At 38.7% G+C, this 410,306-nt stretch overlaps 10 protein-coding genes across 16 annotated transcripts; 3 read left to right on the forward strand and 7 right to left on the reverse strand.

Annotated features, from left to right (window-relative positions):
• Window positions 1-59,227: 59,227 nt before the first annotated feature.
• On the forward strand, window positions 59,228-124,579 carry st6gal2a (ST6 beta-galactosamide alpha-2,6-sialyltranferase 2a). 3 transcript variants are annotated; one of them, XM_042494616.2, is made up of 7 exons: window positions 59,228-59,478; window positions 83,627-83,683; window positions 83,771-84,814; window positions 97,515-97,612; window positions 102,642-102,743; window positions 107,957-108,131; window positions 119,254-124,579. In XM_042494616.2, exons 3-7 carry the CDS (start codon window positions 83,854-83,856, stop codon window positions 119,499-119,501), a joined length of 1,584 nt encoding a protein of 527 aa, XP_042350550.1. In that variant the 5' UTR covers window positions 59,228-59,478; window positions 83,627-83,683; window positions 83,771-83,853; the 3' UTR covers window positions 119,502-124,579. The 3 variants fall into 3 exon arrangements, with proteins under 3 accessions (XP_042350550.1, XP_087939492.1, XP_087939493.1); XM_088083366.1 differs by lacking the exon at window positions 119,254-124,579 and adding an exon at window positions 110,803-111,629; XM_088083367.1 differs by lacking the exon at window positions 119,254-124,579 and adding an exon at window positions 109,671-110,795.
• tmtops2b (teleost multiple tissue opsin 2b) lies at window positions 112,714-153,394 on the reverse strand. Its single transcript, XM_042494617.2, has 4 exons — window positions 152,534-153,394; window positions 131,402-131,727; window positions 124,601-124,834; window positions 112,714-115,031 (listed from the first exon to the last, which is right to left on the reverse strand). Exons 1-4 carry the CDS (start codon window positions 152,898-152,900, stop codon window positions 114,822-114,824), a joined length of 1,137 nt encoding a protein of 378 aa, XP_042350551.1. The 5' UTR covers window positions 152,901-153,394; the 3' UTR covers window positions 112,714-114,821.
• Window positions 153,395-164,610: 11,216 nt separating this feature from the next.
• Window positions 164,611-216,001, forward strand: uxs1 (UDP-glucuronate decarboxylase 1). The gene is made up of 15 exons (XM_042494323.2): window positions 164,611-165,405; window positions 169,778-169,805; window positions 171,843-171,891; window positions 173,203-173,246; window positions 174,868-174,928; window positions 176,980-177,160; window positions 189,530-189,634; window positions 192,332-192,391; window positions 192,984-193,105; window positions 201,032-201,151; window positions 202,271-202,314; window positions 211,377-211,437; window positions 211,583-211,640; window positions 212,880-212,983; window positions 214,005-216,001. The coding sequence occupies exons 1-15, from the start codon at window positions 165,315-165,317 to the stop codon at window positions 214,134-214,136; spliced, it is 1,260 nt and encodes a 419-aa protein (XP_042350257.1). The 5' UTR covers window positions 164,611-165,314; the 3' UTR covers window positions 214,137-216,001.
• Window positions 214,806-222,559, reverse strand: ecrg4a (ECRG4 augurin precursor a). The gene is made up of 4 exons (XM_042494324.2): window positions 222,403-222,559; window positions 217,406-217,453; window positions 217,149-217,318; window positions 214,806-215,402 (listed from the first exon to the last, which is right to left on the reverse strand). The coding sequence occupies exons 1-4, from the start codon at window positions 222,470-222,472 to the stop codon at window positions 215,253-215,255; spliced, it is 438 nt and encodes a 145-aa protein (XP_042350258.1). The 5' UTR covers window positions 222,473-222,559; the 3' UTR covers window positions 214,806-215,252.
• A 5,735-nt stretch (window positions 222,560-228,294) lies between these two features.
• Window positions 228,295-264,787, reverse strand: LOC121949154 (otospiralin). Its single transcript, XM_088083877.1, has 5 exons — window positions 263,426-264,787; window positions 231,140-231,269; window positions 230,097-230,174; window positions 229,751-229,881; window positions 228,295-228,680 (listed from the first exon to the last, which is right to left on the reverse strand). Exons 4-5 carry the CDS (start codon window positions 229,812-229,814, stop codon window positions 228,457-228,459), a joined length of 288 nt encoding a protein of 95 aa, XP_087940003.1. The 5' UTR covers window positions 229,815-229,881; window positions 230,097-230,174; window positions 231,140-231,269; window positions 263,426-264,787; the 3' UTR covers window positions 228,295-228,456.
• Window positions 264,788-265,663: 876 nt separating this feature from the next.
• On the reverse strand, window positions 265,664-315,206 carry nck2a (NCK adaptor protein 2a). Its single transcript, XM_042494816.2, has 4 exons — window positions 314,960-315,206; window positions 279,893-280,134; window positions 270,105-270,871; window positions 265,664-268,817 (listed from the first exon to the last, which is right to left on the reverse strand). Exons 2-4 carry the CDS (start codon window positions 280,116-280,118, stop codon window positions 268,623-268,625), a joined length of 1,188 nt encoding a protein of 395 aa, XP_042350750.1. The 5' UTR covers window positions 280,119-280,134; window positions 314,960-315,206; the 3' UTR covers window positions 265,664-268,622.
• Window positions 315,207-329,269: 14,063 nt separating this feature from the next.
• On the forward strand, window positions 329,270-336,367 carry fhl2a (four and a half LIM domains 2a). Of its 2 annotated transcripts, none has more exons than XM_042494484.2 (6): window positions 329,270-329,395; window positions 333,653-333,828; window positions 333,919-334,093; window positions 335,223-335,392; window positions 335,520-335,706; window positions 335,797-336,367. In XM_042494484.2, the coding sequence occupies exons 2-6, from the start codon at window positions 333,673-333,675 to the stop codon at window positions 335,946-335,948; spliced, it is 840 nt and encodes a 279-aa protein (XP_042350418.1). In that variant the 5' UTR covers window positions 329,270-329,395; window positions 333,653-333,672; the 3' UTR covers window positions 335,949-336,367. The 2 variants fall into 2 exon arrangements, with proteins under 2 accessions (XP_042350418.1, XP_087939495.1); XM_088083369.1 differs by lacking the exon at window positions 329,270-329,395 and adding an exon at window positions 333,255-333,275.
• A 1,025-nt stretch (window positions 336,368-337,392) lies between these two features.
• Window positions 337,393-342,814, reverse strand: tslig2 (tRNA splicing ligase complex subunit 2). Its single transcript, XM_042495150.2, has 4 exons — window positions 342,655-342,814; window positions 342,324-342,487; window positions 340,828-341,074; window positions 337,393-340,131 (listed from the first exon to the last, which is right to left on the reverse strand). Exons 1-4 carry the CDS (start codon window positions 342,763-342,765, stop codon window positions 340,075-340,077), a joined length of 579 nt encoding a protein of 192 aa, XP_042351084.2. The 5' UTR covers window positions 342,766-342,814; the 3' UTR covers window positions 337,393-340,074.
• Window positions 342,815-347,111: 4,297 nt separating this feature from the next.
• Window positions 347,112-354,121, reverse strand: gpr45 (G protein-coupled receptor 45). Of its 2 annotated transcripts, XR_015777659.1 has the most exons (4): window positions 353,990-354,121; window positions 351,457-351,656; window positions 348,760-350,457; window positions 347,112-348,714 (listed from the first exon to the last, which is right to left on the reverse strand). XR_015777659.1 is itself a non-coding variant. In XM_088083370.1 (3 exons), exon 3 carries the CDS (start codon window positions 350,354-350,356, stop codon window positions 349,196-349,198), a length of 1,161 nt encoding a protein of 386 aa, XP_087939496.1. In that variant the 5' UTR covers window positions 350,357-350,457; window positions 351,457-351,656; window positions 353,990-354,121; the 3' UTR covers window positions 347,112-349,195. The 2 variants fall into 2 exon arrangements, 1 of the variants encoding a protein (XP_087939496.1); XM_088083370.1 differs by having other exon boundaries at window positions 347,112-350,457.
• Window positions 354,122-362,780: 8,659 nt separating this feature from the next.
• pou3f3a (POU class 3 homeobox 3a) lies at window positions 362,781-410,032 on the reverse strand. Of its 3 annotated transcripts, none has more exons than XM_088083372.1 (6): window positions 409,707-410,032; window positions 393,397-393,470; window positions 386,825-386,909; window positions 379,404-379,469; window positions 369,497-369,595; window positions 362,781-365,368 (listed from the first exon to the last, which is right to left on the reverse strand). In XM_088083372.1, exon 6 carries the CDS (start codon window positions 364,783-364,785, stop codon window positions 363,532-363,534), a length of 1,254 nt encoding a protein of 417 aa, XP_087939498.1. In that variant the 5' UTR covers window positions 364,786-365,368; window positions 369,497-369,595; window positions 379,404-379,469; window positions 386,825-386,909; window positions 393,397-393,470; window positions 409,707-410,032; the 3' UTR covers window positions 362,781-363,531. The 3 variants fall into 3 exon arrangements, with proteins under 3 accessions (XP_087939498.1, XP_087939497.1, XP_042350999.1); XM_088083371.1 differs by having other exon boundaries at window positions 369,497-369,599; XM_042495065.2 differs by lacking the exon at window positions 369,497-369,595.
• Window positions 410,033-410,306: the final 274 nt, after the last annotated feature.

Genomic DNA, 410,306 nt, shown 5'->3' on the forward strand with positions numbered 1-410,306 from the left:
GGCGTGGGTCTGTCGCTCAGACTGTAGTGGTGCCTCGCAGTCAGTCTAACGGCCCTGCCCTTAAATATGCGCAGTGCTGTCAGTGTTTTAATTTGATAAAGAGACCAAAACCATTTTTGTACCAGGCTGTAAACATGTTTATTTCTGCTGTTAAGTTGAGCATTTTAACATTTACTCCGTTTTGGAGCTAGTCTCAAGTGGCTATTTTATGAATTGCAGTTGCACTTTGGCATTGGCTTCATTTCCCAGCTTTGGAGGTTACCGCTTGCTGAATAATGACAAAACGGATGAGATTCCCCTCAGCCACAGCTGATTTAAAATGAAAATGTCAGATCAAGAAGTACCCATTACTGATCGCATCAGATGGTGATGAAGTGGTACCTCGGTGTCCTCTTGTGCGCTCAGAGCACATCAGAGGCACGGAGTAATGGTAATTAAGTCGCAATTCATTGTCCGCAGCCAGACTGAGCATGTTAGCATGCCAATGTTAGCATTTAATGCTAGCTCAAAAACCTACTGCATTGTATGGCTGCATGTTTGTAGACTCATATTCATGTTTATTTCTTTTTCATTACATCGCTGATCAACTCCTTTTTATCTAGTCTGGTAGAAGAGTGATTTGTAAGTTTAAACACTAAACAAGAAAACAAGAATTTCGGTTTCTTTCACACACAGTCTGCTCCCCCTGACAGGACATCAGTTTAGTTGTCTGTGATCTTTGTTTCACTTTCAACCACTAGATGACACCACAGCACTACCTCTGTGTGCTCATACCAGCTCAGACCACAGGCCTGGAGCTGCACGATGCCAGCCGTTATCCATTATTTGTCTCTGAACAGTGGCACTATTGTTCTCCTCCCTTTGTGCTCAGTCTCCTTATTGTGCCGCCCATAAATTAAAAGATTTGAAAGCACTGATTTCCTGCAGCTTCACCTCCATGTGGTTTTGAAGAAGATGTCAGTGCACGTACTCAGGATTTAACTGACGACAGCACATTTTGGATATTGTTACATCTGGCTTGTGCATGATGTGCAAATGCTACAGTGCAGACATTGTCAGGAACCAGTAACAGAGATCTATTCTTGTACATGGTCATAACCCTATCTAATGATTGCATTAAGTGGCTCATATTGATCTGCTGATGCGGCTGTTTGGCAGCTCAGACCTTTCTGATCAACCACTCTGGCTGCAGAGACAAGACATCAGTTGAGCTCTAAAATATGCAAATGTAGATCCACTGTCACTTGTGTGTGAAAAGTGTAACGTCAATGGGAACTACTTTGATTTTTAGCATGCTGACAATTTAATTTGAATTTGTAGAAGTTTTTTATTTTTAGGTGTTTATGAGCCTGATATGTCTGAGCATGTCTCATTCATTACTTACAACTCTGTTTTAGGGATTTCTGTGTAAACTGACACTGCCCAGTGCTTTGAAAAAGGCCACTATAGATTAGTTGTTTTAGCAAAGTTGTAATGCGGATATATGTATAATTATTTTTCAGTCTCTTTATTAAGACAAACAAAGAATACAGAGAACATGTACAATGCATCAAAACAAAAAAGCTTCTTCAGACTGAAGTCAACATTTAGTGTGAAACATTGATAAGTACGACCATCAAAAAAGGTAACTCAAACAATCAATATTGAGCTTTGGACATGTCTCGAATGCAACCTGGTGTAAATGCACCAGAAGATTATTGGAAATCGCATATTTTCTGCCCAAGAGAGTTCAAGACATGCTAAGTGGAACAGGAGGCCACACTAAATACTTGCAATTTTATCCTTTTGAAGTTATTTTATTCTGAAATATGTGTGTTTTTAATACTGTATACATATTTCCTGTATGTTCTGGTTGTATTTTAGTAAAGGGACCACTGAGAAATAGATATGTTTGATTATTGTAACCTTGCTAAAATAACAAAGTTAAACTTTGGACAAAGACTTTTGCACAGCACTGTAGATTTACAGAACAACTGAACAAAACAAACTAATGTATGAGACACTCATCTGGTCATTGACGTCATCTGGTATGCATAGTAGACAACCCCACCAGTTTTGTAGAAAATAATACTTTTCACTAGGCATTTGTACAACACAGCATAATGGCAAACACACCTGTGATCAGGCTTGGACTGGCCATTAGGCAAATTGGGCAAATGCCAGATGGGACTGCCCGGTTTGCAGAGTTAGGGCCACCAGTAGCAATGTTAAAAAACTCTAGGAAAAATAAACAGTGACCTTGATCTCTGACCACCAAAATCTCATCACTTCATTGTTGAGTGCAAGTGAAGATATGTGCCAAATTTAAAAAAAAAAATTCCCTCGAGTTGGTCTCGAGGTGTTGCATTCACAAGAATAGGAAGGACAGACAACATGGAAAACATTACGCCCCAGGCCGCAGCTATTGGCGGCGGTGAGGCATAAAAGTTTCTAGGCTGATGCTCCAGTGCCAACAGTGTGGGACACACAGCAAAAACTAGGGCGCCAGATGCTCACCAACAGCCATCAGCTCGGTGTGTCAGGGCCCTACTAAGTTACTAGTGCAGTAGGTAGCATAAAAATAGAAATACTCCTGTAAAGTACCTCAAATTTGTTGGTAAATGTCCCCTTTTACTCTCCAGTGAAAGCCTGTTTCCCTCCTGTCTAATTCTTTCTGGATGCTGACCCTGCAGCACATTACTACACTGACAGTGCAGCAAACAGTGAGCAATTCTGGACACAGCGTGGGAGTTTCCCTCGACCCGTATGAATGCATCAGTAGGAACAAAACGTCACACATGCAAATCAGCCAACTGGAGTTCCTGGTTGTACTTTGCAACAGTTAGATGAACATTCAGACATAAACAGAGCTCCACGGATTAGATGATGTTTGACTTTAAGCTCCAAAATGCCACTGAAACACATCCTGCAGCATCCACATCTGGCGGCTGTTTAATGGCACAGCGTGACCGCCAGCTATCGTCATGTTTTGTGGTTTCCTTTGAACCTTTTAACGGGCCTTTTTTTTTAAATGGATGCTCGCCCTGGATTACAGCTCAAGGGGGCTGTTACATCACGTTTTGTAAATGTGTGTGTATCTGTCAGATTTCGACAGAGGAGAGCGAGTGTGAAAATAAGTGAGAGAGTGCAGCTGAGTGTGAGTGGGTGGTGGCTGTCATATGAAATCTATGTCAGTACCACTGTTTTCTTAGATGTTAAATTAAGCCTCAAGCCAGGTTTCGTCCAAGACGTCTCCTTCCCTCTGCTGTCTGCTATCAAATTGGCTGCACCGGAGCCTTACCCACAATGCTCTCTGTGTGCTGAGCTCCCCTGAAAACCTCCAGGAGCACTCCTCATCTATGAACAGGTGGCACAACGCTTGCAGCACATGGCGCAGCACCCTTAGGGATTAAGTTGCTTTTTCATATTTTACAACTCGAAAAAAATCTGTTTCCCGCAGGTTTTATTTGTGAGTTTCCTTTTTTTCTGATCATACATCGCTCTTAGTTTGTGGCACATTTTCAGCTCCTACAGCCCACCACATTAGCAACTCGTGGGTTATGCAAAGCTTACATCACGCAGACACTGATGTGTTTATGCCTCGGGGGAATTGTTGTGGCAAAGGGAGCAGGAAGAAGACCACTGACACAGGGATCCAGGGATTACCACAGGAAACTCTTTTCCCACTGTAGCAGTAAGAAATAGCATCATTTAAACATTTAAACCCCACCAGACGACATCCCCTACAGTTTCATTAAATCTTTATACTGAGGTTCTCTTACAATGCTGTTCTGTGTGTGTGTGTGTGTGTGTGTGTGTGTGTGTGTGTGTGTGTGTGTGTGTGTGTGTGTGTGTGTGTGTGTGAAGCACAGAGGGAGCAGAGAGAAAGTTTGCCTTTTCTGCTCTCTGTCTTCTGTCTGTAGTCTGAATTGTGTTGTTATTAGGCATCATTCACTGACAAGACTGTTATGTGTAATTACAGCAGAGTTAGAGAATGGAAATGGTTTTGCCACTACACACACACACACACACACACACACACACACACACACACACACACACACACACACACAGTGCATCCTGTCCTCCTGCACAAGCAATCAGTCAGGACTTTAACTCCCACAGTCGCACTGTGCTTCTTATTTGAGCTCAAATAGGAACAGTGTAGGCAGAGTGTTATACAGATGAAATGTTTTCTGTTTATGTGTGTGTGTGTGTGTGTGTTTGTGTGTGCGAGAGAGACACTGTAATTTGAAAGCATTACACGATATCTGTGCCCTGAATGCCAAGTAGGTCTGTTAATAGTGGATGTAATAAAAACAAAAAAAAAAGATTATCAAATTGGTTAACAAATCCAATCAACAGATCTGATTTTTATCAGAGACCCAGTTTGAAAGATGGGCGACACAACAGTTTCCCAAAAGTGAAGCCAAAACATTTCAGATTTGCTCAGGTGCCCCCGCCACCTCCACTTTAGCAGATGGGACATGGGCCAAACTAAAAACTCAAAGTACACGTCAAATAAAACGTTTTAAGGTAGTTCTCATCATGCTGCTGTATATTTAAATGTTCATTTTCTCATAAATTTGTTTGAGATTAGTTTTTTTAAGCTTGAAAAAGGGGTTTGACTACATGATTGACAGCTGTGTGTGCCAGTCTGTGTGCTTGCATTCAGCGGTGCTGCTCGTGTTCGATCAGACTGGTGTTTGTTCGGGAACTCAATACCGTGGACATAGCTACTGTACAGAGTCCAAATAACGTCATCAGCCCAAGATGGCCGACAGCGGTATCTAGGATATTTTGGCTGCATTTTTGAACAGTGGAAGTTAGTGGCGAACTGTCAGCCATCTTTGAACACAGTCTATGGTGTTTACTTGACTGATCAAGAACTTGAGGACAACATCGACTAAGGCTGCAACTAACCATTATTGTCATCTTCAAATACAGGGCAGATTTTTAAAGTTAATTGTTTGCTCTATAAATGTCAGAAAAATAGTGAAAAACAGTTATTTATCATAGCTCAAACTGACAATGATTTGTTAATCACTGGACAAACCCAAAACCCCAAATAATGTATAATTAATGACCTAAAACGATTAAAATGTCAGGGTAAGCCAATCAGAGTTAGAGTAAGGCAAAGTAAGATGGGCCATGCTAGGAAATGCAAATTCACATATCGCTGAGGCATCTCCTAAAACATCCAAGTTGGCTGCAGCTAAAGTGAAACTTTCCTTTGAAGTATTATTTCCAAATTCTGAAAGCAAAACTAGCAAAACTAGTTTCGGGACATCTTGATGTTACCCGTTCACAGCTGCATCTCTGCTCACCTTAGTCTGTTTACAGTTGTCTGTTGCTCAGGACAGCATCACATTTTGTTGCTCTGATTGGTTGTAGGCTGATCCAGCTGTGTTTAGAGTTGATGATGCCCTTTAGTGATTGAAAAAACTAAAAAAGATGTTCTTGACTAGCTCATATTTGTAATTTGGCCTGGAGATGTCAGGCTACAAACATTTTCTTTTTTTTCTTTAAAAAATATCAAGAATATTTTTGATTTGAGGAGACACAGAAAAAACAACAGTCCTTTCATCATTTTTGTTTAAAGCTGCAAGAAAAAAATTGTATCCACTAGGGGGCAGAAAGAATCTGACATACATTTACCAGTCGAGTCTGCACACTAGCCTTCTCCCGCTCCTCAGACTTCCTTCCTAAATCTGCAATTTGTTTAGTGACTCAACTATAATGAACGAATGAAGTCAGACTGCTGCTGTACATGATTTACATCCTGTGTGACCTTTATGCTGTGAGGCAGAAAAATAAGTCTAATATTCCTTCAGCTCTTTTGGTCTTTGCCAGAAATTTGAGAAAGAGAAAATTGTCTCTTTGTATGCTCAGTGCTTTACTTTCAACACACGCATTTTTACCTTTTAACATTTATGATAGTGAAAGAGCTTCATTTGATATATCTATGAGCCAGTTTACAGTTTTATATTTTTGTTTTGAGAATCATCACACTTATTCATACATTTTATATGCAGCTAGAAAATCAAAAAGTGAAGGATTAAACTGCTGAATGCTTTGCAGAGCTGGTTTAAGCTCAATGAGTTCCCTTTTTTAGTACAGTTAATATGAGAAATGCCTTAATGGAGGTTTACATTTAAAAGCAAAAACCTCTATTGTCTGCAGATGCAGAGAGGAGACTGCTATTGATTACAATATGTTTTGATTATCCTGATACCAAAAATCATAAGCAAGCCTTGTGTAGGTTTGTTGAAATTGCAGCCCGGTAACAAGATAATGTTGGCATTATAGGTTTCTGCAAATCACAGATACTTGACATTTGTATGTATCATGTCAACATCAATAATTTGACACGCAGTGAGTGAGTGTTTTTTTAGCAAGACATTTGCCTTTTTTTCTGGTGGCGATTGTGCCACCAACAGCATGTGATTTTTAGCACGACATCAGCAGAATTTTCTGCAGCAAGTTAAAGTTGTTGTTTTCTAGCAAGATATCATGAGCATTTCTAGCAGCGATTGTGCCACCAAAACCATGTTTTTTGGGGAGATATCAGTGGCATTTTCAGCCGGGATGGTGTGACGAAAAGTATGTGATTTTAGTGTGTTTTTGAGCAAGACACTGGCAGCATTTTAGAAGCAATTGTGCAACCTGAAGTGGGTATTTTAAGCCAAAACAGGATCTTTCTTTAACCATAACCAAATGTTTTTGTGCTTAGCTGTAACCACATTAACCGCAACATTATTGAAATGTAAAGAAACAGAAATGCATAATACCAATATTTATCCTTGCGATTGGGTTAAAAATGGAGCATGTACACAGCATAAAGTATGCAGACTTGTCAGATGTCTTCTCTGCTTCTCACTGCCCATCAGTACCTCAGATCCTGTGCTGCAGCATGCTATTTGATAAGACTGTTTAGCATTCAAGAGGAATCCTCAGCACTCAAGTACTCCCAGTATTATGCTTTTAACTCATTCCCCCCAGAGGAGCAGAGGGATAGAGAAGAGAGGAGAGAGCGGAAAGGGAGGCAGAAACAGAAGGCTCCTTATGGGAAGAGTGAAATTTCACAGGACAAAAGCCTGTTATTGAATTCCTGTCATGATTCTTTGGATAATAACCTCCACTATCCAGCCCCCAAGACACATTTAAAGGCTCGCGCGATCCTACTCCCATCTGATTTCACTGGCTGGAAGTGTGTTACTGCATACAAGTCGCTCCACTGTACCACCACTTGCTGGATGCTACTGAACGCCTCTGTGTTGGATTAGACTTTCCGTCCCTTAAGCAGAGCTTAGAAAACATTACAGTGCATCCCATCGGTAAGTGAAACTCCAAACAGGGATGACTTTACCCGGATAATGGCTGGATAAAGTCGCGCCCTGCTAAAATAAAAAAAGGTGGTGTACCTTAGAGTTAAGCCTGCACTGATCGCTGGCCACAGGAGCCACGATGAGGCCTGATTGCTGTGCAATTTGAGCATCCTCTGACCCACAGCTCATCAATATCCCTCACAGCTCAGCTCCGTAACACACTGCACTGCAGCAGGACGCCTGCATCAGCAAGATGAATATTTATCAAAGGCATAAAAAAGGGAAAGGAAACAATTTATTCGTCACAGAAAACAGGCAGAGACCGCAAACTCTCCTGGACACATTTTTGAAAACAATAATTCAAACACACGACCTGCCAGGGGATTGTAATGATTCGAGGTTGTTTGTGCACTCTCTGGTAGGACACACTCTCACCATATGTTGCGGCTGATTGGTGAATGAAAAGAGCATCAGGTTCAGTTGAGTGTCCCCTGGAATAATTGTGTCTGCTAATCTGCAGGGATTCATTAAAATAGACAGATTTGACAGCCACTAGGATTATAAAGTGGAGGGTGAGAGTAGCCAGCAGAATGTCCCCAAAATGCAAGCAAACATGAGGACAGATGTCTGGTTTCATCAGTGGTGAAGGAACTATTCATTTCCTTTAATTAAGTACTAATGGCGCGCTGTGAAAATACTTAGTTAAAAGTAAAAGTCCTGCAGTGTATAATCAGGAAAAAGTACTTAAAGTATGAAAAGTAACAGAATCCAATTCAGAAAAATATTTTTTTAACGAATGAATAAATAAATAAATAAATAAATAAATAAATAAATAACATCACCAATCAATAAACATCACCAAAACTCTAAACTATTAAAAAAGAAAATGACTGAAGTGTTTATTTAAATAGTTGGCAAAGTACTCTGTTTAAAAAAAGGGGGAGGAAGAACAAGAAATACTTGTTATTATTTTCTGTCTAACTGATTAATCGACTAAAAGTAAAAATACCGATACCACAGTGTGAAAATACTCTGTTAAAATTAGCAGTCCTGCATGAAAAATGTTACCTAAGTAAAAGTTAGTATGTACATCAGGAAAATGTACATACTATGTACATGAAAAGCAAAAGTACCCAATTTAGGAAAACAAACAAACAAACAAATAATATAAAAATAATACAAAAATGGCTTAAGTATTTACTAAAATAGTTGCCAGTACAAAATGCAGAAAAATTTGAAAAACACCCCAAAACTCAAAACTATTCCAAAAAAGAGAATAAAAAAACAAAACAAAAAAAAACAAGAAATGAGCTAAATGTTTATCAAAAATAATTGCCAAATTAATTTTCTTTTGATTAGCTAATTTATTTATCATGACAAATCATTTCAGCTGTAGCTTTACTGGGTAGTTAACACAAAAATGTATATTTTATACTCTCTCCCTATGTTTTTAATTAAAAAATATTAATTTGTAAAGTAACTAAAGCGTTCACATAAATATATTGATGTAAAAAGAACAATATTTCCCTCTGAGATGTAGTGGAGTAAAAGTATAAATATGGATGACAAGAAATGACTCGAGTAAAGTACAAGTATCTGAAATTTGTACTTAGGTACAGTGCTTGAGTAATGTACTTAGTTTACAGTCCATCACAGGTTTTATCCTCCCGTAGTCCATCCTCAGCCTGCCTTCAGACTCTTCCCTCTTTTCTTCCTCAGCCCTCCTCAGCTCAGTGAGCTGGCTGAAGACGGGATGGAGGGAAAACAAACCCCACAGCTTATTAAACCCCCGCGTCTACGGGAAGAATCTTTCATGCGGAAAAGATTTACGTAAGGAGGAATTTACTCAATTCTGTCCTCATTTCCGTATGCTGTACACACCAAATCCCCTTCTCCATGAGAGCATATTTGAGTCTGGCTTTTCCACAGTATTGTTCTGGCATCCACCAACTTTTCTCTGTATTTCTTCGCTCTGATTAACTGAGAGGGTGTTTTTTCGCAACAGGCCATGTTTGATGTCCTCGCCCTGATGAGAACATGTTAAAAATACCACCGCCCTGCACCCCTCCATTTCTGCAATCCAGCCTTCTGTCTACTCTTTCTGTCCACCTCTCCAACTTCGTTCTCTCTTTTTTTAAAAAAAAAATATTCTCATCCGCATCACTCTCCTTTGTCCATTTTCTTACTGTCTGATTAAAGGTTTTACTTAAGATTTATTTTTCTGAAATTTCATCGCTTCCTCACTGTGATTATGTTTTCCTCCTTTCCTTTTCTTTTGTCACGCTTTGTCTGTTTTCTGCCAGAGCTCTATGTTTGATTATAGCTTCGCTTTCTCTGATTACGACCTCTTGTCTCGGTGAGTGGTGTTGTCTTCCTCTCCCTCTGCATCAGCCAGAGTGACCTTGGCAGAATAATAGAGCCAGAGATAGTGACAAATTCAACAAAGTCTTATCTTGGCATAAATGAAAACTGAAGGAGTTTCAGAGCTACTGAGAAAAACAATGTATTTATTATGATTTCTTTGGTGGTAAGGCCTTCATAAAAAGAGAGCAACGTATGTGCGCATGTCCTCATGCAGCTCTGTCTCTCCTAGAAATTACTTTATATACAACTAGTTTGAAAGAGCAAATATGTTTTTAAGAAATTAATTGTCTTTCTATCTACATTCTGCGGAAATGCTGCTAATTGACCTATTGGGCATTGCGCCATTTGATATTTTGGAAAAATGTTGATACGTGAACATATCATCAAAATGTTCACTGACAACGTATTTCCGTAGTTTTCCACCAAAGAAGGCAATGTTGTGATACAGAATCCAGTCATAGTGACTACAGCATTATCTTTTTTAAATAATGTTTTTCAGTAACATTTAACTGAAATCATGATTTTTCACAAACTTAACCTTTTGTTGTCTTAACTCATGAGAGGACTCTGGATGTGAACCAGAAGTTCTGGTGTCAAAGTCCTGCAACTTGTATGCCAGCCATCCTCCCCAATAACCTCTTTCCAAACTCTACATGGTTCACATGACTTAATCAATCAATCAGTATCAATCAATTTATTTGTCACATTGAATTCAACAACACAATCTCATCCCAAGTCATCACATATCGCCGCTTTGCAGTGGACTTCTGCATCTACATATTTTGTTCAAGCTATATTTCTGAGTTTGCCATTTACATCCTGGTACGCTGCTACTGTGATGTCAACAAATGCACATGGTGAAATTACATTGCACATGCTTATTTTTAGGCAACAAAAGCACATGGCAACCCATGCCAGAACTTCAACAAACACACATGGTGGCATGGTTAGGATTAGGCCACAAGGGCACATGATCAGAAAAAAACATCACATTCATGTGGGTGGCGCCACCTGAGAATGTGGCCAGACTGAACCAGCAGCATGATACGCAGACGGGCTGGACAGAACCGGTTGCATTCGTGACAAAAGGAGCCAATGCAACCGAAGGTCCCTGTAGGTCAGACTTGAGGAGGTGGATGGATCCAACAAAGCCAAGACTTTAATGCTGGTACCCGGTATTCTACACCTAACCATCTGTGCCTTTGGTGCCTAATCACACCATGAGCTCCTGTTGACATCCTGGTGTTGGTAGCACCATCCCAGAACATCAACGGCAGACACAGAAGGATAACAAGAGCGTAAGATGTAGGTGTAGAAGTAGCAAAGCAGCAATGTGTGACGATTTGGGATGAGAATGTGCTGAAGCAGACGCCTCCTCTCCTTCTCTCATCACAGTCTGGATTGTACTGGTTTATAGAGAGAGAGAGTCACCTGGTTGAATGGTGTCATCCAGGATTTAGGTAAGCTGCGGTTAATCAAAGAATATTACAGTTCTGATATCCCGCTGGAAACAGAAGGTCGTCTGGTTTATTTACCAACACCTGTACAATGTCTAGCTGGGGCCCATGTTCTCCTCTATATTTACTGGTGCTAACATTTGAAAACCTTGACCTGGCTCACTAGAAGCCAGCTGAAAGGGAGTCTGTGAGTTGAATTCCTCATCCTGATGATGACATGTAGCCACACGCCACCACTATCCAAAACCAACCATAAAACCACTGCCAGGACTTGCAAAATAGACATAAGAGTCTAAAATCTGCACAAATTTAGTGGAACTGACAGAGAGGCGACTGGAAACGCTTACATCATCATAAAAATGTCTGTAGTTTTTTGTTACCTGAAAGAAATGTCTCTAAACATAATCCATGCAGCAATTATGTTGCCACAACAACATAATTAAGAAAGCAGTTTAGTAACATACAAACCTAATTTTGAGGAGACAGTTGTGCCTCATGATGATTTATTAATGCAGAATGTGTCAAGAATTCTTGTAACTTCCCATTAGGAAATGATAAAGCACTGTGAGTTTATGTGATTAGTTAACACTTATTGGATAATCAGATAATGAGTGTTTACCCACAGCTCCTTCAAAGATTACACCTGCAATAACTGATTTTAATTAAGATTTGTGCATGTGTATTGTGCCCCTTTAATAAACAGAATCTATAAGCAAAGAATTTCACGTCAAAGTACTAAACTACTTTGATCCCACATGAACAATTTGGGACCTAAATTCTATATTCTGGCAGCAGTCTTTTTGTTTAAGTGGGGCTTGTGCTTCCTGGGACTTTATTTAATATTATTTCCAGCTTGTCGTGCATGCTCACAGACCTTAACTCCTCTCATAATATACGAGCATATGGGTAGAGAATAGATAGCTAGCCCTTGAGCAGAGCATTTGGCACTGTCTTCAAGAATATCAGGGAGATTTGGTGCCTCTCTTCCCCTGTCTCTCCTGCCTCTTCAGCTGATTGCATTTCCAGACTTATGATTCCTCCGCAGCGCAGGCAGGGATCCATCGAACCAAGGACAATATCAGAACTGTGTGTTATGTCTACAAACAGTGTAACAGGCGGGAAGGAGAGCAAGAAAATTAATGTTTGCCCAGAGGAATTACATTCTTCCCCTTGTACTGTACCTGCAATTCAACCAGAGAAGAGAAAAAAGTAACAAATATGACACTGAATCACTGCATGTATGATGTTATCAGCTGCACGTGCAGCAAGCCACTGATGAACTGCGACAGTGTGCATTTCATAAAAAAACCCCCACAAGAACCACAGACAATGTGTGAGTGAATATATTTTAACAAGATGCAATGCTGAGACAAAAAGGCAGTGCGGGCAGAGGACACTGTTCAGGTAATACAGCTTCTGTTGTGTTTCAGTACTCTGCAGGTTCAAGCAAAGCAGGCCGATAAAGGTGGAGATGAAGAGAGTTTAGAGTAGGTTGCTGAAGAGCTGTGTTGTTGATTGAGTGGAAAGGAAAGCATTGATCATTGAATGGTTGTTTATCCCTCAAGCCCTCTGAGGGTAGTCTGCCCAATTTTAAACAAATGTGTTAGTTCTCATTGGTAGACCCTACAGATTGTGTATATAGAGATGGATGACGTGACTCCATTTATCGGAGCTGGAGAGCAGGAGCGATAGCGGCCGTGGGGGAGCTCCAGCCAAAACACGTCTGACCCATTGCAAGCTGGTCCATTAAATGCGAGAATTGAATAACTCATTAAAACTGGACTTATAATAGAAACGATCACTTGAACAAACATCAGGTTGATGAGAACTACCTTCAGCAACAGAAACCATCTTAGGGAAAAAAATATTTGGCATGTACGTTTTGGTTTTTAGTTTGGCCTATGTCCTACTCACTAACGTGGATGGGCGGTCATTATGACCTATACTGCAGACAGACACCAGGGGGCGATCAGAATTGAAAAGCTGCACTTTGGGGGAGCTGTCATGTTGTCCATCTTTAAATACAGTCTGTGGTAGACCCTTGCAATGAATTTGCACCTAAAGTTTCAGATCAAGATTTATTGTTGTTGGACGATCAGACTCTAAAGGTTTGGACGCTACATTTATGTTGTTTTTATATACACTGATAGAAACCTTGGGTCCTGGCATTCATGTGGATGCCACTTAACATGTGCAAATTCCCCAAACAAACACGGTTTAAGATTAAAAACACCTCCTCATATATGTTTGTGGATGAAGTATGCAAAAGCCATATTTGAGTAAAAGTATATTTCGTCTTAACATACACCCCCTTAAAAATGGGCCCTACATTACACTTGAAGAAAAACAAGATTTTTTTTTTCAACTTAAAGGATTTTAAGATAAAAATACAGTTTATTTATCCTCCCATTTCTCCATTCATACATCTTACCTTCCCTTCCTTATTTTGCAGTAAGTAAATAAGATGTTTCGGAGAAGTGTAGTAAAAGTAAACATTTTATTTAGGAAACAGAGTGGGGTAAAAGTATACATTTTATTTAGGAAGACTAGTGGAGTAAATGAAAGCTGACAGAAATTAAGAAACTCAAGTACTGTAACAAAGTATTATTACATAATTATATTACACCACTGTTCATGGCAACAGCACTCCTCGATGGCAGCCTTAGCAGGACATACGCAGTGCCACACCACAAAAAATGCTCAGAAATTGCCAGAGAAACATGACGAATAGCTCAAGACCAGATTCTCCAGATCCTTATTCGACTGGGCATCTGTGGGATGTGCCGTTACCTAAGAGCCATTGCCAATCCATGCTGAGGTGGGCTGATTGGACTTGGCTCGGACTTGTTGAGACATGGACACAGGACCACTGGGCATGTCCTGGGGTGTCTGGCACTGGGGCATTGATGGCCGACACGTTCTCATCCCAACTTGTCAAATACTGTTGCTTTGTCATCTGACCTACATGCCTAAATGTGACACGCTAGGTACCCTCCTGCATCTGTTTTGGACGTGAAGGAACAGTGTATCAATTTATGTTTGTAACATGCATTGTGTTTCTTCAAAATACCCCTCTGTTTTCACGGGAATTGTACTGTTTCTGCTTGAGTCTTTTTTAACAATGTGAGTAAAACTCTTTGTTTTTAGGTTTATTTCCTTAGGTTTTAGGGTAACAAAAGCATACGTTTAGAAAAAAAAAGCCCAAAACATTGTATGGCTTCAAATTGACACAGGAAACAAACAGCAGGCTCCTGGGTGAAAATCAAGGGTTTGTTTGATCCATCCGCCTCTGCTCTCGCCCTCTCTATACAGACTTTCTCGTGTTGCAGGCATCAAATTCAAAATGAGTGAATATTTGCAAAAAACAATAAAGTTTATCAGTTTGAACATTATATATTTGGTCTTTGTAGTGTATTAAATTGAATATAGGTTGAAAAGGAGAGCAAATTGTTGTTGTCCGTTTTACACAACGTCTCAACTTCATTCATCATACTGCCTCTGTCACTCCACAGCTGATGTCCACTGATAAACTGGCAATATTTGACTAGTTGGGTTGTTAAACTGATGCACCCGGTACGTCTCATACCAACATGAAAGTCGGTGTCTGATGTTGACATCGATAACGGATCTAGAAGGAGCTGTGGTGGCAGTTCCCATGGATGCTCAATCCCCTCGAACTCTTTGTCACGTCCCTCAGGTCATTCTTGAGCAGTTATTTCTGTCCTGCTGGGGGGACCACTGCCGTTGCGGGAAAGCTGTTCCCATGAAGGGGTGTACTTGTCCTAAGGTTTCCCAGCAGGACGTTGCATTGTAACAAGATGATCAATGTTATTCACTTCATCTGTCAGTGGTTTAAATGTTGTGGCTGATCAGTTTGTACTGTATACATTCTGCTGTGCAATAAACTGCATGAATTACTTATAAGACAGGAAATCAAAACACATACAGTATTATCAGGTATCCTGCCAAAGTCCTGCACAAGCGTACAGAGGAAAAGGTTAAAGATTAAAGTTTTGGGAAATGTGTTTGTTTGCTGTTTAGCTGAGAGTTAGGTGAGAGGACTGATATCACTGTTTGTCTGTAAAATATGAAGCTGGAGCCAGCAGCTGGTTAGCTTAGCACAGAGACGGCGCACAGGGGGGAATAATTCGTCTGACTCTGTTCACAGCTAATAAAATCTGCCTCTCAGCACCTTGAAAGCTCACTAATTAACATGTGATATCTCATTTGTTTAATCCACACAATAACCCAGGAGTAAGAACAGGGTGTTTAGGGGTAGCCTGACATCAGCAGATCAGATCTCAAATGTAAATTAGTCTGGAGTCTCAGTTCATTTTTTATTTTTAAGGGAGCAGAAATGAGCTTGTATTAAACTTAAATCAGATTCTGGAGTTTGGTAAAAAATAAAAAAAAAAACATTTCTTCTCAAGAAAAAAGTGCAGTTTAAGTGTAGTTGATTACTCTACTTTTAGCAAAAATAGGTCATCCAGTTTGTTCAATGTTGACACAATAGCGGCTTTAACAGAAATTTCAACATCACCTGCAAGTCATCTTGGTTGTTTTAAACCTGTTTACTCTCTCTATGGTCTCCATCTTATGCATGTAAAGATGTGTTATAAGCTCTAGATGCGGGACCCCAAGATGGCGCTTATTCATATGACTGGAGTTGCTCGCCTTGCACATATGGCAAATAAGTTTCTTGCTTCTAGCGATACTTTTGTTGTATGAAGCCCACTGAATCTGCGCAGTTGTGTTTATTCCACTGTCCCGACTGCAAGTTCCCAAGCAGCTCATGGACTCCATGGATCAATCATTTATAATTGTTGCTAACTTACTTACCTACTTTGCCTTCTTCTTCCCAAGTTGGAAATAAGGCTTTGACAATCCGACGCCATTCATCTCGATCTTTTGCTGTCTTCTGAGCCTTGCCCCACGTAAATTTCATTTTTCTCAGCTCATCTTCAACTGTTCTGTGCCAATCCTATCCTGGTCCATTCTGAATGTGTGGCCTCGTCATCTTAGCCATCCATTCATTTTCTACCGATTATCGGGGTCGGGTCACGGCGGCAGCAGCCTAAGCAGGGAGGCCCAGACTTTCCTCTCCCCGGCCACTTGTTTGCATTTCAAGGTCTCCTGTCAACGCTTTTACAGATGTCTCTTTTATAACAGTGGTCTGTCAGGAAAATGCTTTTTTTTCTTTGCTGCAATACTGTAAGTGGCCACTGGGAAATATTAGACCGCATGTGAGATGCAGATTCGTCTGGTTGGAGAGTTCAGCAAAGTTATGTGCTAAACTGTTTCTAATTATCAGCGTTAAAGTAATGAAGAATATTCCTGAAATGTCAAACTTTTCCTTTAAAATGGTTAATTTACATCAACAAACTCTGTTACCTTGTAGCCCTCAAGAAAAGATTTTTCTCACAGTTGCATAACAAGCAATCACAATGTAGGCTAACTCGAAAATAACAAGATAATAAAAACTCACTGTCATGCTTTACATGTCTCAAGGTTGATTTTAGTCTGTGCAAAGATGCTTTTCATAGCATAATCAAATTAATGAATACCAGAAGATACAAGGTCTATTTAGGAAAATGCTTGGCAATCATGCAAAGTGTCTGATATTTTGTACTTAGTGGGTTAAATAATGTTAACCCACTGGTATTGTCCTTGAACATGTTGTAAAAAAGATGGACTGATAGAGGGACGGGCAGAGATCATGGGAGGAGAGATGGCCGCAGAGGTTCAGACCCACAGGGAGGCCATTCAAAAGGAAGTCTTGCTCACACTGTAAATGGAAGCCATTTATCTTCCTTTCATTGCGGATTGGTCGAAGTTATCAAACATTCTCCTTTTTCTCTTCTCTCCATTTGTCATATCCGTCTCGCTACATCTATCACTCAGTGTGACTGCCAGCTTCTGACTCCACATCTATCTGTTGTCCCACTTTTCCCTCCACATTTTAGTGCGAGCTCTTTCTAAAGTCTGTATTGTTATTAGTACTCATCTGTGTAATCAGTGTTGTTTACCTGTGCGTTGGGAATACTTTAACGCAAAGACATTCATGGATAAATGTGTCTTGTTCCAACGTTCACACACCGACTGTTGTGATTCAGGCAGAGTTGCAAGGGTTATTATTTTATTATTGATCAATCTGGCCCCTTTTTTAAAATAATTTTTTAGTCTGTAAAGTGACATGAAAGAGTAAACAAAGAGTTAGAGTTATACTAGCAGCTCTATGAGGCTGTACTTATGGACTTTTTTTTTCCTCAGTAGGTTGCATCCTGGCCAAGTTAACCCACTCCTTGTAATAGTACTTACAGTTCAGCAGCTGTTAGAGTGGTTGTTTTTTCATTGCCATGTTACATATCTTACATATCTTGTTTTTTTAGAGACAGAAGTGACCAAATTTAGATGAGAGGTTGGAGCATTTGGGGAGCATGAGTGGATCTGACTCACATACTGTGGTGATGGCTTGCAGGCAGCTTGTAAGTCATCATGATCATGATCCTGATTATGTGGAAATTTAAGCCTTGATAAAATGTAGACGGATGTGTTATATAGAAATTAACTCCTGTAAAGTTGTAAGGAATGTTAAAATTAGCTATAAAGAACAAAACTTTTTTGAACCAGGCTGTAAACACGTTTATTTCTGTTGTAAAGTTGGACATTTTATTAGAGGGGTCTGTAGAGATTGATCGGCTTAGGAGCCAGCTGTAATTGGCTATTAATGAAACTATAGTTTTTGGCACTTGATTTTTTAGCCCTGGAAGTTGCTGCTTGGTTTTGATGTGGACCAACTGACCCTGTCATTCGTGGAGCGCCTATAGCTCGCTAAAAATGCCCAAGAGTCCAAGATCAGGTCTCTAAATTGCTTGTTTTGTAAGACCGACAGTCAATACTCAAAGTTATTTGGCTGAAAATGATATAGAGCAGAGAAAAGCAGCAAATCATCAGATTTGTGAAGCAGTAAAAAACAAAAATCTGACAGTTTTGAGTGACTCAAAAATAAATAAATACATAAAGATTGTCGATCACTTTTAGTCAATTAATTTCAACACTAGACTCAAGATTTGGATACAGTTTGTCATTAACACTAGGCCAATTACAACCCCCCCCCTCACTTTACACACGCACACTTAGGCAATAGACTGCTTTTTATTTTCTTTTTCTGGTGTGTCACATTGAACATCACAGATGCACAGGAAAACAGTAGTAAATAAGCAGTAAATAAAATTAAAAAGTAAATACATTTTGAAATACATTTGAGTGCTGCTTGGAGGAAGGTGGCTTGTATATTGTTGCGGCAAAGGGATAAAATTAACGTGTTGAGCCGGGTATCTTATTTCATCACTGCTGATCGAAGTGGCGCTGGAGCCGATAAATACCTGCGACAACTGCAGAATTATTTGTCCTGGGAGTGAATGCTGATTGTAACCTTTACCATTTAACACAAAAGTCAGATGTTAGACGATGTTAGCGGGCTTTTTGTCTAGTGTGAAAGGGGCAATAGACACACATCCTCTCCTCACTTTCTCACCCCAACGTTCACCCTTTTGTTGTGTCTTTATTTAGGACTGTGAAACCCCCCTTTCTGCCCCGCTGCATCTCCTTTTCAGTCTGCTTCACCCCCGCTCCTCTCGCCCATCACTCTACAACACATTCAGATCTTTGTCTGGCGACCTCTAGCACTCAGTTGTTTTACTCACCCATACATCACAACTCGCCCACTCCTGGCCATTTACCACTTTCCGCTTCTCCATCTGCTCAACCCCCACTCCCTCTGCCCTCAGGCTCGAAGTCGGGGCAGATTGTAACCTTTGTCATGGTCTCCCCAGCCAGGCAGGAAGTCACGCAAGAAGTGCGTTTACAGATGCTGCAAACAGGAAACTGCAAAGAGGAAAGTGATGTTTGTGTTTGAACAGACACCACATATGAGCTGACATCTGCGTACATGACGTCAATGATATGGATCACAGATTATAGATAATAGTAATAACTGGAAAATGGCAACATGAAATTTCATTTTTAAGCAGATTTAAGTCATAACAGGGCCAATAGTATTACTGCCACTGCATCAACAGGCAGCCTAAATAATTAATAGAATTGTTTTTAATTGTATTTATTTTATGTTAGTCTCTGCTGATTTATCCGCAGAGATTTCTTTTCTCTCCAAAACAAATAGACCCCGTGATTCAAATAGTTAAAACACTGAACAAAGCAAATTAACATAAAATAGAGAAAAAAAAATCAGTGTTTTTATGACATTTCTCGTCATGGAGGGGCTGTTAACTGACAAAACAACCCCTATTTGGTGGGCAAATGGGCAAATGTGAACAGCCCTGTCGAGAGCCAGTGTTTGGTTTGTCTATTCTGGGCTCTTGCAGAAATATGGCGGTGCAACATCTGTGGATGAGAACTCTGTTCCCAGGTAGATATAAACGGCTCATTCTAAGGTAACAAAAACACAGTGACTCTGATTTTCAGAGGATTATGCACTAAAGAAATTATACAAATTATATTATACTCAATTTCTGCCAGTATATCTTCCAAAATCATACACACTGGTCCTGTAAAACCAAGATTCTCTTTGTAATGAGAAATTGAGCAAAGTTTTAGTTGTCACAATGGCACTTTTATATTGCCTTGAGTATGGCTGTCAGGTTTTTTTTTTAAAAGCTGAGGCCCGTATTTCCTCACAGCACACACACACATACCCAGGCACACACTCTGCAGCGGTTTTTGGTGAGCTATGCAAAGTTTCTGCTGATCTGTATCCTATGTGAACGGGAAGTTTCATATCTTTTGTTATGACAAACATTCTTTCAATCTCACATTGAGATTGTTATACTGCAGGGAAATGTTTTGAAAAATACTTGAGGTGGATTATCTTGTAAATGAACTGTAAAAAGTACATGTATACATACAAAAGAGGAAAAAAAGTGCTGTAGAGGGAGGAAGGATGACTGAAGGGAAATATTTTAGAGTTAAAGCACACACAGGCAGTAGTGCACTGACTTGTGGCTGGGCGGGGTCACTGCTGCAGATGAGCTGGACCTTAAGGTCATGTTTTTCACCAAGCTATAATGCTTATTCAGCCTTCTCCCTGTGGTGCGTCTGTAGGAGTATCAGAAGCGGCAGCCAGGCCTTGAGGGAATGTTCATTTCATCCAGCTGCTCTTTCATGTGACTGAACTCATCTCAGCAGCTACAGTCTCTGAATCCCCACAGAGTTCTGCTGTTTTTATCAAGGTTAAAGAACACAGACATAAAACGCAGCTGAGTATCCAGTCTTGAGTGTTTCAGTTGCACATATTAGCACAAAGAACGCCATAGGGAGCATTTACGGTGTGCAAGACAGGTGATGCTATTTTTTGATCCACGCCATTGTGCATGAGCAGATTAACTAAATTCACTATTGTTTTATCTCAACCAGAAACCAAATAAGTGAGTATCTTCAAGGTCCAATACCATACACCTTACCCCTTTTGCCTAGCCCTTACTCGTCGGTTTTGCACGTTTACGTCGAGGGGTAGGGTGTTCCAGTTCTTGTTGTGAAGTATTAGGGTTACGTGGTCCTCCAAACAGAGATTTTTAAAAGCACTTTTCTAACAGATTGTTATGAGATATTATTGTCAAGAGGCGTACAGCAACAATAGAAACCCACTAAAGTCTTATCTCTGGCAATAGAGTGGAAAATTACAGTAATGATTATATTTTCTTAGTCTAATGTTGTTTTGATGTATTATCATTTTTTTTTTATTACAAGCATAACAAAGGAAATTACTTTGTATGCAGATGTGTCATTAGGTAAGTAGCTACCTAGCTAGCTCACATTACATTGTAATTGCTGATTTGTGCATGACAACCCCACATTTTGACCGTAGACTGTATAAATATATAATGTAGCGACTGAGACGTTATCCAGTGGTGTGTAGATAGCCGTTTCAACCATGGATGTATTAAGAAACCTGGATAGAGCATTGGAGTCGAGGCCCCATTTATTCCAATCAAAGCTGCTCAGCAGCACATGGAGCAAAAGAAATACTCTGTTTCTGGGGTATGAAAGTAGCAGCTAACTTCTGCGGGCCGAACGGCTAACTTTTGATTTAACACTCTGCTAACTTACATGGGGATAAAATCATTTAATTGCAGCTTTTGCTTGACTTTTTAAATGTTATCGGACTGGTTATTTTCCAGGGTTTTGACGATCAAAAATAAATAATTAATCCACTGATTTACAGACAACTCTTTCCCAATGTTAGGCATGAGGTTAAAATCTTTCTGGGCCACATGGCATCACATGATGGATCCAGAAGGTGTCTTTTCACTTTTGGCCACCATATAAAATTGGCTTCAAAGCCTGGTGTTGTTCCTTGGGGCTTGGTTTTGAAGCCTCGAATTCAGCACTGTGGCCGTCATCACCTTGTTATTTTGGAGCCAGAGGTGACAATATTTGGACGAGAGGATGGAGCTGTGGAGAAGTGAAGGGTGGATCTGACTCATAGACTTCGGTGATGCCTCACAGACAGCATGTGACCCCACCCTTAAATATGTGTTACTTTGGACCTAAAAAAAAAAAAGTAAATGTGTGAGTTACAAAAAAACAAAACAAAAACAAAAACAAAAACAAAAAATCACCCTACATACAATTACCATTGATGTTGAAATTACTTTCAGATACCTCAAATATGGCCTCAAGTTACCATTGGAGGAACTGTGGTTTTTGGCACTTCCACATTGGCTTCAGATTTCAGCCTTGAAAGTTTTGATTTCGACATATTTTAAAAGAATATGATGCCTGAAATTTGACTAAAGTCCAGTAGCATAGTTGCTGCACTTTTAAATACTCTTCTAATGATGTGTAGGAGTAAAATTAAGAAACAGTTAAAAGAAGGTGTGGTTTTTCAATTTAAAACCTCGCTGTCACTTTTACAATCTCAGTGCACAAACCACACGTCTATTTTTGTAGAAATAGTGAAAGAGATGTTGCAAAGCTTTAATCAGTAAAAATATTTTCAGAGGTCAGTGTGCAGTAAAAACATTTCAATTTTCTTTTGTTTTACAATGACTTTTGTGTCTGGGTAGTGTAAAGTTTAAGTGGGTTAAACAAGGACTCGTCTGAGTGATCCCAGCAACCGGCTGGTCACAGATGGCTCTACACAGTTTTGCTTTTTACTTAAATGTTACAATGTCATTTAAATTCAACTCTTTGTAATGTTACTTTCATGTAGCCACTTGAGTGCTACCCAGTCTCTCCTATTTGTGTTAACTTTAAATGACTGCATGTGTAAGAAGCTTTCTGCTGCTGTCTTTAAGAGAGACACACATAAAACCCAACACTGACCATGCAACTGAACCCCTATTTATTTCTCTAAAGACTTTATAAATGGAGGCATAAATTATTTATAATACAGTGAACACCTTTTTTTTCTTTCTTAACCATGTAACACACAATAAACCCCTTTTGCTTTCCTAGAAGTAGCTTAAAAGGGACAGTTTACCCCCAAATGCGAAATACATTTTTTGCCTTTTACCTGTAGTGTTATTTATCAAGTATTATTTTGGTGAGACTTCCTACGAAACTACACCCGCCAATTGTATCACCACACAGTAGGACTCTTGCTTGTACTCACGCTTGTGACAGCAGGAGATGAACATATTAATAGCATCCTCCTTCGCTGAGCTGTAACATTAGTGTAATGGTGATAGGTGAGCTAACAGTACTACAGAGTGATTGCATTTACCAATGAGCTTCGTCATCGCCGAAGTGATTCAACATGCAGGCAAAGATAGATGAGTGTTGATGATGGGGAACACATGACAAAAACTAGGGTGACAGATGCTCAAAGACAGCCAACATTGCCCAATAGCTGACCATCTGCTTGGTGTGCCAGGGCCTTTCGACCGTGGTCATTACACCTGTGATTCCAGTTTTTCCTTAAGCCAGAAACCTCATTTAGACAGTTAGGTTCACAGTAATTGGAGGCCAATATCAAATCTTTCATTTCAAAGCAATCCATTAATGTTTAAACAGCTTTCTGAGTAAAAAACAATATTCTGGAGAAGTTCCAGGCAGGCATTTAGACATACTACACCACAGGAACTGCACATAGCAAAACAATCATATCGATACTGTCAGTTCTGGTTGTCATAGATCTATTACGAATTTATGAAAAGTTATGGCTAAGCGTCTCAGAAATACAACACCGCTTTTGGTTCAGCCCAGCTAAGCAGCCTTGGTCTCATGCACTTTGGTTCCTACAGAGATAAAAGATACATAATTATACATCTCTGTGCGATCAATCAATGCGCAAGAAATAACTCTTCTAAAGTTGAGACAGAAATACTTTTAGATGCATTATCGACCAATCATGGTTCTCCTTTCATTTTTCAAACTAAAAATATACATATAGCCTTTCATATAATACCAAAAAGACCAGCTTTTATTATTATTATGTATTTTCCTCCCTTCTTTCTAAAAACTAACTTATTTCGACAATCTAATCAATCATATGCTGCTAGAATCCTGACCAAGATCTAATGCCACAACGAGAGTGCATATTAGCTCTTATAGAACCGATTTAAAAGGTCTAAATGGCTGTGGGCCAGTTTTCATCGCGGACGCCCTGTTGTTTAATGAGCCTGTGTGATCACTCAGATCATCCACTGTGGGTTTGTTGGATGTTCACAAATTAGAGCTGCAGCTATTTTCAGCACTACTCCCAAATACAAGAATATTAGGCAGGCATCCTCAGTGAGCAGCTGATTATATTTCAATTAGCTTTCAAATAGTCTTTTGGCTTCCTGTGTCTGTATTTTACTTTTTTGTTTTAAGTGTTACTGATGTTGTACTCATATTCATTCAGCTATTCATCATACTGGGATGACATACAGATAGGAAGGTAACGCTGGGTGCAGGTTTATACTATATAGAAAATTAAAATAGGGAGATTAACTGTAGATGTGTTTGGAGAAAATGTTAATGATTATTGTAGGAAAAAAAGTCATTAATAATATTTGTGTTAGTGGTAATAATGCAAACTAGAAAATTTCCCCCAAAATTTGGACCAGGTGCCTGTTACCACTGAGTATTAAGTTGTGCACATTTACTGCATGTACTGTACTGCATGTTTGTGTATAATATTGTACGTATCTACAATATGTGTTTAACATTCACAATCCCGAAAGTAGCAATAGTAGTATAAGTAGAAGTACTAGTGGTAGTAGTAGTAGTGGTAATAGTGAAGATGAGGATATATGATGTTTATTTGCTCTTTAAATTAGCTCCTCTGATCTCCGTGAACAGTATTAACAGTGGTAGTTGGTGTATGTTTTTGGGGATGTGTGTTTTGCAGGAATGTGGTTTGCACTGCAGGCATCCTAAATTAACAAATTGACAGTCAGTAAAGAGAACAAAAATAAATAAAAAACTAAGGTTTTTGGAAAAGGAAATAAAAAACAGTCATAATAGGTGGATGAAACAGGCGTGTGTGTGTCTGTAAGAATGTGTTTCCATTTGTACATTTGCCTCTAAAGTGTATATGTTTACATTACATGCGTGTGGTCCTATTCATGTTTGTGCATATATGTAAATGTGCATGAATGTTGTTTGGGTTTGTTGTGGCATTAGCTCACTGGCAATTCATGAGACTCAAGAAGTTTTGAATATTTTTCAATGAAATATTTAAATTGATTTTTTTCAAGGTGAGTGTAGTTTCAGCGTTACCTGTTCAGTTAAAACATTTAATCCTTTGAAACCTTGAGCAACATCATTTTGCTTGTGCCTTTCACATGTATTTAATTTAAATTTTCTTTCAAAAACATGGGAGAAGGAAATGAGAAACTTGGTAGGAAATGTTCCACAAATTGCAAGAAATTCATAGATTTAGATTTTTTTTTTTTATAAAAGCTAGTGGAAAATGTTGAGAAAAAAGAAATAGCCTGGGAAACATATCTAGGGTGAAAAGAGTAATACTGAGGAAAACTATGTAATGATCAAATTTACATATTTGAAATTATGTTACAAAATCATCATAACATTTTAAGCTCTTTTTCAGGGGTCATTTCTTGTTGTTTTATTTAACTTTCTTTTTTAATTTTCAAACTAATTTTCAGGAAATTTTGTTCTACTTTTTACTTTTTTGCTAATTTTTAGGTAATTTCTTCATTCATTGGTCATTACCTTTATTCTTTTTCATTTTTAAAGAAATCAAGCAGATCTGGTCAGGTTTCAAAGGGTTTCTGGTGTTGAGTAGATTTTTGTTTTTCTAATTAAGTAGAATAGTTTTCGTGGTTATAGTTAGGGCCGCAGTAACGGTGTTGGTTTTTTTTTTTTTTTTTTTGGTGATGTGCAATTATGCTGACATTTTCTAGTAAACACAGTGATAGGGATAGGGGATGCTGCAACCGAAGAGCACTAACAGTTTGTAGTTATTTCTGTGTGTTGTACTGGTTGGCAGAGTCAGAGTGCATGGAAATGGTGGTCAGTTGTGTTGAGTGTGCAGTGAGTGCATATGTCTGACTCAGCAAATCTCACGAGGTGCATCCTGTGTTGTGTAACATGTATTCTGTTTATAACTTTGTACTGAATTAGTCTAGTGTTAGAGTTTATGGATATGCTACATGTAGAACTTTTTACTTAAAGCTCCATTCATTCATTTCTTTGCTCACTTGGGGGTCAGCCGACGAGCTATAGACACAACATTGACGTGGTGCTGTATCTATCATCTTACATTGCTGTCTCATGGAAAATTACATTTTTATACAATTCATAGACAACAGCAGATAACTTTTTTTAATTATATGTAATGACACCCCGATTCTATTGACATACTGAGGAAATGTTACTTATCATATCAGCGAAGCTGAAAAAAAGTCGACATTGATCATTTAAGTAGAATTTTACTTACAGCAACTTAATTTGTTTTCCACCAAAATATCTAGTCTAATAATAAAATATCTGCTTGTAGTGGCCACAATATTATTTACCTTTTTTTGTTTGTTATGATTAGGCACTGGCAGCTCTTAGTGAAAGGAATACTTCACCTCCCAAATGATTATTTGTATATTATTACTCATCGCTCAACTCTTAATCAAACAGTAAAGCTGTGGGTCATAAAACCAAAACAACGAGCTGAAAGACATTAAAACACCCTATAGGCAGGGTCGAACAAGAAATTCACCTGTATCTGATCATCAATACAGGTTTTACAACACATGGCACTAGTACACTCTATTAATGCCAACATAGTATGTTAACCAATGACATATATTCACCTGCATCATCTGTCTGCGTTACTCTCTCCTCCTCTTCATGTCGTGCGGACTGTTAATGTAGTTCTAACTGCTGCTGTTGTTAAAAACACATTGCAGTTTCAGCCTCAAGTACTTATTTCTTTTTGTAGCTGACCTTTTCTGCCCTACCCTTTTCATTTTTTAGCTCCTTTATTCGTCTGATTTATATTTACATTCCATTTGCTCCGCTCTTTCTGTCTTGATATCATTTATTTCCTGCTTGGTCTGACACCACATAATGGACCGATCCACTTGAAGGGGTGGGGGAGGTGACGATGGCTAGCACCATTACATCCACCTTACATTAGAATCAGAATCAGAATCAGAATCAGAAAAAGATTTATTGCCAGGTATAGTTAACACAATACGAGGAATTTGTTTTGGTGGGTTGGTGCAACATAAATATATATATATAAAAAAACAAAACAACAAACAGATAAAATAGAAGATACAAATATAAAATATAAAAAGTACGAGTCTAGCAGTGCAAAACAAAACAAGTAACACAAGTAACAGTGTAACAGTTTGGGAGGCTATTGACAATTTTGGGACCTTGTAACTCCTAATCAGATGGGTTACCTCAACATCAAGTGGGTTTTCCCAACATTTTTTTCCAGCATTGTTGATGGCGGCCTGTTGGCCCACAAGGTGGACTGGCCCATCTGGCATTTACCAGAATGGCCCTATGGCCAGTCCGAGCCTGTCTACAGGCGTTGTTAGGCATCATTTCTCTGTGGGTTTGTCCCCTTTTACATTACACTTGATCTGTAGTTAATATAAAACTATTGTTTAGAGCAGCTTTAAGTGTTCATATTAATCTTCTTTGTTCTCCATAAATAACTACATTTTTTTTCATGGTGCTACATGAAAAAAAGAAAACAATAATCTTTATTATTATACACTATACTACACCACATTTGTTTCTTTTTATAATCCTTCCCCCTTTGTTTGTATTCTCTGTGGACCTTTCTTGACTCACAGGGTGAAAATATTGTATTAAAAGGTGAATCTGTAATTAGCATAATCTAAGCCAAACACCACATTTATCTCCTGAGTAATCCTCACAAACACCTCTCAAATGAACTGCACATAGTCTCCAACACAAGCACGTTATGAGAGGAATAAACATCATCCCTTAGAGAAAATGATTCAAACACTGACAGTGTATCCTTCTGTCTTTACACTCCTGTACTTCACACTTTCTCTCACCCTGGAGACTCTCCGTACCAGCTCCTGCTTTGTTGCAGTCTTCTTCTCACATCCAAAGTAGTCCAGCCAAGCATGAGATGGTTGTATAAATGTTATCTCATGGACTGGTGACCTTTTAGGGGCATCATGCCAGGCAAACACTGCAGCTGAAAGCCCTGAATGGATCTGTGATGACCCATGTGTCCCCCCACCCCAACTGGTCGTCACACTTGGATGAGTACGCAGAAAGACCTTCTCATTCCAGGCCCATAATGGCCGCCTCTGGGCAGCCTGAGCAGGAGGTCGCAGAGATGCTGTAGAGGGAAAAAAATGTCAAAGCAAGCTGTAGCTTCACCGTAGCTGTGATTTTTAGGAATATATTTCCACGAGTCAGTTCTCCACACCGCACAGTGTGCGTCACTGCAAGGCCTGAAATCAATCTTAAAAGAGAGAAAATGAGAAATCCAGGGGAAGGCAGAAAAACTCTTACATGTTTGAAAAATGTATTATTATAGTGTACATAGCTGACATGAATGTCAGAATGATTGAACTGCAGTATAAGACAGAAACAGTGAGTTAAATTGCCAGAAGTAGCATTTTGAGTATTACTGGTAAATGGTAGGGTTTTTTTGTATTTCTATTCCACAGCTTGGTGTCACAGCTGTACAGCATGGAGTAAAAAAAATCATTTTTTAAAAGGTTGGAAGGAACTCTGTTCACAAGAGAAACAAACCTGGTTTTGGTAAAATACCTTAGAACTTGCCCCACATGCCTCAGGCCTCTGTAGCGGCCGGGGTTCAAATCTGGCTTGTGGCCCTTTGCTGCGTGTCGTAACCCCCTCTCTATCCTACCTTTCCTGTCTAACCTTAACCCCCAAAAATTATCTTAAAAAAAACCCCAAAAACTTAGAATTTAAATTTGATGAAGGCAGTTTAATTTGGGTGTAAAATACATTTTAAGTATATTGTGATCTGAGAAAAAGCTAGACTTCTGCACCCTCTCTTGGCTGTTTTCAGGCTTTAGAAAATGTAACCACTAATGGAAGACTTTTGCCAATCACAGGTCATTTCAGAGAGAGGGCTTTCCTATTGGCTGTTCTACAAACTCAGATGTGTGTGCATGCCTGCAGGAAGTGTGCCAGGCTATGATGCAAATTTTTCATACTGGCCAAAAGAGGAATTACACCGTCTGGGTCAGTCGCGTGATGCCCACTGGCCCAGAAAGATTTTTTCTCATAGACTTACATTGAGAAGAGACACCTGTAAATCAGTGGATACAATTTTTAGTATCAAAATCTCAGCGAACTGACGCTATCAAGATTTGATCCGTTCAGTTTGATAACATTTGGAAAGAGCCACAAGATTAAAATTATTTGATCAACATTCATGTTAGCAAAAAGCTAAGAAGGAGTCAGACGCTCCGCCAGTGGAGCTTAGCCTCTTCGGCACGTCAGCCGCTGTAAGTGTCGTGTGTGCATGCCTCATGGGCCTGGTAATGTGGAAGACTTTCACACTGCGGAAAAATAGTGTTTTGTGCTTTACATGCTGCTTATCAGAATAAACGGGGGCCCGCCTCCATGCAGAATTAATATGGGCATAAATAAATAGATGTGTTTCAGCTTAAGAACCATCATCGGCGTCTCTGGAGCGCGTCAGTCCACAGTGAGGGGTAGAGAGATGGAGGCACAGTGAGGTGGTTAGTTTATTCTTGTCTTATTTGTGGTTTTATAGGGTGCGAGAGAGCTCTACACTGAAATTAGATCAAATAAAGTGATGTATGAGAAACACTTGGTTACTATATAGTACATGCATATGCCCGTGGTCATCTGGTGGGAGAGGATAAGGAGAGAGAGGGGATAGCGGCAGCAGGGTATATTTTTAAACCCTGCTGTTTTTTTCTTCTTTTTTTCCTTTTCCTTTTCTAGATATTTGGCTACCCCAGCTTTAAAGGATAAGGCAGCTGACATTTTATTTTTTTTATTGTCAATAAATCCCATTATAATTAAAAAAAGAAAACAAACTAACTATGAATTGATTCTGCTAACAAGTATTGCCTGTTTATCTAAAGTCTGAGATATCTTATTCCTCTGTGCCATAGAGCTCTAGTGATGTCCCCAAACTATTAAAAGCGCATCAACGAGCCACACAGTGGCACTGGCTGACATGTTTCTTGATTATGATAAACATGGGCACTGTAGTTCATAATGCTCCGGTCCCCCACACACACCGTCCTGCGGCTTTAATCAGCTACAGCTCGCCAAATATATATCAATAGTCCCACATGGATTATTAACTCATGTTTGATTAATGTCTGCTAAAAACTACCGTGGCCAGCTCTTTTTAGAAATTACAGAGCCTTTTTAAAACTTAAACTACATTCTTACTTGTCTGTAACACAGACAGGGTAGTACTGAGAGTCGATATACGGATTTGTTTGATTTGGTCTTATCATTGAGATTTGTTGACAACTAACTGAGGTTATCACAAAGGTAGATCCAACAGATTATTGTAAATTGCAAATAATTACCACTTAAACATTGCAAATATTTTCAAGTATACAGGAATTTAACTTTAAACCTTACAACAGAAACAAAATCATTAAGTACCACCAGTCGTGGCCTTGTGTAGGAAATACAACAGATAATCCAAAACCAAGTCAGGTATTTAAACTTCCTGTTACTTCAGGTTGGTCTTGTGTATTATTATTATTATTATTATTATTATTATTATTATTATTATTATTATTATTATTATATTATGATTATGATTATTATTATATTATGATTATGATTATTATTATTATTATTGTTAGTATTATTATTATTATTATTATTATTATTATTAAGAAGTTGTTTTTCTGGAAGCAGGTTAACACTGCCAGAGAGTTAATAATGATCCTTGCAGACATGAGATTAAGACATTTTACCACACAATGTCGTTGTCTTACCTTAATGCATCCCATTTCAGTGACATGAGTCTGGTGGGTTTTGTTCTGTATATCTGTGGGAGACTCATCGTGCATCGTGCGTTGATTTGTTATTCATTTATTATATTTCACTATGATATAATGTGTGACACAAGTGTGAGATCAGTCAGTTTTTGCTCTAAATTTGAGGTGTACAGAGAAAAAGGTATAACTGCAAAATGTATGCTAAACAAGATTTATCCTTTAGCTCCACATTTTATAAATAACATTTGCTTCTGGCTCTAGATGTGTTGTTATGGGATAATTGGAGGAAGAAACTGAGATATTAGGTGATTTTTGACAAATATCTAAGTCAGATTCTAACTGTGAAATTCATAGTAACATCTGCCCAAACACCAGAATAAATGCTGGCAATGTCTCTTCTGCAAACCATGTATATGCTACATTTGTAAGTTATTATTTAATGGATATGTTGAAACTTTTTTTTCAACAACACTTTGGTGAATGCGTGGTTATATTTAGGCACAAAACCCACTTGGTTAATGTTAGGAAAAGATCATGTTTTGGCAATAATTTCTCACTAAAAAACACCCACAATCAAAACTGGAGATTCCACTGATGTTTTGCTAAAAAAACCCATTTTTTTTGTGTCAAAATTGCCACCAATGTCTCACTAAAAACAATTGGTTTTGGGAGCACTATCATAGCTTGAAATGACGCCGATGTCTTGTTTGTACCTTTTACCATGTACCTTGTACCTTAAAGACCCACTTTGGGGGGCACAATCACGACTAGAAATGTAGCTGTTGTCTTGTTAGAAAACACCCATTTTTTGTGGCACAACTGCTGTTGGAAATGTCTCTGATGTCTCGCTGAAAAACATATATGTACAAGTAATCAGAACTATGTTATGTTTAGGGTTTAGGATCAAAACTCAGTTCTGTTGAGGACCTGGTTCAGCTTTTCCAAAACCTGTAAACTGACAGCGTTTGAGCTTATCAATACCGCTATCGAGTCCTGTGGGTCCCATAATGTAACATTACACTCGAGTCGAGTCACATCATCCAATCACTGGTCCACATACACCGAGTATCCAATTAAGTTTTTGAATACAACTGAATTGCCAGCAAACAATTAAGGGTTAAAAAAAATCAACTCCGTCAGCTCCATTGGCACAGCTGGCACTGGCACCATCTTCATCATCATCCATGCAAAACTCTTCAAAAGTTGAGTTTGAATCCACAACAATGGCGGATTATCATCTCCCAGAAATCCCTCATATGTGGTCACTCGCATGCAAAAGAGGCTTTCCTTTCCATTATACCTCGCATAAAATGCCTACGTCACCTTTGATCGGAAGTAATGATGGCTAGCGCGGTGGCTGCAATAGAAATAAACCTGCTAATGTTATGAACATCCACCACCAAGAGAAGATGCATAACATCACTCATTGGAAACGCAGTCATCTTGCAATTGTGTTTTATCGACATTTTGACATTTTATGCAAATCTGTAATGGAAGCCTGCCTATAGTAGAAGAAGTGAATATGCAGTGCTTTTAAAAGCATGCTGTTGTTACAACATAAAACACAATCATGGAGGTCTGTGAGGTCAGAGTGCGTGATGGGGGCATATCGGCTCTCGACAGTCATATGAGCATCATGCATTTTCCATGCATTCAGAATTAATGTGTTAGAGGCAGGCAGACACTGGGATGCAATCTGTTGTGCATTCTCTTCTAATTACAGTGACAGCGGGGGAGAGACAATTAGCTGGAGAAAACTGTACATTCACATGGGCTTAAAGGCATCTTGTGAGGCTTTGTGGTATGAGCATGTGGTGAGGATGTAAGTTGCTCTACTGATGACAAAACAAGCATGAAATTTTAAAGTTTTCTTGAAGCCTGTTAAGTGTATGTTGTGCATTTTTCTACCATAGGAGCAGTGAATTTTAACTATGGGGGCTTTTGTTGGAACAGTGTGGTCTTCTGCACAGTAATCCTGCTAAGTTGTAATTTTCTGCAATAATGAACTGTAGTTTAAGCTGCGCTAGCATTTCGCTCCGGTATAAATAGATGTTAAAAATCTTAACTCACTCCATTCCTTCTCTTGGGCACAACAGCTAAATATATGGCTGCCATCTAAATGTGTCCTATTACTGTCTTCCAATCTCTAATTCTGCTGTGCTAAATCAGTCCTTCTGTCTCTTTTAGTAGCAGGGAGTCTTACTCATTACCATTTCAAAACCTCTAGTTTGGCTTCCATGTTCCCTCATTATATCTGATGGGGACTTGGGCCAGTTTTGGGAAGAGGGAGGCAGGCGTTCAAAGCCTATACAGAGCTCGGGTGAAATTACACAGCGCTGCTCAAAACCACACACTCATAAAGCAACAATAGTGACTTAGGTGGTCATTGCGGTGACACACACTGCGGATTTTTGTGTGAGCGTCTCTCTGTGTTCCGCATAGTGTTGCATACATGTAGTGGATCCGAAACAAGCTGTCTCTCTGCAAAAATAATTACAACTGTGCTCTCTAGCAGCAGTCAGCCACACTGGGGATGAATTATGTATCACCAGTGATGCTGACTACCAATCACGCTGCACACGTCTGCTGTCGCTTTACCTGTTGTGCTTCTCAGACTTCGGGATAACACAATGAGCTCTTGCTGTGAAATTATGCAGCAGGCTGGGGCAATTTCATTCAGGCCTCCACTTTATCTTAATAGCATTTTCACGATGTTTGTTTTGTCATGCAAATCCTCATCGCCCGAAACTTCTTGATGGATTAGACAGGTTCTTTGTCACCAAGGCTTACAGCACACAGTCGCATTATGACAAGTAGGCTACCTGTTTCACAATAAGCGAGAGGACATGTATTATGGAAAATATTTTAATTGTGGGCCCAAATAGAAACACACTTAGTGAGCGAAATGTACACTGAATAAATGACATATTCTCCCTTTTAAATGCTTAATTTGGATTCTGTAAGTATGTAGGTGTCGGTGATCATGCAGCATAAAAAACTAGGTTCCTCTCTTGTGTGTGGGTGTGGGGGTCCTGCTCTTCTTGTGAATTGCTAACCAAGGCATATGGTGTCTGTGACCTGCAGGTGTTGAGTCGCAGGCGTGCTGAGAGTCCGACAGGAGGGGAATCACACTGTCAAACATACACTCGCTCAGACGCTGATGTATAATTACAGTTGCTTCAGCTGCGGTCTTTTTTTATGTTGGCTGTCATTGTTGGCTACAAAAGTGAATCCTTATTGGCTGTTTCTGATAACTAGTGATAATAACAATATGTTTTTCATGCACTGTGCAGCCAGAGAAGGAAGATGTAGGGAAAAAAAGTGAAAAAAATTCATCCTACTCGCACAGTAATCCTTTAAAGAGGGCTTTGCTGCCTCTCACTGCCAAACACTTTGATACATCCCTTTTGAAAATAACTGGGAAAAAAGGCTGGAACAGAGTGATTTTAAGGGGATTCATGAAGAGAGAGAGATTTGCAGTTATTTCACATCTCTTTTCAGCATGAAAAAAAAATCAAAATGGTCTATTTTAGAGGTAATGACACTTGTCAGGAAATCTGAAATTGCTCAGAGCAACTTACACTGGTGGACTTTGAAATTTTTTAACTTTCTTGATGTTGATAGCAAAGATGAGTAAACTGTATTGCGCTGATGCTAATAATAAGACTACACACATTAGTGCTTTTTTGTCATTTACTTTAAATGCATTTTTGATAATTTTCTAAATAAAAGTGGAAATACTACATTATAAGGCACTAATTTCAAGTAAAAGTTCTCCATTTAAATATCATTTAAGTAAGGGAATGTAACTGGTGATAAATTAAAGGAAAAATCTAAATGGCATGAGCGATCACTGAATGGTTTGATGAGAATGAAAATGTTGTGATTCATGTGCTATGTCCTTCACGGCCAATCTCAACCCAACTGGACGCACATTTGAGATTTTGGCAGTGGCCTATCTAGACTTTTTTTTTTTTTTTAATTTTAACTAGGGTGGCCCAAGTGGGGCAATGACTTAAGCAGGGGCCTGTCGGACCAGGCCTGGTGGACTAGGTTCGGTTGCAGGCACACACGTCAGCGTAACTTTAATTTACTATTTTTGTCTCCAATACACATGCCTACAAAATTTCTAACATTACAGTGTCTAACATTCCTCCTTTTTATAGTTCAGTTTAACAGACTTACCAATGACAACACAACAGAATGACACCACACAAATGGAAATATAAGTTTCCATATTTCATTAAAGAAATTGTTCCTCCAAGAGTTATAGTCAAGTAGCAAGTTTAAATTGCCAACTAAATTCAAGTGATTAAAAATTTAAAAAATAAATGTGTGAAAAAACCTTTTAACAGTTGTATTAATGTATTCATATATTTATTTTGTGTCGTTTTTCCGAGTGGTCATGAAACGCACCATGAATAGGCCGCGGCGTAAACGCGCTGTCTTGTTGTGATCACGTGACACAGTTCAGACGTGCGCGAGCAGCGTTGCTCTAAACTGTCGCTTTCAACTGAAGTACCACAAATAATGTACGGCAAACCAACCAGCAAGAGGCAAAACACTTTCACTTCTTCAAAACAAACCGTGTAAGTTGAGTAATGCTGTTGCCTGATAAAGTTCGTTAAATGATGTTAAATCAATTAGACGTCAGTATAGCTCGTGAACAAGAATACTAACGTCAACGCTAGCTAGCTTCATGCTATCCCACTCCTCCTTGATTTCTGTGCAGAATTTGTGCTCACTATTGCTTTGCACATACATTTTTTACATTTTTAATGCTACAATAGACAGAGCAGGGAGGAGAAGGTGGACCAGAATACAACACTGACGGCCATGCAGGGGCTTCACAGGTGAGGAGAGATTATAATTGGTTGAGAAAATATATCTGTAGCATAAAAGTAACTTTGAGATTCATTTCCACAGCTATTTCACAACTGCTACTATTATTTTTGTTTTGTCTGTGTTATTGCATTAGAAAAATAAGGGAGAAGGCAGCACACAGCGGTCAGGACAGAGACCAGGCTGCAGCACTGACAGTCAGAGAGACGCTTCACAGGTGAGGAGAGATTATAACTAATGACAATGGGGAAATGTATTTATAGAATAAAAATGACTTTGGCATTTATCTCTGCAGCTATTTCAGAACTACTGTTCTAAAATTTCTTTGCACATATTTTTGTCTGTGTTGCAATAGACAGAGCAGGGAGAAAGCAGCACACAGCAGTCAGGACAGAGAGCCGGCTGCAGCACTGACCATCAGCCTGAGGCTTCACAGGTGAGGAGAGATTATAACTGGTTAAAGACATGTCTGTAGAGTGACTCTGAGATAATTTCCCACAGCTATTACTGAACTTTTCATGTTCAGTGTTGTCACTTGGCGCTTAATTATCTGGCTACTTACCCCGTAGACGCTTGAGGGTCATTCTGTGTCAACTCAACTAGAGCTTGACAGCTCAAACTTTTGAATTTGATAGTTTATGAGCATGTGAGAGGATGGTAAATCACTCTATAAAAGTCGGCTTATTCCTGAACAATCTGTCCCCCTCACTTCTGAAGTGATGGCTACGCCCCTGCTAGACACTACCAGCACATTAGTGCCTCTCAGTTTTTCAACTGAATTGTACCTATAAACAAAAATGAACAAGAATAAACAGTCCGTACTGGGCAGATGGGGTGGCCAATCAGATTTCAGGCCCCCAAGCCAGTCTCTAGATATGCCCCAAGATTTTGGACTGACTTCTTAAGGCTTAGACACACAAAACTGATAACAAAGAACTAGTAGTGAGACGGGCTGACTGTTGCGTAGACTCACGTCACCCGTGTCATGGCCAAAAGGTTGCACTTGAACACACTGCAAAGGCTACAGGTGACAGGCACCCAGCTATACGTTCTGTGCCTGTGGGAGAAGAAATAACTCTCCATACCACTAGGTTGTTACGATGGGTCCTGAAAGGCCAGATGTGTTGGTACAAGTTTGGGCAGAAGATGCAAGTGGGGCTATTCTGACCATTCTGTGCATGATTTGTTAAATTATTATTTATTCAAAATAGAAATCCAACATATATTACAGGACACATTTATTAATTGATTGATAGCATCTTCCTCCCTTTCTCGTCCTGCAGACGGGGAGGGGGTGCTTGGTCGGGCTTGTGATTATCTCGAACGGAGGACAAGTTTTGACTCGCATCGGTTCAGTTTGGGTTGTTATTTTTTCGGCCTGTTTAGAACTCTAACACCTCAACAGAGTCTGCCTTGTTGTTCTACAGTAGCCCAGAATACACACTTAATAACAGTGGCTCTATATAAGGCTAAAATCCTACACATTGTACCTTGTAGAAAAATACATTACTAAGAGAGGAAATGACTAGTTTTGTACCACATTTAGCCAGAAACTAATTAGGGCCTGAGCACCGAATGTTGCGAGGACCCTCTTGGAATGCAAGAAATTATTATTACTTTTCTCTCCAATGATTCGCATTTTTGGAGGTCTAAACATGCTCAAAAACTCATGAATGTTGGTACGCTCGTCCGGCCTGGTGAAAAATTTTGTATTTTGGTTTTGTAGATGCGGTTTTGATGTCTTGTCATATAACAAGAAATTGTTTTAACTTTGGTGTACTTTGTCTGATCTGCCTGAAAGTTCATAGGCTTGATAAGTGTCCCTCCCTGAACACATCTGTTTAACAACATTCACTCGTCGTGATAGCGCCACCTAATGGTCACAGGAAATAACATTTTTTTTTATACTTTTATCAACTTGGCCCACACAATTAATCGGATCCAGTTGAAATTCTGTCTGTATGATCTTAAGACTTTCCCGACCCTCCCGTTATGTGGCATACAATTCTGATGTTTCGTAAGAAAACAGGACATTGTTGTAACTTTGGTGAACATTGTCCGATCTGCCTGAAACCTCATAGGTTTTATTAGGTTCCTGCCCTGAACTCATCTGTATGACAGTACTCACTAGTCACAATAGCGCCACCTACTGGCAACAGGAAGTAAGCCTTGAGGGACTATTATCATTGGATTTACATGACATTTACATGGTTTGAACAGCAAATAATGTACACAAAGATGACATGGAACTTGTCTCTCTTCCTCTGTCACCTAGTGGCCGCTGGAAGTACTTCATCATGTGAAATGGCTTACTCCAGGGTCCAAACTCTTTGTGTATATAATCTGACTTTCACAGAAATTAACAACCTCTTTAGCTGCAGTCCCACCAGTACCCAGACATACGTGGGGGTGCGAGGGCCCGCTCATCGCTGCTTGCAGCTTTAATTTCCTTTTGCAGTTCCTGGGCAGGTGAAAGGAAACAACAAAACACAGAGGAACACCTATCGTATCTATGACATCTTGATGACCACACAGGTGCGCGCCCACACACACACACACAGACACACACACAAACACACACACACACACAGAAAAAGATATCAGAGTAGTATTTGAGTAAATGTAGCCTATGACGATGTTTTCCACCACTGAGCACACAGAGGCTAAGTGGCTGGAAGGGACCTAACTTGCGTCTTTCTCAGTGATAACGTCACACATTACATGAATATGCAGAAGCACACTGACGAGGACACTTGGAGATATAACAGGATACCATGTTTAAATTTGCTTTGTGTTTGTTTATTTTCTGCATGCTGTCCCATATGATGAAATACAGTTGGGTGCGCAAGCCAAATTTCACACATTAGAGACCCAAAGTCTTTTGTATGTACTGTACTGTGGGAGTGTAGGACCGGCTGTAAGAAAAATATGAAGTAGGCGTGTGTGCCTAAATGTAGACTGGCTGAGTGCGAGGTGTGAAGACAAGTGTTTCATTTCTACAGTGGAAAACATGACAGTGCAGGAGCTGTATGCATGTCTATGTACGTGTACATATAGAGATACAAACATGCTAAATCCTTAGCATCCCGTTTGGATGACAGCAGAGGGTGGGAGCTCTCACAGCGGACCGGCCATCATACACAGGCCTGTCCATCAAATACTCGGTCGCCATGGAAACAACCTAGTTCCAAGCTAGTGCGAGGCGGGTGCAGCGATATAATGGAGGACCAGACAGAGCCTGCCTGCCTGGGGATGTGTCGCTTTTAAAGCGACCACCCTCATCCTCGTCTTTTCCAGTTAGATGAAATGAGACTGGGGTAGAGAGAGTGACAGTATCTGGCCGCAGTACCCAAAATATACACAGCTGATGTCTGTGCGCTCACAAACTCAGCACCTTCATAAGTGGTTGTTTTTGTTTTAATTGAAATTAATACTAAAGCCCAAAGCAGCATGACACGTCTTCCACCGTTTCTTTGGAAATTATATCGTAGGTTCAGAGAGGTTTTTAGAAGCGTTTCAAAGAGCTCACAAAGGCTTATCTTATTAACAACACGTAATCATTAAAGGTATTACATCCAGCTTACATCAGTCAGATAACAGGAAGATTACAAGCCAAGCCAGAGAATAAGAAAAATGGAGAACAGGGGAAGGGAAAGACAGAGTCGAGGAGAGGAAGATGGAGCCGTCTTGCTAAGCTGTTGTTAAAAATGTAACACTTAAACAGACAGACTTGGTAAGCTTGTGTTGGGATGACAGTAGAGTTTCTAAGGAATTGCAGAAATATGACATCAAACTGAAATCTTATCAGTGTGGCGATGATTGTGACCTCACACTGTCAGACATGTAGAAAGGAAACTAATTGCTTTATCGAGAAAGTGTGAAGTCTGTGACGGAAATACTGTGAGGGGAAAATAAATAGGGAAACAGGCCTAAGGCCCTGGAGACGGAGAGAGAACCGAAAGTGACAAAAGGTGAGCTGACGGAGTCTGCCATTGTCGTATGGCGAGGCTGTAGGAATGGGGCTGCCGTCTCTCGCGAAGTGACAGGTACAGTGTAAAGAAATCTCAGGGAAACCTCGTGGGGTTCAACACTGAAGACAGCAGCACAAATTAATATAGCTGCAAGTGACAGCATTAGGCAGGGTCTTAACACTCTGTGGATCAACTGCAATAAGAATCTACATAAAATTATGCAGAAATTTAGAGTTCAAAATGTTTCCATCACACCGGCACTCAATTTGTATTGAATGGTCCGAAGTAATGCAGAGGAATTGATCAAACTTCTTTCCCTTCCTGTGTCCACACTGAGTCTTTTTAAAAAAGGTGCTTCTCTGCACGCACAAGAAGAAGGAATGTCCAAGCAATAGAAAAATGACAATTAATCTGATCATCATTTAGTTGTCTAAGTCACCCAAAGCCAACCAACCAAAATAACCCAAAGCCAGCTGGCCAAGAGGTCATATGACCACCAATTGAGTTTTTTGGTCATCTAACACAATGTTTTTGGCCAACAAAGGTATAGCTTTTGGCTGTGGTGGTGATATGCAGTTTCCAGGCACTTTACAATAAGGCATGTTTGATGTTGGTAACACTATAGTATTACTAGATTTCTGTTGTTTTTTTTACGGTGTTGTAGTTGAACAGTGAAGCAAGTTAAGTCAAAGTAAGTCCATGTGCTGGGCAGGTTTTGGGATTATTTGGGGGTTGAGCTTCAGGAGCTTGGGTGCAATGCATCCTTGTACATTTAGGCACTGTTATATGGGCTGTACAAGATGACAAACTCAGATTCTCTGTCAGTACAGCACACACTGAGAAATGTATTTCTTCAGTTGACTGCAGTTACCGTTACCATTAACACTAATTGTGTATCCACTTAAACCTTGACAATTTTTTTCTTTAAGTGGAGATGATATGCAGCAGGGTTACCAAAACCAGATCTTAACAAGGGCTTTAAAAAGAGAGAGTCCATGCTAAAACAGCTATATTTGAAGATCACAAACTCCATTTCCAGCCCTCTATTGACATTAAGCCTGCAATTTACAACCCTTTGGGTGGCACCCAAGGCAGCTGCCTATGTCAGCTACAGGGAGGTCCACCACTGTTTTTGTGCCTAAACCTAACCATCCTGTTAAACAGTGTTGTTGAAACCATAGATTGTATACATAATAGACGTAGCTACCGATTAGATTGTGTACTCCTGTTTTTAAGCCTTAGGTTTGGCATTTCGGCTCCTGCCATCTTGGTTTTTTGGAGCCAGAAGTGACCATATTTGCAAGACAGGCTGCAGCTGTGGGGGAGTGAGGGGTGGATCTGACTGAAAAGGCAAAGACAGAAGACAGTCGGTCACTCAAAGTGGTCTGCTCTTAATTATGCATAACTTTAAGCCCTTATAAAATGTGAACAGGTTAGTTATATACAAATTCTCCCCCTGTACAATTTTTATAAATGGGGAAATTATCAATAGAGTCCAGAAATGTTTTTTTGTACCAGGCTGCAAATGTGTATTTCTGCTGTAAAGCTGCGTATTATCTGTTTTGGAGCCAGACTCAGAGGCCATTATTAGACTCAGGGCTCATTCCATATAGCCTAATTTTTCAGTACCTGAGGTTGCACTTGGTTGAAATGTTAAGTTTCAGCGTAACTGCTACATGATAAAATTTAAATGTAGGAGTCAGCGAAAGCAGGGGGCAGAAGAAGACTCACTAGCAGACAATACGGCACTTGACCCAGGAATGGAACAGACATCGAGAGTGATGATTAGTGTCTGAGACTGCAACACCAGCCCCAGGAATCAAGCTCCAGAGTTGCAGTTGTGGCTGGGCCAAAGTAACATCCTTTGCAGGGCTGAGAATACATCAAGGCAGGGAAAGGTGTTTTAAGGCATTGGGCCAGGGACCTCGCATTGACTACTACTTCCCATGAACCAGGTCGAGTTATTCAAGTGAAGTTCAGCAGCATGATGAAAACCGAAGTCTGCAGGACAATGAACCCTGTGTCTAAGAGGAAGAGTCCAGCACTGCAGAGAGCCACGAGCCTACCACAGTCAGAACTGAGACTAAGATCCAGGGGTGAATGCCGCTAATAAAGTGGCCAAAATCCTGCTAATCTTAATCCCAATTTGTGCAACTGCAATGAAGAAACTGGGGAGAGCTGATCTACAGCTATGGAGCTGAGCACTATGGTCTGTGGAGATGAGGAAGAAAACATCATTCATCCCAACAAAGAGACAGCAGGAAATTGGACCTCTGGTCAAAGAGAGCTAGACGACATACTATATCTATGCTCTGTCCTACTTTTCTATCTATCCAATCTTAACCCAGTGGCTCCCACTCAGAAACCCTCCGATGACATTCACTCCCACTCATCATCTCAAGTATTTGCAACATCAAGGGATTCTATCATCTAGTTTTAAACTGAACTGTACTATGCCAAACATGTTTGCGTTGATTGGGTTGGGCATCAAGTTTCTCATAACTCTACAGTTTATTTCTGGAAACATTTTGACTCTGCATTTACATCCAAATTACTCTCTGGTATTTATTGCCTTTTGTGAGCTTAAAGCTAGTATAATGCATCAGAACCAGGTCAGCTGTGAAAAAAGTGCACAAGTAACACATTATAATTTTGTAAAGGCTCATAAATGGTAGCCAGGTAAGACCATCCAACACATTTTTACTCAGACTCATTACACGTTGCCTCTTTGTCAGTGGATTTCAGCATCTACATACAACGAGTTAGGTATCTTTCTGGCTCTGATACTTACTTTCCAGGATGCCACTATTCTGATCAGAATAAACACTGATGGGATTATGTTGCAAGTGGTTATATTTGGGCAACAACATCCAGCAAGTGGTGTATCACACGGACATGATAGATTCTGTCCATCCACGTTCTCAAGTGAAGCGCCTGTCTGTGTATAATTCTTCTGCGGCAGGTACCATCCTGCTGTCTGCCAGCGTATGATAACGCCCCAAATGACTCTGTCAAGCTGTGGTTGAGTAGTGAACTGAGGGCTGAGCAGGAGACCGTTAGTGGAAGGCCTTTGGTCAGGGCTAAGGTGGATGCAGGGATCTCAGGTGGACGGCCTGGAGGCAAGGCTGATTGATGGAGTCACTCTTTTGGTTGAACAGGAGGTGAAGAGTACCAGCAGAGCCACTCTGAAGGTCCTGCAGGTGGTCCAACAGCCCAGCAGAGCTGCTCCGGAAGTTTGCAACGTAGATGAGACCTCTTTGCAGAACGGGGGCATAGGAAATTGGATCCCACATGAAGACAGCTTAGGTGGTGGGACCTTACATGAGTCACCTCTGGAGGATGGTGACGTAGGCGATGGGACCCCACATGAAGACTGCCACAGGACTTGAGGCCAAGAAAGATGACAGGTAACCATGGACCAGGCTGCAGGTCAGACCCATGTAGGGTTGACCAGGAGAGGGACGACTGGACAGCCGGCGTGTGCAGACTGATTCAGAGAGTGAAACTGAATGCTGAGCTCACATTATCAGGATGGTCTTAACAGACTTCATAAATGGTACCTGAGTAAATTAGTTGTTTCAGATGGAGGTTGGTTTATTAGCTGATCCAATGCTCTCATCCATTGGCCACAGTGAAGAAAAGTGTTTATCTTACGTCATAATGCTAGTTATTGTCAAGAGATCTGGAGCAGAGGGTCTAAATATGGGATAATGGCTCTTGTTGGGGAGCACCGTGGAGGTCTTTGTCACATGTAGAGACCATGCTGAGGAGTCAGCAGTCGGCTCCCCTAATGATGGCAGCTTTTTCCTTTATTTTTCCCTCTTGGGTGATTGAGTTCATCCAGCTATGTTGAGCACCGGAGGAAACCTGAAAGAGAGCAGGTGTAGCTGTTATCACATCACATCCATCATCCACTGGTCTTGCTAATGCACATGTAATATTTAGGTGGAACACAGTAGATGTGCAGAAAAAGGCAGTGAAAGGACCGTCAGCCATGAGTCTACCTTACCTTTGTTCTGAATTAATCTATGAAAGCTTTTTTCTGTTTATCTATTCATGCTTATGTTATAAGCTATAGGGGCATATAAGTCATGTGTTTCAGTGGTGACATTTAGCTTTGTCTTAAACATTTTAATCCATAATCAGGCTGCAGTGTTTAGTGTGTGTGTGTGTACATGTGTCACATGGAAAGTTATGCAGTTGTTTGTTTTGAGATTTATACACTCATCAATGGTAAATCCTTCATACTTTGTTTGGATAAAATCAGGGTGGTATCTGTCATCTTGAGGTTGTGTTTGGCTCATCATGGTGCCTTCAGCCCAAGGCTTTACTTTCAACATTTTTTACATCTCCTGGATGTCTTTGTGGATTTTGGGGAAGTTTAAGTGGTTCCTGTGGACTCAATTGACTGGTGTCTGCTTCTGCTGTATCATTCTTTGATTGAAGTCCCCTTGAAGCTCTGCTTTCTCTTGTGTCTCTTTGTGTTTGTTTTTTTTTGTGTGTTAATTGTGGAACATGATTGATCGAAGGTGTGTGCAGCTAAAATAACAATGCTTTGTGTTCTTTTGTAATGATCACTTACATGGATGGATTACTGAGCGGGCTTTCAGGGCTCAGGCCCAGGGATCAAAGTGTCAGGGGGCCCACCCTGGTCTTCACTCGTAAAATGCCACTAAAATAAACATGTACCGACCAGAAAGAGACTCAAAATGACCACAAAGAGAAGCAAAGGAACTGCAGAACTGCAAAGAGACACAAAATGACTCAGTAGGACAAAACATTACCTTAATAAGACCCAAACAACTATAATATGACACAAACAACAAAAGTGAGACACAACATGAATACAAAGAGACACAAAACTACAAAAACAAGCAAGAAATTACCTGAAAGAGACAAAAATTGCTTCAATAAGACACAAAATTGTCTCAAAGAGACCAGAATGACTACAAAATGACTAAAAAGAGACGCAAAACAACCAAGAAAGAGAGAAAATTACGTCAGAGAGACACAATTACCTTAATAAGAAACAAAATTACCCCAAAGAAACCCAAATAACAGCAAAACAACACAACATACTGACAAGGGGACACAAAATGACTAAAAAAAAGACATAAAATTACCACAAAGTGACACAGCATTACCTCAGTAAGATACAACTTTATGTCAAAGAATCCCATACGACTGTAAAATGACAAAACAACAAGAATGGTCATGGTCATGGAAAGGTCATGGTGTGATCAAGCCAACAGAACCACATTATCTGCAAAGAGCAGAGATGCAATTCTGAGGTCCCCCAACCAGACCCCTTCCTCTCCCGGCTGCACCTTGAGATCCTGTCCATGAATATCATAAACAGAATCGGTGAGTAGGGGCAACCTTGGTGGAGGCCAACACCCACTGGGAATGTGTTTGACTTTACATCAAGTATGTGGACGCAGCTCTCACTTTGGTCCCATATAGGGACCGGATGGCTCGTAGCAGAGACCCTGGTACTCCATATCCCCTCAGTACCCCCCACAGGACTCTCTGGGGGGCACTGTCATACGTCCTCTCCAAGTCCTCTAAGCATATGTAGACTGGATGGACAAACTCCCATGACCCCTCCAGCAGCCTCACAAGGGTAAAGAGCTGGTCCACTGTTTTACGACCAGGACAAAATCCACATGGCTTCTTGTGAAACAGTGGTTCAACAGTCAGTCGGAGCCTCCTTTCCAGCACCCTGGAGTAAACTTTCCCAGGGAGGGTGAGCACTGTGATACCCCGATAATTGGAGCAAACCCTCCTGGCCCCTTTTTTAAAAATAGTAACCACCACCCTGGTCTGCCACTTCACAGGCACTGTAAAATTTAAGAAAAAAAGAAATATGCTGTCTACATGACCTGTATCAATTTTGCAATTTTGTCTCATTCAGAATGATAGTTGAATTTTAGTGTGCATGTAAACTTGACTTGATTGTGAGCATTGTGTGCAGCCCCACAAAGCTACGAGCATATGGCTCTGCTGACTCTCAAATGAACAGTATAAAACAACTTATAAACAAGTTTACACTGAAATTTACATTTAAAAAAATGTGTTAAAATGAGAAACAGAGTTATAGATAATTTACAGCCATTACCATACCAGATAATTTGTATTCTCTTTCCTATACCAGAAAGGAGCTCAACAGACCCGTGAAATGACCGCCAGATACAGCTCTTTGCTCAGTCTGTTTAGGGCCAAGTTACTCCTCAGTCACTACATCATTTGCTGTTTACTCACTTCTTTGTAGTTTTCTGAGAATTGAAAATCAGTCTGGTGAAATGCTCATCCTTCACTCTGTCAGCCCTTCATCAGACACCTCTACCAGCATTTTGTTGATGTGAAAGAGCCTATTAAGTCAGCAAGGCTTCCATGATGTGTTGACTCACATAATTTCCAAATCAGTTGAGATATAGCGTTCAGGGGAAACAGATGGCATGAAATGACCAGGATATTTAAGGCTCGAAACACCCGAGCACATCAGTGTATCGCCATGGAAACCGTCACGCTCTCGCAGGTTTTTAATGGCCACAATTAGTTGAGGGGAACAGCAAAGAGGGGTAGATCAGAGAGATGGCCAGATGTTCAGATATGATTTTAGCGGTGGCAGAGAGCTTTGACTGCTCTGATTCATCTCAACCGCACAGTTATGTGTCTCAATGATGATTACGCAGATAGCGATGATGAGGGTACTGGTGGTGGTGGTGTTTTGATTTTAATGCACAGACAAAAAGGCTACACACAAAACAGTAGAGGGGGTGTCAGTGCTGGCTTTACACTCCTTCTTCTTTGCATTCCAGCCTGCAGAAATGAGAGGGAAGACCTTTGCTGTCATAAAAGGATGAACTCAGCTACAGACTGGTCACAATAGAAAAGGACCGTGCGCAAATTTGCACAAGCTGTGATCACATACTCGCATTCATCAATGCCCGGCATTGCTCTCTTCAACAACAGGTTTAAGTTACAAAAGGGGACAAAAGTGGTGTGTGTGTGTGTGTGTGTGTGTGTGTGTGTGTGTGTGTGTGTGTGTGTGTGTGTGTGTGTGTGTGTGTGAGTGTGAGTGCGTGCCTTTTTGTATTAAGTGTGGTAATGTCACGTGAATTTGTTCAGAAGTTATGCACCGCTCCCACTGCCCCCCTTTTTTTGCCAATTTGCCAAACATACACCTTTATACACATAAACACATGCTCATGCAGACATGCACTCAAACAAACGCACACACATGCACACACACTTGACCTCCATGCCAAATGTCTCTCGGGGAAAAAGCTGCAGATAGCAAAAGGTGGGGGAATTTTTTAGGAAGGACCAACTCTGCCTGCTTTCATTCCAAACTTCTGAAAATAGTGCCGCTCTGTCAGTGCTTTTGGCACTGACAGAGCGGCACCTTTTGCGTGTGTATGAAATGCTGCTGGACGGCGTCAGCTGAGAATGCAGACAGAACTAGTCGTGTTGTTATTATGTGCTGGCGGCCGGCTGGATGGCACCCGGTGCATCCGCCTGATTTGCGCACGGGTGGCATCACTTGAGAACACGGCCAGACGTTCACCATCAAGTTTAAACGTTGCCGGTAGCTAGTAATTATTGCTTCCTGTGTGAATGTGATGTTTTTTTTCTACACCTTACCATGTGCTTCCTTCCCCCAATCTTAACCATCCGTGCCAGGCTGCTGCATGTGCATTTGTTGATGTTCCTAGATGGGTTGCCATGTGGTGTTGTTACCTAAACATAAGTACGTGGTGTGTCATCCCCCCTATTTGCATCTGTTGATATCACAGTAGATGAATCCCAGAGCGTGAATAGCAGGTGCAGAGGGATACCTAACTCATAATATGCAGACACGGAAGTCTATTGACAAAGCAGCAACATGTGAGTTGGGATGAGAACATGCTGTCCAACCACAAATATAGGTCACTGACAAAGTGAATTATTGACTTTACATTGTGATGACATTGTAGATTTTTAAATCGCTCTTCTCTGCTAGATGAAAGCCTCACTAATTTAAACCCATCATGGCTCAAAATTCAGTACAAAAGATTAAGAATTTACCTTGATTTATAGACATCAACAGATTTACAGACATCTGGTGTGTTATTATACACTAGTGGACGGATACATGGACAGGCCAGGATGCTGTCAGGTTGAAACACTGCCATAAAGACGAAATATAAGTAGTGGGTGGGTGGATGGGTCCAACAAAACCCAGACTTTTATGTGGGTGTCCAGTGTTGACTTCCCATTTGCATGGGGTGTTTTTTTCTACACCTAACCGTGTGCCTCCCTTCCCCTATCCTAACCATCCTTGCCTGCATGTTCACTTGTTGACGTCCAGGCATTGGTTGTTGAGTGCCATTGTTGCCTATACATAACTGCATGTAGTGTCATGCTTGTGTTGACATCATGATAGCAGTATGCTGGAACATAAATAGCAGACACAGAAGCATACCTTAAGCATAATATGGCAAAGCAGCCACATGTGATGACTTTGGATGAGAACCTGTTGTTTATTCACACACTGCACGTCGTTATAATACAAAGCTGGTATCCTTTCAGACCCTTTCATAGGTTTTAAAATGGGTCAGCTGGAAGCCATCTCACAGGGGCATTGGATTAGAAATTAGAGGCTGTTTTTGCCCCCCTCTGTCCAAAATCAAGTACATATTGTTCCAAAAATGACTATTCATTTGAAATCTACCAACTCTATTATTATAAACTGTAAACATGCAATGCTAAAATGAAAAGCATGACAGGCGTAAAACCACCAGGGTAGCAGGACTCAGCGAAGGGTTAATTGGTCCCTTTGATCCCAGTCATCAGTCATTTTTAAGCGAAGCAGCTTTGCAGCTGGGCTAAAAAGAGCAAGATTCACTTTCATGCACACACCACACTAGACACATGTACGCTTTTCCTCTGCTGTAACACACAAGCACACACTTTCACACACCTAGTTACACACCTCTTTCCCTCATTGTGAGATTCCTTTTCTTGGTTGTCCACTACAAAGGCAGTCGCATAATGAAGTGTGGCTGACTGACACGCACCTGGAGAAAGACGATAAGAACCTGAGTCAGGTGTTCAACAAAGAGCTGCTGACCTGCTGGGGGCCGGCTGGCATGACTGTAGGAGACATTTCGGTACACAGGTCTTAACATATTGCTCTGGGCCAGAAACACAATTCCCACAGCCCACTCACACTCTCCATTTTTCAGTCACAGTCTCTGCGCACACCAGTGAGTTCGTGTGAGTCATCTGCCTCCAAACGCCCCACTATTGAGCTTCACTTTGAAGAGAACAGCATGTATGCATCAGAGCCAATGCCTCTGGTTGCATTATTTCGAGGCAACAGTTTGAGTATCCGTGCTAACTCCCTGATACATATGCATGTAGATCTGGATGTGTGTCTGTGTTTAAGGGGGGGCATTTTGCAAGTTTTCCTCCATTAGAAGTCCCTCCTCCGTTCTCTGAGAGGCCAACTGAACATCCTTCAGAGTGCCAGTGGTTGTAGGATGTTTCTAAACACCATGCATGTTTACTTTTCAGTTGGTCCTATGGTTTACAGACAGCTGGTTAGATCTCTTTGTGCTGTGATTTATTATTCATTGGCACATTTGGCTGTGCAGCAGTAATTGCAGCATGCAGCAGCAGCGCCTGCATCTGATAGAGCACAAATGAATAAATAAATCTAGATGGCGAAGCCATTTGAACGTTTGACATTTACTGATGAGGTAATTAAGAGAGCAGCGCACAAACGCACAACCCACATTACTCTGGCTGATCCTTGCACAGCAATAACACAAACTACAAACTACTTTCTCTATAACACACATACACACACACACACACACACACACAAAGGCACAAAGGGGAAAAACAAAAAGGGTGGCCCCGGCACCACAATTAAAGATACAAGATTGGAGCCAGCTATCACTTCCAAAATTAAACGAGGACTAACAGCAGAAAACAATGAAGCCCAAGCACAAGCCCTGATCACTGTATTAGCATTGGGATGACACTTCTGCCTATTATGGTCGTGAACAGGACTCAATCTGCTTTGGTCTTGACTGCTTTTGGACTTGATCTTGACTGGACCTGGGGCCTTATTCACAAACTTTCTGAGAATACTCTCAGGCAGCTCCTAATTTAGCCAAACACAATTATTGCAAGGAGTCCTATCTCAGAGGGTATTTAGGAATATTCTCAGAGCAACTCTGAGCAAGAAGGAACCAAAACTTTAACTGAAATGAGGAGGTGTGGTTGACCTACATTGTTTCAAAAAGGGTGTCACTGATTGTCATAATTATGCTTTTCTGTGAACATGCAAGGTGTGGACACCCAGTTGAATTTAAACAAACCGATTGACTCTGAAAGCACTGTAATGCTGTATGATGGGGGCTGGTGGTCCACTGACTTTGTTGACGTTACTCGTGCTGAAGCACGTTAGTTGCGAGCAAGAAAAAACTCCACTGAACTCCAATGTAAAAGATGACAGATGACTGGTTTATTCTTCTTATCAGCTCTCTTGGCTGTCCATCCGTGTACTGCTCCATTAAGTACAGACGGTCTGCGTCACTATCTGTCTTGTTCTCTACTCCATGTTCGAAGGCCCTGATGAATAGCCTGTACTCCATAGGGTCCCCTTTGAAAATCGGAATCTTCTGAGGAGGCAGAGTAGTGAGGTTCTGTTGTTTCACCAGAAGGTCCACTATGGCTTGTGTGGACTCCTGTTGCAGAGTCTCCTTCTCTGTCTGTTCAGCACTAGCAGGTGCGCTTTGGTTGTTGCTGCTAGTCGGTTCTGTTTTCGCTACAGCGTGAGGAGTAGGCATAGCCTGTTTGTAGGCTTGTGGTTCTGAAGGCGCTGTTTTCTTTAAATAAAAGTTCATGCCATCCTCATGGCTCACTCTTGATGAGGCTCGCTGACCCTCAAACTCATCAAGTACTAGTAGCTTAGCATCTGAGGCGGCTAAAGCGGTCTGTATCTGTAGCTCTTCTCGCTCTGTCTTTAGCCTAGCCTCTTGTTGATCAAGCAGTCGTTTCTGTTTTAGAGCAGATGCTTGGGCTCGTAACTCAGCTCTCTCTAATTCAGCCTTCAGACGCGCTGCTGATGCAGATGTTGACGCTTTGGAATGTATTGAGGATGGCGCTTTAAAACCCTTCCCTGACGTTCTTGAGACGGTTACAACAGATGCACTATCTTCAGGTGTAACCTCCTCATTGGTTCTCTTAGCCTCCACTATACGCTCCAGTAGTCCGTGAAAGAATCCCCTTTTTTTTATGAGCAATTTTCTTACTAATCATGGGGGCTGGTGGTCCACTGACTTTGTTGACGTTACTCGCGCTGAAGCACGTTAGTTGCGAGCAAGAAAAAACTCCACTGAACTCCGACGTAAAAGATGACAGATGACTGGTTTATTCTTCCACAGGCGAAATCTTGTTACAGGAGTAAATTATATTTCTTCGAATAAAACTATAAACTTGGCTGTTCGCCACAAAAAGTGCTTCAGCTACGGTAAGAAAACTGTATGCTCAGTGCAAATTCACCGCCGAACCCCCCCCCCCTTTCCTGCTCACTCCCCTCACAGACAACCAGCACAAGTGTCCCTTAAAGGGCCAGTAGCCCAAAAAACGAACATGAGCTCTGAGCTAAATAAAGGAGTTTCCTAGGCTAATCTTACTTAAATAAACATGCCTAGTGCAAATATATCCAAAGTCATCAATATAAACATTAATTAGAGACTGAGAAAATACAATAATGTAACATACAGCTAAATTGGGTTTCACCATTAAAATTAGGCTATGGCTGTAGGCAAACAACCTATAGAAATAAAATAAAATAAAATAAAGGCCTATCCCATAATAACATCCAGGGTGTTTTGGCTCCTACACTGTAATTAGCACTGTTTGCTAATGAAACAGAATGAAGACATCGCTGTTGTTTTTTTCCAATTGCCAATTAGTGGTGTGACCTCTTTATTTGACATTATATCATTATCATTATATCACTTTCTCTATAACACACATACACACACACACACACACACAAAGGCACAAAGGGGAAAAACAAAAAGGGTGGCCCCGGCACCACAATTAAAGATACAAGATTGGAGCCAGCTATCACTTCCAAAATTAAACGAGGACTAACAGCAGAAAACAATGAAGCCCAAGTTTTTAATCAGAATTACAACATCTGGGTCAATCACATGATGCCATGGGCCCCAAAAATACTTTTTCCTATAAACTACCATTAGAAAAGAGACGACAAAATCAGTGGATATATTTTTTCACTGTCAGAACTCCAGTAAAATCACTTGTTTCACTCATAGACTGTATAAATAATGGAAGTTGCTTCAATGATGGCACCCATTGGTTTGTGGACTGCTGTTTTGAAGAGTTGGGCATTTCAGCAGTTGCCATCCTGGCTATTTGAAGACAAACTGTCCATACTTAGACGAGAGCTTGGAACTGCGAAAGAGTGAGGGGTGGATCTGACACATAGATTGCAGCGACCACTAGTGAAGAATCACAGAAAGCCTGTTGCTCAAGCAGCCCTGCCCTTAAATATGCTTAATGTTGGGTCTTAATAAAATGTGAATTATAAAAAAAATTCACCCCATGTACAGTTGTCACAGATTTTGAAATTAGCTATAGAGACCAAAAGCATTCTTTCTTTCAGGCTGTGAACATGTTTATTAAAGCTTTAAAGCCAACCATTTTACCATAAGATCTATGAGGATTTAATCTGTTTTTTCTTCTTTCTTTTTCTTTTTTTTTTTTTTTTTAAAAATTTTTTGTTCCTTTTTCTTTGGCTTCATTTTTCAGGCTCAGAGGTTGTGGCTTGGTTTCACCATCGAGATTTGATCCATTCAGTCCAATAGCATTTCTAAAGTCTGGAGTAGTCACACAATCAAATCATTTTTATCCCTATTAAGTAGCTAAATTGATCATATAATACCTATCACATGATCTACACCATCAGATGGATGGGTTGCCCTGTTGTTGTGGAATTTTAGATTATATTTACATTTTTCTGACCTTTTTCAAGCAATAGTTTGACATTCAGGAAAATACACTTATTTACTTTTTTTTGCCAAAAGTTAGATAAGAAGATTGACACTGCTCTCATATATGTTTGATCAATCGGCTACCGCTGACTGCAGCCAGCTATCGGTTAGCTTAGCTATCGGTTAGCTTAGCTTAGCAGCATGACCAGCTTTTAAGTTTAAAGGCTCTGTCTGAAGGCAGGACTGTAGGCCAGTACATGAGTCTGGACTCAAGACCATTTTTTAAAGTCTTGCAGTTGTCTTGGTCTTGTGCCTTGTCAAACTTTATAGTCTCAAACTATTTCAATGTGCACTGTCTGCAGTCTCTAATGCGCTGTGGCGGTGTTTGACAAAAGCACAGCATGCTAGCTTGCTAATAGTGAATCATTACAAACATGTATTGCAGCAATGGGTTGAAGCATTTAATGTGGCATCTATAACTATGATCACACTGTACAGCTTAGTTTGCCACGTATCTAAAAATTTGGTAAATTCTTGTGAAGTGAGACAAACCTGTCCCTCTTTTCTCTACTAGTGGTACCTACAGGCAGTAAATCACCTCAGTAGAAGGAGGAAAAATAAAAGGAGGAAGTAGTCACACTGGCTAATGTCTACGTTCTCTATTCTCTCTTCACCCAGTATTGTGATGTCAGGAATATGATGTATTTACCAACATTTTAGATTTTCTTTTTCCAGTGAGATATTATTGAATTATAAAGTATTTTGAATATTTCTGTCCATCCTAATTCCCTGATCACTGTATTAGCATTGGGATGACACTACTGCCTATTATGGTCGTGAACAGGACTCAATCTGCTTTGGTCTTGACTGCTTTTGGACTTGATCTTGACTGGACCTGGGGCCTTATTCACAAACTTTCTGAGAATACTCTCAGGCAGCTCCAAATTTAGCCAAACACAATTATTGCAAGGAGTCCTATCTCAGAGGGTATTTAGGAATATTCTCAGAGCAACTCTGAGCAAGAAGGAACCAAAACTTTAACTGAAATGAGGAGGTGTGGTTGACTACATTGTTTCAAAAAGGGTGTCATTGATTGTCATAATTATGCTTTTCTGTGAACATGCAAGGTGTGGACACCCAGTTGAATTTAAACAAACCGATTGACTCTGAAAGCACTGTAATGCTGTAATTAGCACTGTTTGCTAATCAAACAGAATGAAGACATCGCTGTTGGTTTTTTCCAATTGCCAATTAGTGGTGTGACCTCTTTATTTGACATTATATCATTATCATGATATCACTTTCTCTATAACACACATACACACACACACACACACACACACAAAGGCACAAAGGGGAAAAACAAAAAGGGTGGCCCCGGCACCACAATTAAAGATACAAGATTGGAGCCAGCTATCACTTCCAAAATTAAACGAGGACTAACAGCAGAAAACAATGAAGCCCAAGTTTTTAATCAGAATTACAACATCTGGGTCAATCACATGATGCCATGGGCCCCAAAAATACTTTTTCCTATAAACTACCATTAGAAAAGAGACAACAAAATCAGTGGATATATTTTTTCACTGTCAGAACTCCAGTAAAATCACTTGTTTCACTCATAGACTGTATAAATAATGGAAGTTGCTTCAATGATGGCACCCATTGGTTTGTGGACTGCTGTTTTGAAGAGTTGGGCATTTCAGCAGTTGCCATCCTGGCTATTTGAAGACAAACTGTCCAAACTTAGACAAGAGTTTGGAACTGTGAAAGAGTGAGGGGTCGATCTGACACATAGATTGCAGCGACCACTTGTGAAGAATCACAGAAAGCCTGTCGCTCAAGCAGCCCTGCCCTTATGCTTAATGTTGGGTCTTAATAAAATATGAATTATAAAAAAAATTCACCCCATGTACAGTTGTCACAGATTTTGAAATTAGCTATAGAGACCAAAAGCATTCTTTCTTTCAGGCTGTGAACATGTTTATTAAAGCTTTAAAGCCAACCATTTTACCATAAGATCTATGAGGATTTAATCTGTTTTTTCTTTCTTTTTTTTTTCTTTTCTTTTTTTTAAAAAAGTTTTTGGTCCTTTTGCATTGGCTTCATTTTTCAGGCTCAGAGGTTGTGGCTTGGTTTCACCATCGAGATTTGATCCATTCAGTCCAATAGCATTTCTAAAGTCTGGAGTAGTCACACAATTAAATCATTTTTATCCCTATTAAGTAGCTAAATTGATCATATAATACCTATCACATGATCTACACCATCAGATGGATGGGTTGCCCTGTTGTTGTGGAATTTTAGATTATATTTACATTTTTCTGACCTTTTTCAAGCAATAGTTTGACATTCAGGAAAATACACTTATTTACTTTTTTTGCCAAAAGTTAGATAAGAAGATTGATACCGCTCTCATATATGTTTGGTCAATCGGCTACCGCTGACTGCAGCCAGCTATCGGTTAGCTTAGCTATCGGTTAGCTTAGCTTAGCAGCATGACCAGCTTTTAAGTTTAAAGGCTCTGTCTGAAGGCAGGACTGTAGGCCAGTACATGAGTCTGGACTCAAGACCATTTTTTAAAGTCTTGCAGTTGTCTTGGTCTTGTGCCTTGTCAAACTTTATAGTCTCAAACTATTTCAATGTGCACTGTCTGCAGTCTCTAATGCGCTGTGGCGGTGTTTGACAAAAGCACAGCATGCTAGCTTGCTAATAGTGAATCATTATAAACATGTATTGCAGCAATGGGTTGAAGCATTTAATGTGGCATCTATAACTATGATCACACTGTACAGCTTAGTTTGCCACGTATCTAAAAATTTGGTAAATTCTTGTGAAGTGAGACAAACCTGTCCCTCTTTTCTCTACTAGTGGTACCTACAGGCAGTAAATCACCTCAGTAGAAGGAGGAAAAATAAAAGGAGGAAGTAGTCACACTGGCTAATGTCTACGTTCTCTATTCTCTCTTCACCCAGTATTGTGATGTCAGGAATATGATTTATTTACCAACATTTTAGATTTTCTTTTTCCAGTGAGATATTATTGAATTATAAAGTATTTTGAATATTTCTGTCCATCCTAATTCCCTGATCACTGTATTAGCATTGGGATGACACTACTGCCTATTATGGTCGTGAACAGGACTCAATCTGCTTTGGTCTTGACTGCTTTTGGACTTGATCTTGACTGGACCTGGGGCCTTATTCACAAACTTTCTGAGAATACTCTCAGGCAGCTCCTAATTTAGCCAAACACAATTATTGCAAGGAGTCCTATCTCAGAGGGTATCTAGGAATATTCTCAGAGCAACTCTGAGCAAGAAGGAACCAAAACTTTAACTGAAATGAGGAGGTGTGGTTGACTACATTGTTTCAAAAAGGGTGTCATTGATTGTCATAATTATGCTTTTCTGTGAACATGCAAGGTGTGGACACCCAGTTGAATTTAAACAAACCGGTCGCTGTTGGTTTTTTCCAATTGCCAATTAGTGTTGTGACCTCTTTATTTGACATTATATCATTATTGAATTGGGTGGGAGATGTAAAAGTATTTCTAATGAGATCGACCACAAACATTATCCCTGAACAATCTAATCTGAAGCATTTCATTAACTCACTGTCTTTCAGCGTTTTTTTCTTTTTTTTCTTTTTGCCATTTTCCTCCCCACTTCACAAACTCTTAAGCACCTTAAAATCCTCCTCCCTACTGTTTTGTGACCATGTTTTATCTATACCAGGATCTTGTCTTAACTGTAAGGGGAATTTCTTAGAAAACATTACAATACTAATAATTTTCTTAGAATCTCATCACAAGGACCATCTTTTTGTACTAAGCCATACACCCCTTGGATTGACATCAGTAATATAGTATTTTTTACATTCTGATCAGATGTAGAAACACACGAAATGCATTTTTTTCATTTAAAAGCAACTATGTCAAATATATTTTAAATCTCCATGGTTATTGACTTTTTTAAAACTTTTTTTATCGTTATCAAAGTCAACATAGACACAAGTACTTTCTCCATTCTTTAAAATTTGTTAATTTCCTTTCAGTTTCTAAATCAGGTCTGTAACTATATGCTTCAGGCAGCTGGCTTAAACCATTGAAGCAAACTTTTTAACAAGAGCAAAGGGACCATATTAGACCCCTCTTCTAGTTCTAGTTCAGAATCCAAAGTCAAATCTTGGTATTTGTTTATGAAGTATCACATCTATAATATCTATGTGGTGGCACGCTATCCTTATCCTTACATAACCCTGAAAGACGCGAGGTCCTTTGAGACTCTGTTTCTCTTAAACGACAGACGTTTCGGTTTCAGCCTAAGTTATGAAACTCCTTCCATGTGTTTGATGATCTCAACACACTGATGATTTACAGTGTGAAACAACATTGAACATGCTTTTACTCATTATTTTTAATGGCATCTGACATGTTCTAACTTGATGTATTTGCTTGTATGTCGCGGTGTGACAGGGGGTGTGTTGTGTGAGTAATTCTTTAAAAATGTTCAGATTTACCATTTTCTTCATCACCATCCTGCAAAGGCCCCTGGATCAGTAAAGAGGTAGTTTCCAACAAAGGGTTCAAAAGGGTGATGAGATGAGTTGGAGGGTTACAAGAAGTGCAAATGTGCAATTGCTCCTTGAATGTGTTGTGTTTTTTTTCTTGAGAAATATTAGATAATATTGCTCTTTTTTTCTTAATGCTCAGAATTTATATGCAGTCTGTCACAAGAGGTTGCAAGTAGAAACTCCTTTGTTGTAAGAGATCATGAGCAGAAATGGTTAGAGCCTAAAGCACTGAATAAATATTACAAGATTAGCATGAGTTTTTTTCTTTAGGAAAACATCGAAACACAGTTGTAGCTGTTATATATCTAAATATAAGAATATTGACCTAATCATAATGTTTGTTAAAAATAACTTCTGGGTAGAAAACCACCACGTCGCATTCATAAAGTGAAACCGTATTGAACAAATGTTGCCTCAAATGGTAAGTTACCTTAAAAAAATCCCACCTCAAAAATCAATATCACTTTGAGTGTACACTGTATTTGGAATATTTCCACTGCTTTACCTTATTGTCAGGCAGCCCTTTCCAATTGGAAACTGAAACTGTTTCTCAAAGCCACCAGGCTCCATTGACAAAAACAGTCATTTAACTTTGCAAACCACTGGAGGTGCTGGTCTACTGCTGCCTTGATTGGTTAGTGTGTACATTAAAGCTAAAGTACACTAGGCATTAGTCTTATTTAGCCACTTGTTAGCGTCTGAGTTTTTTTAGACAAGTAGGGTATTTACTGATGTATTTTATGTTGTGGAACAAAACTAGGGATAATATTGGTATGTTATTGGTATTGGCAGATATTGGCTTTAAAATGAAATATGCGAATCGGCCAACAAGCCGATTCCTGGCAATATCACTTTACTGACAAAATGAACATGTACACAACATTAACACTAAGTTGAAGTATTTTTCCTATTTTGCACAATTTATAAATATTACATACACAGAAAAGCATAATTTCATGTCTCCATCTGCTGGTTGGCCATCATGATAAGATTATCTATAAAGAGAAGATAATTCCACTACAGAAGAGACTAATGATCACTAAAATTAGGTGTGGAAATGTGGATATTGTAATTGGCCAAAAGAGTAAATTGACCTATCAGATAGTGGCAAAAAAAAAGCCAACATTGTGTATCCCTGAACAAAACATAACTCTTAATCTTGAGTTAACCACAGACCTTGTTTCATACATCTAACCATAAATCCATTCAAAAAACCCTCTGACTTAAAGAAAAGGGAACTGGGAGCGCTAAAACGCCAACTCTTTTCCAGATATTAGGCTAATTCCTCGGGCTCTCTATTTCTTTGCTGAAAACAGTTGCCAGGCGACCAGCAAAGACATCAGAAAGTCACTGATCCTGGCCAAGCTAAACTAAGCTTTCATGGATAAAATATCAAAACTTTTCCATGACTTTTCAATTACCCTAAATAACAATGTCTTTCGTCTTGTCCCACTTGCTTGGTATTTTTCGAACATTCAAATTCTATTCACACATGGTTTCAGGTAGCTGGCATGCTCGAAAAGAGAGATAGAACAAAAAAAATGAATAAAATAATACATCACAAAATACACACATTAGAGCAACGTTATGTCAACAGAGAGAGTTAATGGGACTGAACCATGCAGGGAAGGCCCCTTAAAGGGGACTCAACATGGCTTCCAGAAAGTCACGTTACAATATATACAGTGTTACTGGGTTCTGTAGGGCTCTGGCTCTTTTTTAAAATATTGCAGCACAAAAGAGGATGTGCTTTCTGAGTGTAAACAGCAAAAAATTGGTTCGTTACCCAGAGGCAATACAGTACCATAGAGGGTTAATGCTGCGTTTCAGACAACTCTGAAGCCGTTATATTCCAACCTTGTACTAGAAACAGCACAATAGAACGCCACGCAAAGTCGGAGTTCCTACTTGTGAACTTGTGGGGCAAATCCATGTACCCCAACTTCAGCAGTCAAATATAAATATGCAGTAAAATAAAATGTATAACTGTCTGCCTATGTGTACTTTTCCCATGACTTCCTATAACCTTGGAAACCCTAAATATGTGTATTCCCCAGTTATTTCCCAAATGTTCCCAAAAGTCTCATCTTTGAACTGGAACTGCTGGGAAATTATCAAATTTATGATAAACATTTTCTCCCTAATTCCCTCCCCTGCCTTCTGCTGAAGGTATCAAATTCACCATCAATACACCTTCCCTTCCTTCCTTCCTCCCTTTCCTCTTCTCCTTCCCTTCAGGCCAACAAACTCAGCCCTCTCTGACTCCGCCCCTCAAACTCAGTGGATGTGGATGCGAGGAAAAGGCCAGCAACAGAGTGACAGACAACACAGCCCCTGCCTCCGCTCCGCTCCGCTCAGCGTAGTAGTGGATATCTTCTCAGTGAACGCGGAGCAGAGGCGAGCCAAACAGAGCCGCATGCTCGCTGTGCAACAAGGCAAACGGGAGGAAAATGGACCGCCGGACAGCACCAGCAGCAGCAGCAACAACCATTGAGGACCGACACAGTTTTTAAGGTAAGGCTTTGTTCGCTTTCCGCAGCATTTCCATACAGATCGACATTTGCTGCTTCAGCGCGCTTTGTGCAGGACGCGGAGCTGCACGGGGGGAGGATGTGCATGCACGATGTTTGATTTAAACGATTCAATATTTTAGGAGAGCAAACGTGCGCATGAAACATGTATTGGAAAACCCTTTGTCTGCGTTACTTTCCCGGATCATGATCACAGGGAGCTCATTTAACATTTGATTACCGCGCGGCTCTTTAAGCTTTATACTAACAATTGGTTTAATAAATATGAGAGGTATATTTGAAACATGCAGCTGAGTTCAACGTGTGTCAATTACTGATGCTCGATTGTGCCGTTGGGTCCTGTTTAGGAAAATCGTGTTTCTACAAACTGAAGAGTTCATTCACAGCTCCCAGTGAAGGCAGGCCTGCACGTTGTTCTTCAACTTGAGGAGAAGATGCAGAGGTTTATTGTTCCCTTGGCAATCCATGCACACAGTGTTACTTCATTAAAAACAGAACACCCAGGGCAAGAAAGGAGAAGGCATGTCAGTAACATGTTGGCACCAGAAAAAAAACCCTCTTGAGATTAAGCATCTCCTTTTTTAAAGAGCGTCCTGGTCAAGATAGGCAGCAACATAAGTTACAGACAGATACATTGGAAAAATATACAAAATCAAATTATACAACTACAAAACAATCAATATAAAACATAAAATAACACAAAATCAGGTTACTGTTAGAAAGGACTAAAAAGTACCATAATAACAAAAAAATTCAAAACACCAACCAAGACATTAGCATGTACATAGAAGATGATGTACAAAAGTCCTGCAGCAGTGCTCAGAAACGGCCTAGAGGAACCAATGAGTGCAGCTGTAAGTCCTTCTGCATAAGATTTAGCAAAAATTGAGCTGCAAAGTAAGGGTTCCTTTGCCAAACTGTCCTTTTCAATCTACTAAATCCGTTAATATTGCATTTATAGACGGAGAACTTGCATGCATGGGTCTGTGTCACTCTTTTGTCATTTTGTGCTCAGAAAGTTAATTTTAGTTGCACTTTTGAAATGTGGTTATTTCACATGACTGCACTTTCATACCCACAGCTGCACTGCTTCTTTTTTTGTTTGGAACAATTTAATTAGTGACAAACCTGATAACGTCTTGGCTTTCGGACCAAGTGCTTTAAGCTAAACACAAAAGCGTTACGATCCCTAATCGCCTTCACATCAGTTGATTGAGGGGCAGTGAAAGCATTTAAAAGCAGGAGAAAACACACAAGTGTCAAGGGCAATTAAGCATCTTCTTTTTTGTGCGGGGGTTTGCCCTTTGAAGTGCTCTTGAGTTGTCTGATATCAACAGGAAAAGAGGAGTTTTAGCACTCTGAGCTGTCAGGACTTATCTCAATGTCACCCAAACACATGATCACATCACCTTCAAGAACAGCAGCGGAGGTCGAGAGTAGACTGAAACTCATTACAATAAGAACACACACACATTCACACTTCACTGTAGTCCACTGGAATCAAAGGCACCAGTCTGTCCTTTGTAGTTTCTCCCTGTGCAGCAAAACAGCACCGGGAAGAAAATACAAAGCCTCTCTCCAGGTTATAGTGACATTGCGTCAGAAAAGTGTCATTTTGTTTGTGTGTGCAGCTGCTGAATAACTGCACTCTGGTTTTCAAAGCTTTTGAGATCTTGTGACGAAGACGAAACTTGGTGGACTATGTTTTTTAACCAGCGGAGTACAGCTGAAAGGACACATTATATAAAACTAACGCTAAATTATTTATATTTTCTGTGCCAGGACATTTTCTTTCATAGTAAGTGAACTATAGATGCTGCTACCCACTCTTACGATGCATTATGAATGTGCTAATGGGTACCTGATAAATGCACTCACCCACCACCAATGTGTGAATGAGTTGCGTGTCTCACAGAACATCTGTATTATTGCTTTTACACAAAACTATGTAATTACAGTTACACACTGGCTGGCACCTATTGTCTCTGCAGCTTGATATTAATTGTCATGAAATGTGGTGGCCTACCTTTGCATGTGCAGGCAGATACAGGTACAGGTGTGTAGAAAACCGGTTTTTCTTTGTATACACTAACAATAGTCTACTTTTATTTTTCAGTGGCAAACCACCATATAGCAGACCTGCAGCCATTTTCCCCACACAGGCCCTATTTTGTCAGGTTTTTTTCCCCACAATCTATAAATTCTGAACAAAATCCAAGGCTTGCTCCACTACAGAGTTACTGGAATTTTGCTCAGCAGATTATAGTCTAGTAGTATTGTAGTAGTAGTAGTAGTAGTAGTAGTAGTAGTAGTAGTAGTAGTAGTAGTATTGTCCCATAAAGCAAAGGGATTCCCCAAAAATTAAACCTACCCAACACAAATGGCCACCCCACCTACATTCAGGAGATCACATGATGATAAAAGTTTTTTTTCCTAAAGAAAATGCTATGCACATGCGTGACACATAATGCACAAAAGAAAGGAACGTAGCCCTTAAGGCCCACACTGATGAGATAGTGTATGTTCATGTTTGATCCGAGTCTGCTTCCTCCTCTGATTTACAGTGGAATTTATGTACACACTGATGCATGTAGACATGCAGCTGCTGCCTGCTGAGATGGGCCAAATAAGAAAAATTAAAACAGCACTGTGAGTATTTTCATTGTAAATCACCATGCCAATCAGTGGCTTGCAAATCACTTCTGGAGGCAGATTTTTTTGAAGCCACAAAAAAGCAGTGAAGAAGTGCTGCTGTTCTAAAAATACCAATTGATGAAATGCATAAGTCCTGTCAGCAGTGACCCAGTAACGGAGGTAACTAGTTAGTCAAAGATTGACTGCTCTAATTAGCATGGCACCAGAGGAAGAGATTTGTGTGCAAGAGTGTGCAGTGGAGAGACGTTCTCAACGGAGTTGAGCATAAATTCCAGCGAGGAAGGGTTGATGGCCGCCGATACCATTTAGAACCTGCCCCCCTCCAATCTCCAGGGCACAGATTAGCGGTGGTGCTAATGGCATTCATGCATTCATAAAAAGAACCAATTTTATTTAATCTATCTGATGTACTGCAGGGTGCAAGATGAACAAAGTGGTACCTTTTTTTAGTGACCAAATCTGGCGCTTCCATTTAAGATTTTTCTCCATTGTCACTAATTAATGTCCACTCACATCTGCTGAGCCATTTTTAAAAAATCATTGGCATATAAATATCATAGGTTCTGGTATATAATTTTCATAGATATTGCATGCAATAGACCACGTTCCACCTACTCTTCCCCTTTTTTTGTCACACTCTGTAGACGCACACACTCAGACGTTCAGTTTTTCTCTTGTTGTTTACTGCCTCAGTTCTGACAGTTTAGCTACTATAGAGTGCTGCAATTATGGCATTTTTTGTAGGCCGACACGAAAGTTAGCGTCACCCTGATGCCCTCGTCAAAAAACCTATGGTATTTTTCCTTTGGATTATGCAGAAAATATACGCTGCAATAGTCTAATGTTTGTGAGACTTGCACAATTTTTTGTTGGATAATCTTCATAAATAAATACCACTTTTTTTTTAAGTGTAAATACAGTCATCAAAATTAAAAAGCTAGACGAAGAAACCAGGGGTGCTAAAATGCTTACTGTTTTCAAACGCAACCTGCACCATTCTATTATGAATAAATTAGTGGTTTGTAGGTTGGCTTTGGGACGTTGATTTACGCATATTTTTGCATCATCGTTGGCCCCCAATAATTATAATTGTCACTGATGTTTCTGGTAGACATCACCTAACCCTAAATCCCAGTGAGCTGTATTAGATGGATTCCTGTGTTCACATTAGTGAAATCCGTAGTGAGCAAAGCAAAAACACTGTGGAATATGCAAGTATTTTCTGAAGACTCAGATATCATTGTGTGTTTGTGTAAAGGTTCTGAGTGTGACTGAGACCTTACAGCACTGAGAGAAAATGGAAAACATATTCCAGAAGAGAAAAGACAGGAGTTCTGCTTCAAGGACACATTTCTTTACTGTCCACACTGAGAATGTAAAGGGATACAGACTTTTTGTTCCTGAGATACAGATGTGCAGTGGGTGATCATCTCACCAGCAGCACAGCGAAGCTTGTTTTTAAATATGGCACTGTTTCAGATTCAAGGCTGCTTAGAACAGCCTCATTGATTAAACCACAAGATGATATCGCCTGTCATAAGAATTAGAATTACACACTGTCAACTTAAAAAGAGAGAGTTGTAAATGTCTTTTCTGTAATAAATAATATTGATGGGATACTGGTGGTTAAATATGTTTTAAATGTTTTTTTTTTTTTGGCTTACTAGGGGCAGCAGTTTTAAGTTTTGAAAATGCAAGTGACATAATACTGCTGTTTAAGTTAACATGGTGAATCTGATAGCCAACAGTTATTTATTCATATTTACACATCCAGCACTTACGGAGCAGCATAATAATGTGAATGCGCTTTTGCTTCTGTTTTGGTTTCTACCTGTTCCCGAGAGAAATTTCTTTTAGCCACATTAAACCATAGATTGTATAAAAGAAGTGATAGTAGCCACTGGTAAGTCACTCATAGGTTTATGGACTACCACTTTAAAGCTTCAGGTTTGGCCATCTTGGTTTTTTGGAGCTGCATATGACCATATTTGGATGAGAGTAGGTGTGAGGAGTGGATCTGACATAATCTGGGTTTAAAATTCTGTGTTAAATCGACACAGTACCTGCGACAATGGCTCTGTGTAGATGTGCACTGATGCCTTGTCTTATGCTATAGCTTGTCTTGCACCTCCCCAGAAACGTACATGTCACAGTGACACAGACCTTCTGTTTGTTTTTGTAAACTTAAAATCATTTCCCTTAGTAGAAACAAGACTTTTGTATAAGTTTATGTCATTGATAAGAATCAACAAAAATTAAATCCCCCTCAAAATGGGATTTTAAGTTTTGTGTGTGATTTATCCGGGCTCTATATGTGAGTAGAGGAAAAGTCTGCTAGCAGCTGGGCTAATTTATTCAGTGGGGAATGTCGTAGGCTTATGCTACTAATGCTAGCATGTTGAGTATAGGTGGGGAAAACGTGTCTAGCAAAAGACCATTTTTTTGTGTGTGAACCTTCGTACCTTTCTTCACTAAGCTATTTATCTGTGTTGTATGAAGGTAACTTGCAGAACTTACAGAAAATCAACGCAGTGACATAGAAACTCCACCATCAACTAAAGTTTTGTTGGTGTAATTGCAGAGCGACGCAGACACCTTCGCACCAGTATGAGTGTGTAGAGCCTACATCCAACAAGGGCTGTCCCGAAAACCATTTTCTAGGCTCCAGATATTCGCCATTAATGAACAGCAAATAATCGGAGCTTCGGTCGTGGTGGGGGGAGGGGGTGTGCCTAAATTGAATACCTACCCAAAAACGAAAAAGCCAAATATTTGGTTACAGCCCTACATACAACTATGAACCAGCCTTTATAATCTGAGGATGCTGTTGTATGACTGACTTGTCAATATTTTTACTGTTAGCCAGAGCTCAAGGTAGAATTTCATTTTTATCTGTTCCAGGCTGTACGTGAGGAGGTACAGTACAGAAAGGAGTGGAAGGATTGCATGGGCAGGGCACTCTGGGAAGGTGGAGGTGTAATTTCAGATGCACACTAACCGACCAGAGCAGCAGTTATCTGAGCTCGGCCTTCAAACGCGGGAGCGCTGGAGTCATCAAGACCAGCTGTGCCCCTCACTCCTTGCTGAGCACTCAGAGGACAGGACTCTCCATGAGAAACACATGGACGTCCAGGGTCATTATTCGTCTTCAGGAGATTGTGAACTTCCTGAGAGGAGTTGTTTGGGCGTTTTATGTTTGGCGCTCTACTCCTTACGTTGAGTCTTCTTAAATGGCGACATGGGATGTTTGAGCAGCTTATTGTGGCGCAGCTTTCATAGTTGTGCTATAAGTCCCTGATAGGCTGCTAATCTCAGTCTGTGTTTAGAAGAAGTGTCCAGAGTTCAGGCAGATTATAGAGGGGTTAAGCTGTCTGAAAATGGCTGTCGAGCTGTAGATTAGTAGGGTTGTTCTGTGGGCAGGCAAACATGATTTTCTCCTCAAATTTAAGTGTGTGGAACCTCGATATGAACAAATCCTGTCAGCATCTTTTTTTTTTTTTTTTTTGAAGCATTAGCATATGTGTTAACCTGCTCTGTCTGGATCAGAGAAATGTTGGTTTTAGCTCCTGGAGTAATATCATCTTCCTAAGCCCTGAGGAGGCAATTTAAACTGTTGATTAATCTCTTCGTAGTTCAGACACAAATGAAGTGAGGGTCACTGTAGAGGGCGAACAGTCATCCAGTCTGATTGTTCAAGCATTGTTTTGTCCATTCAGCCTCCGCAAGGAAGGAACCGACAGTGAAATGAGCTTTATGTGGACTTTCTCTAATTTCTCACATCAAACGCCCGCCCCCGGTGGGCGTCCGCACTCCCAGCTGTATTTATGGGCCATAATGTGAGGTGCAGAGCTACATTTCCTTCATAGGACCTTGCTGTTGGCAGGCTGTATTGGAGAGGGCTCTGTGCACCGTGAAAGCCTGTCATCAAGAACCGCTGCCCTGTGTGATTTATCAGAATAGGATGTGCTTAGAAGGTCAGGATGATTCAACTCTTCCCGGCCCCGTGTTTTCATCAGATGTCCTTTCTTCTTAAAGTGGAGGTTATGTGTGTGACTTGTGGAGTGCTTTAAGTACAGTGTTGTCAGATCAAAACTTTTAAGTCTGCCTCTTGTTAAGACGTCGAACAGCCAGTGGATGTCGGATGGCTGATGACTTTCCCTTGTCCGTTACTCACTCTGAATGAGTCAGACTTGTTTTCTCTCCAGGGCTGTGTCGGTAGTGCTGCTTTTAAATGAAACATGTCCTCTGCTCTGGTAATTACAAGGCGCATGAGCACTAAACATGGCGCGCTGATAGAAAGAGAGGGGCTAAATGGTGGTGCATAGACCTTGTCCAGGTGTGTGTGTGTGTGTGTGTGTGTGTGTGTGTGTGTGTGTGTGTGTGTGTGTGTGTGTGTGTGTGTGAGAACATGTCCAGGTGTCAGCTCAGCTTTATAGATGTCTACCCTGCCCCCCTAAAAATGAGGGTGCATTGTGTGCACGTAGATGCAGCATGTAGACCCCGGCGTATTCTCTCTGCATTGTGGATCAGGTGTGAATTTCCCACAGCAGATGGACTGTGACAGGTGTGTGTGAGACACTTCCGCCTCCCAGCACCTCTTGGCCATTATTGGGTGCAGTCGCTTCTTTAGAGCAAGATTAATGAGTGTCTAAGCACACCATTGCAAAAATAGACATTTTTGCTCGGCTGATACAGTGGGCGCTGTGGTTGAAGGAGGATGGCAGTGGATAGGACAGACCTAATCTGTCTCAGCGGGATCAGTCTTTAATGGAGTTAGTACTTTTGCTTTGACCTTGCTGGACCTGGTATTACAACAGCATGAAGCCATCCCTCATGATTCTGCTACCACCAAGAGAGACTCAGGATGAAAGCTGTCCGGTTTTCCTTTTGATCATTTCATAAAATCAAGAGCACGATTTGATCTTTCCCTGTTTTATGTCTCGCATAGAGGAAAGCATATAAAACATGTATTTTCTCCTTTACCATGGAGGCAGTGCAGCCAAGGCGACTGACACTCTGACTCACACTGATGTAAAGCTGATGTGTGACCCCTGTAAGGTGAACCAGTGGGCAACTCTTGAAACTGCCACAAACCTATCTAACATCAGAAATCCTTGCTTCAAGGATCCAATAAGAGACAATTTTATACAGTGGAAGCTCACAGTGATCACAGTTGAATTGATCACTGTTACATGGGTTCCTATAAATGTAATGGGCTTATTCATTTATTCATTCATATATGGTCAAAACACTTGATAGTCATTCCATAACAAATGCTGCTTAAATTACTTGCTTACAGTAATCAAGTAGTCTGCTTGCAGTGTTCATTTCGGGTCTTTTTATCTATGAAAATGTTTGGAATAACAATTTAACAGTACGGTACTCCTATCTTCTTTTTTACTTTTTTCCCATGATAATTTTTCTTGCAGTAATCCGTCTGCTTCCAGCTGGCTACCTGAGGCTGGTGCTGCATGCGCATTGAAATCATAATGAGAAAAAGATTCATTTTCTTTTTTTCACAGAGAGAATATGTCTTTTTCACATCATGATTTCAATGTGTTTTCTCATAGTCTCCCTGAAGCATAATACTACTAATCATGGCTGCTAGTAATGGAGACAAAACCAGTGTGCACAGAGAAGGCACCTATGGTTCGAATCTGCTGGCTGGCTCAGGCTCAAGTGTATTGAGTTTGCATGTTTTCCCCGTGTCTGCGTTGGTTTTCTCCAGCTTCCTTTCACAGTCCAGACATGCAGGTTAGGTTAATTGGTGACTTTAAATTGTGTGAATGGTTGTCTGTCTCTCTGTGTCAGCCCTGTGATAGTCTGGCACCCGGTCCAAGTTGTATCCCGCCTCTCGCTCACCGCCCCCCCAGAGCTTAGGCTGTTACAGAAAATAGATGGATGTATGTGGGTTTTTAGGCCCAAACTCTGACTGTTTTCATTCCTTCTTGCTACTTTCATCATCCTAGCAGGCTGCTGTATTCAGCAAAAATGCTTTGTTAAACCCACTGTACCCTACCTGCTCAGCACCAAGCAGCAGATAGACACAGTTAATGACTAGCTGGTGAACATAGTGAGGCATTCAGCAGCTAAAGAGTCAGATGTTTCTCTCAAGAATTGGTGAAGACTCAGCTAAATGAAGAGAGCATATTGAACTTTAGTGTGGGGAACAAACATGACTTCAAATGATAATGTTACTTCGTGTCTGCAGGATGTATGCTGTCTTTAAAAGATGACAATACATCAATACGCTTCCAATTTTGGCTGGTTTAAAGCTTTGACGATACCATTTCTAAGATTGGTTAAATTTAAATCGTTTTTTAAATTGTTAAATTTATGTAAAATATTTTAGTATACGATCACATGATTTTGTACATCTATGTATAATATGCTAGGCCGATGTATTAACTTTATCCTGATGTATTAGTATATGTGTATACATAAGCTAATAAGTAACAAGATATTGCTGCACAGAAAAGACTTGAGAAGGTTTTTTCAGACAGTGAGTAGGTTGCCGCTGCGGCTGCCACCCGGCAACGTTGGTGTTCTCTATTTTAAATCGTTGGCAGAAAAGAATGTAGGCGGTGTCACCATTAGACAGTGGCAGAGAGCACTGACAAGTCTGCTTTTGCGCTGTAAAAGGTCCTGCTAAGTACAGTGTCTGAAAAAAATAATTATTGTATCATTTTATATACATTATGGTGACAGTTTTGGAAAAATACTCATTTAAGAGATTACCAAAAAATCTGTTTTTAAACTCCCAATATTTAAGTAGGTAGCAGTCTTCAGAATCCAGTTTTGACTTTGATACATTGAAAGCAGTCAGCGGTGTCTGGGAAGCTGTGGCCGACTTCAGTCATCTTGTTAAGGACTGCAATTTACAACTCATTTTATTATTCATTAATGTGCTTATTATTTTCTTGATGGATTGAGTTAATGTTTAGTCTGTCTTACACTTGTGGGAGTTCTTAGGAGAGAATAGTTCATATATTGGAAACTAAATGCACTTTACAGCTTACTAATATCTCTTGTCATTTACAGTGAAAGACTGTCCACAAAATAAATTGGCATTTTAATAAGACGGAATGTATTCCATGATAAACAACTCTACATAAAATAGAGGAATGAGCTGTAGTCATTTGGAAACATAGTTGACTATTATGCCACTAGTATAGAAAAAGGTGTTGTTGTACAATATTGGTTGAGGAATCTGTCAAATTTTATCAGCGATGCCCCGCCTTGTCTATAAAATGTCAGAAAATCGTGAAACTTGCTCATTATAATTTCTTTGATCCATTTGGCATATTCAAACAGCTTGCACGGTCTTAACAACAGTCCATCCCAATGAGTATTCAGTTTAGTTTAATAGAAGGCAATAAAAACCAGCAAATGTGCACATTTGAGAAATTGCAACCGGTACATGTTTGGCATGTTTGTTAAAAAACAATGTTAATGTCAGTTGTTTCAGCTCAAAGTTTGTTTACTCTTTTGGTGGGAAGTTCATACTGACAGATGTGGCTCTAGATGTGAATCTAGTGATTAACTGCTTCGAGAGTGTCTACGTTGTACAAAACATGACACAATTGACCTTTATAGCAAACAAGCATAAATGACTAAGCATGTTTTTTTTTATTGACTTGGAAGCAGTGCAGTCATAATGGTGGAGAGCAACATTTACATTGACCTGCATACCATTCAAATCTGGGCAGGCCTGGCTTTTTTTTGTCTCCTGCTCTGTGTCTCCTTTAGCTTACTTAGTCATGAGAACACACATTTACATGTATGCTAATATCTAACTATTGTTTGGAATATGACAATTTTCGGAATCGGGCCTTATTCTTAAAGTAGCATTTTCCAATTAAGATATGTTGGATATGCTGGTATTATTTAAGTTTTAGGGGCACTCTGGACTTGTATTAAGCAGATCAGGATATGCATCTCAAATTGGGTTTTTACCACAGTTTGAGACACATAGCTTCTGTGCTGAAAACCACCTGATCCATGCCAAAAACCACAGGATACATACTGGAAACGATCCAATCAGTTATGGAAACCTTCCAATATGCACTGGAAATTACCTGATCCATACCAGGAACTACAAGATCCGTAGTGGAAACCATTCGAGCCAAAATGGAAGTCCAGTTTGCAAGGCTAAGGTAGAGAGACATGCTCAAAAGAAAAGCCGATATTGCTGTTCAGAAGGAGAAACAAACTGCATATGGTTTTTGGTTATGCGCAAATATTAAGTATTTATGAGAATGCACAGTTGCATGTCAACAAGAACATTAGTAGAATATATATTGCCATTATGTAAACAGCATTGTGGGAATATTGTCTTTTTTGTGTTATAAGGGCTAAAAACAGAATATTTTTGCACATAAGCCTAGTCATTGCATCTGTTGCATAAGTCTGTGTTCTGCTTTAGGTTTCAAAGCCGGTCTGTACTTTGCTGTGCATCTATATGCGTGCGTGCAGCCATGCGATTGCATGCTCCAGTGTATGTGATTGGCAGGCAGTTGGATGGCTGGAATGAGCTGTATCGCCTGCAGTGTGTTCTCTTCTCCACATGCTAGGTGCCAGTGGTGAGGAGCTGGTTGATCTACTGCTGGTAGTAAGTCACATTTTCACACAGAGACTGGCAAGCAAAGCCACAGCACAGTTACTACACACATGCACATGTCCTCACACGGACAGAGATGCAGCAGTGAATGCAATATTAATTGTGTTCTTTGCGTGGGTAAGGCATAACGTTAAAATGACTGACTTTAGAACACACACAGACGTACAGTGGAGCGGTGTCTGTACTTACATCTCCATGCACAGCACCACAGTTAAATATAGGTCACAGAATAAGGCAGATGTGGGGGGAAGGAGAGAAGGTGAGCACTGGAAGTGGAAGTGAAGGGAGGAGGAAGCCTTTCATTATGTCATCATGTTGGAGCAGCAGCAGGATTTGCTCTTGGCAGGATATATAGGAGAGTTTAACCCCTGAATTTGAGCTTCTGCCCTGGAAGTAAAAAATAATAATTCCTCCATCCATCAGGAAAAACGAAGATACTATAAACAAAAATGTTCTCTCGGGCATACAACAGAATAAGCATTAACGGCTGATTGATATCACAGAGAAAGTTGGATAAAACAGTTGTACTTGATTGTTTTACACAACAAGACAGCGCTTTAGCTTTGTCTCGTCTTCAGTTGCTCATTTATATAGGCTTAGGTAGCCAGCCATTCAGTCTACAAGCTATTCTTAACAGCTGCACTTTGGGGTTTCAAGATGTGATGAAGTGCAGCAGACCCTTCGGAGTGCTCGGACGCTGGCAGTATAATTACACAGGCTGAAGTCTGATGTCCAACTCCGTAATAACCTCATTGCCTCCTGAGGCTAAAGCAGGGTGGACCTGTAGCAGGGGGTTCATTAAGAGAGGAGAGAGAGAGAGAGAGAGAGAGAGAGAGAGAGAGAGAGAGAGAGAGAGAGAGAGAGAGAGAGAGAGAGAGAGAGAGAGAGAGAGAGAGAGAGGTGTCTTGGTTCATTTAGTTGGTGCATATGCCTCTTCTCTGTAGCTCAATTTCCTCCTTTCAGTTCAAGACTTCAAGCAGCTTCTGATGTCCCCGTTTCATTCTGTCTTTGCTGTTGCAGTGTCTAATTTTTCTTGTCTGATCTGCAACCACACAAATTTTCATGTCTTTTTTTACGTGCCATGAGAAAGCACAGCGGTGTGTGCTTTACAATGAAATATTATGCCTTGTATTGGCGGAGTTTGGTCAGTTCATATTACAGCAGCCCCTAAAAATGGTACAAGATCAATACCTGTATAAGTGCCTCTGTGTTAATGACAGTCTTGTAACTGGAATTCCACTTGTGAACAATTATTTCCAGGATTAAATTGCAGACGACAATTTCTTCTATCTGATTCGCCCCAAAGTCTGGAGGATGTAAATTGTCATTGTTTGAGGAAGAAGGGTGTTGATTGTGTGGTTAATTTAGATTGATGTAATCTCGGTTTCATACGAAGCAGTTGATATGATGCGCTTAAACACTTCAAAGCTGCTTCACAAGTTTGCACCTTTGGTCTTGTCTTGGAATTGATTTGTGATTTCTTCAGTGAATACAACAGCTATACAACCTCCCTGATACAATGATATTTTATTCAAACTCTGATCAGCACAGTTAAAGCTGGGATTTATAAAATCTGAGAAGCTTTTGAACTGTGTGGAATTAGGTAGACAGCACAGTCCTCCATTCTGAACTGGATTATGTGATCACAGCATGGTTTTGACAGAATGTCTTCATTGTCAATATCTTCACTTCTTAACGGTTCAGTATGCTTTGCCATAATGACGGCTAATGCGGCGGTGGGAATAGAAAAAACACTGCTTATGTTTTGAACATCCATCGCCATGCTTCTTTGTTTTATTGACATTTCGATAATATTGCTTAAGTTTTGTGCAAATCTGTAATGGAAACCCGCTTCGCCTACTGTTTGGGCCTTTTGTTACATAGTGTATAGAGTTGGGCACTACATTTGAACTTATACTGTTGCCTAATTGTACAATTTTTTGGTACATTACTTTTTCTGTAATAACTAAAAATTATTTGTTGAAAAAACTTTAGAGGTGATATAGTGGACCAAAACAGCATTAAGGTCTTCTGCTGTTTTCTACTTTCATATAGCCCTAATTTTATGCCTGTGTCTGTGTGTTTACTTACATTACTAAAATAATATAGAAAAGAAAATAAACCAAGGGCTGCAACTATAGTGGAAGATTGATGCTGCAAGAAAAGTTTTGGCTCACTGGGAAACCGAGGGAGCCGGCTTCATACACTTGTGTGTCCTGTCTGAAATATAACCCACCTGCACCATGGAGCTCCGTTGGACACCTCAGAGCTTCGTGGCTGGCTTCTTTATTGTTTATGTGTATGCACTTAATCACATCTAATCTTCAGGGCACTTTGCAGCACTTACGCTTTATGTCTAAACCCATGATTCTCACCCAGATGCACTCTCAGGTACTGACTTTTGCCACAGATGGCTTCAATGTGAGTCAGTAGTCAGTGGTAATGACAGAATTTGGTCATTGCCCTTAAAAGTACAGAGTTTGGTACCTAACCCTAGACGTGTTTGGTGAAATTTTGTAGGCTGCATTTTTTTTAAAAATCTGGGTGGAGTGGATGAAAAAATGATGTGCAGGCTGTCCAGTTGCACAAGTGACAATTCTAGTGTTGATTCTCTCTGACCAGTCACTGGTCTGCAGTAGGCTTGGGTGGTATGTAATATTTCATACTCTCATAGCTTGCTGACATTTCAGTGGGGTATACGGTATATGATGGTATAAGTGTGCAACGCTACTTACTTCTACCTTTTCGGACTAATAAATATGTGAAGAAAAGTAATATATTCTCACACCTGTTTTCCTTATTAAAGAGAGAAACACAACTATACATCTTTTGAATTCAACTTTCTCTCAGTCACAGAAGACTGACGAGTCTTAATTGCCCCGTTAACTCATCATTCATTTAAACACGACTGAAAACTCACCCAAACGGTTTTGATTATTCTTGCTAGTAATCTCATTCTACTTAAAGTGTACTTTTCCAACAATCAGTAGCTCCTGCTTGGCTAAAAAAAAAAAAATCAACAAGTTAGATGTAAAAAAAAAAAAAAAAAAAAGTTTTTAAAAACCCACCAGTCTCTCTCTGCTGTTGCTGGCTGCCTGCTGTTTACAGTCCTGTAACTTATCTCTCACCATGAGGTGCCACTGTGTTTTTCTGCTCAGCTGCCTGTACCACCAGTAGACACCAGAGACCAAGCTCTGGTGGTGCATGCTGTGCACTACATACATTGAGTTCAGTATAAAAAGAAGCATCTTTATGTATGATGGTATCAGAATACATACATTTAGGATTTCAATATACCCTGTTAATACTCTGAAACCACCCAAGCCTAGTCTCCTGTGTTTTAACTCCACCTTCTGGTTTCAGCTCAGCTTGCTTGAAACCGAGTTGGTGTCACAAAAAAGCGTCAGGTATTATCTACAATGTCTGCGCATGGAGAAGAAAAAGAGTGAGACGAGTTGAGTAAAACAATGCTGTATTATGCAGTGGAAATGCAGCATTAGTTAGAGTACTACTTGGTAGTGTTAACCCAAAAACACTCCACTCAAGCTCAAATTCATAAATAACTCTGAGCCCCAGTAGTGAAGGTGCATACACCCACCAAACGCCCACTTCTATTTCAAACTAAAGCCTGCTTCTAAATGTGTCTCCCTCATGTAATGGCTTACTGGAAAATCAGTTTTTCATACATGGAGCACAGCCTGTATTTGCATTCATTTCATGTTCTTTTCACATAATCCTGGGAGACTTGGCCTGGAATTTCAGTTCAAAAATAGTTCAAAAATAAATTCAGATATCTAAAATATCGCTTCAGCACAGTTCGTGCTTCTGTCTGTCCACAAATGCAGTCGGCTTTTTTTTAACCTCACACTGATGTATTAGTTTGTAGCTGCTTGAACTGCTGCGAGGTGAATATTAAAACAAAACGGCTTTATTTTTTAGATGGAGAACAACTCCACTCTTGTGCATTCAATATTTTATGAGGAACAAGCCCTTTGGTCAGTGTTTTATTTGAGAGAAGGTGCACTTGCTTCCTATTGCTGTGCAGAATAGAGAAGGACAGCATGTTCTCTTGCAGAACCAGCCTGCTTTTGGGGACTGACTACCTCACTGCCTTTTTTTGTAAGACTTTTATTATTCCCTCCTTGTCTTTTGATGTGTTAAATGCCACAGATTATTTTTATTAGGCTAATCAGACTCTGCCCACTTATTGTGAATAAACATCAATTCTGTGTTCACATACAGGCAAGCGCTGAGAACATGTTCCCGTGAGCGAATATCACAGAATTTACTTTGTCTTTCCTGTAAAGATCATGTGGTGTGTTTACTTTCCTGTGCGAAGGTCAGAACCTCAACTCTCAACAGAAACTGCTGCCGCCTATCTGAGAATTTAATTTTTCAAGGATCATCTGATTAAAGTATTCATCACACGGCATTTCCACTCTGATTCCTCAGCAGGTTGAGTAAAGTGGACTGAACTATTTTCAGTGAGAAGCTGTTCAGCTGTATTCCCTTGAGGGCTGTCCAAGCACTTACCTGGCAGTCAAATAGTGGAGTTCAGTGCAGTCACCTCTGGCGATGCCTGGACTGTAGTCACATAGAGAATATTACAGCAGGCAGCAGCAGCAGCAGCAGGGCATGTGGTTCAAAAAAAAAAAAAATCTATAAATATAGTCTTCATATTGTACTCCTCTGGTTCTGTTGTGGTTTTAGTAGCATTTGGGTGCCCTGAAGGCACCCATATTATATTTTCGTTATATTTTTGTTTCAAGCTGTGTTCATTTTGGCATATTGATTAAGTTTTACAGTTTTGGTAAAAATGTAATTTAGTTTAAGTTTTATTTTGGTTATTTGATATTTGTTTGGTGAAATTTTAGTGTCTCATTTAATTTTTGTCTCCTATGTATTTTGGGGTTTTAGCTTCTGTCATCTTTTTATGTGTACAGATGCCATGGTTACACAGGTTCTTGTCTGTTGAGAGGTTGGTAGAAAAAGCACTGCTTATTAATTCATACACACTGTGTTTATGTCACTCTGCTCTGCAAAAGGGATTTGCGTGATTTAACGGCTTAAAGTGATAGTTCAGGATTTTTGACTATACATATACATAAGTACCTCATACAGCCCCACTTAAAAAATTTTGAGCTGTCACTTTACACATTGTCGAGGAAGTATGTTTCTACCCTCGTTAGTCAGCACCAGAGACAATAGTCGACAAAATTAGACAAAATTAACACTTTTAAGCAATAAATATTGAGAGGACATGGATATGGCAGATTATGTAACTGCCTTTACTCTGTTGTTGAGATCAAATGTGTTGCAGGTTAAACAAAAGATCTCATGAAATGGAAAAAAACTAAACAAGTTTCCTCCCACAAGCATGTCTCATAATAAAGGTCATAGGATGAAACAGCTCTTTACTTGTTATACTTACAGTTAAATCTGCAAAGTACAATGTGTGCAAAGACGACCACAGACCAAGCAGGAAAACCACTGCAGCTCTGTGCAGTTTGTCCTGTCGTTTACCTTTTAGTTTATCATAAAGGTCTTAAGTTCAGTTCTTATTGAAGCTGTTTTAGAAAGGCGTTGATTCACCTTCATTACAATTTTGGAGGATGTAGTTTGTGGTGCTTTTGAATTGTTGTATAGCATTATATTGATATTTTTTTCTAGTATTTCATCCACCATCTTCATAATTGTGAGGGTAGACTAAATCCAGATGTAGAAACACACAACCGAATTTCATTAACGCCCTTGTTTGTTTATTCTGTATTTTTAGTAAGCATTTCTTTAAGCTAAGATCACACACAATCAGGAGCCTTGAAGTTGTTGCACTGGCGATGGAGTCACACACTTAAGCAGCAGGAGGAACTACCAATGAGCATGTAATGTGTGGGTCAAACTATAACCTGGGTGGGGGGTCAGGGTAAAGTCTGATTGATTGATTGATTAATCAGTCAGTCAATTAGACTTTATTTGTATAGCGCTTTTCATACAAAGACTGTAACACAAGTCATCAAAAAAAAAGTCTTGAACTATTTGGATACATTTTTTTTTATGTGAGTAGCCTGTATCTATGTTTCTACTTGTTACGGTCATCACTTTTTTTTTTTTTTTGTACAAGCAATGTTAGGGTCACAGTAATGATTGAAACACAAGACGTCTAATGTAACATCTGCCCTCACATACAGGAGGGATTGTAACAGTATATGCGTTATGGGAAGGATTTTATTAAATGTAATTGGACATCTACAGCTGTGCACAACTATATGTCTAAAGCACTTCTTGTGTCGGCGGATGCACTAAATCTGTTGTGGCAGCACAAATTAAAACTTGCACACTTTAGCACCACTGCTGTAAAAACCCAAGGGGAAACTCTGTGAACAGCTTGCACATAGTGCTCAAGCATTTTGCAAGCGCCAAACCAATGCCAGTTTGCCTCTGATCTGGGGCATTCATTCACAAACATGGCCATTTTATCAACTATCTTCCAAAGACAGATGCAAGGTGTATTAAGGTTAAATTACCTTTCCACCAATCTTTCTTGCATGATATCACTAATCCAATTTCCTGCACTAGAGAATGATTTAGACCAATCATTTCAACTTGTACCGTCATGCTCCAACATTCTGTATCCATTTCAGAGACAGAAAAGTAATCTTGACTACAGAAAGGTAGTAGTTAATAGTAGCGTAGCCAGGAATTATAGTGTGGGTTGGTAGACACAGAGGAAACCAGGTGCACATAGCCCGTCCAAGACAATTAGGTTCTGAAATGCTGCTTTTGCCAAAAATAAGTACCTGGAGTTTAATCATACAAGTGAAATTACAGCTGTCGACACGCATTGAATCTGGTTGATGGCACGGCGACATATAGCCTGTAACACACACACACACACACACACACACACACACACACACACACACACACACACACACACACACACACACACACACAGCTGGCAGACACAGCCGCAGCTTTAAATCATACAGAAAGACGATGAGCAGTAAAAAATCTACATGCCTACTGGGTGCACCAGCAGAACAGTCTGGCACAGCAGCCAAATTACAACACACACACACACACACACACACACACACACACACACACACACACACACACACACACACACACACACACACACACACACACACACACACACACACACACACACCCCCGGCAGAAACATCCTTAAGCATTTGTACACATTCTTTCAGATTTGCAAAAATCTGCATTGAAGGTTCAGTTTCATACTTACATTTTAGGTTTCTACTACAACATATTTTACATGCGGTAATTAAAAAAATACATTATTTCTGTCTGCCTGCATAGATTGACCTTCTTTCTTGAGCGCTCTGTTTTAGTGCCTGTCTCTTTAAGCCCCCTCTGCTGAAATAGCCCAGTGTGAGCACATTTCAGGAAAAGGAAAGGGAATCCACTGGGTCTTCACATTTTCAGATGATGGGAGAACATGGAGACTTTCCTTTTGGTTCTTGTGGACAACAAGTGGCTGCTTCACTCCTGCCCTGTTATCCAGGTCCAACATAGCGAGGAAATCACAATAGCAAGGTAGATTCAGAAGTCTGTAGGTGGGGATGATCAACCAGCTGGAGGTGGTTTTATGGCACAACAGCAGGTCATATCAAGCATCCAATCTGACTTGCTCAATGTTACACAAATTTTCCGATAGATGGAGCAGGCAACAAAGACAGAGGGTGGTCTTTTTTGCACTTTGGGGGTCTGTCAACACATCAGGGGCATACATTATGATGAAGAGCCATGAGAATGTGCATTTTGCATAATGTGTTACCTTTCAAACCAACCGCACCCATCAATCCACCTTCATTTCACTATAGTGAAATGGTTCAATTACTTCTGTTTAAAGAGGAAAGGAGAGCGTTTAGTCCCTAACTGACCCTCACAGACTTAAGTTGTACGTGCCGTGACATGTTTACTGTCACCACGTCAAGTCTGTGAAGAGACTTCACACACTACGAGTGAAGGAAATGTACTGATACTGGACTTAAGACCTAGTTTTTTTTCAATGTAGATAAACTGACACTTATTTTCTGACCTGATCTGATTCAGAATATCTAAACAGAATATGCTGTTTATGACTTGTATCAAATTAAAGATATTGTCATATTCTGAATAATAGTGGGATATTCGTTTTAATGTAAACACAGTGAATGTAGAAGCATTAAACCCAATGTTTTCCCGTCAAATGCAAATTACAGTATATAGCTGATCAATATGTATGTGCAATATCCAAACCTTGCCCCATAAATAAACTTAATGTATGCATCAACAATCAGAAATGTCCTTGAGAACGAATGCTACATTATTATCATTATTCCTTTCACATTGTCACCTCCATATTGCTTTGAATTATGGGTAATGTTCCAAGCAAAGTGTGGTGAACTCTGCACCCTAATTGGACGGTCCGGCAGTGTGCAGAAAGTCCTTGAGTCCCTTACAGACTTGATGAATTGCGGATTTGGAGCGCCCAGAGCACTCGTGGACTTCTGGAAACGTGTCCATAAAGTCACAACTCTGCAGTTTTGCTTTCAGCTTGTGTGTCGCCATTGATGAACTGTTTTTATCCACCTGACACTTGAGAAGAGTGATATCACTGTTGAGGTGGTATCACTTTAGGGTGACAGAGGCCTGCAGGACACGCTTAATCTCAAGGCAAACGTCCAGCGCTTCGACAAGTGATGGAAAGTCCCTCTCCGGACAGCTTCCTATTGAACAGCTGTACAAACACTGTATAGATTAAACAGTCCTCCACTCTGAGAGAAAGTGGGTGCTGGCAGGTTGTTTAAGAGCTAAATTAGCAGCCACTTTGGTTTACTTATTGGCTGATGGCATCTAATGAGGCGAAAATAGAGCTGGTCGTGAGTGTAGTTATTTTTGAGAATGTATTGAATTTAAACTTGGTGCTGGTTGTACGCTGGACTGTTTTTTGGCCCGCAGTGATGACTTCCTGGAGTCTTGTCATCATTATTGTGTTGCCAACCAGCAGAGGCTCCCGGCCAAGAAATAGTCCCGCACTTAACCCCCTGTAAAACCACAACATGTTGGTTTAACACTTAGGTTTTTAAACAGATTTTAGATATCATGTTTCAAATAGTATACTTTAGATATGCTTGTAGGCTTTTTTTATACCTTCAGACAAAGCCAAGATAGCTGTTCCCCCTTTTCCCCTCGTTATACTGAGCTAAGCTAACCAGCTGCTTCTTTTTTTACCAAACAGGTAAATAAGAAATATCAATTTTCTCATCCAAGTCGCAGCAAGAAGGAAATATGTGTATTTCCCAAAAATGTTGAACTGTTCTCACATTCCCCATCTCCAGCTTCTCTTTGTATTAAATGATGCCGTTTATATAGGGAGCAGGTCCTCTACAGAGACTGCCATATTGTATCGGCATGTTTCTGCAGTAGCCCAGAACAAACGTAACACACGGCTATGGAGCCAGTTGCATTTTTTGCAAGGGCCGTTGTGGTAAGCATCAAAATAAAATGCCTTTCAAAGGCGTTCTCTCTCACCTGATCCTGATGCTGTGAAAGCGCCAGGAACTTGCTCTTATCTCTGTGGCCTGTTCTTCCTGTTTACACTCAGGTCGGGCTTTTTCATGCTTGGCAGCTAAGATGTTTATAAATCTTTCTGGCAGAAAACTTTCAACCAGCTAGCATTACATTTTTTTATTTTTCATTTTTAAATGCATCATATCATGATGTAATACTGTGCAACTGTTACTTAAAAACATAGAAACTATAATGATAAAATTTTAGAAAAGTTGTTAAAAAATCAGGCATCTTCAGGCCAAAGCAATCACAAAAACTGCCTGCGAAATCCTGGAGGGACTGCCTTTCCGTCTAGTTCTTAAGTACATGTATGTGTTAGTGGAGGTGTTATGTTTGTGTTTTATCTATGCCACAACTGTGCACCTTTAAAGATTTTGGAGTTGTGTGTGCTGCTATTTTTCAGTCGAGTCAGCCATGACCATTCACGTTTCCCCTCTGTTAACCGCTCATTCACTTTCCTTTCCGACCCTTTCATCTCATGCAGGTCATAAATCACATTATTGTCCTCCTGAGGGCAAATGACTTGCAAACATTTAACCAGTCTCCTTATCGCCATTACAAAAGCTCCCTCTCTTCACTTAAACAGATTGGGTTTTGGTTTTGCTCTCTACGCGATCTTTGCTTCATATTCTATCAGGCTCCTTTGTTCATTGCCGTCCCCTGCTAACTCCCACTAAGTCATTTAGTCGTCTTTTGCTGTCTGGCAGTGGCTCGTTTCCATGTTTCCCGTTTTGTACTGTTTCTTTGTGTAGCACTCACAAGACTGGCTCTGTCCTCCACCCCCGCCTCTCCATCTGTGCCACGCATTTATGTTGTTTCACCGCAGTTACTGAAGCAGATCCTGATTGCTACCAGGTGAGGCAAACTAGCTGTGCACCCACACGCATGCACGAAATGCCTCAGGGCACACATACACACACACACACCGTGCCTCTGTTGAGCAGTGATTCATATAGATGCCATTTGTTTGTTGTCAGCGTTGTCACTGGGCAGCTGTGTGTTTTCCTGCTTGTATTTTTTTTTTTTTTTAAATTGTGTGTGTGTGTCAGGGCAGCTGTTGTTATTTCCAGGTGTTAAATGGCATATTTTCCATTGAGTAACATTTGACCCCAGCCTGGTAGACATGTTGAAACTGCTACACAGGGGATTACTGCCTGACACCTACCCCACCTGTCAACGGCTTTAAAGCCTTTGGCTGCAAGTTTTCAGAAACTAATCAGATTGTATTGTGTGTGTTTGTGCAGATGTGCGTGTGTCTGGGTGATTGCATGTGTTTCTTTGCCGTTATTTACTTTCTCCCATACTGTCTATGCACCCTCTGTCCCAGTTGCTCCCTGCTGCTTTCCCCCTGCTTGACCAGGGTCAGTGGATGAGCTTTGGCCTCCTGTGTGGCTGCAGGGCAGGAAACCTGAATGTCTGGGTGTACGGGGAGGGGGGACCGCCTGAGATCACTTCTGCTCCACTCAGCAGGACCTACCTACAGAGACAGGAAGCTGTAATTAGGACTAGAGCAGGCTTAACACACAGTAGTTTTTTTTCTTCTGCCTCACCCTGCTACTCTCTCAAGAGAAATGCTCCTACATTAAGAGACCAAAACTCATAATTACGTGTGGTTGAGAGGATTGTAGTTCCTCTGATGTGAGGCAATTTAATGCTTCATTTACTCACCTTTATTGCTGTGTATTTCACTCTGTAAGCCATCAGTGAACCTATCGTGTTGTACACCTGAGTATTAGAGTAAGTCAGGCTGATAATGAGTGCTATTTTTAATGAGTGTGGGTTTTTTCACACAGCATTCGAATAAGCAAATGTATCACAGTGATGCACAGGTGAAAATGAGTCCTTGATTTTGAAGTGGTGTCAAATACCAATGTTTTGTTTGTTTTATTTTTACTCCCCCATTTGCGCCTGTTTTGAAAACAAATCCACACAAAAATAATTGAATTGTTTTAAAGTCATTCAGTCCTTCATGACACTACCTTTGAATGAGCACAACTTTAATCATACATATGTATGAAACAACCTTTAATATATTTTTTTCTGAAGAATTCAGAATATCATCTAGTATGATATACTAGTTTATATTTAAAAGTATTTTCATACCATATTTTCATCATATTTCTATAAATACTGTTAAAGTAATTGTTGTTTTTGTGCATCTCTCTCTTTGTGCCATTTTTCACTTTGACTACTTTAATTTTATCATGTTTCCCTATTCTGTGCACATGACATCTATTGCACGTCTGTCCTTCCCGGGAGAGGGATCCCTCTTCAGTCGCTCATCCTGAAGTTTCTGCATTTTTTTCCTGTTAAAGGGTTTTGTGTGTTTTATATCATTGTACGATTTATATCTTCAACAAATAAATATCTTTAACCATTTTATTATGAAAATAATTAACATTATAAAGCAACAATGAAATGAATTGTTTGTTGCAGTTCTAGTCTCCACTCCACAGAAGAAATTATTAGATTTTTATGAAATATTAGGCTTGTTAAGCCTCAGGGAAAATAAACACTGGCACAGCAGTTATAATGGTATAAAGTATGTCTTCATTGGAGAAGTTTTAAATGTTTTATTTAAAAAATGTCCTTGTATGCTTACAGCAACATTATACTGTGTTATAAACCATTTTAAAGGTTTTTCTAGAGCTCAAAAATGCTAAACAAGGGAGGGTGTTAAAGTGTTACAGATATTGTTTCAGCTCTTCCTCTGAGTTTTTACACATTTGGAAAGGTGCAGATAAACAGCCCAAATGAAGCAATTTGACAATTCAATACTCGTGTGTGAGAAAGAAACACTGCAGGTCAGCTTGAAGTTAGTTTGATAATCAACATTTTGGAGACACGCTTTATCCAACAGAGTCTCCATCAAGTTGCACTACACTAAACAAAATCCCTGGATGAAACTAGGGAATAAATGTGTTTATTAAATTGTGGTTCTTCCAAATGAATCATACTTAAAATATCATAATAATTAATTTTGTTTATAGAGCACTTGTCATAAGGGTTTGGGCAATGTATTTAGTTTATCCATATATGATATGAGACAAGATATCGTTGTAGATTTTAATATCTTAAGAGTTGTATTTTCTCAGTTTAAGAGGCCATGTACCAGTAAAGTGATGTAATCTTTGAGTTTACCAAACTCTTTTGTAATTTATTTTTACCCGCTCAGTCAATATATGTGTGTGTTTCATTTTCTCGTCTTTATGCACACTCATGCAGCATGTGCACTCTTGACTCCACTAATTTGTACCTTTCCTACTCTCAGGGTCCTGTTATATCCGAGAGGACTCACGGTCATGACGAAATAGAAGCATCAGTTGAGGTGAGTGTCTCAGACTTCTGCTTTACTAGTCCTCAGTTTTCGGGTTTCCCCTGAGCGTTTTCATTCTGAGCTTTTCTTCTTTTACAGGCCCTCCAGCTGACCTCTGGGCCAAGTCCTGGGCTTTGTTGTTGGTGGGCCAACTGTACGGGGGTGTATGTGACTGAGAGGTAATGAAATCCAGTATGAGGCACTGGCGGAGGCTGGTGCTGGTTGGAATGCTGGCTTGGGTTCTCCTCTTCTTCGCCCTCTTCTCCTACTTTCTGGATGCTCGTGTGAATGAGCCCCTGACCTCTGTCGGCTCTTTACTCTTCGAGCACCCTGACACCCGTCGCCTGACTTCTATACAGGCCTCCCGTCAACAGCATGCCGACCTGGGCTCCCGACCTGAACTGGCATCCACCTTAACTACAACGTACCCTGGAGATGAGCTGGAGCTGTCTGCCACCTCCACGACTCCGGAGCTCAGCCTGGAGGTGAGCCACGGCCCCAGCAGTGCTCCGGATGCCATTTATGTTAGCCGGGAGACCAGCCACCAGGACAGCCTGGATCCACAGAGCCTGGCTGCCTGGTCCTCCTTTGGCACTGAAAATGTGGATTCACACTCAGACCCTTCATTCCAGAGTCGGGAGAGGACTTCTCGCCACGGTGGGGAGGAAGAAGAAGAAGAAGAAGATGAGAGGGACAATGAGGAACAAGAAAGTAGAATGAGGACTACAGCCGGCAGAAGGGTCGGTGGTGAATCTGCCAATCTAGAGGAGTATTACTTCTCCAAGTCGGCCTCTGTGTTGCAGCGGCTGTGGCGGGGTCGTGTGTCCGGCAAAATGCTGAGTCCTCACCTGCAGCGCGCCGCGAAGGACTACATTAATTCCAACAAATTCCGTGTTTCCTACAAGGGGCAGCGCAGGACCAACCAGAGTGCTAAGGAGGTGCTGTGTCATATGAAAGACCTGGCCCGGCCCAAAGCATTGGACGGGTCGGAGCAGCCCTTCTCCTCACTCGGGTGGACTAGTTTTGTGCCTTCTTTTCCCCTGGAGCAGCTGCCCCGCCGGCAGGGTCAGAGTAGCTACAAGACCTGTGCGGTGGTCGCCTCGGCTGGTTCTATCCTGCGCTCAGGACTGGGTAAAGAGATCGGTGAGTACAGAGAAAAATTATGTTGAGTAAGGGCAATAAGGGGCCACAGAGCTGGGTACCAAACCTGTATACTTTCTTGGTATCGACTGAAAGTGGGGATTTCCCCATCAAATTGTTTTTGCCCCCAATCCGAGTGACTTGATAATGAGTGTCTCCCAATACTGAGTCCCAATCTGATACTTGTATTTACCTGGATAGTACAGCTGCACAGTGCACACTTCAAGTACTTTAAAGTTATTAAAATCTATAAAGTGTGTATGCTTTACAGCTTAATTGCTCTGCAGTGCAATACAAGAAACAATATCTGCATCCAAGCAGACAAAAGATATTTATTTTATTTTATTTTATTACAAAATTATAAAGTAAACATTTTTTTATTTGGCTCTTCTCACAATTGCACGTAGTGCAGCATTTTTTTAAATCATAAAATAATAAACTAATGTCTTTAGAAATAGCTCATAAATCCACTCCACAGTGCAGCAGTGCAAAGTAAACAAACTAAAATGTGTCTTCCGAAATTGCTCCCAAATCCACTTTATGTAGCATTGTAATAAAAGTACAGAATACTGTAAATGATAAAATCACAGTTCCACTTCAAAGTAGTGTTATAGCTTTACTTAAAAATTACCAGTCAAAACAAATAAAACTCGCACACAAATCTTCTTGTTACAGCATCATAGTAAAACTAGATAAATAAAAAATTCAGTTCCACTTAAAGTGGTGTAGCGGCTTAAATTTAACATGAAATATATATTTCTGCTTACTGGGGTAGCAACATAACAATAAAACCTGAATACCAGCTGCAGAACGTGCTCTCTGATTAGGACACCTGTGTGAGGGGGGATGAACTCTGACTGGATCGAAAGATCAATGATCCACCACATGACTCAAACTCCTCAAACTGCTGCTGAGGGGGAAAAAAATCATGATGAATTTTGAGAGGGGGCACAGTATGATATAAAGGGGACACAAACACACGATATTTAAAAAAAAAACAAAACAATGGGTAGTTTGTTGATGCCAACAAGTCTGCTACTACAACACATAGATTGTAATTCTATGAGAAACACTTTGCATTTGTATAAAAAGAATAAACATAACAATATGAGCAGAAAAGATAAGGGACGACAATGTAGCTAAATATGCTCAAAGACCAGGATTTTAAATATGCTCTTTACCAAGAGCCTGCCGTGCTCATAACAACCCACAATATCAAAGTGTTGGACAGAACAAACAACATGTTGCTGATTCTGGTATTTGTTGAGCTTTACTTATAATGTTCCTGTCATAGATGTTTGTTTTTACCTTGTTTTTGTGCTTATATTAAATCTGCACATTAAAAAACATGAGTAGAACTGTCAAAAACATGTTTAGAAAGTTATAATATTGCACTTTTTACGCTTGCTGAGGTGGACAGATGAAGGCAAAAAGTGTAATGGGAAAAATCTCAGTAATCATGACATACATGATGTGACTTCAACGCCCACTGATGTTTCTGCTCCATAAGAGATAAGGAAAATTGCAGCATATGAAAATCAGATCAGATGGTTATGTGGACTGATGAGGAGACTCAATTTGGTTAAAGCTCACAGTAAATTTGCATGGAAACTTGGAAACCATGTTGTCATTGAAACCATAAAGGTTGATCTCCACTGATGAATAGAGCTCTTATTAGCTGAAAAACAAAGGGCTCACCCTCCTGGAGTCTTGGATTTACTCAGTAACTTTCCTGACTTGAGATTTAGATTTTTCTTGTGTATGAGTGGAAATTTTGGCCTGTTGTTTATGGCACTCAGGGAAAACTCAAGAAGTTGTGGAAATGATTAGGATCCAAGCTTTTTAGACCAGTAAAATCCACAGTAAATTTCTTTCAAATACTATTTGAGGTCCTTTATTGTGACATAACTGTCATAATATCTTCATCACTCATAATAATACCAACAGAGAAATAGTATTGTCATGAACCCTGAAATAGTATTTATTTGAGACTCCTCCGTGCTCCTCACTACACCTCCTGCTCATTTATCCACTGTGGGGTTCAGAGCTTTTAGTCTGTGCAGCCCCTCGTGTCTGAAACTCTCCCACAACCACCCGCGATATCGATTGTCTCCCCATCTTTACCATTGTTGTTGGCCTTTTGCATATTTTTAGCTTATTACTCTATATTGTTTTACTTATGTCCTGATACTTTGATGTTTTACTATTGTTGTTTCTGTACGGTGACCTTGAGTGTCCTGAAAGGTGCCCATAAATACAGTGAATTATTATTATTATTATTATTATTATTATTATTATTAGAGATAAAAGTTTTAAAGGATTTCAACCAAACAAACAAACCAAACTATATATAATTAATATTATAATTATATATAGTATAGGGCGTGTGGTGAGGTTGACCAAAATAAAAAATGCTAACTACATTTCATCCTTTTTTTTGCGGGGGTCTAATCCTGAACTGTTCTAACTCCCCATTGTATCAGCAAACTTTCTGTTGCTGCCGTCTCCGGAGTCGCTCTTCTCCTATTGAATGGATAGTTGTACATCTGCTTGGTTAGCAGCAGTTAACATACAATATGAAGCCATTAAATCGTGCCGACAAACTCAGTTTGATGCCAAAATAGCTCGACTCCATCATTTAACCCGTTATTAACACTTGGTTGTGTGATTCTAACAGTAAGCACTGTCACTGTGTGCGCCGGCACATTTCAGAAATGTCCCATAACGCGGAGCTCACACTCCCATAGAAGCGGCTAAAAACCCAAACAGTGTGCCGAGATGCCACCAAAACGTTTGAAAGTATTATTGTTCTACACACCGTTCCATTCACATTATGGGATTTGAATTAAGTACTCTGTTGTATCAGTATCACCTTAAGGGTACTGACGTTATTTTTTAAAACAATACCAAGGCCTTACATAGTGTCTTGTACTCAAATTCAACCAGAACAAATTATGCTATTGCTAAACAAAGCATTTTCAGATTATCCTCCAGTAAATTAGTTCTGCAAGAATGCACAAAACTCCTCCCTTCAGGGGAAATACTTTGCAAAAATCAAGTCAATGCTGCAATGGAATTTTCTTCAAGTATTTTGGATAATTTACAGCGTTTCTTACTGTCTTTCATTCGGACTCCACTGAAGTCTGTTTGCACTAATATGCTTTTTTTGGGTGCTCTGCTCTCCTAAACACCATCTGATAATTTTTTTTCTTTCTGTAGCTTTAGACAGCCCAGGGGGATGAGTACTAAATACAGTTTGTATTGTTTTTGGGTGAACTATTCCTTTAATTTGCTGTTAGTGTAAACTGATGCCAAAACTAAATGACATTTAAGGTTCAGTGTGTAGAATTTATATTTGCAGAAATGGAATAGAATTTAAGTATGTTCTCTTTAGGGTATAACCACCTGAAAAAAATAATTGTTGTGTTTTCATTACCTTAGAATGAGCCGTTTATATCTGCATAGGGAGCGGGTCTTCGTCCATGGAGATCGCACCACAGTGTTTCTACAGCAGCCTGGAATGAACAAACCAAACACTGGTTTTGATGTCTTTTGTGTTTCTCATCAGCCACTTTAGTTTGCGATGAGCAGCATTGGAAAAACAGATTTTGTAATATAAAACTGCTTTATTCATTTTTTTATTTTATTTTTTAAAGCGGTTTTAATCACCTGTTGTGTTTTATTTGGAAAGGAAAAGACCTCTGCGGATAATTCGGCTCTTTGAACAATGAACACCGAAGTTATTTTAACTGGGAGAAGTCTCAGTTTGCTGCAATCTGCAGTCCTCATTCCATTAAATCCCCCTAAATCTTACTCCACACGCTTCAGTCAGCTTCAAATTCAAACACCTTCACCAGGTCAGAAGGCATACTGTTCACCATGAAGTCTTTTACTGTGAAACTGATGCAAGACTTGTAGAGTTTCACTAGAAACAGTCTAACATCATTATAGCACTACAAAGCAGAGCTACAGTGCAGTGTAGCTCTTCCCGAACAGTACAAGTGTAACAAGATTACTTAGATCCATGTTAAGATGTTTACTGTAGCTCACCATCAACTCCAGCATAAACATAAGTGAATAAGGTAGAGGTTAACCATACTAGAAATAAAACTACACATATATTTGTCAACATCATGTATTCTAACAAATTTAGCTTGATTGCTTTGAGCACAGTTACATTTAAAGGTCAACAAATATCCACCTGAAATCCGTCGCTTCATTTTTTGTTTACGGCATTCGCTGATTAACTTGTCAAGCTGAGCGTGAGTGGGCTTGAGTGTGTGCCTAGTAGGGTATATGTCTTTGCATCTGAATGTGTGTGTGTTCTTGGTTTAGAGACTTTGGCAGCTATTTGGTAAGTGGGGAGAGTGTGAACTCAGTGACAGATGGCTTACTCGAAAAAAAGCAGAACCCCCCTCTGGTAACCAATCAGGCTCCTTCACATCACGTATAGCCTCCTTGCGTTTTCTTGTGATCTCAGCTGCTCAAAGAAAGCAAAAGATTGAATATTAAGTCCTTTGGCTTTGTGTATTATATTTCTATATATTTGCATAATATGTCTGTGTACTGACAGCTCTATAGACTCTAGCTGCCCCAGATAACATTGTTCCAGAAAGAGACGCAAACAGCTATTACTGAAAATCAGATGCAGCCGAGTGATGCAAACCTGCATCTGCTCTTGACCCTGTGGTCACAGTGGGATTAACTTGTGGTGCTGTGTCAGTGAAAACATCAACGCTGCAGTCTTTCAACACTGATGCCTCCACCCGCTGCAAGATTAGTTGCTCTGTTGCAAAGGAAATCTGAGCATTATATGGTGAGATTTATTGATGTAGCGTACGTGCAAACAGGTTTGCTGCAACAGAAATACAGACTGAAGATGCATTAGCCTCCAAGTGACTGTTGTTTGGCTTATTGATGAATATCAGGGGTTTTTTGGTGTCTCTGGTTACTGTTTAGGTGCTGCACAGTGAAGGACGACTGAGAGGTATTCTTTATTTTAAGGAGCAAAGAAAAAAGAGGCAGTCTTCAGTTTTGGGCACTGGGCCCTGGATTTAAACTCGGCAGGTGCTTCTAAATCTCTGTTGATGTATCATCATCCCCCCGTGTTTGTTTTTGGTGTTGGTCCAATAATGTGACCCATATGCACATGCTCAAAACCAAAGGAAGTGAATGTGTCTTTTAAGCACCAAATTAGCATCACTTTTTCTCTCTTTTTTGAACATGCAAACCTTGTAAAAAAATAAATCCTGGCATACTGTGGTGTTACTTTTGTGTCTTTTAATATGCAATCAAACAGAAAAACATTGAATGCACTGCACAACTTTCTACTCTGCAATGGAAAAATACTTTTAAGAGTAAAACTATCGACATTTTAATCAAAAATGTTCCATTGCAAGTAAAATAAACTTGTTAAAAATGTTTTTGTTTGCAAATCCAAAAGACTTCTTTTGCAAATCCTTAAGATTTGCTTGCTGTTGAGCTGATTCGTGGGGGCGGGACCTACACTGAAAGATGTAAGACGTGTCTTTATTGTCCAGCCACGATCAGAGTAACAGCCTGGCAACATCAGTAGTAGTAAATGAGAGTCCATGAACAGGGTGGGGGCAGAGATACTGAAAAAAAATCACTCAATCAACATCAAATGTTTATGTAAAACGTTATGTAAAAGTAAAGAATATTTTGTTTCAAATGGTGCAGGTATGTTGCTTTTGTTTAAAAATCTGTGATATTGTAATGGGTTAAAAATGCAGCCAGAAGCTGCTAGCACTTTCGTCAATGGTACGTTACATGTCCGGCAGAGGTGGGGCCAAATGATTGTTTTGCAAGTCTCAAGTCAGGTTCCAAGTCCTAAGTTGAGTTTCAAGTCCTTTACAAGTCCCATTGCAATCTTCTCAAAATGTAATGCTATTTTAGCACCAGTCATAATATATTACATAAAAAACTCATACTTGTTTGCTTAAACAAGTTTGTTAAAACGAGTGCGACTGATTTTAACCACAAAGTAGTTCTGACTTTGTACTTTCCTAGCACCTAACACTTTTAACCACAACAAAAAAACTTTGAACGTTTCTGTCCCATTTTGATGTATTTAATTCATCTCATATTGCATAAATGTCTTTAACTTTTTGTTCTCAAATTGGCTTTGGGGGAAGGTATCAAGAATTTTCAAGTCAAAAGCTGTAAAAATAATGGATGTAGCTACCGTGCTACTCGTCAATGGGACTACAGCGTAAGGGTCGACAGATAATCGGCCTAGTCAATTATCAGGGCCAATATTTGGCATTTGCGGATTGCCTTTATCTGCATTTATTTTAATGATGCCAAAATAATGGATGAATTAAAAAGTGCAAAGAAAGGGTCAGCATGGGAGGAACTTGAATTTCACTTTCTGTATATGATGTTATATTGGTCGACCTCTACGACAGTGTTCAGCAATCTAAGGTGAAGTGCTGTATCATTTTATCAGCCTAACGCCAGCTAAGTTAACATTAGGAACTTCCTCGTCACATTAGCTGAGCTGCTCACCCTTTTGGATTTCCACAAAAAAAAAAAAAACATTTGCAAACAAGTTTTTTAATGACAATAAATTTTTAATCACATTTATTTACTCACACTAAAGCATTTCTTGATCTACTTTTTGACTGCAGTGCTCTCAACTCTTCTGTTTGGTTGCATAATAAAGAAACCAAAAACAAATCCATAACATGCACTATCAGAGAGTCATTATGAGAATATAGGAGGGTCGTCCACGAATAAATTGCAATTCTTGAGCGTTTCTTCTCTGAGGGAAAACACATCTTTATGTCAGGGTATTGGTTCGGTGTGTCATCATCGCGGCATTCAGTTCTTAAGAAAAGAGATTTTGCTTGACAGCGGGACTTAATGACTTGACGAATGAGATGAATGTTTCAGAGCTGATTAATTATTGAACAGTGCTGGAAAAGCTCGACTTTGTTACATTAATTCTCAGGCTCAGCTTCAACAGGAAATCAAAGTGCATCGATCCCACTTCGTCTACTTCTTCTCACCCTTTTGTCCTTCCCAAAAGGGTGCACTGCATCAAAAGCTACGCAGCTGTGACCTGTGACAAATCTCCGAAGAATGAATGTGGCCATTGGACTCTTTTACCGTGTCTCTTGCAGGTTGGCTGACATTTAGATTATCCGGTTTCTCTCAGTGGTAGCAGCACAGAGTTCATCCTGCTTTGTTGCTGAGATTTTGGGTTTAAGTAAGTGTCATGTGTGATGTGCGGCTGCCATCATGTGGTAACCAGGATAAACTACACCTCCAGTACAGAGCGGAGAAAATAATAGAAGCATGTTACTTAATAAGTGAATGGGATTCCCAGTAAAAATACCCTTTGTGAAGTTTTAGTGTTTATTTTATCTTATTTTATTTTTATTTAGTATTGCCAAATATATAACACACACAGCACCGTGATGACATGACAATATGAATCTTACAAAAGTCAAAGAAAAAAAAAAGACTCAGCAAAGTAAATAAAATACATATAACAAAATGAAATTAAAAGGATCACTTCAGTAATTCAAAAAATTAGACTGATAGTGCTGGCACATTTAACAACTGAAATGTAAATATGACATGGAAAGTTTTCTCTCATTTCATGTTATATTGTGCTACTTTGAGATTGTTAATAGCAATATTTTTTCAATAAGAAATCTAATTTTTACAGTATTTTTCAGGAAAGTAATAAATTCAGAGTTGTTCTTGATTGAGCTTTAAATGTAAATGTTTTACTAGAATAATTGTATTTGTTGTCTGGGGACAGTTCTCATCCAGATCCCCCAAAATTATTTTTAATGGTGTCGATTCATAACAAATGCTGAGTGGCTCCAGCCAACCCTGGATATCTGTCCCAAAATGCTTGCAACATATGGGCAGTAGAAAAAAAATGCAACTGGTCTTCCTTCTAATATTTTAGACATATTGAGTTGTTGTTTTTGTTTTGTTTTGTTTTTTATTAACTGTAATTGCAAAGAAAATCTCTAGCTCAAAGATTCTGAACGAGGAATTGTTCTTTTTTAAGTGGTTCTAAAAGAAATTGCATTTTTACAAAATGCTAAGTTCATCAGTCCAGAAAGAACAGACAGTATCGGGTAAACAATTAAGACCTCTGCTCCTCAAAATTAGATATAATGGTCTTATATATAAGTTTGTTTTGGATTGCCATATTTGGCAAGTTTATTGGTTTTGACCCTGAAAAGATTTTGCCTAAACTTACAGGTCATTTCGATGATCATAGTTGGTGGTGGTGTTGAGAAAAACTCCTCAGTCTGTGCTGTTTTTATTTCTGCTAAAGTGGGCTCATGATTTTCATTTTTTTTGTGGGAAAAATATGAATAATTTGAATTGTCTAATCAACTGTTGTTGTGCAAAAGTTCTGACTTAGTGCCTCCCAGTGGTCATACTAAAAAAAGACACTGTAGTACCATAAGACCTCATATTCTTAGTTTATGGAAACAAAAAAATGTTATGTTTTATCTGAAAAAGGCAAAAGAAAGAAATAGCCACTTCTAGATCTTATATATGCTCTTATCTTTATAAATAAGAAATATGAAATAAACATAAAAACTAGACTTAAAAAAAAGAAAATATAATTGAACTAACTATAACTATATATTTTTAGCATTACACAGTATTAAGCATTGATGCATATGTTTACTGAGACTATAATGTCCGAAAGGCTGTGAGATGATAAAGTGTTGTGTTTATAGTATAAAATATTCTAAACTTATTATATCTTGCCCCTGTCAAATACCTGCAATATTACTATAAAATACTACAAGCTATTACTGACACTACTAAAAAGTAAAGTAAAACTACATCATTTCAAACAATAAGAAACAACTTAAAACGAGCAAACCCACTCTGGAAACTGTCTGACGCTAATGTGAATTAAAAACAAAATTAAAATGAAATAAAAATTAAAATGTAATGTAAAATACAAAACCGTAATAACTGACTTAGACACAAAAATGTGGGAAAATGGAGTCTAGCGAAGTTACCCTTTAAAACTCATTAACATCCTTTGAACAGTCCAAAGCCTTCATTCAAGCAGCTGATGACGTGAAAAGGCCCTCAGTCACATAACAGGCTGTAATTAAAACAATCCATTTAATACCTTTTTTAAAAGTCAGCTGTCATGTCGGCTTATAACAAGAAGCAAATGCAAGGTGGAAACATATTACAATAGTAACTGGAGCCATGATTGATGGCAGAAATGGTGCATTTTAATAGATGAATTAAAGCACTTAATTTACGGCCACACATTGAGCAGCCTGCTCACGACATCATCTGCCTCACACAGGTTTTATTTTTAAGAAATCCACACTTTTAGCCGCAAAAAGACGCTTAACTTTGAAGTAACTAAATCACATCTGCAGACTGAGGTACACGAGGTCAGTTATATTCAGTTTAAAGCCAACAGAGTCGCTTTACAGGAGGTCTGACAATCAACAGATCTATATTTGACTTAAAAAGCAACATGAGGTGCCGATCAAGCCCCAATCAGCCAGAATAGACTCAGTCACAGTCGATCTCATTTATAATGTGTCAGGAGGAGTAAAACATGTCAATCATTGACTGAATGTGTCAACAGAGGAGCAGGGAGTTCAAGTTTAATCTCACAGATACTGAAAAATGCACTTTTAGCTTTAGATAAATAAAAATGTCTACGATGAAGTATAATTAATGGTGTGGTGATCATGGATGTTTTACTGAACAGGCCTACAGGGCATAGGCCCAGGGGAAAAACAACCAAAAAAGATGCAGAATTACCACAATGAAGACACAAAATTATTTTAAAGGGACACAAGCAACAAAAAAGACATGAAATTACCAAAAAGAGACACAAAATAACCTTTAGTAGACAGAATGACCAAAAAATACACAAAATTAACACAGACACAAAGTGACCTCAAAGAGGACAAAACGAACCATTAAGAGACACGAAATTACCTCAGAGACACAAAATGACCTTTAAAGAGATAAAAAAAACAACCAAAAACGACATAAAATTACCACAAAGAGACACTAAATTACCTCAGAGACACACAATGATCTTAAAGAGATAAAAAACAACAACCAAAAACTACATAAAATTACCACAAAGAGACACGAAAAGTCCTTAAAGAGTTTAAAACCACTAAAAAAGAGACACAAAACAGCCCAAAAAAAGACATAAAATTATAGCATAAATTATTACCTCTGGGACAAAATAAGACCAATAAAGACACAGAATTACCACAAAGAGACAGAAAATGAACTCAGGCACAAAACAACCAAGTAAAAACACAAAATTACCACAATGTGACACCAAAATATGCCAAAGGGGCATAAAGCAACTACAAGGAGATACAAAATAATGACCAAATATGCTAAATTAAGTCAGAGGGACACAAAATTGCCTCAGAGACTTTGGAAGAGGTGGTGGGGCCTTTTGCACTGTCTCAGAATCGGCCCTTGGTTATGATTATGTAGTCTAGTCACTGCATGTTTCACAAGCTTCACCTTTAGCTTCTGAGAAAATGATGAAGTAGAAAACACAAAATGAACATGATAAAATGCATTAGATATTTTTTAGTCTGAAGGTTGTGCGAAACATTAATATTTTCAGCTTCCTCTTCAGTGAAACGATCCTCATAATGATCCCTGCTTTAAGAAACCCTTCCTGAAAATCAGTCAGTGCGGTGCAGCCCTGCAGGGAGCTGACATGTTTACAGTCTTACATTGGAGAAGGAGGGCAAACTCAATGTCAAGCTGGTGAGCACGTTTTGAGTGTTTGCCGTAGGTTGTGTTGTTGAGAATGCCAATCGGCGCAACAGTCGAGTGGATGAAGGAGTATTAGATCAAAAGCTGGAGGATCATCCATTTTGTTGTCAGATGAACACACGAGGAGGATCCCTGGGACTGATGGATCGATCGACAGGCGTTACAAGTTTCTAATTATTACTACAGCCATTCATCAAACTGTTTTCATGTGTCCTGTGAACTGTGAAGGACACCGTGAGAACGAAACAGGCCAGAATTAGTGTTGAAACTGATGTTTATTTTATATTAGTGGAGGCTCATGAGATGCAGGAGCCAACCACTAGAGAGCACTTTGGTTTTATGTATGTGAGCCTGATGCACGTAGTTTACAGTCTGTGATTTAACATCATTGCAGTTGGCGTGTTGTCATAGTGACTTCTGCCACAAGCACTTTGATGATCTGTCATATGACAAAAAGCATTGATCTAACTACAAAAAGAACGTATGTGCACACCACGTGAGTCAGAAATCATTAATATGCAAACAGCTGTCCTTTTTACAATGAGCCATAGCGTGCCTTTATGAGTGTTTTGAAGCTTCCTCCAAAATAAAAGACTCAGCAGTGATTCTAATCTATAATACAGGGTTGACGTTTGTCCAGCGTTGGCTGATGTCACACAACATTTGAAATTGGTATTGAGATATTTTTTCCTAGTTTGCATTTATCTGAACAACTCAAGGACTGGGTGTCAAACCTCGTTACTTTCTAAATACTAAAATGATTTATTGACAGATTTTTTTGACAGTGACACAGAAGTCAGAGCATCTCGAGCTTCTGCATTGTGATATATCTCAGTAAATATTTCAGGGTTCCTACACTGTATGAAAAAGAATGCAATCTGATTTAAGAAATTTACAGGTCTAGTTTAGTATCGGGGAAAAAAGAGTATCGGGATCGTTTCCAGACTATTTCCTCCATTCCTTTTTTTTTAATAAAATAAATTGATCATAAAAGCAGCACGTTTTTCATGGCGTTCGGTAGGGGTCGATTGATATTCGTTTTTCAGGGCCGATAATGATCATTAGTATTTGATAAGACTGATAACAGATATTTGAAACCGACATGCATTAACAATAAAAATTAAAATCTTTGTCAATATTTAGATTTTGAAATATAACAAACTCCGACACAAAACATTGTTTAAATGCCTTTAGCAAATGTTTAATCAAAACTGAAACATTTAACATCATCAGGTTCTCAGCAACGTATTTTTAATAAAGTTAAGTGAAAATTTAAATAAAAAATGACTAAATAGAAAAAGCTCCCTGAGGTTTTACAGAGTAAAACTGACTCCAATGATAAAACTTTCTTTACACTTTTTAATTGATTAATTTTATTCTCGATCATTGAAATAAAATGCAGATACAGATAACCGGTAAAATGCGAAATATCTGTCCCAATAATAGGCCAGGTCAATAATCTATCAACCCCTAGCATTTGGAGCAAACAGCCAGTGCAGCCAAAAAGTTTACGGCTGTATGAGTGTTGAGTTTCTGTCGGGTTTCAGCCTCGGAGCCTAAACTTGAACCAGCAAAGACAATAACACAAGAGAACTCCACTTATTTCTTTCTTTATTGAAATGACGATTAAAACATTCATACAGTCTTTAATAAAATCACTTAATTTCAGTCTAATGATTTAATCAAAACATCATGTTATCAGGTTGAATACCGTCTTTAACATAATCAATCTCATGTTGTGCCAATATTTATTAAATGTATTTATTGCATTTTTAAAAATATTTATGTGTGGCTCACAGAGAGTGATTATTGTGCTTTAGTTTTCACATATTTGTGTATTTTGCCACGTGTGTACCTCAATGTCAGTTTATTACCTGCTGCATGTGACAGCCAGTGGTTTCTATTTCAGATACTCATGAGGCAGTGTTACGGTTCAACGCTGCACCGACAGAGGGATACGAGAAAGACGTGGGGAGCAAAACCACCATCCGCATCATCAACTCACAGGTGAGTGACAGTCTAGCCTTGCATGATGCACAACAATGAATTATTGATGGACACATAAGTCAGAGGGCTGTGTATGTGTTTATTTATTCATTTTTTGGGACAAACAGTGAATGTTGTTATCGTTGATGGCTTGTTTACATTTTGCATTTTTATTACTCAACCACTATTTATGTATAGAAATGAGTACACATCAATAAGACATTTATAATTTTATGTGCCTATTCTTCTATTCTATAATTGGGATACATTTTAGATTTTTTTTTCAGGATAGTTGAAGTTCGCTATGACACATTTTTCAATCTCTGTAATTCTTTAAATACTATCTAAACAAGAGCTGCAAAGCTTCAAAAAAAACATAAAATGAAAAGTTCTGGCTCATCTTTACAAATACAAGTCAGACTTAGAAAGCAAGATGGCTGCTAATAATCTTGGCTCAGCCTGGGCAAGCATGAAAACTTTCACGGGGCTTCAGAGCACAGAGCGAAGCACTCGTGTCACTCTAGATGGTTTTCACAGACACTGACTTGGCTAATGGTCTTAACTGTTTTTATTGTCGTTTTGATACCTTTGATTTTAGCACTGAAATTCATGAACTGAGCCACAAACTGAAGGATGATCAGCACTTTAATATTCAGCTGGAAGTAGTTGAAAAGGCCTTTCGTACTGTAAAAGTCAACAGACAACATTGCCCAGATAATACCTGTGGTTGGTTACTGAAATTGTGTGCTACAGAACTGAGTCCAGTCTTTCATTTTATATTCAACAAGTCCCTACAGACACAACATGTCCCAAACATTTTGAAAAATGCTGTTGTTGTCCCAGTCCCTAAATCCAGCTATCCTAAATCCTTAAATGATTTTAGATCTGTTGTTCTCATCTCAGTTTTAACGAAGACCTTCGAGAAACTGGTCAGGTCTGAGATCCTGAGGACAACAGAATGTGCCCTGGATCAAATGCAGCTTGCTTACAGGCCTAATAGAGGAGTGGAGGTTGCTATGGTAACACTGCTAAATTTGCTTTTAAAACACTTGGATAATAATAGGACGCATGACAGGCGTTTATTTGTGGAGTTTTCCTCTGCTTTTAACACCATCCAGCCCCACATCTTGACTGAAAGGCTGTTGGAGAAATTTAATTTAAGTAACCTCTAATAGCCCACCTCATCTGGTGGGCTTTATTTTTTAACTGACAGGACACAAAGAGTCAGGGTGAACAATATTCTGTCGGACCAAATCGAACATCCACAGGATCTCCACAAGGGTGTGTGCTGTCACCCCTGCTGTTCATCCTGTACACAAATGCATTTCGTTGCAAACATGAGAACAGAGTCATCATAAAGTATGCTGATGACTCTGTTATTGTAGGTTTACTTAATGAGAAAGAGTCCAGCCACGGCCCAATTGTTGCTGATTTTGTTTCTTGGTGTGAGGAGTCATACCTTCAGCTGAGTACATCAAAAACAAAATATATGCAAATTGATTTTAGGAAGAGACCTCAACAAAACTGTGTAACTTCAACCAAAGGTCAGACCACTGAGTGTGTGCAGTCATACAAATATCTCGGGTCGATCATTGACTCAAAATTGAACTTTGAGGCTAACTGTGAAGCGGTGTGTAAAAAGGCTCATCAGCGTTTTATTGTCTGAGGAAACTGTCACACTTTCACATTGACCGAACACTAATGACTATGTTCTAACAGGCTTTTATTGAATCAATTTTGTCTTTTTCCCTGGTGTCTTGGTTTAGTCACATGTATTCCTTGAGTCAAGTAGTGAAATGGTCAAGTCGACTGATTGGTGAGCCCCAGCTCAATCCAACATCCCTGTATGCTAAGCAGTTGCAGAAGATAGCTAACTCTGTTTTAAATGATGAGTCCGACCCTTTGCACTGTGAATTTCAGCTTCTCCCCTCTGGACGGAGGTTCTTAGTCCCACGGTGCAGAACAAAGCAGTATAAAAACAGCTTTGTCCCTGCTGCTATCGCTGAGCTGAACACGTGGTAGCCTTATCTAGAGTACATGTATTTATTTGTTTATGCACTTTTATCCATTTCTTATATTTTTTCTTACATTTAAATCTTAAACCTGGTTTTTACCCTGGTTTTTGAGATCTGATTGGATTTTAATCAACGGTATTTAACACTTTTTAATGCCTATTTCTATTTTATTGATGGAACCTTGAGCACTTTAATGTTTTACCCTCGTTTATGGCATGTTTGCTTATTTTTTCAGGGATGAGTTGGAGGGTGGGCGTGGGCTCTTATGTCCTAGGAGGTTTTAAATAACCTTTAGTTTTTCTGTTTGTTTCTTGTTTGTTCTGTTCTGTGGCCTGCATTTTGAAAAGGACCGGTAACCTCACTTCACTGCAAAACAAATCTACCTACGGGTACAAATAAAGTAACCTGAACCTGAACCCGATCTTTACAGCCATAATTGTGTCTATGGTAAATTTGCAATGGATGAAAGAACCATATATCCAGTGAAAAGTGTAGTTTGTAGTTACAAAACCAGAAACAATCATTACTTGTCTCCGCAGCTCTCCTCAGCTCTGGAAACTGCCGAATGACATAATGTTAAATCTGAGTGTCCGCTGAGGCACCCTTTTTTATTTTTATTTATTTATGTATTTTTTCTACCTTTAGACTGACCCAGACTGGCTGTTTTCCCCGTCTCCATCGTCTGCATAAAAATCTAATTTTTTTTTGCAAACGTCTCTGATGAGTTACATTTTCGTAATCAGAACGTCCCAGTCATCCCAGTCTTTGGTGTATAGAGCAATTTGTCCCCATTGTGTGTTACAAATGGCTCTCCATGTTACCCTTTGTTAGCCAAGTATTCTCTTAGCGCCTCTTCAACAAGCTGCCAGTGAAACATTGGTGTTTTAATTTATGCTTGAAAAGGTAGCAGTGTGTCTGAGGGACAGACGAACCCTGTGCATGTTTATACCAAAAAAACAAAAAACAAACAAACTGCTGGTGATCTTAAGATTTTTTTTTTCAATTATAATTTAATAGTTGTATTGGATGAATGTGCTGGTATTAATTATTTGATGTGTGCATGGAGATTTGTCTTTGTAATTATGAGTGTGATAGAGACTCTGTAATGGTTTTGCATGTAAATAAATGTTTTTAGTGGGCATTGGTGCGTGTTTGCTGCGCTGGAGCTGTGAATGGAAATTAGCTGATAGTTAAATCAGGCAGAAATCCTGTCTTCTAATTTTCTGGATATTCCTTGTTTTATAAAGAGTAATAATAATAATAATATGAATAATTATAATAATTTGTGATCATAGAGACACTTCCAGGTGTGATAAATAAGTAATTAAGAAAAGATTGTCTTTGATTCTACAAATGGAAGCTGTGCTGGAGATTCTGAATTAAAGTGCTATTGGGTATTTCATTTCTGGTAAACGTGTACCAGATCTGCTCTAGATGTTTTATTTTTCGTTTAATTTATTCAGACTTTAACTCAGAGTTACATTGAGGTAAAGACCTCATTTACAATATAGCCAAGTGGAAAAAATCAAGGACACAATAAGAAACGTTTAAACGTTAAAAAGGTAATTAAATGATAAGATAAAAAAAAATTTTGCAAAACAATAATGTAAAAGAAAATTTGGTGGAGCCCCTTATCAGCTCAAACATGTACATTTTCATGATCCTCCCAAACACTTATTTATTCATGTCCCACATATTTGCTTGAAGATCCACAAGTAAAAATTGTAACACACAGTACTGAAAGCATAGCCTGCAATACAGCACACCAACAAAAATCTCAACCTTTTTACAAATAAGTAAACAAGTAAGCATCCTATGAACAATAAACAAATTAATAGATAAATAAATAGATAGATAAATAAACTTACCTTTTTACAAAGTCAGGAATTTTCAATGTTGGCTAAAAAAATAAGTCCTCTGTGAAATACACAGTAATTTGTTCTGTCAGTTAGTGGTGATTTACCGTTAAATTAGCACTTGACCGCTCTTGACAGCAGTCCACACATCAGTGGCGACCTCTTGATGCTCTTACGGGTGTAAATAATAAGTCTAAGTTAATTATGTCATCACAACTTTTTCAACAATCTGCCCTTACGCCCAAAAGTCATTACAAGTCATGCTGTTATTCTCAGATAGAATAGAAAGCCCATTGGTTAAGGATTAGCTTCTCTCTGTTGGATGTTCCCCCATTTACATCCTGATTTAAAAAGAAATGCATCAATTTAAGGAAGTGATCAAACCATTTCATTATTCCCCACAGGCACAGGCCTGGAGGGGATCATGTGTTTATGTGTGTGTGTGTGTGTGTGTGATTGCGTGTGTGAGTGACTGCTCAAGGGCCTCTCCTGATTGTGGTGACTCATAATTATTGAAAAATCTGTTTTATTGACTGTTTTATACCATCCTTAGCCCTTTTACACAGAGATTGCACTATAGAACCACTACTTAGTCCCTTCTATATGCCTCCTTTGCATGTTTACACGAAACCAAACAACAGTGGCATCATGCCGCTCCACTGTGTCATGTGTGACTGCATTCCGGCAAACTGAAATCAAAAGAGACGTAATGTTTATCACAACAGCGTCTGCCTCTTTTGTGACATTTAACATACGTGTCAGCAGTGCTGTCTAGTCAATAACAATGGCATTGCACGTCAATAATGTCAATCCTTTTCCTTCTCTGTTATATGGCGGCTGATTTCGTTGTCTGCTCAGAGAGTAAGGAGCTCCCAAATCTCACTGTTTTTCTCAATTTGCAGACATTTAGGGCTGTGGTTCTTCTTTTTGAGTTAGTCACTAATTGCTAACAGCTTTTAAAATCCCCTGGCGATGGGTCGAACACATAACACGCTGTCAAAATGTCACACCTGTACCTCCCATGGTCTAGTCTCTCTGGCTTTACATTTTAAACCTTGTTTCAGGGCTGGTATTACCTCCGTTCCCAGCTCAGAGGTCAGATCACTCTGTCTTCTCCTTCTGCCATTAGATTAATATATGTTTTTTTTTTTTTACAACTATGCATATTTCCCTTTACAGATCGTGGCACATCCTAAGCATCGATTCAAGACGAGCTCAATCTACAAGAATGTGACTCTGTTGGCCTGGGATCCTGCACCTTACGCCCTCGACTTACACAAGGTATGTTTTCTTGGTATCAAATGAAACATATAACCAGGTTTTTAAGTTGTCTGTAGCTGAGCCCTGTTTCCTGCTCCGTTGATTAAAGAAGACAGTAAAGCAGTAAAGACGATATGTTAATGTGACATCCACATCATGATGTTAGAATTTGTAAAACTGTACTATTCAGCTTATGTAGCCAAGATTATGCAGAGTTTGTAAGTCCACCACAGGGACCATAACAATCATTTCAACCACACAAACATAATGAAACCTGCTGCCGACCCTCCTCCCCTCACCACCCCCCCCTCTCTCTCATATCCGCTCTCATCTATCTCTGCTCCCTCTGCCTGACTCCCACCTGACCTTAAAATGGCTCTGGTTCACGTTAGTACATATTTCCAAAAGCATGTTTTTATCATGCCTCCATGCCAGTGCCAGCCTTGGCCAGAGGCAATGTGTTTTCAGATCATCTTTCCCATTCCTTTCCTATTAGAGGAATGCCTAAAAGGAATTTCTTTAAATTTGGTACAAAGATCCACCTGGGCTCGAGGATTTCGGTGGTCAAAGGTTAAGGGGAATGTCATCTTGTTATTCTCACAAATGTGATATCCCAAGAACACCCTTAGGGAATTTCTTTATATTTGGCACAATCGTGCACTTCGACTCAACGTTGATCTGACTAGATTTTGGTAATCAGAGTTTAGGGACACTGTGACCTCGTCTGTCTCATTTTAGTGAGCAGGATATCTCAAAAACACCTTGAGGGAATGTTTTGAATTTGGCACAAACATCCACTTGAACTCAAGGATGAACTAATGGAATTTTGGTGATCAAAGGTCAAGGTCACCATGACCTTGTCTTTGTCTCATTCTCTTGAACCAGATATCTCAAGAAGGCTTTGAGGGAATTTCTTCAGATTTGGCACAAACATCAACTTGGACTCAAAAATGAACTGATTAGATTTTGGTGGCCAGTGGTCAAGATCACTCAAGACCACATTTGGTCAGATACTGAATTGGTGACACTAATCCTGTGTTGCCACCTTTAAACTGTGCTGATTGTATAGATCGTCTGTGCTGCTGGGGGGAAGATGTGTGCGAAGCATCCACATTATAGAATATGTAGCACCTTTGCAGCAGTATTCATATGCAAACCTTCATCTACTGTATTTGTTATTCAGTGAATGGTCTGCTGCCACAACCAGTAAGATCCAAGACTTCTGTGAGCACTGAAGCGTTCAGGTTAATAACCTTAAAACCACACTTTGTAATTAAAATCGATTTGTATGCTTTTGGAGGTTTCTCTCAGAATGATTTCAATTATTTGGCCGTTTTCTATTATCATGGAATATTAAAAACTTCCCTGTCTGCTCTTATTGACTTTTCTGCCATTGCTACTTTTTTTTTCACAAGCTATTAATGGAGCCACTTGTTGTTGTAAATGAACACTGACAAGTTTTCAGGCTCTAACCTTTAGTTCTCAGCAGGAGCAGGGGTCCTTATGTGCAGCCTTGTCATCTCATTTAATATTTTACAGGCTTATCACACAACACAACACGGCAAGATGGAGGTGAAGCCCTTTTTGTGAACCTCATTATTAAAGCAGCTAACCTAAGACCACGGAAAAAGGTTGATTAGTTAGTGTGACTAAAAATACATATATAGATAAATAAAATGCGGAGTCCAACCATGTGTTTGGCACTTTGTTATGTAGCTGCTGTGGACTTTATGTCAGCAACTGACAAAGTAAAGCTGATCAAAGGCAACACAAATAATGAAGGGTAAGGGAAAGGGTACTTGAAAATACAGCCCTGTTACTTAATTTACCAAGAACTAATTAGCTTGTGGAAATGATTATTTAAGTGGTGTTGCTGTGTTTGTGGTGACTCATAATTGGTCTTGTAGCTCACATTTTTCTGACATAATCCTATTTAAAATGCTTTAGTTCCAGTCACGTCTTCATTAACAGCAAATACTCTGTCTCCCCCTATGTTTTAACTTTGTTTTTGGGATGACAAGGACTGATTTGTCAGCAGAACTTAGTGACCATGATGGGATATATGACTGAAAGGTCGGGGAGGTAGGATGGAGTCAGCCCATTCAGAGCTTTACAAGCAAACAGTCGAATCTTAAACTGTATTTTAAGGTTTTTAGGGAGCCTGTGGAGAAATGCCTGAACAGGCTCCCTAAAAATGTGCTCCTGCTTGCTTGCTCGTGCAGAAGTGTTCTTGACAAGTGAGTGAGGGAAGCCTGGCTAACACCAACATAGAGGGCGTTACAATAATCCAGTCGAATGGAGACAGAGGCATGCATAACCCTCTTTAAGTCACTAAAAGAAATGAAAGGCTTAACCTTAGATCAAATCCTCATCTGAAAAAAAGATGGATTTCATAACAGAATTAATCTTTAGGCCCATTTTAAAGTCATTCTCAATTTTAACCCCCAGATTTGTTACAGTGGGTTTGAGAGGTGTGTCAAGAGGGGCACTGGGGGTACTTGTGTTCCAATTGGAGCTAAAACTATTCACCGATTAATGAAATTATTAATAGACAGAACAACATTTTTGATAATTGATCTATCATTTAAAGTCTGGTTAGGCTAAACTGAAAACAACGTTTTCTCTCAATCTCTGAAGCCCTTCGTCGATGTTAATAAGTGTTTGTTTTGCTTATTGTATGACTCTTTTATGTTCTATGTTCTAAGTCTGCCTTTCACTTTTTAGGTTGCTAAGCAATGTAATCAGCTGTTGCCAATGCTGGAATAGTAGCTTTCTCTCTGGGAACCTCAGCCTTTGAATGAGGCGTTCACAGGGAAATAAAGGAAATATGCATTTAACAGCCAGCAGAATGTCACCTCTTTAAAATGACCTGTGAATAGCCGAAGTCTCACGTCATGAGCTAGATTTTCTAAAGCCTGAAAATGCAAATTCACTCAACCTAGTTTAGTTCACTTTATTTGCACATTAGAAAGAAGGAAATAACAAAACAAATACGATTAAAACGTCAGCTTGCATTTTGAGAAACTGTAAAGGCCATTATCACTTTTTTCTGATACCTTGTAAACCTAATAATTGATTTTATATTAGAAAAGTTTTCCTTTTTAATAAACATACTGTACCTACACGGCTAATCACAGGGGACTGCAGAGTAACCTCAGTATTTGTCTGGCCATAAAAACAGAAAAACAATTCCCCTTAAATGCACGGTTTTGTGTATAGAAGACACAGTTTTGTGTATAGAATAAAGAAGAGGAAGAAGAGGAAATGTATTTCCTCTTCTTTCTGTTTTATTTGATTTTCATTCCCCACTAGTGAATGGCACGCTGATTACATCACCATGTTTGAAGTTTGAACCATTGTACTGCGCTGAATATGTTCAATGGATGATGAGACAGACCCCCCCCCAAAAAAAAACGTTGATCATGTACTGAGGCAGAAAATGCATATGAGAATAATGGAAATTAAAGTGCAGAGACACAGCTGCTGCACAAACACAGAACATGTGAACATGTGACAGTGAGAAATGTTATGCACTGTATCATTTAGTTTAAAGAGAAGTCATTAAAAAGTATAACCTCCTGGTGTGTTCATATTCAGTGAAAATATGAAGATATGAGGCAGAACAATATGAAAATAATAATTTGTCTTGGATATGGTCTTACACACACATTGAAATGGCATCCACTCCTTCTACCTCGCTGAAAAATCAAAAGCTATGATTATGAAAATATTTACCAATCCATGAATTTAACTGTTGAATAAGTGATGTCTCCTTCATCACTGAAAAGTGGCTTCTATTTTCAAGTCTCACACTCCTTACGCTCACCTTGAATGTATCTTACACTCAAGGTGAGCACAGAGAAACATTCCTCCTTCAGCAGATGAATATGAAAAGAGCACTCGTGTCACACTCTGCACATACACCTTTCTGCGCAGTGAAGTTTTAATATCTATGATTTGTGAATTCATAAGAAAAACACATTGAGCCTGGTTTTGCCGTCAGTGTTTATTTTGGCAACAAGCTTTGATTTAGTCGTAGTCTTCACACAAATGCTTGTTAGTTTTAGTCACATTATGGTGCTTTTTATCCGTCATAGTTCAGGGTAAGATTTAGTTGAGGAAAATGTAAAACATTTTAGTTAAGAAAATTCATGACATTTTAGTCAGCTTGTAATGATAACTTTTGGTCCAGATGTTTTTTGTTTTTAAACTAATGCAATTAGGCCAATGCAGGTATCAGAAATTAGATGACAGGATTGCATTAATTTAGACACTTTTTTTACTACAACTACAAATAATTTCTACATAAATTATTATCCAGCAGAGTTTTTGCAGCAGATGATTTATGAACACACACTTAGTGATTATCATTTGATAATCAAAACTCTTTGCCATTACAAATAACCAATTTTAGACAACTAGGATTTGTGCCCTAGTATACTGTTTACCGTTTGTTATTTTAGTTTAAAACAGCATACCATCTCTGTCATCTTTTTTGGCTCGCTGCTGTATTTTTCTGTCACTTTAGGAGAGTATTCTCAGCGCTTGTTGCTTCTGTGCCGCCTGAGTTACCTGAATGCACTGTGTCCCATTGAGTGTTTATTTTAGTCTACATCTTTTTCTACAGATTATATTACTCTTATGGCCGATATTCACAAGGCTTTTGTTGTCTGTTGGCTGTCTGACTCCACAGCCTGCGGTGAAACACCATGCGCCATAGAAAATGCAAGAGACAGTACCACTGAGCTGAAATGAAACAAAGTGCTTGTGACTTCTGTAAATAACAAAGAAACAGTTGCATACTACGTTTTAGTGTATGGTGTGCGGCGTTTGCTGCAGGCACCCTGCTCTTACACACACGTTCAGCAGAGTAGAAGAGAGAGCGGACAATTGAGAGTTGATTATGGCGGCGCTCTGTGTCTATGACTAGCCATAGTCTTTTTTTTACAGAGGCGTCACAGCCACGACGCTGCCATGTGAACACCACAAGTGTGAAACACGCTGCAGTTCAGGGAGGTTGCTGTCATGCAGTGCTCATGCAGCCAGTATGAATCAATTGAAAACATGATTAAATACCCATTTATATTATATATTATATTGCTCTTAAATTGACCAGAAGATTGAAATGAAGCCCAGAGAAATGAGAATCAGTAGAAAGTCTAGACAATATTTAATCACAGGATTGGACCTCCCTGTCATTTAAACTGAGGTGTTTGCCTCTCTGTCTTCACCAGTGGTATGCCAGTCCAGACTACAACCTGTTTGGTCCGTACACGGAGTACCGCAAGCTCTATCCCGACCAGCCCTTTTACATCCTTCACCCCAGCTACGTGTGGGCTCTCTGGGATGTGATTCAGGGCAACACTCAGGAGAATATCCAGCCCAACCCTCCCTCGTCTGGCTTCATGGGTGAGTACACACGTACACAGCATACATACGGCCAGTATGCATGCAGTGTACGCCGCTTTTCTTGTAGTTTCCTCTATACTCTTATCTATCTATTTCCTTGCCTGCCTGGAGCAGATAAAGATGCCAACACACACACATGTGAAGTCATGATGAAATATTTATCTTCAGTATGCACAGTGACATTATCAACATACAGCGTGGCAATGCAATGTGCTCCAAAGCAGCACATCTATGCAGGGGGTTAGCGGGAATGTGACCAGTATAAGCTCATTGTAGAAACTCTCCAGCATGTCAATATCCACTCCATGTCTCAGACTTCCACTGTCATTTTCAGACATTTCAATATGCTTCCTGCCTCACATAGTTTTATGACAGAACATTCAATTATACAAGGAGCAGTTTACCTCCAAGCAACAGACCATTATTCTTATACTTGATCGTCAGTATCAATAAAATCTTCACCCCTTTTATTGTATGTACTTGTCAAGAATGATTTCTGATTACCTTGGAGCAGTGACACTATGATGTTCGGCACTACGGATTCTTTAGTTAGGTTTAAAAACAGAGTGAAGTCCACCTCTCTGCTTTAAGTTTCTATACACCTCTCTTCACTTGCTCTCGAATAAAAACGACAATTCAGATAATTACTTTTTAATCTGAACATGATGATCAATGTTTTATGAACAAAATAAGCCTCACTATCATCAGCATTTTAGACTTGTGGTTAAAAGTTACACTCTGTAAAGAATTTCCCACATTCATTTATTTGTGGTGGCCTGCCACGATTAAAATATCTGCTGCCAAGTGTGTATTTTTATAATCTTTTAGCTGGATCATTCATTAGGAGTGCATTTGAGATATATTTACAGTTCAGTTATTTATTGCACTACACTCTCAGAGTGCAGAGAGTACTGCAGGCACATACAAAGCAGCACAACACCAGGCGTCTTGAAAGTAAAACTTAACGGTTCATTGCGCCGGGTCTAAAAGTTTGCATTCATTTGCCTCTCTGTAGCAGCTGCTCTCCTCATCCATCAATCTGATCAGCTCTGATTAGATCAGCCCCCCCCACCCCATTTACAGAGGGGATACAGAATGATTAAAAAAGGGGTGTTTCTGTGGGAAAACACTGCTGCACTTTTGGACTGAGTGGATACACTTTGGTAATATGGAGAACAAAGAGCATAAATCAGATATGGGTCCCCCAATGACCACAGTTTGATGTACCTTCACATTTTCTTCTTCTATTCATTAAAATTTATACTATTTAATTAGTACTAATTAAGTACTATTTAATTGCTTTGGTAGCTATAGAGCTCACGCTGTGTCCTCAGATTGTCAAGTCATGACCTGAGTGCTGTTCATGTAAAACAGACCAGGGCTGCAGGCAGGTAGAAGTTTGCTCGTAAAGGTACAGTTCACAGTAATGTAGAGACAGATCCTGAAAGAGCTTGTCAAAGTCAGAGTTTTGATTGCTTTTTTTTTCCCGTGGGACTTTCTTTGTTGTCTCTGTCTCTTACTTTCTCACAAATACTCTAGGTAGCAGCACTAACAGACTAGCTGGGTATACTCTGTATGGCCGATAGAGTGAGAAAAACAAAGCACAGACATGGATGAATTGACCCGTAACTCAACTTTACAAGAGCCCGACAACAGCGACCCAAACTTTCTGAAATGTCAGAACAATTCATCTGCACGAGACTGCCAGTAAGGAGCGCATGATAGGGTCATGGTCAGCCATGCTCCCCCGTGTACTCTCGTCAACACTGACATTCAGTACAACCCCAAAGTGAGTCGTGTGGCTTAAAATTCAGAGAAACTGGCTCAAATCATACCCCACTCTCAAGGCTGAGGAGATTCCGGTGAAAATTTTCTGTTTTGTGTATTTGCACTAACTTTGTAGCAGATCTATAGTGCGTTGACTGATAGACGCCACCAGCTGATTTCACAGGAGCACAGTTTAACCACAGAGGGGAAATGTTGATCTGTTGGAAGTGAATCAGCCGTTCATCTAACACAGTCAACCAGCCCTGCTGTTATCACAGCCACAGGCAGCGGAGTTATTTTTCACGCTGCACTGGTTCTCACTTAAACTGTATCTGGTTTCCTGTGCTGATTGCAGTAACTGATTGCGGGTAACTTCATGGAGTCACTGATTAGATGGCTTGAATTAAAGCCAACAGGGCCTTAAATCTTAAACAAAAAAAAAAAAAAGGATTGTATGGCCGAACTGCTCTAGTCCTAATTAATCAAGCTGAAATGACAGCACGGTCCTTGTAGGAATCTTTTGTTTCTACTCTTGTCATGTTACTGTTCATACTGCAAATTCTGCTTATTTCTGATTAATTCTACTATTTGCATCGTAAATAATGTGTTGGCCTGTAGTATAGATGTTGACATCTTCTGTCACCCATTGCTGATTTATAAAGAGTGCAAATGGAGCAATATTTTTTGCAAATACTCATTACTTCACAATGCATTCATCTGGCAGGCTCTTTTGTACAAAGTGACTTAAATTATGTACATGCAACCTTCAAAGGAACACGTGGTAGTTTTGTTTTGTTTTTTCACTGGAAATTAGTATGTGTAAGCATGGGGAGTTAATCACTATCTTGACTCGGATGCCATGACTGTGTGTTAAATGGAGGGTGCTTTTTTTGTCTTTTTCAAGAAATGCAGTCATTATGGCTTAAGAGGGACGAGATGCACTGCCATCTGTTACTACTAATTCCATGGGGGGACATTTGTCTTCTTCCTACACATGGACTCATCACAGAGCAAGCTTTGACTACCAAAACTCATTAATTTAACTTAGCTTAGGTTAGTGTCACATTTAAATGTCTGTTATCTTAAATTTATGCAGCTGTGCAATCAAGGGCTGCTTTGCCCATTTTTAACCAGCTTTGTATCAAAACAGTGTTGGAAGTGTATGTAAATGAACTATGGTAAACTTCCCTTTATTTTACCAGCACCCAGATCTCCTTAGCTCTTAGGCTGTCTTGAACTACAGATTGAACTTCCACATATTTTATGCCCACTATCATGGACACAAAGAGTGTAGAAGTGGATCAAGAGAGACCCGTCCCTTGTTCTCTCTCAAACCCAGGCCAGACTCTGATCAAACTGTAAAACTAGGCTGTGTTGATCAAACATTAACCAAGACTCTTTAACTGTATTGCTGTGTCTTGCTTAAATGTCTTTTAGTGCACTGATTGGCTGTAATGTGACAACTACTGGAAAGGAAGTGAACACCATGTTGTTTCTTGTATTGTAAAACAGAGGATAAAAAAACTGCCTTCACATGGTAAAAGTAAGCAGGATTTTGTTACTGCGTTGCCTTTGCTTCAGAGGTTTTCAAAAACATATTTCAGCTCACCATTTGACTGTAAAAGATCATTTGTTACCAAACGTCTACCAGATTGTGAAATAAATCACTTGTCTTCTGTAGTAAGAGAATATTGCAATCTTTTCGAAATAAACAAAAACCAATGAATACATCGTTGCACAGAGTTTTATGAAACCGTCATGTCAAATTAATTGTAAGCAACTTTCAAATCTCAGTGTCTACTGCTCTTTTTTGGCATCATAGAAAAGACAGAGGTTTTCATCGTAAGAGAATCCATTGACAATAATGCCGTAGGGAGCCTCACATCACTCTGAGGAAACTGCATTTTTCTCGGAGTGATTTTTTTTTTTTTTCCTCTGTGCCGGCATTAGCAACGCCCGGAGGCATTAATCTTTGGGGTTGTCTGTCTATCCACCCACTTCTTGTGAATGCAATATCTCAAGAACACCATCAAAGAATTCCTGAAAACTGGCACAAACGTCCACTTTGACTTAATGATCCACCGGTGAGATTTTGGTGGTGATTGATCAAAGGTCAAGGTATGCGTTTTCTCAAGAACACCTGGAGGGAATTTCTTCAGATTTAGCACCAGTTTCCATTCACAATGAACTTAGAACTGAATGAACAGAAAATTGAATGAAAACCCAATGAACTGCAATCAGAATTTGGGGATCAAAGTTCACTGTGACTGTGATCCTTGTATCTTCGTGAAAGCGTTATTTCAAATACACCTTGAGGACATTTTATCCAACAAATATCCACTTGTACGAACAAATGAATTGATTAGAATAAGTTTGTATGTTTTTGGCTATAACTTAAGAATTCATGCTCTAATTATGACAAAATTTAACACAAATGTCTAATAGGCTAATTGATGAAGCGTTGACATTTATATCCAAAGGGTCAAAGATCAACTTCTCTGTGAAATTCTAATGATGTGCAAAAACATTTATCTGTCCATTGCTCTGCATCATATCTCAGGAACAGAAGGGGAGATGCTTGGTCAGAGTTGGTGAACGTAATCTTTGGTGTAACCTGTGCTGTATAGATCCTCTGTGCTGGCAGGAGAGAGACGTGTGTGGGGCAACCATGTTTTCATAGACATGGATGTAAACTGTAAGTGCAACTTGACTGGTTTGCAGAGGCATACAACCGCAAGGTGGCAATTCAGTTTTTATTTTCATACCATTTTCACTAGGACCTCCAGCTTCTTTTTGATATACAGCAATGCAATGATTCTCTTTCACAGCAATGATATTTATTAAAATGATGAAAACCAACAATAAAATACAATAAAATGACTACCTATACCTTAGAATCACTTAAGAGTTACCATCCAACTGACTATAGTCAGCTTCCAGACAGGCTTAAGTCAGATTGTCACAATGCTCATGTTGCATCACCACCCTGCAGTTAATTCAGCTATCACTGTTTCAGAGTAAGCAAAAGCAGCTTGAGTCAGTATCAAAGGTGCTTGATCTCATCCCTCAGTGACTTTTAATTTCAGCTGTTTGTGTGTTTTCACTTCCCTGACGCGTTCTTTTTTTCTGGTCCAGAACGCAGAGGATGAAGTGAAGAAAGCTCTAAACCACATATGAGCTCATACACACGTGTTCAGGAAGTTTTTGCAAATTCCTCAGGTTAGTTCTGAGTGTGTTGCATCACAGTCTAATGCTCAGTTGTGGTTCCCATCAACCAGCCTTCTTGGCAAACCGTTATTCTTTGGCTGGTCAAACTGTAGATCTGGTAGTCAAACATCACAGCTTTTCTCCCATCTCAGAATGGCCTCTCCCCTCCATCTGCCTCCTGCAAATTAAATTTGTATCATTTGGCATCCAATGTCCCCTTCTCCATGGCCAAAAACTTCATGATGGAAACCTCCTATAGCCTCCTCTCTCTTACCGGTGAGACCACCAGTCATACCCAGAGAGGGTACAGTGTAACTGTCTCTCTCTGATTTCTGGTCAGTTTTGAATTTAATGCACAAGGAAACATGCAGCAAAATCATGCAATAACACAAAGTACATTAAAAGAGGGAACACCATCACTGAAATAAAAATAAATATAAGACCAAAGTCACATACAAGTTGAAAGATAAATTTAGCATCGTTGTGTGAGAATTTTGAACATTTACAGACGCAGAGGTTTGAGTAAAGAGGAGCAAAGGACAGCAGTTAAATGATGAACACATCAATCCACTTAAGACACTTTGAAGAAGCACAACTCTATGACCAACTAGCGTTGGCATTTACAGCAGCACAAAGACAAACTGGACAGCAACAGAGAATAGGCACCAGATTTTTGCTTTGTAGAAAAAAATAGTTTGAAGAAAATAAACCTGCAGTTCAGCCGACATGAAATATACATTTTAAAGTTATTTGGATGTTGTGAGAGTACAGAAAGGTGTCATCATTCAACCTCGATGAAGTTTTTGTGCACCTGGGTTTGGAGTTCTTTAAGAAATGAGAGATTTGACAAACAAAATTCTCAAAACTTGAATGTTTGTAAAGATCATTTTCCAAAACGTTTTGCCTTGTTTTCATTGTAATTCAGAGAAAACTTGCTGTTTCTCTGATAACAACATTGACAGCTGGGTTCATGAAAATCATGAACAATTTGTTACACCTTTTAATATCAACGATTACAGTGTGGAATCGATAAATTGACATTGTAAGAAGAGCATTTCCTGGACATATCAACCTTTAAAACAATGATTAAGTACTCTATATAGCCAAATTTAAATTCTCGCATATTGTTTTGTACTTTTGGTTTCCTTTTTGCAATCAGCCCACTGTTTTAGACTACAGTGTGCACTTTTTGGAGGATCCTTTCCTGTTTCAGCTTTACAACTCCCCTGTGCACAAAGCAAGACTCTTGAAGTAATGGTTTTCAGAGTTTGGTGAACAGAGCCCTGACCTAAACCATTCAAACATCCTTTGGGATAATTGGAAGCTGCCTGTGAGCTGGGCCTTAACACTCAACATCACTGCCGACCTCACACTGGGGCTGAATGGCAGCAAAATCTTGTAGCTTTACTGGAAAAGTAAAGGCTGTTAAAGCAGCATACTTGTGTTCATGGTTTTCATGTTCAGCAATCACATATAGGTTCAGGTGCCCACATACCTTTGGCCATATAAAATATGTACGTCTCCAGACATTTAGTACTTTTGTGTTTTGTACATTTCAAAAGCTCAAAGACAAACACAAGCTCACACGTAAAGTACGTTCACTTTATAAACGCATCATGCTTTAGTTCACATTCAACGGCAGTTCACATTGTAACTGTCAAGCTGAGTCATCGCTCCTTTATCATGACTTAGTTTCCTGTCTCGTCACGCTGAGGCTCAGGTTGTGACCTCAGGGGGTGTTGTGTGTTTGGTGGCCGAGGTGCTGCCACACTGGTTGGCGGGGGAGATCTGGGCGGTGCAGGCCACCGTGTTGCTGTAGACTCTGCGGTTCAGCTGGATTACTGTGGTCTTAGAGGGCATTGAGGTATTGCCGTTCTCCGCTGACCAGTGATCGCAGTGAAACAGAATCAGGAAACACCTGTAGAACTGAGAAAGAGATGGAAAGACAGATAAAAAGAGCACTACATACCAGCTCAAAAGGAGAGTTCTTGGGCTTATCAGAAATGGATTGACCTTGGTTTTATGCTCTCAGAGAGACTCATGGTCTGTTCAGTTTGATTAGGCAGAAATCATGCTTTAGTGCACTTTCATGTCCACACAGGAAGTGCCACTTGAGAGGAGAAAAAGGTCTCCTAATGTCTTGCTACACTGGCGGAGTAGATGGTCTCATAACACTTATTAAATCTGACCTTCAGTAGTAGGAACAGTCAGAGAGCTGCTGTCTGAAAGTGTTTGCTTTGTGTTTCATGAATACTGTGAGGAAATGAGTTATTGTATCATCTTTTTTTCCCCTCTTTCATTTGTCATCATGGTTTTCCTTTAAAATAAATACATTTTTACAACCAAAGGAATGGGTTTGTCAAATCGCACTGCTTGCACATTTACGGGAAATGTTGCTGGTAAAATAATCTAAAATAGATAAACAAAATTGTTTTATTTGTGGCAGCCCGTCATGATAATAACATCTGGTGCTACATATTGATTTTCTATTTTTTGAGCTCATTTGGAGCGCTACTAGAATATATTTACCACTTGGTTATTCACTGCATCACACTCTCAGGGCGCAGAGTGTACTCTGGGCACAGACGGAGCAGCAGGTGCAGTAAAAGTGAAACTTAATTGTTTATTGTGCCCAGTTAATCAGTTTGCTTTCACTCAACTGTGCAGCAGCCGCCCCTCTAATCCAACAGCCTTATTAATGATCCTAAAGGAAAAGAGAATTCATGAAGAGTTTTGTCTGCACTGCAATCACAGATGCAAATAATACAAAGGGTGACACCTCTTTTATCACTAAATTCAGATGTAGCCTTGCTGAGAATGTAAACACTCGCACATCTACATCAGTTATGTGTCATTATTCAGTTGGTTCAGCTGCTAGAAAACGCACAGCCCATTCTTCCAAAGTTTTTAAATGATGTTGAAAACTGGATTTTAAATTGCAGGAAATGTCTACATAACTAGTGCTGACCTTTCTGCATACAGACATAATCCTTCAAGAGAGAATAATGGTGTATCTTAACACCCAACATTCCTAAACACGTCTAATTAGAGCATCATTCTAGCTGGAAAACACGTCTCATTGGTTTTGTAGGATTCCATTGTAAAGGCTAATGAGATTTACTGTAAACTGTGAACTTACAACTGTAAACTTATAAAGAAAATAAAGGGCCAACTGTCTTACAAACACACTACTGTGCAGAGGAAATGCTGCTGCAAAGCAGACGGCACACTCATATATTCTGTAGGATTTTTCTCGGTTATTTGTGGTGATTGTGATCCTGCTGGAGAGCAACAACGGAGGAGGAGAGTTGTGAGCAGAATAACAATCATCAGAGTGAAAATGATAAGCAGGAATCAGCAACATTGTTCAAAGGAAGGTGGAAAGAAAAAAACAACAAAGGGTAACTAAATATATGTGGGAGCATGTCAGTGTATGAAAGATACCATGCAGAGCATGCTGAGGCAGGCACCGTTTCCATATTTTATGGATTCAATTCTATTTTTATCTGTAGCTAAAGCTGGGTTTTGCTGAGCGTGCATGCTCGTTTTCAGCAGAACTGAACTTCACTTTTACCCTTATGACTTTTGAACATATGATCTGCCCAGTGTAGCTGCAGCCCTGGGCTTTCGAAGTTGTGCAGATCCAGTGGAGATTTTTTGGTGCATGCTTATCCCGAAGGAGCGCGTGTTGAAGCTGACTGCTCGCTTTTTACTTTTCCCTAATGAGAGGTGCATTTCGGTATCTGTGCATATGATACTAACCTATATGAGGACTGATAAGGTATGTACATGTACAGTAAGCTGCAAACACTTTTTTACTTTGCAACATTCAGTTATGATCATATTAATTGTAAAAGCTCTACAAATAAAATTGATTGTGTAGCCAATGCAGTGCCTTAAAATTTACCAGAAGCAACTCCGATTCCATCATCATTACTAACAATCTCATCCTCATTTACCATATTTCTGTTGCTATTTTTTATGAATGTATTTAGGTAGCTAGCTAGGTACTGTAAGCAGAAGACTGTTTATCCTGAGTACTGAGCTATAATAGGTCATAGTGTCTGAAATCTGGAAACAGGGTACAGATTCTTGTTTAGGCTGTAGGATTATTGTGTGTGTGTCCTGTGGTCATTCAGACAGGATGTTATATATATATATATATATATATATATATATATATATATATATATATATATATATATATATATATATATATATATATCTTATGTTGTAAGTGAAAATATAGGTATAGCAGTGGCCTAAAGGTTGCATGTTCGAAGGCTTTAGAATCACATCACTAACACTGAGGCGACCTTAAAGGAATCGTTTGACATTTTGGGATTTATAGTCTTTTTGTCAAATGAGGTAGAGAGTGAATTGAGAGCATCAATACCACTCTTACGTCTGCATGGTAAATGCAGTGCTACATTTAGCAGCCATTTAGCTTAGACTGGACATGGGGAAACAGCTTGCCTGGTTTTACTGAAGGTAACACAATTTGCCTTTCAGCACCCTTAAAGCTCACCGTTTCATTTCTAATGTCCTGACATCAAAGAGTCACCAGCTAACCAGAAATCACTGTGCCTGTGAAACAGTCCTGCCCCTAGCTGCTCGTTAAACTGCAACTTGTTGCTTTTACACTTGTTTTTGTTAGTATTACAGACATGATGTGTCATACTCGGTGAGCTTTAGAGGTGCCTGTAGAAGGATTTTGTTACCTTTGGACAGAACAAGGCAAGCAGTTATGCTAATGCTAAGCTACGCTAATCAGCTGCAGGCTGTAGCTTTATATTGAACGTCTGCTTTAATTGTCAACACATTACTCTTTGTTTCCATCTTCACCTTCATTTTGACATCCACCGTGATTTCCGTGAGTGGTGGAGATTCCATTTTCTGTGACCAATCACTAGAGACCAGCTCATCTGCCTGAATCCAACATCATTTTGACTCCCCACTGATGCGTAGTGGTGCCAACATACTTTTTTTACTAGGGTTTTAAGAGTGGAGTGAAGTAATACAAACTTAAATTTAAACAATATTGAAAACATGCTTGAATTCAGAACAGCTTTGATAGCAGCATCTGTCTTGTTTATAGCGCTTGCCATTGTTGTTATTACTCCTTATTGGTTCTGGCACACTGCTTTACAGCGTCTTCAAAACACTTTGACAACTTTAGATGCTTGTACTGCTTTACATGAGGCTGATTAGCTATTCAAATCACCCCACAGCTCTGATTGGTTGTTGTTGTTTTTTAAATTTAACAAAAAAATCGCTGTTGATGTCACGGTGCAAGACGAATCAGTCAACTCTGTGGAGCAGGCAGATACAAATGTCTGGACCCAGGCAAACTGAAGCGCAGATGCTGTCTGCGAATGGTATTGATCTTCTCAATCTAACACGAAGACACAATATCCCACAATATCAAACTATTTTATTAACTTCTGAGTGCTCCACAAAATCTGCTCCAAACTTTCAGGTGCAAATGTGTAAAACTGTGATTGTGAAAAGACAGCATCATTAACCATTTGAAACCTAAACAAATTGGCTTGATTTCTGTCAAAATCATGAAAAAAGGGTGATAAGCAACTTAGGAAGTAGCCCAAAAATGAGTGAGACATTAGCAAAAGTTAAAAGAAAATTTCCTAAAAAAGTGCAAAAACGGTAAAAAAGCAAAAACAACAAGAAAATGACCTCAACATTGTGATAAAAGCTATTATTTTCTGTAACATACCTGTAAATAAATAATTCTATGATTAATGTAGTTTTCTGGACATTTTCCCTTTTTTGATAATATCTAATAATCCCCCTAGGTAATTTTGAGAGCTTTTTTTGTCACCCTTTAACAATGTTTTGCAATTTGGGTTTGACATTTTTTGCCAAGTTGCTCATGAAGTTTTTCCTCCATGTTTTGGAAAGAAATCAAAGTTAAAAAAACCAAACATGCAATTTAAAGGCCTTAAAAAGATGACAGCTTATGATTTGGCTTTCAGAGTTTAATGTGGTGTTGATTTACTGATGTTACAAGATTCACCATTGTACCTTTTTTACCTTAAACTGGTTGCAGTTGTGATTATGAAGAGCTTTTTAAGTATTTGTGAATATGGATACCTGAACTTCTCTCTCTTTTTCTCTGTTGCCATTGCAGGCATCCTCCTGATGATGGCGCTATGCGAGCAGGTGCATGTCTACGAGTTCATTCCCTCCATGAGGCAGACGGACCTGTGCCACTACCATGAGCGTTATTATGATGTTGCCTGTACACTGGGTGCCTACCATCCCCTCCTGTTCGAGAAGAGCCTCATCCAGCGGATCAACACGGGCACCGAGAGTGACCTCCGGAGGAAGGGACGGGTCACTCTTCCGGGCTTCAGCACCGTCAACTGTGACATCTGAGATATGAAACTGAACCTCTGAGCCTGAACACACACACTCACTCCGGCCTTTTCTGGCTGAGTAAGGGAGAGGTGCAATAAAGCCACTGGAGACAAGGAGGCTGGAGCTTACAGGTTTCCAATTAGACCCATGAAGAACATAAGCCATAGCCCTCCAGGAAGGGATCAGCGTGGAGGCTTCTGGAAGAGCTTGTCTTTATTACGATGGTTTACCAGAGACTGGTGGGAAGAGTCTCCCACATGGAGCTGAAAAAGACGTTTCTCTCTGCTTTAGCTGAGCCACGTTAGCTGTGGAGCTGACTAGGGTAGCAACAGATCTCTGTTTTTAGATAGACAAGTGAATTTTCAATAACTGGGTGTATTTCCATGGTGTAAACTCTGTGTTTTTTGATAAGTATGGGTGGTCCTACACTTCAAGGAAATGCCACTGTTTGTAACGGGGGAATATTTGTGACTTTTTATTTTTCGCCTTTTTTACTGGTCCAAAGGGTTGTGAATAAGCAAAGAAGTCATCCATGCTGAATGTCATAAATGCAACACACTCAAAAATATACACACATTCTCACACACACAGAGCAGCAACTCGTGCAGAAGAACGCACAGTGTAAAAGACAGTTTTCCACACAGATGAAGTCGAGCAGTCACATTACTGTGCGTTTCATCGCTCCGCAGCAGGTGTTGCTGTTTGACATTCCTCTGATATCTTCTTGTGAGATCAGAAGTTGTTTGGTGTTGTCACAAGGGGTTTATTTCACACTACTGATGTTGTCAGGCTTAAATTACTCTCCTGCGCATGCCATCTTGCCAGCTCACTACCGCCAGTCTGTCGATCCTCATCCACACATTTAGGATGATTTCTCATTCAGTTGTCAAGAAGCCTCTCAGTTAATAACTCACAGGAAAAGGGGCACTGGTTGTCCCCTTTTTTTTTTTTTGAGTCATCCTACGGTTAGGAACATTTTTTACGGATGGCGTAATTAAATCAAAGTAAATGGGGCCAAAATGGATCTTTAGAACAAACCGGTGCTCAGAACAGCCGTAACCCTGTGCCTAGTGGTCAGCTGAACACTTTCCTCGGGTTGCCTTGTGACTGTTCAGGTACATGCAGTACATACTGTGGCAGGACTGCAGTAACATGGAGCTTAATTGCCGCGAGAGGTGCGGAGCAGTCGATATTGCTGAAGTGAGCTGTATCAGGGGATTCTTAGCTCTGCCTCAGCAATCACCAGCCCCTGTTTTTGACGGTCAATTCACTCTTTATTGAATGTAATTTTACCACTACGTGTTACGGCCAAACTCTTCCCGGAGCTCACCACTGCAGTATGTTCTGCGTCTGTGCAGGGTTATTTCTTTGTCATGTAACAAGCACCAAGCCCATTTCCTACAGCTATTAATGTCTCATACTTCCTGTATCCTCTAATGTTGGTGTGTACCCGTCCGCAGCTTAGAGTGGAGTCGATTACAAAAGAGGTATTAGTTCAGCCTGGAGTTGATATTCGGTTGTGATTTTTGCCACAGACGTCAGAAAAATCTTGCCTATAACAGAGATTTTTATTGCTAAGTGTTCTAATCTACAAAATGTTCTGTGCCATTGGTTGTGGTTTGATATAAGATGTGAAAACGTGTCTGACATATGTTGAATTAGACGGTTTTGAAGTAGTTGTATGTAGTAGATGATTCTGGGGCTTAACATTAAGTTATTGTTTAGTAGGGCTGGGTATCACCTAAAATGTGTAAAATTACTGTGCTGATAACAAAAAAACAAAACAATTTCATTTCATTTTTACCAAAAAAACTAATTCTTTTGCGTATTTTGCGCCACTTTTTGACAGTCGGGGTGAGTAATATAGATTAAAAAAACTGATGGTGTTTTATATTGCAACATTAGTATACTGTATATCTTGATAAAGTACATTTTCTGGAAATTCTGTCGAGAGACTATTATTAGGTACATTTTGCTAAAACTAAGTCTACTAAGTAAATATAAATTAATTGAAAGAGAACCTATTATAGGCTTGTTTTCAGGTTCATACTTGTATTTTAAGTATCTATTAGAACATGTTTACATACTCAAATGTTGAAAAAAAAAACCCACTTCATATTCCTAATATTGTCTGAGCTGGAACACCTGTTTTTTCCCATTGTCTGAAACGCTCCATTTTTTGCACCTGTCTCTTTAACTCCCACCACTTCCCGAAAAAGCACAGTCTGCTCTGATTGGTCAGCATTTCAGGGCCTTCTGTATCTCACTGCACATGGGGGAAGTTTGCTTAAAGGGCTCTCTGACGGGAAGTTTCCTTGACGTTAGCATGTAGCTACATGTAGCAGTGTACATGCTGTCGGGGAATGATTGTAATGGAAAATAGCGTAACTTGACATTAAAAATCACAAAAATGCTTCTAAACACAACCGGATATGTTCCAGCAGAAATATGTTCCAAAATCAGGGAGAAATTTGCAACATCTGCAACCAAGTTTGCTTGTTTTCCTGGTATCATACCAGCATGTAGCTACATGTAGCTGTCTATTTGCACCTGGGAATAAAAGCTTAGCTGTAATAAGAGCTTAACACAGTCAGATATGTTTCAGCAGTAATGGGTATGATCCAAAATCAGGGATAAATTTGCACCATCCACAACAAGGCTTCCCAGACTTTAGCATGCAGCTACATGCAGCAGTCCATGTCAGCTTGGGAATGACTGTATGGTGGCACTTTATCATGTTAAAAATCTCAAATAGAAGCCTCAATACATAACTAGACACGTTACAGCAGAATAATATCTCAAATCTGGGAGAAATTAACAATGTTGGTGTCCATTTTTACCTGTTTCCCTGTTAGCATGTAGCTACATTTAGCTGGGAAATTACTGTGTATAGCTGCATTAGAAATCACAAATAAAATCTTCTTAACACAGCAGGACATATTACAGCAGGAAAATGATTCAAAGTCGGAGAGAAATGAACATAAGCCGTAAAGTACATGTTCCCTCAACCCTTGCATATAGCTACATGTAGCAGTCCACCACATACTACATATAGCAGCACTTTCTCCTGTTCAAAATGATCAATAAAAGCTTTTAAACACAACCGACATGTCACAGCAGGAATATGATCCAAAATCGGGGAGAAAAATAAAAACATCGGCCACCAAGTTTACTTTTTTCCCTGACGTTAGCATGTAGCTACATGTAGCAGAGTAGGGTACGTCATGTAAACAGAGTATTCAAAACGGTCTGAAGCAAGGGTTTTGCTCACAGGGATTACTTTTATATATTTTCACATCATTTGAAACTTTTTGTGCATTTCATATTAACATCCTTCATTATAAAATTATAGAAATTGCAGAAAGTCAGAAAAAAAAACATAATCGCTCCCCTTACAAATAAGTAAGAATGGACAAAATATTACACTTTTCCGATACAACACTACAATGATGTATAACTCAATAGCACCAGAAACTACAGCCTCTAAAATGACCATACAATCGAATCAACATCTCTCTTAAACAGACTTTCATGATTTATAGGAAATATTGCAGAGCTGTTGCTTCAGGCAGCATTACTTCTTGTTAAATGGACCTAAACTGGAAACTGAGTGTATGTACAGTTAAATTAACCAGATGGGAATGACTAATTCAGTGAATTACATACAGGTATTTCATCACATTGATGCAAAATTCTATAAATCTAATATTACCACAAAGCAGTTGTTGTCATTGATTTGCTGCTGCATCTGTAGAAACTGTACAGAAATATCTCTGAAAATTGATGGTCTCTTGGTTAGTATATGGTCATATTGCCCAGCTCTACTCAACAGTTTTAAATACTCGTTGCTATGTGGCTGCATTTTAAATGCAAATAGTATAAGTAGAGGTTTGATACCCAGCCCCAGTTTCAGATGGATTGTTTGGCATGTCATACTACAAGATAGTTGGGATGAGGAAGTCGATGAAGTGAGCAACTGTTGGAGGTTTAAAAAAAACAGCCTGAACAAACCATTTGTGAAGCTTAAGGAGATTTACCATTCATTTTGATTCATGCAGGTTTTCAGCCCTGCTGTAGGTTTTATGTTTCTCAGTTGAGATAAAATGAACAGATGTTTTATTGCTTGTGATTGTAAACACACTGAAAGGTGCAAAAACTCTGAACATATTGTACATGTATATTTCTAATAACTTTGATTACTTTCCAATGCACAGAGCATGCAAATCAGGATCAGGGCTAAGAGTCTTAAACTGTCTGTGCTGTACCGTGCTGCAAGTAGACACCATTGTCATTAATGTTGTGAGAGCCGATTGTGCTATATAATTTTTTATTTTTTATTTTTTTTTTTTGGTAAGTGGTATTTTGCTGATTTTAGTGCATGCATGTTGACAGGGAAATTGCATCCACCTGCGGTGAAGCTATTTTTTGGTTCCCTGGGAGCACTTGTTTCAGTGCAATGTATTCTGGCACCTTCATCTTTGCATCTTAATATTGTGCCAAATTCATTTATAATTATGTCTTAGCAGGATGGGTTGAGGACTCAGAATAATAGCAGGACTTCTGAGGTGCTAGTGGTTCCCTATGGGATGCTTAAGGTGGAATATAATTGATTTTTTAATCCTTTGAGACAACAGTTTTATTGACAGGGTTAAATAACGGTCATTATGCTGAAATATGTTGAGATGAGAAAACATATTTGCGGACGTTGTTTATGTTTTGCCCCCTCAGCCTCTTTGTCTCAGCTCTTTAAACTCAAGGCCTATTTTTCATGTCTTGTTTTTACTCAGTAATGTGGGGATTTTTGCACCACACTGCCTCTAAAAGATTGTTTAACATTTTAAGTTTTTTTTTTTGTACATGTCCCTCCTGCAACTTCCTGAAATGAGGAAGAGAAAAAAACCATCCACAACTGAAAATAAAATAGAGTGAAGGTCTAGTTTCACTCCTAACAGCCTTAGGGTGTTCCCCTTGACTTTGGTTTGTCAGTGAATTCTCTTCTTACACTTGAACTGATATTTAAATAGACCATTTGTATGATTTCAGCTGTTGTAAACTGTCTTTTTTTACTGTGTAAATAAAGCTGTTGTACATGTCAGACTGTCCTGTTGCCGGCTCACCTGTTTATTCATGAGAATATAGATGAGAGGGTTGATGACAGTGCTGCTTTTGGCCAGCAGTGACGGCACCACGCTGGCCACAGGGCTTATGATGTTAGGTGGGCCGAACGTTGCCATCATGGCCACGACGCCGTAAGGCATCCAGCACAACATGTAGCAGCCCGCCGTGGTCAGAACCATAAACAGTATGTGGTACTCTCTCTTCCGGGCTGCAGTCTTTCGGATTTTACCCACCTGCGGATGAAAGTCAGAGAAGCGTTAAAGCGAGAGCAAAACGATCAACCTGAGATCTTTTCAGAGTTTGGATCTTGTGCTCACTTCATCTGAAAGACTTGTAGTCAAAGCGTGACAGCTTGTATTCATTTCCAACTTCAAATGAAAATGTTTTCTTTTAATTTCACTTTAGTTTGAAAGACTTAATTGTTTGTGCATTCGGAGATGTTCTGACAAGATTGCCCTAATTGTTTTGCTTATTCTGGAGACAAAATATAAAAAAATTTATTGTAATTAATTTGTTTTCCCAGACAGGCTTCGATTATGAATGGTTTTAATTTTGCTTTTTACTTCCCTGTATCATGCAAAAATAACAAAAGTGATGAAAAATAAAAAGAACTGACCGGAATATTGTTATCTAAAACTAATTGTAACTGCTTAGAAAAAAAAGGAAAATTGGAGTTTAGAGAAATTGAATTAAATAGTGACAATGGAAAGCACTGGCTGTCCAGTTAGTAGAAAATCCATTTAAAAAGTGGTGTTATTAATTTGTATTATATGCATAGCATCACTTCCCATTAAGTCCAGCATATGCTGGCGTAATTCCACTTGGCCCCAGGTTTTGTGTATGTCAGATTTAATTAAACAAATCTTTATATAGGAACATGCTTCATGTGAGTATGACAGCAATAAATGTATCAAAATTAGATGTTGACACACAGGCCTTCTGGAACAGCTCAACCAGACCCCAGCAAACCAACTGTGGGACAAAAAGTGTACACATTACACATTACCAATGGGACACATTACCAATACTGAGAGGTAGTCTAAAAATGTTGATACAAAGACTAATTTAAAAAACAAAAGCAAACATGTATATTCTTTCAAGCACGCACTGTGTTGCTTCACATCGTACCCCCAATCGCCCGCCACGTGAAACTGAAAAAAATACCCCAAAACTCTGGCATGTTTTCCAAAAAAAACTGACAGTAGCCTTCCATCATCTTCTATCATTTATAAGTATACTGAACCAAAATTTAAATGCAACACTTTTTAAGCTTCCATTTTTTTCAGGTTTAAGTTAAAAACTTACTTACATACTTAAAAAAGTATGTCATTCAAAAAAAATCACAAAATATCATGGTGTAATATGTTGTTTAAAAAAACAAACATAAAAAAGTCATAGTCAAGTTTGTCAATAATATCATAAGAATATCATAGTATGTCATTCTAAAAACTCAGAAAGACATAAAAATGTCATAGTATTGAACATCGCTGAAAGAATCATAACGTTTTTCATGCTCAATAGATACATTTCTGTCAAATTTTAGTCACAAATAAATTTGTTAAAATATGTGTAGTTAGCACTTTTCAATTTTCCATACGTCAATATCAAGATAATTAAACACCATCATTACTACACGGATGTGCTTTGGGATGGTCACAGCAAAAGGCCACTCTAAATGTGAAGTCATATCAACACAATGCTTCAGATGTCCTAAGTCGCCATCGGCATATTGATGACAAGAATGTCCACCAGAGCTGTTGCCCGTCAACTGAATGTTCATTTCACCACCATAAACCATCTCCGGCAGTATCATTTGTGTTAATTTTGGCAGTACATCCAACCACCCTCATGCTCGCTGACCATGTGTAGCTCATCTGTGTCTTCACCAAGGTTTGGACTTGACACAGTTTGTCCAACTTGTACGGTTGTGAGGTTTTTTGAAAGTGATGCCAAATTCACAGAAACGGCACTGCAGCTTATGGCAGTGAAATAAACATCTGATTAATGGGCAACAGCTATGGCGGATATTCCTACAGTCAGCAGGCCAACAGCAGGCCCTCCTCAAAACTTTCAACATCTGGGGCATCATGTTGTTTGACCAAGCTGCACATTTTAGACTGATTTTTTATTGTGACCATCTCAAAATACGCCTGTGTAGTAATGATGCTTTTTAATCATCATCTTGATATACCACACCTGTCTGAAGAAAGGATTATCTTGGAAAATTGAGAAGTGCTCACAAACATGGATTCTAACAAATTTGTGTCCAAAATTTGAGAGAAATGTATCTATTGGGTGCATATAAAAGTTTTAATCTTTAACTTAAATGTGTGAAAAAAGGGAGCAAAAACAAAATGTGTTTTTTGTTCAGTACTTCAACAGCATTGGAGAATTCCTGAAACGCAGTTTTGGCTTTTGTTCTGTTGTGTCACCCCAAGATTTTCAAGATAAATTTCAACCTGTGAAAAATGGAGGCGAGAATAAAAATGTTGCATTTAAATTTTTAGTCAGTGTAGTTTCTCACTCTTTGTAGTAGCTGCATTTCCTTTTCTTCATGGTTCCATCTTATAGCTTGTGACCTTGTGGTGACTCACAATTTTCCCTGTTGGCCGTAGCACACAGGACGGCAACAGATTAGCTCCCACTTGAGCCACGTGTTTGCACTCAAAGCATTATGTATAGATGTCACAGAAATGCCTTAAAGAGGGGGAGACTAACTAAAGAAACAGTCACAAAGAGAAACATTTTAGATCTTTAAGTTAAGGGCCACCACGAGCTCAGGCCTGAGTGAGGGGCTGGACTGTGCTCCATATCTGTACATTTTCTGTGTTGTGATGGAATCATGTACACTGTAACATGATACATACATACATAAATACCTATCTATCTAACGACCTATCGATCTATCTACTCCTATGATATTGTGTCTCATGTTGATTGATTATTTAGATTCATTGACTGGTCTTGAAGACATTGCTGCTTTGTTAGATCTGACCTGATTGTGTACACGTTCACTTCATTATTTGTTGAGTGACGATTATCCAGAGCTACTCTGATTGCCTGGCAGCTGACGCCCGCCTCAGTATATCTGTGAGCCGCTCCTTGATTTTGTCTGCACTAATGAAGGCTGTGAGTTGAAACACATAGGTGCTGGAAGCCCATTTGTGAAAGGCTTTTTTAAAATTGTTGCAAAGCAGTGTGCCTTGGTAAATTTTTGTTGGTTATGATTAATGATTACAAAGTAAAGCACAGAGTCTAACCTCTCCTTTTTTGGTCTCACATGTTGCTTGCATCCAAAGAGCACATGTGTTTTGATAACTGAATGTGTGAGGTAGCACATTTCAGCCAATCTACTCCACATGTATGCAGTTTGATTGATATGAAACAAGGCGCCCCCATGACAGCCTCCACGTCTTTCTTAACATTGGATAAAAGCCAGATTTTAGAAAAGCGTCTATCCTGCAGTAGTTTGCATTTGAAAACTAGAGCCAAATGAGAACAGGCTGTACAAACTGCTGCCACCAAGTGTGTATCGTACCACCACTTTGTGCATCAGAGTGTGACCCCGAGATCACTGACAAAGCAGCAGTATTTGACGATGGGAGTGAGAACAGACCGGCTGCTGCTTTGGTGGTGCAAATTCTATTAGATTTTTGAAATTAATCAAATTACCAAAACTAATTTACAAACAGTGAACCTGGAGCTTTTAAGCCCCCCTGAATGTGCAAAAAACAAACAAACCAAAAAACAGAGATCACAGCAAAATAATTACATTCATTCATTCTTACTGATTCATCGGTAAACAAATTTATAGACTCTACTTTAACTACTCGTCTCTTGATATGTATTTATTGGAGGATTCATCTGGCTACATCTTCCTCCTACTCCAATTACAGTTATCTTAACGTCACTCTTTGCAAATAGGTGGCTTTTCTGTATTTTTAGTCCCTCTCTTACTCTTTTGTTATAGCGATGAATTAAAACAAGTCAGAACAAAGTGGGGGAGTTTTTACCTGACACACTCAGATACTCTGCACAGCTCACTGAGCCAAGTACTTTCTCACAACTTTATATAAGACTCCCGCACACTTAATGCAAATGATCCTCGGTTTTAACAACCACCAGGGACTTAACTGGGCTCGAGCCAGCTGGAGCTCAGCTCTGCTCATGGATGTGATTACTTCAATAGAGCGAGATAGCTACTCATGCAAGAGAAGTCCAATTAACTTCTAGATGAACATATAATTTCACTCCTTTCCCTTGTAACATGAATGCTCTGGTTGAATGCCATAATTTCCCTGCCATGCCATGATATGTCTGATATTTTTAATCTTATATAAAGAAACTGCTTTTCGTCGTGTTTGTTTTGTGATCGGCTCTGTTTAGTTTGGATTGACAGCTGCTCAGATAGGGCGGCTTCTTGACGTCATCCGAAAATGAAACCATTTGCTAAGTCAACAGGTTGTTTCATAACACAGCGTGTGAATGGCGGCTGAAAACAGCAGGTGCATATGGCCAATGGCGCTCATCCAATTTCCTGTCACTGATTATTTTGCCTATTGAGAATAATTGTGCAATTTAAGATTAATAACTTGTATCATTAATCTTTGAATGGGTTGCTGGAGTATTTGAACTTCGGTGCTAATTGCTCGAATACACTCTGTGAGCCAATGTGATGTGAAACTATTAGGTCTGATGAAGGATTAGTGGTGCACATTTTCTAGGATTGCACAGGTTGTTCAAGACGTGTTGAACACAGGAAATGAAACTGAGCTGCATCCAATTCAACTAATGTGAGACACAGAGGTAATTATAGGTGAAGGGCACTTTGTGAAAGCCGATTATTGATACCAGAAGGTTGTTTCAAACAGAGAATGTGATTTGTTTTGGAAAGAGCCACCCAGCAGTCAGAGGATAAGACGGACCACTGGAGGGAACCTGGCAAAAGGAACATCCTTGAGACCTGAGATGTGCTCCTGTGGAGCTCGAAATCACCAACAGTTCCTTCTCCTCCTTAGGGTCAGAGGTTGTTTATTTTTGTGTTGGTGTACTTTACAATCTCTAATAATATTAACTTACTTACTATACCTCTTTAAAAACGGACGTCCAAAGTGCTTTACAAAAATATCGGATTAAAGCGACTAAAGAAACAAGATGTTGAGGGCTTGAGTGGCTTGAGGCTTTGTCACAGCAGCTGATCTCTCCGAGGCGTAACGCTGTGATAATCCTCCTGCCCCGCTGACCCCTTCTACTCTCAGGAATAAACAGTGAGAAACCCTGAGAGAGCAAAGGATTTAACTTATTTAAAGCAGATAAAATCTCTCCCCAAAACTCAGTGCACCAGGCACTGATATAAATACTTGAAATGCGCATGATATTTGGTAAAGCACAGTGAGAATTTCTGGCACAACGTCCTCCATAGGCATGGAGAAGAGAAAAGTCTGAAGGGTTCAGACCTCTATCAACACATGTAAAACAGTGGAAACCTCTTAAGTCTGGTATACTCTGTGCGATTTTCGGCTGTCCCTGATGAAAGATGACCAATGTGAAAGAAATGTGGCGATATCTTTGGTCGTAGCTCTAAATCGGTGGTCTTACATCGCAAATATCTGACAGTGTCAAAAATTTGGGATGGCCATCTCACTGCATGACTGCTGTTACAACCTTCATTTAACATTATCCGCAGCATATTATTCTGTATTCCTGCACTGCTCTTCCATTGAAATTTTTATATTGCAATACCTGCACCATAAACCACCTAAATTCGCACTACCCTCATAAGCGTATTAACTGTAGCAACATCTCTCACTGTAATGCTGTCTGTTTTTATTCTTATACTTTTATTCTTATGCTTATAGTCTCTGTCCCTTGTGAATTTGTGTTTCTTTTTGTTTGCATTATGTAATAAGTTACTGGCACCTAAATTTTCTTCAGGATTATCTATCTATCCATCCATCCATACATACATAGGAATGATTTTGTCTAAAGCTTCTTCATCAATATGAGCTGTTTCCACCGTATAAAGAACAATTCATTGTCAGACGAGCGCATTTCGGCTAGTTCCTACTTAGAGGCTATGACATGACTTTATCAGGTGTGTTTAACAGTCAGCTATGCAGTCAGACTCAAAGAATGGAGCAAAGTCTAACGTATGCCGAGGGTGTGCTTCTACTTCAGAATATCTCCCCTTCATTCACTGCGGTGCGAGAGACACACATCATCCCAGGAGGGAGTGGATGCTCCTTCTGGCAAAATACAATAGCTTGTACAGAAAGGAGCTATCTCTTTGGTCCTGGCAGAGCACGGGGGAACCTTGCTTTTTATTTTCTGGTCCCTAAGAGGAACGAAGAGAAGGCTCATTCCTTGGCTTGTTATACACAGACCCATGGAGCTCTTCTAAAGGGTGAAGCCTGTATGAAATATATTAAAGATTGTGTTTTATAATTCTGCTTCTTTGAACATAAATGGGGTCCTTCACCTGCAGTGCACTTCACTAGGCATTGAAATCCACCTGTGTTTTGAAGGGACTGTTGACTGAGCATGCGTTTTGTCTTTGGCTTCCATGGATGTTTTGTAACGTTTTTCAGCTTTTGAGGTGGATGGCATTGGAGTTGGTTTTAAATTAAGCTGCTGGCAAACCACAAACTATTTTCAGCCTCCTTTGAAGCCCACAGTGTTTACTACTCAAGGGGTAGATTTTGATGGAGGACAAATTTACGCAATTTTTGGTTTTGCTTTTAACATCAGACACAAAGACAAAACAGCACAAACATTACACACACACTTTGATGTCTCTCTACCTGTTTGACTGCCCATAACAGCCGGCTATAGCAGTAGATCATCACCAGGATGGGCAGACCCAGGCAGAAAGTGAAGAGGCAGATGATGTAGGCATGCGACTGGGCCGTCTGAAGCGTCCAGGACACGGAGCAGCTGGTTCCTGCCCCCTCTATGCCATAGCTGCTCCAGCCCAGCAGAGGGGGCACTGTCCAGAATAGGGAGTACAGCCAAGAGCCCCCGACAGCCAGCAGGGGCTTGCGGTAGTCTGGTCCACGCTTGTTGTATACAGTCAGAGTGCTGTAGCGGTCGTAGGAGAGGATCACCAGAGAGATCAGTGACACAATACCTGAGAAAGACAGAGCGAAGGAGGGGTGAGAGTGAGCAGCAAGACCATATATTTGGGAGCAAATTGTGTTGTTACCCTGAGGGGAGCATGAGTGTGTGCACCAGATTTTCTGACAATCCATCAAAAGGTGTCAAGTTATGTCCCTACAAACCACACATGTAAACCTTGTGGTGGTGGTGGCACAAGAGGAAATGTCAGAGTATCTCCAGAGTAAAAGTATATATCTATTTTTATAATAGAGGAAGACAGAAGAAATTTTGCCAAACCACATAATAAATTTTGAGATATTTCACTAGATAAGTAAAAACCTATACCTGCTGGTGGCCCTAGAGGGAAAGTGAGGGGATCACCAAAGTAACTAGGATCCAACAGTTTCATAACAATCAATCCAATAATTATTGAGAAAGAAAGTCTGTCCCAAAGTAGTAAACCAAGGACACAAGCCTGTTCTCATTCCAAAGTCATCAATTTTCAGCGTACAATAATGACGTCAAAAGCCACCTTTCGTGTTGGCATTAAGTAACCCTGGATGGCACAAGCTGAGAACATGGCCGAACAGAACCAGTTAGAGTATTATTATACACCACTGGATGGCCGGATGGCAGGACAGCACCTGCCGCAGCAGCCTGATTTGCAAATGGGCCAGATGGAACCTGTGACAGCGCAAAGTTTGCTTTCCGCCTGAATTTGGATTTTTTCTACACCTCACATTGTGGCTCCTTGCCCTAATCCTAATCCTCCGTGGAAGCATGTGTGTTTGTCGAAGTACCGGCGTTGGTTGTTATGTGCTATTGTTGCCTAAACATAACCACATGCAGCGTAATCCCACCATGTGCTTGAGTTAGCTGACAACCTAGTTTTGTGAAAAGACCATATTTCTAGCAGTGAAATACTTCTTTAAAATACTTATTACCAGACCCAGACAGAAATGCAAAATTAAGCTGAACACTATTTTGCTTGTAATGTGAAGGGACAGTTTACATTGAAGATATCTTTTTTTCTTTTTAATCTCTGGAAAATCGGTGGAGGTGTTGTTTGAATCCTGCAGGCACAAATTCAACTTGGGCCTGCTGGTTATACCTAGAATAAAAGACTTCTTAAAAGCATAATTGCATATTTGCCAAAGACTTTCAGAAGTTCCCGCAGTTTCCTAAAGGCTCAACTTAAGTAAATCAAGAATGAGAATGTCTGTGAGCATGCTCTTACTTACTTTTCTTGACCATGGATATAACTTGTTAACACGGGTAAACCCTAAAAATAAAAAAGGCTGTAGACTGCTTTCTCACCGCCAGACTGCAGCAGATGAGTATGCCTTTCTGTGTGTTTGTGTGTGTGTGTGTGTGTGTGTGTGTGTGTGTGTGTGTGTGTCTGTGTCTGTGTCTGTGTCTGTGTTTTTTTGGGGTATTTTTTTGTTGTGTCATGCTCCGAGTCACAGGCAGGCCATCAAACAGGTTAACAGTAGAAAGCCGTATGGATGTAGGCATGTGGAAACTTTCCGGTGGTTAACTTCTCTTTACATTTCTCCTACTTATTCAGTCTCTCTTTCAAACTCAGTGCAGACTAATTTGGATTGATGTTTGCTGCTTAGGTGGAGACAGACAGTATTTGGTGGTGGCATCATGCTGTTAAAGTGGCTAACTTTGACCCAGGTCACTCAGGTGTTTTGTTTCCATCAATGCTGATCAGAGCCGGAGGCGATAAATAAGAATGACTACTGCACCGTCATTTGACACGGGTGTGATTCAGATTGCACACCTTAATAACCCAAATGTTAATGGGTGTTAGTGGGGTTTTTTGTGCAATGGAAATGAGTCTTTATTTTGTTTGTTTCTAAAGTTGAAGGATGTAGATGATGGAATTATCATCAGGTGACAAAACTAAGTAACCTGGAGGTAAGCTTGCAAACTGACACTGTGTGCAAGTAGTGTCTCTGCCCTCGAGTCATACTGAGTGCTTTCACAACAAAACCCCTCAACACGCGATACTCTTCACCTGAGGCATACTGAGGCCTTCATTGCCACTTCACTTATTATTTAATCATGGAGTAATTAATCAAATATAGCTCATCACTGCCAAATACATCCATTTATCGGCTGTAACATTCTCTTCAAACTGTCTATTCTGTAGTTGCGATTGTATCGTTGTAGATAAAAATATGCAGCAAGTCCTTTGTTTATGCGCGCTTTGTTTCGTTTTCCTACACATTGACACCTCATGTATTCTGGGAAACATCACTTGTCATCTTGTACTTACTGTGCATCTGAGCTCACTTTGAACCCTGAAAGCAGTGTTGTAAGACAAGCAAGCTAAAAATCCTTTCGCGGTGTCATCGAGGGTTGTAAATCATCAAGGATGACATGATGAAATCAGAAGACGACAACCTCAAAATGTTCTTTTAACTCAGTGAAAATAATGATTCCAGTAAAGCCCAGGACCCTGTGCATGAACATGTACCACATCCATGCAGTATGATTCTGACTACTGATTAGGAAATGCTGTCTTTCCAAATTTCTGATTCTGTGCTGACTCGCAGCGTCAATTCTCATTCTCAGGGAGTCCCAAAGAGGCAGAGTACACGAACTAACCTGGGGTTAGCCTGTACACTGATATTGTATGCCAGTAGTGTCTCTGCCCTTGAGTCATACTGCTTTCACGACTCTGCTGGTTTGAAGGCAAAACTCCACTGGGAAGTCAAAGTCAAAGTCACTTAATGCAGGACTTCATTTGGATGTAGTGCTTAAGAAAAAACAGCATATCCTATCATTTAAAAGCGGATTAGCAATCTTAAATGCAACACAGGCTGACCATGTTACAGTGTTGCGTCAATTTATATGTACATCAATGTATGTAGCACGTCTTGATCCCATAAAATATACAGAGGAAGATGTTCACGTGCAGAGGCAGAGTTGTGCTAACCATCGATGTGTTGATCTGCAAACTGAAAGTAGAAAAGTGCACTCTGTACTTTGGAGTGCACTCCTCAACTAAAGGTGTCTGGGGGCATGTGGGCGAGGTACAGGGAGTACAGAGCAGGCTGTGTGTTCAGTATGTATGTATGGCAGTAGAGGAATGAAGAGGAGACAATTTGCAGGTTACACTGTTAAGATGTAACCAGAGTAGACAGGCTATATGGAGACAATCCTCAAAAACAATGTCCGGTATGACCCCTCCTCTACCTCCCTCTATAAGTGGCTAAAATATGTTTTGATGCGACCCCCCGTCCACAGCAGTATATTGCTTAGCTGTCTGCTTCTCCAAATTGTTTAGAGTGCCAAATGACATCTCCCGTAGGTAAAACACTGACTATGGATACCTCATACAGCCAAACTTCAAAAAATCCAAACTATCCCTTTCAAGCCTATGGCACAAATTAAACATTTTCAAAGCACTCGTCTTATAATGTGTCAGCAAAGATAATAACAACTGTAATTGACATTTCTCGTTTTCTGCTTAACTTTTGTGAATCATAACATATCGGGTATGGAATCAGCAGATGCTTCAGTTCACAATGAGACCAAACTTTTCGATGGATGTTAGCTACTGAGCTAAAAGGCTAAAATGTAACCTGGAACAGACCTTGAGCTGAGCTGATTGCCAGACACACCTTTTACTTTTTAAGTTTGTTCAGCACTTGAGACCCCTACCGGCCGGTTAAGAGGACTGAGGAGTGAGCTGTTAATGACAGTATAGAACAGTCAATGAAACAGTTTTTTCAAAAAGTCTGCAAACACGAGATGCAACTGCAACTGCAACCACGAGATGAGCGTGTATTCATAATTGAGCACAAAGAATATTAGGCTGATTGTGTCATATGGGAGGTGAAGGTGCAGAAAGCTAGCAGCATGAGCTAGTTAGCAGGAGCTTCAGAGCAGCAGATTAGCTCAGAGAGTCAAAAGATGATGAGATGGAGATTTCCACACTTACTTTATTCTGCAGTAATTAACAACGATCATACATGCCAAGTCTCCATGGGACTATAACCTTTAATCAAACATGAGCAGTAGCACATAGACAACATAACCTGCACCTTACTAGTTTCTAGAGTCCTTTCGTATGGATGTGTGCTCAACTCTGAACACGAGTACATCACAACAAAACAAAAACAAGGCACCGCTTTGTGGGGTTATTTGGCATTGCAGTAATACCACAAATCTGGCTGTTACAACTAGTCCAATAGTTTGCAATCGTAGCTGCAGAGTGACAGAGGCATGCACTCACACAAATGACAGCATGATCCCCTTCACACTGACGCCTGGCAGATCATTAGAGCTCCCTTACAGCAGGCTTTAGGGGTGATGTTCTGCCTGAGGCTGTTTGTCCTCTGGCAATAAGAGTCAGTGAAACCTCAACCTTTGATCATCAAATAAATATATTACAACATGTCACAGCTTAAATGCAAGATACAGTATATCACGTCTTATCTATGACTGACATCAACCAAGCTCTTAAAGGAACACTGCGTTCATAAATGTAGACAACATAATATTTATAGAAGTAACTGTTTGACTTAGTGGCAGTGCACTTTAGAGTATACAGACATGATTTTTAGACATTTTCTGTTTGTTGCTGTGAAGAAGACAAACCTCCAGGCTAGAAGGATGACATTGAAAATTTGCGGAAATAACGTGAAGCCTGTTTACTCTCAAAATCCTTGAGCCACTTTAAATTTCCGTGTGTTTGATGTACACCAGTAAGAACATAGTGTAATGTGTAATGGTTTTTGTCTTCTCCATTTCAATTCAATTTACCATTAGTGTCACATCAGTATTTTTTAATACCACGTGTTTTTGTTACAGTCTGTTTTCCTTCAGTGTGGCAGTGTTTTAGTACTTGAGTGTCAGATGATAAAAGATTTTGAATTATGGAACCTTAGTTACAATTGGAGCAGATTCATGGAGGTGAATGCATTTGAGATGTATTGAGTTTCTCCGTTTCATAGTTTTTCTGCCTTCTGTATCTGTGGCTGATTGCAGCTATATGTCACTGGTGTCCACATGGTGCACACACACTGTGATGGAGAGGCGGTCATCGCAGTAGCATCAGCATGTGTCTCATGTTTCTGTGGGATTTGTTGTGCATTATAAATCAGTCAGAACAGATAAAATGTATTATTCAGAGCAGCTAAATTCAATTTCATAGAGGACTAATGTTCCCTGAAATGGCCATTTCACTGCCTGATCTTTTCAAATCCAACCCTGTGACCCATCTGCTGTTGTATTTGCTTCTCTGGAGCTCTTGACCTTTTTTTATTTTATACTATTTCATGGCATCATGATTTTACCAACAATTGACATTATAGCTCAGCCTAACAAGGCAGGACTACTGACAATACCAGCTTTGTATTGGACATAGCAAGAAGTTGTATTGTTATTACCCAAGGTTCAAAATACACCATATAAGCATCTGGCATTCGAGAAATGAGGAGTTAGAGGGCATTCAATCCTGCATGTCCTGAGAAGAACAACATGCAGCTCTGAACCAAGGCAAACAAACAACTTGAAGCATAAAAAGCAAAGGGTTTAAATACATATGTTTTACCATCGTATAGAGCATCTAATATCTTACACAGTTTGAATGGGGTGTTGTACATCTCAAGGACAGTGTACCAGACTATCACAGGGTCAACACAACATAGACAGAGAAAACACATTCACACCAACATGCAAGACACTGAATGCATTAATCTAAAAAAAAAAAAAAAAGGCTGCAATTGATATTAAATTGACTAAAAATGAATCTTTCAAAACTCTTATGCTTATGACATGGGAAATAGGATTTTATGAATCTTTTTTCCTAAGGTTGCATTGTAAAATCACAAAATAACTGGTAAATAATGAATAAATAATGATAATAATAACAAATACAATTTTTCCAAGCAGTGGAATCTCACAAGCAGATTGAGAATCAAAATAGATAGAGATAATCTAAATTTTCCACAGACAAAAACAGTCATGTTTTATGTTACAATCAATATTTGGGCAAAATAATATTGTCGTTCTTCAGTTTTCGTTATTAGAAAATTGGTCTTAAACTTAATTCGGAGTAGCATTAAAAAAGTCTTAGAAGGTCTTACATCTACATTGCCTCAGGCTGTAGGAACTCTGGTTAAGCATGTGGGGAACCTCATGCGCAGAGCGCATGCAAACTCCTCCTCAAATCCCCATCTCTTGCCTGACCTCGATGATTTGAGCCGCCGTAGATCACACCTACATTTTGCATTTTGAAATGAAATGTTCCTGAATTAATTACATGGGATCAAAGGATGTTGGAGAGGCAGTTGACTCATCCTCTCCTTGAAGCACACAGTAAAAACCTCACCATAGGACTTCCATAAGAAGTGTAATGAGCTCAGTTCAGAGAAAAAACATCTCTCGTCGTAGTTGTACTCTAAAATGGTTTGTGTATGTGTGGTGGATTTTTAATTTGAAAAGAGTGAGCTATTAAGGTGTGTGTGTGTGTGTGTGGAAGTAACACACTGTAATGAACTTTCACTTGACTAATAATAACTGACGGCCCTTCATCACTATGCCCTTTCTTTAAGATTTCCTCCTCCAGAATAACAACTCTTACTTAGCCAAACAGCTTAACAACCTACAACATGTTTACATTCAGCATCAGCAGTGTCAAACCTTGTAAATTTGGTGCCATAAGCAAGCCTCCACGTCCTGCCCCACATCCATAGAGTGCCCCAGGCATGACGTTTTTCTGTAGGCCAACCCAGAGCTTATTGTTGCCCTGTTTCCCTCATAAAAAAGCCCATGGGTTTTTTCCACTGGATTTTGGGTCATCGGAGAAAATTAGCTCCATAAAAAATGTTTATATTTACAGGTAAATACATACCTACATAATCTCCACAAATAAGCACTACGTTCATGATTTTTGAAGCCTAAAAAAACTAAAATTAGGCTATAAATAAGTTAAGTGTGATGGCATTCTGTAGTCTCATTTAGCAACTGCCTTTTTTAAGACAAAAGCTTCAAAGTTCATGGTGCTGAAATGAATTTCCAGATTTTAGGACTCATTCCTGGGGTTCTCTATAAACAACTTAGCTTTCAGTCGCTACCCAAATCTCATGACCATAGCAGAGGGCTGGGATGGAGATGGACTAGTAAATCAAAAGCTTTGCCTTCTGGCTCAGCTCCCTCTTCACCACACAGTCGAAGCGCCCGCATCACTGCAGACATGCATTACACCTCCTAATTCATCTAATGTTCCATTTTACCCTCACTCGTGAGCAAAATCCTGCAATACTTAAAGACAGATGGTGCAATTCACCATTTTTCGGCAGCGAACCATGGCCTCAGACTTAGAGGTGCTGACTCTCATCCTGACTGCTTCACACTTGGCTGGTTGGTAATTCAGCTCCTGCTAAAAGCCTCCTGAACATCTGGATCTTGAATCATGAAAGAAAAAAAGATGGGCACACATTGGCAGATTAAGTGCCATTAAATCCTACACACTGCTACGATTCACCTTTAAAGTGAACTGCAGGACAAGAGGTGGTGCAGACCAACTCTTAGCATTAGATCTTTGGATCATTCTTTTCCTTATGGTTTATATTTTTTTGTTCAATTCCAAAAATTATTATTATTATTATTATCATTGGGAGGGTGTTGCCACCACCCGCTCTGGGTTGCGCTCTAAATAGTTGCCTATGTTGCCTATAGGAACAACTCCCACTGGTATCAAAAAGGAAGTAAGATTACATGTTATATGTTAAACCATTTTTGGTTGAGAAAGCAGTGGTTAAAACAGTCAGTATTACAAATTTTTCATCTCTTTGGAGTTAAAGATAAGACGAGCAAACACATAAGCAACAGAACACATGTGCACAACTAACCCCTTCTCCCAAACTCTCCCAGGGACTGTATATTATGTGTCCAAAGAGGACTGTCAATGTTGTTGCACAACTTGAGTTATCAAATTATCGAGAAAGGGGGTGCCAAATCCTGTTTTAAATATTTCAGTTTGTTTAACAGTGAGTGTAGATGTGAAAATGGTTTACCATTTCATCCAGCCATAATCTGACAGATGGGACCTCTGCATTTTCCTAAAGCATTCAATTGAGTTTCTTTGCTACGATTAGTGCACAAGATAGCAGCTGCTGATATTTATTGAGCAGGAAAAACTGAGCAGAGACTCAGTTCCATTACGCAAGATATCTGATTAAATTTGGAATATGTTAAAGTGAAGTCAACTTAGGACAGAGAACTGGCATTTGTCACACAGTAGGCAATACATCTGGAAGGATTTTTTGAAACTTCATTATGGCGTTATGAAGTCTGTGGATGATCTTAAATTGAGAAAGACACTGCCGGGAGTGGGCGGAGCGTTTGTGTCCGTTCTCAGGAGTGTTATCCCAAAGATCATCATTTCTCTCTGTATCCTGCTCCTGTCCCCAGTGTGCTTTTATACCCCTCATAGAGGGTGAGGTTCTGAATAGTAATGAGTCATAGAGCAGAGATAACAGGTGTCATCCATCTGAATGCAAAGTTCACGTCATAAAATTATCATAAATATGAGTTTCTGGCATATAAATTGCTTTTATGTCTTCCAGGTCATAATTATGATTGGGAAACTGATATTCGCTTCACCTCAGATCTTTACTTATGTAAATAAGTAAAGATAAGATCTTACTAATGTTACTTTTTTTAAAAAGAAAGAAATATCCTCAAAACACGAGATTTCTTAGAAAAATAATTGTCAAAAAATCCCCAAATAACTTAAAATTGGAAAAAAAGAAAAAAAAAAAACACAAAAAAACTCAACATTATTTGAAATACCTCAAAAAACACTAAATGTTTAACAAAATATTGGTCATTTAATTTTCTGTCAATCTGCAGACATTTTATTTTCTAGACTCTTCTAGACTTTTTTTAATGTAAATATCTTAATATGGATATGGTGTTCTAATGTCAATGCTCAGTACTTAAATCCTCACATAACCAACTCCAGAGTCTTACAACGGCCTTGATGACATGAAGACTCACAAGTTGTTCACATGGGTATCTTTACCATCCCTGTCATCACCGAACCGCCACAGACTTGAACTGACCTCACCTTCACCTGCGTGATCATTGTCTGAGTGAGGAATAGGGCAGCACTTTGTGAAATCGTGGACAGTAAATTGAAAGTCATAATCTATTTCCAAGGCATCGAATACGGCAACCTGGTCAGTGGCCCTTGGCTTCTGTTATCAGTGCACAAGAAACCTTACCAAGCTACTTTATTTCACAAGATGGAAGAGAGAACATTTCTTCCATATGCACTGAACTGGAGTACTTGTTGTTTAGTTTGTGTTTACAATCATAAAAACACACACTGTGTAGAGATCAGCGATGGCATACAGTTGTGCAAATTAGGCTCTGTGGTATTTTTTTTGTAAATTTAAAACAGTTGAACCTAATTGAGCATAGCGTTAGTTTAGGCAGGCCACGGTGTCAAGTGCTGCTACTGTTGATATCAGCTGATATCATGCAAGCCTGATAGCCAGCTGACGAGGCTCTAAGCATCTATTTCGCTAAATTCGCTCACGCTGCCTTATTTAAACTGCTCTAGCCGACCTGCTCTTCCCTTTCTCTCTGCATTTTTTCTTTTCTTTTAGCTGCTGCTGCTCTCCCTGCCTCAGGAACGTGTGCTGTTCCTGTTTAACACTTTCCACGTAAGCATGTGGAAGGGCAGGGGGTCCCCAGAACAGAGCCATACTGCCAAATACTATTAACTGCAATAAGCTGAATCTAAAACCTACTAAGAAGTGTTTTTCTTGACTAAGTGGTCCTGACTGAACTATATGTTGCTTCTGTTAGGTGGTCAAGCCTACTTTATTAATCATATTGAGTCTAATCCTTGTCTCTTAACCATGACTAAAACTACCGACTGTTTCAGGCAATTACTTATCCTGTTCATAAAATGTGAACTATGTACTTACGATCTATTTTTAATAATGTATGTCTTTAGTGGGCACTATAGGGCTCAAGGCTGAGTACTACAATCAAGGGGGGTGGGGGGTGCAAAGTATTATGTGATAGACTTATGCATTGCTGCTTTTGGTCTTTTCATGGGATTTATTGACAATATATAAAAAAAATACAGAATAAAGCTGAATTTATCTTTTAAGCATGAGAGCAGCAGATCATGCTTGCACCATCCGACTGCATTGTTGTTTCGAATGCTTGGGTTTAAGAGTCAAAGTCAAGGACTGAGGGGATATTATTTGCATACTGGAAGAGAACCACTGATTCTTCTCCTTTATTATTTCTAAAGGAAGGATCCTGAGGGTACTGGGTTGCTTGAATTCGTCAGACACAGTGAATTCCCTTGGCCTTCAAGATTGAAAACATGGTACCGTGGAGAGGGTGATATTTTGAGGTAATGTAGGAAAACTAAAGCAATTGTGGAAAAAAAACCCTAAACTGAACACCTGTAGACTCATTAAGATACATCTGTAGCAGAATGATAACATTTTTTATTATCTTGATGTGTTTCATGCTTCATTCAAAAGCTGAATATGAGCTGATATGCCAATAAATTTACATGGTGGTGGTAATCATCACCCTCAACAGGCTGAATAATTAATGGAATTATTTTTCTGACTAGAATTAATATGAATTTCATGTGAACGTTAATGAGACATATATTAACCTCCAAAAGATATCAAGATTAAACGGTTTTATCCTTTCCTACAACCATGTGATTGGAGAGAAAATATTTTGACACATGGCACAGTTTAAAGCACTTGTCATAGCTTAAAATCTGCAGCACTTGAACCCTATGGTGCCAAATTAAAAGGAAAATACAGCTAGCTAATATTTTGAAACACTACAACTATGAAAACTGTATTGTTTCATTGTAGGTCAGTTTCTTCATTTGTATTCTGAACATGTCTTTGCAGTCAGTTTGTTCAATGTGAAGCCAGCTGTCTCTGTAATACACCAAAATAAATGTGGATTCTTCCACTGATCAACTCTTGATTAAAATCTCATGTATCATAATTAGCTTTCTATGGATGGCTGCAAAAATAGGACTTGATTATTTGCTGCAACATGATTTTATTTGTCGTGTGGTCACATCACCTTCCGATGAAAAACCCAAATATGATGGATATTCTGTCACTCTCACTCTGGCCAGCTGAGCCGACAGACAGTCAACAAGCTAATCTGTTTCTTGTTTGGACCTTAACCTAAGTGATGTCATTTTTCAGGACAGCATCTGCAACTTGCAGGTTTTAACTGATCAAAAGTGCAAGACAGTCCTATGCTCAGTGTAGCATAGTACCATAGTACCACCACCATAGTGCATGTCTGGACCAATACTTGTAATATTGCTATTAGCAATCACCTACAAGCAATGAAAGAACAACTATTATTGTGAAAAAGACCATAATTTTGTGCGGACAGACCTGGCTGAAGTAATGTGGTCTTTGTCAGTGTAGAGTGCCACAAAGATGATGTTTTCCTGTAGGCCAACCTGAAGGCTAACGTCACCTTGGTTCGCTCGTCAAACAGCCTGTGGGATTTTTCCATTGGATTTTGGATCATTACAGAAAGGGTCTGTGGTTAACAAACGTTTACAATATTTTAAATGTTTTGTTCAGCAAGATAATCTTCACAAATGAACACCACTTTCAGGATTTTTGAAGCCTAAATGCAATTGCCAGAAGTAAAAAGCTATTGCCAGGCTAATGCGAACTACAGTACGCTTTTGTCGCCATTGCTACACAGCTGTAAAAACACGTTCATTAGTCTCATTTAGCCAATTGTTTTTTCAGACAAGAAAAGCTTCAAAGTTTGCGAGTGGGGTATTTAGGCATATTTTATGTCGTAAAATAAAACGTGAAATTCTCTTGAGCTTGTGTTACCTGCAGACCTCATTTCAGGCTTCTAATAAAAAAAAAAAAACATCCAAAAAAACCTGTTGACTTTGAGACGAGGGGACCAGAGGTGGTGAAATGCTGAAATGCTAAAGGATTTCCAGGTTATAGGGATTCATTACTGGAGTTCTCTATTGAGGTTGTTCTAAATCAACATGCCTTCTCAACAATGCCTGACATTGCAGTCTTTCCGCTCTACTCTTAAAACCCCTGCAAAACAGGTTTGTTGGCATGGCTACCATAGACATATAAAGAGAGCCAGATACAGTGTTGGCATCCTCATTTATTCCCAGAAAAGCTGCATGACGCCAAAAAAAGATGGACTTTCCCCAGTACAAAATAACCAGTATCTTTCGCATCGTTGGGCTACCACAGCAAGTGCATTTGAGACTTTCACTAGCTGAGCGTCTACTTCCAGTTTAGCCCTCCACTAACTTGCATGGGGATAAAATCAGAATCAGAATCAGAATCAGAAAAAGATTTATTGCCAGGTATAGTTAACACAATACGAGGAATTTGTTCTAGTGGGTTGGTGCAACATAAATATAGAAAAAAAAACAGATAAAATAGAAGATACAAATATAAAATATAAAATATAAAAAGTACGAGTCTAGCAGTGCAAAACAAAACAAGTAACACAAGTAACAGTGTAACAGTGCAAGAAACAGAACCATGGAATTGATTGATTGAAAATGATTTAATGATGTGGCTCTTTGCTCTTTGATTTGAAAATGTTTTTGGACCAAACAGATCAAATTCTGATTGTCAAATGTATCCACAGATTTACAGATGTCTTCTAGGGCAAGTATATAAGAAAATGTCTTTTTGGGCTCGATGGCATCATCCAACAGGAATGGAAGTGGCCCCTGTGTCATATTTAAAGCCCATCACTGTTCCTAAGGGCTTGATGGCTACTCATTAGTGATTAATTAAAATGGCATTGGATTCAGTTGGATACATTGGTCTTTGGTTATTGGAAAATTGAATTCCCATCCCCTTAGAAATCAGTTAGTGGATGAAATATCAGACTAAAGAGGGAAATGGAGTGTAATGAATTGACAGTTCTGTCTTACATCACGCGAAGAACTCAGTAACTCTTCGTGACGTGCATAGAAGCAGTCGCATTTCTGACAATGTTTTGTTCAGTTTGCAAACTTATCCCAGGAGACTAGTACGTGACTCTTTGAATTCTGTGATTTGGTTAAGGGGATCAGTTTGCTTTAGGAGTTTTGGCTCTGAACAGGCACTTTTGTGAACTTGCTTCTCTACTTCTGAAAAAAAGTGGCTCTGTGGGACTGTACTGAGGCACAATGTTACTTTGAGCAAATGCTGTCATTGGCATGCTAACAAACTCACAGTGACAACTGTGCATTTAAAAGAAAAGACAGAGGATCACTGGTCATTTATCACGAGGGGACCATGAATGTACAAAATTTCATAGCAATCCATGAATAGTTATGAAGATATTTTAGTCTGGACCAAAAGGCCGGCCAGAGCCATGCTGCTACCGTAGTATTTTGAAAACGATGGATAACTGTTCACAGTTAAATTACAGTACTGTCCTCACATAATGCCAAGGATGATATGAATAGACAGCACATACTGCTGTCAACAGTGTCTTATCTGTTCTCAATAGAGGCTGTTACATTTTTTTTGATGGCAAGTTGTGTGTCAAAGGTAACAGTCTAAAACCATCCATAAAGCTGAAGTAAAGGACTTAAATAAGTCCATTTAATAAACATGGATGAGTCATCCTGCATCGAGCTGGTGTTTTGGTGTTCTGGTTTCCTTCAAAAAAACTGAGGTAAACAGACCTTTAGAGGACCCCGGAGGGGGGTTTACATTTTCACAGCTCTTTCCAATATGAATGTCATCCTTTAAAAGCCTGTTTTTGTTTGAGCCTTCCTTGAGTGTACCCTTGGGCAGTGTAAGAACAAGTGGTGATCGATCATGATATTACATATGATTTGTGAGTTTGTGCTCCTGCACTGACGTATAGTAGCAGCACCTCCGCTATCTCCTTTGCAGAAAAGACAACAAGGTGGGGATAGTGGCAGGCAGATATATGGATCAAATGAATAATTCAAGTAAGGCATTAATATGGGTGTATGCTTTTCTTAAGCAAAGCAGTGTGCCATATATACACATGTTAAAGCCATGAATCAGGAGGCACGTGAAACAGATGGTGTAATGTTCTTTTAACAATGCAATCACTGGGGAGAACAAGATGTTCTGGACCATGTGAGTATGCTAGATGCTGGTGAACACGTAACCACATTAACATATTGTATATGCTCCATTCAAGTATGAGGTAATTATTGTAAAGGATGTTGTGAGATAGCTTGTGAATGATTTTGTTTGTGTGATACATTTGCATTTGGGCACAGACATCATGTGGTGGAAAAAAAGTACATACGGACAAGGGAACAAATAATACACACATAGACACACATACAGCAGCCCTGTTTGTGTTATAATGTAATTTTCACTGATAAAAACTTTTCTTTTGTTGTTAACCAAAGAAATAATTTACTTCATAATTTTTGTGTTTTTGAAGGATACAAATCAGAAGCCAGAGTCAATTATTACAGTGTGAGTGTTAACATGCTACACAACTATGCACAACAAAATACACACTGTTATTTACACACAGAGGCACACAATAAGGGATTTGTGAGAATGTCACAGTTATATGATCTTAATGCAGTTTGTTTACTGTGGTAGGGAAAATAAGCTGAAAACGCAATAAAAATATAAATGTCAGTATACAAATAAAAAATAAAATACTGCTTTTAGCACTATCTGCACCATTCAGCATCACACTGGGTCAAGTCCTGCATTCCTATAAACACTGAGCCTAGAGGAACCCGGAGGAAGACAAAGTCAAAATGAACACCTGCTGATTTGAAAAACGCAGTGTGACATATACTGGTATTTTGTTCACTAGAATGGAAATGCGTCTCAAACGGTCCTTTTTTTTATATATATATATATCAGCAAGGCGCTGAGCACAGCAGGTACATAAACAGATGCAAATTTCACAAAGCAAATACACATTGAGAGAAAGTGGATATTATTATCAGAGGATATTAGAGGGCGAAGAAACTGCCGGTCAGGACACAGGAAAACTGGGAAAATTATAATACAAAGAGAGCAAATGGAAGACTAAATCAACAAGATAAACATGACAAAACTGCAGATTATCTGTAAGCATTCATCCAACCACAATATGTTTTCAGTATGGATGACTGAAAATTGGCTGTCAAGAGACAAACATGCAGTCTTAAAGGGATAGTGTGGATTTTTCTGAAGTAGGATTGTATGAGGTGCTAATCCATAGTCACGTACACGGACCTAACCATCCGTGCCAGCATATGCGCTTGTTGATGTCCCTGCGTTCTTTGCTACATGCTTCTGTTGGCTAAACATAAGCACATGATGCAGGCATCATTTTGGAGAAGCAGGCAGAGATACCTCATGGAAGTTAAGTCATGTACTGCTGTGGACAATGACAGCAACAAAATTCATTTTAGCTTCTTGGAAAAAAACTAAATATCAGTGTATATCAACTATATATCAGTGTGTGCTATATTTAGAAAATTTTTGCCTCCTTTCCTTGCCATCACACAGCCCTTTTTTTAGATAGTGAACTGAGCTAAAACTGAAACTTTAGCTATGCTCTCTTTAAAGCCAGAATCCATTGACAGAAACAGTGATTGTATCTTGCTGAACATGGGCGTTGTTTTCCCTGCCTTGATTGGTATTTTTTATGTGTTATAGCAGCCAGTTCTCATTCCTAAGTCATCATTTACCGCTACTTTTGCTGTGCTTTCGGTGTAAGATACCGACACCAAAAGCCACCTTTTGCATCTGCATGATACGGCTTCAGCTGAATGCAGCCAGACAGAACTGATAGTGGTGTTATTACTGACATCTGATGTCAAGGTCGCGCCATCCTGGAATGTATATAGCAGACGCAGACGGATACTCAGAATGTAATTTGTAAATGCAGAAGCCCACCACAAAGTGGTAATATGTGACGACTTGGGATGAGAAGATGTTGGTTATTGTAACCAAAGTTACACAATAACACCAATGAACTAACTGATCAGGGCAACAGCAGACCAGCAACTTCTGGTTTCTGAGAGGTAAAATTGCTCTTTTTGTCAGTGGAGTCTGGTGGCCTTGAAGACAGCATAGATAAGTTTCAGGTTTGTTCAGCTTCCCATCAGAGAGTGCTGTCTGACAGCAAGGTAAAGTAAGGAAATGTTCTAAATATAGCATACAGTTTAACTGATTTTTTTTCTTTTTTGGTGGCTAAATTATGCTTTGTTGCTGCCTCCATCACCAGTACACCTGCCTGCTTCTCCAAACTGGGGGCACACTGAATGTCATCTACTGTATGTAATACACTGAATATGGTTAAGAACCTCTTAAAACGCAACTTATAAAAAGAAAATCCAAACCATTCCTTTAACCCTTAAACGAATTTAACAAGAGCTGTAATGCAAACTACCTCCAGTGTTTGGTGTAATATAATTGCTCTCCAGAACTGTATTTGAGCTTAGCAGTAGCACTATTGAGTCTGAGTCGGGGAGCCCAGAAATGAAATATTTTTGCTGCAGCTGGTACGAAAAGCATGTAAGTCAAGTGGAGTGTTCTGAATATGTATTTGCCTGAATGGATGACTTAGAGGCTCAATTCATCGCAGCAATTCAATTCAATTCAACATGAAGTGCCTTTTTATAAATTATGACTGTAAAGCTTTTTATAGTAATAGTAGTTTTATAGTACAGTTTATAGTAACCGTGGTAGAATAGAAAACTGTTCAGATGAATGTAAAGCTGAGAGAGCTGTTATTCAACTAAAGGCAAGGTCAGCGCAAATGAAGCTTCAAAATGCATTTGTTCAAATGTTTGGAGGAAAAGGCTATTCTTTTCATTTCCTATTGTCAATAAATCTCATGGACAGATGAAACCAAATATATGCTCTTTCTCTTGCTGACTTCCCTGCAAACTTGAAGAAGTAAGTCTCCTGAAACGGATCAGAAGTTGTGTTTTCAATAGTTTTTGGACAACAGTGAAAGTTAGGGATGCACGATATTGGATTTTTCCCACTATCCAACACATATAGACATAAAAACAACCCGTTAGGCCAATAACAAATACTGATATTAATCTGTTTTTATCCCCACGTACTTTTAGTGATGATCAAGTTGCTTCTGTCATGGAATTATCATATTATGCATACTCTTACCGTGATGGACAACCAGCAGATGGAGATACAAAACACAGTGCTATATATTTATTCATTGTGCAAAATAAGAAAAATATTTCAACTAAAAGTTGATGTTTGTACATGTTCACTTTGTCAATACAAAAAAAACCATTGGTTTGTGATAACAGCAGAAATCACCATGCTGGCCAATATCTGATATTTCATTTTAGCCAATAATTGGCTGATACTGATGACATGTCAATATTATTGTGCATCCGTAATTAAAGTCTATAGCATAGAGGAATAAACCACATCAGCCTTTGGCATCACAGGTAACACTTGCTACTTTGATCATTCCTCTGGCATTTGTTGACAATAGGAAAAATACATTTCCCTGGCTTTATCCTTGTATTTCAGGTGAAATTCTCTAGCCCCAATATGAGTGGTCACTGCCAAACCCAAATAGCATTTTCACCTCTAAACTATAATGACAAGAGATCTCTCTCTAGTGGCACAGCAAACAACTACAAAGTATTGCATTCTAGGGATCTTGGGGATCTCATTTTAAACATTCATGGGACTGGAAATAAGATTAACATCTACAAAAAGCCAAGAAACACATCCACGGGAATCAGTCAGTCATTCCTTCTTATCTTATACTTCAAAGGTGAGGAGATGTCGGCGTGAAGGTCAGTGCATCCAATTTCTTACATTATCACACCACCTTCTGGTGGTGGCATTGAACAATAAAAACCATTGAAAATCCCTGACTTGACTGCGCAAAATTAAGCTGAATCATTTTTCTTTGTGTAAAATTCAGCCAGGTGTCAAAATCTGTAGTTGGTAACTTTATTAAACATATCCTTCGTCAAATTTACTGAAACTCTCACTATATTCACACAGCAATAAATAAACCAGACAAAAACTGGGGGAAAAACGATTTTCCTTCACCTACTCTACTGCCCTGTGGCAGCTCTAATGGCTTCACTGCATGTAAAAGAAAACAACCAATCACAGCCAATGAGTCTAAAACTTCAATCGTCAGTCGTGTCAATCACTGCTCATGGACTGCAACCGGACTGTCAAAATAGGCAGCACTGATCAAATACGAGTCAGGATACTGTTACTGCACCGCCTGTTTTTCTCTTCAACTGTTGTCAGAAACATATTATAGTTTAGCTGTAAATGGATGAAGTCGGTCTGGCCAGAGGGTGGTGCATGATACTTCGGTCGACAGTATCCAACATGGCAAGGGGTCACAAACTTTCTCATTTTAAAGCTAAACAAGCACTGATTGGTTGTTTTTGATGCACCACTGTGGATTCTGACAAATGCCTTTAGAAGCAGTGGGTAGAGGACCATGTCAGTTTGTTTTTAAATTATATCTCATGCACTGCTTTCAGAATATACAGTTTCCAACAAATTTGACAGTAAGTTACTTTTATAAAAGTTACCAACTAAAGCTTTTAGTGAAATATGAAAATGTGAATTTGAGACTTCATGCACAACAGGGGTTAACGCTCACAAGGTAAGGCCCAAATTGTAAAGCAAAACATCCTATTTCTTTTAAAGCTGAGTCTTAGAGGTCATTAACAGTGTGGTGCATTAATAAATTGATCTGACTGCAATCCCTTTTGCATTTGGCTAAAACGAGGTTGAAATACAAAGTAGAGTAAAACCAATAAATGAGCCAGGCCAGTATTATATGCATATATGTTGGCTGTTTAGTAATAAGAAATTGCAGCACCAAAATGCCAAACTAGAAACAGTGTCCCCATTCAACATGTCTTCATATAGCAAGCAGTTTGTATAATATATAACAAATTAGTGCCCCACCGATGGTGTCATTGCGTTTTGTGCTGGATGTAAAGCTATGTACTAAACACAAAGGTACGTAGGGTGGTAAAGGCAAGTAAAATTAGGTAGGTTAGGTTTAGGCAAGTTAATACGTATACTAGGTTTAGGAAAAGAAACATGTTTGGGTGTCATCACATCACATACTGAGTGTACAGTTACGTACTTGACGCAAAGTTACAAAGGTTAGATTTAGGAGAACAAACAAAGCTCACCAGACCACTGACAAATTAACCAATAGTATTTTTTGTATGTTGTACATACTAAAAGTAAAGTAATGTATTAGTGTTTGCTGCTCTGAAACCACAGATGTCCTTTGTACCATTTGTATCCTTCCGGGGGGAAAAAAGCAACTCTCAGAAATCACATTTGTCCACAAACAAGTATTTTACAACTTTAATTTGTGTGAATCGCCTCAATAAAGTCATTAAACAGATGGTGTCGAGATGTACTGCCGTAATAATAACATTAGTGCATCCAATTACAGTCGGTCCTTAAGTCTCTGATGCAACAGGAATATAAAGCAAATAACTAGGACTGGCAATATGACAAAATTTTAAAGATGGAAATTTGCCCTACTCATTATGCTGAGGTAACTTTCCCTTTAATAAATTAGGTTGTATCCACTGTGGAAAACGCTGATATCATAATATCTAATTATCGAGGTTGTTGAGTAAATAGTAACATGTAATTCTATCACAAAATAAATGTAATTGTAATCAGTTACTGAGAAAAAATATATAAATGAATTACAGTTAGTGATTATAGTGTTGCTGATACAAATGGGTTGCATCTGAATATATTCTTTTGGGTGAAAAGTTATTATGTACAATATAATATTCACTCAGTTGTTTTACTTTTGTTCTGCTGGAAGGCCTTTTTTTGGCATAGTGGATATTTTTAGGTCTATTGCCCAGTTTATAACACTTGTGAGAAAAGTAAGCTGATCAAAAACTAATCAAACATGATTAGATACATTACTTTGATGGAGTTATTACAATGGTTACGTTATTTATTTATTTTTACCTTTTTAACAGGGGGAATTGGTGACCTGTAAGCTATTAGATTTCTGAGGTAACCCCCACTACTGATGTTTTTAATACAAGGAAAATATAAGGTACAAGTCAGGGAATAAATGTACTAAGAGAATTCAACAGCAACTGTGGAAATGATGCTACAACACAGTGAAATACTAACAGAACAATAGAGGTATTGTGATATTTAATCAAGAAAGAAAAAGGAGAAAACAGGTAGACAATAAATTTCACACCAGACGAGATATTAGAAGAGCGATACTGATACCGATTATTATTAGGCTACCTAATGAGAATCATAACCAATATTTGGAACTGAAATGCATTTACAATAAAAATTAAAATCTTGTGTTAATATTTAGGATTTGGAACATAACAAACTCCAGCACAAAACGTTGTTTAAATGCCTTCAGCAAATATTCAATCAAAACTGAAACTTTCAAAATCATTTTACAGCAAGTTCCCAGCAACTTTTTTGTATAAAGTCAAGTGAAAATTGAAATAAAAAGAAATTAATTAAAATAACTTCCTGAGGTTTTACAAAGTAAAAGTTCCTCCCATGCTGACACTTTCTTTGTACTTTTTAAATTAATTAATTTCATCGCGGATCATTATAATAAAATGCCAATACAAGTAAGCGACAAAATGCCAAATATGGCCCGATAAACGGTCAGGATAATCTGTCGACTCCTAATGTCATGATGTAAGTAACTTATTTTTGGCCACTAAAAATGAAGAAAAAGTATGTTTGTGAATTTTAGAATGGTAGAGATTTTTCTCTGTCTGATATAAACCACAATGAGTTTCTCATCGGTAAATCTGATAAACTCACCGAAGCAGGAGTTGATGAAGCCGTACCAGCTGCAGCCGCTGCGCCCCAGCAGCCACCTCCCCCGGATACTGGAGGCGAAACTGAGGGTGGTTCCGAACACACACACCAACATGTCACTCACACTGATGTTCAGCAGCAGCATGTTCACCGGCGTCCGCAGCTTCTTGAATTTGCAAAACAAAAGCAGCACGATGAAGTTATTCAGGAAGCCAAAAATCATAATAAAGCCCAGCACCACGGACAGAACCACGAAGCCCGTCGGGGAGAGCTTCCCTCTGCCCGCTGGCGCGTCCACCAGCTCCCGGTCATCGCTCAGGTTGAAGCTGTAATTCAGAGCAGCCAGACCAGAAAACATCCTGATATCCATTCATCAGAGCTTGTCTTTACTCTGGAGCTCTTTCGGGTAGTTAGGGTAGGTCACTTTGCTCACGTAGAAAGTTTATGAACAACGGTTTTCTTCTGAAGTTTTTCTCCATGCTGCTTTTCCTTTGGAAGATTAACACTGGAGCGCTTTACGCACATTCCTCCATTGCTGTTGAGTGCACGTAGCTGCTAACTCGTTCCTATAAACCTGGCAATGGCACAAATGCTAAAAAACACATTGGAAACCATAAAGTGCCACCTGTTACCATGGCGCGTCTCCTCAGCACGTCAGCGAGCGCACCATCCTCTCTGGACGCCTTAAGTGATTTGGCAAAGCTGTCGTAATTCACCACAGGTTATCACGAAACTCAACCTTTTCCTACTATTGTTTAATGTTTGGAGGAGTCTCCAATTTAATACTTTCAAATGAATTGTAATCCGCGCTCAAAGAGACTCCCGCGAAGTGAAGAGTGGAGCGTAAAGTGCGCGCAGCTCCGACTCCCAGCATCTTTTAAAGGCGACTCTTACGTCACGAGACATGACACCGTCATGACAGGGGCATGGGAGTGTGTGTGTGTGTGTGTGTGTGTGTGTGTGTGAGTGTGTGTGTGTGTGTGTGTGTGTGTGTGTAAGACAAAGAGAGGGAGAGAGACAGAGAGACGCTCCACTAATTACAGCAGTATCAGTTTTTGACAGATACAAACGCTGCCTTCATCTAGAACAACCCTGCAATTACTCATCAATTATCACAAGGATGTTTACAGATTTACTGCACATTTAGTCACCTGCTGATAAAAATCCATTTACAATAAGTGTTAAGCAGGTCTCTTTGAGAATTGATCGTAAATGAAACACATTATTGTATTTTTATTTATTGGACAATCCATAATAATTAGGAAGATGAAGACGAACAATGGGTCTCATGCCACAGCATTCTCTCATACTTCTCTTATGTCTTCTCTTAATTTTATGGCAAGAGAAAGAGAAGTCAGCTTCAGTACACTAAACATTCTCAATTATCCAAATCTGCTGTGACCCAGGTGTGCTCAATGCTAAATCCCACTCAATCATAAGAAATAATAATAATTAATAAACATCTTTTATATAGCATCCTTCATACATGAAATGCATTCCAGTGTGCATTATAAAAAAGAAATTACACACAAGTGCTTCACATGAAGAGACAAAGAATACATAAAGGCACAATAAGACTCACATGTAAAAATAAGATAAGATCAGAATAGAATGTAAAGAATGCATCTCCGCATGGATAAAACCCGCTTAATGAAAAAAAGTAAGTAAAAGTAAGATAAAAATGAGGAATAAAATAGAATGCATAGAATGAAAAAGATGGAAATAAAACTCATTGAGATAGTATTAATCAAAAATTAAGCCAAAAATAGTGTAAAAGAGTGTGTAAAATGCATAACATTAAAGAAAGTACAGCATTTTAAAGAGGTGCGGTGCCTAAGTGAAAGTAAGCCACCTATTAGCATGGGTAATGCCCCCTCAACACTATATATGGACAGGTTTGTGCTGTGTGCAAGAGACATCATATACAGCAAAAAGTATTAAAAAGAAATACTTCTGAAGTAGTGAAGATGATATAAGCCTAATGTTAATTAAGGTTAAATAAAGTAAATGTGTTTTCAGGGAAATGTATCGAAATATTAAAAGCAAAATTATGCATTTAAAAGGCTTAACTAAATTTAATAAATCAAAAATAATTAAAAGGAAAAGCAGCAAGTAGTCATTTATACAGTATATAAGAGAAGTTGAACCAATGACATGTTTCTTGCAGAAAAAAATGACTTGCGGGATGATAAAAAAAAATAGCTGCCAATGCTTTTCTAATCAATAAAAATTTTTTTCTTTTTTGCTGAAATGTTCTTCTAATAATAGTAGTGCAGTGAAAAGTCAAGTATTTCCCTCTCAAGTGTAGTGGAGTAGAAATGAAAAAGTGGCATTAGATTAAAAGCCTCAACTAACATAAAAGTTCATCATATTTGTACGAAGCACAGTACTTGAGTAACTGTACACAATTATATTCCAGCGCTGGTCAACATGCTGTTAGTCATCATCATTATTTGCTACACCTGTTGGGTGGATTGAATATCTTTGCTCATAAAAACAGATTTTCATTATCAGTGTACTGTATATGTATGTAGCGATATCTTCACAGTGAGTTTGTTTGTCCAGCTGTTTATTGTTTGCATTTCTCACTCAATCCCCCTCTTTTTTTTACAATTCCTGCTGCTTTTTTTTTTTTTGTAGGTACAGAATTCTTATCTTGTCATTCTTTCTTTTCATTTGTTTTGGCATCAATTCTGATGTATAGATACAGAGTCCATGATGGATGAGTGGAAGATCACACTAAAAATAGCCCTGTGTTAAAAAAAAAAAAAAAGACAGCACAAGAGCCTGGGTTGTTGAGGACATATTGCTACAGGTAGTGGTAAGAAGACAAAAAACAAAGCCCTGGTTGAGTCATACAATATGAGTTTGAAACACTGAAGAGCATAATACTGGATCCTACAACTCTGGGACGTTATTACATTGAAAATCTCTTAATCCTCTGTCTTGATAATGGTGATATACAGTAAAATTACGGTTTTGGAGTTACAAAATAATCTGCTAGGAATGTGCTCATGTCAGAAGGTACATTGTGTTCTGGCAAAAGTGCAGGCAGGTTGAGCTTTTTTTCCTGAAAAATGCTGCATTTAATTTTTTTTAATTTATTTTGACGGATGCGTCTGTGTTAGCCAACCTGCTGTATCAATGCAGTGGTGACATTTGTGGTCACATAGAAATAAACGAGGAGGCTGTGTTTCTCAAGCTGAATTTGTTATGCAAACCTATAACAATGGTATGGTGTAGTAAACAGTAGAAATACATTTGAAACTTTTAAAAATATTTGTGAAATAACTTTTTGTATTGATTTTTTTTGCCACATTTTTCTGTGTTTTTTTTTATTTGGGAAGTCAGAGGGTTGGTATGCTATTGTAATGTAAAGTACTAATTACTGCATGTTTGTTGGTCATAAATTAAACTACAAAGGTGTGTCTACAAAGGTCAGAATAAAATGCCATTCTAAAATGTGCAGTTTGATCAAATAACACGATGCCCAAGATGTTATAAGTTTTGAGGGAGCATGCCATATGCATGCTGACTGCAGGTATGCAGGAATTCATTTTACTACATAAGAAATCTTTAGTGTCATTTTCATGAATTTGGCAGTACATCCAACCAACCTCACAAGGCTGCACAAGTCTGTTATGATTCTTCAGATGTCACAAGAAACCCTCTCAGGAAAACTCATCTGCATGCTATATGTCTTCACCAGGCACGAAAGTGTTGTGTTTCAAATTTTTGTTTAGTATTTTAACAGTGGGTGAATTCCTTGATTTCAGTTATAGCTTTTGGTTTTGGAGTGCCACCCATAGATTTTTAGTGGCCCCATCTAGTTGCCCCTAAAATTTCTGGGGGCACCATTACTCTCTAAAACACAGTAGTTTTAGGCATTGAAAGACTGACATGACCAGCGGGTACTTTTGCACCTTCAACAAAGCTCTTTGCATGAGTGCTGTCATAAACTAAAAATTTTTTTTTTAAATAATGATGAGAAATGTGTGGGCCTGCATTTTAAACGGATTCATGTGTGAAATTTTAACATGTTGCATTTAGAGATGCAAGCTAAGCATAACCTAATAGTGCTGCAATGAAACATGGCCTGCAGCAGTCACTGAGCCTAAGGCATTTAGATGAAATTTACATGATGATGAGCTTTTCTGTAGCATCCAGTACTAAAGGCATACTTTCTGATGCTTAGAGCCTTTGTTTTGTCAGAGTTACAGTTAATAGCCTACATAGTTTTGGGACGATTATCTGTGTTTTTCAGTTTTTACTGAACTGTACTTTATGCTATAACATATAAATATTCTGGGACATTTTGGTAAAGTAAATCTGTTCTAAATGACTTAAATACTTATTTCATAAAGCGCCTAATTAGCAGTGGATAGGTGGCTCCGCTGAGTCTCTTTACTTTTCACACTGAGGATAATGGCATATTTTTTATGAAATGTATTTGTAATGTAATGGTTATAAATAAAGCAGAAGCAAATTGGATTTTGACAGTTGCTTCTATTTGTCTATTTGTCTGTTAAAGACAGTAATATCTGTTGTCCTGCAGGCCATCTGTGCATGTTTGCACATCACACCTCTGATATAACATAATGCTTTTAATGAGGCTGCTGTGTGTGTTGTTTTTCTTAATATAAGAATTATAATTATCACTGTGCAGAAGCCAAGTTAAGTTTAGAGTGTGAGTTCGATAAACAAGTACAGTCACGATGGTTAATGTAAACTGAGATAAAAAGAGTGGAGTCTAATTTGGTACACCAGGGAAAACATGACAAATAATGTTTTACGTCTTGGACACTTTAACTATAGCAGCCAATTACCAAACTTGTTTTTGCGTTGTTTTCCTTTACATGAAACTATCATTTTGATTGGTCTGAGACAACTGTGCAGAGCAAATATTTTAAAAAATCACTGGACCAAGAACTTGCAAAGTAAGCCATGTGGCATGTTGATTTTCTGTTATTAACAGTAAGAGTGCTACAGCTTTTACAACTAGTGTGTAACAACAAACGTGGTTGTAGAATGTGCATTTTTATCAACTGTTTGACTTACAATCAAAAATATTCACAATACCCTTTACTTTTGTGGGAAAAGATTATGAGTGATTGTCCCATTCTGCCTAAATGCCTTAAAGGTCCAGTGTATAGGACTTAGGGACATTTATTGTCAGAAACTGTATATAAAATTGTATGGTAATACATTTGTTGAGTTTTTGTTAACTTATCACCGTAGTTCTTGCTTGGGACAGGGGAAACGTTTCTGTTCTGCAACTTTATCGTTAGATGCCACTTAATCCTACACACTAAAGCTTTACATAGAATAGGACAAAAAACGAAGATAAAATGGGACATTTTTTCGGAAGTAAAACCTATTTTATACCTGGAGTTTCTATGCTGTTGTGCGCCACCCTGTCATACTACAGATATTTTAATGTGAAGAATTATAAGAGACGATGCAGTGAATCCAGTTAAGTCACAGTTGTCCAGAATTAACTCTTATTGTCTCTTGTGCGCATGCAAGCACACATACGCATATCCTTGCATGCACACTTGTATGTGTCTCTCTCCTCTCTCTCACACACACACACACACACACACACACACACACACACACACACACATACTGGCAGGGGAGGGAGACATAGTTTAAAAGGGAATATCACCATTTTTAATATCCATTGCAGACATTATGGCACTGAAGAAACAGGGAAAGCGCTGCAGAAAAGTTGGAGGAAATATAATCAGTGGAGGGAGGAAAGAATGAAGGGTGGGATAATCGAATAGGAGACGATGCTGGAGAAAAGACAGAAGAATTATTTTTTTGGCAATTGCATGGAATGTGTAGGAGTCAACATTAGAGAGGTGAGTGAAGGGGAAAACAAATCTTACAGTGCCAAAACTCTCAGAGGCTTTCCTTCAACAAGAATGGACCTCTAGAGGCATGCATTTGATTATGACAATTTAATACTGGAGTCTCTGGATTAAAGGACACTGCTGGGTTGTATTTATTCGGAAATCTTCTGAAGAGAAACCTCAACATGAAAAAACTAAAGCCCTCGCTGTATTATTTGTACTGTGGGTCCTTCAATAATGACAGGTTGGTGACTTGAAGAGGTCGTGCTTTATCTAGTAACTTCAATCAATCACACGTTTACAGGAGACTCTTGCTGTGCTCGTGTAGCTCATGAAACTCAACACTGTGTATGCTCCAACTAATGGCTGAGGGAAGGCAGATCACTAGCTGCTCTTATCATTACACTGTCCACAGCAAGGGCTGTCAGCATGAACCTTAAGGCTGTTGAGAAGTGATTTAGAGTGATTTAGGCAGCTCAAAGCTCTTCTTTATGATCTACAAATCACTGATGTGTCTATACACACCTGGAACTGCAATAAAACTGGGCTGCAAGGGAGAGACAACCATAGTCCTCACTGCTTTCAATGCTGTAAAGCGTAAAACCCAACAAAGGTGATCGGTCGGAGAGTTGAGTGGCTATAGAGCTACCCAGTCAATGATGTTGCTAAGATTTTTGAATAATGCCTGGAGTAACGCTGAGCTGTTTGTGGAGACGATGTTCATAGAGCAGCTCTCAAAAGAGGACCCCAGATCTTACATTTTGCTTCTTGAAGATCATATCAACCATATTTACAACATGGTCATTTCTCATGATGATAAAAAGATGCATGTATGTAATGTTATATGTGCTGCATACAACATACTTGTTGCAACCAGCTAACAACATGCCCTTTGTGATCCCAAGCACAACTGGTATGAAAAAGGACACAAGTGAACCAGGGGACAGGTGGACGAAATCGGAATTTGTCAAACTCTTCAGTAAGGCATGGAGCAGGAGCGGGACTGTAGGAAAAGTTCAGGCTGGATTCAAGAGAACATCTAATCCTTAATGAGATGTAGGCACCAAGTGCCACAACTGAGAAAGAGACCTGCCACCTGAACCAGCTCCAGCAAATGGTCCTCTGCCTCCCATTGAACTGCTCTGTTAGTACATGTGACCCATATTAGTACAGGTTCGGTCTGAAGGCTTCTAGCCAGGAATTGCAACTAAACTGTGATATTACTTTCCTGTTTTCCCTGATTCCTGCAAAGACTTAAAAATAAATGTCATTACCAACTATATCTGCCCGTGACTGTGCTGCACTCGTTACACTCCAGTGTCTCAATTTTTCAGCCCTAGTGGTTGCCGCTTGCTGAAAAGACGCGATCTCCCCCGTGCTTCAACCTCAATCTTGGGACATCAAGGGGCAACTGGTCACTGGATCTAAATGACCTTGGATGGACGTATGGTTTCAAAAGGTTGGAGAGATAGATAGGTAAATAATACAATCTTAAAATAAAAAGCATGCAGAGAGCAAGTGAGGGAAAAGTCCTCTTGCCGGCAAGTTCCTGTTAAAAGATGAACTGCAGCATTCTGGATCAGCAGCAAGCGTAAGAGGGAGGCCTGGCTAACAGCAACATAAAGAGCATTACAGCAGTCCAGTCGGGTCGAGATAAATGTTCAACCCTTTCAAAATCACTAAAAGATAAAGAGGACTTGACCTGGCTTAGATAACGGCCTCAGTTAGACAAAGCTAGATTTTATTAAAGGGTTGATCTGCTCACTGTCCATTATCACACACAGATTTTAAACAGTATATTTCACATTTGGTTCCGGGAAACACAGGACAATATGAGGGCCATCACCCGAGGTCTAAAATTAACACTGTTTGCCATCTTAATTTGGCAAGCCAGCATGCCAACATTTGCAAATTAGCACTAAAAACAAAGATACTGTGGCAGATATTTGGGAATATTTACTTGATGATGGCAGTAGAGGAAAAGTCAGGGGCTACTCAAAGCTGTCCTGAAAAGACTGTTAATGTCTGTGCAAAATTTAATGACAGTCCATCACAAAGTTGTTAAGTCATTTCACTTAAAACCATAATATTAGCCTCATGGTGGTACTAAAAGGAAAGGCAGATAATCTTCACAGTAAGTATTCATCCTCTGGGGATCATGAATGTTTGTCAGTCAGTAATTGTCGTTGAGATATTTTGAGGTTGCACCAAAGTGATGAAATGACCGACTGACAGACCGACACTGACTTAAAAACTCTACTTCCTCTACTTTTCTTCCCCTAAAACTTTAGAGATACAACTGTTAATAGGGTGATTTCCAGTTCATTTGTTCATATCTGTAATGTCCCCCTGCAGCTCTGGTATTTGGTTGCCAGTGTCGGGTCCCCTACGTATTTACTTTTGATGATGCAGCAGGGCCACAAATTATGAAACAGAAGCCCTGTGTCGACAGTTTTCATGCTAATGCCCACTATTAACAGCTGTCAGAACGGCCCATTACCAAACACCTCCCCTGACAGATGGACTGTTCTGGAAATCATCACTGAGGGATTTTATCAGATATGACCACAGAAGAACATGCCAAAGAAGAAAAGAAAAGAAAAACCCAGACAGAATGCAGAAACTGTGTAATTCTTCCTTATAACTGTCCCTCTTTCTATAACATTTAATTTGCATTTAGAGGTTTTCTACTGACTGGAGAATACTTTTTGATATGAGCAAATTATATGTAACTTAAAATTACATTATATGACACAAATTTGATTCTGTTTGTTTCATCAGCTCCAGTGAATGTACAAAACCTCCTGATGGAAAATTAATAGCCTTTCCAGACGTGCTGTGAAAGGTCTATTAAAAAGATCAATTCAAATAATCAGACTGTGATCAACATCTGATTCTCGTTTGTCTTTCTCTTACAGTGCATGGCAATTTGTGAAAATCACAATAAGACAGTCAACTGGAAAGATATGTTTCATCACTCAGTTATTTACCAGAGAAAGAACCAAAAAAAAATGTTTTTCTGCCGCAGTGACTCAAAATGGACAGCTGTATGTCAGGAGAAAAAATGAGCTGTGCCATTCAAGACCTTAGCAGCTGGATTATCCCCAGCTGAGTGCTCATATCAAAACCTTCTGCCAGTTCTCAGAGTGCAAATAAAGCCAGGAAATGAATTGTTGAACTGTGACCATCTTTAGCCCATATTTATCTTTTTCCTTACATATGGCCTCTAAGGGTTTTATACTCTCTTTACATTTAAAAATAAATCTGTCCATTTCAGATGCTGTAAAAATCACTGCCCTCATATTTTCATGCATCCTTTATATTGACATAGATGCATTAAATGGATTGTACTAGAGGACAGGGTCAAGAGTTTCTGAAAACAACAAACATGGCAACAATGGAGGCCATAATAAAATACCTTTAACAGAGGCAGTGCTGCGGGCTGCGAGGCCATTAAATGTGTCTGACAGGCAAACAGAGAACTCTTTTCACTATATTGTTGAATCCTTCCGGTCCACCATTTCTCTCATTATCATCATCTCTCTTGAAATACGTTACACTAGCTCTGTGATTTCCAATGGCGCTGCTCTGTTTTGTTCGTGTCCGTAAGCTTTTAGAAAATGTGTGCAAATATGAACAAAACAAAGGCAAGAGCACTGTCTGTGTCTATATTCATATAAAACCTTGAGCAAAAATGAGCCTTTGTGTGGATCTACAGCTGCCTGCACATTATTAATTTGCTGTACACTTAATACCCTTTGTTTTGCAATTAATCAGTCATAAACCAAAGTATCTGACAAATTTAAAGTTTGAGCATTAGATGAAAAGTCAGTTGATCCCCTAAGTTAATTAAAATTGTCTTTGGGGGGACATAAATGCATACCAGATTTAATGGGAATCCATCTAATTCTAATTGTCAAGACATTGTCATTGGATTCATCCTCAGGACACCAAAAATGTCTGTACCAACTCTTATGGAAATCCGTCCCTTAGTCCGTCCCTCAGATATTTAAGTTTGGACAAAAGTGGAGGATCCATGGATGTATAAAGAGGACTGGATACACCGTTAGAGGCAGGGTCCCATTCATTCCTACACTGTAAGCAATTGCTGTAAATTTACAGCCAATTTTCAACAGTAAAATACTGTTTTGATGTTTAACAGTTTAGTACTGTAATATGCAATGCATTGTGGGCTTCTTAATATGGAGCAACAGGACAGAGGCCGTAAACGGTATGCTGCTGTTTTAAATAACGGTATACTACAGTATTTTGGGGAAATTTTCCGGAAGAGGACTGCAGAACGCACCATGTGCTACATATCATCTGTCTTCATCACAACAATTCTGATCTTGCATCTACAAAATTAAATGGTAAGTCAAAATCTTTTTTCTTTGCCTCTGGGGGAGCTATCTTATTTATAGGCCTACTGCCAAGAAAGTTTGATATAACACTCAGGAGTTTGTCTAGCTGTATGTAAGCTATCAGTGCTTTCTATCTATTTGAATAGGGTAGCCGGAACAATATTCTACTATGGGATATTTCTTTGTCTTGTTGTAGTTGTTGTTGTTTAATCTTGGTTAACAATAATATACAAAGCTGAATCTTCATCCTAGGAGCAGCACTTCTTAACGAGAGGTCCCCATCGGCCGGTGGAGCAAGCAGGAAAATAGCATTACATGAAGTCAATGGAATAATTATATGTTGTCCGGCGGTTAAGGATTTACTTTGTCCAAGTCAGGATCACCTAGAGGTATAGTTTTGGTGAATTTTATTTTGTTTGTGTCAACTCTTAATGAAGTGTATTTTACAATGAGAAATCTACTGCTACTCGAGTTTATTTTCTCTTTTTTTCCCCCTCAATTTGTTGAAACTAGCAGTATTCAGTATTATATTTCCTTTTGAAATAAATCATTTTGAATCTCTCTAAGTTTTTATTGCTTATTTTGCACAATATTCACAATAATGCTTAAGCAACTGTCTGTAGAATATTGAAGTTCTAATATTGATTGCATGCATTCAAGATTGATATTTTAGGAAACTGCTAAGCTAAATTGTTGTATTATCTACTATGCCTGTCTAAAGTAAACTTAAACACAATATTATTGTAATTTCTAAATAAGAAACTAAGAAATATGTTGCATTTATTTTTGGTGTATTAGACTGTAAAATCATTTAACAGTGTGAATACAGAAATACACTGCATATCTGGTTTACAGACTACTACTGTAAAGTCAATTCATGGATGAATACTGTAAAAATAACGGTATATTGCTGGCATCTCTGCTGCCAGCTCTTTACTGTAAATCATAGAAATACAGAAATATACCGTTTTTTTGTTTTACGGTCTACTACTGTAAAATCAATTTACGGATGAATACCGTAAAAATAACAGTAAAGAGCTGGCGTCTCTGCTGCCAGCTCTTTACTGTTATTTTACAGGAAAATTATTTACAGTGTATGAAAGATGCTCAGTGATGCATGAAGCCAAAAAAGTTAGATTTACTTCTTCTAGACTCCACTTGTAACTTTACTTTCTAAGAAGTTTATGGGCTTAATCACTAGTTTTAAGGCTTGTCCCATTCAAAGTAATGTTCATTTAGTAAATTAAGATTAAATAGATGATAAAGCAGGGGTATAATTTAAAGAGCAAAAGCCAGTTTTTCCTTCCCTCCCTCCCATTTCTTCATTTGTCTGTCTGTCCCTTCATTCTTACCCTCCTAACCTATATAATGGTAAGTAACTAAAACACATAGGGGAAATGTATTGGAACATGAGTAAACATTTAATTTCAAACATGTAGTGGAGTAAAAGTGGAAGTTAAAAGAAATATAAAAACTCAAGTAAAGTAGCTCACAGTAGAAAAGTAATATTACTTTGTTACATTACAGCAGTTCTCGGGAGGCTCAAGGAAAAATATTTGTAGTTTTGGGGGCCGTCAAATAAATAAAGTCTCACCCTAGCCCCCTTTCCTCTGATAAATAAAGAACGGTCCCTTTACTGCACTTTGGAAAGTTTCTTGTGATGGAATGAATGAGCCATTGTGTCAGTGCTGAAAAAAAATGAATTTAACTTAAGAAGCACTCCTCGTAAATAATGGTGAATATTTAGAAAAAAATATTATACTATCCTCGTATACAACACATGAAAACGGTCCTCACGAGCTGACACAAATGAAACAAAAAGACTATTATTGTCAGAAGCGTTTGAGCGTCACGCAGTCCGTGCAGGAGAAGTCAGGCTATCAAATCGAGCCACGAGTAATCGCTCATGTGCAAGTCCTCGGCCCAACAGAGAGGAGCAAACTCCGGCATGTGTGCATTTGTGCGCCGTTAAAATGAACAGCTCTTTTGTTTCCCCGATACTTAACTGAATATAAATGTGAGGACGGATTCGCGTCTGTTGCTTTTCGGCGGCAGCTATGAACGGAGGAAAAATACGCTGTCAGTTGAGTAGCTAACTAGCTAGCCGAAGCTAACGTGGTGCTATCGGCTAACCGTTTTGGGTTCACAGTGTAATTTGTTGCTGTCGCAGCGTGTAAATGTAACTTCACCATATCCGTTTACACGGGAAATGATGCGTTGATGGCGATATAAGTATTAGGGACAAATGCCGCTGATAGATAAGTTTGTATGTAGTCGTAAGTGTTGACACTAACACAGTGTTGCCTGTGTGTAACAGTCACCCTGTTAGCCACGTAAACCGCTCCTGCTTGGTGTTGACGTAGCAAGAGCAGCTAGCTTCCCTGTCCTGTCAAGCTAGTTTCGTTTAATGTCAATTAGGAGTGCTAAATCATTGACATTGTGCCTAATAAACCAAGACATCCGGAAGACCGAGCTCCACAGAGGACATGCACATTGTGAGACAAAATGCTATAGCTGGACTCGGACGTGTGGCTCGTTGGGTTCTGGTCCTGTTGCACTGAGCGGATGATGAAGCGGGTCATCTGGCTGATATCAGGATTAAACAGAAGAATGATGAAGCTGCTCTTTGCCCTCGCTTTGATCGCCTACATTGCCTGTAAGTATAATAATGTGTGTATTTCGCTGTGTCTGACCTGTCAAACCTGTCATTGTGCCAGTGGCTTTGTATTCATCAGTGACCGCAAAACTGCAAACTTGCAAGAGTAGATTAAACTTACACAACATACTGTTTGGTGGCCAAGCCTCCACAGTGAACATTGCAACTTGGAGAAGTGAGTTTACATCATTTGAAAAACCTAAATCATCCATTTGGATCAGGGGTACCAGGCTGGCTGATGATTTGTGCCGATATTTGGCAAATGCGTATTATCTGTATCAGCATTTTATTTTACTGATCGTCGATGAAGTTAATTAATTTAAAAGTGCAAAGAAAGGGTCAGGATGGGAGGAACTTTTACTTTTTAAAACCTCAGGGAGCTTATTAAAAAAAAACCGTTTATTATTCAAATTCACTGAACTTTATAAAAAAAGAAGTTGCAGGGAACTTGCTGTATATAATGTTGATGGTTTAAGTTTTGATTAAACATTTGCTAGAGCCATTTAAACAAAGCTTTGTGTCTGAGATTGTTGTATTCCAAATTCAAAATATTGACAGCAAGATTTGTTATTTTCATTTTATATGCATTGTGGTTGGTATCAGTTATCTATCAGTCTCATTAACTACTAATAACTGATATTGGCCCTGAAAAACCAATATTGGTTGACCCCTAATCTGGGTAAGTCTGGGCACTCCAGGGGGGTATCCCAGGAAGGAGTTACAACAAACTCTGAGACTAATCCTGAACGTTCACCCTGAGTTCAGCACAACTTCAATAAAAAGCCATCATCAACAGAGCCCGGATACCTCAGTTCACCATGGTAACTGCTGAAGAAAAGAAATCAAGCTACTTTACATCATTGGAACTAGAGGTCCTCATGCTGCCCATGGAGAATATGAGCCCATTATTTAGAAAGAAAAGTAACACCGCTGCAGCAGCTAAGGTGAGAAAAGCAGCATGAGAGAAAATTGCTGTCTGTGTCAGTGCGTAAGTTTGAATGCACTTCCCCACTGACCTAACATTTAACAGCACTTCATACTGAAGTTGATATTTACTATTAAACCATTACAAAAGGTAGCTCAATCAATCAATATTGAGCTTTGGACATGTCTTGAATGCAACCTGGTGTAAATACACCAGCAGTTTAGTACTATAAATCAAATATTATCTGTACAAAAGAGTTCAAGGCATGCTTAATGGAGAGGGAGGTCACACTAAATACTTGCAACTCTGAAGTATTCTGAAATACTTGCATTTTTAATACTGTATATATGTTTCCTGTAACGTCTGGTCATATTTTAATAAAGAGACTTTAGATATGTATGATCATTATAACTGTGCTAAAATAACAAAGTTTAAGGTGGCGTAAGACTTTTGCAGAGTACTGCACTGCAAAAAAAAAGGATGATGTACCATCTCCAGGGTGTCTGCAGGACCTTAAAAAGTCACAAAATGTATTAAATTGAATTTGATAAACATTAGGTCTTCACAGTCATTAAATAGTCTTACATTTGAATTTTTTGATGTCTTAATTGCCATAAACATTTTTCCTAATTCTATTTATCAACCTTTTGATTTATTTTCATCAAAATGAGTAGAACTCTTCTGCATGAAAGTACACATTTCTCATATTACAAATCTTAAAACCTACTATTTAACCAAATACTGTCTTTTTTACTATATACCTATTCTAACCTGTTGTTAAATGTAGATTAACCTAACTCACTGTTAGTACCACATTCCCACATAAAATCTACCACTACCAGCCTATGAGAAAATCTGGAAAGTTTTGTTGGACCATTTTCACTTTTTTTTTGACATTTAAAAGACTCATCAAATATTTGAAAAATGATCGATTGAGAGGAAAGAAAGTAATTGTTAGTTGCAGCTCTATTGGTATTAAGCATGAGGTAATATGACAATTCCAGTGCCACACCACAATTACAGTGCTGTCCATCGATGTAAATTCCCAAACTACATTATCTGAAAGTACCAAGTATGTGTGCAAGCTGTCAAACGGTGACCCTTTTAAACTTTTTGATTGGCTTGTATCGACAGAAATATTAGTTTGGTTAGCTTGCTGAACAGAGTGGTTGTATTGACAATTGTGTTGCACAAATAACAGAGTGTCTGTAAAACCCATGATATCATCTTCTGTGCCAGCCGGGTGGTTTATTTATGAAACCAGTTTTATGACTGAATATGGCAGCGAGGGCTGGTATTTGATAGGAGGCTGAGCTTCTTTTTTTTAAAATTTTTTTTATTTGAGTGTCAGCATGGGTGACTATTTTATATTGTAATACTATGTATGGTTGAACTGACATTTTAAAGCTGGCAGTGTTGCTGAAGAATGATAGAATGAAGTAAGAATGACATGTTGTTTCAGCGGGATTGTACTCATAGCTGCACTAACTTCAGAAAAATCAAAGAACAAGCAAAGTTAAGTCTGAGTTACAACCAACTTTAGGCTGGGCGATATGGCCTAAAAATAAAATCCCTGATTTTTTCACACCAAACCCAATTTACGATTTTAATTGTTTTTCCCCTTTTAAAAATAAATTACAAATGACAAAGAAATTACTGAAGAAATTACTCAAAACAAGTCAAACAGTAGAGGGCTTCAAGGAAGTAATGCATTTTACAGTTGAAACAGTAGAATATTGAAAATGATCAGTTCTGAAATCATACAACAGTTGTTCAACATTAATTCCATGTTATCAAATCTAGTGATTTTTTCACGTGTACAGTTGTACAGATGAGGAAGGACAACTTCAGCAAAATACCTGAGGCTTGGTAACACATACCCGGGGTCGATAGTTTTCAGCATGTGGATAAACTCAGGCTTTTCCACAGTATATACGAGCACCGTATCTTTAGTGATACGCTGTGCGACTGCATCAGTAACAGCTTTGCAGTGGGTTTCTTTCCTGTCATATGGGACACAATGGGAAAATGATTCCACTAATGTTGGCTGCTTTTTACCGGGTGTTTGTGGACTGATGCGGTCTTGAGCATCTTGGGGTGAGACACATTTCTCCCACTCGACTGCATGCCTCTGTTTTTGAGATGTTGAAATCAATTGGTCGTGCTGCTGCCTTAAGTTGCAACATCCTTTAAACAAACTTCGCAGCGGACTGTGGTTTGTTCAAGATCTGATGCTGGAAAACCGAACCAGTTCCAGACAACTGACGAGACTGTGCCTTTTTTGGGAACGCACTCTGCATTTTCATCAGTGCTTGCTGTCATGTTGTCATGTGTCCATATCTCTAGGAGGTAATTGCAGGGGGATGGCGCAGTCCACTATGAGCTAAAAATCATCCTAAACCATAAATTCAAATTAATAAATAAAATCAATTTATCACCCAGCCCTAAACCAAATACAAATAGACTTAAATCCTATTCTAAGACCAAGTTTGAACTAGGATTTAACCAGCATCCTTACAATCGTTTGCTATCTAACGATATAACATCAAGAATTATTCCTAACAGTTCTGACTTTAAATGTGCTTCATCAGAAAGTCACCAGCTGCATGCTCTATTCTTCCCAGACTGTAAAGTAAAATCCAATAATGTATTTCAGCTTGCAAGCTAACTGTAGTGATCTCTATTGAAACTGACATGAGCTCGCTGCACATGCTGTTCTCAATTTTGAAAATCTGTTAAGTCACAAACCTATTTCTAACCTCACTTAGCCTATGGTTGCAATTATGTGACCTGTCAAACGTTTAACAGATATTGGAACAGTCCATCTCGCCTGAGAAAATCATGTTGCTTTGTCTTAAGTACATTTTGTATTTGTCTTTTCACTCCTGTAACATTTGAGGCAAATTGTAAGTAAGAAAAATATAGTATGAAAAAAAATCCTCTACACAGTCGAGACCAAAGGGCATAAAAGGTGAGACTAATGCTAAGGATGAGACTGATGCCCTGGTGATTTTAACAAGTCTTTAAGGTCTTAATTAGTCTTAATTTCCGATATCAGGAAGTACAGAGGAAATTACAGATTTGAGAGAAATAATATTAACTGGACTGATTTTCATAACAATCCATTTTTTATGGATCAACATTATGAAAATTTTAATTATTCATAGCGCAATGACTTTTCAATCCACCTATAAGACAGTACAGTAATAGCAGTCGAGAGAAAAAAAAGATGTGCTAGAGCTCCTTTTCCTTTAATGTCTCTTATGCGGTTTTATTCTTTTCTCTTTTTTACTCTCTTTGGTCTTATGGTTCATTGAAAAGTCATGGAAAAGTTTTGAAACTTGTCCATGGAAATATGTGGGAACCCTGGATATCAGAACTGGATTGGTGCATCACTGTTGATAATGCTGCCAGTTTTGTAACACGTTTTATCTTTTTCTCTTCCAGCTGTCTGGGGAACATATACGAACATGAGGTACAGTAATAATGTCTCTTTAACTGCTTTTAAATGAAATATTTGCCACACTGCATGGTAACTAAACTCATCGCTCTGGACAATATTTTACCCAGTGCCACATTAAGGAGCCTCTTTAACAGACATAGCAGCCCGTTGTTATTCTGAACTCATCAAATACGTCCGCTCTGTCAGTGCGTGCTGCATACAAGCATGATGCCAAAAGCCATCTTCTGCGTCCACTGATAACGCGGTTGGACACCGTCAGATAAGAATGTGACCGGACAGAAAGGGCGGCGTTGTTATTATATGTTGGCAGCTGGATGGCACCAGGCGCGTCCACATGCAGCGGCACGGGCAGCATCGCTTGAGAATGTAGCTGGATGGTAGTTGTCGCATAAGTGTGCAATGCGAAAGAAAGGCATCAGGTAATAGCACTGCCAGTAATAACGCTGCTGGTAATGTGTAATATAAGGTGACGGGACAACAACAGACTTTAAAGCGGGAGTCCAGATTTCGCTTTTCGTGGATTTGAGGTTTTTTCTTTCTACACCTTACCATGTGCCTAAACCTAACCATCTGTGACTTTGTTACCTAATCCTCACCATCGTGACAGTCCGTGTTGGTTGCCATGTGTTCATGCTGTGTAAACATAAGGACCGTGCTGTGTCATCCCAGAGTATGAACAGCTGACGTAGAAGGATATTTGAAACATCATAAGTAGACGCAGAAGGTCACTGAGAGTGACACCGTGTGATGAGTTGGGATGAGAACGTGTTGGTCATTAATATTGTGTAAACAGGCTCATTGCACAACATACTGTAATATTACTCTGAATCCTAAGGCTCATATAGGCTATGAGTTGTATACTCTAATAGTTTCCTAAGTGAGTGGTCTCCTCTCCTGTTTATCCCCCCACCTTGTTTGGAAGTGTCGTAAATGTCATAAAAAATACTTAACACAGTACAGAATAAAAGTTTGCTCCTTATTATGCCACTCGATATCTGGTATCAGCCCAGCACAAACTCAAATCAGCCGGATAACATTCTCTTTTTTCTCTCAAAAACAGTTAAATGATAACAATAATAGTATCATTTGGCAAAGAAACACAGGTTGTACTTTGGTTTTAACTTTTGGCTCATGGTTTCAGGTACAATTTCTTTTTCATATCTGTTTATCCGGTTGGAAAGTGACACCGTTAGCGCAGCAGTAAAACTGGTCAGAGGGTTCAGCATCACAAAGAGAGGGGGAGTTCTGTGTTGCCAGATCTTGTGAGATTACGTTGGTGAGACATGGCTTTAATAAAGATGAATATCTTCTGATATGTATTTTGAAAAAAAAAGCTGTTTTACGGTCATAATATTCAGAAGATATGTGGTTTGTGAAAACTGGGTCCAAATGTACATAGGTGATTATGGGGGAAAACAATTGCTCATAACCTGTACTCACGTGCTTTTTTAAATATTTGAAATAAATAGACTTCTAACGGGATGGGGTAGTGGCAAAATACATGTGACACAGACACAGGAAATGAATCTAAAGTGGGCTGCCTCGGTTTATTAATAGTCTCTCTTTGGAGGGCGAAATGATGAACCTCCATTTCTCCTACACAGTGGGAAGCTGCGTCATCAGCTTGCAGATCGTTTTATGTCTGGATATGTAAATCTAATCTAATCACTTCAAAATAACAGTGTAGACAGTTATTCTGATTTGAGAAACAACATCTGGTCCTTTTTTCTGTGTCCAAGATTACAGTGATGAATTATCTACATTTGAAAGGTATTCATTTGCCAAAAACACACATTTATGGTGTTTTATTCTCTCCGTAAACAGAAAATGGACTAAATGAGAATATACATGCAGAGATATTGTGAAATAAAGTCATATATCTTGTGAAAGAGGATTTTACTCCTATATCCCGCTGTTAATGGAGGGTAGCGGTGGTGCATCATGTGTATATGTCTTACAGCATACTTAAAGTGGAGAACTATTTTCTCTTGCTTCGTGGTGATTGCTGCCATCATCTTATCTGCCCTTTGTCTCTCCCTCTTGTCATAGATCAATACAGGAACACGGAGAAATGAAGATTGAGCAGAGAATTGATGAAGTGAGTTCAACATGTCTTTAACAGATCAAATGAAGCTCTGCTGTATGTTTTAGCGAGTATTTCTTTTTTTCATACACATAGTATAACACATTTACTGGAATAATCCTTTTTAAACACATGCACACTAAGGCATTGTATTAATTTCCATTCACTCACCACATCTACTTGCCTTAGCTGAAGCTAGATTTTATTGATTCAGCCTCAAAAAATCTGGTACAGCCCCGCCTTAATTTTTGTGTGGCTTCACATCTTGTCATATCTTTGATTTTCACAAATTTAACAAAAGACATATGAGGTGATTGTGAACAATCACATTTTTGGATAACAACAAATAACTGTAATAACTAAACAAAAACTTGCAGGTAATCAATGCAGTCTGACATCTTGTGCATTGTGCAACACCTTCTGTTCATTACACGTCTTTATTTCGAATAGTTCTGCTCAAAACTGGAAGAAACGGGAGCTGGTATGTTAGACAGTACCAAGGTCAAAGAATCCTGAACAGAGCTAGTTCAAGAGCCGGAGCTTTTTTGGGGAAAAATACGTATCTGGGGGTTTGATCCAGAACATTTCCATCTTCTAAAGGTGTTAACAAGAACCCACCCAGGGTTTCTACCTTGACCCCTTTCCCTTTTATATTCCTAGGATTTAATTTGTAACTTAGCCAGGGGGCTCCAACAATCGTGACAGACATCATTACCCAAAGATCTCTCAGATATGTCTACATTTTTTGAGAGTGATTTTTTTTTTTAACACACATGCTTCAAAGATGCCTTGAAGAACCATTTCTCTAAAAAATGTTCTTCTGAAGGAAGTTGATCTGGGTAAAACCTTAGCCCTTCAGGAATGAATCTTTTGGAATCTTTATTTCTAAAAGTGTAGCTTTTTTAAAGATATTTTTGTGGGTTTTTGTTTGTGGGCCGAGGCTAGATTTGAGCCCGCGACCACTGCGGCGAGGACACAGCCTCTGTACATGGGGCGCCCGCTCTACCAACTGAGCCACCAGGAACCCCAAAAGTGTAGTTTCTATATTGAATTATGTTTAATTAGCTGCATTCAGCAGTTTAAATGGAACATGATATAAGCATATATGGATTAGATTAGATTTTTTCCCCATGAAATTCACCATGTTTGTGAAGAGGTAGATTAATGAGTGAACATGACTATAACATGAACTTAACCTTACCCTTACATCAACATTCTGGTGTGGTAACATGGCCTTTCTGACACACTGTTGGATCAATTTAATCTTGACTAATCATTGACTTCTGATCTCAGTTTACATATCTCTCACTTCTCCACTCACACTAGGCTGTGGCTCCTCTCAGAGAGAAGATTCGTGATCTGGAACAAAGGTGTGTATACTTTTTTTTATGCACATATGTGTACACACGTACACATGCTCAGAATTAACAAGAGGAAAGTGTTGTGTAACCCAGCTGCAGACTTGTAGATGAGCTTTTTTTTTCAGTGTCAATAAAAGCATATATTAAGTATTGCATTCAGGGAACGGTTAATGAGCAATTAATATAATTAATACACAACATTATATACATTTTTTAATTATATCTTATAATTGTTTTCCCCAAAACAAACTAATTTTTATTCAAAGCTCAACTAGAACACCCAGAGTGACTACAGTATTTAACAAACATGAAATGAGCCTTTAAACATGCATCAGTGCAATGTTAGACCAGTTTGAAGTCTGAAGAAGAGCAGCAAGCTTTGCTGATTTGCATAGCTTTCCTTCCCGCTTACCAGCTATGTGAAATTGTAAGATTAGAAGTCATGTGACGTCCGCATAGCAGGGTAGTCATGAATGTATTCAGTATTGACTGTTCCATTGCAACGACCATTGACGTATAAATTCTGCATTTAGGGGTTAATTATTTGTCACCTCTTATGCCTCAAATGCTAATGAGACAGAAATATAGACCCCTTTAGGACCGACTTCACAACAATATCACTGTATTACCTGGAGGCAAAAGAAAGGAAAAGAAAGCTCTTTTAATAAATCCATGGGAAGCACAAATCACCACTGGCTACATAGGAAAAAATATCATCTTGTTGGTTGTTGGCTGCCAGAATAGAAAGTGTATTGACCCAAAACTGGAATTTTATCGCATATCAGCCGCCAATGCCCATCCACAAAAAAACAAAGACAAATGTATGTAAAGGTTTTTGTGGCTTCACTTTGGGGAGCTGTCATGTCGTCCATCTTCGTATATAGTCTATGATCAAAACAGACATGTATCACCGGAATGATTTCCTTTCCTTTCTTTTTTTTTTTGCTAACTAAACTAATGCTTACCCCTACACAAAATGTTATTCATCCCTACAATAGTAAATACTTTTTACTTTACCTGATATGAGATGCTCACTGCACTGTCTTCTGTCCTTGCCGTTGGCTGTGCAGAACTTTGGACCGCACAACACAAAACTCATCAGTTAAATAGTGGTACCTCAAGTCCCGTACATGTCTGTTTAAGACATAGTTATAGGCATCTAAGCACTTATACACCCTCAGTTTGTCTTGACTATACATACTTGGTTTTTCTGTCAGCCGAGTGTAAATGTGACAATTTGGTCAAATCATCCATTCACTGAATTATAGTATAAGGGTCGGCCAGTATGGTCCGACTGGTGAGTGTTAACTTATTCAACACTTGCTGTCCTGGAGAGCGAGTGACTCGTATGAACTCCCTCCAGTTTCGAAAACAAGCCAACAAAACTTAATGCGAGCTAATGCCTGTGGCGAATTCTTTTGCCTCCAGCTAAGCCTTGCCCACCAAAAAAGGTCACACTGTTTGCAAACAGTAAAATGGTCTATAAAACCAGTTGTTTAGATAACTGCGTCCATTGCCTCATGTCTCAACTGTGTGCTGCTTTCAAGATCTGGATTTGAATTTAGCTACAAGATATCACTGTTCTGCTTTCTTCTCATGGAGCTGCATTGTCTTTGTCATCTCTCTCTAGTTTTTCTCAGAAATACCCACCTGTCAAATTCCTGTCAGAAAAGGATCGGAAGAGAATACTGGTATGTGACAAACACATAATTTCACATTCACAATCACTATTCAACGGAAGACCTGACCCCGATTTGAGCCACTTTAACTCTTTAAAAGCATAATGGAGCATCATCACTTTCTGTTGGCTGCTTTCAGATGCCTTTAACAAATATTTAAACTTTTGAACCCTGAGCACATTGGCTGGATTTCTTTCAAAAACACGGAAACAAAGAAATGAGCACTTTGGAAATAAATGTTCCATTAATTGCATGAAATTAGTAAATTTATAAAATATTTTTTAAAAAGCTAGGAAAACATGTCCAAGGGAAAAAGAAAAGAGCTGGGGGAAAAATATATTTATTATTATGACAATTACATATTCAAAATAATGTTACAAAATTATGGTAATTTTTAACCACTTTTTTCCAGGTCATTTTTATCCTTTTAAAAAAAAATGAATTTATGCAAATTTCAGATAATTGTTTTCTACGTTTTGAGTAATTTCTTGTTCATTTTAGGTAATTTCTTCTTTTGTTGCTCATTGCCTGATTCCCATGTTTTTGAAACAAATCAAACCAATTTGCTCAGGTTTCAAAGGGTTAGCAGCACTTTACCACAGGCTATAGCTAAGCTAGCAATGAAGCACTACAGAGAACAATGTCTGCCGGTCTACCCATAATTTCAGAAATATCACAACATCTATTTGATGGATTGGTACCAGGGCGGCCCAAAAAGAGAAATGTCTGCAATATGTGATATTATTTAATGTTGCAATAACCATATTAAACAGATACTAAAGTATACTCTATCATCTGCCGCTCCCAGTATACTGAGCAAATTGAACATAACCTAAACACAAAAGGCACAAATACAAAATAGAATTTGTTATATTTTCTAGTGCAATTTTCTACTGATTTTATCTCTTTCAACTAACTGAAATCTGGCGGTGCAAAATGGCATGATGTGATGTGTTTATTGTACACGTTCACATTGCAATAACGGTAAAAAAAAACAAACAACATATATTGTGCAACCCTAATTGGTTCAAGTGGTTGCACAGACATTCAATCAGTCAGTCAGTTTATTTTTTACATAAAAGGTATATTAAAAATACAATTTCAGTGAATTGAAATCCTGCTAGTTTCTTTAATTTGTGCATTAAATCCTACTGACTTTGATCGTCCCTGGTTTTTCAACAGGCTCCACTGTGAAGTAAACATTTTTGGGTCTAAGTGAAATGTCTGAACTACTACAGTGTTGAATCGATTGCCATGGAATTTGGTACTGGTCTGTTCCCCATCTGGATGAATAGTAATAATATGTCAAGGTTACCACCTGACTTCACATTTAGCACAAAGAGCTGGTCCAAATTTTTATTTTCTAATACTTAAGTTTATAGCCAAATGCCTGCAAAACTAATGACAATCTCATTAGCCTTAGCTGTACTTTTGTGATTTGCGCTAAGTTGCAAATATTAGCATCCTGATCTTAACATTAGCTCAAAGCATCACTGTGCCTAAATGCAGTCTCACTGAACTGCTTGCATGACTGTAGACTCTGTTTGCACAGAGTCCATTTTCTTCTCTGAAATTGATGCTTGTTTAAAAGTGAATACAACCTCACTTTGTGTCAATCAAGTTTGATTTTAGAGAGTCTTTTGGTATAGAAGCATTGGAGAAAATGTGGCGTGACCTGCAGGACAGACTCAGTCAGACTTTAGTCTTGTGTAGTTTTGGCCATCATACCTACCAGGAATGATAAGAATTGCTGAGATCTGGGGACAGTGCAGCATGACTACAAAAAGAGTTAATTGAGCAAATAAACTCAAGCTGTCTCACTTTTACTTTTACTTCAATGTAAAGTAATTTATTTAAGTATTTTTAGGTATTGGTGTTGAAACAAAAGTGTGTTTTACAATATCCTTTAATTTCCTCTCTAAAGAGTGTAGATTTTTTAAAATTTGTTTCTTTGTGTGCAATGGTTTCCATTTGTGTTGCTGTTTACGTATATATAGATAGTATTGTTACTGTATTGTAACTTTCTTTACTGATGTTATCAAACCTGTGTATCATTCCATCAGATCACTGGTGGGGCTGGTTTTGTGGGTTCCCACTTGACTGATAAGCTGATGATGGACGGCCATGAGGTGACCGTGGTGGACAACTTCTTCACAGGAAGAAAAAGGAATGTAGAGCACTGGATCGGCCACGAAAACTTCGAGCTCATCAATCATGATGTGGTGGAGCCTCTCTACATTGAGGGTAAGTGAGAGAGTAAATGTGGGAGGAGATGAATTGGTTTCATGTACTGTTGGGGATTCAAGTCATGTTTGGACCAGCTTGTCCAAAGCTTACTAAAAATGCTCAGATTATGAGGGAGCTGGGGAAAGGGTTTGGAATTGATATCAATTCTTGATCCTGCTTTTTGAAACACTTCTTTATGTTATTGGTTTCTAATCAGTTTTCCATGTGGAACAAAGACACCCACCAAAGATTTTGAGCATCAATGCAGATTATTATCTCTGAGTCTGAAGACAGTGTAGCACCAGAGCAGAAAAAAATGGCATGCTCGTGACTCAGATGCGCACAATCTCCACTGGATAGTTGATTTCAATGGCGCTGAAGTTCTTCTGATGTTATCATAGGATATTAACCCTTGGTAACAGCATGCTGCTCGATTTGGAAGCTGTGTTACATAGAGTGTCAAATACATGGCATTACTGGAATTAAGCCCACATTGAATTGAAAGTAGGGTTGTGAGCGTTAATATGGTAGTCGCAATGTGATTAACACTGTACATAATGCCTTATTTTCTTTTAACTGCGTTAATCAGCAGCAGACATTACTGTCTTCATGAGGCTGTACCGGGCTGAGTTTTAACGCTAGAGTGATGATACTGGCATCATATGGAACTAAAAGACCTGGAATGCAGTGGTACCAACACTGCCATGCTTGCTTTTCAGTAAGGGGGCTGAATAACACTCTTAAGGTAGGAGGAGGAGTTAGGTGACCTCTCACCTCAAGATATCTAAATAAAAATGGGTTGTCTGGGTACCCACGAGTCTCGCCTTTACAGAAACGCCCACTTTATGATAGTCTTATGCAGTATTTTGCCATCATTTGATTCCTAATCAAGACAATTTGGTGAAAATTGCTTCACTTTGTCAATATGTATTTCATAACTGTATTGTAATGCAAAATAATGGAATTGAAATCATGTGTTTAAAAAATGTGATTAATCGTGAATGACTGTTGAAATTCTGATTAATTGTGATTTAACAAAGTAACAGTTTGACAGCCCTGGTCAAATGACTTTTTGTATATTATTGGTTTTTCCACCCAGACTTGAAATCAGCATTTTACAGACATTACAAGCAGCACTGTTGTTGTCTTTCTTTCTTTATGAAATGAAGCCAGGCTTTGGACCGTGTCTTCCTCTCTTCCATGACTATGTTGTTGCAGGATAAAAGGAACTGATGAGCTCAGAGGCATATGACTCCTATTGTTCAGACATTTTGGAACCGTTTTTCAAATGGAACCACTTCCTCAATTGACATCCCTAGTCAGGGATGTCAATTGAGAAGTGGTTCGTCAGAGGTTCCTTTAACAATATTTCTACAATGATGACAAAATCATCTGCCCTAGGTATGCAATGCACGCAGAACATACCATATCCAGTTGTAAAGATTCTGGCTTAGAAGCTTGTATTGGTGATTTTTCACTGTAGAAAGTGCCACTATACTCTGTTACAGTCATACCCCAGCTGCAATGATGCTGAATATGCGCAGACATACGTAAGACCTGAAAACTTTAACCAATCAGAGCAGACTGAACTTTTTGAGAGGGATGCTTAAAGGGACCGGCGCTTAAATATAGCATTACAGACAGAAGGTGAATACAGTTGTACCGGAACAGTCTCTATGAGTTAATGAAAATAGTGTTTTTTAAAGATTTAAGACTGAAACATGTTCGAGTAGAAACCCAAAGTATGAGTATGAACCTGAACCTAAAAATTAGCGTAATAGGTCCCCTTTAAATTGCTCTGAAGACAAGGAAGAATCGTAAATCAAATCTCACCTCACCTGTAACACCCTGTTTGAACTATTCCAATCTGGCTTCCATTCCCAACACAGTACAGAAACAGCCCTCTATAAAGTCACCAATGACCTTCTGCTCTCCTCAGACTCTGACCACCCTAACATCCTCATCCTCCTTGACCTCACTGCTGCCTTCGATACCATAAACCACAACATTCTGCTCTGCCACCTAGAACACTCACTCAACATCACTGGCAGCACTCTCTCCTGGCTCAAATCCTTCCTCACTGACAGACAACAGTTCATCCACATCAATAACTGCACCTCCTCCATAGCTCTCTGACTCAAGGTGTCCCCCAAGGTTCGTTGCTTGGCCCCCTCCTGTTTATCATATGCTTGCTTCCCCTTGGCAACGCTATCCGTCATCATGGTCTCCAGTTCCACTGCTATGCTGATGACATCCAACTTTACATCTCCACCAACTCCATCACCACAGAAACTCACTCCACTCTCACAAGCTGTCTCTCTGAAATCAAAACATGGATGAACACCAATTTCCTGTCACTGAAATACAATAAATCTAAAATAATAATCGTCAGCCCCAAATCACTAACCAGATCTGTACAAAAGTTTACCCTCCAATTTGACAACTCTGCCCTATCTCCCTCCCATCATATCCACAACCTTTGTATCATATTTGACAGTCACGTCACCTTTGAAACACACGTCACCCAGCTCACTAGAACCGCCTTCTTTCATTTAAAAAACATAATCTGCATTCATCCATTACTCTCTTTCTCTGCCTCTGAAACCCTTAACCACGCCCTTATCACATCCAGACTTGACTACTGCAATAGCATCCTCTATGGTACATTTTCCAAAGTCCTCAATAAACTTCAATATATCCCATACTCCGCCCAATGCCTCTTTACCCACACCCGCTCCCATGACCACATCAACCCTGTCCCACCGAAAACTCCACTGGCTCCCCATCCCCTTCCGCATCCAATTCAAGATTCCCAACACATATTCAGGACTGCACCAACACATGCAAATTTAAATCATTCCTCAAAACTTAGCTTTTTAAAAAGGCTTTTAAAGTATGATCGTTCAGTGTATTTGCTGTGTATTTGTGTGTCATGAAATGATGTTCATTTTGCTTTTTTAACTTTTGCACAGTGTCTTTGAATTCTTTTAAAAGCGCTTTATAAATAAAATGTATTATTATAATGTATTATTATTGTATTATCACTGAATTATTGAACATTATAAAAAGAATAGCACAGTAATTAATCTAGTAAACATTTTAATTGAGTTAATACGATTAAATCTGAAAAGAGTAAAAATATTCCGCATTCGTCTCAGACAGTTGTGGTTTATTTGGTTTGCAGTTAGTTAATCATAGAAAAACTACGCAAATCAGCACATCACATAAAAAAAAGCTGTAATAAAAAAAGCTGAATGAAACAATGGGCCTCATGCAGAAACATTTTCTTATATTTTCTCTCAATTTTCTGGTAAGAGAAAATATAAGAGAAGTCAACTCCAGATGCACCAACCAATGTTAACCATCTAAATCTGCTTTTTCCCAGGTGTGCTCAGTGCTGAATCCTTCTTGATAATAAGTCGTACGTTAGCATAGGTTACGCCCCCTAAACACTATATGAAGACAGGTTTTGTGCCGAGTGCAAAGACTGGCACATGATTAATGTACTTTTATTTTAGCACTGGTCAGCAGAGGGACACAGTAACTGAACTTCCAGTGATTGGGATCAATGCACCAAGTATAGTATTTTTTCTTTAGCCCTGAAATTGAATAATCCAGTCATTATAATTTCTCTGAAATATTATCTAAATTTGATTAAATGATATTCATGCATTTTTTAAATGTTCCTTAAATATAAAAACTTGTTTTTTCTTTGCGCTGGGCAACAATTTGTAGTCTGTGAAAATGAAATGTTTTTCTCTTGTATTGGCAAGATTGCTCTTGACCATTCCTAAAATTTTCTCTTACCTAAGAGAGGAGAAAAAAAGAACATATTGGAGAATCCCAAAATCAATGGGTACTAATAAAATAAGAACAAGTCGTGGGTAGGAGTGAAAATAAATGAAAGTTTGTTCATATATATTTTATAAGATCCTATGTCAGGTAAGCAGCAATTGCTACAAAACTATGACAATAGTGGTTGCTAGTAGCAACAGAACACCCAGCTGACACCAACAGCTGGTCAGTGTTATGAAATAATGTCAAGTGTTTAAATTTTATTAGCCATTACAGTAGCAGATATCCATTTATCTCATAATATGGAGTGAAAACCCCAGTATCATGTTTCAGCCTTTCAAGAAGAATGATAACCCCGTCCCCCTCAAATTACATTACACAAGCACATAAGCAAGCTAAGAACTAGGTTAGGAATTGGGTTTTCCATTACAAATAAAACTGTAATGAACAATTCAATAAAAAAGCAAGTATATTAGTATATTTGATATCACTGATTGGATTTCTAATGTCAAATAAACATAACATTGTAGCCCATAGCACAATTTCCTTTCAGCCCCCTCCTGTGTTCGGCTACAGGGTAGACACAATAATAGGCACACCTTGGATTTCACTATATTGTATGCTATATGTATGACGATATGATGTAAAGAGAAATCAGAGAAAGCAACTAAATTAAATCTTGCAAATACTGTCAATTCATTCCCAGTCAAGAAAATCTAGTAAGAATTGCTTTACCTTGCTTAGTTTGATTAGTTAAAAAAAAGTTTTGAATTTTGGGTGTAATCTTTGCCATCCTGAGTCCTGATTTACAATGTTGAGCAGATAAAAATAAAGAAATGCAAGATTAACAAAATAATAATAGATAAAATAGGCATACAGTTAATCAGTAATGTTACCCTCAAAATCAGCTAAAACAGGTGCAGTCAGAAGCAAATTAAAAAAAAAAAGAGACAAACTGCACAATAAACTAGGTTAAAGATGAATGTGACTCTGTAAACATTCTGATAATATTGTAAGTGTGAACGCTTTTGGCCATGGTTATAATATCGTGGAGTGAAATTCGGACATCATGCCAGTATCAATTGAAATCTGACTAAACCTCAAAATGACACTATACTGTAACATTATACTATCCTCAATAGTGGAAGCAATTTCAAGACTGTTTAGGGGACCCCAATATGCAGACACATTCAAATACAATAAGGTAAATTACATTTTGTATTGCACGCAGAAAAGTGCGTGGTTTTTGCCTCACATTGCTTAGAACTAATGGGCATGTCTGTAAAGCAGAGACTCATGGGTATCCACAGAATTCATTCTCATTCAGATATTTTGAGGTCAGAGGTCAGGGGACCCCTTTGAAAATAACCATGCCAAAATTTAGCCTAACTTTGAGGCATTATTTATTTCCCTTCCTGAGACGCATGACATGGTTACTGGATTCCTTCGGTTTTCTAGTTTCGTATGATGCCAAGATCATCACTCAAACATTAAAACAGCACAGTACAGCCTCTCACGGACAGAAATGTCGGCTTGGATCACAGACGATAAACGCTGACAGCCCTACTCAAAAAACGTGTGGGGAGGTCAAGAGAGAGTCTGTGACCATAACTGCACAAAGTCGTGCTGACAGTGCAATTACACTTAATGGACACTGAAAGGGCAGCCAGGCCTTGCAGGAGAGAGACAGAGTGAGACGTGATAAAAAGGGAATGCTTTGAGAGGCGTTGGATTATTTACACAATATTGTATTGTGTGTGTATTATTAATATGATATTAATATTTCATTTATAAGTATCACATTTATGATCATTATTAGTATATATGGCAAAGTTCCTGCTTTGAAATCAATTATTTTGATTACAAGGATATATGAGGATTATAATGAACTTTTGTTTCACCTCGCTGCTCTGGTGCAACAGTGTTACTTTCTCTGTCAGAGGTGTTTTTTCTGCACATGCAAACATGTAAGAAGCAATTAGAAACACAGTGTCATGTTTGTGTGGCAAAAACTGGGGAAATCATGTTTCTCAAACTGCATACTCGGAGTTCTCTAACCAGCTTTCTTATGTGCATGATGGTGAAGAAATCCGAATATTGCAATAAGCTGTCAGTAACCTGCCCATGTTAGTGCATGATTGCCATGCCGAGATGAACGCCAATAATGTATATTTACCTGTAATCCACAGTGATTGATCTTGATTATGTTTTAGCTTAGAAACCCACCATCCTTTATTTTCCTTTCATAGACAGTTGCCATGTTTCTGCCTCTGATGTGTTTTCCAAAAGTTGGAATGTTTTCCAAAGCTGTCAGTACAGGTCATTTAGATGTACTAATGCTATTAGCATTAAATAGTTGTATGGTTTGCACCTAATGGTCTTTGTTGGCAAAGCCTTTTTTTTTTTACATAAAGCTGCACGACCTTAGAGATTGTTACCTTATTAATACACAAATATTGCAGGATCAGAGAAGTGAAACTGCTGAATTGATTTTTTTTATAGCAATTTGTTCTGATTAGAGGGTGACAAAAGGTCATGCCTGAAACAGCTTAGGGAGAAACTCAGAGCAGCACCTCAACAGTGCTGTCTGTTGAAAAAGGCATTAAATTGAAGTATTTTATTTGTGATGGAGAGGCTGCCCAAAACAGACAAAATACTACGGCATAATATGATTAAATTTTTGAGTTATTATAAATATTATCATCGGCCTGTCAGCAAGAAAGAAGACATTGGCCAAAATTTTTCTGCTGTTTCACATCACACATCGCGTCATGTGTCACATCATTTTTGCACAGATTGAAAAGCAGGGCTCGAAACTAATGGTGTCCCGTCATTATGGGGACAACAGAAGACTTGTGTAGGATGAACAGATTTTTCCGTGGACATCTTTAGGATGAAAAGAAGCAAATAGGTTTTTCAACAACCATCTCCGGCCCATTCTCTGACAGTCTTTGTTATCTTCCCATTTCCGAAACCATTCTGCTTCTTTCTTCTCATTTTAAGGTGAATGTAATCACCTGTTGATGGCTTCACATTTTGACCTCAAAATATTTTCGTTTTCACAGCTTGTGTGAAAAAACTCACTATTAACATGTCAAGGGATGCAACCTATTTTTGCCCCTGACGATGCTATATCGTGAAGGAAATCCTTGTGTTGAAATTGGCAGAAGGGGAGCCAGACTACATTAGCTGGTGACTGGAACTAACAGCTAACAGAGGTTGCAGTGAGTTGCATTATGATGCGTTCAAGCTCTATTCATTAAATATTAGTGTTCACAAAAGGTAAATTATTACATTATCACAATGTATTTAAATGTTATCTTGAAAAATTTAGTTTTTTGGTGAGAAACTTAAATAAATGCAGCTGTTTGAAGTAGATTACTTTTCACAGCAACATAAAATAGATATTAGAGGAGGAATTATTGAATGTTAAACAGCATAAAAAGGCATTCAAAAGACATTTTTCATTGAAACAAGGTTACAATATATTGAAGGTAGTTTTGTAGATAAGTATGGTTGAATTTCTTTTCATTCAGCTGACTTTAAAACAGCTCAGTTTATTATTTTTTTTATAATGAAGAGTTTTTTCTGTTTCCCTTGCACAAAAAGGGAATAAATAGCAACTAAAACAAAATAACAACAACAACAAACACATTGGTATTTGTCAAGTTGTTATTTTTAACATCTCTATAGGCCCAGAATTTCACAATAAGTGCATCCCTAAAACTCACTATACTTGTGATAATGGGGTTATTACAGGTGACAAAGGCTGCAAATGAGGGGTAACATGACAAAAAAAAAAAAATCCTGCTACAATAAAAATATAGCCTAGCTCAGCCCCCTGCAGAGGTGACGGTGCTCATTAGTGGTCTTGGATATTTTGGTGCTCTAGGCAAACTCTATATCTTTTATCAGTTGTTTAAAGGTCTGTATGGAGTCAGAATGATGACTTAAATGTTTGACATTGAAAAAAAAATCAGAAACTTATAAAAGACACACTGAAACACTTGTATTGTAAAAAGTTGTAATGGCATCAAATGTGTCCGTTTATACAGTGAACTTGTCTGTGAATCTTTAGTAGATCGACAGGTTTTGATATACTTTAATCTCATAATAAGGGCTTTATTGCTCATGTCTATTGTCGTTGCTATGAACGCCACCAAAAGTTTTGTCAACAGTCTCGTCTCCATGTATTATTATTGTCCATGGATGTTATAGAGGACTCTCAAGCTACATGAGACTTCTTGTGTCATATAAAATATAAAATATATGAAATACCCACAGTTATCAATTTATATTAAATTAAGCTGATTGCAGTAAAATGCCGTTATATATTCTTCAAAGGGAAACTCTGAATGGGTAGTGTGTGTGCGTGTGTGCGTGTGTGTGTGTGTGTGAGAGAGAGAGAGAGAGAGAGAGAGTGAGTTCAATTATTGTACAATTGTTCAAAATAATTTTTTTAAATGAAATGAAAATGAAATGAACTGATGTTGCCAGGCAATATATTAATAATACATTGGATTTATATAGCGCCTTTCTTGAACTCAAGGTTGCTTTACAAACAAAAAACAAAAACAAAAAGATATGGACAGAGTTTATGTCCCATTTGACCAAATAAATCAATGGTGCATGTAAATAAGATGTTACTTTTAAAGTTATTGAATCTTTATACTATATGTTGCTACACTGGCATAAATACCCATGTTATGTTCTACGCACACAGAATAGGTAAAATCAAATATAAAATTAATATCTACACTTGAAGAATAATGGCTTTCATTTTAATCTATTTATCAAAGAAAACGTTGCTTCCACCGCATCTATACAATTTTATTTAGGATTTTTTCCCTTCATTTATTTTGTACTTTTTGTGTTATTTCCTGTTCTGACAGTGGAGGTGACGTCAGAAAAAAACTGTCATCACAATAAAAAAACGTCATGGAAAAAAAAAAGATTGTCATTGAAAAAAAAGGTTGTAATCGAAAAACACATAAAAATGCAAAAATACAGAAAAATAATATAACTTTTAATGTCTGTGTTTCATTAGTTTATCAGTTAAGCTTTTTTAATGCCAGTACTTGTTTTGATGCCATTTAAACTCTTTACAGCACAAGTGTTTCATTGCCAATGTTTCCTTTTTCAGTTTCAGATTTTTTTTTCAGTGCCAAATTTTATTTTCAATGCCAAACATTAAAGTCATCATTCTTGCTCCATAGGTCTACTGCCTCAGCTTGTCAGAGCCATTTAGATCACACAGCGCCAGAACTCTTGAATACCTGGCGGTATGTGGGCATGTAGTGCTACAAACATCCTGGGCAAGTCCAAGCATTTTTAGATGAACTTGCATTGGATAATAAAGCTTCTGATCTTCTGTTTTTTTTTGCTGTCAACCAGCTGTCAGAAGCACCCTGGTGAGCTCTGTTAGACTGCAGGTGGATGCAGGTGGAGGGTTGAGTTGTTGGTTTGAAATGCTGAAAAAAATACGATGGCAGCAATCAATCACAGCAATTTTGTCAGATCAGAAGTGCGTTTGCAGGTATGGCAGAGGAAAAGAGAAACACAAAGCAGCTGTAAAGGGTGAACTAAATGTCTGCTGCAGTAGAAAGATTATGTCTTTGTGTATGTAGCAGTCTCCTTGAGTTTTACTGCTTTAAACCAGCTAACAGGCTTTTCCATTTTATGGTAAGAGGACCTTGGAATGTGCCAGTTAGAATGATATAATGCACCAACTGTACTAGCAGTGCACAGATCAGATATGATAGATCGTTATCACCCAGACGTGTCCGATTTACATCAAACATAGTCACTTGTTTTTAACATATTCTTGCATGCAGCTCTGCAAAGACTCAAACAGACTAGATGAAGACAGCAGCAGCATTAAATTGTAATTATGCATAGGGTTACACTGGCACTAAAGATAAGCAGTGATTTTCTTCTGATGACTCACAGCATATTAACATACCTTTCATCCGTGTGTTTGTTGTAGTAAACTAATGGTTCTCCGTGTAATGTTGTAAATTCTCACAGCTTTTGAGTGCCAAACCTCAATCTGTAATTTTATTGTACAAAGGTTAAAACAAGTGAAAATGAAAGTTCTGCCAGGTTTTTTAGTTAGGTTCAATAAAACAGAATAGGTGAAAGGTGGAAGTAGTGACAGCTCCATGAAAATTGCTAAGCCCCTGGCTGTCTATCCTCAAATTTGGTAGATAAAAGAAAATAAAAACACAAGCTTTAAAATGGAAATCACTGTAAATAGCATACATTACAATGATAAGAAGAATGTTCCCAAAGTAAATTGAACAAGCTGTGAAAACGAAAATATTTTGAGGTCAAAATATGAAGCCATCAGCAGGTGATTACATTCACCTTGAAATGAGAAGAAAGAAGCAGAGTGGTTTTGGAAATGGAAAGATAATAAAGACTGTCAGAGAATGGGCCGGAGATGGTTGTTGGAGAAAAACCTATTGGCTTCTTTTCATCCTGAAGATGTCCACGGAAAAATCTCTGTTCAGCCTAAATAAGTCTTCTATTGTCCCCATAATGACGGGACACCATTAGTTTCAAGCCCTGCTTTTTAATCTGCAAAAATGATGTGACACATGACGCAATGTGTGATGTGAAACAGCAGAAAAATTTTGGCCAATGTCTTCTTTCTTGCTGACAGGCCGATGATAATATTTATAATAACTCAAAAATTTAATCATATTATGCCGTAGTATTTTGTCTGTTTTGGGCAGCCTCTCCATCACAAATAAAATACTTCAATTTAATGCCTTTTTCAACAGACAGCACTGTTGAGGTGCTGCTCTGAGTTTCTCCCTAAGCTGTTTCAGGCATGACCTTTTGTCACCCTCTAATCAGAACAAATTGCTATAAAAAAATCAATTCAGCAGTTTCACTTCTCTGATCCTGCAATATTTGTGTATTAATACGGTAACAAGCCCTAAATGGTAGGATGAAATGAAGGAAAATAGAATGATAAATTATTTCATAAAAAAATATTAGAGAAATGTTTAAAACGAATAAGCTGAGAACCACCGTGCTTACAGTTATTTTCTAACAACATATGAGTGGTACAAGTTCATAATGCAGACAAATTGATAAATGCCAGTAAACAGTCGATGCCAGAATGTTTCGCTAGCCTGCAACACACACTTATACCGGAGCAGCTTCAGCTGTTTTCTGTCATTCAGTTGTAGATAAGCAGTCATGTGTGTCTCACTGTGGATGGTGGAGTTGTAGAGTAGATTTGTGGAGTTTGGTTAGTTGCAGGTGGTTGTTTGCAGTTAGCTGGTGATCTGCAGTAGAGCAAGCAGCCGCCAGACCTCTGTTAATCTGTTTATCCCATGGATGTATAGAGAGAACTGGATATAGTGTCAGAGGCTGGCTCTTTTTACTCCTATTAGTTGCTCAGAAGCTCATCAAGGCAAAAAAGTCATGCTTTTTGTGTAAAATTACCCGGATCTTAGGCTCTGCTTTCACATTGCTGGGGCCATGGAGTGCACACACTACAGAATTTCACAGGCTAAGCAACTAACTTAAACTGGCCATCAGCTAAATTACTGCTCAGCCAGCTTCTAACTCTAATGGGAATAAAAAGATTTAATCTGATTTAATCATGTGACAGACCCGGCGATTGTTACTTCCACAGGTTGGCCAGTATGTCAGATAGAGTTAGATGTTGATAAATTATAAATTTTAGGCCCTGGTAGCACATGTTGGCTTTATTTGTCAGGGTTTTCCCATAGTCATGGAAAATCATGGAATTTTACAACCACATTTTCCAGGCCTTGAAAAGTCAAGGAATTAGTAAAAATCATTGAAAGTTTTGTAAACGTTAGGGAATTTTTTGAGTTTAGTAAAATCTTTACTGTTATCTTCAGTGAATAAGCCTCCACATAATGTAACATAAAGGCAAATGTATTTTCTCTACCTGTCCACATAACGCACCTCTAGTAAGCCTCAATGTTTGTCATTTTGTTTTTCATCAAGTACATTGCTCCGTTTCCTCCCTGTGTTCTGTATCTCTCTTCAATGATGCCAGCTAGCTGAAATTAAACTTTAATAGTTAGAATCGAAATCAAAATCATTTGGAAATGCCGAACAAGAGGGGCAAAAAAAATTGCTATTCTGGGTCCTGTAAAAGTCTTGGAAAAGTTTTGAAATTTTGTCCATGAAAACCTGTGGGGACCCTGATTTATGAATTTGCACAATTTTTTGTGGATGTAACTATAAAGTAATATGTGACTGTGTCACCTTGAACGTGTTTTTTCAAGCTCACCAGGAGAAGAGGTTGACATTTCTGTTCTCCGAGTTACATCAGTGCAGATATAATTTGCTTCCCTTTGTTGTTGACATTAGACACAACAGACAGACACATTATGTCTGACTCAAACCGCCCCATATCTTACATCTACTAGAGCTGCTTTTTTCAGCGATAAGTATGGCTGACTATCAGTCAAATCACTGAGGTCAATGTTTTCAAAAAGTTACAGCATTTAGATATTAAAACAAATGAAATGTCATTACATTTTGCTGAAACAGATGTGCTTTTCAACATGAGATGATTTTCATTTCTCCTGCTCTTCACAGTGGACCAGATCTATCACCTGGCGTCTCCAGCCTCCCCTCCAAACTACATGTACAATCCCATCAAAACACTCAAGACCAACACCATTGGCACTCTTAACATGCTTGGTGAGTACACTAATTGCCCCCTTCCCATATATCCAAAACCATAGAGCTCGTCAGCCTATTGGTGTGGTTTCATCTTTTCAAACATTTGACTTGACGAAGATCCAGGCAGGATGGAAACTTTGTCTTCAGTAAACTTGTGTGGCATGGCGTAAGTGTGCAGGCGTTACCTTTTACTCTGCCCTTATATGAAATCATATGAGACATAGCTTAAGAATTCCAAGTCTGAATTAAATCCCATCACATGAACACAGCTAGATTTCTTTTAGTTAAATGTGGTTTTTGTTGTGCTTATATAGAACACAACAATAATGTTTTTATTTTCAGTTTACCGTAAAACTTCTAAAATAAGACCGTTCCACTTAAAGTCCCGGTCCCTTTTTCTAGCGCAGTCTGGCTACACATTTGGCAAATAAACACCTGTCTCAATTAGAGGCCCGGTTGCCAGTTCATAGAAGTTATACCTGTTGGAGCTAACGTTAGTTGGCTGCTTAGATCGCACATACAAATAAATATATTTAAATATTTGTCAGCATAGACATGCTATGCACATGGTTAGTTTAAGATTCTCTATGATTTAATCATTCACTTAATTTTACTAAACCATGAACACCAAAGAAGACAGTAATACAGGCATAGTGAACAAGAGAGAGACACACAAAAAGAGATTTAAATAAACTATTTAATTGTGTTTCCTGTCTTTGCTGAGCAAAGGTTTTGTGTGAAAGGAAATAAAAGTCCATCCCATATAGACGCCTGTACCCAATATAAACCTGTTGAGATCAATGGTTTAGGCAAATAATAGCCCAGGCTATTAATGGAAGTTTTATGATATTACAAGAAAATAAAATCACTTAAATAAACCATAAGATATTGTAAAAAAAAAAAAAAAAAAAAGTAGTTTACGAGCAGAAATTTCAGTTCTATTAGAATCGGCCTTCAAAGATGTGCTTTCTTTTACTGTTTTTCTTCTCCTCGTAGTAAATGGTAAATGGACTGCTTTTATATGACACTTTCCTAGTCTTAGCGACTACTCAAAGCACTTAGCACTACAGGCATCACTCATCCCATCCACACACAATCATACACTTCTGGCAAAGGTTACCATACAGGGTGCCGCCTGCTCATGAGATGATCATGCAGCACACTCACACACAGATGGTACAGCGTGAGGACATACAGACTGCAAGGGACAGGGATTGAATTTCCAATCTTCCTGTTGGATGATGGCTGTACATTCTGAATTACAGCTGCCCCACAGTGTGAAACAAAACAAGAAAACAAAAACGCGGAAAACCACAATTACCAAAGAATTATTCTCCCTCATTACGTTTTCAACATTTATCCATGCCAACTGTCTACAGTCTATCAAGAAAAATAATTAATGTTTTATATGGAGGTCAGAATTTCATGTCTTGTTTTGTCTGGGTGAGGTCAGACTGCTCAGCAGAAGCCCATTTTCAATAGATAATTAAACTGAGAAGATTTATTGTGAGAGGCACAGACAAGCTTCCCTCTGACTAACAATCTTGTGCTTTTAGCAATTTGCAATGTCACCTTTGAATGACTACTTCAGATAAATTATCATCAGAGCACTGGATAAATATTAACATGAAGTGGAGCACAGGGATTGATTTTCTAGCTTTAAAGGAATTATTCACCCCTCAAACGACCATTTGTATATCAGATATTCACACTATGATTTCATGAAGAAAACTGTGTTTGCTTCCATGGTTAACGGAAAATCCAAAAATTGAGAGAAAAGTCTTGAAGAATTAGAGTATGAGAGGTTCGTGTTCAACAACAGCAAAACTATATATCAGTTTACATACTCTCACACAAGTCATGCAGTGTAATCCAAGTCTCATTTATCCAGTCCTATGCGCATTAATTTCCAAAGAGACAGCAATTTCTGACGGGAAACTGAACTGAATGTGAAACTTATGTTTCTGCTCTTGTTAAAGCCAGACTCCGTTGACAAAAACAGTTATTTTATGTCTCTGAACACAGGAGCTGCTGACCTATCATTGCCTCAATCAGATGGTTAGTTTGCGTGATTGTGTGACTTGGCATTTTTAAAGGTTAGTTTGGATTTGCAAAAGTCACACAATAACACAAACTAACTAACTGATAGTGGCATTGATAGATCAGAAGCTCTCGTGTTCAGTGAGTTAAAATTATTGTTTTTTTTCAATGTAGTCCAAGTTTCACTTTCAGTTCCTTGTTGAAGAGGGCTGTCTGTTTGGGAAGTGCTGAGCATACCACTGGATAAATAAGACTTGGATAATACTGCACGACTTGTGCAAGATTTTGTAAATAGATGTCTTAGTATAGTTTCCGGTTGTTAAACATGGCCCCCTATGACTTCAGTTCATCAAGAATTTTCTCCATTTTTTCTGCTTTCACCATGGTGGTATGTGAGAAAAACAAAGTTGTTTTTTGTTTTATTTTAAATAAATTCACTCTATCATGGGGTAAGGAATGAAAATTGAAATGGTCAGTTGGGTGGTGAAATATTCCTGTAAATGCATTAACATATAGTTGTTTGTGCAATTGAAGGCTGTAAATCAATCACTGTGCTCAAGATCATTTCTTTCCCAAGGATGTTTGCTATCCTTGAGCTAAGGGCACCTGGTACATCTGCTTGTTGCTGGAAAATGCAGGCAAATTCCTGTTCTTACTGTGTTGCTTGTCTTCAAGGTTTGGCCAAACGTGTGGGTGCCAGACTTCTCTTGGCTTCTACCTCTGAGGTTTATGGAGGTAAGAAAGATGACTCCAACTCATCTTTAAATACTCTGGTGCTGGTTATGCTGATTTAAAGCATCTCATGGGGTTTATGTGTGGTTCCACTTTAAGTTCCCAAAACACTGATTAGCAAGCATGGCCAACGTTAGCATTTCTGACACTATATTTCTAATTGTAGAAGCCAACTGTCTTCTACATTCATCTCTTGTGATTGCTGAATTGAATTTTATGTTTTATTGTAGTCAGTCAAAAACAGACAGCCGCACATGGAGAAAGTGATGATGTGTCTCAATTCAGCAGCACAGCAATTATGGTTAGCATTGTTTGAAGGGCTATGACCATAAATCATTATATTCACAACACAAACTGTAAAAATGTTGTACTAGCAGTCACATAGAAAATCACTATGTTCATCCTGAAAATCAATCACAGTACAGCAGGGAAATCATTCATTCTCACATCTGCTCAGTGCTGAAACGCAGCAGAATTTTCTCGACATGCAGTTAATATGTTCATACTTGTGTCCTTGTGTCAGTCTTTAAGATGAAAGGCAAGCTGCTCCAAATCTGTCAGCTTTTAAAATGTTTCGCAAACGTCTGTGTTCCAGATCCAGAGGTGCATCCACAAAATGAGGAGTACTGGGGGCACGTGAATCCGATCGGTCCTCGAGCATGCTACGATGAAGGGAAACGTGTAGCAGAGACCATGTGCTATGCCTACATGAAACAGGTATCATTACTGTAACTCTACAGTATGCATTTGAAAAAATAACAGCCTTGAGAGAGGTGATTTTCCTCTTTATTGACAGTCACAATAGTCCCTCTTTGATATTCTTCACTGGAATGCTTTGGAGCAACACTACATTTCTGCAAATGTAGACATTAGCCACAACTACTTACAATATAAATACAATACAGTTAAAAAAAAACCAACCCACAAAAAGCAAAATTGATTTCTAGAATTATCTCATTTTAATAAAAATGTAATGGCTTGCTTGAGAGATACAATCCAAAGTTCTCTAATGTTGAAAAGAGCAGAATTTCTGCATGTTTTAACTAGAAATATCTAGAAGTATCTAGAGTGTATAGTACACCCCTGAGTTTTTGTTTTATCGGCAGATTATTTCATTTGTGTTTTCTTTTCTATATTCTCATCATGAAGTAAATATGCATATTTCAGCTGGATAGTAAAATAGGATGTGTAACCATGTAGTTTTTTGTGCATATTGCTGTTTTTGGTATCAATGGTCCCTTTTACACTGCCTGTTTAAGGCGGGAATGTTGTGCAGCCTCGCTGTTCTGTATAGAAGGTACGATTGCAGAACTGGGGGGGCAGAGTTGTCTTGCCTTTTAAGCTGCCACTGGAGGTAGTAACAGACAGTGTCCGTATCAACGGGCCAATCAACCATTGGCAAGATGGGTATGACGTTTTGATGACATGTGTGTGACCCACTGCAAAAGATTTAAAAACCAGCTAAAGCAGTTAGCAGCAAGCTTGAAGAAAAAAACAGACGTACAGTAAATATCCGCAAAATGGGAATTCAGTCACATCCAGGAGTTCCTTTCCAGAGGACAAGAAGTTATTGGTTACATAGCGCTGCCAATGCGTATGTTGTATATCACACAAGAGGCCAACGCTGTTGTGTTAAACGTCATGCCCGTCATGCCTCTTTGGTTCCACGATGCCGGCATGCTGTCTAACATCACACACTGGAGCGGGATGATGCCGCTGTTGTTTGGTCCTGTTTAAAAATGCAAAGGCAACATGAAGAAGGGACTTAGTAGTGGCCGTATAGAATGACCTCTGTCTAAAAATGGGTTGTGAAAATATATTAATGAATCTTGTGTTAATTATACAGGTCAGTCTTTCCATGCATGTTTCTTTAAACATCCAGATGATGCTGAGATTTTCTGATCAACCCCTCCCCCCCATTGTGACTTGATTGACATCAGCCTTTGATAATCAGATATGATTGACTTCTCCTGCTTTCCCTCCAGGCAGGTGATATTTATTTATCTGCCTCGTCTCCTGCTCCTCCTCAACTGCTCATTATTTTTTTCACACTTACTGGGAGAATTCTTAGAAAATGGCGTCTTTCAATGCCCAAATGTCAGTCGTTTGTGCACAGGGACAAGAATATCACTCATTGCATCTGATGCTCAGTCATGTAATCGCAATTCATTAACATTTAAAAACTCATGAGTGTGGGTTATGTAGCGCAAAAAGCATGTCTTACCTGCTCCTCAGACACAAGGCAAACATAATAAAGAATGAAAACTGGTGACTTACGATTACCAGGTGATGCATGCATTTAAACAACATTTTAACATGTACTGGGCAGCAATATTTCAAGCACTGCTTCATTTGATTAAGGTGCCCGCTTCTCAATTTTTTAAGAGGTAGTATCTTATCTACGAATGAGAATTAATTTCTGACATAAATGCTGAGGATAGATGCCTTTAAGTGTTGTTGCTGATTTATACGACTATAGAAGCCACTGCAGTGTATTCACATTTGTTATTTTTTTTGACAGACAGCTTTTTGACAGAAGAAATGTCAGAGTACCAGGGCTCATCATAGCCTTTTTTTCACAACTTTCAACCTGAAACTGCAGACTGATTCACTGCATTGATCTATGGATGGATGTGGTGATTCTCACAGTATCTGCTGTTTACAGCCGCTTTATGCTGTATGAAAAGCTTCTCGCTAGCTTCCTTCATGAACTCCCTGCAGCATCCGAAGGCAGCAGGATTGATATGATAGAAATCCACAGCTTCTGTAAAAGTGCAGCGCGGCAGAGCTATGACTCTTAATTATCTAACCTTGTATATGGTCACATAGTTTATTCATAAATGTTACACAACAGTGTTTGTACTTCAGTGTGTTTCAAGGATAAAATCTGCTACTCTCAATAAAAGTGAAGTTGAAAAAGTGGCTATGATAAGCCCTGGGTAACAGACGTCTGCTACACAAAAAAGAAGCAGAATATCGTGATATGAGTTGTAACTGACCATTCTGATGCTTGTCGAGCTGTGTATCTTTATACTGTAGAAGCTTTGTGCTGTTTTCAGGTGATTTAATAAATAGGGTTCCCACGGTCATGAAAACCCTGGTAAAGTCATGGAATTTTGTAATCACATTTTCCAGGCCTAGAATAGTCATTGAACTAGTGAAAATTGTTGCATTAATGGAGCATGAAAGTAAATTCATTTTCTGTATTTGTTTATGTTACATGGCTTTAATATGTGTCAAGGTGTGACACTGTTTTTGGTTATGTTATGCTTTTGTTTGTTTGTTCATTACTAAAATTAAATCATTTTCTCCCGGCTTTACGTCTATCCCCTTATCTCATGCCCATGAGGCATGTCAATAATTGTTTAAGCACTTTCGGCTTCAGGGGAGGGTCATACAGCTTTAAATGGCTATATCTTGTATTTATTTCACTGCCGATTTTAAAGAAAACATGGAAGCCGCATCCCTCTATGCTTAAGTGAAGCCCAAATATCCCGAATATGGCTGCTGCTGTCTTGTGCTGGTGACGTCATCGTGGGCCAGAGTCTGTGCAGTAGTGATCTCCACGGTTGCGGAGTTTCTTCCAAAACATGCATCCGACTAGTCTCGAGCAGTGCCATTGAACACAGAGACATGGATTGGCTAACACAGCTGTCAATCTTGGCAGAATATCCCTTTTAACAGAATTAAATAACTCATTAAAACCAAACTTATGAGAAAAACGTTCACTTGAACAAAAACTCAGGGCGATGGGATCTACCTTAAATGACAGACATCATCTTTGGGATAAATGTATTAGATGTGGTCTTTGAGTTTTTAGTTTGGCCCATGTTCCATCCACTAACGAGGATGCGGTGGGCTTTATGACCTTTTTGGCCTCACTTTGGTGTAGCTGTCATCTGTCCATCTTTAGATACAGTGTGATGTGAGATGCTGCTGCTGTTTTAGCTCATGCTGATGCTCCAGAGGTGGTCATTCAGGCACTCCGTCTACACCATTGTGCTGAGATTGTTCTTCTCTGTGTTTATTGGCAGCTTGCAAACCAGCTTTAAAGATGAACTGCCAGCTACTGTATTGGGGTGTGTAGATGATGTCCTGGTTAAGACAATGAAAGCAGTATGGCTTTGTATTATTGGCACTATTTATCAGCTATATTTTCATTATCCAAACAATACATAATAATATAAATTTCCTATTATCATCTGATAATCAGCCTGATACATATATTGTTCATCCCCATTGCTAAGCAAATCCCGGTGTGTTGGCTGGTATTTAAAATTTGTGCTGAAGGCTAATTAGAGTGCCACGGTGGTGTTGTATTAGCAACATTAGTGCAATAAACATGAATCATTGCATTTTTCTCTTTCTTTTTCACTCGCTCACTGAGTAAACTGGTTCCCGTGCATATGAAATCCTGCAGGCACCAATGCCCAGTTACATTATATTTACAGTTGACATTGTTGGTTTACTTACTTACCTGTGTTTGTTTATACTGCATTTGGCAGAACCTTTTACTCTCAAATAATCCTTATTAAGCCTGATATATTACTTTTTTTTTTTTTTTAGATTAAGAACGATGAATTTCTAACCCTGGCCCCGACCCCCAAACCCTAACCCTACTATAGTTAGCTTCAACATTTTTTGTGTTTGACTTGTGTTTATCTTGTACATAGGAGATATTGAGATCACTTATCAAATTGATTCAGGGTCAGTTTCAACTTGTAAGTTGATTATAAAAAGGAAAGCTGAGAAAGAAGAACCATGAGTGACAGGCCAAGTAATCTATCAATACTTGTTTATTGAATTTTTATCTGATGCATGAAAATAACAAGTGTAGCTTGCATACTTTTGCACACCTTATTTTTCGCAGCTGTCACATTTCACTTGATTTAAATTGCCAAGCTTAAATTTCTCACACAGGAATTCAAATATAAGCAGGCAACTCTGTCTCTTTCAACTGGAGAGCCTTGACTTGGCATGACTTCAGTTGTATGCTGACACCTCCTTAGCCATACTCTTATGGTCTTTCCTACAGGATCATTTTATATTATCTACCTAATCTCACTTTTGGCCTCACAGCAGGGAAACATCAAGTACTGCAAGCCAATCTTACCATTGCTTTTATTAGATGGTGATAGAGGAAAGACAATGGGAAATGAGGGAGAGCGATGCAACACTGATCCCTTTCCAGATTCAGATGTTGGTTAGGACGGGTTTCATAGTCGACATGAGCCTCAGAGAGACCCCAACAAAAAGAAAATGTTTTATTTATTGATTTTCCCAATGTGTTTGCGTACTGAAACACACACAAAAAAGCACCCACACCTTTCTGATTTGAATCTCCATTTTCACCTCAGCACATTTGTTTTCAAACAGACACACAACAGTAAATTGCAAAGAACAACAAAAACAATTGTCATGTCACATTGACACATACATGCTCTAAAGAAAAAACAGCCCCTGAATGAGTCTCAAGTTAGTTTCTGTAACTTTTTGGTCTAAAAGTCCTATTTTCTGGTAATTTCTTTGACATCTTGTGCTTGCAATTGCATGAAAATGTCACTTTTTATACCTCCTCTTTGGCCTCACAAAATATGTTTTTGTTGATAACTACAGAATTCATACACTCATTTCGCACAAATGTTAAATAGGATAAAATAATGAAGTGATGACATTTTATATCCAAAAAATCAAAGGTCAACTTTACTGTGGCATCAAAATTTTTTAAAGGCATTTTTTGAATGTCGTAACACTGAAACAGAAGGGAAGACATTTGGTCAGTTACTGAATTGGTGACACGAATCAGGGGTGCCCACCTTCAAACTGTGTGATTTTATAGATCCTCTGTGCTTTCAGGGAGAAGATGTGTATGAAGCATCCATTGTTTTACAGACAAGGATGTAAACTGTAGCTGCAGCAGCTTGACTGGTGTGCATAGGCATACAACTGTGAGGTGGTAATTATTTTTTTTTGGTCTCTGTTTTTATGCATGTGGGTTCGGATTGGGGGTCTCCCAAGAGGTGCCCCATGGACAGTAATGTATGTTTAGATTGAGTTATCCTCAGGCAGTGTGGTTGCCTATTAGGGCAAAATGCCAAGCACATATCATTAGATGTAATAACACAGATGTGCAGGATTTAAATGGCACATCACAACACAATGCTGTGTCCTGTGGCAAGCAATAGTTTTAACTGTTATCAAGTCAAACTGTTATTGCAAATTCTGCTCTAAGCTGATTCCTTTTGGTAATTACTATTATCATAAATATTGTTGTTTATCTGCTAAATGAGTTGTGTCAGTTATAATTTGTTTTAAGACTGAAACAACCCGCCCAGGTATGTGTATGCCTGTGCATGCTCAATTTTTTACATTTACACACCTTCCAAGACCTTTTCATCATGTTGTCCTCATTGTGTCCTTGTTCTTCACCTTACTGAATATATTTGCAAGTTGCGTGACCATCAGATTTCATGTTCCACATTTTCAAGAGAACAATCTACATAATTTTCATGTTTTTATTCATGTTATGCGACCTAAAAAAGATTCACATCCCATCTGAAGTAGCTTGTATTGATGCATGAGGCTGACTTGTGAAGGCCGCAGATTTTTTTTTTATAAAGGTTATTTTCTGCATCTGTGAGATCAGTGCCCATATCTTTGATGTAGTTGCTCTCATTTATTCATTCTTTGTGGAGAGTGTGCAAGGAAAGCCTAGTGTCATACTTTCCTGGTACTTATACTCTGCTTTTCATGCAAAGAACATTACTATAGCACTTACTGGTCTATGTAGGAGATGTCTCAAGTGAGCATTTGACAGAAATTGTTAGTGTACCCTTTTAAATTGACACTTTACAGACTAGTTCTACACCGATCAACCAAAACGATAAAAGTAATGGCTGGTAAACTATGTAACACAATATTAATCAGTTTGTTACAATGTAATGTTTCTCAGGGAAATCTGGGGTCCTGGCATTTGTTTTAATGCCACCTGACATGGTTCACCCACCCAAACACTGTTGCAGCCCAAGTACCCCCTCATGGCAGCGAAACTCCCCAATGGCAGTGCCCTCCCCAGCAGGACAGTACACAGTAAAGGAACGTGACAAAGAGGTCAAGGCATTGAGGCATTGACCTGGCCTCTAAGTTTCCCAGATCCCAAACTGATCGAGCATTTGTGGGACATGCTGGTTCCCTGGAGGTACCCCCAATCCATTGTCGGGCCACCTTTGATCAGACTTGGCTCTGACCTGTTGAGGCATGAACACTGGACCTCTGGGGGTGTCTGGGCGTAAGCAACAGATCCTTTTAGTCCTGTGGGTTGTGATGTGGTGTACCGGCACTTTCCACAGATGCTTGATCAGATTGGGGTCTGGGAGATTTTAAAGTGAAGTTGAAGCCTCAAGCTCTTTATTGTGTTTCTCTGGCCGGCTGGGGAGGCAACTGCCATCGTGAATAAATGCTAGGACCAAAGGTTTCCCAGCAGAAAATTGCATTTTAAGAAGATGATCATTGTAATTCACTTCACCAGCCAGTGGTTTCAATGTTTTGGCTGATTGGTGTACATAGACTAGTTCTACCATCATAGTGATGACTTCTGTTGATCAAGGGGGATCAACACATGAACATTAAGCGAAGGAGTTGAAATCAATTAAAAATCACATTTTTTTCTAAGAGTTACATGCATGAGCAAATTTCCAAGAGATAATATCTCATCATACACACATGGAGACCAAGGACAAAAAATAAACCAGAATAACTTGCAGGGAGATCTAAATGATCAGGAGTTGGGCAATAAACTGCATAAATCATAAAGAGAATGTACAATGTCCCAAGAGGGACACATAACCTTGCAGCTCTGAGGACATAATTAGCTATTTGAATCTGGCAATCTGTTCAGAGAGCAGATTATAATGAAGTGGTAGATGGTTTTAAGGTAAAGTGTTCTCCACATGCTTGATAATTAATGGGTTGCTGTTCAAGATTTGTTTGCCAGCTAGAGAGGCTTTGTGATAGCTACTACTTTTGTCCAGATTTTGAAGGGAGAGGTTGACTGATGACCTTGGTTGGTAAATTCATTAAATTAATGAATGGTTGGAAAATGAAGTATTCACAGCCTTGTTTTATGATAAGTGAATCGCATATTGTATTACGTTTGCGTTTCGACATTGCAATTATCTAATAATATAAGTTATGTCATTTAAAATACGACACATGTTCTTGAGGTGTATTTTTCATGTCAAGCAGCAGGAATTTCATCCATGTTGCTAATATGTTGGATCATGAGGGACTTCTATGCTGTATGCTGTGTTGCTGTGTGGGACACTGTAAAATAAGCTCATTTGTCTTGACTTTTGAGCTAATGTATTGGTGTCATCCACCTTAGCATTTGCTTCTAGGTCCACTACTGGCTGCTATTTTTGTGTGTGTGTGTTATTAATTGAGTTAATTAATTCATGCATACATGTTATTTCAAGGGTATAAACTATTTTTTGTCTTTTTTTTTTCTTCAGTAATAGTTTAACTGGGAATTGGGCCTGCAAATTCCTTGAAATTAATGTTTAAAAAGATAAGGGAACTCTGTTGAAACCAAGGAGCAACAAAGCTCACAAATGACTAATGAGTTGTGCATGTCTTTGCAAACAGGAAGGAGTAGAGGTGCGGGTAGCAAGAATCTTCAATACATTTGGCTCCCGAATGCACATGAATGATGGACGAGTCGTCAGCAACTTCATCCTGCAGGCTCTTCAGGGAGAGCCTCTCACTGTACGCATTTTAAGATTTCTACTCATTTATTTGTAGCTTGAGAAAAAACTGTTTCAGGAGGATGTACACATAATTAATGCGGTAATGATGATTGATTACTGTTGTGTTCATCTTAATGACATGAAAACAAATGAAAAACCCTGGCAACCCTCATGAATTGCACATGATTTAACTGAAACATTGATTGATTGATATTGGAATGGGCATGATTACTTAGTACTCAGCAGTACTTATTCAATCTATAGAGTAATAATATATGAATCAGAAGCCTGCACGGGTCAGATTTTCAAGACCCAACTGGAATTGCAATGTGCAATACCAAACCCATCATGCCGCTTGCACATAAGGCCAATTAGTTTTGTAACCTACATAAGATCTGTGGCCAAACCCAAAAACACCAATTCTATAATAACCATGCCCTGTTCAAATTTTTTGGTTTGGTGGCACGTTTGAACTAATTATTTTGGGACATTTCATGCATGTCAAACTAAGATAATATATTTTTACATAAAAGTAATTAAGGAAATACAATTTAATGAATCTTTTTTGCTTATTCTCATAATATTAAGCCACATATCTCCATGGTTAATGTGCCTTTTATTAGCAACGCACCTAATTGAAGGGAATTTCATATTCCAGCTGGCACAGATAACAGCCAACACACAAAGTCAGCAGTCAGAGGATTAAAACATTAAATGTAATCATTATTATTTTCATTTTAATTTAACGCATTTATCATCCCACACTCAAGATCCAACCCGCATGGTTATTTTTTCACCCAGAACCAAACCAGAAAATAAATATACATATTTAAAATACATTTTTTTGGAGTAAGTAGTCCATAGTAATTTAAACTGAGTAGCCCCATCCCAAGTTCAGTAGCAATTGATTTTAATGCACAAAACTGAAAATAAGATTTAGGAGGGGAAAAAACACATTTACAAGTTTACAAGATTTGAATAAAAGTAAAAACCCTACATCGCCCTAACATTTTAAGTTTTAATAATTTAAACATGATTGTCCCAAAAAATATTCAATATCTGTCTTTATGTGTGCATCATGCAGAGATGATTTGATGATTTCTTGTTGTTGTTGTTGTTGTTGTTGTTGTTGTTTTAGGTGTATGGAACTGGTTCCCAAACAAGAGCCTTTCAGTATGTGAGGTAAGATTACTAAACTAAACCCTGATTCTTCTCTTCAATCTGTACCTTTTAACAGAGAATATTTAACTCTATTTATATTTAACTCATGTTAGTCACATTACAGTAATGATGGCAATTTCAAATGCTATTGCATTATAGAATATATTAAGTGTTAGTTTTTACTAACACTTGTCTATTAATTAGATTAAATTAGTGTTCTTTCTCTACAGAGACAGACAGTGTGAATTTTTCCTCTGGTCTTTAAATTACTATATCAAAGCTATGTGTGGATGCTGATGCTTACATAGACCAGGGGATTTGCAGTGAGGTGGATGAGTAAAATAAATTGGACTTTGAAGTTTATTATTAACTACCAATGTGTGAATGTTTCTCTGCCTGGAAGCAATATGTGTATGTCGCAGGTTAAAAGAGTATTTATGTGTTCGGCCGATAATGAGATTAATTTGATCAACATGAAGCAGAGACATCAAAGATATGCAGCATTTGAAGCTCTGCTATCTCTTCCAAGCATTCACCTGCCGTCCTGCATGACATTCATGTTGTGTAAACTTTGAAAAGCCAAGGTCTTCTCCTTTAAAGGGACAGCTCAGCCAAAAATCAAAAAATGCACTTTTTTTTCTCTTACCTGTAGTACTATTAATCAGCCTAGATTGTTTTGGTGAGAGTTGCAGAGTTTTGGACTGCCAAGGTCCAGTTCATTAAATTCACTCACTTTTCTATGTTCGAGTTCACTGACTCATCAGGCATTATGACATGAAACATCGGTTTCTCTGGTAATATTTTTTAATAATTCCCGGGTGTTGTCAAGCATTGTTTAAGCAGTGCACCAGGACCAATGAGGAATAAGAAAGGCAAGCACTATAGAAGAGACTGTTGCCCCATGTCAAAGTTTGCTTTTCATTGTTTCGCTCCACTGCTAAAAGCAGACTTTAAAACTAAACAAAAAGTCGAAATTGAAATGGAAGGGAGCAGGATCTTGACACCACGCGCCCTGAAAATGCAGGTACATTGAAATTATGCTATGGGGGATATGAAACCTTGATTATGAGTCTAGACCAAGCAGTACCAGCAATTAATAAATCTTTCTGTCATAAATAAAGGCAGGTAGACAGAGGAGAGAAGTGTAGAGCTGAAAGAAATAAAGAGAAATAAAAAAGGAAATAACATCCTTATTCTGCTTTGTTGCTAATTAATTAAAGACACTTCTTTACCTGAGATAAAGGTTCAGTTTTATCAGACAATGACTGAAATGATAGTAATCCCAAATCACAGTCTGTCATATAGCAAACATTAAAACTTATTTTTCACTGAGGAATGTTTCTTTGTAATTTTAGTTCAAACTTCTTCTGAGGTCTGATGCCTCCAATATCTGTCTATTTTTGATGGTTTCATCCTGGTGTTTTAAGGGAAGTACATATCAGATTGGTATAATTTTGAAGATGGCTTTACAGTCCAGGTGTGGGAAGACAAACGAATAGATAAACTGCTTCTGTTGAAATGTATTATTATTTTTAATTAAATAGAGATGATATGTTTCTGTGCAACAAAACATTCAGTTCACTCAATACTTTATTTCCACGTCAATACAATTGATAGGAATTTGCCTTACGGCAGTTCTCAAAAATAGACAAAATGAAATACACACGAGTAAGTAAATAAAATGTAAATAATAAAAAGTTAGAAATAGATATCACATTTAAATAGTGTGATACATTCCTAAAGTGCTTTATGCTGTGTGCTGCTACCTACCTACTTTTTAAGTGCTTTTCGACTGATACCCCTTTGCCATGAGTGCTTGTGCGTCAGAGTTCAAGTATTAAACAGCCTCAGAATATGTGCTTTTACTGAGGCAAGATGTCCTGCACCTGAAACTCTGGAATCCATCTAATCTTGGAATTTGAAGAGGGCGAAAGCAGAGCGCGAGGAGTCAGCGGTCACCTTCTCCATCTCGTGTTGTATGTGTATGTAGGCCAGATTAACAAAAGAAAAGTTGGGCTGTGTTATCACACACTCCCACATGTCCACCCTAACCAGATACTGATTCGTTTTTTCATTCAGGATTCCTTCTGTTGCTCCTCTTTGAAAGCTTACAAAAAACAGTTGTGGGAATTTTTTTTTCCCACTTTTTCTGACAACTGTGAGCGACACATTCAATTTCCTGGGCTCTACAATGTACAGCTCCCTACATGGGATGAGAAAATTCTCAACAGCCAGACAGGGACCATTGTTTCAAACCTAGAAATTTCTGCATTACCCCTCCTATCTTATCACTTTTGCACATACCACTACAGTCAGCAGCATATGGTCTTAGCTTGCACTTTCTCTCCATTAAGCACCAGAGCAAGAAAATGACAAATAGAAAAAACACCAGCTGGGGAAGTGCATTGCAGCAAGCTCCTTATTCTGCTACAACAGCTTTGTCTCTAAAGTCAGTCACCTTATGAGTATAGGGTTGGGTACCGAACTCAGTACTTTAAGTAGGGATGTCGCTATCCGATTTCAAACTTTGAATCGGGGGCTGATCAAGGTATTTTTGGACTGATCGGAATTGTGAATATTTAGCTTATAGAGCATCCAGTCCTTTTTTTTATGTCAGCTGTCACACAGGTGTTTCATGCAGAGCCACAAGGAGTGCAGCCGTCATCACCTCTGCTCTTTCAAGTTGTGTTTCTCTCTTGTCTGCTTAACTTACAAGCAGCAGCTGAGCTCACCTGTCGCTAACGCCACACACCACAGACAAAAACACAGCATGAGACTGATGATTTACATTATTTACCAAAGTTATGAGCGCTTGTGTCATTTCAGTTTAGCAGCGGTGCTGAGTTTACTACGAGCTCACTCCCCACTGCAGGTACGCGAACTCTGCGAAAAAAAACAACATGGCTTATTTACAGATCGTTCAGGTTACTGAGACTAAGGCTGCGCTGCAGCAGCAAACACTGGACCCTTAAAGGGACAGAGTCATTCCCGCAAGACAGTGAGGAGGCCAAAAAGAGTAAAAGGAGAGTTTGTCATTTCATATTTTATTTTGTAAAATAAATGAATAAATAATAGCAGGCTAATAAAATTAAAAATATATCTAAGAACAGCTGGGATTCAGGTGTTTTTCAAAGTAAAGAAGCCTACTTATAGCGTTTACTGTGCAGCTCTATTATCTGGTGAAAAAAGTATTGAATTGGGACTCAGGTATCGGCAGACTCAGTATTAAGTAACACAGATCGAATCGGGGCAAAAAAACGTGATTGTGAAATTCCTACTTTTAAGGGGTACTGACCAAATTCTGTCAGTACTTTAGAATACGGATTTACTGAAAATCAATCAGTGCCACATTTTGGTACTAGCAAGTGCATGTGGGTACGAAAATGCACCATGTTTTGTTATGTGGCAGCCAGAGCTGACTGGGTCCCCTCAGGACAAGGGAGGGTGAAACATAACAGGATGCAGCTGGAACAGGACGCATCGCACCATTTGGAATCCTTCCAAGCAGAGATCCCAAATGCGCTCACATTTTAAACTATGCACCATTTAAAATGGGAAACTGAAAGACTGCCATGACTCTAGTTAGCCACTTAGCACATTAACAACAGCCCAACACTGAAATAATAATAATAAGTAACTTTGTTTATATAGCAGTTTTCTTAACAAGGTTACAAAGTGCTTTTCAGACAAGCAACAGATTAAAAACAAGGCAGCAATAAAACCAAAAAAAATGAAGGCATATATTAGTTATTTATAAATGTTTTCCTATAAAAGAAAATCTTAAGAAGGGATTTAAAAGAAGCTAAAAAAGTAGCAAGTCTGATCTCAGTAGGCAATGAGTTCCACAGTTTGGGGGCTCTGACAGCAAAGGAACGGTCACCTTTCGTCACAAGCCGAGAACGGGGAACATCAAGCAGAGCAGCATCCACAGATCTGAGAGAGCACCCAGCCACATAGGGGGTCAATAAATCCTTGATGTAATCTGGTGAAAGGCCATGGAAAGCCTTGAAAGTGATCATTAATATTTTAAGATCAATGAGATACCATAAGTAGCAACCAGGAGTGATGTGATCAAACCTTTTTGTGCTTGTTAAAATTCAGGTGGCAACGTTCTGCACCAGTTGTATTCGGTGAAGGGAGCTCTGACTGATTCCAGTATGAAGTGCATTACAGTAATCAAGACTGAACAACATTTATTATCTGGGCATCAAAATAAACATCTGTATCAAATATTACGCTGAGATGTTTAGCAGTCTGCTTCAAGTTATTGGAGAAGGAACTAAGTTGGTTATGAACCAGGTTTGGTGGTGTTATTTGGCCATATGACAAAAATCTAAAGACTAAAAGAACAAAGCATATTTACTGTGTGCTAGTGAACAACAACACAAACCAGTAAGAAATGTGGCTCAGTGGCTAAAGAAAAACAATCTTACCTTATGTGACAATTTAGTTTCGACATCCCTACCTTTACTTTGCCGTATGTTAAAATAATTCACTTCTGTTTCGCTGAATGACCAATCAAAGTAATTTTATTTACCAATGGGCTAAGCTGCCTCGCTGCCGATTCAACATGCTGACTCGGCTGAAAAAACATGCCAACAACGGTCCATCAGGGCCAACAGTGCAGGACACACTGTGGCGACGAGAGCCGCGAGCTCTCGCAGTTTGGTGTGTCACGGCCTTTATATAAAACTGAAATTACATTTCGGATATTACAGAGCATGTGAAGCACCAAAAAAGGTACCTTTGGGTACTGGAACCCATTTTTTGGTAAATGTGAATGGCACACAACCCTTCATGACTAATAGATCATAAGATTTGGGCAAATTTGATCCCACTTGTTTAGTGCAGCTATTCTGCCTGTTTGTGACTGATGCTGAGAGAAGCAGCTAAAGGAAGAGCAATGATGCCTCGGGATAATAGCTCTTTCACTTTGGCTTTCTGTACATAAATTTCTGCTTTTATTATGTAATAGAGGTTGGCTGGACTGAAGTGAATAAATATCGTGTATGCTACTCTTATTGGTCGATGATATTGACAACTGAGATATAGTGGGAAGGAAGAGCTCATTCAGGCTTTATCTGCTCAGATATTCGGCTGTGTTTACGCTCATGTCCAATATTTTTTCCAGGATTCTTTAGTTATTTTCACCATCAATATATATTAATCTGTCCCTCCCGGCTTTATCCAGATCAGGAACAAGCAGAACACCACGGACCAGCATATCTGTAGCTACTTGTCATGTAGCGTTAGAGACACCCTTTGGAGTTTTCAATCACTGCTATGTTACAGAAGCTTTTATTGATGGGTAACTGCTTTTTTTGGTAACGTGCATGCACTTGAGGGCACGCATGTGACAATATTGGTCTTCTCTTTCTACCACTGGTTACACAATGCTCTGCTGATGGTTGTGGTGATGATGATTTGTAGAAAGGTTTTGGCTTAACATGATGGTTATTTTAAAGGCTGTAGCTTGTTGACATGTATCGCAATATAATAAGAGGTGTTTTGAATATTTATTCAGACCTTATCAGTGTAAATGGGATGTAAAAAAATACATTTCAGTGTATAATGTTCACGTTCATGAATGCAAATCTGACATTTGGGAGAAAGTGGAGCTTATAGATGTGGAGATTGAGCCGTGTTGGTATCAAATTTTTATAGTAAACCTGCATCCACTATTCCCTGACCTGTGTAGGTTAGGTAGTGTGTCATATCATTATTTCTGTTCGCATGTGCCTTTTAATACTAAAGTCTAATGCATGTTGACAGAATTTTGCTAATGAACAGTGTGTGCATCCACAAGGGCAACAAGTGGTAAAGCTGGAAAAGGCGAGATGGAATATTTTAAGTCCCCCTTCACTCAAAAAGCTGTTTTTACTCATGTTTATGTTACCTTAATGTTGTGTCCTGACTATACTGACTTGTATCTGTGCAGAGTTTGTAATTAGAGAGGTGTTTTAACATTCCTCCAATTAAGGGGGTGATGTGCTCTTTTCTAAAAAATTTGTTTTAAACTGGATAAGCTGAATTAGGTATGTAACTAATATGAACGTCAATCACTTTCTAATACGAGAAATACATATGGATGGGGGAATAGACTTAAACACCGGCAAAGAAACCTGAAACCTTCAGCGCAGAACTGACTTGTTAGTACAGAGAGCAGAGTTAGCTGTAGCAATATAACCAAAATTACCAAAAGTAGGGCATTCACACAGGTAAACCTCCTAAAAATGGTCAATATACTTCTTTCCCATTGCCAGGAGAACAGAGCTCGTACTTGGTGCAACAGCAGATGAGTGTTTGTGTGCGTGTGTGTGTGTGTGATTTTGTTTTGGTGTGTCCAAGCAATGTCACAGATAAATAGTAGACAGTAGCATGGACAGAGGTCTGTGAAAACTTTGTGGTAGTTTCTTCTCTTTATATATCTCTAATTTTTGAATCTCTCTTTTGAACTCGGTGCAGACTAATTTGGAGCTGTGTTTCAGCACTGCTTTGGAGAAGAAGGACGATGACCATATCATCGGCGTGCCATTGCATCTTGTTGGTTAAGAAGATAAAATTTTTGCGTTCACCTGGGTGGTGATAAATACCCATGACTTCTGCAGAGTCATTTGACCCGAGTGTGAATGCTGATCGTAGCATTCCCACTGCATTGAAAAGCCAGATGTTAGTAGGTGTTAGCGGGTGGTTTATGCAGTGAGAATGAGGTTATGAAAGTTTTGTCAGCAAACATAGTAGAGTGTGTAGTGTAGAGCAGTGGCAACAGAAGAGACAGAGGCCAGATTACACATTTCTCAATGAAGGAGAGTAGTATCTGAGTTTTTGTTTTTTAAATATTGCATGAGAAAACTATGTTCAATAAAACTGCGTAAAATGTGTCTGGAGGGGGACTTAGTATTTATTATAATTTCTCTACTAAATTAAAATTACATGGTATGGGTGTCATAAGGCTTGGGCCGTATTTCTTATTTTCATACCTGTCTGAAATTTCACTGGGGTATACGGTCAGTATAGCCCCATTAATAACCAAGACTATGGTGGGCTGTCTCAGTGGAGCTGGACTGTTAATTAAGAGTAGTATTAAAACACAGTTGTGTTATTTATAGCGCAGTAGAGGCAGAGATGCAGAGCAGAACGCCAGGCGCATTAAAAGTGAAACTAAACTGTTCACTCTGCTGGGGCGCTGCCTTCATGGACCTGCAAAAATGTTCGGATATTAGAGTGAGACCACAGATTAGACACAAATTTAGATGTAAAAAAACATGTCTTTATTCCCCACAGTCTCTCTCTCGCTGTCCTCCAGCTGTTTACTGTCCTGTAACTTATCACTCCACCACTAGGTGTCGCGGTGTCTTTCAGCTCAGCTCCCTGTTCCACCAGTTCAGAGTACAGACTGAGCTGTGGTAGTGCGTGCTGTGCACTACATACGATGATATTGAAAAACATACCTTAGGGATTTGTAAATACCCCCGTATACTGCGAATACTGTGATACCACCCAAGCCTATGTATTAACAGTAATTTATGAATTTTGTCATAGTTTATTTAAAAGAATCTGGTTCTGGTTTGTATTAATTTGTGATGTCATTTAAGGCCCAGGCTAGGTGGGTATAGTTGTATGCATGACACACACACACAGAAAAAAACCCATTAAGCTTTATTGCAAACTATATTTCTCATTAGCAAGATATACCGGATCACTTTATTTCATAAAGGTCTGTGGACAAAGTTTTCTGTATTTAAATATAGTTCTGGCAGCCAGTGAGAGAGAGACTGTGGGGACAATGTGCAGGAATTCTCTTCAGTTATATGGACAGTATCCTCCCACACACCTGTCTACAAGCTGTTAAAGTGGTGCAGGAGCCTCCACATTCCACAAAATAGCAATATTGAAAACAGTTTTGTTCATAAGGTTCTGCAGGAAATGAGAAATGAAGAGAAAGCATGCTAAAGCTGCCATGTCTCACCAGACCTTGGAACAATTTTTTCACCGTGGTGACTTGAATGGTAAATGGACTGCTTTTATGTAGCCTTTGTACCTTACCGGCTTAGACAGCGTATGTGTCAAACTGCATTTTTCGGGGTTTGCTTCTTTGGTTGTATCTGTCAATCTTGTGCCTCAGTCATAACAAGTGGTTGACTGGTTTATGGATGGTTGGTAGAGAGGCTCCTCTGGCATTATAATGCTCTTGTGAGCACATAACATTCCAAAAGTTAACACCAATCCAGCCTTGAGCATGTCAGTAGCCCTATCCCTCATGTCATGACTCTTTCAGGAGTGGCATCTTGTTGAACTGTAATTTTTATTTTCTTCTGGTGCTTTTTTACAGGTAAGAATGATGTGCTTCTAAGGTGTGGTTAGACAGGATTGCCACATTGATTCATCTATGATCATGAACAAAATATATAACTGGTCACCTTCTGCACCAAAATCACTTAACCCTGTCATGGAAAATCAATTGTTTTATTTTTCTCTATGGACTGCAAAACACATAATATAGCAAATTTCAACAAATGAAGGACTTGATTATTTATAGGAGAATTCATAATGCCGTGTTTTTATTTTTCTTGAGTGTGCACAGGTATCACTCAAGGCATTGTTTACTGCTGCGACATCTCATGACGAGTACTAAGACATTAAAAAGATATTACTAGGGCAATCATTCTGTCCATGTGGCTCGATCTCTGGACTCAAGATCCGAGCTGTCCAGTCAAAAGCGTCCATACATAAGGGAGAGCAACAGTGCACCAGGGCATCAGTGAAGCCTGTTAAGGTTTACAAAAAGAACTTGAGTGGCTGATTAAATCAGAGTTCTAGCTGATTTTTGTGAAAATATTAACATAAAAGGACAGAACAGGTTAACTACAAAAAGAAAAAAAAGTAATAAGTAATAAAATTTAAAATACATGTTATATTATCATAATCATTCAGATCAATTCAATTCAAACTAGCAACCAAATCTCTGCTTGGAAAGTTCGAGCTCATGCATTATCCATCTTTCAAAACAATGCTACAGGGTGGATTTTAAAAGGAGGAGATCCATTTTAATGTGTCTGCTTCTATGTCTGATTTGTCCACAGTGATCTGGTGAACGGCCTGGTGCTGTTAATGAACAGTAACATCAGCAGTCCAGTCAATCTGGTAAGTTCATCACACCCTGTTTAATTTCACAAATTAAAAATGAAAATGATTTCGACATCAGCAGACGATTTACCAGACGAGTCAGGTTCTCTGTTGGTCTCATGTTTATACATATTTAATGAATGTTTATGAAATCTGTCTGCAGGGGAACCCAGAGGAGCATACCATATTGGAGTTTGCTCGTCTCATCAAAAGTCTTGTTGGTAAGCCGTTTTATCAAGCAAGAAGGTTGTAAAAAAAACCAAAAAAACAAAACTCAAGCCTGCCACCTCAGTGCTTGCTCACTTCACTTGTCCCTTTGATTGTTTTGTCTTGCACATTCTTTCTTAAGAGGTAACTTTGGCATTTTTCAATTTGGACATAATTTTCCCATGTTTTGTGTCCAAGTGACTGATGGAAACAACAGTTCTTAAAATTGTTTCAGTGTTGAGCAAGAGCACTGCAGTGAGAAGCAGCAAAACAGGCTGCGATGTAATAAATGTACTGCTTATATAAAGGGAGATGGTGGGATGAATTAGAGTGATTTCAGGGCTGTTTTCTAGTTAAGCAAAAAGGATCTTAATCTATAACAGAAAGGTCGACCCCTATAGGGATCCTTTCCATAATGTTGTCAGAAACTTAAAATAATAATCTGAACCTGTCGCTTTTAGAGGACGTCAGTTGACAGTGCTCAGTTGCCTGTTGGGAGAACACAACAGCCTGTTTTGTCTCGCTCAATACTGGACCAGTGTCAAAAATTATTGTTCCCATTAGTCTCTTAGACACAAAGACATTGGAAAATAGGGTCCAGGTTGAAAAATACAGATGTTATGCTTCTGTGTTATGGTGTTCCTGTCATAGAAAAATGTTATAATAGTTGTAGCAATGGATGTGTTTTATAAATTGCTAAGCCATAGTCATTATACTGTACACACAGTGTCATTTTATTTCCTTTTTCCCATTCACTGTGATAGAAACAATAATGGATGCAAGGTCGAAGTTTGCACTGGTCTACCTTTGCTAGATGATGTATAAATTTGTCTCCCAGTCCTTGAAAAAAATTAGATTAAAAGATGTTATTTTTCTCTTCAATATGGTAGTTTTTTTTTCTATGAAAAATTTCTACCAACACGAAGAAAAAAATGCAAACAGCCCAATCACAGCTGTTGTGATCTAATGTGGCATTTCTAGAGCCAGAGCGTAGTTAAATGTTTTGGGAGGTGCTTCTACCTCTGGCAGTGTTATTGCACCTTCACATGAATCCACTACAACAAACAACACACAGAACCAACTGTGTGCCAGTCATCAATCTGCCGTGACTCATCTCTCTTCTGCCAAGCTGTTTGTGTTATTAGCAGGTGTAAGAAGAATAACATGTCCTCTCTGTGCACTCTGTACATGTCCATAAACATGCTTGTATAACCACACACACTCTCCAAACACTCTCTTTTAAACACACAAAGTGAGCCGAAGTCAAATCCAGTTCCTTCCAGAGGCCCAGGACGACCCACAGAGGAGAAGACCTGATATTCGAAAAGCAAAGATGATGCTTGGCTGGGAGCCGGTGGTATGTGACATAACAGACACACACACACTGTCCTGCAAACCTGCTGTGGACTGTGAAACACAACTTTTATCTCTGTGGGGTTTATCTTATCAACCAGTTACAGCAACTGGTCAGTGTCTCATTAACAGAAAGCACATTCGAAGCCTCTCATTTCTCTGACTTCAAAGTTGCATAGAATAAACTCATACGTATTATTGAGTAAGATGATTTTTTTTTTAACTGTAATAAAATCCTAAAAAAAATGTATTAATTTAATACTGGCATTTGTGTTTAAGGGAGTTTTCTTGTAACAAGTAACAAGTACTGCAAACATACTTTTGGTGCTTGTATTCTGCAGTTTCTTGTCCCCTTCGGCCCAATACATACACATCATTTGTTGTGTGTGAACAAAAGTATTAGCTGTGAAACATTCTTACTCTTGAACATAAGAATTATAAAACCACTATACAAACATGTATCTCAATATGACATTTTTACACAATATGACTATATGAAGAGTACTTTTGTCAGAAATGTTGATTTATGGATTTATATACTACTCAATACTCACTTACCGCAGGATCAATACATCACTACCAACTACACTTTCTCACTTTCTCTTATTTTTAATGTTTACCACATTCATTCTGCTGTTCTCTACTAGAAAAGTTTTTGTTTTCGTCATAGCCTTATGTGTTATACTTATAAATATTTTAAATTGTATGCACTTGATCAATTGACTTGGCGCTTTAGTCAAATTGGTGGGGAAACTCTGGGATACATGAGGTCTGTTTTTAATTAATTACCAAGTTAGTCAGAAGATTTTTCACAGGCTAAACGAGCGAGCATATTACACATTGTTCAGCTGTGTTTGAAAAGCAGCCTCTAACGGTATCTCGTCATTACCAGTAGACAACATGACTGCCTTATAGATTCACATTATCTGACTTATTATCTGGTCGATGTGTCAATATATTAAAATAAAAACGTGTCACTCAGTGACAGTGTCTTTATTGTGTATGTGTGTGCCTTGTGTGGACAGGTGCCTCTGGAGGAAGGCCTGAACAAAACGATCCAGTACTTCAGCAGGGAACTCGAGCACCAAGCCAACAATCAGTACATCCCCAAACCGAAAGCGGCCCGCATGAAGAAAGGAAGACCCAGACACAACTGAGGTCGGGGTTTTCCACCACACACATGGTGTTAAGATTCCTCAGAGGACCCTTGAAGAGCAACTCTTTAAAATACACTGTTGTGCAGAGCGTTCTGGGATATGGTGTCTTTTTTTTTTTCTTTTTTTCTTTTTTGAGAAGCAGAGACGACTTTCTCTTTAAAGAGTGTAGTGTTGCCTTGCATTGGAGCTGCACTGAGAGGTCAATGCTTTCCACAGGGGAGCTTGTGTGTTGGATGGACAAACTTGAATCAAGAAAGAAATCTAAGGCAAGAAATCTGAACCCAGCCTACTTTTTTTTGTGAATTTATGCTTTTGCTATTTAAATCGCAGACGTGAGAATCTTGCAAACAGCTCGTACTGTGCGCCAGTGCTTCGTGTTTATTTTATCAGTTTCATGGTGTTTTGTCTCCAGAGATGAGGGACCTGATGTTGTTTTTCCACTGGATGTTTTGTCGTCTTATCAGTGGCCTGTCAGTCAACACCCTGCTGGCTGTTGATGCGGACTGGGCAAAGCTTCGAGAAAGACTGTTACAGCATCAATATGTGTTCATCAGGACATCACTGCTTTGTGAAATCTCATTTCAGGATGTGCATTATTAATTTCAGATGAAGATGCTATTTTAATAAAATTTGTCCAATATTTTGTGTATGATATGGCTAGGGAAGGAGGTGTGTGTGTGTGTGTGTGTGTGTGTGTGTGTGTGTGTGTGTGTGTGTGTGTGTGTGTGTGTGTGTGTGTGTGTGTGTGTGTGTGTGTGTGTGTGTGTGTGTGTGTGTGTATCGTTTTTATGGAAGTTAAAAAGGGGGAGACTCAGGCAATATGAAGCCACATCTTTATTTACAATAATCTTGTGATGACAAAAGAGCCAGGATTCAGTATTTCATAAAAATCAGCTGCCTCAAAATGTATAGGGGGAAAAAAGAATTTGTAAATAGCACAGATAATTTTGTTTTTGTGGTCCTTGAGCATTGCCTCCGCTCTTTACCAAATTTGTGTGGTTAGTGAGACAGAAATGACAATGGATCATTCTGGTGTAACCAGTAAAAACAAAGGAGCAGCTGTGTTGAATATTTAGATATTGGCAGCTGCATGGCAGGTGAAGAACTAACTGGCAGTTAATAGTAGTCGTAGTTGACATTTGCTCCGTGTCTATAAGAACCGTGGTCACGGGGGCCGATGGCGGCATTCTCGTCATAGTGGTGTTGACGCCCTTGGTCACTGGCGCGAGCTTGATCCATCCAGTACGACAGGTCAGTCTCGAGCCTCTGGTTAGGAAAAAACACACCGCAGACGTGACTCGTTTGGGAACTCAACACATCTCAGGCTAATAGACACAGAGGCAGCTGATAAGGTGTCCGCTGAGTCTGTCAGCAGGCACAGCTGCGGCAAATAGACATGCATAGAAGGCAAACATTGAAAAGGCCAATGCTTTCACAGCTTTGGCCTTTTAAGGAGGCAACAGCAAATGGCACACACACACACACATACAGGGTGTTGTGATGGGGGCTGTGTGAGAGTCGCCGCTACACTGGCTGAAACGAAAATGCTGTCAGCTGTCAGAAACGGCGGCGGTAAGGGGGTTTTTCTGTGACCTCTGCTCCCTCAGTTCCTCGCTGTCCCCAGTGGATTCTAACTGAAACTGGCTCTGTAAATGGGATTATATTTGTATGGGAGAGAGGGAATTCATGTATGACATGTATTCAGTTCCACATTTGTATTTATTCATTCAGTCGGATGGCAACATTGTGAGGATACCTGTGCCTTATGGAAAGATTATCTTTCAGATATCAGACTACAGTTTACAGCAGCTTTGTCACTCCACCTATCTGAGATATATAAAGATCCAGATTACTAAAGTTTTAAATGTCTGTTTTATGTGTTTGTGTTTCTTTTCTTTTGTTTTTAAATTATTTAATTCAATTATTTTTTTTTTGCATGTTCTAACATTTTAGCCTGGTTTAAAGCCCTCCTAACACTAAAAATCAAATCTGCTTCATCAGATTGCATTGGTGTGATCTGGCAGACTTGATGGAAAGTTGCCCGGCTAAATCCAAAAACAACTCCACAAGTGTCAACAAATCTAGATTCAAATATTGCTAAATCCTGATTGGTAAGAAGGAGGATTTGACAACACTTTATTTTCCAACTGTGCCCTGCCCACCTCAAACCAATGAAAGGAGCACAAAGAAAATGGCTCAGAACATTTTTTTTTTAAAAAAAAACTGTTTCAAATTTTGCAGAAAACATTTTTGGTTTTGTTTTACTATTATATTATAGGCCTGCATCTAATATCCAGAGTCACACCAGTACCTTGTGTATACAACAAGAATATAACTCCAAAATTACAACAAGGCTGGGATACTAAAATTTGTAATGAAATATGGTAAAAAAGAAATAAAAGTTAAATATTTTTTAAAGTTAACATGTTTTAACAGCTTTTTTTGTTTGTGCATCCAGAAATAGAGAAAATATTGTTTGATATAGATAAATAGTTCGGAAAACGTTTTGCTTTTAGCTTAAGAATTTGTGAATATAATATTTAATCAAAATAGTAAGAAAATTGATCAAACAAGACAGTGAGAGACGGTTGCAGAGAAAAGCAATATAGCATGATATTGTGATCATTTGCATGGCACGAAACCCAGCAGCAAAGTAGGGTTTTTTAAAACATACATTATTAATATTAAAAGTAAATTCTAAACTTTTGGTTACATTTAGTTACATGGTTTTATTTTGCTGCGTTAAACGTTAATGGCTGGTGTGGTTAATTCATGTAATATAAGGGAATGCTGTCTCATCTGATTTTTACAAAAATATTGATCGAGATCTAGAAATAGATCCATGTGCAGTTTTTTATGTCGCTCTTCACTTTTGTCACTTTTGCACAAACCCTGTAATGTTGACAGCTCTACTGGAGATTCACTTCTATTTTCGTCCTGTGTCCTGCGTGTGTGTAAGACATAAGAAGCTCAGAGAAAACCTGAACACTCCTTGAACAAACACAAACCCACCTGCTCATCAAATCCCATGTACATAAACTGCATAATCCACTGCTGCACGTCTGGTCTGCTCCGATCCCAAAGGTTTCTCTTGGTTCTGCTCAGTTTTGCCAGAAACTCTTGTGCCTTGGAAGACGGGACAGCAACAGAGGACTTTGATGGGGCAGTACCAGCTCCTGCCACTGGATGGAAGCACAAACGGGCAAAGAATGTAATGGCATTTTCCAAAACATTTTTTCACTCATATCATACTGTTGAGTAAATGTTACCATCTCTTTTCTTTAAGATCTTGTGCAAGCTGCTCTCACTGGATGCATCTGTTAAGGAGAGTGGACAAGAGAATTAACGAGCTGCAGTATGAAACACCAGAATTTCAGGTAAGATGGCCTTGATAAATAATAGCACATGACCGAATAAGATGTCTTTCTTTCCACAGTGTTTATGCTCTGTGCAGACTGGCAGTTAATGAGCAAGCGCAGTATTTTTAATGGCCAATCTGAAAGACTAACTCTGTACCCATGTGAGTTGTTTAAAGGGCAAGTGTGTAGGATTTAGGGGGCATATTCTGTTAGAAATAAGTACATTTCTTTATTGTTTAAACACCTGAAATTAAGAGTTGTTGTATTTTTATTTCCTTAGAATGAGCCGTTAATATCTACACAGGCAGCAGGTCCTCCTCTACAGAGATTGCCAATTTGTACCGCCATGTTTCTACAGTAGCCTAGACTAGACAAACCAGCTGGCACTGGCCGTCAATATGACATTAAAAAGAAATTGAATTCTAAATTATAATATATAATATTTTTTAATGTCTCAAGGTTCCCACTATTGTTGAAATGGAGTTTTACAGTCACGTGTTCGAGGCCTAAAAAAACAAATGGAATTAGTAAGAATTAGGGCTGTCAAGTGATTTTCAAAAAATGCATCTAATTAATTACAAGCTATGTAATTAGTTAATATAAATGAATCACATACACACATTTTTGCTGTGAAACTATTCAATTCAGTTGAATTTTGCTGATGAGTGACTAAATGACTAATTTTTTCAGTGTCAGACAATGCTATCTGTCGCCTGGTCGAGTTTGGCCTAATGAGGCTGGTTGTACTTGGACATCCGCTACTTTTACCGATATTATGCGTATATATAACGCGTTGTTGTGACAGCCCTAGTAAGAATCATTGAAAGATCTGGAAAAGTCCTGGAATTTTTTGTGTGTGGTAACATTTTTACTGTAATCTTCCTTGAAAAAGCGTTCATGTAATGTAACATATCTGCAAATGTATCTTCTGTAGCTGTCGACATAACTTACCCTGTAATATGCATCAGTTTGTGACGTTGTGTTGACGTTTGCATTGTTCCATTTTCTCCCCGTGTACCATTTCTCCCTCTATGCATAACAGCTAGCTAAAACTCTGTTTGAATAGTTAGAATCTGATATATTTGAAAACACCAGACAAGAAGGGCAAGAAAAAAAAATGCCATTGTAAGTTCTTGAAAAGTCATGGAAAAGAGTTGAACTTTTGTCCATGAAAATATGGGAGCCCTGACGTCTAACAGCATGCTGTGAAGATGTTCGATTTTGGCTACATAAAACCAACAATATGCCAACATCATCTGTCTTCAGTATTCTATGGCAAGTTGACATTGGCGTGAGACATTGTCCTGATATTGAATTTTCTCACCCGAAGTCACATTAGAAATTCAAATAAACATAAATGTCTAACAATGTTTGTGGTGAACTGGGTGGATCTCGACAGGGCCATTGCCGTTATTGTGTTGGCCATGTTAGTTAGAAGCTCCTCTTTGATTAGAGCATTGGAAAAACACTGATTTTTTTAATGTGAAACCGCCAAATCCTTTGTTTTAACCAGGTTTATATATATATATATAGATAGATACAGATAGATAAGTGCTCTGGCTTTATTCTTAAAAAAAACCCAGCCTGTATTTAAGGCTCTGATTTTTCTCCTTGTACTGCAGCAGTTTTTCTTATTAATCTTGGATGTTTAAGACTTCTCTTTTTCCCATTTCAATCAAGTAAACCAATTTCATGACTGAGTTTGTTCTCAGTTTTTATTATGGATGCAAACGTCTGTGGGATTCAGCGTGGCTGAAGCTGAAGTTGCCATTACACATCCAATAAAACTAGCTGCTGGCCAATTTGTATGTAAATATAATTGCACTGACTTCACTCCTGCTGCTTTGCTCCCACTGGAACACTGGAGCTACACTGTGTGCAGCGAATGTTCATGTAGACAAAGTGTGCACCAGTGAGATGCATTTGTACCTCGTTGCACACTGCCAATTCAGTCAGATTACCTTCAACAATATTGGCAATTTATTGTTCTCCCAGAGCACAAATTCTTTGCTACATCTGGGCCACATTTTCCTTTAGTTTTAGATGGCTAAATCAGCTTGTTTTTCTCAATTTTGGGCCAGGCTAATCAAGAGATCTGACTGAATGGATCTCAGAAAACCCAGAATAGACTTTTTAACAATCTGATAGAATACAATTCTGATCAATATCAACCCTTCAACACCGCCAAGACGAAGACTTGAAGTCTTCAAGGACAAGTAGCTGAAACACCAACACAATGGTGTCTATTAATAAATGTCCAACAGTTTGTCTCAGTACATAACAGATGCCATACAGAACAGCAGGAACTTAATCAGAACAACAGGCAGAACAATAATTCATTAAAGGAATAGCTTCCATTTTTTGAAGTGGAGTTGTATGAAGTACCTTTTCAAAGTCTTTTTTTTTTTTTTACATACAGTAGATGTCAGTCAGCAGGCCCTCAGTTTGGAAAAGCAGGCTGGAGTCAGACATGGAAGCTAAGTAATGTATTACTGTAGATGGGGGTCAGCGACAAAACAAATTTTAGCCACCCAAAAAAGTCCCACTTAAAGAAAGTGTAAGTGTAAGCTGTATTGAGAGTATTTTCACTACTTTACACTTTCGTCAGACATCCAGTTTTCACAGCTAAGCCATTAACAGCTTCAGTTCACCATCTACTCTCTCATCAAAGCCGCCAGACTCCATTGACATAAACAGTAATTTTAGCACACTGAACATATAAGCTACCTGTCTTCTGATTCTTATTTAATTTGTTAGTTTGTGTTATTGTGTGACTTTGGTGAATCAAAACTAACCATTTTAAATGCCAAAGTCATATTATAACACATACAAAATAACTGTTCAAAGCAGCTATAGACCAGCAGGTCCTGTGCTCAGAAATGTTAAATCACTGTTTTTCTTTGTGGAGTCTGGCTTTGAGGAGAGCTATAAAATACAATTAAGGTAAAGCAGTGAAAAAACTCCCAAAGTTGTGTACACTTAAATCTATACTGATTTTTTTTTTGTAAGTGGGACTTTTTGGGTGGCCAAAATATGTTTTTTGTTTTTTTTTTAACTGACTCCATCCACAGCAGTACATCAATTAGCATTTGTGTTGGACTTCAGCCTGCTTCTCCAGACTGTGGGCGTGCCAACTGACATCTGCTGTCGATGGATGAGAACACCCAACAACCCCACTTCAAAAAATACGTTTTTTCTAAGATAAAACTAGAAGGTAAAACAATATCTTCTACAATTTCTTATCCAGTGTGTACCTAATGAAGGCTTTTTTTCCACAAAGAGTGGCATGTATGTCTTTTGTAGATTTTTGTGTTTTTTTGATGAGTTTCTGTTACCTTCCTGGTACTGAAGCTTTTACTTTCCAAACATGCAGAGACTTGAGATGTGCCTGTGATCGTTCTGATAACGTGGTCCTGTATTCATTTTAAATATCAAACTGCCCTCAGGGTCTGCCTTTATCTATCCTATAAGTATGAGGTTATGACATGACCGGGCATGCCATGTGATTAAATCTACATTTTAACTGCATTATCACATAGCAACAGTGTAAGTTAGAGAATAACAGAAGCAGATGTGGTGAATGTACTGTCTCAGGTAAGTAGTTGTAGGTTTCCCACAAAATTTAAGTTAACCCTTTGAAACCTGAGCGATTAGCTTGATTTTTCACTAAAATATCAACTAAAGGCAAAACAAGAAATGGCTCAAACATTAGCAAGAAATAAGCAAAAGTATACAAGAAAATTTGCTGAAATAAGCACAAAAAAGAAAAGTAAAAGAACAAAATGACATTAAAAAAAGATCAAATAAAGTAAAAACTAATGATTTTTGATAATAATATTTTCCTTTTTTTCTGTAACATAATGTAGGTATATCATACTAATAATAATAATATATAGTTTTCTTGATATTTTTTCCTATTTATTTGTTTTTTTTATATATATAATTCTCTCCTTCTTTTTAGAGTTGTTTTTTTTTTCAGGTAATTTGCAGGACATTCTCTGCCAAGTAGCTCATTGTTTTTTTCCCCAATGTTTTGAAAGAAATCAAACCACTGTGTGTATGTTCCAAAGGGTTAAATGCGTGTGAAATGTTTGGCTCAACAATGCATTCAGCATGTCGATCCAGGTTTCAAAGAGTTGATACAGTTAATGAATTTACTGTCTATATTAAAGATTTGCAGTAAGTTCAAATGTAGGGATGGGGAAAAAATTGGTTCAGAGTAGAATTGCAATATTTTGTGTGGCAATGATGTATCAATACACAAACGGCCAATATCAATTTTTTACCATTTTTTTTGATTAATTGTCATATACCTTTGTATTACCTCTGTATTAAAAACAACTAGTGTGAGAAACTTAGTAGATAAAGCAGATGCTGATAAATTTTACCTTGGGACATAATATACAGTATAAAAAAGGTAATAAATCTCAGTATATCACAAATTATGTTATTGCAATTCTCACCACAGTAATATTATATCATGACAAAAGTATTATGATGATATCATATTGTGGGGCCTCTGGTGATTATACCCCTGTTAAAATGTATGTTAGGCTTTGAGGGAAAAGCAGCAGAAATGTAAATTGTAAATTGGCTAAAACTACTGTTATGGTCTTTTAAATCTACTCTTTGCTGTATTTTCATTTTTCTTATCAAAGTAACTTTAGGTGAGTGTGGCTGCTTTCCTACGAACAGACAGTCTCCTAGTAAATCACATTCCACTCTCTGACGTGCAGTGACTGATCTTTTTAACTGCTGGCGTTTGTAAACCAATCTCAACAGTGAAAGGCCAGGAGGAGGAAGTAGTATGTCCTTTACCATCTGTCTTTGTACTGCTTCGGTAGTGTAGATGTAAAAAGTTGACATTTTAAAGGCAAGTAAGAAGAAAAGAACAAAACTGGGCTCACCTCTGAGAGTTAAGAGTGTCAGCAACACAGCCAGCCCCATTATCCTCAAGTAGAGCTGCTGGGATGCCATCTTGTACCCACTAAGTCTTTACGGAGCTGCTTAAAAACAACAACTGTGCATGAAACTGCTTCACAACCAGAGGGGAGAAGTGGGCGGAAACCCAGACTTTCCAAGTGGAAACTGGCCTATGGGGGTGGAATGTCGTTTACCTCCTCGCCTACAGAGACAAGACTGCCACTGGGAGATTTTCCGCTCTAAAATGAATTTTCATGTGCGTCCCAGGTACTTTTCCATCTCCCATAGATACAGTGCAGGAGCAGCAGTGAGAGGGAAAAAAAAACAGAGTAAAGTAAAGTAACAGAATGCGATTTGTTATGCAGGTTTGCTCTCTAAATATCTATCTGTGAAAAGGTATTTAGGAATGCAATTTGTAAATTTCTGAAGCAAGTTGCTGCAGTGCTTCAAATAATAGACTATACTTCCCAACACACATACTATCATACTCTAAAGTATGCTAGAGAAAGATCTGGTATGTCGCAGTATATGTGTCAATGCGGTATGCCAAACATACTTGGATCTCCTACTATACGTGGTTGGATTTTGCAGTATGCAGGCCAGTAAGCTTTTATTGTCTATTCTGACCCACAAACCTCTGTACAGTGGCGATATGTCATATCGACTGAGATGCAAACAGATGACAGCTGTTAAGCTGCAGTGACAGATAACGCCGCATTCAAGTGAAAAGAATAGAAATAAAAAGAATAGAAATGTTTTAAGTTAACAAAATAATCAGAGAAATTACCAACAAAAAATGAAATAACAGAGAAATGCATATGAAGGCCAATTTTATTGTTGTCAATCCAAAATATTAGAGTCTACATTGTATGCAGTTAGAACTCAAATGTAAACACTGCAAAATATCAAGAGCAGAGCTCTCCAGGTTGATATCCGGCTCTGGCGAGCTAATCAAATGGCGTGTTGTTTAATCTCCCTGAAAACGGATATATGAGAAAGAGGGTCAGGGTTCAGGGCGCAGTGTTAGAAAGAAGTAGGATGTTCTGATTGTGTGCAAACTGAATGCAACAATACGTGCTTTGTAAGGGCAGCTGTTTACCTACTAAATGAAAAAGAATAAGTATGTGATTTAGAAAGCAGTCACAGTTTTCACTTTCCTCTGTGAGTATCTTGGAACCAATTGTACACCTTTCAGCCAAGAGGCAATCTCCGGTGCTGAAAAATGAAACCAATGCGAAAGAGCCATAAACAGTTCTTGAAAGCCCAACTGAGGCTGGCTCGAAGAGCAAGTAAATCCCCATAGACCCCCTTCTTAAACAGCAGAAATGAACATACAAAAAAAAAGTGGTTTTGGTCTCTATACTCTACTATGTACCATGTACTGTATACTTCTCTGCTCAAGTATATCTAGAAAGGTTTTTGTGCTCTATCTGCCAGAATTTTTTTCACTTGCTGTATGTGAGGAAGAGGTGTTACACCCTTTCTATCATGCAGCAGGTGAGAGACTTCATTTACTGTATGAAAGGAGAGAGTGAACAAACTCTGGCAGGTGGAGTGCAAAAAAATTGATTGCATTTGTCAAGCAGTTTTCTGGTCAACTGACTACTCAAAGCACTTTTACACTATGTGTGACATTAACCTATTCACACCAAACTCACACCTGCTATACATTAACCATTCATAGACACTCGCACTCAAATGGTGCAACATCAGGAGCAATTTAGGATTCAGCATTCAGTACGTGTTGACTGGAGAAACCGGGAATTGAACCCTAGACCTTGCAGTAGGAGGACAACCCGTTCTACCTCTGAGCCACCCTTCCAAAAAAAAAAAGTCCAGATATTTCACAAGTGACAACAACATTCAGCCTATCGAGCCCTCAGCAAGCATAAGCAGCAACTTGCTCTAAAAATAGTTTGGAGATGTGCAGAGCTTTGCCAAAATGGAGCCAGGGCGTGCAGTTTTTTTCAAACAAGCGACATGTCACATCTTCACTGACACAAAGAGCAGGATAAGACATCCTCAGAAGAAAAGACTCGATCTGTACTCTGTACTTTTGGAAGCATGGTGCTTTGTAGCTAATACGCCTGAGTTTCTACCAGTCTTGTTTAGAGCCTTTGTAATCAAGGCTGTGTCATCAATGGAGGGTGTTGCATAATGCTAACAGCAAGACGGCAGACCTGCAATCTTGTGTTCTGATATTATGGATACTTGTTTTTATCCAGAAGCAAGTACAGACCAACCATTAATGAGACCACTGTGCATTTTTTAAAAATGATTTCTCATATGAGGTCTCTATTGTTGCCTTCTACAAACTCTCTTTCCAATCTGTAGAGTATGACATGCCCACTGTTACCATCACAATTTGCACTTGAGGTAATTGAAAAGCAATCAGTTTTTTTAATGGAAAGGCTCTGAACAGTTCAAATTAGGCGTGGGAATGTGAGGAGAACACATTCAGTGTTGTTGGGAAAGGGATATAAGTGTTTTAAATCGAGCTTGAGTTGGTTTAGTTTCTTAAGAATCCAACTTTCCATTCCTAATGGGAAGATTTTTTGATATTGTTTATGAAAAGTTACTTAACTCTTACTTAAATGACTGCTGAATGGAGTCACTGTGTTGATCAGTCATTAAATCCCCATTAAACAGCTATGCGTACAGTAATCAGCCTTTCTAATGCTAGATTGAATGATAAACTGTGACTTTATAGAGGTTTCATTCAGAAATACTCACTTGACTGGGCTTGAACTTGTAATGTGATGTGTGTGTGTGTGTGTGTGAGAGAGAGAGAGAGAGAGAGAGACAGAGAGGGAAAGTGTTTGGTTGAGAACTACAAACAGTCTCTCTGAATGAGCTGGAATGCAGGAAACCCAGAGGCTGGCAGACGATTGCACAAACTTTCATGATGGATATGGAAAGAAGGTTAAGTGAGCGACACAAAAGACAGACAGAGTAAAGGGAGGCAGAGGAATACAGATGACGTAAATGGAGAGGATGAATTAGTTTCTATAACTTTGCTTTTCTATATTTTATTGTTCAGCCTCTGACGAAAGTGGCTGAATCTGTTTTATGAACTCTTGCATTCCTGCAGCTTTCACACAGAAGTTCAGCTGTCCCCTAACGCTGTGTGTTAAAGGGGAGATGTCAGCTCATTCTGAAGTGTATTGAACTGAACAATTTTAAGTCACGGCCGGTGTGCTGTAAAGCTCAGTTAAAGGCACAAGCCACAGCACTATGCACAGACATGCCTATGATCTCCTCTGTGTTTTTATTCATTGAGAGGACGCAGGCTGAGTTCTTGACTCCTACTGAGTGAGTCTTATCAAAGGCTCACTGACCTCAGGCACATATTTTCATTGCAGATGACGAACAAAAACACTAAAGGGAAAACAGATGTCTTTAGATTTATGAGCAAAATCTGAGGTTTAAAAATCTTTGCTTGAAAGCCTTAAAACATGATGCGTCATCTGACCTGCGGTTTGTCTCTCCCATCCAAATGTACAGTACCACACACTGAGCTGAAAAGAAGAGGCAAACTCCTGAAATAAACAGTGCCTCAGATTTAGGTGCAAAGCTTCTTTTTGTTTGCCCACAAAACCATGAAATGACATCTCTGTGTCTGAGCCTTTATGGAAAAAGATAAAGCAAAAGAATATAATCCTTTCAGATATGTTGTTTTGTTTGTTGTTGCAGGAATCACAAATTGAAAAACACCGTAAGATCAGAAATATTAGACATATACATTGAACTTTGCTCCAAAACATCTTTCCTCATTTTGTTTCTTCACTCACTCTTTGTCTCTGCTTCCATCTTTCTCCTCACGCTCAACTTTACAATCTGAGTGTTGTAACCTGAGTCCTATTTATTTTAGTGTCTGACACTTCTACACGCAGACATCCCAGACACCCCTCAAGTTCACACAAACACTCCTCAACCAAAGAACAAATCGCAAACTCAAAGTCAGACTGCAGTGAAAGCCTTTGATTACCTAAAATATGTGCAGATGTTCCTTTTTCAAATTTCATTTTTCATTTAACCCCAACTAATCCAGCACCCATTTAAAATATGCCTATTTGAGATAGGCCAATTACTTGGCCTCTGCCAGGCCCTGCTGAATTGATGGTCCAGAGGGGTCCTGGTCTGTCTACAGAGTGTCCGCCTTGTGTGACAAAGGTAGCCATCCCTGCCCCCTTACTCACATATGGACACCAGACACACAAACACAAACACACACACACAAAGACTCACAGTCTAGCGATAAAGTCATCAACTTGTTGACTTTAAGGATTGTTAGGATAAGGCAAAAGAGGCACACAGTAAGGTATAGAAAAAAAACATCAGACAGGAAGTAAACACCAAACTCCTGCATGATAGTCCAGTGTTTGTTTGATTTATCCACCTCCCCTCCAGCCTGCTCCTTATATTACGTCTTTACCGGCAGAGTTTCAGGCTGCGGCAGTCCAGAGGCGTATCAGGTTCTATCTGGCCGCATTCTCTACTGACGCCGACCATCGGCGCGTTATGCTGCTGCGACTGGTGCCGTCTGGCCATCCAGCCATTTGTCGGTGTATAATAACGCTGTGAATGGTTCTGTCCAGCCATGTTCTCAGCTGATGATGTCCCGCGGCATATCATGTGGTCACAAAAGGTGGCCTTTGGCAACGGGATATTTTGCTGAAAGCACTGCAAAAGCCACCTGCGGCTCAGAATGAACCATAGAGTGTAAAAATAATGGACAAAGCCAACGTGCCTCATTGTTTTTTTGAAGCCTCCAGTTCAGCATTTGGCTGTTGCCATCTTGGGTTATTGGAGCCAGACGTGACCATAATTGGGCAACAGTCTGGAGCTGCTGAGGAGCGAGGGGTGGATCTGTCTCATGGACTGTGGTGACATATTGCAGACAGCCTGTCACTGCAAGCAATCACAACCCTCAACATGCATCACTTTAAGCCTTTATAAACTTTGAACTTTTAAAAGTGCCAGTACAACCATGTTCAAAGACACCACTGTGAGTAAAGGGCCTGCATTCAAGACTCATTCTCAAATAAAGGTTCAGAAGTACTATCAGCAAAATTTTTGGTTGCCAGTTAATTTGGTATACTTTCTTAAAACTAATACAGTCTAATACAACAGTCCTGTAATCTATCCTTCCTTAAAGCTTACACAGATAGTTTTTTTGTTTAAACATTTAATTTTAAACTTAATGTCAATCAGCATCTCTCTAAAATAGCTTAAGCAAAATCTCTGATTGTTACAACCATAGACTGTAATGAAGGTTGTAACCATAGACTTTTATTAGGGCTTAACGTTAAGCACAATAAAGGGTGATAGTGTGATAGGGCGATAGTGTCATTGGCTTCTCACTCAGCTCCACCCCTCGCCCCTCCAATGTGCCAGGCTCTCTCCAAAATACTGTCACTTCTGGCTCCAAAAAACCAAGATGGTGATGGCCAAAATGCCAAATTCGGGGATTCAAAACAGGCGTCCACAGACCAATTGGTGATGTCATGGTCGCTACATCCATTTTTTTCTCACAGTCTATGATTTTAACAAGAAGTTAGACCTTTCATTAGTGTAATTGACACAAACATGAAGTTACTGTGTTGGATAACATACTGCATATGTCTCTATGTGTGACTGACTTCAGGCAAACAAAAGTATAATTGATTATGCATAACCCATAATTCAAACCAAGTGTAAAATCCCAGTTTGTGGCGAAGGAGAGGGTTACCACCTGAATACCTTTCTTACAACCCAAACCATTTTGCTGCAAGGTCAAAGGTTTAAATACTGGGGAGAGGTATCTGAATGCAGCACACTAAAAGTGATGTCGAAAAGGTGAAATAAATTTAGAGGACAAGATACATAGATATCCCTGTACTACTACATTTTTATCTTTATTCAGAAAAATGGTCAGTGTTAATAAAACATAAGTGTTAAAATAAAAGCGTTCAAACTGCTTGAGATTGTTTAAACTGTAAACATTCAACAGTAAAGCTGACTTTTATCTCCGTTCTTCACCCTGTCTCCACTCTGCTTCATCTCTCAGGTTGAGGGTCAGGCTCTGGACTATCGTAGCCCAGCTCTGCGCCGATGGGAAAGTGAGCCCAGAAGGTGCGAGCCAGCTCCTCCATCCCGTCATAAGCTGCTCGGGCTCGCAGCTCCTCCAACCACCCGAAAAAGTCTGATGACCACAGGCCCCAGTAGGGTAGGCTTCTCTTCTCCCTCACCTCCCCTCCTCCTCCGTTGCTCTCCTCTGCTCCTGTCAGAGGAGACAGTGACAGACAGAGGTGTGAACGCTGTTTCACGCCTTGTCCTTTATGTCAGAATGTCTATTTATTACACTGTCAAGTCCGTTCATGTGTTACCCCTTAAAGTCTTCACCAAGAAAAAAGGATGGATTTTTTTTTTTTTCAGTTTTTATGTCTTTGCGGCTGTAATAACATTTCTTTTTTTTTACATAACCCAGAGTTTTTAAAAATATAGGCATGGTTTGACTTAATGGTAAAACATTTTTACAAACTACAAATCATTTGGTGTTTGATACTTGCAATTTATTCTTATGTCAACGTATATCAATTTGGGACCATGAAATTAGTCATACTGAAGGTTCTAATATTATTTCTACACGTATTTACAATTGCAGTACTTGAAAATGTCTCAGAAATGGTGAAAAAATAATACTGATATCATTTCTTTTACCAAATATAAAATTGAATAATATTAAATATGGTATTAATAGCAGTTAATACTCCAAAGAAACTGTAAAATCAATATCTTATAATCACTGCTTTTGTCATAAAAGGCCAACCGAACTGTTTAGAGTAAGTAAAAGAAAAATCATATTTAGGAAGTTTTTTCACCATATATGGAATGAGTAATATTAATTGTATAATTTAAAATCATTGAATGATCAGAAGTTCATTTGTATCTCAGCAGGTCAGTTTTAATTTAATTATCTGAGATTCGCCAGCTTTACCATAGAAGGCCAAATCGACCATTAATTGAAATATTATTTGACCCTTATTAGAATTTTTTTTTTAAATAAAAAGTTGCATAAGACCTCTAAAACTATAACATGTTGAATAAATATGTCTGCCGTGGACAAATCCTACTTCCTGTAGGATTCTAAGTAAAAAGGCAAACTACTTACATACAAAATGACGTCTAGTGGATTTTTTTAAGCATAAAATACCTAAACCGAATGAGAGATTGATCAGTCGGGTTGAGTTAAATTCAACACATTTGTCATCAAGATATGGCAACTCAAAATGTGCTCTACCAAACGGTTGAGCAGGATGTGGTGTGTAGGAGCGTCTGACACAGGCCTACCTGTAGGAGGCAAGAAGCCGAGGAGGAGAAAATAGAGCAGCGCAGACACGTACAGAGCATTCATGCTTTCAGGAACTTAACAACTGAACACAAAAGGCTTGACCTGGATAGAAGTTATTCTTTTCTGCAGTCTGCAAGAGAAATATGTGTGTGTTAAATTCAAGGTGCATTTAGATAATCTAAGCATCACCAGAATGTACAGAACATGCTGAATATTCTCGGGAGAACAAAACGTTCTTTAAAGAACGTGCCGAATACAACAAAACTGTATTTATCTATAAAGAAGGAAATCCATTTGTCAAGAACATATTTGCTCCAACAAATATAATCTTCTGTCCTGTCTTACCGGATCAGTAGGAGATTATGCTCATGGTCCTCTTCGTCGTCCTTCTGTTTGAGACTAATCTCACTATGAGGACTGCATCTGGATTAGAAGTGGGCAGGAAAGGTGGACATGTTTGTTTTTCGCGTATTGCCTCTTTACACCTGCCTGAAATACGTCAGAGAGCCCTTTTTCACACCTCTCATGTCCATTTGCTTTGTATAGAGGAAATGACATCATGTTTTCTAGCCATGAAGTGTTAAAATGTCCCAATGAGTTGTTAAGATGTTCTGAGGCAAGGTTGGATAATTTGAAATTAGAGGACACATGTGGATCCAGCAGCTGGGCCCTGGAGCTCCCTAATTATTTTCACTAGAATATATATTTAACAATGTTGTCACTGCTGTCAGAAGCTCAGTGTGAGATTTTTAGCCTGGAGCTCCTTGGAAAAATATGGATTCTTTTTTCAAGGTGAAAAGAGCAGAGAAAAGCAGCAGGAAGAGTGGAAACGTGGATGAAAGTGGATGGAAAAAAACTATGAACCAGACAGTTTTCACACCTGCTATCCAGACAGACTGCGCCCACGTTCAGCCACAGGGCGAAAGTTAGTTGTGAGGGTTTTTTTTTTTTTTTGACCATCCATTTATCTTGTCTGTGGATGTTTGTGTCTCTCTGAGGACGCTGGCAGTGAGAGGAGGGGTCATGGCCAAATCTATGCTGTGTTCATGCACTCAGTCCCAAACTCATCCTTTCGTACTGAAATAATCTTTAAATGGCTTACAAATAAAAAAAAGAATAGCTTGAATAAATCCCTAAAAAGAGGCACTCTATTTTTTGGAAAATGTTAGTCAAACAGGAGTAAAATGGTGCATTTATAGGGGACTATTTTAAAACTTGGATTACCACAGTTAACCTTCACTTAACCAGGACATCCTTACTAAAATTAAAATATCTCTTTTTCCAACCGTGCCTTGGCCAAGATGGGCAATATTAGCAGTAAATTACAGGCCAATAACATGAAATCTGAAAAGAATAAATAAAAAATTGTGAGGTGACCTCTAGCTCACCTGGTAGAGTATGCACCCCTTATGGCCGAGGCCTCTGCAGCCGCCTGGGTTTGATTCAAGCCTCTGGCCCTTTGCTGCGTGCCACTCTCCTTTTTCGCTCTCCTTCCTTTCCGATCTCTCTTAAGCTGTTCTGTAAATAAAGGGAAAATGTCCCAAAAAAGAATCTTAAAAAAAGTAAAAGACTGAATACAAATTCTGATACAATCTGGTAAAATATTTCACTCGAAAACGACCTAAATAGCACCCTAAAAGAACACAAGATGTGTCTTTAACCATAAAAATAAACAATACCAATGTAAAACGTTACAGACATACTTTACCCCATGTTACATTGAAATTATGTCGAAAACTTTGTTTTTCTCTGTGCCAGCATGAAATATGTTTTTTGTTAATTGTCTATCTATCCCAATCTCGTGACTGCGATTTTTCTCCCTAGAGGAATTTCTTAAATTTCACAATCGTCCACTTGGACTCAAGGATGAGGTGATTAGATTCTGGTGGTCAAAGGTCGCTATGACCTTGCATTGATCTTATTCTTGTGAATGTGACATCTCAAGAGAGGCTTGAGTGAATTTTCATCAATTTGGCACAAACTTCCACTTGGACTCAAAAGTCAAGGGCCAAGGTCACTGTGACTTAACAAAAACCGTTTTTGGTCGTAATTCAAGAATGCATATGGTAATTATGACAAACTTTCACCCAAATTTTAATAGAAGAAAATTATTAAGTGATAACTCATGCATGACATGCAGCGTAATCCAAATCGTATTTATCCAGTCGTATGTTCAGCGCTTATCAAACGGGCGTCCCTTTCTGACAGGGAACTGAACAGAAAACAAGACTTATCTAAGCTCTCTTCAAAGCCAGACTCCACTGACAAAAATGCAAATTTTACCTTGCTGAACACGGGAGTTGCTGGTTTACTGCTGCCAGTTAGTGTTTTTGTAAAATTGTGTGCCTTTGGTGTTTTAAAGGGTTAGCTCAGATTCACCACTTTCCATTTAGTCCTCTGTCAGAGACAGATGTCTGTTGGGGAACTAGTGAAAGTACAGCTGGAGGAATGAGACTTGGAGTATTCTGCGTGAGTTGAGTGAGAATTTGTAAACAGATGTTTTGATTTAGTTTTCTCTTGCTAAGTTTGTGGATCCTTTGTTCACTGTTTCTTGTGCTTGCCTCCACAAAGTTTTCTTCATGAATTCAATATAAAATGGGATGAGTGATTGATACACACATGGTCATTTGTTCATTTATTCTTTAAACCTAATAAATTACAAAATACTAACAGAAAAGAGAAAACACAGTCCCCACAGCAATGATTTGAATTCACACCAAGAGACAACATTTTGCAATTTAGATGAGAACAGATCTGATTGTTGAAGCTCGCAGGCGGAGGGAGAAGCATATATAAATGTTACTCTACTTAGTCTTATACAGAACTGATGGGAACTGTTAATAATAATTTTAACGACGAGTGAAAAGAGCCGCTCACATATTTCTGCTGAATATATTTTCAGAGATGAGGTGGCTGTATGGCTCTATAGATAAGTGTGTGCCAGCCAACCCCCAGTGTACAGTGATGTGTAGGAGCATTACTGTTTGTGATAAATCTTCCAATATCCTACAAAGATGAAAGAATGTGCAGCTTTTTCTTAGAGCTGAGTAAAGGCAAAAAAAAGTGGCTGAAATAAGCCTTCTAGAAGAAGCAGCCTCTTTTCTTATTATTTATCACAACATCCTTAAAATGGACTTTAAATGAAAGTCACCTAGAATAAATCCTGGATGTGTATAAGAAGATGAATATTTAAAAGTGTTATTATGTTCTGTAACAGTAATTGGGACAATATGAACAGTAACTGAAATAATATAACTGTAATCTCTTTCATATTAATCAAGGCCACATTAAATTAGCCAGGCTTAATTTGTATGCAATAGTGCATCAGCAATCACTCATGACTGCAGTGTAATTTTATGGCTTGCAGCACCAAATACAAATCATATAAGCATTATAAGCCCATAGTGAAGCATATTTACCATCCATCTTGCAACTGTCCAGAGCTGTAACTTAACCTTGACTGAGAGACCATATAATCATCGGCCCTATTTAAATAATCTATAGCACGCGGTCTAAAGTGCAAGGCAGAAGTGCATTAAGGGCATTTCCAACCACTTTTGTTGGTTAATTAGCGCCTAATCTGGGTGCAAAGTAGGGGGAGTCAGACAGCAACTCTGCTCTTATTTTTCTGAATATATGATGTATTATTTTACCCACCCACAACTGCATGTCCCTGTGTGTGTAACAAGCGCAGTGTACACCCTCCTTGTAGTCACATCTCACTGTCTAAATAATGTACCCTTTAAATAGCAGTAAAATACAGTGCCATTCTGACATTAATAGGTTTTTGTTGCCTAATGACTCATTCACTTCCTGCCTCAAAATAGCAATATGGTAATAATGCATAAGTGGTCACATATACATGGGCATAGATGTAAACACTGACGCCTGCTTTGACGTGAGGGTAGGGCGAGGCCCTTGTGTAACTTGCAGAGTCTACTTAGCTGTGAGCGTATGGGGCCGCCCGGTGCTCTGCATATATGATACAGAAATTTCACATGGTCGGTTTCTCACCAAAAAAAAAATGTCATAGTATAGTATGTCCAAAAAAAAAATTCACCAAAATACTTTCACAGTATAGCATGTCAGAAAATGTCATCAAAAAACTTTATATAATGATAAAAAAGTTATAATACTTTATTTTATATATATATATATATATATATATATATATATATATATATATATATATGTATATATACACAGAAATATCACTACCTTGACTTTCGAGTAATCAGTTAAGCCATTGCTCAAGCAAAGTGATAAACATTTGATGGTTTTTGCAGCTTTTCATTACAGTAAATTCAATATTTTAAGGTTTTTGTGGGGGAGGTTTCAATGTTTTTCTTTTGTTTTACAGACCTAAAGATTAATCAATGAATAAAAAAAAAATCTACAGCTTAACGAATAGTGAAAATAGTCATTAGCTGCGGCCCTAAAGAGACTTTGACTACACAGGAATCATTTATCGATTGCTTTTGTTTTTTTATGAGATTTGCTTACAATAAGAAGCACACAAAGCGTATACAGCAGTAACCCTGAAAAAAGGAGCCGCCTGTCGTCAGGAGAGAGGAAAGTAGAAATATTAAAGAAAAGACAAGATAAAAGCATTTCCATTAGTGTAAGAGGTGAACAAGTGATCCAGCACCGGTACAGTAAGATGAGTCAGTAACAGGAACTGAACAAGGTGAGGAGAAGAAATGTAAAGAGCATGAAATGAGGGCCATTATCTTGTCACTGCATTGCTATATGGTTTGCAGTAATGTTGCTGTATCCACAAGGCCTTATATCTTCATATTTAACATCCACTAAGGTTAATTTGTCTGTCCTGAGTGTTTCTGTTAGTCTTTTCTGAGCTGTTTCTCTCTTTCGTCTCCTTGCTGTCATCCTCCTCAAACTATCTCCTTTGCACGGCACGACATTCATTCCACCAGACTCACATTTCCACAAACAATAAACATTACTAACTTTTGTATTGCCTGAAACCAACAGGCTTGATTATTTGTCCTGGTTTTGCTGGAGCAAGTTGCAACCTCTTGTTGTAGAATTAAGTGTTGTCCATTTGTTTGTAGGGATTTTTAGTTATTTGGTGTGTCTGCTTTGGTTGGTCTGGCAACCTGTTTGAAATTTTAGATTTTATTTAATGTTATTTTTGGGGGGTCAGGACAGTGATTCTGTTGCCCTTAGTCCTGTTTGTGTTGATACTATTTTAGTTATTGCTGTAACATTTTGCATTATTTCTTGAGGGTGTTTGTATGGTTGCCAGAGGGTTTTTTTTTTCAGCTTAAATAGTAAGCAATGATACTTCTGTCCTCGACAACAGTTTTGAGCTCATTTTTGACACCATGGAGTTAAATAAATGTACCTAAAAAATGGAACAAAATTGCTCTTTTATCGTCTCAAATGAGAAAAAAAAACAGTCTTATCGTTTTAGGTTTTCCAGGGAACTGAGTTTATAAACAGTAAGTGCCTAAATAGACATTTCTGTCTGCCAGTTCTGTTAATCTGAAGCATCAATTTTCAAAGAAACAAACTTTATTTTTGTGATTTGTTTTAACTCAATGCCAGAAGCACTTACAGTGACTGACTGTTGGGAAAAAAACTTCAGTGTTACCTTTTTAAATAAGACTATGTGCTAAAAACGGAACAAGAAAAGCTTTCAGTGTGCTTTTGGTGTGCCTTGGATAGGCATTTCAGGTGAATTTTCCCTTTGAATGACTTCCATCATGACTCACTGGAGGTTACAGGCACCTTCCAGATGCACATTGTTTAAAGTTAAATAACATCAGTATCTGTCTGAAGACATTTTGAAGACAAAGAGGTTTTTATCAGCTGGGTTACCTTTGTAAAGATTTCAGTTTGTTTGTGTATCACGTCTTTAGTAGGGCCTGAGCACCCTCTTAGAATGCAAGGAATGTTTTTTTTTTTTTCCCACAGAATTTATCACATTTTTTGAAGTCTAAACATGCTCAAAAAATTGGCGAAAAATTTAGTATTTTGGTGCCCCCCTATAATATTTCAACGAAGCAGCCCTCTCACTGCATTTCACCTGCATGTGTGAAATCTGGTAAATGTCTCTATCATGTCCAGATGTACAAACAAGCCTCTTTACACTTCACCTGATTAATCTGCCAAAAGGATATACGATGTATCATTTAAGCCGATAAATCAGGTGAAGTGTTTGGGTTGTCTTAATGTCAAAGTTATATATATTATTATTCCATGATGATATTTTACTGACTTTTTTTAGTGAATTTGACTCATTTATCAGTCAAATTTTTTGACACAATGCAGAATCTGAAATGTCTGTTCCCAGTAAGATTTGCTCTCACGACCTTCTGGTCATGAAGCAAGCACCTTAACTCTCAGAGCTAATCCTGCTGACACTTTGTCTGTTTTCGAAGTTGCCTTTGGCTCTGTACTGAGGACGATAGCATTCAAAATGCACCTGTACTACGCAAGACTCGATCTCCCATCCTCCGAGTTACAAAGCAAGCACCTTAACTCTCAGAGCCAATACTGACAGATGACTGACCATGTTCTTGGCAGGAATAAGCCGATATTTTCTTGGAACAGATAAATCAATATCAGTAGAGAAGTCTGGCATTTTTCTATGGAAGTTATTTGCTTCTTATTGACAAAGTTATATATATAGATATTTTAAGATGATTTTGTTTGTACTTAATTCGAATTTCCCCTGCAAAGTATCAGTCTGCTCTTCTAATATAAAGGTAATATGGACAGGAAACAGAAAATTTAGGCCTGACTCATTTATCAGTTGAACTTTCAACACACTGCAAAAACCAAATTTTCTGTTCCCAGTAAGATTTGATCTCACAAACTTCTGGTCATAAAACAAGCACCTTATCTCTCAGAGCTAATCCTTCTGGCACTTCATCAGTTTTCAGAGTTTCATTTTGGCAGTGACGTCTGTCGAAAATTGACAGACGTCACTGCCGATACTGATTTTTCTGTTTTCTGACCGTAAGACCCTTATATTAGCAGAGCAGACAGATATTAGCTGATATTTTATTTACAGAGTTATAAAGTGCTTCACAATACCAAACTATACAATATCATCTTAAATATTACATCTTAAATATTGTATTTAATCTTAAACTATATATAACTTTGTCAATAAGACAACTTAAACACTTCACCAGATTAAGCTGCCCAAAGGACACATGATATATAGCTGAGTGATATATTGTTTTAGCCGATAAATCAGGTGAAGTGTTTGGGTTGTCTTAATGACAGTTATATATATTCTAAGGTGATTTTTTACTGACTTTATTTAGTGAATTTTCCCGGCTAAGAATTTAATTTTCGACCTGATTTATTTATCAATCGAATTTTCGATACAGTGCAGGAACTGAAATGTCTTTTCCCAGTAATATATGATATCATGACCTTCCAGTCATGAAACAAGCGCCTTCACTCTCAGAGTTAATCCTCCTGGCACTTTGTCTGTTTTTTAAGTTGCCTTTGGCTCTGGACTGAGGACAACAGCATTCAAAATACGCCTGTGCTAAGTAAGAATAAATCTCACATCCTTTGGGTTACAAAGCAAGCACCTTAACTCTCAGAGCCAATACTGACAGACAACTAGCCATGCTCTTGGCAGGAATAATTCAGTGTCAGCAGAAACGTCGGTCAAAAAGCACAACTTATATTTTGGGTCAAGCCAATGAATGAGCAGATATTTTCTTGGAACAGATAAATCAATATCAGTAGAGAAGTCTGGCATTTTTCTATGGAAGTTATTTGCTTCTTATTGACAAAGTTATATATGTAGATATTTTAAGATGGTCTTTTTTGTACTTAATTCGAATTTCCCCTGCAAAGTATCAGTCTGCTCTTTTATATAAAGGTCATATGGACAGGAAACAGAAAATTTAGGCCTGACTCATTTATCAGTTGAACTTTCAACACACTACAAAAACCAAATTTTCTGTTCTCAGTAAGATTTAATCTCACAACCTTCCTGTCATAAAACAAGCACCTTAAGTGTCAGAGCTAATCCTTCTGGCACTTCATCAGTTTTCAAAGTTTCATTTTGGCAGTGACGTCTGTCGAAAATTGACAGACGTCACTGCCGATACTGATTTTTCTGTCTTCTGAACATATGACCCTTATATTAGCAGAGCAGACAGATATTAGCCGATATTTTATTTACAGAGTTATTAAGTGCTTCACAATACCAAACTACACTTCACACACTTCACCGGATTAAGCTGCCAAAAAGATAAACAATATATAGCTAAGCGATATATCATTTTAGCTGATACATCAGGTGAAGTGTTTGGGATGTCTTAATGACAATGTCATATATATTTTAAGGTGATTTTTCAACAACTGTATTTAGTGTATTTTCCCTGCAAAATTTTTTTTTTATTTTCGGTTTGACTTATTTATCAAGGGAATTTTCAACACCAAATTTTCTGTTTTTTGTAAGATTTGATCTCATGACCTTCTGGTCATGAAGCAAGCACCTTAACACTCAGAGCTAATCCTACTGACACTTTGTCTGTTTTTGAAGTTGCCTTTGGCTCTGTACTGAGGACAATAGCATTCAAAATACACCTGTGCTAAGTAAGAATCAATCTCACATCCTTTGGGTTACAAAGCAAGCACCTTAACTCTCAGAGCCAATACTGACAGACAGCTGACCATGTTCTTGGCAGGAATAATTCAGTGTCGGCAGAGACATCAGTCAAAAAGCACAACTTTATTTTGGGTCAAGCCAATGAATGAGCCAACATTTTCTTGGAACTGATAAATCAATATCAGCAGAGAAGTCTGGCATTTTTCTGTTGAAGTTATTTGCTTCTTATTGACAAAGTTATATAGATATTTTAAGGTAGTTTTGTTTGGACTTTGTTTATTCAATTTCCCCTGCCAAGAATTTCATTTTCAGCCTGACTCATTTATCAGTTGAATTTTCAACAAAGTGCAGAAACTGAATTTTCTGTTCCCAGTAAGATTTGATCTCATGACCTTCTGGTCATAAAGCAAGCACCTTAACTCTCAGAGCTAATCCTGCTGACACTTTGTCTGTTTTCAAAGTTGCCTTTGGCTCTGTACTGAGGACAATAGCATTCAAAATACACCTGTGCTAAGTAAGAATCGATCTCACATCCTCCATGTTATGAAGCAAGGGCCTTAACTCTCAGAGCCAATCCTGATGGACAATTTGCAGAGTTCTTGGCAAGTATTCAGGGTGGGGTGTGAAGTTAACTCAGTTTTTGGCACCACTCGCTGTGTATTTTCTGTCTTTTATCTTGGTAGTTGTGTGTGACTTAAACCAAGGTTATCTGAGTTCATAGCAATATCATAGTTCCCTTTTGTTTCTACATGGCAAGAAACTTATGTGAAAGTACACTCTAAACTAGCACCAGAATATACTGACTGCATATTAAAATAACTGGACATATACTGTTAAGTTACTATTTATGAGGGGTCTTTCCACCTTTTGACTTTTTGTATTGGGCTTGAATGAATTTGGAAAACTCAATGCAAAAGTACTTCACAAGATTCTGCTTGCATAAAAAAACTTAAATTTCAAAATGTTCAAAATCAAATCACATTCATATTAAATTGCAAGAGAGAAAGAAGTAAATTGCCCAAATTGTATGCTTTTGTGATGTAATTTTATTAGAAAACATTTCTGCAGCTGATGCTGTGCTTTGTAAATCAATACCTCTTGTTCACGTTGTCTGTTGCGTGACTGTGAAAGAAGGTCAATACAGCCATCAAGTGGTTGTATAAAATACTGCAGATCACAGTCTAGTGATGATCCTGTTGTGCCAAAATATTTTTTCTTCTGCTGTGGCATCTGGGAAGTAACAATATTGCACAATACATAATAAAAGGTCATAGTAAAGTTTGCCATAAAAAAGTAACAGTATATGTCATAAAACATAGTATAGTGTAGTAAAAATGTCTTACTATAATAGGTCATAAAATGGTCATAGTATTCATGAAATTGTCAAACTATACGCATGTAATAAAAATGGTTTCATACATGATAAAACAGTTTAGTATATTAAATATGTCATATGTCATAAAAATCAGTAATGGTATAGTGCGTCGTGTAATAGTTACATACTATATATATAAAAAGTAACAGTGTAACATGTCATCAAAAGAGGCATAATATAGTGTGTCATAAAAAATACTAGTACAGTAAGTCATAAAAGGTAGTAGTAAAGAATGTCTTCAAAAAGTAATAAAAAAAAGTCAGTATAGTATGTCATAAAAATGTCATAGTATAGTATGTCATGTCATAAAAAAGTCTTGGTGAAACATCATCATATAGCATGTCATAATTTTTTTAGTTAAGTAAAAACTCAGTATGTCATAAAAAGTTTTATAAGATGTCACAAAAAAGCCATAGTATACTATGTCATTAATAAGTCGTACTATGGTGTGTCATAAAAGTGTATGCTATAGTGTGACATGAAAAAGTCATAGTATGTCAAACTAGTCATATTTAAGTATGAAAAAAAGTATGTCAAAACAGGCATAGTATATTATTTAAAAACTCAACATATAATATGGAATTTAAACAAGTCACAGTATATTGCATCATGAAACAGTCATAGCATAACATGTCAGAAAACTCTTGAAACATTCATTATTTCAGATGTCAATGAAATTCAGCGTATACTTTATCAAAAAAAATCTAGTAGGCTATACTATAAAATTGTATGTTATGAAATATCATGAGAATTTGTCTTAGTAAAATATGTCATGTTGTCAAAAATCATGACTAAACATCATCCTATAGCATGTCATCCAAAACCATCAGAAAACATCATTCTACAGCTCGTCATTAAACATCATGATAAAATGTCACACTGTACCATGTCTTCGAAAATCATGAGAAAATGCCATAGTATTAAGTCAAAGCATGTCGTCAAAAATCACGCAAAAAGTCATAATATAGCCAGACCTGAAATATTGAAAAAATATCATAGTATAGCAGATCGTCAAAAAAAAACATCATAGCATAACATCATAGTATATAGCAATCATGATAAAACATCATTATGTAGCATGTCATCCAAAATCATGAAAAAACATTCATAGTATACCATGTCATCAAAAATCATAAAAAAAATGTTATAGATTAGCATGTAGTCCAAAAACATGAAAAACCTTTATGGTAAAGCATGACATCAAAAATCATGCAAAAATGTCATGGAATAGCATGTCGGTCGTCACACGGTTTAAAAAGTCATTGTCACAAAAGTTATATTATAACATGTTGAACAGGATTATAGTACAGCATCATGAAAACATGCACCCAAAAGTCAACATGCTATAGCATGTCGAAAAAATGGTCGTAAAAGTCATTGTTACAAATGTCGGAGTGAGTCATAGTATAGCATGTTGGGAGATGTCATTTTTTGCCATTTTTGCCTTGCTTCTTTGGTCATTTTTTCGACCTGCCAAATTAGGGTGTTTTCGGCTGTTTTTACATTATTCTATGCTAAGGCGTGTTTTAGCTGACTATTGAATGTAGTTTTAATCAGTTTTTAGCAGTTTTTAGGAGATGTCATTTTTTTTGCCATTTTTGCCATACTATAGCCTTGCTTTTTTGGTCATTTTTTCGACATGTCAAATTAGGGTCTTTTTGGCCATTTTCGCAACATTCTTTGCTATGGCGTGTCTCAGCTGACTATTTAATGTAGTTTTCATCAGTTTTCAGCAGTTTTTAGGAGATGTCATTTTTTGACGTTTTTGCCATACTATAGCCTTGCTTTTTTGGTCATTTTTTCGACATGCCAAATTAGGGTCTTTTTGGCCGTTTTTGCAACATTCTTTGCTATGGCGTGTCTCAGCTGACTATTGAATGTAGTTTTCATCAGTTTTCAGCAGTTTTTGGGAGATGTCATTTTTTGACATTTTTGCCATACTATAGCCTTGCTTTTTTGGTCATTTTTTCAATATGCCAAATTAGGGTCTTTTTGTCCGTTTCTGCAACATTCTTTGCTATGGCATGTTTAAATACGCTATTTTATGTCATTTTCATCAGTTTTTAGCAGTTTTTGGGAGATGTCAATTTTTGACATTTTTGCCATACTATAGCCTTGCTTTTTTGGTCATTTTTTCAACATGCCAAATTAGGGTCTTTTTGGCCATTTTTGCAACATTCTTTGCTATGGCGTGTCTCAGCTGACTATTGAATGTAGTTTTCATCAGTTTTCAGCAGTTTTTGGGAGATGTCATTTTTTGACATTTTTGCCATACTATAGCCTTGCTTTTTTGGTCATTTTTTCAATATGCCAAATTAGGGTCTTTTTGTCCGTTTCTGCAACATTCTTTGCTATGGCATGTTTAAATACGCTATTTTATGTCATTTTCATCAGTTTTTAGCAGTTTTTGGGAGATGTCAATTTTTGACATTTTTGCCATACTATAGCCTTGCTTTTTTGGTCATTTTTTCAACATGCCAAATTAGGGTCTTTTTGGCCATTTTTGCAACATTCTTTGCTATGGCGTGTCTCAGCTGACTATTTAATGTAGTTTTCATTAGTTTTCAGCAGTTTTTGGGAGATGTCATTTTTTGACATTTTTGCCATACTATAGCCTTGCTTTTTTGGTCATTTTTTCGACATGCCAAATTAGGGTCTTTTTGTCCGTTTCTGCAACATTCTTTGCTATGGCGTGTTTAAATACGCTATTTTATGTCATTTTCATCAGTTTTTAGCAGTTTTTGGGAGATGTCAATTTTTGACATTTTTGCCATACTATAGCCTTGCTTTTTTGGTCATTTTTTCGACATGCCAAATTAGGGTCTTTTTGGCCGTTTCTGCAACATTCTTTGCTATGGCGTGTTTAAATACGCTATTTTATGTCATTTTCATCAGTTTTTAGCAGTTTTTGGGAGATGTCAATTTTTGACATTTTTGCCATACTATAGCCTTGCTTTTTTGGTCATTTTTCAACATGCCAAATTAGGGTCTTTTTGTCCGTTTCTGCAACATTCTTTGCTATGGCGTGTTTAAATACGCTATTTTATGTCATTTTCATCAGTTTTTAGCAGTTTTTGGGAGATGTCAATTTTTGACATTTTTGCCATACTATAGCCTTGCTTTTTTGGTCATTTTTTCAACATGCCAAATTAGGGTCTTTTTGGCCATTTTTGCAACATTCTTTGCTATGGCGTGTCTCAGCTGACTATTTAATGTAGTTTTCATTAGTTTTCAGCAGTTTTTGGGAGATGTCATTTTATGCCATTTTTGCCATACTATAGCCTTGCTTTTTTGGTCATTTTTTCGACATGCCAAATTAGGGTCTTTTTGTCCGTTTTTGCAACATTCTTTGCTATGGCGTGTTTAAATACGCTATTTTATGTCATTTTCATCAGTTTTCAGCAGTTTTTGGGAGATGTCATTTTTTGCCATTTTTGCCATACTATAGCCTTGCTTTTTTGGTCATTTTTTCAATATGCCAAATTAGGGTCTTTTTGTCCGTTTCTGCAACATTCTTTGCTATGGCATGTTTAAATACGCTATTTTATGTCATTTTCATCAGTTTTTAGCAGTTTTTGGGAGCTGTCAATTTTTGACATTTTTGCCATACTATAGCCTTGCTTTTTTGGTCATTTTTTCAACATGCCAAATTAGGGTCTTTTTGGCCATTTTTGCAACATTCTTTGCTATGGCGTGTCTCAGCTGACTATTTAATGTAGTTTTCATTAGTTTTCAGCAGTTTTTGGGAGATGTCATTTTTTGACATTTTTGCCATACTATAGCCTTGCTTTTTTGGTCAATATTTCGACATCCCAAATTAGGGTCTTTTTGGCCGTTTTTGAAACATTCTTTGCTATGGTGTGTCTCAATACGCCATTTAATGTAGTTTTTATCAGTTTTCAGCAGTTTTTGGGAGCTGTCAATTTTTGACATTTTTGCCATACTATAGCCTTGCTTTTTTGGTCAATATTTCGACATCCCAAATTAGGGTCTTTTTGGCCGTTTTTGAAACATTCTTTGCTATGGCGTGTTTAAATACGCTATTTTATGTAGTTTTTCTGAGTTTTCAGCAGTTTTTGGGAGATGTCATTTTATGCCATTTTTGCCATACTATAGCCTTGCTTTTTTGGTCATTTTTCAACATGCCAAATTAGGGTCTTTTTGTCCGTTTCTGCAACATTCTTTGCTATGGCGTGTTTAAATACGCTATTTTATGTCATTTTCATCAGTTTTCAGCAGTTTTTGGGAGATGTCATTTTTTGCCATTTTTGCCATACTATAGCCTTGCTTTTTTGGTCATTTTTCAACATGCCAAATTAGGGTCTTTTTGTCCGTTTCTGCAACATTCTTTGCTATGGCGTGTTTAAATACGCTATTTTATGTCATTTTCATCAGTTTTTAGCAGTTTTTGGGAGATGTCAATTTTTGACATTTTTGCCATACTATAGCCTTGCTTTTTTGGTCATTTTTCAACATGCCAAATTAGGGTCTTTTGGCCATTTTTGCAACATTCTTTGCTATGGCGTGTCTCAGCTGACTATTTAATGTAGTTTTCATTAGTTTTCAGCAGTTTTTGGGAGATGTCATTTTTTGACATTTTTGCCATACTATAGCCTTGCTTTTTTGGTCATTTTTTCGACATGCCAAATTAGGGTCTTTTTGTCCATTTCTGCAACATTCTTTGCTATGGCGTGTTTAAATACACTATTTTATGTCATTTTCATCAGTTTTCAGCAGTTTTTGGGAGCTGTCAATTTTTGACATTTTTGCCATACTATAGCCTTGCTTTTTTGGTCATTTTTTCGACATGCCAAATTAGGGTCTTTTTGTCCGTTTTTGCAACATTCTTTGCTATGGCGTGTTTAAATACGCTATTTTATGTAGTTTTTCTGAGTTTTCAGCAGTTTTTGGGAGATGTCATTTTATGCCATTTTTGCCATACTATAGCCTTGCTTTTTTGGTCATTTTTCAACATGCCAAATTAGGGTCTTTTTGTCCGTTTCTGCAACATTCTTTGCTATGGCGTGTTTAAATACGCTATTTTATGTCATTTTCATCAGTTTTTAGCAGTTTTTGGGAGCTGTCAATTTTTGACATTTTGCCATACTATAGCCTTGCTTTTTTGGTCATTTTTTCAACATGCCAAATTAGGGTCTTTTTGGCCATTTTTGCAACATTCTTTGCTATGGCGTGTCTCAGCTGACTATTTAATGTAGTTTTCATTAGTTTTCAGCAGTTTTTGGGAGATGTCATTTTATGCCATTTTTGCCATACTATAGCCTTGCTTTTTTGGTCATTTTTTCGACATCCCAAATTAGGGTCTTTTTGGCCGTTTTTGAAACATTCTTTGCTATGGCGTGTTTAAATACGCTATTTTATGTAGTTTTTCTGAGTTTTCAGCAGTTTTTGGGAGATGTCATTTTATGCCATTTTTGCCATACTATAGCCTTGCTTTTTTGGTCATTTTTTCGACATGCCAAATTAGGGTCTTTTTGTCCATTTCTGCAACATTCTTTGCTATGGCGTGTTTAAATACGCTATTTTATGTCATTTTCATCAGTTTTTAGCAGTTTTTGGGAGATGTCATTTTTTGACATTTTTGCCATACTATAGCCTTGCTTTTTTGGTCATTTTTCAACATGCCAAATTAGGGTCTTTTTGTCCGTTTCTGCAACATTCTTTGCTATGGCGTGTTTAAATACGCTATTTTATGTCATTTTCATCAGTTTTTAGCAGTTTTTGGGAGCTGTCAATTTTTGACATTTTTGCCATACTATAGCCTTGCTTTTTTGGTCATTTTTCAACATGCCAAATTAGGGTCTTTTTGTCCGTTTCTGCAACATTCTTTGCTATGGCGTGTTTAAATACGCTATTTTATGTCATTTTCATCAGTTTTTAGCAGTTTTTGGGAGCTGTCAATTTTTGACATTTTTGCCATACTATAGCCTTGCTTTTTTGGTCATTTTTTCAACATGCCAAATTAGGGTCTTTTTGGCCATTTTTGCAACATTCTTTGCTATGGCGTGTCTCAGCTGACTATTTAATGTAGTTTTCATTAGTTTTCAGCAGTTTTTGGGAGATGTCATTTTATGCCATTTTTGCCATACTATAGCCTTGCTTTTTTGGTCATTTTTTTGACATGCCAAATTAGGGTCTTTTTGTCCGTTTCTGCAACATTCTTTGCTATGGCATGTTTAATTACGCTATTTTATGTCATTTTCATCAGTTTTTAGCAGTTTTTGGGAGATGTCAATTTTTGACATTTTTGCCATACTATAGCCTTGCTTTTTTGGTCATTTTTTCGACATGCCAAATTAGGGTCTTTTTGGCCGTTTCTGCAACATTCTTTGCTATGGCGTGTTTAAATACGCTATTTTATGTCATTTTCATCAGTTTTCAGCAGTTTTTGGGAGATGTCATTTTTTGACATTTTTGCCATACTATAGCCTTGCTTTTTTGGTCATTTTTTCGACATGCCAAATTAGGGTCTTTTTGTCCGTTTCTGCAACATTCTTTGCTATGGCGTGTTTAAATACGCTATTTTATGTCATTTTCATCAGTTTTTAGCAGTTTTTGGGAGCTGTCAATTTTTGACATTTTTGCCATACTATAGCCTTGCTTTTTTGGTCATTTTTTCGACATGCCAAATTAGGGTCTTTTTGGCCATTTTTGCAACATTCTTTGCTATGGCGTGTCTCAGCTGACTATTTAATGTAGTTTTCATTAGTTTTCAGCAGTTTTTGGGAGATGTCATTTTATGCCATTTTTGCCATACTATAGCCTTGCTTTTTTGGTCATTTTTTTGACATGCCAAATTAGGGTCTTTTTGTCCATTTCTGCAACATTCTTTGCTATGGCGTGTTTAAATACGCTATTTTATGTAGTTTTTCTGAGTTTTCAGCAGTTTTTGGGAGATGTCATTTTATGCCATTTTTGCCATACTATAGCCTTGCTTTTTTGGTCATTTTTCAACATGCCAAATTAGGGTCTTTTTGTCCGTTTCTGCAACATTCTTTGCTATGGCGTGTTTAAATACGCTATTTTATGTCATTTTCATCAGTTTTTAGCAGTTTTTGGGAGATGTCAATTTTTGACATTTTTGCCATACTATAGCCTTGCTTTTTTGGTCATTTTTTCGACATGCCAAATTAGGGTCTTTTTGGCCATTTTTGCAACATTCTTTGCTATGGCGTGTCTCAGCTGACTATTTAATGTAGTTTTCATTAGTTTTCAGCAGTTTTTGGGAGATGTCATTTTATGCCATTTTTGCCATACTATAGCCTTGCTTTTTTGGTCATTTTTTTGACATGCCAAATTAGGGTCTTTTTGTCCATTTCTGCAACATTCTTTGCTATGGCGTGTTTAAATACGCTATTTTATGTCATTTTCATCAGTTTTTAGCAGTTTTTGGGAGCTGTCAATTTTTGACATTTTTGCCATACTATAGCCTTGCTTTTTTGGTCATTTTTTCGACATGCCAAATTAGGGTCTTTTTGGCTGTTTTTGCAACATTCTTTGCTATGGCGTGTTTAAATACGCTATTTTATGTAGTTTTTCTGAGTTTTCAGCAGTTTTTGGGAGATGTCATTTTATGCCATTTTTGCCATACTATAGCCTTGCTTTTTTGGTCATTTTTTCGACATGCCAAATTAGGGTCTTTTTGTCCGTTTTTGCAACATTCTTTGCTATGGCGTGTTTAAATACGCTATTTTATGTCATTTTCATCAGTTTTTAGCAGTTTTTGGGAGATGTCAATTTTTGACATTTTTGCCATACTATAGCCTTGCTTTTTTGGTCATTTTTTTGACATGCCAAATTAGGGTCTTTTTGTCCATTTCTGCAACATTCTTTGCTATGGCGTGTTTAAATACGCTATTTTATGTCATTTTCATCAGTTTTTAGCAGTTTTTGGGAGATGTCAATTTTTGACATTTTTGCCATACTATAGCCTTGCTTTTTTGGTCATTTTTTCGACATGCCAAATTAGGGTCTTTTTGGCCATTTTTGCAACATTCTTTGCTATGGCATGTCTCAGCAGACTATTTAATGTAGTTTTCATTAGTTTTCAGCAGTTTTTGGGAGATGTCATTTTTTGACATTTTTGCCATACTATAGCCTTGCTTTCTAAGTCATTTTTTCGACCTGCCAAATTAGGGTGTTTTCGGTTGTTTTTGCATCATTCTTTGCTATGGCATGTCTCAATACACCATTTTTTCTGCCTTTTTTATCAGTTTTTTAGCTTTTTTTGATAGTATGAGACATTCTATCAGGATTTCTGAAGGATGGAGACACATGTTGAAGCTTCGATCAGCACAGGTTTAATATGAGTAAAAGTATGAGTATACAATTCAAATAACAATGACAACAAACATGAGTACAATAAACGAGTTCAACATGAAGGAAGACTACAAATGAGAACAAGTACAACAAAGAGGAGCGCTTTGGTTAGCCCAGACAGAGACAAGACTAAAACCAACTAACTGACACAGAACATCAAAAGCTGGCTGACATCGATCTCATAGAAAGGCAGTAGTATTTATACAATGCTGTGACATAGATGGTAGGTATCAAATACTAATATGTTAGGAACTAGACTTCTGTTGAGGAATGACACATGTATTTGTGTTGCTAAATTTACTGGCACTGGTCCAGCTCAGGTATCCATAGTCAAGCATGACTGTCAAGTACTAAGACTACAACATATATCGGAAGGTCTACCAGGAGGTAGATAAAGAGTCTGAAACTAACTATTGAGAATGAATAATCATAAAAATACATACTAACATTTGTGAAATGTACATTTTTGAAATTTTTGCCATACTATAGCCTTGCTGTTTTGGTCATTTTTTCGACATGCCAAATTAGGGTGTTTTTGGCTGTTTTTACATCATTCTATGTTAAGGCGTGTTTTAGCAGACTATTTTATGTCATTTTCATCAGTTTTCAGCAGTTTTTGGGAGATGTCATTTTTTGAATTTTTTGCCATACTATAGCCTTGCTTTTTTGGTCATTTTTTTGACATGCCAAATTAGGGTCTTTTTGGCCGTTTTTGCAACATTCTTTGCTATGGCGTGTTTAAATACGCTATTTTATGTCATTTTCATCAGTTTTCAGCAGTTTTTGGGAGATGTCATTTTTTGACATTTTTGCCATACTATAGCCTTGCTTTTTTGGTCATTTTTTCGACATGCCAAATTAGGGTCTTTTTGGCCGTTTTTGCAACATTCTTTGCTATGGCGTGTTTAAATACGCTATTTTATGTAGTTTTTATCAGTTTTCAGCAGTTTTTGGGAGATGTCATTTTTTGCCATTTTTGCCATACTATAGCCTTGCTTTTTTGGTCATTTTTTCGACATGCCAAATTAGGGTCTTTTTGGCCGTTTTTGCAACATTCTTTGCTAGGGCGTGTTTAAATACGCTATTTTATGTAGTTTTTATCAGTTTTCAGCAGTTTTTGGGAGATGTCATTTTTTAAAATTTTTGCCATACTATAGCCTTGCTTTTTTGGTCATTTTTTCAACATGCCAAATTAGGGTCTTTTTGGCCGTTTTTGCAACATTCTTTGCTATGGCGTGTTTAAATACGCTATTTTATGTAATTTCCATCAGTTTTCAGCAGTTTTTGGGAGATGTCATTTTTGCCATTTTTGCCATACTATAGCCTTGCTTTTTTGGTCATTTTTTCAACATGCCAAATTAGGGTATTTTTGGCCGTTTTTGCAACATTCTATGCTATGGCGTGTTTAAATACACTATTTTATGTAATTTCCATCAGTTTTCAGCAGTTTTTGGGAGATGTCATTTTTGCCATTTTTGCCATACTATAGCCTTGCTTTTTTGGTCATTTTTTCGACATTCCCAATTAGGGTCTTTTGGCCATTTTGCAACATTCTTTGCTATGGCGTGTTTAAATCGCTTATTTTATGTAATTTTTATCAGTTTTCAGCAGTTTTTGGGAGATGTCATTTTTTGACATTTTTGCCATACTATAGCCTTGCTTTTTTGGTCATTTTTTCAACATGCCAAATTAGGGTCTTTTTGGCCGTTTTTGCAACATTCTTTGCTATGGCGTGTTTAAATACGCTATTTTGTGTCATTTCCATCAGTTTTCAGCAGTTTTTGGGAGATGTCATTTTTTGCCATTTTTGCCATACTATAGCCTTGCTTTTTGGTCATTTTTCGACATGCCAAATTAGGGTCTTTTGGCCGTTTTTGCAACATTCTTTGCTATGGCGTGTTTAAATACACTATTTTATGTAGTTTCATCAGTTTTCAGCAGTTTTTGGGAGATGTCATTTTTGACATTTTTGCCATACTATAGCCTTGCTTTTTTGGTCATTTTTTCGACATGCCAAATTAGTGTCTTTTTGGCCATTTTTGCAACATTCTTTGCTATGGCGTGTTTAAATACGCTATTTTATGTCATTTTCATCAGTTTTCAGCAGTTTTTGGGAGATGTCATTTTTTGCCATTTTTGCCATACTATAGCCTTGCTTTTTTGGTCATTTTTTCAACATGCCAAATTAGGGTATTTTTGGCCGTTTTTGCAACATTCTTTGCTATGGCGTGTTTAAATACGCTATTTTATGTAGTTTTTATCAGTTTTCAGCAGTTTTTGGGAGATGTCATTTTTTGCCATTTTTGCCATACTATAGCCTTGCTTTTTTGGTCATTTTTTCGACATGCCAAATTAGGGTATTTTTGGCCGTTTTTGCAACATTCTTTGCTATGGCGTGTTTAAATACACTATTTTATGTAATTTCCATCAGTTTTCAGCAGTTTTTGGGAGATGTCATTTTGCCATTTTGCCATTTTGCCATACTATAGCCTTGCTTTTTTGGTCATTTTTTCGACATGCCAAATTAGGGTCTTTTTGGCCGTTTTTGCAACATTCTTTGCTATGGCGTGTTTAAATACACTATTTTATGTAGTTTTTATCAGTTTTCAGCAGTTTTTGGGAGATGTCATTTTTGCCATTTTGCCATACTATAGCCTTGCTTTTTTGGTCATTTTTCAACATGCAAAATTAGGGTCTTTTTGGCCGTTTTTGCAACATTCTTTGCTATGGCGTGTTTAAATACGCTATTTTATGTAGTTTTTATCAGTTTTCAGCAGTTTTTGGGAGATGTCATTTTTTGCCATTTTTGCCATACTATAGCCTTGCTTTTTTGGTCATTTTTTCGACATGCCAAATTAAGGTCTTTTGGCCGTTTTGCAACATTCTTTGCTATGGCGTGTTTAAATACGCTATTTTATGTCATTTTATCAGTTTTCAGCAGTTTTTGGGAGATGTCATTTTTGCCATTTTGCCATACTATAGCCTTGCTTTTTTGGTCATTTTTTCGACATGCCAAATTAGGGTCTTTTGGCCATTTTGCAACATTCTTTGCTATGGCGTGTTTAAATACGCTATTTTATGTCATTTTCATCAGTTTTCAGCAGTTTTGGGAGATGTCATTTTTGCCATTTTGCCATACTATAGCCTTGCTTTTTGGTCATTTTTCGACATGCCAAATTAGGGTCTTTTGGCCGTTTTTGCAACATTCTTTGCTATGGCGTGTTTAAATCACGCTTATTTTATGTCATTTTCATCAGTTTTCAGCAGTTTTTGGGAGATGTCATTTTTTGCCATTTTTGCCATACTATAGCCTTGCTTTTTTGGTCATTTTTTCGACATGCCAAATTAGGGTATTTTTGGCCGTTTTTGCAACATTCTATGCTATGGCGTGTTTAAATACACTATTTTATGTAATTTCCATCAGTTTTCAGCAGTTTTTGGGAGATGTCATTTTTGCCATTTTTGCCATACTATAGCCTTGCTTTTTTGGTCATTTTTTCGACATGCCAAATTAGTGTCTTTTTGGCCATTTTTTGCAACATTCTTTGCTAGGGCGTGTTTAAATACGCTATTTTATGTCATTTTCATCAGTTTTCAGCAGTTTTTGGGAGATGTCATTTTTGACATTTTGCCATACTATAGCCTTGCTTTTTTGGTCATTTTTTTGACATGCCAAATTAGGGTCTTTTTGGCCGTTTTTGCAACATTCTTTGCTATGGCGTGTTTAAATACGCTATTTTATGTCATTTTTATCAGTTTTCAGCAGTTTTTGGGAGATGTCATTTTTTGCCATTTTTGCCATACTATAGCCTTGCTTTTTTGGTCATTTTTTCAACATGCCAAATTAGGGTCTTTTTGGCCGTTTTTGCAACATTCTTTGCTATGGCGTGTTTAAATACGCTATTTTATGTAGTTTTTATCAGTTTTCAGCAGTTTTTGGGAGATGTCATTTTTTGCCATTTTTGCCATACTATAGCCTTGCTTTTTTGGTCATTTTTTCAACATGCCAAATTAGGGTCTTTTTGGCCGTTTTTGCAACATTCTTTGCTATGGCGTGTTTAAATACGCTATTTTATGTAGTTTTTATCAGTTTTCAGCAGTTTTTGGGAGATGTCATTTTTTGCCATTTTTGCCATACTATAGCCTTGCTTTTTTGGTCATTTTTTCAACATGCCAAATTAGGGTATTTTTGGCCGTTTTTGCAACATTCTTTGCTATGGCGTGTTTAAATACGCTATTTTATGTAGTTTTATCAGTTTTCAGCAGTTTTTGGGAGATGTCATTTTTGCCATTTTTGCCATACTATAGCCTTGCTTTTTTGGTCATTTTTTCGACATGCCAAATTAGGGTCTTTTTGGCCGTTTTTGCAACATTCTTTGCTATGGCGTGTTTAAATACGCTATTTTATGTAGTTTTTATCAGTTTTCAGCAGTTTTTGGGAGATGTCATTTTTTGAAATTTTTGCCATACTATAGCCTTGCTTTTTTGGTCATTTTTTCGACATGCCAAATTAGGGTCTTTTTGTCCGTTTTTGCAACATTCTTTGCTATGGCGTGTTTAACACGCTATTTTATGTCATTTCCATCAGTTTTCAGCAGTTTTTGGGAGATGTCATTTTTGCCATTTTTGCCATACTATAGCCTTGCTTTTTTGGTCATTTTTTCGACATGCCAAATTAGGGTCTTTTTGGCCGTTTTTGCAACATTCTTTGCTATGGCGTGTTTAAATACGCTATTTTATGTCATTTTCATCAGTTTTCAGCAGTTTTTGGGAGATGTCATTTTTGCCATTTTTGCCATACTATAGCCTTGCTTTTTTGGTCATTTTTTCGACATGCCAAATTAGTGTCTTTTTGGCCGTTTTTGCAACATTTTTTGCTATTCCGTGTTTAAATCGCTATTTTGTGTCATTTCCATCAGTTTTCAGCAGTTTTTGGGAGATGTCATTTTCTGCCATTTTTGCCATACTATAGCCTTGCTTTTTTTGGTCTTTTTTTTGACATGCCAAATTAGGGTCTTTTGGCCGTTTTGCAACATTCTTTGCTATGGCGTGTTTAAATACGCTATTTTATGTCATTTCCATCAGTTTTCAGCAGTTTTTGGGAGATGTCATTTTCTGCCATTTTTGCCATACTATAGCCTTGCTTTTTTTGGTCATTTTTTGACATGCCAAATTAGTGTCTTTTGGGCCATTTTTTGCAACATTCTTTGCTAGGGCGTGTTTAAATACGCTATTTTATGTCATTTTCATCAGTTTTCAGCAGTTTTTGGGAGATGTCATTTTTTGACATTTTTGCCATACTATAGCCTTGCTTTTTTGGTCATTTTTTTGACATGCCAAATTAGGGTCTTTTTGGCCGTTTTTGCAACATTCTTTGCTATGGCGTGTTTAAATACGCTATTTTATGTCATTTTTATCAGTTTTCAGCAGTTTTTGGGAGATGTCATTTTTTGCCATTTTTGCCATACTATAGCCTTGCTTTTTTGGTCATTTTTTCAACATGCCAAATTAGGGTCTTTTTGGCCGTTTTTGCAACATTCTTTGCTATGGCGTGTTTAAATACGCTATTTTATGTAATTTTTATCAGTTTTCAGCAGTTTTTGGGAGATGTCATTTTTGCCATTTTTGCCATACTATAGCCTTGCCTTTTTGGTCATTTTTCAACATGCCAAATTAGGGTCTTTTGGCCGTTTTGCAACATTCTTTGCTATGGCGTGTTTAAATCACGCTATTTTATGTCATTTTATCAGTTTTCAGCAGTTTTTGGGAGATGTCATTTTTGCCATTTTTGCCATACTATAGCCTTGCTTTTTTGGTCATTTTTTGACATGCCAAATTAGGGTCTTTTGGCCGTTTTGCAACATTCTTTGCTATGGCGTGTTTAAATACGCTATTTTATGTAGTTTTATCAGTTTTCAGCAGTTTTGGGAGATGTCATTTTTGCCATTTTTGCCATACTATAGCCTTGCTTTTTTGGTCATTTTTTCGACATGCCAAATTAGGGTCTTTTGTCTGTTTTGCAACATTCTTTGCTATGGCGTGTTTAAATATCGCTATTTTATGTCATTTTTATCAGTTTTCAGCAGTTTTTGGGAGATGTCATTTTGCCATTTTGCCATACTATAGCCTTGCTTTTTTGGTCATTTTTCAACATGCCAAATTAGGGTCTTTTGGCCGTTTTGCAACATTCTTTGCTATGGAGTGTTTAAATACGCTTATTTTATGTCATTTTCATCAGTTTTCAGCAGTTTTTGGGAGATGTCATTTTTGACATTTTTGCCATACTATAGCCTTGCTTTTTTGGTCATTTTTTCGACATGCCAAATTAGTGTCTTTTTGGCCATTTTTGCAACATTCTTTGCTATGGCGTGTTTAAATACGCTATTTTATGTCATTTTCATCAGTTTTCAGCAGTTTTTGAGAGATGTCATTTTTGACATTTTTGCCATACTATAGCCTTGCTTTTTTGGTCATTTTTTGACATGCCAAATTAGGGTCTTTTGGCCGTTTTGCAACATTCTTTGCTATGGCGTGTTTAAATACGCTATTTTATGTCATTTTATCAGTTTTCAGCAGTTTTTGGGAGATGTCATTTTCTGCCATTTTTGCCATACTATAGCCTTGCTTTTTTGGTCATTTTTTTGACATGCCAAATTAGTGTCTTTTTGGCCATTTTTGCAACATTCTTTGCTAGGGCGTGTTTAAATACGCTATTTTATGTCATTTTCATCAGTTTTCAGCAGTTTTTGGGGGCTGTCATTTTTTGACATTTTTGCCATACTATAGCCTTGCTTTTTTGGTCATTTTTTGACATGCCAAATTAGGGTCTTTTGGCCATTTTGCAACATTCTTTGCTATGGCGTGTTTAAATACGCTATTTTATGTCATTTTCATCAGTTTTCAGCAGTTTTTGGGAGATGTCATTTTTTGCCATTTTTGCCATACTATAGCCTTGCTTTTTTGGTCATTTTTTTGACATGCCAAATTAGGGTCTTTTTGGCCGTTTTTGCAACATTCTTTGCTATGGCGTGTTTAAATACGCTATTTTATGTCATTTTATCAGTTTTCAGCAGTTTTTGGGAGATGTCATTTTTGCCATTTTTGCCATACTATAGCCTTGCTTTTTGGTCATTTTTTCAACATGCCAAATTAGGGTCTTTTGGCCGTTTTGCAACATTCTTTGCTATGGCGTGTTTAAATACGCTATTTTTTGTAATTTCCATCAGTTTTCAGCAGTTTTTGGGAGATGTCATTTTTGCCATTTTTGCCATACTATAGCCTTGCTTTTTTGGTCATTTTTTCGACATGCCAAATTAGGGTCTTTTTGGCCGTTTTTGCAACATTCTTTGCTAGGGCGTGTTTAAATACGCTATTTTATGTCATTTTCATCAGTTTTCAGCAGTTTTTGGGAGATGTCATTTTTTCCCATTTTTGCCATACTATAGCCTTGCTTTTTGGTCATTTTTTCAACATGCCAAATTAGGGTCTTTTTGGCCGTTTTTGCAACATTCTTTGCTATGGCGTGTTTAAATACGCTATTTTATGTCATTTTTATCAGTTTTCAGCAGTTTTTGGGAGATGTCATTTTTTCCATTTTTTCCATACTATAAGCTTGGTTTTTGGTCATTTTTCAACATGCCAAATTAGGGTCTTTTGTCCATTTTGCAACATTCTTTGCTATGGCGTGTTTAAATACGCTATTTTATGTAGTTTTTATCAGTTTTCAGCAGTTTTGGGAGATGTCATTTTATGCCATTTTGCCATACTATAGCCTTGCTTTTTTGGTCATTTTTCAACATGCCAAATTAGGGTCTTTTTGGCCGTTTTGCAACATTCTTTGCTATGGCGTGTTTAAATACGCTATTTTATGTCATTTTATCAGTTTTCAGCAGTTTTTGGGAGATGTCATTTTCTGCCATTTTTGCCATACTATAGCCTTGCTTTTTTTGGTCATTTTTTTGACATGCCAAATTAGGGTCTTTTTGGCCGTTTTTGCAACATTCTTTGCTATGGCGTGTTTAAATACGCTATTTTATGTCATTTCCATCAGTTTTCAGCAGTTTTTGGGAGATGTCATTTTTGCCATTTTTGCCATACTATAGCCTTGCTTTTTTGGTCATTTTTTCAACATGCCAAATTAGTGTCTTTTTGGCCGTTTTTGCAACATTCTTTGCTATGGCGTGTTTAAATACGCTATTTTATGTCATTTTCATCAGTTTTCAGCAGTTTTTGGGAGATGTAATTTTTTGACATGTTTGCCATACTAGAGCCCTGTTGTTTTGGTCATTTTTCAACATGCCAAATTAGGGTCTTTTGGCCGTTTTGCAACATTCTTTGCTATGGCGTGTTTAAATACGCTATTTTATGTAATTTCCATCAGTTTTCAGCAGTTTTTGGGAGATGTCATTTTTGCCATTTTTGCCATACTATAACCTTGCTTTTTTGGTCATTTTTGACATGCCAAATTAGGGTCTTTTGGCCGTTTTGCAACATTCTTTGCTATGGCGTGTTTAAATACGCTATTTTATGTAGTTTTTATCAGTTTTCAGCAGTTTTTGGGAGATGTCATTTTTTGCCATTTTTGCCATACTATAGCCTTGCTTTTTTGGTCATTTTTTCGACATGCCAAATTAGGGTCTTTTTGGCCGTTTTTGCAACATTCTTTGCTATGGCGTGTTTAAATACACTATTTTATGTCATTTTTATCAGTTTTCAGCAGTTTTTGGGAGATGTCATTTTTTGAAATTTTTGCCATACTATAGCCTTGCTTTTTTGGTCATTTTTTCAACATGCCAAATTAGGGTCTTTTTGGCCGTTTTTGCAACATTCTTTGCTATGGCGTGTTTAAATACGCTATTTTATGTCATTTTATCAGTTTTCAGCAGTTTTTGGGAGATGTCATTTTTGCCATTTTGCCATACTATAGCCTTGCTTTTTGGTCATTTTTCGACATGCCAAATTAGGGTCTTTTTGTCCGTTTTTGCAACATTCTTTGCTATGGCGTGTTTAAATACGCTATTTTATGTCATTTCCATCAGTTTTCAGCAGTTTTTGGGAGATGTCATTTTTGCCATTTTTGCCATACTATAGCCTTGCTTTTTTGGTCATTTTTTCGACATGCCAAATTAGTGTCTTTTTGGCCATTTTTGCAACATTCTTTGCTATGGCGTGTTTAAATACGCTATTTTATGTCATTTTCATCAGTTTTCAGCAGTTTTTGGGAGATGTCATTTTTTGACATTTTTGCCATACTATAGCCTTGCTTTTTTGGTCATTTTTTTGACATGCCAAATTAGGGTCTTTTTGGCCGTTTTGCAACATTCTTTGCTATGGCGTTTAAATACGCTATTTTATGTAGTTTTATCAGTTTTCAGCAGTTTTGGGAGATGTCATTTTTGCCATTTTTGCCATACTATAGCCTTGCTTTTTTGGTCATTTTTTCGACATGCCAAATTAGGGTATTTTTGACCGTTTTTGCAACATTCTATGCTATGGCGTGTTTAAATACACTATTTTATGTAATTTTTATCAGTTTTCAGCAGTTTTTGGGAGATGTCATTTTCTGCCATTTTTGCCATACTATAGCCTTGCTTTTTTTGGTCATTTTTTTGACATGCCAAATTAGTGTCTTTTTGGCCATTTTTGCAACATTCTTTGCTAGGGCGTGTTTAAATACGCTATTTTATGTCATTTTCATCAGTTTTCAGCAGTTTTTGGGAGATGTCATTTTTTGACATTTTTGCCATACTATAGCCTTGCTTTTTTGGTCATTTTTTTGACATGCCAAATTAGGGTCTTTTGGCCGTTTTGCAACATTCTTTGCTATGGCGTGTTTAAATACGCTATTTTATGTAGTTTTATCAGTTTTCAGCAGTTTTGGGAGATGTCATTTTTTGCCATTTTGCCATACTATAGCCTTGCTTTTTTGGTCATTTTTTCAACATGCCAAATTAGGGTCTTTTTGTCCGTTTTTGCAACATTCTTTGCTATGGTGTGTTTCAATACGCTATTTTATGTAGTTTTTATCAGTTTTCAGCAGTTTTTGGGAGATGTCATTTTTTGCCATTTTTGCCATACTATAGCCTTGCTTTTTTGGTCATTTTTTCAACATGCCAAATTAGGGTCTTTTTGGCCGTTTTTGCAACATTCTTTGCTATGGCGTGTTTAAATACGCTATTTTATGTCGTTTTTATCAGTTTTCAGCAGTTTTTGGGAGATGTCATTTTTTGCCATTTTTGCCATACTATAGCCTTGCTTTTTTGGTCATTTTTTCGACATGCCAAATTAGGGTATTTTTGGCCGTTTTTGCAACATTCTATGCTATGGCGTGTTTAAATACGCTATTTAATGTAGTTTTCATCAGTTTTCATCAGTTTTTGGGAGATGTCATTTTTTGCCATTTTTGCCATACTATAGCCTTGCTTTTTTGGTCATTTTTTTCAACATGCCAAATTAGTGTCTTTTTGGCCATTTTGCAACATTCTTTGCTATGGCGTGTTTAAATACGCTATTTTATGTTATTTTATCAGTTTTAAGCAGTTTTTGGGAGATGTCATTTTTGCCATTTTGCCATACTATAGCCTTGCTTTTTGGTCATTTTTGACATGCCAAATTAGGGTCTTTTGTCCGCTTTTGCAACATTCTTTGCTATGGCGTGTTTAAATACGCTATTTTATGTCATTTTTATCAGTTTTCAGCAGTTTTTGGGAGATGTCATTTTTTGAAATTTTTGCCATACTATAGCCTTGCTTTTTTGGTCATTTTTTCGACATGCCAAATTAGGGTCTTTTTGGCCGTTTTTGCAACATTCTTTGCTATGGCGTGTTTAAATACGCTATTTTATGTCATTTTCATCAGTTTTCAGCAGTTTTTGGGAGATGTCATTTTTTGCCATTTTTGCCATACTATAGCCTTGCTTTTTTGGTCATTTTTTCAACATGCCAAATTAGGGTCTTTTTGGCCGTTTTTGCAACATTCTTTGCTATGGCGTGTTTAAATACGCTATTTTATGTAGTTTTTATCAGTTTTCAGCAGTTTTTGGGAGATGTCATTTTTTGCCATTTTTGCCATACTATAGCCTTGCTTTTTTGGTCATTTTTTCAACATGCCAAATTAGGGTCTTTTTGGCCGTTTTTGCAACATTCTTTGCTATGGCGTGTTTAAATACGCTATTTTATGTAGTTTTTATCAGTTTTCAGCAGTTTTTGGGAGATGTCATTTTTTGCCATTTTTGCCATACTATAGCCTTGCTTTTTTGGTCATTTTTTTCAACATGCCAAATTAGGGTCTTTTTGGCCATTTTTGCAACATTCTTTGCTATTGCGTGTTTAAATACGCTATTTTATGTTATTTTTATCAGTTTTAAGCAGTTTTTGGGAGATGTCATTTTTTGCCATTTTTGCCATACTATAGCCTTGCTTTTTTGGTCATTTTTTTGACATGCCAAATTAGGGTCTTTTTGGCCGTTTTTGCAACATTCTTTGCTATGGCGTGTTTAAATACGCTATTTTATGTCATTTTTATCAGTTTTCAGCAGTTTTTGGGAGATGTCATTTTTTGCCATTTTTGCCATACTATAGCCTTGCTTTTTTGGTCATTTTTTCAACATGCCAAATTAGGGTCTTTTTGGCCGTTTTTGCAACATTCTTTGCTATGGCGTGTTTAAATACGCTATTTTATGTAGTTTTTATCAGTTTTCAGCAGTTTTTGGGAGATGTCATTTTTTGCCATTTTTGCCATACTATAGCCTTGCTTTTTTGGTCATTTTTTCAACATGCCAAATTAGGGTCGTTTTGGCCATTTTTGCAACATTCTTTGCTATGGCGTGTTTAAATACGCTATTTTATGTAGTTTTTATCAGTTTTTCAGCAGTTTTTGGGAGATGTCATTTCTTGCCATTTTTGCCATACTATAGCCTTGCTTTTATGGTCATTTTTTTCAACATGCCAAATTAGGGTCTTTTTGGCCGTTTTTGCAACATTCTTTGCTAGGGCGTGTTTAAATACGCTATTTTATGTCATTTTTATCAGTTTTCAGCAGTTTTTGGGAGATGTAATTTTTGACATTTTTGCCATACTATAGCCTTGCTGTTTTGGTCATTTTTTCGACATGCCAAATTAGGGTGTTTTTGGCCATTTTCACATCATTCTATGTTAAGGCGTGTTCTAGCAGACTATTTAATGTAGTTTTCATCAGTTTTCAGCAGTTTTTGAGAGATGTCATTTTTTGACATTTTTGCCATACTATAGCCTTGCTTTTTTGGTCATTTATTTCAACATACCAAATTAGGGTCTTTTTGTCCGTTTTTGCAACATTCTTTGCTATGGCGTGTTTAAATACACTATTTTATGTAATTTTTATCAGTTTTCAGCAGATTTTGGGAGATGTTATTTTTTTGCCATTTTTGCCATACTATAGCTTTGCTTTTTTGGTCATTTTTTCGACATGCCAAATTAGGGTCTTTTTGTCCATTTTTGCAATATTCTTTGCTATGGCGTGTTTAAATACGCTATTTCATGTAGTTTTCATCGGTTTTTAGCAGTTTTTTAGAAACGAAATTTTTTGACATTTTTGCCATACTATAGCCTTGCTTTTCCCTAATCAATTCGACATGCCAAATTAGGGTGTTTTTGGCTGTTTTTGCACCATTCTATGCTATGGCATGTCTCAGCACACTATTTTATGTTGTTCTTATCAGTTTTCAGCTGTTTTTGGGAAATGTTATTTTTTGACATTTTTGCAACACTGTAGCTGAGGCGGCTGACCGGTGCTGTGGCTGTAAGCTGGTCGGTTCCTGTCGGGGCGGCAACACCTGAATCCGTTGGTGGACAGCAGCGGTGAGGAATGCCATCAAGTTGAAGAAGGAGTCCTATCGGGCCTTCTTGGCCTGTGGGGCTCCGGAGACAGCAGACAGGTACTGACAGGCTAAGCAGAGTACAGCTACGGTGGTCGCCAAGGCGAAAACCCCGGCGTGGGAGGGTTCGGTGAGGCCATGGAGAACGACTTCCGGACAGCTTCAAAGAGGTTCTGGGCCACCATCCGGCGTCTCATGAGGGGGAAGCGGTGCTCTGTCAACACTGTGTATGGTGTGGACGGGGCGCTGCTGACCTCAATTTGGGAGAATGTGGATCAGTGAAAGGAATACTTCGAAGACCTCCTCAATCCCACTGACATGCCTTCCAGTGAGGAAGCAGGGCCTGGGTACTTGGGGGTGGGCTCTTCCATCTCTGGGGCTGAGGTTGCAGAGGTGGTCAAAAAGCTTCCTGGTGGTAGGGCCCCAGGGGTGGATGAGGTCCGCCCAGAGTTCTTTAGGGCCCTGGATGTTGTGGGGTTGTCATGGTTGACATGACTCTGCAACATTGCATGGACATCGGAGGCAGTGCCTCTGGACTGGCAGACCATGGGGGTGGTCCCTCTTTTTAAGAAGGAGGACTGGAGGGTGTGTTCCAACTATAGGGGGATCACGCTCCTCAGCCTCCCTGGTAAGGTTGAGGGTGCATGGGAGTTTGCCCAACCAGTCCACATGAGCTTTGTGGACTTAGAGAAGGCATTCGACCGTGTCCCTCGGGGATTCCTGTGGGGGATTCTCCGGGAATATGGGGTATCGGACCCCCTGATATGGGCCATCCGTTCCCTGTATGACCGGTGCTGGAGCTTGGTCCTCATTGCCGGCAGTAAGTCGGACTCATTTCTGTTGAGGCTTGGACTCCACCAGGGCTGCCATTTGTCACCGATTCTGTTCATAACTTTTATGGACAGAATTTATAAGCGCAGCCAGGGTGTTCAGGGGATCCGGTTTAGTGACCTCAGGATTGGGTCCCTGCTTTTTGCAGATTATGTAGTGTGAAGTGGCCGGAATGAGAATCAGCACCTTCAAATCCGAGGCCATGGTCCTCAGCCAGAAAAGGGTGGAGTGCCCTCTCCAGATCGGGGATGAGATCCTTCCCCAAGTGGAGGAGTTTAAGTACCTCGGGGTCTTGTTCATGAGTAAGGGAAGGATGGAGTGGGAGATCGACAGGCAGATCGGTGCAGCATCTGCAGTAATGCTGACTCTGCACCGATTGGTCGTGGTGAAGAGGGAGCTGAGCCGAAAGGCAAAGCTCTCGATTTACCGGTCGATCTTCGTTCCTACCCTCACCTATGGTCACACGCTTTGGGTAGTGACTGAAAGAACAAGATCGCGGGTACAACCGGTCGAAATGAGCTTCCTCCGTAGGGTGGCTGGGCTCTCCCTTAGAGATAGGGTGAGAAACTCGGTCATCCGGGAGGAGCTCGGATTTGAGCCACTGCTCCTCCGTGGTGAGAAGAGCCAGATGAGGTGGCTCTGGCATCTAATTAGGATGCCTCCCGGACGCCTCCCTGGTGAGGTGTTCAGGGCACGTCCCACCAGTAGAAGGCCCTGGGGAAGACCCAGAACACACTGGAGAGACTATGTCTCTTAGCTGGCCTGGGTACACCTCGGGATCCCCTGAGAAGAGCAGGATGAAGTGGCCGGGGAGAAGGATGTCTGGGCTTCCCTGCTTAGGCTGCTGCCCCCAGCGACCTGACTCTGGATAAGCGGAAGAAAATGAATGGATGGATGAGCCGTACTATAGCCTTGCTGTTTTGGTCATTTTTTCAACATGCCAATTTAGGGTCTTTTTGGCTGTTTTTGTAACATTCTATGCTACGGCGTGTCTCAGCAGACTATTTTATGTTGTTTTTATCTGTGTCATTTTTTGACATTTTTGCCATACTATAGCCTTGCTTTTTTTCAACATGCCAAATTAGGGTGTTATTGGCTGTTTTTGCATCATTCTATGCTACGGCGTGTCAAAATACGCTATTTTCTTTCGTTTTTAGCTAATTACTGCAACTGCAAATCAGAAAACAAAATCACAAACCAGCAAACACACCAGCAAAAAATAGATATATTTTTACATCATTTGGGCACTTTTGATGTCAAACTATACAATAATGTTTTTGAGCCAAGTTTGGTCATATGGACAACATATTATACTATGATGTTTTGGGGCCATTTTCGTTTTGTTTTGTTTTTTTTACAAAAAACTATACTACTACTACTACTTTTTTGCGCATGTTGATGACATACAATTTTCTGACTTTTTCATGAAATTTTTGACATCATATTTTTGACATTTCTTGCCCATTTTTGACATACAACATACGTTATACTTTGACATTCCTAGCGCATTTTTCCCACGATATACTATACTATGACATTTTTTGTGCGTTTTTGACAACATACTATAGTATGACCTTTAAATTAGATTTTTGGCAGCATATCATTGTTTTTGTTTTTTTTAGCACAGAGATACAGAGGGACTTGACAGGAGGAGGGTTGAAGTGTACACTCACCCCTTAGCTTTCCCATGAAGCGTGTCCCTCTGTTTGGCCTGTGCGGCGTGCGTGTGCATAGAGCCTGTGTTCCTCTCCGCCTCAGTCGTGGCTCCTGTGAGCTGTCCACCGTCCTCTCTGGCTCTGCAGTCCTGTACTCTCATCACGCTGTAGGCTGGCGTGTTTTCTTCCCCCTCTGAGTGTCGTCGGTAGAGACCGAGTTTGTGCTGCTCCCCCCTTACCACGGCGTCTCTGCTCTTCTCTCAGCACGAGCAATCCGTGTAGACCTGTGCTGCATTTCTTCATTAGCTGAGAGGAGAGAGGTAGAAAACCACCGCCGTGGAGCCCAGCACACCAAATAGCACTTACTGCACACAGGTGTCCTTTCAGTTCAAATCACAAACCACGTGAAAACAAAAGAAGATCTCCACAACCAGACAGCGCCGACACCAGGACCAGAAAGTGTTATTCTGTGCAGCTACAACTCCATAACACAAGAGTAAGCGCTTCTTTAATTTTTCTATTTTTATTGCATAAAACGCTTAAGTTGGTGTTAACTGGCAATTAAACTCGCCTGGTTGCAAGCAGAAAAAGAAAGAAAAAAAAAAAAAACAATGTATAGAGCCATTAAAAATGAATTTACAATAACGTGGTCTTGATGAAGCGTAAGTTGTGTGGCCCTGGAGTGAGACTTTTCTGAGATATTAATTCATCCACGTCATCTACTCTATGTTTAAAATGATATTTTACGGTATTAACATTGAGCCATGTCTGCACTATTGCTGAGTATTTTGAAAAACATATTTGCTAATTTCTATGCAGGACATTTCTACTTCAAATCAATTAAAGCTGCAAGCAGTGATGAAAGGGCCCTCGCATCCCCATGTATGGCGGGGTACTGGTGAACTCCAAAAAAGTGAAAGTGCTCTTTCATTTCTGTGAAAGTCTCATAATGCATGCAGATGGTTTGGACCCTGGAGTAAGATATTTCACACAATGTAGTACTTCCAGCCCTCATTAGATGGCACTGGAGGACACATAAATTCCACATCATCTTGGTGTAAATCAGTTGTAGAACAAACCATGAAAATTTCATGCAAATTAATTAATCAATTAATTTTCGAACAAAAAAAAACTATTTGGAATGTTGCGTTTCAACCTCATCCAGGGCTGGTACGTTTAACAGGCCATTTCCCAGAGAAGACTCTGAAGCACAACTTAAAATACAGTTGAAATGTCTAAAGGTTTAGCTCCGTTGGTTAGAGGGCTTACCTGCAATCTATGAGTTCACTAGTTTGTACTCACAGAGGGAAAGGTGAATTTTCCAAGCAGCTGTCCTAACCAGAGATAAAAAATGAAATAAAAAAAAAAAAGTTGGCATATAGTATGTCATCAAAAACATAAAAAAGTCAGAGTATGGCATCCAAAGCAAAGAGCTATTTTCATGGTAAGAAACGGGTGAAGCGTCAGATGCATTGGCTTGGTCTATTAAAACACTTATTCATAAACCATGACATTGCAAGTGGGGGGGTTCCTTAGTCCAAAACTGTGATTTGTGATAATGGGCTTTATAACAATTAATAATTAATAATTAATAATAATATTGTGTCTGCTTTTATGTTGATGATGTAAGGTGACCTTGAGTGTCAAGAAAGGCGCCTATAAATAAAATGCATTATTATTATTATAAATAAAACTGACTTGAAATTGACTTTATAAGACATAAACAACCCCTGCAAATCACAAGCCCCTGAACAAAACCTCATGCTACCAAATTAATCTACTCATAAATTAGGCCTGCTCTACTGAGTGTATCAAAGAATTTAGAGCCTACTTTAAATCCAACTTTAACTTATTTACAAGCTTTAGCTCAATAATCATGATAATGAGGTTATGATCCAATATTACTCACGAAAAGAAAAAACATAAACCATGTTAATTCAAATCCTATTTAGAAAGTGGCAATTGGGGTACCTTTTTTACACACTTGGAAAGCAGATGATGAAGGATTGGGAAGCTGAAGCTCAGGTGGTGAAGTGTGTCAGCCATTAAAAATAGGGTTGATCATTCAGGCTGTAGCTCCTCGTGTCCTTATGTCAAGGTGTCCTTGAGCAAGACGCTGAGCTCCAAATGGCTCCTGATGTGTTTATATATCTGAATAAAAATTCAAAAAAATATGACAAAAAGCATCTTGTGGGTAGAAGGCACAACAACAACCAGCAGAATAGTATAGATTAAAGCCAATTTCTACTCCATTAATTTTAGTATTCTTCAAAAATTTTATTGAACAAAAGTATTTCAATTCTTATCACATCGTCGGTGATACAGTACCATAGTTTGATCTCAGCGATTCATATATGCACCTCATCTTATTTTGAATATATACATACAGTGGAGACAAGAATTAAATAACAATGCTCAATAACATTCAGATATATCATATAAAAGCTGAGGACCCCGTGATCAACAACACTTCCATTGGTAAACAAATGCACAAAGAAAAAGAGAACAGAAAAGAAAAACTGTTTGGTAGAACTAGAAGTTTTTTTTCATTATAGACCAGATGGGTTTATTTGGTTTCCTGACAGTAAAAGATGACTGTTATTATAAATTGACCATTTGTTGAGCCCCAACTCCTCAGTTCCGGTTGCTGGGCTTGTCTAAAGCTCCGGTCTTCTGCAACACATCCAGTTTATAAATGTGGTTAGCTAATTTATGATGTGCTCCATGGTCTTGGCAGCTACACTCAGTTTCTTATGTAGGCAGTAAGATAGTTAGCTGGGCATGCTAACTATTATAATATAAGCAGATAAACACACCATTTAATCCATTTTTTATACAAGCTTTCAGTTTTGGAAAAGCTTTGAACATACCAAAGTCTTTGCGTTAAAGTTAAAGGGGTAGGTTTGTTTTTTTTTTGAAGTGGGGTTGTATGGGGTATACAGACAGTGCATTTACCCACAGTTCATGTCAGTCAGCATGCCCACACTTAGGAGAAGCAGGCTGGATACCAGCACAAAAGCAAAGCAATGTACTACGGTTAATGGCCTCTGCAATAAAACGTATTTTAGCCACTTCAAAAAAAATCACTACGAGTTTAAGTACATCAAAATTATTTAGAACACTTAACCTCTTGGTCAGCAATTTCCAGTTGGAAAATTAAACTGTTAAATCCCAGTCTTTAAAGCCAGACTGTGTGTTTATGTTTTTGTGTTTGGCATTTTAAAGGATTAGTTCAGATTCACCAAAGTTAGTCGATAACACAAACTGACAACTGATCAAGGTAGCAGTACACCAGCAACTCCCATGTTCAGGGAGCTAAAATAACCGTTTTTGTCAACAGATTCTGGTGGCTTTACAAGAGCACAGATGGAAAGCTGAAGCGTTTAACAGCTTCCACGTCAGAACTGGCTGTCTGACAAAATGGTAAAGCGCTTAAAATACTCTCAAGATAACAAACACTTTAACAGATATTGATCTTTGTAGGTGGGACTTTTATTTAAGTAGCTAAATACCTTTAGTTGCTGACCCCCATCCACAGCAGTACATTGCTTTGCTTCCGTTTTGGACTTTAGCCTGCTTCTCCAAACTGGGGGCGTGCCGACTAACATCTGCTGTAGGCAATACGTATAAGTACCCCATAAAACCCCAATTAAAAACAACTAAACTATCCCTTTAAATGCTTAATAGACAGATTTGTCGTGCCTTGTTATGGTTGATAAACTACGATTATGGGTGCTGAGATATTGTTGGACAACTGATGTTCAGGGGAGGGGCAGGCAAATGGTCATTATCTCCACCTTGTGAATTTATTGTTGGACTTATTTCATTAATAGGTTTAATAACTAGTAAGTATTTCCAAATTATTAACTGACTTATGAATGACTATTTCTGATTTATTTAGAGTTGAGCTCAGGGTCATCCCTCTTTAGTAAAGTTAAACATTGAGGTCTCCGTCTAAATTGTGTCTTTTAGGGTATAATAACACTTTTCTTGCAAAATTTCACAAAGATTCAAAGATATACTTATCTTTGACAAATACTACACCAGAATAGGTACTCTTTTATATCTGTAATCATTCGCAGGAGTAGATCAAGTGTAGTCACACAAAAGTGTTACCAAAAAAGATTCTTATTTTTTTAATTCTAATTCTTCAGTCAGTATCCTCATGTAGCTACAGACACATACTGGAGAACAGAAGAGGAACATGTTCAATGTGAGAAAATATAAAGCATGAGCCGAGCTGGCAATGAATGCCAAGTATGGTGAGTGCAGTGCAGACCTGGAGCCAGTAGCATGGATACAGGGTGGCACATTTGGTTACATTGATAAACATTCGAACTCTACAGGATATCAGAGGTCTCCCCTATTGCATTAATGCTCCCCTTGTTGCCTTTTAGAAATATTACAGGAAGTATTGTACCAGATTATTACTAATCACTACTACTAATGACTGGGCCTGCGGACTGGAGACAGAAACGATCTGAAAAGTGACAGAAGACACAAATTCAAAAGGGAAGAGAAATCATGTAGAGGAATGATGGAAATCAGGAGAAAAAGGCAAAAGAGTGATTCTGGTCACTTTGTGAAGTCACTGTATGAAAGAGCAATGATTCAAACCTCAAGAGAGGAATTTAAATTATCTTTAAAAAACAAAAGTTAACTCAGGAACATGCTTATTTTTTTAAAAATAAACAAACAAAATAAAGCAATGGCCAGAAATTTTACAGGTAAGGTCCCTCAGAGGTTTGCATCCTCTTTGAAGTGTTAAATGTCTGTCTTCCTGCGTGGATTAAGAGCAATGGTGTAACCTACAATGTGCGTGGTAGTAAATGAACATTATACATGACATCAGAAGGACAGCTCGACCCCCAACAAGGCCTCAGGCGTTCTGTTAGCAGCAGATGTGGTCACTGCACAAGTTAGCGTACCCAAGAGACAGAGGCTTATTGTGCACTGTGCTGTACATGAAGGATGTAGCTGGGTATTTGCTGACACAGTGCTCGCCGTCTTGCTCGGTTGCGGAGCTAGAAAGAGTTTCACCTGACCGCCACTGGAGGGCGACAGATCAAACTGGATGTAGTACAGACGCCACAGCGAGAGGGTCCAGAGCTAAGGCTTGAGTTAAGACAGTTAGGGGGTGGCATTAGTATAATGCGTGTATGAAGAGAGCGTGTTTGTGTGTGTGAAATCCAGTGTAGGTGTGAGGATGTGTGAATCACAGCAGCGCTTTCACCAGGTACAGCTTCTCTCCATGTTCGCTTGTGAAGATGGGGGCTTTCTTGTAGTGCTCAACTAATTCATCGATGGATGTGAACTTGCGCTGGCCGATGCAGTACACTCCTTCTAACTGCTGCACTTTAAAGTGCTTGTTCTTACCGGCCGCCTTCAGAGACACAGAGAAATCATTGGGCTGAAAGTAAAAAGGGAGACAGTTATTGATGTGATCAGAAATTGAGAGGAAGACAGAAAAACACATGCAACAGAAATTACAGACAGACTGCTTTGCTCCAGCAGGTGGCAGTATTCTCACATTTAAAGATCTGGACCGAACATTTATTAAACTGCAGCATGTGATATTTTGGGCTTGGAAGATAAAAGCTTAAAATCCTTTATTACTTCTGTTCCAAAACTTTAAAATTACAGCAGCTTATAGACACATGTCTAACTTAAAAATACTAAATTTGGAGAGCTCAAGCTCCAGATTCTCATAAAAGTTCCCTTTTGAGTCTAAGATCTTATAGCAGGTTTTCTACGGGCAGATCCCCGTTTTGTTAATCACATGATGTACATGTGGATGACGCAAAGTCCAACCAGTGGCTTCACAGTATTCAACTGGTCAACAGGTGCCAGCAACATATGCAGCGATTTTTGTCTCCACTAGGGTTTAGAAATAAGATGGTATAAACTGTGCGACGTTAGAAACGTGCCCGCCAGTAGAGATTTGGCAATATTGTTTCTACTGTAGAAGCTTTTTTTGGGCAGGGTGTGTAAAAACTTAGGGCTAGATTCTTGTATGATTGCATGATTACATGATTGCATGATTGCATGAGTTCATGATTGTGTGATTTTTGCATGATCTTGTGACTCCAGCAGCCTCAAGAGATAATATTATTTGGAAAGACATGGAGGAGAGTTGCAAATATAGAAACCTAAATCACTTAGAAATGATTTTTTTTGGGAAACTTGAAGCTTTCATTTTTAAATAACTTTAGTTCTGTTGTTTCATTTTTTTTAACTTGTGTTGTCTACAGTTTATATATATTTTCATTATATTGCTGTTTTGCAAATTAATAACTGAAGAAAAATGAAAGCCAGACATGTTTTGGTAGAACAGAATCACAAAGAAAATGTAAGGATTTTTTAAAGAGTGGTCTGTAAGGCAGATGTAGATTTAATTCTTGAGTCTGATTGGTTCTTTCTGCTCTGGACATATATGCAAATACTAAAAATATAATCACTTAAAAGCTGCTTTAAAAGGTTACTGTCACACTCTGTTGTACAATGAGTCGCATGATAATGTGTCAAACCTTCGACTTTCAGTAAAAAACATTTTTACTATAAGTTATTATTAACTACATTTTCAAATGCAGATCTCTCAGCTTCTACAATAATAAATTAACCCTCCTCTTCTGACTCATTTGAGTTTCTCTCAGCTTTCCGCATGCATAGCTACCTTGACATCACCCCACAGACTCACCGATGACTCGCTGTCTCGTACCAGGAAGTCACCCTCCTCTCCTCTTTCATTAAGTATACACTCAGCCTGGTGTCTGGTGATGTTGCCGTAGTACCAATCCCTCCCAGCGAACTTCCCAGAGCGTGCCGGTGCCAAGAAGCGGTTCTGCGGGGAGCTCGACATAGAGGAGGGCAGGCCGGGCCGCTCATCCAGCACCACCACATAGTTTTTAGGCACAAGGCCTACCATGCCACGTGAGTTCTTACACCTCCACCACTCCGGGTCGTTCTCAGGCTTCTCCACCACTTCCATGACCTCTCCCTTCTCAAAGTTCAGCTCCTCCTCTGTAACAGAACTGAAGGGGTAGAGCGTTTGAACCAAGTGAAGCACTGCGCCACGGCCACCTGCACGCCCGTTGGCCAACAAAGTCCCTTGAGATCCTCCGTGGTAGCCCTGTGAGGAATCGCCATCCTCTCTGTCATCGGCCCCACTGAGCTCCTCCAGGACGTAATTGGAAGGAAACCAGCCCACGCGGCCCGCCTGACTGCCCCTCCACCAGCCGTCACTGCACTTCTCCATCACGACGACCCTTGAGCCCTTGACCAGGGTCAGCTCGTCATCCCTCTCTGCTGTGTAGGCAAACTTGACCACGGCGGGGATGTTGAGGTCATAGATCCTTTCAGCAGCTCCTCCTCCGCCCCCGCTGCCATTGGAGGGGTACTCTGTGTCTGAGCTTGGCGTTGGGGAAGCATCACGAGCACTTGTCTTCCTCTTAGTTTTTCCCAAACCTGTAGCATTAACAGAAACATTTTTTTCTTCTCATCTGCTTTAAGTTTACTTTAAAGCTGCATTCATTGATTTATAAACAAAACGTTGACATATCATCACCATGTAACTTGATACAGCAAAAGTGTTTGTTAACAGCTGCTTATTTACATGTTCAACAGACTAGGAGCAACATTTGCATTCATTTGGGATCATGTTTGTGAATGTTAAGTCCAACACTCTCTCTCTTTAGGTCTGTTTTGCTCTCCTAAATGCTTCACTATGACCACCAGCTGGACACTAACATTGTCTGCCCTTTGGTGCTAGAAGCATAGTAGTAAACAGTAGGATTATCAAAGATTTTGAAAACAGCTGCCTGATGAAAATGTAGAGTGAAACAACAATGTTGCAGGCCCTTAAAGTATAGTTCTGTTTTTTCTGAAGGGGGCTGTGTGAGGTATTAATCCATTGTCAGTGTACTTCCTACACTAGATGGCGGTCGGCATGCCTCCAGTTTGGAAGAGCAGGTTATGGATGAGTACCCCATACATTCAGTCTGAACTATCCCTTTAAACTTTAAACGTACGATCCAAACACATTAAGGCAGTGGTGAGAGGCTGTGAAGACTGAAAGCAGGGAGAGGCCGGAGCTCCGCGGGGAGAGGAGGCAGTTGAGGTCAGCAGGAAACTAATTGAGGCTGCAAGTTGCACTCATGGGCCCTAAGAAGCACGAAAACTACTTTAGAAATAGAGGATACAGGATATCCTATGAGAAGCCTCAGCGGTGAAGGACAGATCAATACTCCTGATAATAGAATTAACACAAAGGTGCAAACATTCACTCGCACTGAGCGCCCCGTGTCCTTTTTCTCGTACACAATGAAAATGAAAGCTTGTTATCTAGTTGGTATTCTGTCGACACCATCTTCACGCAGTATACACATCTATACTAATCAAAAGGCTGAAAATAGGTGGTGTAGACAGGGAATGAAAAGTGGAGCAGGCACCATGGGCTTGATAATGACAAGCATATCCAGGATCAAAGTCTGCTCCTGTCTTACCTGTCTCTGACTTTCTCATCCGTGTACTTTCAAAGACGTCTTTAAACACGTGTTTGCACACTTCAATAAGACCTTAAGTTTCTAAAGTCTCTCAGCTGAACATAACCAAGGAGGTCTCCTCTTCAAATTCAAGTTGAAATCATAATGATTCACTATGTGCTCAACAACATTTAAACCATTCACTTCACAGCTGAGGCTCATGTGTGGCGCTAATAACTGGAGTGAGTTTCTTGACAGCTAATCACCCAGTTCCCCCCACCGAGCCTGCTGAAATGCCATAGAAATGTCATTGCCGAATACAACATTTACATTGTTTGGGAAAACTGCAAGGTTCACACAGAGTAGCATGAAACTTGTTGGCAGAGGGGGAGAGGGAGAGGAGGAGAGCTGTGAAGAAAGAAGAGGAGTCCCTTGGCAGCTGTTTCTCACACAAACAGTAGACCGAGCACATCAGAGGCCACAGCTGACAAAAACGCAAAGAAGAAGGATGAGGCAGGAATATCAAGCAGATCATGTTTATGGATAGTGTGTATCCTACATATCCGATAGCTGTGTGTATATATGTGCGAGTGATTCTCTATCTCCTGCCTGTGCATCAAAGACAAAGGTTGACTTTTGGGCCTACTTCAGGTGTTCCCTTGGGAAAAGTAAAACAGAGTGTCGCTGCCACGGGGAAAAGAAAAGAAACACACAAGAAGGCAGCAAACTCACACTCACTCAAGCAAAGCGAAAACACTTTAACACGCACACACACACGCACACCTTTCTTCTTCTTCACTCATTTCCACTTCAAGGCACTGGCCTGCTGGTTAGAGCAGCAGCAGGCTATATTCCCTCCTCCCACACATTCACTCCCAACCTGCACCTACCACTTCATCTTGTGGAGGGAGACTGGATTTTCAAGCCCGGAGGACTTCAACTCAGAGGGAAGTGAGTTGATGAAAGCCTCGATGACTGCATGTTGCAGCATATTGCTTCACTACGTCGCTTACAGTGGAGGGGAGTTGTGTAAGTTATTGTAATAAATGAGTCCATATGATACCAAACCACCCATCAGGCGCATTTAAGTGTGTAGAGTAATGAAAAAGCACAACCATGCCTCTAAATGAAGAGTCAGCACTGTGTCAGCGAGTGCTGTGACTGTGCTTTGAGTGAATTAGAGAGAGCTGTGTGACCCGTTGAATAACTCCGGCAGTGTTGCTCTGATCTCAATATTCCACAAGTGCCACAGGGTGATAATCTAATGTGCAAAACCGGTAAAACTGGCCAAAAGGCTTGAGGAAACAAATAACATTAAACTGGAACTAGAGACCATGCTGTGATAAGTCAACACAACCATAATAGAGCAGTGTGCAACTTGAAATGAATGTGGGCCTGGGGGGGGGGGGGCTAACAGGGATGTATTAAGAGAACTAGACACATTGTTGAGTGCGATGTGGGTGATCTGATGATGAAGCCGGGTGAAAGGTGACCAAAGATATGTGAACCAGATTTAATGGCTATGAGCGCAGAGTCAAAGAGAATGAAATCAGAACAACACCTTCTGGGTTGTCAAAAAAAGCTCCTGTGCAGCTTAAAGTAAGATTTCTCTCAGTAGGGTTACGATAATTTTAATCTGTATATATGACAATATATCAAGCCTTGGACGGTTAATTAGACTGATAAAAGAGCTGTTTTGAAATAACGAATGCTAGTCATTACAATTTGGATTCATAGGTATTAACATTTTTTTTCTATAGAGTCCACATGTATAAAAGCACTGATGTAAGTACTCTAGGACAACTTGTTTAATGTTACTAATGTTTCCCTTTGCTGATGATCACAATGTAAATTGAGCTCTTCAGCCAAAGTGCCTACTAACTCCACGTTACCATTAATCTCCGATGGTTCTATTTTCTTCCTGCTAAGATAAAATTAGTAAAGGTAATACTGTCATAACCACGGTTTAATTAAAACTAAAAATACCGCCATGCACAAGTCAAGCTGCACTTACAGTTAACATCCATGTCTGTGAAAACATGGATGCTTCACTCACATCTCCCCCGGCAGCACAGAAGGTCTATACAATCAGCACAGTTTCACTGTGGACACCCAAGATTAGTGTCACCAGTTCAGTATCTGACCAAATGTCTCCCCTTCTGTTCCTGACTTATGACGCTGAGTAATGGCCAACAAAGTGTTTTTGGCAGAATATAATGGTGTCAGAGTTGGATAAAAAATGTCAGAACTTCATCATGTTATCCTATAAGACATTTGTGTAAAATCTGAGCATATGAATTCTTGAGTTTATGACCAAAAACATGTTAACATTAACCTTTGACCTTCGACCACAAGATTACAATCAGTTCGTTCTTGAGTCCAAGTGGACGTTTGTGCCAAATTTAAGACAATTCCCCCTGAGGCTGTATTCAGATATTGTGTTCACGAAAATGAAACGAAAGCAAGATCACAGTGACTTTGACCTTTAAACACCAACTTCTAATCAGATCATCCTTGAGTCCACTCAAAAGTTTGTACCAAATTTGAAAATAAATCCCTGAAGCTGTTCTTGGGATATTGCTTTCATAAGAATGAGACTGGATTTGTTTTGGAAAATGAGACTTGTTATATAGCAATATCATTGTGACAAAATTTGGTAGGTAAATGCAAGATGGGTGCAGCGTTTGTGATATTTGACTTAACTTTAACCCCAGCATGTGACTTAAATGTTAGTTATTTATTTATTTTAAATCTATTTTGGTCAATTCCTTGAGGGAATTAATTACAGATGCCCAGCCCTACTCATGTATGAATATCAACAATGAAACCCTAAAACCTGCCAGGGCCTCAGCTCTGTAGAGACCATGTATAGTGAGAGGATTTAAAGGCTCCAACAGAAATCTGAGCTCTTGTTGAGAGCTTTCTGACTGAGCTACTGTAGACCACATATTGTGCTTTACACAGCTGTGCAGTATTGCCTCCTTCGCAGCTTGTTTGAGCAGGAAATGGTGCTATTTCACTCTACACTTGCAATAACTATACTCATTAGAAAGCACTGAGTAAAATGGACTGCAGCGATATAATGCTTTCTGACCTGAGGACAGGACAAAGTGCTTTCAAGCGCCTCACACTCACCCACGCACACTCACACTGCGACTGCATGTAAAAACTCGAGTGGACAGAAATCTAACTTGCCAGTTTGTTGTACTGATAAGTACTGGCCCAGATTCAGCAATACATGGGACCTTTGCTGAATTTTTTCACCCATTACTGTCTTTATTTCCTGTGAGAGGAAACTGGGGCACAAAGCAGCATGGAACCATTTACGATTCAACTCTGCCTGGGTGAATGTCGATAACACAACCACATTAAAACAGTGTAAATAAGGAGGAAAAGCTGGAGACAAAAGAGTATCAGACTAACCAGTTTTTGCCCTTATTTCAAAAAAGACAACATTGCTACTAAGCTGTTAACAATTCTAATAAAAGTGAATATACTACTAACACAAGAACACCTGGAGTCGCCTGTCATGTTGCTTCTTTGCATGAAAACACGATTTTTTTTTGGTTTCCAACCAGTGGCAGACTTGTTGGACTCCCTCTTTCCTTCCTTCAAATTCCTGAAAAGGTCAGCGCTATATTTGCGCATATCTCAAAACTCATTAATATCATAAAAGCTAAGTTTAAGGGTAGATGTGTTTCTCCTTCTGACCAGAAATGTGTAATTTTCTTTAGCATGCTTCTGTGCCACACCTTTGCAAAGTCTTAAGTACAGTAACACTCAGTGCAACGCTCAGTGCAGACCATAAACAGAGGAGGAGCCATGCGACTTGGCTATATACATGCCAAAATAATGCTCCTAAAACCGGAGTAATACCAGCATATCATAAATGTCTTAGTCAGAAAATGCTAAACTCCGAACAAAGCCTGATTGGAAATATTTAAATGGAATATGCTTTTTATATGATCCACATTGCATTCTGAATATTGTCATAGTCTGAATAATGAGAATAATACTGGTGTGCATTTAACCGTAGCCATTGTGGACTTAGTGAAGAGGAAAAAGAGCCAGAGACTGTAGACGGGATGAAGTAATCATGCTCTCAGCCAATCAGATTCTCTATTCAAGTGTGTGAGTACTTCCATTAGCCCCTGACCTCACCTATTGCTCATCAGCTCATCATGAAAATGTTCTCGCCTATTGGATTTGATCAGGCTTTTAACACTGAAGAGCTACTGGCTGGAAGCACACTACTTAGACTCAAATGGAACTAGGCCATAATGTTGAAGTCGATATATAACAATGTCATGGGCACAGAGGTAATCCATCTTTTCAGCACGACCATTAAGCTGCTGATTTCTCCACTAATCAATCTACTGATCATAGAAAAGCAGAGACCTGCAGTGACACAGAATAGGGCTGATGGGAACAGCGTGGCAAGTGAGGGGGAGATGCATGTTGTCTTTGCACACAATGAGCCCTGGTGAGGCTGACAGTGGCAGGCTGTGCCACGCTGGCCCACATAAAGCCGCAGAGTTTCCCCGAGGGCTGGTGTCCACAGAGAGAGGAATCAGACCCCCCTCATCTTTCTCTACTCTCTCCTCCCCCCTGACTCTAAATGAGTCGCCTTTCAGGGCCACACTGTTACTATTTTTACTACAATTGAACTTCTTGATCATTCTGTCTCGTTACAATTTCTACCACGTGTTTCTATTTTCTTCCCCATCTCCGTCTCTCTCTTTTACTCCCTCTTCTACCAGCCTGATGAAAAAGTCAAAACTGATGCTAGAAATGTCAAAACATGCATTTCTGTGCACCGCTCCATCCTGCTCTTTTCCTCTTACAAGAAAGTAGAACAAGCTGTTCATTTTTGCCTGATTACTTTACTTGAACTATAAGCCAACACTTAGCAATTTCACTCAATCTATAGTCCCCTTTATACTGCCTGTTCAAGGTAAGTATCGTTGTTATGCCACCTCGTCGTTTTGTATAAAAAGTACAAGCACAAAACTGGGGGACAGAGTTGTTTCTAGGGATGCACGATAATATCGGCACGTCATCAGTATCAGCAAATATTGGCTTTAAAATTCAATATTGGAATCAGCCAACATGCTGTGTAAAAAGGGATTAAAAGTAACGCTATCTCACTCTGTCAAGGCTGCCTTTTGGGCGTCACATCTGTAGCATCTGTATTCTCGAGGTGATAATTTTGTGCCCCTACCTCCAAATTCAAAATCATTGAAATGAACAAGATCATATGCTGTTGGAGAGCCTTATGAGATAATTTGTCTCACTATCAGTCAGAGTAAATTAAACCAATTTCTTGATGCCTGAGTGACATAAACAGAGATGTTTTGAAGTTGCGGCTGAATGCTCAGAGGCGACAGCTGCACCAGAAAGCTCACCGGTAAACATCAAAATAACAACACACGGGATAATTGTGTTGGGAAACAGTTAACGGCACAGCATATTGGCATGTGAGGGAGCTATGTGCACCACACACACACACACACACACACACACACAGTATGCACAGCTGATTTATTTTAACACACACTATGCTGTAATGCTTAAGTGTGTGTACATATTCTTATCACACTGGAATGAAATGTTTGTATTAATAAACAGATAATGTTAGTAAATTCTTAAACAAAGAAAAACCAGTCGATTCTTTTTTCATTTAATTGATTGCTTGGTTTGTCTGACCCAACACAAATCAATTCAACTACTACAACTACAAACAGTAAAAAAGGAGCTCATCATCATGTTTTCGAAGTGTTCAGACTGATCATGTATAGTAAAAAAACAAACAAAAAAAAAACTGTGTTATTTTGACTGATCATACAGTCAAAATAAAAAAAAAACAACAGAAAATATCTGATCAACAATGAGGAATGCTAGACTTTTAATTTTACCAAACATCTGAATCATAGTTACAATGCTTGTTTCCATGTTTTGTTTTTTTGAAGAGTTTTTGATACTTGATGCCATGTATACAGTTCTGACATCACTCAAAATTAAGTGTCTTAATTTGACAAACTGCATAATTATCTAATCTTTATTGTTTTTTTAATTATTATTTTGTAACAAGGCAACCTATTTTTAAACATGTGTATTCTGTGTTTCTCTGAAATTACATGCTGGTCCTGTTTTACCGGCCTTTGTGACAGGGAAAAAAAAAAGCTTGGACACAAAGTCAGGTTTGCTGCAACGTGAAGAGGAGACCTTTACAAATGTCACTGGGTGCATATGACATCCTTCTCTTCTATGTAATTTCTTTCTAAAATTTCCTTTGATCCTAAATATTTTTAAGCTGGCTATTAAGTGAAAGGCCCCTTTATTGTTTTAGTATCTTATAATAGCCTCTTTAACATTTCCTGCCTAATTCCATAAAAGTTAAAATAATCTTCAAACTATATACATTCATACTATATGCACTGAGAGCCCCTCTCGTAAATTGGCAGCTATGACTACATACACAGTCTAATGTATTCAAGTCATGACTGGGCAATGAGACAGTGTGCTGACAGCTAAGAGCAATGGCCAACTCAACAGGATCCCTGGAGTGCACAGTGACAGCTCCCTGCAGAGACACAGTGAGGGAATCATTTTACTTCTGAGAAGATTCACACATGCATGCACACAATCTTACTGCTGTTTACGACCACATCTCCTCGACCAGGAAGAGCAGAGGCTGTAGTGGTTCGTGTAGTACATGTACCCGAAATGTTGTGGTGCAAGGGTCACCGTCCACTGCAAGCAGCCACACGCGGTATACACGTGTTTAGATTGAGGCGGGCGATGTGGAACCAAGTTCACAAGCGTGAACGTTTCCGCCTTCAAACTTTTAACTTTACGACGCTGGCAACATGTTCTGAAATTGGCCGAACAAGCTGATTGGCGTCAGTCACACACGCACCTTTCTTTGTGGGTTTTATGGTGATGGAGAAGGTTGGATGTTGTTGTGGTGATGTCTTTGATTTTTGTGCTGCATGGTGCTGTTCTCTATATACTACCGTCACTGACATCATAATCCTTAAACCCAATTTTTATTATTTTTGGACTAGCCCCCTCCATGACAGCTGCTTTGCGCATTGGCCTTTGGTCTGCCGTGTCCGAGTTGGTTTCCCAGTTTACGTGCATTGCACTAGCAATCACCCAATCATGTGCCAAGAACAAAACTTTTCATTAACCAAAAAAATGCAAATAATAGATTTAAAAAAGCCATGTTCTTCAAGTCATCTGTCTAAAGTCTAAGTCAAGTCTCAAGTCATTAATACCAAGTCAGAGTCAAGTTGAATCTTTTATCATTTTTAATTAATTCAAGTCTCCAAGTCTTAAAATTTGTGACATGAGTCAAGTCTTGTAATTTAAGTCCCCCAACTTTGGTGAGCACAAACAAAATGCTGGAGCTGGAAGACCCGCCTGCAGGTCCTCAGTCAGCTACATTTACTGAAAGAGACTTATGTATAAGACGAGGAAGGTGTATCTGACTGTTGTAGGATATATAAATGAAACACGTCCACCGAACTAAAGCACATTTAACAGAATCACCCAGATGTGCCGATCCCGCGGATGATAAATGTTTGGGAACTGTGAATGCTTAAATATAGCCAAGGTAGAACTATTTGTAACACCTCTTCTAATGTACAAGTTTTATTTTTTATTAATTTATGTATTTTTGTCTTCTAAACTGAAAAACATAACAGATGATTATCAATTTAATGGCCTGTTGTGACCTGTTGCCTTTTGGGAGTGTTTATTCGGTGTTCATACAGTGTACAACAGAGGACTTTAACATCTTACTATAGAAATATTTTATTTTAATGATGAAATTGGCATTGGGCAGTATGCTTTTAGTAAACAGCAAAAGGATTTTGTCCGTCTTTTGCATTTCTGTCTGTCTGTTCAGAATTACGGTTACACCCCTACTACTGACAGTAAACTCAAACACACAGGGGACCTTTTAACCTCTAAGCAGAGTGAAAATCAAAATTCGTCTTACCCAGTGTGTCTTTGATGTTCTTCACCAGTGAGCCTTTCTTCAGGCTGTTTTTGCGCTCCACATAGTTCGATGGCACATACCCTGTTTGGTTGGCAGTGTTGCGGACACGCCACCAAGTCTTTGAGTCGTCCAGGAGGAAGAGACGCTCGTTTTTACGGATGTCAAGTTCCTGGTCCTGCTGGGCCGTGTAGTCCCACTTGGCTACAACAATCACCTCCTCTGTCATCTTTCATGGAGTCCTCCTGTAGAGACGAGGAGAACTGGGGTGAGCCAAGAAGTTACATACTTTACAAACCGCCACATAAAAGTATACAGCAGCTTTAGAGTGATTATTAGCAATGGAACAACTTATCACAAGGTAAAGATTAAACTAGTACGACCTCCTCACAGTGTACCTTCACCTTCATTTGTGCCAAATTTAAAGAAATTCCCTCAACATGTTCTTAAGATATCCCATTCACGAGTATGAGACAGATGCAACTCCAACGTGACCTTGACTCCAGACCAACACCAAAATCTAATCCATTAATTGTTAAATCCAAGTGAAAGATTGAGCCAGATTTGAAAAAATAACCTTTAGCTGTTGTTGAGATATCGCTTTCACAAGCATGAGATGAATGCAAGATCACTGTGACCTTGACCTTTGACCACCAAAATCTAATCAATTCATCCTTGAGTCTACTTGAACGTTTGTGCCAAATTCGCATAAATTTCCTCAAGGGGTCCTTCAAATATTGTGATCATAACAATGAGATGTACAGATGTACGGACGACCCAAAAACATAATGCCTCAAACCTCTGCTATTACTTGTGCAGAGGCATAAATACAAGTTACTGATCCTAATACACAAAGAGCCTTTTAAACATTGTCACATCCTCATAATATCCACTAGGGGGCAGGTATGTTGCTATTAGGTACTTGAATGAATTAATGATTAATTCATTAAGAAACACTGTGTGTGAATGAGTTACTGAGTGGAAGTTACACTGGTCCATCCTGGATTATATTAGTGCATAAACAACTCTTAAAATCAGAGGGTGACGGGAAATGCCTAATTTTAGAAATAAACTCTGTTGGAAGAAGCAGGATTTGACAGCCAGGCTCTTAGCATGTGGTTTGATGTGGGTGGAAAGGTGACTGAGATTCTAGGCAATAACAGCGGCATGGTGTAAAGGGCCAAAAAGAAGGATCAATGTCGTTTTCTCTTTTAACTGTAGAAAATTATGAGCCCATCAGTCTTATTTCTAATGTGCAGGGTAATTTCAAGGTGTGTGTGCAAGGCTCAGTTTTGCTGTGACAAGTGACAAGTCATTACAAATTAATCCATAGCCATCCGTGCACACAATTTTTAAACCGCTTATCCCAGCTCACACTGAGCATTAGACAAGTCGCCAGTCTATCACAAGGCTAAATTACATAACCTAGACCTAAATATGAGTTAAAACTTCAGGATAATATGCAGTGCCCCTAAACTGGCACTAAAACGGATAAATCGTCACATCAAGATTATGTCAAAATCTCACATTGCTGCACACATGATCATCCCTTTGTGCAACGAATATAAAAAAAATGCAGGAGTCACACAGCGCAAAAGAAAACCAAGAAAAACCAACTGTTGCAAACATGATAAGGCCGTCAGGTTTTAGGACAGAAACAGTCACTCTAAAATTCAACATTCAGGCCAAAAAAAGTCCTTCTGAAAAGGTTTCTTTGGTCAGGAGCAGCACAAACACACAAAATCAATTTATGTGCTCATTCAGCATGCTCTCTCTCTCTCTCTCACACACACACACACACACACACACACACACACACACACACACAAACACACATTCGGAAAGCCTCGCCTATTAGTTTTTGAGACAGACAGTGAGCGATTACATGCTCTATTTCACCGGGCCTTAGGTGAGGTGATTTGACATGGGTTTGTTGGACCACCTCAGCTGCCGAAGAATTACACATAATCTGTTCACAGGACAGCCATACGGAAAAATGGTCTATTTGGGAACATGCATGAAGGGACGGGGAAAGTTTGATGCAATTTTAGTTTCTGTGAAAAACCTTGTCTGTGATAAAAGGTGTCTCATGGTATGAGAACTATCCGAGCAATCCGGTTTATATTTAGCTCACCGCCGAGTTAACTGTCTGCAGCTGGAAACAAGATCACTGGAATAAATAAAGAAACGATGCAGATGAAAAGAGGCTTTCTCTGAAGATAAGGGACAATTTAGAAATACAGAATGAATAGTCATGTTTTAAAGCCTTTGCGTCTGCAATTGCTCAGCCTGAATGATCAAATAAAACAGTCCATTTCATATCTAATCTCGTGTGAGGATATCAGTAGCTATTGTGGGATGCTGTGATTTATGGCAACACCCTTCAGGAGTCTGACAGTTAAACATCCCCTGCAACACAATTACATGTTACACATACCTTTTATAGAGCTGTTTAATAACGTGCCAGGTTAGGACAAGGGATGCACAATGAGGCCGTTTTTTAGCCTATACCAGCAATTCATAATAAGATGACTGATAATTTCACTTTTTTTATAGTAAAATTAAGTTTGTAGCATGTAGTTTATGCACACCTGTGACCAAGAAAGGCTCAAATGTAGTGAGAAAATATGGATGATTTAATATTTCATTGCTCTGGCCTAACCAAGTCTAACTGGCAACACCATTGTTAACTCAATAAAAAGAAAAAACTGCTCTCACTCTTCAAATGTTCTTTTTTTTTGCAAAATACATCAAAAACTTCACAAACATACTATGGCTTATATAAAATTGTTTGCATAAGATTTTAAATGAAATGCTTTGACCATCTGTCAAATCAAGATTAATAATTTATGTAAAGTAATTTAAGTAAAAAATTAAAGTGAAGAAGTAAAGTAGAAAAAAACATGTTTCCCATTCATGTATGTGTATTTATTTCTGATGGCCTGCGACAATATCAACACAAACCTGACAATTTCTTTCTTTTCCAATTCTTTTTCACTATTTAAAATGGGTATACTCTTTATTGTAGACCTGCACGCAGTGTATCGATCCGCTCATCACCTCCTTGTTCTGCTCGCACTCCCTCTCTGTTTATCATGAAACAGTAACATGCCCCGCAGTCCGCCTGCAAACACACACACACACACAGTAAAAGGACTAACTGTTAGGATCATGCGGTGAACGTTGCTGTTATTAATGTGTTCAACAACAGAGTCGAGCCTTTTTGTTGTTCGTGTGGTTTGTTGGGACCGTTTAACAGCTCAGTGTTGGATGTTGGATGCCGCTGTGTTAGCTAGAGGCTTACTGGGCAGATTTTGAACTGACTATTCGTGAGGAAGGCAGCAGCTCCAGCTACGGGCTCCCTGCGCTGCATCTAAACAGTGAAATGGCTGCAAAAGAAAGGGATCAGACCCCCGTCACGACTAAGTTGTCTTCCTCTAAAACGGTTTGGCTCTCTAGTAAGCAGACGTCTTCTTTTTTCTCCATGTTTATTGAAGATCTAGATGTTTCATCAGATGAGTCCATCGTAGCTACTTTGGCTTTGCATTATAGGCTCTATTTATCAGAATAATAAATAACATAAATTTCCAATTATCAGCCAATAATCTATCAGTCCAATATATATTGTGCATCCCTAGTAATGACATTTATAACAAATATTAAGTTTCTGCAGCAAACATTGTTGAATGAAAAAAAGCAATACTTATGGTGGTCTAAAAAAAAGCAGGTGGGCGAGTCTATTCTTATTCTGTATATGTGCCCACAAATAGAGATTTTTCCACAGGCTAGACACAATAAAAAAAAAACACATTTACGATGCATGGGGATTGTATATTCCCTTACTCATGTTGTCATTTCCATTTTATTCTTTAATGAGAGGGCAGAGCACAGATAAAGCATAACCACAGAAGAGAATAATGACTCATGAGAAGTGTAGCTGCACAAATTAGACCATATAAAAAGATTCCATTACTGGTGGAAAGATTGATATCTTCTGTGTAGGCTACATTTTATGAAATGCAAATGGGAGCACTCTGAAGCGCTGCCTGTTTTTTCAACCCAAGATATTCAATCCCACTTCAATTAGGCCACAACCACAGAGACAGCGCAGCCATCACTGAATACATTCTTACAGTTACAGTCACAACCAAAAGCAGGGTTGTGTGTCACTGCATGAGAGTGTCTAATAACTGCTTTCTATATCTATGACAAGCGGTAAAAAATTCAAGTGCAATAGCTTGCATAGCACAACGCTGCACTTGTGAATATGCCTCTGCTTGCCGTCACTAAAGCTGTCAAACTGGATTTCTTTACAGGCCGGGACAGGGACAGCAGAGGAGGCCGGGGAGGAGGGAGTTGTGCAACGCCACCACAGAGAGAGTTTATGTCAAGTTCACTGTAAGTTTCTTAACTTTCTATTTTGTGGCAACTTTTACTGCAGCAACTAAGGCAGCAGAGTGAAGATGGTGGTAGGGTCAGTTCAACATGCAGGACAAGACAAGAAACAAAGCAGCTGTGATTCTTTGGAGAGCACCGAAAATAAAAGTGGAAGGGCAGATTTATGACAAGAAGAGGGACGGTGACGTCAACTCTTCCAGGAGACAGGAGGTATGTGAACGTGCTGCAGCCTCTATCCGCCTCAGGCTACAGCTGCTGGATTAGACCAGGCTATTACTTTCCTTCCCCTTTATTGCATTTATTCCTCCTGGTGAGGATGGATGGATGAGCAAACCTGATGATGTCTGTTGAGAAAATGTGCCGTGTTATTTAACTGTCACTACATTGAAATACAATGCAGAGCAGAATTGTCAGTGGCATTCAGTCCTGGCTTTGGTTTTATTGTTGTGTTTTGGGGTCTTTTTGTGATTTAAAAGATTCCTCCAGTATAAGGTCACTTTCACACCTGCAGTTCAATTCATTTGTTCCAGACCAAGTTAGAAAAAAAAGCATTTTTGCCTCTTTAGATCTGATCTGGTTTGTGATCACACTGGCTTTTAATAAATGAATGAAAGCTGCAAACATGATGTCATACAGCATATGAAGTCATCTGACAGGTAGATTATTTAGTGGCTGGTTTTGATGACGTCATCCTTTATCATCAATGCTACATTCATACCCCATATTGAGACAATTCTGATGACTAACAGCAAGCCATGCTGAACTTAAAGCCACAATTGGTAACTTTATAAAAATAACTTCAGCACATCAGCCAAGCATGTCAGGGATTTGTAGCAAATATCCAAAGCAAAAACAGAGAGGCAGGAGAGAAACCAAACTCCAAACCAGAGATTCAGTTAGAAGCCACTAAAGTATTAAAAACTGAACACACAAAGACTTTACATTGCCTTTTTCTCGAGTTTACCAACACACATGCTGGTCTCAGGAGGAGAAGGGGGGTCATCGGAGGTTGGCTGCAGTCAGGGTCAGCTGCCGTTGGCAAGACCTCACCACTACCTGCTTGGCGTGTCTTAACTGATAATGGAAAGATTAATCAGCGCAGCATGACTTGATTCTGCACGGTCAAAAGTGATGATGGAAAAAGGGTACAAGACCTTAGATCCTAGTACTATTGTTTATACCAGCATAATGAAGCCAACAAAACAGGCGAACTTACTGGAGTTAGTTAAACCAAACAGGTTTGGTGTGAAATCACCCTATTAAGTGATCACAAAGCACAATAAAGGCTTCCACAATCATTCTAGTTTAATGTAATTCCTCTCCACTTGTGACTTAATGTAAATTGGCAGAATAACACATGATATTCCCCCATCCTAGCATGGGTACTTTGCCTCCCTACGCCCATAATCAGATTTCTCTGTCTCCTTGACAACCTTGCTCATTAGGCAGCAATGTGAACGCCACTCCAAATCAAGACCATCCTCCTCTATGGATAATCATATATGTCAAAGTGGCAGCTATACCATTTCTCATTCTGATGCCAGGCAACATGCCATGCCAATGAAATCCACAAGCGACAGAAATCAAACCGAAAGTCTCTTATTATACCATATGTGCTTCACTTAACTGTGGGTGAAAACTGGATCCACTAATGAGAGCATTTTATGACATTCCTCATTTAATCAGAGCCACTAACTCAGTTTCCTTGATACAGTTAACAAACAGGTGGTTCAACAAGAAAACGCTTTTCCTGTGGGAGAGCACACAAACACACGCAAAGGAAAACAAACAGATTTGAGGCCAACAGGGTTTAAAAAAAGAGAAAAGCCTGAGAGCTCATGCTCCTCGTGACCCCCCATTCCTCTGCTGAGAGAGTTAAAAGAGGAAAGATGAGCGACAGACTGCTGAGCTGGGCTTCACCAGCACTTCACAACACCCTTCACTGAGGGGGGAACGCTCACAGGCTCTTTCAACACCACACAAAGAGAGAGGGAAAGTAAAAGAGGATTATAAAAAAGAGGGGATGTTTAAAGAAAAAAAAACGTCTGGCAGAGCTTTCTGTGTTTGGCATTCAGGTCAAAGACGGACACAATTCAGCCAATGGGGGGACATTTCCACCACCTCCCCCCTTCCACTTCAGGCTGTTTGCAGCAGTTGCTTCTCACAGGAAGGAGGACTGCTTTACTCCCTACTGGCAATCAGTCTGAAGCATTTGGAGTGGACTGAACAGCCTGAAACACGAGGAAGCCAGGCTCACTCTGTTGCAGCCACTGTGGACACATCTTTGTGATTTAAAGAGGACTAATTGTCTTCTTCATTGATTTGTCTCCATCAACAAGAAAACAGTGCATAATTATATGCTTCTCACATGCAGTCAATGTTAACGATGTTTTCAACATGTTCGGCTGCTGCCGCTAAATGATCCTTGTAATAAACAAAGCCAAAAAACATGGAGTGGCATCTATACTGTGAAAAACTCACCGCAACACACTCTCAATCTGTCACTCACACACATATGGTACATCTGCTGCCTCCGTCACACTATCACAGGCCCTAAACTGAGGGTGTGGTATATGACATAAGCTTTCTCTGTGATGAGGTTGGTGGTTGCTCTTCTTCAGCTCCAGGGGAGTAAATGGGTGTCATATAAGTGGGCGTCATAAAAAAAGCCCAAAAACCACCTCAAATACTACAGGGTTTCTCGCTGTCAGTTCAAAATAGGTCTGAAAAGAAGGCAGACCACACAGATCGAGCCGGGGTTGCTATCTCCACCACAGCATGACTGCAAACACAAGAGGCTTCTTTATCAACTATTCCAAAAACGTGGTAAGAAGCACAATCTGAACCAGAGAGCAAACACAACCTCGAAAAGGAAATGAAATACATAAGAAGTCCAGTTCCGTATCGATTAAAGAAATCTGATCATCAGATATTTACAGATATTTATATGAGTATGCTTACCTGCGTTTTTTAAACATGGTAAACCCTGCTGAAACAGGAGAGAGATTTATTTCCCATTGTCTTTAGACCAGACCTCTGCAAAAGACAAATTTGGCTTTCTGCATGTTTTTTTGTACTGGTGTGCTACTTTCGCCGCCACAGATGGGCTGGAGAACAGGTTTGTAAACAAAGAAAGCAGCATGAAGGCTTTTGAAAATGTTACTTCACATCTCTTACTTATTCAGTCTCACTTCATTGGTGCTGACTACATTTCAAACAATATGAAGGCCACTCTTGGGTGGAGAACAATGGTATTTTGTGGCAGTTGATTATTGCATTGCTCCGACAAAGAAATTATCACATCCACTCAGGGTTGTATTTCCACCAATGCTGACAGAAGCCGATCAGAGCTGGAGCCAATAAATACAAGAGTCGTTGATTATAACATTTTCCATTTAAAAAAAAAAAAAGCCAGATGTTAGTTGGTGTTTTTTGTACAGTGGTTAAGGAGCTATATTGCCAAAAACTGACAAAATATTTTTATTGCACATTTACATTTGAAGAAACAGAGCAGTGCTTTCACTTCCATGCTGTGTTACATTGCTGCTAATGTCTAAATATGTGCATTAAAATAAGACTGGTCCTCATTCCTAAATACAAAATATAAATACATTTCTAAAAACTGTTTACCCAAATTTAGATCAACAAAGCACTACTTTAACTTCATGCTGTGCTACATTCCTGCTAATCAAGAAATCTTTTGAAGACTCCCATAAGACTTAAAATAAGGTTCTTGTCCAACTGAATTCAGTAAATCTCCTAAAAGCAGAGTACAATCTGCAGTGTTAATTGGATCTCGGGGTAAAAAGATTGCCTTCGTTGCACCGCAGTTTGTGGTGTTTTTTCAAGTGGTTGAACAAGTTAGTTGTGTTTCATTTCGGCACAAAGTCTCGAGCATTCTTTGTTTTCTCTTAACATCACTTGCCCTAAATCCAAAACACTTCCAAACAACAGATGATGATCTGTTTTAAGGGACTAGATCCTCACCATCTGTGCCAGACATTTAATTTTCGTTTTGCCTGTCTGCTCCCTGTTGTATATAACTCTACCCTGGATTGCAGCCGCAAGATTCAAGAAAGTCATCCACAGGCTGCCGCTGCAGGGTGCGAAACACAGCAGCACCACAGTTTCCGTGGCTTAAGTTTAGTAAACATGTGCTTTGATATGCAGCAGAGTTTTATAAGAGTGGAGCGTACATTTCAGATGTCAACATCACAATCTGTATGTTCATTTAACTGTAGGAAACCAGTGATCACGATTAATAGTCAATTCATTACGCAGCCCTACTTTAACCTGAAATTACTAAATGCGAATTATGTTGTGCACACGAGTTATTATGCTGTGCAAATTAAACTGGTGTTGTATCCGCTTTCACATTTAAGTTTCACACAGTCATCTAAAAACAGAGAGCGTTTAGTCAAAGTTATATTTTCGCCTCAGTTAAATTCTTGCTTCTCTGGCACAAAAACACCTGATTGTTCTCATGAGTCTCATGAGCTGAGCCGGATCCCGACGCTCAGCACACAGATGGCACTGACTTCACGAAAGAATAGCACTACTTTAAAGCACCAAACAATATCCAGCATGTTTACACATAATTTAAGCTTACAATGTGGGTATTAGTAAGTATACTGATCACTAAAATTATTACAGTTATCTATTTTCTAGAATTGCTATGTTATAAAAGTGGTGGGTTGGGACACTAATACTTTTAAGGTCTTTAAAGACAGAAATGTGACCATCTCACTCAAAATCTAAATCTGTAAAGTTCTGAAAGCTTGCATTAAATGCCTGGTCAGATTTAAATCTTGTTTTCTTATTCTGTGATCACGTAAATATAATTTATTTTAGTGAATTATTAGTACAGCTGCTTGTATTTGAATAACATTTTACAGTTGAAAACTCTGGCTTCTCTTTTGTAGAAAAACATGTTTGTATTTTGAAAAGCACTGGGGGAAAAAGTGGCATTTGGTGCCACAAGTCTGTATTGGCAAAAAATCTTGGACACTACAAGGCTTTAGTGTTAAGCAGCCAACCCAAACTTGTGCTTGCTTTTGAAAAAAAAAAATGATAATAGACAAAGTGTTCAAGTCATTTCTCACAACACACCTCTCCTCCAACGTCTGAATAGTGAGGATCTGTAGCTTTTCTTTGTGATACTAAATTGAATAATTTGGGGGGTTGGATCGTTTTTCTAACAAAACAAGCAATTTGAGGACGTCAGTGCTCCAAAATGGTGTCCATTATTTTCTAACATGTAATACATCAAAATTTAATAAAAATTGAAAAGCAATTAAATCAAAAAGAAAAAATGATTGTTAGTTGCAGCCCTATTGTACTGTATGTGTTTTTCCCCATTTAATACAAATATATAAAAGAATCTAGACAGATCAGGTAGCAGTTTTACTAGTTGTTGCTATGTTGCACTTTGACACACTTCCAGAGACAAATGCCCTAAATCTTAACCTGCCTAAATGGATGATGACAGAAACGTGGAATTTCCGTCTTTCTTTAACCGGCCCTTCCTTCCCCCAACTGCTCTTTACAAGCAATTTTTCACATGTCACTTTCATTTTCGGTCATTGCTTCAGCCCTCCTCTCCTGAGGAAAGCCAACATTGTTGAGTGAGTCTCCATGACAACAGTCACTGGGTGGTCCCATTTTCTCTGACAGGGGCGTTCCCAAAAGAATCTGACTTTATCCCTTCACTCTTCGATTTTCGATATTTCTTTACAAAGGATCAACTTTCATTCTCCAAAAAAGATATATGTAGGCTCTGCACCGACAAGGTGGTGGTTCCACAAAGGTTTTCTTTCCACTATTAAAGCCAACAAATAAAAGAGGGAACAACATCGACAGGGGTGTCCCGAAAACTGACCCATAATAATGGATATCATTTTTTAAAAAGTGTTACCAACGTATTTTGTGGTATTTAAGTGACTGTTATACCATGCACATTTTGTCATCTATGGTATTGAAATCAACTGTATAAGGCTCCAACTATTATTTTCATTGTCGATTAATGTGACATTTTTTCTCAATTAATAGATTAGTTGTTTGGTCTATAACATGTCAGAAAATGTTGAAAAATGTTAATCAGTGTTTCCAAAAGCCCAAAATGATGTCCTCAAATGTCTTGTTTTTTACACAACCCGGAGAAAAGAGACAGAGAAATATGCACATTTAAGACGCTGGAGTCAGAGAATTTTGACTTGTGTTTTTAAATTTCTATAAACAATTAATTGATTGTCAATTTAGTTGGCAATTAATGTTACGGTTGATGGACAATTGAATAACCGATCAATCACTGCAGCTCTACAACCACATTAGTGTGATTAGAAAAACATATTTTAAAGTATTTATCAAGTTTCATGAGAAACAAGGTTTGTCCAAACAAACAAAAATTGACAACCCCTGTCTGTTTCCATTGCTTTAAGGCTCATTTTAATGACAGATAATAATTGTGTAAAAATTTCATACCCTTGCAACCCTAACTGCATGTTAAAATTAAACAGTAATATGCATTTAACAGCCTATTCTAATAGCAGCACTACAGTGGGATATGACTGTGCATCACCACTGTTATTTAATCCCTGCATCACACATTATCTGTGCAGGCAGATGGTAGGTATTGATGTTTTTTTTCTAACGAAGCATCAACCTCCACTCCGTAATCTGTCAGAGATCACATTATGTGAGTTGCTGTTTTAATTAGTATCTGCTTCGTTCAGGCACAGAGTAGTGCATCATGTTAATTTGATATTATTATTCCATCTTAATGATTGCACTGAAAGATGATAAACAACGCTGAATCTCTACTGCACTGCACTGCAGCTCTTTCTATATTCCTCTCCTTCTGCACAGCCATATATAGCTGACTTGAAACTTGTTGGTTGTTTTCTCTACTCCTTGATGGCCACTTTACCTCGTTCCACAACAGTACGGTGCTTGTTCGCTCTGCACACCTCCCTGCACTCTAAACACACGATGAGACGTCTCTTTGGGCAGCTTGTACTCTGTAAGGTCTATAAACACAATCCTCTCTATACAACCTCTCTCTGCTGCAAGGCATCATCTATTAACATACTTTTCCTCTTGCCCTTTTCATCCCTTTTTTAAGCATTGGTTCATGAGTAAAGAGGGAAGGACTCTATTTTTAACTCTGTATGTGACAGTCTGGTATCCATGTCTCCTGGCACAACAACAAAAGGCAAGCACTGTAAAGCACAGCGGGGCAAATGTAGTGAACACAGCTTTGATGTACAACGCTGCTTGTTTCCCTCGACTGGAGGAAAAAAAAGAAAAACCCGGGGTGATGCTGTGTTTGTGTCTGAGACACACACACACACACACACAGAGAAAGGAGGAGTTCAGAGAGAAATAAAGTATGTGTGCGAAAAACGGGTCACTTCCAGGTCAAACAACAAAGACGAAGCAGTGGCTAAAAGCTACACTTTACTTTTCAAATCAACTGTGCTACAGTCTGTAAATATGTATTTATTTTTCTATCCTGTCATCATAAAGCACAGGACCTTCTCTTTGTGTGTGTTCAGATTCAACTGACTAAACTTAATGTTTTCTCTCTCGCCAAGCTTCGCAAATCTGTGTCCTGTCAAAATATGGACAGAGACGTGACAGTAAGCTGGTAGTTTTCCTGAACGCTCACCTGAAGCGGGGGTGAATTCAACAAGACCTTCCAAAAAAAAAGTGCTACAGGCTGCGCAGAGAACAAGAGATGCTCTGTTCCATATCGAGCATTTTGGGACTGGAGGCAACAAACTGCAGTGTCTTATTGGCTCGGAAACTTTACTTTGTTGAATATGAGCAGCTTGTGGAATCAAATAAAACAAAATGCCCTCAGCAAAAGAAGCCCTTGTATCATCTTTTCTTACAACCCCCATATAATCAATAAAGTCAATTAGGCAACCCACAGGCAATGTAACAAGAGCACTCAGCAGTAAGAAGAAGATACACTTTCTATGAATGCACAGAGTGATCAGATATTATATCCGGAGTAAAAAGATGCTGTACGCTCTTCATGAATGAATGAATAACCATGAGAGTCAGGCAAGTGAGGAGGAGCAAGACTATACTCATTTTGCATCTGCAAGCAGCTTTATAAAGAGAAATACAGAAATATCGTGACCAACCGGGTGCATCTCTACAGCTGTCCAAAACACTTCTTGATGAATCTGACAGTAATCATGGATTTTTAATATGGAAATGAGTTAATTAATGTCAACATAATTTCTTCCTCATTTTCTTTGTTTCTCCAAAAGAAGATGGGATTCTGAAGTGGTCACATGAAATTAGGAGCAGATAATAAGTCACAATATAAACAAACAATGTGGTAATTATGCATGTTCTCTGTGAGAACCATGTTGCTCCCTCTGCTACACCACAAATGCTGGTTTAAGAGGGGCTAGGTATTACACTGTATTTTATCACATTAAAGTTAATGTCTGGCTCCTTTTCATGTTAAGACTAAATTAAGCACATCCATTTGAGAAGAATTTCTTATTTTATCTAAGGAAGACTCAGCCCCCAAAATGACAATTGGTGTATCAATTATTCACCCTGTTACATTAAATTTACAGTGACAACTTTGTTTTTCTCATATGCATTCAGTAAACAAAAGAATCCAAAAATTGGGAAAAATTCTTGATGTGTTGAAGTTATCGGGATCCCGGATCAAAAACAGCACAATTATTACAAAACATTTGTTTACAAACTCTCACACAATTTATGCACTGTAATCCAAGTCTCATTTATCCATCGTATACTCAGTAGTTCCCAGAAAGACAACCCTTTCCTACAGGACTGAACTGAGAGTGAAACTTAACCCATGCTCTCTTCAAAGCCAGGGTCCATTGACAAAAAGTGACTTTACCTCACTGAACACGGGAGCTGCTCGTCTACCACTGCCTTGATTCATAGTTTGTTTGTTAGTATTATTATGTGACTATAATGTGTCTAAGGGCTATTTCAGAGCCAGCAAAGTCACACAATAGTAAGAAACTACTGATCGGGGCAGCAATAGACCACCAGCTCCTGTGTTCAGCAAGGTAAAATTACTGTTTTTATCTATGGAGTCTGGCTTTGGAGAGAGCATAGAAAAGTTTCACTTTTAGTTCATTTCCCTGGCAGAAAGGGGAGGCACCAAGCAATATCACTTGGTAAATAAGACTTGGGAGTACACTGCATGTGTTGTGTAAAAATTTCTGAGCAGATATCATTATCCTGTTAAACCACTGCTATGATTTTTTTTCCCCCCATTTAAAGAGTCTATGTTCAATACAGGAATGGAAGAAAAATAGTTTTCTTCCCAACAAAAGAAGCCAAACTTCTCAAATGCACATGCTTGTTTTTTCATAACATTAAGGAGCCATTTAAGCAGGAAAAAAGGGATTTGAAATGGTAGCAATGTATCCTATTGGTTAAGTCACCGTGGCATACCATCTCAATAGTGATGAAAAAAGATTTTCACACCTGGTGGCACGTGCTATATGGGAACTCTGAACCCTAACCACAGCATCACCTTGGCTGGGTCGAAACATTTCCTGTTTAGTCAGTTTGAGACCTATAAGGGTGCAGATTGTCTTTGTCTTTTCTTGTACATAAACTGTTTTCTTGCACCTTTCTTAAGATTTGTACTCCATTCACGTTGCCAATCCATCAAATGCCACCATGTCTGACCAAATCAGAGAGTAAAGTGTTTCTGCACTCTCATGTAACAAACTCACAAACACTGCAAAAATAGAGGAACACTATTAAATCACTTCACCTTCAACTCAACAGGATGTTGCCTCATTATAAGGAAATAAAGATAAAGAATGTGGTTTCTTATTATGCAACCCAAAATATCAGTGGAAAACGTTTGCAGAACTATTTTGCTATTAACAAAGGAAGTCAATGATAAGATACTTCTTACACTCCTATATGTTACGCTGAAAATATCTGATGAGTATTTCCCTGTTACCTACAGCTTCCTCTCCTGCAAACACTTAGCCTCCAATCCACTGCAGAATACACCATTAACCCTGTGCTTTCGTAAAGAGTGCGCCTGTCAAATCGGAGTTTGAAAAAGGGGTGCAACGCTTCAATGAAGGAGTACATAACTTCTTGTCATTTCACTCTGCAAGGAAGCAATCTAGGCTACTACAATCACATTCTTCAACACACAAAAACACAAGGGTTTCACTGTGAGCCAGTTAATGCTGTTTGCTTGTGTTCATGAAATGGTGCTTTGTTTACAACTCTCATCAACAGATGCAGAACCGGCAGCATCGGTGTGTGTTTTTACTTATAAATTGTCTTGTAGTCCTACAAGCCTCCCATTACTCTCTCTCTCTCTCTATACAGCCCTGACAGCTCCTTTCCAAACTGATGGATCCTGCATTTTTCGTGGAAAGTAAATACACAGACAGTGCATAAACCGTAAAAACAAAGTCACCCTAATTATATTTAAGGGTCAGTTCACTAAAACCATAAAAAACATATTTCCCCAACTACGCCTTGTGAAACCCATCCACTCATAAAGTTTGGGTTCAACTTGTTCATGTTTTAAAATATCTGCCACCACCACAACACAGTGGAGGTAATGGAGTAAAATGTAGTTTGTGGTGCTCACAGCAGCGAAAAATTACCCTAAAAAAACTCAACAGCGATGTCTCTTTCCAGAAACGATGCCCCAATTACTTTGGATAATCCACAGACCTCAGTTTGGGTCCTTTTTTGGAATATTCATGGATTAAAAAGAGGACTGAAATAGGAAAAACAAAGCATTAGTGCAGAAAAAAAAACTTTCCTTAAGGAACAGACTAAGGGGGGGTTCTCTCAAACATCTAACTCCACACTCCCATGAAGGTTATCATATACATCACTATGCATCTGTGAGGATCCCTGCAAGCAATAAATGCCAGAAGGAGATATTTTCTCTTAATGAGGTAACTTGGGAGGGAAACTAAACAAGCTGTCTACGGTGTGCAATTGTGTTGTGTGCACAATTTGCATATTTGAGTTAATGCTTCATTTGTGATGAGTATGCAGGCAGCATCACCACTGATGACCCTGCACTGTATGAGGAAATACTTGCTGCCAACTTCATTTTAAAACTACCTGCTCTTGGGATAAGTTGCGAAAGAATATGTTGCAAAATGAGGTTAGCTCATGCAGCAACTCAGTTACAGGAATAGTCCTCTGAAACTCTCTTACCCCCTTTCTTCTTCTCTGTATAACACAAACCACTGTTGACTCTATACCAGCTTGAGCTTTACCTTTTCTTTGTACCTTCTGCTCCATCGGTCCTCTCTCTACTCCTCCCTTGGCTATGGACCTGAATTATTCTCTTTGATCAGGTGAGGCTCCCAAGAGAGAGCAGACTGATGTAGCATGAGCAATGCAGAAAGACTGGTGCAGAGCAATGCAGACCTGTTGAACACCTCTAACTGCCATCACTCAAACAGAGAATCAGATGATTTAGAGTCAGTGGATAGTCACAATGATTAATTCAATAGTCTGTGTCACAAGCAAGAAAAAATGCTTAAAGTGGATTATACAAACTGAATCGTGTAAATCATTTCCTACCAAGGGGTCCAGATATGCAACAGTTGCACGTCTTAATCCTGACTCGAAGGGCAGTCATTCATTTTATTCTTTTTCTCGGTTCAGTTTTTACTCATACCTATGAAGGGCTTACATAAAAACAGTCAGACAAAAAGTCCAAAGTCTCAAACCATTAGCTCCTTTTACACTGCCTGTGCAGGCCAGGAATGTCTCACCATTCTGTGCAAAAGGTACTATCGTGGAATCAGGGGACAGAGCTGCCTGGCCTTTAATCCGCAACAGGAGGTAGTAACAGCCCCAAAACAATGTCTGTGTAAAAGGAAGAGTCAGCAGGATGGGAGAATGGGCAGGATGGGTGACGTTTAAATGATGTGTTTTGCGTGCAACCCACCGCAGGAGGTTTAAAAAGCAGCTGGTAGCAGTTAGCAACTAACTCAAAGAAGACATACAACCGCCATAAAGGTCTGCCAATTGGGAAAACAATTTTATCTGGGAGCTCTTTACCCTCCAAGCAGAGAATGAGATCCGCCACAGGAGAAGGTAAATTCTTGTTATTGCCATGTTATGCCGTTGTTGTTTAGAAAGGGCTGCCGACATGTGTCATATATGTCACACTAGAGGCTGATGTTATTGTGTTAAATGTCTTTTTTTCCACAATGTCAGCATGCTATCTAAAATCCCACACTGGAGCGGCATGATGCCACCATTGTTTGGCTCTGCGTCAAAATGCAAAGGCGACACAAAAAAAAGAATTAGTAGCAGCCATAAAGAGCGATTTCTGTGTAATGAGGGCTAATAACGAAAGTTGCATTAAGTGACTTAAAGGTGCAGTGTGTAGGATTTAGGGGGATCTATTGGCAGAAATGGAATATAATAGTCAGAACTATGTTTTCGTTAGTTTATAGTCACCTGAATATAATAATCATTGTGTTTTTGTTGCCTTAAAGTGAGCCGTTAAATCTACATACAGAGCTGGTCCCCCCACATGCAGTCTACCATGTTGTTCTACAGTAGGCAGGGTCATTCACATTTTTGTGTTGGCTACCGCAATTCTCCTACAAGCTTCCTCACCATAAGATGCCACTAAATCCTATACACTGGAGCTTTAAAGTGGAAATAGACAAGCATTTTGCTTAAATTTATCATTATAAGGCAAGTGTTGATTGCAGAATTTAATGGCATAATGACACTATCAGCATTTAAATTGGTTCTTGGTTCATCTACAACAGAGTACAATCTCCCAGGAAAATAAAGGCTTGATTAGCAGTACAACGGAAGCAAAACAGCAAAGGAAGAGTGTATTGCACAACCAAAACGGGAAGAGGATCACTTTTGTTTGTCCCATTAGCTATCATTAGCTATCTCCAGTTACCAAAGAGTATTATTGTAAATTCTTTGCAGTTACTATCCCCAGTAGCAGAAATGGCTGACAGTGGAACAACCAAAGTAACTGTGGAAAACAAAATACAGTTTGTTCCTGTGTTGTTGGTTGATGCTTGGCTCTGAAGAAAACAGAAAGTGATCTGGTTGTCTTTGCGACAGTAGCATCAACAATATCACTTGAAAATGGTAGTGATGGGGGAAGGGGTCTATAAAATGTTTGTGAATAGAAAAAAGGGAAAAATGCCCAGTTTATTCCCAAGAAGCCAACACACCATAATCAAATTACTGTTTTTTCTGTTAAAAGTCAGGAACCAAGAGATATTTTGTTTATAAAATCATGACAAAGAGAGGCATCATTTGTTGTTATATGATGCAGATGTCTAAATATGTGTCAATCAGTGTGACAAAACACCAGTAAACCAAACTTGACTTGTTTTTAACTGTCACGGGGAGATTACAGAGGCTTGTTTTCAGCAAATGGAAAAGATGAGAATTATTCAAATATTTTCACAGAAGAAAAACATTTTTGGGGACAATTTCACCATGCTATTTATTTTCAATGAGTGACTGTTATTTTCCACAACTAACTGAAAACACAGACTAAATTTATCCAAGTTTTCCAAGACATGTGGGAACTCTCTCCAAGAAGCAGGGAGTTTTTACTGGTATCCTGTTTGGTGTTCCTCATGTTTGTTTGTCTCCGTTACATAACTTTGTGTCGATGTAAGAGCCAAAAAAAGAGAGACCCAAATTGTATGTTGGAAGCAGAAATGGAATACATGTCTTTTTCATGTACGCATGGACCACATACATGTCAGGTCTTGTGAGACATGTTTCAATATCAGCAAAACAAAACACTGCATAAGATGCTTCTTTCACATAATAAGAACTTGCTTTGTGTTGAAGAAGAAATTCACCACTGGCGGCAGAAAAAAGATATGGATTGAGTATAGGAAATAACCAATAAAAGAATGAGGGCAAGTTTATTTTTACTTGTTGTCTTTACTTTCTTTACTTTTCTTCAAATAGAAAATGACGTATGGTGAATGCACAAGTTAATATAGGTGATCTATTTAGGTGATATATCACTCTGTTATTTTTAACATGTCAGCTGCACATTTTGCAGCTCTGTAACTTTAAACTTGATGTAGCAGATTTAAATATTATAATCAAGAACTATATTTAGGTCCGACAATGAACGTGAATGTCCTGTAATGAAGGAGACGTACAAATCACTTCAGTTTTTAGACAAATCAAAGTCAAATTAATTTTATGGATTGAATAATATTTGTGGTAAAAATTAACAGACTGATCTACCTGCTGTAATGTAACAGCAGCGTTAAAACAGATTTCAGCAAATCAGAACTAACGTATGAACATAAGCGGTAATGGTATGGTATGATTTGAAGGAATTAAATCACATTTACTGTGAAATAAACCTGAAATCATCCTGATTAAAAAATACATAGTGAACTGCTAATGTATAATGTGATCTGTGGTTATAAAGAAACCAATGTGGAGCCAATGTGGACAAATTGAACAGCAAACACCAAGAGACATTCAATAGCCAAAAAAACATATGAATAGGGTAAAAAATATTCTGCATCACTGATAAACTGCAGCCTCCCGTAGGGAAAAATAAAGCTTTGCAATGCATATAGCTATACTCTAAATGCGCAACGTTGTTAGCAGGCATTTACGTAACATTACTCAACAAGTCGTAAGAAATGTATTATTAACATTTTCGGTTCATATGCTGACACTGATTATCGAGTGACGCTTCTCAGAGAAGCTGTAAAAGACGCTTTTCAGCTGATTTCAAGCTGAAAGTCAGAACAGAACCTGCTCCCGACCTGTTTAAGTTTGACACCTAAATTACCACGGTGATCCAGCCAGGTCAAAAGAGAGTCACCTTCATAGTACAGGAAACCCTGGCTTTATACTCCACAGACCTCGCTAAGGCATTAATCTCGCTTTGTTAATTAATTAATTAATTAGTTAATTAATCTCATTAATCTCACCCCCCAGCTAATCACTAAGAAAAGGCCATGTTTGGTGTTGGTCTGATGTACAGAACTGCAGATTCAGTTAATAATCCTAAAAATTCAAAACAAAAAATCATCACATTGCTTTCACATCATTTGATAAACAGAGTTGATTATAGCAGTTTTTCAGTCCCACTTGTAAACATGTTTTAAGGTCGTGTTTTGATTTCACCTTTAAAATGCTGAATATCTGTTTTTTCAATTTAGCTTCTGGCGTTAACTGCCAAAATTCCAACAGCAAGTCCAACACGAGGAATGTAACACCTGGCTAAATGCTCTCTGTCAACATGAACATCTTTCTGAAACCTTTAAATCATATCAACAACTTATGTTTTGCCCTTCAGCTGAGGGCCAAAAAAATGTTGCAGATGATGTTATCTCTGTGCCATCGTGGTTATCTGTGGTCAGTAGGATTTCCTCGCTTGACATTTTAAGATACACTTAAATGCCTCTACAGTGATTTAGCGTGACCTGAGCATAGGATGGCATTTCTGCTTCTCTGACATGCAGATGATATCACTTCACTTCCACTGAACTGCCGCCACATAAAACACTAAAGCACCACATTAAGCATCTGCCCGCAGCTCTCCCTGCGCTGCCGAGGACGACCGAGGTCGCACTCAAATAACTGTAGTTCTGCCAAGCCAAAACAGCCGATAAGGTAAATAGATGTCCTGCAGCAAGTGTGTATGATTGTGTGTGTGAGAGAGCAAGAGAGAAGAGACTCCACAGGCCAAATACTGTTTGTGTGCAGTCTTGAATTCTCTGGAGAACCCTGTGGCACTCAGAGCTATACATCTCATAAATAAAGCAGGATTTCCTTCAGCTGCAGCCATGTGTGTGCGAGTGTGTGTGTGTTAGTGTGTGAGGGGGGGGGAGAGAGAGAATAAGAGAAAGTGTACAGAAGGATTAGAGAGGACCTATCATATTGCTCCATTCAGCGACTGAATCAGCTACCAAGCACGCAGCAGCACATTTCAGAACAAATAAATGAAGACATAATATCTTCATAGCCTACATGCTCAAAAATACATGAACTGGTGATAATCTGTTTTAAAATATTAAAGATATTTGGAGCAGAAATATCAAAAATTGAGCTGTTGTTTCCAGAACATTAATGTGTCCTCATACAGATTTCATGAGCACTGAATTACCAGCCACGACTAACCAGATTCGTGTCATTCAGAGAGGCTGTCACATGACTTTTGCTTATTTTTGAAAAAACCTCTATATGCACAGTTACTGGGGTTCTCTCAGAAGCCACACTAAGACATGATATGAGCTAAGATATGAGCTAGACTTTTACATTTAAGACAACAAAACTAAGAGCGGCAGCTGTAACCTAAATATTTTAAATATTTTAAAATTCCTTTCTTTCTCTACTAGAAGCGTGTGATCACCAGAAAAAAGGTTGACAATGGCCATTTCTGCAAACCACAGATACATTACATTTGCACATTTTTAAGTAGTCGATAAGTAAAAACTTCACATTTCAGCTGGTTAGCATTTAGTCAAATTTAGGCAGAAAAAAACACTCGGTTATGGTTAGGAAAGGATCATTTTGGCTTAAAATACCCAGTTTTAGGGGCACGATCTGGGCAGGGAAAGCTGCAATGTCTTTGTAAAAAAAAAAAAAAAAAAACACTTTTCAGGCTACAATTCTGGCAGGAAAAGTGGTGATGACTGTAAAAAAAATAATCTTTTGGTGGCACTATCGCCGCAAACCAGTTTCTACAAATCCCCCACTACTGAACCCTAAAAAGCTAACAGAAGCACAGCAATGACTTGCTAAAGCACAACCGGTTTTGTTGTTTGTTGGTCTCAAAAAGTGGCCTGTGGTTTAGCAGCCGTCTCTCCTAGATGACACGCCATCTACCATCCCCTCTACCTTCCAATGAAAACTACACTCACATATTACTTCACTTCAAAAACATTGTTATGATCCGTATATCAAGTGCAAATGTAACATGTTTATCGTTTGCAGGAACGTACAGTACCAACATTTTCTCCTGGTAACTGGGCTGATAGAAAAGCCATATGCTCAAACAATTTGATGCTATCTAGGCACATTGAATATCGTCAAATACATCACGCTTGACTTCCCTAAACCACAGACTGTATGGGTTTTAGGTGCTGCAATAATGAACTGCAAGCAATATCACATAAACAGCCTTTTTTCTAAATCTGGGTATAGGAATGCAAGTATTGTTTGGCTGGGGAAGTTTCAGTACTTCTTGGTACTGACTTATTAAATATTATGTTACAAGCAAATTGAGAATCATAACATGACAGCAAGACAGCAGATAATCAGAAAAAAAGATAAAAAGCATAATTCCAATAAAAGTACTGTTTCATTCTGAGGATCCAGAATGTGGGACACGTCAGGTGAGAGACTCATCAAAATTTTAAAAGCAATTCATCTGGGGACTTCTTTGTAAAGGCACTACAGCTGCAGATTAAAGACAAAAACACTACTCCTCCTTTACTGAGCATTCAGACAGAAAAAAGCCCTGTGTTTAAAAGATGAAAGGGGCGTTGGTGGAGAGTGCGTTACTTTAGGTACTGCTGAGAAGACAATGAAATGTGACCCAGGAGGTCAGGTTTTAGTAATGTACCCATGAGTGTGAACGCTTATCAGACTGTGACATCTCATTTTATGACCTTATGAGACAGATTTGACAAGTCCAGAAGTTATCACTGGAAAAAATATCGTATCTTTTGTCAATGCAGCCGCATGGTAAATTGTACATATATGAAGTTCACGTTACAAAACAACATAGCAGGAATGTGTGCTTATATATGTGTTAAGCGGGGTTAAACCTTTGCAGGATGACCCTGCGTGAACACAATGGAGGGGCCTCGTTAAAATCAATGACAGGGTTTTTTCAAACAGAGATAATGTTGGTCTGAAAGCTGTCAGTCCTGCATGGAAATAGATCAAATATTACCAGCTATTCATCAGATATGTAGATCACTTTGCTGTTCTGTGTTGTGTCTCGTCTTGCTCATTGTGCAATTCTAACAACACGGTTTAGCTCCTGCATTGTAGCAGCAGCAGAGCTGATGGCAGGTTTTCACTAGAGTTAAATTCCATCCATTTAATCCCTCCCATAGTGCATGTCCCAGCAAACACACACACACACACACACACACACACACACACACACACACACACACACACACACACACACAAACACACACACACATATTGATGCGCCCTCTGAAGCTCTCACTTTCTTATTCTCTGTGTGTATTTGTGGGCTCGTCCCTTAATCACACACATTTCTCAATTATCTTGTGGTTATTTAGAAAAGCATTCCTGATTCCCTCCGAAGGTTTAAGTCGCATGAGTCATCGATGTCGTTATGAGGAAAATTCTATACTTTTAATTGAAAATAAGCAACCGGCTATTCGGTGCATGCTTATAGATCCTGTAACCCAGAGGTTTCCACACTCTGTGGCACAGAGAGCTGAGAGTGTGCATTATTTTAAATCCAACAAATTGCAAAACAAGCTTATTTCACGGATCCATGTCTGGTTGAAGATGTGTTAACTGGGAAATCAGAGGCTGAAAATCAGGAGCGTTCTCACCAACAACAATGGCACGGACACAACTCCAGTCTCAAGTCACTAGTAATCGTCAAAATGTTTCTTCAGTTTCATACTTCAAAGCTGAAGATTTTTTTAATTGCTTAATTGTTCAAAATGTCACTAAAATACACTGCTCTGTTGAACACATAGCACAACGTTATCTGGTACTACACGTACACAGACGCTTTGTAACATTACAAGGACCCACCTTTATTTGTTTATTTGAAAAGGATTTTTTTTGCAAGCTTGTGAAGAATTGGGATTCAATAGTAATTTTGAGTTTTGGCCTGTGGCTAAAATCTGAAAATGTAATGGGAGTCAGAAGATGAAATATGTGACTGACAAATTGAAATAACAAGTGCAGCCTGAAGCTGATGTAATGCAAATACTAAGATTGTTTCGACTGAGACAACTCATCACACCATTGGTCTTGTTGGACGGCAAAAACAGACACCAACATAAAGCACCCCGAAAACATTTAAAATTTTGATCAAATGAACATTAAAGGGGACCTATTATGCTAATTTTCAGGTACATATTTGAATTTTGGGTTTCTACGTGTTTCTTTCGTGCATCTAAACCCCCTTCTGAAAAAGCCCAGTCTGCTCTGATTGGTCAGGTCAAGCACACTCAGCCACCGATTCAGTGAGTCTGACGTATTTTTGTAGGCCGACCAGGAAGTTGGCATCGCACTGGTTTCCTCATCAATAACCTTATGAGATTTTTAAATGGGATTTTGGGACACATTTTGTTCAGCATGATAATCTTCACAGATGAACGCCACTTTTGTGTGTTTTGGAGCTTAAATTAAATTGCCAGAAGCAAAAAGCTATTGTTAGGCTATACACAAACTACATCGCGGTCGCACGACTTAAATGTCACAACTACAAACACTGTAAAAACAAGTTAAAACACAACTGAAAAATATTATAAACAGATAAATCAACAAGTTCGACTCTGTTAAGCTGTAAAGGAGGACAAGTGGGTTTAATGAGTTTCTGTGTCCGGTGTGACGACGTCTAACGTCCCTGAAAAACACTGTAGTCTGATTTAGCCACTTGTTAGCAACCACCTTTTTTAAGACGTTATGTTGCAGAACAAAATGGCTAAATATCTTTAGCCTGTGTTAACCACAGACTCTATTTAAGGCATTTTACCGAAAACCCATTCAAAAAATCCATAGACTTTAAGACTAGGGAACCAGACGTGCTAAAAGGCTAACGGACCGTGTTTTAGGACTTCACCACTCTATTGCAGTTGGTGTAATGACTGTAAGAGAGTATAGCAGCTCTTTCTACTGTGAAAAATCAAAAAATCTTCCTAATGGGACATGTTCCAGCAGAAATGCGATCCAAAAATCAAGGAGAAATTAACAAAACTGGCAACCAATACTAGGCCTCCAGGGTTCCCTAATGTTAGCACATAGCTACATGTAGCAGGGTAGGCTACATAATGAAGTCACTTGCATTGTTTCTGGGGAAAATGGTCATAAAAAGACATTAATGCAAGTGTTCAGAATAGTCAAACCTGGGGTTTTTGCTCAGAGAAATTACTTTTATACAAGTTTACCTCAATATTTGAAACTTTGGCCACATTTAACATTAACATCCAACAATGTCACATTATATATATGCCAATAAAACGAGGAAATGCTCAATAGGTTCCCTTTAAGATAGAGCTGATATAACTTGCTGTCAGAAATGTTGGGTGATTTCAACCTGTGAAAGCTGGGGTATGTTATTTTAGAAACATCCACTGTTCTTTTGAATCCAACTGGATGATTAGGGCACCTGCATACTGAGAATGGAACTAGGAGAAACTCGTACGTACTACTTTTTTTAATGAAGTTCATCGCTGGCAGGTGAAAAGAACAGCTGCAAACACGAGTCATGGAGGAGGCACGAGTCTATGTGCAGCCGTCCTCAGGCCAACATTAAAGTTAACATGGCATGGGTAATTGGGCACTCCAAATTTGGAGTAAACAGAGAATATAAAAAACATTTTTTTCCAAAAGATTTCTTAGGCTCTAGAACAGCAGAATTATCTCATTTTTGCAGGGACACATGGTTTGTTTAAAATGAAATTATTATTCAAATGATCAAAACTGAAGTGACAACCTTGTAGAAATCAAGAAAACCAGCATATATGTGTCAGTCCATCACAAAATGTGAGCAGCGCGTGAAACGATTCATCGCTGGATAGGGACAACGCTTAACAAATGTGTATCACAGTGTTTACTAGAGCGTCGGCGCCTTTTGAAGAGTCCACAGGAATGGTGAGAGATTGTTAATGAGGCTGAACCTCAGAGGGATGTATGTAACGTGGGCTGTGATGCTCTTCGGGGAACTTGGAACGTGGATCATTCTGTGAAATGCAGATAAGCAAAGCTTGTGCTCTGGGTGAGATAACTCAATGTTTGTCTGCATACTGCCGGTTTGTGCATCTGCACAGCCAAAGGGGAAAACGTCCACTTAATTAAATCAATTAGAGCATGAAGGGCCTGCTGAAGCCTCCGCTGAAAACAACACGATGGAACAAATTCAAACAATAGATTAACTCATTTCATGAATCACAGAAACTCCAATGATGGATGAGCTACTGCCTTCTCTTCATTTCACAACTTCTATCATTATTAGACAATGCACGTCATCTCAGTAAGTGAATGCTCTGGTAAGTTTTTGTTAATAAAACAAAAACTTGATAAGCGAGCACTGAGGGGCGCAGGATATGTTTTCGTCTGTTCCTACTTGTACTTCTGAGGAAAGCAACTAATGATTATTTATGATTCATCTGCAAGTCATTTTCTAGGGATGTACCCATACTGGTCTTATTAAAATAGGCCAGGTTCATTTGATAAGTTTCCTTTTTACCACTTTCATCTACAGTTAGGGCTTCAGCTAACAACTGTTTTCATCGTAGATTAATCTGTAGATTATTTTCCTGATTTATCGATTAGTTGTTTGGTTTGTAAAATGTCAGAAAATTGTAAAAAATTTTGATCGGTGTTTTCCCATTTGATGTCCTTAAATATCCTTTATTGTCCACATCCCATAGATGTTTAGTTCACTGTTACAAGGGGATAAAGAAAATAGAGACATTCACTTTTAAGATGCGGGAATCAGAGAAATTAATTTTTTTCTTTAAAAAATAAATAAATACGCCAACCGATTATCAAATTGGCTTTTTGAAACTTGATTAATAGTTGCAGCTCTATTTACAGTGCAGAAGTTATCGACACTTTCTTCCTGCCTGAGTTTCAAAATAAGTCCAGTTTAGTGTGAAAGCCTAGGTCTTTTCTGCAACCAGAGGTGTTGACAATGACTCTTACAGTTACCTAACACTACCTAGGATTTTTTACTGTAGGTTTTTAACTGAAGTTTTAGACATGTTCTGCATCTATTGTCTGGATATCATTTTGAAACTTTGCATGAACAGAATCCATTTTATTACAAGTTTAACAAATCTTTTTAAATGAGAGCAACTTAGTAAAACAAGGTCTGATGTTGCATCTCATCAACTACAAAGTTTAGTCAACTGGAGTGAAAAACACAACTGAAGGAGCTGTGTTGTTAAGCAAGTTGGTTTTGGTTTAAACACGGTGCCATGCAAAGTGTGGACTGGTTAAAAGATGTAGTAACACGTAATCAACATGACTAATTGAATGAGTGCAGCAATGGCTTTGATCATTTGAATAACAATATCCTGGAGCATAATTTGTCAAATTCAAATTACTTGCAAATTTTTGCTTTTTGAAAGCTGGAACTGGTCAACTTTTACTTGGCAAATTAATTAATAGTCAAATTGTTTTTGATTCATTTCCAATTAATTTTCTGTCTTAATCATTTCAACTTTTGCATTTTTGTTTAGTGACAGTTAAGATCCTACACTCGTGTCCAAAGTTTGCATTCTCCAGCTAAGAAGTGTTGGGGTTTGCCCCCTTACTCCGTCTCTCTTCATGGCCCAAAGTACCAATTTTCTGCCATGTAATACAAACCCCGGACACATACATTGCAGGAAAGTGTGGGGGAGCTGGTGACCCTTGATTATAATATAACGAGCAGTTCTCTGCCTGTTTATGAATTTATGATCAGATTTTTCTGTTGAGGGAGTAGGAATCATTTAAAATCCCAAAGTAATCTCCCTGAAGACTGTCCCCCGCTGGCTCCCTAAATCTCATTTCTTTTGTATCGTCCTATCAATAAAGAAACACTGCCAGCATTAAAGACCATGCCTCACATTTCTTTGCTGGTATCTGCTGCAATGGGTTTTTTTTTTAAATATAAAATATTCCCAAATTCTTATGTTTCCATCAACATCACACCATCACAGGCCTTTACATCATCATGCACCATCCACAGATTACAAAGTCTGTACTACAACCAGCTTCACTCGCTTCTTCTCTCATTCACGCTCTTTCCCTTCCCTTCATTGTCGCCCCCTCGGTGTCCCAGAGTAGGATTAGGCCCAGTGCCCAGTGGTGACACAAGGACACTGGAGCCAGCAGCCTGTTAGTTCAGTTGTTGGGCATGAATTAGGAACTCAAGCCGGGTGGCAGAGGAGAGAGGTGATGACAGATACGAAGGGCGAGGAGGAGAGAGTGGGCAAACTGAAGGAACAAAAGACAACACTCAGGAGAGACAACTGAAACCTGAAACTACTGATAAGAAGCAGTAATAAAGTCACGGAAAATATGGTGTGAATTAGGGGCAACGAAGACAGATACTCATATTTGGAAAATACTGACTTTTAAAAAGATTTTAACAAGTCTACAGCTCACTAGATTTTCTGATAACACTGTGGTGCTTTGAGCTAAATGCTTACAGCTGCATTTTCACAATGAAAATGTGTGCATACTGATGCAAAGCCGGTGATGTTTGCGATGCCCACAATCTTACATGAGTATGTGGTTTAGCTAAGTATCGGCTAAAATGTAGACCTGTTGATGACACTAGATCTAATTTCAGAGGATCACATAACCATCCATGCTGAAAGGAACATGATTAGCTGTGTTACCATAAACTTATTTTCATGCAGATTTGGAGAATTACATCAGAAAAGCTGTATGGACACGACACAATTCAATAAAATTGCACAAAAAAACATTATTAGGCTCACTTGAAACGGGATTTGCCTTTGACAAAAAAAGATGATGCTGTATATGGGGTTTGGAAACACGTTTGCAAAATAAATTCTGACGTAGCAAACGTTTAACTTACATGACATTTAACTCACACCTGTTTTCTCTGTCAGCGTCTCCCGACACATTTAAATCATACTAATAATTTGTCTAGTCTCCAAACGCCATGCAACATGGCAAATATAAGGTGACAAGAAAGAACATTTAAGCCATGTGTAAAACCGTAGCCTGTGCTGCAAACTTCTGACGAAAGTACACTTTGTAGAACCTAGTTCATTCACCCCAAATCTTTTGATGGATATGCGCCTGATTTGGTTTACTTAAAACTACCTGACAATGACATCAACACATGGCTATAGTCTGCATCAAATTTCATGACAAAAATGAGATATTTCACTCAAAACCACCAATGTCAACCTGATGATGATACAGAAAAGCCAAAGAATCTCAAAAGTCACTTGAATACATCATGTGGAAACCATGAATGTCAGTTCAAAATGATGTAAAAATTCATCACATAGATGTTGAGGTATTTCACAGAACTCGTGAAACCTTCAATATGCAGAAAAGGGGAATCCCTATTAACATTACAATTCACCCTCACCATAAATATCTGTTCCAAATGTAATGACAATTCATGCAGAAAACAAAATGTCAACTTTATAGTGGTGCTATATAAAAAATCAAGGGATCACAGAGTCATTGAGATTCATCCACTGAGGACTTTGAATGTCATTATAAACTTTCAAAGCAATCAACCTCAGTGCCCAGTCTGGACCAGTACTGCTAAAAATCATGACAACTAAGTTATTCTTCATTGGGCTGCAACAACGGGGTGTGAAGGAAAATATCAATATTACCAGAAAGACATTTGTCAATTCTGACAACAAACGCTCAAAAAAAGAATTATTTCTCTAAAAAGGACACACATAGATCACTGTGTCCCTTTCTGCTTAACAGTAGCACAAATCCTCTTTCTCTTGCTGGATCAAGGGGTCATGGAAACGGGGTCCATTGTCATGGCTGCATGTACTGTCAGTTTAATGACTACCCATTCCCCAGATTACAAATGATTACAATGACAATAGAGTGACCTTTATCTCGCTATCAACATGACGCTCTGCATGTGTCTCCTGACCGCCCATCTGTGCCTGCACTTATTAATTCCTTCTCCTCTCCTACAAAGATTAGGATTTCCTGAGGGAGGCAAACATCACACTCTCCACAAAGCCAAAATACCAATTTTGACAATGATCTCTATTCCCTGCATGGTTTCCTCTGCTGCACTGTAGCTTCCTGAAGGACTACTGGAAGTGTAGGGTTAACTACAAAACAAAACAATGGAGCTGAAAACTATGCTTTCAAAAACACAGAGAGACCGCTTGTCATAGTCTTCAAATGTAAAAAGGTATGTTATCTTGTCTGGGATATCCAGACAAAAATGGAAAATATGCAGCTGAGGGTACAAAATTGATGAAGTCAGAAGTCTCGGGATATATATGAAAAAAAGGCAATGTAATTATGTGAATCTATTTTGACTTCACTTTCTATTTAGTGTGGATAATAAAATGTAATAGGATGATGCAATTAACTTTAAACCCCCTTCCTCACAGCATGCACATTAAAATAAAAGGAAGGATATTTCACCTGGTCTTGAAATTACTATCTTAAATTATTTATCTACCAATTACATGATTAAAGTATGAATTTTTCATTGTTAAGTTATCATAGACTAATAAATTTATAATTATTATACTTCATCATGTGCAGCACATAAGCTAGATTCATAGTGCCTTTCACATACAGTAATAAGTCCATTTACATTTTAGTAAAATGAGTTCACGTTACACAAAGTTAAGCCACAAAAATAAAAAAGTAAAATATTTCCTCTTAATAACAGTCATTTTCCACCAACTCATACTCAAAAAAAATAAATGAACAGAACACTGTGTGACATCTAATCACTTACTGCACGTGAGGACATTTTAGGCCCATTAAGCATCATATGAGAGAGACGGCCAGAGTAATTGCTCTCAGCTCATAACTGTGCAATCACATCTAAAAAATAAAGAGGATTTGGCTTATCATCTCATTTGTAAAAATGTGGCTCAAATGACAAATTAACAGTAGAGCTTCTTAAAACTACAAAAAAAATTGTGCTATCTGGTGAAGGGCATGAACAAATTACAAAAAAACAGGAAGGAACCAGGGCACTCATCTTGAGAAAGAAAGTTAAAATGCCTTTATTTCACTAGCAGGTTCTAAAAGAACATGATTACAAAACAACTGATTCTTCAACGTGTTTCGGCATCCAGCCTTCTTAAGGAATTTACAAACACAAATTGATACACAAACGGTAAATCCATCAAACAGGTTTAAGCTTTCAGAAATCAGACATCAATACTATTTCAGACCGGTGGCCTCTTATTTCTGATGGATTTACCCTTTGTGTTAAGTTATCGGACCCAGGGAACAAAATAGCAGTATCGATAATCCGAAAAATATTTTTTTTTCCAGGGTTTTGAAAAAAGTGGAACTAGGCCCTCAATAGAGCGGTGAAGAAATGAGTCCTAAAACGCGGAAGTCCGTTTGCCTTTTAGCACTTGCGGTTCCCTCGTCTAGTCTATAGGTTTTTTGAATGATTTTAGGTAAAATGCCTTTAATACGGTCTCTGGTTAACACAGGCTAAAGATATTGAGACATTTTGTTCTGCAACTTAAACTACGTCCGCTTACACCCAATTAATCAACTTTTACAGTTTAACTCGTCTTAAAAAAGGCAGTTGATACCAAATGGCTAAATGGGACTACCGTGTTTGTTGAGGATGTCAGACATCATCACAGCAGACACAGAAACTCATTAAAACCACTTGTCCAACTTTAAAGCTTTACAGAGTCACATTCTAACTTGTAGATTTATCCAAAATTTTCGATTGTGTTTTTACAGTGTTTGTAGTTGTGACGTTTAAATCGTGCGATCGCGATGTAGTTCATATATAGCCTAACAATAGCTTTTTACTTCTGGCGATTTCATTTACGCTTCAAAACACACAAAAGTGGTGTTCATCTGTGGAGATTATCATGCTGAACAAAACCTGTAAGTCTCATAAATTTGTGTTCGCCAGAGAGCTTATTTTTGGCGACAATCGCAAATCCCATTCATAAATCCCATAAGGTTTTTGACGAGGGAACCAGTACGATGCCAATTTCCTGGTTGGCCTACAAAAGTACATCATCCCTTCACCACTCTATAGAACCGCGTTTCAATCCCCATCCCTAATCCCGCATTGATTATGTAGTGATGCAAAAGACGCATCAGGGCGCATTTAAGCTTACACTACAATAGATATGAGGTCAAATGCATCCCTGACCACCTCGGCAAGTGGGTGATCATGGTGCATCATGGTGGTCGTTTACATTTGTATTTATCTTTGTCTACTAGTGATCAGATCACCCAGGGCGCATGTTAATACCAGCTATGAACAGGCTGTATTTGTGGCAATGAAAATGGCACTGCAAGGTGTAACAATAAAAGTCAAGCATTAACGCCTCTGTTTGTTCTTTTTATCAGCCTGGATATGATGTTAATCATTACATGTAGGTGGCAACAATTAGATGCATTACTGCAGAGATTGCAGGCAACAATTTAGGAACAAATAATTCATTTCATTTTAATTTTTAAACATCAAACTGAAGAGTTTTTAAGTAAGCTGTACTTTGAGGAGTAAATGTAACTGAACCGACATGCAGCAGCAAGGACATTTCAAAGAGAAGAGCTTTTGTCCTATTCAAAAAATGTTGCCTCCATGAATGGGAATGTGTTCAAAACCTCTTTTCTTCTTTGATCTGATTTCAAGAACCAGGAAAAGATTCATGCTTTCACCTGTACTTGACTCCCCGGATTCTCAATTTTTACAAGCAGTAACTGGTTAATGTTTGACAGCTCAGCTCTCTCTGTGAGAGTAGAAGGCCCATGTGCTGAGTCTTGACCTCAAATATGTTATGGCCAAACCTTACTGTGAGGCCAAATAAATGCAACAGAACAGGGTAGGGCTACAAGTAACAGATATTTTTTATTTTATTTTTATTAATTTACTGGCTACTTCTTTTGGTTAATCTGGTAATTGAGTGTTGGTCAGACAATATGAATATTACAGCTTCGGCTTTAGAAACTATTTTTTCAGCTATATTTTTCTAAATTCCAAAACCAAAGTATTGCAATTATTCCACTTATTATTATAGAAGGAGCACACATGAATTGCCGACCTGCTTGGCAGGGGCCAGCACAAAAGCCCCACATGGGTAAGATGTACGCAAGGGATTTTCTAAAAATTAAGGACTTTTTTTTAATATAAAGGCTTGATTTTTATCCTTTTTTATTGCACTCTTGCACTGTATTTATTTCGATAGTACAAAAAAATCCATGTGTGAATCAGTGCATATTCACTATGAATTAAAAAATAGTTTTGGGGCCACCTGGCACCCTATCAGGGGTCAGATTTGGCTATTGCTATCACAGAGGATTAAGAAAACCAGCAAATAATCAATTTTGGGGACCAGATAACTATGTTTGCTTAAAATTATCTAAACTATTATAAACAATCACTGCAGCTTAATTTTCTGCCAACGAATCAGAGTTTAAGTGACTCGGTCTCATCATTAAATCTACTTTATCAGTCAGTGGTGGAGGAAGCGCTCGTGCATTTCAGTTAAAGCTAGAGTTGGTAACTTTAATGAAAATGGGATTGTGTCCTATTTGCTGAAGAAATCACCATATTCTGAAAGAATGTGAGACAATCTGTGAAAAAATTGTTTCCCTCCACCTCTTCCTACTGTTTCTAACAGCATTTTCTAGAATCTACTGCAGTGCATCAAAAGCAACCGATGTAAAATAAGCAACACACCGCCATGTTGTAGTACCGCCCACTAGCAAGACCAAACTTTCTCAGTTTACAGCCAAACAGTGCACTAAAATATGATTCTTTAAAAAAAATAAAGTGAGAAATAGGCAATGCAGTAACAGAAACTGGATTCATATTTGATCAGATCTTCCTAGTTTGACAGTTTGACCACAGTTCACACGCAGTGATGGACCTGACTGACATCTGCGATAGAGATTTTCTGACTCGGATTGGTTGTTTTCTTTCATGCCCTGTAAGTATGGAGAGGAGAATGATTTTTTCCCCCAGATTATCGGTCTCATTTACTACACCTGTGTGAATATAGTGACAGTTTACACAAAAAACGTTACTTTTTTTTTTTTTAAAGAAAAGTTACTCACCAAAGCTTTAAGTAAAAGAAGAAAATTTACTCTGTAAAAGTGCTCTTCCAAATTCCAAATTGTTCTTAAAATGTAAACTCAAAATTTGCAAACTAACTACTAACTTAAGCTTTCAGATAAATGCAGCGGAGTGAAAAGTACAGCTAAAAAACTACAAACTAAAAGCAGCTCTAGATTTTACTCAACTACAGTAATTAAGTAAACATACTTAGTCACGTTCCACAACTGATGCCAAATACTTCAGCTCAGTGTTCCTTCTACTAGGGTTACTACTCACTCAGTAGTGAGTAGTGAATAGTAACCGTTATTTTGTTTTGTTTTAGCCTTTTAATTAGCATTATGACATGCCCGACCACACTGCTTGACACGACCTGTATTTTATTTTGTTTGCCCGATGCTATTTTGGTGTTATGATTTTGTCATGATATTGTATGCTCTTTTTAATTTTCATTACTCTCTTCTGTTTATGGCTCTTTTTTAATTGATCATTTCCTGTGTTTTTATTTGATCCTGCCTGACAAGCAAGTCAAAGTCAAAGTTTGTTGTTTTCAAACATGCCCTTTACATAAATGTGACTTGACTAGTTTTAGTGTGGTTTTTAAATTGCTGAAAAAGTTAAATTTGAAAAGTATTCACATTTTCTCTGCTTCAAGATTTCTTACCTTGAGATGTCAGACAGGAAGTTTCTGTAATACAGGCTGAGCAGTCTATTATTGCACTTGCCTTCCACATACCTGTCATTGCTGAGCAAACCTTGTCCCACTCTCTGCCTTAACATGGTGTCTTTAACAGAAGGTGTGTCTGCAGAATAGGTGTGCCATGAAAGTATCTGCACCCATATCTGCTACTTGTAATTTGAAATATCCTGAATAATCATATTGAAAACACATTACACAAGGGGAAAAAACATTCATCATTTAAAGAAAAAAACACCAATTTATAAATTAATGACAAACTACTCTAGGCAAGCAAGAAAGACAGTGCACCCCATCATCCATGGGGACTGATGCAAGGATACATGGTGTAGTTACCCCGAAGAGCCACTAGAAACACTGTCAAGCTCGGCATGTGGCAACAGTCGCCAATCTATGGTGTTATGGCAAATGTGGTTCATTGTGTAAGCTACAGCGTTTCCCACAATCAGCACTGACACACAGCGTGCACTCTGATGATGAAAAAAAATGACTAGACGTGTTTTTAAAATAAGTAAATAAACAAGAAAAATATAGAAAATAAGTCAAACAAAACAGATGTATTGGACAACAGAGATGACTAAAGACCTGCTGTAGTCGCCTGCGCTTACAGGCCTTTTTAAGAAGTGCCCTCGTCCAAATACTGCAAAAAGGATAAAATGACAAATATACACTACCTTATTTAGTTCTAAGAATTAAAAAATAAGTTATCCAAAGTGTCTCATTTAATTGTAACAAACGCAAATGCAAAGCAAACCGCGGCACAATGTCTAGTTAAAGCAGCTCTGAGTGGACAAAGACCCCGCGTCAAATGTAGAAAGTGAGACGCGTAAGCTACCATTTTCAGCCCAAACTTTTACAACTGTTTGTGACTTAAATTTCCGTGGTGGGTTAAAACACAAAAGACGTTTTAAAAAGCGCGTAAGTGGGCAAAGTAGCCCGTCCAACTTGCACAGTTCATTTGCGGTTGCTGGCTTACCTTAGTGCTCACTCCAGTGAGAATGGGCAAACACACTCCGCCGAAATGAGAACCAAACAATAAGTAACTAAGCCCGCGTGAAAGCCACACAAATAACGTTTAAATCCACATATCCTCGGGTTTCACTCTTTCTTTTTCTTTTAAAACATAGACTGACTGTGTACTGCTCGACCTATCCTCGTTTGTTTTTCTGTCGCAGGCTGGCTGCCTCCACCTCAAACACTCGCATCAAGCTAGCCCGGATGTACAATCCACTTCAGTTTTAGAGTTTCAAAATAAAACAATTTTTAAAAAAATCTGAGCTCTAACAAGTGCTTATACTCCACCAAGCAGAAATACCACTGTGTTAAAATACTCGTCTTTAAATTCAAAATGTTACTTGAGTAAAAGTTCAGAGGTATTGAATGTTGTATTAAAAGTGTACTCATTATGCAGAATGGCGCCTTTCAAAGTGTTATATTATTATTACAATAAGACTGATTAACTTCTGAGCACATTGACTAACTTCACTTTTACCATTTTTCTCTGCTGCAAACCAATAGGTTTGTTAAATAACAATGACATAAAAGAAAAAAACAAGAGTACAAATTAGTCTAGGAATTATCGTAGCCAAGTTTCCAATAAATAAATGTGCTTTCTCTGGCAAAAAGACGTTTTTCGGTTTTCTGTAAAACCTTAAACTAGAACTTTACTGTAATTGAGTGTGCTGCTCAATGTCTTTATATGTTATCTATTATTTTTGTTTTCTTCTTAGCATTCATACCTTGGTACACCTTGGTATTCAACTGTTAAGGAGAAAAAGCAACTATTATTTTGAAGGAGCATCACTTGATTTCCGGCGCTATCTTTGTTCAGCTTGATTGCCGGTTCCGTTGGTGACGTCACCAACGCCGGGACTGGCACAGGACAACGAAAGAGGAAAAGGGCCAAACTCCGGGGTACTATGTCGCCCCTTGGTGATGAGAATGGGAAGTTTGCCTTACATTTCACTTTTCCTCATGTTCATATTATCTGACATTTTAAATCATCTCATATTCATACTATTTCATAAAATGTATTAATTCAGACACTAAACGGACCCCAGATGTTGCTGTTTCGTGGGCTGAGAATGACCTTTAAACCTCAGAAAAATTGAGGCCTGTGCTATTTCCAAAACTTTGAAACAGCTTGACGTACTGTATGACCAAGCCACAACTTCAGCCTACACAAAACAGTCAACTAGATACTCCAGCGCACATAAAGGCCTACAATTATGAGACTATGTTTGTTTAAGATGAGAATGATGAGCTCACCTTTATTGTGCCCACACAGAAAAAAATCCAAGTGTCACGGCCGCAAAAAGTTTATTGCAGCCTACGTGAAGGAAGTAAGACTAAAATACCATATAAGCTCATCTGCTGAAACCACAAGCATATTCACCATAAATGGAGAATAAACCAAAAGTTTTTATACATCATACATTACGTGGAAGTCGTATCTATAAACCAGTACAGTTATATAAAGCAAATGCTATACCTTTTTACAAGAAAATGGGATTTTTCTCCAGATAGCAGTGTTAAGAGGTATTAAAAAGGATGTGATTCATGTGATGCTTGTTCACTATATAGGCTATGATTGGCCACTTGAGTGAATAATATTCTAACCTTGAAATGTTCAAATAAAATGTATACAGTGTGTTTCAATAGTAGCTCCTGTTGAGCAGTGAAGACATGTTAAATGAGCAGATCTGACATTTAACAATACTGAAGATCTATCATCAAAGTGAACAGGGGTGTCAAACTAATTTTAGATCATAGGTTACTGACAGCCCAATTTGATCTCAAGTGGGCTGGACCAGTAAAACCTTTGTATAATATCCTTAATAACAACACCTCCAGTTTCCCATCTCTTTTCATGCGAAGAACTACATCCCTAAAATGCATTTTCATAAGAGATGATAACCAGCCTGAGATGTTGTGAGAAAAATAACTGCAATTTTAACAATATGTCTCAGTTTATCTGAATTCAGTCACTCTACTGCTCACTGTCATTACATGTACATATGGATGGATTACTCAACAGGCCTGCAAGGCACAGGCCCAGGGGCCCAAAGTGTCAGCGCCTAATCCAGCGTGAGTGTGTGTGTGGGTGTTTCCAGTTCTGTGCTGGGGCCTTTACATGTCTGTGTTCAGGGGCCCATTTTCTCATAATCCGCCCATGCGTTTGCATTTTTCCATACATTTCCACTCCTGTGTGTTAATGTTGGCATCACTACACCAAACTAAAGTGGAAACTATTGACAAAGCAGATACAGTTCTCCCCTCTCTTACAAACCATCTACAAATGTAAAGTTTTGCCAGTACATTAGCAGTAGGGTTCCTCCAATACTGTTTAAAGATAGAAGTCTGATTCAGATTCTTTTGTACTGAAACTGCTGATTGACCATTTTTGGCACTTTCAATATCTTAAATATGATTACAGTCATTGTTTTTTTTCAGTTAACTTCATTCTGGTCAGGCTGGAAAAGCCTCTGAAGCAGCATTTTACACGAAGTAGGCTACTCGCTGTTTAACTTGCGCCTGAAACATGGCACCTCACAAGTGAATTAGTACCAGGTGGGCAAAGTCATCCAGTGGGCTGGTTCTGGTCCATGGGCCGTATGTTTGACACCCCTGTTGTCAAATACAGTGTTATCATTTATTAGCTCTGCATGTATCCTGGAAACACAAGTGCTGAATGAGTAAACTTTGAGCTTGTAGATAGTGATTGACAAAATGAGTCAGTGCTATTTTGATATCACAGGAAGGATGACATTTTCTGATAAGATCGAGCTTCATCGTACGGATAAATTATACTGAATCATAAAATAATGTTGGCTGACTGCTGACTCAGAAGGGGAATCCCTGTAACTATTATCCAGATATGCCAGTTTTTTTGCTTGTTTTTTTTTTGTTTGTTTTTTTGCTACAGCTTATATAATACTTTTAATTCTTATATATTTTTTTTTACATCATGTAAAATAAAATAAAATCTTAAATATAAGTCCTTTATAAACCCAAATGCTAAAAACTCAACACACAACACATTAGTGAAAAATGATCAGAGTTAAGACAATGTAGCTAGTGTAAGGTTTTGGCCGTGTTTTATGTCTAAGTGTGTGTATTTTATTTTATTTTTAATTTAACTGTTTCTTTTTATCAGTTTTTTGTTTGTTTGTTTTTGTCCAGTCATCATGGTGTTTTATCCAAATCAAGTACACAAGTGTCCAAATCAATGGAGCAAATAAAAGTGTTTGCTTTTCATATAATCCTTAGACTTAACAGAATCAACTCAAGTGACCTAAAAAAAACATCACAATGGGTGAGGTCATGTTTTTTTATACAATCCAGCACAGTTTTAAAACTGCTACCACCTAAATATTGTAGCTGAACTTGTGCTGAACACAAAAAAAGTCACAGGACTCTGAAATACTCTTTACATATGTTCAGATTTAAAATGATCATAGCACTCTGAGACCCCTTAGTGCCCAGAGGGTTAAAGATGACAAAAAGGTGGAGGGGGGGTACTCAAAAACGTTAAGTTATTATTGTCTCATTTTCCACAGTGACGTAAAAGTTAACGTGAAATAAGACTGATTATACATCTAAACATAAACAGTAAATCACTGGTTTACGTCACTTCCTGACCTACAGTGCACAGAATATGTCGGCTTCACCACTGACTGCACCGCCTGAACAATGAGTCAAAACAACTGGATTTGTCCCAAAACAAACAGCAACCACAGCCAAAACCTCCCTTTTCACTAATCTCTCTCATCATGTCCAATAAACTGATCACTATAACAGTTGAGACGGATACAGTGATTCATTTGCTCCTTGTCCCACAGCGCCTCCACGTGTCTAATCTGCTTTACTGCACTGAAAGGGGAGTAAATCTTTGGTACTCATCTGAGATTTTGATGTGAAACTTAAGAAAACGACAGACCTGAAGAAAAAAAAACAATAGTTTTATTTCTGATATAAAATAATATGAGCAAAATCATATCAAACAAAAGCAAAAAAAAGTGTCTGACACAGATTTGGCTCTCCTATCACAAGGGGGCAGGACATCCCTGACAGAAAAGCTCCCTCATCATCTGTGTTCGTCACACATACCGACCTTTACCAGGTCATCACTGTTAGTGCCAGGATATTAAAATAACCAAACCCTTAGTGAACGGTTCATACAACTCCCCAGTCTCGTTCAGCACTGACAATGGTTTTCATACCGAAACAAATCAATCTGATCAGGAAGCAATTAGCAGGATAAGTAAAAGCATGTGTTTATTACTTAAGTTAAACTTCTTTTTAACACAGCTGACTTGAGGATAACTGGAAAGAGCTGAGGTGCATGTTTGCATAACCAGACGGAGTGCATTAGATTTCACGATTTAAAGGGGAGCCACACCCAAATTCATACGTTCTTCCTATATGGTCTGAGATGATCCAAAAATATCAGCAAACAAGAACAACAAATCCAAAAACTAGACTACTAAAACTGAATCCTGTGATTTCAACAAGTTTTAAGTCTGTAGCTGCTCAATGGACAATAAATAATGAAAAATTGGCACCCAGGGTAATGTTCTGAGTGTATTTGTACATTTACTGATTTTGTTAAGCTCCTATCCATCATCCATGGACCAGTTCCACACTTATAGTTGATTAAATCACCAAATGGGTCCCAATTTAATATTGTGATTTAAAATGTGTTGCAATCTGCAGTATTGCAATAACAGATATAGCAATATGTTGCAATAACTCAACTTTTTTTTTAAAGTGAAAATTATGTCTCAAAAGGAAAAACTTTGTCAACATCTGTTTGATCTCATTAAGTTTTTAGTCTGTCTCACTTCAATTATTTTAATAACAGCAAACTGTATCTGGTGGACTGAAAAAGCGATTGATTTTACTATTCTAGAAAGCCACCAAATAATATTGTGTATTTGTATATTAATATTTATGATTAAAAAAAACAAAAAAAACACTGACACTTGGTGTCCATGTAGCGATACAATATTGACAGTTGCACACAGTCCTGTCCAGCGTCTATCCGTGGACACGTTGCTACAGTGTTTGTATGTGTAAAGCACAGTGTAATGCAGTGTTATTAACTAATTTTGCTACAGCGACTAACCTGGCTGAAACTGGTAATGCAAAAACATTTTGGTTTTCCAACTTGTACTTGAATGTGGTCAACTCGGGAGTGACGTGACTCCCAGATCCGACTTCTGACTTACAAGGTGACTCAGGTTGGAATGCAGCATTACTTCTCTGGTTTCTGATTTTATTTTAACGAAAAAGTAGCTCATGTTCACAAATATTGATTTAACTGTCCTCAGCTAAGGAAATAACTTATTGGAATAATTAATTAGGTGGTTTTCCCCTTTGACATACAATTATTAGACATCTGGTGGTCTTTGACTGCTGTAAAAGTGCAACATTTTTGGAATGGTCTGCCTTTCATGCCCCTCCTCTCTTAAGCCCCAGGAGAGCTCGACTTATTAATCGAGGCTGAGTAACACTTGTCAACACTTTATGTGCTACTGCTATAAGCAGGATGTCTTCCATTTTAGATCCACGCCCCTCATATTCTCACCAAGTCATCTCACTGAGTGACGGCTGAGAGCCCTGCAGCTCAGCACAGCTACAGTTACAACGCTGATGAAACTACTTGTTTACTTTGGCAGAAAGGCGTCCATGTTTAGGGCCACCTGACTTGAAGTGATGAAGTACGTGATGAACCAGTGGCTCCCGTGCTATGTTTGCTATTCTGTGGCCTCCAGGCTGAGCGAAATATGAATCATATAAAATGTATACCATGAAGTTTGTGGTTATGTGTGTTTTTTGTTCTGGCTGTGTTAGCATGCATGAAATCTCCATATCACTATGTAAAAAATGTATTTCAGAGGACGCAACACTGCAATGTGCCAATGAAACGTTATCATCGGGACATGTCTACCATAATACAGAGATATGATTCAGTTAACTGATTGAATGTGGTAATTTAGTTGTGTGTTAACATCCACTGTTTCCAGGTGTATTATACATCAAGGTGAGACTAATGCAATGTAATAAAACAGGCCTGCAATAAATGTTGTGTAGGTAAAATGTTAGAAACACCTCTAAGTTTAAAAGCAGGTAGGTATTTTACACATTATAAACATACACACACACGCACACACACACACGCACGCAGACACACACACACAGAGGCCCAAAATAAGCACACATGCACAAACAAAACCTATACATATGCATTAACGTAGAGATGTCAGAGTGAGGAGGCTGTCCATACCCACTATAATATCATATTAAGATCTTCTGAATTTTCAATATGTCAATGATGCAATATCTGATCAAATATTCACTGATTTGCAAACATCTCTAAAACAGAAATCTGAACACTGAATCACATCGGAAGCCAGGTTCAAAGTTTTTGTATGATTTTGTCATGATAGATAACAAGGGAATTCTGGATATCTCGTTTTATCTGTAAATCAGAAAATACAGTAAACAGCCATAAAAAAAGATATGAGCAACCTTCAAGTACACTGCAGTCAACTTCCCCACACTACAGATTGTATAGGTTGTGGCTGCTGCTGCTGCGGGAGTGTGAGCTCCGCACGGGGGACAGTTGGTGAGAGTCCACCCAGCAGCACACACACAGTGACAGGGCTAACTGTAAATACTTAACTTTGTCTGTGTTAGTTTGTTGAGACCGTCTCTTGGATTTTAGTTGTTGCTGTGGTTTTAGCTCGTCCTAACTGCTCAGATATTGAACCGACTGTTCACCAGAAACACAGCGCCTCTGCAGACGGCAGCACAGAAAGTTTGCTAATCTTTTCCTAGAATGAGTCCGGTTCAGAAAAAGAGAAACATTGCCGTTGTTCATATTATCATGAAAGCTGTAGGTCGACAGTTATAAAATAATTTTCATACTACACACACACACACACACACACACACACACACACACACACACACACAAACACACACACACACACACACACACACACACACACACACACACACACACACACACACACACACACACACACACAGAAATACATCTGCAAAGTCCATGCACACAAACTTTCATACTGTCCTCGTTGTACAATATAATATACTGTTGCTAAAGACCATTATTGTTTACCTACAATAAAAAGCATTCAAAACTACTTTTTGCACATTTCTTCTACTGTATTAGACTACAAAAGTGATAAATCTGTAAAATATAAAACCTAGATATTCACAAAGGTTTGTGATATCAGGTTGTTCCTTAATGCAAAGTAGATTTGGGGTTTAAAATTCAATCCAGCTGTTTTATTTTAAAGGTTTAGTGAAGTTGGGTCATGTTTTGTTCCCTTTGGAAGTAGAATACACAAAAAGTTAAGACAAGGGTTAAAAATTAAGAAATTAGTGGCTTTTTACGAATCCTTGAGCTGAAATGAAAGAAATGATTCAAATCACCGAAGTCATGTAATGTCAACCTCTGGTGCTATGGCGTGTAACACACTTAGAAACCAAACTAATCCCTTTTGAGGGGGCAAAGCAAAACACCTTTTTCACCAAAATTATCAGCCTTTGCTTTCTGAGCAGCTAAGTAATAAAAGCCTAGCAGCATTACAAAGTGGGGACCGCTACGCAGTCAGCCCCCAGCTGCCACCACACCACGACCCTCGATCCTCCAGCAGCCCCCAGATCTTTCGGATCTGTATTCTGGGACACGATACGAGTTGCCAGAGTGCCACCATGACAGCTGCCATTGCTTTGCGCAGACAGAATTAGTAAGATAAACGAAGCCAGAGACAGAGGGACCCAGTTGTTGTCCAGATATGTGAGATCAGAAGAGACTGCAGCACCCTCTCAGTGAACGGGAACACGAAGGGAAAAAAACAGAGCTAGAAGTAACTTACAAGTTACAGAGACTGGGATTTCCCTGAAATTAATTCAGAAGAGCTGGATTTTATAGTGATGCATCATCAGAAGGGCAGAAGATGGTAATTAAACGTTAGGAAAGAGAGAAATCCCCAAAATGCCCATGATTTCCTAACCAGGCCAGAAAATAAAATTTTTAATATAAAAAGAAAAAAACACTGATCATTAACTTCCTTGAACGGAGTAACATGATCATGCCCTAAACAGAAAATTCGCTTTCCACATTAAAAAAAATGTAATGAGGTGTAATGAGGATCAGAGGAAAGCAGATTGTAGTAATTTTGTACATGTTGGTGTCAGTTTGGTCATTCGTGTGACTGTATACGTAAAAGGCAAACGGAACAAAGAGAAAAGACAAACTTCAGCATCTAAATAAAGTGTCTGGTGACTGCTGGGGTCGAAACATCCCACTAATCTCTGCAGGGATTTAGCGGTCTAGGAACACAACACCCGGCTAAATGACTGAAGATTTGCCATGTCATATATAGACCCACATCACTGCTTTGGCACCGAGCGGAGAAAGAGTGAAAACGAGCACAGGAGGCTTTTAATCATTGTCGTGAATTTGAAATGTCACAGAAAAAAGGGTGTTTTAATGTGGGAAAAAGTAATTCTGTGTCTAAAAAAAATATTTTTTTGGCTATTACAAGAGTTTAACCCTTTGAAACCTGAACAAACTGACATGATCTCTTGATCTCTCTCAAAAACATTGGAAGAAGGCAATGGGCAACAAAAGAAGAAATTACTCAAAAATTAGCACAAAAAAGTTAAAAGTACAAGAAATTTACCTGCAAATTAGTCATTACTACTACTAATACTAATACTACTACTAAGAATAATAATAATAATAATAATAATGATGATGATGATAATGAAATTTGATCTTTAAAAAAGAAAAACAAAGAAAAAAACCTGGAAGACCTGGAAAAAGGTGCTTAAAATTATAATAATTTTGTAACATAGTTTAAAGTAATTTTTTTTTATTTTTATTTTAGATTTCACATTTTTTTAATTTCTAGCAGTTTATGGATATGGATTGTTAACTGCCTTTTTTCTCAAGGTTTTTGAAAGAAATCGCACCAATTTGTTCACAGTTTAAAGGTTGTAAAAGGCATCTAAAAGCAGCACAAGAAAAGTGATGTTGCTCCAGGTTTCAAAGGGTAAATTGCTCTTCTTTTATTCTGGTTTGGTGTTTGGGTCGTCCTATCTGCCTTGATGCATGTTGGGATATATTGAGGAATGTAAAATAAAGAGGTATGTATGGGGGGTTCATACATGTATTTACAGGCATATCAGCTTATTTCTTTAAATCTAAAGTATCTTAAGACAAATGTCCATAATGGGTTTTTCCATAATTTTGTTTTTATTGCTTGTTTTGCTTTAAGAGATCTGAAAATAATCAGTTTCAAATAAACCTGTTGCAAGTTATCTCACTCATCTCTGTCTGGCTGCACAATAAAAGATGGGAGCTCAGGCTGTACCGTCCGCCTACATGCATAAATATATAACTAGACAGTCTAAAGATACACCTCTGAGTTACATCCTAAGCATGATATCTATTTACTTTTACTTTGACATTCATGCAAAAATTAAGTTTTGTGAAAGGATTTTTGTTTATGATTCTGTATACTTTTATTCTGTCTGCCACATAACCATACCTCATGATGTAAAAACCCTGCATAAAAAAAAAACATCTGTTAAATCTTTTAAATATGATACAATAAAATATTTGGGGCAAGTTAAAGTAGCAAGTCGAGGCCAGATGAGGCACATTTTTACGCTACAAATCATTTAATCAGGAAAAATCTTATTATATACCATAGAAGAGTTTTTTGTTTTAGATGGAGGGGCTGTGAGTCTGTAGCTGCAAATGGAGGAAGCATCTCTTTTTTTGTCAGCCCAATCTTAGAACATTTCCAAGAAACACGGGCCAATATTTCCTCGAATCTTATTGAATCAATAAAGTTGTTAGTGTTTGGTGAAGGCCTTCCAGTTGACAGCAGAATTTGATTACTCAAGAAAAATCTATTTTACTTTAGCAATAACACAAGATAACATTATTCCAAAAAAGTAAAATAGCAAGTAAATAAATAAATTAGTATATTATGAAATACAGAAGTCTTGACCATTTCTTGGCTGGGAGCAAAATACTTAAGTTTTAAACATATTTTGGTAATTAGTGAGCTTTGTAGATGGTGGATTTTGTTACCGTTGAAGAGAGCTAAGTTAAGCTGCTGGCTTTAACCTTATATTGAATCATACAGCATGCATGTTATAATTAAATTTCATGACAATCTATCCAATAGTTGGACATTGTACTCATAACCACATATGTGACCCACAGACTGTATAAAATAGTGGACATAGCAATGGTGTTATCAAAAAACAGGTTTATAGCCACTAAAACAAAATGTAATCACTGGAAAAAACTGACTATTTAGATATATATGACTACTTAGAGGTGGGATCCCCATCTAGCTCTGCCCAGGGGCCACTTTTGCATAATAACAGAAGGTCAAGGGCCAGTTAAAGAACACACATTAATCACCATATAACTAAATCATTTATATATTTGCTTGAAAGCAATCTCCATCAACTGAGGCTCTCCGACTGATGATTCAAGCCTCCAACTTTAGAGGGGCAGCTCTAGTAAACCTCTTTTATATCTGACGTAAAATGAAACGTTTTAACATTTGGGCGTATGTGAATGGAGTCGCTTTTAGAGCCAGCCTCAAGCGGCCATTAGAGGAACTGCAGTTTTTGGTACTTCGGCATTTGGCCTAATTTTTCAGCCCCCAAGGTTGCTACTTGTATTGAACAGACACATATACTGTAAGTGTGGAAACTATCTTCTCCTCTAATTCTCTGCAAGAGTATTTCCCAAAGTGTCAAATGATTTTTTTTTGCCTGTAATCTAATGTAGTCTTAAACATCAAATCAAGGCTATGGCAATTTTACACTTGCTAAGCTGCACATATGCCCTATTCCCACAGTAGCAGTCCAAAATGATTCTGTCCCTCTTCATCAGCTCTAATTGTCCATTGGAGACCTTCATTATGAAGCTGCACGTTCTCTAAAGTCAGTTGCTGGGATCCATTTCAACCAGTTTGACGGGCAGTGCAGTGAAGTTCTTCCAGAGGATCATATTGAATCTTGGGTGACCCAGAGAAATTCCAGTCCAATTGGTTGCTGTGGCATTAATGATTAACGGTGCACTAGTGATGACGGGGTCTGCCTGGCTTGACCTTTCCACATGGCTGTATTTGCAGCAGAAGTAAGCGCCAGGCTTTAGCATCACGATAGCCTTGCAGTGCCCAGACAGCTGCACCTTTATCCCCTGGCCCAGCAGCTGAGTTGGAGGCCCAAAGTGGGGGATGGATATCTGTGAGCCAGCTGAGGACAAGCAAGAAGCAAAGGCCGAGAGCTGGAGGGCGAGGACTGAGGGCACATAAGGGCAGCCTGGGCAACATGTGCATAAAATAGACTGGCCCTTGAGATATCAATTAAACCACATGCCTCAAATTAAGCGAACTGAAATAATTGCTTTTTCACGCCTGGGTTAAATACCTAAGTATTATTATCAAATGTCTCTAATGTATACATTGGTATTATGAGAGGAATGTGGTGATGATTTATATTGCTACTCAAGTTTTATGAGGGAAATCTGTCTAGTTTTTAGCTAGAAGTACATTGAGTGCATGAAAGAAAACTTGCCACATGTTCTTAAAGCGGGGTAATCCAATCAATTCTATTCCCAGTCTTGTCCTCTAAACTTGCACAACATCATCTTTTGTCTGGAAAAACTGTCATCTGCCTTCAATTCTGTCCCCTAGTCCAAATGACACAGAGTCCTTTTTGTCCCTGCTGCCCCTTTCAAACTTGTCTGGAGTAACATTCACTGTGAATGTCTCCTTGGGGATAAATAAAGTATCTAATTATCCATGACAGCACTGCTGAGCCTTTATCTACATTTAACTTGAAATCGGAAAAATTCCTTTGGACGATATTTTAATTTCAGTTGGCATTCAGAGAGCAGAGCAGAGCCGCTGTTCCGCTCCCTATTAAATGAGACGCCATGTGCATTTATTCAAGAGGAGCAGCTTAACTTCATTTATTATTTCATTATTTCATTATTTTATAATCTTTATTTATGTTTCATCTGTCGAGTTCATATCGTAACAAAAACTTTTAGTTTTGCTGCAGTGATATTATTGCTCTTACAGAATTATTCTCAGAATATTGCTTGCACATCAAATTAGCCGAATTCTCCATGTAAACAGCAGTGCAGTGCACGATGTGCAGGTGCACCTGGCTTGTAAAGGAAATGGGAGATAACAGTCTGATTGATGAAATTCATATTACATTCAAAATACATCTATGAGTAATTAAGGGACGAAATATAACCAATTCGCTCCTTACTTCATGCCCAGTTTATGCACCATGCAAAAGTGGTTGGAAACGTCCGAAATGCATTTGTGCCCATTGAGTTTACAACCATGCTGTTGCCTGTGTGAGGCTGTACTTCATCACAGCAGTGCTTTGAGCTATATGCTAATATCAACATGATAACATGCTGATGTTTAGCAGGTATATCACCATGTTTATCATCTTAGTTTGCATGTTATCATTCTAACATGTACCTGCTTAACACAAAGTTCAGCTGAAACTGATGGGAATGTCACTAGTTTTTTAGGTATTTCCTTATGAACTAAAGTACTGGACAAATTAAAAAATTGAATCTGATAATGGCGGTAAATAAAAATTCCTCTGGGGACTGTACAAAACACCAGTACAAAATTTTGTGGCAGTCCATCAAATGAATAATTCATACTTCTGCAGGTTTGTGCCAATGCATTCTAATGCGGGCACCTGTTGCATACGGCAGGCATATATAGTGCTGCAGGGATTACGCACAGCTTGTAATTTCACACATGCTTGTTGGGATCAGAACTGTCCAGAACTCCCAGTCCTGGCTGATGTCAAATCAAACTTCTGTGGCATCTGCAGTGTCTGTGCTGCGTGGGGCGAAGTCACATTGTGATGTGCAGTGTGTCTCTGGGGCTCTCTGTGACTCTGCATAAGTTTTTCCTCTTTAGTATAAATCAGGTGTAATACTTATGTAGATATTTCAGTCTGATCCAAAGCGACAGAACCACTGACATCCACTAATGTTGCTAAAAAGAGCTCTTTTTTTTTCCCTTTTTTTTTTTTACACAATGCAACATATATGACCATAAACACATGCAAAGCACACACAGAAACTGACACACTTTGTGAAGCACCAGCTTCTCTAAGGGGGACTATAAATAGAGCACTTGAATCTAGTGACGCATTTTCTCACTGGAGGGTTTCCAGGGACCACCGGGTCAGACAAACCTGTCTCAGACAGGGAGAGGACAGACAAAGAGAGACAGACAGACATATATAGAGACAGATAGACAAACAGGTAGAGAAAGAGAAAGAGGTGGGATGAGGGAGGAAAGAGTTGAAAGAGCATAGGGTTGATGCAGGGTTGATGTAGAGGTGTGAACAAAGAGAGTGTGGTGGCTGCAGAAAATAGAGCTACAATTTTCTAAGAAACCACACAGGCATCTGTCAGTACCCAGCCTGGACACTGTACCCGACACGTTGGAGGTCTGGGATTGAATGCGTATTCCCCTGTGAGGGAAAATATAGGTAGGTAAAGACAGATGAGACACATGAGTAGGGACAAATCTCACGGGACAACCATCTTTGACGTTTGACCCTAAGTGTCCTTTCCATTAACAGCCATAGGAAGACTATGGCATTATGTAACAGTGTGTGTGTGTTCGTGTAATATTATGATAACGATAAGCACAGATAGTTATCTGATGTAAAGAAAACAGCTGTTGAGCAGAATGTTTTTCCACAGGAAGTGGGATGATATGATAAGAAACCCAAATACTAGAAAAATGAAATTTAACCCTTTGAAACCTGAGCAGATTGGCTCAATGTATTTCAAAACACGGGAAGTAGGCGACAAGCAAGAAGAAGAAATTCCAAAAATAATCAGCAAGAAATCTGTAAAAAGTTACAAGAAAATGACTTGAAAGTAAATACATACATATATATATAGTTTTTTTTCTTTTTTTCTGTAAAATAATAAGAAATGTAAACCTATACGAATCATAAATGTAGTTTTCTGGACATTTTTCGACAATCACTGGGTGAGTATGTGAGAGAGTGAACTACTGAGTGACCTTAAAAGGCCACACGTGCTCGCTGGTGACTAAATGAGCAAGTGAAAGGGGTCCTCGGGGTTATCTCTGTGAAGCGCCGCTGTATTTATAGATCATCTCAAAAAAGATCCCCTGCCCCCCCCTTTACTCGCCCTTCCCCTGTTTTCAATTAGCCCCTGATGGGTGGAGTAATGCAATCAGGAGTAACTACAGCTCGCTCGCAGCCTCCTCCCTCAGTCTGCCCCAGACTCCACACAGGCACACACTCCTCAGACAGGAAGGTAAGACCCAGCTCTGTTCAACTGCTCCACTATCCATCCATCCACTCGTCCCATCTTTCCACTCATTCATCCTTTCACTGGTCGTCATTCTTCCATTCTGCGGGACACAGGCGCTCACTGTGATCTCCGGCATCCCCACCCACCTGCTCATGTTCTCCCTCTCTCCACCTGCACAGCACCTTCACTATTTAACCACCTCCTCTTTCTCCCCACTCTCTGTCCTCGTGTCTGTCTCTGAGACAGCATGACTCCTTCATTTTATCATTCATCTCCAAAAAAGAAATGCACAACCCCTGTTGACCCCTGTTAGCGGAGTTCATTTCCACCCTTCTTTCCTCCCTTCTCATCAAGCTCACACTTCCCTTCAGCGAAACTGTGTTCGTAAAGTTGTTAGCTCCTCACTTGTTATTGCCAAGATAGTGGTGACTTCAAGTTAGACAAACTGGTCGTTAGAACTTTATTCGTATTTCAGAACTTTAGTAGCACTTTACAGCTTTTGGGTGAGATGCAGTTCAGTTTAAAATCTTTTTAAAAGCACTTATCATGTGCACAAAAAAGTACCTGTTAATTCATTACAGAAAATAATGGATTTTGAAAGTTCCTGAAAACATCTAGATGAGGAACAGGGGCGTATCTAGGTTTTGAGGGGACTTAGTCCAGGGCCAGGAGGATCCCATCTCTAGGATTTTCTTTTTTTTTTCTAATGAACAAGCTCTATTTTTATGCTTTTTTAAATGCACTCTAGAACCTTATTTACCTTTTAAAATGGTCATTTTTTACTTTCCAGATTAATTATGAATTTGTTTAGAAAAAATAGTTTTTAGTACTTAGTACTGAATATAGAATAATTTATAAATTCTGTCATTAAAATGTATTGAATAGAGTTGGAAAACTTGTTAAATTTGATATGAACGGAATGACGCATTATTCGATTGTGGGATTTTTTTAAAGTTATGATTAGCCCCCTTCTTAATTTTGAAAAATTCTGAATAGTGTATATATTTAGATCCAGGTCTATTTATAAAACAGTCAAGGCTGTAACCTTGGACACCCAGGCCTAATGACACAGCTGATAAGTAGTATAGTATATACAGTATGTATACAGTTGCTTGTAATTTTGCAGTTGGTGGAAGGGTTTAGGTTGAATTGCAAACTTTTATCTACATTGCATTTACTGTCAGTGCGAACTGAGATCAATTTAGAGTTTAATTCAATTTAACATTTTATTTAATTATTCACTTACACGGCTATTATAAGTGGCTGCTGTCTGTACTGATGTAATCGATTTCTTCCAAAATTGTTGCTCTGAGGAGTAGAAAACAGTTTAGAGGTTTAGATAGTACGTATTTATGTTTTGCATTTGTTTTCACGGTTGGATGAAATTTAAAGACTTAAGACACCTGAAAAAAATTGTAGGGTTACTTAAATTTGTCATGATACATTCATCTACTAGAATTCTTTGGAAAAACTGGAAAATAACTGAAAACACAAGAGGCTTCTTAACAAAATGCAGTAAAAGTTGATTGTCCAGATGAAAACAGTGCCTTGAATTAAGCACTGGAGCTTTCTGGGGATAGACCAGGCTGCACGGTGGTCAAACTTGGCGTTGAGCTATTTGTACTGGGAGACTCCCAGCATCAAAGACACCCCAGAAGCTGGGAAACAGCTGCATGACGTGTCTGAATAGCTGAAGGTTTTTCTGGGGGTGGTTGAGATTATCCTTTTTGTATTTTTAGGAGTCAGATAAATCCATATATAAGCTAGGTGAGTCATGCTGGGAGCAATAGACAATGAAGGAATGTAGGGAGGGGTTCAGAATAACTCGAGCAGAAAGGACGAGCAGATTACACGTCTCAACTTCAGCCATATAAAAGATACTAACCTCAACAAGAGGTCACGGAGCTCATTTTGGACCACTGAGGAATACCCACTGATCATAAATAGATGAAGGGGAAGAGGTTCTGACAGTCTAAGAAAAATAAAATGGCAAGGTATGGCGAGGTAGGGAGGTCTAATGAAAAACAGGAATGTGAGAAATAAAGAAAAGAAGGAGATTGTATAGTAATGTTTAAAAGAAAATTTTAGTAATTTTAGGTTTTATAGCTTGCTAAAATGTCTGAATCTTTGTGGAGGAATCACTGGACATATAGGCATATGTATAGTGCAAACAAAAAGTCTGGGGTCGTATTAGCCTTTGAAAGTTGAGCAAATTGATTTGATTATGTTCAAAAAGATGGGAAGAAGGCAATGAGCAGCAAATGAGCAGCAAAAGAAGAAATGAACCAAAACTTAGCAAGAAATTAGCATTTACCTGAAAAAATTGCTTTAAAAAAAAAAACAAGGAAAAAAGTATTTAAAAAAAAAGGAAATGGCCAGGATAGAGTGCTTAGAATTATAATAATATATACATAATAATTTCTTAACACAATTTTAAATATGTAATCATCATCATTATAAATGGTTTCCCCTTGATTCTTTTCTTTTTTCCCCTTGACATTTTTCTTTTGATATTTTTCCCAGCTTCTTTCCCTAAACATTTTTTCCCTAACTTTTTTCTGTTTTCTCCTACACATTTTCCCTTTTTTCTTTCCCTATATATTTTTCCCAAGCTTTTTTGCCTGGACTTTTTTTCCATAGCTTTCTAAAAATAATTCTCTAAATGTACAAATTTCTTGCAATTTGCGGAAGATTTTTACCAAGTTGCTCATTGCCTTTTTCCCCATATTTTTGTATGAAATCGCACCAATTTGCTTAGAGTTCAGAGTGCTTGAGAAAAGCATCTGAAAGCAGCACAAGTAAAGTGATGTTGCTCCAGGCTTCAAAGGAGTAAACGCTGTATGTACTGGGACACTGGACACCTTTATATCCTCTTTCTTCATACCTTGTATCATCCATACCATTCATAAAGACGCACACACTGTACTCAGATATAAAGCCTACACTGTCCCCGGTCTACAGAGAGTAAGAGTATTTAGCCACAGGTGGGATAACCAGAGGGCTTAAAAGGCCGACCACAAACAGCTGCATATTGTGAGCAGCCATTATTACAAGTGCCATTCAAACCCACTTATGCACCGACGTGTGCACACACACAGACACACACATGCAGGATGACAAGGGATACAGTGATCTGGTGCTGACAGCTGGACGTGAGGTGATGGATGGATCAGTGTACAGCAGCGGCATGGTGAGCGTTGGTATGCAACAGGGCGAAAGTTGACTGTCTCTAAGCAGGACTGATAGGGGTTATTTATATCCTCCTCATCTGTCACCTTCTGGTTCTGACACCGAGAACAAAATGAAATACTGCTGAGAGATAGGAGGAAGAGATGAAAGGAGGAAATATGCAAGACAGAAAAAAACTGTAATGTGAAGGATTTTAATACTGAACATGTCCCAGAAAACATTAATTGCTTGGAATTTAAGATCTTTAAGAAATTGCTATCTGCTAAGTGTCGATGTCACTGAACGGATGTGTTTGAGTAGCAAAAAGACAAAAACTGTTATAGAAGCTTTTGTAAAATATGTTTTTTTTGTCGTATTTACTTTAATTTGTAGAAAAATAAGGTTCCTCTGGCTCCTTCTAGTGCTTCTTAAGGGTTGGCAATAATCTGCCATCCATAACAGATAAGTAAACAGAGGAGGCCCATCAATGAAACGCTTGCTTTCACTTCCACTCCTCCTGACTCTGATTTTTTTTTTTTTTGCTCAGGCATAGCGGACAGATGTTTAAAGAGCACCGAGAGGAGCCAGAGGAACATGTTTCTATTTTAACATGGAGGTCTATGGGGATTAACTCACTTTTGGAGCCAGCTTCAAGTGGTCATTAGAGGAAGGGCAGTTGGCACTTTTGCATCAGCATCATTTTTCAGCTTTAGAGGTTACCACTTGGTTTTAATATTACTTTAAATGACATTTAAGACAATTTTTTCTTGGAAACACTTAAAGTGACTATTTCCAAGTCGACACATGGATGTCAGTTCAAATTGTACAGTAAAATGAAATTACACTGTGCTTACCGCTGTACACAGAAAATGAACTAACTAGCAGGGTGGCTATCAAGTCCTTTGCTAAACGATGTAGACTCATTGCATGATTTTTGTGTAGAGAAGTCAATCACTGGAGAAGACGAAGCTGTTTCATTATTTGAAACTAACCAGATGTGGGAGTCCATCACACATAAGTCACATACTTCAGACAGAATACTTTCTCTCCTCTCACTTCCTGTGTCTTTTTATGTGTCCCTTTGTCTCACAGGTGAGTGACTCCAGGTCAAAATGACCGAGCGCTACGATTGCCACTACTGCAAGGAGTCCCTGTTTGGGAAAAAGTACGTTCTGAGAGAGGAGAATCCCTACTGTGTGAAATGTTACGAGAGCCTGTACTCCAACACCTGCGAGGAGTGCAAGAAGCCCATTGGCTGCAACACCAGGGTCAGAGATGTCCCGATACAGACTGCACATATGAGCTGATAATTATCACCAAAGTCGGCTCATCTAACTGTCCATGTTATGCTCTTCTAGGATCTGTCGTACAAGGACCGCCACTGGCACGAGGAATGCTTCATGTGCTTCCAGTGCAAGCGCTCGCTGGTGGACAAGCCGTTCTCCACCAAGGATGAAAAGCTCCTCTGCACTGAGTGCTACTCCAACGAGTACTCCTCCAAGTGCCACCAGTGCAAGAAAACCATCATGCCGGGTAGGAAAAAAGCCACAAAGACAACATGTTTGTGTTAAGCTGATACCAACAAAACAGACAGCAAAATCCAATTTCTGACATGAAAACATCTGTTAAACTGTAAGTATATATCTACAGCTAGTCACAATAATGCATCTGTGATTGGTTTACACAACTGTCTTCAATATAAAAGCTGCCGACTGAGTCTCTTACATTATTTGTCACAATAAATCAGTGAACTTATTGTAGGGCAGGTGTGTACAGCAGCGGGTCAGGACGTGTCTGTTGGAGCACCATGTAAATATAAAGCCTTTCTGTCTGTTTTAAAGCCAACAACAAGAGTTTCACTGTTTTTTAACTGCTTGACAACACCACCTGTTCCTCTGAGCCAGGGCTTCACAAAGCTGTGATTGAGGGCCACACAGGAATACTGCACACATAAAACAAAATATATTTTCTCACTTCCACACTAAACTGCCAAGTTGTTCATCGAAATCACTAACTTTAGACATCACAAGCACTGATGACTGAAAGTAACTCCAGCTGTCATTCCTAATATGACAAAACACAGGCCAGAGATATAATTGCTTTTTAACCACGTTTGCAAAGACAACCAGCTGCGCTGTGAACAGAGACGTTCACTACGTGTGTTACTGGAATATTCCAGTTGAGAGCAGACCAGAAAACTCAGACTGCATTGAACTTCCAGATTTGCATAGGCGCCATCACAGATCATATGTAAGGCCTCTGAATCAAGCACATTGTGACAATAATGAGTACGCACTTTACGCTGACCCCACTGTAAGGCTGCCTTCTTCCAGCCTTAACTTAAAGGTTAAAATAACTAAGGGCTATGGGTAATAAAAGCACGGGGACGTCTTCTCTGTTTCACAGCATCTCTGATATCACTCCACAGAAGGTGCACCACATTATTAAGATTATCGACCAAATAAAATAAAACTTCCCAAAAATAAATCTCCATTTGTTGCATCTTGTGTACACTTAGTTAATTTCTGAGGAGGTGCACAACCAACGCTCCAAATGAACATGAGATACCCAAGGTGGCCATCATGCCCGTGCAAATGCATTTAAATCAGGTTTCTCTCTTTCACTAACTACATTCAATCCTTTACTTTGTGTTCCTCTGAAGGCTCCAGGAAGATGGAGCACAAGGGGAACAGCTGGCACGAGACCTGTTTCACCTGCCAGAGATGCCAGCAGCCCATCGGCACCAAGAGCTTCATCCCTAAGGACAATCATAACTTCTGTGTGCCCTGCTATGAGAAGCAATTCGCCATGCAGTGTGTGCACTGCAAGAAGGTGGGACACTCCATGGGAACTGATTTTCAGAATCGCACTCAATTATTCCCCATTTTCAATCAAAGAACCACCATTACACCTGTGTAGGCAACAAAAATGTTCGAAAATCTTTGTTTTGTGTTATCAGCCAATCACCACCGGCGGGGTGACCTACCGTGACCAGCCCTGGCACAAGGACTGCTTCCTGTGCACCAGCTGCAAGCAGCAGCTGTCTGGCCAGAGGTTCACCTCTAGAGATGACTTTGCCTACTGTCTCAACTGCTTCTGCAACCTTTACGCCAAGAAGTGTGCCTCCTGCACCACCCCCATTAGCGGTAATCACAATTTCTCATCTTATGGGCCTCCCTGAATGTAAGATGAATTGTTGATAGGATGTTTCTCAGTTATTTCGACTTCACTTTCAGGCCTCGGAGGCAGCAAGTACATTTCCTTTGAGGAGCGCCAGTGGCACAATGACTGCTTCAACTGCAAGAAGTGCTCCGTGTCCCTGGTTGGCCGTGGCTTCCTCACTGAGCGTGATGACATCCTGTGCCCAGAGTGCGGAAAGGACATCTAAGTCAGTCTAAGGGACGACGGATACTTCTGATTGGATGACGACGATATGATAGAGATAAATACTATGAGAGCACAGAGCGTAGCATCCATAGCATCTTTACAGCCTAGCATTACAATGAAATGTACATTGATTTATGCCATAATACAAACTACTAACAGTGTTATATGAATTTAGGAATTTTGTTTAATTAAGTTAAATATTCACTCTGAGAAAAAAAGTTATCACTAATAAAACTGTAAAGATCTTTGCTTATGAAATGCAACATACTGCAGATAAACACTCTATGAAGCATTTTAAAAGACTATCTTCTTTGAAGTGTAACATTAATTACCGCTTCGTGCATGGACTTGCTTGTTGCTGTTATTAGTGGAGATTTTGTGAATGAGTTCTGCTGTTACCAATTAAATATTTCAAGACTGCGTCTCGACTCTTATAATTGCTAACTGTAGCTGTGCATGAAATCACAAATTTTACTTTGGCTGGCCATTTAGTTTACAAACGGTAAGCGACAGTTCCTGCACAGTGCTCCTGTAAACGTCATCACAGCCAACACAAACAGGTGGTGATGCTAAAGTCATGCTACCGTTGTGTAGTTCATTTATAGCCTAATTTTTAGCTTTTCTGGGGATTAGATTTAAGCTAAAAATCTTGAAAATAGTATGTATTTATGAAGATTATCTCACTGAACAAAACGTGCAAAAATAATAAACTTGAAATCACATTAATTTAATAATTATTCATACAAAAAAACCCAACAGAAAACCCTTGGTAGTAAATAATTTCGACTGGCAACTTTCGAGCAAGAAAATATCAAAAAATTCAATACAAGTCTGCATTTGCATTACGCGGCTTTATGTTCAATTCTGATTTTGTTCCTCCCCAGATCTGACCTTTCTGCCTAAACTTTTCACATTCTTTAACCAATTCATATCTGATATTGGCACGAATGAATCTCAGCCCTAAAACACCTCATATGCCGCCAGTGATGTCACACCTACGCGTTTTAACAAACATCACATTTGTGAAACAGTCATTTGGTGGAAAAATGAATGACAGTGCCGCAAGCCTTACGTCCCAAATTATCACCACAGCAGTGAAGTCCAGTGACTTTAATCTGCTTATTAAAGCCAGTGAATATTTGCATATTTATCTGATTTATGACCCAACATGAAAGCAGCCCAGATCTGTTTGGAAAAAAACTATTGTCTGTGTCGATACTACACTAAAAGTGTCAGAGCAAAAAAACAAAAGCAGTTTTTGTCATTTGTCATAATGTGAACATAAGCCAAGGACCTCTTCAGAGGAATTTATATTTCCTTAATTTTTACCACAATTTCATTTAAGAGTACATAAAGTACTGAATAAGTCACAATACAGACATATCAGACACGGGTCACAAAGCTGCTGAATTTTCTACTGTAATCAAAATCAACGAGATGATTCATTATATTGAGACAATTTATTTTAAAAAATTGCTGGTACAAACATGACACTGGATTTGAGAATGGATTCAAAAATGCTCTGTGAATCTCTATTCTGTGTGTTTCTGATGAACTCTCCATCTGTTTCAGAGACAAAGGCCGCTGCAAAGTCCAAATGTATCCGTAACTTCAGAATAAATATACTTCAAAAAGACAATATTCCTGGTTTAGTTCATATTCCTTCTCTTTTGTCTGAGTTATGAAAGATGATATTCAACCGTCTGAATGTTATTTAGCAGTGGGTTATTGTTTCTGATCCAGCTGTGGAAGAAAATCATTTAATCTTCATGTTTTATGGAAAATACGTACAATACCACACTACACTAATGTTTAAAAACCCTGAACAACTTGTGAAACAGCACCGAGGCCAAACCTCAGTGGAATGGAGCTGATGAGAAGAAGAATTACAGCTATTACTGGCTCGAACACACACACAGCTTCTAAAACGCCACGATCATCATCACAGATCGTCATCTGACTTTGACACAAATGCTGGAGACAACCAAAGTTTAGGATGGTGACTGATGGACATATCTGTCTCTTCATTCAAGTTAGGGTCACGCTAACAGAGCGCATCAGGAATGAGTCCCAAAACCCGGACGTGAGTTAGCACAGAATTCACCGTTCACTCGTCCTGCAGTCAATCATTTTTTTGGTTAGTTGTCTATAGTTAACACAAGAGTGAGAGATTTTTACGTTTTGTTCTACAACATGAAGTACGTCAGTAAATACCAAACTCATTCATTTTGAAGCTGTTACATGTCTTAGGGTGTTTTTACAATGGGTCAGTTTCAGCCCAACAAGCGGACTCAGACTGATGGCAGCACTTTTTGCGTATGTCTTAACACCTCTGGAGGTGATTTGCTTTATTTGTGCATCCTAAACACACAGTGCTTTGGGCTTGTTTTGTTCTTTGCCATCATTTTTCTTTCAGCCCAAATCACATTACTGTGCTAGGACGCTCGAAAAAAACACACAGACGGAACCATTTCGGTTGGTACGGCTAGCAAGAAGGAGGATAAGGAGGAGATTGATTCGCGGAAGATACTGCAGATATAATGGCAAACACATCAAACGCCAACAGTCTGCAAAGCACAGAAACATGACGGTTTTCCTCCAGTTTTCAATATGAAAACAAGGTTTTGTGAGCACACAAGTGCAAAAAACTACAGCAAAAGTACTTTACGACATGCGATTTTCCACTTTTCTCCTTCTCCCTCAGTTTAATAATACATACTACATCTGCTGTCACTGCAGACTTTACTCCAGTGGTTCAAACTGGTTCAGTGTGAACAGAAAGGAGACTGAGAGACAACTGAGTCCTCTTTCAAATGACCTGAAAATGTGAACACAAAAAGAACTGAGTTACTTTTCTGTTAGCCCACTTTTTGGTCCACTTTAAGAGGACTGAGTACAAGAGGGGAATATGTGAAAACAGACTTTAAGAGGGCGGTTGCTATTTGCTAAATAAGACTACAGAGGTTGCGTTGTTTATTACGGAATATTATGCAGGATCTTCTTTCACAAATGTATGGACTCGTACAAATCACTCTTAATGATCACTTATACGCCACCAGTAGGTGTGTGGTGATGTAAGTATCTGCAGATACTCTGCACACTGTATTTGCTTATATTGCTGTGTTGTGATGTTCCTGCAGACAGTGTGCAGATGAGGGCAGGACTTTAGAAAAAGGTAGCGATCAAGTGCCAGACCGTACGTAACATGCATCCAAAGTGAAAATGAAAATCAATCAAAATTTGCAAACGTAGCGAACGAGAGTGAATCTAGGGTTGGCTTTCACTTCCACTGGTGATAGTGTTTACAAACAGTGACTGACGATTCCTGCATAGTTGACCTTTAAACCTCATTACGCCGAACACAAACACTTGGTGGTGTTAATGGTAAAGTGCGACCATTGTGTAGTTTGTTTTTAGCTTTTCACTTCTGGCAAGAACATTTATGCTTTAAAAACCATAAGCATTGTGTTCATTTGTGAATATTATCTTGCCGAACAAAGTTTTATAAATGTTTGTTTACCACAGTTTATTGTTTTAAATAATCCAAATTTCCAATGGAAAAATCCCATAGCCTTTTTGACGAGGGAACCAGGGGGATGTTAACTTCCAGGCTGGCCTACAAAAAAAGTTTCATCCCTGCAGCACTTTATTACAAAAATTTTAACAAAAACCTGGGAATAAACTCACTCTTTCACCTTCAGAAACCAGTACTGGAGGCCCTTTGACCTAAAAATGATTGGTGCTCAGAAATAGAATATCAACAACTGTATTTCCGTAAATGGCAATTCAGAAAATAAAAGCAGTGTTACTTGTTTTTGTCCGTGTGGGACTTGAGGAGTGTTGCTGATCATCGATGGTAAGGGCACTTGAGGTTGCGGAAGCTCGTGACTTCAGCAGCAGGACGATCCTCGGAGCACCGCCTCGTCTTGTCAGAGCTCAGAGCTGAGCGAGAGCTGTGAAGCGGCCTGGACACACAGCTAACAGGGTTTTCACCCCTTTTGTCATGTAATTATTGGGAGAAAAGTGATGAGGAGAGCACAGATACTGGGCAACAACATTTGGTTGGAGGGGGCGTGGTCCTTCAGAACCTGAGTTCCCATCAGGTCTGTGTGAATCGGGGTCAGAGGTCAAGGCCATGTGACATGCTGGATCTTTTTCTTCACCTCTGGAGACTTCATGGCACCCTGAGGAGACGGAGGACGAGACACCGACAGATATTACAAACAGCGGTCAGACAAATCAGTGCCACATGTAATGTAGTGTCTTGAGTTTTCTGTTTTGCACAGAAACATATTTCAGTTACAAAGAAATTATTTTCCTTTCTGACAGATTTGGACTCCCATGATTTGATTTGTGGAAATTTGGAGCCGATCCGAATCACCGGCCTGATAAACAAATTATTTTCACTGTGGTCAGAGCTTTGCGCTCTGTGTGTGCTCTTCTAATAAACCAGTGGATTTAGAAGAATTTTCTATTTTTAGTTGGTTTTTTTTGCACAGAAAATGTTTGACATACAAGAACACATTTTTTCCGTACAGTTTTGCCCCTTCATGATTTGATCTGTGTTTTAATTCTTTGAAACTGAAAGAACAGTTGTTTTCATCTTCATTTACATCGTTATAATTATCTGTATCTTTCTATATGTGTGGTTATTTCCTTTAGTTAAATTTGAAATCAATTTAAATGAAATTATTTATTATTATCATTATTATTGTTATTATTGGTGACTGCAGTTGTCTTTTCGGTATATAGCATATCAAAGAATCATCTGTATTGTAAAAGTACAGTAAAAACACTGACTATTTTACACATTTTCCTTTAGTGACGCAGTAAAAAAACGTGTAATGCATAACCGAGGTGACATAAGAAAAAGTTCTTACCGAGCTGTTTGCTTCTCGTTTGAGGTTTGCCATGTCCTGATGAATGGATGAGGACGAGGAAGACGTGTTTCCAGAAAGCTTGCGGATTGGGTTGGACAGGTTTGCAGCAGGAGGAGGTTTTAACCTGTCAGTGAGTCCTGCTGACACACCAGTTCCCTCTGGTTTCCTTACTTTTAATGGGCCAGAGTGAGACGAACTGCCATCAAATATAATTAGAGGCCTTTTCCTATTGTGGTCGTTACTGGAACTGGAAGTTACCAAACAACAACAATCAATCAGTGACACTAAAATGGATGAAACTCACGCTGATGGCTCTGTTTTCAAACAGGTGCACACGGAGAAGCACTGCTAGGCGCTGCACTTTTTCTGAGGCACACTGGGATTATTCCATCGCCTGTGCCTGTTCTGTATTTCGGTGACTCGCACCGTGTTGCCGTGGGAGGAGGCAGACAACAGAAATGACTGTGTTTTGTGCTGCCCACCTGCTCGGAGCAGGTCAACTGCACAGGCAACAAAGCGCACCTGTGCTCTGTGAAGCCTTTGAATTGTTGAAGGAACGTCACACAAACACCTTTAGTCATGTTCGAGTTTCTGTTTCACACAGAAAAAGAGGTTGGTGATTAAGTTGTCAATGCCTTCGAGGCAGAATAAAGAGCAGAGTGATTCTTCTGAGCAACTGTGAGCCACAACAGCAACCTGTACCTCTTCACACAGCCGTCTGATTACTCACATGTGATTCACCGGTTAGATTTTAGGGATTTATAAAACCAAGAAAAACACAACACAAAATCCCAACCTGTGGGATGACATACCCACCTTTTTTAAAAGATATTTTTTAGGGCTTATTTGCCTTTAATTTACAGGACAGCACAAGTGTGAAAGAGGGAGAGAGAGGAGGAAACATTCAGCAAAGGGCCGAGGCTGGAATCGAACCGGCGGTCGCTGCAGCGAGGACACAGCCTCTACACATGCTGCACATATGTTGCACATACTGAGCCACCGGGCGTCCGATGGCCAGTTTTTAGACTTGCAAAGAAGAGGAGTGCACCGATTTAGGTGTGCTACTTGTATTGACATGTACCCCGAGTATCTGAAGTAGTATTATGTGGCAATTCAGACTTCACAAATTCAAATTTGAGAAGGCCTACTAATAAAAAAAATGTAAATCAAGGCATTTTAAGGACCCACAGGCACCCTGCACTGGGTAGTTTGTGAATTTCCTAGCAGGGATCAATAAGTTTAAGCCTTTTTTTATTTCTTGGCAATATTCTTACTGTATATGCAAATATATGCAGGGGAGTGAAAAGTGCTGTATATTTCTCTCTGAGGTAGAAAGTGGCAGAAATTTAAAAAAAAAACTACAAAGCTCACAAATTTGTACTTACGTACTCGAGTAAAAGCACTTAGTTGCTTTCCAGCACTCACTAACTGCCCGTTAAATCACAGCACTGTCCCCCACAGTGTCCCCCAGTGTCCCCCACAGTGTCCCCCGGTACCTGTCTGTCCGGTGTCCGGCCGGCGTCTGCCTCCCCCGGCTCCTCTCCATCCTCCGGCCCCAGCGGCTGTCCGGTAAGGTCCTCTGCGGCAGCGGGATGACATGTCGGAGGTAGAGCTCTGTAAGCCGGTCCCGGCTGTCGCAGCCTCCGGTGCTGACGTGTTTCTGGTTCACACAGAAACAACTTTTAGTTTGTTGGTGACAAACATGAATCTGATGCTACAGATGACCGATCACACACGCAGTTAGCCGGCATGCTAACACAGCGCTGTTCTCCTCTAAGCAACTCATTAAACGACACTTTCTGCACTCATTTCTTCACATTAACCCACCTCGCTTAAGATTAGGTGCATAAAATCCTGAGACAGCAGCTCTGGGTGCAGTAAAACATCCACATCCGAGGTACCGACAGCGTTTCCATCCTGCCCCGTGAAAGTCGCCATATTGGATGCTAATCTCTTCCCAGGATGCACCGCGTCACAACAACACGGCATGTTTCAGAGCTGATGCCGGCACGTTTTTGCGATTATTTAGGGAAAAACATCACTTTTTTTTCTTTTTTAAATCAGAGATGAACAATGGTGGGTTGACACTTTAAAATTCCTTTAAAATGATGTGGAAAATATGAGCTGCGGGATCAGCGGTGTTCGTAATTATGGTAATTGATCATAAAACATAATAAAATTCCTTTTAAATAATGTGGAATGATTTGTTGGACCAAATTAATTTTTTCACTAGTAAAAAACGTGTGTTCATAATAATGGTAGCTGCATACAACACTTTAAAACTCCTTTTAAGAAATGTGTAAAACTTGTTTTTTATGAGGAATCTATTTTTTTTTTTAAAAAAGTGTGTTAATAAATATGGTATTTAAATACTTAGTTACCATAATTCTGAACACAAGTTTTTAAGTTGATAACCCATACAACTTCATTTGGTCCAACTAAGGTTTTCCACATTATCTAAAAGAAATTCTAAAGTGTTATATAGGCCTACTTAATTACCATATTTCTGAACACACATTTTAAAGTTAATTAGGCCTACTCATGAAAATAAAGTTGTTCCAACATTTTTTTTTCACATTATGTAAAAGAAATTTGAAAGTGTTAACTATTCAAAACATTTACTTAGACTAAGGCGCTGGTATATAACACACTGTAAAAAATACTCCAATACCAGTAACTTGTCCTGCATTTATACCTCACTAAACGCGTTCAGAGCCACAAAAAATATCGTAATGTTGGATTTCTACCCCAAATGTGATTTTGTGTTTTTTCCACTGTCTATTTTTAATGAACAAAGAATCTTAAGAAACCCCCTAATGGTAAATATCACAATAAATAATCTCAACAGACCCTTTTTTCAACTTTTATGAATGGTAAACTCATATCACTGACTATACTGATGCTTCAAAACTAGGGATGCACAAAAATATTGGCACATTTAAAATGAGACATCAGAATCAACCAACATGGTGATTTCTGACAATATGACAAACCATTATTTTTATTTATTTATTCTTATTGATTAAGTGAAAATGTTCAAAACATCAACCTTATGCTGAAGCATCTTATTTTGCACAATGAATGAACTGAAAAGCATCGTATTTTATGTCTCCATCTGCTGGTGTGCCATCACGGTAAGAGAATGCATAATATATATTCTAAAGAGGAGACTTGATGATCATTAAAATTAGGTAGGAAAAAAAGTGGACATATCGATATCCGCATCGGTTATCAGCCAAATGAGTACTTATATATTGGTGTATCGGATATCGGCAGGAAAATAAAAAATCGTGCATATCTATTAAAAATACTTTTAAGGGAAGTAAATGTCTGATCTGCCGGCACTAAAATTAAAAATCTGCCCCTGCCAGCTGGACTGAAAAAACTAGAGGACCTTGTGTTTCTTGTCCTGTCAGATCCTGCAGTGCTCTCGCATCTCAGTAAATTAGCATTTTTTTTGGTTAGTTTACAGCAGTTTGTACTAAAAAAAAATTAGACCCAAATAGAATTATCTTATAACGTCATATCAGGCTGATGCTTTCTGGTGGTAAATCATCTTTCTGTAATAGTTCAGTCCTAACTGGAGTCATGCTTCAGCAGTTCAAAGTTATAACAAAACATATCAGAATAGCTGACTGTACTTAATGATTTAAGAGCCGCAATAAAAAGAAGCCCTTCAGTTTTCCTCCATCAGTCACATGTTTCTTTGTTTCCATCATGTCCTGTTTGTGATGAAAACAGAGCCTGAGGATCACATGCTGATTTAACATCAGTCATATGTGGGTGTTGCCACCACATGGAGATGAATATCCATATAAATCATCACAGCAGTGAGAGCCAGTGGTGGAAGAAGTATTCAGTATTAAATAAAAATACTAATTCCGCACTGTAAAAATACTATTACAAGTAAAAGTCCTGCACTGAAAATGTTACTTAAGAAAAAAGTATTACTTATGTACTCAAAAGTAAAAGCACACAATGTGGAAAAACCTTTAAAAAATAAAACAAACCCCCACAAAAAGACCACAGAAAAAATGACATCCCAAAACTCAACATTTAAAAAAAATAAATAAAAACAGAAGCACACCCTGAAACTCACAAAAATGTTATTAAAAATAGAAAAAACAAACCCCAAAACTCAGAATTATTTTTAAAAAAAAAGACACCTCCAACTTAACATCATCAAAGAAAGTTGCCCCCCCAAACAACCTTTAAATTATTGCTAAAAAAAAAAAAAAATGAAAAGAAAACATCACCTAAAACTCAAAATTATTAAAAAGAAAAATAGTTCAATTGTTTATGAAAATAGCTGGCAATTAATTTTCTGTCAATAAACTGATTGATTAATCAACTAATTGTTTCAGCCGTACTTGTATAAAGGTGGTAAACCGTAAATGTAACTCAGTCATGGAAATGTAGACCAACACACACAGTTTGAATCATATGACGGCCTTTTTTCAAATCAAAGCCATGAGCTTGTTCCGGTTGACCCTTACATGGGAAACTAAAGCAGCAAAAATGTCCCTTTTTCCTGTTATCATTGTGGTTTAGCGACTGGTTACATCAAGCTCTGAGTTAAGTAATTGGGTTAGGACAGTAATGTGCTGTAGAGGAAACCATGAGCTCTAAATTAAGAGGGAGAGAGCGTGCATTGGTTGTCACGTGTTGGCACGAGTTAATGCATTGAGCCTAAATTCACATATTAAGGTTGTGTTTGCCATGATTCATCTTTTTCTTTAAATCAAGCGTGTTCGTGTCATGTTAATGCATTAATAAATACCACTCCCCTTTTTTCCTTACACATTAAAGAAAAAAGTTAAGTAAAGTTAAGTTAGCAGCTGAGTGATTTACATGTAAATAACGGCACCTTTGATATTGAACATGAAATGATTATTATTTGATATCTCCCCCTGAAGTTGAAAAAAATGTCATTCTACACAGAAAATCACCCAACTGAATGGTTTATAACTTCATCGGATCGTGTGAGTCAAAACCATTAACCCTTTGAAACCTGAGAAAATTGGTTTGATTATTTCAAAAACATGGGGAGAATGCAACCTAACAAAACATCACCCAAAACTTTGCAAATCATCTGTAAAAAAAAAAGTTACGAGAAATCTACCTAAAATTAAGCCAAAACAAAAGTACAAAACTTAAACAAGAAAATGACCTAAAAGGGTGCTGAAAAATGAATTTATCTTATTTTATTTTCTGTAACATAAATGAAAATAGAAAAATATAATCATAAATATAGTTTTCTGAAAATGTATCCCTATTTTTTGGATGGTTTTCTAATAATGAACTTAATACTTGTAATTTATAGTACATTCATGGCCATGTTGGTCATTGCCTTTTTCCCTCTATTTTCCCCCAGTTTTTAAAAGAAATCGAACCAATTTGCTCAGGTTTCAAAGGTCAGATATCTCTTGAAAAGCGTCTAAACGCAGCACGAGAAAACTGATGTCAATCCGGATTTCAGAGGGTTAACGAGCACCAGTTACAGTGGTTTAAAGGAGCAACGTGTAGGATTTGGTGGCATTTCATGGTGAAAATTTCAGGTTGCAAACAGCTGAAACTTCTCAGCATGAACTCCCACTGAGGACTTATTTTTCACATCAACAGCTTTGCTTGTATATCTCATAAATTAAGATAAATTAAGAGCATGTGTAACATCCACTTCAAGTTGTCACTCTGGATGACCCCTAATTTGTTAATTATTTAAAATAGAATTAATGACGTGAAACAAAACTGTAATTCAGTCTGATAATGAGGCTGAAAACTCAGCAGGAAATGGATCTAACTTAATTTGCAGTGAAAGAACAGCACCATCTTCCTGTTTCATGCTGTACAGCAACGCCACCTCTGTTAACCCTTTAAAACCTGTAACATCATCACTTTTCTTGAGCTGCATTCGCACGTCTTTCACAAGTTTTTAAACCTGTGAGGTTTGATTTCTTTCAGAAACATGGAGGGAAATGCCATGAGCAATGTGGCAAGAAATGTCCCGCAAATTTCAAGAATTTCTTTTAGATTTTTGATTATTATCATTTGATAAGGGTAAAATGTCTAGAGAACTACATTTAGAATTATCAAAAATAAATATTTAAAATTATTTTACAGGATTATTTGAATTTCTATGCACCTTTTTTCAGGTAATTTCCTTGCTTTTTTGTTGTTGTTTTTGGTTTTTTTTTAACTTTCCCGTTTTGTTGTTTTTATGTTTGTTTGGAGTTTTTTAGGTAATTTTCTTGCACTTTTTTTTAAAATGCCAGTTTCTTGCTTATTTGATTTATTCTTAAATTGCTCATTGCCTTCTTTCAATGTTCAATGTATGATATTAAAATTATACACAGATTTAAAAGGTTGAATCACAAGCATAGCGCATTCACTTCATTTGTTCATTACAGAAAAATGAGTTACAGTTCACCTGATATAACTCCACACAAACATCTGTTGCTGTCAGTGAATTAGATGTACTTCCAGTATCCCGGCAACTCGTTTCCATCATGTACACTGTAAAAGCGTCTTGCACCCAGCAGTCGGTCAATGCAACGTCTTTTAAAAACTGTATTTATTTACCTGGTTTCGTTATATAATCAAAAGATAATACATTCAAGTAAACATTCACAGCTCAACAACAGACGCACCTTCGTGTTGACACACTCGTGTTTTAAAATAACAGTTTCAGGGTTGTGTTTTTGCACAAATCTTATCACCTTTTTTTTTTTTAAGATGTCGGTTGAATGTTTACAGACTTTCCTCTGAGAACATCACTGAACATTAATACCTTGTTTGCTTTTTTTGTGAAACTCATCACATAACTGACAAAAGAATTATTACTATCACAACTACTACTCAAAGTCTGAAGATTGACAGTTCGACAGTCTACAGTCTGAGGAAACAGAATACCATGAAACACCTCAGGGATGAATTATGAAACAGAGAAGTAAATTGACAAAAGAGGGTTTGAATTTGTTTGGATGGCAGTAATTTTCACAAACCTTAATGGCGACAAAGTTAAAGGGAAACTTTGGTATTTTCCAGCTTGGCCTCTATTCTCTCATGTTTTTGTGCCAAAGCAATTCATTAACACAAAACATTTTGAAATTGATCTAATACTGAGAGAGCTGCAGCAGTGAAACAATGTAATCCCCGTGGATCAAGGATTCATCCATTAGAAGTGCTCAGATTATTATTAAAACAGTCTGGCAACAAAACAGAGAGGACATTTTTCTTCACCTCTCACTGATCCAGCCTGTTTGTCGATGTCAATCTCAAAACTTTGTGCACCATTTTGCTACAGTATCTGGATTGAAATGGTGCGCAATAGGCTTTGATGTAAGTTTTTCTTGTTTGGTGGCTGTGAAAGGCGTCACCCAGTTAGCAGCAACGTATATAAATAAATGTCGAGTAGATCTTTACTTTGTACTTGCATTTTTTTGTTTACATTTCACCTTTGCTTTGGTAATGTGAACATATGTTTCCCATGCCAATAAAGCCCTTTGAGCTGAACAGAATTAAATCCCACCGTATTAAAAGGCAGTGTGCAGAAATGTTTTTGTCGGGGGACGAGGCTGAATGCAGCCCAAGACTCGCTCAGCGAGAAGTTTTGTTCTGAAATCTCCTGAGAGGTGACATGTTGCAGGAAAAAAAGGGCTGAAGCATTAGTGGGATTAGGAGAGAGGAGTGCTGGAAAGAGTTTATTGTGTCAGAGTACAGAAAGTGTAACTAAGTCTTCAGTGGGAGATTTTCAATGTCATAGCTGAATATTTAGCTGATTTCGACAATGAGGAAAAGTCAGTGAGGTGACTTCTCCTCAAGCGAGACTTAGTTACACATAATAACAATAAGACTGGATCAGCAAAACGTATAGAAAACATTTCATTTCTTGTAGGGATTCTTTCCATAACGTTGTCTGACACTTTTAAAAACAATATGAGCCTGTCAGCGGCAAAACAAGTACTTTTATTGGAAGTAAACTGACGGTGCACGATTGCCCCATTAACATTACATTGCACCCTTATTTGTTGCTGCAGCTGCAGTGGTCTCTCTCAATACTGGATCAGTTTGAAAAATCATTATCTCCATTAGCCACTTAGACACTTAAACATGGGAAGATGAGGTCCAGCTTGAAAAATACTTGAGTTTCCCTTTAAATCAACCGGTGCACTTTGAGACTGAGAGCAGCAAACATTATAGTCTCACCACAAGATCCATTCAGTAGCTGTTCTGGAGCTCTTTGTCAACAACCAGTGTGTTCTTTAGAGCTTTAGTCGCCTCTGATTGCTTTTTATGAGGAGAAGTAACAGCTGAAAACAGCTGATAGTTGTCAACAGCTGCTGGTTTGTGCACTGACAAACTCCCAGTTTCACACAGCTGACTGAGTCTCGCTGCACACGTAGATGTTGCTGGGCCTCACTCTCCTGCGGCTCCGGCCCGGCACTCTGGGACACAGTCTGCAGCTCTTGGGAATGAACTCCTGACAAGCCTCCCTGAACTTCCTGATCCTCCAGCAGTAGATGACGGGGTTAAAAACCGTCTTCAGGTAGCTGAGCCACAGGGCGCCTATGCTGATTGGATAAAAGACTGAGCTGTAGTAGAACTGCCGACTGAAGACCGCCAGCAAGCTGACCACCGTGTGCGGCAACCAGCACACAGAGAAGCCGACAAAGAGGATGAGGATGGTGGTGAAGGCTCGGGTCTTGAAGCTCATGTCCACTTTGATCTGAGGGGGGCGCTGCAGCCTGGTGAGCCTCATTTTGCTGACTTGGTTGAGGGCAGGCAGGCAGGAGTGCTCGCTGGTGTGGTTGTGGATACGCAGCGTGTTGCGTCGCACTGTGTTGAGGATGCACATGTAAGAATACAGCATGACAGTGAATGGTACAAAGAATACCGCTACTGCCAGCAGCACTGTGTATCCGCGGTCTGCAAGAGAATCGCTGTATCCCAGCACACACTGCGGCGCCCAGGCGCCCCCAACACCTGCTGCACCTGTCCTCCACCCGACTACAGACGGCAGAGACACACACAAGCTCAGCACCCATGACCCTGCGATCAAAAGTTTAGCTCTGTGTGGTGTCAGCTTGTCCTGCCGCTGCACGATGATCAGGAAACGATCCACGCTGATTATGAGGAGTATGGACACCCCCTCTAGGACGAACAGCCAGTACAGCATGATGGACGCCCGGCAGAAGCCGCTCCCAAAGCTCCAGTCGGCAGTGGCCACGGTGACTGCAGTAAAGGGCATGCAGAGCAGGGAAAGCATAATATCCGAGAAGGCCAACGTGGCGAGGAGGAGATTGATAGCGGAGCGCATGGCAGGTTTCTGGTAAACAATTAGACACACAATGGCGTTGCCGAGGAAACCAATGGTAATCATGAAGATCATAATGGCTGCCAGGGTCACACGCAGAGTGACTGATATGAGGGGAGTCGCAGCTTCTGACGGGAGACTTTCCGCTGCTTCCTCTGCATTGTCCGGCCCCATGAAGCCGCACTCGTCCAGCAGGCTTTCATTACAAAAAGCCATGGCAGCTACTGTCAAGTGACGTCAGCCCAGAAGACAGTGCACGCTGGAATATTGTTGTGGTATACACATTAGGTTGTCCTCCAGCACTTCCATGGTAATATCTGAGATAGAAAGATGAGAACAGATATATGGCATTTTAAAACTAGAATTATTACTTTGTGGGTTTTATGCCTCGTGAAACCTTCTAAGAAATTTCCTACAGGTGTTCATGAGATTTTGTATTCATGTGAAAAGACAGATGCAAGGTCACTGCGACCTTGACCTTTGACCAGCAAAACATAACCAGTCCACTGCTGACTCCAAGGGGACGTTTTTGCCAATTTTCAAAAAATTCCCTGGATGTGTTCTTGTGATGTTGTGTTTACGAGAATGAGATGGAGGCAAGGTCATACTGGCCTTGACTTTTGAGCACCAAAATAAAATCAAATTATCCACGACTCAAATTGGATGTTTGCGCCAACTTTGAAAAAATTCCCTTGAGGTGTTCCTGAAATACCACATTCATGAGAATGAGACAGATGGGGTCAGAGTGACCTTGACATTTGACCTATGACCACTAAAATCTAATCAATCGTTCTTGACTCCAAGTTGATGTTTGCGCAAAATTATAAGAAATCCCATCGAGGTGTTCTTGAGATATCGCGTTCATAAGAATGGATGGACAAACATATGTACTGATGGGAAACCTGAAAACACAATAGTCAGCTATATCTGGTGCGGAGGCATAAAAATACTTGTGACAACAGTGAAATACAGAAGAGTTTCGGCCTGACATTCAGCTGTAAACATGGCATCAACATGGAGTTCAGCTGCTCTGTGATCTATTACTCATTGATGATTGTAAATTTTAAACAGTGAGAGGAAGACTGACGTCCCCACGATGCTGAGGGAGTTATATAAGCCACACGCTACATTCAGGGATGTAGTCACACATGACAAGGTGTTGCACTGGCTTCACTCAGGTTGATGATTAACAGCTGTACAGCCGAACATGAGTGAGTATACAAACATTCACACCCGCGCCCCTCCAGAGCACACAGAATGTGTAATGTTTCACACATGAATAGAAATGCACACATTTACACATGTACAGTACACACCCACGGTACAGCCTGACGTCCTTCCACTCAGCAGAAGTTCATTCTTGGATAAAGCTTCTGATGCAGCCTTGATAAAACAGAGAGGCATCCTCAGGACACACAACCGTTGCTATGGTTTCCACCTCCTGCTCCTGATGGTGGAGTAGTGTTCAGGTTTCAGGTGTGGAGCTCTTAGGTGGACCGGCTCGTAGGAGTTGGGACTGGAAAACAACAAGACCGGTTAGGGGTTCATAACCTTCATGTTTCTTTCCGTGTGAACTTGCCCTAGCATCTAAATAAAATGGGCATTTTTTACAGCAGATATTTTGAAAAAGGGTCTAGCAGCAGAGCTCCAGGCTCAGGTCCTCCGACAGGCATTTTCCAGTCACAAGGTCGGAAAAGTAAGTCTGACATTGTTGCTGCAGTCAAATGCGGTTGTGTTTACCATGTTCTTGAGAAGAGTCCATATGAACGCACCCCTCTTGTCATAGTAAACGACTTCCCAAGCTGTAAACACAAGCTCATAAGCACCCTTTGACTGTAGCAATTAAAATAGTTTGCTTGTGTCATTAGCGAATTCCTAAAATTAGCAAAAGTTTTTGGCTAATTAACATTACCTGACTATGTTTCAGTTATATTGAAATATTAGGTTGTACTGTTTATCTATGAGTTGCTGATGTAAGGCATGTGGCTTATTGAATGAATGAATGTGTTCTATTGTATCCTGATGATTGTCTTCTAAACATATAATACACCTATTAATGATAAGCATGTCAAACAATTCATAAACTATAAAGCCTAAACGTGAAACCAAATGTGATCAGCCTATAATAGGGCTACTTATACAGTAACATGAACATGACACAATCTATAAAATAAACACTCACCAGGCTATATAATTCATTAAGTGTGATAAAACAATAGGCTATGTTGTGTGATACAATACAGTAATATAATAAACTTTATTCAGAAGTACAATAAAAACACATGATTTTCCACCATGAGTCCTGGCAATGGAGAAGAGTCCCAGCACCTGTGATGTACCTGGAGCTCTGCAGTGAGACTGTGTTGGATATTTTCACTCGTCATAGAGGTGGGTGTTACTAATAATCCTTAGCTTTGTTCTATTCGAGTGTCCCAACAAGTCATGACAGTGCGACAGTGAAGCAGCATGACCCTGAAACTGAAGCAGCTAAATGAAATTCACCCATTTTAATTAATTCCTTACATCTGTGATTTTTATACTGTGACATGTCTAAATATCTACTGTAAAAAAAAAAATTAAAAAAAAAATGCCAGTAGATTCAGTAATTGTTTTACTGTCATAGTACAGAATCACTCTAACTTACTTATTGTAAATACTCACAAAAAACATATCAAGAAAATCTAAATTCAATTGAATTTAAAAATAGTGTTATCTCATAATGGTTAACCCAAACAGGTGAGAGGAACTGATCCCTCCAATGACTGTAGCTACATTCTTGCAACACAAAAAAACCCTTACAGGCCACTGCATAGTGTTGCTGGCTGTTGCCATGGCAACAAGGTCACCAGTTCCATGGCAACAAGCAGCCCATACTCTCATCCCTGATGACAAAATATTTTCTGTATCACACAGTTTGCAATTTACGATTTTTTTTAGGACATGGGAATTGAACTCACAGTCGCCACCATGTAAAAAAAAATGTTTTTGTGAAACATACAGCAAAGAAAGCCTCTCTGTCACACATGTAGGTGATAAACATGTCTGTGTTATGGTCTTGTTAAGTCATTATCTTTTAGTATAATCAATAAAGCCTTGCATTTATTGAATGAAATGCAGGGGATAAATTTGCCTGCAAGAGAGAAATAAAATACAACAAAGGCATGTGTTAGCGAATAATAAACAGTGGGATCATGTAGCCCATGCAACAATAAATGCTTTATAATTTGAATTTTAATACATTGATTTTAGAAGAAAATGACTAGGTGCAAATTATGCCATGACCATAATGGGCTGACTTGCCCTGCAGGGGGATCCTAGCTGCTTATTTGAACAAAAACAGGTGGTTTTACTCATCTTCTCAGCTCAAGGTCTGATTCAGGAGGTAATAAAAGCCTAGTGTGACATTACAAACATCAAACATTACAGCCGAAATAAAATAAAATCATTGCAAAAGGCTTCTTTATTTTCTCATTTTCATGTCAGATTTGATGAGAAAAAAAGTCTATTGTGGTTATTAATTTTAGAGGATTATTGTGGCATACCTTTGTAATACAAATATATTTTTCCCTGTATTGATAATCTATTGCTTACCTCCAGAGACATTAAATTTGCATAGTGCCACGGCTGAGCCTCGTACAGTGTGTCCTCACATTTACATACGAGTCTGTTTGTCTCCATCACCTGTTTGTCTGTCAATCATCACTCAGCCTGTCTGCATCACCACCGGAGGACCAGTCAGAGCAAATCTCCACATACATCACCAAACGCATCAAGGAGCATTTTCCCCTTTAAGGATTAAAACAATAAATCGATACATTTTATGCATTAATCAGACAAAAATAGGCTTACCTTGACGTTTCATGCTTGTCTCTGCTCGACACAGCCAGCTCGGTGATCGCGTGTCTCTCCCCGTGCATGACGAGCTTTTCCTAAAATATCCTACTTTGAACATTTTACTGTCGTATCGATCGCCGCCGTGCCGCCGCCTGCGGAGGATGCTGCTGACGCCAGAGAGCAGGTGGTCTCTGATTTAAAGGAGCAGTGCAGCGAATATTTATTTAAAGACGGAATATTTAATAGGCTAAGGGTGCAGTGCTTCTGGTATATTTTATCTTCTCATACAAGTGGAACATTTGGCATATGGTTATTGCTAATTAATGAATGATGTTTGCGACTCTTTTTTTTTCACGCTATACCATCAATTTTGTTTTCCAGAAAGTAGGCTTGAACACAACACAACAGATAATAAGAATGATAATATTAAAGGTCCGGTGAGTTAAAGGAATATATTATCTGAGATTGAATATAATATTCATCTCTATGTTTTTATTAGTGTAAAATCACCAAAAAGCATGGATGAAATACTGAACGGGCCCTCTGAGCATGGGCCCAGGGCCCCAAAGAGTCTCAAAATGCCAATAAAAACCCACAAAATTATTAGCATATTAAATGTCACGTGTGTAGGATTTAATAATAATAATATTTCAATTCAGTATTTTCTCTAATGTTCCACCCATGCAAGTAGTGATTTAATAAACTATAGTAGCCCAGAACAAACCAAACACTGGCCACTTAATGCTACACACTTGACCTTTAATAATAAGTGGTTCCATTAACTACAAAAAAATTAAGATTGCACATTAGTTTTTTTTTCTCTCTTAACTGAACAGGAATATTAAGAATCCATATATGAAGTTAATTGTAGTTTTGGGGTGTGAGTTGATAAATGCCATCAACAGTAAATAATAAAACAAAAACATCTCATCTCATAGGCCTGTTATGGAATCTTACACAAAATAGAAATATTTAAATTAAGCATTTTCTAATAATTAACCCATGCAAGTAGTAAAATGAATGGCAGGCCAGTTAAGCTTTTGATATGCTGCAAAGTACCTACAAAAAGGGACAGTTTGGAAGGGATATACCAGTTCTGCAAAAATTATTATGTATATATATATATATATATATATATATATATATATATATATATATATATATATATATATATGATAATGACTCATAATGTGCAGGTGTCAATCAGTAATTTCAGTGACACACTATCAGATCCATTGCCTCAAACATTCAAGCTTGTATTTCTCCCCTTGAATTCGTAAATTTTTTACAGACTATTCTATTAAATTATTCAAATAATCTCATATTTAAAAATATACTAATCAATTTTTTGTTAAAGATTATTTAAAAAAAACAATAATCATAATTTGCCATACAATCACTGTAACTCTTGCATTGTGAAAATTCTGAAACATGCATCGACTATTTTGTCCAGGCGATGGCAGCATTGCATTACATGCAACTGGCTTTTTGTTACTGAAGCATTTTAAGCCATTGATGTGTTGGTATGTTTAGGTTTTTAGGTATGTATAGAGTTTTGGGTTTGTTTGTTTTTTTTAATTCAAACTTATTTAAAGTTGCAGCACCTCTTTCTAGAGTATAAATTCCATATTAATTTATAGTAACAGCTTTACATAATGGTAAAATTAATATAAAGTAGGCCTATTGTATTCTGAGGAGGTATATCACACACCAGTGATAGATTGCTGGCTGAATCCAGATGTGCAGAATAACATCTGTAGTCACAGGTTTTCTAAAGATAATTAAATTGAATTTAATTTAGATTTTTCTACATTAGAAAAAAATGGTGAATTCTTAATTGTCACACACACAGATACGTTCACACACTTAGCATGCAGGCGGAGATTCTTTTCATGGGCATGCTTGTCTAAATTGGCATCGTGCCCATGTGTTGAACATGCCCATCAAACGAGTTCCACTCCACCGGTCTGGCACATGCATGCTCGTCACGTTCAGTGGCACCCACACAACAAGCTTGCTAGTGAGAGAATTCATTTCCCTGTCCATTATTCCACAGATGTTTGCTTTAATTTCTTCTTGATGGAGAGACTTTGGTGCTCCATCATTCACCAAAAAAAGCAAACAAAGTGAGAAATGTTCACCAATAAATCTGAATATTTACGAGTGGAGAAACCCCATCTTGTACAGACGAGTGTAATACATACACACACAATTATGCCATTTTTGACATTAAACCACATAAAATTTATATTTTTGGGGTTTTTTTTATTCATGTATGTCCCTGCCTCTGACTAGAAGTCATGTGTGTCGTGAGCTCTGAGTCACAGTGAGGGAGCCGCAGTGTGTTAATCAGTGTTAGACCTTAGTGGTAAACCAGTCTCTGCAATGTGAGAATAATTAACACCAAACAGTGGGGACTGATAATGTGCAACCCACAGTGAAATAGTTGGTTTAAAACTTTTCTGTTCTTTGAAAAGGTTCAGGTTTGTGTCTGCTGTATGTGACTGAGTGACAAACAACAAGCATTAAAGACGGGATTATCATGCAATAATTGCTTTATGTAAAGTACCTCTGAACGAGGCTTTAAGAGCAATTATGAGCCATTATGTTTGAATTGGAGAAGGTAATAACATCCTTAACCGCAAACAGTGATGCAAGAAACAAGAGTGCAATGATGATTTAAGTAGCACATATATGCACGAGCACTGACTACACATTCTGCTGTCATCACCAGGACAGATTCATGCGAGCCGAGCTGCTTCTGTTGGGTTGAGGTTACTGTATCATCATCAGCTCGTACCTTCAGATCCCAGCATTAATATTCAGAGTAGACACCTAGCGTCTTGTGATGACAAAACCCTTTAAAGGGCTTTTTATCCCTCAATTCCAGCCTTATCTCCCATCTTTACATCGCTAAGCTTTGAGGGGATCACACTGCAATCCCGCCAGCTTAGATTCTGCCTCCGTTTTTTATCAGAGAACTCTGGCTTTTGCAGCTTGGCGGGAATACATCATGTTAAGAGGCATCGAGAGATGATTACAGGGAGCGGCCGTCTTTCAGCCTCCGTGTGATGTTGCTGTGGTAGACGAGAACGTGCAGAGGTTTCCCTTTGCGCTAACATTGTGTATTCAACATGTTGTTTTAATGAAAGAACGCTGTGTGTCTTTTAGCTATTTGAAATTCAAGTTACTTCCTGCTGACAAACTCTGTACGTCACTCCAATGCCAAAACTGTCTTCTAGAAATTACCTTTGTAGGCTATGTTACCAAGCTGATTCTTAAAGTCTGGGTAAAGCAAAAATAAATATGTACAATTAGTCTGACACACCACAAAAAAATGAGTTATTAACCACCAAATTTGAAATTGCCAATTATATAAAATTCTGTTTAAAAATTTTGAATAAAATTTGCAGTATTCTCTGCCATGAGACACTGGGGTGTGTCCACTGATGGGGCTGAAACTACGTTACGGTTACTACTAACATTTGAGCTCTGCATTACATTACATTGGCTCACTAGTTCTTTGGCTCAGGGTGTGTATGCTACTGTGTGTGTGCTAGTTTAGCTGCTAATAACTGTAGCTGCAAGGCGGCTCGCTCTTCTGCTCCAGGGATGTGTGTGTTTTGTGCTACTGTGTTTGCTGCTAGTAAGAGTCTGTTGCTTTGCAGCAGATCCATCTTGTTTCATATAGAGGCGGGGAGGAATTATGTTAAGGACGACTCTAGTGAGTCACCGAACATGCTTTTAGACCCGCCCAAAAATATCTTGGACACAGAAATGGTGATGAAATACTAGTTCCCAATCATTTCTTATGTTTTTAACATTTTTTTTCTTATATTTATGATGTGTTTATAAAGAAATAACAGATTTTGCTTTACCCGGACTATTAATTAAATTGTTGTGGCAACATAATTGCTGCTTGGATTATGTTCAAAGACCGCACAGGCTTCACAAGAAAGTGGTCAGGGAGGATGGCAGGTGTACTAAGAGCAGCACCTTGGCACTAGATTTTTTGGTTCACATTCAGACTCTTGTCTTAGGTGTAGGCAACAAACACACGTTGGTTAAGGTTAAGGATAATCGTGATTTCTTTTAATTATTAATAAAAATGGTAATAAAATGATAACTCTGTAGCCACGACGAGTGGATGTTATATTGTAACATTGGCTATTTTGGTGAAAAACAACTGAAACACATTGTCAGTAAATGGTTTGCTGATACGTTCAGTGTCAACATTTTTGCGACTCGCCAGATAAGCAACATAACTAGATAATGTTGACACAAAGCGTCATTTGGTCAGCATAGTGCTGCATTTTGTGCAGTAAGATTACATACAGTCAATGCAAAGATGCAAAGGCCACAAATTTGTGCTAAGCGACACGTATGACGCAACACGAATGAGTCGAAATTCACCCAATTCATGCAAGTTGAAATTTTCAAACTTGAACGCGAAATTTGCGCATGGCTTTGTTGATAAGCCAACCAGCACCGAGATCTAGTTGAGATGCTCCTGATCTTACTGAGATAAAGGACAAATATTGTGGCTGTTTGTGTGCACCCAAACCTCAACCACTGAATGTGAGCGCTGAACAGAGACAGACTAAAAACGAAGAGGGCCCTGAGATTAGTGAGCAAGGCCACAGGAGCAACTGGTAAGTTCTAAAAACATATATTTTTGACTTGTGTAAGCTTTTTTATTGAGCTGCCTCTTAGCAAAATTTTATGAGTAATCTGCCTTTTATTGTGGAAAGTGCTGCTGTAACAATATAAAAATAAAAAAAGAGTGTTGCCGTTTTGGATCACACTGGTTCAAAGCACGGCGCCTCTGTGTTTACCGTTCTCATATCACTTTATTTCAACTATTGGTTGTACTTAACCACAAACCCAGTCAGCCATTAGCCACCTCCCACAAGTAGTAAGCTAAACTGTTAGCACAGTTGTGAAGGGTGGATATTTGTCAGTTGCAAAATATAAAAAAAAAAAAAAAACACTCCAGCAACCATATACACTCAAATAACTCAATGTGAAAATTCACTTCTTGTTCGGGGTGAACGAGCCATTACCTTTCCCTCAAAACGCATTTGCTGTTTCAAATAAATTGTAGGTAACAAGTTAGAAAGAAGTGTTTTTTCTAACATTTTTCATCATTACTGTCTGGTGAAAATGTTTCTTTTTTTATGTCGATTTGTCTGAAGCTGAGAGAAACAACTCAGTTATCAGCGGGAACATTGAGTTCCCCCAAATGAATTTGGCAGGGTTTTATCTGCCCAATAATAGCAGAATCCTTTCAAATTTTTTACAGCACATTTTGAAAACTTTGTTCCCATGTTAAATGTATCTGCTTCCTTAGCAGCATTATACATTAAGCAGATGACGTATCATCAACATGTCTTCTTCTTTCATACTTGTCTCCCGTCAGCCTATTAAGGGGCTGAAAATTGACCTGGGATGGCTGCAATGGCTGACGTGTAAAAACCCATTCAAGCCACCCATTCATGCAGGGAGGCTGCTATTAATAACCCACAAGGCCAGAGTTTCCCCTAAATCCTGCCAATGTTCAGCGAAAGTATACACACACACCATGCACACTTTTTGACATATTTGCGTCCTTGTCTGCATGCGTTTTTTAAAAGTAAAAGTAAGACTAATTTGGCATTTTTATTGCCCCAAAAGGGACAGAAATTCATAAAAATGATTTCATTGTGAATTGCTAAGTGCAAAGGAGTTACAAAAAATGTGTGTGTCAGTCACATGTGTGTTTTCCACGTAAACGTGGAAGCTTCTGGAAGATATCCAGTAAGAAAATACTCAAACTACAATCAAAAGTCTAACATTTGCAGTAATCAATTAACCTCCAGCTCTGTTTGTGTTTCTCAGTGTTCTGTGTTTGTGGGCAGCTACTGTACAAGCTGACCATTGACCCCTCTCCAGGTTTCATCAGAGGTGGGACCAAGTTACTGTTTTGCAAGTCCCAAGAATGTCTCAAGTCTTTGCACTCAAATCCAAAGTCAAGATCGACAAGACTCAAATCTGAGGCTATTCAATGAAGGCTTGAACACACACTCTTTGACCCTGTGGGAGCTATAAGATATCAGTGTGAACACCACAAGCAGGACAGACGCTGCAGTTCAGCGAGGTTGCTATCATGCACACGTGCAGTATGTTCCAGGCGTAACACATGTACAGCGCACCTGGAAATGCAATGTTGGAGGTTTACAGCAGACGGCGCTGGAAATGTAAGGATGGTTTCTGCTGATGTACTCTTAGGATGCGGCCCGACGGAACTTTTTGAGCATATTATATTAGTTTTTAATGGATGGTGTCTGATATTCAATAGTATGTTTTCATATAGAAAGCATGTTTTATTATCTTTAATTTAGGACATTTTTAATATTTGCAAAATTGTAATTCTCATTTTTTTATTTTTTAAATAAAATATATTATAACTCGAGGCCAACTGCGAACGGGTCCATGGAACAAATCGATCACCCACATGTCCTATGAAAGTGCACAGACTTTTGAGACGTACGGCTAGTGCAAACCAGATTTTGATGCATGTGTGTTGTACCCCAATGATAAAATGTGATATGACGCTGTGCAGTCCCATGTCAAGTCCTGAGACCTAGACTTTGGTTTTCAAGTCCTAAACACATCAAAATTCAGTTATAATGTACTAAATTTACAACAAAAAAAAACATTATTACTTTTAAAAATTTGTATTAATATCTGCTTTCTTAGTTATTTACTGCACTTCTTTTTTTGGTTGACCACCGTGTAGTTTTTGTACATAACTAAAATTATCTTTTGTACATTTTTTTAAAGAAATGATGCTTGAGAAAATAGATTTGTTTTTTTAGTTTATTCCTGCAACTTGGTTCAAACAAAGTGGATCTGAAGAACTTAGTGTTGACTTACTGGGAATTAGTGGTATTAATGTTTGATTCACAAAATTAAGGGAAATCAGTTTTTTCATGGCACACTTTTTAAGAAATGTACTTTTCTTTTTTGGGATTTGTGGAAGGCCTCAAGTCAAAAGGCTCAAGTCCAAGTGAAGTCACGAGTCATTGGTGCAAAATTCAGTCTTTTTTTTGGATTTGTTTTTTACTTCGTCAAGTATTAAGTCATCAAATTTGTGACTTGAGTCTAACTCGAGTCCAAGTCATCTGAGTCACACCTCTGAGTTTCACCACAGCCACTGCTTCTTTTGGCCTTTTCCACGACTCATCTTTAACAGCAGTAAGATATTTGATTTGAAACGTCAGCTCATGTTTGTGTATGTTTCTGCGTGTACGTGTTATCGTGTGTCATGTTTTTGTGGCTCACATACAGAGAGAAAAAGCACTTATTGTTTCTCACAGTCAGCGTCCTGTAGCTTCTTGCTGCCTATCTGCCAAACCCATCATGTGTGGCAAAAGATCCACTGCCTCATGTCCCTCCATCTCGCTGTCACCTTGGCAACCGCTGCCGAGGTGAACTGCCAGCTGGGATAGCCGACCTCTGTTGGCTGCGTTCCACAGAGCTGCAGTCCAAAGCAGTGCCACAGGACGTATGTGGCTGGACTGATACGCAGTATATCACACGAAAATGTGGAGGCAAGAAGAGACTTACGAGATGAGTTCAGTCATTTTCAACAGTGTCAACACAAATAGACGGCAGAACGACTGGAGAATGGCGACAGATTATTTTGATTTATGTCACAGTATAAATGGTGAGAGCTTAATGAAGCTGATAGGGCTGCAACTAATGACTATTTTAATTATTGATGAATCTTAACTTCTCAATTAATCGTCTTGTCCATAAATTGGAAAAAAAAAAAGAATTAAAAAAAAGTAGAAACTGTGTAAAATACCTGTTATAATTCCCCACAGTGTAAGAGGATGTATTCCAATAGTTTGTTTAATTCGACCAACAGTCCGAAACTCAAAGATAACCAAACTGAAAAATGATCACATCAAATGTTAGAGCATTGGTATAGATTTCGGGAGGGACACCTCATCCTCAGTATTCAGAACATGTGTATTTGATATAAGTGTTTGATGCTTCAAATTTTCTGGCCAAGGAGCCCAAAACTCCTGTTTTGTTTCTCACTGAATGTTGAAATGAAGCCAACGCCCTTGTCTAAGAGGCTGGAACCAGCAAAGCCATGATGTTTAAAAAAAAAAAAAAATCCATTACCAAACTTTAATCTTGATTAATCGACTAGTCACTGCAGCACCATAGGCTGCTATAAACACGACAGCCCAGACAACATGAATATTTAGTCTTTATAACTTTGTTATGCAACTTATGGGATCATGTTTCAATTCATGAGATTTGATTCTAATGAACGATTATATAAACTGCCATTTGACACGAATTTTTATTTGACAGTAACCATTGAAAAGCAGCAGGCCACATTAATAAATTAATGTTAACAGTTGTAGGACTTGTATGAATATTGGTGGGGGGGCACTTGTAAAATTTTGAGCATCAAACACTTAATTTTCTGCATTCGGGTGAATTTTTATGCACCAGTTTGTGCATTTTTTGTATCAGTTTATGGTATAAATGTCTTTGATTCTGTCAAAATAAAAGCCCAACTTCTTATTGACAAAGACAAATGCAAAATATTGAGGGAGACGTTTCTTTGCCCCCCCCCCGAAATCTACACCTATGTCAATGTTAATATTTCACTGCAAAGGTGTGAACAAACAGATTATGATGTGTGTGTGTGTGAGAAAAAGAGTCTGTGTGTGTGTGTGTGTGTGTGTGTGTGTGTGTGTGTGTGTGTGTGTGTGTGTCAGGAAGAACCTAATAAGCACAACTCTTTCCTTATGTCAAATTTATTAAATAATTAGTCTATTCCATGAAAATAAACACAGTGGAAAAAAATAAATAGTCCAAATCATCACACAGGAATACACAGCAGACGTCTGTACATAAACTTAAAGGAAAGTTTGCTAATTTTCAAAAAAGGAGTTTCCTGTTAAGGAAAACACAATACTGGTATAGTTTTAGAGTCGCTCTTTGACCATCTCTTTATCTCACAACAGAAATCCACTGACACACAACACAAAATTGAGAAACACATCTGAAGGAAGATAAATTATTGCTCATTAAAAACAACTTAATGCTGAATAAAGCGCATTAAATCAATGTCTTTCATAGAAAAGAAACATATAGGCCTGTGGGACATCAAACTCTGCAGCATTACAAGGGAAGTTTTATTTTTGACCGTACAGAAACAGGGAAATAAGTTTTTTGTTTGAGCTTCCTGGCATCAGATTGATCAAATGTTCATCCTGTAGGCTCTTTTGGTAGACTTTGAATTATTTTCTGTTCAGAATTTAGTTACGTTTTTTTTCTGTCCCAAAGGCTGACTCTTAGTGCAGGAAAATACCGAAGGATGCATAAAAGTAGACGTTTGTCCTGCTCTGAAATGAATACACACTGTATAACATCATTATTGTGGGTCAAAGAACAAGGGGAGCTGTAAGAAAAGTTCCTATCATTTAGGGAAACTTGAATATTTTCTCTAAAAATGTATTCAAACATTTCATTTGTCCTGCGTGTTATTTTCACGTGTCGCTGTACATCCGCTTGCAGTCTATCGAGGGTGACGGTGTGTCAGGACCCATGCTGCCCACCTGTGAGTACGCGTCCTCCGGGGTGCGCGGCAGTCCAGGCGGCGTCATGCGCTTCTCTTTCTGCCTGCGGTTGCAGAACCAGACCCTGACCACCTCCTTCTCCAGCTGCAGAGTGTCCGCCAGAGAGTTGATCTCCTGCGCGGATGGTTTGGGACACTTTAAGAAGTGGCTCTCCAGCGCGCCTTTTACGCTCACCTCGATGGATGTGCGTTTTTTTCTCTTCCTGCCCTGGGTGGCGATCTTATCGATGCTGGTGGGGCTCCCGGTGGTGGAGTCGGCCTCCTCCAGCCATTTGTTGAGCAGAGGCTTCAGCTTGCACATGTTCTTAAAGCTCAGCTGAAGCGCCTCGAACCTGCAGATGGTGGTCTGCGAGAACACGTTCCCGTACAGGGTGCCCAGGGCTAAACCCACGTCTGCCTGGGTAAAGCCCAGCTTGATGCGCCGCTGTTTGAACTGTTTGGCGAAATGCTCCAAGTCATCGGACGTCGGGGTGTCCTCGTCTGAGTGCGGCTCGTGGCTCACGCCGTGATGCTGGTGATGGTGCGTGTGGTGATTGTGGTGGTGATGGTGATGATGGTGGTTGCCGTGGTCCAGCTCCGGGGAGTCCCCGCGCACCAGTCCCTGGTGCATGAGGCTCTGCGAGCTGAGCATCCCGTTGACTGTGAACCCGCCGGGCTGAGAGTAAATGAGAGACTGCTGTTGCTGCTGCTGCTGTTGCCCTTCAGTGATGTGCGCCGCGGAGCTGCCTCCCCAACTCCCGGGGTGCGTCTGATGGGGGCCCAGATGTGGAGACCGGTGATGTAGAGCCGTGCCAGTGTGCAGGCTTTCCCTGCCTCTCTTCACGTCCTGCGGCTGCGAGCTGGGCGACCACGGGGAGCCCGCCTCGGCTGCTGCCACCGCGGCTGCGGCTGCTGCGGCTGCTGCGTGAGGCAAAGATGTCACCCACTGGTGGGCATGGCTTAGCATGTGGCCCCCGTTGCTCGCCACCATGGCTCCCTGCATGAAGTCACTCTGCACCATCTTCACTGAAGGGTCCCCTCTGTATCCGCTAGACACCGTGGTCACAGCGGTGCTGCCCGGCTGCATGCCACCGACCCTCCGGTCAGAGTGAAGCACCGGGCCGGATAAAATCCTGCTGCTGGCGAGGTATGGACTAGAGGTGGCTGTTGCCATCCCCCAAAGCATAAATCTTCAAATAGATCTCTGTCTTCTGATATTTTGTGAAAGTCCAAGTTTATTCTAATCCATGAATAATTTCAGTCTGTCGCAGCATGGGTGAAAATGAGGTTGAAATGTGGTAAAAAGGGGATGGAAATCACTCCATAGAGGCTCAAATGATAAGTTATGTAGCAGTTTGTGCGTGCAGAGATCGTCTTATCATTCCGGTGCAACAAAACAATGGTCAAAACTTTTCTCTGTCCCGGGAGCTCCGCCGTGCGTAATCCACAGATCTGATGATATGTAAAAACACCTTCTCTGATCCAAGATGAGGAATTGACTCACTTATAAATTGTGTCTCTCTTATTAACGGGATTAAATGATAATGACAAAAACTTTAAAGCCTCTTCGGTTTGATCTGCTCTATTCGGCGCGTCCTCTACGGAGCGAAGAAGACGAGCTTGTGTTTACGTTGTGCCAAGGTTGCGTATTCCTCTTCCATCTCCATCCAATTACAACAGGAAGGCTCTGCAGAGCTCCCGCTGATTGGACGCGCAGTCAGCGAGGAGCTGGTGTGTGTCAGGCGAGCCTCGGGTGCACAAAGTTCTTGCTGCAGAAATAAAAGCAACAATATGCAAAAAAAAAGTACGATAGAAAAAACACATAATAATCCGACTGTGTCTTTAAAGTCGCGCAAAGGAAGCACGATTTTTTTGGAGAAACGGAGAGAAAAGTATTTGTCATAAAGATTATTATTACTGTTATTATTACACGTTTTTAAGCAGAGTCTAGGGTAATTAAGGCTCAAAAATCAGTGATGCCAGACAAATTATGCCGTATATATCTCTTCCATTATAACGGAAAGCAACTGAGGCCTGTGTCAAGGCTACTTAAGTCGGCTTTGGGTACATAGGGGGTTTGTACGCCTCTTGCATCTTAATGCGCCCTCCTTTTCATATGGTAAAGGAAAGGCCACAGTGGCGTGACGCACCGCACTGGTGAGCGCTGAAGGTGCACAAAACCAGCCAACAGTTTGATTTTTCCATCCTCAAAAAAGGCAAGCCGATTCTGGTGGGATGTTTCCATGCTGGGTCAGTTTATGGATGGCCTGTTAAACAAACGTGTCGTGGGGGAGTTCGCCTCAGTTTTTTAGGGCCTTGAGAGAGTGAAGCATCGACTGAAGTCGTGAGACTGGAGGAGAGAGAGCCAGGTGCAGCCCAATAAATGTGCTAATTTATGTTTTTCTGCTCTCAGGATTTGTCTTGGATCTCATCCAAAAGGTAAAAGATAAATGGACACAGAAAAATGTATTTTTTCCAACCTGCAACATAAACGGAGACTTTTATCATAACACTGAAATCCACTTATCCGCCATTATGCTCATTTATCATGTGCCAAATTACATTTAGATTTATCTGATTTTAGGATGTGGTTAAGTTTGAAAAAAGTTACACTTTGCAGCCAATAGAAATATACCATATGATTTATCATTAAAGTATATCCTATAATATTATCATTAGCCTGTAGATTCAGTTGCATTAAAGCACTACAAGGTCACAATAGACAAATGCAGATACATGTATCGTTACTGTCAATAATAAACAGTGGGCAGATCAGAAAACGACTTTTTTTTAAAGGAAAGTTTCACTGAACTGTATACAATTATTCCTAAAATCACAATGGAAAGCGGCCAGAGTGTTCTGCAACATCCCTTCAATAGTGCAGCGACCTTAGAGATTCATCCCTGATGGAGCAGCACAATAACTGACTCACTCAAACAGACTCAACTAAAGGTAGCACCACATGCTGCAGGACACTTTGAACTACACAACAAAATACTTTGCACTTATAATCTGATACATTTAAATGCTGGAATTCAGCTGCTTTAACCTTATGGCACAGCTAATCTCTTAATGTTAGATACTGGCTTGGAGAACAGCCAAAGTGACAATTTCCAATAAGACAATTTATAAAGGATTCAAAACTTTTGGCTTTATTAATTATAAATTGTTCACTGACACTTTATTAGGCCAGTTTTTAAGCATGAGCACAATGTGAGTTAAAAGTCTGTAATACTTAGTCGTAAATGTTAACAAGCCATAAAAAAAGGGGTTTTTAAAGTCTGTAGTTGTAATGTTAATAACTTGACCTGCTTTTAGTCCACCTGCTCGGTAGCCCGTTTAAAGATGATTTGTGATCACACTGTCAGACTGTTTATATGTGGTCTCCCTGATGCAGGTCCGTAATCGTCCACTTAACACTGGGGGTAAACATTTTCTAATGACCCCCTCTGTGACCCTCCAGGAGGTCGTGAGGAATTCCCATCAGGAGAAATGTTTAGAAACCGAACGGTTAAACTAAGCATTATAGAGCAATTTGAAACAATAATCTTATATCAGGGTTCTCCAAGTTTTGATGACTGAGCCAGCATATGAGTGATGCACTTAACACTGACTTTTTTTATAAGATACTATATGACTATTTTATGAAATACTATACTATGACTTTTTTAAAATGTACTATGATGACTTTTTTATAATACACCGACTTTTTCATGACGTTTGTATGACTAACATTTTACAAAAAATTAACAGTTGATAGTGATGCAACCTATGTAACATTCATATTACATTGTAGTTTTTCACTTTCTAATACATTTCAAAGTAAAGAAAGGGAGAGACAGATCAGTGTTTGACTTTGACTGTAACCACAGCGGTTCATAGCCACAGCTTCAGCTCAGGCACGACAACACCCCTTCTAAAAAACCATATACAGAGCTGCGCTGCACTGTAATATTAGAACGATAGTAATATTAATAACAAGTTGTAAGTTTATTTATGAAAATGATTACTTGCTTATAATTATCACAAACAAAGGTGTCTTGCCTTTCTTAGCGTAGCATTTTTTATTTATATTTTTTATCAATATATGGGGATTGGGGAGGGGGTGGGGGGCATTTTGAGCATATATGAATATTTGGGTGTGTGTGTCACCCCAAAGTACATTCATTATATGTAATTAAATCTGAAAAATAAATGTAGCTAATCAGTTATAGTTGGTGAGAAAAAGAAGTTATTAAATTACAGTTAATCAAAATATTAGTGATTACAAAGGGGGAAATATATTCGTTGAGGTAAAACGTTTATATGTAGAGTATAACATTTATTCTGTTGCTTTGCATCTTTTCACAGTGCAGGGATGCCTTCTTTTGGCAGAGCCTGTCCAGATATTTTTCAGCTTAACTGCCCAGTTTAAAACATTTGTTAGAAAAATGATCAAAAGTAATCAAATTTAATAAGCTTCACTACTTTGATAAAGTAATTAAAATAGTTACATTATTTATTACATTCTCAACAGGACAGGACAACTAGTAATCAGCAAGCTCTGACTGTTCAAAAGTAATTCTTTTAAAATTGTACATATTATAATTACTGCCTGGTCCTGTGAACTTAAAAACACAGTTTTCAAGCACTAAAAAAGTCAATTTCAAAAAATTTAATATATGAATGCTCAAAATGTTTAGGTTAATTTTAAATTGTATTAATGTTTTTTTTAATCACAACTTTATTTCCAACATGGTGTTACATTGTATATGTTTTAGAAGTTTTCATATAATCAAATGATATAGATCATACACACAGATCAATACAAAACAAACTTCAGAAGTGCATCAGCACAGTTTGTCTGTGAATTTGTATCACGACACATATATTATGTCACTAAATATGGCAATGTTTATCCTGAAAATTAGGTTTTTGCTGTCTTGAGTGAACCCATTAATTCGCCAGATAACTTGTGTTATTGTCAATATTTTTTAAAAATTGCAGTTTTTTAATGCAATTAATGGCTTGGAACTGGTCTTAAAGGTATCAGTGAATAATTTATTAAAAATATTCTGGCCGTGTTTTTAAAATTCATAAACCTGAAATTCACAACTGATTATTGTAATAACCCTTTAATAATGACTTATTAACATTTATAAGCATGAGTATCAAGCATGTGGAGATTATACCAGCAAAGAGGGATTTTTTCAGACTCAAATTCTAAAAGTTACCAACAGCCTTTAACTGAGCTACAAGGCATTAGTAAATGATTCATTAATCATTAATTAAACTGTTTACAACCCAAAAATATAAATGTATATAAAAATTTGTTCCACAGTCTATGAAAGCTGTTTACTGTCGAGCCGCATTCAGTGAAACGCAGTTTTAAAAAAAGAGACGCTGTACAAAAGCACCACCGCATTTCACATCTTTCAGCCTACCAGCACAATGTAGAGAAAACCAGACGACTCAGGGAATGCACTAATGTTTTTCATGTGTTGTGCTGGCTGGTCACAGCACTGGGTCCTCTATTTGTTATTCATGAAGGAAGCTGGGTGAAGAGGCCTTCTTATGATGCACATTTTTCCCTCCGCTCTCGCTCTCTCTACCCGTGAAACCGCTTCACAACTAAGCAAATGATGTGTTTTAGTTGTAGTGGATACTGCAATTACTCCATCATAATAAGCTCAACACTGTCAGCTAATTTATATTATTGTTGCTTTTAGATCTTCTTCAAATCATTTACACAGAGACTTTCTCTCTCTCTCCCTCTCTTTCTCTCTTCTACTCTTCGCCCTCTGTTGAGTCTTCAATATGCAGATCGGCCATTTCTGCCCCTGGGCTATTTTCTTTGGTAGACTTTTGAAATATGCAAATGCTTCCAACAAAAATTGCAAAGGAGAAAAAGGAAAAACCTTCATCTGGGCTCCAGGAGTTTTCCATTCAAAGAAACAGATGATTTTCTCTTGTTTCGTGCTCTTGTACTTCTTCTGTTTGCTTTGTCGGTCAAGGGTCTGTCTAATTAAGACAAGAGAGAGAAAAACGAACCAGGCAGACAAAACAAAAATTAAGTTGCACGGATGACAGTGCTGTTGTTGATTTCTCCACTTTTTCGGCAGAAACTATAAAAAGATCTCACTCTTTGTGGGTTTTATCAGGCAACATAGAACTGCTGGAATCTTGCTTTTTGCTTTCACTGATTAAATTGTATGTGTTGTAGGAGCTTTAAGGCACATCGTCTCTCGGTTCCTCCGCTGCGAACCGTACTATGTTGTGTTTACAGAATACTGAACCGCACTAAAAACACACTGCTGAGACGAGAACTTATCTCTGTGGCTTTCATCCCTGCACTCTTTATATTCCACCTCTTCAGTGTCATCCCGTGGTTCTGATCATGAGTGTGTTTGACCTTCAGCTCTCCCTGAGTCAGAGAGATCCTTCACAGTGGGAGTCTCTACCCACAACCCCCTGCTGCGTGTTTAAATCAGAAGCAGAGGCAGCCACGGAGAGGGAAGGAGACAAGGAGAGACAAAACGTGGTAGTCGGGGTATGGAAGGAGTGGGAAACAGAGGATGTGGAGGGGAAATGATCAAAGTATATCCATTTCCAAAGTCCTCATTCACAGATGGAGAAATGTAAGACAAACATTACCAATAATACTCAAATTTATATGTCTATATGCTCTGTGATGGATGCTTGTCCATTAATACCTGAGCATTTCTTAACTTGCACCTGATGTAGGCACAAAAACCACTTGGTTATGGTTAGGAAAGATCCTGTTTGGGCTTAAAATCTTAAAATACCCTGTTTAGAGGGCACAATTACAGCCAGTAAAGCAGCTGCTTTTTGTGCCACTATCCTGTCAGAAAAAGCAAAGACGTCAAAGCAAAAAGCAAATGTTCTTTGTGCCACTATTCAGGTTGGAAAAGCAGCGATATATCAGTCAAAAACAACTACTTTTTGTGGTGGTATTCTGGCAGGAAGCAGCGATATCTTGGTATAAAACAGACGCTATTCATGCCCTTATCACGGCAGAAAAAGTGAGCGATGTGCGGCTTTAGACACTACTATCCTGACAGGAAAGCAGCAATTTCTCAGCAAAAAACAAATGCTTTTCATGCCACTATCCCACTTGGAAAAGCAGTGATATCTCAGTTAAGAAAAACAGCTTTTCTTGGTACTATCTTGGCAGGAAAGCATAATGTTGTTGAAAAACAACCGATTTTTACTGTTCCAGCCAGAAAGGCAGTGGTGTGTCTATCAAAACAACCACTTTTAATGCGACTATCCCTGCAGGAAAAGCAGTGACATCTCACCAAAAAACAACCACTTTTTTGACACTATCCTGGCAGAGCAAGCAGCAATGTCTATAAAAACAGCAACAACAAAAAAATGTATAACCAGGAAAACAGCAATGTCTTCAAAAACAACTACAATGCAAACAATTTTTGTGTCACTTTTCTGGCCAGAAAAACAGCAACGTCTCTGCAAAAAACAATCACTTTTATATTTTTTTAATGCTTAAAGAAAGACTTGAAAAACAGCAACAGGTCCCTAAAAACATAACCACTGGTACCGAAAAAGCTTGAAAAACAGAAATAACTGGCTAAATCAAAACTGGTTTTGTTGTTTGTTGGTCTAAACAGTGTTCTGCAGCTGCAGGCATCTTGCAAAGGAGACAAACCATTCACCACCTCCCGTACCTCCCAATCACAAAGTCAGCTTATTTGTTACTACACTTTACAAATGCTACTAATACAAATGATACTGTGTGAACGTAACATATTTATAGTTTGAAGAAATGTACAATGCCAGCATTTTCTCCTGGTAATTGGGGAACAGGAGAGCAAAAAGAAAGGAAAAGAAGGAGCTGTGTTCACCACACTGGAGCAACAGTCAATTACCAACTCCTGCTGTGACTTAAATGATGACACCCGATGGACAGATGCACTGGTTAAACACTGTTGTGGTTTGGCCCATTATGTATGAATAGGGGGAATTAATTTGTGAAAATTACATTCATTAATCCCAGTGGATCATTTGAAAGGGGCCAAAGTGACACGCAACAGCACAGTGAGAATACAGCCGGGAAATGATACAAAGACATCACTCATCTCTCTTTTTCTGTGAGTGTGTGTGTACACAGGTGCTTGCAGGTGTGTGTGCACGGCCTGAAATGTGCCTGTTTCTAAGTGTCTATATGCATTAACATAATGGTGAAAGGTGTTCTTGGGAATGATGGCCCGTTGCAGGCAGACGTCTTTGCTGAATATTTATGCTAAACTAAAACAAAATGCACGGAGAGAAGAGAAACATCTGGGCTGTCGTGGAAGAAAAACAGAGGAAATTGAGAAAAGATGAGACTCCTGGGGTTTAGTGCATTTAGATTAAGTCACGGCCTATACGGAAAATATAGTGCTCATATGGATGCAAAAAAAAAAAAGAAGATATGGAAGTTGGGTTAAAGGAAAGTAAGCCTATGAGATTTTAATTTCCTTTTAGCTTTCGCCAAACCTCATGAACTGAAATAAAAATATGACAACATATTTGGTTGTATTTGTGTCTTCTCACTGTGGCGTCTAATGAGTTTGTATCCATGTTCTCGCTCTAAAGTTCCCTCACCGTCCCTTCGAATACGACTGCAAACAGTATGACAGAGAAATTTAGTCAGGAAATACCTTCAGCTCTGCAGCCTGTGGCTATGGACAACTGTAGCCCTGTACCCAGGCCCGGTCCTGAGCCAAGTCAAACAGCGGGTGTCCCTGAAGGGCCGGTCTGGCTGAGTCTGGCTGGCCCTGCGCCTTTCATGAATGGACAGATTTCTCTCTGAAGCTCCCACCAAGGTCTGCGTGGTTATAAAGACTCTCTGTAGTTAAGATGATTTCTCAGGTGGGGTTTTGAAGGGAAAGAAGGAAGTATCAGATACTGAAATATTAACTGACTTCTGCTACAAGTGGCAGAATAGTTTGTGGCATTTTGATTCATGGTGCCGTTACACTGCGTTCCAGTGAATCACTACAGCATAGTAGGTATTTAAAGGGATAGTTCAGACTTTTTGAAGTGGGGTTGTGCGAGCTGATTATGCATGGTTAGTATATTATTTACAGTAGATGTCAGACAGCATGCCCTCAGATTGGAGAAGCAAACTGGAGTCTGACACAGAAGCTAAGCAAAGTACTGCTATAAAGAGGTAAGCAACAAAACATATTTCAGCCACATAAAAATCAGTCAATGTCAGTTTAAATGTGCGCTATATTTAGACTACTTTCACTGCATTACTTTATTGTAAAACAGTGAATTCCGATGGGAAAATGAAGCCATTATATTGCTCCTTTTAGAGCCAGACTCCATTGAGAAAAACAGTGATTTAACGTTGCTGAGCAAAGGAGCTACTGATCTACCACTGACCTAAACAGTTAGTTAGTTTGTGTTATTGTGTGACTTTGGCATATAAAGGGTTTAGGTTGGAATTACAAAATAACACAAACTAACAAACTGACTAAAAAAGCAGTAAACCAGCAGCTCCCTTGTTAAGCGAGCTAAGACTACTGTTTTTGTCAATGGTGTCTGGTAAGTTTGATGAGCGCACAGATGGGGAACTGAAGCTGTTAATGGCAGGTAAAATGATGAAAATACTCTAAATGTAGCGTAAGCTAGCCCGCTCTTATTCTAAACCCATAAAATAACTCTGCTTTGTCAGTGCTTTTGTTGCAAGTGCATGACACCAAAAAACACCCTTGCATGCACGTGAAACCCTGTTGGACGGCATCAAGTGAAACCCAAGCCGGACAAAACCAGTTGTGCTGTTATTACGTGCCAGTGGATGGCAAGACAACACCTGTTGCGTCCACATGATTTGCGCACACACAGCATCACTTGAGAACGCAGCCAGAGGGAACCTGTCCAGTGTGCATTAAACGCGGCAGGACAGTATCGAGCTGAAATCCTGCAGGTAACGACATGATACAAGGAGCATGAGGGAACTCATAAGGCTGGCAGGAAGGGAGGTGAATGGGTCAAACAAACCCTGGACAGTCCTGTGTCCGCTTCCCATCTGAAAGTGACCTTAACATGTACCTCCTCCCATACACCTAACCATACGTGCCAGCATGTGTGTTTGTTGACGGTCAGCGTCAGTGCCATGTGCTGCTGTTATCTAAACATAATGATGTGCTGCGTCATCACACCATGTGCATTTGTTGCCATCACGACAGCCGCATCCCAGAGTGCAAATAGCACATGCAGAAGGATACTTAAATCATAATAAATGGATGCAGAAGTTCACTGACAAAGCCCTAACATGACGAGTTGGGATGAGAACATGTTGCGTACACCAAAACTGAAAAATATTTTTTAGATGGCTAAAATTCAAATTGCTGCTGCCCCATCAACAGCAGCACATTCCTTTGCTTCTGTGTGGGACTCCTGCCTGCTTCTCCACACTGGGGGCAAGCTGACTGAAATCTACTGCAGAAATTCACTAACTATGGATAAGTACCTCATACAACACCACTTCAAAAAAGGCAAACTATCCCTTCCAGTATTTTTAATTTACTACTTACATCGAATCATGGATGATCTAAGTATCAATTACCTTTTGTGTCTTGTAGTACCTTCAGGGACAAAGTGACTCACAGTCTCTACACACACATTATAAACCCCAGGTTCAAATAAAAAACAACTTGTGATTACTCAGCAGGGTGAGAGCAAGTGGCTGAATTTATAATCACGTTTTTTGTTCAACTGTGTTTGAATGATCTGAACAATTTGAGAGGAGCATAACAAAAGAACACTCTTGAACATGTTAAAGTTTTTGTAAATCTATCAGCACTAAGTAGCGCCGTGCGAATCAGCTGAGACATCGATCAAGACACCTTACAGTGGAATCTAATTAAATAAATACAGTGGATACCTTTAAACACAGCAGGTTAACGATGTCATGCAGCTTTGGTATTAACACTTATTCACTGCACAGTAAGGAGACTTTCACATTAACACTGCACAATACCCTCACATACTTCAAAAAGGCTATTTCTAGTATCTCGCAACAATATTAACTTATTGTCAAAGTGACACTTCTAGTGTTTTACTGAAGGACAACATGCAGACTGACTGATTAAGTTCAGTGCTGATGAAGGTTTTAAATATGAAAGATACTGCCACTTCTCTTTATGCATTTGTGAAAAGTGCCATTCTCCACTATGAGTGCATTTTTTTTCAGTATAGTCTGCCAAAGTACTGTAGTAAAAGAACCATTCACCCTGACACACACTCTCCACTATGAATTCAGTCTTCTTTGTTCAGGCTGCTCTCATGTACTGTTTGCACGTATACCTAAGAAAAGTAATGCAACAGAGCTTGTATATAACCCAAGTGACCATGAGCCAACAATTCAAGTATAACCAGGGTGACTGGGAAGGCTGTGACCACGTGATCAATGCGCAGATCGATTGAAAGAATAAAGTAGTATAAAGCTTGAAAATCCATGTAAGAAAGAAAACAAACACAACTTTCCCCTAGGAGACTGCTGTTTGTGTCCCATGTGAAACCAAGTAAACTTGGAGATATTTTAAAGTATATCGTCACCATGTTTCTTTTCCTAAACTTAACATTAATAACTTTATTTGCCTAAACCTACAAAACTTCACTTTCCTAAACCTAACCTACGTAACTGTATGTTAAAAACATAAGGTGGCGATGCCCAACCATGTTTCTTTTCCTAAACCTAACCCACATAACTTTACTTTTGAAAACTATAACCAGTGTCATTTTATGTTAAGTTTGTAACATGAGTTTTGATGCTGCACTTTACAGAGAACTTCAATGGAAACTCTACACCCCAATTTCAGCAGTTCCCTCAGCCCTGGTCTGCAAAAAAGTCCTGAGGCCTGCTGCAGTTAATACAAGTTTCACATTGTGTTGAGATTTAGTTTTACTCATAGTTCTTGTTTTCTTTTTACCTAACTACAGACATTTCTAGATTACAAGACTCTAAAAGGACAGTTCACCCCTAAATCAAAAATACATATCTTTCTGCTTACTTTTGGATGTTATTTATGAATCTAGTCTGTTTTGGTGTTGCTGAGTGTTGGAGATATTGGCCATAGAGATGTCTGCCTTCTCTCCAATATATTGGAACTCAGCTTGTTGCTCAAAGTGCTTAAAAATACATTTGAAAAACTCAACAACAGTCTCACTCCTCAGAAATCATTAAGTAGTTACTCAAGATAATCCATGGACCTTGTTGTGAGCAGTTTCATGTAGGAACTATTTTCTTTCTACTAAACTACACACTGCCTTTTAGTTCCATTATATTGGAGAAAAGGCAAACATCTCTCCATCAATGTCTCTGACCGTCAGTAACTCACACCAAAATAATCTAGATTGATAAATAGCACTACAGGTAAGCGGAAAAATATGGATTTTTTTCAATTTTGGGTTGAACTATCCCTTTAAAACACACATAGGCACTCTCACATGTATACGCTGACAGAGAAGGGATATCAGTGTCAATGGAGGGCCACACCTTCAACCTATGACGAGCCTTTGTTGGTTGCAATGTTTGACTTTCCATCCTTGAGAGGATGTCCTGCAGACCCAGCAGCTCACCTTGTGCCATCCGACTGGCCCCAAGCGCTAACACCGCACGGGCAGGATCAGAGACGACCTTGGCATGCACGCAATGAAAACACAGCCTACTTCAGCGTCTCTCTTTGATGTACATTATCAAAGACCTTTCTCCTCCTCTCCTCCCTGGACCAAAGGCTACTATTGTTTTTGTTGTTGTTATTGATATTGTTTTCCACCCTTATAACACAAAGCAGTCTGACCATGACTCTGATGCTAATGCGGAGGTGGAGAGGGTGTTTTAATGAGCTGCAGAGTAGATCAGAGGGGCTCGGGGGGGTTAGAGAGAGGGAATAGGTAGCGCTGAACATCAAAACACAGCTAGTTCTCCAGCTTCTGCTTTTCACCAGTCGTGACCTTTCAGTGCAGCACTGGGCTAGAGGATGTAATACGGAAATTATGAATTTTTTGATGCAACATAAGCAAAACAGAAATAAACCAACTGAAGTTGTGTTAAAAAATGAAAGAATAAATGTAGGACAGATTATTTGGCCACCAGTAATATCTATTATGCCTGGTGGTGACTGAGAAATAGTATAAAGGCCCAGTCAGACCAGCATTTAAACCAGTTCATTTAATAGTTCCTGCCAATACCTCTCCCAACTTGTCAAATACTGACACTTGGTCAGTGGCCCTATGCATCAAACTATGACACTCTGCTTACCTCTCTAGCAACAGTTTCAGATGATCAGGGACCTTGTGTCAATTTCAAATTATTGGTGTCTTTTCAAAATAATCTCCCAGTTTAGGTATAATTCATTTTTAGGTTTACTTTGTTAGTTTTAGGTAACAAAAGTACTTGGTTAGGTTTATTAAAATATCATGGTTAGATTAAATTAGTACATTCATTACTTACATAACCTAGTGTGATGTATCTCCTGAACATCGGCTTCCAACAGCGGACCTCCCTACGTGGACTTTCTTTATAATACGTTGGTTGCTCTGAGCATCTAAAAATAATGCAGCCTGGTGCCTCAATGCATTGGTATGATATGTGAAGGGCCACTGACAATAGTAATAATAATTTGACAAGTTGGGAGTGAAAACTGGTTGTTACTGCCACAAGCTGTGAATTCAGCTGCACCGGCAGGATTCTACTTCATTGTACACATTTTTTCAACTAATGTTACCAATACACCATTACCACACTCTGATTAGCCTACCACACACATTTCAAATACCGGCCAACCAGCCGGATTTACACAATCATCGTTGCAGCTCCCTTACAGCATCTCATTTTTGCAAAAGAGTCATGCAGAAGGTCTAATACACCACACACAGCCAATCACGCACAGAAACCAACACGCACACATTTTCACACAATATTCATACTTTCAGACATGGTCAAAATAATGTAGTCATGTTTGTAGTAACTCTGAACAAAAAATATCCGGAAATAAACCACTGAAATGTCGAATGGGTGAACAGTGCACACATACTCACTGTTGTGCTCTACTACAAGTTGGAGACATGAGTAAAATTGTTGCATTCAACAGTTTACTAAACCGTTCATAACAGCGCTGAAAAAACAACAACAACAGAGATTAAGTAACCAGCAGCTCTGACCTGCCCCATGCATGTGCTGCATGCTTATTAACTGTGCCGCACTATCCACTTTTATCTAACCTCAGCTGTCGAAGTAGAAACTGCTCTACAAGAGAAAATTGGTTCACTGACAGTTTGTACAAATATGCATTTCAAATAAACAGTTAAAATATCTGTGCACGAAATGTTTTGTGCTACTTTAATTGAAAAAATGTTTGGATATATGCTCTAGTAATGCACAATATCAACTGACATGGTAGTGGCTTAAGGAGGGTCCTACTTTAGCGCTTAATCTTCACAGCCTGATTTAAAGTTGGTCCCTGTGTCAAAATCCAGTTGTAAGACATTCATTCATTTGGTTCTGTGAATATATATTTCATAATCTGAATTAATCACATTAAATCAAATCACCACAAAGCAAATTTGGGACCAGGTAGTATTCCAAAACAGGAAAAAGTGCACATTGTACAGAGAGTGGGGATGAATGGGGAATTATAAAGGGCCCAGAAGCACATTTTCGGCCAAGGACCCCCCCCAACAGGTTTATCCGGCCATGCACTGACCGCAGTTTTAGCTGACCTGTCTGTGGTACGTATCAGTGTATTCCAAAATGGCAATTAAAGTAAACAAGAAGCACTCTTTCCTCACATGAAAACTGTTGCAGAAGTAAGAAAGTTAACTAATGGTCCTCCGAGAAGAGAAGAAGAACAAGTGTGCAGTAAAACATAACAGAACAAAATGACGTCTAAAGTTATTCTTCAACCCGACTCACACTGTCTGCACAGATTGTTTTACTACCTACGACCAAAGCTTTCAGGAATCATTTCAACACAGACTGTGACAGTTATGCAAAGATGGACAAAAGCTTTGCAGGAGACGACAATAGGTAAATCTAAAATGATGAGGGAAAGAAATGCTGTCTGAACATTTAGAGCTCCACATTACATCAGAGCTTTTTGTTGTTGCTTTGTTTCGTTAAAGAAAGTTACTTTCTTCTGATAATTGTCAAAGTTAGAAGAGATCTTTGTCTGATGGGTAACAATTATTGCCTTCTGGATGCAAAACTTCAAAGTCTGCAACATCTAATAAATTTCTGTCCACAAGTTCCAGCACGGCTTCCAACTTTCTAAAGCAGTTTTCCACGTATAGTAAATATAAGCAAGAATCAGACAGAAGATCCACACACTGTATTAAAGATCCCAGTAATGTCTAGTTGTGCAATGTTTCAATGTAACAGAGATTTTTGTCAGGCATTTTCAAATCTTCATTTATAAAACAGCCAGTACAGTAAAAATACACACGCCAGATTACTGTAAGTGAGTTCGTCCTCAAGACACAAAACTCATCCTACTGCAGTCTGTGATACTGTGGTAAGAGCATCTCTTGCTTCTAAACTGTGTGTGTAATAAGATAATACAAAACATCTACCAGCACTGATGTGGCGCTTTTCACCTGTCTGCAATGAGGAGGACTGTTGGTCGAGCCGAGGTACAACACTCTTACAATATCAGAAGTTGACACAAAAATGAACCAGCTTCATGAAGCCATATTAAATGTACACACAGCACATAAACACCCACCTGATATACTAAGAGCAATGGAGAAGTCTGTCCATAAACTGGTTCGTGCTAAGAAATAGATTCTACCTACCTGACTGGGTTGGTGTCCAGCAGCAGCTTTTACAGCTCAGCCATGTTGTCTCTTCAAAATACAGACCTGTAAAAAGGAAAACAACAGCGTCCTTTAACATCTATTTAATTTAAAGATTTCCTTGTGAAACACTGAATTTCTAGCAGTTGATTTCAGATCAGATGGTTGATGCTAAATATTTTCTATGAATCTCATCTGGAGACAAATCATGTCACAGTCTGAAAACATACGCTTTCTCAGACAAACACTTGATTCACAGCACAGGGGCCAGAAGAAAATTTTGGTGTTGTTAAGTTTCTGCAATACTTTACATTTGCACATTTCAGACGTATTATATAAATTTTTCTTAGGTGACATAGTTTAGTTACTTACAAGACTATAATTAATGTTTTTGATTTTTGTCTTTACACATTTTAAAAGACCAATGGACATGATGTGCCCCTGGGAGCACACCTAGGGTTTCCAGATCTCAGGGTCGAGTACAGCACAGTCCAAAAAAAAATCTCACTATGTAAATCTCACATTATGTTGTCACTCAGAAAAACATCAATGACAGTATCCTTCTCCTTCAGTGTCATGTGTTTCAGCACATCTGTCACAAATCAGATTGTCTGTGGTTACTCTTCAACAGTTATTCGCCTCATCACCTGACGAGCTTTGATTCTCAGCTCTATCATGTTTTCCAGCTACAGATCTACATGCTGATAATCCACAGATGAATTATTGATGAGGACAGCTAAAGAGACAAGTATACACACAATATGAAACATTCAAATATGTTTATAAAGTATTCATTTTCACTGGGGCCTCTACCATGACTCTTTATGTATCATCACTACATCAGTGATACACGTGCATCAAAATGCAAAGTACAGCGTGTTTATCTACAACTGCTCATCACATTTACCTTATAAAGACCCGTATTCAATTTAAACTCATAAAAATGCTCTCCTCTTGTGGATAAAGTCTCCCTAAAAATGTTGCGTTTGTCTCGGTTTAAAACTGAGGAAAGCAATCTGTAAAAGAAATGGGACATTACATGAAGGATTTCAGTGTAGTGAACTGAAAAAAAAGTAGTAGTAGTATAGTATGTTTTTTAACCATCGCCAAAAGAAAAAAAGATTAGCAGAGAAACCCTCCACACTGCATTTTTTTCTATGTACCGCGAACATTAGCAATAGAGACAAAGTGGAAATACACTTTGGTCTTGAATAACAGCTTAGCAGGCATATTGCTTACCATCCACAATCCCCTCTGCCTCAGCTCATATACTATGTCACTGCAGAAATTACGATACAATTCGTATAAAACATACAAACGTAAAATATCCATGGTTTGCAGAAATGTAAAATGCCAACATTTTTTTCGGTCAACTGGGCTGTGATGACGCTAAATGAAATGTCAGACAATCATTCATCAACCAAGTTATTATAATTCATCCTGAGTGGGCCATGAATGTGTGTACCAAATGTCATCCCAAGGTCTTCATGTATTTCACCAAATGCTACTATTGTAAGCCTCATCACATCATGGCACTGCAGAAAAAGTCAAAATATTTGCCAAAGCATTCATTGTCTGAAAACCATGAATGACGTGAGTACAAAATTGTGTGCCAATCCATCCAGAAGAAGCTTAGATATTTCACTGGTGAATACTTTGGCCTGCTTTTCATAGTAGATGAAAAGTCAGAGGATCACCAAGAGAGTAAGATTCATCCTCTGGGGATCATGATTGTTTGTACAAAATGCCATGCCAATCCATTTAATAGTCAGTCCCAATAAATTCTGTGCATGCTTACAATTTTGTCCAGTCACAGCAACTTTACTGCGAATTTGACTGTTTATTTCATTGTAGAGCTGCATGTGGTGAATTGATCCGCTCAGCCCCTCTTTTTTCCACTTTCTATCTCTCTATTTATCATGAGACCACTGCTGCAGGAGTGAAACCTCTAAGCAAAGGACAGAGTCACAGTGACAGGGCTAACTGTTAGCATCACATGCCTAACATTACCCAGTGGTTGTTAACTGGTTACAGACAGCCACAAGACGGTTCGGTGTTGGTGGTAGATTTTTGGGACCACTGAATGGCACAGTGTCAGATGTTAGCTGCTGCAACTGTGTTAGCATGTGCTAACCATCAGAAAGATCAAGAGGAGAGCGGGTCACAGAGATAGTACTTAAGCGCAGCGTCGTATGGTAGCAACAACTGCTCACTCCCCACTCCACAAAGTTCACAATTAGAGTCTAATTCTGTGCGAAAAATTAAGAGCTCATAATAAAAGGCTCTGAATCCAGGACAGAATCCCAACTACTTTAGCAATTTTCATTTGACCCTGTTAAAAAACCTTGCAGCATGTTTACAATTTAGCTGCCGTGAAATCGGGCATTTTAGGCCACAACAATCCCAAAAAAAGGCCTTGAAATCCTGGAGGGACTGAATAGTTTTCAGATATTTCAACCTGAACCCGTCTGAAAAGTTGTGTACTGACTGACCATATGGGAATTATTTCTAAAGACTATGCAACTGATGTAATTACACAGTATATACAAACACAGTGCAACTTAAACATTGACAAACAAACACTTAATCTGTCTGATTTGGCTGTCCTGTTATCGTAATGGAAAAGCAATAGAAGAGGGGGAATTTATCAAGAGTCTCAGAGTCTCAAAACCAGGTTATAGTTCAATACAGAGAGCAAAGTGTACTTGAACAAGGCAGATGGGAGGAAGGAAAAGAAAGGACTTGTTTACCTTTCCTCCCCTTCTGGGTGGAGGGGGATTCATTAGCTGCTGTGTAAATCAATCTGCTTCTCCTTAAAGGCCTGTCAATTTAGCCCTGATGTCTGGCAGCCTGACATCGCTCACTGGATATTTAACTTGAAAGCCAATTAATCATCATGATTAATTCACTCACAAACCACATGGAACTGTTCGACTTCACCTTATGGAATAAGAGCCCAATTCTCTGGACTTGAAAAGAGAGAGAAATGTGAAGTACTGAAAGTCTCACAGCTCCGGTCACTCTTAATCAACCTCTCAATACAGAGATTCAGCTGTAACTCCATTATATTCTCTGTTGCAACCACAAACCTAAAGCACCATCTTTTTCACCACAAACACTTATACGCACACAGCCATGGTCCGTGACTATAGAGCAATGCTTGTAATTGGCTTTGCTCCTCAAATCTATAATGTTAACACAGGCTTGAACTGTGAGTATAAATTTGCTTGCACATGTAATGAAGTCACTGTGAAGCTATGTGGAGAGAGTGCACTGCTTACTGCATGCTGGCTGGCTAATATTTTCTTAGCTTAACTTGATATTTCCGCCTCTCTCAATGAAAAGGGACGATCGCATGACAGAAAAGTGGAGTGTGAATATGTATTCCATTCGGCACTTTATCATTATCTTCCAAAGTCTCAGCTGAGGTAATGGAAATGACCTAAACTGTGTGCACAGTTACTGAGAAAGACGGTTCTGCTATCAGCAAAAAAAAAAAAAAAGATGATTTCCCTGCTCTTCAATCATCCATCATTATTTCCTCTGCTAATTCGCTGAGGCAAGAGAGAATTCAATCCATACATTTAGCGTGATGGGTTTAGTGAACTTTGGGTGGTCTTATAGCAATAAAACTGGAGATCACACCTTAAAGATTAAAAAATAAATAAATCTCAAAACGTCATTACAAATTCTACACAAAGTGTCTCGTTTGCCCTCTCCTGAGTCTTTCAACGTGATTGGCCGAAGCTGACTCAACAAAGTAATGAAGTCAAAGGTTGAATGATTCATGACACACACTGGCTGACTGATGACTTCCTGTTCCAGCTGCTGTGTTAAAGCTGCGTACTCTGAGAGGACATGAGCAGCAGATCAATCAATCAATCATATCCCCCATGACAATAGCGATCCATTGAGAGAACGTTCTTTAGTTGCAGTCTAATCACTTTTGAAGCAGCAAATGATCACTGTTGTTGTAGAGTCCAAGTGTAAAAGGCTGACACCTCTGCTGCGGCACATTTCACTCTGTCTGTGCACTTATGCCAAAGGCAAAGGATTCTTTGTGTGCCGGAGCATCTGTTAAACACATGTCACAACTTTAAATTATGCCTGAGGTACACATGCAGGCTGGATTGAACACTTTTCTGCACATTCCAGAGAAAGAAAGAGACACAATTACCTTCATGAGATCTTCAGTGGAGAGTGAAAAATAATGTTATCAATGGAATTTAAGGCTTTAAAGCGTCTACAATCATTGTGTTTAGATTAACAATAGATTAACAATGGATCGCATGATATCTCATATGTGAAAGGGATTACTCACAAAGTGACAAACCCAGAGAATTATCACCTGACGCTGCAGTTCCACACGGCTCTATGAAGCTTTATAGCATCTTTTGGCTCATTATTTTGGTTTTTAGCCCTCAACTTAAAAAAAATTCTGCTAAACACAGTGTGCTTCCTGCTCAGCACCAACAATAGATGGACCGAGTTAACAACTGGCTGGGGTACACATTTCTGCATTTAGCCTAAAAGGAGCTCAATGTTGCATTAAGGCATTGGTGGAGACCAAAACAGAAGAAAAAAGACAGTGAATATTGGACTTGAATTCACCAGGTTGCCAGAAACACCATTCCAAATGAATAATCTGCACAGCTGTACAATTCCTCCATTGCACCTTTTGTACATACATTTTGTGTTCTTTATATTATATTTTTCATTTTATATTTTTATATTGCTTCTATATTTTTATCTTATATCATATTCTATATAAAGTTACTATTTTTATTCTTCCTCTATGTTAACTGTTTTGTACCAAAACACCAAGTCAAATTCCTTGGCAATAAAATCCGATTCTGATTCTGATAATAACATTTCTCCAAAACAAAAGTATTCACACCATCATATTGCTGTAAATTAGCTTGGCATCGCAAGGCCAATTCACAAATGGATGTAAATGTGACGTAAGATGGCATCTCGCTGTGTCAGTCTAGCATGATGAAGAGCAGTCTTGCTCGACACATCATAACTGGAGCCCTGCAGTGTGCAAGCCATTTTTTGCCTTTTGGCTTTTCACTCATGTTGGGTTAAGCACCTGCCATAAGTTTGGATGTGTGTGCATACTTTTGTTTCGCCATCATCAACAGCCAAAATGCCTCTGGATACAACTAAACAGACCTACAACCGATTAGAGAGACAAAACGTGACCTAGCACTGAGTGATGAACAAATGTGAACAGACTACAGCGTGCAGGGATGAGCTGTGATGGTGTAGCAACAATATGACTGTGTTGCTGATTTTGCCATCAGCATTTGAAAATATTACTTGAACAGAAAGTTTCACATCAGCTGAAGCCATCCTGGTTGTTTTAAAAAATGCCTCAACAGTGCTCCTCTTTCCTGAGCTAGGCTTATGCTCACCATCGTGTCGGCACTGGTCAAGGGTGCTGAAGCCAAAAATGACGTAATCACTTATTTTCATTTGAGCAAGAAGGCTCCACAAGTTGTCAGTCATTGTCTGAAACATGCTATATCAGAGAAACGGTTGTGATGCACTGGACCAGGTCAGCTAGAAATCTGTTTAAACGGGCGGGGGACTATAAACATCTATCAGAGTAAATAAAACATGAGCTCTCAGATTCACCCGGCTAGCTGTAAATTCTCACTTACCCACCAAATGTGTGTTAATCCACGGCTTAAAATATTCACACTTTGATACACCTCTGTCAGTATTTTTATCTCCTCAGTAGGAACAAATGACCCTAAAACTTTTCATGGCAAATAAAAAATGGAATAACATTAGCCTTATTCTTTAATAGATGTTCAGTCGTAACTGACATTAGCAACTGAAGTCGAGAGATGTCTTCAGTCACTGCAAACTTGTGACTAACAGTAAGCAAAAACTCAGCTGTGATCCCAAACTTCCTCCAAGACCTATGACCCTATCAACTACATATATATATATATTTGTTTTAATCTGTAAATCAAGCCTTTTTTACCATTTGCCTGTAATTTTCTTCATCACTACAATGTGGTTTAAATAGGCAATGATTAAAAAGAAAAAAAAAGACATTCAGTAAGTCCAGTTAAGATGCCATAGATTGTGCAGGTGAGAGACATTAAACCAAAATTCAAGAATTACAGGAATTTAGTTCTTCTTCATCTCATACCCTAAATACAAACTTTTATTGTTTTTTTAATGTTACAATACAAAGTTGAGGTGCGACACAGGACAACTTGTCTTTAGAGTTGATCAATCACATTAGAGCTCTTTTAATTAACTGATCCACCTCTCGATAGACAACAACCACCCCACCACACAGACACAGACACAGACACAGACACAGACACAGACACACACTATACACTACACTACACTACACTACCACTACATGCAACCTCCCGCTGAGCCAAGCTCTGCACCGAACTGTCCGCCACGCGAGCTCAAGCCTCTATTTGAAGAGCAGGACATGAAAGCAACTGCAGACCCTCCACGTGGGCTTGTATCGGATCTTAATTAAAAAGCCTTGCATATTATTTGCTGTAACAAAGGGAAATTTGGGGGTTCATTTAAATCCAATTAGGCCTGTGCTGATGCCTCAGGAGATGAGAGAGTAATTGCTGTTTGAACACGAAGGTCTTTGTTCCGGGCTCCACTAGATTGATAAAGGCAATAAGCACACAATGTGGAGCGACTGGAGATGGGACGGGGGCTGTGAACTTACAGTATGAAGGCTTCAACACACCAGGACTATATAACAAGACAATTAGTAATATGGAAATTGTTCCTTGTTGTGTTCTGAAAAAAGAAATGTGATTGAGCCCCCTGTGCTGCAGGTGTTACTGAAAAGATCAGTTGAGTTAATTGCTTCAGTCATTATTGCCTTATACCACATGCAGCGAGTCTCAGCATAATCAAAGTGCAGACTGTTAGTGTATAATTTCACTAACTGAAAAAAATTCTCTGTTGTAATGCGATTATCATCTATTTTCCCTCGCTGATTCGTACACTGTTAATGACATTACTGATCCATGAGAGGCTCAGGTGTTCCCTCCAATTGGCCAAGGTGGGTGGTGGTAGTGATCAATAACACACTCCCTACCCCCGAAAAATCTCTGTCACTCTCACTCTCACTCACACACACACACACACACACACACACACACACACACACACACACACACACACACACACACACACACCATCTGTAAGAGAAAGACATTTCTTTAAAGCAGATATTCACTGAACGAAGAAAGAAACTTTCTTTGTCTTTGGTCCCCTGATTCAACATATATTCTGACCCACTATAGCATCTCTCACGCACACGCACACGCACACGCACGCACACACACACACACACACACACACACACACACACACACACACACACACACACAAGACATGCAACAACCATGATCTCTCACCTTTAACCTGATGGTCTATTGATTGTGTCTGGCTGAGTCTGGTACCTCCACGCCATAAAGGATGTTTCTTTGGCTCTCGTGATTCCTGTCAAAAATATCACTGTTTAGTTCAAAGCAGAATTAAATTAACAGTTTGACATTTGAACATTATGAACAGAACAACATTTGTGGAAAAAATGTTGTATTAATGTACAGCTAATGCAAACTGAACAATTCCTACAGCTGCAGCTTAACAATAAAAGCATTTAACTGACAAAACATGAGTTGACTTTTGCTATGAAACAGACACAGGAAATGCAACATGTATTTCAGTGAGCATCATTCATCAAAGACAGATCTACAAAACAAGACATTTTTCATTTTCTGCATTTGTTAACGGCAGATTAGACTGAAATATTGCGGGAAATAATGGAACTAGAAGAAGCAGCCACAGTGAGCTGCTGATGAAGTGCTGCAGGTGATGGGCTGCACAAAGTAACCGACTCCTTTCATTGCGCCCTGCTGTCCACAGACTCATAACATGTGCAAAGTAAAATCAGTTCAGGGTTACTCACTGAATGATTGAAAAAAAAAATTATTTTATTAAATTATTTCTTTAAAACGATAATATTTATTTTGCTGCTCCAGAACTCTGTGACCTGTAACTCCATCAGTAACTGCTGTTGTGCCAAATCAACCAGGACTGAACATTTCCAGACTGCCACTTTGAAGCATCAACTTGAATAAGGAAAAAACTAAATTACCCCCCCCCCCCAAAAAAAAATCCCTTCCACTGGGGAAAAGAAAAATCACAGACATCCTATAGTATCAAAACCTGCACGCTGAATTTGACACAATATTCTGCATTTTCAAACATTTTCAAAAAAAAAAAAAATCTTCTAATGTGGTTTATGAACACAGAAAGCGGCCTGATGCTGTGATCCATCACTGTGTCTGTGCTTGTATCTAATGCATGCTCATGTAATTAAATTACAAGATCAATATCACTGAGCTGCTCGTAACCTTACAACTGCTTCCTAATGGTGTAGAAAACTATCATCCTCCCTCTCTGCTCCCGCTCTCTCAGCTCTTTTTTGACTGTGGTCACACCTCTTACGTGAAGTGGCATTCAAGTAAAACCTATAGCAAATTTTAACCTCTGCCTTTCTCTTAAGCTCTCAGGAGATGCTCCTTTGACTGGGACAGTTTGGCGAGGAGAAAGGGAGCACAGCCAGGACACTAGAACAAACAGCACAGGTCACATATGGGCCCCCCTGGAGGTCAGAGGTCACATGATGGAGGTTAAAGGGCAGTTTTCTGGCTTTAGGCCAAGGTCAAGGTAGCAGAGGTCAATGTCTGAGTTGTCAGGCTCATCCTGCCCTTGGCCTTGAGCAGATCAATAGGAGCAGGGTCTCTGCTTGGCTCGGCCAAACGATCAATGAGACATTTACATTTAGTCCAGTCACTCAGACACATATCCCCATAACCCCGACATTTCACCAACCCCCATCTATCTGTTGACAATGTCGTCCGTCCTCCAGCTTCCCTTCCCTGTCTCTCTTTTAATTGTTCTCCAGAAAGAAGCTCACTCCAATTAGGGCTTGGTAATATTGCTTAAATCATATATCATGATACACAAAATATATGTTGACATTTTGAAATCTCCTTTTAGGTACTGTAGACTACTTAAATACAAAGCTATTAAATGAACTACAGTTATAATCAAGTTAAATAAAGTAGCTACTGCTATAATAAAGTTTTGTTTTTAAAAAAGTTCAGAAAAATATTGTCATAATGAAGTACAGTTTAAATAAAGTGTGGTTAAAACAAAGTTAAATAAAGACAGTATTATTATAATTAAATACATCAAAGCACAACCACTCATCTCAGGGCGAAAGTTTAGATTTTTTTGCTGTGAACTTGAGCCTTCGACTCAACAGTTGGATGTCAGTTATCAGAAAGTTAGACTGTTACCAAGGCGCCTTTAAACTTGAGGATTTATTCACTGTGAGCTGGAAACAAACTAACAGGTCTTGAGTTCATATATTCATAGTAGTTGCAAGTCATGCTGGTGCGCCACGGTCGCAAAATGTAACTAAATAGTTGAAAGCAGAGCTCTGCAGGTACAAAAACACACCACTCACATCCTCACACTATCATTAAACTCATGAGAAGTAAAACTGTTATGCTGTACAATTAATCGTGAGGATTTATTCACTGTGAGCAGGAAATAAACTAACAGCTCTCCAGTCCATATATCAGTAATATTTGCATTTCGCGCTCATGCTCTATGGTTGCAAAATGTGACAAAAAGTTGCGGTGAGGAGCCATGCAGATACAAAAACACACTTTGCCTGCTAATACAATCTGCACAGGAGAGAGTGGAGTGTGTGATGACTAATGTTTGTAAGCCTTTGTAGTGTTACATGACAATATTGTCATTAGTCAATAGTCATTTTATATCCCACATGGAACAAGCAACGGTACATTGATTATATTTAGTATATCACCCACCTCTAACTAGAATGCAATCTTTTTATATTTTTAAGTGTTAGAGATCAACATTTCTGTACACTGCCTTCCTCAGGACAACGACAGAGTTATGAGTGAGCGGCTCTCTGCTCCTTTTCTTTGATGTCTGCCTGCAAGTCAGACTCATTATAGAAATGGTGCGCCTCTTCTTTCAGTTCTTTACGTACAAGCTTACATTAAATGTTTTTCATTATTGCGATGATGCTCTCTCGATATGATTGATGTCAAGTGGATGTCTGGGCTCCTTTCAGTTTATGTTTGTGTGCTAAGCTGCTGGTTGTTTTTTTCTTTTCTGGTTTAAAGCGTCTTCTGGTTGTCAAATTCTGGTCTCGTGCCACCTAACTACAATGTTGCCGTATTATCTGATATATTTTCATTCTAAAAGGCAGCTGAATTACTCTCGTTATTACCAATATGTCACAAAGGACCATTTTACAACTTAAAGCTATGTTCAATATTTTTAAGTTAACAGTGGATCACAAATGTGTCCCTAGGCAAGAAGATCGTTAATTTTTTTATATTGATACCATTATTGAGACTCCTTAACAATCTGAGTCTTTATTGATAGCATTATCGATACTACTTCTATTATTTGGTGGAAAGACTACGTGACATATTTTTTATTTTAATATTTTGATTTAAACATTTACTTTGAAAATCTTGACATCGGTAGCTTTAATTATGTATTATAATTAATTATTCAATTTATTTATGTTATGTTATCAGACCCATGGGACTCGATAACAGTATCAATAAGCTCAAATGTTATCAATTTAGAGGGTTTTGCCAGGTTAGTTTCACAACCCAACCCCTCGACATAAGATCTGCAACCAGAAATGAAACTTCAGATTCCATAATAACAATATATAGTTCGAATAGTTTGGTTAAGAAGCATGTTTAAAATAATATTTTTTGGACATTTGATACATATGAAACTAACATATATTAATATAAAGATAATTAAAAAATACCACTTAATATACAGAGCTAAGACCTAAGTTTGTTACACTCCGTGTTTGATGGCTGACTCAAACTGAACAGCCAACACTAATACGAACATGGTGCAAAAGAGAAAGATTGCCAAAGTCAGAGGATTAAGAAATCAAATTATTCAAATTCTATTTATTTGAAACAGCATCGTGTCACCTGGCCAGAACAAACATGTCAGACTATAATAACGAGTTAAAGCCATTCAAATTGGACCCATTTGTTATGTGGAAGGGGGTTTATTTTAAAATAACATGTGCTGGTCAGTGACTTCAGTGCAGTCTGGAGTGTGTGTGTGAGTAATTTTTAAACCCCACCCAGTAATAATTACAGCCACAACTCTGCTTTACTGTGAACCTGCTGGTCATCCTGTTGTTTAAATCTCTCCAAAGCAACATCTTTGTTTCAAAGTGGGTCTCTTTTTGATTTTTTTCAGCATGAAGAGATGCTTGGTCGTCTACTTTTTCATAGGATAGGATAGGAAAGAATGGGATGGAATAGGACAGGATATAGGCATCATATGACCCTACAAAACCTCATCAAATTGGCTACTGCCGTGTCAGACCACTTTTGGCTAGTCCTGCAGAATTTCTATAATAGACCACAATCTGTAGTTTCTCGATGGTTAAAATGTCTTAGATGAGTTAAATTACTGAGCAGCACAGTGGATATTTCATTTTCAACTTCCCCCTGTAATCCAGTCCAATTAGGGCAAAAGTCTAAAAATGTATTTCTGAGATGGATCAGTCTTATTTTTTTGTAACAGTCTGCAATGATTAGTAGCCCTCCATCACTTTTTATCTAGTTTCTTGTCCTCTCCTGTTAGCTCCCCTCATTCTCACCGCTTGTTGCTATCATGACCCTCCTTCCATCCTCTGCAGCTTTCTCTGTGACATGGGACATTTAGACAAACTGAAGCTATGTTGTTTGGACAGTGTTTCCTATTAAATGGCCCTTCCTTTATATTCACACATGGTGCATTTCCAGTCCCAGAGCAATTATACACATGACTACACTTGGAGCTAAAGGAACAGGCTGAATCTTTATCACCAGCCAAAGAGCAGCAGCTCTGTGACTCCTACTGAGCAGTCAGCCTTCTGCGCTTGTGTCTGCACTCCCAGTCAAAGGAGAGGGAATATTGTTTTGTTCTAATCAAATGACCAGAGCTCAGACAAGTTACAATAGAACTTAATAAGCATTTTGCATTCTTTGCAAAATCACTCTACTGAAAGCTGAGATAATAATTCACTATAAACTTGAAGTTAATTTTAACCGTGTACGCAGTAACATCACCTTACAGCTCTGCATAAAAGACATAGAGTGACACTGACAAGAGAACAACAGAGAGACGAGTCTTGACACCACGTTTGTTTCAGCCGCTGTTCTAGTAGCTACTGTTACTCAGAGCAAACTCATTAAATGTATATTATGCAGGATTTTCCTACAATTTTAAATGTAAAGACTCATGCAAAAGTAACCCCCCTCAATCACTACTTGTGACCCACTAGAAGTGCGTGGCGGTATATTTATCTACAAAGACTTTCCTGTATTTTCTTCTCATTTTCTTTTTATTTGGCTGTGTTCGGTGCGCTCCTGGACACAGCACTCAAGTAATTAAAAGGTAGCGAGCAGGCGCCAAACCATAGGCAGCATGTATCCAAGACGAAGCCATGAAAATCGTGAACACATTGCTGAAAACGTGCAAACAAAACAAGGCGAAGTGCAAATCGGGATTGACCCTCACTATTTGCTGGTATTACAGTTTACAATCAGTAAATAACAACCTTTTTAAAAATTTTATACATGTTCCTTGAGTTTCCTATCCATATTCTAAGATAGATGACCATCTACTAGCAGCAGCCCCTCAACTCTTTCATGCACGTGCATCTTATGTTGGGCTGTTGACTTTTAATGTAAGCTGTGATGTGACATCGTCATCACGTCAGGTCAAAGGTCGAAGGTCAGGGTTAGTTCACAGGTCAGCGTAACTTGGGAAAAGATTTGCGAGAGATCTAATCAACTGTGTCGACATTTTGCGAAAGACTATTATATTGCCAGAACACTTTTTGAGCTGCTTTTTAGATTCATACAATGTTATGGATGTGAGAACTTCCATTAGCAATCAGGATGGAGTGTTATGGTAACTAATGTTACTGATGGAGCAGACAGTCAGACGATCAGACAGACGTAACCCTTTTCGTGCTGCTTTTATTCACAATACAAAAATATGTACCTGCATTATCCCTGAAATGTTACCACTTGAAGATGGAAATTGGCAGTCCAGATTTTCCTGATCCGTACTCACACATGATCTCATACAGATAGGGATAGACTGCATGTATGTAAGGGGCTTTAGTCTTGTTAAAATATCACCATTCACGTCTAGACAAAATGAATGATTAGTTTGACATACTGTTGAGTAAGGTTATGTTAAATTTTAGTAGTTTGCATTTATACAAATTCCAATATCATTTTGAGTGAGATTTCCTAACTTCTGAGGGCTCACTGAGTCATCACTCACTCCTGATGGCCTGCGTTTAAGTGCTCATTTAAGTGCTCAACATTATTAGTTTTTATTATTATTAGTTTTTATTATATTATTATAAGTTAAATTAACAATGGGACACCAATGACTTGCTGGCCCTTTATTTGCCTTTTGCATTAGGTTACTACGAACTTGAAAACGTAACTCCAGAAACGCCTAAAAATATCCAAACGTGCTTCAGCAGCCACGTTGTCCATCTTTCTTATTCCCTCTCCAGTCAGAATATCACTGAATGGTCTCCAAATCAAAGAGCCTTTCAGGACAAGGACAAACACTGAAATGAGTGGCATCCTCCTTTAACAGACATTCCTTTCTGATATTTCCAGGTCTAAGCAGTGTCAGAAAATCTGGCAGCAGCTAAGATGAAGGCACGGCGTTTGAAGATGAGGAAAGACGTTTGAACCTGCACCCTCCTCTCAGTGTCCCAGTGGGGAGTGTATAAGGCAAGTCATGTATTATTTACAGTCTGAGCTTCCTTTGTGCTTGATCAGGGCTTGATTGAGAGAGGCTGTGACTGGTGGTTTCTTACCGTGTGTAACAATCTGAATGTCTGCAAGGCAAGGACGGTGAACTTGTAACCTCCACAGAACTCGGTCAATATACCTGCAATAAAAGCAAAGTTCAGTAAACATGTTACATTCCACTGTTTTCATGTGCACAGACGGATCATGTCGCCCAAAACACATTACTGTAGTGCATTAAGTTATTGGACAGCTATGGGAGTACCTGCTCTCCTTGTGGAGTTGTTTCAAGCACTAATAGACTAGAGCACATGATTATTGGTAATGTGTCAAGACCACAGGGAGCTATGTTTTAGCCAACCACTAATTAAAGTAGAAACTCCAAGCGGTCTGTTCAGCAAACGAGCCATAGCTGATATGCTCTTTAAGTCATTAGCAGCTCTGCTTCGTAGCCACAGCAGCTTGTTAGCAGAAGAGGGGCTCATAATCCCAAGACAAGACGCTCTGGTGCTTGTGGAGCAGTTACTTCAGTTCAAAGTGGAGTATCAGTTTAGTTTATAAGGTGTGTAATTGTTGTATCAGACTAAATTATTATAAGCATCATATTTACAGCGCTGTTTATGGTGTCATGATGAAACAAGGTGAGAAAGGACTGTGAAACTACCAAGCATTTTTGCATTAACAGATGAGACTTCATGAACCTGATTTGAATAGAAATTTATAAATTCAGCCTTGTTGCCTCTAATCAGTGAACCCTGAATTTGCTCTCCAGCATCAAACACAAATTTATCCCGCAACAAGCCCCTCTGAACATTAAGAAAAATACACTCCTCTTCAAGAGATTTGTTGACACATTGCACTACACAGTGTAGACATCCGCCAGGAAAATTGAAATTCTAAATGTGGATCGTTTAGCACCAACAGCACACACTGCATTGCCTAATGTTCGGGACACGCTGAGCTGTAACCTCTCAAAGACTCTCAAGTCTTGTGTACCTTTTACTGCATGTTTATCTACCCCTGGTTGGTTTAAATAAAAAAAGGGAAATCAATAAGGGAAAATGGCTTTTACCTCGAGTCACGTCAACAGCGTTCTGCATGAAGTGCACTTAAAATACAAAGATGTTGCATCCTCATCCCTGAAATATTTTGTATGCCTTGTGTCAATACTGTTTTGTCAAATAAACTTTTTTAATGTGTTTATCTTTTAGGCCCCGTCTACACACATACAGACATTTTTTGTAAACAGATATTTTCCCCAATATTTTGGCTTCTCGCCTGCATGCAAATGCAGTTCGAGGTCACTAAAACTGATATCTTTTTAAATGCCCTAAGAGGAGCAGAATTTTCAAAACTCTTTTTACTTTGCATCTTTGTGGACATTTGAAACTGAGCATTTCAGAAACAATGGCGTAATTTCCTCAACTTGTGCATGCCTGTTGTTGCTCTGTGTAAAGCCCATACACTTGAAACAACAACAATAGTGGCAGACTACCAGTTTACTAACAGTTTGTAAGCACTGATTCTTCTTATGACTATTTCTTACTTAAACTTAGTATTGTTGATGGACGTATCTGCTGCACCCAATGTTTTTGCTCAACCTCAGTATCCGCGGTTTAAAGTCCACCAGACATGACTGTTTTGAATCAGACCCGAGCGAACCAGCAGATGGTAGAATACTTTCCAAACTGGGATTGTTGTCAATGAGGAGTGGAAGGAAAACCTTCAAATGTCGAGAGCATCACTTGTATTTTTGATTGAGCTCCTTTTAGCTTATATTAAACACTAATAAATAGTGATGAGATCTCTAGCGGGTGTTCTGAAAAAGATAATGGTAGCCTGTATACTTCACTGCCTTTGTGACAAGGGGGAACTGCTGAAGACAGCTAACGCCAGTGAGAGTTTGGGGTTGGTTTTGCATTTCAATAGTTACTTAATCATAACAAATTTAATTATATAGTACCTTTTAAACCAAAGTGCTTTGACAAGCAAAGCAAAAGCAGAAATGGGATACTTGGCAATACAACATCAGAAAGTCAAGAACTCTGTATGGACACAAGTGGGACAAAATTAGGCTAAAGTTAAGACAAAATTTAAACAAGCAGAAATAATGCAGGATGCAAAATGTCAATATCAATTAATACAAATAAAAAGACCAAAAACAAATAAGCAATTCCAGCAATAACACCACAAAATGAAAGGAAATAAAATATAGAAAACATAAAGATAAAAAAAAGACATCATATAAGAGCAAGTCTATAAAAATGGGTTTTAGAGGTGATTTAAAAGAAGTCACTGAATCCCGCAGCCTTTTCTCCTCAGGCAGGTCGTTCCAAAGCCAAGGGGCATTTCAGTGTGTACGGAGATATTTTGTAAAACAAATAAAATCTTTGTGACAAGAGGAGACTGCTGAAGACAGCTGGCACAGTGAACCCTTTGGGGTTGTTTTTGCATTCTAGTGTGAAACGAGATATTTTGTAAAACAAAGGAATCCTTTGTGACGAAGGCAGACTGCTGTACACAACCAATACAGGAGAGTGTTCGGGATCGTTTTTGCGTTACAGTGTTGGAGATATTTTACAAAACGAAGGAAACCTTTATGGCGAGGAGAGACTGCTGAACACGACTAACCACAGCATGCGTTTGGGGTCGTTTTTGCATTCTAGTGTGATGAGATATTGGGTCAAAAGAAGCAAACCTTTATGATGAGGGGAGACTGCTGGAGAAAGCTAATGCCAGCGAGAGTTTGCAGACATTTCTGTGTTCTAATGTGGATGGAGATATTGGATAAAACCAATTAAAACTTGGTGATATATACATATATATATTTAAGCAGGTAAAAGACTCATTGAGATTTAAAATCTCTTCTCCAAGAGTGACCTGGCCAAGAGGACAGCTTAAAACAAAGTTTTAAAGAGCGAGCACAATCTCCAGGTGATGAAGGGAGACTGGTGAAAACAGCTAACGCCAGTGAGCATTTCTGGACGTTTTTGCTCTCTACTGTGGACAGAGACATATTGTAAAAACGAAGATCGGGTAGACAGAACTATTTTTTAAAACAGAAATTATTTCAAAATTATCTGGATTCAAAAATATCCCCATACATGTAGGCAGGGCCTTTGTTTCAGGGGCATGATCAGCTCAGGCCTTTCCAAGTGCAGTTTGGATGTTCTGCATGTGATGCAGGTTTGGTTAATTGGCGACTCTAAATTGCCTGCAGGTGTGAATTAAAGCATGAAAGTCAAGTGTCAGTTTATGGATTTTTTTTAGTATTCGTTTTTAAAAAGTATATTCCTTTATTACAAACACAGTCAGTAATTCGCTACCAGACTTCTGTAACCCACTACTTATTTCTGCTGGAGGCTAGTGGCTCAAGGCTACATTAGCTGCTACTAGCATAATATTCCCCCATTAACTGAACTGTCAAGAGTCCTTTGCTGAAGCCTTGGCTATTTCAGTTGTATGATTTCCTTTACCAATAAATACACATTTAAACAGATTAAAAAAAAACAGGAAATTGGATGTCTTTGGAAATTGGATGTCATCAATGTCTTTGGGTTTGTAGTTATTGTTTTCTTCAAACCATTTTTTGAATATTGACGCTTGTTTGGACACGAGAGGAGGCCCTCAGTGTTAAGAGCAGAGCAAAGCAGAGAGGCTTTAGATGTAGGATGGAGTACAAAGGTTGGAGGTCAAACTCTGCAATCTGTCCCTAAGAATCAGCTGAACTGTGGTCTGAAGAAATAATTGTAATAACTAAACAAATCCATTCAATTTAAAGAGATGCATTTAGATGGAAACCTCATTTCAAATAAGCTCATAAAGTTGTTTTAATTCCTTTTTACAATAACTCACAGACAATAAGTGAACCAAGCAAAAGTGCTATGAATGGACAAAGGATGCCATATCAGGCAGGCTGCATTTGAATAACAAATATGAACAAAAAAACAGGTTAACCTTCAAGCTACAGTGTACATTGATTCACTGTTAAATATGCATTCAGAAGATTTATTGTCCTGCGTCGATAGCTCTGTGAAGTTGGACAAACGCCACCAAAAGACGGTTTATCCTGCTCCCCCCGCCCCTTCTCCCTTGTCAACGCTCGGATCTACAATCAAGATAATCCATCATTGTGGCACATAATGCAAAAAAAGATATTAAACTCACTCTGAGAAAATGTATTCCCAGGGACTGAAATGAGAATAAAATGCCGCTTAAGCATTTAGTGAAGGTTAAAAAAGGAGAAGACTGCAGGTGATGCACATTCAAACCTGACAATCAGGATAAATATTCATTCATATTCTGATGGGCTTTAACTCCATTAAAATGCTTATTTACTGAAACTGGTGCCAAAAGTGTATAAATTTGTTCTAAATAAATGACATGTTGCAATGGAGAAAGACATGCAAATCATTAATGTAATAATGCAGAAAAAACTTAATCCTTCTGTTATAATGTCAGTCAGTGTGCAATGGCTTAAAAAATGTGACAATGATAAATAAAACATGCACCCAAATCGTTACATGTTGCAGTCTATATCTGCATGTATCGGCATGATGATTAACCTGAGCAAAATACACAGAAACAGAACACATATCCTAACATTTTAAACTTTTTTCATTCTTAAAATACATGAATTTTAGAGCAACATTAAAGGCTGCTAAAACAAGAAGATGCTACAAGCAACAGGAACATGATGAGGGAACAGATGGCAAGGCAGGAAAGGAAGAGTTCAAACAAGAAGAGATGACGAGAGGCGAGAAAAGTCAGACGCAGATTGAGAATCTCTTCACAGCAAATACACATCATACTGGCCAGTATGTTTTCAGACAGATGTTGCTATATTCAACACCTTTTAAAGAAGTGTGATCACTTCTAAAAAAAAAAATAAAATAAAATAAAAGAAAATTTTAAAAAGTCTTTAGTCTGTTCATGTATAAAATTTTGCTCAGCAGGGTGGAAGAAGCAGGATTTGGACCATCACATCACACCAAACTGCTTCATCAAATGTGTATTAATTAAATTATTTTATGTGAGTTAGCAGGGTGACAAACACCATGGATTCAACAGCAGAAGAATAATCTCAGAGAGCTTCTGTACAAAGATAGATTTTACAAAAATGAAATGGAAGAATCTAATTTGTACTGAAAGGTGCAAAGACAACTAAAATTTCAGATCTTACAAACTAGCTAGATGGCGTGTTACATAACAACAGGCCTGTAACAGGGCAAATCATTTCCAAATCACACTGTGAAAACCCTCCTCATTTATCCAATGTGTGTGTGCAGATGCCAAGTCCTGCTCAGAAGCCTGTCGCTAAGGGCAACCCGTTCAGCCCCTCTGTCTGCCGAACAGATGCCCCTTTGCTCGTCCCACAGGCTCAGATGTCGCCATGCCAACAAGCAGGTGTCCTGTGTGCCGATGGGCAAGAAACTGGCATGACATCTTCTGCTTAGGACCGGACCGGGGTTACACACAGGCCAATACAAACAGAACACCAAAGCAACTAAATCCATTTACCATCCTGAAGAGTCTAAGGTCAAATTTGCTGTTTGGTGCACACCAGTGTGTTGATTCTCAGTGGGATCAGCAGCCACTTTTACATGGCGGGGAGTCATTTGATTGAATCTCATAACAAACTTTAAATTTTATAGGCCCACAGAACTTTTTCCATCTCTGCATGCAAGTATGCAGTGACACACATATGACAGTATTTGTGGGTCCTCCTTTGAGCTCCAATTAGTGAGGTTTTGAGGATGAAAATGAAAAGATCCACAATTAAACCTTAAATAGGCTTCAATATAATCAGTCATGACACGCATTTTGCTATATTTTCATTGCCTGAAAATGACTCAATGAGGATGCACCACAACCTGCAACATTTCTGTTAAAAAAACGTTGTTTTTCTTTTTTTTGCTTCTGTGCATTTTGTCAGAGCTGAACACAGTCGCAGGGTCTACTGGCTCTTTCCAGTGAGAGAAAAATCCCCTGCTGTGGACTTATATTGCTTCTAGAAAGCAAAAGCAGCGACAGAACATTCAACTTCATTGAAGGATATTTCAAGAAATGAGATGTTACTGAATAGTGCCCACAACAGTGGTTGAATAACAGTTGATCTTGTGCAAAAACACCACAACTTGAAACATGCGAAAACAAGAATCTAATCAATTATCAATGTAAAAGGCCTCCAAAGGCCTTCAAATACAGTTATTTAAGAACTTATTTTATCCTGCAGTAATAATAGTACTTTTATTTTTTAGATTTGAGGGGGAACAAGAGGGGAACTATCATCCGCCTTGTTAGCAAAATTAACAAAATGCGTCAAAATACCATCCCTCAGGTCAAGACCGAGACCTATAAAATCAATATATAGTTCAGAATTATTACATTTTAACAAAGTAATTCTACTTTTACCACCTCTGCATTTTAGTACAGATTTAGCAGACCAGGAAACAGACAAATTGCATGCATTAAATCATCTCACGTGAAGCTACTCAATTAAAATCTGTGAATTACTGAAAGCATTTCGACTTGAGTGAGTGAATTGAACATCGGGAAGACAAGACGAGAGAAAACAAAGAAATAAGAAAAGTGATTTCACATTGCATGCTCTAAAAAGAAAAAACAGGAAAGTGAAATGAGAACACTTTATCTAGAGTGGACAGACTCTTAAGTGTTTATTCTTTCCACAGGCAGTTCAAACCCATAGTATGTTCCTATACGAAGTATGTGAAATGCAGTATGCCAAAAATACCAGGATGTCCTACTACATCCGGCCGCATTTTGCATTATGCAAGCCAGCATGCTTTTCTGGCTATTCTTACCCACAATCCTCTGCGCAGCTGCAGCTTCGTTAGATCTTGACAGCTGGGTGACAGCTGACAGAAGCGCCACTGATGAATGACAGTGCATTCAAGGGACTGATGACTAATCACATGGTAATAATAGAAATATATACTGTTTAAGTGAACACATTAAATCAGTAAATCAGACGCAGACACCTTTTAGTCAAAATCATCAAGAATTTTGCTTGGTTTTGTATTTTCAATTCCCCCTTGAAGCATGCGAGAAAAACTAAGTTTCATCACAAGTGCAATGTAACACGGTGTGAGTAATTTCTATTTTTTTTTTTTTTTTAAAGATTATTTTTGGGAATTTTTGCCCTCATTTTGACTTGACAGTTATAGCATGAAAGGGGAAGAGAGAGGGGATGACATGCAGCAGAGAGCAGAGGTTGGACTTGAACCTGCAGCTGCTACAGCAAGGACATAGCCTTTGAACATGGGCCCGCTCAACCAGGTTAGCCACTGGGCGCCCCCGGGCTGAGTAATAGTTAAACTAGTGCTGTCCCCAGAAGTAAATGTTGGCATTGTAAACTTCTGCAACCATGAATATGTTACATTTGTGCATTCATGCAAATCATGTCAATGCTTCGAAATTCTAAATTGACATATGAACTGACTTTGTCATCCCGGGATGGAGGGGATGATGGAGGGGATGATGGAGGGGATGATGGAGGGGATGGTGGAGGGGATGGTGGAGGGGATGGTGGAGGGGATGGTGGATGGCGTGACACCTGCCAAGCTACAGACAGTTGCTGCCGACCAACAAACAACAAAACCATCTGTTTTTTAGTGAATCCTCGCTGCCTTTCCAGTGGAAAATGTGGGTGTTTTTGCAACCCGTTACTGTGTTTCCACTGTTGATCACGCCATAAAAGCGGGTGTTTATTGACAAAATATCGTTACTGCAACATGAAACGATTTGGTTGCAGGTACTTGATATTTTCCTTACCACTACCAAGTGTTATTTTTGCCTAAACCTAACAACATATTAACCACAGAGTTGTTGAAACGTAAATTGATTAAAAATTGAATCATCTAAAAATAATAAGCAGATTTACTGATGATAAAAATATATAGTTGCGTCAGCCCTATAGTTTGGTATATTATTATTAGCAAAATAGATAAATAGATTTCTCTACAGTTTCGTTTACACTGTATGTCCGAGTCAGTTAGTTGGTAAATCTGCTTTAGGACAAACACAAATAATGTCACAGACCTGAAAAATGAGTTTCCTTTTGCTTTATATTAGCATTTAGTGTCTGGGTTTCTGAGGTCTTAGCAACTGAAAAATTAAATGAAGGACAAAACAAAGACGCTTGTTTATGAAAAAGCATTGCTGTTTCTGCAAAAAAAACTACACTGATGTTTTACTGATGAGTTGCAAAGATCCAGCACTTAATTAACAGTTTTCTTTAACTGTATCTGAACAATAACTGTAATGGTTTGTACAAATTATTCTAGAAAGAGCATGTAACATTGAAACTCTGTATTGTTTTTACATGCGCAAATTCAAATCCTTAGTATGTAAATCTTAAACATCAGCGCACCAGTCATCCTTAATGTGCGCTTGTGGCTCCAAGAAAATGGTGTCTGTGATTATTCATATCATTCAGAGGAGTGATTAAATATTCCTTATACCCTCAGAGCAGCGAAACAAATGAACCACGGCTACGTTCTAACAGGAGCTGACAGATCTTTTAAATAATGTTTATTTATCATCGGTAACATTTACCAGCCTGCGTATGGTCCCTCTGGCATGCGACTTCCACTGCCTGAAGCCCGGCAGCATCTCCTCAGCTGGCATTTCCTTTTTACTTTGTAAAACTTTGCAGAACTTTGCGGCATGTTTATCGAGGCTTTTCTTCTCTTCAGTTCATCTTCAGATATAAAGAAGAAAGAGAAGGAGAGAGGGTGAAATGAAGGAAGGAGAAACGCCAAAGATGTTTTACACAAGCAGGGGAGAGGGAAGGAAAGTGAGGGAAAAAAAACAGATTTAACAGAAAAGTGGAGTGTAGCATTTCCCTTGTTTTATATAAAGAAGCCCCCAAAGTTTAAATTATTACAATCGAGATCAACCAAACACATGATTAATGACTGATAAAAAAAAGATATATTTTACAACTAAGTAATGGAAATATAAGTGCAATCTAAATTGCAATTCAAACGTATAAATTAATAAATGAATATATGAAAATATTCATCTATTATCTGCATGGAGATACATTATTCACCGCTTTCTCCCTTCCCCAACATCCAAGCTACGGATATCATTATACTTCAATTAATACAAAGTCTACTCTTACCATTGCAAAACCAAACACCACACACTCTCCGCACAAGATTTTACTTTCAAGGAATGTCAGCCCTACTTGGGGTCAAAGGTATAATTTTGCAAGTTAAACCAGTATAAAAGCACAGCAGCAGCCACCGGATGAGGACACACATGAAGCCCGTTGGTGAAGAAAAAGGATTGTAACGTCACCCTTGCTAACTTTAGGCTTTAATCTGAAACTTCAAGCAAGAAGAGGATTGTTTGTCAAGAAAGCTGCTGCTAAATTTCAAAGGAAATCAGCAGGTAAAACATTCAGTCTGTGTCTGAACAGACTATTTGTTTCTGTTCTGCAGTATATTTTCTCTTGCCTTATGTGTCTTTTAATTTGACAGAGTCTGTTTTTGTATGAATGCCTGAGAACTGTCAGATTAAACAGTGTTTTCAGTGATTGTGCTTAAACTACTAAAGCTAGAACCCTGTAAAATTGACCTTTTATTTTGTAGTTTTATTCTTCTTTTTCACTTGTTTCCTTATTTTACTCATCTCCTAATCAAAGCCATGTTCCTGCAGTGTACAGACAATCTCTACAAACAGAAAGATTCCCTGTCCTTGCTGTATATTCATGTCTAAATCTCAGCACAAGAAGTCTGGTCAAGACGTTGTAACTTTAGCGAGATGTCACCTACACTAACATGCAGCCGATGTGACTCTAATGTCTGTACAGATGTAGTTCAAGTGTTAATAATAGGCCCACATTTGCTTTGCTGTAATTTCAATACATAATACATAATTTTCATAAATGTTACTCTAATGAAGTGAGGTTGCATACGAAGCAACTCTTATGAATACACATGAAGAGTGAAACAAAGAGAGTAGAAATCATTTGAATGGTTACATTAGAATTGTATATTGTTTTTCTATTAAATATGGTAAACAGTGCTTGTGCCTGTTTATTTTGTAGAATCCGTTAATGCACGCTGACATGCTTTAAGACTAACAGATATGACAGTGCCCTCTTGTAAAATGGCATTAATAAACATGCGTAACATTAAAACAAGACTTAGGGTTTGTGGCTCAGCAGAATGGAACAACGTTTTTATTGAGCCGTTGAGACTCACTGGATGGAGAACTAGAGGTTTAAAGCTGCGTGAAGTGAACCTATGGGCAAGATATTAAAAATGAAGTCAAACGTATTAGTTTTTAGTCAAATGGTGAATTTTCTGTATTATAAATTAATGAATTCTTGAATGTATAAAACAAAAAGAAATAAAAAAAACCACTATTTCAGAACAGACAAAAAGCTTAATCAACGTGATATACTGTTCTTTTGAAAATTATTGAAAGCTTAAAATGGTGGTGCAAATATTACAAACAATTGTTTGTGCTTTATTTAAATGCATTTCATAAACTGTTGTTTATTGTGAGGGTTTTTTTTTTCGAATTAATCTTTTTATTAGAAGATGAGCTTTTCACAGTTTTGATCCTAAGTAAAGTCTTTGATTATGGGAAGCTGTTTGAGAACTGTGCACCACAGATAATTATTATTATACAGGGTTTTTTTCTTGGCCTGTGCTTTTATTTTTTAATGATTTTTTTCATTTATTATCATTATTTTTTATTATTCAATTTTTTTTATTTTTGCATTTTTTCGAATCTTTTGCCTTTACAGCACTTTGAATAATCTTTGTGTATGATAAGGTGCTATATAAATAAACATTTCTTTCTTTACATCTAGTCAGTGCCTACTTTATAAGGCACAACTATCTTTATAAAGTTTATAATGCTTGTTTTTTTGCTTACATTGGCTGAAATGTATAAATTAATTTGTATGTGTATTGTTGAACTCATAGTTGACGGTGATGTAGAACTGGACTTAATTTTATCAAGAGGTGTTTCTTATTTTAAAGCAAAGAACAGCTCTAATTATAACACCAGTGCCAACATATAATTTACACCTTTATGACAGTGACAAAAAAGGTGAACAACAACAGCTGTATTGTATTGTGTTAGACTTTACGGGTGTACCTAATTAAGTGAGTACTGAAGAAAATTACAGACAAGTATAGTTAACATTTTAAACTTCTAAAATGATTACAGAGCAAAGTAAGAGAAAAATAATAAAATGTGAAACATACTACATTTAGGAGTATGTAATGTCACATTTCAGCCTGACATTTTGTCTCATTTTGTAAAATAAATGTGAGGACTGACTTTCTGTTCAGACGGGGACAGATTCGGTACAGAAAAACCAACTGGCTTTGAAGCCCTGATGCCTGCTTCTCTAACGCCCTGTGTTACAACACTGCATAAGAAATGATATGCAAGAGGTATATTTGAATATTCATGACCGAATCCATCGGCTGTTTGTACTGTGGCATTAATTAATTGCTCGAGGGGAAGCTATACCAAATAAGAAGCTGAAAGTAGTCTGCTGAAAACACGGCAATCCCAGGAAAGAATTTAAAAGTGAGAAATTTTTAACTAGTGGGTGCTAACACAGTATGGATCTTTCGAACAGCATGGGACGTATGTACTGAAAGATTTTACTAATTTATTTAACACTAATAATTTAGGTGACAAAGACAAAACTCTGAGCTGAAACCATCTCTGATAAGTGAATGAAATCTCTTTTTGTTTAGGATTTGTGGACATATATGTTCCATTAAAAATGTATGAATATTCAAGAGGAAAGATGGTTGAAGAGTCCCAATCATCTCCTACACAGTTGCTCTGGCAGTTAAAAGAGGGCCGCTGAGAGGAGTTTCACTGTGAAAGACATTAGCATGCCTTTGAAACAAGAGACCTTGAGTATGAACAAGGGCTATCCATACACACTTTGGAATGTAATTTATATGCACAAACTGAGGTGTGAGGCCAGAGGATGTTAGAGGGGCAGAGAGGATCCACTCAGTACAGGTGTAACTTTCACCGGCTAACAATGTAATACCCGTTTTTATACTACCGGTGCCTCTTTACACATCAGTGAGTTCCTCTGAACTTACAGACTCTGCTGGAACTGAAAAGATAATACACCAGGTATATAGATAATTGGATGCTCTGCTTGCACGTTGTTATATTTCCTTTATGATCCTGAAGAATCGTGTTTCCTCATCAAAGAGATTTTGTTCGACGTTTCAAGCCGAGCGCCAATAAAAGTGTTGATTTTTCAGCTGTTTGTTTGACGACCCGAGTTACTTTTTGTGCCACTGCCACCGGTGACCTATGTGCTCAACTCTCTGAATTATGCATGGTGATTATACGACGTAGTCCTCTGAATTGTAAATTCTTACAATTATACAGCCCATTGTCTATTCATTATTTCAAAACGAATGGGAAATTATGTAAAACTATCTCTAAAGAGGAAAGCAGCGTGTAATATGACTTGCCATATTGTTCATGCAATTCAAATACTTTGCTTTTTCTGAGAGTTGAAAGTAATCAGATTTGGATGAAATCTGACTTGCATGTCATGTGGGATTATGATACATTTGGAAGATAAGCTATGATAACTACACTACGTGCCATGAGGTGAGAGCACTCAGGCAAAGAGTGTTTTCCAATTAACTTGAACCTCCCTCAAGGTTAAATATACAAGTGTTGACTAAGAGTCGAACTTATCTTCTTTTCTCGACCAGACGAGTGAAGGACTTTGACATGTCTTGCAGCGTCTCTGAGGACTTTATCTAATTCATTCACACAAGGAGCACATACAGTATACATACTGTGTATTTACATAGATGCCAAAGCTACTATTATCATATATATTTGTTTCATCTGTAAATAGCCAAAAAGGTATTTTTCTCTAGTTTAAGGTCACGCAGTGCCCGTTTAAAACATGAATGTTCTGTGGGATTGCCTGTGGGATTGCTTCTTGAAGCTTTCTGGAAAACCGCTCATACAAACTCCTTCACACTCAACACAGCGCTCTCTTGACTCCTGAGCAATACACCTGGGCCTCAAACAGCGATGGATTTAATATGATGTTTAGATATGAACAATATTGAATTATGTTGTTTTTCTAACTTACTGTACCCTGAAAAAAATGTACGAAAAACCCCCAAAGCACTTAAAACCAAAACTACATTAACCTGAAACAGACATTTTACTGGTTGTGCTGTAGAATAAGGTTTTACACACAAAATATAACAATTTAAATATGATGCATTCATTAATCTCAAATATCAAACAATATATTAGAATTGAAAGTCCACCTTAAATAATTAACATTCTACTCTGTCTGTACTTTTATTTTATGTCTTTGTGTCACTTTTTCTAACTTTTGTCTGTTTATATGTCCCTGCACTTGCCTTCACTTTTGTTATCACTGCATTTCACAATAAAGAAAGTTTAAAATAAAAAACAAGAAACAGGCTGCAATAACTCGTGGCATTTGTGCAATTTACATCTACTGAAAGTGCTTGTTTATCCACTAACAGGCTCAGATTGTTATTATAAGTGTCTGACAATATCACAGAAGGGATCCCTAAGGAGATAGACCTTTTTGTTGATGAGCAAGATTATTTTTGTCTAACCAAAAAAAGCACAAAATCTCTATCACCAAATCCACCAGACTCCTTTTTAAAGAAAACTAATTTTAGCATGGATCATATTTTGACATATATCCGTGTAAATTTAGTGTTTATTTCAACCAAACCAGAGTTGGTAGTTATTGAAACAGTGGGAGAGGAACCAAGATTTCTTTAGTGTGTTTTATTTTGTTTCTGTTGACCTTGACTGAAGAGTGCTTTACAGTGATAAAGTAAAAAATACTGTTTATTTAAATGATGCCTGGTGGCTTTGGTGAGAGCAATTTCAGAGCTGTGGCTGGTTAAACAAAAGGCCTGTTGCTGTAGGGATCCTTTCCATAATGTTGTCAGACACTTAACATAACAATCTGAGCCTGTCGGTGAAAGAAAAACACACTTTTAATGAAAGGAAATGAAAAATGGTTACACTGCAGCCTGTTTCGCTGCTGTCGGCTGCAGCAGTTTTTCTCAATCCTGGCCCAATTTCTAAACTGTTGTTCCCATTAGTCACTTTTGCACAAACCATCAGAAAATAGGGTCCAGGTTGAAAAATACTTAAGTTACCGGTTTAGTAAATGTGCTGCACATTGTGCTGATACCTTTAAATAAAAATGTTAATGCAGGACTAAAATGACATTATTGTTTTACTATTAATAGTTAACAGTTTTCCTTCATAAAAAAGAGTTTTGAGCACTTCTCCTACCACTGCCAATACCAACACTCCCAGTTTGAGAGAGGGTGAAAAGTAGGGATGCCCAATAATTATCTGGACCAATAATTATTGGTAATGGGAATTATGATGTCATACCTATAATGACATTTTTCTAATAAGCATAAATTTCTTTGATTCTGCCCGTTTTGCCCATAGTTTTGCTCCGGCAGTACAACACACACTGCATTATGCTGCGCATGATGTCAGCCTGCTGCGCCTGCTACATCAGTCGAAAACATGTCATCGCAGTCAGCAGCAGGGTTTCCCCCATTGTCTCTTTTTCTTTCTTTTTTTTTTTAACTCTTCCCCGCCATTGACAATATTTTCCTTCAATCTGTGTTTTCACTGTAGTGTATGGGGTTCTGAGGCCCTCCTGCTGCTGCACAGAGCACCGTTTGCTTGTTTATTCAAGTTATTCAAAGTTTACTCATATTAAATGCATTGCATGTCCAAATCGCACCAATATTAACACTGCACTGATATGCAAAGGGCACACATACTCGCAGAAATTGATTTAGTTTGCTTTGGTTAGAAATGGCTGTTAGTCCCAGCACACATTTTTGAGCTTTACAACGATATTGTACGTACCCACACTCACCACAAATCCTGCAATGAAACTCTGCAAGCAGCCCCCTTGTCTGGACTCAAAGGTGCATTTGCTCTCAGGGGCCCCAAACTCTGAAACAGCCTGTCTGTTGTAACTGTCTTGCTAACTCGCCACTAAATCTCTAATAAAATCTACTTTTTATATACTTGTTTTTCTGCATTGGTTGGTCTTTTTGCAGTTTGCAACTTGTCAAGACCCCCCCACTCAAAAATGTGTTGTACCCACTGTTGGATGTTTGACCTTCACTGTGCATAATGATATATGTGCAATTTGACACTAGAAGGCTTATTTTATATTCATCTGTTTCTCTGTGCTCACATTCAGCATCGCATGTATGTGCGAACAAAATTTTGTACAAAAAGTTTACAATATTACGCACATCCAGATAATGAACACTAAGTGCTGGACAAGAGATCATTCAAGAGACAAAAAAGACAGAGTCTGCACATTAGACTATGCTCTAGTAATAATATTTAACTGAATTACCACTGTGCAGGATTTTGTGACATCACAACTAGTTTTGAAACCAGTTGTAGTTCAATATGCAACTAGTACAAGAATTACGTGGAAACTTTAACCTCCAGCTCACAAGACTTTTCTGTGACGACAGGAAACTTCTTGTGTACAGCATCTTAACTTCTGAAATTAACAATAGGCCTCTTTGCATATTCATAGATGCTGTATTTGCAATAAGGTATTAGGTGTTAGTGTCACTCTATCATTTTTAATGGGGCAACTGGACTATTTTGTAGAAAAAGCCTATCAGATTGTTGTTGAAAGCAGAGTATTTATGTGTCTTAAAATATCTCTGGAGGCAAACTTTAGCTCCTGCTTTGTATCCTCAATATAGTGATTCCTATTTAAATTTTGGTTTAAAAGTGCATACAATTGAAGGTCATCCCTTCAAAAATGTGTTTTCCTCATGTTTATATCCACCAAACTATCTGACCTTGACCTCTGACTTTTTTATCTGCAAAATTTGTCATTAAAGAAGTGCTGTCACAATCCTCTACTAAAGGGAGAGATGTCCCTGCACTTCCTTCAAATCTGCCATTACAATGTACAAAGCGCAAACTAGATTAGGTGCGAGACTAATACGAAAAACAATCACAGTATGACATATGTAACAGGTATTGACTGAGGAACAGACTTAAACACAACCCCTTAAACCTGCAGCGCAGTGCAGTGCAGAGTTAGCATTAGCATGGTGAAAGTTTTGACACTAAACATGGTAGTGTGTGTATGTGTTGGGGTGTAAACTGGACACCGGAGCTTCCTTCACTATCTACTAAAAACCCAATGCAGCCGATATTATTGCATGTTTAACAAACACTGACACCGTGTCAACCACTGCCAGTTACAAGCTAACAAGCTAACAAACAAAACAAACAAATAAAAGATGCTAACTCCACTTACCATTCTGATACATCTGTCAGTCAGCGATTTAGGAGCACAATGGACTAGTCCACTGAAGCTCGGTCCGACTGAGGCTCAAACTTGTTTGGTTAAATCAATCCGATATTTCTTCCGATGCTAACGTTAGCCATGTTGATGCGTACCGCTCCTTTACCGGTCAAACTAGCGCGAGCAGAGCGCGTGCGGAGCTGTAGAAAGCGGAAAGCGAAATCCGGCGCGAGCAACATTAGTGGGCGGGGCAAAGCGCTTCCGGGCAAAGTTTTTGTTTTTAGTTTTGTTTAATTACTTTTTTATGTGGGAGGAAAAATATTTTTAAAAGATTTTTCTAGGGAAGTATCTTTACATACTTAAAAATATGTCTGGAGGGGGACGAGTTTTTTTTGTTCATTTTATTATAATATGTTACGTTGGGGCTTCTTTTTGCTATAGACATGAGGGGTCTGGATTAGGTTATAATGAGAGAAACTTGGCAAGTGTAATACATTGATTGTGTCTCTTTTACTCTGTTGTGTTCTGTTTCACCCTGATATATTCTGTTGTGTTCTATTTTTGTGTTGTATGCTGTTACGTTTTGTTTTGACCTATTCTTTTTAATTCTAT

This window comes from Plectropomus leopardus, chromosome 10 (genome assembly GCF_026936395.1).
Source record: "Plectropomus leopardus strain MGB_pleo_1.0 chromosome 10, ASM2693639v1, whole genome shotgun sequence".
Taxonomy (NCBI): Eukaryota; Metazoa; Chordata; class Actinopteri; order Perciformes; family Serranidae; genus Plectropomus; species Plectropomus leopardus.

Excerpts from the sequence above, each read along its gene's own strand:
- st6gal2a (XM_042494616.2), top strand. The coding sequence starts at position 83,854 with ATGAAATCCAGTATGAGGCACTGGCGGAGGCTGGTGCTGGTTGGAATG. Across the intron at positions 102,744-107,956 it reads ACGCCCTCGACTTACACAAG|TGGTATGCCAGTCCAGACTA; the intron begins GTATGTTTTCTT and ends TGTCTTCACCAG. Across the intron at positions 108,132-119,253 it reads TCCCTCGTCTGGCTTCATGG|GCATCCTCCTGATGATGGCG; the intron begins GTGAGTACACAC and ends TTGCCATTGCAG.
- tmtops2b (XM_042494617.2), bottom strand. The coding sequence starts at position 152,900 with ATGGATATCAGGATGTTTTCTGGTCTGGCTGCTCTGAATTACAGCTTC. Across the intron at positions 131,728-152,533 it reads CTTCATCAACTCCTGCTTCG|GTATTGTGTCACTGATCTCT; the intron begins GTGAGTTTATCA and ends TGTCTTTCTCAG. Across the intron at positions 124,835-131,401 it reads TGTTATGGGCAGTCAAACAG|GTGGGTAAAATCCGAAAGAC; the intron begins GTAGAGAGACAT and ends TTTCATCCGCAG.
- uxs1 (XM_042494323.2), top strand. The coding sequence starts at position 165,315 with ATGATGAAGCGGGTCATCTGGCTGATATCAGGATTAAACAGAAGAATG. Across the intron at positions 169,806-171,842 it reads GGAACATATACGAACATGAG|ATCAATACAGGAACACGGAG; the intron begins GTACAGTAATAA and ends CTCTTGTCATAG. Across the intron at positions 202,315-211,376 it reads AGAGCCTTTCAGTATGTGAG|TGATCTGGTGAACGGCCTGG; the intron begins GTAAGATTACTA and ends ATTTGTCCACAG.
- ecrg4a (XM_042494324.2), bottom strand. The coding sequence starts at position 222,472 with ATGGCATCCCAGCAGCTCTACTTGAGGATAATGGGGCTGGCTGTGTTG. Across the intron at positions 217,454-222,402 it reads GACACTCTTAACTCTCAGAG|ATGCATCCAGTGAGAGCAGC; the intron begins GTGAGCCCAGTT and ends TCTCCTTAACAG. Across the intron at positions 215,403-217,148 it reads ACATGGGATTTGATGAGCAG|AGGCTCGAGACTGACCTGTC; the intron begins GTGGGTTTGTGT and ends TTTCCTAACCAG.
- LOC121949154 (XM_088083877.1), bottom strand. The coding sequence starts at position 229,814 with ATGAATGCTCTGTACGTGTCTGCGCTGCTCTATTTTCTCCTCCTCGGC. Across the intron at positions 228,681-229,750 it reads CGGCTTCTTGCCTCCTACAG|GAGCAGAGGAGAGCAACGGA; the intron begins GTAGGCCTGTGT and ends CTCCTCTGACAG.
- nck2a (XM_042494816.2), bottom strand. The coding sequence starts at position 280,118 with ATGACAGAGGAGGTGATTGTTGTAGCCAAGTGGGACTACACGGCCCAG. Across the intron at positions 270,872-279,892 it reads GAACATCAAAGACACACTGG|GTTTGGGAAAAACTAAGAGG; the intron begins GTAAGACGAATT and ends TTAATGCTACAG. Across the intron at positions 268,818-270,104 it reads TACGAGACAGCGAGTCATCG|CCCAATGATTTCTCTGTGTC; the intron begins GTGAGTCTGTGG and ends TTTTACTTTCAG.
- fhl2a (XM_042494484.2), top strand. The coding sequence starts at position 333,673 with ATGACCGAGCGCTACGATTGCCACTACTGCAAGGAGTCCCTGTTTGGG. Across the intron at positions 333,829-333,918 it reads CCATTGGCTGCAACACCAGG|GATCTGTCGTACAAGGACCG; the intron begins GTCAGAGATGTC and ends ATGCTCTTCTAG. Across the intron at positions 335,393-335,519 it reads AGTGTGTGCACTGCAAGAAG|CCAATCACCACCGGCGGGGT; the intron begins GTGGGACACTCC and ends TTGTGTTATCAG.
- tslig2 (XM_042495150.2), bottom strand. The coding sequence starts at position 342,765 with ATGGCGACTTTCACGGGGCAGGATGGAAACGCTGTCGGTACCTCGGAT. Across the intron at positions 342,488-342,654 it reads TGCACCTAATCTTAAGCGAG|AAACACGTCAGCACCGGAGG; the intron begins GTGGGTTAATGT and ends TGTGTGAACCAG. Across the intron at positions 340,132-340,827 it reads AACGAGAAGCAAACAGCTCG|GGTGCCATGAAGTCTCCAGA; the intron begins GTAAGAACTTTT and ends CCGTCTCCTCAG.
- gpr45 (XM_088083370.1), bottom strand. The coding sequence starts at position 350,356 with ATGGCTTTTTGTAATGAAAGCCTGCTGGACGAGTGCGGCTTCATGGGG.
- pou3f3a (XM_042495065.2), bottom strand. The coding sequence starts at position 364,785 with ATGCTTTGGGGGATGGCAACAGCCACCTCTAGTCCATACCTCGCCAGC.